The sequence below is a fragment of the Mustela erminea genome, chromosome 7 (genome assembly GCF_009829155.1).
Source record: "Mustela erminea isolate mMusErm1 chromosome 7, mMusErm1.Pri, whole genome shotgun sequence".
Classification (NCBI taxonomy): domain Eukaryota; kingdom Metazoa; phylum Chordata; class Mammalia; order Carnivora; family Mustelidae; genus Mustela; species Mustela erminea.
In genome coordinates, this window is record NC_045620.1 from 74,756,480 (window position 1) to 75,232,942 (window position 476,463).

At 40.4% G+C, this 476,463-nt stretch overlaps 2 protein-coding genes, 2 long non-coding RNA genes and 2 pseudogenes across 12 annotated transcripts; 2 read left to right on the top strand and 4 right to left on the bottom strand.

Annotated features, from left to right (window-relative positions):
• Positions 1-2,332: 2,332 nt before the first annotated feature.
• LOC116596368 lies at positions 2,333-3,830 on the bottom strand (annotated as a pseudogene).
• A 10,975-nt stretch (positions 3,831-14,805) lies between these two features.
• On the top strand, positions 14,806-292,660 carry EML6 (EMAP like 6). Of its 5 annotated transcripts, XM_032352130.1 has the most exons (46): positions 14,806-15,047; positions 15,858-16,587; positions 122,819-122,978; positions 127,064-127,162; positions 129,979-130,047; positions 138,332-138,517; positions 140,111-140,246; positions 172,806-173,007; positions 175,631-175,768; positions 177,419-177,675; positions 186,140-186,352; positions 190,523-190,690; positions 191,708-191,814; positions 195,509-195,627; positions 197,694-197,880; positions 199,871-199,976; positions 206,811-206,904; positions 217,614-217,714; positions 219,018-219,220; positions 221,616-221,727; positions 221,998-222,125; positions 226,767-226,908; positions 229,764-229,916; positions 230,088-230,219; positions 237,191-237,279; positions 240,940-241,116; positions 248,166-248,367; positions 248,479-248,605; positions 268,585-268,599; positions 269,929-269,937; positions 270,809-270,887; positions 273,231-273,278; positions 273,368-273,497; positions 274,912-275,010; positions 275,650-275,670; positions 276,024-276,197; positions 280,283-280,491; positions 281,296-281,453; positions 282,091-282,205; positions 283,789-283,977; positions 285,342-285,514; positions 285,931-286,093; positions 287,640-287,743; positions 288,453-288,606; positions 289,028-289,128; positions 290,748-292,660. In XM_032352130.1, exons 2-46 carry the CDS (start codon positions 16,391-16,393, stop codon positions 290,770-290,772), a joined length of 5,970 nt encoding a protein of 1,989 aa, XP_032208021.1. In that variant the 5' UTR covers positions 14,806-15,047; positions 15,858-16,390; the 3' UTR covers positions 290,773-292,660. The 5 variants fall into 5 exon arrangements, with proteins under 5 accessions (XP_032208021.1, XP_032208024.1, XP_032208025.1 ...); XM_032352133.1 differs by lacking the exon at positions 273,231-273,278; XM_032352134.1 differs by lacking the exons at positions 273,231-273,278; positions 275,650-275,670.
• LOC116595584 lies at positions 282,200-285,937 on the bottom strand. 2 transcript variants are annotated; one of them, XR_004287750.1, is made up of 5 exons: positions 285,906-285,937; positions 285,707-285,784; positions 284,729-285,469; positions 283,648-283,767; positions 282,200-283,239 (listed from the first exon to the last, which is right to left on the bottom strand). It is a non-coding gene; the product is annotated as an uncharacterized LOC116595584 (long non-coding RNA). The 2 variants fall into 2 exon arrangements; XR_004287749.1 differs by having other exon boundaries at positions 285,707-285,935.
• Positions 292,661-292,820: 160 nt separating the features above from the next.
• Positions 292,821-365,459, bottom strand: RTN4 (reticulon 4). 4 transcript variants are annotated; one of them, XM_032352136.1, is made up of 9 exons: positions 364,578-365,459; positions 345,421-345,477; positions 342,337-344,730; positions 308,829-309,036; positions 304,481-304,619; positions 295,093-295,162; positions 294,432-294,478; positions 294,165-294,223; positions 292,821-293,811 (listed from the first exon to the last, which is right to left on the bottom strand). In XM_032352136.1, the coding sequence occupies exons 1-9, from the start codon at positions 365,137-365,139 to the stop codon at positions 293,769-293,771; spliced, it is 3,579 nt and encodes a 1,192-aa protein (XP_032208027.1). In that variant the 5' UTR covers positions 365,140-365,459; the 3' UTR covers positions 292,821-293,768. The 4 variants fall into 4 exon arrangements, with proteins under 4 accessions (XP_032208027.1, XP_032208028.1, XP_032208029.1 ...); XM_032352137.1 differs by lacking the exon at positions 342,337-344,730 and having other exon boundaries at positions 364,578-365,407; XM_032352138.1 differs by lacking the exons at positions 342,337-344,730; positions 345,421-345,477 and having other exon boundaries at positions 364,578-365,406.
• A 40,346-nt stretch (positions 365,460-405,805) lies between these two features.
• On the top strand, positions 405,806-418,363 carry LOC116595585. Its single transcript, XR_004287751.1, has 3 exons — positions 405,806-406,196; positions 418,063-418,162; positions 418,265-418,363. It is a non-coding gene; the product is annotated as an uncharacterized LOC116595585 (long non-coding RNA).
• A 7,979-nt stretch (positions 418,364-426,342) lies between these two features.
• LOC116596369 lies at positions 426,343-427,184 on the bottom strand (annotated as a pseudogene).
• Between the last annotated feature and the right edge of the window lie 49,279 nt (positions 427,185-476,463).

The following is a 476,463-nucleotide window of genomic DNA, read 5'->3' on the forward strand; positions in this document are numbered from 1 at the left end:
CATTATGAGCAACCACCTTTTTGAGTGTTACCCTTTAAGAATATCTTTTTTAAATGTTCACACTTCATAGGAAAATTAACATCTTTATAAATTAGATTTTTAAAAATTTATTTGAGAGAGAGAATGAGAGAGAGAGAGAGCATGAGAAGGCGAAGGGTCAGAGGGAGAAGCAGATTCCCTGCCGAGCAGGGAGCCAGATGCAGGACTCGATCCCAGAACTCCAGGATCATGACCTGAGCCAAAGGCAGTTGTTTAACCAACTGAGCCACCCAGGCACCCCAAGAAAATTAACATCTTGACTACTATTAACTCTAATTTTGTCTGGATGAAAGGCAGCCTTAACCCCTGGGTACAACAGGAAATTGTGAAAGGCAATTGGTTGAGGTATGGGAAGAAAATATTACAATACCTATTTATGGCATCTTCAAAATGTCTTTGTTTTGTATGCTTCATAAGGTACATGATTTATAAATACAGTAGTATATGTGTATAATTTATCTTCCTATGTTTCCACATATGTTGGTGTACTCACTCAAAAAATTTTAGCAAGGGGCACCTGGGTGGTTCAGTGGGTTAAGCCTTTGCCTTCAGCTCAGGTCATAATCTCAGGGTCTTGAGATCGAGCCCCGAGTAGGGCTCTCTGCTCAGCAGGGAGCCTGCTTCCTCCTCTCTCTCCTCCTGCCTCTCTGCCTACTCTGATCTCTTGCTCTGTCAAATAAATAAATAAAATCTTAAAAGAAAAAAAAAAAGACTCTCTAAAAAAATTTTTTTTTTTCGGCAATTAAGTTTGAAGGCCACTGGCAAAGACATGACTTTGGAGTCAGGCCTCAGTATGAAGTTTGGCTCTGTCGTTTCCAGGCTGTAAGAACTTGTGTAGATTCTTTAACCTCTTAAAGACTTTATTTCCTTTCTCACAAAATAGGGATAATAATATTGCTATTGCAGGTTTGTGGTGAAAATTCAAAGAGTTGTCTATTGAGTGTTCTGTCCTGGGCCTAGAAAATTTTAACAGTTCAATAAATACAGCCAGCTTCATGGCCTGTGACCTGTGCAGTCACACAGGATCCCATGCCCAGAGGGGTCTGAGTTTGGTTTAACATTCTGCTGTCACTCTCTAGAAATTCTTCACTTAAAAAAAAAAAAAGATTTTATTTACTTATTTGAGAAAGAGACAGTTCATGAGCCTGGGAGTGGGGGAGGGACAGAGAGAGAGGGAAAGCAGACTCCTGCTGAGCAGGGAGCCCTCCAGCCAGGACCCCGAGATCATGACCTGAGCCCAAGGTAGGTGCTTAACTGACTGAGCCACCCAGGTGCCCCAAAATTCTTCACAGTTTTGGACCAGCGGCCTTGCATTTTCATTTTGTCCTGGACCATGCAGATTATGTAACTGGTTTTGGTAAAGGGTGCTTCTCGCTGGTCCAGCCAAATTTGCCATCCAGGTTTTCTTTGTTCAGGTAAAAAGGTTCATATTCTGGTTCACATCACTATTTAAGCCTCTTTGAACCACCCAAGATACTTTCTTTTTTTCTTCTTCTTCTTGAGATGTCATTCACATACCATTAAACTTCACATTTAAAAGTATACAATTCCATTAAGTTTTTCCCCCCGGTTTTACTGAGATATAATTGACAACATGATTTTAAGTACACTTTCAAATTTGACCCTGTCTTTTTATTTTTTAATTTTTTAAATAATAATAATAATAATTTTTTATTATCTACTCCTTTACTGTTATCTTCCCCACTATGAACACCCAAACCAAGCAGGGTCTTGATTTTCTTTCCCCAGAAAGGTGCTACCTCATTCCCAGGCACATGAGGGAGGACAGGACTTCAGGCTGGAGCCACCTATTTGGTTCTCCCTCCCCAAGCCCAAAGCCAGGGAGGGGAAGTGACACTTGGTGACGGATGGATGGAAGGAAGGATAGATGGACAGAGACAGTGGGATCAGGAAGAGGCTACTGCAAGCAAAGTCCTCACTCTTTCCAGTCTTGCCTCTGGGGGTAGGAGAGGCATGACTGCCCATCAGGGCCAGGGCGCTGCCTGGGCTGACCCCGACCCTTTGTGGGGTGGTCCAATAAACACGGTGGATTCTCAGCACCCAGGGACCTGGTGTTTCAAGGCTGCTGTGGCCACAGATACCTCTTGGTCCTCTTGGCCTTGGTTCCCCAAAAGCCAGCGGTGGCAGGAAGAGGCAGGAGAGGAAAGCAGCCCCTGCTCTGGGAGCCTCACAGACTGTAGAGGAGAGCAGCTAGCCTGGGGTGGAGGCAGCTGGATCCTGGGAGTGGCTAACCACAGATGCTCTGGTTGCGTAGCACCCCCTGGAAGAGCATCTAGATCCCAGAGCAGCACCCCCCCCCCCCAGAGGAGGAGGCATGAGTTTCAGGGGCCACCCTCCAGTAGGCTGTGCTGGCTGAAGTTGGGCACTGGAGACAGGATGTAGGTGGTAGTGGAACCAGGGGCATTACCAGTTGGGAGGGTAGACTGGCAGGTAGGAGGCGGGTGCTGCCTCCAAAGTGAGGCTCTGTGACTCCCACTGGACAGTCCCCCAGGGTCTGCAGTGTCCTGGAGTAAGTGGAGGGGCCAGGCTCTGTGCTCAGGGGAGAGGGATGAGAGCCTGCCGGTGCTCCCTGGAAAGTCTCCCCCTCTGCTTTCCTGGGCCCGGGAAAGGGATAGAGGGGCCACAGAGGCCTCTCAGAGGGCACGGATGGAGTGGACATCACCTTCTCCCCACTGTGCCCAGCGCCTGCCAGACCTGGGCTGTTCCGTGGCGCCCCCTCCCTGCGGTCCCCTAGCAAACCCTTCATGCTGAAGCCGCCAGTGGGCGTGGGCTGGGGACCGGAGGGCCGCTGGGCCCCACCGAGCAGCGTGGAGGGGCCAGGTCCTGGGCAAAAACTCACCGCATGCCCCTGCTCTGCCAGAGCCACCACAGGGCCTCAGCCTGTGGTGCGGCCTCAACGTCTCGACTGGGATCAGGCTTGCGTCCACGCCCCGAGGCTGCCCCTGGCCTGGGGCTCTGAGGGATCTTTATGCATCTTGCAGAGAAACATGCGTTGGAGGAGAGATTGTGGCGGATGGAATCCTGCCGGCCCTCTTCCCCTCCCCGCCATCGCCCCCCCCCCCCCCCCATGAAGGGGAACGCAGCCTGGACCTGACGCATGAATGGGCGCTTCAGCCTAGGCGGGGCTGCAGCCTGGTTCACCAAAGCCAACATCTTGACCAAGTATTTGCGGGGTCGGGCGTGTGCTTGTCAGGCTGCAGGTATCTCTTCTTCCTCCTCGTGGTGGGCTGGGAGGACAACTCTCACCCGGGAAGCCCCAGGTGTGGGTTGCTACAGGCCACAGGCAGTGAAGGCAAGCTACGTGGGAGGGCGTGGGACAGCCCGGAGGGCCCGGAGGGTGCAAAGCAGTGGGGCAGTGTGGTGAGGCGGGGCTCGGGACCTGAGCTAACCCAGTCTTTTTAAAGAGCACTAGATTGGGAGTGAATAGCTCCATTCTACCCTGTTTTCACTGCTCTTTGAAGTAGGATCTCAATAAAAGACGTGGAGCTGAATTGTATGACTACCCTGAAACAGGTATTGCCAAGAACAAACGAATGCTATTAAATGGCCATAACGTTTTAGAGGGGGAAGGCGTCCTATGGGTGGTTGAGTCTAGCCCCTTCATTTCACAGTGGAGCACACCAAGACCTGGAGAAGGAGCCCCTTGTGCAGAAAGTGATTAGAGCAGGCCCTCAGGTCATGTTTCAGTCCACGTGCCCCTGGCTAGGTCATTCAGTCACTCTGTCATCTCCTGTTCATATTGTTCACCTTTCGTCTGAGGAATGAAACATCCTAGCTAATATGGAAGATTAGGTTGGTATTTGTGGAACCAAGCAGAGAAATCTGTGTAGATTTTAATTTGTATTTTTCTTATTTTGAGCATTTCTTTTTTCACATGATTAAGGGCCATTTTTATTTCTTATATTAACTGCCTATTCACATTTTGCCATGGAGTTAGTGGTCTCATTTTTCTCAAAAGAAACTCATATATTAGAGATAATTACTCTTTCTCTACAATATTGGTTACAAATATTTTTCCCAGTTAATAAACTTTCTTCTCACTTTTGTTATGATATTCTCTGCCCTGCAAAAAGTCTTATTTTTGTAATTGCATGTATCAATTTTTGCAATTTTTTTGCGTATGATTAGAGATGTTTCTCCAGGTAGTAGATGAATTAACTCGTGTTTTTGGTTAGTATATATATATTTTTACATATATATACACACATTTATATTTTTGATCCATTTTGAAATGTATGCCTGTGTGAGGTGTAAGGAATGGATCAAGTTCTATATTCTTCAGAACATGTTTTAAAATTCAGGACTTTATAAAATTAACAAAGGGATCTGTTCAGCATGTATGGACCCACATTCTCTGCTATCATCGGAGTAGATAGTGCAGGACAACAGTAGGCTTCTGTTCCACTCCCAGCTCATCCTTATGGAGGAACCAATGCTAACGCCAAGCCCGGGAGACCAGGAGAATAATCAGTGCTCATCTCTACTCAGGTCTCGCTTCCTCTTCTCAAATCTGCTGATCATCCACTTGTCTTATGGCCATTTACCCTGGGTGGCTGTGTGCTGGGGGTGTGGCTTCTTTTTTGTACAGGATTTCCCTGGGAGTTATTCTTCGCAGGTACAAGTTGCTGCTGCTGGGTTCATGTTTAGTATGGAATTTCTGGCAGTTGATCTTTGCAAAGGGCTTTGCTTACCTCCTGGTTGTACTTGCTAACCTGAAAAGTGGTTTTGCTTCTCTGTTTGGGCCTTTAGAAATCTCTATCCTGAGTATTTGTACATCAGTGTTCTCTTGGCAGGCTGTGTGTATTGTCCTTGGTCAGTGGGGACTAAGACCAAGATTTTATTTTGCTAGAAGTGAGAAGGGTCACTTACAATAACAAAAACAACAATAATAATTAAAAGGTACTGAATGCTTACAACGGGCAAGGCACCAGGTTTACCCCCAACACTCATCAGGGCAAGGCAAGAATACTTACTATAGGGGCCCATTCCATATGTCTACACACTTAAAAGTTAGATATCGAGCAAGATACCAAATATGTTATTTCCTCTTGTCAAATGTGCCTTCATAACTACCTGGAAGGACAGATTCAAATGCAGAATTCTTAGACTCCCTTGAGTTCCATGCCAGAATGTGGCAGCATGAGGAGAAATGGGCCTCTGCCTCTAGGCTGCCTCTCTTCTCATCCTACCTCTTACTTTGTCCATGAGGGGCCTTGCACACAAGTCCATGCGTCCCAGCTTCAGGTACATGCTCTCCCACCCCACAAATAGCTGTCCCTTCAGGTCAGCCTCTGATCAGGAGAGTACCCTCCAGCAGAGCAGTCCAGAAGTTAGCCCTGTAAATGGGCTCAGGACCATTTATGTAGGTAATTCCAGTGTCCTGGACACCTGGAGTCTGGTCCTACAAGAGGTGGGGGAGGTGGTGGGTTCTAGGTAGGCATGTCTTCATAGCCCTGCAAAATCTTTGCTCCATAAGGAAAAGGAGAGTCCATATAGGGCTTCATGCTCCTTAGATGTATTTAACTCATTCAATCCTTACAATAATTCCATGAATTAGGTACTACTATGTTCCTTTTACCAATGAGGAAACAGAGACTTAGAGAGATTAGGTCCACTTCCCAAGGCCAAAAGAGTACTAAATGCAATTAGGAATTACAGTTTGGGCAAACTTTATCTTCTGAACTGAAAGGATTTCCCTATCACACTATTCCCTTATACTTTCTGTGTTAACATTAATTTCTCCCCACAGTGATACTGTGGAGTTATCTGTATGATTATAGAAGCACTCAATAAAGTTGTTAGGGATCTTCATTTTTGACCATCACCTGAGCCTCCTTTACTCGTAAAATTAAGGTATCTCTAAGATATTTTCCAGCTGTAGAATCCTATGATTCTTAGGTAGACATGATTACAGTTTCCTCTTCAGTAAGCTTGGACAGTGTTCCAGGAAGTGTACCTGAAGGTAGCACAAAACTGCTGCTACTACTACTAGTTAGTGATAATAAGTATTAAATTATCATTATGGGATCCTACCCACCATTGAGATTGCCACACATCTTTAAAATTTTGAAACACAAATTGACATCTTAAGGAACCTCTCATTGTTCTTACTAGGAAACGCTGCAAAAATTTTAGAGAAGACATATTAATCCGCCTATAGGGTCCACTTAGAATATGTAATGATGTCAGATTCAGTGATCCACATCTAACAGCCAGATGTGACCCCCTATTATAACTGACCTAAAACATTTAAAATGTACTAGAAAGGGGCGCTTGGCCAGCTCAGTTGGTTAAGTGTCTGCCTTGGCCCAGGTTATGATCTCAGGGCCTGGAATTGAGTCCCTTATGGGGCTCCCTTCTCAGCAGGGAGCCTGCTTCTCCCTCTTCCTCTGCCTCTCCTTACTACTCATGGTCTCATTTTCTCTCAAATAAATAAAATCTTTAAAAACTGTACTGAAAGTATAGCATATGTTATTAGTTATATGACTAATTTTTCATATTTTCTCTTTGAGATTAGAAATCTCATGCAGGAGTTTCCATGGGGCTTTATTAGAAAGGAACACTATAGCTGAATTATTACCAGGAGCACAAAAGAATTATACCAGGGCCCATGCTTAGACTAACAAAATCAAATGTGTGCTGAAGTTGTAGATGTCTGTACATTGCAGGTTGGTCTGCAATTCAATTAAACTGTAAATTAGACTTTATATATTATATAGGTAATTACATTTGAAAGATAGACTCTGGATATCTGGGAATGCTTTTTAGAATAGGTCCTATTCAAATATGGATTAAAGAGGCCTTTTCTTACTTGTCTGATCTAGTTCTTTCATGTTATCTTTATTGAATAGAGAATATAAAGAAACTCTACCTTCAGTGGAAAATCATGGAAACTTTGTATTGATTTGATCTTAGACTATAGTTTCTATCTATTAGAGTTCAACAGAGCCTCCCTCTTTATCCTTTGTTAAAAACATTTGAAAAGGGATGCCTGGGTGGCTCAGTGGGTTAAAGCCTCTGCCTTCGGCTCGGGTCATGATCCCAGAGTCCTGGGATCGAGCCCCACATCGGGCTCTCTGCTCATCGGGGAGCCTGCTTCCTCCTCTCTCTCTGCCTGCCTCTCTGCCTCCTTGTGATTTCTGTCAAATAAATAAATAAATCTTAAAAAAAAAAATTTTTGAAAAGAGGTGGGGAAAAAAAACTTGGAAAGTTATTTTCTCCACAAATGACTGATAATTGCCCATTTCCTTTAGCCCCAGAGTTTTGTACCTTCTTCTTCTTTTTTTTTTTTTAAAGATTTTATTTGTTTATTTGACAGACAGAGATCACAAGTAGACAGAGAGGCAGGCAGAGAGAGAGACAGGGAAGCAGGCTCCCTCCTGAGCAGAGAGCCCGATGCAGGACTCAATCCCAGGACCTGAGATCATGACCTGAGCCGAAGGCAGCGTCTTAACCCACTGAGCCACCCAGGTGCCCAATTTTGTACCTTCTAATATGACATATAGTTTACCCAAAATGTTTAATATTCCTATAAAAACATTAAACATAGGGTAGGTTCTGGATGATAGATTGAAAGTATGAACTTTAATTTAAAAATCAATCTTTTCCTCTCTGAATCATAATTTCTTCTCTAAAAATGAATGACATTTAAGAAATTGTATGGAAATAATTATGTATAATATATAGGAAATCAACCTGCAATAACCAAATAAAATAAGTTAAACACTGATTTTATTTTCATTAGCTCTATTGAAATTTACATACTATAAAATCCTCCATTTAAAGTGTACACTTCAACGGTTTTTTAGTATATTCAGAGTTGTGCAATCATCACCACAATATAGAATATAGAATATTTTTATCATCCACCTAAAAAGCTCATACTCAGTAGTAGTCACCCATTTCCCTCATCTACCCATTCTCTGCTCTAGAAAGCCACTAATCTGTGCTCATTTCAGCAGCATAGATATTGGAAAGCCACTAATCTACTTTCTGTTTATATAAGTCTACTCTTCTGAACATTCCAGCTGTAAATGGTACATACATTATGTGGTCTTTTGTGATTGGCTTCTTCACCTAGAATATTTTTTTTTAAGATTTCTTTGTTTATTTTAGAGAGTGAGAGAGTGTATGTATGTCAGGGGGAGGTGGAGGGTGAGAAGAAGAGGGAGAGAGAGAGAATTGCAAGCAGACTTCTTGCCGAGCACAGAGCCTGGTGTGGGGCTCGATCCCATGACTCTGAGATCATGACCTGAGCTGAAATCAAGATGCTTAACTGACTGCTTGACTGACTGAGCCACCCAGGTATCCCTTGTCTAGAATATTTTTAAGGTTCCAAGTTGTAGCTTATATCAGTACTTCATTCCTTTTCATTGAGGAATAATATTCCATTATATGGTTAAACATGTTTTATTTATTCATTTATCAATTGATGAACAATTGGATTATTTCCATTTTTTGGCTATTTTGAGTAATGCTGCTACGAACATTCATGTACAAGTTTTTGTGTGGATGGATGTTATGTCTCTTGGTATATATCTAAAAGTGGAATTGCTAGGTCACATGGCAACTCCATGTTTAACTTTTTTGAGGAACTGCTAGATTGTTTTCTAACGCAGCTGCACCATTTTACATCCTTACTAGCAATGTATGAGGGTTCCAATTTCTTCACATCCTCTCTGAAGCTTGCAATTTTCTTTTTGATTATAGTCATTCCTGGGGTATAAAGTGGTACCTCCTTGTGGTTTTGATTTGCAGTTTTGTCGTGGCTCATGATGTTGAGCATCTTTTAATGTTCTATTTTTAAATCTTTTACTTGGTTAAAAATGTGGACTTTAACCCCATTAGTTGACAGCTGGTAAAATATCATTGTCAGATTTTAGTAGTTCATTGCTAATGAGGTCAAGCCTGCAAAGTCTAGCTCTAAACAAAATGGTGAGCTTTTATAGAGAAAATTGTGGTTAAATAGCTACACTCAAATGTCTTAACTCTGTTCAATGATCTGACAGGCCCTCAGTCTTGTCACTTAAGTGGGTGTGGGTGGATCAACCAAATGGTATGTCCTAATGACTCCAAATATTATTCCAATAAAAATAAAATTATTATCAACACATATTTTAAGGGCAAGGATTTGACTAAAAAATGGTACATGCTCATTTCAAACATTTTTGAAGCATCAAAAAGTTACAAAGAAGAAAGAAATAAATTATCCTAAATCTCACTTTTCCAGAAATAGCCAGTTAGGTTTTGGGGAATTATATCTAAACAGATACAGTTAGATTCAGGGTCAGGTGGTTGAATGGATAGAAATAATTTTATGGGAATGGGATCATATTAGATCAGCTTTTTTTAAAAATTTTTTATTTATTTATTTATTTGACAGAGAGAGATCACAAGTAGGCAGAGAGGCAAGCAGAGAGAGAGAGGAGGAAGCAGGCTCTCTGCTGAGCAGAGAGCCCGATGTGGGACTCGATCCCAGGACCCTGAGATCATGACCTGAGCCGAAGGCAGCGGCTTAACCCACTGAGCCACCCAGGCGCCCTTAGATCAGCTTTTTAAAAATAAAAAGGTATCAACTAATTTTGCCTGAGTTAACAACAACAACAAAAAATACTTAAGTGAAACTGAAGAATGATTAAATTGATTCAAAGCTCATCTCTCATCTTTTTACCACGACTTCTCCAGTTCTGATTATTTGTTAACTACTTGGGTGGCCAAATATCATCATCAGAAAGTTTTTTCAAAAAGTACCCGTGAGTGTGATAGCAGAAATATCTGAGAGAGAGAGAGAGAGAGAAAGCGAGCAACATGAGCAGGAGCGGGGCAGAGGGAGAGGAGCGAGAGAACCCTCAAGCAGACTCCCCACTGGATGTGGAGCCTAACGAGGGGTTTGATCCCAAGACCCTGAAATCATGACATGAGCTGAAATCAAGAGTTGGCCACTCAACCAAATGAACCACCAAGTGCCCCAAAATTTCTACCTTTATAAATGACTTATTTGGAGTTCTTAAGTCATTTGCTATTCAACTTCATTAGAATTGTCACAAGTGCTAAATAATGCCCTTAACTTCTTTAATATTGAGAACGTCTGTTGCCTTTACACTTACACAATTTAGCTGGGTGTAATTCTGATATTACACTTTTCCTTCTCTATCAGTATGTCGATACTGTTCCATTTTTTCTTTATTGGAGGTTGCAGGACAGAAGGCTGAAGCCAGCTTAATTTCCATACCCATCTCCATTTTTGTTTCTGCCTAGATCAAAAAATTTTTTTCCCAATTTTTTATAATATTTCAAACATGCTGTAAAACGTAAAAAATACCTACATTTGGCAATTGCTAATATTTGCTATATTTGCTTTATTGCTTCTTATGCATAGGTGCATGTGTGTATTTGTATGTATATAAATAACACATTTCTTCCGGAATCATTTGAAGGTAAGTTGCAGGAAGAACATTTTACCCTTCAATACTTCATGATACGTTTCCTAAACATAAGATTTTCTAAAAAATAACAGCAAGTCCCTAATATCTTCTAGTGTCCACTTCTTATTTGAATACCTCCAGTTGTTCCTTCTCCCTACGTTGTCTTTTGTAGACTTAAAAAAAACAAAAACAAAAACAAAAACCCCCAAATTAAAACAAAACAAAACAAAACAAAAAAACAAAACAGGATCCAAGATCTAATCACATTATATTTGGCTTTTGTTTGTCTTTAGTCTCTTTTAATCAAGAATAACTCCCCACTTTGTTTTGTATTTTTTGTTGTTTATTAAATTTACTTTTTAAATGAGGCTAAACCAGTTGTATTGTATCCTGTTCATCTTCTGGCTTTACCTGTTTCCTTATGGTTTTAATTAACTTGTTTGTTCACCTGTCCCATGTTTTCTGTAAACTGAATTAGATGTTAAGTCTTGATTAGACTTGGGTTAGGTGTTTGGCCAAAAATATTTTGTGCAGCATTTCGTACTGCCTCACAACAGGAAGTGGAAGAGATAGTTTGTTCTGGTATTGGTAATACTAATTTTTTAAAAGATTTTATTTTTAACTAGCTTCTCTACCCAATGTGGGGCTCAAACCCACAACCCTGAGATTAAGAGTTGCATGCTCCACCAACTGAACCAGTCAGGCACCCTGGCGATATGAAATTTGACAATTTGATTGAGATGATGACCTCTAGATTTCTCCATTTAAACATAATCTGTGGGAGTGATTCTTTAGCATTAGCTTTTCATCTAATCATTTTCATATACATTTATGACATTTGTATGCATCAATTACATCATTGAAAAATTTCTAAATCTATCATTTTTCTTCTTTAGCTAGTATTCTTAGGTAAATATATTTCCTTCATCAACTGAGGATAAACTTCAGTTCCCCCCAAAACACACAATAAATGTTTAAATGTTTTCTTTTAATCACCAATTGGCAGAGATGGTATAGTGTCTTTAAAGTTTGCAAATGATTTTGGAGGGTTTTTTTTTTGTTTTTTTTTTTGTTTTTTTTTTTAGATTTTATCTGACAGAGGGAGAGAGAGCACGAGTAGGGGAAGGGAGGAGAAAAGATGAAGGGAGGGACAGAGTGGCAAGGGACTTCCTGCTGAACAGGGACCCCAATTTGGGACTCAGTCCCAGGACCCTGGGATCATGACCTGAGCTGAAGGGAGATGCTTAATGGACAGAGCCACCCAGGTGTCTGAAGTATTATTCTTGAATTTAAATAATTTTGTTAAGATATGCCTCTATGGAGACAATATTTGATGTCATTTTTTTTCTGGTATACAGTGTACCCCTTTAATCTGCAGATTTGGTTAATATATTTATTTCTGAGTACTTCTTCTGTTTCGTTTGTTGGCTTCTCTAATTTAGGAATACCAATGATCTGTACGCTGGATTGGCTTTGCTTTCTTAAGCATCATCTATTTTAATATCCTGTCTTTTCCCTCTGTATTTCTTGTGATAATTTCCAGAGTTGTTTCCATACTGGTTATTTGATCTCCAGACTTTTTTTTTTTTTCCTATTGTTTCAAATCTACTCATTAGATCTGAAACTGTATTTACACTGGATTATTTCTTTAGCTTGGATTTTCTTCTTGGTACCCATCTTTCAGCTCTTGATATTTTGAATTCATATTGTAACTGAATTCTTCTTTGGTAGAGAATCTGCTTCTTTGACATAAACTTTCTTCCAGATGGGGTTCTTCATTATTCTTTTTCACATAATGTAACTTTCTTTGAGGATTTTGGTTTGCTTTGGCTCTGTCCCCTTTTGTTGCTTATTTGATGGGGCAGTTCTTTCCAAATTATTCTGATACATTAAAATACATTGATACATGAAATCTTGACATCATCCTCACTTTATCTAGGAATGAAATAATCTTAGAGCTATAGGTTGGTGGCTGTGCATTGTTTTGTCCCTTTTCCTATAGCCTGTTATAGATATTGGAAAAGGGTGGAGTAAGGCTTTCAAAAGGGTGAAATCTATTGGGATTCAGTATAGCCTCTGCTACAACACAGGCCTTTGCTCTTTCTTGAGATCCTATGAAATGTCCAGTTCCACAGTCTATTCCATGCAGCCAAGGGTGTATCTCAGGCTCCATGTATTTTGGCTAATTCCCTTGGCTCTGCTTGGGGATAATGGCCTGGTAATGGCAGGCGTGGAGAAACTTATTCTGCTGAAGACTACTGTTTTATTCTCCTTGTCAAGGAAAAAAAAATTCAATAACTCTCCATTATTTTAAGGATAGAGTGCAAACTTCTAGGTTCAGCTCCATCCAAAATCTAACCTTTCAGGCCTATGTCCCCTTTTCATCATACATGAATTCTCTATTCCACCAATTCTATTCAGTGTCTCTAAATCTTTTTTTTTTTTTTTTTTTTGGACATCTATCTTTTTATTCCATAGACCCATGTAGAATGTCCTTTCAATTTAACTTTAATTCTACCTGTACTTCCTGTTCCTTCATGAAGTCTTTCCTGAATTATAACTGGAAAACTCTTCATCTTTTAAATTCCTAGATAAAATTTATTGTCTCCATATACTTCATTGGCATTGTTTCATGGTATGGCCTTTCTTTTCTCTCTCTCTCTTTTTAAAGATTTGACAGAAAGAGACACAGGAAGAGAGGGAACACAAGAACACAAGCAGGGGGAATGGGAGAGGGAGAAGCAGGCTTCCCGCAGAGCAGAGAGCCTGATGCGATGCGGGCCTTGATCCCAGGACCCTGGGATCATGACCTGAGGCAAAGGCAGACGCTTAATGACTGAGCCACCCAGGCGCCTCAGTATGGCCTTTCTGATCATTTATATTTTTTGGTTATGTCTCAAATCTTTTTCAGGAATTTGCTTTTGTGTTTGGTAGTGCCGTTATCTGCACAGTACCACCTGATATATTTGTAGATTCCTGTTCCCTTAAACACAGCAATGAAACCAATTCACATCTTCTTCATTGCTGCAGGCAACAACTGCTCATCCAAACCCTAGCACTTCTACTCTTCTGGAGACTTTTCTGCCACTTAGAAGGCTATATTAAAGCTTGAGGTAGTCGAAGAACTAATAAACAATTACATTGAGGTCTCGGAAAGGGAAGGACATGCTCCCAATATCATTTGTATCATCCTCTTACAGTCTTTCAGTCACTGAGATTTTGAAATCTCTTCCCACAGGTCAGCGGTAGTCCCAATTTGAAAACGGGCTACTTCAATTTGCAACGACATAGATGGAACTAGAGTGTATCATGCTAAGCGAAATAAGTCAATCAAAGAAAGACTATCATATGATCTCTGATATGAGGAATTTCAGAGGCAGCGTTGGGGGCGGTCATAGCGGGTAGGGAGGGAAAATAATGAAACAAGATGGGATTGGGAGTGAAACAAACCATGAGACTCAATCTTAGGAAACAAACGGAGGGTTGCTGGGGGTTGGGGGTTAGGGTGAGGGTGGCTGTGTTATGAACATCGGGGAGGGTATATGCTATGGTGAGTGCTATAAAATGTGTAAGCCTGATGATACACAGACCTCTACCTCTGGGGCAAATAATACATTGTATGTTAATAAAAAAAAGAAAAAAATGGACTACATCAGAATTCATAATTCAGTTTGGCCAGTTTTAGGAGGAATGCCTCAGGCACCTGACTTTGAAGGCCAAGGCTGGTTGTTTGTGGTGTGAGCACCTCCCCATTTCCAAAATCTGGTTATCCTCAAGCAACTTGGGAGGTAGCTCATGGGAAGGCGCTGGCTCTTAGGGCAGAGTGAGACCACATCCCCCAGCATTTTTCTTAAAGGTGGCAGCACCGCACTTTGTTAACAGATTAGAATCCATCTGACCAAAATGGAAAATTTAAGTAGAAAACAAAGTTGGGCTTTGGTCAGCTAGCTACAGTAACCTTCAGGGACTGGTGCAGAAGAAATTCTCGAGACGGGCCACACAGATTGTCTCTACTCTAACTCCACTGCTCTTCACAGATACACACGCACGCCGGCCGCCGCCTCAGTCACTTAGGGAACGCAGGGCGCTGACAAGCAGTTGCCCTTGATACGCCTTCCTCTGCACAGCGGGAGGACCGCAACAGCCGCCGACGCTGGTAACGGTCTCTCCACGGCCCCCACTGGGCGTGCCCAATTCTGGGACTTGTGGTCCAGCTCCGCGCGCTTCCCGACCCAGCCGGCATTGAAGGGACTACAATTCCCGGGATGCATCGGGGAAGGGGGTGGACATGGGCGGAGAGAGAGAGGGGGCGGCCCTAGGCTCTAGGGCGTCGCGGTTTCCAAGCGCCCTGATCTCGCCTAGTAACCCGCCGCCGCGGTTCCCGCAAGCGGCGCTGTGGCCCCGCCCCCGGAGCCCCGGCTGAAGGAAGAACCTGTCTCCCGCGGCGCCCCAGTGACGAAGCCCATCTTCGGGTGCGGGAGGCGGGGAACGGAGGGCAGCCAAAGGATTTCGCTCCTCAGTGCGAGATCCGGAACGTGCTGGCGGTGCCCGCTCCGAGCAGAGGTTAGAAGCAGAGAGAGCTGGGCTGCTCTGCGGACGAGGCTGGCTCGGGTGTGGGAGGAAGGAGTGCAGGACACCGACAGAGAGGCAGTGCGCGCGGGTCTGGCTGTCCCTGGGGGCTGGCATCCCTCGGACTTGGGGCGGCCGAAGACCGAGATGTGTGTGCGCACGTTGCAGAATGGGATGGGGGGGGCGCATCTCTGTCCCCGTACCCCCGCACCGCCCCCCCCCGCCGGACTGGTGGCTAACCCTTGAGCCCAGGGGTCCCCGAGGATAGATCAGACCCTCCTGAAGAGGAGTACACGATTTTTTACCACTTGTTAATTAATTTCTTTAGTAGCATTAGTAAGAGCTAGGAGCATTAGTAGGTAGCAATTTCCTGCCTCCAATTGCACTAGTGTCTTGTTTCCTCCAATTCAGAAAAAAATCTACGATGCTTGCTGTTGGAGTTGCTGATTTGTGAGAAATGCTAAGTTCTTTATGTTTTCATTTTTATTTTATTTTTTTCCGGCCAAGAGATGGTTCACGGAAGCTATGAATTTTAAATTGGGAGCATCTAAAAAATGACCTTTGCATATTCGCCCTGACTTAATGGGGAAACAGAAAGTATTCTCTCAAATCATTATCAGCAACCGCCAGAAGCATTTAGGGCATATTTAATATCATTAAGGAGATGGATCTGGGGGGAACAAGGGGAGCCAGTTGACAAAAACAAACAAAAAACTTGGTTTAGTTTGGGGATCATTTTCTTGGTCTGGTGACTTATACAAAAAATCTGTTTCTTTCTTCCTCTCTCTTGCATCCTGGGTATAGACTGTCAGTTTCGGATCCAACGATGGTGATGGCAAAGCTTACCCGGGTTCTCTGTCAAATCAAAGCTGTCACAGAATAAATCCCATTGCCTGCTGCGAAGCCCCCACGCACCGCAAACTTCAGTGAGCGAACTGGGTAATCGGTGTTTGGATATGCAGATGCCTGATCTAAAAGGCGGGGTGACCCCCCCAAGAACCTCTCCTGGGGGCCGAAGCCCGCAGGTGCAGTGAAGCGCGCGTGCGGGTGCTGGCGCTCGCGAAGACGCCTTGCCCGGGGAGAGGGAGCCCCGGCGCCCGGCGGGGTCTGGCGGCCGCGCACCGGCGTGTTGTCTCCGGCGGCAGCGGTGGCGGATGATGGTGGTGGCGGGCTCACTGGGCTGTGTCTGTGCGTCGCCGCGGAAATCAGCGCCCGGCGCTGCACACTGAGCCTTTGCAGGTCCTCCGCAGCCCGAGTCTTGGCGAGTACAGACCCGGCGCGCAGGGGCCGCGGACCCGCGCGCGGGGGGGCCGGGGGGCGAGTGGGGTCGGCTTATCATGGCGGATCGGACAGCTCCCAGCTGCCAGCTCCGGCTGGAGTGGGTGTACGGGTACCGGGGTCACCAGTGCCGCAACAACCTGTACTACACCGCCGGCAAGGAGGTGGTCTACTTTGTGGCTGGGGTCGGGGTGGTTTACAACACCCGAGAGCACAGCCAAAAATTCTTCTTGGGACACAACGACGACATTATCAGGTAAGGAGGTGGCCTGGGGTCGTGGGGAAGGGTTGGGTGTGGAGACTAGAAGGGTGAGGAGAAGGATGACCAAACGCGCTTTCCTGGAGTCAGATCTGGAGCCCTCTGGAGTAAAGGATTCTCTCTGGAACTCCATGGAATTACAGAAGGGCTGCTGATTCTAAGGCTAGGGCAGAAAAAAGGTGGGGAGTGCAGGCAGGTGGGGAGGGAGTGATCTCTTTCCTCTTTATTCCACTGGAAGGCTTTTAAATCTCTAAGGAGTTGAGTGTCCTGCTGCTTTTTGGGTGTTCATTCCTGCTACAAGTGGAAGGATCCCAGGGAACCATGAAACACTTCTTCTTGCCCTAACTGGGTAAATGTAGGACCAATAATCTGAACAGTGGGTGTCATCTTTGGCAGGCTCCTCAGTAGGTTCCTCAACAAGCAAGATGATAAAAAAAAATCTAGAAGAAAATTTTGCTACAGGTAATTTGGAATCTTCATCCCAGATGCTTTGAAACTGGAAAATTTCTGCAATGGGTGGGGAGTTTTTTCTCTAATACTTCACTTGGCAGTGTTCTAATGCCAAAAAACATATTTATACACTAAATGGATGCTTCCCCAACATCACTGAGGTTATAAAAGGCTGGCAGCTGCTGGACCACAAAATCCTACCAGTCAGCCCCTGGAATGACCAACATCTGGCAGTGGGTGGCCAAGACTGGTTAGAAAAACAAAACTGGATAAATAGCCATGGTAAGGGGCCTTCTCTGTTAAATTGTAGAGGCGCATATTTTGATTCTTGGCCCTGTCCTGTCATCTCTGGACCAGATGCATTTTCCTTCAGCTCTGGTCAGCTGCTTGTGTGACCAGACAAGGTGTGGTCCAGATGCTGTTCACAGGGAATCCCATTCAGCCTTCGGCAGTTAAGAAAGATCTCCATAGGAGAGCCTCACTCACGGGGCAAATGACTTGGTGAGGATAGACAACAACTGACAGAGACCATATTTGTGCCTTCCTAACTTGGTGTGTCCATTGAAGTAGAACAACTTCTATCATATTTCAGAATATTACCGCTTGTGTTCTGTTTGCCTTTCATAGTGAAATAAATGGTTGTGTGGTGTAATGTTAATGGTTTTGATTTCTCCTTCGGCAGAATGATTTAAAAGTCTTCCTCCCCTCGTCTAGTGTTTTGCTTATTCTGCAGTCCCCCCCTTTTTTTTCAAGTCCTACAGTTGAAAAATTGTTACAAACTGTAAAAACTTAATATTTAAAAATACAGTGAGATATGTATTTTTTTTTAAACCTTGACTTTTAGAAAATGAAGATTTTAAATATTAGGAGCTCTGCTATTCCCAAGATTAGGTGGAGCTGACATGTAAAACTTTCTTCCTGTCATATATGAGAAAATTACTTTTTTCTTTGCTCCCTGATACAATGAGGGTTGTGAATGGGGCATCCCACTTGATTCTGTCCTGGAGATTTTGCTTTTCTAATTGCCAGGCTGATTATTTAAGTCACAGGTGCAAATGATTAAAAGTGACTTGGGAAAAGGTTAGATGTTTAAAAATTTAAACCTATTATGTTTTTGCTCTTTCTTAATGCAGTGCTTTCCATTACACCATCTAAATAAGATGTAGTCCTTTGGGGGAACAGAGAGAGTGGCAATTAAACAGAAAATTCCCTGGGGTTAAATAATATTGTTGTGACAGTTCACTGAACTACTTTGATGGTTTAAACTCCTAATCTTAATTTTTTTTCTCTAATAGGAAAAAGAAATGCACTGTTGAAACTGAAGGGGGGAAAGGGTGGAGTTGCAGTAAACCGCTGTGATGACAGGCAGCCGGACTAGTGGGATTGTGATGATATATGGCTTAGTTAAACACTCAGGCTGGAAGGAAAGGTGAATGAGCTATTTGTATAACTGGTTTGCAGGAAGCCTCAAGTGATGAAAAGAAAGAAAACACAATTTCGTTTCTGGTCTATTATGAAGGTAGTTGTATCTTTACACCGAATAGTGGCGTAGTGGTATACCTACCTTCAGAGACTGGAGTTTACTGCTAAATTTTTTGTGATATTTGGTTAGGTTTGAGTATGTACAGGTGAGCAGAGTTCTTTAATATCCATGTATGTCTTTGCACATAGGAATAAAATTAAGTCCAACAGATTAAACACAAACCACAGATCATTATGTAATTAAGGACTGTAAAATTAGACTTTATGCTGTTATTTTGCCTTATCTTACACATATTTCTTTTTCTGATAAATGCAGGATGCCGAGCACTTTTGTTTTTAGCTTTAGTGAGACTGCTGAGTGGCATTTCTTTCATTATTTTATTTCCATAAATATATTGAATATTTCAAATTAATATTGTAAATTATTGGCAATCTTTATGTATTAGTTGTGGATATAGACAGGAAAATTATGGTCTTTTATCTTTATGAATTTCAACTCGTGTTCTTGTTACAATACTGATTTTCCCTTTAACATATTGCAGTTAGCTAGTGAATGAGGAGGTCTATAGCTAAGGTTTCAGTGCAAAAATGTTTTGGATTTTTGGAAATATTATATGATCATTCAAGCTTCTAACTCTGGATTCTGTCAAATGAGATAATGTAAGTAATTGTTAGCTTTTGCCTTAGCTTGAAAGCTATATTCATAGTGCATATATTTCCTACTGCTTTATTTATTGTGCTGCTTTCCCCAGAATATTAACTAGAAAGCAGCCCAACAAATATTGATACTATACTCCATTTTATAAAACCATGTGATCTTTGAGATCACAATGAACTTTAATAATAATGTAGGATTTGGCAGAGCTCACTAGAGCTTAGCATATATGTCTTCCTGATTTGACAGACTATGTGTTTAAGTCAGGTTTTATAAAATGTTGATATGTGAAGCACAATGTAATTTATTGGATGTGGAGGCTTAGTTTTATTCTTTTGAATGATCACCCTTCAATACAGATAACAAGTTAGAGGATGATGCCTATTTTTGCCCTGATAGCATGGTGACAGGACAGGTAAATACTAGAAGCAGTGTTTGCTCTCAGACTAACAGCAGGACTCAAATCAGGCTTAAAGGCAAGGCTGGCAATGGAGAGTGGGATATTTACTAACTTGGTTTCTACTTCAATTAGCCAATCATGACACAAATGGAGTAAGTTAAAGAAAAGGTCATGAACACATTTTGCTCTCTGTCGCCTTCCTTCCATTTTCAGTGACTCCATTTAAGACGTTTATCTCCTTACTCTGCAATGGTATATTGTTTCTCACTAGTTCCCTGTCTCCATTTTCCTTTTTCTTATTTTTTCACTCTCTATTGTGAGGAAAGTTTTTCTGCAATACTCAGGGGAAGGAATTTGTATCGACTTTGACCTTGAACACACTCAGCGATGAACCCCCACTGTGCTGTTTACTGGAGTCATCTGAATGAGTGGTTTGGCCACTCAGGGCCTTGTTTATTTGTGAAATGGGGATAATAATACCTAAACTGCAAATTTTAACTTTTGAAAGTAATATATGCAAATAGTTTAGATGGGGTCCTGGGCCTGAGCTGGTGTTCAATAACTTCTCTTAGTAGTGATATTAGTAGTATTCCATTAAAAGCACACACTTGCACCATAAACAAAACAGACTGTAGTCCACCAGCTGAAGCTTAAACTCCTTAGCTTTCCATTCCTTCTGGCCCTCACCCACTTTTCTTTCCTTATTTTCCTTTTTTTTTTTTTTTTTTTAAAGCATAAATTGTTCGTTTCCCACTTGCCATATAAAAAGATTACTCTGTTCTTTCCTGCCTCATACTGGAATGATTTATCTCCCCATCAACCCTTCTCCCCAACAAATGGCACAGTGGTGGGTTGTCAGATCTGATTTGAAAACCAGATCTGCCACCAGTTGGGCGACTTGGGGAAATTATTAAACCTCTGTGAGCCTTAGCTATCATCAGTAAAACAGCTTCTCATCTACAAATTGGAGACTTAAAGGTATCTGCCTTGTAGCTTGTGGAGATTATATACAAGGTGCCCCACAGTGTTTGGCAAACAGTGAGTGCCCACCGCAGGGGGCCTGTTTGTTTCCACGCCCTGCATGGCCCCATCTGCTTCAGCTTCACCACTCCCACAAGACCTTATAACATCCTTAGATGAAGGCGTGCCTTGCACACCTAAAGTTTTGCATCTTTTTTTTTTTTTTAAGATTTTATTTATTTATTTATTTGACACATCACAAGTAGGCAGAGAGGCAGGCAGAGAGAGAGGAGGAAGAAGTCTCCTCACTGAGCAGAGAGCCCGATGCGGGGCTCGATCCCAGGACCCTGAGATCATGACCTGAGCTGAAGGCAGAGGCTTTAACCCACTGAGTCACCCAGGCACCCCACGTTTTGCATCTTTTGTGACCATCGCTGCTCACTTAATATGTATCATTTAGTACCTTCATTCTGAATATTTTCATTTATAAATGTATATAAATTTTCATTTATAAATGTATATAAGCTTTTTGAGGATGAGAATAAATTTAATAACCAGAGCCAACATTTCTTGAGTGTAGACCCAACATTTCTTGAGTGTAGCACTTAATATGCTACAGATTTATCTCATCCGTCCTTTTAACAGCCTCATGACATTGGTACTGTTATTAGGGTAAGTAAAGCTGGCATGGCAGGGGAGAGGTTACATGTGAAAGCACCAGGGTGAGGAGGAATTTGGTGTGCCCAGAATTCTGGTGTAGATACCCAGAGAAAAACCAAGGTCATTATATTTCTCATCCAGGTCATTAATGCCTCAGGGGTCTTGGTACCATATGTTCTAGATTTCCCTGGACAGTCACAAATATTCCATTCAATTATTGTTATAAACTTGTTCTTATCATATTGTGGGTCTCTGTTTATGACCGTGTGTGTGTGTGTGTGTTTAAGATTTTATTTATTTATTTGACAGAGATCACAAGTCATCCCTGTATGACCATGTTTTTATTTAGAAAAAGTGGTTACTATATAATGGGTCATTGTTTGAAAACATGGTACTGGAATATACTCTCTTACAAAGAATGATATTGGCCCCACAACCAACAGTCAGTCAGAATGTAGGTTATACTGTGGTAAGTGAAAAACTGTTCCATGGCTGCATTTCTAAGCAGAGCTGTCCTAAGGCCTCTTCTACCCACAAGGACTTGGATATGAACACTTTGGCAATATAGGTGACATTCTTGCCACCAAAAAAAGGAAGCTGCTGGGAAGGCTTTGCTGGCTTTGACTTGCTGGCTTTGCTTCTGGGACTTTCTCTTCCTGAAACCACAGAGAAATCCATCCTTAAGCCACCAAACTACACATTTTCAATAGTCAGACTTCTCTTGTAGTTTTAGCCCGAATCTGTCATATGTGGATTGGTCTTAAGTGTAATTAAAGAGTTTGAGAGCAGATATTTCTTCTCACATATCATTGTTCTTAGGCATCACCTGAGCACATGCTAAAATCTAGCTTCTAAGTCAGTAAGTCTGCTTTGAGGCCTCACAATGTGCATTTCTAATCAGCTCCCAAGTTATGCTAATGCTTTTGGTCACAGGCCACAGCAAGGTTTTAGGGACCTCACTAGTATGTTTCAGAGCTCAGTGGACCAGTGTTTTTTTTTCAACCCAGATGAGATTGCTATAACTAAATAGACTTTTAATAATATATATGGTCTATACGTTTACTAAATTCTTAAATTAACAGATTTTTTTTTTTTTTTTCACTAAGATGGTACCTAGCCCTGTGTTCTAAATGTTCCAGAAAGAACCAAGCAGGCACTGATTGGAACAAGTTAAGGAGATGGCTTGTCCCTGTGAGCAATGGAAGAGATGTCCATAGCCTTTGTGTAGACATGTGTTTTCTAGTATCTTGAGGGTATACCTAGGAGTGGACTTGCTGAATCATATGGTAACTCTGTGTTTAACTTTTTGAAGTCTGCCGAATTGTTTTCCAAAGCAATGTATAATCCTACCACCAATGTCTGAGAGTGCCATCTCCTCTGCAGCCTTGCCAACAGTCATTGTGTTCTTTTTGATTATAGCCATCCTACTGGGTGTGAAATGGTATCTCATTGTGATTATGATTTGTATTTCCCTATTAATTAATAATATTGATCATCATTTCATAATTCATCGACAATTTGTATATTCTCTCTGGAGAAAATTTCTATTCAAATCCCCATTTTTAATTGTTTTTTTTTATTGTTGAGTTGTAGAAGTTCTTTATATATTCTGAATATAAGTCCCTTATCTGTTATTTGAAAATATTTTTTCCTATTGTGTGAGTTAAGTTTTTCACTTTCTTAATGATATCCTTTGAAGCACAAAAGTTTTAAATTTTGATGATGTCCAATTTTTCTTTTTTTTTCTCTTGTCCCTTATACTTTTAGTGTTAAATCTAAGAAACCATTGCCTAATTTAAGTCATGAAGATTTATGCCTACATTTTCTTCTAAAAGTTTTAGCTTTGACATTTAGGCAGATGACCCATTCTGAGTTAATTTTTATATATGGTGTGAGGTGGGGGGGGGGTCCAACTTCATTCTTTTGCATGTGGATATCTAGTTGTTCCAACACTTTCTATTGAAAGGACTATTCTTTCCTCTTGGAATTGTCTTGGATGTCTATAACCTTTAATTCCCCTAGCAGAGGGTCCATCCTTCTCATTGAGAAGATACTGAACATTTGGAGACCCAGAAACTGAAACAATCTTTACAAAGATTAACTTAGAAGTAATAGAAATCTGTGCTTTGGTTGCTATCCTGCTTGAAAAGATAGTGTTAGAAACTATAAGGATGTTTAGATTTTTATATATTTAAAGAATAAAACCATATTTATACTTTGAGGAGCCAGTGCAGTATTTAGTAACTGCTGGTTTAGGGACCAGCAACAGTCTATACATTGGCTTTGTTTACTCCCAAAGATTCTTGCTCTTTTAAAATGAATTTTCAGCCTTTGGACTTGCTGCTGGAGACAGATCTCTTGAGGCAGCAGAAGGGAAAGCAGAGGGAGTAGTCAGAGATTGTGCCCCTTGACCTCTACCCCTTTATCAGTTCATTTCTTTCTTTCCCCAGTGGGAAGCATGTACCTGGCTGATCTCAACCCAGAAGTTGAAGTATTCCACAGTTGCCATTAGTTTTTTGTTTTGTTTTGTTTTTGTTTTTTTTGTTTTTGTTTTTTTTTTAACCACCCCTTTCCCCAACAGCATGAAGGAGGGGTGTGGTAGGCCAGCAATAACTCACTGAGATACAAGAATCTTTCTCTGGACTGGCACTACATAAATAGGTTGGTCAGAGAGTTATTCTAAAACTATTGAGAATTATTTTAAGGCATAAGGATTCATGTTAAGTGTGCTGCTATTTAACAGGGTCATTAAAACATTTTTCTGTATTCATTGTGAGTTGATTTTATGGGTAAGAATAAAGCAGGATCCACAGATGACAGGATGCCTTCTAAATAAGAGATCAGGTGCAAGAAACTGAAACTTTTTCAAAGAAACACAATTAAGGAGAGGATCATAAGATGACAAGAGAATCTTTGGGAACTCAATTATAGGGAGTAGGCTGGCCTTTCAGGCATTGCACAGTTATCAGGCAGCTATTTCTTTCTCTTTCCCTAGTTCTTTCTCTTGTAAGAATCACAGATTCTTAAAGATTCATATCTCTGCCTCTCTCTGGATAATATATGCTTTGATTTTCTATGACTGCAGACTGGCTTCTTAAGTCAGTGATCCATTTTGCACATAGTCACCCTGCTCCAAAATTCATTTCAGCCCCTATGCATACATGACTATCCAGCTTGGTCCTACAATACCAGTTGAATTGCTAAGGTCAGGAACAAGGCAAGGATGTCCATTCTCACCACTTTTACTCAGCAGAGTGCTGTAAGTCCCAGCTATAGCAATCAGAAATACAACAAAAAGAAATAAAAGGCATTCTGATTGGTAAGGAAGAAGTAAAATTTTCACTCTTTGCAGATAGCACAATACTATAGATAGAAAACCCTAAAGACTTTACTAAAGACCTACTAGAACTGATAAATGAATTCAGTAAAGTTGAAGGATACAAAATTAATATACAGAAATTGGTTGTGTTTCTATACACCAATAACAAAATACCAGAAAGAGAAATTAAAAAAATACTTATATTTATAGCAAAAATAATAAAATACCTAGGAATAAACTTACCAAAGAGGTGAAAGACCTATACTTTGAAAACCATAAAACATTGGTGAAAGAAATTGAAGATGACACAAAGAAATGGAAAGACAGTTCATGCTCATGGATTGGAAGAACAAATATTGTTAAAATGTCTATACTACCCAAAGCAATCTACAGATTTGATGCAATCTCTATCAGAGTACCAACAGTATTTTACACAGAGCTTGAACAAATAATCCTAATATTTGTATGGAACCACAAAAGGCCCCAAATAGCCGAAGCAATCTTGAAAAAACAAAGCTGGAGGTACCACAATTCCAGATCTTTACATTATATTCCAAAGCTGTAGTAATCAAAGTGGTGTGGCACTGGCACAAAAATAGACACATAGATCAATGAAACAGAATAGCAAGCCTAGAAATAAACCCACACATATATGGTCAATTAATCTTTGATAAAGTGGTAAGAATATGCAATGAAGAAAAGATAGTCTCTTCAACAAATGGTATTATGAAAACTAGACAGCAGCATGCAAAAGAATGAAACATCACACACAAAAGTAAACTCAAAGTGGATAAAGGACCTACACGTAAGACCTGAAACCATAGAAATCCTAGAAGAGAACACAGGCAGTGATTTAAATGATATTGGCCATAGCAACATTTTTCTAGATGTGTATCCTGAGGCAGGGGAAGCAAAAGCAAAAACAAACTATTGGGATTACATCAAAATAAAAATCTTCTGCACAGCAAGGGAAACAACCAACAAAACTAAAAGACAATCTACTGAATGGGAGAAAATAGTTGTAAATGGCACATCTGATAAAGGGTTAATATCCAAAAAATATAAAGAACTTATATAACGCCCAAACTCTAAACAATCCAGTTAAAAAATAGGCAGAGGACATGAATAGACATTTCTCCAAAGAAGACATACAGATGGCCAACAGACGCATGAAAAGACGCTGAACATCACTCATCATCAGGGAACTGCAAATCAAAACCACAAGAGGATGTCACCTCACACCTGTCAACATCAGAAACATCAGAAACACCAGAGACAAGAAGTGTTGGTGAGGATGTGGAGAATAAGGAACCCTCATGTACTGTTGGTGTGAATGCGAACAAGTACAGCCACTGTGATAAATAGTATGGAGGTTCCTCAAAAAATTAAAAATGAAACTACCCTATGATTGATCTAGTAATTGCACTACTGGTATTTACTCAAAGAATGTGCAACACTAATTCAGAGGGATATATGTACTCCTATGTTTATTGCAACATCATTTACAATAGCCAAACTATAATAGCAGCCCAAGTGTCCATCGATAGATGAATGGATGAAGAAGATGTGGTATAGATATGCAATGGAAATTATTCAGGCATAAGAAAGAATGAAATCTTGCCATTTGTAATGACGTGGATGGATCTAGAAGGTATAACACTAAATGAAATAAGCCAGTCAGAGAAAGGCAAATACCATATGATTTCACTCATATTTAAAATTGAAGAAATAAAATGACAAGCAAAGGGGAAGAAAAAGAAATAAAAAACAAAAACAGACTCTTAACTGTAGAATCCAAACTGATGGCTACTAGAGGGGAGGTGGGTAGGGGGATGGGTAAAATAGGTGAAAATAGGCTTGGGAGTACACATCATGATGAGCACTGGGTGTTGTAAGGATGTGTTGAATCACGATATTGTACACCTGAAACTAATATGATACTGTGTATTAACTATACTGGAAATAAAATAAAAAAATCGTCTGATAAGGGAGGCATGGGCGAAGAGAAGAAACAAATGGCAACTCTACCAGAGGAGGTAGATAAGAAGAGGAGGCAAACTATTTCTTGATAGAAAAACAAACAAACAAACAAAAAACCAGGACAGTGGTGAGAAATACTGAGGGCAAGAAAAGGTAAGGAAAGGATATTAAGAGGGCTTAACTACAAAATATTGGTGATAAGACACACCATGGAATTTCCAGTTCTCATAAGAGGCCATGCCAGAGTCTCTCTTGGGAATGCTGGCCAATGGCTGGTAACCACAGCCTCGGAGAGTGAAACAGACATCACACATTTGCCCACTGGGGTGCCAGTGCTACTATTGAGAGTGTTCTCTCACTTCTTGGGTTTGATGGGAGAAGGGAGGGGAGTATATGGGAATGGGGCCGATGCTAACAGGCACCAGGGAGGTGGTCAGATGGCACTCACAGGTTTCCTGGGATTGACACAGCCTGCAAGGTGATCTTGGTGGCACAGCTCTTTACCAGTTGGTGAAGAAATATTTTCATATTCATTACGGCACAGATACTGGTGCACATATTTTTTTTTAATTTATTTTTTATTTATTTTCAGCATAACAGTATTCATTATTTTTTCACCACACCCAGTGCTCCATGCAATCTGTGCCCTCTATAATACCCACCACCTGGTACCCCAACCTCCCACACCCCCGCCACTTCAAACCCCTCAGATTGTTTTTTAGAGTCCATAGTCTCTCATGGTTCACCTCCCCTTCCAATTTCCCCCAACTCCCTTCTCCTCTCTAACTCTCCATGTCCTCCTTGCTATTTGTTATGCTCCACAAATAAGTGAAACCGTATGATAATCGACTTTCTCTGCTTGACTTATTTCACTCAGAATAATCTCTTCCAGTCCCGTCCATGTTGCTACAAAAGTTGGGTATTCATCCTTTCTGATGGAGGCATAATACTCCATAGTGTATATGGACCACATCTTCCTTATCCATTCTTCCGTTGAAGGGCATCTTGGTTCTTTCCACAGTTTGGTGACTGTGGCCATTGCTGCTATAAACATTGGGGTACAGATGGCCCTTCTTTTCACTACTTCTGTATCTTTGGGGTAAATACCCAGGAGTGCAATTGCAGGGTCATAGGGAAGTTCTATTTCAATTTCTTGAGGAATCTCCACACTGTTCTCCAAAGAGGCTGCACCAACTTGCATTCCCACCAACAGTGTAAGAGGGTTCCCCTTTCTCCACATCCCCTCCAACACATGTTGTTTCCTGTCTTGATAATTTTGGCCATTCTAACTGGTGTAAGGTGATACCTCAATGTGGTTTTAATTTGAATCTCCCTGATGCTAGTGATGATGAACATTTTTTCATGTGTCCGATAGCCATTTGTATGTCTTCATTGGAGAAGTCTCTGTTCATATCTTCTGCCCATTTTTTGATATGATTGTCTGTTTTGTGTGAGTTTGAGGAGTTCATTATAGATCCTGGATATCAACCTTTTGTCTGTACTGTCATTTGATGCACATCTGTTGAACACCAGCCCTGGCTATGAGTGACATGAATGGACCCTTAGTTGATTTTGTGAGGTTGACTATCTAACAGGCGTTGAAAATGACTCTTTCTAAAGCCAGGCTTAGAAGCTACCTAAGGCTCCTGGTTGCCCAGGATAAGGTTCAAGCTCCTTTAGCAGAGTCTCCAAGGCTTCTTACAATCTGGTTCCTAGCTCCTCCTCCATCCCGATGTTCCTCGCTGTCCTTATAACATCCTCCAGCCACATCAAACTCCTCGCAGTTCCCCAAGCCCAGCTTCCTATTTTGTGTATCTTTGTCTTTGCACGTGCCATTTTGGCTACCTGCAATGACCCTTCACTTCTGTACAATCTCATTCTGCCTTCAACCTCAGTGTAGTGTTACCTCCCCCCCACTGCGCCCCCCCCCCCCAAGCCTTTTCTGACAACTCAAAGGCCTATTTTAGGCCCTTCTTGCTCTATATGTCCAGGCCACAGTGCAAGTACCTGCCTTCTGGAATCATTGCATTGTGTTGCATTTGTTGACTTACCCATCTCTCAACCTGGTCTGAGTTCTGAGTATGTTCCCTTGTATGGCACATGTTGTGGGCTTAGTAAGTCCTTAACATATTTTTATTTGTCATTAGTTCTTCATATCTCAAATTATTTGTAAGTAGTGAGGTGTGAAAAGGAGATGATATTTCTATAGGACTCCTTCTATACGTACTTCACAAAGAGAAAATCCTGAAAATATGTTGTCAGCTGTCATGTCAAGGCAGGATTCAGAATTTTGTTTTAAAAAAAAATTCGGATGGCAATAATGACCAATTACTGCATTGCTGTTAAATCAGACTCCGAATTCTATCTAGCTCTTTCCTTCTGTTTTCCTGGTCCACATGGAAAATCCAGCCATTGAAGACACAATGTTTTTCTTCTGAATAATGTCCATGGATCTTACAATGAATGAAACACCTTTTTTTTTTTTTTTTAATTAAGATTTTTTTTTACTGTGTTGGGGCACCTGGGTGGCTCATTCGTTAAGTGTCTGCCTTCAGCTCGATGATGATCCCAGGGTCCTGGTATGGAGCCCCCTGAGCTCCCTGCTCAGCAGGATGCCTGCTTCTCCCTCTCCCAGTCCCCTTGCTTGTGTTTCCTCTCTCGCTGTCTCTCTGTCTGTGGCAAACAAATAAATAAATAAAAATCTTAAAAAACAAAAACAAAAACCCACCACTTTCAAAAAAAGATTTTTTGACTGTGTTATGAGGAAAATTTTGATTTATATCTTTTTAGTTTTAGGAAACATGGCCATCTTTTAAGCAACTTTTTGAAAATATGAGGTAACGTTTGTAAAAAGGATGTTTGCAGAGATTGTAAAGTAACATCTGCTGGCTCTAAATGAAGCAAAGTCTTTCCTGGCCCGGAAGAGTTTCACACAAAGATATAGAAGTAGGCGTTCAAGGACAGGCCTCCTGGAGAAAGTGACTTTTGAAGGATGACAAGCAATTTGGCAGGCCAGATGGAAAAATCGGGGAAAGAGGGAACACCAAGGAGGGAACAGCTTGTGCAAAGGCTCAGGGGTTCAGGAGCCTGGTCCCCTGAAGAGAGAGTAAGTGGTTTAGCACTGTGGGAGTGAAGAAGGTACTATGGAAGATTAAGCTGAGTAAGTGGCCTGCGGCTGGATGGCAAAGGGATTTACAGCTCCTCCCACAAATTATGGGGACCAGTGGGAGGATTTAAACATTTAAAAAGGCTGATTTACATTTTAGGAAGATCATTAAAGTTAGAAGATTTCTACTTTATTTATATTAACCTTTTCTTTGAGAATCCTCCCCACGCCTTTTTTCTTCAATGACAAACTTCTCAGAAGCAGGAGCATGGCATCGTATGGGGAACCAGTTCCTGGGGGAATCTAGTCAGATGCCTGACTGTGGGCATGGTGTTTAATATGGGCCTCATCTAAAAATGAGCTAGCTGACTATGTGATCTCTAAGACCCTTCTAAAATCCATTCTAATTAAAGTGTGGTGATTCTGAGTTGTCTTCATTTACTGCCTTTTTCTTATCTCTTGTTTACTCCTTAACATAAAAAATTGGCCTCTCCCTCTACCAGCCCCTGCAGTCTTTCTCTGAAAGGGCCCCAGTGACCTCTGCTGTCAAATGGGGCCCTGTCCAGCTTAATCTCTTCACAGCATTGGGTACAGTTGGTCACCCTTTATTCAATACCCTTCCTTTTCTGTCCTGGAGGTTGTAGCCCCCTGGTTTTTCTCTCACCTCCCTCACTGACCTTGATCTCCCCTAAGTCCACCTTTTATATATAGGGCCCTCTCAACATTGCTCATCAGGTTTTCCTGCCCAAAATGCATGACCTAAGGCTGGTCATGAGGAAATAGACCAATGCAAAGTAAGGGAATTTCTTCAATGCAGTTGGTCTGTACTTTGCAGAAAAGAAAAATTAAGAAAAAAAATTGTCATTCTCATAAAAGAGAGATTGAAGAACAGTTCCAGATTAAAGGAGACGAAAGAGACTCAACTAAGTGCAGTATGAAATTCTGCATTGGGGTGGGGAGAATTGTTATAAATGATGATATTGGGACAGTTGGTGAAATTTGAATATGAGCCCACATATTAGTTTAATAACAGAATTCAATTGTAGCAATGTGGTTATGTAGGAGAAAGCACTTGTCTTAGGAGATATGTGCTAGACTATTGAGGAGTGAAGTCATGAAGGCTGCAAATTGCTCACAGCCATTTCAGTAACAGCAGCAGCAAATATGACAAAAATAATGCATCTGTGTGTCTGTCTGAATGAGTGTATGTGTTTGTGTTCCTCATGGCATCTGTTCTCTCTTCTTATTCCATGCTCTTTCTGCAAGACCTCTTACCCATTGCCTCCTCCCTACTTCCATCCTTGCCCTCCCATTCTGTTCTCAACACAGCAGCCAGGTGATCTGGTTGCATCAGAGGTCAGGTCGTGTCAGTTCTCTGCTCAGAATCCTTGGAATAATAGCCAAATGACCTGTAAGCCTCTATGGGAATTTGGCCTCCTATTACCTCTGTGATCTAACTTGTTTTCTCCCCATGCCTTGCCTCGCCCCAGCCACACTGACCTCCTATCTGCTGCTCAAAAACCCAGGTGCTGGGCGCCTGGGTGGCTCAGTGGGTTAAGCCGCTGCCTTCGGCTCAGGTCATGATCTCAGGGTCCTGGGATCGAGTCCCGCATGGGGCTCTCTGCTCAGCAGGGAGCCTGCTTCCTCCTCTCTCTCTCTCTGCCTGCCTCTCCAACTACTTGTGATCTCTCTCTGTCAAATAAATAAATAAAATCTTAAAAACAAAAAACAAAACAAAACAAAAAACAAAAACCCAGGTGCTTTTCTGCCCTAGGACCTTTGCATTCACTCTCCTTTCTGTCTGGCTCCTTCTTCCCTCCAGACATCCATGTGACTTTACTCACTTCCCTTAGGTCCCTGCAAAGATGTCATCTTCTCAATGAGGACTTCCCTGACTACCCTATTTAACATTCAGATCCTTCTCCAACACATTCTTTATTATCCATCCCTGTTTTATTTTTCTCCTTAGCTCTTATTTATTTTGTTCCTTGTTATCTCTCTTCACTAGAATTTAAGATGTATTTGGGCAGGACTGTTTTGGTCACTCTTTGGCCTGCAATGCCCAGAATGGTGCCTGGTATGTAGAAGATGCTTAATAAGTATTTTTTGAATGAATAAGTGAATGACTGGTGTTTGTTCACCAGTGATAACCCCCTTGGAATTTCTGCTTAGAATAGGACTTCTTTTTTAGACCCCCTTTGACCGACTGTGAAGCATATGGATCCCATCTCAGAATAATAGGTCTGTTTTGTTATGTTCTTTTCTATAGATACTGAAAAGTTCACATTTGGATCAATCTTCATAAACCAATGTACTTATAACTTTCATCCACGTCAAGAACTAGAACATTACCAGCCCCACAGAGACCCCGTTGTGCCCTCTTCCAGCTGTAACCCCCACTGCAAAGTTAACCTCTATTCTGACTTCTGACAGTGTAGATTAGTTTTGCCTAATGTACTTTAAAAGAGAACTGTACAGTATGCATTCTTTTGTGTCTGGCTTCTTTCAGTCAGCATTCTTTATATGAGATTCATCTGTGTTTGTACATGATTATTCTCACTTCTGTATTTTTTGTTGTGTAGAAATATAATTTTTATGCATTCTACTGTAGATGGGCACTTGTGTGGTTTCTTGTTTCTTTTGGATACTATTACCATTCTAGTACAAGTAAACATATATATGCAATTCCATGTAGGAGTGGATTTTCTGGGGCACAGGCTGCACATAGGATCAGTTTTGCTAGGCCCTGCCAGCTAGTTCTCCAGAAAGCATATATCAATTTATACTCCCACTATTACAGAATAATGTCTGCTAATGCATAAAATAAAATACATAAATAGGATTGTAAAGAAAATTAACTATTTTTGAAATACAGTTATTTAATGTGATAAATTACATATGCTTTATTAACTGATACATTTGAAAGGTCTAGCAGTTTTAATAATTATGATTTCAAAGTAGTGATGACTGTACCTGGTGTTTGAGAGGTCTGCTACAGCTGTAATATAATATGAAAATATCTGTGATGTTACTGGTCTCAAGGTGGAGGTACCACTGAAATTACTATAATTTGTTGCTAACACTCAGAATGATAGGAAATACTAAAGTCTGTTACAAGCTGGTAAAAGTAAAGATTTTTTAATAGTTTTTAGCCCATGTAAGTACATAAATCTTCCTGAATTCTATTAAGGGGTACTTGGGCTCCAGGTTAAGAACTCCTAGGTTAGAGGAATAAAAGTGATTTAGAAGAAAGATTTCTTGAGTGTCTACTATGTGTCATTCACTGTGCTAGGTGCTGGGGACCCAAGAGTGAATTATATGGATCTCCTCTTGAGGAATTTATGGTCTTGAGAGCAATACTCATAAATAAATGATCAGCTGGATTGGTGTGTTCAGTTCTGCAATAACTCAAAGTATGTAAAAGCCTTAAGGCATATACCTAACTCATTCATGAGAGGGAGGGGTGGTCAGAGAAGACTTTCTGGAGGAGGGAGCATCGTTATATTTAGGCTCTGGGCTGTTTACTTGGGTTGTAGGGCGGATAATGGATTATTGCAGAGTAGAGGGACTTGAAGTTATTCGGGAGTGAGATCATTATGGTGGTAATGCAAAAAAAGCAATGTATGTATTCTGAAGATTCTAGGTTTCTGGTGATTGGAGATAGACAATGGGAGAGAAATAACATGTACGGTACTGGTCAGATTTCTGTCGTAGTCACCTGGTTGGATGGTAGTTGTCATTTACTGAAACAGATTGAGGAGCACATTCAAGGTCAGGGGGGTAGTGAGTTCAGCTTTCAACATAGATAGATTGAGGTGTCTGTAAGACATCCTAGAGGTGATTGTACCTATATATGGGTCCTTTGCTCAGTGAAGAGCTCTGGCAGTTGCAGAGGGCATGCAGGAGTTGATGAGGACTCAGAGACCACATGAAAGAAAGAGAAGAGGCCAAGGTTAGGATTTTGAAGATGACTGGGGCGCCTGGATGGCTCAATCTGTTAAGCGTTTGCCTTCAGCTCTGGTCATGATCTCAGGGTCCTGGGATCAAGCCTTATTTCAGGCTCCCTGCTCAGCAGGGAGTCTGCTTCTCCCTCTCCCTCTCCCCTGTTTGTGCTCTCTCTCAAATAAATAAATAAAATATTTAAAAAAAAAGGATTTTGAGGATGATCAACTTTAAGGAGATTAACAGAGAAAGAGGTGCTTGTGACAGATGGGAACACTCCTCCAGAGTAGGAGGAAAACCAGGTAAGTAGAGTGCCCTGGTGGCCAAGAGCAGAGAGGATGTAAAGGAGACCTCCGCAGTCCCAACAGAGTACACCTGTATAAGTCTGGGAAAGGGCCCCACGGACTTGGCAATGAAAGATCACTGATGGATTGCTTTTACTATGCAAAACAGTAGGAATGGTTATTTTTCTCTGGGATGTACTTTCGTCTGTGTTTTAAACTTTCTGTTATAGCAGTTAGAATTCAAGGGTCATTTGCTTTTAGCTTTACTTTTCTTCTTACATTTCTTTTATATATCTTGCTCATGCTCCAGTGAGTTTTATGCTGCCGTGATAGTGAGCAGTCATCTCTGCTTAATGACTTCTACCTCGAGCGTATTCTAGCTCTTTTTTTTTTTTTTTTTTTTTTGACTATAAGAGATATTGTTACAGACATTGCTTCTTGGTAAAAAGCCTTGCGGGTCTATTATTCTGCATAGTAGGCATGAACACAATCACTTTGGTCAGGCTGTATTTATCTATGCGAGAGCCTGCCCTGCTGACAGTGAGTTCACGAGTCATCCTTCTTGCCTGGAGTAACATTCAGTTTTTAGTCCATATGATGAAATGCAATGGAAGAGACATAAACTGTAGAATGTTTTATAATTATTTTCTTCCCAGAATGTCACTTGGATTTTTATATAATCTATAGGAGGAAAGTGAGAGGATGTTCAATTAAATAAACATGTGTTCAGTGCTGACTGTATAAATGACAGTGTGTGGGCCATGGCAATGACAGTTATCTAAGAGGGAAACGCTGAGTGCCTCTCACTCCCTCCCTGTTCCATCTCCATTATCCAGTCAGCCCCAGGTATGGTTGGTTATGTTCTCTGTGTCTTGCTGCTTTTGTCCCAGTTCACAACCGTGTTAACTGTTGTCTGAACAGTTCTAGTAGCCTCTGGACTGGTTTGCTGGCCCTGCTACCAGTCCCTTACTCAATCCTCTGTTTGAAAACCTGGCTAAAATTTTAAAAAAATTCAGATTTATGAGCACATTTTTAAAAATTCTGGTCTGATTAGGAGCTGGCCAAGAAATTTTAAAGAATTTTCTCATAGAAATACAGAGATAGGTGTATATAAATACGTACACACGTGCACACACACACACACACAATTTCCTTGCTCTGTCCATTGAGAGAACTGACACGCAATGACACATCAGCATTAGGAATACACTTAGCACCCAGAACTTGGTTTCTAAATACCATTCTCCTCAAAAAGATTAGAACTTCTCACAAAAAAGGCTGAGTCCAGGTCTGGGACAGGGAAGATGAGTTTATGAATATCTTTTTATGCCAGAAAGGACAGCAATGCTCAAAGAGTGCTCATAAGAGCCAACTTAAAGGGACTTCCATTGGCCACATCTGGGAAAAATTTGAGTACAAATCATAAATCAATGAATAAAAGGAAAATGTGTACATCTGTAGTGATATAAATAACTATGGGGAGAAAAGAAAGCTCCTTTCTTTCCTTCCTTCCTTCTTGGGTAGAACATCAGCTATTAAATATAGCTGGAATGATGGAGTTAGAAAATCAGTAGATGATATAACCAGCTATGAAAGTTTATTGAGGAACGTGGTATTTACATAGGACTTCACTACAAGATACTTACTAATCACTAAGGACAAACAGTAACTACAGTGGAAAAACCTGGCAGACAACATATTAATCAGATGATCAAAGTTAACATTCATAATAAGAACACAAACCAAGTTACAAAACAAATCAAAACAAACAAACAAACAAAAACTCAAAACAAGCTTCCTCAAGTGGTTCTGGGTTCCAGAATTCCTGCACAATACTAGCACTGAAATTATCCTTTGAAAGCACAGATTGAAATGTCCCTGCCCTGCTTCAAAATTCCTGCTGGCTTTGTTGCTGGTGGACTGGGCTTTAAACACTGGGGCATGGCCCCACCTTACATTTTTGCCATCATCACCCAACCACAACTCCGTCCCCGGCCCTGCTCCACCATTACTGCATGACACTCTACTCTTGGCAGTGACTCAGACAGTTTCCTGTTACTGCTCACGGCCCTGCTGCTTAGAATGCCTTTCCTGATCTGTCTGTGGGGCAGACTGATTCAAGAGGCAACTCCAGTACACAATCTCTGTGAAGCCTTCTCTGATTTCTTGAGACAGAATCAATGCCTCTTTCCTCTGGAACCGCACAGCATTTTCTCCACACCTCTCTTCTCACACTATGCTATAATTTTCCATTTGTGTGTCTCCCTGCCTCACTTGCTCAACCTATTGGCCCCTCTGGGTCCTGGAGTCACTTTATAAGGTGGAAAGATCTAGGGCTTCAGAGCTGGTCAGACCTCGGTTTGCATCTGTTTCTGCCACTTAATTGGTTGTCACCTAGCCAGCCTCAGATTCTTGCTCTAGTCCTACTGGTAGGTTACTATGAAAACTTAACTAGATAAAACATGTAAGGAACTTTGCAAAGTAAGTTGAAGAGAGATAGAGAAAAAAAAAAAAAAAAGCTCACTGGGCTCTAAGTAAGTTTCAGAACCCCCATACATATAAATATTTCACATATAAAAGTTTTCCCCATAATCCTGCAAAAGTTCAAAGGTATAGTCCCATAGCAAGAAATGAACAGAACTGGTTTGGAACCCATTTTTATTGGGCTCCAAAGCCATGCTCTTTCTGTTACGTGGAGACCATAAACCAGGAAGGAGAGACAGAGAGAGCACAGTTACCTTACCTAAGAAGCCCAATGTGAAAAATGTTAAGCTAGAGTTGAAGTCTCCAAGTCACCGCTTAATGGGGGGGGGGGGGGGGGGTGTGGTCAGAGCAGGTAGGCGGATTGAGACCCAGAGCAGACAGGCTGTCATGTGGATGGCTGCCAAAATGGATGAGGGTGAGACTCAGCTCACAGACACTGACTGAGTTCTTGCCAGGAGACACTTGTGGTGATTGCCTTTGTGACATCAAAAGACAGCAAGTGAGGTGAAAAGGACGAGGGCTCGAGACAGAACCTGGGAGACACCCTTACCTTTAAGTTAGGAGGAGAGGATGGTGGAGAGGGGGGCATTTGTGCACAAAAGGGTGTGCAAATGAGTGGACAGACAGGAAGATGGCAGGGAGTGCAGGGACCGGCAGGGCAGGGGCTGAGCAGATATCTGTCTCTGTGTGTATTGTGGAGGGGCTAGAGGTAGTATAGCTCAGCGAAGAGACGGACCAGCACTGGGACTCCAAAGAGGTCAGGGCAAGAGCATTTTCATTCTAGTAGTGTGGGGGCAGAACCCAGATGGCTAGAGCAATGAGTAAGAAGGAACATGTGGAGGCACTAGGAAAGTGTAGCCTAATTAGGGCTACATTCCCACATACTTGGGCACATACTTCCTGGTACCTGGAAGATTATGAGAGTCATCTTACTCATAGGCACCTATTCTGGGAGATTAAACACCCCCAAAATGCCATCTGTTCCAGTAGGGAACGCTGAATGAAGGTGCAAGTGACCATCAACTCCGTCTCTTCCTCCCAACTATCCTTAACCAAGAGGTACATCTGCCTCAGTGAGCAACAAATCAGACACTTAAAAATCCATTTATTGTTTTCTTTAAGACAGGCTTGTGATTTCACCTGGTTTTATAGAGATATGTTATTTCATTTCAAGATTCATACAACACTCAGTTTAAGTGCTTTAGAGAAAAGAAGAAAACAGGTTTGTTGTTGTTGCTTATCCTTACAGTCTGTCTACACTGCAAAGACTAAATCAAATTTTAGGCTCAAATTTCACATGATTCAGAGCTTATTTTTTTTCTGAGTTAGAGTAGCTTTTATTGTTAAGTGATCTTTTTTGTTTTGTTTTGTTATTTTACAGATGGAAAATGATTATCTGCTTATAGGTATGTTTAATTCCGTACGTGTCCTAGTTTCATCCAAACCTCAAAAGCTAATTCAGCAGCTGGCTTTTTCCTTCTGGGTGCCACAAAAAAGTGGAAATCATATTTCTAGCAATAAATCTATGGAAGTATTGAGCAGTAGCATGCCACAGTGATCTCGCTCAGGTGCCATATCAAGGAGGCTTTCACTCGGGAGACATTCCAGAAGTGGTTATAAGCTGTCAGTTACTGGAAGTCGGAGTTACTTTTCTCCTCCATTGTGCACATTTCAGAGAGACTGCCGTATAGCATTGTATATCTTCCACAGCCTGTGCTCTTTTGAAGTGAACGCAAGTCCTTGATCTTTTCCCTTAAGCATTTTTGGGAATTACAACTATAGGATTTTAAAAAATAATTTTATGAAATGTGTAAACATTTTGATAAATATGTATGAAGTATAAATAATAATTAATATTTTTAGAACTTCACCAAATGTCTCCATTATGTTAGTGGATAAAATGATTCCTTTGTTTTCCTAATTAGACCACCCTATACAGTTACTTGAGAGTCTAATGTCTTCACACATTGAGAGCTGGCCACTTTCCTCTTCTTACCCACAAAAGAAGAAAGCCTAGCAAAGGGCACCCTTCTTTCCCTAACAGATGTGCTTTCCGGATAATAAGGTAAAAAATCTGCTAGATTGGTGTTTGGGTAGTGGCCGATGAAAAGAGGTAGCCAGAAAATATATCACAAAACAAAAAAATCCCAGAAATTCACCACAGTGGAAGATAATCATGAGATCAAAAACTCTATTTAAAGAAAATTAATTAGTTTTATTTGGGGTTCCAAAACCCTAATACAGGAACTAAATACATATTTGTGAAATGACAGAAAACAAATTATTAACTCTTTACACATTTTTGCTATAAACTTGCTTTTTGCCATGCTATGAGAAAATTGGAAAGCCCACATAATAAATGAACTTAATTCTCATTTAAGACTAAGATGGCAATAAAAATGGTAATTGTAAGGGGAGTTAGACTTAGTAAATTTATTTCAGGATCTTTGTTTCATTTTATTAGGGTCCTAAGCATAACTAACAATTAGCATGATTAGCATTTTTTAAAAGATTTTATTTATTTATTTGACAGAGTGAGAGACAGAGAGAGGGAACACAAGCAGGTGGAGTGGGAGAGGGAGAAGCAGGCTTCCCACTGAGCAGGGAGCCTAATGAGGGGCTCGATCCCAGGACCCTAGGTATTATGACCTGAGCTGAAGGCTCAGTTAGTTGCTCAGTTGCTTAACTACTGAGCCACCCTGGCACCCAGCATGATTGATTTTATGGCATGTTATTTATCCTTGAGATATGTGGGGGAAAAAAATCTGAAGTCTATGTTGAAGAATCTTAAAGAGTTCTGGTTTCTATTACTCTACTTGTTTTAATCTTGTTTACTCATACATTGTAGAAATTTATCTAGGATTACTACATTATATTGCTACTTCGATTATAGAACCAAGCCACTATTACCATAATTTTGTTATAGTTTTTATAGTTTATAGGTTAAGAAAATCTAATATGTGCAAGGTATTCCAGTCATTCTAGAGAGAAAAGATTCCTTTTAGTGCAGTTTATTATAAAAATTGTGAAGGAAAAATTGTTTGTTGATTTTTGGCAAGCCACCAAAAAGAAATTATAGCTATTTGACAGAAAACTCAGGAGGAATAAACAGTAAGATGACATAAGAAATAACCAAAACTGTGATTCTTATGGTGCCAAAGAAAGACTCAGTAATGATTTATTTCCTTTTTATACAAAAGTTTGCCCCAGTGCTTTCAGTTGGCATAATTTTTTTTAAAAGATTTTATTTATTTATTTGACAGACAGAGATCACAAGTAGGCAGGCAGGCAGGGAGAGAGAGAAGGAAGCAGGCTCTCCACTGAGCAGAGAGCCCGATGTGGGGCTCAATCCCAGGACCCTGGGATCATGACCCGAGCTGAAGGCAGAGGCTTTAACCCACTGAACCACCCAGGCGCTCAGTTGGCATAATTTTTAAAGGAACCTTAGGTGAAATTATAAAGTAAAAATCATGGGTGTTATTAAAAACAATTTTACAAGAGCTTACATGTATCAGGAAAATACAGACTCTGGTTTTGGGTTTTCTTCTTCTGGCTAAAGGGTCAGAATCTATCTTGTTCACCATTATCCATATATGCCTAGTACAACATCTGGAATGGGGCAGATACTGAATAAGTTTTTCTTGACTAGAATTGACTCAGAGGCCAGAATCTCCCTGTATATGGCTATCAGAAGGACCCCTGGACTTTTAATTTGTTGATTCAGTCTCTGTTTTGTGTCTCAGCTTTCCTACTGATGGACACTTTGATTGTCCACAATTACAAGCAATACTATAGCATGCATCCTTATATCTGTTCTCTAGAGTATTTCTGTAGCTGATATTTCTAGAAGTAGAATGGCCATCAGAGAATGGTAGACTTTAGTATACCAATGGTATACAGAATGGTATACACCAGAGAATACATACTTTGTATATTGTGACAGATACTGACAAACTACATTCCAAAAAGAGATGTAGCAATGTATATGTAGGAGAGTGACATTCCTCTGCAGCTTCTACTGATCTGGTATGAAATTCATTTTAACTCCTCCGAAATCAGAAGGACTGTAGACATTTTATTTTTATTTATTTTTAAAGCTTTTATTTTTAGGGGCACCTGGGTGGCTCAGAGTGTTGAGCCTCTGCCTTCAGCTCAGGTCTTGGTTTCAGGGTCCTGGGATCGAGCCCCGCATCCGACTCTCTGCTCGGTGGGAAGCCTGCTTCCCCCTTTCTCTCTGCCTGCCTCTCTGCCTACTTGTGATCTCTCTCTCTCTCTTTGTGTCGAATAAATAAATAAATAAATAAATAAATAAAATATTAAAAAAAAAAAAAAAGATTTTTTTTTAAGTAGTCCCTACGCCCAGCACAGGGCTCAAACTTATAACCCTGAGAACAAGGGTTGCATGCTCTAAGGAGGTATAATAAAACCTTAAGGAAGAGGCTCTTGTTTCCCTTTTACTGAAGAAGAACCTGAGGACTAGAGAATTTAGTAATTTGCCTAAGAACAATAGCTGAAACTGTCAAGGTGGATTCAAACCCAGCCTCTCTTACCCCAGGCTTCAGTTGCCTAATTTACCATTTACCTAACTGCCTGGACTGTTTTTGTCACTCAGTTATTGTCATCTGATGGTGAGAATCATGGATATTTTCTTTTTTTTAATGAAAGAAAATCTTTTAAAGATTTTATCTTTAAGTAATCTCCTCACCCAACATGGGGCTTGAACCTGCAACCCCAAGATCAAGAGTCACATGCTCTACTCACTGAGCCAGCCAGGTGCCCCAAGGATAGTTTCCAAAGAAAAATCCTGGTATGTGTCTGATGTGAATACCAATTAAGGTATATCCTTTTGTGGCAATCAGAGTGGTCCCAGTTGAAGAATCTAGGTCTTGCACAAACTTCTGGGGGCTCAAGCCACTTTTTTCCTTGATGGATCTGCTGAAAGCAAAGGTAACAATCCCTATCAGCTATACCTTGCACAGGGGGATCAGTTACTTTACCTGAAAAAGACATTGGTTGTGATAAAAACACTATGCTTCAGCACAGAGCAGGGCCCTGCTGCTGAGAGCTCCAAGACTGTGCAGGGTTCCTCTGTACACCTCCTCCACTGGTCTGGCAGCCCAGCTGGAGAGCCTGGGGTCTGGCCTCTAGATGTGGCCTAGAGAGAACTCAGATGACATGCAGATTGATAATCCTTGGCTCCTGGTACTGGATTCCCTTTTGAGGCCTGGAATGGCCGACCTGGGAACCTCCAGAGTGGCTCCACGATCACACATTGACCAGTCCAGTCTGACCACACCCTGAAGCAGTCGCTCCTCTGGCAAGCTGTCAGGAGCTGATGAGAGACAGCAACTGGTAATGGGTATCACCACCACTTCAAGCTTGTGGTGTTTTAAGACTTTTGGCTCAGGCTGACAGGACACAGTTTAAATTGGCCTGAGGAAATAAAGGAACTGAGTGCCTTATGTCTCTTGAAAGTTCCAGATTGGTGCTAGCATCAGGGACTCAAATGGCATTGTCAGGACTCTCTTAGACTCTTCCTCCCTCTCTCGGCTGTTTTCTCTGGCCATTGGCCTCATTCTCCTTTTGACGAGAAATTTCCTCCAAGCTAGGGGAGTGAGCAGCATGGTGATGCCATGGCCATGGAGGACTGCAGGTTTTTAGCCTCTCAGCTAGAGACCTCAGAGGAGACAGGGAGCTTTTCCAGCAGCAGCAGATTGTAACATTGCAGAGAAGATGCTCTGATTTGCCTTGCATGAATCATGTGTCCATCCTTTGGATCTAGGATCAGGTGTCATGGTTTTCTAGCCAGTGTAAGGAATTGTGATTGACAGTCCCTCTAGAGCTACGTGCTGGGGAAAGGTTGAAGTGTTATGACCAGAAGGAGAAAGAAACGTTGGGTTGCCTCTGCAACATCTTTTTAGGTTGAGAATCAGAATCATTTAAAAAAAAAAAGATTTTATTTATCTATTTGATAGAGATCACAAGTAGGCAGAGAGGCTGGCAGAGCGGGGGCGGGAAAGCAGGCTTCCTGGTGAGACGAGAGCCCGATGTGGGGCTCGATTCTGGATTTTGAGATCATGATCCAAGCCGAAGGCAGAGACTTAACCCACTGAGCCACCCAGGTGCCCCAAATCAGAACCATACTTATGTGACAAAAACAATTTTCTTAGTCAAAGGGCAGAATGATATGGACATGTGTAATAGCAAATATGAAACCAACTATTGGTGTGAAAGACAGGGCTCACTTGTTTGGTTTAATGCCTGAGAAACAGACCAAGGTATGAGGGAGTTTGGGCATGAGCTCATTCTTACCTTGGAGGTCTTTGATGGAGGGAAATGAAAGCTTCTTAGCAGAAAATTCCCTTTACAACACTGAGGAGAAGGCTCACAAGGAACTTCGGTTATTTTATGTAAATCACAAGGGAACAGAGAGGATTAAATTAGAGCTTCTACCTCTAGAAAAAAAAAACCCAAAAACCAGGATTGGGTTTAAAGAAAGAATTTTACAAAAGGTAGGACAAATGCTCTGCAGCACACAGTATACCCACACCCTGTCCCCCTTGTCCTTATTAAACTTGAAGTTCACCTTTTGAAATCACTGCAGCTATTTTGTGGGATTATATTTCCAATTTATTTTGCAGTTTAGACAGAATGTTATTCCATGTGGGCACAGGGTAGCCTAAACATTTTCCTAGTTGATCACACAAAGTTCATTATGCAAAAGATACTGTGCCATTTATTGTTACTTTCTGGCTAATAAGTACCTTCAGTTTGCCTTCTAAAAAGTACAGCAGTGAGAATGTGAATTCTGTAATCAAGTTCCAAGAAATAAAAGCAGTGGAACTTTGGGTTTCGTAATGATGCCTGAAATGCTTTGAGTTTGTAAATCCCATGGTGAGTTACTCTGAAGGAAAACTTGAACATCCTCTGTTTGTAACTCAAGCTTCCAAAACTTTTTTTCCTGCTTCCCCATCTTAAGGATGAGTTCATTCTAGGTCATCATTGCAGCATGTCTAGCAACCCAGCGTTTTCAGTTACACTGTGTTTAAATTACACACTGTACTTAGATTTGTTAAGAACCTCACAGAATCTCAGTTCTGCTGTTTTTAAAAAGTTGTTCCTTTTTTTCCCATTATAATATCTATATATGCTCATTAAACAAAAAAACTGAAAATAAGATGAGAATGCGAAAATCGTCCATAGCTGGACTCCAGTCTCTGTTTACATCTTTATAAACTTTAAAATTCAAGTACGTACCTATAAAAGGCACACACATTGTCTGTGTTCAGCTTGATGAAACTAGTCAAGTGAATATACCCATATACCTAATATACCAAGCACAGAGATGGAGAAGTAGAGCACTGCTGTGCTCCAGAACCTCTCGCTGCTCCCTCGAAGCCCTTATTCCTTCTGGAAGTTAGCTCCTGTTCTACCCCCTCACACAGTGAGGTTTCACTTCTCGGTGAATTCTAGATGAATCAAATCCTACAGTAGGTGCTCTTCTGGGAGGGGTTTTACTTGCTCAGCTTGTGTCGGAGACTCATGCATGTTGCTGAATGTAGAAGTAGTTCACTCTTGTTCATTATTGTTGTATCACATTCTGTGACATGAATGTAATTTACCGTGTTCACTGGTGGACATCTGGGTCGTTTCCAGTTCGAGACTACTATAAAGAATGCTTCTCTGAACATTCTTATGCATGTCTTCTGGAGGATGAATGCAGCTTTTCTATTGGTATGTACCTAGACCGTAGGGAAAACACATGTTTAGCTTTATTTTATTTTGTTTAAATATTTTATTTATTTATTTTAGAGAGAGAGAGGAAGAGAGAGAGCACAGGTGGGAGGAGGGGCAGAGGGAGAGGAAGAGAAGGAATCCTCAAGCAGACTCCCTGCTGAGCTCAGAGCCCAATGAACCCATCCCATGACCCTGAGATCATGACCTGAACCAAAATCAAGAGTCAGACACCTAGGTGACTGAGCCACCCAGGAGCCCCACATGTTTAGCTCTAATATTACACTCCTAAAGAGGTTGTTCAAGTGGCTGTGTTAATTTATGCATCAGTCATATGTAAGAGCTCTAGTTCCTACATATTTTTGCTAATGCTTAGTATTGTCTATCTTTTCCAGTTTTAGCCATCCTTGTGGGTAGTAGCACATTGTATTTTTACTTTGATTTTCTCTGATGATCAATAAATTGAGCACATTGTAGTCTGAATAATGTCCCTCCAAAGATGTCCATGTTATAATCCCTGGAACCTGTGAACATGTGACCTTATTTCACAGAAGGCACTTGGCAGATTTTAAATTAAGAATCTGAAATTGAGATCATCCTGGCTTATCCTGAGCCCAATGCAATCATAAAGTCCTTATCTGTGAAAGAGGGTAGCAGGAGAGTCTAGGAAGGCGACCTCATGGGGTAAGCAGCTGTACAGTGTGACAGGGCCCGAGAGGCTGATGCTGACTTTGAAGATGGAAAGGGCCTGCTAGCCAGGGATTGTGGGCAGCCTCTACAGAGTGGGAAAGAATCTGGCTTCTCTATACCCTCCAGAAGGAACTCAGCACAAGGCCTCACAGTGCATTCCAGAGTTCTAGAACTGCAAGGTAATACACTGTGTTGTTTTCAGCCACCAAGTTTGGGGTAACTTGCTATTACAGCAACAATAGGAAACTCATATAAGCACCTTTTCATATGTTTGACCATTTGAATACCCTCTTTTACGTAGTGCCTGTTCAGGTCTTCTGACCATTTAAAATAACTGACTTGTCTAGCTTTTTCTTGTTGATATATAGGAATTACGTATATAATTCGGAGCTGAATCCTTTTTCAAGTCCATATTGCATATATCTCTTTCCAGCCTGTAGCTTGCATTTTTACTGTTAATGGTGCCTTTTGATTACCACAAATTCTTAATTTAATGAAGTCCAATTTATCAATCTTATACTTTATGGTTAATACTTTCTATGTCCTATTTATACAAGTTTAGTTCCTGATTTTATATTGTATACAGCATGGATTCCTTAACTGTTTCTCTTATAGTTGGACATTACGTTGTTTCCTTTCTTCTCCTTTTCATTAAGGATGCTCTGATGAGCACTTCTGTATAAAAATCCTATTTTGGATTTGGGATTATTTCCTTAAAAAGTAGAATTACTCATTTTTTGCTGTTGTTGTTTGTTGTTATTTTCTCTGAAACTTTTAGGAACTTCTCTTTATTCCTTGCATGCTGAAATTTAATAATCATATGCCTGGGTTTGAATCTCTTTCCATCCATTTTTCTAGCCTCTCTTGACCTTCCAGTCTGCACTGTCATGAACCTCAGTTCTAGAATGTTTTCTTGCATTGTTACTGTGATAATGTCTGCCATTCTCCCTGCTTTCCCCCACTTTTTTTGTAGTTTTGTGACTTTCTAGATTCATCTCTAATTATAATCATATTTTCCTTATCATTATTATGTTTCCTATTTTCTGGTAGAGTTTTTGAATTCTATCTTCCAAACTGTTTTCTTTTCAATTTTATTAAAATTTTTTTTAAAGATTTATTTATTTATCTTCTTTGAGAGAGAGAGAGTAGGGGGAGGGACAGAGAGAGAGAGAATCTTACGCAGTCTCCCCGCTGAGCCTAGAGCCTGACACAGGGCTTGATCTCACAGCCCTGAGATCATGACCTGGGCTAAAATCAGGAGTTGGACACTCAACTGAAAGAGCCATCCAGGCACCCCTATCTTCCAGATCTTCTATTGAATTTTTTTTTTTTTTAAAGATTTTATTTTATTTATTTGACAGAGAGAGATCACAGTAGGAGAGAGGAAGGGAAGAGATCACAGAGAGAGGAAGGGAAGCAGGCCCCCCGCTGAGCAGAGAGCCCGATGTGGGACTCGATCCCAGGACCCTGAGATCATGACCTGAGCCGAAGGCAGCGGCTTAACCCACTGAGCCACCCAGGCGCCCCATTGAATTTTTTTTTTTAAAGATTTTATTTATTTATTTGACAGAGAGAGATCACAAGTAGGCATAGAGGCAGGCAGAGAGAGAGAGAGAGAGGAGGAAGCAGACTCCCTGCTGAGCAGAGTGCCTGATGCGGGGCTCGATCCCAGGACCTTGAGATCATGACCTGAGCCGAAGGCAGCGGCTTAACCCACTGAGCCACCCAGGTGCCCTTCTATTGAATTTTTATTTCTATTACCATATCTTATATTTTGAGAAGATCTTTTAAATTTACTGAATATTTCTTTTTTACAGTTTCTTATTTTTGTTTAAAGTATATTGCAAGCATTTTCTCTTATTCCTCTGGGGACATTAACTACAGTTTTTTCTTTTGTCCCCCTTCATGTCTTTATTACTTTAGCATTCCCTTTCCCCCTCACATATTTATATTGGTGTTTATCTTTTAGGTTTGAAGCTTTCATCCCAATTTGGGTGCCTTTGGTTCCTCTTGTATTTAAGAGCAAGACTCTGAAATGCTGGTGGGCAGCCTTGTATGAGGGGATGGGGCTCGTTGAGTGGCTTTGCCGTAGGGCGCTAGGGTGGTGAGCCGGTTGTGTTCACTGAAGGATGATAAAATGTCAGAACTGAGAGGTATTTTCTCTTGTGTTGGTCAGTTTTCCTGGTAAAGTCCCTGAATCCTGCCTGGGGTGCCACAGGTGGGCTCTAGGTCTATCTACCAATATTCCAATCACTAAGTTGGGGAGGGATTATGGTCAAACAGACTCCCTTATCTCCGTGAATAGGCCTCAACGTTCCGCTCAGCTCAGCAGCCACCCCAGTGGGCAAACCTCCAGACTTCTGCTGGGAAACTATCTAGTGGGCTAACTACTCTCTGTACAAACTGTGAACTAGTTCTCCTACTCTCCCTCACCCTGCACTCCTGCCTCAGGGTAACCTCACATTGCTAAACCTGAGCCTCTTCAGATTTCTGGCTTCCTCCCCACTCCTCCTCTCCCATCCTGGAAGGCTTAGATTTCAACTTTCTTAAGGCTCTCAGATCAGTCACCACTTTATCATTTGCTTTTTACCTCCTTTTTAAAAAAGTTTTTCTTGCATTTTTTTTAATTTTTTATAAACATATAATGTATTTTTATCCCCAGGGGTACAGGTCTGTGAATCACCTTTCTTGCATATTTTTTCCTTTCATGTTCTCTTTGTGAGTTTGTATCTTTTCAAACCACTCTCTCTCTTTCTAGTTTAGTTTTGCAAAGAAACACAGATAAATGCTTTAAAACTGGAAGTCTTGTGCTGGTCATTTAAATGCCAGTGACTATATTTTTTATTTCTACAAGTTCTATTTGATTTTCACTTTTCTGTGATCTGCTTTCTTCTCCATTATCCTTGCCAAGTGGTATCTATACCTTCTTTTATCTTTTTTACTGACTTTAAGTATATTAGAATCTTTCAAGTTCTATTATTTCCAAATCTGTGTGTGTGTGTGTGTGTGTGTGTGTGTGTGCGCGCGCGCACGCATGCTCATCTTCTTGGTTGCTGTGCCTCCTGACTCTTCTGTATGGTGGTTTGTTTTCCTTCTTGGTATGTTTTTGGTTGGAGTATCATTTTTGGTGCAAGTCCTGCCTGCCCTGATTATGAAGACATTTCTACTGAGCGGGCTTAGCCTTCGTTTCTGCTTGGCCAGAATGTGCCCTAGGGTTTCTCTTATTTCTAGACCTTGCTCTCTACATTTCTGGAATGTTTTATTTTCCCATCTTTGCTTGGCTTTGACTCAACAGGCGTAAGTTTGGAAATGATTTTCCCTATCTCCATTCCCTGTGTTCTCCCCCAGTAGCCTGTGCTACCTTCATTATAGTACTTACTACCCTATAATGTAGTCATACATTTTTTTTCTCTTTCTTCTGCATGATTAGATTAAATTCTGGAAGGCCAGGATCATGTTATCTTATTCACCAATACCCAGTTCCTGCCAAAATATCTGGCTGAAACCAGGTGTCAGTAAATATTCTTAAATGACTATGATGCTGTATCTTATTTTAAGAGGCTTTGCAGGGATGGATTACAGGTTGGTCTGACAGCATTGTTCTTTGTCCTGGTTTTGCTGCACTCCAGGTGACAGTCCTTCATAGAGCAGTGTAGAGTGATTCAGGGAGGCTACTGTCCAAGCAGAAAATGTACATGGCTTGTAAGTTGCCTTTTAGAGCTATAGACGTTCTTCCTGCCATCATCACTTACACGTAATAATACGTAAATGGATCGTGTGCTTGAAAACAAAAAAATGTGATGGAACACTTGGCATTCAGCATATGGTACAGCTTGCCGTGTGGCTCACTCTTCCTGCCCGCCCACAGAACCTCTCAGGGGGCATCTCAGGGAGAGCACCCTGCGGTTCAGTATGACTGCAGCTCGGGGAGGTGGACAGACTGCTGACACCGCCTGGCTGCAAGCCTGCAGCAGCCTCAGACAGACCCCCTAAGAGCACAGAAACCAAACCCCGCCCATGTGTCCACAACAGGCAGCGTGGACTGGACTGAAGGCAAACATGGCTCAGCCACACCCCAAGCGCAGTGGCAGCCCACAGAGGACTACCTCCGCAGTGTGGGTTCTGGCCAAGAGGGGGACTGTGCTTTAGGCACCACACGACACCTTCTCCCTAGGGTCACTCTTCAAGATCAGGAGATGCCCTGACTTCCCTAATACATAGAAACGAAATGAGGAGACAGAGGAATATGTCCCAAGTGAAAGAACAGGACAGGGGCACCTGGGTGGCTCAGTGGGTTAAACCTCTGCCTTGGACTCCGGTCATGATCTCAGGGGCCTGGGAGGGAGCCTCGCATCGGGCTCTCTCCTCAGCGAGGAGCCTGCTTCCCGGTCTCTCTCTGCCTGCTTTTCTGCCTACTTGTGATCTCTCTCTGTCAAATAAATAAATAAAATATTAAAAAAAAAAAAAAGAAAGAAAAAAAGAAAGAACAGGACAAAACCACGGTAAAAGGGCTGAATGAAACACAGATAAGCAATATGTGCCTAATTACAAATTCAAAGTAGCAGTCACGAAGATACTCACCATACTTGAGAGAAGAGAGGAAGATCTCGGTGAGACCTTCAACAAAGAGATTGGAAATGTAGAAAGGAACCACTCAGAGTTGAAGAGCTGAGTAACTGGAATGAAAAATACCCTGGGGGAATCAGCAGCAGAATCGAGGATGCGGAAGAGCAGATCAGTGGTCTCTGCATCTCAGTCTCCAGTGGAATGAAGTGGCTTCCGTTAAGTGAATGTTTTCAAGTCATCACTCATTTGTGAAATGTGTGACTTTAGAAAGGCTGTGTAACAACCTGTTGTACCCTTATTGTCCTCTTTTCAGGTAGTAAGAAGGACACATTCTTACTAGGTAAGTAATAATGTGCATATCTGATAATTAGGCCCACAGTTTACAGTGGGAGAGGAAGAAGCAGGCTCCTCACTGAGCAGGGAGCTAGACCTGGGGCTGGATCCCAGGACTCCAGGACCTGAGCTGAAGGCAGACGCTTAACGACTGAGCCACCCAGGCGCCCGTATCATGTTAAGTTTTAAGAATGTATGTAATATTTCAAAAATATATAACAACAATAGCATTTAAGTTGAAAGGGGCTAAATGGACTTAAAGTGATACACACTGTTTCTGGAAGTAGGGAAAGGTAAGGATTAACATTAAACTTTTAGTAGTGAAGGGTGTATGTTTTAATTCCTGGAGTAACAACCGGAAGAATTACAATTACGAACTAATATGGAACATAAAATAAATATCATAATAAATCTCTCTCTTTTCTAGAGGATATAAAATTTGCCAACCTTCTTGCCAACAAGAAGCTAGCCTCCTTGTCTTTTCCTAGTGCCATTTTTTTTTGCATTTAAGTAAATAAATTCACATATGTGAGAGAATAGTTCCTTTAATTTTACTAAATAAGTTCAAAGCAAGTTGCAACGTATCCATTTTCTTTCCAGAAATTATTTAAAAGAAATGGATTCCTTCATCTTGCTAACTGCCTGTGTGTCCTAAAGGTAATTCCCTAGACTTTGCCAGTTGTTTCTATAACCCCTATTGAAAAAGAGTTGATATTTTCAACTCTCTAGGGTCAGCAAACCTCAAGGTCTCTTATTAGTAGAATGTCCCCTTCCCTCTTGTTTTGTTGTTTTATTTAAATCAGTGTTTTTTGAGGGAACTTTGTGCTGGCATTCCTCTTTGCATCATACAGATCTTATACATACACAATCCAAGATTTACGCTTGAAGTCAGACAAACAAAATTAGATATAATGGGGAAATTCCCTTCCCTCTCTCCCTCCTTTATTCCTTTCTTCCATATGGGTTTATTAAAAATGTTAAGTATAGAAGAGGAAATAAGATAGATAACTCTTTGGGCGCCTGGGTGGCTCAGTGGGTTGAGCCGCTGCCTTCGGCTCAGGTCATGATCTCGGGGTCCTGGGATCGAGTCCCGCATCGGGCTCTCTGCTCAGCAGGGAGCCTGCTTCCCTCTCTCTCTCTCTCTGTCTGCCTCTCTCTCCGTCTACTTGTGATCTCTCTCTGTCAAATAAATAAAATAAAATCTAAAAAAAAAAAAAGATAACTCTTTTTAGGAATCAGCAGGATTCATTTTATGTAAAAAGATCAAGATTCAGACTACGGCTCTAGGCCATTTCTCTGATGTATTAAAATATTAGTAATTCAAAGTTAGCCTAATTTTCAATATTTCTGTTTATATCATTTTATAGTCATATCGACCTCTTAGAGTCACTTAGTGTTTAATTTGATCCATCTCTTTAATCTTTAAAAATTAATTTTTAATTACTTTGCTAACATATGAATACATTTTCCCTTAAACTTTAGAACATCCTAGATAAGACTTTATTTTCCATTCCTGGTCTTCCTCCAGAATCCCCAGAGGTTAACCACTGCTATGAGTCTGTTGTATAACTTTTTAGATCTTTATATTCACATATCTACCCCAGAATTTACATGGTAGTCTTTGTGCCTGCATTTTTCTCCTCTTTCTAAATAAATTCTCCTGCTGATAGGCATTTAGGTTGTTTTGCTTTTCAAACAGTGTTCTGGTTAATGCTTGTACACACGGGAGTATGTACTTGTTAGGGAAGTGTCTAGAGGTGGAGTTGGTCAGTCACAGCCATGCTTGTTTTCAGTTGCAATATATTCTGCGGAAATGTACTGCTGAGAGGCAGGGTGGAAGAGGACCCATTTCCACACACCTTTCTGGTATATGACGTTATCAAATGTAATTCTTTTTGCCAAACATAATTCTATCAAGGTTTCTTTTCTTATATGAAGAAGTAAGCTTGTGAGTGTTCCGTCTTTTCCTCTCACCAACAAACCTTGACAGCACTGCTCCTTGTTCCCTAGAATCCCTCGTTCCCAAGACTTCAAAAATGATGCCCTCCCACCCCCCACTCCCCCAACTCCTACACTGCCTTTGAAATGAAGGGAATCTATTTACTAGGAAAAGAAATAGAATATATCTACTGGGACAAATAGAAAGAGTGGAGGTACTCTCTGTATCTGGCGGAGCCCAGAAATACAAACTTCCTGAATACAGAGAAGAATGGAGGCTTGGCATGAGGAATGGTGATCTGTGATGTTTTTATTATCTGGGGGAAATTCTGAGTTCAGTAATCAGTGTCTTTGAGGTTTATGCCAGTGAAATTAATCCTGAGTTATTTTAAAAAATGGATTTCCAGCTTCTCGGCTTTATGATTTTAATTCCTAGTATATTATCCTTAGTAGTGTAGCTGAATGACATGGTTGAGAAATTGAGAAGTTGTTTTTCATACAGTTATTTCATCTGAGAATATGATTTTAAATGGACTACAAAGGTCATTGATACTTCTAGTTTGTGGATTGAACTTGCTCAATGTTATAACTTGAATTTTGTATAATTTTGTAGCTTGGAGAGTAGAACAGTGAATAATATGTTTTGTATTATTTTTTATAAATGCTAAATTGAAAAAATGCACAAAGGTGGCTATTTCCACTAACCTTGGGGAAATATCATGAATTTTTAAAAATTTGGTACCTCTATGTTTATTACTAAAAAGAAAGTTGAATAAGGTATTTTTCATTTTCAATCGTTAAGCATCTGCCTTTGGTAGGGAGCCTGCTTCTCCCTCTCCCACTCCTACTTGTGTTCCCTCTCTGTTTCGCTCTCTCTCTCTCTGGCAAATAAATAAATAAATAAATAAATAAATAAAATCTTAAAAAAATGCTTCTTTTACTGACATAAATCATAAGTTCTGCCCATATCTCTTGACTTTAATTTGTCTGAATTATAATATGGAAACATTTAAAATGGTTTTAAGTAAAGCTGGTTATAGGTACTTGTACTTAAAATTCAAAATATAAAGACTTTCAGTTTTTTTTCTTTTGAAAAAGTTTCTAACTTACAGAAAAATAACAAGACTAGCTCACAGATTTCCTCCATTTTTGTGTTTTGACCTATTTGCCTTACCGGTTTTCCTGTTTATAGACATTTATCAATGTTGCTTTTTTCTCTTGAATCATTTGAAAGTAGGTTGCATACATTATTCCCCTTCACTCTTAATGCTAAAATGTGCAACCGCAAGAATAAGGATATTCTCTTACATAGCCAAGGTAATTAAACTCGGGAAATTTAATATCGACATAATACCGTTATCCAGTCTATAGTCTAATTTAGTCGGTTTTCCCAGGAGTCGCCTGTAGGACACTTTGTTTCTGCTCCAGGCTCCAGCTCCCGTCATGTATTGATGCATCACTGGCAGGTTCTTTTGTCTCCTTTCATCTGGAGAAGGGTCTCAGCTTGCTTTTTGTCCCTTAGGACATAGATGTTTTTGCAGAATACAGCCCAGTTATTTTACAGAATGTTCTTCTAGATGGGTTCAGGTGATGTTTCCTTATGGTTAGGTTCAGTGTATGCATTTTTGGCTGGAGTACCTTAGGAGTGATGGTGTGTCCTCCTCTGGGCATTGCATCTGGAGGTGCAGGGTGTCTATTCACCCATTATTGGTGATGTTAAATTTGATTATCTTACCATGGATCATTCAAGTGTTACCCATTTTCCACACTGTATAGTTACTATTTTTCCTTTTGTAATTAGTAAGTAATTTGTGGGGAAGCACTTTAAGCCTGTATAAAGATCTTATTCCCTCTCAAGCTTCTCTCACCCGCAAATTTAGGATCCATTGCTACTCATTTATGTCTGAATTTATAATTCTTTTTTTTTTTTTAAGATTTTTATTTATTTGACAGACAGAGATCACAAGTAGGCAGAGAGGCAGGCAGAGAGAGGAGGAAGCAGGTTCCCTGCTGAGCAGAGAGCCCAACGCGGGGCTCGATCCCAGGACCCTGGGACCATGACCTGAGCCAAAGGCAGAGGCTTTAACCCACTGAGCCACCCAGGCGCCCTGAGTTTATAATTCTTAACTCTGTCATTCTTTCTGTGTATTATTAAACTGCATTCTGCTAAAATGAAATTCTTCCTGCTTTTATTTATTTTGATGCTCAGATTATCCCCAGGTAGTTATTTCTTGTATCCTTTTCACATGCTTTTATAATTTTTAATACCTTATTATTTTTTGGCACAATTAGCTTTTAAGGTCCATCTTGTATGTACTCTCCCTGCCCCAGCACTGGAATCAACCATTTCTCCAAGGAGCCCTTGTCCTGTTATTGGGGACTGGTATTTAAAACCCAAGGTCTGTGATCATTGCTGTACTACAATGCTATTGCTTCTTGACCTTTTCAGCAAACAGATATGGGAGATACATATACCTACTTATTCTCATAGATGCAGCTAAAAAGATGGAGATATATTTTAAAAATCCTGAGTGTGTACTGATACTCTCAATTCCAACATAGCTCCCACCCTGAGTTCTCATCTCCCTCCTTCCACAGTGAAAACCTGGCTCACAAAAAATATTAATACATTTACTCCTTTCATCAGTCCTGCAATACATATAGAATCATTTCAGGATTGCTATATATGGGCTGAAAAACAGACCTACTAAAAAGAGCTCAAGATTATTTGTAGTCCTTTTATTTTTCTCTACATTGAAAGTAGTCAGAGTTCTGTGTTCAGAAGTTACTTGGGTTAGCTCTGTTTTTAAAAAAAATCAGCATGGTAATGTTATTCATTTTAAATATAGTTGGGTTCATTTATTTTCATTTGCATTTAGTTTTAGGATCCTCCCTACCATCCTTGTTGATTTCATTTAATATTTTGAATATAGAGAACATTAACATGATTTTAAAACTCAAGAGTATACAAAACAGTATATACTCAGAGAGTTATTACAAGATTCTTCACTTTTTAATTTAATTTAATTTTTTAAAAGATTTTATTTATTTATTTGAAAGGTGGAGAGAGAGCACAAGTAGGAGGAGCTGCAGAGGGAGAGGGAGAAGCAGGATCCCTGCTGAGCAGGGAACCCAACCCAGGAACTTGATTCCGGGATCATGACCTGAGTCAAAGGCAGCTGCTGCTTAACTGACTGAGCCACACAGACCCCCCCTATTTTTTGGTAGTAATCTTCTATTAAGGAATAATAATTTAAAATCAAAGAGATTTAAGAGATCTGTGTTGTTTTTCATTGGGTATTTAGATAGAGGATATTGGTTGTCTATTCTCCAAGTCATAGAAAAAAATGTAATACCAAGAGGCTAAAAGACTGAATGTAGTTCAAAATGGTTAAGATCCAGTCTGGGAGTAACATTAATTTCACGGGAAAAAAAGCCTCAGGGGGCTGGAGGACTCAGAAAAGCTGTCGTTGTTTTCCTTCGTGACACCAGGGGGCGCATTGGCTCAGAAGCGCCTTGGCAGGCCGCCTCTGCCAGGCTGAGTCTGGGAAGTGAGATGCAACCTCCCCAGCCCTGCAGACCTCCCATTACTGTCTTCTGTGCGGTGTGTTAGTTTTGACCCAGGAGTGGGGTGGAAGTTATGAGCTGGGGTCATTCTCAGGCCTCCGGTTCTCTCTTCTTTGATCTTCTTGTTTTTTCAGTCAATGTTTTATTTTCTTTAGGTTGGCAAGAATGGCTAAGAGTTAAGTAATCTGTCCAAGGTCATAATTCAACCTCAAGCTGTCTAATTCTTTCATTCTGCCATTTGAAAAATGTTGTAAAGAACAGCCATGCATACAATGTGCCCGTCTGCATATAAAATTAGATCAACTCCATATAATTAATTTCCTAATACAAAACAAACAGGCACACAGTGGACATGTGGAAATATTAGTCACACATTATGAAGTCAGAAAATTCAAATAAGAGCCAATTAAAATAAATATGGAATTAATGAGATTAGGCCAAGAGGAAAAAAGTTGAACTGATCATTAATTCAACATCTGATCCCCAAAGTAATTGTAAATAAATTCATTATCCCTATTGCCTGTGAAACCTTGGGGGCACTCCACCTGAATAAGGAAGTTGAGGTACGTTAGCCTTAAGTTGCACTTGTTTGTCTTTTGCTGCTTATATAGGCTTATTTGCATTGCTTACATTAATGCTTAGTCATTCAGTGGCTAAAGTGATATCCTCGCCTTGCACTTTGAGAGAGACAAAACTGAATTGTGCCCTCATCAGGAAATACAAGGATGAACTGAAAGGTGAACTTGATTTTGAAGAACATCACCTGTCTTATCAGTGCAGTGACTAGTTAAATAATATTCTGCCCATAGCAGAATGAAACCCAGGTTAGAGAAATGGGGCAACAAAAGGCCAAGGTGTCCTTTTCAGCTTCTTTTCTTAAAAAAATTAGTTATTTATTTGACAGAGATCACAAGTAGGCAGAGAGAGAGGGAGAGAGAGGAGGAAGCAGGCTCCCCGCTGAGCAGAGAGCCCGATGCAGTACTCGGGGACTGTGACCTGAGCTGAAGGCAGAGGCTTTAACCCACTGAACCACCCAGGCACCCCTCCTTTTCAGCTTCTATTCAGTGTGTAAAAGATGCCAGATTCTTCTGTTTAACATCTTCTATTTACAAAATTGCTTCTGGTAGAATTTATCTGTGAGTGTGTCCATTAAAGCTTTTATAGGATTTTCCTCATCTGGGGTTGTTGATATTTATGGGGAAATGGTTAAGTCATCCATATGAATAGCTAGCTAATGCATGTGTTGGCACTGTGTGTTTGTTTCTCTTTCTCTTTTTTTCCTTTCACTTTTTTCCATAGTTTGGCGATTGTTTTGCCATCAGAATATTCTATTTTCCATTTTATTATAATAACATTTTCTAGATATCTTAGTTTGAGTGGAAGAATTAGCTGTATTTTAAATCCCAGTGATTACAGAAGTTTTAGAAGCAGTAAATATTATATTTAGCCTCTAAATTCTTATGTATAATTATGTGCACACATAAACATATCTTTAGAAATTATTTACAAGCATGTTTATAAGAACAGAAATGCTTTGGTTTTTGGTATGATTTGTCATTATTTTAAATCTTAAACAGTGGCTCAATTTTGTTATGAATCAGTTATCCACACCTGTAATCTTTAGCATTTAATTAAATATCTACTCTTTCAAACTGTTCTGTGATTATTCTATTGTGTTAATTCTCCTTTCTCTGTAAGTTTAAGGGCAAAAAAATTTCATATGTTCTTTTTAGTGTAGTCCCTACAACACCTAGCACTATTTTTATCACTTGATAGGTACTTAACTGTCAATTATAATTTTTAATTCTTGGCCATTCTTTATGCACATACATTCTACCTTCTTTTTTACTGTACTTTTTATTTTGACATGATTTCAGACTTATAGGAACATTCCAAGATAAATATAATGAATATCCATATATGTTTCACACAGATCTCCCAAATGTTACTATTTTGCCACATTTGCTTTACGCTTTAATACTTTCTCTTTTGTTCATCTACCTCCTCCTTTCATCCTTTCTTCCTCCCTCCTTCTCTCCTTGCCTTCCTTCATCTACCTAACTTCCTACCTACCTATGTAGCTATGTATCCATCCATCTGTTCCTCTATCCATCCATAATACACACACACACACACACACACACACACACACACGTGCATATATACAAGCACGTGTATATATATACAGATACATTTTTGGAACTATTTAGAATAAGTTGCAGACCATTCAATGACTCTTTCCCCTGAATACTTCAATGTGTAGTTCCTAAAAACAAGCATTTATTTTTCAGCCTAACTCCACATGATTCTCACAATCAGTGAACTAACATTTAAACAACATTATTATCTGATCTACAAATCTGATTAATGTTGGCAGTTGTCCCAATAATGTTCTTAAGAGCCAAAGAAAATCCCAGATCACGTGTCATATTCTGTATATCAAGTTTCCTTTGTGTCCTTTTAATCCAGAACATTTGTTTTGTCTTTCTTTGTCTTCCATGAGCTTGATGTTTTTGAAGTGTACAGGCCAGTTATCTTGTAGAACGTCTCTCAGTCTGGCTTTGTCCAGTTTTCCTCACAATTTGGATTATGCATTTTTGGCAGAAGAATCCTAGAAGTGATATTATGTTCTCTGTACATAATATAAAGAAGCACATAATGTTGGTTTGTACTCTTACTGGTGATGTTAACTTTGGTCACTTGTTCAGGTGGGATCTGTCAGATTTCAGTACTATCAAGTTATTATTTTTTCGTTTGTAATGAAGAAAGGTCTTGGGGAAGATACTTTGGGACTATGTGAACATGTTTCTTGTCAAACTTTCACTCAGGAATTTTAGCATCAATTCATGATTCATGCTTTAATCCCTCATTACTATGATGGTCACCAAATGATGGTTTTCTGATTAGATTCTGCTTTTTATTTTGAGTATAGATATCCTTTACTTAGCTTCAGAATTCTCTCAGAGTTCTCTTAGCACGATGCCTTATTCTATTTGTGCATTTACCTGCTGTTTCCCACAAATATCTTCATAACTAATACTTTTTTTAATTGTAGAATCATTTGTTCCCCTTTATTTGCAATTGCAGCTAAAAGAAGCACCTAATATATTAAATATGTCTAGCAGAATAGCCTGCTTTCACCTCATTTTGTCAGAAATACTCTGCTTGAGTGAGGTAATCATGGTAGGTTTAGGGAGAGCATCTATTTGCTGTCACCATTTCTTTGAAGCATCTTGAATCCTCTCCTGACACTATTGTTGTGACAAAGTATTAACTGGTGCAGCATAAACACGGTTTCACTCAGTCTTCACATGACACTTTGACAATCCCTCATCTGTTCACGATGCTATACCAATGAAGAAGAATCTGCAGCTAGGAAAATCCCAGATTCTCAGGGATCAACAAAGAGATAGTTCTGTAGTTTTATTATATGGTGATAAAGTAGAATCCTCTAGATAAAAATAAATAAATGTATGTATTTTTATCAAGACTGGAAAGCATATTTTATTTCATCTAAAAAAGTACCCAAGCTTATACTTTTCGTCTGTAGTCTAAAAAGATATTTCACATGCAGATTACTTTATTTCTACTGTTTCTATTTTAATTCAGTTCTGGGTAATGTGTATTTATTGAGTAGCCTGCCTAGGCCTGCAGTAATTAGTAATGCGAAAAGTAGATATGTGTATGTATAGGGCACCTGGGTGGCTCAGTCACTTAAGCATCTGTCTTCAGCTCGGGTCATGATCCCACGGGTCCTGGGATCCAGCCCCACTTTGGGCTGTCTGCTCAGTGGGGTGTCTGCTTCTCCCTCTACCCATCCCCCCTGCTGGTGATGTCTCTCTCTCACTCTCTCTCAAATAAATAAATAAAATCTTAAAAAAAGATATGTATATGTATACATGTATGTATATATGTATATATATGTGTATGTATACACACACATATTTATGTATGTATACACACAGGTATGTATATTTATATATATATAAACATACAATTGTGAGAGCTTTAACTTGCAAAAAATGTTGGAAGAAATACTTTTGATTTATTTATTTATTTATTTATTTTTGTTTCTAGTTCGTTCACATATAGTATAATATTAGTTTTAGGAGTTGGATGTAGTGATTCATCACTTACATATAACATCCAGTGCTCGTCACAATAACTGCCCTTCTTAATCCCCATCACCCATTTAACCCACCTCCCTCCCCACCTCCCCTTTGTTTGTTCTCTATAGTTTGTTCTCTATTGTTTGTTCTCTATAGTTAAGAATCCCTTAGGGACACCTGGGTGGCTCAGTTGATTGAGTGTCTGCCTCTGGCTCGGTCGGGTCTCAGGGTCCTGGGATCGAGCTCCACATTGGACTCCCTGCTCAACGAGGAGTCTGCTTCTCCTTCTACCTCTGCCCCTCCCCACTGTTTGTGCTCTCTCTCAAATAAATAAATAAAATCTTTTATTTAAGAAGAGTCCCTTATGGTTTGCTTCCCTCTCCTTCTCCTCTCTCCTCTTCCCTTATGTTCACCTGTTTTGTTTCTTAAATTCCACATTATGAGTGAAATCATACAGTATTTGTCTTTCTCTGACTGGCTTATTTCGCTTAGCGTAATACACCCTAGGTCCATCCATGTTGTTGCAAATGGCAAGAGTTCATTCTTTCTAAGGGTTGAGTCATATTGCCATTGCACACATAAACCAAAGTACTTTTGATTTAATGTCAAATTCCCTTATGAACATCTGTATGATATCACATTCTGGATAAAGATTCTTGCAGAGATTATGGAATTCTTCTAGGTAAGTTGTTTACACTGGTTGAGGAGTGGACCTCCTGAAAGGTAACCTTGTGGATGAGTTCATATTTAAAGGATTCTTCCTGACTTGTGCTATCCTGTTTCAGTTCTCATCCTAGCTCCTAAACAGATCAGGAAAACACACATTTTTTGATAATTCACTGGTCTTTAAGAACACTGAAAACTTTTTGTTTCGTTTTAGCTGATCCCAGAGATGCCACTCAGTTAGGTACTTATGTCTTATTTATTTATTTTTAAAGATTATATTTATTTATTTGACACAGAGAGAAAGATCACAAGTAGGCAGAGAGGCAGGCAGAGAGAGAGAGAGAAACAGGCTCCCCGCTGAGTGGAGAGCCCGATGCAGGGCTTGATCCCAGGACCCCGAGATCATGACCCGAGCTGAAGCAGAGGCCCAACCCTCTGAGCCACCCAGGCACCCTAGGTACTTATATTTTAATTAAAAAAGATATAACAACTATAAAGAAATCAGATCAATTTAGCATTGTTTTGGCTTGTTATTGCTAGAACCTACTGAGAGATATGGCATTTCAAGGATTATGTGCAAGAACCTTTCTAGGTTTGTCCCCACCGCTGCTTGTCAGCAGGAGTGAAGGCATTCTGAATTGACTCCTGAAGCATTTTCAGCGTGTCAGGCAACAGCGATGAGAACACTTGTAAGTAATTTATTTACATTAGGTAGATTATATTTTATCATTGTAGAGTCAACTTGTAGAAATAGTTCTCTGTGAAGTGTCCTGAAAATTTTCTTTGTTCATGGCAAGCAACATTGTAGAGACATTGAGTCAGGAGACCCAGATTCTACTCTAAGATCAGTTCTTGGTAACTGCAATCCTGTTCCTTCGAGGGAGTTCAAGACTCAAGTACCTAACTGCCCGCTTCATCTGGGGATATAAACCTGTCCGTCAAAACAAAGCCTTTGCTTTCCTCCTGCCCCACCCCACCTAAAACCTAATCCTCTTCCAACCTTTGCATCTTAGAACAAGGCACCATTCACCCACTCACTCAGGCCCCAAACCCTTGGATCATCTTTGATTCCTTCTATCCCACCCTCTCCTTTTCCCAACAAGTTCTGTTCACCCTGTCTCTAATATTCTGTTCATCCCACTGCTGCCCTTCGAGTGCAGGCCACTATCATCAATGCCCTCCATGTTTTTAGTAACCTTCTAACAATTCTCCCTGCACCCTCTTTTGCCTTCCTGCAGCCCATTTCCTACATAGTGGCCAGAGAGCTTGCTTGTTTGCTTGTTTATTTATTTACTTATAATTCTAAGATAGTTAATATAGAATGTTATATTAGTTTCAGGGGTACAATACAGTGATTCAGCACTTCTGTACATTCCCCAGCGCTGATTGTAGGTGTTCTCTTAGTCCCCTCCACCTATTCCATTTCCCTTCCCTGCACCTGCTTCCCCAGAGGCCAGAGAACTTTGAAAAGTTACGTACCTTCTCTGAGTCTGCTGGAGGCATCCCAATGAGCATAGAAAAAAATCCAAATTCCTTGCATGGCCATCTGGCTTTTTGTTTAGCCTCTTCTCCTGCTCGCCTCTGATTTGCTGGGCACTGACAACTCACTGGCTTTGTTGGTCCTCAGAGCCACCAAGCTCACCCTACGTCACGGTCGTTGCACCTGCTATTCCTTCTGCTTGGCTTTCATGCATGACTGGTTTCTTCCCATTCAGGTTTTAGCCTAATTTCTTCTCCTTAAAGAGGCCTTTCCTGACTTTAGATAGTAGTAGGCCCCATCCAAATCAGTGTTTATGCCCTGACTTTGTGTACCCTCTCTATAGAGCATGTATTTATTGTCATCTCCCACCTCCTTTGTCTTCTAGAATGTAAACTTCTTACCAGCAGGGATGGTGTCTGGTTTGTTTACTTCCATGCCTTGGCACTTAGAACGTTCCTAGTGAGCGTTAGGCACTTGATTCTCATCGAGTGGATAAACATGGTCACTCTGATCCAAGATGGCTTGTGTCCCAGGCAGCTCTTCCACATCAGGAGTGACCCATATTCATTTCAAAGCCAACACTGTTTACTGTTCTGTCTCCTCTGTCTCTTGGTCAGCTCTGCGTGGTCTCTCGGTTGCAGACCTTTGTAAGCTGTGTACGTGCTTTTTCTTGTTGAGTCAGCATCTTCCCCGTGGTATTTATATGGAGAGTGGCCGCCTTGTAAAGAGACCATTCTAGGCTGTCTGTTAGGTTAAGCTAATACAAGCATCCAAGTAGTCAGTTTGAAAATTGGTCCTTTAACTTCCTTTACCTGTTCCTAAAGAGATTGCATTACCTCGGCACTTTGTGGACATGACAAAAGAATTTGTCAGGAGAAACTGAGCCCTGTCATCCAGCCCATGGAATTGACTATGTGGTGAATCCTCGTGATGTGCTATACACTTCGTAGTTTTAATTACAGTTTGGGTTCACTACCTTCTCACCAGATTATCCCGAAGGCCCTTAACCTGGACTGGCTAGACTAAGTGTCCTGTGCTATTCTAGTATCCAGTTCTTTTTTTTCAACCTGCTCCTTCTCTGTCATCCTCTGAGTTCCCTTGTCACCTATAATGCCCCAGGCACCATTTCTTACTCATACCGGAGCAGATACATTAGTTGTAGGCCTCTCATGCCCTGTCTGTAGTTATTCAAAAGCCAATATTTAGATTATATAGATTTTCTGCCCCAATTAGTCTTTATCAAGTGTTTATCAGCTGCATTTTGGTAATAGAAATATGCTAATTACAAAAATAAATGCAAATGTGGGTAATTCTGGATGCAGGATGCCTTCTGTGAAAATGAAGTCTCTTAATGCCATTTTCAGAATGTCACGACAAAATGCCTTCTATGAAATGGTAGCTATCATGTACATGTGTGTTGTATGTATGTATGTGTATGTATATATGTATAAGTGTGTTACACACACACACAGACACACACACACAAGGACATATGTAGTTGGGGTTGAGAGAATTCCTCACAGTTGTCCAGTAATCTGTTAATAATCTGATTGAGTGTCCACAGTTTCCTTGGTGTAAAAAATGACTGTCCATTGGGTAGCAAAACTGCAGCCTTTTTCTACTCTGATAGTTTCATTTGTATTACCTCTTCAAGACAAGGATTAGAATTAAATTGACTAGGCAAGCAAAGCTGAAAATTGAATTAATTTCAGATTTGTAATGAAAAATGGGATCTCTCCTACCCAGTGTTAACCAGGACCCTGTGGGCTATACAAATGAAACTGACAATCTCTCATTAAAGTGATATTTTCTCCGGTGAAATGTACTGGCACTAAATAGTCTCTGAAATGCTTTGTGCTCCAAGATCACAGCTGCCATATGGATTACAGAACTGAATGCAGTTTTTATGAAATACATAGAATCCACAGCATTTATTCAATTTGGTGTCATTTTGCCAGGTATTTATGGAATTCCTCCTCTGTGCCAGGTGCTGTGCTAGGCAATAAGAATTAAGGATGATCACAAGTCCTGATTCTTATCATCAAAGGGCTTCCAATCTAATGGGAGAAACATCTATACCTAAAGCCAAGCTCAGGCGACTAGGTTCATGATGTGCGAGAAGTCCTGTGCAAACACGGAGGGAGAGGGGAATAATGCCATCTGCTGGGTCTGGACCAAAAGGAAATAGTTAATAATTGGTGTGAACTTCAGTGGATAACACCAGTCAGACTGATCATCCAGGACTGTGGAAATTGCAAAAACATTTTGCGTAAGGTAAAATGCTGTGGGATCAATTTTAATTTTATCTGTGTTTTGTACCTTTAAAGAGATTTAAGAATTTCATTCCAAGAGAAAATTTTCCCTGAACCGAGGCTACCTTTTTGTTGATGAGAATGGCAAACATGTGTTGAATAGCTACCATGTGCTGGAATGGTCCCAGGTAGTACTGAACAGCAGCTCTGCAGTGTAGGTAACGTTTGTAATACAACTTAGACAGGAGAGGCCAAGACACTGGCCTATAGTAAATGGCAGAGCTGGACTCCATACCCACGTCCCTTTGGCTTCAGAGACCATGCTTCCCCTACCTCACCCCCGAATCCTGTCTCCCTTCCACACAACTGTTACATGTGTGACTGCTGGTTGATGCAACTGATAACGTAAGCAGAGTCCATGTGTACCATTCTGGATTAATTTAACCAAATGTTACATTTGGCCAAGTCTTGGAACCAAGCACTCTTCAATATTTTGTTGGCTCAGTGATCTGAGAGCTCAAGTACTAATGGCCCAGGATAGGACAACATTGGCCTGTTCCTCTGTCCCCTTATAAGAGGGTAACTGACTCATGGAGGACAAGACCCAAATGCTCAGGAGGGTATAAGAGTCCCTCAGTGATCCGAGACATGCTGCCTCAAGAAGGGTCAGCCTTTGTGAGCTAACTGTCCGGCTAGAGGCTGCCTCTGGCTACACTAAAAGAAACCTTTTCTCTCAGGAGGAACCAGAGCTACAGTAAGTGGTCTGAGTCTTTAGGGATCCGAAGGCACCACTTAGCAATGAGGCCCATATGTAACCCAAAACTGGGAGGACCAGCCACTTCAGAGCAGCTTTTGACCTGCCTTCCCTGCGTGCCCCCCGCCCCCCTCCGCCAGCATCCTCAACCAGGCCATCGCATTGCTCATCTCTCAGACCCATAACTGCGCCTGGTCTTCCTCTCCCCAACCCCAACTAGCCAGGGAGGACTGGTACTTCCTTCCTCTCCCGTCCCAGCAGATTATGCCCGAAGGGCGAGCTTTCTTCCACCCCTTATTACTCAAGACAGGGAAAGGCACTGCTGATATTTAGAAGGAATTGGAGGCCTAGAAGATATATGAGCTGACATCTATATCTGTAGGCAAAGCATCGTTAAATAACTACCTCCCATTTACATCGTCTAATCTCTCAGATCTCCAAGGAAGGAACCATATTCCTGTCCCCTCTTCTTTAATCTCCTACAGTATTTACAACTGGGAACTTCTTTCTTACAGCAACTTAAAGTCTGCATGCTTTATTTGAACATTCATATCTCTTTACTCTGTGCTCTGTAGAGATGGATAATCGTAATTTGTACTTCCCTTAAGCAATGTTATCACGAAATTTTCTCTCAGAGGCAGCTCAGTGTGGTATAGGATCATCAACATAGGAGTCATATCTGGATTCAAATCTAATTCTGCTGCTTATCATCAGTTTGCCTTTGGGCACACGGTTTAGCTCTGAGGCAGTTTCTTCGTTTGTAAAGTGGGACCATATTACCCACCTGACAGGATTATGCTCCCCCTATGAATGACCCAGCTTCTTTTTATCTTCTTGTTCTTTGCTGTCCTCAAGAAAGTGGCTGCTCCCACTCTAGTCTTCACGTCTCTGTTCCAGCCAGCAGGACGGAGGAAGTGTACAGGGCCCTCTCCTCCCACGAAGGCCACTCCTGGCAATTGCTTGACTCCCATCTTCACGCTGTTGGTCAGAGCGTAGTTGCAGGCTCTGACTGGATCCGATGGAATCTAGGAGATGTATCTTTATTCTTGGCATGGTTTCATGTGCCTAGGTAACACTTGGGTGTCCTATTTCTGAGAGAGAAGGGAGGCATCATAAGTTGAATTCCCCAGGGAGCAGACTGTAAGACAGTTTACATTGTGGGATATTTATTAAGGAGTGCTCTGTGGATCAATAGTGATTGAAGCGAGGCAGAAGAGGAGTCAGTCTATACCGCAGGCCCCATGTGAGCCTTAGTTGGCCCCCACAGGTTGATTTAGAGATGAGATGGCCCGGCCTTTATATTCCTGTATCGATTGGTCATTAGGTAGGGGCTGGCCTGCCAATAGGTGTGACCTTGGGCAAGGCAACTCTTGGCAGTTAAAGTGACCCCTGACAAGACTAATAGCTGAAGGCCGTCTGCTGCCTGCACTGCCAGCAATTGGGCCCCCAAGTCCTTCATGGAAGGGAATTCTGGATGACTCATTTTGTTGTCCATCACAGGGAGAATGGGGGAGCTAGCATACCTGCCACACTACATCACACTATAGCACAGGAACAAATAGAATGGAGAGGACTTTTGCAGAGGACTGGACTTGCAGTCAGTCTTGGCTGTGGTATTAGCATTTCCCTAGGTTATTTTAACAGGATATTTTTCCCCCACAGCATCCTGTGGGACTAAGAGAGTTGGCTATCCTTACTCTAATGATCAAATTGAGGAAATACTACATTGCAAAATCTTTCATTTCTACTCCATGATGGGTGATGTTGAGTCCAGAGCTCGTGAGTTGCATTAGGAAAGAGTGTTTACATTGCTTTTGACTTTGGTCTTCACCAAAGTGGAAATACAGAAAGTGCCTTTCTGTACTTAAAATTCTTTGTTATTGATACTCATTATTTCTGTCAGCAAGTGTGTAACATAGAAATTTCCTGAAAATTTTCTTGAAATGAAAAAATCCTTTGTTAGAGAAGTGCTTATTGAGCTTGCAGCCTGTGGGTGGGCCTGTGCCACTCATGCAAGGCAGCCTGTCTCACCTGTGCTCTGCTGTTTTCTTGTATTGTTTTCTGTTTCCCCTTCTGCCCCTCCTGGGGGTTCATTGCAGCAGCCAGAATGATCCTTTCAGCATTTAAATCAGCCTTATCACTCCCTTTACTCTCAATCCTGCAACAGTTGCCCAGTGCATTTATAATGAAATTCAAAGGCCTGGCCATCCCTCACCAGGCCCTGCAGCTGTGGACCTTGGCCATGTCTCTGATCTCATTTTTACCCCAGCTGGTTTGCTCCAGCCATACTGGCCTCTGTCATTTCGCAGATATCCACGGAGGCTCCTGACCCAGGACTTCTGTCCTTGTTCTTCTCTGTGCTGGAATGCTCTTTTCCTCCATCTGGGCTTGGCTTGCTCCCTCATTTCATGCAGGTCTCTGTGCCCTGCTGCCTCATTAGAGAGGACTTTCCTGAGTCCTCTAAGGTGTACCATTTGTCTGTCTCTTTCATCCCATTTTATTTTTCTTCATGGTGCTTATTATTTCCTGAAATTGTTTATGTATTTGGTTATCATTCATTCCTCCTCTCTCTAACCAGACTACAGAATTTGAGAGAGCAGGACTTTGTGTTTCTTATTGCTCTATCCCCACAAGAGTGTCCCCAAGCAGGCACTCAATGCATTTTTGTGAGTGAAGGAGCGAGTATGCTGGTTTCTGGGAATACCGTGATAACTAGGACAGTCATGGACTCTGCCTTCATGGGATATCTAGTCTACAAGCAATGCCCACTCTGACAGAAGGTGCGATGAAAATGATAGCATTTTCTCTTTTAACGTATTGTAGTAGTAAATTTTAATAGAGCTTCTAATGTTGAACTGTCCTTGCATTCTTATGACAACCCTTCTTGATCATGATATACAACCTTTTAAAATGCTTTTCTTGAGTTTGCTATTATATAATTTATCTATAATTAGCACATAAGAATGGTTTTCTCTAGTTTTCTACTGTCTTCGTTCAGTTTTGATAATCATACCATTGTTGTGGTTATGTCAGCCTCATAGGAGGACTTGGGATGCTAACCATCTATTTCTGTTTTCTGGAGCAGTTTAAATAACTGTTTAAATACCATAGGAATCCCTGTTTAATTTAGGCTTGGTGAAACTTGCCTATAAAACTATATGGACTTGGTATCTTCATGTTGGGTATAAGTTTGATTTTCCTTATAATTTTTAGGATTTTTGGCAATTGAATTCGTTTCCTTTTCTTGAATAAGTTTCTATAATTTTATTTTCCAGAAAGGTTTCATTTTAGGTCTTAAAATATATTAAAAGTAATAGGGTCCTTAAGTCTTCTTGTATCTATAATTGTGTCTCCTTTATCATTCCTAATATTGCTTATTTGTGTTTTCTTTCAATGATCTTAATCAACCTTGACAAAGTTTTATCTACTTTGTTGTTATTTTAAAAACCTCCTTCGATTTTATTAATCAAATCAACTTTGTTCTTGTTGTGATAGTTGTTTTGTTCTCTGTTTTGTTGGGGTCTCTTTTTCTTCTATCACAATTGTGAAAGTAAGGACACATATACTTCTGGATGCAGTTTTGCTGTCCACCTCCATCCCTACTCTCTAGAGACCCGGCATTTACCAGACTCTCTAACTTGCTTCTCTTGGATCTCAACACTAACAGAAGGGGAGTTTAACAGCCCCAAAGATGCATTTGGTCCACATCTTAAGGTTCTAGCATGAAGCCAAATATCTTTTCACTGTCAGGTAATTATTAAGTGGGGGGTGGGGGAGCTGTTTTGTAGGAAGTCATTTAATTGAATATTTTGATGACTTCAAAACCACTCCTGCTTCTTACATTTGTTTGGACTTCTCCGCCCATTTCTAGTGTGCAGGGTTTTGCTTCAGGTTGCATGTAAATTTGAACCCTTTGCTTTCTGTATTCCATATATACCTCAAAAGTTTTAGTCTGCTTTAGCACACTTTCTCAGTATTTAATTTTTAGCAAAGCAAGACTCTAGTGTGAGCTTGACCATGCAGAAAAAGGTCTGGAAATCTGAAACATAATTATTGTTTTGTTGCATCCTTAAGGGGCCTGATTTAACTTCTGTATGTTGTAATTGGCCATTTGCAAGAGATGGAGCCATGAGTTCCATCCAGCACTAGCATCGTTCCTCACCCCGAGAGTGACAATGACCCTGAGCCCAGTGATTTCAGTGACAGAAGGAGCCTTCTCCATGCTTGAGCAATTGGCATGGAATGTTACATTAATGAAAGATCACTTGAAAGTATTCACATTTTCTTCAGTAATTATTTTATAATATGATTTATTTATAGCAGATTTCTATTGCCTTCAAAGTATACTTTCTGAAATGAATTTATTGAAATGATTGGAATATGTGAACATGTGAACAAATGCTAGTAGTTCTGTCTTCAAATCTAAGCTTATAGCAGAGAGGAAAAATATTTTTAAATGTTTAAATGAAAAGATAATCTAGATGTTTATCATCTAAACATTCAGAAGATTGGAAATTTCAACTTGACCAGACTTTCTGTTTTCTCCTCAACTGTTTGGGGTCATTTAGACCATTGGAATAAGAGTTCTTTTCTATTTACATGTACCAGGGAATCTCAATTTGGTTTGTTTGGGATTATGTCAGACTGTGCAAATCCAGAGTTAATTCTCAAAAGAAAATGAGATTAAATCCGTTTAAGATGACAGGTGTGAAGGATCTTGTATTAGACCCCAGTAAAGCTTATTAAGTGCTACAATTTGTAATTAAGAAGTTCTGACGTGAGTGAGGAGAGAGAGAAGAGAGTTTTCTGTTGGGATGTTGTAAAAGTTCTATACCCCCTCCCAAATGGGAGCTAAATCATAATTCTGACCCCTAACCCTGGTACATTTCCAAAAGATGGTAATGATTACAGTTCATTTTTTCACTCTGCTTGAGATGTGGAAGTCAGGCACTAAGCCAGGTCCCACATATTTCTTTTTATTGTGGTGAGAAGAGACAGAACTGCAATGTAAACAGAAGTGCATTGTAAAGAATAAAATTTGTTTGTATTAACTATGTAAAAGATCCTACTTTACACGCTTTGTAATTGTGATGGTAAAAATGGTGACTACTTTCATGCTTCTCCTTGAGAAATGACAGAACTTCAGAATTTGATTTCTTTAAGGACAGTTTTAATAAAATCTGAGTAGGTTTATTTTTTTTAATAATTTTTTATTTTTTATAAACATATATTTTTATCCCCAGGGGTACAGGTCTGTGAATCGCCAGGTTTACACACTTCACAGCACTCACCAAAGCACATACCCTCCCCAATGTCCATAACCCCACCCCCCTTCTCCCAACCCCCCTCCCCCCAGCAACCCTCAGTTTGTTTTGTGAGATTAAGAGTCACTTGTGGTTTGTCTCCCTCCCAATCCCATCTTGTTTCATTGATTCTTCTCCTACCCACTTAAGCCCCCATGTTGCATCACCACTTCCTCATATCAGGGAGATCATATGATAGTTGTCTTTCTCTGCCTGACTTACCGAGTAGGTGTTTTAAATGAAGGAGCCAGTAGGAGAAACAGGAGAGAACCATTATGGTATTATGGTCACAGTCTCATGAGCTTGTCAATGGTAGAACTTAAGAAGAGAATCCAAGTTTTTGACGTGTTTCTCTTAGCCCTGTCTGACATGGCACTGCCTTTTTCTTTTAGAATATCCTTTAAAAAAAAAATGTCTTTAGGGTAGCTGGGTGGCTCAGTTATTAGGCATCTGCTGTTGGTTCAGGTCATGATCCCAGGGTCCTGAGATCTATCCCCACATGGAGCTCCCTGCTCAGTGGGAAGCCTGTTTCTCCCTTACCTACACCCACTGCTTGTGTTCCCTCTCTTGCTGTCTCTCTCTGTCAAATAAGTAAAATCTTAAAAAAAAAAAAATTTTTTTTTAATCTTTAAAAAGTTGAAAAAGTTAAACAAGATTATTGTAAAGCCTTCAAAAAAATACGGAAATGTACAGTGTGGAATGAGACTTCCCTGTAGCCCCCCAACTGCTAATCTTGTTTTTCCAAAGGTCGCTAATCTTCACAGTTCAAAGTATATCCTTACAGACACTTGCACATGTGGATGCCAACATGTATGCATTTAACTAACTGAGAGATATTTAGTTGTTTGTTTTTCACTATTATAAGTATTATACAACTAAGTGCCTTTTAACGCAAATAGTGTAATATTTATTGGAATGTAATTAGAAATACATAATTAATTGTATAGGATAAAAATTATTTCAGTCGGTGCTACATAAATCTGAACAATTACTAGGCTAGGCTGCCTAAACTGGTAGTTCAAAAACTACAGCGATTTAAAAAGTTCAAAAACCTGGGGCACCTGGATGGCTCAGTCAATTAAGTATCTGCTTTCAGCTCAGGTCATGATCCAGGGTCCTGGGATCAAGCGCTGCATGGGGCTCCCTGCTCAGCAGGGAGTCAGCTTCTCCCTCTCATGCTCCCCTTGCTTGTGCTCTCTCTCTGTCAAATACATAAATAAAATCTTTTAAAAGAAGTAAAAAACCAGAGAGCAATTTAATATCCATTAGCATTTCAAATGCATCATCAAAAATGATATGTGCGGCTTTAGACTTGCACAAATGGGTGCTTGACTGTCTAGGAAAATCATTGATTTGATGCAGAGAACTCCTTTGCATGTGCTTACTCTTCAAAGAGGGCTGCACTGGGTGAGTGTTCAATACAGCTCTTAGTTCTTCCTAAGTTCTCTATTTATTTTCCTCAGCGACTAAGGAAGTGATGATATTGGAGATCAAGAGGAGACTTCAAGGTTAAAAAACAAATACACAGTGGTTATGTCATTCTCCAAGCTAAGGAATAATAATCATAATTCTTGAGGAAAATACCTCAAGCTCTACTCAGTTTACCTAGCTATAAATATGCAATGATGACCTGAACAATGTATTTTCATAGAAACATGGTTAAAGGATTGTGCTTAAGGATAAACTGCATATTTGCTTGTGTATCACATAAATAGTAAGTTAAATTCTATGAATGCTGGAATTGTTGCAAGAGTGTGATAGATGGTTCATTCTTGCCGTTGACCATTTGGCATGCCAGTTAATTATAAAGGTTCAAATCCTATATTTGTTTATAATTTTTCTTCTGGCAGTAGGAAAAGAATGATCATCTTTGGTATTATGGGTTTATATGTAAAGTTTTATTTTAGGGCGCCTGAGTGGCTCAGTTGGTTAAGTGACTGTCTTCGGCTCAGGTCTTGATCCTAGAGTCCCATCATTGGGTCCCACATGGGGCTCCCTGTTCAATGGGGAGTCTGCTTCTCCCTCTGACCCTCCCCCTGCTCATGATCCCTCCCTCTCATTCTCTGTCTCTCAAATAAATAAATAAAAATCTTAACAAAAACTTTTACTTTATTTTTTACTTTTTTAAGTAAGCTCCATGCCCAGGATGGAGCCCAATGTGGGGCTTGAACTCAGGACCTGAGATCAAGACCTGAGCTGAGCTCAAGAGTTGGATGTTTAACTGACAGAGCCACCTAAGTGCCCCTGTATGTAAAATTTCAAAAGATCGTTGTCTCAGGGTCCTGGGATTGGCCCTGCACTGGGCTGAGAATCTGCTTGGGATTCTCTCCCTTTGCCCCTCCCCTGCTCACACTGTGCTCTCTAAAAAGAAATAAATGAATCTTTAAGAAAATAAAAGTAATACTAGTGTACAGTTTTCTGTACATGAAGATACACTACCAAATAATAAAAGCAACAATTTACCTTTATTGAGTTCTTACTATGTGCCTGCACTTTTCTGAGTGTTTAAACACAGAATGAAACCCCAAAGCTTACTAGATCTACCTGTGACTATCCTTACTTTGCACATGTACCACAGAAAGGGGAAAGTCTCTTACCCAAGGACACAGCGCTAGTGAGTAGTAGGGCTGGGTGGTTTCTTAATAAGAAGATGTGGCTTGTTCTCATAATTGGCTCACGTAGAAATTAAAATATTACCACCATGCTTCATTTAAATGTCTGAAACTCTTGCCTAAATTATGGTAGTTTTCCTCTACTGGTGAACATTTTGAAATATAATTGTATATAGGCAGTTTTATCTAGTGACAGATTATTGAGGTTAGAGTTCTAAGTATGTTTTAAAGCTTATATCCAATACGAAAAAACACAGAAATGTTATAGTGAAACTCATGTGTAAATATACAAAAACATTTTAAAATTTAAAAAATTGGTTAATCTGAGTTATCTTTGCCACTTTTAGTAATGGTACATGTAACCAAAAAGTTTATGTCTTTTATGCCAACAGATTTCATTCTATGTTATATAAAAATTAGGCATAAAATAACATAACATAAAAATAAATCTGCCCTTTATATAGACTAGTTATATTCTAAATTTCGGTACCACCAGTAAGTATCTTTCTGTACTTCTGCTAAATTTTACCTCAAATATTAAATTGTCCTTTTTTGCTAATTTTATTTGGTGATTAGTTTCCTTTGGTATCCTCCTATTAGTAAACAAATTTTTTTTTTTCCTAAAGAGAGAGAGAGCATGCATGCAGGCATGGGGATAGAAGGGGAGGGAAGGAGGGAAAGGGAGAGAGAGAATCTTGAGAATCTTAAGCAGGCTCCACCCCAGTGAAGAGCTGGATCTCATGACCCTGAGATCATGACTTGAGCTGAAATGAAGAGTTGAACCGACTGAGTCACCAGGTGCCCCAGTAAACAAAACCTTTAAAAACATTTACAAAGTGTCATTTGATTTCTTATGAAATATTATTTGGTGTTTTTCAAATCAAATTTAAATATTGGGAATCATGTTAAGAATTAGATTTTAGAGTAATTGACATAGTATTTTGAAATATCAGGAGATTTCTTAGGGAAATAGAAAAAGACACGATTTGTCTATCCTGGGATTATTTCCTTTTTCTTGGTCAAATTCAAGGTCTCACTTTTAATTTCAAAGACCCAGTTCTTCCTGCTTTTGCAGCCCACCTAAAATACATGCAATGATCATCTGTTAATTACTTTGGTCTTCTGGATACTCTTCTGGCCTCTCAACTCTGTAACAAGAATAATGAATGTGTCTAATCAAAGCTCAAGGGGTATAAATAACTCTACTGGATCAACTTGAATTTTCTTTCTTTCTTTCTTTCTTTTATTTTTTTTTTTAACTAAGTTCTGTCTTTCTGTCTTGTTCTCCAAGATGCTTCATCATTCCTGCCTTCATTCATTGCTCATCCCTCCACTCCCATCTCTATTTGGTAAACTCCTTACTTGATTAAAAACCCTAAGCTCCACTATTGATACTGTTTGCAGGGGATATTAGGGCATTCTGATTAATTGAACTTTTAAGTTCATTGAGAGCCAATAAAAAAAGACAACAAACAACACTTATTGCAAAAACCCAGGTTTGTTCCAAGCTGCATTTTTACATTTTTCCCCAAGCAGTATATTTATGGAATATGAGTATAAAGGTTACTATCTTTGGGTCAGACAATGTTATGTTTCAGGCCTTCACCACCATCTGTTTATTGTGTAACCCACGTTAAGCCCCAGGTCTCTCATTTGTAAAAAAGATGAGAGTAGCACCTGCCTTAGGGCTGTTGGGTAGATTAAGTGAAATAATCCGTGTAAAGGGCTTAGCATCCTTCCCAGTGCATAGTGAAAGCCCTGTAAATTATAGAAATTTTTATTGCTGTCAGTAACTATTAGTTTTGTCCCTGTGTATTGTTCTACACAATGAAGAAATTAGTATATGTATGTATGGAAGGCATACCTTATGTCAATCGGTAAATAATAACTGATAAAAGTTATTTTATCATATCCTACATCATATCCTACATGCTACCTGGAGAATGCTTTTTAAAAATTATATATTAAAAATTAATATATAATATATTATTTGTCCCGGGGTTCAGGTCTGTGAATCACCAGGCTTACACATTTCACAGCACTCGCCATAGCACATGCGCTCCCCAATGTCTATAACCCAACCACCATCTCCCTCCCTCCCTTCCCTCCTCCCCGCAGCAACCCTCAGTGTGTTTCTTGAGATTAAGAGTCTCTTATGGTTTGTCTCTGTCCCGATCCCATCTTGTTTCATTTTTGGAAAATGCTTTTTTATGATGCCTGAGAAATGTCACCTACTGACCTCATATCTTGTCTCATGAAACAAGAAATAATTCATAAGCTATAGCAATTGATATATATGCACGTATTTCTTTTTTATTGTTATGTGTGTAAAATAAGTATTTAGTGAAACACTCATATATTGCAAGCAAAAACTAGATTAAGTCTCTATTTTAAATTTATACTTTAAAATCTTCTCTTTAACTAGTTAATATTTTTAATAATCCTCAGAACATCACAAATAGTTTTCTGTATTACCATGTGGTGAGTTTGTGCCCAGTTTGTAAAATTCTTTTTCAGATCTGGAATAAAATTACATTTGATTTTAGGACCTTATCTAACTAGAATTAGGAGATAAAATAGAGACATACACCTCTTCTCCATCTAATTTTTTTTTATATGTAGTTGAATGTGACTATCTGGTGTTGCAAGAAAAATGTCCATAGAGTTAGCTGCAGTTTATAATGAATTGAGGCTAGCTTGACCCAACTATGACAGAGTTAACATACTGAGAACTTTTGAGGCTTGATTTAAAACAAAAAAGATTTGGGTAGATGAGGCTTTTAAATATGAGATTCAAATCATTCATTTTTTTTTACCACCCTAAAAAAAATGGACTTTTTCATTTTTGTATAATACTATCTCTATTGGTATATATCATAATATAGTTGTAATGAGACCATGATGCTATTTTGTATTCTGTTATTTTATTTGATATCAATATAATTACATTCACATTGCAACACAATTATTATTTTAAATATTTGCATTCTAGTTTTAACATGTTCGCATTTCTTAATTTATTAAGCTGTTTCCTTAATATTTGATCTTTATGTAGTTAGAGGCTTTTAAATCAGTTAGCAAGCAATTAACTCTATTGTGCCATCTCTTTTATGTTAAATTAGGATAAATACTTATGAGTAAAATTACCATCTGAACAAGCATAAATCCTAATAAAGCTTTTGCTGCATATTACCATGTTTCTAAAAGTGTGATGTTTTACTCTACCACCAACAGTGAATATGTGTAATGCTGCTTTGCCAACATTGGGTGTTATATTTTTTGCAGTTTAGGAGTGTAACAAGGCTTTTAAAAATACTCTAGAAGACATCCAGATGGCCAACAGACACATGAAAAGATGCTCAACATCACTCATCATCAGGGAAATACAAATCAAACCACGATGAGATACCGCCTCACACCTGTCAGGATGGCTAAAATAAGACAGGAAACAACAGATGTTGGCAAGGATGTGGAGAAAGGGGAATCCTTTTGCACTGTTGGTGGAGATGTAAATTGGTGCAGCCACTCTGGAGAACAGTAAGGAGATTCCTCAAAAGTTAAAAATAGAAACTACCCTATGACCCAGCAATTGCACCATTAGGTATTTACCCAAAGGATTCAAAAATACTGATTTGAAGGGACACATGCACCCTGATGTTTATAGCAGCATTATCAACAATGGCTAAATTATGGAAAGAGCCCAAGTGTCCATCGACTGATGAATGGATAAAGATGTGGCGTGTATGTGTATGTATATGTATATGTATGTATATGTATGTGTGTGTGTATGTGTATATATATATATATATATATATATATATATATATATATATAGTTGCACATAGCAAGTGTTCATTCTTGCTATTCTGATAATATTCTCAACCATCAAAAAGAATGAACTCTTGCTATGTGCAACAATATGGATGGAGCTAGAGTGTATTATGCTAAGCAAAATAAGGCAGAAGAAGATAAATACTGTGAATACTGTGTGATTTCACTCATATGTGCTATTTAAGAAACAGATGAACTTAGAGGCAGAGGGAAGAAGGGAGGGAAGCAAACGTAAGACAGTGTCAGAGAACAGACAGGGTTGATGGAGGGACATGGGTGGAAGATGGGCTAGATGGGTGATGGTCATTAAGGAGGGCACATGTTGGAATGAACACTGGGTGTTATATGTAAGTGACGAATCACTAAATTCTGCTCTTGAAACCAATATTACACATAGGTTAGCTAACTAGGATTTAAATAAAAATTTGGAAAACAAAACAAAAAATAAAAATACTCTAATTTTGCTGATTTGGAATAAACACACGTTCAGTTTTCTGTTGACCTCTTCTTGGGTATATTGTTTACCCAGCAGCCCTGTTACCTTCAGAGCTATCATTTCTTGAGTTCTTTGTCATGTTCCAGTCATTGTGCTAATGTTCCCCAGAGCTCCATGAGCTAGGAATTCTTGGGTCCTCATTTTATAGATGAGGAAAGATGCTGAAAGCGGAGAAGTTACTTGCTCGAAGTTACCCAGCTCAATAAGTAGTAATTAGAGATTTGAATTCAGGCCATAGGATTCCAAAATTAAAACTAAACTTCTCCTCTGTATGTACAGATTTTGACATTGATTACATTTGATGCAAGTATTTCCAGCATTTTTGTCCTTTAATGTTGGTTTTGTTCTTATTTTACTGTGTAAATGTTTAAATATGTTTATTTTTGAAAATGTGGTCATATTCTTTGTATCTGTTTCTTCAAAGCTAAGAAAGTTATTATCTTTAACATATCTTATAATTTACATTTTTTGCCAGTAATTTCAATTACTGTGTTTGTTTAAGCTTTTGTGATTCCTCTGCAGTTTATATTGGTGAATAGGTGCTTTTTAACTCCCCCACCCAACATAACATTTTAAACAATCCTTCTTTATCTTTGTCTTACAGATAAAAATTTATGAACTGTTAGTTTAGACATAGATGTTTCTTTGTCTATATTTGGGTTATTTTTCAACTGTCCAATTTTTCCCCTTTGCTATATTTGTCATTTGTTTCTTGTTCTGTTGATTCTTGGACACACATAGATTACTGTGTCAGTTTCCTGAATTTGTGAATTTACAGCTCATCATTGCTTTGGGGACTCTCTTGCTGGACCATAGTGAATTAAAATCCTGAACCTTTTTGTGATTTTAGCTTTGCTGTAGTATTTGTTGAGTCAAACAAAAGACAACAGGACAGTTTAGCATACCATAGACAAGATTCTATTACCTCCCTTCAGTCAAAGGTGCCAGAATCTTTCTTCAACAGAAGTGGGGGGTGAGGGACAGAGCCTATGTGGCCTGGACACTCCTTACCACATTGCCTTGTTTGTTCCAAATGAGACTTAACATGGAGGAGAGTAGACCTTTGAGGGAACACTGCACCTGCAGTGACACATAGACCTTGGGCAAGGTGAAGTTATTTTGGTTTGTTTGCAAAGACAAGTTCAATTTTTAAGTGCCTCGCTTTGTACAAAGTAAGACATAAATGCTATATAATATGTTATTATTTTAAAGATTTTATTTATTTACTTGTTCATCAGAGAGAGAGACAGAGTACAAGCAGGGCAAGTGGCAAGGAGAGGGAGAAACAGGCTGCCTGCTCAGCAGGGAGCCTGATGTGGGACTCAGTCCCAGGGCCCTGAGATCATGATCTAAGCCAAAGGAAGATTCTTAACCAACTGAGCCACCCAGGCATCCCTATAATATGTAATCTTAATTCCATTTTTAAAACTAAGATAATTAAGGATGAAATAATTCACCTGTCTTTCCAAAGTTCTTCCATGGCCCATTCATGTTGCTTCCTATCATATCCTCTCTCGTTCTCTTTCCCGCCCTATTTCTTCATCCCATCTTCTTTTTCCTCCTTTGTTTCTACTTCTTCCCTGTAACTCTTTCCTGACTCATGAACCTTCCTAGGGGCTGCCCTCTGGGAAGTATAGTCTGGTTTCTTCTTTACCTGCTTTTCTCTGAGGAGAAGCAGAGGAAAACTCCTGGTTAATAAAATCCTCTGACTTATTAAAGAAGGTGACAAAGAACAATAACAAATATTCGAGGAACTTGGTCTTAAAAACAATCAGCCCACAAAAGCCAGTTGCTTCCAAGAAGAGGCCAGGGTGGTTGTGACCACGAGAGATGAGCTGGTTGGGCCTGTGAGGCAGACAGAGGGACTGCTGGCTTTGATTAGGGGTGAGTGGCTGTCCAGCCAGCTACACTAAAAGAATTAACTAAGAGCATCCATTGTAGAGAACCGTCTGTTTTCTCTAGTATAATCAATTTGCCAAATCCAAGGTTGGCATTAGAGAAGATGAGATGACTGGACTCTGCTTTCCTGAAAAGATTTCTTTCTGCACTCTCTTTAAGGAGGGTTGCCCCCTCTGGAAGTCTTTGGCTCCTGCCGTCCTTAGGGCCTCTTGTCTTCATCACCCTAGCGCAGGACAAAATGCTCTGGACTAAGGTCTCAGAGTTCTTAGCAACAAACAGAATCTACTCTAGGTAGTATAAATAGAAAAGTAGCAGGTATCAGGATGTTCCCTGAATCTCTAAAAGATTCAGAGACCACACAGCTCAGAACAGAGCGCAGCTACACCGAGCGCTCCAGCTCAGGTGCTGAACCTCCCCACCCTGCAGTGAGTTGTGATGGAGGAAGAGTCTGTTGGCCCTCTCAGGGGATGTGGGGGGTAGGTGAACAGTTTGCACAAGCTAAAACCCACCACACGTATCAAAGTCTTTGGATTCCTTCCTTTTCATTAGAGTAAGAAGTTTCTGGCAAATAGTGTAGGTCACCACTAAATCCAGATTTCAGTGAAGAAATAGAGCAAATAATTGCAATTACTCGCAGTTGCTTAAGTCTCCATATTGAATCCAGAAGCTCCATTAAGACAGCTAATCTGTAAAGCCCAGGTTAAAGTCATACTCTTCCCTTCCCTTCCTTTAGTGTCTATTCCCACACAGATTTCCCAAATTTATACTGGCCAAGTAAAACTTGTTAAACTCTTACAAGTTTGTAAGTTTATAAAATATTGTCATTATTTTGGTTATGTAAGCCTGTTTTCCCTCTGATTTGACTTTTTCTTTGGCCTCTAGTGAAGTTGAAATCAGACTGTCCTTATGGGTCTGGAAACAATGGTACGGGCACAAGTGGGACAGGTGAAGACAGGCTCCCTTTGAGGAATAAGTGCCTCAGGTGTGCTTTTATCTTGTCTCCCAGAAATACACATATTGTCTAAGGAGATCCAGCAGGGCTCCAAGGAGTTATGATTGGGGATTCAGGCAAGAGGGCTTTGGAGAAGGTCATTCAGAGGCTGACAGTGCTCAAATTGACCAAAAACTCACATTTTCTCATCAGTATCCTAATTTTCATATAAAAATTTGGCTCTCGGGGTACCTGGTGGCACAGTCAGTCAAGCGTTCAACTCTGGGTTTCAGCTCAGGTCATGATCTAGGGGTCCTGGAATTGATCCCCGAGTCCAGCCCCCCACTCACTGGGGAGTCTCCTTGTCCCTCTGTCCCTCTTCCCCTTGTGCTCTCTTTTTCTCTCAAATAAATAAATAAATAAATAAAGTCTTTAAAAAATGCAGAATCTTTTTTTAAAAGATTTTATTTATTTATTTGACAGAGAAATCACAAGTAGGCAGAGAGGCAGGCAGAGAGGGAAGCAGACTCCCTGTTGAGTAGGGAGCCCGATGTGGGGCTCGATTCCAGGAACCTGGGATCCTGACCTGAGCGGAAGGCAGAGGCTTAACCCACTGAGCCACCCAGGTGCCCAAAACATAAAATCTTTTTTTTTTTTTTTTTAATAATTTTGATTTTATTTATTTAACAGAGAGAGAGAGAGAGAGAGAGATCACAAGTAGGCAGAGAGGCAGACAGAGAGAGAGAGGGAAGCAGGCTCCCCGCTGAGCAGAGAGCCCGATGCAGGGCTCGATCCCAGGACCCTGGAATCATGACCTCAGCCGAAGGCAGAGGCTTAACCCACTGAGCCAGTCAGGCGCCCCCAAAACATAAAATCTTTTTAAAAAAATTGACTCTCCCTTGGTCTGGTCCTTATCAATATCAGAGATGAAAGAAAGAAAATAAAACTTTGTTTGTACCTCAATGTCAGGTATTTATGAGAATTTCAAGAGTATTTCTATTTTTTTTAAAGATTTTATTTATTTATTTGACAGAGATCACAAGTAGGCAGAGAGGCAGGCAGAGAGAGAGGAAGGGAAGCAGGCCCCCTGCTGAGCAGAGAGCCCGACGTGGGACTCGATCCCAGGACCCTGAGATCATGACCTGAGCCGAAGGCAGCGGCTTAACCCACTGAGCCACCCAGGCACCCGAGTATTTCTATTTTTAAAAGGGTATCAGAAGAAGATTGAATTGTGAAAAGACTAAAAAGTCGTATAGACCTAACTCTGAATCCTGGCTCTGCGATGTACAGGCTAGGTGACCTTAGGCCAGTTCCTTAACCTTCTGGAGTCTCAGTGTGCTTGTGTCTAAGGAGGGATAAGTATCCGTATCATCCGTATCCTGTTGGATTGTTCTTGAGGTTAAATGAGATCCTGTTCAAAGTAGCCATAGACATTACCCTTTAGATAGTAGAATAGTCATGCAGTGATTAATAAATGCTTATAGAATGGAATGCAGTTTTAATTCTAAAGTAGACCAACTTGCTAATGAGGGACTTAGAATCATATGTATGGAGAGGTCTTTTGACTTGGGGGCTTTCTTGAGAAATGTATTAAAATTTTATGGAAGGTTTTCATTGCCTTCTCTATCTAAGGTAGCCTGTGTGTTTAAATGGAAATTGTCACATGTCTTTGAAATTTAGTAAAATGATCAAACATCATTTTTCATTAGAGAAATAAATGGTTATTTGGCTGGTTTTACCACTTCGTAGATAGAGTCTGACAGACTGGTGGATCAGTCGTGATGATGGAAATTCTCACAGGTGTTATTTCTGTACTTGTTTGGTTGTGGTTATGAACATTAAATGGCTTTTTTTAACAGGATCAGACTCGTTGAAACATTCTTTCAGAAGTTGAAAATTTATTTCTCCTAAAGTGTTTTTTTAAAAAAAAAAAAATATATATATATATATATATATATTTATTTCTTTTCAGCGTAACAGTATTGTTTTTGCATCACACCCAGTGCTCCATGCAATATGTGCCCTCCATAATACCCACCACCTGGTTCCCCAACCTTCCACCCCCTGCCCCTTCAAAACCCTCAGGTTGTTTTTCAGAGTCCATAGTCTCTCATGGTTCACCTCCCCTTCCAATTTCCCTCAACTCCCTTCTCAAGTGTTTTTTTTTTTTTTAAAGATGATTCATTCATTTATTTGAGAGAGTGAGGGAGACCGAGCAAGAGGGGCTGAACTAGTAGGGGTGGGGGCAGAGGGAGAGGGAGAGGGAGAGGGAGAAGCAGGCTCCCCGCTGAGTAGGGAGCCAAGCATGGGGCTCTATTCCAGCACCCCAGGATCATGACATGAGCTGAAGGCAGATACTTAACTGACTGAGCCACCCAGGCGTCCCTCTCTTGAAGTTTTAATAACCCTACCATTTTTTAAAAGATTTTATTTATTTATTTGACAGAGATCACAAGTAGGCAGAGAAGCAGGCAGAGAGAGAGAGAGAGAGAAGGAAGCAGGCTCCCTGCTGAGCAGAGAGCCTGATGCCAGGACCTTGGGATCATGACCTGAGCCGAAGGCAGAGGCTTTAACCCACTGAGCCACGCGGGCACCCAACCCTACCATTTTTAATATACATCTTTTAGTCAGTATAAAGAAGCTTTAGAACACAGATATCTACAAGGATCATCTGATTTCTCTGACTCTTGAATACTAAGTTAGAACAAGCTTCAGAGTATGTGTTCCTCTCCTTTTTGCAAAGCTATATTCATATTTGCATTATATTATTTTTAAATGATGAAAAATGTAAAGGTAACCTATACATTACGTGTTTGAAGAATGTCTTCCCAAACTTTAAACAGATATTAATATTAATTTACATATCTTAAAACTCATTAACTATTAGTGATCTTAAATAATAAGTTGAATATTGGGCAGTTATTTCTGACAAGCCAGTTTTTAAAAAAACTGAATTATTTTCTGTGTGTACAATGGCAGTTTTCCCATTTTATAACAATATTTTACCTCCCAGTGTATTTCCACACATGTATATATTGTTTTCATTGGTACATTAGTGAGCTAATTAGGTTAAAAATTTTATATTGTGCCTAAGAGATACTTCTCCTTATGAGGAAGTGGTGATGCAACATGGGGGCTTAAGTGGGTAGGAGAAGAATCAATGAAACAAGATGGGATTGGGAGGGAGACAAACCATAAGTGACTCTTAATCTCACAAAACAAACTGAGGGTTACTGAGGGGAGGGGGGTTGGGGGAAGGGGGGTGGGGTTATGGACATTGGGGAGGGTATGTGCTTTGGTGAGTGCTGTGAAGTGTGTAAACCTGGCGATTCACAGACCTGTACCCCTGGGGATAAAAATATATGTTTATAAAAAATAAAAAATTAAAAAAAAATTTTATATTGTGCCTAAGAGAATATTTAGATAGTTAATTTTAGATTTAGTCTTGATTGGGGGAAGCATCTTCATCGTGCATTGTACTCTGAATAATAGAATACATGTCCAAGGTCTGGGAAACACAAATGATATTTACATCTTATACATTCTTAATCTGTGTATGCACTACCACTTTGTTCTTTACTGTCACCACCCATTTTAAAGCTAGAAAGCCTGTTCTTATCTTGTGTCATGACTTTCAGATATGAACATTTGGGAGTCAAAGACATAGTTCTAATATACTTGGAAGCAAAACCAAAATTAGTTATATTTTAAAAATACATAACACCAGCCTTTGCTACCATTGATCAGTCATGCCCATGTCAATATCAGTACTCCATAATGTGTGATGCATATTGTTAATTTAATTTTTAAGCTTTAAAACATAAATATTAGCTATAGGCCAAGTTATTACATTACCACCAGTTTCTTTCATACACAAATAAAATAGAAATTAATTCAGAGTGGGGTATGAAGTTTTCAACTTTATTTTCTCCTTCTCTTAAGTTGTGTTTGGGAACACAGATGATGGAATGAGTAGATGCCTGATCAGGAAGTACTACAGGCTGATGTTTGTGTCCCCTGCAAATCGATATGTTGAAGCCCATTCCTCAATGTGAAGCCTTTAGGAGGTGATTAGATCATGAGGGGGGAGCCATCCTGAGTGGGATTAGTGCTTTTATAGTCCCACCTATAGCCCTGTGGCATGCTCATTCAAGTGGGTCTTTTTCTCATCTCTTTCATCTCTTTTAATCAGCAAGGTGCTCACATTCAGTTCACTTAGGGATTTCACTGGTAGGTTGCTAAAACGAGAATGAATCCCAGGTTTTTTTTTGTTTTGTTTTTTTTTTTTTTTTAAACACAAATCAATACATTTTCAAAAGTAAAAGAAATCCAGCAGTATCCCCCCCACCCCAACTTTCTGTACCTGTCATTCAAGATTATTCATAATTGGTAGAGTTCTCTAACAACACAAATCCTGCAGCCAATCAATTTGCCTCTACTTCTAGTTCCAGTCAATGCACTCTATAATTAGAAGGAAGAATTGCTGAGGCTGAGGCACTACAATAAAATATTTACCTTAAACAAACAAAAGGCCATACAGGTACCCCTTTTGTTCTTCTCCATTTCTGTCCCTGAGTAAAGCAAACATTGTGCCCGTGATGTTAGCCTTTGTGCTAGAGCCGTTGAAAACTGGAGATTTATATAACAGAATTATATTAGAAGTTCCACACTGTCCACCCCTCTATTTGGCTTCCACTTGTTCTGTCCAGCCCTGGATCTTATCTCAGAGTTGCTTGTGCCCTTGGGCAAGTCCTTTCTCTGGCTTTGGTTTTCTTCAAATCTGTGACTGGTGAGGGTGGGATGAGATTATATTTGGCTTTCCTTTTAGTTCCGATTCTGTGGAGTAGAAGTCTCCTTTCACCCAGAAAAATACCAGCAGATCTCTTTAAGGATTAGCGCAGCGTCTATTATAGGGAGTTCTTTAGAAGCTTCCATATAAGCAGACCACAGAAGCTTTAGGACCTCCCAGAGCCATCCCCATTCTCTTCAGCAATCCTTTTAAAATTAAGAAATGTGACTTGAAGGAGGAGTAATAGAAGTTTAAATTACAGCAACAATGGGAAAACATTAATCTTAAAACTGTGTATTTCCTTATCACTTTTCAACATCTATGTTTCCTCTTATTTCTGTTGTGTTGGGCACAATGAGAAATGGATCTTGATACATTTTGTCCCTTTACTTCTAGCCTACTTTGTTAATGTCCCTTGGGCTGTCTCTTATAGTATTGGTGCCAATTTCTCTTTTTAGTAAGTTATTATGCAGATCTTTGGGGATGACTGTCAAAAGGCTTAATAAAAACTTGATATCTAAGCTAACTCTTGCTTTGGGGCTTTGAGTGAGATCTGGTGACCCAGCAATACTATGCCTACATATTTACCCAAGTGAAATAAGGACTCTGTTCACACGAAAACTGTAACACAAAGCTTATAGCAGCTATATTTGCAATTGCCAAGTACAAGGGAAACAGTTGCCTAAGGGGGGCAAAGACAGAACTTTGGGAGGTGACAGAACTCTCGTATGTCTTGACTATAGTGGTGGTGGTTATATGACCACAGGTTTGTCAAAACTCACAGAACTCTACACTAAAAAGGGTGAATATCCCTTTATGTAAAGCATAGCTTAATTTAAAAAAATGAATAAAAATTCTGTTTAAAAAAAATCTGGAAACAAAAGTATATTTCATATATCTATTGAAATATTTTTTAAAATTTTTATTTATTTATTTGACAGAGAGAGAGAGGGAGTACAAGCAGGGGGAACAGGAGAGGAAGAAGCAGACTCCCCACTGAGCAGGAAGATTGATGCAGGGCTCAATCCCAGGACCCTGGGATCATGACCCGAGCTTAAGGCAGACACCCAACCAACTGAGCCACCCAGGTGCCCATATTTAAGTGTTTTTAATGCCTAATACTCTATTGGCACCTTGGGGTAAAAGAGAAATATAGATGTTACAGAAATATAAGACATTCTTTACAAGGAACTTATACTTTATTTAAGGAGATAAGAATTTAGAATTTTTAAAAAGATATATTATGGGGGGGCACCTGGGTGGCTCAGTTGGTTAAGCATCCAATTCTTGATTTCAGCTCAGGTCATGATCTCAAGGTCGTGAGATCAAGCCCCACATTAGGCTTGCAGTGGGCATGGAGCCTTCTTAAAATTTTCTCTCTCCCTCTCTTCTGTCCCTCTCTGTCCCTTCCCTTCATGCGTGCCTCCCCCACCTCAAAAAAAAAAAAGATACATTGTTAGAACACAAAGATTATTGGAAGCAGTCACTTTTTGTTGTTGTTGTTGCCAGACAGCTGAAGTAAGGAGTTGTAAATATGAAGGAGTTGTAAACATGAAAAAAGAAAATCACTCAATGTATAAACAATGTTTAAAGTATGGCATCTGGATTTTTTTATATGTTGGTTTAAAATGTTTTATTTTTCAGCGTTGGGGGACAGGAGAAGAGAGGAAAGCCAAGTCATAAAATAAGTAATAAAAGACAGATTAACCTTGTTTTTCTGAAGGGGTACAGGTAAGTATTTATGTATTTATTTTTGGTGGCAGCATATAATAAAAACTACCTTTGATGACCTTCATTTCAAAGAACATTTACCTTATGAAGCATCTCTATGTATATTTAAAATTTCTGTACAATTCAAGGAAGACAAATGATTACTGTAAACACTAAATCTTATTGAACTTCCTCACACATACCCAGCACAGGCAATTATCATTTCAAGACTGTGGAAGAGACTGCTGTTTGCCTACCAGATATCTGTTCTTACCCTCCTTAGCAACAGAACCCCAATTTTTTCCCCTAAAGAATGGCATTGATTAACCTTTATTGGAAACAGATGTGGCTGGGTGACTGCATAAGTGCTGTGTGGATTTCCAGGAAGTCACTCAGAGGGGAGTTGGCTCCATTAGGGTATGGGGGCCGTGGGACCTCAGCCTCCCCCTCCTCTTGCTGCTGGAATACAGGCATGATGGTTGGAATTCCAGTGTAGTTTGCTTATCTCCCCTCTTCTGTCCCCTTAAGCCCCTAGGACACCACTCTCTCTCCACTGACAGAAACAGTCTTTAGTTAATAGTTGATGAACAGTCCTCATCACTAGTTTTCTTTAAATGGCTTTTTGGTCCTCCCTCTTGACTAGCCTTGGGCCAGTAGACATGAAAACAAGCTGACCTTTACTGAGCATTTTTCACTCTCCCAGCAGTGCACTAAGCAGATTCCATACATCTCCTCATATGACTTTCACATCCCTAGGAAGTAAATCCTATTAGTACCAAATTTCACAGATAAAGCAATCAAAAGACTAGGATAGATGACTTCGCTGGCCCCACAGCTTGGTCGCACAGCAAGGAAGCTGGGATTTTAGCTGAGGCCTTTTTGCTTCTACACTGTGACATAACACTATGCTACCCATTCATCTGCACTCAAACTCCTGTTACTACAGATAATTTAAATACATTAGAGACACCAATTCAGCATGACAGAGTCTATGCATCACCTCTTTTCTCTGTCACTGAATATAATTTTCCTGTATATACACAATTTTTTCATAGCTTAATTTGACCACTTGCCAGTTGTGTGATTTCATTATTAAAATATTAACTCTCAATCCTCTTCTCTGGCAGGAATGTCTGAGTGTATCTTTAGAGAGTAGGAAGGAAAGGGCAAGAGTCGATTCAGTTCTCTTTGATCCATACTCCTCACACTATACCCCTCTGGCTCCTTAAACTGGTCCAGTTCCTCCATTAATCCTGTCTGCCTGTTTTCTCAATAAAATCTTAATGGCCAGCAGTCCCCTTTTCCTTTAAGTGGAGTAAATTCTTGGTCACCTATGAATGTTTGGTGAGCTCAGAAATTAGCTTTAATAATAAAAGGTACTAAGCATTCTTGGCTGCCTGGGTGGCTTAGTCACTTGGGCACTTGACTCTTGGTTTCAGCTCAGGTCGTGACCTCAGGGTCGTGAGACTGAGCCCCTTGCCGGGCTCCACGCTCTGCACAGAGTCTGCTTGGGATTCTCTCTCTCTCTAAAATAAATAATAAAATAAATAAATAAGATCTTTAAAAAAAGATCTTACATGACAAATGCCATATTTGTTGTTTTACATAAATAAAATTGTCACTGGATCAGTAGTAGGTACTGGGACTGGCTCTGTCTTTTTTTTTTTTTTTTTAAGATTTTATTTATTTATTTGAGAGGGAGAGAATGAGAGAGAGAGAGCACAAGAGGGGGAAAGTCAGAGGGAGAAGCAGACTCCCTCTGGAGCAGGGAGCCCGATGCAGGACTTAATCCCGGGATTCCAGGATCATGACCTGAGCCAAAGTCAGTTGCTCAACAAACTGAGCCACCCAGGCGCCCTCTGTCTTTTTTTTTTTTTTTTTTTTAAGATTTATTTATTTATTTGAGAAAGAGAGAGTACACGTGAGCAGGGGGAGGGGCATAGGAAGAGAATCTCAAACAGACTCCCCTCTGAGTATGAAGCCTAATGCAGGGATCCATTCCACTACCCTGAGATCATGACCCCGGCCGAAATCAAGAGCTGGACACTTAACTGACTTAGCTACCCAGGTGCCCCATGGCTCTGTCTTCATGACAGCAACTAAACATTTCAGAATGCTGATTTATTTGTTAACTGTACTTTGACCCCATCCTCTTGCCACTGACCTACTCTTCACTACTTCATCATTGATGGCCTGTACCCCAGAATTCTGTCAGGCCATTCTATTATTTGGCAACTATTTCTGAAGGTTGGTTTTCCTTCTTCAACTAGGTTACAAGCTTCTTGAGAGTATGAAATTAGTATAGTAAGTCTCATCAAACACACATTTAGCTCCTGTGTCCTGGAAAGAGAGAGGGTGGGGTGAAAGCATGGCTGGCCTCCTGGCACTCCTTGCAAGGAGTGTATACCCCAAGGGATGGTCTAGTTTCTTCAGGGGGGCCTCAGCACTGTTACAGAGTCGTTTATACCAGCCGCATGACAGCCCTGTCTCTGACAGTAAGCCAAGGGACTAAGAGCAATTGCAGAATCCAACCCCTTGTAGCAGATGTGACTCCACATATTCAATACCTGATGACTGAGTGAGGCTAATTCCCTGGTCCTGGAAGAAACAGTGGCAAAACAGAGGAGCAGGTTAAGGAGGTACATTTTCAACATTTAAGAGGAATGGTACTCATTTGGCTTCAGAAGGTTACAATTGTTAGCATTAAGAGGCCAACACCAAAATCTAGATGAGATACTCTCATTATCTAAACTTATTAAAAACATTGGGTACTAGATAAAATTGTATAAATAAATGAAACTACAGTCTTTCTTTGTGTGAAAGTTTAAAGGAGATAGAGATTTCAAAAGATTCTGAAAAAGGAAAGGAAAGTATGATACATAACTCATCTCATGTATAAATAAAACCTCCAGAGTATCATATCTATATATGACATCTCTGTATCTCTATATCTATATCCAACTTTAACCAAAAGAAGTCCCCTTGGGAATCAGTCTGATTAATGGCTTCTAAAAATGACTGATGAGAGAGAAAATATCTCCTTCTGAATTTCCTATTCTATTCAGTCTTTACTTATTACACTCAGAATAACATAATAGGGGCATAAAGAAGCTAAATGACCTATTTCTTTAGAGAATCTATTTCTTAAAGGAGAAATGAAATTTTCCCACTTCAGTTGGAATTCACATTTATGTGATTTGTGCCTTTTTGAAGAGCACCGAGTAAATTGAGGGTTTTGTTTTTGGTTTTGGTAAATTTCTTGGTAAATTGAATCCTATTTGAAATATCCTTGGAGAGTTCACGATTTTAAGGGAAGCTTTAATCCTTTTATAATGAAAACTGAATGTAATAAACATGCCTGAATACGTGCATACCTGTGTTTGCATGCGCGCGTGCACACACACACACAGAGGTGACTAATATTGGCTCAGCATCAAAAGACTTAGTAACAGAGATTTAATCATACTAGGCATCAGTAAGGTTTTGGGGATTAAGCAGGCCCTACTTAGAAGAAAATTTCAGTTCTGTTGTAATGACATGATGTGAATGCATAGAACAAACCATTTTATTTTTTAATTTTTAATTTTTTTAATTTTTATTTTTTTTACAAAGAGATCTTTTTTTTTTTTTTTTTTAAGATTCTATTTATCAGAGAGAGACACAGTTGAGAGAGGGAACACAAGCAGGGTACTAGGAGATGGAGAAGCTGAGGAAGAAGCCCGATGCAGGGCTCCATTCCAGGACCCTGGGATCATGACCTGAGCCAAAGGCAGATGCTTAAGGACTGAGCCACCCAGGCGCCCCAGAACAAAACACTTTAGAGCCCCACCAGACCATATGGGATCCAGTGCAGGAACAAATGATTTAGACCAGCACTTCTTGCCTTATTATTCTTCTCACCCTGAAGCTTGAGTCACAAGGGTGTGGGGGCTGGCATGGGGTGGGTGGGATCTTTTTAAAAAAGTAAACTCTGATCTGGTACGTCCAAGGTGAGACCTAAGGCTTTATATTTATAATAAGCCTCACCTGTTGTCAGTGCTACTGGCCTGAGGACCACACTTTGCATAGCAAGGGGCTAGTGTAGCACAATTAATCAGGAGAGTTCAGAGAAAGAAGAATTAATATGGTCTGGCATGGAGACCTCTCTCCAACCCTCTTTACCTTTAATAATATGAATAGTTGCGTCTTAATTTCTCTGCTTAGAATACACACAGACACACATACACATTGAAGCAAACAAGGCATCATAACTATATGTATAACTACATACATAGTTATACATATAACTATATGTATATGGTTTAATCTGTTTTGGTTGCTATAACAAAAATACTGGGTGGCTTACAAATGACAGAAATTTTTTTCACCCAGTTTGGGAGATTAGGGATTCTAAGATCGGTGCCAACGGATTCAGTGTCTGGTAAGTGCCCACTTCAGAGTTACAGACTGCTGAATTTTTGCTGTGTCCTCAAATGGCAGGAGGGCTTAGGCTGAGGGATCTCTCTTGGATGTCTTTGATACGGGTACTAATCTCATTCAGGAGGAATGGCTTCATCACCTCCTAAAGACCTTACCCTCTAATACCATGGCCTTGGAGGTTAGGATTTCAACATAATGACTTCTGGAAGGGACACAAAGATTCAGACCATAGCCTATATATATCAAATAAATTATATATACACACTTCTACTTGATGATTCTTAGGAGTATCTCAGTAAGTGGAAATTTGGGGGCAAATTTTGAAGGAAAATTTCTGCAAAACTTTTATTTATTTATTTATTTATTTATTTAAAAGATTTTATTTATTTATCTGACAGAGAGAGATCACAAGTAGGCAGAGAGGCAGGCAGAGAGAGAGAGAGAGGAGGAAGCAGGCTCCCTGCTGAGCAGAGAGCCCGATGCGGGACTCGATCCCAGAACCCTGAGATCATGACCTGAGCCGAAGGCAGCGGCTTAACCCACTGAACCACCCAGGCACCCCTCTGCAAAACTTTTAATAAAAAGTAACAACTATTTAAAATAAGGACTTCTTTTTAGGTTTAGGACAGGTATAAATCAAATAAAGTACTGAACTTTATATTCTGAGTTAACTTTCTACATTTGTACTACAGTTGACTTTCTGAAAAATACTTGTATTTATTTGATTTCTCTATATTTTAAAACATCTTTTGTCAGTCATTTTAAATCTACATTTGTGTATCACATAATTCAATATAATCACAAGTTTGGGTGTCTTGTTTGTTTAATGAGAATGGAATTGAGATCTTGAAGTTTACAGGAAATCATTTAGTGATTTAGAATTTTCTTGGGAGTCGGGGCGCCTGGGTGGCTCAGTGGGTTAAAGCCTCTGCCTTCGGCTTAGGTCATGATCCCAGGGTCCTGGGATGGAGCCCCGCGTCGTGCTCTCTTCTGCTCAGCAGGGAGCCTGCTTCCTCCTCTCTCTCTCTCTGCAAAAAAAAAAAAAAAAAAAAAAAAAGAATTTTCTTGGGAGTCATTTTTACAGCGTGATTGTGGTCAATGTTCCGAAGTTTCTTACTGACTGTCTTAAGGATTTTGGGTCAAGTTCACATTTGATTATTTCATTGAGCATGGTTGTCTTGGGAGTACATGGAATTTCAGGCCCAGCTGTACAATTAGAAGGCATAGGCTCCCCGTAAGACCACCCTTACCTCTGACACCAAATGCAGGTTTGGGGGTTCCAAAAACCTCTCTCAGTTTGGATGATTAGCTAGAAAGACTCATAGAACTCACTGAAAGCTGTTACACTCACTGTTATGATTTATTACAAGAAAAAGATCCAGATTAAAATCAGCCAAAGGAAGAGGTAAATAGGGCAGAGTCCAGAAGGTTTCCAAGTGCAGAGCTTTCATTGTCCTCTCCTGGTGGAGTGAGGGCACATTACTCTCTTGGTATCAGTGTGTCACAGTACACACAGAGTGTTGCCAACCAGGCAGGCTCATCCAGGCTTTCGTATTTGGAGGTCTTACTGGGGCTCCATAACTGATAGATGCCCATGTGCTTGATCTCAATCTCCAGATGAACTGTGTGACCTAAAACCCCATTGTTGGCTGTATTGTTAGACTTTCTGCATGACCCAAGGACCCCAAGCAAACAAAGATACTTTTACAAGGCATGGCATTTTAATGATTCAGAGACTGTCCCTAGTAACAGAGCTCTGGGTGAAGGTCAAGACCTTCTTTTAGGATAAGACCACTTTTTTTTTTTATTATACCAGGGAGTATTTTTCTAACTGCTGGTTGATACCCATTAGTAGCCAGTGAAATCAATTTAAATAGTCCCCAGTAGCATTTCACCAAAGGTCATATTTCAAAAGTTTGAACAACACTAGCTTAGAGTGATTAATGTAAATAAAACTGGTACTGTCTCATTCAACTTGTGAGGTGTTCAGGTGAGAGATACTCTTGACTCACTCAGCAGGGACCACACCTTGTATAATCTCTTTAGGGTTCTGATTTTGTTTTGGTAAGTGCTTATCAGTGCTTACTGGGCTAATGCTAAGATCTCCCGGTCATTTTTATTTGTTTGTTTGTTTAGAGCGCTAGTGGGGAGGAGCAGAAGAGAGACAATCGTTTTGTTTTGTTTTGTTTTTTTAAAGATTTTATTTATTTATCAGAGAGAGAGGTGGAGAGAGAGCGAGCACAGGCAGACAGAATGGCAGGAAGAGGCAGAGGGAGAAGCAGGCTCCCCGCTGAGCAAGGAGCCCGATGTGGGACTCGATCCCAGGACGCTGAGATCATGACCTGAGCCGAAGGCAGCTGCCCAACCAACTGAGCCACCCAGAGCAGGCTCCCGCCAAGCACAAAACTGACACAGGGCTCTGTCTTACATTCCTGAGATCATGATCTGAGCCAAAATCAAGAATTGGACGTCAAACTCACTGAGCCACCCAGGAGCCCCTTATTTATTTATTTATTTATTTATTTATTTATTTATTTATTTATTTATTTGAAAGAAAGAGAGAGAGCTCAAGTGGGGAAGAACTTTCTGTCATTTTTTTTTTTTTAAAGATTTTATTTATTTATTTGACAGGCAGAGATCACAAGTAGGCAGAGAGGCAGGCAGAGAGAGGAAGGAGAGCAGGCTCAGAAAGCCTGATGTGGGCCTCAATCCCAGGGCCCTGGAACCACGACCTGAGCTGAAGGCAAAGGCTTTAACCCACTGAGCCAGCCAGGCACCCCTCTTTCTGTCATTTTAAAACAAAACATGCATTGATCTTTACACTAATGTAGACAAAGTATCAAAAATAAGAATATAAAAAATAAAGGCAGATAATAAATACATTCTCATCAGGAATAATTCATTTGCATATGTATTTGAAAAATATTGGTGAATTATAAATACTTTACACATTTTAGTGATTGTTTGATGTCCTAAGACTGGGTTCGTCTAACAGCAGCTTATTACAGTTGGTTTTGAAATCAAGCAGTTGTGGGTTCAAATCCCAGTCCTGCTACTGATACATTGCGACTTGGGTAAGTCACTTATCTTCTCTCAGCTTCAGTTTTCTTATACATATATAAGTTTTCTTATATATTTCTTCAGTTTTCTGTACAATTGGGATTATAACAGTGTTTGTGTGTGTGTGTGTGTGTGTGTGTGCATGTGACTGTTATGATGATTAAATATTGGTAAATTGTCAGCACAATGTCTGCCGTGTAGTAGGTGCTTAACAAATTACTATTGTTATTACTATAGTTAGTAATAATAATAATCTAACTATATGGTTATTACTAACTATAGTAATAATAATATAGTAACTATAATTTTTTAGACTGTTGTTGGTAGTAAGGGGTCTATGGGAAGAAATTAGTTTTATTGAATCTTTGTTATGGTAAAGTAGTCTTTGTAGTGGTTATTAAGTACAAGCTCTAGAACCAGACTGCTGGAGTACAAATTCGATCCCTACCACTTACTAGCTCTGTGATCTTGGGCAAGTTGTTTACCTTCTATGGACTTCCATTTCATTGGTCTGTTTGTCTATTGTTGTTCCAGTGCTACACTTTTTTAATAAGCCTAGCTTTATAGTAAATCCTAAAATAAAAAATGCAAGTCCTCTAAGTTTGTTGTTTTTCAAGACTGTTTTGGCTATTCCAGGATCTTGGCACTTTTTTTTTTTTTTTTAAAGATTTTAATTATTTATTTGACAGACAGAGATCACAAGTAGGCAGAGAAGCAGGCAGAGAGGGGAAGGCAAGCAGGTTCCCTGCTGAGCAGAGAGCCGGATACGGGCTCTATCCCAGGACCATGGGATCATGACCTGAGCGGAAGGCAGAGGCTTTAACCCACTGAGCCACCCAGGCGCCCCAGGGATCTTGGCACTTCTGTTTAAAAGTTTGAATCAGGGGCGCCTGGGTGGCTCAGTGGGTTAAAGCCTCTGCCTTTGGTCATGATCTCAGGGTCCTGGGATCGAGCCCCGCGTCGGGCTCTCTGCTCAGCAGGGAGCCTGCTTCCCCCTCTCTCTGCCTCCCTCTCTGCCTACTTGTGATCTCTCTCTCTCTCTCTGTTAAATGGATAAAATCTTTAAAAAAAAAAAAAGTTTGAATCAGATTCTAAATTTTGTTTTGTAGATTCTACATATAAGTGAAATCATATGGTATTTGTCTTTCTTTGACTTATTTCATTTAGCATAATACCCTCTAGGCCACCCATGTTGTTGCAAATAGCAAGATCAAGGTCTCATACTTTCTTTATAGCTGAGCAATATACCTTTGTGTGTGTGTGTGTGTGTGTGTGTGTATCACATCTTTCTTATCCATTCTTTTTTTAAAAAGATTTTATTTATTTATTTGACAGAGAGAGAGAGAGATCACAAGTAGGCAGAGAGGCAGGCAGAGAGGGGGAAGCAGGCTCCCTGCTGAGCAGAGAGCCCCATGCGGGGCTCTATCCCAGGACCCTGAGATCATGACCTGAGCAGATGGTAGAGGCCCAACCCACTGAGCCACCCAGGTGCCCCTTTCTTACCCATTCTTTATCCATTCGTCTATCAATAGACACTTGGGTGGCTTCCTTATCTTGGCTATTGTAAATAATGCTACAGTAAACATTGGGGTGCATTTATCTTTTTGAATTAGTGGTTTTTTCCCTTTAGGTAAATACTGAGTAGTAGAATCACTGGATCATAGAGTATTTCTATTTTTAATTTATTGAGGAAACTCTATAGTGTTTTCCACAGTAGCTACAGCAATTTACATTCTCACCAATAATGCATGAGATCCTTTTCTCTGTATCCTCAGCAACACTTATTTCTTGTCTTTTTTATTCTAGCCATTCTGACAGGTGTAAGGTAATATCTCATCGGTTTTAATTTACATTTCCCTTATGATTAGTATGTTGAGTATCTTTTCATGTGTCTGTTTGCCATCTGTATGTCTTCTTTGAAAAAATAATTATTCATGTCCTTAGCCCATTTTTAAATTCAATTCTTTGTTTTTCTGGTGATGAGTTGTGTAAGTTCTTTATATATTTTGAATATTAATCCCTTATTGGACATATCATTTGCAAATATCTTCTGTTATTCAGTAGGCTACCTTTTCATTTTGTTGATGGTTTCCTTTGCTGTGCAAAGCTTTTTATTTTGGGTGTAGTCCCAATAGTTTAATTTTGCTTTTGTTTCCCTTACCTCAAAAGACATATCTAGAAAAATTTGCTGTGGCTTGGATGTCAAAGAAATTACTGACTATGTTTTCTTCTAGGAGTTTTATAGTTTCACATCTCATATTTATGCCTTAAACCATTTTGAGTTTATTTTTGTGTATGGTGTAAGAAAATGGATCCGTTTCATTCTTTTGCATGTAGCTGTCTAGTTTTCACAGCATCATTTAGAGAAAAGACTGCCTTTCCCCCACTGTATATTCTTGTCTTCTTTGTCATAGATTAATTGAGCATATCTCTGTTGGTTTTTTCTAGGCTCTGTATTCTGTTTCATTGACCTATGTATCTGTTTTTGTGCCAGTAGCACTCTGTTTTGAATACTACAGCTTTGTAGTATATTTTGATATCTAGAATTGTGATACCTCCAGCTCTACTCTTCTTTCTCAAGATTGCTTTGGCTATTCTGGGTCTTTTGTGGTTCTATACAAATTTTAGTAGGTTTTTTGTTTTGTTTTGTTTTTTTGTTTGTTTTTTCTGATAGTTCTGTGAAAAATGTTGTTGGTATTTTGTTAAGATTACATTGAATCTGTAGATTGCTTTGGGTATCATAGACATTTGAACAATATTTGTCCTTCTAATCCATGTGCATGGACTATCTTTCCATTTCTTTCATCAATGTTTTATAGTTTTCAGAGTATGAGCCTTGACCTCTTTGGTTAAATATTTTCCTAAGCATTTAATTATTTTTGGTGGAATTATAAGTGGAATTGTTTTCTTAATTTCTTTTCTTGTATTCATCATTAGTGTATAGAAACACAACTGATTTCTGTGTATTAATTTTGAATCACTTTACTGAATTCACTTATTATTTTTTATTATTATTTATTACTTATTATTATATATTATTTATTATTATTTATTCTGTAGTTTTTGGTGGAATCCTGAGGATTTTCTATGTATAGTATCATGTCATCTGCAGATAGGGACAGTTTAACTTCTCCCTACCCAATATAGATGCTTTCTGTTTCTTTTTTCTTAACTCATCAATGTGGCTAGGACTTCCAGTACTATATTAAATAAAAATGTTAAGAGTGGATATCCTTGTGTTGTTCCTGATTCTGAGGAAAAGCCTTCAGTTTTTCATCATTGAGTATGATATTAGCTGTGGGTTTTTCATATAGGGTCTTTATTATGTTGAGGTATGTTACCTCTAAACCAACTTTATTTTTTTTAAAGATTTTATTTATTTACTTGACAGAGAGAGACACAGTGAGAGAGTGAACACAAGCAGGGGGAGTGGGAGAGGGAGAAGCAGGCTTCTCGCAGAGCAGAGAGCCGAATGCGGGGCTCCATCCCAGGACCCTGAAATCGTGACCTGAGCTGAAGGCAGACACTTAATAACTGAGCCACCCAGCTGCCCCCCCAAACCAACTTTGCTGCAAGTTTTTATTATGAGCAAATATTGAACTTTGTCAAGTGCTTTCTCTATATTTATTGAAATGATTATATTATTTTTATTAATTAATTAATTTAAAAAATAAACATATAATGTATTTTTATCCCCAGGGGTACAGGTCTGTGAATTACCAGATTTAGGCACTTCACAGCACTCATCATAGCACATATCCTCTCCAATGTCCATAACCCCACCCCCCTTTCCCAACCCCCTCCCCCAACCAACCCTCAGTTTGTTTTGTGAAATTAAGAGTCACTTATGGTTTGTCTCCCTTCCAATCCCATCTTGGAAACGATTATATTATTTTTATCCTTCTTTGTATTAGTGTAGTATATCCTATTGATTTATTTGTGAATATTGAACCACCCTTGCATCCCTGGAATAAATCTCCCTTGACTATGGTGCATGATCCTTTTAATGTATTGTGGAATGTGTTTTGCTAATATTTTGTTGAGGATTTTTTGCATCTGTATTCATCTGGGATTTTTGGCCTGTAATTATGTGTGTGTGTGGGGGGCGGGGGGTGTCTTTGTCTGGTTTTGGTATCAGGGTCACGCTGGCCTCATAGAATGTATTTGGCGGTTTCCCCTTTTTTCCTGTTTTTTGAATAGTTGAGGAGAATGAGTTTTAACTCTTCTTTATTTTTGTTTATAAATTTTTATTTATTTATTTATTTTTAAAATAAACATATAATGTATTTTTATCCCTATGGGTACAGGTCTGTGAATCGCCAGGTTTATACACTTCACAGCACTCACCATAGCACATACCCTCCCCTTAACTCTTCTTTAAATGTTCAGTAGCATTTGCCTGTGAATCCTTCTGTCCTTGACTTTTGTTTACTTATATTTCTTTGAATACTGATTCAATTTCATTCCTAGTAATTGGTCTGTTCAGGTTTTCTATTTCTTCCTGATTCAGGTTTGGAAGATTTTTGTTTCTAAGAATTTAATCATTTTCTAGGTTGTCCAATTTGTTGGCGTATAATTTTTAATAGTCATCTTTTATTATCCTTTGTAATTCTGTGGTGTGTAATATTGTTTTAATATTCCCCTATTCTTTTTTTATTTTAGAAAGATTTTATTTATTTATTTGACAGAGATCACAGGCAGAGAGGCAGGCAGAGATAGAGGAAGGGACGCAGGCTCCCTGCTGAGCCGAGAGCCCGATGCAGTGCTCTATCCCAGGACCCTGGGATCATGACCTGAGCCGAAGGCAGAGGCTTTAACCCACTGAGCCACCCAAGCGCCCCTCCCCTATTTTTTTTAAATGTCTGTAGGATCTGCAGTGATCTTTAATTTTTTATATTGATAATTTATGTTCTCTCTCCCTCTCTCTCTCTCTCTCTCTCTCTCTTTTTAAAAGATTTTATTTATTTGACAGAGATCACAAGTAGGCAGAGAGGCAGGCAGAGAGAGGGGAAGGGAAGCAGGCCCCCTGCTGAGCAGAGAGCCCGATGCGGGGCTCGATCCCAGGACCCTGGGATCATGACCTGAGCCGAAGGCAGAGACTGTAACCCACTGAGCCACCCAGGCGCCCATCTCTCTCTCTCTCTTAAATCGGTTTTTTTAGGGGTACCTGTGTGGCTCAGGTATCTGCCTTCAGCTCAGGTCATGATCCCAGGGTCCTGGGATTGAGTCCACATTGGGCTCCCTGCTTGGTGGGGAGACTGCTTCTCCCTCTACCCCACCTCCATTGCTTGTGCTCTCTCTCTCTCTCAAATAAATAATAAATAAAAATCTTTTTAAAAAATCCTTTTTTTTGTGGCTTATCTTTTTTATTAATCTTTGGAAAGATTAATCAAAAGAACCAGCTTTTGACTCTGTCAGTTTTCTCTATCATTTTCAGTTTTCTGTTGCATTGATTTCTGCTCTTATCTTTGTTATTCCCTGCTTCTTTTTGGTGAAATTTGCAGCAGCCAATTTAAAGGTAATATATTCTAATATTTTCAATTCTTTTTGCGTGCCATAATTTAACATTTAGATAGTTCTGAAAATTTATAACTTTTGAGAGCTTTTTGATTTTCTGATTGTTTATTCATGCTTAAAGGGGTGTTGTACACAACTTAGATTTTTTCAAAGTAGGCTTCTTTTTCTATGTAAATTAGCAATTCACATAAAATCTCAGTGAGTAATAAACTTCTGTTTGATAATTCTGTAGGACTCCTACATAGTTTTTTTTTCTCTCCCTGCAAATGGAATCATTAAAGAGAATGCCACTTTTGGAGAAATGCAGTGAATAAGAAACTTGACTTAATATTAGACTTTAGATGTCATGAAAGTTCTGTATTAATCTGTAATAAATGATTAATCTTTGCCATTAACATTAATACTTAGATTTGAGTTTAAAAGAAAATCTTGAGTTCACTTCCAAATTGAGTTAGCTTTAGCTTCAGCTTCAATTAATAATCCTTCTGTAAGTTCCTATCAGCCCTTCATTTCTCCTTGCCTTTGCAGTACCCATGTCCCAGCCTGTAGCTAAGTCCATTGTATCCTCTACCTGCAGACTTAACTCCTGAGCTAACTCTGATGGAGGTAGTTCTAGCCCCTTCCCTGGCTACCTGAACCCCATACCTATGGGCATGTGCATTGTTCCCTACTTTCATACATGTAAATTGAGGTTGCAACTGTGCACTCCATTTTAAAGTTCCCTTGGGGAACTTGTTAGTTACCTTCTATAGAATGCTAGAACCAAGAAGATGAGGATGGTGAGCCTGAAGCCATATCATTTCACTTTGGCCACTACCGTGATCTTCATCATGTAACTTCCAAATCTGTGTCTTTAGCCTTAATGTCGCTCTTATTAGTTATCTTCCCTAATATGGGAGGGACCTTGCTCCTGGGCCTCACCTGGTATGTAGGGCATTGCTACATACTCTTCCTCAGTTCTGCTTGCCCCGCTTGATTCTGAAGCTTCATCCTAGCTGTTCTTCATCTACCTCCCCGTCTATAAGACTGTAGCTTCCAGGGAACTTGGGTTTCTTCTCCTATTCCTGCTTGTCTGTCCCCAACTGTGAACCCCTGCAGTGTCTGCACAGCTCCTAGTCCATCTGAGTGAAATCCTAGGCTGGTTCACACCTTTCTGTCTATGGTCTTTTCACTTTGAGTAAATGGCAGTGCTTTGCCATATCCTGAGAAATAATCATCCCAAACTGTTTGTACAACTTTAGAATTTTGAAATCTAATAGTAGTCTTTGATGGTGACATTAAAATAATGTGGCAGCTGTTTAAAATTATTTATGCTGAATTTGTATAATGTTTCATGCACCTGAGAATTTAATTATTGTGCATTTATTCAGATATGTAAGCATCTAATAACTGTACTCAAAAGAGGTACTCAATAAATATTGCTTATTTTTGTTTCCTTTGTTATGTGAGGCAGAAAGGTCTCTCAGGGATTTGTAATGGATAACAAATCTCTTTTCATAAAAAGATATTTTATTAATATTTTGCTAAAAAATAATAAAATACTCTAAGCATTGTGTAATCCAGCATACTAGTCTTATCAAATCTATTTCAGTGAACACAAGCTCATAATATTTGCAGAAATAATAATAATTCTCAGTTAATTGAGAATTATCCATATATGTTCATTATTGGAGGAAAAAATAAAACCATTGTCATTTCATAACATGTCACAATCTTCCTGGCTTAATGAGAAAAAACACGCTCCACAGCCAGAATGCCTCTGTGTGCATTGAAAGTGTGTGAATTGAAAGAACAGTGCCCTGGGGTCTCCTATAGTCAGGAAGAGAGTATATGTTGTGGAATAACTTAAGAGGCTATATTAAAGATAATCATAAAGGAGAGAAGCAAACCCAAGAATGTTGACTTCACTAAGAATGCCAAAACCGGGAAGGCAAGGCTGGTGAGACTGAAGACATACCCTTCGGCTTTGGGTGCTGGCATGATCTTCATCACGTAACTTCCAAATCCATGTTTTCAGCCTCTCTCTCCAGGGAGCACCTCTCTCCAGAGCACTGGACTGAGATTCCCTAGCCTTTACTAGACCACTGAAGCTGCTCAGAACTCAATCCATCCAAAATGGAAATATTCATTACCTGAGTAGTTTCTCCTCAAACTCCATCATATTTCAGGCACAGAGAACTGTACGTCTCTCCCCATTGGCTTCCTTCCTGGGTTCCTTCCCAGTCCCACCTGGGAAGCTATGCTCCTGTCCCATCCACTTCTCCTACTCTTCCGTCAGTCGGTCCAGCCCATCTCTGAGGTTGCCTCACTACCTGTAGTCTCTTTTGTGTCGAGTCTCTTTTGTGTCGCTTCTCACCCAGCCCTGGTTCAGTGGCTTCCTAATAGCTTTTTTTAAAAAATTATTTAAAAAAACCTGTGATTAGGATATTTAACATGAGATCTACCTTCTTAACAATTTTTCAAAAAAGACTTATTTAGAGAAAGATTTATTTGAAAAATATTTTTTAAAAAGATTTATTTTTAGAGATTTATTTATTTATATATTTATTTTTAGAGGGCAGGGGGAGGGGGAGAGGGAGAGGAGACGCTCAACCAGACTTCCTATTGAGCACAGAGTCCCACACAAAGCTTGATCCCATGACCCTGAGATCATGACCTAAGCCCAAATCAAGAATTGTATGCTTAACCAACTGAGTCACTCGAGCATGTCTCCTTAACAAACTTTTAAGTGTACCTTATAGTATTGTAGGCACAGTGTTTTCCAGTGTATCTCTAGAATTTATTCATCTTGCATAACAGAAACTGTATACTTGTTGAACAGCATCTCCTGATTTCTCAGTAGCTTTCTGAAAGGTCCCAGCATCCCCTCTCTTGCTTTTCTAGTCTGTGCTTCTTGTGCATCCCATGACTTGCTGTATTTGCTTGGTTGTCTGTCTCCTGAAGGATATTTTATTTTTTTTAAGATTTTAATTATTTATTTGACAGACAGAGATTGCAAGTAGGCAGAGAGAGAGGGGGAAGCAGGTTGCTTACTGAGTGGTGAGCCCGATGCAGAGCTCAATCCCAGGACCCTGGGATCATGACCTGAGCGGAAGGCAGAGGCTTTAACCCACTGAGCTACCCAGGCACCCCTCCTGAAAGATACTTTAAAGATGTGAAGTTACAGACTATCCTGTTTATCAGTATATCCCCAGCACTTCCCACAGTAGCATTCAGTAAATATTTGTTAAGTGAATGAATAAAAAACAGTTTCAGTCACATCTTGGTAATGTGATTTAGTGAATATAGTATGAGATTTGAATTTGAGCTTCTGACCTGTTCTGTGATCTAGGCCTCAGTATCCTCATATTTATAGTGGGAATGTCTGTCCAGATTGGTGTAAGGCATAAAAGTAGATAACATAACTTTAAAAATTATTGAGCTGCTTAAATATTATTATGAATGCACAAAACATTTTTTCAGTGGCCTCCTGCTTTCTAAATTGAAATTTGTCAATGTAGCATCTATGCTCAGCATGTTACGACTCTTCAGCTTCCTCTTTGTCCTACATCCATGTGAACTGTGTACATCCTTCCTGGTTCTCATTTCCTGGACACCCCCTGCAGTTGTATGCCTCAGACTCTTTGCTTATCTTGTTTCTTACCCTCAACTTAACCCCACAGCCTTTACCTAATGTAGTCCTCTTAGGTCCAGCTTAAGAGCCGGCGTCCTGAAGACCTCTATGTCCCAGTCAGATTTAATCATCCTTCTCTTCTCCAGCACCATTCAACACCTTGATAGTTCTTCTTTTACTCTACAGTCTTTGGTTCTTGTGTTGTCATTAATACTATCCACAGATATCCCAGCTGTCTCTCCTTCTTAGCACATGGTCTGATTGCACCTCCCTACCCTCTTAGAGTTGGGTGTGGCCAAGTGACTTGCCTTAGCCAATGAAATGTGAGTAGAAGTAATGTGTGTTGCTTAACCCATAAAAGCCAGTGCCTACTTTACCACGTTTTTCCCTCTCTGGCATGTTCAAAATAGTGATCTCTGGACCAGTCTGGGTCCCTGAGAGAGCCTGACTCACAATAGCTGTGTGGCATGAGGAAGGACTAAGCCACAGAGACTGTAGGACTCTTGGTTCCTGCAGCATCACTGGCCCTATCTTATACATTGCTCACATGCGTGGCTTTCTTACTGAGATATAAATGCTTAAAGGCAGGTTCTGTAACTAACTCACTGTAGACCCACACTCACTTCTAACTTTCCTATACCTGGGGTGCTCAACATAATTTTATGTGAATCTTCATGGAATCCTGGAGAAAGATATTAATTTCAGGAAGAGCTGGGAGTAAATTATATTTTAGAATAATATGTTTAGAAAATTTATAATACTATGTTCGGATAAATATCCTGTTTCAGAATCTTAGAAGGAGAGACATATGGGGAAGAGAGGGAAAGCTCCAGGGTACCGCCATAGAAATAGATTAAATCTGCCACAGAGTCATGGCATTCTGTCACTGGGGAGTGTCAGCTTTGTGCTTTTTAACACTGTCAAACAGGTTCTAGAAAGACATTTGAAGTTTTAGTTGTAGTCCAACATATTTTTCATGAAGTTACAAGATAGATAGATATGCTATATTTTATTCTCTTGTTCTTTATTTCTAAGTACATTTTTTCATTTATGAGACAGTAATTTGCTGTGAATTTTAAAGTCATTAATATGAATTTTTGATATACAATTAATGACATTTTTCCTAGATTTATTAGTGGGATGTCTGCTTTAACATTAATTTATAGAGATAATTTTTTTTATAAAGAGAGGCAAAGGACCTGAGTCATTTTAATTAGATAAACATACAGTTTCAATAGCGTTAATAGGCCTATTCATTTTACTGGCTTGAAAAGAAGACTAATGGTGTACATCACTTGCATTTCAATCAGTCATGTCTATGATTCACTAGTGTACCTTCCAAGCAGCTAAATTTAGGCCTCTATGGCATAATTCTGTAAATTCATTTTTCCAGAGGAGGATACAGTTTCAAGCAGGGACAGTTTGCCTCACCCCCAACTCCTGTCCCCGGCATTGCACTCTCCAGAAGTGTTCACTTGCAGCTTCTCTCTCTTTCTTTCCTTCTCTCTCCTCATCAGTGAACTGTATGTATGTAGATCATATTTGAGATTGATAACTCCACAGGAGATATATTTTTATTTAAAGGATTTTGGCATTTATTTTTAAAAATCAATAGACTATTTGAAACCTGATTTATATTTTTAGTTAGAAATCTGTTGTTTTTGTTCATTTATTTTTTCCTTTTACTTTTTTCCCCCTCTGTGTTTCCATTTACACACTTCTACTGTTTTGGTTTTTTTTTTTTGGAAACAAGGTTCTGCCTGGAACCCTTTCAGAGCCAGTGTCTCAGAGTAATATCCTCTGCTTTCAAATGGGGAGTCCGGTCAGGTTCTTGCAACTGTGGCATAAGTTTTGCCACAGGGCCCCTCACCATTTGGTTTCAGAAGTCTCTTGTTTTTATTTCATTTATATTTACTCCTGACTCACATTCTTTATACCATGATGTCATTGTCCATTCTCCTCTTGGTAAACATATCGATTGCTTTCTTTCTTCCATTTTTCCTTTCTTTTCTTTTCTTTTTGCTTTCCTTTCCTTTTCCTTTTTAAAAATTAAAAAAAAAATTTAAAAAGATTTTATTTATTTATTTGACAGAGAGGGATCACAAGTAGGCAGAGAGACAGGCAGAGAGAGAGGAGGGAAAGCAGGCTCCCTGCTTAGCAGAGAGCCTGATGCGGGGCTTGATCCCAGGACCCTGAGATCATGACCTGAGCTGAAGGCAGAGGCTTAACCCACTGAGCCACCCAGGTGCCCCCTCCATCCTTTCCTTTTCCCCTCCCCCTCCTCCTCTTCCATCTTCATTTGGTATAGCTACATCAAATGTGGATGTAATCTCACAATGTAATGTTGAATGAAAGAAAGCAAGTCCTAGAAGTATACGTATAATAACACAACATTTAAATGAAATTCAAATACAGACCTGCATACATGCATAATAAAACTATATATTAAAAAGACTAATGAATGATGAAAACAAAATTCAGGATAGTGGTATTTTCTTGGAGAGGAAGGAGAATGTGACTAGGTAGGGTTATGGAGGAGCATCATTGTTTGGTAATACATTTCTTAAACTGGATAATGGGCCCATGGGTGTTCATTTTATTTTTTATGCCTTATATATACACATTTTATGTATGTATGAGTCTATATGTATTTATACGTTTGAAATATTTTACAATAAAAAAAAAATTATTTCCTCTTGTAAGTCATATGCTCAATGTCAAGATTATGGATTTTGGTGCTGAGAAGTCAAATAACCCTTTGACAAAGTAGGTTTTTAAACTTTTGACAAACTAGATTCTTAATTGGCCTTTGGCAAGCAGTAGATACTAAAAGAAGGATGATATAACTCAGACTGGCAAACAACATCCCGCAGACCAAATCCTGTTGACTGCCTGTTATTGTATGGCCCATGAGCTAAGAATGCTTTTACATTTTAAAGTTCTTTTTATTTTGTTTTTGTGCTTTTGTTCATCATTTTTATTTTTTATTTAATTTAAATTCTAGTTATTTGACATAGAGTTCAATATTGGTTTCAGGAGTAGAGTTCAGTGGCTCATCATTTACATACAACACCCAGTGTTCATCATAACAAGTGCTTTCCTTAATACCCATCACCCAATATATCCCATTCCTACCCATCTCCCTCCCTCAACCCTCTGTTTGTTCTCTATAATTTAAAGTCTCTCGTGATATATTCCCCCCTCTCTCTTTTTCCCCCTCCTGTATGTTCATCTCTTTTGTTTCTTAAATTCCACATATGAATGAAATCACATGATATTTGTTTTTCTCTGATTGACTTATCTCGCTTAGCCTTATTAATACACTGTAGCTCCATCCATGTCATTGCAAATGGCAAGATTTCCTACTTTTTGATGGCTGAGTAGTATTCCATTGTATGTACCTACCACATCTTCTTTATTGACATCAACTTCATTAGTCACTGGGCATTGGGCTCTTTCCGTAGCTCGGCTGTTGTTTATAATGCTGCTGTAAACATCAGGGGAATGGACATCCTCCAATGTGCATTTTTGTATCTTTTGGGTAAATACCTAGTAGTGCAATTGCTGGGTCATAGGATAGTTCTATTTTTAACTTTTGACGAACCTACATACTATTTTCCAGAGTGGCTGTACGAGTTTGCATTCCCACCAACAGTGCAAGAGTGTTCCCCTTTCTCCACATCTGTGCTAACACTTGTTGACTCCTGTGTTGTTAATTTTAGCCATTCTGATAGGTGGGAGTTGGTAACTCATCATGGTTTTGGTCTGTATTTCCCTGATGATGAGTGATGGTGAGCATCTTTTCATGTGTCTCTTAGCCATTTGGATGTCCTCAGAAAAATGTCTATTCATATCTTCTTCCCATTTCTTAACTGGATTATTTGTTTTTTAGGTGTTGAGTTTAGTAGTTCTCTATAGATTTTGGATACTAACCTAAAGTTCTTTGTAAATGAAATTTTTTTTTTTTTAGGATTTTTTTTTTTTTTATAAACATATATTTTTATCCCCAGGGGTACAGGTCTGTGAATCACCAGGTTTACACACTTCACAGCACTCACCAAAGCACATACCCTCCCCAATGTCCATAATCCCACCCCCTTCTCCCAACCCCCCTCCCCCCAGCAACCCTCAGTTTTGATTTGAAATGAAAAAAATCCAAAGAGGAATAATATTCATGACATGTGAAAATTTCAAGATATACAAATTTCAGTGTCCATGAATAGAGTTTTACTGGAACACAGATGTGTTCATTCATTTACATATTGCACATGGCTGTTTTCATACTACTATGGCAGGGTCGAGTAGTTGCCACTGAGACCCTATGGCCTTCAAAGGCTAAACTCTTTACTATCTAGTCTACAGGAAATGTTTGCTGGCTTCTGGTGTAATGGAAAGGCAACTGGTATTAGAGAAGTAAAATTAGTTGGCTCTAAATTTTCAGAATCTGGACATCCCTTTGAATCTTCGCTCAGCTCCTTATTAAATCATGCTCTCTGATCTTCAGTAGAACTTCTTTAAAAGGATAGTCAATGTGAAAATGCCTAGCAAACCACTGGCAAAAATTAAAGACTTAATTGTTTCTTTCCTTTTGAGATCAAAATCTGCCTTATATTAGCCCAAAGGATCTGAGTAAGACTTTTCTTGATTCTTTGCAAGTTTTTATTAGTCATGGTTGCGTAATTTGCATCTATGGACTGAGCTAAGACAAATCACTTCATATTTTGAGCCTTACTTTTCCCATCTGCAAAGTAAGAACATAATAACTATCCTCCAAGGTTATGCTGAAGATTAACAAAAACAATGGTTGTTAACTGTTACTGGTTTAGGTTCTTTGCTCACAATCTGGTTATTGCTGTGGTACCTTTCTCCAGAGAACATGTTATTCATTTGAAATCCAACTTTTTTTTTTTTTTTTTTTTTTAAGGCCAACAAGGGAGCTAATCTAGAGGTCTAGAGGTCAAGGTGATGTAGAGCTTTGCCACTAACTGGGAAATTCTGGACACAACACTTTACTACTTTGCACCTTATTTTTTTTTGTAGTTGAAGAAGCATTACATAGCTGCCTTCTTAGAAGGGTCAAATAGCTCAGGACTTAGATGTTAAAGGCATCACCCTATACTCCATCAAACAAAACTTAAATTAAGGAGTACACTGTAGCCAGATTTTGGGGGGAGTACCTGTTTTAAAACCATGGACATTAATTATCATGAAACGTGTCCTAAAATAATCACCATTTTCAGAGACCTCCCCTCTAACTACATGCATGCTTTCATTATTTTTTAAATTTAAATTCAGTTAATTAACATATAATATATTATTTGTTTCAGGGATACTTCCATTTTTCCTAAAACTAGCATAAATTGACTTAGAGGCTCATAGATCACATTCTGCCCTTCAAGATGGTAAATTCTTTTCTGGGCCTGTTCAGAGGCACAGCCCGCAGTCTGTGCATTCTCATTGTACCCACTGGCATATCAGATACTCTAATGGGGAGACAGAGGAACCACCATTCTGGACAGAGTGCAAGTATTCTGGCCTCAAGCAGTTTTAAAATTTTTTACCTTTAATGAATGAAATCAGATGTGGGAGAATGCAAGGGGAGGTAGAGGGTATTACCTCTACATAGTATGTATGTACGACCCTCAGTTCCAGCCCAGCTAGACCCGTCTTGGGGGTTAAACTTGACCACATGGACAAAGCCTCTAGATCAGGAGCTGGCAGGGAATTCCCATTGCATTAAGGGTTAAGAAGCCTACATAGAGTTATCCTTCATGTACTGTTTTCCTGGATTTACTTAACCCTAGACATTAATTTCTGCTCTGTGAAAATTTAGAGTTGAAAATCATTTCCTATGACATGTCTATGAATATGAAGTAATGGGTGAGGTTGGCCTGGACCTGCAAAGCTGCTTGCATGAATTCCAGGCTCCGGAGGGAGCCTTCTTTAAAGGGAATGTTTATTCATGCTTGACTCCCCAGTGTGATGTCATGCCTCTGCTCTGAGGAGGGCATGCTTGTCCTTTTTGTGGAATAATAGAATATAGTTAAGCTCTTTTTCTCCTTGCTGAACCATTTGTGCTGAACTAAAATGCAAAGGAAAATCAGTGACCTTGAATTAAGCTTGTTTGCTATGTTCTTGGTTTTCAAAGACCCTTTCTTCATTTCTGTTTAACATTTTTGCTATACATACTATTTTAAGGAATCTAATATGCAATGTTTTAAAACCAATATCACAAACATCATTATTTTTAATTTTGTTCCTAATTTAGTTCGAAAATAAGACATCATTGGTGGAGACAGGAAAATGTAGGGAACAGAATCAAGTCCATGAAGACTTTAGATATTAAATGTGAATATAATTAATATGCTTAAAGAAATAAAATATGGGATTAAAATACAAATTAGGAGCAAGACACTATTTATTTATTTATTATTAAAAAAAATTTTTTTTAACTTTTTTATTTATTTGACAGAGAGAGAGATCATAGGTAGGCAGAGAGGCAGGCAAAGAGAGAGGAGGAAGCAAGCTCCCTGCTGAGCAGAAAGCCCGATGCGGGACTCGATCCCAGGACCCTGAGATCATGACCTGAGCCGAAGGCAGAGGCTTAACCCACTGAGCCACCCAGGCGCCCCAGCAAGACACTATTTAAAATAACTAATACTTGAAAAAGAACCAATTAGAGCTTTGAAATGAACAGGAATAAGTGGTCTAGGATAGAGAGTTTTAGAAATGTGGAGAATAGAGTGAAGAGTCATATTAGAGTCATATCTGGTGAGACTGTATTTCAAGAATAGGGACAAAATTAAGAAATTTTCAGGTAAAACAAGATTTTTTTCAGACCTCCACTAAAGAAACATAAGAGATATACTTAAGATGGAAAGAATAATCTGAGATTGAAATGTCTGAGAGACAAGAGAAATGAGAACAAAGTAATAAATGTATACATAACTAAATAAACATTGACTGCATGAAATAATAATAATAATAATAATAATAATAATAATAATGTCCAACTTGTATATTTAAAAAAACAAGTAACATAAAGGTAGAATTGGAATGTGAGCCAGGACAGATAGGAGTTAAAAAGTGTTCTCAAGTTCTTCCATGCTTAAAGAAGAAGGTACAGATAACTCTTAAATTTAGATTTTGTAAGAATACATGTTAACATTTCTAGATTAATCCACAATAAAACAATAGAAGACACAACATTTAAAGAATGGAAAGAAAAAGAAATTTTTAAAAAGATTAAAAAGGGAAGAAAAACTAGAAAACAAGAAACCAGATGAATAATGCATAAGGTAAGTGGCAGAAATAAATCCAAATATCTCAGTGATTATATGAAGTACAAATAAACTCTGTTCGCCAGTTAACAGATACAGATTTTCACTTGGAATTAAAAAAACCAGTTATATCCTTGTAAGAGATATCCCTAAAGGTTAAGAATGCAGAAAGGTGGACAGTAAAAAGATAGGAAAGATGTACCAGGTAAATTCTACCCAAAAGGAAGCTTATATAGCTCAATTAATATCTTGTAAAATAGAATTTAAAGCATAATCAAATACTAGTGATAAACAACATAACTACATGATAATAAAGTGGTTTGCCAAGAAAATAAAAAGTCCTAAGCTTGTATATACCAATAACATAGCCTAATAAATAAAAAGCAAAACTCAACAGATCTATGTGGAGAAATTGATCCATTCACATTCAGTGGGAGATACTGGTACTCTTTTCTGTGGTTGATAGATAAAGCAGTCAAGAAAAGTAGCAAAGGAAAGAACATCCCAAGAGACATTTCTAAGGTTGGCTCTTAGGCTTTTGAGGACCCAGTCATCAAAAGCATACTCCTTCTCACTTCTCTTTCAGCACAGCAGAGTCCAATTATAACCAGTTTTTGCCCCTAGAGCCTGGAGGTCTAAAAGTACTCTTTGGCACCTGGTCAACTAAGGGCACAGGTGCCAGACACTTGCTCAGCATTTTCTTATGGAAATCACCCCTTCTTTATATTAATTCATACCCACATGAAAGAGCCAGTTGTTTGCTCATTCTCGCCTCTTCTCCCTGTGCCTCTTGGATCACCTATTCTTGCTTTACGATAGGACGCAAAGATAGATGATCTTGCACCCCATTTTAATCTTTCCACGTTGTTCACATTGTCTGCGGTGATAAGAGATAATGGTAGTGGGAGAGGGGACATTACTCTGTAAAACCATCTCTATGCAGTAGAAACAGATAATCTTGCACATATAGATCTTAAATTTTTTTTTTCTTTAGCTAGTCATTATGCCAAGTTCAGTGTTAGCTCTGCAAAGATAGAATCCCAGCGGTTCAGAATTGAGGGTGGTGGTCAAGAGTCAAGCATGGACTTCTAGTTCTGGCAAACATGTGGGACTGAAGTGACAGATGCTTACCTTCCCACACTTCCGGCCCCTCTCTAAACGCATAGAAATGCTGGAAAAAGCATAACACCCCAACATAAAGACAGAGGAAACTTGAAAGGGAGGAAAAGAGGGGAAGGAGAAGGAATAAAATAAAAACAAAGGGTGGTGCTGTCAGCCAAGAGCAAAATAAAAACCAAAGCTCTAAGTGCAAGAGTTGCCATAGTGTGGTACCCCTGGTTCCCAGATGCTCAGGGGTGGTCTTGGAAGTAATAGTTCCATAAATATAAGTTCTGATCACAGTCAACTAAGTCAATTAGATATGCAAATCTTGCCTTTACTAGAAGAGACTGGAGCTTCAGCTCAACCTAATGCTTATCCTTGGAATAGACTTGAGGGTTTGGAGGTTGAATGGCAATAAAATTTAGGGCTCTTTTATAGCTTTATCTTTGCCTCATACCTTCATCAAGTCACACCTCCCCTCCGCTAGCAGCTCTAAGTCCCCAGTTATGACTTGGGTTTAAACATTTACCTTAGACACCCACTGCCACAAAAGTGCCATTGTTAAGCACTGGAGAATACCTTGCATTTTGATCCAGCTGGTTAGGGAATTAGTAAGTCAGAGGTCAACTCTTGCATGGCCAAAGAGCCAAAACAACTTTAAAATTGTCATTTTATGGCACTCTCACAGAGCCAAGCAACTCTGTAATTTTAAAAATCAAAACTGGCCACTTTTCCATTTAGATGACCACCCACATGGAGGAAGTACTTCCAGGGTTCTCCTCATCCTGTATTATAATCTCATAGGTGTGAAATACAGCTTGTTACCTCTCCTTGTGGTTCTGACTCTCCAGTCACAAATGGAGCACCATCTGAAATGTTTGACATAGAACATTTTGAGGAAATGGAAACGATGATACCATTTAGAATTCAGCAGTGGAACAAGAGGCCATTGACTACAGCCTTGAGATCTGTGGCTCAGTTGACATGGTGTTTACACCGTTGTGAGGCTTGCTGTCCACCTTCCAGATCCCTTGAGAATATAATCTAGCAAATAAGGCTTACCCTGAAAATAACTGCATGCTACTTTACAATAGAAGTAGAATATTCCAAGAGCAGAACAGATAGAGGTAGTAACATTTTGCCATCTGGCAAAGCCACTAGACCAGATGGATTCACTAATGACTTCTCTAAAGTATTTAATCAGACCTTACTGAAACACATGACTGGCATATTTAATTATCCTAAATTAACAGGACTTCTGCCAAATATAGCCCTCAATGCTTGAGTCATGCTCCTTCCTTGAAGAGGAAAAAACAAGATGAATAGCTCCAGAAAGCTGGGTTTCATGTAGACCCCTTTCATTACTGAACCTTCTCATTACCAAATTGTTGTGTTATAGTCTTAAGGCAGTAGTTCTCCTTTTTCAAAGAATGAATTGTAAGACAAGCCATGCTGATCAAATTCATTTTATCAGTAACAATTGTACTTGATGAGAACATCTGGGGGTTGATAAATCTGATATAGTCATCAGATATCCCATCCTACTTCCTGCCTATGGAAGACTTCTAAATTACCAGATACATTCTTTTTTTTGGCATAAGTTAGTAAATTTTTATTTCTCTGTAACTGTTTTTTTTTTGTTTTTATTTGCTTTAATTTTTATATCTGTATCAAAGCAATGTAGATACACAAATCAAAGATTACAGAAGGCTTTATATAATGAAAAACTGCCTCTCCCCCACACTTTCCCGTCCCCAGTCTACTTTCCAAAGAATATTTTTGATTCTTAGCACTGTTGTTTTGTGTGTTTGTTTGTTTGCTTGGTTTTTGGTTTTTGTTCCTGGTATTTACCTCCACATCTCAAACCAGTATGATTAATTGCTATTTTGTAGTTAATCTGTTTTAGAGTCCAACTCATGACTGATATGCTTCTAAGATACTTGAGGATGTAGTTTACATATACCATTTTTCCTTTCCTTTCCTTCTCTTCCCCAAAGGATTATTTCATTATTTTCAAGTCCCTTAACATTTACCTTCGTAACTTTAAGTTGTATTTTTATACCTTTATTTTTGGAGTCATCAACTTTGAATAGTATCACTAGGCTCCCACTGTTGTATGGTGAAGATATTGATGTGAATATTCCACTAACGCTCTACCATTCTTTCATTCAGTATGTTTTTTGAGTCATCCATATTGATGTGTGTATCAGTAGTACATTCCTTGTTATTTCTGAGAACAATTCCATTGTATGAATACATAATAACGTCGTTATCCATTCACCCATTGATGGCCATTTGCATTATTTTCTGTTTTTTGCTATTATAAATAAAGCTACTACAAACAATCGTATATACATTTTTGTTTAGACATGTCCTTTCTCTTAGGTAAATAACTAGGAATGGAATTGCTAGATCATATAGTAAGTATATATTTAACTTTATAAGAAACTGCCAAATACTTTCCAAAGTGATTTCTCATTTTACACTCCCATCAACAAGGTATGTACATTCCAATTGCCCTACATCTTCAGCAATACCCGGAATGTCAGTCTTTCTAATTATAGTGGTCTTTGACAATGTTCAAGTCTTTTGGCCATATTTTAACTATGTTTTAACTATGGTTGTCTTCTTACTATTACTATTTAAGCATTCTTTATGTATTGAGGGCAAAAGTCTTTTATGAATTTTCATTACCAGTCCATGGCTTGTGTTTTCCTTTTCCTGATGGTGTCTTTCAAAGAGCAGAAGTCTAGTTTATCATTTTTCTTCTTTTATGGCTCTGTTGTTTTGTGTTAAGAAACATTGTCTTTCAAAGGTTACAAATGTCTGGTCATGTGTTTTTTCTATCAGTTGTATACTTTTAGTTCTTATACTGAGATCTCTGGTCATTTGGGATAATTTTTGTGGATGATGAGAGATAAATGTTGAGGTTCATTTTCTCCATATGGATGTCTAAATGTCCCCAAAGCTATCCCTCCTCCTTTAAGTTACCTTAACACCTTGGTTGGAAATCAATTGACCATATAAGCCTGGGTCTATTTCTAGACTCAATTCTGTTCCATCAATCTTTCGTCTATCCTTATACCAAAACTATACTGTCTTAAATCTGACTCTGTTCTATAAAGGCTTTACCCAGAACTTCCCCTTCTATTAACATTTTTACTCAGATTTATTTATTTCAGTAGTTGAGTCCAAATTCTCACACTGTCAATCTTGACTGAATTAGATTTCCAAAGTCTGTTCTTGCCTAGGATATTTCCTCCTTAGGATAACTTCTTTAGATAACCTATCTTGTCCATTTCATGTGGTTCTTAACAGTTTAATTCTTAGAGGGTAGTCTTATTTTTAAATTTTGAGGGTTATTTCACAATAACTCTATGGAGATGAGTTTGCTTGGCTTAGAATGTCAATCCTCAGGAGTGAAGGATGGTTTTCATATGTTTGTTTGGAGCAGGTTCTATCATGTGGCAGTTAATGAATAATAACAATACCTATATAGTGCTCACTAGCTTTTAAGCACCACTGTTTGAGTCACTGTCACTTAGGATTTATTAAACCCTCACAATTATGCCTATCTTCTTTCAAATAGGTACTGTTATTATTCTGATTTTATTCTTGTTTTGGGGGGAGCACATAGAAGTTAAGTAATTTGCTGAAGATGATTTGTGAGAAACTATTTTGTGCCAGTTAAGTAGAGGAGATATGCTTCAGTGATGTACAGATGACTGTTTAATAGCGAGCTCTTCAAGAGAAAAAATGTATACATACACCCTCAAAGGTTTGTGATAAATTTTGCTGGTGTAAATGATGGGTGGCACACAATTTACAAATAATAGAAAAGTATTACACTCTACTGTAAATTTCATACAGCCAGTCGATTCTCATAGAATGCTTTCATTGATTTCTGTTGAACTCATGTATCTGTGGCCAAACTTTGGTTGCAGTTCAACTATGATCTGACAAAATCAGATGAGGAATGAATGCTTGATTACTCTGTGGTTCAGAAAAGAAGTCTCTCACATCATTGACAAATGAGTGTAGTTCTGACATGAATGGTATTTTCAATTATATTACTAAGACAAAAGTGAAACAACAAAGACATATCTCAGAACTTCAATCATTTGCCAATGATGTGAGCTACTTCTCTGCTGAACTGGATGATATTTTTTGAATATTGGAAGAATATTTTCTAAATTTTTTGTGTGACTCACAATGTAACAGCTATAGACATGACACCTTTTTAAGTTTATTCTGCATTATTAGCATTTTATCCTTTTATGTCTTAAGTGCAGACAACTAACAAAACAATAAATCAAGCTTTATTTGTGGTGTTTGTTGATTTACATGATGTAACTATCACAATGGCTGATTTCAAAACCACTAAAGTGATAGTATGGATTGAAAAGAGGTTTGCATTGACACATCATTCTATAGTATTTCTACCATAGAAAGAGGAGAATGGTAAATAGTCAAGATAATAGTCAAATGTAGTAAAATCATTAGGAAATAATGAGTTTTAGTGTATATTCTTTTAGTTGTAAGTTTATATAATTTAATATTTGATAGTGGTTGTGTTTAACAATTGATTCTGAAAATTGCTAAAATGTAACCGCTCTTGCTGATCAGTTTGAGCTGGCTTCAGCATGCCACTGCACACTTTGGTCCCAGGCAGCAAAACCACTATGCTCTTAACCACTCTTCTACATGGTATTAAAGCATTACTAGAGTATATTTCCATACCAATACAGGTATGGTGGTACTAAGCATGGAGGATATATTACATTTCTTTATTTTTCTAGATCACATTAACTCCCATTAAATGTACCACCCATCCAGATGGTTGAGAAGTCCAACTTGAGGGACTTCTGTGCTCAACCATTCGGGTACCCTCAGGCTCACACAGGTCAGGAACATGGCAATGGACCACTGGTGGTCTATCCACATTGTCATCACTTCCTTTCATCCTGCCAAAGCCTACCTGAGGCAGGGCCCTCCCTCTTTGTGGTATCAGATAAGATTATGGTCCCAGTGATGGCACTCTAGTGCTGAGGGCATTCTGGGGGACAGACACTGGAGCACAGCAACCTCCATCTGTGGCTGCACTACCTCTAGGTTACTGTGTTCAGATAAAACCTTCCTTTGCCTTTTCTTCCTTTGGTGCACATCCACTGAAGCTGGCCACTCCCTCTCCAGAAGGCAGCTGTCTCCCCACTTCCCTCAAACAGTTCAACCCAATCACATGGATGCACTTATGCACATTGGGAAATTTCTTTAATGTTATTTTCAAGGTAGGCAGAAAGAAAGGTTTCATGCTTTCCTGGTGAGACTATTTTAAAGAAGAGATAATAACATTAATCTATTACTGAGAGAATCACTGAAGTAGCCTGGGCAAAAATGAAATGAGGCTTTAAAAAGTAAAATCGGGGGCAGGGGTGCCTGGGTGGTTCAGTCAGTTGGGTGTGAGACTCTTGATTTCTTGGGTCATGATCTTGATGTCCCGTGTTGGGTGCTGTGCTTGGCAGGGAGTGAGTCATCTTGAGGATTCTCTCTATCCTCTGCACCTCCCCCTCAAATAAATACATTAATCTTCAAAAAAAAAAAAAAAGTAAAAGTAAAGTCAGGGCCTCTTGGCTGGTTCAGTCAGTACAGCATGCAACTCTTGATCTTGGGGTTATGGCTTCAAGCCCCATGTTGGGTTTAGAGATTACTTAAAAATAAAATCTTTTTTTTTTTTTTAAAGATTTTATTTATTTATTTTACAGAGAGAGAGAGATCACAAGTAGACAGAGAGGCAGGCAGAGAGAGAGAGGGAAGCAGGCTCCCTGCTGAGCAGAGAGCCCGATACGGGACTCGATCCCAGGACCCTGAGATCATGACCTGAGCTGAAGGCAGTGGCTTAACCCACTGAGCCACCCAGGCGCCCAAAAATAAAATCTTAAAAAAAAAGTGAAGTCAGAATCATGAGCATTTTTTAAATGCATGCTGTTAGAACAAGTACTCAAATATAATTTTTAGCCTTCAGGAATTAAGAGTGATTAATGTTGATTAGTGTTTTCTGTTTAACCTTTATAAGCAAGGCTCCCTCTTTCCATGACCCTATTAATTCTAATCTCCTCATGCAACATATTTGGAAATCAGCCTGATTTCATTTGACATCAGAAAGACATGCTTTTGCCCTCCTGGCATGCTGGAGAAACAAATCAATTCCTTCTCCCGGATAGGGTGATGAAAGTCCGCTGCAGTGCTTTCTATTGCTATGGTAACGGAAGATGGGATTTCCCAAGGGAAACAGATTTTTATATACACAGAGAAAAGCAGTTCTTTAAAAGCTTGATCCCTTTTTTGTTGCTGCGTGTATAATATTATCAATGCAATAAACTGAGTACCAAAGGAAAAATTGAATGACACCCACCTTTTCATATAGGTGTGGACTGAGACCTCGAGTGATTCAAGCAAGATCTTCAGTGAAAGGGAGTCAGTTTTTAAAGTTTTAATATTGTGGCATTGCTTTTATAACTATAATGATTTGCAAGATTTGCAAAGGGCAAGTTTTCTTAGAAGAACACAGAAGAGACTTGATTTATGGACTCTCAGATAGCAGCTAGACTTACAATATAAGTAAGTAGGATTGATACTTCCAGTCTCAGAAAGACTTACAACACTGTAATATGATGAAGATGATGGGAGACCCAGAGTAGAACAGATATGTTGTGTAGTCACCATTACACAACACTTTACACTTCTGTAATCTTCTCCCTGGGAAGTACTCAATAGTTGGCTATTTCATAGATGAAATCTTATCAGAAGGAATTCAAGAGGTATGATTCTTTCCATGACAGCCCCTTTTGCGGATACGAGGACCTAACTTCCTTTAATCTGTCGGCTCATCTAAAGGCATTATAATCTGCAGGGTAGATTTTAGGCTCAGGGCACCTCTGTGGAAGGAGCGAAGAACAATTTTGCAGTATGCGGCAGGGGGTGGATTTGGTTTTATGGGAGGAAAATACATACATATATACACATCTGTCATTTGAGTGCTTCTGAACTAAAATTCCAAAGATGCTTTGGGATTAGGCAAAAGCAGATCCTGCTTAAAACAACTTTTCTGGAAATTCTTGAGTTCCTAAAGGCAGAGGTATGGGAAGAAGGGAATAGATACCTTGATGGTAACTTCCAACCTGCTTCTTGTAGAAGTGATTCTACGACTGTCCCATTCCTGACACCTTGTATATTATGCTCTTGCAAATCCAAAGATTAAAGTTTGATGGTTTTCCTCCTGGTCTCTGCTGAGCTTTAAAGAGTGCTGAGTGCTGTTGAAATGATATGACAAATTTAAAACAAAAGTGAAGTTCCATTTGGCTGTGCTCTAAAAGGTACACAGAAGCCATCATTCTGGTGGAAGGAGTGACGTTTCTGGGGAGCTGATGGGAAGGTAACAAATGGCAAAATGAATAAAGGTTGTTCTCTGTTCTCTCTATTCTTGACATGGACATGGGTAAATAGAAACATTATGAGTCATTTTCAGCAACCAAGTTGCACACAAGCCAGAGAGGTGAGGTCAGAGAGTCTTGGCTTACAAAAGGAGAAACAAGAAAACTGATAATATATTCAAATGGCAAAGGTGGAATCTGGATCAGTGGGTATCACGCACTGGGAAGAGATGATGTAAAGAACAGCGTAAAAGGAGTTACGACAAAAAAATTTTTTAAAAATTTCCAATGTGAACTTTTTAATGAATGTGATCAATTATGAGCCTTGATGTGAAGGAAAAGACCAATAATGAGAGTAAAAATATTTGAAATCCATACTGAGATGTTTTTGGTCATACCACTGATTGAGTAGTTTAGATTGGCAAGTTATTTGGAAGTACTCTTTCAAGACTTCTTGAAAGCTGTCTATTTCATCCCCCACCCTATTCAAGGAAGCAAGAAAGGTTGGAAATCCTCAAATAGCAAGAACTGCCTGGAAGAGTGAATTTTTAAAAATTCTGTGTACTTCCAGACCCCAGGCATCTACCAAATATTTCAAACATTTAAAAAAAGATTTTATCTATTTATTTGAGAGAGAAAGAGAGTTGGGGTGAGGAGCAGAGGGAGAGGGAGAAGCAGACTTCCTGATGAGCAGGGAGCCTGATGCGGGGCTCAATCCCAGGACCCTGGGATCAGGACCTGAGCCAAAGTCAGATGCTTAACCAACTCAGCCACCCAGGTGCCCCATCCAAACATTTTTAAACAGAAGCTATGATCTGGCAGACTTTCAGTTATGTCTCTTGATAGTGTCTCTGACCATCTAGGGGGATGACACACGTTCTCTGTTTTCCAGTTCTTGCCTACAACCTATTGCCCACATCAGTGTGGTGAGACAATACAGCAGCCATGATGTTGGCGTCATTTGCTCCCTCTTCTGCAGGCACTTTATTGCTTACTCTACCATGTGATGCTCCGGTCAGACCCTCTTCTTGATAGTCCTTAGGACTCCAAGCATGGTGCTAACCTGAGGGATCTCCTTGGTTTCCTCACTAAAAATTGGGTTAGTCCATCTTTTCCCAGGATCAGGCCCCATAGGCTTTAACTCTAATGCTGCAAATTCTGTGAGTTTAAAAGTTGCCCAAGCAAATAACTTCAGGCAACTTTGACATGCTTAGGCTTTTCCTTAGCCTTCAGCACCCAAAAAGTTTTTTTTCTCTTTCCCTTAAGTATCTCTTGACTCTTTTTTCCATCTACCCTACTTCTTACCTAACTGTCGCCTATCTCCTCATTGGCCTCCTTGGCTCTTCTCCTAATACTTCTCACCCATCTGTCCTTCCCACTTCCTCACTGCTGCTGGAGTTACCTTACTAAAATATGCAACTGTTCATGCCATGTCCTCCAATAATTGGCAGTTGTGCCCTGACCTCCTGGCCTGCTTAAAAGGGCTTAGAAGGCTGCCCTGGCCTACCTGACCCATCTCATTTTCTGCTACTGTCTGCAGACTGAATTTAAGTGTTGCCTTTATACATGGATGCCCTTTTCCCCTTGTATATGTGTTACCTTTTTCTGGTACTCCATATAAAGATTCCCTATGATATATTTTCCAGCAAGCCCTTGTTAGATGGCGACGCAGATCCTGGCAACACAGGTGTTTCTTATTCCAGAGCTCCCAGGTGTTTCTTATCCCAGGGCTCCTCTGAAGGCTACAGAACTGAGATCTGTGGGGGTGGGCCTTGCTATGCAGAGACTGGTGGTGGAGACAGCATCAAGGGTCGGATCCCACACTTTGAGCTGCCTCTGACACGCAGTGCCTCCCAGGGTATCTCCTCCCTAACCCCTGCATCTGGACCTGCACTCAGTCCCCCACACATCAGAAGCCATGACGCCTACCTGACCCTTGTTTGCCTTCCTGGGAAAACTTGCACTGCCCCCACCCTGCCCAGGCGGTGCCCAGGCCCATGGTCATCCCTGACCATACTCACAGGGGAACATCTGATGGAGGGGGCTGGGGTGAAGAGGCCGGCTGACCCATCTCAGGCCACTGGCAGTTGGGCTGTGTCAGAGACGGGGAGCAAAGCTCTGAGGCTGTTCTTCAGGGGAGAGGCTAGAGGAACCAGCAGCAGGGATCTCCTGGGACAATTCTGGACGATTCGCTGTTGCCCAGAGGAACAACTGGCCCAGAGGATGTGCGGTGAATGTGGATTCCAGTTGCTCGGCCTTGGACCTTTGCTGTTGGATTGGGCCCCGGGGGCTGCTGCAGAAAACGCCAAGGTCCAAGTCTTTCCTCTGAGAAGGTGGCAGACTAGCGTTGCAGCTGGGGTTATGTGCATTCCACTCTCCGGTTCTGGCCTTGGGCGGTACCACCCCTGCATAGCCTTTGGGCCAGTGCCCATCCCAACACCTGGCCTGACTCCTGGGCTTAAGTGCTCCTCACCGTGACTCTGAGGGTCAGGGGAAAGGGCACGAGGCATTACGGAGGACTGAGGTTTTCCTGACAGATGATACGAGCCAAACTTCTTACAGGGGCGTCCCACGTTAGGGGCCTCTGGCACTCGGAGTACCCAGGTGTTCCTCATCCCTGTACTCCTGCACCGCCCCCGGAAGAACTCGCCGAGATTCCCTTAGATCACGCTTCTTCGTTCAGGCGAGAGGTGTTAGGGCAGGAGCACCTGGGGCCTGATAGGCGGTCCTCCGAGCCGCCCCTGACGCGCAGTCCCTCCCAGCCCATCCTCTCCTTGCCCCTGCATGTGGCCTCTCACACCTTCTCCCCTCCAGCTACAGAGTGCGCCCTGCGGGTGCCACCTGCACCTTGTTTTAAAAGAAAACAAAAACCCAACGAAGCACCAGCCTGCGCAGGAGAGTGCATGTGGAACGGACCTCCAGTGTGCGGAGTAGTACCGCCAGTGAGGACTGGTGCAGGGGACCTTGGGAACACCCTGCAAGACATGGGGCACTGCGGCGCCAGGGTACAAGGGCCTGCGGAGGCCCTCGGTGAGGAAGGGGGATGGTACTCAAGGGTCCTGGGCAAAAGACCGCACAGGGTTTGGTGGGAGGCCCAGGAAGGCAGCTCAGTGGGGTGAGGATGAGGACGAGCTCCGGGGGATAGCCGAGGGAGCTTGGTCGCGGCAGAACTTGGGGGAAGCACACGTGTAGACCGGAGAGCGGCAGAAGTAATCTGTGTTTGAAAGACGCACGGTATCCAGAGAGACGCATGTGTTGCTTGTATATAAATGCCGGTTACACAAGCGTTGATAATGAAACTTGCTTTGAGTGCTTACTCTGAGCCCGGTGTTGTGCTGAAAGCTCTCTGTGCTGTATATTGTCTGCTTTTATGTCGTACCTCCATTTTCTAGATAAGGAACGGGAGACAAAGAGATGAACAAACCCAAAGAACCAGAGGTAGTAAGGGGCGGGCCCCTGCCAATCCAGGGCTGCTTATAGAGCATATATTTGTATTAAAATCATGCTGAAAGTTGAAAAGAAAAAAAAAAAAGTCAATTGTGTAAATGTTGAAATCAGAAAAGAAAATTCTTTCATTGTGTAAATGGTCACTAGTTTATATAGGTAATGTGCCTTTTAAAAAAATTCTCAGCACCTATTTTTAGAAAAACACGACTTCTTTACACAATGGTTTTAAAACAGTAGAGTAATTGCTCATCTAGGAATAGCAATAATGACCTTTCTTCCTCTTGACTGCTCCAGACTCCCTGAAATTCTAGTTGGTATTTGACCAAGTTTTATTTTGATTGGACTGTAGAGGAATAATGTTAAATAAACCACAAGCATGGTAATTTGTGGTTCTTTTGGTGTTAGTGATTTCTGTAAAATAGATATTTTCATTTAAAATGCATAATCTATGGCAACAGACATAAAAACAGCACTTGACTCTGAGACCCCTCCGTGCTTTGAAATCCTAATGAGGACAGCACCCGGAGCTTGTGCAAGCAGGTTTAATTAATTCTGAGAAGCACACTTTCTCCTAGCAACAGCTCTTTCCTTTTTTTCAAATTAAAGTCAAAAGCTAACTTGAAAAAGCTGAGTAATATTTTCAAAGTCAGTAAATATCCTGACATAAAGCAATTATAGAACCACATAGATTTTCTAAGCATAAAATTATGATCATAATAGTGTTTGATTTTCAAGGTAACCAAATGGGTAAGATCAGAGGAAATTATTGTTAAACTGTGCTAAGCCTCTTTTGCCATTCAACATTTCCATTAGACCAGCCAGGTAATTTATCGCTTTAGGACAGTTCAGACTCTTTCTCTTGAGATTTTCTTGTTAGATGATTGAAATGAGAAACATGTGGATTTTAAAAAAACATATTTTCCTTAACTTTGCTCAGGAGGACATGAAAAAAGGGCTGTTTTTTGTTTTTCTTTTTCAGCCTTGCCTTACACCCAGATAAAACTCTCGTTGCAACTGGCCAAGTTGGGAAGGAGCCATATATATGTATATGGGATTCCTATAATGTCCAGACTGTATCTATTCTTAAAGATGTCCATACCCATGGAGTCGCCTGCCTGGCTTTCGACTCAGATGGACAGGTGTGTATCTTTTTCCATTTCTGTTTTCTTTAATGATGTCTTACAAGTCACCTTGAATTACAGTGCACATAGCTTACAGGCTCAAAAGGTCTACTAATCTTGCTGCCTCCCCTTGTCTGCCTCCTAGAATCCTCCCCTGTTAGAGCCCTTCCAGCTGTTGCTCTGACCTCCAGCTCTGGGTGGGCCCCAGTTTTGTTTCCCTCAGTCTCCTTATTGGTTGAAAAGCCTACAGAAGGAAACAGTGGACTCAAGTTGATCTGATCCATCGTGACTCAGCAATTACACTTTGTTTCCATTTTAGCTTCCTAAATTTGGAATCAGAGTTGGACCAAACCTTTTTCATAGACTTCAAGCCCTGAGCATCTCCTTGGTTCCCTTTACTTTTAAAGGATAGCACCACCTCATAATAATTCACTGAGAAGATACTCTTTAACTCTTTACCTTGAGGTCTCTTCTAACTCCTACTTCTCCCTATCCATTCCCTGCAATTCAAGTAGCCACTGAGTCCTGCGTGTTTGTGACAATCTTTACAGTCACTGTCATGTACAGTCTCACCTACCCATTCTCTACCACTGTCCTTTACGTTCCAAATCCATGGCCTGCCTGACAGTTGAAACAACCTCTAACTACTAGTCTCCACACCATTGGTTGCTTGCTTAAACATTTCACCAACTGAAAATATTGTGAGAGCATTATATTTTTTTAATTATGGGTTTTTCTTCTTTTTTTTAATTAACATATAATGTATTATTTGTTTTGGGGGTACAGGTCTGTGATTCATCAGTCTTCCACAACACCCAGTACTCCCCACAACACATATCCTCCCCATTGTCCATCACCCATTCACCCCATCCTCTCACCCACCTCCCTTCCAAGAGCCCTCAGTTTGTTTCCCGAGATCAAGAGTCTCTTAGAGTTTGTCTCCATCTTTGGTTTTGGCTTGTTATATTTTTTTCCTGTCTTCCCCTCTGATCATCTGCCTTGTTTCTTAAATTTTACAGATCAGGGAGGTCATGTGGTGATTGTCTTTTTCTGACTGACTGATTTCCCTTAGCACAATACCCTCTAATTCCATCCAGATTGTTGCAAAAGGCAAGATTTCATTTTTTCTGATGGCTGAGTAATACTCCATTGTGTGTGTGTGTGTGTGTGTGTGTGTGTGTGTGTGTGTGTATATATATATACACACACACCACATCTTCCTTATCCATTCATCTGCTGATGGACTTCTGGGCTCTTTACACAGTTTGGCTGTTATGGACATTGCTGCTCTAAACACTGCGGTGCAGGTGCCCCTTCACATCACTACATTTGTATCTTCGGGTAAAGACCCAGTAGTGCAATTGCTGGGTCACAGAGCAGTGAAAGCATTACTTTAAAAACACCAAAAGCTTGGAGAACTCCGTGAATTAAGTCCACACTTTGTGGCTGGGTATTCCAGGCTACCCAACTTTTATAGCTTTGTCTTTTATCTCCTTGCTGTCACACTGGACACATCCATGAGATTCCTCTACCCGACCTGGCACTTTTGTTCCTCCAGCCCCTCCCTCATACTGTTTCTCCACCTTAAGTGTCCTACTCACCCTCCTTGCCACTTAAAGTGATTCATTCTTCCAAGACACTTCAAGGGTCTTCAAAGGACACACTTTCCTGAAGCCTTCCCAGGACCCCTAACAAACTTGGCTTCTTGCCTTTGACTTCCAGCAGCCTTTGGCAGAAAAGATTTGTTCATGTTACAGATGACAGTTACATGTCGGTTTTCAAACTGTGTTATAGAAAAGGCAGTCCACACACACAGGGAGGATTCCCAACTTGTACTGCCTTCACCTCCTCACTAAGGCTGTGCCTTTTCCCCAACCTTTTCAGTGATCCTGGGCCACCCTTCCTTGTATATCTGCCAATTAATTTTTTTAAATTTAATTTTTGGCAAATTTCAGAGTTAATTTTGTAGGGGCATGCTGTGGAAAGACCTGTGCAATTATTCTGAGGCTTGACCAGCCTGAGAGTTGGGGGCAGTTTGAGTGGATTATAGGACTTGAGCTGGTTTGAGTCACTTTTCAAACAGTTACATTTACTTAGTGTTTCCTGCTGTTTTGAGAGGGTAGTGATCATTATTAGATTCGGTACATATGTAGACCCCTGGCATACATAGTTTTTGATTTAACTACTCTGTAATCTCATCCAGGTTAGTCCACTGTGATTCCATGTCTATGGAGAAAGCTGGTAGTCCCATTTGTTGAGATTTGCAGTTAGTGACTTCCTGACTAAATTGAGTGAATGTCTGAATGCGTACACAAGTACAAGTGTAAACATATGCTTAGATGAGTACCTATATGCATATTCTCTGATTTTGGTTTTCTAGCAAACATTATCAGAATTTGTTCAGAAGCATCACAGGAAAAATGTAATGCAGCAGAAGGAAATCCAGATTTAATATCGAGTTCTTTTGTTAGTTTGTGTTAAAATTTTAGCTATTCTCCTTTAGGTTCCATTTGGAAGGGTGAGGGTCAGGGTGGACTACGTGGTACTTAACTGTCAGCTGAGAAAAATAACCTATTTGCTGGCCGTGATGGATTTCCTGGCTTATTGATGCCTATTGCTTCGGGTCTGCCTTATTCCCTGGACAGAGTTCACTGGAATCGAGTGATATTTAGAGAATGACAAATGGCCATCACCTCTCAAACAACAAAAGGCAATAGAAATGCTTTTTAGATAGCCATGGGGCCTGTAAGTACAAGTGAATAAAGTAGATTACTTTGGGCTTTTTTCAATCAAGAAATGTGGGTTTTAGTTTAGTACCCATGCTTATTACAAAAAAAAAAAACCCCAAACCAAAACAACTAAATGGAATTCACACACTTCAGATTTTTCTTATATGGACAAAAATGCAACCACATATTATAATTTCCATTGCTGGGATGCTTTATTAAAACTTACAGTAAAGAAAAAAACCAATAAAGACCCCCTTTCTTAAGGGCACATTTTAAAAGTTCCAACTATGTATTTTTTATACAACTGTGTATTTTTATTGATCGAAGCCATCTTTATTGAAGAAAACTGAATAATCCCTGCATAACACATTTGCATTTAGCCATATGTGACTATCATTCCACTTATATGCACGCGCGCGCGCACACACACACACAAACATATTGAGTGAAATACATAGGCTCAGATACTCTTATTACTTGGGTGATACTATACTTTCAAAACCCTTCAACTTATTTCACCAATCCATACTATAATCCTGTAAGGTAGATCTAACACCTATTTTGTGTTCATTTTACAAATGAGGAAAATGTAATTTAATGAAGTTAATTAATTTTGCAAGGTCTTAGATCTGGCTCCTCACAAGTCAAAAGAGAAGTTAAATCGATTTAACTTCCAGGCCTCTGGCCATTACACAGTGCGATTTCCGTAGGCGGCGCCATCCTGCTAGAACCTCCCTCTGATGTTTGGTGTTTCTAATACATGTTTGGAAATTTTTGATTTTGTGTATACTTAAATGTGTTAAATTTTCTTTTCCCTTGAGAACAAGTTCTGATATAAACCCAAAGAATTTAGGCTAGGAGATGAAGTACCAGATTACTTTTACCAATGTGTCACCTAAAATGTTTGTGGAACTAAGGAAGTTAAGAATGAATGCAATGTTCATTAGGAGTTTCCTTCCCCATGTGTTCATCAAACCCTTTCATTGAAGTAGTTTGGCAAGACTTTTAGTCTGTAGAATCCTAGACGTCTTTATTCTCACATTAATATTTTAAATTTAAAAATTAAAAAGTTTAAAAAAAAATGTGTATTTTGCCTTCAAGCTGTGTTCCGCTAGTATCAACTAGTTAAATCAGAGGCTTTGTAACGAATGAGTTGTAGCTTTGATGTTTTTGAAATTTCAGTATGTGCTAATAGAAGTTGTCTGTGCTATCTTTAGTTGTGGTCTTAAGATGGATTTTGAGAAATCATTTTTTTGCAGATGTTCAACGGTTGGCCCAGAATAGGTCATCAGGGACCAATTGTTGAAAGAAGTGATGGATAATAAGAAACGTGCCCATCAATTTCAGCTATTAAATTGTTGCTCTTATTCTTAGCGTTTGGCCTCTGTGGGATTGGATGCCAAAAACACAGTCTGCATTTGGGATTGGAAGAAGGGAAAACTTCTGGCCTCTGCCACCGGCCACTCCGACCGGGTAAGAAGAGCTTGTTGGATTGAACCATGCGGTTTTCCTAAGTGTGAGGGAATTGTGAAGTAGCTTCCCAGAGTTGTCCTATTTTTTAAAAGTAAAGTTTCCATATAAGGACTTTTCCTACATATTCAACCTAAAAACTGTCTTTAAAAAAATTAATTTATGATTAATAACTATGTCAGCATGATCTCTTCTGATGATCGGATGCTTTCTTTAAATTGTTACTACTTTTCATAGGTAAAGAAAATTTTTGATACTGGTATTTAGCATCTTGATAAAATCAAAATGGAATTGAATTTGAAATTATATGTAAAGTTTAGTTGTATTCGTTTAGAAATGGAAGTAGTTAGAAAATATTCACAAAATGTGTTTCAAATTTATAGTTCATTTTATTTTAAAAATTTATTTATTTCAGACAGAGAGAGTGCAAGCACAAGCAGGAGGGAGGGGCAGAGGGAAAAGCGGATTCCCAGCTGAGCAAGGAGTCAAACCTGGGGCTTGATCCCAGGACCCTGGGATTATAACCTGATCAGAAAGCAGACTGTTTTAACAACTTAACCAGTTGAGCCTCCCAGCTACCCCACAGTGTATAAATTTAAACTTCAAAAGAATGTAATGACAACTTTGGGATTCTTTTTTATTTTGAGAATCTTGAATATAAACTGTGGCCTGCTTGTCATCATATTGAATTCAGTGTGATCAGAAATAATTCCATATAGTCATAGCAGGCAAGATAGGATATGAAGCAGGTCAGAAATCTATTTCTCCATTGTCTTGCTTAATTAAAATAATTTGACCACTTTTTTTGTCTTGATTTTCTAATTTCAGGAAAAAAGTGAATTTGCATGACTGTCTTACATTGATTGCTAGTTTTGTACTTTGTTTCCTTAATGTCAGTGTCTATGCTAAATGAGGCCCAAATTAGATATTAAATTCACTGTCTCTTCCTTATTTTGAGCTCTAAAATTTGTTCTTCATCAATGGAGAATCACAGTTTTAAGATGACCCCATAGTTGTTGCTGCACACTTGGGCAAATTATACTCAAGGATTAAGTTCTCAGAAAGTCCAGGAATGACCAACCGTGGAACTTTGGTGTTGGTAGAGGCCTGACACCCTTCTGGCCCCAATGATTCTTACTGTTGGCCACACATAAGAATTCCCTAGGAAGGTTTTACAGTGTAGTGTTGCTTGAGCTCTACTCCCAGGTTAGTAACTTATTGGTAATTAATTGGTATTAACTTAGTACTTAATGAGCAGGTTGAAAATATTTGTGGTACTCACATTTTTGATATATCCATCCCATCATATCTTATAAAGTAAGTTGGATTAGACTAGATCAGTATGTGAATTTCTTACTATTTTGTTCATGTATTTTGCACTTTCCATTTAGAAGTAGATTATGAAATGTGTAGTACTACTCTAGTGCAAACTCTTTTTATTTTAACAACCTAGAATGTCATAATGAAATACTGTTCTTTTAGAACACTGTTCTCCCAGACTCCATAATTTCTATCAGGTTTAATCTTTATTACTGGTGCCAGTATGAATTATTACTGGCTCCTTATGGGCAAATGATTATCTTCAAGATTATTTCAGTGGCTAAAATACTTAATCCCTAGCACTCAATTATGTAATGAGTGCTTTATAGCCTGCAAAATGATTGTACATATATTATCTTAATTGACCTCATAATAGAACTGAGGTGACATCATTTATTTTAGAGATGCTAAGACTAGCCTGAGGTTGCATAGATAAAATGGGCCTCATTGGAACTTGGTACTTGGACCAAGTACTTTCTTCAGTGCTCTTTCTGTGGTCTATAATTGCTCCTTTCTACCTAACTGAGGATTATATGTTATCCTTTTCCCTCTGATGATTAGTCCATATATCTCCTTCATATGTGATCAGAAATTAGCAGCCTAAGCTCTTTTTCTGATTTAGATTCCAGCACTGACAATTACTCGTTCTATTAGAGCTTCACAGAATGTGGTCCATGGGCTGACTGCCTAAGACTTTCTTGGGGTCTGCTTAAGAATGCATATGCCTGGGCCCAGTTTCAGACCCACAAAGTGAGAATCTTTCAGCTGGACTGGTGAAATATGCATTCTGAGCAATTACCGTGGGTGATCTGACACAGTTGACACAGTCTTCTCTTTCTTCTTCCCAAAATGCAAAACTGCCGGCAAATTGGTTGCTTTTCTTAAAGAATGGCAAGTAGTATTAGTGGGTATGTTTTCAGTTTCTTGGAAAACTGAAAATAAAATAGTATCTTGGATCCGATTCAAATGACAGGCTAAAGGACTATTTTAGGTGGGCTAAGTTAGGTGCCAAATAAATGCCTCTGCCTTATGCTTATGAATATTAACTTCTATGATTATGAGAAAGTGTTGGCCACATTGAATTGCATTTGACTATTAAACATCTTCCTACTTAAAAGAAACACTTTGTAACTCTTTCTGTTTTTATTATAAAGCTATCTCAAAAGTATTTTATTATCACTGTGTAAAGGTATAGAAAATTTGATAAAAAAATTATTCTAAGTCATCTCAGTGGACCAAATTAAAAACATGACACCAGTGTGTCACATGGATTATGGTTAATTATTCTTTATTCAGGCCTAAGGTAAGTAGATGTGAGGCAATAAAACATGTGTTAGCAACTCTTGACCCATCACCAAGCCAAATCCCCATTGTTCAGTCTATGCAGGTAACATTGTGTCCTAAGTGTTAGGAAGAAGTCTTAGCGGTTGAACTGATATTGGCAAGAAAGCAAAAACACACAATTGACCAACATAGCAATTTTTAATTTTTTTGAACAGATTTTTGATATTTCCTGGGATCCATATCAGCCAAACAGAGTGGTTAGCTGTGGAGTTAAACATATAAAGGTAAAGTAGTTATTTTTAAAAATTTGGAGTAACTTGTATGAAAAGAATTTAAGGTGCTTATATGTATAATTGGATGTTGAGAAATGGCTCAGCTTTATTTATCTTAAATTTGGAGCCCTCATACCTGCTTCTTCGATTATGAAGCAAGTTGACCTTAGCTAATGGGGCTCTTGGAGAACTACAGAGTAGGGACCATCCAGGAGAGTGTCCAGGAGGCAGCCTAAGAGAAAACTTCATGTTAATTAAATGCTAAACTGAATATTCAGAGTCCTTCTAAGGATTGCAAGTTTTAAAAAGGTTCTTATTTTAGTACTGTGAATTATGTTTTTACATTTTTATGAAAGTTTATACATACTGCATATCAAAACTGTTATGCTGGTATATGTTCTTTTAGAAGGAAGGTGCTTTGTTGGGCTGGAATTAGAAATAGAGGGATACATAGTACAAACCTTCCTGGATCATTGGTTTTTAAATGTCCCTGTCTTCCCCTAGACTACGCAGACTGAATTACCGCAAGTGGCTCAGGACCTACCTTTGGCTATTTGCTTCTTTCTTCTCTTGTTAAACAGGGAGCAAAGTCAACACCATTAACTTTCTTTGCTCTGATATAGCAAAAATTTCTACTGGACCCTGGGATATGCCCCAGGATCTTCTGTCTACAGGTTTGTAGTTAATAGAAGTTAAAGTTCATAACTGAAAGAAACGTAAGGATTACTTGCTTGACTTCAGTGTGGATCTCGCTGGTACAAAAATGTTGCATTTTTGTCTGAACAGAGTAGGTATCTGTATTATTGCCCCAGCGAATTCCTCCTGTTTCCCAGGTCTTTCATTCTTCTTTGAGTCTAGTTTTTTATAATCCTCCCCATTGTTCTACTTCATAGTTAGCGACAGTGATCAAATGCACAGAAATAAATATAATGAGGGATGTAAGACTTAAAGAATATTACAAAACTTTACAGAGGAATATTTTTTAAAAGGCTTGAACAAACGGAGAGGTAGTCTTAGTTCTGGACATGACATCTAAAAATTACAAACACATCATTTCAGTTACATTCAGTACAAGGTCAATTAAAATCTCTAGAAGTTTTTTTTACTGTTGTCTGACATTTCCTTTTCAGTTATTCTAAGTTAGTCTGAAAGGATAAAAAATGAGAATCAAGAACTTAGATAAAAAAAGGATAATGAAGAGGAAACTGCACTAAGCATATTATGAAATGTGTCAGACTGGGATAAGGATAAATAAGAACAACACAACAAAAAACAAAGCTGAGAAATAGACTTTAAAAGGGATAATAATTTAGAATAGTATCTTGACCAGTGGGCCCTAGAACAGTTTGTTAACTATTTGGGGGGGAAAGGTGATATATTATTACTTCATACAATACACGAGAATAAATTCTTTGTGAATCCAGGAGTTACATGTTTAAAAACTATAAAACAATTTGAAAAATATCTAAGTAAATGCTTAACTGCTCTCAAGTAGGTGAAAGGCCTTTATGAATGTAAAAGCAAAGTAAGAAACCTTAAAGTATAACATTATAGATTCAGTTATATAAACATTAAAACAATCTGTCTACCTACCCCCAAACCCTAAGAAACAAAAGAGGCAAGCCACAAATGAGCAAAGCATAAGCCACAAGCATGGTAGATAGAATTTGTGTTTGTCCTTGAAATGTCAAGACCTCCAACAAACCTGTACAATGGACAAAGGACATGTATACTTGACAAAAACAGAAACACTGTTGGTTAATAGATACATAAAAGTCTAAACCTCGTTAATAAGGAGTATAATTTTTTTTACAAGATTTTATTTATTTGACAGAGATCACAAGTAGGCAGAGAGGCAGGCCGAGAGAAAGGGGGAAGCAGTCTCCCTGCTGAGCAGAGAGCCCGATGCGGGGCTCAATTGCGGGGCTCAATTCCAAGACCTTGAGATCATGACCTGAGCGGATGGCAGAGGCTTTAACCCACTGAGCCACCCAGGCACCCCAGGAGTGGAAATTTTAAAATAACATACTTACTTTTAAATCTTTTTTTTTTTTTTTTAAGATTTATATATTTATTTATTTGACAGAGATCACAAGTAGGCAGAGAGGCAGGCAGAGACAGAGGGGGAAGCAGGCTCCCTGCCCAGCAGAGATCCCAATGTGGGGTTTGATCCCAGGACCCTGGGATCATGACCTGAGCCAAAGGCAGAGGCTTTAACCCACTGAGCCACCCAGGCTCCCCTAACATTCTTATTTTTAATCCATCAAAATTATGATTAAGATATACCAAGTGTTGGCAAAGATTTAGTGAATGAACACTTTCAAAGCTTGGTGTGGAGGGGTAAACGAGTACCAGAAATGAACACTTCCAGACTTTCTATCCAGAAATTCAGTAATATCTATCAGTAGCTTTAGAAATGTTGGTATCCTCTTAGCCAGTAATTTCTTTCCAGTGTTAGTATGTGTGCTGTCAAAGAGAGCACAACCAGTAATTTCATATCTTGGAATTTATCTCAAGGAAATCATTAGGAATATGAACCAAGGATGGGTTCATTGTTGAATAATTTACCAAAAGCAAATAAAACCAGACAAAAGAAGACCTGAAGCCACCTAACTGCCCCCAGGTGTTTAAATAAAATATGGTATATCCATAATGAGAAATACGGTGTAATCATTACAAGTCATGGTTTAGATGATTTTTTTAATGTTATTAGGAAATAGGCAAGATTTATTTACAGTCTACTGGTTGTGGTAAATTTGCTTTGATTTTTTTTTCTTTAGAAGTAATCTTTTTTTTTTTTTAAAGATTTTATTTATTTATTTGACAGATAGGGATCACAAGTAGTGAAGTAATCTATGTTTTTGTGTAGGAAGTAAACTGGAAAGATATCCTAAAATGTTAAACAGTTAATGAGTACATGAGCACATGAGCACATGAGCTGATGACTAATTTTTTCTTTCTTCTTAAAATTATTTTATAATAACATATTTCCAAAATAAAAAAGTAATGAAGAAACGAAACAAAAGATAAAGCTATAGGCTCTATTACTCAAAGGTATCAAGTGTCCTACCAGTACCTTAGGGCTTCATTAACATTTTGTTATCCTTGTGCAAAAACCTGAGAATATGTTTGCTTACATACGGGGACTTTTTGCTTTGGCAGCAGTTGGAGGGTCCTTCATTGTTTGATGTAGTCCACCTGAAAGACTCATTAAATTTGATAACATTAGTTGTGTTTCTATCATGTGAAGGACTAAAAATTGATCCTACTTACAATCTACTTGATGTATAGCAATTAAAACATTAAAACAGAACAATTTATAAGAGAGGTAAAATCAAAATTCTCTAGTGATAACGGAGAGATCCCAACTGGCTAGAGGAATGTTAAGCGGTTTAGAAAGGGGATGGTATTTGAGCTGAGCCTTGGTGGATAGGTAAGTTTGGTAGGGAGAGCTTGGAAGGCAGCATTACCCAAAGGAGGGGAGGGATTGCACTTGAGTCATGAGTTAATGGGAGGCATTGATCACCCATAGAATCTTGGCACTCGGGAGTAGAAAGGTCCTTAGCCCATCATATATTCAAAGATTATCAGTGTTTTCATCATTGAAGACCCTCTTTTCTAATTTTCCCAGGAAACCAGTATTTTGAAAAAAAATTTTGGTCAGAAAATAGCCATTAAATAGTAATTCCCTTTGCAGTTTTTATTAATCAAAGATAAATGTATCTGCCAACAGAGTTTCTGATCAGTCTAACAAATTGCAAAGGCACTGAATTGTTCTCTTAACCCACAATCAAAGAATTACGTGAGATCATGATAAGCCTAGTTTCCAGTAGGCTCTGATGGCTCTCTAGAAGTCTGAGACTCTGACCCCAGAGCCATCATCCAACCTGCATATCCTGTTGTGTGGAAGCCAAAATGTAGACTATTTGACTTCCAATCCTTGTTACCTCCTTCTCCTTTACTCTAGGAAAGCTACTTAATCTCCCTGAGGCTGAGTTTCTCTAAAAAAAAACAAACAAACAAGCAAAAAAACAAGGGGTACTTGGGTGGCTCTGTTAAGCTTAGACTAAGGCCATGATCCCACAGTTGTGGGATCAAGCCCCACCTCAGGCTCCCTGCTCAGCAGGAAGCCTACTTCTCCCAACTCTAGCCAGTTGGGATCTCTCCGTTATCACTAGAGAATTTTGATTTTACCTCTCTTGTAAATTGTTCTGTTTTAATGTTTAATTGCTTGTGTTCCCTCTCTCACTATTGTTTCTGTCAAATAAATAAATAAAATCTTAAAACAAACAAAAAAACCCTAGAGGGTTGTGGATCACCACCATCTGAATTTATTAAAAGTTACATTAAACAGGGTGTGGAGTGAGTAAGGGCACAATAATGTTAATTTTCTTCCCTTCTCCTGGGATCACAAATATGGTGGCACAAGATAAGATTTAAATTCAGTCTCTGGCTTTCTGTGTAGAACTCTTTCCACTTGGAAATTATTTCTTCAGTGATCTGTCTTGGCCTGACTTTCCCCCCCAAGAACAGATTATGAAAAATAACAGATTAGCTGTTTAATTAATGATTTCTCCAGCATCTTCACTATTTCTTTCCATCCTTGCTTAGGTCTTTTAATCAGTTAATTCTAAAAACAGAGACCTATAAAACCCTAGAACTTCATCTGAAAACAGAGCTGTTTATCCCATTAAGTGTGTTAATTATGTTTTAGCAGGCAGGCATCTTTTTCTTTTTCTTTTCTTTTCTTTTTTTTAAGATCTTATTTGAGAGAGAACACAAGCAGGATGAAGGGCAGTGGGAGAGGGAGAAACAGACTGTCCGCTGAGCAGGGACCATGATGCAGGGCTGGATTCCAGGAGCCCAGGGACCGGGGATCATGACCTGAGCCTAAGGTAGATGCTTAACCTACTGAGGGACTCAGGTGCCCCCAGGCATCTTTTCCTAAGCAAAAATAAGTATTTTTGACCTCAAATGGAATAATCTGCAAATGCCCATCCAGTCATCTTTATTGATTTTGTTTAGAAGGAAATCCACAAGTTTGAGCAGCTTTCAACAAATATTTCAAATATTTCCAGGATCCCCACCTTCCCCACCCCCACTCAATTGAGTGAGCAAATGAATGATTCCAGTCACAAGTTGAATGCAAATATATTTGATGCACTCCCAGAAAATATTTTCATGTGTAGCTAGAGTGAAATCCTGTTTTTGCAAATTCCCAGTGTTTGGCACAAAGGCAAATTTCAATTACCTGAAATGAATGCTTGAAAACAGGAGCAGTTGAGCATTGTCATGCTTGCTTGGTTTCACAGCAGATGAGCCTCCCAAGTTTGTGGATATTGTTGGTCTTTCTCTAGTCCTTAGTCACAGATAGAAGGGACACTGGAGATTACCTTGAGCCAGATGAACTCCAGGGTAGCTGCCAGTCCTAACAAAATTAGCATTACAATCTGGCAATTGAGTTTGGGGAAGATAAACAATGTCTGTTCATTTGATGTGGATTTACTGATGTGTTGCTACTGTAAATTGTCACTGTTTTCCAAATAGCAAGTGCTTCTTGAGAAGACAGAATCAGAGATTTGCCATTTCTATGAAAAGTCTCTTACCTGCTCTGGCATTATATCTATAGGTGACTTTTTAGAGAGTCGTTGGATTATTTGGAATGTTTCATGTTGGCATTGTTGCCTCCTACTGGATGATTTAATCAGAAAACCTTTGGGTCTGAGGAGGATGGTCTCTCTCTGTTTAGTGGTTGTCCATTAGAAATATTTCAGTAACTCAGGGGTTGTATGTAAGTGATGAATCACTGAATTCTACTCGAGAAACCAACATTGCACTGTATGTTAAATACCAAAAATTTTTAAGTGTTTCAGTAACTCAGATCAGAGGTGCACATTCTAAGTTAAATAATAGCTATAAAGCAATTATTCTTCTTTAGGGATAATGATTACAAAATTATTACCTACTTTTAATCTTCATGTATGGGAGACATGGTGAGAAAAGGAAATGGCCACCTTGTTTGGTTTTTAGCATGTTTGTAAGTGTTTACATCTAGTAGTTTGTTCAGGTTGCAAGTTAATACTTAAATGTTTTCCCGAAGTGTGGACCTAACCATCTTTTCTCCAGATCTTTTTCTTCTTTCCATGTGTACTTTTCATAAAAGTAGTATGTGCCCAAAGAAACCAATCCCCAGAGTTGATACTTGCCTCCTTAATGAGAGAAGAATCCTGTATTGTCTCACGGGGTTGCACACCCGCCTCTCATCCTCCCTAAGGGGCCCTCCTCCAGAGTCCCAGAGTCGCACCAGAGTCCCAGACCTCCCCGGTGGTACAAGCATCCCAGAACTGCTTCCCTCAATACTTAAATACTCTGAGAGAGGGCCACCATTTTTCCTCTCCCATAGGCACAAAATATTTGGCTTGTCATTGATTTTTCCTCACACTTTTTAAAATTTTTTGTCGCTTTGATTTGCCTAATCCTGCCGTCCTCATCACTGATGTAACTTCTTCCTCACCACTGATCCAGATCCTAGCCTTGCTCCTTCCAAGTGATTCAACGTGGTTCTCTATTTTTGAATTTTCTTGCCACTTGTATGTGGTCTGAAGATGCTACCTTGAAACTGTCTCTTGCACTCTAAGTATCTTCATTAGACTTAAAGTTCTCAAGGCAAAATCAAGATTTCAATATTTTCTCGTGCAAGACCCACTTTGAACCCTTACATTGAGCAAACCATGTCAGCCCCTTTGCCCTCACTTCCAAATGGGAATGATAGGAATAGCTGCTTTAGCCTGTTGTCAGGGGATATTAGGAAGATCAAATAAATGTAAAGAACCTTTATAAACTGAGGGGCTATATACACAGCAGGAAAGTCATACCAGTTCATACATTTAAAAAACCATGTCAAAGCAAAATATTTAATTTCTGTATAACCATGGAAGTCTTGCTATTACTTTCTATACAGTAGCTCAAGCTTTATGCATAACGATTCTCGCACATGATAGATTATACAACGAAAACTAAAAAGCTTAATCAGTTATTTGGCTATATGTAAAGATAACTCATAGAAAAGTTTTTGAGTAACATTTCTACAATGAAGATTTATCACAAATTTTAGTTAAAAAGACATTATTTCCAAATGTCTGGAAAAAAATGTCTGGAAGATATCTCAACACATTAGCAGGATGTTGTAGATATTTCAGTTTTCCTCTTTATACTTTTCTGTATTTCTAAACTTCTCTACAGTGAACCTAGACTGCTTCTGTAATTTGCCTAAAAATTAAAAACCTGATGATTTGTCCACTTTATTCTAATTCTGAGAACATTGGCCTTTTGTATTTAATCATCATTAAGCATTTAGTAAAGTTTGGGAATTTTAGAACTGTTGAAAGTTAAAAAAATACCTTTAAAGTTTTTCTTATGGTGCTATCAGTTGGCTGAAAGGTTTTTACAGTTCTGTTGGTTACAGTAGAACAAGGTAAATTATATGTGCCTCGTTTGGCTATAGCAAATGATGCAAATGGAGGTTCCTCAAAAAGTTGAGAATAGAGCTACCCTATGACCCAGCAATTGCATTACTGAGTATTTACCCCAGAGATCTAGTGATCTGAAGGGGCATGTGCACCTGAGTGTTTATAGCAGCAATGCACAACATCTGACCTATGGAAAGAACCTAGATGTCCATCAGCAGATGAATAGATAAAGAATATGTGAGTGTATGCATGTATGTATATATATACACATACACACCACATATACACAGTGGAATACTATGCAGCCATCAAAAATAAAATCTTGCCATTTGCAACGACATGGGTGGAAGTAGAGGGTATTATGCTAAGGGAAATAAGTCAATCAGAGAAAGACAATTATCATATGATTTCTCTGATATGTGGAATTTAAAAAACAATGCAGAGGATCATAGGGGAAGAGAGGGAAAAATGAAAAAAGAGGAAATCAGAGAGGGAGACAGACTATAAGAGACTCACTCGTAGGAAACAAATGGAAGGTTGCTGGAGGGATGGGGTGTGAGGGAATGGGGTGGCTGGGTGATGGACTTTGGGGAGGGTATATGTCGTGGTGACCATTGGGTGTAGTGTAAGACAATGAATCACAGACTGTACCCATGAAACAAATAATACATTATGTTAATTAATTGCATTTAAGTTAAAAATTCAAGGGCAGGGGGCAATAAAAGATTTAGCCAAAAAAAAGTACTGAAATAGAAGCAGATACCAATAATGTAATGCATCAGAATGAAGACATTACTTTGGGATCTGTTCATTTTATGACTTTGCAGTTTTGGACACTCTGTGGAAATGCCCTGACTGCAAAAAGAGGGATATTTGGCAAAACGGGGGATCTTCAGACCATCCTTTGCCTTGCATGTGCCAAAGAAGACATCACCTATTCTGGTGCTTTAAATGGAGACATCTACGTCTGGAAAGGGCTCAATTTAGTCCGCACCATTCAAGGCGCACATAGTGTGAGTATGTCCATGTGGAAAATGGGTGATTATTTATTTAAAAAGTTGACATCATAAATATGTGGGGGTTTTTTTCTGTTGTTTTAGAATCAGTGGACCCTGCTGAACCCTCTCTACACATTCACAAAAGAATTCTCAAATTATTTTTGTTCACCTAAAAGAAATATTTCAAAAGCTTAATAATTTAGCCTTCACCTCAATTATTGGTTCATTAGTGTTATTATTCACCAACATCTAGAAGAATAAAATTATTTTATGATCCTTTTCATCTTCTAGATCAATACTTCTCAAACTTTAAGGTAGCCATGAATCTCCTGGGGATCTTGTTAAAATGCAGATTCTGACTCAGTAAGTCTGGGATGATGCCATTGCTGCTGGCCTGGGGCCCGTGTGTTGAATAGCAAGAGTGTAGATAAGTATTGTTTTTACACTGGTTAGTAAGGGTAGATATTTCCTCGCTCTGAATGAGTAAGCATCACTGCCATGTCTGAATCACAAATTAGAATGCAAACAGAAACCATTGATAAACTTCTCTCTTATAAGGGTCTGCTTTGTAAGAACAAGGGCAGACTTTACTTCTGACCATTCTGTTCTCTCTTGACACGTGATAATGGTTACATTGCCATATCTATAGATGATAAAATGGAAATGCCCAGAAGAATGGGAAGTGTGAAAGCTGAAGCTTATTGTAGTAAATGGAAACAGGGTAAAAAATTTTTTGGAAACTTACCAGACCTGTAACTAATTGCCTCCACACTAGTCACCTATTACTCTTAATACAAAGAAAAGTTGAAGCACATCTTAGCAAAAGAGCTAGGAAATTTTAGGTCTTTCATTGTCCTGTATGTCGAACCAACTTTCTTGGCTTTACTAATTATGAAACAGTTTTTAAAACAATTCAGAGGTTTGTAGTTGTCCTTGTGCATAAAAGCAGCTGCCTTAGTAACCTAATTTCTCTTCACACTGGATCTTCTGTTGATAGTATATTCCTGTAGCACTTTTCAAGAGACCAGGCAAAATATTTCCCTGTGGAGAAGCTTCTGTAAGTCATGAAGCTATTTCTCATGTGAAAAAAAGCATCTTTACATAATCCTTAACAAACTAACACAAATGTTATTTGTCTTCATTTAGGCTCAGGTGTTGCCTACTTGAGCTCACTGAGATGCATTTCAGGCACCTGCTTACCAGTGAAAGTGTTCATATTCTTTGCTTCGTTATTTTGAGTGGCAATTAATATGAAGCACCTTCATTGTTGCCTTTTCTTTATAAGAATTAGTTGTCACATAAAGGAGCTTGATCTTCATTTCGACTTTAACCAAGGAATTAGTGAATGATTTTCTTTTTTTTTTCAAATTGCCATCAATTTAGTAATGGTAAAGGAGCATTTGAACTGGTTTGCTTTGGTGGTAATTGTGATTAATTTTTGATCTAACCAAAATGAAGGATTTCATAAGTGGCTACTTGGTCTATTGTCAGGATTTCAATAGAGAACAAGGTATTTTAAGTTTTTTGTTTTTTTTTTAAATCAAGATCCAACTATAATGACTATTTAGAATCATTGCAGTATTGAGTATTCTCTGCCTTACTCAACAGGCTGGAATCTTTAGCATGTATGCTTGTGAAGAAGGCTTTGCCACTGGTGGACGAGATGGGTGTATTCGATTATGGGATACTGATTTCAAGCCAATAACCAAAATTGATCTCAGGGAGACAGAACAAGGATATAAAGGTAATATATATATTAATACTCATAACTCTAAAGGTGTTAAACACAATGTGAAGTTCTGTATTTATATTTGTTTCTCTGTACCCCATCTTATTCTAGAAAGGATTTAAGACAGTTTACATAAATACATTGAAAGAAGATCAAAAGTATCCAAATAAATGGGTACCTCTTCTTCCTCATATGCATGAAGGTATCTGTAGGTACTAGCAATGTTCCTGATACAAAGATAAGAACATAATAAGAAAACCACTGAGTGCTATCTTGGGAAATGGGCTTTTGTATTATAAAACTGGGAAATTCTGGACTAGTAGGGGACCCTAAATGAGACTGTTCCCAGCCTCCAAAAATAAGCAAATAATTGACAAGAAGAACAAGACCAAAAAAATAGCTTTAAAGTAGTAACTCCTAGTAGTGGTATCAGAGTTGGGGACTTGGGTTCAAATCCAAGTTTTGCCTATGATAGATTTGAATCAGTATTTTAAAAACCCATGAGCCTCCATTTGCTCATCTAAAAAATGGGGATGATACTAATAACAACCTCATAGTTGTGTGAGGATTAAATCTACTTAGAGTGCTAAGGATAAGTTATGGTACAGTCAGCACTCAATAACTGTTAGCTATTATTATAATATGCTGAGTATGTGTACTGGGGAGTACAAAACAGTTTATATACATCTTTCAAAATTCTTACAATAGACTTATAATGTTTTTTTTTAAATTTTTTATTTTTTATAAACATATGTTTTTATAATGTTATTTTCAAAGAAAGAATTTGGGCTTGAGAGAGTTTAAAGTGGAGCTGTAAACAGAAAAGATAAGATGAAGTCACAGACAGTATTCATACACTAAGCACGTGGAGGGGGTTCTGTTCCTTTGCCACAGGCAGACCCCAGACCCTGCTCTTGGCTCCTTCAGCCTGTGCTGAGGGAGCGGTGCTCAGTCCTGTGAGTCATGCCGTCCACAAGGTGAAAGCTTACTCAGGCTCAGGTGAAGGTGAATGACTCCCAATGCTAAGAATCTTGCTAGACAGGGCTCTGACATCAGATGGGAAGTCCTCAGAGGGCACAGAGCGAGCTGTACTCATCAGGTTCTCTTTCATGAAGCCCCTTGTTGTGGGCTTGTGGCCATGCAGCCGCAGAGGTTCTTCCAAAGGCCAGATTGTCTGGCAGTGCAGAGCTCTCTGCTGGCCTGATGTAGACTGCAGTGGGCTGAGAGAAGAGCACTCCTGGTCTCCAGGCCATCCTCCCTAGAGAATGTTGTTGTCAACCAAACCTTTCTTAAAAATTGAGCAATAGAGAAGTGAGCTGGATATCATCATTCCTGATGTACCTAGAGACCAGCTTCCTTAAATATCTATTAAATACCAAAAGTCAGCCAGTCTGGAGATTGGATTGTTGTTTTCTTATGGAAGCTCAGAATCTTGGCTTAGATGCATTTCTGAATACCAGGCACAAGGGTCAACATTGCAAGTTGCAAAATTTAAGGTCTGCTTCAGATCATCGACAAGGAGACAGTGGAGGCCCTTAAGTTCTTTGCCACAGAGATGAGCCTGTATAACTTTACCCAGAAAAATATTTCAGACAGACATATAAGCAAGTAAGCATCCAGAAGAGCAAGGTAAAACATGTTAGTAAAGCAGCCAAAAATGTTTGACCTTGAGTCATGAAACTTTCTGGTATATATTTCAAGGTGAACTGTGAGCACATCATATATGAGATAATGGATGAGTAAACTTACCAGGTGGGATTATTGACCATAAACTGACTGGATGCTGGGGAGCATCAACCAGCAATGATGATTGCTTCCTGGCGGTCACTTTCTCCAGCTCATCCAAAAATGTATCCCATAGATAAGGTATGAATTTTAGAGTGGGTATCATAGCAGAAACTTTTCTATCTGATGTTCAGTTCCTAACTTTGGGCTCTCAAAGGAGAGTTCAGGAGCCAGTGCAGAAAGAGCTCCAGGTAACAGGGGGGCAGGGTTGTATTGAATGCATGGCCAACTCCTGTCCCCTAGAGTCAGAGGAAGAAGGTCAGGGACACCCTACATTTTGTGTCAGTTTCAAATGCTTCCTATATACTTGCCCTTGCCAAGGTCAAAGCAGACACAGGTAGCGCGTGGTAGACCAGAAGCATGCCTGCACCTCACAGGTGTGGCAAGTAGTGCCTGGGCTTACAGTTCATCAGGGGAGAGGTGGCGTGCACTTGTAGATGGATGACCAGTGAGATAAGGGCCCCCGTTGCTGTGGGAATAATGGACTATGCTTTTTTTTTTTCTTTTTAAGATTTTATTTATTTATTGAAAGAGAGATAGAAATCACAAGTAAGGCAGAGGGAGAGAGAGAAGCAGCCTCCCCGCTGAGCAAGGAGCCCTATGCGGGGCTCGATCCCAGGACCCTGGGATCATGACCTGAGCGGAAGGCAGAGGTTTAACTCACTGAGCCACCCAAGTGCCCCTGGACTACGCTTTTTAAAGGATCATAAAGACCACGCTGCAGTTTGAGACCAAGGGAGCATTGAGAATTTGTGCCATTTCTTCAACGGTAGCCATATTCTTGCCATCTTTTTTATTTTTACAGTGCCTGCTCACTAATATTCTTATTTTCTTAGTCTTTTACTTTAAATTACTTTTAATACAGCTCTCTCCTTTTTATTTTACTCTTCCTCACTATAAGCAATAATGTCTGTGAACTCATGGCTTTACTATGTTGTTTATATATATATATTTTACTCATTAAAATACCAGTGAAATAAAAAATTTTATCCGTGTTGTACCCTCCCTCCACCCTCATCAGTGGTGCCTTTGCCTGTCACGCTCTTGACGACATTGTAACAGAAGTCCACTCTGTACCATCAAACTTCCAGAGAAATGTTGGCATTCATTCCAGCTCTCAGTGGAAAAACAGGGTGAATGTATAGCGTCAGAAGAACAAAAGCCTGGTTGAAGTGTTGGTAACAACCCCAGATCCAGCTGAAGTTCTCCAGGCTGTGTGGAGAGGGCCATGCAGGGGAAACCTCCAAGAGGCTCTTTCACCTTCCCTCCAGCTTTGGTGCATCCTCACGCTGAGGCAGGAAAGGGGGCAGTTGAGTTCAGAAGCACCTTTGCAGAGCTCAGAACAGGAGGAGGGTTTCAAAGTGGCCCTGTCGATGGTGTTCACGGAGGTGGGCTGTTACACCTCTGTGAGGGCACCCTCTAGAATACACAGAGGTAGGAGAGAGGCCAGCCTGAGGTAGGAGACCCAGCACAAGGATAGGGATTAAGATATGTAGGGTATGAGGAGAGGATTAAAAGTAGTTGTAATGTAAACAGTTTTACGTTACATTAATTACATTACATTAATGTAAACATTTTTTACAGTAAAAGGTAATTCGAATGTCAACCGCTCTCTGATCCAGATTCCACTTCACTAGCCAACACCTTGCCATTGGTCCTCTAAGCATTTGCTTAGAATGTGGGGAAAAAAGTGAAGGAACAGGGGAAAGGATGAAACAGGAGGAAGAAGGCAGAGTGGGCAGAGGACGTGTGCATGTACTTTGTCCCACCCCATCCTCCCTGAAAGAAGCCTTGGCTTTCTCCTCCTCAAAAATGGAAACAAAATATACTTGAAAGGAGCACATTCAAGCAAAGCAATGTTAGAATGTTTGTGTTCTCCATCTGACCGTGAAGCAACATGCATGGATGGCTTCACTCTTGTAAGAATTTCCTTTTTTTTCTTTTTTTAAAGATTTATTTATTTATTTGACAGAGAAAGACACAGTGAGAGGGAACACAAGCAGAGGGAGTGGGAGAGGGAGAAGCAGGCTTCCTGCAGAGCAGGGAGCCCGATATGGGGCTCGATCCCAGGACCCTGGGATCATGACCTGAGACGAAGGCCTGCGCTTAACCGACTGAGCCACCCAAGTGCCTCCTCGTATGAATTTTTTGATGTACATGAGTCTCCTTCCACATTTTTACTTTTTGAGTAGCAATTACTTTTGAATTCACTTCCATGAAAATATAGTGATTTCTCATTTTACACAAACAGCCAAACTGCTTTCCAAACAAATTTACCAAGACAATTAACCATGGCCATGTCCCAATTTCGATGACCTAGTAGTGACATTTTACGTTTCTTAAACATAAAAGTTAAAATTCAGAAATTGCTATTCATTAACATTTGGGCCATTTATAAAGCATACCTACTTAGTCTGCTACCTGTGAAGACGGCTGTTACCTCTCCTGTAGGCTTCCAAATGGCAATTTCCAGGTTGTATGTAAACACTCTTAAGATTTGTATATGTTTGCATCTTCTAATAACTATTAATTGCTAAACATCAAGAGAGATGGAACAGTTTACATTAAGATAAATGCTAAGCTCAGGAAAAAAAGCAATTTATTAGGGATAGTATTAATCGGTTCTTTCACATCTTTCTAGTTGAGCTTGAGGTAATGTAGACCTTTGACTTCCAGTGAAAACAGTGACACTGGATGGAGAACTGAACCAGCTTTAGAGATGGGTCGTGCTTACATCAACTTGAATCTGTAGGGCCAGAGCTGGTGGTTGGGGCTTTCTGGTCCCTGCCCAATTCTTAGTCAAACAAAATGGCCTTCATAAGCCAGGAGGATCATTCCTCAATCAGGAGTAGTAGTGTTTCATTTACAACAATGTCTTTTTACATTTTTGTGAGTTTCAGTGAATTTTTGCTGATTGGTGAGTCTGCAAACAAATTTTCACCAAGAAGACATGATGATATAAACCAACAACTGAATTTTTCCAGGATCCCTTATCTACAGTTCTAAAAGCCAAAACACCAGGAATTCCAAAATATTTTTTTTGAGGGCTTTTTAAAAATTGGGATAAACATTTTAACCATTTAAAAAATTTTCCATTATAGTTCACATACAGTGTTACATTCGTTTCAGGTGTATAATATCGTGATTCAACAACTCTGTACATTACTCAATGTTCATAGTTATAAGTGTACTTAGTCTCCTTCCCCTATTTCATCCATGCCCCCGCCAACCTCCCCTCTGATAACCATCGGTTCTCTGTAGTTAAGTCTGGTTTTTGTTTTGTATTATTTTTTCTTTGTTTTGTTTCTTGAATTACCTGTTTGTGAAATCATACTGTATTTGTCTTTCTCTGACTGACTTCATTTAGCATTATATTCTCTAGATTCATTTTTGTTGCAAATGGCAAGACTTCATTCCTTTTTATGGCTGAGTAATATTCCATATTATATGTATACCACTTCTTTATCCATTTATCTATCATTGGACCTTAGGGCTGCTTCCATAATTTAGCTATTGTAAATAATGCAATAAACATAGAGGTCCATATATCTTTTTGAAAAAGTGTTTTCATTTTCTTTGGGCAAATACCCAGTAGTGGAATTACTGGAACATATGATAGCTCTATTTTTAATTGTTTGAGGAACCTCTGTACTGTTTCTACAATGACTGCCGCAGTCTGCATTCTCACCAACAGCACACGAAGGTTCCTTTTTTTCCACATCCTTCCCAACATTTGTTGTTTTTTGTGTTTTTGGTTTTAGCCATTCTGACAGGTGTAAGGTGATATCTCACTGTGGTTTTGATTTGCAGTCCCCTCATGATGAGTGATGTTGAGCATCATTTCATTTGTCTGTTGGCCATCTGTATGTCTTTGGAGAAATGTCTGTTCATGTCTTCTGCCAATTTTTTAATTGGATTATCTGAGTTTTGGGGGTTGAGTTGTGTAAGTTTTTTTTTTAAATTTTGGAGACTAACCCTTTATCAGCTATGTCATTTGCAAATATCTTCTCCCATTCAGTAGCTTATCTTTTAGTTTTGTTGGTTGTTTCCTCTGCCATGCAGAAGTGCTTTATTTTGATGAAGTCCCAGTAGTTGAATTTTGTTTTTGTTTCCCTTCCCTTAAAAGACATATCTAGAAAAATGTTGCTATGGCCAGTGTTAGAGAAATTACTGCCTATGCTCTCTCTTCCAGGATTTTTAGGGTTTTAGATCTCACAATTAGGTCCTTAATCCATTTTTAGTTGTTGTTGTTTTTTTTTGGTATGATATAAGAAAGTTGTCCAGTGTCATTCTTCTACAGGTAGCTAGCTGTCCAGTTTTCCCACCAGCATTTATTGAAGAGACTGTCTTTTTCCCATTGCATATTCTGGTCTCCTTTGTTAAAGATTAATTGAGCATATAATCATGGGTTTATTACTGTGTTCTCTAGTCTGTCGTTTTGATCTATGTGCCCATTTTTGTGTTATTACCATACTATTTGATGACTACAGCTTTGTAATAACTTGAAATATAGGATTTTCATACCTCCTATTTTGTTCTTCTTTTTCAGGGTTGCTTTGGCTATTCAGGGTCTTTTGTGGTTCCATATAAATTTTAGTATTTTTTGTCCTAAATCTGTGAAAAATGCTATTATATTTTTCATAGGGTTTAACCTTACATCTGTAGGTTGCTTTGGGTAGTATGGACATTTTAACCATTTGTTCTTCCAACCCATGAGCATGAACTATTTTCCCATTTGTATTGTTTTCAATTTCTTTCATCAGTGTTTCACCTTAAGTCTAGTCCTAGGTATTTTATTACTTATGGTGCAATTGTAAATGGGATTGTTTTCTTAGTTTCACTTTGTGCTGCTTCATTAATAGTGTACAGAAGTGTGATGGATTTCTGTATATTGGTTTTGTATTCTGTGACCTTACTGAATTCATTTATCTGCTCTGATAGTTTTTTGGTGGACTCTTTAGGGTTTTCTCTCTTTAGTATCATGTCATCTGCCATTAGTGAAAGTTTTTATTCTTCCTTACCAGTTTGGATGTCTTTTATTTCTTTTAGGTGTCTGGTTGCTGTTGCTAGGACTTGCAGTACTATGTAGAATAAAAGTGGTGAGACTGAACATTCTTGTTCCCAGTCTTTGAGTTCCTGGCACTCATTTTTTCACTATCGAGTATGATCTTAGCTTTAAGTCTTTCATAGATGGCTTTTATTATGATGAGGTGTGTTCCCTCTAGACCTATTTGTTGAGGGTCTTTACCATGAATGGATGTTGTACTTTGTCAAATGCTTTTTTTTGCATCTATTGAAATGATCATATGGTTTTTATCTTTTCTCTCGTTGATGTGATGTATCACGTTGATTGATTTACAAGTATGGAACCACCCTTGCATCCCAGGAATAAATCCCACTTGATCATAGTGAAAGATTTTTAAAAAAAAAAATATTGTTGGATTTGATTTGCTAATATTTTATTGAGGATTTTTGGATCTATGTTCATCAAGGCTATTGGTCTCTAGTTTTTTGTTTTTGTTGTGTGTGTGTGTGTGTGTGTGTGTGTGTGTGTGTGTGTGGTGTCTTTATCTGGTTTTGGTGTTAAGGTAATGTTGGCTTATAGAAAGAATTTTTTTCAATTTTTTGGAATGGCTTGAGAAGAATAGGTACTAACTCTTCTTTATATGTTTGGTAGAATTCACCTATGAAGCCATCTGGTCCTGGACTTTTCCTTGTCGGTAGTTTTTTTTTTTTTTTTTTAATTACTGATTCAATTTCCTTGCTGATAGTTGACCTGTTTAAATTTTCTATTTCTTCCTGATTCAGTTTAGGGAAGTTATATGTTTCTAGGAACTTATCCATTCTTCTAGGTTGTCCACTGTGTCTAATTTTGACATATAATTTTTCATAAACTTATAGGTTTTTTCTGTTTCTGTGATGCATTTGTTATTTCTGTTCTTTTTTTTGTGGAGGGGAGGGAAGCTGCCTAAAAGTTTATCAATTTTGTTGCTCTTTTCAAGGAATCAGCTCCTAGTTTCTTTGATTTGTTCTACTATATTTTTAGTTTATTTCATTTATTTCTGCTTTAGTCTTTATTATTTTCTTCCTTCTACTGGTTTTGGGTTTTGTTTTTCTTTTTCTAGGTCCTTTAGATGTAAGATTAGGTTGTTTATTTGAGATTTTTCTTGCTTTTTGAGGTAGTCCTGTATTGCTATAAACTTCTCTCTTAGACAGCTTTTGCTGCATCCCAAAGATTTGGTGTTGTTATGTTTTTATTTTCATTTATCTCCATGTATGTTTTGATTTTTTTAGTTGACCCGTTCATTGTTTAGTAGCATGTTATTTAACCTCCATATATTTGTTCTTTCTAGATTTTTTTCTTGTAGGTAATTTCTAGTTTCATAGAGTTGTGGTCAGAAAAGATGCATGGCATGAATTTAATCTTTTTGAATTTGTTGAGACTTGCTTTGTGGCCTAATATGTGATCTATTCTGAGAATGTTCCATGTGCACTTGAAAAGAATATGTATTCTACTGTTTTGGGATGGAATGTTTTGAGTATTAACTGTTAGATCCATCTAGTCCAATGTGTCATTCAAAGCCATTGTTTCCTTGTTGATTTTCTGTTTGGATGGTCTCTCCACTGATGTGAGTGGGCTGTTAAAGTCCACTACTGTTACTGCATTACTATTGATACTTCCTTGATATTTATTATTATCTGCTTTATGTATTTGGGTGCTTCCTTGTTGGGTGCAGAAATATTTACAATTGTTATGGCAGCTTCTTGTTGGATTGTTTCCTTAATGACTAATTAGTGTCCTTCTCTGTCTTTTGTTATAGTCTTTGTTTTAAAGTCTGTTTTATCCAATGTTAAGTTTTGCTACAGCTTTCTTTTCACTCCCATTTGCATGATAGAGGCTTTTCCATCCCTTCACTTTCAATCTGCATGTGTCTTTAGGTTTGAAACAAGTCTCTTGTAGGCAGTATATAGACATGTACTGTTGTTTTTGTTTTTTATTTACATTTTTAAATTTAAAATCAATTAATTAACATTATTACTGGTTTCAGAAGTTCAGGCCTGTGATTCATCAGTCTTCTATAATACCCAGTGCTCATTACATCACATCCTCCCTATTGTCTATCTCCCAGCTACCCCATCCCTCCACCACTTCCTCTCCTCAACTTTCACTTTTGTTTCCTATGGTTAAAAGTCTCTTATGGTTTGTCTCCCTCTTTGATTTTGTCTTGTTCTATTTTTTTCCCCTCTTTTCCCCTATGACCCTGTGTCTCTTGATTTCACTGTTTAGTCCATTTAAATTCAAAGCAATTATTGATAGGTATGTACTTATTGCGGTTTTGTTACTTGTTTTATAGTGGGTTTTATAATTCTCTGTTCCTTTTACTTGCTCTCTTCTCTCACAGTTTGTTGGCTTTCTTTAGTGATATACTTGGATTCTTTTCTTTATATTTTGCATATCTATTACTGGTTTTTTATTTGTGGTTTCCATTAAGTTTTATATAAAATCTTATGCATAGAGCAACCTATATTAAGTTGATGGTCACCTAAATTTGAAACCCATTCTTTACTTCTCTCCTCCCCCCAAGTTTTAAGTATATGGTTTTATACTTTGCATCCTTTTACTTTGTGAATCCCTTGACTGATTGTTGTAGATACAGTTATTTTTTGTTTCCTCCTTTTCTGACTCTAACTTATGGTCTTTCCTTTCCCCTCACAGAGTTTCCTTTAACTTTTTTTATAGGTCTGGTTTAATGGTCATGAATTCCCTTAAGTTTTGTTTGTCTGGGAAACTCTTGATCTTTCCTATTCTGAAAAATAGATTTGCTGGATAGAATATTCTTGGCTGTAGATTTTTTTCCTGCAGCACTTTGAATATATCGTGCCATTCTTCTGGCCTGCAAAGTTTCTGTTGAAAGATTACCTTATAATCTTACGGGGGTTCCCTTGTTTGTAATGGTTTTCTTTTCTTTTGTTAACTTTTAAAATCTCTCTTTATCACTACTTTTCACCACTTTAATTACAAGGTGTCTTGGTGTGGACTTCCTTGGGTTGATTTTATTGGGGGTTCTATATGCCTCCTAGATCTGGATATCTGTTTCCTTCTCTAAATTCAGGACATTTTCATCTATTATTTCCTAAAATAAATTTTCTGTCCCCTTTTCTCTCTCCTTTCAGGAGCCCTTTAATGCAAAATGTTGTTATTATACTTGATGGAGTACCCTAACTCCACTTTTATTTTTTACCATTATTTTCTTCTCTTTCCCATTCAGCTTGATTGCTTTCCATTACTCTGTCCTCCAAGTCACTGATCGTTCTTCTGCTTCCTCTAGTCTACTGCTTTTTCTCTCTTACGTATTTTTAATTTCTGTTATTGAGTTCTTCATCTCTGATTGGTTATTTTTTTGTTTTTATCTCTTTAAGGGTCTCACTGAGGTCCTCCATTCTTTTCTCAAGTCCAGTGAGTATCTTTGTGACGTGTACTTTAAATTCTCTATCAAGCATATTACTTGTCTCCATTTCATTTAGCTCTTTTGCTTTGATTTTGTCCTGTTCCTTCATTTGGGACACATTCCTCCATCTCCCCATTCTGTCTAACTCTCTGTATCTGTAGCTCAGTGTTAGAAAAGTCAGCTATGTCTCCTGTTCTTGAAAGTAGTGGCCTTATAAAGAAGAGGTCCTGTAGTGCCCTATGTAGTGCAATAGCTCCTGTTCACCAGAACGGTGCTTCAGGGGCATCTCCCATGTGTGTTGTGTGCTGCCTTTATTGCCATATCTCCACAGAGCTGTTTGTTATGCTCCTTAAGGGTGGGGACTCAGTTTCTTCTCACAAAATTCAGCACCTCTGCTTTCCAAAGTCAAGTGTTATGGGATTCATCTTCCTTGAGTGGGCTCCCTGGCATGAGAGTCTGTTTTTCTCTTCTCTGCACCTACAACACCTCTCCCTCCCATGGATAGTCCTGTGGGTCCATTTAGTTTCCATTTGCATCTCTACCCTTCCTATCCTCTTCGATGTGGCCACTAACCTATCTTTAGCTGTGGAGAGTTTGTCTGCCAGTTTTTGGGTCCTTTTCTGGGTTACTTGCACTGATGTGGGTATTACCTAGTTTTATCTGTGGGTCAAAGTGAGCTTAGGATCTTCCTATTCTGCCATCTTCCCCAGAAATCCTCCATTTTAACCATTTCTAAGTGGATCAGTAGCATCAGTTAAATCCATATACATTATTGTACACTTATCAGGACCATCATCTTCAAAACATTTTCATCTTCCCAAACTGAAACTTCATACCCATTAAACAGTAACTTTCCTTCTTCTCTTCTTCCAGCCCCTGACAGCTACCATTCTACTTTCCATTTCTATGAATTTGTCTATTTTAGTTACCTCATATAAGCAGGATGTGCTCTTTTATGACTGGTTTATTTCCCTTAGCATAATGTCTTCAGGATTCATCCACGTAGCAGCATGTGTCAGAATTTACTTCCTTCTTAAGGCTGAATAATATTCCATTATATATCACATTTTTGTTTATCCATTCATCTTTGATGGATACTTGGGTTGCTTACACCTTTTGGCTATTGTGAATAATGCTACAGTGAACACAGGTGTACACATATCTCTTTGAGACCCTGCATTGAATTGCTTTGGATATATATCTAGAACTGGAGTTATTGGATCATATGGTACTTCTATTTTTAATTTTCTTGAGAAACTGCCATACTGTTTTCTATAGCAGCTGCCCTATTTTATATTTCTATCAGCATTGCATAGGGTTCCAATTTCTCCACATCCTTGCCAAGTCTTTCTTTTTTTTTTTTTTTTAACAGCAACCATTCTAATAGGTGTGAAGTGGTATGTCATTATGGTTTTGATTTGCATCTCCCTAATGATTACTAATGCTGAGCATTTTTCATAAGTCCGTTGACCATTTGTGTATCTTTGGAGAAATGTCTTTTTTTTTTCTTTTTAGTTTTTAAAACTTAATTTTTTTTTTGGTGTGTTCTAAATATCATTGTTTATGCACCACACCACCAGTTCTCCATGCAATATGTGCCCTCCTTAATACCACCAGGCTCACCCAATTCCCCCGCTCCCCTCCCCTCCAAAACCCTCAGTTTGTTTCTCAGAGTCCACAGTCTCTCATGGTTTGTCTCCCCCTCTGATTTCCCCCAACTCACTTCTCCTCTCCACTTCCCAATGTCCTCTGTGTTACTACTTATGCTCCACAAGCAAGTGAAAACACATGATAATTGACTCTCTCTCTGCTTGACTTATTTTGCTCAGCATAATCTCTTCCAGTCCTGTTCATGTTGACACAAAAGTCTGGTATTCATCCTTTCTGATGGAGGCATAATATTCCATTGTATATATGGACCATATCTTCTTTATCCATTTGTCTGTTGAAGGGCATGTTGGTTCTTTCCACAGTTTGGTGACTGTGGCCATTGCTACTATGAACGTTGGGGTACAGATAGCCCTTCTTTTCACTACATCTGTATCTTTGGGGTAAATACCCAGTAGTGCTATTGCAGGGTCATAGGGAAGCTCTATTTTTAATTTTTTGAGGAATATCCACACTGTTTTCCAAAGTAGCTGCACCAACTTGCATTCCCATCAACAGTGTGAGAGGGTTCCCCTTTCTCCATGTCCTCTCCAACACTTATTGTTTACTGTCTTGTTGATTTTGGCCATTTTAACTGGTGTAAGTTGGTATCGAAATGTGGTTTTGATTTGAATATCCTGATGGCTAATGATGATGAACATTTTTTCATGTGTCTGTTAACCATTTGTGTGTCTTCATTGGAGCAGTGTCTGTTCATGTCTTTTGCCCATTTTTTGACATGATTATCTGCTTTGTGTGTGTTGAGTTTGAGGGGTTCTTCATAGATCTTGGATATCAGCCCTTTGTAGTGTCATTTGTAAAAATCTTCTCCCATTCTGTGGGTTGCCTCTTTGCTTTGTTGACTGTTTCCTATGCTGTGCAGAAGCTTTTGATCTTGATGAAGTCCCAAAAGTTCATTTTTGTTTTTGTTTCCTTTGCCTTTGGTGACATGTCTTGCAAGAAGTTGCAAGTTTATCTTTGTGTATGGTGTTAGAGAACGGTCAAGTTTCATTCTTCTATACATAGCTGTCCAATTTTCCCAGCACCATTTATTGAAGAGACTGTCTTTTTCACTGTATATTTTTTCATGCTTTGTCGAAGATTATTTGACCATAGAGTTGAGGGTTCATATGTGGGCTCTGTACCCTGTTCCTCTGGTCTATGTGTCTGTTTTTGTGCCAGTACCATGCTGCCTTGGTGATCATAGCTTTGTAGTAAAGCTTGAAATCAGGCAATGTGATGCTCCCAGTTTTGGGTTTTTTTTTTTTTTTTTTTCCAACATTTCCTTAGCAATTCAGGGTCTCTTTTGGTTCCATACAAATTTTAAGATTGTTTGTTCTTTGGAGAAATTTCTATTCCAGTCCTTTGCCTATTTTAAAATGAGGTTATTTGCTTTTTTTGTTGCCACATCTTAAGGGTTCTTTATATATTCTGAATATTACCCCCTTATCAGATAGGTGGTTTGCAAATATTTTTGCCCATTCCTTAAGTTGCATTTTTGCTGTGTTGATTGTGTCCCATGATGCACAGAAGTTTTTAATTTTGATGTAGTCCAATTTATTTTTTTTGTTACCTGTGCCTTTGGTATCATATCCAAAAAAATTATTGCCAAAAATACTGTATCATGAAGTTTTCCCCCCTATATTTTCTTAAAATATTTTACAGTTTTAGCTTTTCTGTTTAGGTCTTTGCTCCATTTTGAGTTACTTTTTGTAAATGGTGTAGGGTAAAGGTCCATCTTCATAGTCTGTTCCCCCCAAAATATTTTTAATAACTAATTTGGCAGTGAAACTTGACCTGAACTTACATGATACTGTTTATCTTCATGTGAATGAATATTCTTACACATCACTGCAGAAGTATTTGATTTCAAGGTGCTGCTCCACACCCCATTAGATGTATTACATGAGTCCAAAATCCAAAATTTTCTGAATTCCACAGTGCAACTGACCCCAAGGAACTGGATCATATGATATTTCTAAGGACTCTCAGATATATGGGATGGTGGAACCCCCAACATACTTTTCGGTGAAAATTTCTGGAATTTGCGAACTGGTAGAGACATTGGATGTCAGCATGTAACCCTCACCCTATGGATGAATACAATGAGGTCAGGTCATGGGCATCCAGATAGTTGTAGGATTTGGGTTCTAACTTCTATCTCACCTCAAACTTAAGACATTTTGAGTTGGATCATTTTTAAAACAAATTTATGATCTGCATAAAATAATGAAGACTAAGTGACTTACAGCAGTAACAGAAAAGCCAGAAATAATTCTTAGAGCAAGGCAACCAAAATGAATTATATCAGTGGTAATAAATACTTGGAGTTAGTGGCTGTAAATGATTATGTCTGAAGGAATATGGTAATTATTCACATAGTATAAGATGTATTATATATGTACTCATTCAATAAACATTTATAAGCATCTACTAAGTATCAGATACATGCCTTGGACTGGATAAGCTCTTCTAAAAAGCCTGTTTTTGGCAGTTTATTGAAGTTTTTTGTGTATTTACTTTAACTTTGATCACGTATTTGTTGAATTGTGGTTCTAATGTACTATATAAACTCCCATTCTAGAGATACCATGTGTTCGGTCAAGCAGCATTCCCTCAGCATTAAGCAAGAGTAGGAGGCTGAAGTACCCAGAATGCAAGATGTTCCTTCTTAGGCTTTCCCCACCGGTGCCGCCCCACTGCTGGCCCAAACCACCGTCTCTCACCTAGATGTCTGCAGTTGTTTTCCACCCTCTGTCCCTGCTTCAAACATTATTCTCAGAATAGCAGCTAGAGAGATTGTTCAAAATTTACATCAGCCAAATCATATTATTCTTTTCTCCAAATAAAGAATTGAAGGCCACAGGATGGGCTACCAACTCCTCCCCTTCATGGCTTCCTCCTGTGCTGCCCTCTGCTCTGGCTACCACTGTCCCTGTGACCTCTGTGCTCCCAGGCTGCTCCCTCTCCAACACTCACCCGAGGGACCTGCAGGACTACTGCCCTCCCCCTCTTCAGGACTTTGCTCAAGAAAACCTGTCCTGATGCCTTATTTAAAATTGAAACCCACTCTGCCTGTACCTCCCCAGGCACTCCCCATCTCCTTCCTACCCCCTTCTGCCAGATCTACTTCTCTCACCTTGTAACAGTGTGCTTTGCTTTTTATTATGCTCAGAGCTGTTGTCTGTTTCCATAAGAGCAGGAATCTCTTTGTTCCCTGATGCCTCTCAAGGGCTTAAAAGAGCACACCTGGCACCTGCAGGTGCTTTGGAAACAGCTGCTGCTGAAGGAATGAAGAATGTGGGAAGAAGGATGTGAGTGACTGGAGCACAGAGCCTTGGGGAGAAGCACAAGTGACAAGGACACAGAAGGGAACACACACATCTTGGTTCCTTTCTTTGTGTCATCCTGCTGTGTTCAAGCTGAAGCCCTAAAGAGCAGTGGTAGGAGGTCAGAGAAAGGTTTAGGGAGGCGCATATCATGGCCATCACCTCAGACAGGTCACCCTGTTCTGGAAGGTGGGAATCCAGCTTATTCTTCCCCACTATTTATTCTTTTTAATGCCATTTTTCTTCCTCAGAGTGCATTGAGGATCTTGGGGTTAAGTTGTTCTCCATTATGGGAGATTTTGTCCACTGGTGGACAGTTGACGTTGTTTGGAGATGTTTTTGATTGTCACAACTGTGGAGTGCGACTGGCCTGAGGAGGGCCCAGGAACACTGCTGCCTTCTGTAGTGTCACCTTGCTGGGATCACCCTTACAAGGAAGAACTATCCAGCAGTCAGTGTTAACAGTGCTAGGGCTGAGCAGATCTGGTATAGAACACTCAACAGACAAACCCTCAAATCGGAGAACACCCTTGTTTACAATAGAAGCAAAGTACGTACCTTCTAGTACCTTCCATTGTTCTCCTTGTTCCTTGGCTGGCTTCTTTATCTTCCTCTGCCCTCATCCCCTTCTGCCCCTCATTGTCTCTGGGGCACTGCCACCTACTCCATGGTTGTTCTGCTGAGAAGGTGGTGGTGCTGCCAGGGACCAAGTGTGAGCAGGAGGTGGGGACGGTGAAGTAGCCAACGGACAAGGGTGGCGTGGTTTGTTCAGACTCAGAGTGGAATGTGGTGTCAGATAAGCAGAAGTTGACCATCTGGTTCGTTCTCATAGTTGTTCCCCTTGAAACACCCTTCCTGAGCATGTCTTAGGTAAAAACTGGCCTGGGGGTTTCTTTGCTGTGTGGACTTGGTCATGTGTTTCTGTCTTCTGAGGTTCTCTGTTAAGTTGTGGATGCTTCAAAGTCCCTGTGACCACAGGATTTGGGATCCTGCAGAATGAATGTTGAAGTAACCAAGGATTTGGTCAAGAGTAATTTTCATTATGAATTCTGTTATGAATTCTCGGGCAGAGAGCCTTTGTAGACACAAGCAGCAGGCCATGGGCCTTTTGTGCAGCAGGCCAGCTGCAGGCTAATTTAGGACTAGCCCCTGCCCAGCCTGTGGCGAGGCCCCATGACTCCTGCAGCAGCTCCCAGGGCTTGGTGCTGCCAAGTGCTCAGCGTGCAGGATCCCATTTAATCCCTAACTGGGGCAGTGGTGGAGGGGAGGAGCCGGGGGTGGGGCGGGCTTCCCCAGGCACAGCAACTCCCAGGGCACAAGATCTGTGTGGTCCCTGGCTCTTCTCCTGCCCAGAGGGCCCTGCAATTGGTTAGTGCTTTTCTGTGTCCACCTTGAAATTCTTAATCATTTTTTAGCCACAAGTCCACATTTCTGTTTTTGTATTGAGCTCTGCAAATCTTAAGGACAGGCTTGTCACCCAGTCGTCTGTGTTCAACTGGAGAGACTCCCTTCCTCTTGTTTCCTTTAGGTCCCCTAACTCTGCCTTCAGCACTACCGTTAGGATACCAGAGCTGCTGGGGGGCCAGGAGTCCCTGGCCTGTTCCTGACCCCCTCGGTGGCCTTAGTCACCCGCCTCCTGAGGGGGGGCGGGTGGTCAAGGGGCCTCCGAGGTCCCTGCTGGCATTTCCACATCCTCTCCCTATGCCCCCTCTTCCATTTGAGTGAACTCTCTCGTGAGTGCTTTTTATTATTTTAAATTACCTTTTACCTCTTTACCAAGGGTGTTCATCGGTATGGCATCTTTAATAAGGTTAGGTTTATAGGAAAAAACCATCACCCTATCTTGTTTAATTTTTGGTACCATGTCCTGGGAGCACGTCCACAGAGAAGGGCATTATGTCTGTGGGGAAGAGTGTTTGCTCCAGACTTGGACTGTTTGAATCCTCATTTTTATCTTTGTTGCGTGCTCAGTGTGGGACTTTGGGCAACTAATGTATACTGTCAGCGCTGCAATGTCCTCATTTATTCAATAGATATTTACCGTCCCCATTTAGGGCCTGGTGCTGTCCATAAGGCCTCCTGAGCCGTTGTGAGCATTCCTGTCGTACATGTAAGAATCTGGGCCCAGGGCTGGGTAATATCCATGGGGATCATTCTTGCCCATTTACGCAGCTGGCTTGTTTGACTTGGACTTGACTTCTCAGCGTTGCACTTTGTTTTTGCATTCTGCTCACCAGGACTTGGACTCTCCAGTTTGCTAGGGCAGAGTTTTCCAACCTGTGGCTAAAGAACCAATTGCATCAGAATCAGCTGGTGGTGCAGACTGGAAATCTTAATTTTCAACAACGTGTGACTGATAAGTCTGATAAGACACAGTAGCATGGGAACAGCTTGGTGGTGGTTCTTAACAAGTGGTTCTTAGCCCTGGAAGGCTAAAAATACCTATGCCTATCCTTACTCCAGACCAACTGAGAGGAGTCTTTGGTTGGGGTTCAGGCCTGCATATTTTTTTAAAAAATATTTTATTTATTTATTTGACAGACACTGATAACAAGTAGGCAGAGAGGAAGGGAAGCAGGCTCCCTGCTGAGCAGTAAGCCCAATGCGATGCGGGGCTCCATCCCAGGACCCTGGGATCATGACCAGAGCTGAAGGCAGAGGCTTTAACCCACTGAGCCACCCAGGCGCCCCCGTCCTGCATATTTTTAAAAGCACTTTTCACGTAGACTATGGTGCACCATGAGGATTGGAGTATCTACTTTAGGCACCTTGCTGTGGCCTAGGTTTAAAAACACTAGTATGTAACACACACTTACACACACCCCATCTTCCCTTCTCGGGCCAAATAATTGAGGGGAAAGATAATTTTATTCCTCATATAGTTCGTTCTGTCTTTGTGTGTCGGATCATAGCCTTTCCTTCTAAGAGTCTCTGGCGCCAGGCCATCAGAACAACAAACCCCTAGCACAGGGAGGGAACAAAGAGTCTCCAGGGAAGGTAAATGCTGCAACTTTTTCATCGTTCCTGGGGTAATGCTGCCTGGGGCTGGAACCTGACTGCATATATAGCAAGTTGCTCTCTGCTGAGGAGAATACAGACTTGCTGGTTAAGATAATAATAACAACTCATATTTATTAATTTCCCAAGTGCCAGACCGTGGGTCAAGTGTTTAAATATGATTGTATCCGTTCCTCATAACAGCGCTGTGAAGTATGAGTGCCGATATTCTCTCCACTTCACAGACAGGGAAACTGAAGATTGGAAAAACTGAGTAGCCTGCCATATCATGCTGGGAGGGGCCGGGGCTGGCTTGTAAGTCCAGTCTGTGTACTTAACTATTCAGTGAACCAGTGTCTTTTAGGTCTGGGTTGATACTCATAATACTCATGGACTAGATCTCCTCATGCCCTGGTTTGAGGACATTCACGGAAAGAATTAGAAAGAATTACCACTCTCTGGTCTGAATACAAAGCGGTGACAAGAGGCTGTTGAGATTGTGGTCTTTGCCTTTGATGATTTTTAAGTGGGTGGTTGCTCTTTACTGCCATCTGCTGGCTGTCTGGACCAAGCACAGGCCAGAGCCCCACATTTCTCAGAAGATTGTCCGAGAAGGCCACCTCTCCAATTCAGCAAAATGCCTTCAGCTCGTGCAGTCGAAAGCCTTTGAAACATGCACTTATCTAGAAGAAAAGAGCACTTCTGTGGCTTTAAATAATTAGGATGATTTTTCTTGCCGCTCTGTTTATTATTGGCAGATTTCTAACCATATTCCAAGTAATACCTTATGTTGTTTGGACTCCCACAGCAGAAGACAAAAAGCAAAGACAGCTTAATTTCTCAGTGCAGTGGCCATCTTGGGCAGTCCGGTTAGGAAACCACAATTACACTACTGTTCTCTGCATATATGTCAGGGAAGTTAAAACCAAGTCGCAACAGCCAGGAGAAGGGCAATACCGTGAGACCCCTGCAGGGATCCGCCACACGCCAGGGTCTCTCCAGAATGTACCCAGAAGAGACTCTGCCTTCTCATCACCAGTGTTGCATGCAGAACAGCAGTTAGGTTTAGAAAGGGTGCAAACAGGATGTTATTAGGCAACCTGAACACAGTTCTGCCCACTGAGGTGTTTTCAGGTCGTGATTCCTGTTTTCAACAGTTACCTTGGAAGTCAGAGTAGCCCAGTGTCCTATCTGTCTTTTGAGGTAGACCTCTGGGGCTGACTTGTCTGATGTGACAAAATACAGTTTATCTTTTGGAAACAATGAGTATTTGCAGAGAGCCTGAGTTGATCTCTGAGAGAAAATGTTTACATCTCATGAAGTTTATGTTGTAAATAATGGAAATGTAATAACTCCTTCCCCCCATCTCTCTCCTTCGCCCTCTGCCCATCTTTAGTCAGAAATAATCCATATCAATTTTACTGTATTTCCTTTTCCTTCTCTGAAGCCTCTCCATATGTTGGTTAGTCCGGTGGAAATCTGCTATGAAACACAGATTGCCAGGGGCTAAGGGGAAAACAGGGGTGGCATCCTCAAACTCGGCCTCTCGGTCTCTTGTTTTCTGGCCCTCTCCTTGCCAGATCCCATAGGCCCTATGGTGGAATGCAAGAACTCTCTGGTCACAGTCTGAAAACACAGCGAGTGCTGTGTAACTTGACTTGCTCCTCCGTCTTTGCTGAGTTGGAAAATTTTTCTTTGTTCCTAAACCTCTTTCAAAAAGACAAAGCAAACCTTTCGAAAATGTTAACATTTGGCAATTCCAGGTGGTGGATTGTTTGTTACCATATTCTTGTACCTTGCTGAATTTCTTCCCCGAAATGAGCAAGTGAAAAATAGTTGGGGTGATGGGGAAAAAACAAATGTTTGTATACTGGATCAAATACAGTATCAGATCTTGGGGAGAAATTTCGGTCTTCATGTCATTTAGCCTCATGGAGCAGGACATGCAGTTGGAGGCCATGGGGAAGGGGCCGGCGTGCTCAGGCTTAGCGGACAGCCATAGGTGCCAGGCCCTCTCTGGAAGGGTAAGTCTGGAAGACAATCAGTGGAATTATGAAAGGATTGTGGTTGAAATATTTCAATGACGGTTAAACTCTGTAACACATTGCTGGGATCTGTGTGTATATCTGTATGTGTATATCATTTTTATTGAGGTACAGTTGACATACTCATTTCAGGTGTACATAATGATGTAATATATGCATATGTTGCAGAACGATCACCACAATGAGTCTAATTAACACCTACTACCACATAGCTACCGTTTTTTCTTTTAACAAGAACTTTTAAGGTCTCCTCTCTTAGCATCTTACAAATATACAACGCAGTATTATGAGCCTACAGTCTTTATGCTGTTCATTACATCCCCAGGACTTAGTGATTTTATAACTCTATGTTTGTATCCTTTGATCACCTTCACCCTTTTTGCCTACCTTCTGCCCCCCCATCTGGGCAACCACCCATCTGTTTTTTGTATCAGTGAATTCAGGAGTTTTTGCTTTTTTGCTGCTTGTTTGCTTTTTATGTTCCACACACAAGTGAGTTTGTATAATATTTATCTTTATCTGACTTTAAAAAAAAAAAAGATTTATTTATTGAGAGAGAAAGACCTAAGGGGAGGGGGGGAGGAGGAGAGAAATTCAAGCATACTCCATACTGGGCACGGAGCCCAGATTGAGCAGGGCTCAGTCTCAGGACCCTGAGATCATTACCTGAGCTGAAACCAAGAGTTGGATGCTTACTGACTGCGCCATCCAGGTGCCCCTCTCTCTGACTTATTTCACTTAGCATAATGCCCTCAAGATCCACCCATGTTGTCCCAAATGGCAATGATGAAGTTCTAGAACCTAGGTGAGGTTTGGTGGGCTGAGGTCCGGAGCCGATGACCAAGAAAGAATTCTTGAGACATCTTTGGTGCAAAATGGTGGTTTATTAAAGCACAGGGACAGGACCCGTGGGCAGGAAGAGCTGCTGCCCTGGGTTGAGAGGGATGGCAGGTTAAATACCTTGCCGTTGGGGGTGGTGGTGGTGAAGGGATGGGAGGTTTCAACAGAGTCTTCACATGTTAGGGAGGGCCTACAAGGTTCCAGGAGGAGGCCTTGCCCTTGTGGCCTGATCAATGTCGTCTTTAGGTCAGGCATTAGCATCAATATAGTTGGGAGATTCTTGGTGGGGTGTTATGATCCTGCTATCATTTACATTCTCTTCTACCTCAGCCGCCTCCAGTTTATGGTGGGGAGGGAGACATTAGGGCTTGAGGAACTGAGAGTTATTTGCCTCTGGAAATTTGTGCTATTGATAAGGTAAACTCCCTGTTTGTAGATCTCTAGGACATCTGTAGAGCAAGGGAGATTCCTGTCCTGCAGGATTGTGATCTCTGCAAGTTAACTATTTATCGTTTTATGGCAGTCAGGGGTACCTGAGGAATGCCACACATATTATGGAGGGGAGCGGGTGGAGAGGGGGGTGCAAGGCGCCAGCTTTTGCCCTGGCCTCAGCCAGCCTCCTACTCCCTCATCAGCAAGACTTCCTTTTCTATGGCTGAGTAGCATTCCACTGTGTGTGTATGCCCCATTTTCTTTCTTTATTCATCCATCGATTAACACGTAGCCCGAACATGGAATTGGCCTCTTATAAATAATGCTGCAGTGAACATGGGGTTTCATTTTTCTTTAGAATTAGTGGTTTGTTTCCTTCGGGTAAATATCTATGTGTAGAATTGCTTGATCATATGTTAGTTGTATTTTTAACTTTTGAGAAACCTCCATGTTTCTTACCACAGTGACTGCACCAATTTACATTTCCAGCAGCAGTGCACAAGGGTTCCCTTTTCTCCATATGCACACCAGTACATGTCATTTATCTCTTTTAATGATAGCCACTGTGCAGTGATATTGCATTCTTTTTTTTTTTTTTAAGATTTTATTTATTTGTCAGGGAGAGAGAGAGGGAGAGAGAGCGAGCACAGGCAGACAGAATGGCAGGCAGAGGCAGAGGGAGAAGCAGGCTGCCTGCTGAGCAAGGAGCCCGATGTGGGACTCGATCCCAGGACGCTGGGATCATGACCTGAGCCGAAGGCAGCTGCTTAACCAACTGTGAGCCACCCAGGTGTCCCGTGATATCTCATTCTTATTTTGTTTTGCATTTCCTGGATCATTAATGATTCTGAGCACCTTTTCATGCACTTGTTGGCTATCTGGATGTCTTCTTTGGAGAAATGTTTACTCAAATCCTCTGCCCATTTTTAAATTGGAGTTTTTATTTTTTTGCTTGAACTGCATGAGTTATTTATATATTTTGGATATTGATCTTTTTATCAAACATGATTTGCAAATATTTTCTTCATTGGGTAGGTTGCCTTTTCATCTTGCTTTTACTTCCTTTGCTATGTAGAAACCTTTTAGTTTGATGTCTTCCCACTTATTTATTTTTGTTTTGTTGCCTTTACTTTTGGTGTCAGAGCCAAAAAATTATTGCCAAGAATGATTTCAGAGAGTTTACTGCCCATGTTTCTTCTAGTTTTATGGTTTCAACTCTTTTGTTACTGAATTCATTTTGAGTTAATTGTAGTGTGTGATATATGATAGCATTCTTCCTTATGTGGCTGTCTAGTCTTCCCAGCACCAATTATTGAAAAGACTATTCCTTTCCCTTTGTGTATTCTTGACTCCTTTGTGATAAATTAATTGACCGTATATGGGTGGGCTTATTTCTGAACTTTCTGTTCCTTTGATCTATGTATCTCTTTTTGTGCCAATACCACCCTGTTTTGATTACTATAGCTTTGTAACTGAATTTGAATTCAGGGAGCACGTTGCCTCCAGCTTTGTTCTTAAGATTGTTTTGGCTACTCAGGGTCTTTTGTGTTTCCATACAACAAATTTTAGGATTGTTTACTCCATAAAAAATGGCATTTATTTTTTTCCATGAGAAAGAGAATTTTGATTGGGATTACCTTAATACTGTGATTACTTTGTGTAGTATAATAATATAGGCATTCTATGTATTTTAACAATCTTCTTCCAGTTCATGGGCATGGAATATCTTTCCACTGATTTGTGTCATCTTTAGTTTTTTTTCATCAGTGTCTTATAATTTTCAGTATACAGGTCTTTCACTTTCTCAGTCAAAATTATTCCTGGGTAGGATTGCCTGGGTGGCACAGCTGACTGAGCCTCAGACTCGGTTTCTGTTTAGGTCATGATCTGTTGGTGCTGGGATTGAGCCCCACATTGGACTCCATGGTCAGAGCAGAGTCTGCTTGAGTTTCTTTGTTTTTTCCCTCTGCCTTTCTCCCACCCCTACATTCTCTCTCTTTCTCTGGGATAATTAAACATGTTGTTTCTAGGTATTTTATTATTTTTGATGCAGCTGTAGATGGATTTGTTTTCTTAATTTCTCTTGCTGATAGTTCACTTTTAGCATATACAAATGCAGCTGATTTTCGGGTGTTGATTTTTTATCCTGCACCTTCACTGAATTCATTAGTTCTGACTCTTTTTGTGATCTTTAGGGTTTTCTATATATTGAATCATGTTATCTGCAAATAGTGACAGTTTTACTTCTTCCTTTCCAATTTGGATGCCTTTTATTTCTTTTTCTTACCTAGTTGCTCTGAGTAAGATTTCCAAATACTTGTTCCAAAAGTGACAAGAGTGGGCAAGCTTGTCTTGTTCCTCATCTTAGAAAAAAGATTTGAGCTTTTTAGCATGGAGTATCATGTCAGCTATAGACTTGTCATATGTGGCCTTTGTTGTGTTGAGGTACATTCCCTCTCTATTTTCTTTGTGAGAGATTTTATCATAAATGAATACTGATTTTGTCAGATGCTTTTTCTGTATCTATTGAGATGATCATATGACTTAAATTCTTTATTTTGTTGATGGGGTGTATCATAATTTGTATTCAATTTGCAGATGCCGTACCATACTTACATCCATGGAATAAATCCCTCTTGATCATGGTATATGAACCTTTTAATGTATTGTTGAATTTGGTTTGCTAATATTTGCAAATTTTTGCATCTATGTTTATCAGGGAAATTGGGTTATAATTTTCTTGTGACATGTTTGATTTTGATATCAGGATTGTCCTGGCCTCATAAGATCCGTTTGGAAGGGTTTCCTCCTCATACATTTTTGGGAAACATTTCAGAGGGATTGATATTAATTCTTCTTTAAATGCGTAGTAGAATTCACCAGTGAGGCCTTTTGATACTGGGCTTTTCTTTGCTGGGATGTTTTTGATTACTGATTCAATCTCTTTAGTCATTATTGGTCTGTTCATATTTTCTACTTCTTCATAATTTAGTTTTGGTAAGTTGGATGTTTCTAGGAACTTTTCCCTTTCTTTTAGTTTGTCCAATTTGTATACATTTATCTCTTCTTAGAGGTCTCTTTTGATCCTTGGTATTTCTGTAGTGTCAGTTATGTCTTCTCTTTCATTTTGGATTTTATTTGGGTCCTCTCTTTTTCCTTGGTAGGTCTGACTTAAGGTTTGTCTATTTTGCTTATCTTTAAGAAAGAAAAAAACAGCTCAGTTTCACTGAGATTTTCTATTTCTTTTTAGTCTCTTACCTTATTTATTTCTGCTCAGATCTTTATTTCCTTCCTTCTCCTAACTTCGACTTCAGTTGTTCTTCTTTTTCTAGTTCCTTGAACTATACATTTAGGTTGTTAATTTAATAACTTGTTATTTAATATAGGCTTTTCTCACTGTGAACTCTGCTCTTAGAACTGCCCTTGTTGCCTCTCCTAGGGTTTGGTATATTGTATTTCTATTTCCATTTGTTTTTTCTTTCTCTTCTGATTTCTTCTTGGACCCATTGGTTGTTCAGTAATGTGTTTAATCTTCACATATGTGCAGATTTTCCAGTTTTGTTCTTCTCATTGATTTCTACTTTCATACCATTGTGGTCAGAAAAGATGCCTGATAGAATTTCCATCTTCTTAAATTTATTGATTCATTTTGTGCCCTAATATACAATCTATCCTAGTGAATATTCCATGTGTACTTGAGAATAATGTGTACTGTGTTGCTTTCAGATGGGATGTTCTTTAAAAGTCTTATAAGTCCATTGGGTCGAATGTTTCCATATTGATTAAATGTCTGGAAGATTTATGCACTGATGGAAGTAGGGTATTAAAGTCTGCTACTGTATTGTATTGCTGTCCATTTCTTCCTTCGGTCTGTTAATATTTGCTTTATATATCCTGGTTCTTTTCTGATGTGTACATAAACATTTACAAATATATCCTTTTGCTGGATTGACACTTTTATTGCGATATAATGACTTTCTTTGTCTCTTATTACAGTCTTTGTTTTCAAACCTATTTTGTATGGGTATACCAGATTTCTTTTGGTTTCTGTTTGCATGGAACACCTTTTTCTATCCCTTTACTTTTAGTCTTTGTGTGTTCTTACATCTGAAAGTGAGTCCATTTTAGGCAACACATAGATAGGTCTAATATTTTTAATCCATTTTTTTTATCCACCCTATGTCCTTGGTTTGGAGTATTTTGCCCATTTATGTTTAAAGTAATCACTGATAGATTACTTACTATTGTTTTGTTAATTGTTTTCTGGCATTTTGTAACTCCTTTGTTCTTCTCTTGCTCTGTTCCTTTGTGATTTGATGATTTTCTGTAGTGTAGTGGTATGCGTAGATTCCTTTATCTTTACTGTATCTACTATAGTTTTGTTTTGTGGTTACCATGAGGCTTTTCTAAACCAACTTACAACAGTCTATTTTAAGTTAATAGTTTTAGTTTGAATACCTTCTAAAGCTTTACATTTTTACTCCTCTCTCCCATGTTTTGTTTTTGATGTCACAACTTACATCTTTTTTTTTGTCTATTAACAAATTATTGTAGTTGTTTTTAGTACTTTTGTCTTTTAACTTTCATCCTATTTTTATACGTAATTAAGCTACCCCCTGTACAACATTAAGTTATTCTGAATTTTACTCTATATTTACCTTTACCAGTGAAATTTATACTTTCGTATCTTTTCCTATTATTGATTGGTGCCCTTTTATCTCAATTTAAAGAAGTCCCTCAAACATTTCTTGTCAGGCTCTTCTAAAGGTGATGAAATCTTTTAGCTTTTGATTGCCTGAAAAAGTCTTCCTCTCTCCTTCAATTCTGAAGGATGACTTTGTCAGGTAGAGTATTTTTAGTTGGCACTTTTTTTCTTCAGCAAGTTAAATATATTGTGCCATTCCCTGTAAAGTTTCTGGCCTGCAGAGTTTATTTTGAAAATTTGCTTATAGTCTTAATGGGACTTCCCTTGTACAAAACAGATTATTTTTCTCTTGGTGCTTTTAAGAGTTTCTCCTTGTCTTTAACTTTTGAGACTTTAATTATAGGATGTCTTGGTATGGGTTTCTTTGGGTCATCTTATATGGAACTCTCTGCTTCCTGGATCTGAATGTCTGTTTACTTCCTCATGTGAGGGAAATTTTCACCCTTTATTTCTGCAAATGAGTTTTCTGGTCCATTGTCTCCCTTTTCTTCTGGGACCCTTATAATATCAATGTTAGTCTACTTGGGACTGTTTCATAAATCCCTTAACCTGTCTTCATTCTTTTTTTTTTTTTTTTTCCTTCTTGCTGCTCTGATTGGATGTGTTCTCCTGCCCTCTGAGTTTACTGAACTTTCTCCTTCTTCATCTAGTGTCCTGTTGAACCCCTCTAGTATATTATTCAGTTCAGTTATTGTTTTCATCTCTGTGATTTCTGTTTGGTATTTTCTTACATATTTTATTTCTTTGTTGAAATTCTCACTTTGTTCATGTTTTGTTCCCCTGAGCTCAGGGAGTATCTGTAGGACTGTTCTTTTGAACTCTTTGTCAGGTAAATGATTTATTTCCAATTCACTGCAGTCTTTTTCTGAGATTTTATCTTGTTCTTTCATTTGGAACATATTCTTCTATTTGTTCTTTTTTTTTTTTTTTTTTTACTCTCTTTATTGGTTTCTCTACATTAGATTAAATGTCCGCCTCTCCTAGTCTTAAAGAGATGGCCTCATGTAAGTGAGTCTTACTATTCTACCCTTCCCGTAGCTCTTGACCGCCCATCAAACCTTTGTGATTGTATTAACGGCCTACTTGGTTCTTTGTCATTCCCAGTAATTGAGGGTGTACCAAGACCTGTCAGTGTCTCAAAGGGAAGGATCTTAGTTGGCATCTATATTCAGTCTGATTGGAAGCCAGACCCCAGACAGCAGCTTTTTTTTTTTTTTTTAAGATTTTATTTATTTATTTGACAGAGAGAGATCACAAGTAGGCAGAGAGGCAGGCAGAGAGAGAAAGGAGGAAGCAGGCTCCCTGCTGAGCAGAGACCCCGATGCGGGACTCGATCCCAGGATCCTGAGATCATGACCCGAGCTGAAGGCAGTGGCTTAACCCACTGAGCCACCCAGGCACCCCAGACAGCAGCTTTTAAAGTATGTACGGGGGCGCCTGGGTGGCTCAGTGGGTTAAAGCCTCTGCCTTCAGCTCAGGTCATGATCCCAGGGTCCTGGGATCGAGCCCCGCATCGGGCTTTCTGCTCAGCAGGGAGCCTGCTTCCTCTCTCTTCCTCTCTCTCTGCCTACCTCTCTGCCTACTTGTGATCTCTATCTAATAAATAAATAAAATCTTTAAAAAAACAAACAAACTTATAAAGTATGTACGTATACCTCTTTCAGGTAAAGAGCAGAAGAAGGGCATTTCTGTTGGTTCTCTCTGCACTGAGCCCTGGGGCAACAGCTAGTGAAGAATTGTTTGTTTGCTTACCATGCCACTGAACCTGTGAACACAAGCTCTGGTAGCCTTCAGAACCAGGCTGTCAAGAGATGTATCCTCTAGGGGCCAGCCACAAAAGCTGGGGTGCCAGATCTGAGCATAACCTCTGTTCTTGGAGACACTGATGACCTGGGATAGGTCAAAGGGAGAATGCAAAGATGATACCCACTGATCTCACTAAGCCAACCCTTAGATGTGTATTTATTTAGAGGTTGGCCCCTCAGGCCACAGTTATGAAGATAAATTAATAGGCCTCTTCCATAGAGAGACTGGGCATCTCCGTCTGCTCTGTCTCTGCTGTGCCTAGGAGGGTAGCTGATTAAGAACTGTTTCTTTATTTGTCACAGTCCTGTGGGATCCATGAATGTAGGTACTGCTGGCCTCCCAAGCTGGGAGGTCAAGGGGTGACTTTTGGGCAGTAGTCATGAAAACCTTGGTGCCCCTTATGGCACAGGACATAGCAGCAAGTGGGGAACAAAGCAGAGGGAAAGTGCAAATGTAGCCTCCTCAGTCTTTGGAGAGTATTTCAGTGGGTATCTAGATGTGTATTAGATTAGATGCCTGCTCTTCAGACTGAAATGTTAAGCAAATAGTCCCTGAAATGTTAAGCAAATTGTCTCTGGGCATTGTTTACTTCTAAGGAGGAGCATTTCAGCTTCCTCTGTACTGGGCCCTGGAGAATAGTCACAGTGAGCCCACTATTTTTTAATTTGTTATAGCCTTGTGGATCCTGTGGATACAAGTGCTAATGGCTTTCAAAGCCAGATATTTTGGAAGCTTTTCTCTCAGGTGGGGGTCTTAAACATTGGGGTATCAGATGTGGGCTTCAAAACTTTCACTCCTCAGAAAGAAGCTCCAACTTGTGAGCTTGCTGCCAATTGTGGGTTGATGCTCAAGGGTGGGACTTATAGCAAGATTGTGTCTCAGCCACCCCTATTCATTTTGATGTGAGATTTTTTTTCTTTGTTTTTCTTTGTTCGCCTGATATATATGAATCATTCAGTTATTTTTGAGTTTCTTCCAGGGGAAATTATTCCATATGTAGCTTTAGATAGGTGTGTCCATGGGAGGAGTGAATTCAGGACCATCCTATGTCTCTGTCTTGACCTAGAATCTTGTATATAGGATTTTAATTTTGTGTGTGTGTGTGTGTAAATATCTGCTTACACATGTCTTGCTCCTCCTTAGAATGTAAATAAACTCCCAATAGGGCGTGAACCTGACTTATTCACTATCCAATCCCTAGTCTTGGGCACATAGTAGGTACTTAATAAAAAATGTTTGAATAAACGAATGAATATATCCCTCCTTCTTTCAATGTTTTCATTGAGGATAGGGATGTTATCATTTATTTCTTGGTATTTCCAAGAACACAAGAAATGATTGTGATTCTGATGTTTTAGTTCATTTGGCCATTTTTATTGAGCATATACTACATGCAGACACTGGCTAAGTATTGAGGATACAACAGTGTATACAACTGAGAAAATTCTTGTATTCACAGACATTAGTGAGAGGAAATGGACAATAAATGTAATAAAAAGTAAATTATTTGATGTTTTTTGCTGCTGTTGGAATAGAATTAATATTCCTGGAGTGCCTTGGTGGCCCAGTGGGTTAAGCATCTACCTTCAGCTCAGATCATGATCTTGGGGCCCTGGGATGGAGCCCTGCCTAGGGCTCCCTGCTTAGCGGGGAGTCTGCTTCTCCCTTTCCCTGTGCCTCTGCTCTTCACTTGTGCTCGATCTCTCTCTCTCAAATAAATAAAATATGTTTTAAAAAAAGAATTAATATTCCTCTTTACTTACTGTTTCTGAAGAACCAAGTGTTGAATCTCTTCTGTAATAAAATAGTAAGTGATACAAAGCCTATAACAGAAATAGGGATATGTTAATTAGCAAATGGTAACTAAAGCTCTGGAAAAGTGTGAAAAGAGAAGGACAAGAAAGAGACACGGCAAAAGGATTGTTGCTGGGGCGCCTGGGTGGCTCAGTGGGTTAAAGCCTCTGCCTTTGGCTCAGGTCATGATCCCAGGGTCCTGGGCTCGAGCCCCACATCGGGCTCTCTGCTCAGCAGGGAGCCTGCTTCCCTTCCTCTCTCTCTGCCTACTTGTGATCTCTGTCAAATAAATAAATAAAATCTTTTAAAAAAATCACTAATGCTTTAAAAAATAATAATAATAACATTGTTGCTGCAAAGCAGAGTTTCCTCCACAGCTGAGCTGCCTGCCCTCTCATTCTGCAATCTCACCCTGGCTGCTTTCACCATGTATCTGTCCTTCTCAACCTTGAAAGCCCATCATGATGTTTGCTGGCAGGGTTTTGAGTGACTGACCCTGAACTAGCTGTTGCCAGGGTATTCCTCCTTACTACTCAAAGTGGGAATAATAAATCAACCTATGTACCGTTTCCATTTCAAGACACATAAAGTGAATTCAGAGCAAGGGGTAAGAGTTAACTGCATGCTTAAAAAAAAAAAAAGGCCTTGTGCCCTTAAAAAATACTTTTTTTGTAAATAAATACATCCTTTCATTGGATCCTTTTAAGACCACTGTGAGTTGGTTAAGGTGAGGATTATAATTCACGTGTCTATATACCCCCAGTTAACCCTTCTTTTGTCCCAGCATCCTATTTGGCTTAGCATTGTTTTTGTAGACTTAATTTTTTTAGAGCAGTTTTAGGTTCACAGCAAAATTGAATGGAAGGTACAGAGATTTCTCCTAGACCCCCTGCCACCGTACATGCACAACCTTCCTGACTATCAACATTCCCACCAGAGTGGTACAGCTGTTACAGTGGGGGAGGCTACACTGGCATATCATCACTCAAAGCCCATCCGTCACATTAGAGCTCACTCCCAGTGTTACAGGTTATGTGGGTTTTGACACATGTATAATAACATGCATCCACCATTATAGTGTCTTTCAGAATGTTTTCACCACCCTGGAAATCCTCTGTGCCTTGCCTATTCATCCCTCTGTTCTGAACTTATCACTTCGTAATAAAGTGTCATTATAATTTTGTTTTTGAAAATATTTTGATAGAACTATTCATTTCAACACAGTAAAGTTGCTTTCTTGGTTAAAAACTAAATATTTTTAAAGTATGTAAATTTATGGGATGACAGGGTGACTCTGTCGGTTAAGCGTCTGCTGTCAGCTCAGGTCATGATCTTGGGGTCCTGGGATCCAGCCCCACCTCAGTCTCCCTGGTCAGCAGGGAGTCTGCTTCTCCCTCTCCCTGCTGTTCCCCCTGCTTGTGTGCACACGCTCACTCTCTCTCTACACATAAATAAAATCCTTTTTAAAATAAGTATGTAAATTTAATTTGTCTTTCAAAGTAGTTTCAACTTGGATGATGAGTTACATAGTCTCCATAATGACAGTCTGCATTTAATGCAGAGAAAAACTGGTTTCCAGAAAGAAAGGAACACTCTCTGGTGTGTCTGGCCAATCAGGTCTAGAGCAGAACTAAAACCCTGTGCTCTGACTTTTGGCACTTTCTATACCAGAGACAAAGTCCACTAGGGAGACAACTAAGATCTCAAAGCTTACCACATCCCTGCCTTATTTAAAGTAGTTGTGAAAGCAGGATTCTGTCTGTATTTCTAATTCAGGCATGAGAAAATGCACTAAGTAAATAATTACCTGGTAAGGAATAAAACAGACCACAAGAAGTCCAAGAAATAAAAAATCAGGTAGGCAAATGAAGACCTGCCTGGAGAGTATGCACTCTTGAGGTGGTAGTTTGTACCTCAAAGGAGTACTGTGCTTTTAGAGAGGATTGTATAAAATGTTAAGTCGGAGAAGAATAGCATCTTCACTGACAAATGTTTGATGGTATTTTGCAACTGAAATTAGTTTCATTTGCATATTTCTGCGACATGGTACATCTGTTTATCCAGCAAAATGAGTCTAGGTCCTGATCAACTACATAGTAAACTTGTCTAATATGGCAATTAACCATTCTGTAGTATCGCCTGCATGTAAGTTTAATATAGTGTTAGTATCCTAAAGATTGAAGTGACTCCTAACTTTTCCATAGCAAATCAGAAGTACATTATTTCAAAAAGGGACAGGTTTTCATAAACACCAATTTCTCCTCATACTCATTTTAAGATGTAGTATTTAAAATACATCCTGATGTAAAAGCACATAGTTACCACACGTCAGTTGGGAGTGATTACTCCTGTGTAGAATCTAGCTTGCAAGGGGCAGGGTAAATGATCAACGTGTGGAAGGAAATGGCAAATAATATAGAATAGTGTGTGGAGTTGACATTTCTCCTTCAGGCATTTTTTTTTTTTTTTTTAGATTACCTAAATTGAATTTTTTTATTTTTTAATATTTTTATAAACATATAATGTATTATTAACACCAGGGGTACAGGTCTGTGAATCGCCAGGTTTACACACTTCACAGCACTCACCATAGCACATACCCTCCCCAGTGTCCATAATCCTTCAGGCATTTTTAAGATGCGTTGCATTAGGTGCTATCCTAGGTGATAGGATGTTCAGGTATTTTTCTTGATTTACAAATGGTATGAATATATGTTTTTATTTTGTTTCTTTATTTTCGCCAGGCCTCTCTATCCGGAGCGTGTGCTGGAAGGCAGACCGCCTGCTAGCAGGGACCCAGGACAGTGAGATATTTGAAGTGATCGTGCGCGAAAGAGACAAGCCGATGCTGATCCTGCAAGGCCACTGTGAGGGGGAGCTCTGGGCGCTGGCCTTGCACCCCAAGAAGCCACTAGCTGTGACAGGCAGTGACGACCGCTCTGTCAGGTGAGGCCCTGGCAATGATGGCTAGCCTCTCCTTGGCTGCCTTGGGATAACAGATTTATTTTGCCCAAATTTGCATGTTACTCAAGAGAAGGATAAACCACAGTACAGAATCACATAGGTTTCAAGTAGAATGTTGAGACATTTAGCTCAACAACGCTTGGCTTCTTAGCATTTTGTTGTTGCTCTCTTTCCTTGGCTCCATCTTAAGTCACGAAAATGCTCTGCAGAGTGAAAATACACTGCTACTAGTTAGACTCCTGGTTCTCTTTCAGTTGACGGTGAGCTAAGGGCATCTCTCTGTGGTAAGATCATACTTCCCCCTCATGTGTTGGGTCTTCCTCAGGGGACTGCGCACAGCATTTTACACTTTTGTTATAGACATTCATCTCCATTGGTGAATTCATGAGTTTGTCTTCATCAAAACTTAAATTCTAATTTTCAGAGTTGTCTTCAGTGTGAGGAAACAACTATTTCTTTGCAAATTCTCAGATGGAATTTTGAACATTGTCCTCAAATGAAAGGAAAGCACTGGTTCCTAAGAAGACAGGAAATTTTATTAGGGCCTCAAAGATTCTTGCTGTGGATCGTTTGTGTTTTTTTTTGTTTTTGTTTTTGTTTTTTGTTTTGTTTTTTGAGAGCACAGCATTATGTAAAATGAACAAAATGAGCATACTTTGAATGTCTCTGTGACTGTTGAAGGGCTAAACATAGGAATTAGATGTGTGTGAGGAAGGCTGTTCCACTGACTTGAGTATTTCTGTATTTGCTGCTGACCTTTAAATGTGCCCCATGACAAGCAGGCCGGAAGAGTGCGTGCTAGTGGGTGGGACAGGCTGCTGGATCAACTGGTTGATTGATTACTGCTTCTGGGCTCTAATATCTAAATTAGACCATTGTAGACTAGATTGGAGGCTCCTGCTTCTCCTCTGCTCTGGTTCTTCATGTCTATGAATCTGACCAAGGCACAGTATACTCATTAGTGGCATATAAATCCAGAAGTAAATCCATTTTGTGATCTCTATCAAGCACTGAAGCCCCATCAATCTAAAATCAGTAAACACACACTTGTGTCTCCATGTGGCATACATGTTTATTTGGTTTAAGTTTCTCTTTCCTCAGCTAAGCCCTCTTCTCTGCCTTTTCCTTTCTTGACTCTGGGCCTTCCCTGAGCAGGCAGAATGATGCCACCAAGTTACTCGAGCACCTGAGATACTCGATTTATACTCATCCTATAGAAATGATTTCAAGAAAGTCTTTGGCTTTTGTTTTTTGACAACTTTGTTGCATCTGAGAAATGCAGACATCTCCAAGGAGGCCCGACTGTCAGAAAGTCTTCTTCCCCTTAACCATGAATTTGGCTAAAATTAGAAATGTTCTTTTACACTGATTGTTGAAACTTTAGAGACTAAGTCCTAATTTCTTGAGAAAGATGAGCTGAGTGACTTTATAAGAATGGTACAGTCTACTGGGGAGTGATAGTTTCTGCATGCTAGTAAAGCAAAGCTTACATTGCTTTAAATAGTACAAGGCTAAAAGCAGCGTGAGATTATGAATAATGGATGAGGTATTGCAAGACTACCATGAGCTTTAGGCTGTTGCATGCAGGCTGCCTCCGGGATCAGTGAGCTCTTCGCCGTGCAGCTCTTCATTTTAAGGAGCTTGCCTCCATGCGTCCTGATGGCAGGGCCCACTTAGAGAAACTGCATCACGTCTGACTTATTGGTACCTCTAGATGCTCGGTCCCGCTGGAAGATCCTGTTATTTGTGTGTTTAAAGAAGACAGTCTTAGGACCATGAACAGATAGAGGTCAGCTACCCCAACTACAACTAGCATAAACCTTTATTTGTATCTTCAAAGGTTTAGTTCATGTTCACTCAGTCTGAGGTGCCTGGATCTGATGTTCTAGGAGGTGCTATACCTGTTGCCCGACCTCCATTTCTCCCCAGCAGCAGTGTCCATCAGCCAGGGGTACTGTGAAGCATCTGCCCCGAGTAAGGATGGTGGACCTGTCTGCAGTGGGGTGCCCAGGGGGGCTTGTGAGGAATGACAGTGGATGACTGGAGACAACCAACTATGGGAGCATCCCGGGCAGGGGCAGGGTGTCTTCTGATCCTCTCCATCTCAGACAGGTTCTCTTTCCAGGGAGGCCAACAAAAGTAAGTAAGGCGTGTTTCGATCTAAAGCTGCTTAAATAACACAGTTACTAGAAAGGTACTCATATATTTTTTTAAACAAACTAACAATAATAACATCCAATAGTACTTCTTTTTCCCTAAGTGTTATTATCAACCATTGGTATAAATAAAGAACGATTTTTAATTTCCAAAAGAACAGCAAGATTTTGTGTGAAGGAGTGTTTAAAATGTCCTTATTCTATTAATCTCAAAATCTCTGGAAATGTTACCTCATTTTAGAATTCTTGCTGGGTATTTCATATGGTGCCACTGACCCAGCGACAAACTCAACACCTTCCCAGATTGCCAGACCTGCAGCGAGGAAGGACTGGTGTGAAGTTGGTACGTCCTCTGCTGTCATCACCACCAGAGTGGTGAACAGGCCTTGCAACCCAGGCCTGCCACCGTGAGAAGTGGGTTTTGTTTTCAACTTTTTTCTTGTGCGTAGGCTGTGGAGCCTGGCCGACCACGCCTTGATCGCCCGCTGTAACATGGAGGAAGCAGTTCGCAGTGTGGCCTTCAGCCCCGATGGATCTCAGCTGGCCCTGGGCATGAAGGATGGCTCTTTCATTGTGCTCCGAGTCAGGCACGTATCAATACGGAAAATGATGTCAGAAATGTTCCCTTGTTGAAACTAGTTCTCCTGTCCAGGGTGTATGCCAGGACTTTGGGAAAAAGGCATTTAAATAAATCTTTCAAATAGGAAAACTCTAGATTCACAGTCCCCTAACTGTATTTCCCAAGTTCAAACACTGAAAATCCACCGCTCTTGGGTAACTCATTTGGCAGGATGTCGTGACTCAGTGAACTGATTTGTGACTGTTTATTGCCTATTAATCTCTTAATAGGAATAATTATCATGTGATTTGCAACAAAAATATTAATTTTTGTTTAATACGGGTGCTGCTCTAACTCCTACTGGGGATGTTACATAATATATTGTACGTGAACCTTTCTAAAATCTGATGAATAATAAGCTCCCAAGCTCATCTGGTCCCAAGGGGCTATGGGCTTTTAGGAAGCCCAGAAATGAGAAAGCAGTCTCCAGCCCTGCCAGATTTTTAGAGGTGAGCTTGAGTAAAAGATTTCTTTCATCTATAATGAAAAATTAAATGGAATATTTCATATTTATTAACATCCTGTATTTACTGGACAAAAATGATGACTCACACTTGTAAATTCTCGAAACACACTCGGTTTTCTGGCTTACACAATTTGTGATTATAGAAAGAAAATGCAGCTGTAAATTAGATACTGCATGTTTTGCACATAGAAGATTCTGTATAGCTTTGAGAAATGATCTTGGCACGGTTTATTACACTAAATTCTCATTTACCAGCCACACACAACTTATTACTGAGTTGGTGGGCAACATTTTCTTTCTCTGCTAAGTGGTGTGTGAAAAGATGGCTAATTACCAGATCTTTTCTTTTTTGAATTTCTTTTGATGGATTTCCCAAGCCAAAAAAACCTTAAAAACCCCCAAACCCTGTTTGATGACACCCGTTTGATGATATTATATTAAATTATATCATGTAGTATATACACAGTGTATAGTATATGTATAATAAATGATAGTGCTATTAATAAGTAATAGCAGGTGAGGGGAATTATCATGTGGAAGCTAATATTTGCCATTATTTGTGCACTGATTTCGTTGGGAGTAGAAGATGTTGGTACTGGCACAGGGGACCTGCTAGTCAGAATTCTGTCGTATGGTGACAACTTTCAAATGAGAGCAGCAGTTCTTACCAGAATCTGATCAGAAGGGATACAAAATCTGGGTGATCTGATAAATGAATTGTTGAGCTTTCATGGTGAAAATTAAATAATTATATAAGAATTTAGTATTTAAAAAAGTAACCTTGACATAGTTTACTTTTCTCTGGGATGTGTTTTTAAAATAATTTTACAAACCCCAATTTAAGGCAAAAATTTTAGGGGAAAATAATACCTAATTAACCATGAAAGAAAATGGGCATTTCATTAAATATTTTTGTTGTTTTATTTTGGAAGCCCCAGATATTTCAAATATTGGTCAATTTTGCCTAAAAGGGGCAGAAACTAAAGAGTATTTTATATCTTTCTTCAAAAGTTAAGTCTTGAATTCTTATAAGTGTTCTCTCCCTTTTGAAACCATTTTTTCTCTGACATACAAATTTTGAGACATGGCTTGGTTTTCCTATTTCTTGATTTGCTGCTTATCACTTTTTATTGCTGCTTTTTATTCTTATAGAGATATGACAGAAGTGGTTCATATCAAAGATCGAAAAGAAGTCATTCATGAAATGAAATTTTCTCCAGATGGCTCTTACCTCGCGGTGGGATCCAATGATGGCCCAGTGGACGTGTATGCCGTGGCCCAGCGATACAAGAAGATTGGAGAATGCAGCAAGTCCCTTAGTTTCATCACACACATTGACTGGTCTTTGGATAGCAAATACTTGCAGACTAATGACGGCGCAGGAGAACGCCTGTTCTACAAGATGCCATGTAAGTCTTGCAGGCACTGGATGTTTGTGCAAATCGAAACTCTGAACCACATACAGTAAATACAGAAGAACGTCATCATGGTCTTAGAGCAAGGAATGTTCTCAGAAACACGACCACCCCCCCCCAAATCTCAAACTCTCAAAGAAAAGATTGATAAATTGGAACATATTAACATAAAAAATCACTGCACAATGAAAGAGATCATGAAAAGACAAGGCACAGACTGGACAGAAGTATTTGTAGTGGTTATGATGGACAAAGGATGTAGAGCTAGAAGTTATAAAGAATGCCTAAAGATAACTGGAAGGAAAGATATCTTAGAAAAATGCCCCCAAATGCTAAACATTTGAGGATTGCTGTCCTCATTTGCTATAATGGTTTTAGTCCAAAATTTGTGCTCTTCACAATTGGAAGCCTTTATGATATCATTTGGTGAAACATGCTGATTGGGATTTAGAAAGTACAATTTTTATTTGTCACCTCCACTATCTCTCTTAGAAGAGTTTCATGAGACTTCTATTACATTTAGTGACATGTAGTTTGTAATACTAAAATGGCAGGAATAAAAGACAAATTTCTGTATTGTAATCTTTGACTAATTTTTAAAAATTTTTAATTTTTTTTATAAACATATAGTTTTATCCCCAGGGGTACAGGTCTGTGAATCGCCAGGTTTACACACTTCACAGCACTCACCAAAGCACATACCCTCCTCAATGTCCATAACCCCACCCCCCTTCTCACAACCCCCCTCCTCCCAGCAACCCTCAGTTTGTTTTGTGAGATTAAGAGTCACTTACGGTTTGTCTCCCTCCCAATCCCATCTTGTTTCATTTATTCTTCTCCTACCCCCTTAACCCCCCAAGTTGCATCTCCACTTCCTCATATCAGGGAGATCATATGATAGTTGTCTTTCTCCACTTGACTTATTTCGCTAAGCATGATACCCTCTAGTTCCATCCACGTCATCGCAAATGGCAAGATTTCATTTCTTTTGATGGCTGCATAGTATTCCATTGTGTATATATATACCACATCTTCTTGATCTATTCATCTGTTGATGGACATCTAGGTTCTTTCCATAGTTTGGCTATTGTAGATATTGCTGCTATAAACATTCGGGTGCATGTGCCCCCTTGGATCACTATGCTTGTATCTTTAGGATAAATACCCAGTAGTGCTATTGCTCGGTCATAGGGTAGTTCTCTTTTCAACATTTTGAAGAACCTCCATGTTGTTTTCCAGAGTGGTTGCACCAGCTTGCATTCCCACCAACAGTGTAGGAGGGTTCCCCTTTCTCTGCCAGCATCTGTCATTTCCTGACTTGTTAATTTTAGCCATTCTGACTGGTGTGAGGTGATATCTCATTGTGGTTTTGATTTGTATTTCCCTGATGCCGAGTGATATGGAGCCCTTTTTCATGTGTCTGTTGGCCATGTGGATGTCTTCTTTGCAGAAATGTCTATTCATGTCTTCTGTCCATTTCTTGATTGGATTATTTGTTCTTTGGGTGTTGAGTTTGCTAAGTTCTTTATAGATTTTGGACACTAGCCCTTTATCTGATATGTCGTTTGCAAATATCTTCTCCCATTCTGTCAGTTGTCTTTTGGTTTTGTTAACTGTTTCCTTTGCTGTGCAAAAGCTTTTGATTTTTATAAAATCCCAATAGTTCATTTTTGCCCTTGCTTCCCTTGCCTTTGGCGATGTGCCTAGGAAGAAGTTGCTGTGGCTGAGGTGGAAGAGGTTCTTCTCAAGGATTTTGATGGATTCCTTTCTCACACTGAGGTCCTTCATCTATTTTGAGTCTATTTTTGTGTGTAGTGTAAGGAAATGGTCCAATTTCATTTTTCTGCATGTGGCTGTCCAATTTTCCCAACGCCATTTATTGAAGAAGCTGTCTTTTTTCCATTGGACATTCTTTCCTGCTTTGTCAAAGATGAGTTGACCATAGAGTTGAGGGTCTATTTCTGGGCTTTCTATTCTATTTCTATTTCCATTGATCTATGTGTCTGTTTTTGTGCCAGTACCATGCTGTTTTGATGATGACAGCTTTGTAAGAGAGCTTAAAGTCCAGAATTGTGATGCCACCAACTTTGGCTTTCTTTTTCAATATTCTTTTGGCTATTCGAGGTTTTTTCTGGTTCCATATAAATTTTAGGATTATTTGTTCTATTTCTTTGAAAAAGATGGATGGTACTTTGATAGGAATTGCATTAAATGTGTAGATTGCTTTTGGTAGCATAGACATTTTCACAATATTTATTCTTCCAATTCAGGAGCATGGAACATTTTTCCATTTCTTTGTGTCTTCCTCAATTTCTTTCATGAGTACTTTATAGTTTTCTGAATATAGATTCTTTGCCTCTTTGGTTAGGTTTATTCCTAGGTATCTTATGGTTTTGGGTGCAATTGAAAATGGGATTGACTCTTTAATTTCTCTTTCTTCTCACTTGTTGTTGGTGTAGAGAAATGCAACTGATTTCTGTGCATTGATTTTATATCCTGACACTTTACTGAATTCCTATACAAGTTCTAGCAGTTTTGGAGTGGAGTCTTTTGGGTTTTCCACATATAGTATCATATCATCTGCGAAGAGTGATAGTTTGATTTCTTCTTTGCTGATTTGGATGCCTTTAATTTCCTTTTGTTGTCTGATTGCTGTGGCTAGGACTTCTAGTACTATGTTGAATAGCAGTGGTGATAATGGACATCCCTTCCCTGTTCCTGACCTTAGCAGAAAAGCTTTCAGTTTTTCTCCATTGAGAATGATATTTGCGGTGGGTTTTTCATAGATGGCTTTGATAATATTGAGGTATGTGTCTTCTATCCCTACACTTTGAAGGGTTTTGATCAGGAAGGGAGTCTGTACTTTGTCAAATGCTTTTTCAGCATCTATTGAGAGTATCATATGGTTCTTGTTCTTTCTTTTATTAATGTGTTGTATCACATTGACTGATTTGCGGATGTTGAACCAACCTTGCAGCCCTGGAATAAATCCCACTTGGTGGTGGTGAATGATCCTTTTAATGTACTGTTGAATCCTATTGGCTAGTATTTTGGTGAGAATTTTCGCATCTGTGTTCATCAAAGATATTGGTCTGTAGTTCTCTTTTTGATGGGATCTTTGTCTGGTTTTGGAATCAAGGTGATGCTGGCCTCATAAAATGAGTTTGGAAGTTTTCCTTCCATTTCAATTTTTTGCAACAGTTTCAGGAGAATAGGAATTAGTTCTTCTTTAAATGTTTGGTAGAATTTCCCCGGGAAGCCGTCTGGCCCTGGGCTTTTGTTTGTTTGGAGGTTTTTGATGACTGTTTCAATCTCCTTACTGGTTATGAGTCTGTTCAGGCTTTCTATTTCTTCCCAGTTCAGTTGTGGTAGTTTATATGTCTCTAGGAATGCATCCATTTCTTCCAGATTGTTAAATTTGTTGGCGTAGAGTTGCTCATAGTATGTTCTTACAATTATTTGTATTTCTTTGGTGTTAGTTGTGATCTCTCCTCTTTCATTCATGATTTTATTTATTTGGGTCTTTTTTTCTTTTCTTTTTAATAAGTCTGGCCAGGGGTATATCAATATTATTAATTCTTTCAAAGAACTAGCTCCTAGTTTCGTTGATTTGTTCTCTTGTTTTTTTGGTTTCTATTTCATTGTTTTCTGCTCTGATCTTTATGATTTCTCTTCTCCTGCTGGGTTTGGGATTTCTTTCTTTGTCTTTCTCCAGCTCCTTTAGGTGTAAGGTTTGGTTGTGTACCTGAGACCTTTCTTGTTTCTTGAGAAAGGCTTGTATTGCTATATATTTTCCTCTCAGGACTGCCTTTGTTGTGTCCCACAGATTTTGAACCATTGTGTTTTCATTATCATTTGTTTCCATGAATTTTCTCAATTTTTCTTTAATTTCCTGGTTGACCCATTCATTCTTTAGAAAGATGCTCTTTAGTCTCCACGTATTTGCGTTCTTTCCAAATTTCCTCTTTTGATTGAGTTCTAGCTTCAGAGCATTGTGGTCTGAAAATATGCAGGGAATTATCCCAATCTTTTGATACCGGCTGAGACCTGATTTAGGACCGAGGATGTGATCTATTCTGGAGAATGTTCCATGTGCACTAGAGAAGAATGCATATTCTGTTGCTTTGGGATGAAATGTTCTCAATATATCTGTGAAGTCAATCTGGTCCAGTGTGTCATTTAAGGCCTTTATTTCCTTGTTGATCTTTTGCTTGGATGATCTGTCCATTTCAGTGAGGGGAGTGTTAAATTCCCCTACTATTATTGTATTATTCTTGATGTGTTTCTTTGATTTTATTATTAATTGGTTTATATAGTTGGCTGCTCCCACGTTGGGGGCATAGATATTTAAAATTGTTAGATCTTCTTGTTGGACAGATCCTTTGAGTATGATATAGTATCCTTCCTCATCTCTTATTATATAGTCTTTGGCTTAAAATCTAATTGATCTGATATAAGGATTGCCACTCCTGCTTTCTTCTGATGTCCATTAGCATGGTAAATTCTTTTCCACCCCCTCACTTTAAATCTGGAGGTGTCTTCGGGTTTAAGATGAGTTTCTTGTAGGCAACATATAGATGGGTTTTTTTGTTTATGAATTCTGATACCCTGTGTCTTTTGATTGGGGCATTTAGCCCATTAACATTCAGGGTAACTATTGAGAGATATGAATTTAGTGCCATTGTATTGCCTGTAAGGTGACTGTTACTGTATATTGTCTCTGTTTCTTTGTGGTCAACTACTTTTAGGCTCTTTCTTTGCTTAGAGGACCCCTTTCAATATTTCCTATAGAGCTGGTTTGGTGTTTGCAAATTCTTTCAGTTTTTGTTTGTCCTGGAAGCTTTTTATCTCTCCTATTTTCAATGATAGCCTAGCTGGATATAGTATTCTTGGCTGCATGTTTTTCTCTTTTAGTGCTCTGAATATATCATGCCAGCTCTTTCTGGCCTGCCAGGTCTCTGTGGATAAGTCTGCTGCCAATCTAATATTTTTATCATTGTATGTTACAGACTTCTTTTCCCGGGCTGCTTTCAGGATTTTCTCTTTGTCACTAAGACTTGTAAATTTTACTATTAGGTGACGGGATGTGGACCTATTCTTATTGATTTTGAGGGGCATTCTCTGCACCTCCTGGATTTTGATGCTTGTTCCCTTTGCCATATTGGTGAAATTCTCTGCAATAATTCTCTCAAATATACCTTCTGCTTCCCTCTCTCTTTCTTCTTCTTCTGGAATCCCAATTATTCTAATGTTGTTTCGTCTTATGGTGTCACTTATCTCTCGAATTCTCCCCTTGTGGTCCAGTAGCTGTTTGTCCCTCTTTTGCTCAGCTTCTTTATTCTGTGTCATTTGGTCTTCTATATCACTAATTCTTTCTTCTGCCTCCTTTATCCTAGCAGTGAGAGCCTCCATTTTTTATTGCACCTCATTAATAGCTTTTTTGATTTCAACTTGGTTAGATTTTCGTTCTTTTATTTCTCCAGAAAGGGCTTTTATATCTCCCGAGAGGGTTTCTCTAATATCTTCTATGCCTTTTTCGAGCCCAGCTAGAACCTTGAGAATCGTCATTCTGAACTCTAGATCTGACATATTACCAGTGTCTGTATTGATTAGGTCCCTAGCCTTCGGTACTGCCTCTTGTTCTTTTTTTTGTGGTGAATTTTTCTGCCTTGTCATTTTGTCCAGATAAGAGTATGTGAAGGAGCAAGTAAAATACTCAAAGGGTGGCAACAACCCCAGGAAAATATGCTTTAACCAAATCCGAAGAGATCCCAAATCGTGAGGGGGGAGAAAGGGGATAAAAAGAGGTTCAGAAAGAAAAAAAAAAGAAAGAAAGAAAGAAAGAAAGAAAGAAAGAAAGAAAAGAAGCAATTAAAGAAAGAAAATGAATAAAGAACAAGTATAAAAAAGAAAAAATATATATATTAGTAAACTAGTTAAAAAACATTAAAAAAGAGGGTGCCTGGGTGGCTCAGTGGGTTAAGCCACTGCCTTCGGCTCAGGTCATGATCTCAGGGTTCTTAGATCGAGTCCCACATCAGGCTCTCTGCTCAGCACGGAGCCTGCTTCCTCCTCTCTCTCTCTGCCTCTCTTCCTACTTGTGATCTCTCTCTCTGTCAAATAAATAATTTTAAAAAAAACATTAAAAAAGAAAAGGGTAAAAGTTAAAAAAAATTTAGCAGAAGAAGAGAAAAAAAATTGAAAAAGAAAAATAAATAAATTAACTACAAGACTAAAGAATCATGGGGAGAAAGCCATGAGTTCCGTGCTTTGCTTTCTCCTCTGGGATTCCGCTGCTCTCCTTGGTATTGAAACTGCACTCCTTGGTAGGTGAACTTGGTCCTGGCTGGATTTCTTGTTGATCTTCTGGGGGAGGGGCCTGTTGTAGTTATTCTCAAGTGTCTTTGCTTCAGGCAGAATTGCACCGCCCTTACCAGGGGCCGGGCTGAGTAATCCGCTCGGGTTTGCTTTCGGGAGTTTCTGTTCCCTGAGCGCTTTCCGTAGAGTTCCGGAGGTCGGGAATGAAAATGGCGGCCTCCTGGTCTCTGGCCCAGAGGAGCTGAGAGCCCGGGGCCCCACTCCGCCTTGGCCTTCAGAGAACAGCGCCCAATTACTCCCATCTCCGTGGCCTCTGGCCGCCCTCCGAGCTCACCAGCATGTGAACGGTTCAAGGTAACCCCGAGCTGGGAGCTCACTCCTCGGCTCTGTCTCTGTAGCCGGCTTCCCCGATCTAATACTTGTAAGCTCTGAGACACTCAGACACCCCCGATCCTTCTGTGACCCTGCAGGACCTGAGGCCACGCTGACCTCGCTTGGGCTTCACCCTGGTTTAGCCTCTGGAGCGATGTCCCTCAGCAGAACAGACTTTTAAAAGTCCTGATTTTGTGCTCTGTTGCTCCGCCGCTTGCCGGGAGCCGGCCCCTCCCCCCAGGGTCTATCTTCCCGTCGCCCTGGATTCACTTCTCCGCCAGTCCTACCTTTCAGAAAATGGTTGATTTTCTGTTTCTAGAATTGCGTTCTTCTTCTCTTCCATCTGCTGTTGGATTTGTAGGTGTTTGCAATCTTTAGATAAGCTATCTAGCTGATGTCCTGCTAGCTGAAGTAGTCTCAGCCTGCTACTTCTCCGCCATCTTGACTCCTCTAATTTTTTTAACATAAGAAAATTTTATTATGGATCTTGTCATCAAATAATATTTTATCTTAAAAACTTTCTTGAAAAACTAATTTTCACTGGAAAATAGTATATACCATCTAATGTAACTATAGCTTTTTAAAGAGCCTCTGCCCAATTAATTCATCAGCACATCATCACTAGGTAGATATTTCTGTGTCTACTTTCTTTGCTTGAAATTATTTCATATATATTTTCCATATGTGAAAAATTATGGAATATATGTTTATCATTTGCAATAGCAAAGTAACATCCTGCTTTGCTTTCTTGTCCTCCTGTTAATGAGCATTTGGGCTTGCTTATTTTCAGTCTCTTTCCTGGTACAGATGGTGCATCTCCAGATATCTTTATATAGGGGGGTTTCCTCTTCTGAGTTACTTCCTTGGACTATATTTTCCAGAGTGGGGATGTTGGGTCAAAGACTGTGTTCTGTCAACTTTCTGATTTATGGTCATCTTCATGAATTTTTATGAGACACTGTCACAGGCCAGAATTTCTGTGTGCCAATTTGACATGTTCTTTATTTGAAAACCTTTGTTTGTTTATTTTTGAAGAAGAAACTGTGAGGTAGTATGCTATACTGTCTTGATTTTGAATTTTACAATTGTATATGGCGGGACATTTCCCCAAGCATTTCTTTATCTTTATGTTTCTGCCTTTGTGTGGCCCTGGGTGACCTCCCTCACCAGCTTCTGGTACAAATGGGGAAACATGCCATACATTTGAGAACATACCAGGCAGAACTGCCAAGACTCTTCTCCCTAACCACTTATGTTTACTCCAACAAAATTTGGTGGATTTTCATTGTCTAATGCTTTTAAATTTATATAATATCCATTAGATGTTTACACAAACTTTGCCTGAATTTTGAAAAATTACTTCTATGGTTCTTTGAATTATGAAAAGTAGAAGTTGAGAATAAAATTTTTAAAAAACCTGGCAAACTGTTAGTGACTCGATACGATAATATATGACTTAATACAAGTCATTTCATCAATAATACAAAGCACAGTATTTGTATAGTGGTTTCAGGTATTACATTGATTAAAATGATCATTTTCTTGCTTATCTCCATATCTCAGTTTTGATCTTGGACTCTCTTTATACCGTGCTGGAAGAAAAAAAAAATCGCAAATTTGGTAAAGAGAGTACAATCTTTAGGTTCCTTGGTTTACAGAATTTTTTTTGAAATTATATAAACCTCTATAAGAAAAATGAATAAAGCAAATTAGAATATGCTTTTTATTTAAATGTAACATAATGTTACCATATATTGATAATTTTCAGCTGGGAAGCCTTTAACAAATAAAGAAGAAATCAAAGGAATTCCCTGGGCCTCCTGGACTTGTGTAAAAGGCCCTGAAGTGAGTGGGATTTGGCCGAAGTACACTGATGTCACTGACATCAATTCAGTGGATGCAAATTACAATAGCTCAGTGCTGGTTTCTGGCGATGATTTTGGACTAGTTAAATTGTTTAAATTTCCTTGTCTCAAGAAAGGTAAGATCAAAAGTGAGATTTTATTGAGTAACTATTCTAGAATGTATACACGGTGTAATTAAGACTGATTTTCTTGGGGTCTATTCTTGCAGATTATTCATTTCATCTTTTTATTCATTTTTACTCTTTTATACTTTTAGGTAAGATGCGTTGTTGGTGTCATTTACTTTTGATGTTCTAAAACACAGGATTTTACTAATTCAAGGCAGATTTTGTTCACAGTTGTTACTAGCAAGTTTATGATTCATAAGATTCATGTTTCATATTTTAAATAAGTTATAGTTTATATTTTTGTAAATTAACACTCATAATTTATTTATTACATTCAAGTATTGTAGTTGAAATTCCTTTATACTTTACAGCTAATTGTGCTTCCATGGGGAAAGTCAAGCAAGAACCTTTTAGACGTCTTTAAGATAAAATCTGAAAGTGATTGTTCTGGTGATGACACAGTTGTCAGACCCTTTGTGTAGCACTAATCTTGGGAACGCAATTGACATAACTGGCAAATTTTTTGAGAGTGAAGATAGGTTCAAAAAACTCTCCTCTTGCATTTTGTTCTTTTGTTTTATTGTTGTTAAAATCTTGTCACTTCAATTTTTGTGGCACCTTCGCTTTGTAGAATGTGCCTGAATTAGCCACGTAATGACCCTGTCTTCTTCTTCCTTAAAAAGTTGAGGCAAAGCCCACACACAGGTTTTTCTAAGACTCCCCACCAGCCTGAAAACGTGGTCTTCAGAAAGTAATCAGTGGGGGCATGCTGTGGCCTGAGAACTTGCTCACTTGAGCGATTTTTATATTAAGAAAGGAAAGGGAGTGAAAAATGTAATTGGAAAGTCATTTTCAGCTAACTGGCAGCTCTGAAGCAGCAATAGTTATGGTTGAGAATTGAACATAAAACGCATAGCAAAGCTGCCATCATTTCCACTTGACAAAATGGCCCTCTTTCAAATGCTTGAGGCACAAAATTACCTCAACATGCCTAATTCACTCTCCCCTCCCTGACGGTCTTTTCAGTAATAGGGTGTATCCAGTTAGACTGAGCAATGTTCTTGCAGAACGTGAGTTAGGCAACCAGAAGGATTGTGGGAGCTGAGAAGAATCCTCATTGGGGCCTGAAGCAATATTGTTGGTCTTAAGAGTCAGGACTTGGGAGGAGGTTAACTCACTGAGAGTTTGTATTTCCTCTGTATCTGCAAGACTTGTATGGTGGTCTTGGGTCTGGAAAATAGGAATGGAAATGGATATCTTGGGATTATTGATGAGAATGGGGGAAGAGGGAGGGAGGTGGTGAGCAGTTCTGTCTGTCTGAATGAAACACCCTGATATGTAAAACAACCCTGAGGATGATGGCACACAGGAGACCTCTGTGGAGTAAAGGAAGGTTGACAGCTGAGTGACAGTGTGGTGAGAGTAATAAAATCCACCTCAGCAGTTTGGGGAAATATCCGTATTCTCAGAGAAAATTGACTTGTTCTGATTTTCATGACACATGGTTTATAAATCTTGCAATTTATCTCAGAGACATGCAGACTTCTGTGTCCTTTCTGTACCTAAACTACCAGCAGGGAAGTTCTGAAAGGAGTATTGCTGACAGGAATGGTAACAGTTGATAGAAATCCTTGCCCTACAGCCCAGGGTCCCAGTGGCAGGTGTTCCCCAACTTTTGAGCCTGTAACAGCCAAACATGACAGCGGCTAGTGACCAGGAGAAGTGTGGAGACTGAGCAAACATGGTAGTTTTCAATTGTGATTAAATAAAACTCCCAATCAAGTTAACTGATACATTTATAATTAATGTGCTTAAGATTCCGCTATACAGTGTTCTGACATAAATGTTCTATAGTTAATGAAAATGCCTACAGTGGTTTTTATTTTTACATCACCAACCCAATTTTTCTCATTTCATTTTGGCAGTTTTCAAATCTTTTAAAATAGCTAGTATCATTACCGATAATTCCCCTGATGTCATTTAGACTCCATTCTGTTTGACCACCACCATATAGAAACTTCCATGAAGTAAAAAATCCAAAGCTTTGCTCATTGACATTTGCCACATCTTACCACCTTGGCACCAGCCCTTCTCCGAGGGAAGGCTCTCCTGTTTGGCTAACTTGTGTGCTGCTGCCCCATTAATGCTACACCCCCCCCCCCCCACACACACACAGGCACACATGTATTCAGACAGTCCTTGAAGTACTCCCTCCCAAAATAAGTGTCCTGGATGTTGTAAGACACAGGTTGCATAAACTCTGGACCTTGAGGGGAAAAGTGTTGGCTTTCACTAAAGCTTGGATGAGCTTGATGCAGGAGAGAAACATAAAGGTCATGGTGGCTAGAGTGTGATGAATGAGGGGAGCACTGTGTACTCAGAAGCTGGAGAGGGCAGTGGGGACCATGTCAAGGGCCTCGTAGCCACTGTTGGAAATTTGGATCTTATTCTAAGTGTGGTGGGAAGTTATTGAGGGCTTAAAATGGAGGAGCGACATGACCAGTCTAAGTTTTTAAAAGACCACTTTGATATCATTTGGGATGGATTAGGGAAGAGGAATCTTCAATTAGATTCTTGCACAAGTCCAGGTGAGAGATGAGGTGGCTTGGACAAAGGTGTTAGGAACAGATATGAACACAACTCCATGAGGTTATGAAACACAGTGTTAAAGGTAGAGCTGAAGGTCTTGCTGATGGACTGGTTGTGGGAATGGAGGGAAAGAGAGGAAACCGAGGGTGAGTCCTAAGTTTTAGGCTTCAGCAGTGGGGTGGATGGTGGCACCATTTATGGAGATGGGAAAACGAGCAAGGGAGTATGTGTTTGGGAGAGAGAGAGGTGGGGATAAGAGAGAAGGAAAGGGGAACTCCTGGGTCTTTTTTGCTCATGGTAAGTCTGAGGTACCTGTTAGACATCCGACTGGACACAGCACATGGCCCACCAGCAGTCCAGGGAGAACTGAGGGCCAGAAGACGAATGTTTGGCAATGGAGGGCGTATGGACAGTACCTAAAGCCATGGGACAGAGGCCTGCCAGAGAGGAGATGAGGGCAAAGGCCTGAGACATCCTTGTGTTTCAGAGAACAAAGGGAGGCCTTGTAAAGTGAATGTGTCCTAAGGAAAGCCTGGGAAGACATGGACATGGTCTTACTTTATTCAGTGAATATTTGTTACGTGCTGTTGTAGAGGCTGGAGATACATCAACAATTAGAACAGACACAAATCCCTGCCCTCATGTAGCTTTTGTTCTTCTGAGGGGACACGGTAAGGAAAATGTAAACACATCTCGTGAGAAGTGCTCTGACGAAGAAGAAAGCAAGCAGTAGTAGAGTGCACAGATGGGGGCAGCTTGGTGGTGGTATTTTAAAATAATGCGGTCATTTTCACCTTCATATACATTTAAATCATTACCTCTCCAATGAGTGAATTTGAAACACATTTCAGTTGAACAAATGGCTTTCTCCCCCATTGAAGAGATTCCATTAGAGGGCCTGCAGTAGGTACAATTGTTTCTGAAGGAGGGATGCGGTGGTGCTTGCTGCCCCTGAAATCTCCCATAGTCTTTTGGAGTACTAGGCCTCCAGATGGTAGGAGGGACAGCTCTTGTTTCCATGTCTGCCTTTGTGCTCCCCTGTACCAAGCCTGGACTGGAGACTTGAGTATTTCAGGGGCAACTGTTTAGCGCAATTAGCTTTCCTTCTGCATTCATTACCTGGGAATGGAGTTCACTGAGTAAAGCAATCAGTGCAAGGAAACAAAATTTAATTCTCCCAGCTCTACATCCATATAACTCTGAACAGTAGTCTGACTTCTTTTCCATAGAATTATCATTTCCTTTTGCAAAGGACTATCTATCTTACTGTATTTGAATAAGAATGTATAAGACAATCATTCTGAAGCATCTTATTTTCAGAATCAGTGAAGCAGTAGGCATTATCTGGAACACGCTCAGATGTGTTTTCAGCCACAGGACTTAATTTTTAAGGCCATTTTTAGCTTAATCCATATTGGAATAATTTGGAGAATTTGAGGAGTCTTTGCTTTTTATGATATGTAATACTGAAAATTGCATTTTCTAATATATTTAAGAATTTTACTTTTCAACATGAAGAGGAATTGAATTTTTAACCCATGAATTCTATTTTTTTTTCCAGTACTAATCTTCTCAAAAATATCTTTTCAGGAGCCAAATTTAGAAAATATGTGGGCCATTCTGCACATGTCACAAATGTCCGCTGGTCCCATGATTTTCAGTGGGTATTGAGCACAGGAGGGGCTGACCACTCAGTTTTCCAGTGGAGATTTATTCCAGAAGGTGTCAGCAACGGTCTGTTGGAAACTGCACCCCAGGGTAAAAACCAATTATAATTTTTCAGCATTTCTTTTTTTGTCAATAAAAATTTCAAAGAATGTTCTAACATATCTTTTGAAGATAAAGAGTTGAAGCAATTTTGAAAAATTCAGTCCTATAATAAAATTCAAAATTTTTATTTTATAAAAAGTTTTAAAAAAAAGAAACGAAACTTTTGAGACACATATGAGTCAATTGAATAACTTCCTTCAAAGGATTTTGTTTATACCAATTGCAAGTTTAAGGTCAAAGGTTTACATGAAGATTTAGCCTTGGAGAATAATAGGAACAAAGACATTTCAGCCCTCTTCAGGACAACTGTAATGGTGGCGGGTCTACATGGTGAGATAGCAGGGGGAACACAGAGTAACCTTGGGAGTAGGAGTTGGCTCCAGAGTGAAGTTCAAAGAATGGTCTGTAATGGGACCAGTGTGTTCCAGTTCAGGGGATATGTAGTCATTCTATTTACTGTGATGCCAGCAGAAATAAACAGGTAATAAAATTTAAAACCAGGTGAGGAAATGTTTTCATTAGGAGAGTTTCTGCAGGTTTTGACGGTGGCAGTTACCACCCACTTGGTGGACATGGCAAAAGGCTAAGAGGATATTTAATGAACTACGAAGCTGGATTCCTTTTTCACCAGGCTTCATTCTGGTAGAACCTTTCCCTGACTTTTTCTTTCTTTCTTGTCTTTTTTTTTTTTTTTCCAAAGCAAAACTTAAAACGCAAATATATGTTATCTCCTAAAAGTGTGGAAATGAATTCAGTCTTGCTGCCGGGGTGGGGTAAGGGGAGTAGTTGACTTTATCTGTTAATGCTCCTGAAAGGAGTGTGCTGAACTTAACGGAAAGATGAGGGAAAAAAGATGTTTTAAGAACCTAAGGAAATCAAAGGAAAAGTATGGCATAGTGATTTTTAAATTTACTTTGCTAGAAGAAAGGAAATATTTTAAATAAATGTATAAACTCTGTTGGGTCTCCAAACTTCACTTGTTTCTCATGGGTTGTATTTCTGCAGAAGGTGGCACTGATTCCTACAGTGAAGAATCTGATTCGGATTTATCTGATGTACCAGAATTGGACTCTGATATTGAGCAAGAAACTCAAATCAATTATGATCGCCAGGTCAGTAAGCAGAGAGCTCATAACAGATGCTTTACAGCCCAGAACGTCAATCTCATTGGATTTGGACGTTGCACTAAAAATGTCTGGTACTTAGGCAGAAGAGAATCAAGACAAGAATAAGGAAAATCCCCTGCCTCTTGTCTTTAAGTGCAGATTGAAAATAAGGCCTTTACCCTTTCACATTATTAAATTTTTTTTAAGTGGAAGGTAGTAGCCAGTTTTAAAACTGTACCCGTGATAGGGTTTCTGTCTATTTAGCATCTACAACTTTGAAATATTTTTTTGCAGGGACACCTGGATGGCTTAGTCAGCTAAGCATCTACCCTTGGCTCAGGTCATCATTTCAGGATCCTGGGATCGAGCCCCAAGTCAGGCTCTCTGCTCAACGAAGAGTCTGCTCCTCCCTCTGACCCTACACTCTCTCCTGCTTTCTCTCACTTTCTTTCTCTCTCTCTCTCAAATAAAATCTGTTTTTTAAGATTTATTTATTTATTTGACAGAGATCACAAGTAGGCAGAGAGGCAGGCGGAGAGAGAGAGAGAAAGAGAGAGAGAGAGAGAGAGGAGGAAGCACGCTCCCCACTGAGCAGAGAGCCTGATGCGGGTCTCAATTCCAGGACCCTGGGATCATGACCCAAGCTGAAGACAGAGGCTTTAACCACTGAGCCACCCAGGCGCCTCTCAAACAAAATATTTAAAAAAAATTTTTTTTGCAGAAAAATATGCAATTTTTCATTTTCTAACACATCATGAAAGCATGTGTTTTCTTTACAGAATTGGTAGCCTCAGAGCCATGGTACTTTGCAAGTGAGCTGGTGTCCTGCTTTCTCTCTTAACTTACATAGACTATTATGAAGACCAATTACAAAGACCATTGTCCATTTAATTAAAGTAAAAGCCCAAATACAATATGCATGATCTCTCCAGTTGGAAATCACCTCTAGTAGAAAAGTTGCACAATCACAACCAAATTGGGTCTGAATTTTTTGAAAATAAGACATTTCATTTTAGTGCTAAACAGTGAGAGTTAAAGAGAGTCGTCCTTCACGGGAATCTGGAGACTCATCTCTTTTTTATGGTTGATAACCATAGATATTCTATTTTCTTCCTTGTCATTTCATGAGAGTCTGTGGAGCAGACTATGTACCTGAACATGGAGTGAGTAAGACACAGCAGCTGTCAGTGTTGCCCAGGGAAATTACCATAGAGGCTGGGGACCGCTGACGTGTATCATTGTGTCTCTATAGGGCCAGATCCTGTGCTTTCCATACACCAAATCCAACCCACAATAACCCCGAGAGGTTAAGTACTTCGTCCACAGCCACATCACCCATAGTATTAAGATTAGAATGCAGATCTGGGCTTCTCTCCAAAGTGCACATTCTATGTATTGCTTGGCTTTGCCTCTGCATAAGCACTGAACCTTTCCAGATGATGACTTTTTTTTTCCACCCTGTAATCATCACTCACTGATTCCATGTTTGAAAGAATAGTACAAAGGCAGTCCAACTGATGGTTTGGGTCAACTTCTTGATGAAATCAACTTGACTGTGCAATGTATAATGCAGTAAAACTAAAGGTGAGGATTGAAAGGAAATTATTAATGTGGAAATACGCACACACACACAATATTATACCCTAATATCAAGAGGAAATGGAATTTAAGCAAAATGAGCATAAAATTTATGAAAAAAAGAAAAACTATTTTCTTTGGTTGGGAGTTTTGTATTTAGTAAAAAGGTGCTAGTAAAAGAATGAAAAGGCTTGACTATACTGAAATCCATGCCTAGGATTTATATATTCTGCCTTGCATCTGATTATCTAAAGCTTTTATCTATATTATTTGATTTACATTATTTTTTTGTTGCTGAGTTACTCCTGAGCAGGATGTTTTTTTTCTGTTCTACAGATGGGAATTTTAGGTCCACAGAGGTCATGAGGCATATTCAAATAAGCGGTAGAAATGCCAAGACCAGAATTCAGTTCTCTTGAGTAGTTGATGAGCTGAATAAAGCACCATGGGCTCAGATGGATAATTATCTTCAGCTTTTACAAGCTTAATTCATTGCAGCTGCAATAGACAAAGCAGTAATGAAGTATCTTCTGACTTCCTTTTGTTTTTAATTTTAAAGATTTTTGGTTAAATCCTAGACAGACTTTATTATGATAATATTCTTTTAGTTACATAGCTTTATCAAATGAAATTTTTCCTTTATGAAGTTGAGCAATTATTAATAGATTTACTTTGTCTTGACTGTGTTAAATTGATATCTCTCAATAGTAGGGCATGAATACATGATAGAGATATATTACTTTTTATCTGCATTTTATCTAATTTAGATTAGATTGTAGGAAATGTTCTCTGAGTCAGCAGCACAATTTAGGTCCTAGGTTAGGCCAGGAGCTTTGCTCTAAATCTTAGAGTCTGATCTGTCAAGATGCATGAGATCATGAAAGAAGATAATTCCAAAGAGTGATCACCAAGATTCATGAGGTCTGCATTTTGCAAATGTCAGAATCATCAAGAGATTTCTTGCTTTAGAATAAATTATAGAAAATAATTTTATTGATTTTTATTGATAATTTATTGAATAATTTCCTTTCTTATTTACCAGAAAATTATGATATTTTCTGAATATAAATTATTTAAACTCAAGATGATCTTAAATCCCAATGATTCAAAAGTTATTTCAGGATAGTTTTGTTCATTAGGAATTAAACTTCATTCTCATGCTTTATGTACTCTATTGGGTTTATCTTTTCAAAAAACCAACCAACTCTGAGTTTGTTCGTCTTTTCTATTGTCTTATTCTCTATTTCATATATTTCTGCTCTAATCTTTATTATTTCCTTCCTTTTGCTAACTTTGGCCTTAGTGTGTTCTTTTTCTCATTCCTTGAGAGTATATTGTTGGGTTGTTGATCTGAGAGTTTTCTTTTTTCTTAAGTATATGTTGATAGCTTCAGTCTTTCCTCTTAGAACTGCTTTTGCTGTATCCCATAAGTTTTGTTATGTTGTGTTTCCATTGTCTTTTATCTCAAGACATTTTTTTTCCTGTTTGATTTCTTCTTTCATCGGTTGGTTGTTCAGAACTGTGTGGTTTAATTTCCACAAGCTTATGAACTTTCCAGCTTTCTTCCTGTGATGACTGATTTCTACTTCCATACCACAGTGGCCAGAAAACATACTTGATGTGATTTCTATCTTCTTGAATTTATTGAGACTTGTTTTGTGGCCTAACATCTGATGTGTCCTGAGAAGAATGCATGTACTGCTGCTGATGGCTGGGATGTTCTGGATATGTCTGCTAGGTTGTTTGGTCTGCAGTGTTCTTCAGTTGCTAGTTCCCTATTGATTCCTGGTCTGGATTATCATCTATCCATTGTTCAGAGTGACATCTTCCCCAACTATTACACCACTGATGTTTATTTCTCCTTTTAGTTCTGTTTGTATGTGATTTATATATTTGGTGCTCTGATGTTGGGTATGTATTTAAAATGGTTATATCTTCTTGATGAATTGACCCCTTGATCATTATATATAATGACCAACCTTTGTCTCTGGATGACCATTTTTTGCTTCTTATGTTCTCAAAAACTTAATTTTCTGCAGTTAAAGACCTCCTGACAATGCCAAGATATTAATATTTTTGAAACCTGGAGAGTCTCGACTAAATGTTTCTGCTATGCTTTAAGGTTTACAAAGAAGATCTACCTCAGCTAAAGCAACAAAGTAAAGAGAAAAACCATGCAGTGCCCTTCCTCAAAAGAGAAAAGGCTCCTGAGGACAGCTTGAAACTCCAGTTCATACACGGGTGGGTGCCTGTCACCAGCCTTGTCAGACCATTGGGTCCCCTCTTCTTGGTGCTGTCCCACTTCAGGCTGGTTCTTCTCTCTGGTGTTTACTTACCTGAAGTTAATATTGGAACCATGATTCTCTGTCCGGTTGTCTCAGTTGATGTTCTGTGGCCATAACAATGTGTGTATCTAGATTTTCCATGCTTCATTGACTTCTGTACGCATATGTTTCTGTGGCTCATTGTTCCCCACTCTGTTCTCTCCCCAGTCCCTGTTCCTGTTACCCCCATATCTCCTGCTCTATTTAGCTGGCTCCACTTAGGAGAATATTTTCTTCAAACAATTTTGCTTACATATGCCCACAATAATTTAGAATTTAAAAATAATGCTCAACCTTCCACACTTTAAGTTGACATCTAAAATTTTTCAGTGTAAGATTAAATGATTGTGAAGAATATAATGTCTAGTGCTTTATAAGTTCATCATTCATTGAAGGGGATCAGTCATAGATATTTGATTCCTACCACCCCCAATTTAAAAAGTACCTGAGCTCATATTTCTATGCTACTTCTCCCATAGAATTTTATTCTAATGTAGTATTTTTATGCTTGAAAGGCTTTTATCAATCACCCTATCATACTTTTTGCAAGGAAAGAAATGTATATAAGTGCAATTTAAATTTAATTCCTTGTGATCCTAAGTCTCTAACTTGTGTTATCTGGTATGGTATCCACTTAAAGCCACTGGCCACATGAAATGTGGCTCATCTGAATTCAGATGTGTTGTAGGCATAAATGCACCCTGGATTTTGAAGACTTAGTATGAGATAAAAAATGTAATATATCTCATTAAAATGCTTTATATTAAGGGATGCCTGGGTGGCTGAACCAATTAAGTGTCAGACTCTTGATCTCAGCTCCAGTCTTGATCTCAGCTGAGGTCATGAGTTCAAGCCCCATACTGAACATAGAGCCTACTTAAATGTTTTATATTGATTACATAATAATATTTTAGACATAATGGGTTAAATGTTCTTAAAATAATTTTCATCTGTTTCTTTTTTTTAATGTAGAAAATTTTTACTTACCTACATGGCTTGCATCATGTTCCTACAGGACATTGCTGCTCTTAGTGTTCATTCTTTTTTGGATTGAATTTTTGTTACAACTCTTAGTAGTTGAAAGCTTGTCAGACCAACATAAACATAGCACAAATTCTAATAAGTACTTAACAAATATAAACAATTTTATTGGCAAGCAATTTTAATAAGATTTTTTTTCAGTGAGTTCAGATATATATACACACATATTATTGCTAGAATGTGATAGAGTTTAGTATTGATTCTAGTCCCATTTTTCTTTTTTTAATAGTTATGAGAACTGAGAAAGCTTATATAAATAAGTAGATGAGAAAGGAAGCAATTTTATCATACCAATCTTATTCAGTACTCTTGCAAAACAGGTATATTTTGTAATTTTGGTACATCACATGAAAATATAATGATCTATCACCTGACAATTCAGTTAAATCACTCTTCAATTTTGTTAAAAGCAAAAAATTGTACAGCCTTTGACTTGGAAAAGAACTTCATATCTAGTTATTGAAATTGTTCATTTTCAACATCCGCACTTCAGTTCATTTTGGTATTCTTGGGAGGTTCGATGCTGCAACCATAGTTCAATGTTACTATGGTTACACACCACAGTAAGATTCTAGGTGGACAGAGGAATGTGAGGGGAAGGTGATAGAGAAAGGGGAGGTGGGAAGGGAAAAGCTGCACCTCCTCACAGGTGTGTTCTCAGAATGGCCACTTTTAGGAAAGAACACATACACAGTAGCTAAGGCTCTAGGAACAAATTCTGTTAAAATTACCAGGGCACATTTGCCCTTTAGAGAGTCCTCACATGTCCTCAGAGCTCCTTGTAGCCCTGTTGAAGATTACTGTCCCAAGCGACTCTGGAGATACCTGAGGTTCTGCTTGTGCATGTGCCTATCAATGTGATAGCTTTGTCTTCTAATCTCTCCTGCTCTGTTGACTCACTGTCCATTCAGCTACTGTGCATTTCTTGGACCTTTGCTTCAGTTACAGAGGCTACGACTGTAGAAACAATCTGTTCTACACGCAGACTGGGGAAGTGGTCTATCACATTGCTGCAGTTGCTGTCGTGTACAACAGACAGCAACACTCCCAGAGGCTGTACCTGGGGCATGATGATGACATTCTCAGCCTGACCATCCATCCAGTGAAGGACTACGTGGCCACCGGGCAGGTAGAGATCTCTCCTCTGAGATGGGGGCCTAGCCAAAGAGAGACAGGATTTAGTTTTGAACCTAGTTTACATACTGGTTTAAGAAATACTTGATAGAAACATGAGGCATGAAGCTGAAGATTCAATGAAAGCTGGGTCATGTTGTGATGGTGGGAATGTCAAGCCTCTGAGGGATTTCATCTTGACATGATATGTACGAACAGGATTAGCTAAAACTAAACCAAGTTCCATGAATGCAGTCTTAAGATATTTTCCTCCTTACTGTATACCCAGTACCTATTGTATCCTCGGTAATCAATGTTTATTGAATGAACCGTATTTTAATACTAACATAACATCTAGTTATTTTTGCAAAACTTAAAGTCATGAGTTTTGACTAATTCATCATTTTATATTTTAACCTTTCAAAAAAACCAAAATACCTTCAGAATCATTTTGGGATGCCTAAACTTTGGATTGAAACTATCATTGAAAAGCCACTCAAAACAGAGGCCTGCATTCAGACATTTTGTGCTTGGAAAGGGGAGAGATAAAGTCAACTTTATTAACCCAAAAATCCATTAAACTCAGATTTATTATTTTGTGGTAAAGCATTAATGTTAATAGTATTTTCAGTTTTGTATTCTTTTCTTCCAATGGAAAGAGTACATTTTGGTTCAGTTTTATCATGGGCTTTTAACAGCTTTTAAGACTTAAACTGATCTGCAACATGTAAGTGGCAAATTCAAGGAAAAACATGTGGTATGAGGGTCAGAAATTAACAAGAAATGAGTGTTTCTGAGACCTGACATAAAGGTGGTAGAGAAGTCTTTGCACAGAGTTCATAGCCTCATGTTCATGAGATGAGTGGTGAAAGTGAGGGCATAAAGGGAGTCATTCCCCAGAAATGTGCATTGGAGGAGAAGAAAGTCCATAGCTCTCATATAATTCATAAAAGGATTATAGTCCTTCAAAAGCGAAGTGCCATTAACTGACATACTGGTTTGCTAGCAGCTGTATATTAGGCCACCTCTTTTGAATTAGCTGACATGATTAAGTTTCTTACAAGTAATTGATGACTACTTTGTACTTTGTACTTTTCACTCTCCTCCCTCCCCCTTTTATTGTTCTTATAAACAGATGACCTTGGTTCATGTGCATTTAATCACTTTGCTTTGAAAGAAGAGCAGAGATTGGTTCTTTGTGTAAACCCCTGAGGAGATAACCACATTCTATACTGTAATTGCTGAGAGACAAACCAGTGACTAATCAGTACACCAGTAACCACTCCAGGGGTAACTGGGCCTCCATACAACAGTGTAGGAGTTGGCTGGATTCTGCTTAGTTATGTGCATGCCTTTATGTCCCATTTTCCCTCTTATATTCATTTCACCCAACAGGGTTCTTTTTTCCCTTACAATTAAGTGAGGAAAATGACTTTACTAGTAAAACTTTTTTCCATTGTTGGGAATTGGTGGGAGAGAAGTTTGTATCCCCTCAAGGAGAATCCACCTTAAGAACAGGTAAGCCACGAAACTGTCATTTCCCAGGGGAGAAGCAGAGCCAGGCTTTCTCGGGTGAGTGAAATAATTGAGATGGGTAACAGAACTCTGAGGTCAGGACCGTAACAATGTGCAGGTGACTTCCTTGACCAAGAAGTGGAATTGTATGTGGAGTTGAGAAGGCAGGAGAGAGAAATGTCAAACTAACCCAAAAAGCGCAGTGGACATTTGATTGTACCTTCCCTGGCAGCTATGAGCCAGGTTAGGCCGGCCTGGCACCCAATTTGATGCCCAGAACGAGCCTGTTTGACTCTTTGTGCCTCTGTTTTCTCATCTGGAAAATAACGGTGTCAGGCCAGATGATTTCTGGGAGAGGCTGCCTACTCTCCAGATGTGTGGTTTTGGATTTCTGAGAAGCACCTGACTCGAAGGCTCTCTAAGAATGACCCTTAGGAATCATTCTCGTTAAAATTTCTGAGTAGTTAATAACACTCATCCTGTTATTTAAGGTTGGAAGAGATGCTGCTATTCACGTGTGGGACACACAAACTCTAAAATGTCTGTCGCTACTGAAAGGACAACACCAGAGAGGAGTGTGTGCGCTCGATTTTTCAGGTAAGCACCTGTTTTCCACAGAAGTCACTGATGGTTTTGTATTTACTTAGGCCCGGGTTTGGGGGGTTTTGTTTTTGTTTTTACAGGCTCCTAATTAGTCGAGTTCTGTTTGTAATAAGCTAAGCCCTTGGTACGTCAGCTATCCAGACTCAGACCGGAAATCAGATATGTGAATACCTCACACAAAAAATGTGCTATTTAGATTACACGTCCTCTCCCAGTTTCCTCTCTCCTAAGTCATTACCCAGAGCTCACACTGTGCTCTGCATTTGTTTGAGCTGTTTGAAATCCAGAGCAGCTGTTGCTGTAGAGAGTCCTAGCTGCGAATGTCTGGCAGTGACTCAGAACATCAATTTCATTTCTCCAAATAAGTGGGAGTGTGGCACTTGCAATTTAAAATATACAAAACTAGAGGGAGGGCTGCAAATTCTCTGCAAAGGGCCACTTTACAACCTTGTGTTTTGGAAATAAATTTCAGATTGAAAACAACAGAGCTGGGTTTTCCATCTCCTTAATTTAAGATTTGAACACAGTACTATTAGAATACTAGCTGATGAATGTCATTTCCTTTACGGTGAGGCCGTTTCTTTAAGCTAGAATGGAGAATGAGGTCCTATCACCAGAGGTGTTTTTATCTGGAATTTTAAATTCCAATTGTAGAAGCTAGATAAGTAGAAAAATTATAAACTTTCTACCATAAATTGATTCTTTAATTTCTTTTTTTTTCTAAACTCCATTCAGATGTTTAATATGTGCAGTGTGTGTAATGTTAATCATTAAGTTCAATGACCCCACAACTGCATTCTCTTTCCTCTGTCCCCCTCTCTACTTCCCTCGCTCAGGCCTGAACTCCTTCTCATCTCTGCCATGATAGTCGTGCTGGACTCTGATTCCATTCCATCTCCACTTTCTCAGTCCTTCCCATGCAGTTCTGGAGTCTTCTGGAAACACAGTTACATTGCTACATTGCTGCCATGGTTGGTTGGCTCCTCTTGGTTGGCTGACTCAGGGCTAAGCCTTTGGTTGGTCATTCACGACCTTCTATGATGTGGCCTCAACTTTTCTTTGTGGTGTTTCCACCCACCCACTCACTCATGTTCTGTTAGGTCTCCCTAGCCATAGAACCGAAGTGCACGTTTCTCCTTCTTTTTGCCTGTGTCCCTTTGCTCATGCTGCTGCCACATGCCCATTTACGTTCTCCCATCTTTTAAGATCATGCTGCGAGTTTCTCATACAACCTTCCAGGGAGAAATAACCTTCCCCTTGTTCTGCATCCCTGGCCTGTGGCTGTCATCGTCCTCATGCTGCCTCTTGGGGTCCATGTGGTGCAGTAGCTGTTAGCGCTAGTGCCCTTCTCACACAGTAACCTGCTGGGCCAGCAGAGCCCGTCCCTCTCCTCCCCACCGTGCACATTGTTGTGCTGCGGACACAGAAGTGACTCCAAAACTGTGAAGGAATGAATGAGGCTTTGCCTCATACACTTGTCTCACCTGTCACTGCTACTAGTAGAACCTCACACTGTAAACCATGTTTGGGTGAAAATGATCTCTTTTATGTTTTAACCTCCAGTAACATGGGGCAGTGTTGGGGGGATTGTTTGTGACTCCATACTCTCACATACTGTAAACTACTGTACAAATCTGAATTGTTGTATCATTATTAGAGGCTATTTGATACTTTCTGTGGTTTTTGAACTAATAAAACTCCAGGCTAGAGTCCCTACTCCACACTGGCAGGCATATGAGGTCAGGAATGCATGAGTACCAAGGGAGAGAGAACAGTTCCGGCATGCCGCCTGCCTGCGGGAAGCCTGGATGACACACCCAGTGACAGTGAATACAAAGTCCCAAACTTCCTGAAGTTAGATGGGCCTACAGCTTTAAAATAGGAGTGTCGTATGTCCTTGATAAAGCAGTAAAATCTGAAAGGAAATCACAATTTGCGTGCAAACATGGTTCTCTTCCAAGGATGTGAATGAATTTCCTCTGCTTTTTTTCCATGGCTCTACTCCTCAGTAGCTCAGCTGCCCTTTTCCTAAAATTAACTCTGTGAACCAATACATATGTATGTACTTAATATAAAATATAAAAATTATATTACTAAATATGCTTTAGAGAGGTAGTAAGAGACCCATTAGCAAAAATAAATAAAACATAAATGTGCATTAAATTATAGAGAATCTAATATATTCATATTTTTGGCAACATTAAAAATTGACTCTCTAGCTCCAGCAGATAATTTGGCACCATGTAATAAAAGCTATAACTCAAAATGACAAGTCTGCAGACTATGTGTATTTCATACATATTTCTATGTATTAAGTGAAAGAGAAAAATAGAATTCAAAATAGCATCTATTCACTGATTTCCACTGGAAATGTGTGTATGTGTATTAACGTATAAGCAGAGTGGCAGGAAATTTAGAATAATGTAAATTGAATTTAATAATCATTAGAATATTTTTTCTGTAGAATTAATTTCTTTGTTTTTAAATTAAGATACATCAAAAGAACTAATGCCTGTTACTTGCATACCTTTAGGGAAGGGATTAGAGGAATGTTGATCAAAGACATTGAATAGAGATGAGTTAGTAGCAGTAAGCTGGTCCCCAGTAACTTGTGTTTGATCCTTCTTTGAATGTGTAACACTTACCTGAGACAAATTATGATGGGTGGTTGATCTTTGTGGTCTCCCTGGCACCTCCTGAAGTGTGAGCAGAGGTCTCTTTGATTTAAGTTATATTGATAGTACTTTGTGTGATAATGATAAAACAAAAAGCCCTGTATCATGTTCTAAACCAAGAATGGAGATCCAGAGAGTTTGTTGGTATGACTGGGGTAAAAGTCAGACCATGGCAGATCCTGAGCTAGAACCCAGGTCTCCTGGCCTCAGTGCAGTAAGAAGGCCACTAGGCCTGGGGTTTCGAGCTGACAAGAGCTATGCCAGGAACTCTCCACTGAGCCCTCTTGCCCACTCCTGCCTCTGCCCTCCATCAGAGCCAGTGCAAACTCTGAGTGTGAGAATCATCCCTGGAGCCCTCAGTGTCCCTTGTTTACCCAAAGGCAAGTGTCTCCAGCTGCCCCACCTCGCCTTGCCAGTGTAAAGGTGGAATGGGCATGATGGTGCTCAGGGGTGCCATACAAACAACCCCCAGTGAAAAGAGAACCTTGTCCTAGAACAGCCTTGAATCACACATTGATGTGAATAGGAACAGGAGCAACTATACCTTTCTTTTGGGAAGTAGCCTAAGTCAACATGCCAAGAGAGATTACTTAGATTTCCCTATTGATCCACATGAGCAGGGCACCAACACTGGCCATTACCTAGCTGGTGGCACCATCTGTGTACCTCAGGACCCCATATCCATCCATTTCTTATAAGCCAGCTCACTTGGGGAGGTATTGTAGAGACATGATAGGACATTTGTCTCTTATTAGAAGAAAAAATTGTCATGGAAATACAGAGCAGGCGACAAATAGATGTGAAAATGAGACAAGCAGTCATACGTGGGGGTTTAGATTAATCTGTTTTTGCCACTGTTGTTAAGCAAACAAAAAGACATTTTTAATGGAAAAACATAACACATAACTCTGTAAACAAGAAGGAATGAATTTATATGATCTCACTTAATTCAGAGACTCTTTGCTCTGTGAGTGTATTACCACTGACTAGGGAAAAACGGAGCCATCTTTGATTTTGTGCTTACAGGACAGAAAGTGCCTCCATGTGAATAGGAAACCAGATTAGAAGCAAAGTTTCAGCCACATAATTTTTTTTAGTTTAATATCCTACTCATATTTTTAAAAATCTTCACAGAATAATACTGATTTCCACAAGGGCACTTCCAAGACCAACTGGATTTCACTATGTTCAATCCTAAAAATCTATACATTTTTTATGAGCCCTGAATGCAGGGACCAACTTGTAATTGTTGAAGGAGAGATTTTCTCTTTCCACTATGCCCTTTACTGTTGTTGACATTAAGTGCCTTAGAATTATTTCTGGACCATGTCACCAAATATCCATAATTAATACATACTGTGACTGGAAAGATTTAAAAAGGACATTACCTTAACTCTAAAAATATGGCTGGAAAAAAAAACCAAAAACTCCAACTGGTCAAGGAACAATGGATTTTCAAAGCAAAAGCCAAGTCTCCTTGGGGGACGGTGGAAGAGGGCAAAAACTAGGAAAAGATAAAAAGGTGGCCAATTATATTTCCAAACCATGTGGTATGCAGAAATCGCTTACACCTGCAGAATGTAAGAAAAGGTCACTATCCTAAAGAAGAGGCACGTCTGGAGGTTGTTGAGGCACCTCTGGATTTGACTGTTCTTCATTTCTCCTCATAGTCATGAATTGAGGTAGAAAGGAATATAACCATGAAAAGCTGATAGGGCGTTGCAGAAATGCTAATAAAAGCCTCCCCAAATTAATTTACCCCAAGATCTTCTTCCAAAGGCACAAAACTTGAACCGTCATTTTTAATGTGTGGATGCTTGCCTTCTAAGGATATATTAATATAGATACACAGGTTATGAAAGGAAACACAAAATGTAAACTTAATAAATGGGGAAAAAAGAGGCACTGAATATTAGTGCCAAGTTTTTGAAAGAAATGATAATTAAAACAAATAAAATTTGTATAGCTAGATAACATAGAATATTGTCTTTCCCTTCATACTACCTGTAAACACATTCTTTTTTTTTTTTTTTGAAGATTTATTTATTTTAGAGGGAGAGTGTGCGAGTGGGGGAGGGCAGACGGAGAGGAGAGAAGCAGACTCCCTGCTGAGTGGGGAGCCCACTGCTGGGCTTGATCCTAGAAACCCAAGATCACAACCTGAGCCTACACTAAGATTGGAGACTTCACCGGCTAAGCCACCCAGGCGCCCCCATCTGCACACCCTATCTTTGTCTCCCTCTTCCTCCTCAGTGTCACCAATATTCCTCAGCGTTCACTGGAAACTAGCTTAGTGGGAGGATCACAAAGGAAATGGGATATGATTATTCTAAGCCCTAGCAGAGCTTATAAGCTAAAAAAAGAGAGCGGAATCTCAGAAAAATAAAATCACCAAAATACAGAGACATAGCACTACAGAAGCAGAACCAGGCATCCCAAGAGGTACAGAAAGAGTAATGTTGGTAATGAATAGGAAGCCATGATCAGTTCCCTCTCCCAATCGTTTAGAAAGAGACCTCACACAATGTAAAGCCTGGTAATGGTTAAGTATAAGGACTGTCCTTCATCTTGATTCAGAAGACACATTTGTGTAACGTAATCCCTTGATAATTTAGCACTTTTGGAAAGCATGAATGTCTCATCTGGTACTGAACCCAACAGCTTAAAAGGGTTCATGTAACTTTCAAACTCTTGCCTCATACTTAGTCCAGGATTGAGGAGGATTTGTTTGTTAAGCCAGGTTCTTCCTTTCTCTGACTCTGCTGCTGCCTCTGGAGACGGAAGCTTGGTGGCTTGGGGGACCGTCTGGCACAAGGAAGGGCTCTCACGGGTGGGGCCCTAGTTAGCAGATGGGGAGGGTTGCCAGATTTAGCCAATGGAAATACAGAAGGCCAAATAATTTTTTAGTACAAGTATGTTCCATGCAATGCACCTATAAATACATAATTTAAATAATGCATGGGACCTACATATACTAAGAAATTATTCATGACTTATCTGAAATTCCAGTTTAACTAGGCTTCCTTTATTTTACCTGGCCACTCTAATGGGACATCTACCCCAGACCTGCCTTTGAAAATACCAGTTAAGACCCTGGGTAGACTGGGGAAAAATAGCATATTAGATACTTTTGTTTCTTTGCCTCCATATTGTGGGTCCTCTGTCATCCCAGAAGACACCTGCTAAACTGATAGTGAATCTAGTCACCCATCTCCCGTCTCCCAGTCAGCACGGAGCTAAGGTGGTGTCGCTGAGCCCAGACACTCCTCCTGTGAGTCTGGCTTGTGAGGAGGAAGCAAGGGGAGGACTTGCTAACTCTATGGCCTCTTTGGTCTTGAAGGGAAAAAGCATATAAACTATTTTTGATTTTCAATTTAATTACATAGACAATATATTTTAAGTTTTTTTTTTTTAAAACAACCCAAGTGTCTGTTATAGTCATCATTGATGATACTATAAATAATATTTAATACTAGAGGCAAATGTTCATCATACAACAAATGAAAAAAGATTAGATAATACTATATTCATTATCATCCTGGTTTTGTTTTTTAAAAGCATGTGGAGAAACTGACAGGATATATACCAAAAGGTAGGCCTAAAAATTGGGATGAGTTTTAAATTTCCTCTATCTATATTTTCTAAATGTCCTATAATAAGCATTGTACATTTGAAACAGGGAATCCAAGAGATTAAGATTTTTTAATTATAATATCTTTTGAAAGAATTTTTGAAATAAAACTTAGTTTCTATAATGATCTTATCTTGGAGATTTAAATAGAATCTGATTTTTTAAAGCTGAAAATAGACTGAGTCATAAAGCCAAATGGCTCTTTGAGAAAATGTCATGAGCTTTGTTTGCCATAAAATAGACAAGGCTTTTGTGATGTACCTGGGAGGCCTCCCCCAGCTCTGTGTCTCAGACTGGAGTGTTAGATCAGTGATTTAATTCATCAACCAGTTATGATGGGTTAGGAAGCTCAACTGTTACTAGTTATTCCACGAGGTCCAGCTAGTATATCATACTTCTAACATATTGTAGCCTAAATAATACTCTTAAGACCCATTTCATATTTGTCTTTACAGTATATAAAATGTTTTGGTTTTTCATTGAAGAAATGAGTCATTTGCCATTTGTGTTGTTTTCATACAGCTGATGGAAAATGTCTGGTGTCGGTTGGTTTAGACGATTTTCACAGTATTGTGTTTTGGGACTGGAAAAAGGGAGAAAAGATAGCCACCACAAGGTAAGGCGGTGCCGAGGTCATGCGGCATCCTGCTGATTCACTGGTTTCAGTAAAGGTCAATAGTTTCCATTTTCTGGAAATTACTCATCACTTTGCTTTTAGTAATATACTCATTGCCTTTATCAAAGCTTTCTCCAGCAGTAGAAAAGCAGCTATTCTCAGACTTGGGGCTCGCCCCTTGTTTTTCAACCATCTTGCCTCTGGTAGTGGAGTGTCAATGTCACTCGAGTCAGAAGTCCCATTTGTCATGAGGCTGTGTTATACTGGGAAGGAGGCCCCGTCGTGTGCTTCTGCCTCTCGCTTTCAAAGCAGGCAAATTGTTTCCCTAATCTCCCCATCTTATAAATAGACTTTCCAACACCGACTGCTGTTTATAGGCCACCTGTCCTCCTTGACCCCACCCTCCCTCCTTGCTGAATCAGCCTGAGGTCTGAACACTGCTTTCTACTCCTACTTACGCTGGACTTAGCTGTTTGCCCAGCCGTGGTCAGAGGTCAACATAGTTGGCAGTCCAGGCCCAGTGATACAATTTGCTGCTCAAGACGGGTTATCAGCTTACCTCTCCACTAGCTCTTCTCCACATGAACCAACATCGTTTCTGTCTCTCAGTATAAAGTCATTTTTAAGTTAATGGCTTTGAACCTCACTATTCACTTTGTATATTAATATTTCCCTTCACAGTATTACATAAGAAGATAGGGTTTGGGTGTTTTTTGTTTGTTTGTTTGTTTTGTTTTTTTGCAATTTGATTAAGTGAATGAAGATCTGTGAGTTGTTGGAGACTCAGAGCAGGAACAGATGGAGCCCTGAGGACTCCAGCTGACCATCTTAGGAGAAAGACAGAAGATTTTCTAATAAGTGCTATTGAGTTGGAATTCTTGGCAGCAAATAACAACTCATAAATCTGCCTGCCCAAGTGGGCTTTCTTGGTCTCTCTTTCTAGAATACCACTCTGTTTTTTCATTCCCTACTAGTACTCAGATTCAGCTCCTCATTAGAACTCTGCTTTTCCTTTAGACTAATACACTGAATTTTAGTTTAATATTTCTGATAACATACCAATTGAAACGCAGATTAGTTTAGGCAAAGCACATGTGTGCATTTTTAAAGCAATAGAAAAGCAATTATCCTGCTAGAAAACCCTCTGCAACCTTCTGTGGCACAGCTGTTGTATGCCAGGAACATTCATAGAAATGGAAGAAATAAATATTCAAATTTTAAGGGTATATATTTTATATACTGGGTAGGATTACTTCTATTTAATTAACACAAAGTGACTTAACACCATTATATTAGTAACACACTTTATTTTTGGAATTGCTCCCAAGCCTTATGTCACATTCCCCAAACAGAACACCTGCAAAATTGCCCTCCAAGAATATTTTTGCAATTGTAACATTAACCAGTGCTCTTTCCAAGTAGGAATGTCATGGATTGCTAAAGTTCTTTGAAGACAACTAGGTTTTAAAATAATAAATAGGTAAATACTAAAGTACCTCTTTACATAATATTTATATAAATTTATATAATAATATAAATAAATACAAATATACAAATAAAAACTCTGTTGCCTTCAGTCACATGCTTAGGCAGATAGAAACCTTAAAAACTGGGGCATTAGGGGTGCCTGGCTGGCTCAGTCAAGAGACCGTGCGACTCTGGATCTCAGGGTTGTGAATTTGAGCCCCACGCTGGGTGTGGAGATTACTTTAAAAAACAACAACAACAACAACAACAACACAGGCATGCGTGCACATGCGCGCGCGCGCGCACACACACACACACACACACACTCAGACCAAAACTGGGCCATGAAAGAAGTGACAAAGAAAAACAGGTGACACTTTACTGAAGTCACTTTTACTTTACTGAAGACACTTTACTTGAAGCCAGTAAGGCTTCAAGGAGTCTTCATAGCTCCTGAGAGGGCTTGATTCACTCAGTGACGCCCCTCACTTCATACTTGTGTGTCTCAGTCATGCCAGTGGTGGGCACGAGCCCAGCTTAGCCACAAATCTGCTTCTGGCAGCCTCCCTCAACCCCCAACCCCGGGGTGTGAGAGCTGCCCCTGGAGGGACGGGCAAGGCAGGAGCCATGGGGGGTCACCAGCTGACACCAGGTCTAAGGGGCGCCGCCTGCACTTGTGAAAATGCTGCACAGAAGCTCCTTTGTTCTCAACTCAGAGAAACTAGAGAAATCCGGGATTGGCACGTGGAGCTCTTACTGCAAGATTGCTCTGAGACTTAATCCCTATCTCTGAACGGTTCTTTCATCTCTTTGTTAATTTTCATGAAAGATTTCAATCACCTCTGTTACAAATGAATTTTTTCAGTTTTTTTTTTTTTCCTTTTGAAGGTTGTTCAGATTTTAGTGTTATAGTTGAGTAACCCATTTACTAACCAAAGTCAATCTCTTATGGACAGGAGTTAAATCGCCTAATATCAGTGTCAGTCAGAGAAAAATAAGGAGATAATCAGGTGCCTCTATGTCCCTTTATTTGCATTTCAAATCAAATACACCAGTAGCAGGACTGTGGGGGACAGTGACTAATTATTCTTGACAGGCTTCATCTCAGAAGCACGAATAGGAGGCAAAAGGTACAGTAGTCAAGGTGCCTAACAAGAATACTTACACTGTCCGTGTGACATAATTGCGCTCCTGGAAAGCTCAGGGACAAAACATGGGCCCGGGAAGAGCAGGTACACAGACTTGCAGAGTGTGTGTTTCTATGTGAGCCCTGTTGTTCGGTTTTTTATAGGTCCCCACCTGGACATGCATTTAGGGAATGGGATAAAGTCTCCTGCAGACCAAATTGGCACCTTTCTTTTCTCACTTTCCTTTTTAAAAATGAGTATCTCTTTTTTAGAATCACATGCATTACTCTTTTCTGTTTTCAAAATAATGCATGATCAATATAGAAAAGTTATAAAAAAGCGCCAACAGGAAAATGAAAATAATCCATTATTCTACAACCCACGACAGAGCCAACATTTTAGCGTATGTTCTTTAGTGTATATTGTTCTAGTATGCTTATCCATTTTTATTCATATGTGAGATATTTCACATAGGGCTCTGCAACTGGCTTCTTTTTGTCATTCGCCAGTATGCCCTCTCACTTTACTCTTACTATTACCTAACTTGTTCTTTTTTTATTATTCTGTATTGTAGGCTCTTTTATTTATTTTTGTATAAGCATATGTTGTCCTTTTTTAATTTTTTTTCAAATATTTATTTGGTTTCTAGTTAGTTACTATATAGTGTAGTATTGGTTTCAGGAGTAGAATTCAGTGGTTAACCACTTATGTACAACACCCAGAGCTCATCTCAAGTGCCCTACTTAATACCTATCACTCATTTATTCCATCCCCTCACTCTTTTCCCTCTGTCAACCTGCACTTTGTTCCCTATAGTTGAGTCTCTTACGGTGTGTTTTCCTCTCTCTCTCTCTCTCTCTCTCTCTCTCTCTATCTCCTAACCCCCTTCCATGTGTTCATCTGAATTCTACATATGAGTGAAGTCATATGGTATTTGTCTTTCTCTGGCTTATTTCATTTAGCATAATATACTCTAGTTCCATCCACATTGCTGCAAGTGGCAAAGTTCATTCTTTTTAATGGCTGAGTAATATTCCACCATGTATGTATGTATGTATGTATACACACACACACACACACCACTATTCAGTCAGGAGTCAGTGGACATTTGAGCTCTTTCTGTAGTTTGGCTATTGTTGGTAATGCTGCTATAAACATTGGGGTGCACATGTCCCTTTGTATCTGTATTTTTGTAGCCTTGGGGTAAATACCTAGTAGTACAGTCGCTGGATTGTAAGGTAGTTCTATTTTTAGCTTTTCAAGGATTCTCCATACTGTTTCCCTGAGTGGCCACACTAGTTTGCATTCCCACCAACAGTGTAAGAGGGTTCCCCTTTCTCCACATCCTCATGAATACCTGTTGTTCCCTGTGATGTTAATTTTAGGTATCATGACAGATGTGAGTGGTATCTCTTCATGGTTTTGATTTGTATTTCCCTGATGTTGAGTGGTGTTGAGTGTCTTTCCATATGTCTGTTAGCCATGTAGATGTCTTTCAAAAAATAACTATTCATATTTTCTATCTATTTCCTAACTGGATTATTTGGTTTTTGGATGTTGAGTTTGAGAAGTTCTTCATAGATTTTGTATACTAAACTTTTATCACATATGTCATTTGCAAACATCTTCTCCCATTCTGTAGGTTGCCTTTTAGTTTTGTTGATTGTTTCCTTCACTATGCAGAAGCTTTTTATCTTGACAAAGTCCCTATAGTTCATTTTTGCTTTTGTTTCCCTTGCCTCAGGAGATCATACCTAGTAGGAAGCTGCTATAGCCGAGGTTCCAGGGGTTGCTGCCTGTGTTTTCCTCTAGGATCTTGATCGTTTCCTGTTTCACATTTAGGTCTTTCATCCATTTTGAATTTATTTTTGTGTATGGTGTAAGAAAGTGGTCCAGTTTCATTGTTCTGCATGTTGCTGTCCAGTTTCCCCAATATGTAATGTTGGAGAGACTGTTTTTTTCCATTTGATATTATTTGCTGCTCTGCTGAAGATTAGTTGAACATGGGGTGCCTGGGTGGCTCAGTCAGTTATGCATCTGACTCTTGATTTTGGCTCAGGTCGTGATCTCAGGGTCATGAGTTCAAATGCCATGACAGACTCCACACCAAGCGTAAAGTCTGCTTGGGATTCTCTCTCCCAACCCCTCTGTCCCTCCCCCATGTTCGCACGTACTCTCTCTCTTAAAAAAAAAAAAAATGACCATACAGTTGTGGGTCCATTTCTGGGTTCTTTATTCTGTCCTATTAATTTGTGGTTGTTTTTGTGCCAGTAGCATATTGTCATGATCACTACAGTTTTGTAATATAGCTTGAGGTCTGAATTGTGATGCCTCCAGCTTTCCTTTTCTTTATCAGGGTTGCTTTGGCTACTTGGGGTCTTTTGTGGTTCCGTTCAAATTTTAGGATTGTTTATTCTAGCTCTGCAAAAAAAAAAAAAAAAATGCCAGTGGTATACAGCATTAAATGTGTAGTTGTTTTGGGTACTATAGCCATATTTTAATAATATTTGTTCTTCCAATCCATTAGCATGGAATGTTTTCTCATTTTTTGTGTGTCTTCCTCGATTTTTTTCATCAGTATTCGTTTCCAGAGTACAGATCATTTACTTCTTAGGTTTATTCATAGGTATCTTATGGTTTTTGGTGTATTATAAGCGATTTCAAATCTTTTTTGAAGATGGGGTATAGTTCAGTCATTCGTTCACTCTTCCAAGAAAGAGAGTGCAAATCACAGACAGGCCTGGGCCTCTAAGCAAATGAAGGGTTCCGAATAGAACATTTGGGAACCAACTTACCTTTGTGCAGCTGCCCTGGACTTCTGAAAGAGGGACATTCCTTCCCTCTTCCACTGCACTTCCACTGCACTTCCCTCTTTTACTGCACTTGCCCTATGGGGTGAATTACTTACGACTCTGGCATGAGGAATCATCCTTTATTAGGGCAGAAGGACAGTCTTCCACATTCTAACTTTCTGGTTAGGACCTGTAACTCTTTCCATTTTATTTTTCTTACTGACATAGTTGTAGGCAGCTACCTTACAGATTTAACAAGGGTTTAAGGGAAAGATTGCAGAAGTATCCACAAATGTCCTTTATGTAGGTGTTGACATTAATTAAACATTAACCTGCCATCATTCATCAAAAAATTGGATGAAAACTAAAAAGTGCTCTCAAAAATTTTTTTTTCCAACTATCTAAATATTTGGCATCGAATAAACACAAAACAGTCCTCTTTTCTGTGTAGGAAATGTAATTTGTTATACATGCTCTCAATTTTCATGTCGGTTTTCTCTAGCGTCTTCTCTCTAAAGTTTTTATTAATGATTTAGGATCCATGGGGATTTTCCCCCAAAGCAAGAAATCTTTGGACACTTAATGTCTTTTGTGATTTTCTGGTCTATTTCGCATCTTGGTGTTAAGCATATTTTCTCTCCTTTCATATTTATACTTTTTAATCTCTCTGTCCTTATTGTTCCTGATAACCTCCAGTGATGTATCTTGGCCCTAATGTCCATGTGTCACTTTGGACTTTCAAAGAAATGAAGAAAGAAATTTCAAACATCAGTTCTTCTCCTTTCCCTGCCTATTACTGTAGGGCCCATGTAATGGGCATGGAGATGCTCTGTCCTTTTCTTTCAGTTTATTATGGAAAATTTCAAAGTTACACAGAAGTGGAGGAAATAGCTTAGTGGACTCCCTTTCACCCAGCTGCTTCATTCTACAGATGGCACAAATCTTTCCCCCCCTCATTGTTTTCTTTTACTCAATTTTTTGCTAGAATACTTTAATATTCTAGCAATATTTGCTAGCATGTTTTAAAGAAAATTTGAGACATTGTGTCATTTGACCTATATATGCTTCATTAAACATTTCTAACTTAAACATTTTTATTTTATTATTTAAATGAAGTGTAGTGGATCTACAATGTTATCTGAGTTTCAGGTGTATAATGTAGTGATTTGACATTTATATACATTTTGAAATGCTTAACATGATAGGTGTAGTTATCTATCACCATCCAAAGCTGTTAAAATATTGACTATCTTCCCTCCTATACTTTTCATCCATAACTGATTTATTTCATAACTGTCAGGTTGTAATCCCCTTCAGCTATTTTGGCCATTCTCCAAGCCCCATCCCCTGTGCAACCATGAATTTGTTCTCTGTACTTATGAGTCTGTTTCGATTTTTTTTCATTTGCTCATTTGTTTTTTAGATTCCACATGTCAGTGAAATCTCATGGGATTTGTCATTCTCTGTCCAACTTATTTCACTTAGCATAATACTCTCTAGGTCTATCTATATTGTTGCAAAAGGCATGATTTCATTCTTTTTAATGGTTGAGTGATATTCGTGTGTGTGTGTGTGTGTGTGTCTATACACACACCACATCTTCCTTGTCCACTCATCTATGGTTGAACACTTGGGTTGCTTCCATATCTTGGCTATTGTAAGAAATGCTGAAATAAATATAGGGGTGCATAGATCTTTTGGAATTAGTGTTTTTGTTTCCTTTGGGTAAATACCCAGTCATGGAATTATTGGATCCTGTTTTTTTTTTTTTCAATTTTTTGAGGAACTTCCATACTGTTTTCCACAGTGGCTGCACCAATTTGTATTCTCACCAACAGTACATGAGGGTTTCTTTTTCTCCACATCCCTGCCAACACCTGTTATTTCTTAAATTTTTGATAGTAGCCATTCTGACAGGTGTGAAGTGGTATCTCATTGCACTTTTGATTTGTATTTCCCTGATGATGAGTGATGTTGAGTATGTTTTTATGTGTCTGTTGGCCACCTGTATGTCTTCTTTAGAAGAATGTCTATTCAAGTGTGCCACCCATTTTTTAATGGGATTTTTTTTATGGTGTTGAGTTGTATAATTTCTTTATATTTTGCATATATCATATACAAATATATATATATCATTTGCCAATATCTTCTCCCATTCCCTAGGTTACTTTTTTGTTTTGTTGATGGTTTCCTTTGCTCTGAAAAATCTTATTTTAGTGTCTTGATAATTTATTTTTGCTTTTGTTTATCTTACCTTAGGAGATGTATCCTTAAATATGTTGTTGAGGTCAATGTCTAAGAGATTGCTGCCCATGTTTTCTTGTATGATTTTTATGGTTTCAAGTCCACAATTTGGTCTTTATTTGCATTTTTTGTGTGCGTGGTGTAAGAAGGTGCTCTTGTGTCCTTCTTTTGCATATAGCTCTCCAGTTTCCTCAGCACCGTTTGTTGGAAAGGCTTTGACCAATTATAAATTCTTGCCTCTTTTGTTGTAAATTAATTGACCATATAAGCATGGATTTATTTCTTGGCTCCCTATACTGTTCCATTCATTTATATGTCTGTTTTTGTGCCAGTACCATACTGTTTGGTTACTATAACTTGGTAATGTACCTTGAAATCTGGGATTGTGATAACCTCCTGCTTTGTTCTTAAGATTTCTTTGACTGGCTATTCAAGGTCTTTGTGGTTCCATGTAGATTTTAGGATTATTTGTTCTAGTTCTGTGAAAAATGCTATTGGTATTTTGATAGGGATTGCTCTGAATTTTTAGAGTGCTTTGGGTACTATGGACATTTTAACAATATTAATGCTTCTAACCCATGAGCATGGTATATCTTTCCATTTGTTTTTGTCATCTTTAGTTTCTTTCATCAATGTCTTATAGGTTTTAGAGTATTGACTTTAACGTCCTTGATTAAGTTTAATTGCAGGTAACTTATTCTTTTTGGTACAATTATAAATTGGGTTGCTTTTCTTAATTTCTCTTTTTACTACTTATTAGTATATAGAAATACAGCAGACTTCTTTGTACTAATTTTTACCCTGCAACTTTACTGAACTTATTTATTAGATCTAAGAGTAAGGCCATATGTGAAAAACCCACAGCTAACATCATACTGAATGGTGAAAAACTAAAAGCTTTTCCTCTAAGATCAGGAAAAAGACAAGGATGTACATTCTCACCACTTTCATTCAACATAGTACTGGAAGTCATAGCTACAGCAATCAGACAAGAAAAAGAAACAAATTCATCCAAATTGGTGAGGAAAAGGTAAAACTGTCACTATTTGCATATGGCATGATCTTATATATAGAAAACCCTAATGACTCCACCAAAGGTTCCTGCATGTCTTCTCATAGCTTGATAGCTCATTTCTCTTTATCACTGAATGATACTCCATTATCAGGAGGTACCACTTTTTTTTCTTACTTACCTGCGGAAGGACATCTTGATTGCTTCCAAGTTTTGTCAATTAGAAGTAAAACTGCTGTAAACATCTATGAGTAGGTTTTGGTGTTGAATTTGTACCTTGATTTTTTTGTTGTTGTTTATAGAGTAATTTATTCCATTGTATTTTTCAGTTGTTTGTTGTATATGTTGTTGATTCTGCCTTTAATTTTGTATGCTGTAGATTGACTAAATTATCTTGTTAGTAATTGTTTTTACATTTTTTTTTTTTTTTTAGTTTTCTAGATACATAGTTAGATCATCGGCAAATAGAAATAGTTTTACCTGTTACATTCCAGCTCTTAGGTTTTTAACTTTCAAAACCTTAACTAATTGCACTTGTTAATATGTTCAATACAAAGTTAAATGGCAGTGGTGATAATCTTGTTCCTGACTCCATCGGGAATGCTATTAAGTAGGAATCTGACTTTTGAGTTGACACACACAAAAACACATCACTGTTTCAGCATTTTCTGTTTCTAAAGGATAATGGCACACAACATCTCGAAAGCTGGCCTGTGTATAGTTGTTCTTGAATGAATCTGAGTTTTTCAATGAGAGTCAAAGACTGCAGGGAAATATAAGTGTCTAAGAGATAAGTCTCCATTAATTCCTACTTTAATGAGTGCTAGTTGAGTATTTTTAATCACAAGTGAGTGTTAGATTTTTGTCAAATACCTTTGCAGTATCTGTGAAAATAATACAATTTTTCTTATGCATATTAATATGAATTGTACCATTTAAGTCCATAATCATACACCATCCTTGCATTCGTTCACAAAGTATGTTTTTTAAAGATTTCATTTATTTATTTGACAGAGAGAGATCACAAGTAGGCAGAGAGGCAGGCAGAGAGAGAAAGAGGGGGAAGCAGGCTCCCTGCTGAGCAGAGAGCCTGATGCGGGGCTCGATTCCAGGACCCTAATATCATGACCTGAGCCAGAGGCAGAGGTTTAACCCACTGAGCCACCCAGGCGCCCCTCACAAAGTATTTTTAATGTATTACTGGATTTCCTTTGCTAGAATTTTATTTAAGATAGTAGGATATGTATTCATAGGAAATGTTGGTCAGTTATGTTCTTTTTGTTAATTGCTTTTATTTACATAACAAAAGTTAGGTTCTAATATACGAGAGAAGACCATCAAATAGTCCATTAAATCCAGTAAAATCCACTAAGTCCAGTAAATCCTTAAGTTCTAATATGAACCTACTCTGCAGCAAAACTTCCCTGGCACTATGGAACACCAGGTCGAAAGCATCAGGTCTGTAGTCGTTCTTAATTTTTATATGTGTCTTTCTGCATCTTGGGTTATAAACTTGTATTTCTGAATGCAAAGGATCCTAACGTGCCTTGGATTAATAGATGACATCCTTTCTCTCCCCATGGATGTGAACTAGAGACTTCAATTTCTAGTAAATACACTTTTAACTGAAGTTCTGTTTAACCTAAAGTTATGCCTTCCACAGCAAAGAATATAACATTTGAAGGTTCTCATTAATATGATGGCAGTGTCTTCCCCTTTTTCCTATACAAGACCTCTCTATCCTGAGAAATGAAGTCTTATGATAGTGGCATTAATTGTATCTTATGGAGACTGTCTTATCCATTATAAATATTTCATTACTTTTTAAAAGCATAAGTGAATAGACTTTGGTAGCAGTTTGAGAGTTAGAAGAGAGGGCTCAAATATGCAAAGAAAAGCCAAAGGTCATGATTTTAATATAGACCTTATATATATTTTAAATTACTTTCTGATTTATTTGTCCTGTTAGAAGTATTTAATGAAAGTTAGACCAAATGTATGCTTTTAATAAAACTCAGTATCAAAGCTTCATGACAACTAGATTTTTTTTCTATTTGTCACTTACAGAGGGCATAAAGATAAGATATTTGTGGTTAAATGTAACCCACACCATGTTGACAAACTGGTTACAGTTGGGATGAAGCACATCAAATTCTGGCAACAAGCAGGTACAGTTGTTTGGGTTTATCATTTATGTGGTTGAGAACTTTAAAAAAAAAACTCTCTGAAAAAAAGCCCTCCACTGTTATGTAGCCAGTCTCTGCAATTTGAAATTAAAATGTGCCTAGAAGACATTCTCTTCCATCTTCACTTTGGGCTGCTTAAGGTCCAAGTTGTAAAACTCGGAACACTCCATATGATACATGCATGTTTCTCGATATCTAGAAAGCTTTGGGAAATGTTCTGTGAAAATAATTATTTTTATATTTAATCATCTGTTCTGAAAGCTGTAATTATGTTGGACCACCAAACAGGAAATAAAATAATTACTTTGGTTGGGTGAACAACATTTTCAGTATTTTGAGGGTTTTTATCACTGAATTCAACCATGAATTAAACCCCAACATGATACACCATAGGTAATCCAAGTAAATCTGTGTGCATTATAATATTGATGATAAGGGTGAGTGAATAAGCATATCAAAACATGCAAGGACATCGTATTCTTCTCACTAATAAACCAGACCTATTACTGGGATTTTGAATTCTTACCATCAGCTTAGGTACCATGCACACGTAATCTTACACTGGACAAAACGTAAATATGCAACTGTTCCAGTGCTTTCTGCTTTAAAGAAGAGATAGTGGCACCCACCATGTCTGGAGAGTCAGACTGTGCCTTGTTTTCTGGAATAGGTCTGGGTTTGTCAGTGCCAGTTAGTACTGGGAAGTATAAGTACAGGGAAATGTGAACATCTCAGGGACAAATGTGATGTACCTTTTCCTACACAGTGATTCACTTTTTCGCCCTGAAGTTCCCAGGACAAAAAATCAAGGCAAAACATAGGCCATATGTTTGCATTTTTCCTTACTGCTAGTGTTGTTGGCATTCTCTCTGGTCTGCATTCATGAAGACTTTCCTAGCTTGCCCGGCGAACCAAGTTCTTCCTCCTCTGGCTGGAATGGAACCAGCACTGAACCTTGGTTAGATGCGTGTCTTGTTGGACTGAGATGCATAATGGCAGCCTCCCCAAACAAAACCCAAGTTCACTGAATGAAGAAACTCCTTCTTGTCTTTATACCCCAGCAGCAACCACTGTATCTACCACAAAGGAGGGAGTCAGTAAACAATTAATGAATATGTAAATGAGAAACTCTCTTAGAATATTTTTGTTTATGATGTATTCTGCCATCTTTCCATATACATGTAATGTAGACACACTGGGTTTTTCCACTGAAGATAGTCATTCCAATTGCTCATAGAAGGTGTCAGTTTTTCAAAAAGTAACGTATGTTCTTGGTCCACTTCAGGTGGGGGCTTCACCTCTAAAAGAGGAATTTTTGGCAGTGTTGGAAAATTGGAAACAATGATGTGTGTTTCTTATGGACGAATGGAAGATCTAGTGTTTTCAGGAGCAGCTACTGGAGATATTTTTATTTGGAAAGATATTCTACTACTAAAGACAGTGAAAGCTCATGACGGGCCTGTGTTTGCTATGTATGCATTGGATAAGGTATGACATATTTTCGTCATTAGCTTTCTAAAATTCTAAATTAGACTGAGGAAGGCCCATACCAGCAGGATGCGTGCTTGTCCCTAAAACCGTCTGAATTGGGAAGTAGTTGTCGTGAATGGAGAGGAGCACAAATATTTTTAAAAATTCTTTCATTTCTAGTGATTTCTTTATGTGCAGTTTCTACTTTTTTCATACTCGTTCCTCCTGGCGCTCACCCCTGAGAGCCCCTCAAGAAGTGTTGGGATAATGCACAAACCCAGTAGCAGATGAGTCCTGAAAAATATTTCAACATTCTCTTCCTCTTTAGTACACAACAACAAAGACCTCAAAGTAGCAAATGGTTCGATTATTGTCCCACTCATCAGTTTGACCACAAGTTTAGTTCATAACCACTTTGTTCCTGTGTAGACAGCTTCAGCTTTAACAAGAGTGTTATAGTCTGTATTAGTGTTTGCTAGTATTAGCTGTAAAGTATTAGCTATAAAGTCTGTATTAGGGTTTGCCTGTATTAGGGTTTTCTAGAGAAACAGAACCCATAGGACATACATATGCATACACAACTACCAAAAAAAAAAAATTGTTATAAGGAATTCGTTTATGTGGTTATAGAGGCTAAGAAGTCCCATGATGTCCTCTGTAAGTTGTAACCCCCGGAAAGCTGGTGGTATAACTGAGTGCGAGTCCAAAGGTCAGAGAACCAGGGATGCCAGTAGCGTGTATCTCAGTCTGAGGGTGGGAAAAGAGATGTCCCAGCTCATTCAGTGAGCCAGGAAAAACAAGGATGAATTCCTCCTTCCTCCGCCTTTTGCTCTCTTCAGGCTCTCAAAGAATTGGATATTGCTCACCCACATTGGAGAGGGCAATCTATCTTACTGAGTGCACCAATTCAAATGCTAATCTGATCTGGAAATACGTTCCCAGATATATCCAGAAATAAAATTTAATCAGAGCACCCTGTGACCAGTTAAGCTGATATAAAAGAATCATCACACCTGCTGTATTTCCACTTAAGCTCATCTCTATCCTGCTCTGTCCAGCCACCTTCCTACCTTACAGTGTTCTTTTGTTGTTATTTGTTTTTAAAAGATGACACTTACTGTCAGTACTATGAAAATACCTTGTTGAACCACTTTGCCAGAAAAATCTATTTTTTTATTCACTGCCAGCTTGCTGGTGGTGCCACTTTCTCTGCTCTCTGACCTCCAAACAACATAAGCCACCCAACACACCTAACTAAGCCACGCCTCATTTTGCATTTCCCTGTTCCCAGGTAATTATACTGATCCCAGTACCAAAGTAGGTTCTTGTTAGATGTGCAACTATAGCGGTAGTTTTAGTGGTTAAGCTGTTTTTTACTGGCAAATTTGTTCTGGCTTAAGCCATACATTAGACAAGATTAAAGTAGAAAGCCAAATCTGTCTAGGTCTCGAAGTTGATGTGCTATAACTTATTTAAACTCTTTCATTGCTTGGTAAGTTAATCCGAAACATCATGAAAAATACAAGGATGTTACAGTATAATTTGAATTTAATTTGGGAATTAAGTCTCCCCTACATATCTATAATGAGAATATGGGTATTTAATGTAAAAAAAACTTCAAAATATTATTTCCTCATGAACTTCATTGGAATAAAGGAAACTAAAACTCTCCAAGAAAACAATGAATTACTTAGTATTTTCCATTTAAAAAATATTTTTCCAAAGAGCAGTTGGTATATATAATTTGCCAGAAAGGAAAACTAGTAAAGCCAAGAAATCATAAGCTTAGAACAAGAATAAAGATCACTGTTCAGTAAAAATAATAATAATAATAATAATACCCAATATGTTAAGCATTTTACTTTCCAGGTTTTATAAAAATTAATCTGGATTTTAATTATTTTGGACATTGATGTCCATTGAACAATGTTACATGAACTGCCTAAGTTCCTCTTAAAAGATAATGATATTTTCTCCTGGAAGTAAATATCTATTTTAACATACTTAATAATCATTTTTAATTGTGATGCTAATTCCAGTTCATTCAATAGGAGGAGATGAGATACTAGAAACTCTGCCAGGCTTTCCTGTTCTTTAGGCACCTACGTTGAAGTGGGGGACGGAGCACAGAAATGGCCATCCAGGACCTAGGGTGCCAAATACCAACCAAAGGTCTGAGGAAAGTATGAGGAACACACATTGAGAATGTGCTTTATCCACTAGAGAAGTAGGGGAGAGATGTTTCTAGGAGATACTTTATTAATATTACATGTTATCAGGTTTTTCAGTCTCCTATACTTAGGAAGGAAACACAGACCAAAGCTGCTTTTCCCAAGGGGGAGCCCTTTAGAGGCCAGGTGGGCAACTTGTCATTCTGATGTATATTTCATTCTTCCCATATATGCCTTCACAGGGTTTTGTAACGGGTGGAAAGGATGGAATTGTAGAACTCTGGGATGACATGTTTGAAAGATGCTTGAAGACTTACGCCATTAAAAGAGCAGCATTGTCAACCAGCTCAAAAGGTGCCACCCCTGAATATGTCATCGGAATCTTTCTTTTCATAGGAATGGAAAAGATGGTACTGAAGTTCGTGGACAGCCGTTACTAAAACAGTTCTCCTTCTTCTACAGTTAGACCTCTAGGTCCCTGGTAGAAATGTCAAGGCTGATTGCCTGGCGCTACTAGTACTTTTGAACTACAAAGACAGACTATATATGAATATCAGACTGCTTGTTGTTGTTGTTCTACTCAATGCACTGTTTACAATATTAAGTCAGCATTTCCCCCCTCAGGCTTGCTTTTGGAAGATAACCCTTCAATTCGTGCCATCACTTTGGGACATGGACATATCCTGGTGGGAACAAAAAATGGGGAGATCCTGGAAATTGATAAAAGTGGCCCAATGACACTGCTTGTTCAGGTACTGTGTACATTTTCTAATGCGCGGTTCCTGTCAGAGCTGGGACTCGGGTGAGGTGAGGGGGCACTTAGGATGCCGTATTGAAGTAGGCACTCAGTCTCAGGGTTGCACAACCGCTGGGTTACTGACCTATTGCTGTGTAAGAAACTGCCACAAATTTAGCAGCTTAAAACAATACAGACTTATTATCTTAAGCTTTTTCTGCGTCAGAAGTCTGAGCCTACCTTAACTGGGTTTTCTGCTTAAAGCTTCACAAGGCTGCAGTCAAGGCCAGGGCTGCAGTCTCCTCTGAGGCTCACCTCAGATGAGGTGAATCTGAGGAAGAATCTGCTCCAAGATGTCGCAGGTTGTTGGCAGAAATCATGCCCTTGTGGTTGTAGGACTGACGGTTGCATTTCTGGTTAGCTGTTAGCTAGAGGCCGCACACAGTTCTTTGCCACATGGGTTCTCCAACATGGCTGTTTGCTTCCTTGAAGCCACCAAGGGAAGGAGAAAAAAACAGGCATGACAGTCTTATGTGACATAATCATATCCTCAAAGGCACGTAATCATGAACATCCATCCCCTTGGCCCTATTTTATCAATTGGCAGATAGTCACAGGGCATGTTGCACTGGAAAGGAGGTGACTACATAGGAGTGAAAGCCAGGGGGATCATGAACGTGTCCACCACAGTCTTCCCTCTGGCAACAGATATTACCGTCCCTACAATATGCAGAGTACATCCCCCACCCCCAAGGTCCCCGAGGGTGTTATCCCATTACATTATCTCCTCAAAGTCCATAACCTCATTGTCTAAATTAAGTCCAGGTGTGGAGGAGGCTCTTCAGGTATTTTTCTTCTCGATCTGACAAATCTATAAAACTGTCAGGACAAATTATTTTCTCTACTCACACCAAGTATATAAATGTCTCCTTTGTTTTTTGTTTTTTGGGGTTTTTTGTTTTTTTTTTTTTGCCTCATGCTAGTCTCTGTCTTGGTGCATGTAAACACATGGCCTACTTCTTGCCCTCCATCTCCCCTCAATAATTATATTCAGGTAAAATCACATTAAAATAAACATCAACAGAATCCTCAAAGATCAGTGAAGTGATAAAATCTCACTTGAGGGAGTGAGACTGTGACCAGTTTGGTGATGGACAGACCTTATTTATAGACAGAAAGGGCTCAGGTTGGGGTGAGGGTGTACATTCAGAAAGCAGAGTAAAAAAAATGTGCCCTATTATATAAGCTTCAGGCCTTCTATGGGTCCCTGGTTCACCTCCTTCTCCTTCACGTTTTCTATCTTAGAGATGAACTCCCAAATCCCACTGAGAGTGGCCCTTCAATTTGCTACATCCTGGGAATAGGTCCACACACACACGATCATTCAGAACACTATGAGGTTTTAAAGTGGCATGTGCCCAAGCCCCATTCAGGATATCCTGAATAAGAATGTGTTTAAAAAAGAATTCTGCAAACTGAAACAGATGGGATTAGGGTGGAGACAAACCATGGGAGACTCTCAATCTCACAAAACAAACTGAGGGCTACCGGGAGGAGGAGGTTACGGAGAGGGTGATGGTGTTATGGACATTGGGGAGGGTATGTGCTATGGTGAGCGCTGTGAAGTGTGTAAGCCTGACTATTCACAGAACTGTACCCCTGGGGCTAATAATACATTATATGTTTATAAAAAATTTTTAAAATTATTTAAAAAAAAAAGAATTCTGCATTAAAAACCTCAAAAGCTCTGTAGCTGATAGTACCAGGTAGCAGGGACTGGGAATACGCTGGAGGTGTCTGTGAGGCATGATGTCTTCATTCTCCAGCTGATCTTGATTTTGTTTCCTTCCAAACAAATTTCTTTTTCTCTCTGGCCATGGCTTCTTATTTAATTTTACTGAAAAGTGATTATTTCTTCCTAATCCCCACATGTTTGAGACTTTAACTTATTTGCATACATGCTACATTGCTAAATATTTTTTTAGGTCCCTACCATCATGTGATTTAAGCAATACTGTAAGATTTAAACTCTATATTTTTTTTATTTTAAAAGACATTATAGTCGAGCTTATTTTGTTTAAATATGTTTTAAACTTGAAAATTAAGGCCTTTTGCCTCTTCATTCTGTATAATTCTGGTTTTTCCCCATATTTGTTTCTATTGTTCTAATAATAAAAATAGCTATAGGTACCGTTTATTGAGTGCCTACTCTGTGTCAGGCAGTACTATTGTACAACATTTATTTCTCCACAACAGGAATTTGAAGTTTTATAGATGAGGGACCCAAAGCCCATTAAATTGCCCACAGCCGTATGCTAAGAACTGCAGAGCTGGGATTCAAACCAAGGTGTCAGATACCAGAGCCTTTCGTTTTTCACTACACTGGGCTGTTCTCCCTATGTCTTTTAGCATGGAGACTGCCAAGGAACCATGCAGAAGGCACGGCGCACCCTGAGTTATGGGCAGGCAGTAGAGCTGGTGGAACCTTCAGGAAAAAATGTTGATTACTGCCATCTTGTCTCCTTACACTTGTACCATTCTTTTCCTTTTCAGAAATCAGTGAATAGTCAGGTCTGTTTCTACTCTCTCTTTCCTCTTCTTATCTATCACTCATTTGTATTTCCTCTTAAGCAGAACCAAGTAGTTCAATTCCATCAGTGTTTGTTGGGCTCCTGCTGAGGACCACCCTGTGCTACCCGCTGTGCACAGTGGAATAGGGCTTCCTGTCCTCTCAGGACTCATGGAGCTCATGGAGCTCATGAGGCTCATGGTCCTGCTCCAAGAGAGGATGGACACAGAGGGAAAGTGAAGGAACAAGCAGTGTGGTTAAGATCCTCCACTATCCTGCTGTGGGAAAGTATTTGCACTGCTTTGCCAGTAGTATGGCAACACAATGTCCCTTGGCGTAGATTGTTTATTTTTTAAGAGAAGGAAGACTGGGTTGGGGGAGGGGAAAAGTGGCAGGAGATGAGTTTGTAATTCCCATTGTATTTTCTTTGAATATAATCAATTCTCAGTCATGCAGCTATTTACACCCAGCTTTACGGGTGATCAGAAGGAAGGCAAGATTCCAAACCCATTTGTATACCACTTGAGGTACTTCTGGCCTATCTTGCGCACTGTCCACTCACTGGGATTACAGAAATGTAATCCCATTTTTTAGGGAAATACCATGTTTAAGTCAATACATGAGGCAGTAGTTTAAAAGGGTCTCAGAGCCATGCAGTCCTGTTCTCAAGCAAAATGAAAAAGGGACTTGGCCTAGGAAAGGGTTCCAAGCACATCCATTCTGGGGGGAAATTGGGGTCGACACCTAACCCATCCTCTGACTGTGACCTTTGGGGTGAGAGGCTTTTGAAGGGAAGAAAATTAGAAAACTAGAGATGTAGGGTACTCCAAATCCAATAATTTCAAAGAGTATCTACAGCCTTTGGCCCTTCTCAGATATTTGAATGTCATATTTGGAACTTAGTATCTTCTGCCAAATTATTGTTTCGCTTAAACAGTTGGCCTGTTAAACCGAAATCATCCAGTTTCTCTTCAGAAGGCCACCTGTTTCCTGAAGCAGTCCAAGTACAAACACCTTTCATATGCTGTGTACGGTTTTCTTTTTTGCTTTACTAAGCAAAGCCTTTTTATAAGTGGCCACTAAAAGCAGAAATTCAGTGAACAGTCTGGTCTGCTTTACTGTTCTATGCGCTAATCTGTTCTTTACACTCCTTTATTGAGTGATAAATTATAGGCATCAGAGTCATTTTCTCTCTAATTGTTCATTTTTTAAACACTTTTATGTCATTATTTCTAAGCCATTTAGGTGTGTTTGTGATAAGATAGAGGTATATGGAATTAGCCCAATATCTATTAAGCACATTTCAGTTTTCTGTTATTCACTTTATAGAAAAACATGTGAGCAAACACTGAACCTGAGTTATTCCCAAGGCACTTGATATGAAAACTGAGCTTTTGTTTTGCCAAATGCTATGCATTCAAAGGACTTAAATTGAATTAAATTAATATCACTGTCCAGTGTTAAACTTACACACTGTTGTGTATCACTTGTATCTCAGTAAGACTAGAAAAAAAGAGAAATATAGCAATCAAATTCAATGCATATGCCTTAATTTGATCCTGGATTTTTTTTTTAGTAAATTACTTTTTTTGGCGGGGAAAAAAAAGAAAGAATATTGCTGTCCAATCCCTCTTATAGAGATAGGTGGTTACCTACATCTTTTTAGAACATGGGTTTATTCATAAAGGTGTTTTATGTCATGATCAAGTTGTTTTACCAGTGTATGTGTACCTGTATACACTGTTTTAACTTGATATCAAGGAAGAGGATCAAATGAGGGTGTTTTATTATTTACCCAGATATTTCTAAAAAGGAAAGATGTTTGGCATCATATAAATAGAGCTTATGAGCAACGAATCCATGTTATCTTTACAAATGAAGACTTCGACTTCCTGTAGGCCCACCTTTAGATTCAAATGAAAAAAATTATTGAGTGCTTTTGTTTTGGTTCAAGGAAGCTCAGCCTGTGCTTCTTCACATGTGAACATGTTGAAGGTGCTCCCAGGGTGCGGACCCTGCCCAGCGCCGCAGAGGGGCTAGCCGGGAAGCCTGAACTGAGATTGCATGGCCTTGTTTCCTCTCCCACAGGGGCACATGGAGGGAGAAGTATGGGGGCTGGCAGCCCACCCTCTCCTGCCCATCTGCGCAACGGTGAGCGACGATAAAACGCTTCGGATCTGGGAATTATCCTCCCAACACCGTATGCTGGCAGTACGAAAGCTCAAAAAAGGTATGAGATGCCACTTTACACATCTGTCAAAGTATTTGCCAACAACAGCTTGTATTGTGTTCGTTCTGCACTCAGCTGCTGTTTAGAGTACCTGGTACGTGCCCCCACGTACACCAGGTCGTGGGAAGTCAGTGTTGGTTGCTACAGACAGACGTTCCAGAAAGCTGGCCTGATCCATTACTTCCTTCGTTTTCCCTGCACTGCACAGACATTTACCACCTGGGGGCAATATGTCCTTCTTCTTCTTGTGGAGAGCTGTGAGAGTCTGTTGGAACCCATCAGCTTGTAAAGAATGCTGTTTTATCTTTATGTCCAACCGTCTCTACAACTGATTTTATTAGATGAAAACAAAAGTTTTACAAAAAAAAGTTACTATCAAGAAATTTTGTAAATATATATTTAACACTCTAACCACTAGAACGAAGAGGTGTATACCAAGAAGTGCGAATTTGGCAAACGTTTGTTGAGTAGCTTCTCTGTGTCAGCTACTGGGGCATCCTAAGATGAACTGTCTCATCTCGAGTGTCAGAGATGGACAGGGTTTGAACAGAGTCCCAGCAACAGATGAGACCATCTTATTCAAATAAGGCGATTTTGAGGAGAGTCTAAAAATGGGACCAATTGTTAAAGGGGTGAGTAGGATGTTGAGGAAAGACCAGGGATAGCGCAGCGCCATGCGACTGGTGACAGCCAGGTACCTTCATCAGCCCTGGGCCTGAAGGGGCAAGAGGAGAGAGCAATGCTGGAACCCAGAAGTGAGAGCTGTGTGAGAGGACAGGCGAGACAGGAGCTGGGACCCTCGGCCCAGGGCCGCAGCCAGTGTGCAGGGACCCTGCAGGGGAGGAAGCCTGGGGGCTCTGGACCCCAAACTCCCTGTTCCCTTTCCTTCCTTGCTCCCTCCCTCCAGTCTCCTGTTCATGCTCTTCCAGGCCAGAGGGCCAGGGAGGCCACTGACGCGATCTATGCAGGCTCGCACAGGGACGGGGGGAGAGCGGATGTGGAGAGACAAATGAAAGATGTCTGGTACAAGGCAGGTTGTGTGGAGGCTCGGGAGAAGGCCTGATGCCAAGGACAACTTTAGCTGAGGCTCAAAGCATTTGTGGAAGTTCTTAGGAAAGGCTGAGATTGGGGTCTGGCCCTAAAATATTTGTACTGGGTAGTTTTACAAGTAGAGAGACGTGGAGAATGTATTGCCGAAGGATAAAATGAAAAAAGATGTCAAGACAATAGTAAAATGATGGTGGCTGGTCCTGTTGAGCTATGGATTCCTCGCAGTTTGCATTTGGTCTTCACAGGAACGTAAGGAGTAAGGCCATTACTATCACCATGTACAGACTGAGAGACTGTGCCACAGAGAATTTAGGTTGTTCGCCTGAAATTGCATAGCTGATGGGTGACAGAACTGAACTCAGACCAAAACAGAGTGGGCTTCAGAGAGCAAGCCTCTGACTGCTGCCTAAGGCTGTTTTTCCCTGCCATCTTGCCTTTCTTTATAGTGGACTTGAGGGCTTAGTCAGTGGGGGAGTCAGGATTCAAACCCAGGTCTGACTCCGAAGCCCATGCCCCTAACCACAAGACTGAATCCTTTGACCACTAATTTATATGGGGAAATTGACATACTAAGACCTCCTTGTAAGTGACTTAAGTGTCAGACAATGAACTTTACTCACTAGGTTAAAAATTAGTTCAGTGGAAAAACTACCAACATATCTTAGGTGGATGACCATTCAATCCAGTTCACAGCGGTTTTCCTGGAGTAATTATTAATAGCTCTCCCTTTCACTCTGAGAAGTGTCCTGGTTTATATGTTGCAGCATATGGTTAACCTAATCTTGACTCTCCTCAGGGGCAGGCTTGTCTTGTGTTCTCTCGGCCCTGGCACCAGGTGTGACTCGCAGTACCTAAATGACTTGTTGCTACCTGAGTGCATGAAGGAAGATGGAATTTAGATAAGGGAGTTTGGAGTTGCTGGTATGACATAGCTTTCAGCATACCATGAACCGTGACAGAGGGGAGCGTGTGGAAACGGAGTTTGGAGTTCCTTAGCACAAGGCTGTGGGACTGTCCTGTCCCTAGGAGGGGTGCTTACCAAAGTCTGGACAATAAGAAAGACGGGGGGAGGTTCTTAAACAGGGGTCCTTTTAAACACCCCCACACACAGAGTCCACACTCATTCAGAAATGTCTCCCTGTGACCCTGAAAAGCAGTGGGAAGCATGGCTCACGTGGCACTGGCAGCCCGTACTGTTTAGTTTTATTGACACCTTCGGAAAGAGTGTTGTTCATAACAGAAGAAGCAGGATAAAATCTTTCACCTCTAGAATTCTGCATTAGGACTCTTGGATCAAAGACTTGGAGTGACTCTTAGATCAGCAACATCTCTAAAGCAAGTTTTGTGTGTAAGGCACGATATCCAAAAAAGGGTTTCTGGAAACTGGATTCCAGTATTCCTGTTCTCAAATATCCTCTCTTTTCTTGGAACCAAAAGTACTGGTTTTATTAATCCTTCACTCCTTTCCCCCATTCACTTCTGGGGTCTTTTGGAAAATTCCAGATATTCAAGTAGTAAGAAATGAATGGATAAACCTTAAAGAAAGAGAAAATATTTTGTTTGGTGGGCTTTTTTTTGTTGTTGTTCTTGTCCTTGTTGTCCTTTTAACATTCTGATCATTGTCCTTGGGTTTGAAAGGAAGATACATTCTAAATTACGAAGCTGTAGTTCTTCTCACAGGTAATGTTAAAGACACCGTCACATGTCTATGCAGAATGCACATGGGCAAATGTCTCCTTCTCTTCATTGAGTCTGCTTAATAATAGAATCATGCTGAGAACTATTCCTCGTGGATTCTTTTGTAGGTGGAAGATGCTGTGCCTTCTCTCCTGACGGGAAAGCTTTAGCAGTTGGCTTGAATGATGGGAGTTTCCTGGTCGTAAATGCTGACACTGTTGAAGACATGGTCTCCTTCCATCACAGAAAAGAAATGATCTCTGATATTAAATTTTCAAAAGGTGAAGATTATAGCAGAGACTTTCTAGATTATGTGGGGACAAAAATTTACAAAAACAGACTATTTAAATACTTCCTTGACCATTTTCCCATTTTGAAATAAGCTCCTGCAAGTAAATTCCTGTGTAAAACATTTGGGTTTTACTGGTTTTAACTGCACATTTTCTTTGCAGATACAGGAAAATACCTTGCTGTGGCATCCCATGATAACTTTGTGGATATTTACAATGTCCTTACAAGCAAACGGGTTGGCATCTGTAAAGGTGCTTCTAGTTATATTACACACATTGACTGGGACTCAAGAGGTAAAGTATGTTGTGGCTTCTAAGATATAATCTTTGTTTTAAAAAAGTCAATACTATTCACATGTTATTTCCAGAGAGAAGACCGGTTGAGTTTTGGAGAAAACCTGAGTGGAGAACCCACAATAAATATAAATGACTGTAACTTTACACCCCAGGGGCACCTGCTGTTAACATTATGAGTATTTTTTCTGTCTCATTACTGACTACTACAATTACTACTACAATTATTATTATTATTATTCAAGCCACTGAGTTTTAAGACCATTAAAGGTATGAGGTGCCTTCTGTTACCGTAACAATCCACTCCCTCACCTTTGGGTTCAGCATGCTGTGTCCTGGCCCTGCGTCTCCCCCTTTCCATTTTCCCTTTTCCTATCAGTGCTCCACCCCCCAAAGAATGGCCCAGGAAGTCTCCAGCAATTTTCACCTTCCGGCACAGGTAGAGAGCTACATTCAGCGCACCTCATGTCACCTTGCTCTCCAACGGAGGGCCACCCCCTTACCTCCTCCAAGTCACGCCCATGACAAATCCAGTTTCTACCAGCAAAGTTTTAAGCCAGACAATGTGGATGATTCAGAAGTAAGACACAGTTCCTATAGTTCTCACCAGAGTTTGTAAGTTAGTGAGGGAAACAGACTTGTACTTGAAGTGCAGCCGCCTAGACGGTAAGGCTTGGGAATGAGAAGCGGGAAGTCACAGGCAGGGGTGTGCAGGGCCTCGGAATGGGTTGTGTCAGCATTAGACATGCAGGGCGGGGCTGCACCGTTACAGGGTGGGTCACTTTTAAGTCTCATCCCAGGGACTTGGCTGATGTTAAGAGTTTGGGGTAGGCATCTTGGAATGGGCGGGGACCCAGCTTTCAAAGAAGTTTTAGTTGACTGTGAGAGAAAAGCACCACGACCACGGGTGCCTCTGAGGAAAGAGCTCACGGGGAACCTGTGGAGCCTCATGGAAGCAACATCCTTTGAGGTGGATCTTGAAAGACTAGTAGAAGTTCACCAGGTGATGAAGTCTGGGATGAGCATTCCAGACTCAGAGGGAATATGGCATTTCAAGACGGGAGGTGGGAAGAACAGGGGGAGATAAAGAAACTAATGTTGACTGGCTGAGGGCAAGAAGGGAGAAGACTGTGGAGAGAAAGACCGGGACAGACTGTGAAGGAACGTTTATGCCATGCCAGGAGCTGAGCCCTGCCCTTTACCCTGGAGGGATTAGGTAACTCTGAGGGACTTAGGGTGGGGCAACCCCTGCCATCTTGGGAGGACAAGGAAGCCTGGAGTTGGAAAGCAACTAAAATCAGCCAGGAGAGAGGGGCTGAGGGCCTCAATCCAAGCGAGATGATTTCGGAGTTGCCAGAATATTTCAAGTATCTGTTGGAAGTACTGGCCATAGATGGACAGATACTTCTGCTAGGCAGGTGTTCATGTTTAACCATACTTGCCACCCTGGAATTTAGATTTTATTTGAGCCTCACAACCCATAGGTATTTTACACAGTGCACCAGAAGGATGGAAGCATGCTGTGGATTGTAAGGTGCAAGTCCCAGCAAGAGCGAGTGAGATCGGATAAGTCCCTCTCACTTTCATGTCCAGGCCTGGCCAGATGCAGGGCTTAGGCTGGGCTCGGTGACCAGGTGGGACACTGCTGTCCTGAGAGTCCTCTAGGGACCAGAGAAGCCCAGGGGATAGAGGGAGACAATAGCTTCTCAGCCCCTCTATGTATGTTCTCCACGTTATTGTTTAAGCAAAAAAAAAAAAAAGAGAGAGAGAGAGAGAGAAAGTGATTTCCCCCCTGGATGTCCTCTAGTTAACGTACCTCTTTATGCTGTCTTGGGAGCAGGATTTAGGACAGTCAGGGGCGGCCTGATGCACACAGAGTAGAGTATGGAGCATTTTGTTGGGAATCTAACACTCACACGGTACGTGGCACAACGTGTGAAATCCCACCGTGTCAGTGACCATTGGTGGGGGTCTATGCTCAATTATTATTTACAAGAGAAAATGGGACATAGGAAGAATAAATTTCAGTTGAGAAGATTTCTTTTACATTAGTTTTAATTGTGGTAAAAACACATAAAATTTAGCATCTTAGCCATTTTTAAATGTGTGGTTCAGGGACATCAGCTGCATCCACACTGTTGTGCACCCTTCACCGGCGCCCATGTGTGGAAATCAATCATCTTGTAAACCACCAAACAGTAACTCCCCTTCTCCCCACCCCCAGCGCCTGCCAACCACCATTCTACTTGTGTCTTTCTGAATCTGACAACTCTAGGTATCTCGTGTAAGTGGAATCAGACAGTATTTGGGTGTTTTAAAGATTTATTCATTCATTTTAGGGGCACCTGGGTGGCTCAGTGGGTTAAGCCTGGGATTGAGCCCCTCATCAGGCTCTCTGCACAGCAGGGAGCCTGCTTCCCCCCACCTCTCTCTGCCTGCCTCTCTGCCTACTTGTGATCTCTCTGTGTCAAATAAATAAAATCTTAAAAAAAAAAAGATTTATTCATTCATTTTAGAGAGGGAAAGAGAGTGCGAGCGCAGGGAGGGCAGGAAGAGAAGGAGAGAGAGACTATTGCAGACTCCCTATTGAGCACAGTGTTGAGGTGGGGCTTGAGCTCAGGTCCCTGAGATCACCACCTGAGCTGAAATTAACCAACCGGACCACCCAGGCAGCCCCAGTATTTTTTTTTTTTTATAACTGATTTATCTCACCTAACATAAGGCACTTAAGATTAATCCATATGGTAGCATGGATCAGAATTTACTTCCTTTTTAAAGCTGAACAATACCCCACTGTATGTACAGACCACATTTTGTTTATCCGGTCATGCATCGATGGACACCGGGGTAGCTTCTACCTTTTAGTCATTGTGAATAAGGCAGCTATGAACATGGGTGTACTAGATCCTGCTTTTAATTCTTGGGGGGTATAGACCCTGAAGGGGAATTGCTGAGTCAATGGTGATTGTATGTTTAATTTGTCGAGGCACCAATGTACTGGTTCCCATAGCAACTGCACCACTTTACATTCTTACCAGCAGAGTATGGCATTCGGTAACCAATACTTGTTATTTCTGATTTGGGGGCATCATTTTTATAGTCACTGTCCTTGCAGGTATGAAATGATATCTTACTGCATTTTTTACTTGTGTTTTGAGTATTTTTTTTAATTCTGCAAATGTGGGGCACCTGGGTGGCTCTGTCAGTCTGCCTTCAACTCAGATCCTGATCCCCAAGTTCTGGGATCGAACCCCACATCGGGCTCCCTGCTCAATGGGGAGCCTGCTTCTCCCTCTCTTTCTGCCATTACCCATGTTTTGACTCTCTCTTTCTCTCTCAAATAAACAAATAAAATCTCTAAAAAATTAATTCGGCAAATGTATAGGCCCTGTGTGGGATGCTGGGGCTATATAGAGGAGTAAGTCCTAGATGGAAAGAGCAAGATCTTGGCCAGGATCGGTAGGTTGCAATCATGCAGGTGTCCCGGTGATGGTCTATATAGACGGCCCTCAATGTGGAGGCACCACTTTGGAGGGAGAGAGACACACCTCACTATTTCCATAATTCTGCCCTAAGCCAGCCTCTGTAGTCCAGTGAGAGCTCAGGGTGATAGAAAAGTCCCCGGGGAGTAAGGAGGCTGAGGTCTTTGAAAAGCCTCCTCGCCTCCTGTCCTAAGTGGCACCTTGGGTCAGGTGAGCACATCAGACTAAATGTTTTCTATGGATGGAGAGGAGAATAGAATACTTCTAATTTTCGGGGGGTTATTCTATCTGGAGGATGAGAGCAAATATGCCCGTGGATCTTCCCTGGTGTAACTCCAGCGTGACAGCCATGAGACATGTGTCGCATGGGTATGCTAGTGCTCCTGATATCCCAGTTCTCACAAGGCTTGATGTCAGGAGCAAGCCATACTGCCTCGAGACCAGCCTCCCCACCTTTCATGGTGGGGCCTCGAGGGTCTGGAGGGCCTAGAGAGCAGAACTCAGAAGCAGGCTTCTGTTTCATTGCTTTGATCTTGTCAAAAGTAACGAACACATTTGCCAGAGCCAGCTGGCTCGTCAGGGGCGGGGATGGCGTAGTCACCAGCCGCTGCAGCCTTTCGTGTCCATGGCAACCACGGGTCCTAAGAGATCATCGAAAAGCACATCAGGCTGTTGCAGGAATACCAGCTCCCCCCGAGTGAAGCTCCTGCACAAAATCCATGAGAAAGAAAAAAAGAATGTAGGGAGAGAGAAAATATGGAAGAACATTTTCTAGCTGATAGTAGTTTGTTTCTAGAAATACCGGAACTGTAAGATTGTTTATCAGTGAACAGTTTGGCGCCTAAGAGAACGCTCCTTGCCATTTCCATTGCAAATGGTCTGATATATTGGGTACATTTAGTCTGAATTTCGGAACTGTTCTAACTTGTAAATTATATGGCAACTGGGATGATGGGTGTTAATCAGTTTTGTGGATTATCTAGTTCTCTATACCTGTGGGGACTGTGGTTTCCTGTACCCACTTAGTAACAAGGCCATCTGGCCCTTCCAGTTCTCTTCCTCCTTGTGAGTAGACATTTCTAGTGAATAAAAATGTGGGAATCCTGAAAGAATAGGGTTACTCTTACTAAGGGGCAATTATAAGTGGATTATGCAGATTTTTTGCTCTTTGCTTCTGTTCTCAGAATATTTCGGTGCTTATATGACAGCAGAAGGCAGCAGAAAAAAAGAGTGGTGACTAAATATTTTTTCTATGCTTAAAAAAAAAGTAATAATTACAGTAAAGAATATGGTGGGGGTAGGGAGAGGAATCACACCCATAATTCCACTTTCCTAACAAAGAATTGTTGCAGTTTTTAAAACATTCCTTCATATCCTTGGTTGCAAGGAATTCAAACCCACTCAGCTTAAAATTTTTAAAATAATAATGAACAATGAGCTTATTGGGAAGATATAGGGATAGCTCATGAAATCCAAGAGCTGGAAGCAATGTCTCCTGAGGAACTCGCTTTAGGAATGAACCAGAAAACCAAGCAGGCACTTCTCCCCTCTTCTCTCCTCTCCTGCTCCGAGGAAGCTCAGTTCAGTGTCCACTGCTGTCCTCGGTCTGGTGTCAGCCTTTGGCCCCTTCTTTCTGCACAGGCAGCTTTCCTTAATTCATTGGCACATGGTCCGCTCAGTTGGCCCAAAATGCCACCCTCACTTCCAAAGTTCCCATCTTATCCCAGCTAGGCACCCACTGATTGGGTCTCCCAGATTCTGAGTTCCTAGGAAAAGGAATTTGAGTGCCCACTCCCATCTCTGTCCTGGCCCATCCTGGGTCATTGTCTTCCAGAGGATAAACATGGCCATGGGGTCCATGCAACCCAAGGCAGGGGTCAGTTCTCAGGAAAAGGGCATGAGCTAGGTTGGTACCCCCAGACATTATGGTGCTGAGCAGCACTCCTGGTGCTTGTCTCTTGTGCTTAGATGTTCTCATAATCTTGGAATTATAAAGTGCTTCACTTAACTATTCTAATAATTTTGTTATTTACACTTCCTCTTGAGAATCCTAAAAAATACTTCGTAGGTCTATTTAGTTCATTGGAAAAAATATTATTCATTTTCTTATAATATTAAATAGCCAAAGCTCATTTAACTACCTTTATTTTTTCTTGTTTATGTATGTTCAGCCACAAATTCAGGGAAATGTGCCCCTTTTAAAGGAAGCAATTTCAAACTCACTCGCTCCTCACAGCCAAGGCCTCTCCTCACCATATTATAACCCAGCAAATTAGTAACAAGTAAGGTTTTCAGTTACAAAAATAGCCTTGTTTTTAATTAATCACTGAGCAATAGACCTGCAGATTCAGAAGGTTCACCAAACCAGCTTGCAGACCCAGGCGGCACCCACCTGAGCATTAAAGAGCATGGTAGAAGACACTGAGTTCTTATCTTGGTAATACTTTTGCAGGAAGGACATTTCAAGACTACTAGATGTACAGATTGTGGGGGACAAGCAGGGGAAGACATGGCATGATGTAAATGTACACAGAATTATTTAAGATGAAATATTAGGCCACCTGCGGTTAACTTCAGAAGAATCTGGTGAGGGCCTGAGTGGAGGCTCATGGAACGGGGCTGGGCCATGAGCTTGTAACCGTTGAAGCTGGACTCTGACTGGACGCGTAGGGGTTCTTCATACTCTTCTTACTTCTACGTGTGTTTGAAATGTCCTGTGATTTTAAAATGCTGAAAAAAATACCGGTCTATATCTTTTGAGTCATTTAAATTTCAAGCCGTAAAGGATTAGTGAGGTGCTGGGAGGAGATTCGGAATATCTCATCTTCAACATTGATCAAAACAAGTTCAAGATTTTAATTTTACATCAGACCCAAAGAGCACTTTTGCTCAACCCTTTGTTTAGAGAAAATCTTGGATTTCTTTACAAATTTTCAAGTAAGGTAGGGGTGGGGGGAGCATTTGTAGGTTGTTTTGTGTGTCTTTATCTTCCAGTTTCTGAACTTCAAAGGACAAATTTAGAATTTAGTTCTCGGTAAATTTGGATGCTTGCCACAAGGTTCTCATGTCTGATGCCATAGTTCTTGCCAAAGCAGTTTCCTTTTACTGCATGCTTGTACAACCAGGAAAATGGGCAAAACCCAACCAACCAAACAAACAAACAAAAACCAGACAACCCCAGATTTTGTCAAGCTTTCGAAAAATATGTACTTCTATTGCAACAGAGTAAAACACAGCAGCACATCTAGGAGGGATGTGCAAGGTCACATTGAAAGGAATGAGGTCCCCATTGACAAATTCCTGGCTCCAGGGTCTGAGCCATGCCATGTAATTGCCTGTACATGCACTTCTGGAGAATTCACCATTTATTTGCTCAATTTACGAGACTGATTAAAATGAATCCGAATAGTTGCAACCATGCTTAGCTCTTTACAATAGAAAGATAAATGCAGATGTGAATTGTCTTTCTGCTTCATTCTCTCATACCAGGAAAATTGTTGCAAGTTAATTCGGGTGCCAAAGAACAACTCTTTTTTGAAGCTCCACGAGGCAAACGGCATATAATAAGACCTTCAGAGGTAACAGTCCTATACAGAGCTTTTTAAAAAGTGTTTTGTGAAGATGCTCTATGTCCATTTTAAATAAAAACCTGTCACTTATTATCCATCGGTAGGGGTTATATTCAGTGTACCTTTAAGCTTGCTTGTGTCTTAAATGTGACTGCTTAATCCAGCTCCCTCCATTCTGAGGACCTATGGATCCCCGGGGCTGCTGGTGTAGCATGGCGCATTCCTGCAGTCTGCCTTCTGTTTCATTTTCCTCTGCTGGGAGACACCGACTAAGCTAGCAGCTTGGGTACCAAATAGTCCTTCTTCCACTGGACATGCCCTGTCCTTCGTGCATAGCTTTCTGTGAACATAAATGCTTGAAACATGCTTTCTTACTCTTCACTATTTATTATAGCATTATCTTCTGCAACAACAGTGGGAGAAATTACCTTTCAAGACAAAAGAACAACCTGACCATCCATTTGTATTAAAATTGTTTCCCCCTCCCTATTTTCCCCATGTCCTTGGCCACTGAGGTCATTTTTTAATTATTGAAATCCAAGCCTATATACAAAATCTGAATTCATGAACTAATGCCTTCCTAAAGGCTCCGCTGCTCTTGTGGGCGGGTGGATCTCTCAGAGTCCATGCGAACGCAGATGGCCAAAAGGTAATGGACTGATTGAGCCTTAAGGACCTTGTCTCAGCCCCACGAGATAATCCGATTCATTTATTTGCTGTGTAACCTTTGATGAAAGAAAAGGAAGTCTTGCTTCTATAGAAGGAAAGGGGTCACAGGGTATACAGCTCTCTCTCTCTGACTTCAGTTTGCTACCCCATCCGCCTCTCTCTGACTTCAGTTTGCTACCCCATCGTTGCAAAGTGGGACAGGGACACTGGGACTTGCGCCCATTCATAATGTTTTCATGGTTTCTAAGGTACTTATGCACTAAATAAGAAACAGCAGTTGTCATAGATGATGGTGTTATGTTCATGGAGATTGTTGACTGGTCAATTGCTCTCACTCCCTGATTATCTCTGATCAGTTGCTATTTTAACTTTTTTAAAGAAACCTCCGTAGCCTTGAGTAAGAGATGTTTTAAATTATGTCACTTGGTCACTAGATACTAGATACTTGGTGAATGTTCTGGCGCTTCATAAGCCTATGTTTTTGTCTCCAGAACAGACTAGTGTGATGGTTGTGAGTCTCCTTTTACAGAGAGGGAGAGGAAGGCTCCAGGACAGCAGGAGCCGTGGAGCTGCAGTCCCAGTCTTGAGGGGACCGTGTGTGACTCGGCAGCCTTGACCATGGGGCCTCTTGGATTTCTCCTGTGTATTTTAACATCATTTTACATCACTTCATCTGTCTTTTCCCTTCATGTTCCGGTGCCCCCAAATAAGTATACTTCAGTAAAATTCAATCTAACCTGGTGGTGGAGAGGGGACTGACTCCAGCTTGGGACCACTGGGCACTTACTATGTATAAGAAATGGATGCACATGAGGGAAGTTCATGTTATGTGGCTCCTTGCAATGCCAGGCTTGGGCTCTGAAGATTTCATTTGTCACTCTACGGTACATAGATGGTATCCCAGAGGCTGATCCTGGTGCTGCTGTATGGGGAGGCCATGCTGCTGATGTTTCCACGCCTAGCCTCCCCAGTCTTTCCTTCTCAGGGCACTGGAGAGGCAGCTCAGCATTTCCTTTACCAGTATTATCAGGCCCTTCAGCTGCATAGGAAGGATTTGGGAAATCCTCTTTATAAAAAAATTTTTTTTTTCTTTAAACAGCCATGGTCAAGCTAATGCAATTCTTACTCAGCAAACTGTTAAGTATGACAAATATTTAAAAAATGTCCGTTTAAATCGGTACAGTGCAGCACGGTGCAGTTAAAGCCACACTGAACTAGGAGGCCGGCTCTCTTGAGGTTGCTTCCCCTCTTCCTCCTAAGCCGGCTGTGGTTTACAGTTTATGGGGCTCACCTCTCTGGGCTTCAGTTCCTTCCCCTGGAAAATCACCATGGTAATGACACAGCTGTGAGGCGAGGTGCTGTGGAAAAAACCCTTTGAGGACCCTTCTTCCATCTAAGTTCCAGGATTTTTAACAAGTTTACCACTTTGTGGTTTTGTGGATTGCAGAGGTCATACTTAATGTTCCGTTTTCAATGCAATTTCCAGAGCTTCCAGCAAATGAGATATTTGCTTGGGGACCACAGGCCCAGATCTGGCCAAGGGGGATCTGCTAGGGTGACCACAGGGTGAGCCTAGATAACGAGGTCAAGGAAAGTGCCACAAAGGGCACGCTGGCAGTGGGGATGGACGGGGCATCTCAGAAATGGAATCTGGAACCTGGAAGGGAGTCAGTGGCCAGAAAGACTGTTTGTAGAACCAGCAGGAATGGTTCCCTTCTCTTCCTGAGAAGGCCACATTAAGCCACCTCAAGTCACCCCTGTCTTTGGTCCTGCCCGAGGCCCCCCAAATCACCGGGGCCAATGCAGCCTTTTGGTTCCAGTTCATCGTGGGTCCAGAAAGGACAGAATGTGAAATGAGAAATTTCAGTAACTAAAATACGTTTAACACCTCCCCGTGTTGTGACTAAAACCTCAGCTGCGTCTTATCTTGCCGTTCCTCTGTAATACTAGGAGATACTAGCTGATCGGACTCCCCAGGGGAGTCTAACACACAGTGTAGTTACTGTTGTTTATTTTAAAAAGGAAAGCCTAGATTATATCACAATTTGACCTATGTGAATTTTAAGTCTTCTGTCCATGAATTTCAGACAAAACAGTTTTAAAGGATAAAATATATATTTTAGGGCAATGCGATATGAACAGTTTTTCAATTTTTTAAGATCATCTCTCTGTAGCATACAGGATTTAAGCTAGCTGCAGAATCTTATTACTCATTCCTTCTAGAAAGTAGTCCTTTAAAACAAAAATTATGTCTGTGGCTTTTAAAAATAGCATGCTAACTGATCAGCCCGAGTGATCAATGAAGCAGAGTGGTTCTCACTTGGGAGCCATCTTGCCCCTCCTCCAGGGCATTTGCTAGTGTTTGGGGACCACTTGGGGAGGGAGACTACTGGCAGGTAGAAGAGAAGGATGCCAGTAAAATACTCCCGTGCATGGGACAGTCCCTGACCACAGAGAATCATCTGGCCTAGAGTCTTAGTACCGCTGTCACTGAGAAATGATCCAGTTTATGGCTTCAGTGATGGTACATATCTAGGGAAGAACTGAGAGATTTTCTTGCCGTCTGGTTTCCACAATTCCAAACTGTTGATTTTATCTGTAGAAAATATATGGCTACCTGACTGTAATGTTTATTAAGATAATGCAGAGGCCACTCACAAATGCATCTTGGAACTTTCGCACCTCAGATCACAACACAAATAAATGCCTGATGTTGGCTAGGTCTTCAGTTAGAGCGACTCCGCTTCATATCGTTTCTTTTAAAAAAGAAAAACAGATCATACGGCATAAGGAATGCAGTCAGTGGTATTGTAATAGACTTGGATGGTGACAGATGGGAGCTACACTCGTGCTGAGCAGAGCTTAATGGACGCATAGACTTGGGCAATCACTGTGCTGTACACCAGGAACTACTGTAACATTGCCCACCAACTGTGCTTCCAGTGAAAAAGATCTCTCAGTTGTGTGAAAATATATTCATTTTCCTTCCTTCTTTTTAAGATTGAGAAGATAGAGTGGGACACGTGGACATGCGTCCTGGGGCCGACCTGCGAGGGCATCTGGCCTGCGCATAGCGATGTGACTGATGTCAATGCGGCCAGTCTTACCAAAGACTGTTCCCTCCTAGCCACCGGAGATGATTTTGGCTTTGTTAAGCTTTTCTCCTATCCCGTCAAGGTAATACTGCATGCTTATTGCATATACTTGCTCAGTCTCATCAATAACCTAAAAGCTATGTATTGTATCTAAGTGGATTTTTAAATATTGAACGCATAAGCAGTCAGCGGTGTCATCGGCAGCCCTCTTGCTATGTGTGCTGTCTAAACACCTCCTGACTTGTTTAGTATAGAAGTCGGATCCTCATGGTATCCAATTCCTCCTTGAAAGGCCTTCAGGGGCCATTAAATCCAACATCTCACCAACTGCAAGGGAGGAATTTCTTTGCAATGTCTTGGACCAGTGCCTTTCTAACCTGTACTAGCATACTTCCAGAGAGGAGGAAACTTACTACCTCACAAAGCGGCCCAATTCATTATTAAATAGTTTTTTTTATTTTTTTAATACCGAGGTTCCCAACTTCTCTGCATCTTTGCCAACACTTAGTTCAATTGTCAAAATGTTCTGCTCTATACAGTGCTGAAGTTTCTTCTCTTTAACCAAAGTTCTGCCTTCTGAACCATCACCAAGTAACTGCAGTCCTCTCCCTGACCCTTCATGTGGAGGAAGATAGTATTTGACTCCCTGAAATCTCATTTTCTCCCGCCGAAATGTGTCCGGTTCTTCAGGCATTTCCCACAGCACGTTTCCAGCTGCCCCTGTCTCTGATCACACTCCATGTTATCAGTTCCATTCCAGACTATCTCATCTGAAATGGAATTCACCACTTCAGATGTTGACCAGCTCAGGCTCAGCGGGACTCTTACCTTCTTCTTTTGATTCTGTATTTGGATTAGATCACACTCAAGTGGCACCAGCTCTATGGGCTGCCACATTGTGCAGCTGAATCTTAGATTTCATTCCAGAAAAAATGTTTAGGTTATCCCTTATCTTGTATGAACACAATTGATTTTCTAAAATTTGAGTACAGAGCTTTATATCTGTACTCAATGAGATTTATGTTACTATACCTGATTGTTCTAACCTGTCAACATCTTTTAAGTATCTTTTCAAAATACTTACTTTCCTTTCCAGCATCACATTATCTTCTCATTTCACAAGTGGAAGTTTTAAATCATGGGGAGAAGAAATAAAAAGACTAGAAAAACCCAGTGGCAGCACCAGGACCCCCATTCATTTCAATATTCTATTTATTAGTACACCCATTGGGTTAGAGTTCCTCAGTCAGTAACAAACCTTTACATTTACCTGACTGTGCTATCACCGAGCTCATATTTTTATCTCTAGTCCAAGGACACATCATTAATAACTTGGAAAATATCTTGCTAAAAGCCACATGGACTGTGTCTCTGGTATCCTTAATCTCTCCTTCTAATAAACCAATCAGTAAAAGATATGCAGTTCACAGTGAACCCCTGTTTTGCCTAGTGATCATTACTTCCTTTTCCCAGTGCCTATTGACCTTTTGTGTAATAATTCACCTTAGAATTTTCCAGGGATTGCATCAACTCATGAATCAATATTTGCCAGAGTCTACATGTTTTCCTTTTTGAGTACAGGAACATTTTTATGTTTGGTGCCACCTCTCCTGGTTTCTAAACTCCCCCGCTGTTACTGATCTGACTTCTGTGGTCACATTGGATGGACCTAGACTCATGCATACAGCTCTGTTTTGCTCTTTTTGGTTTGAAGAGCATTCTCTTTATAGAGGAGATGAGTAGATCTGTTTTCTTTTGCTATTAAATAATGTGATCTAAATAGCGTTCCTAACTTCTGTTTTTTTCCTACCCCTAAATATATCTTTAAATTCCTTTTCAGTGTCTTAGGTTTTGACTTCAGCATTCCTGAAACTGTATTAAAGTTGTCTGGGTGAGACTTTTGTATTCATCCTTGGTTGCCTGCTCCTCCGTCATTTGTACACTTAAGACCCGACCACACCAGTTTCCTTGGCAGCAACTTGGGTTTCTTTAGGTGCCTTCCTCTTTGATCTTTCATTTGCTAACATACTGTCAGATTGTTATTTTTGTAGTTTTTTCTAAGACACACTTCTCATGTATACGTCCAGTCCCAAATTCCAAAGCCAACTAGTAGCCTTCCCTCAATGATTCATGACTTCACTGCCACTTACCAGCTCCCCTTCCTGTCTGATCACAGTTCAGTTCTCTATAGCCCTTGTCCTTCCTACAGCTACATTTTTTGAAATGAGTTTGCCTACAGAACAAGTCATGGGCTGCCTGTTGCAGAAGTTTCAAGCTGTGTTCCTCCAACTCTCAGAATTCCAAGGAGGCTCCTCAAGGACAACCCCAAGCAACAGGGTAGGGGCCAAGTGAAGGGGCCCTGGGGCCCCATCCCTGCTTTCATCAGAGTCACTGTGTGTTTTGTATTTTATACATTGAGTTTCTGTGTAAGATTTCTTCCAAAATTTTGTGAAGAAAATGTTCAAGCATAGAGATAAGGCAAAAGAATGATACAGCAAACCCCTGGGACCCCACCACCTAGATTCTATATGTAATTCAAAGTAAGTTGTAGGTATCAGGGTACTTAGCCCTGAGTGTTTCAAATGCCTATCATTACGTATTGTTCAGTATTTGCTTATGGTGTTTTTTAAGTAAAACATTTAAATAGTTGAAATACACAAAATTTTTTAAGGTTCCTTTTTTGTTTTGTTTTGTTTCAAAGATTTTATGAATTTATTTGAGAGAGAGAAAGAGCACAAGTGGGTGGGAGGGAGGGATAGAACAGAGGGAGAGGAAGAAGCAGGCTCCTGCTCAGCCCTGATATGGGGCTCTCCTGGGATCATGACCTGAGCCCAAGGCAGACACTTAACCGACTAAGCCACCCAGGTGCCACTTAAGGTTCCTTTTGGGTGAACACTGACAAATACATACACCTACATGATCCAAACACCTATCAAGATACAGATCACTATCATTACCCCAGGAAATTTCCTCATGCTAACTTCTGAGTCAGTTCCCTCCTCCGACTTCTATTCTCACATGAAGAGACTATTCCATTGTTTTTCACCATAGATAAGTTTTACCTGTCCCAGAACTTCATATAAATGGAATGATCAAGTAGGTGCTGTTTAATGTCTGGCTTCCTTCACTCAGATAATGTTTCTGAGAGTCCTCCTTGGTATTCTGTGTAATAATAGTGTGTTCCTTTTTATAGCTGAGTGGAATTCCATTGTATGGATAGAACAGAGTTTGTTTATCAACATGGCTATCAAGGAGCACATGCTTTTCCAGTGTTTGGTTGTATAAAACTGCGAGCAACATATTTTGGATGAATCTTTGTGGACATGTTTTCTCCCTCTTATGTAAATACATAGGAGTGAAATTTCTGGGTCATAGGTGGAAGTGCATGTTTAACTTTTTAAGAAACTGCCAGACCTTTTTCAAAGTGGTTGTATCATTTTGCATTCTCACAGAGAAGTTAAGAGAGTCCAGTTGCCAACATTCAAAGTTGTCTGACTTGTAAAATTTAGCTGTCCTGGGAGCAGATAATGTGATCTCATTGTGTTTGTAACTTATGTTTCCCTGATGACTAAGGATGCTAAGCACTTATTTCCTTATTGACCATTTGTGAAGTGTTTGTACAAATCTTTTATCCACTATTTTAAGCTGGATTGATTATCTTTTTATTCCTGAGTTCTACTGTGTAAGATCTGCACTTGATCTTAGCCAAAAGGCCGAGATCTGATTAAAGAAATGGTTTCATAATTTAAAAGCATTTGAAAACCCCTGGTCAATGTAAACTACTTTGATAGTGTCACTTCTCTTCCTCTTCTTTTTCTTAATCTGATTTTTCTGGTACACTTTCACCCCTAAATATGGGGACCCAAGCTGGTGAATTTTTCTAGCTCTATAGTCATACTCCTCCAGTGCTCTGAGCCTGTTGGACAAAGTTCTCCAAGCTGAATGTTTGCTTCCCCACCAAAATTCATATGTTGAAGCCCTACCATACAGTGTGACTGTATATAGAGAGGGCATTTGCAGAAATAAGGTTAGATGTGGGCATAAGGCTGGGGTTCTGATCCGATAGGATTAATGTTCTTGTAAGAAGAGACACCACAGAGATCACTCACTCTCTCTCTCTCTCCATGCACACACACGCTGAGGAAAAGCCATAAACACACTTTCCGTGTGTTCATAGATGGTGTGTCTAAACCAGAAGGGAGCTCTCACCAGGAACCAGATTGGCTGACACCTTCATCTTAAACTTTCCAGCCTTTTCCCAGAACTGTGAGAAATGAATTTCCGTTGTTTAAGCCCCCTCCCCACATGTGGTGTCTTGGTAGGACAGTCCTACCCCATTAGCCACCTCCCACTGCAGTAGTCTAGCAGGGAGTCCCATGTCATTGGGCCTTCATAATACCTACAAGTGCTCATCACCACAGAGCAATCTCTTTGCCCAAAATCCAAGTTCCATTTGTTACACTCTAATGTCATGTCTTCTTCTTGACCCCTTCCTTTTCTAGGAGTTACTTGGCCTCTCTTCCAGGCAGTTTTCTTGCAATGACTAACACGTGCTCTTATATATTCAGTTTTACAGTTTAAAATCTTCTTGATGAGGTATTAGTCCCCTGATTATCACATTATTTCCTGCCTCCATGGAACAGACTGTCCTTTTCCAGAGTCCACCCAGTTTTCTAATACCTTGTATCATGTCACAGAAAACCCAGTTCTTTCCTTAGACACCATCTATATAGCTGGCCAGTTGTTCCCATAGCCTCCATTCCCTTGCAAGTTGCGACCTTCGACTATACCAGCGAGGTTAAAATACACCACGTCATTGACATTTCTAAAACCCACCCTCATGTTCTCAAGTCTCCTTCCCAGAAAGTCAAAGCTTCTAGAGAATGGTTCTTCTGAAAGGAACCTTGTCTGTTAAGTGTGACAGGCAGAGAAGCCCTATGTAAAATGTGAATCTGGGAAGAGGGTACATCGCTATCGTCAAACTCTTAGGTAAGCCTCACCAAACAGCGGTCAACACCCAGTCCTGTGGAGACATATTCCAGATTCTCTGTTTTTTCGTGACTCAGTGGAAGAGGAAAGTTGTGGTAGAGAGTCCCAACGAGGGATACACAAATGTGTGGTTTGACTTGATGACCCGGAAGGACAGCTCATTGGACGGGTTCTGCTAGGTCGGCAGGAGGCTCCTTCCATAGACCCTAAGGGAACCACCCAACATCCCAGCTGGCCTCTTCCTTCTGGGGGAGAAGCTAATTTCCTGAAAGTGTCTAGTAACTATGAATTCCCTTTATTGTTCCATGGAGCAGTGATCTTGTTTCATATTCTGAGAATCTTGAATCCCTCTTTGCTGCAAGAATCTCAGCTTTGTGAAACCCCTTCAGTGGCTCAGAACTTTTTCCTCTTTCTCCTGTGTCACTTTTTTTCCCTCTGCAATCTGATTATGATCACCTTAGAATGTTTTTTTCTCCCGAACCTTTCTTTTTGGATTTCGTCTCTCATCCTGTCTAGAAACCTTATATCCCATTATGTAAGTAGGAGTATGGAGCAACATTCCTCAGGCTCTTTTCTTTGTCCACCTCAAGAAATAAGCTTGTGTTTGTAGTAGATACAGTGGGTAGGTTCCTGCTTCCAACTGGAAGACCAGCAGGACACATGGCTGCCGCCACTATGCCTGTTTTCTTTGCTCCCATTATCTCTGCCTATTTTGTAGCAAACCAGTGGCTCTGGAAGGCTTCCTGGAAATATGGCTTGCCTCTATGCTTCCCTGCTCTTTCTACACTCAGTACTCTGTTGAGGAGTGGGCATTGCCACTCCTCTCTCAGGTAGGGGGCCGCCCAATACAGAGAGATCTTGACTAAGAGTATTTCAGAGTCACGCACTCTGCTGCACCTGTCTCCTGCCATGTGTCTGTGCTGGTTTCAGGTTCCCTAGCATACCAGTCCAAAACCCTCTGGAAGCCTCTTCCGTTATTGAGTCCAGTTTCCATTGGGGATACCGATGGCCCTCTCACAACCTCAGAAAGAGTGTGCAGCTTCCCACATCGGTCAAGGTATTCTCTGGTTGTTGCTGAGAGGATGGAAAAACTCTCCCTCTTTAAATGGCTCTCGCCGGAGCTGTTTTTGCCAGGCCATGGCTCATGAGCCAAAAATGGAAGCTGCTTTTTGGTGGCAGCTTTGGCTTCTGCTGCATGTCAGGACTGCCCCGTGTGAGCTGCCGCCTTGTATTTCACCCTCTTCTTTCCCCGCCCGGGGTGAATGTTGTGTGGCCCGGGTGTGCAACGCTGAAGAGCTTTCCGTATTCACTCATAAATTGGGCTCTTTTATTTGGTTATGCTTGTTGAGAAGGAACTAACTTCGTTTTAAAATGAATTATTTGGGTGTTTCCAGTGAAAATTATTTCCAGTATCTGTGGCAGAAACTGCTGTGTTGTTTTAAATCTTATTTTAGGCCCCAGGATTATAAGCAGTTCCTCGGTCTTCTGTCCTAGCCTGGGCTGTGGTACAGAAGCCACTATGGGGGTTGACTGGGAAGCTCATCTCAGATGTCAGCCAGACTCACCATCAGGAGTTTCCACTAGAGACCTGTGGAGAATGTACATCTGATATTTGAGAGAAACAAATAAGCTTCATACACTTCATTAGGCTCCCAGAAGTAGGTTCTGTAGTCTAATGTTTCTTCCTTCCCTCACAAACTCCATACTGAGGACCTGTAACAAGCTATGTGATGTTTTAGGAAAAAAAGAGGCCGAGTTCCTGCCCTCATGGAGCTTCCACTCTAAAGAAACAGAGGGAAACTGCTGCTTAGATCGACTGCTTACTTTGTATCCACTAGAAGCCACTCTGGAAAACAACACGGGTTAAAGGGTGCCTTGGTGGCTCAATGGGTTAAAGCCTCTGCCTTCGGCTCAGGTCATGGCCCCAGGGTCCTGGGATCGAGCCCTGCATCGGGCTCTCTGCTCGGCAGGGAGCCTGCTTTCCCCTTCTCTCTGTCTGCCTCTCTGCTTACTTGTGATCTCTGTCTGTCAAAAAAAAAAAAAAAAAAAAAAAAAAAAAAAAAAAAGAACACGGGTGAAATAGTCTGGAGGCAGGAGTAATGAGACTCTGGATAGAGTACTCATGGGTTTCTGGCTCTACAGGGCCAGCATGCAAGATTCAAGAAGTATGTGGGGCACAGCGCGCATGTCACCAACGTGAGGTGGCTGCACAATGACTCTGTGCTGCTCACGGTGGGCGGCGCGGACACCGCCTTGATGATCTGGACGAGGGAGTTCGTGGGGACCCAAGAGAGCAAACTAGTGGACAGTGAGGAGTCGGACACAGATGCGGAAGAGGACGGAGGTGAGCAAGCCCCACCGGCCATGAGCTGCTGCCCCTTCCTGCACAATGCCCCCCATCCTCCCTTCCCACTGCCAACCAACTCCACGCTCCTGTTTCTTTCCATTGTTTGAGGCTATGACAGCGACGTTGCTAGAGAGAAGGCCATTGACTACACCACCAAGATCTATGCGGTAAGCATCAGGGAGATGGAAGGCACCAAACCACACCAGCAGCTGAAAGAAGTTTCGGTGGAAGAAAGGTATGGTGTCGCCAGGTTTGTCCACATTTATTACATCTGATGACAAGAAACTGATATCAACAAGAGTTCGTTTTATTTGGCCTCAGAATTGCTACCTTGACTAGGCTTTTGTGTATATGCACAGAGTCTTAACCTGCATAGAGACTTAACCTGGGGAAAATTGCCCATGGCCCTTGATACATGGCAAAGCATGGGTCACACTTTGCAGAAGTGGGTTGTGGAATATGACTTGAATGAACACGAGATCTGTTTGAATCAGGCTTTCTCTTGTCCAGAAAGGATGTCAGGATAGCCACCCACTCGCTGGAATGTGATGGCTAACAGGAGACATCCCGATTAGAGGGGTAGGAGGAGGGAGGGTGTCTAAGGTCCTGAAGAAATATTTGTGGGTCACAAAAAATAATCCTCTGTTCTGACCAGAGTCTGTGTATCACACTGTATCACTTGGCGTACCTTCTGTCATTGTCTCTTCACCTGCCCAAGATTGTTCAGGTGGGTTTGGTGAGTCCAGACCTAACCAATTTGTTTTTGCCACCTTGGCATCCTTATATAGTTTCAGATGTTATTTTAGGTCTTTCTGATTTACTATTGTGAACATCGGTAAGGAAAATAGCCAAATACTTAGGCAATTTTCTTAGGAAAAAAGCTCATAGTTACTAGTTTCTCAACTTAACCATATTCATACTAGGAAGGATAAATACTCACTAAAAACTCTAACATCTGAAGAGATGGATGTTAGATGGATCACATCTGACATGGATGGATCACATCCATCCATCTGACATGGATCACAAAGATGTTTTAAGAATTCTCTGTGGGTACTTCCTGTTGACATGGGTTGGGTGATCCCAAGTACCCTGGTCCCACATAATTAATGAGATTCAGGGTTTTGTTTTGTTTTTTTAATTCAGTGTGGCTTTCTGCCTAATAATAACTGCTTCAAAAATTTTATCTATCACTTCTTAAAATTAGGTGGGAATGTAAATATAAAGAAATATTTCCCCCTTCTGCTTCAGTTCATTGCTAGATGTTAAAATAAGCTTGATAGGGGTGCCTGGGAGAGTCAGTGGTTTAAGCCTTTGCCTTCGGCTCAGGTCATGATCTCAGGGTCCTAGGATTGAGCCCCACACTGGGGCTCTCTGCTCGGCAGGGAGCCTGCTTCCCCGCCCTCTCTCTGCCTGCCTCTCTGCCTACTTGTGAGCTCTCTCTGTCAAATAAATAAATAAAATCTTATTTTAAAAATAAGCTTGTTGGGGTGCCTGGGTGGCTCAGTGGGTTAAGCCGCTACCTTCAGCTCAGGTCATGATCCCAGCATCCTGGGATCGAGCCCCGCATCGGGCTCTCTGCTCAGCAGGGAGCCTGCTTCCCTCTCTCTCACTCTCTGCCTGCCTCTCTGCCTACTTGTGATCTCTCTCTGTCAAATAAATTTAAAAAAAAAATCTTAAAAAAAAAATAAGCTTGTTAGACAGGGGATGCTGTACACAAATTTGGAATCTTAACACATTGTTAAATGTCACTGGGAAGATTCAGAGTTCTCTTTTGATTAAAAAAATTATAGAGATTTTTCTGCAGTAGTTTATAAATTATAGTTTATCTTGCCTGCAACATTGTTCTTCTAAGGCCACAAAGAGAAAATAATTTAAAGGGCCTACTACTGAGAATAAAGAACCATATGCACCTAAGTGCCTTAGTAAGCCTCACCCTTAAATAATCCACCCTTAGAAACATTTGGTCTAAATTAGACATTCTTTTGGGAGAAAAATTACCCAAACTTTCCAATGTCATGTACTGTTACGAAACAACTTGACTTGGCTATTATTCCAAGGTTGTTTCTGGCTGATGTCTACAACCCAGTGCTTTGTCATGCTGAGACTTAGGCCGGCCACTAAGATTTAGAAATCTAAGCAAATTCCCAACTCCAAACACTGCAGCTGGTTTCTCACCTAAGCGGAGGCTCATCTAAACTTCCACTTGTCACAAGGTCTCTTTGGGCAGTCCTGTAAAAATACTCATTCCTGTTCAATTTAGGAAAAGGTGTGAGAAGGGAAGTACAAAGGACCTTTAAGAATTTTCAATCTTAAAAACTCTAGAATTTGGAAGCTACCTCACCACATCAGTTTGGGCACTTGTCATAAGTATATTAGCAGCCACGGGATTGACTTTTTGATATATACAAAAGGAAAAAAAATGCTGCATAGTATTGAGAGATATAGGGGTTGGCATTTCAGGACTCTGTTGGCATTTTAAAGTAATTCACACCAGGGTGTAGTTTAAAACAAAAGTGCAGTGAACAAAACATTTTTGAGATAAATATAGGGTCCAGAGGAATAATCAAGGCTTTTTTATACAGAGCAACATCCTTGGTAACTTAAAAGCCTTGACAGCTTCAGTTCCCAGAGTGGGCTGTAACCAGAAAGCAGGATGACAGCTGCAAGGCATGCTGGGAGCAAAGCTGGACCACATCAGGAAGGAATGAACGAGGAAGGAGCAGTAAATGGTGTCTGAATCAACAGCATCCATGGGAGCAAATCCTAATCAGAACCAAAAACAAGCTGTCTCCACCAGTTGTCATCAGTAATGTTAGGGGAACTTGAACTCAACTCAGAGACAGGATGCTAGACAGCATCTGGACTACAGAAGAGAGAAGGGGAGGACAGTCAAGGTGGGATGTTCAGAGACTGTGTGAGAAAGGAGGATGAGAGAAGGAAAGTGGGGTGGGGAGGACTCTTGACAATAAGCTAGGCAAGTATCTCATCTGAGTCCTCACCTGGGATAAGAACCAGGCTCTGTGAACTCCAGCATCCCAAGCAGAAGAGAGAGAGGCAGAAATAGAAAAGCTGGGGACCTCAGACAAAGAGTCTGACGTCAGGCAGCGCCTGGCTTCTCCCTGCCAATATTTCAGGACTGTCTGTCCTGAGCTTCTTCCCTTTGACCCTGATTAGAGACACAGAGGCTCTTCTTGACCTGCCCTTCATTGTTCCCTCCCACACAGATCTGCAAATACCTGGGTGCTTTTTCTAAACACCCAGGACAAGACACCCCAGTGAGACTAACCGGAGACAAGTACTGGAGAATTGCAAGAGGCGTGAGTGCGGAACAACCTCTTGCTGCAGGGACTTGTTTTGCCTTTTACCAGTGTTTCAGAAAATTCTACTTGCAATTTAAATCCTTTTCCACTTTAGAAACATGAGATGAGCACAGGATCCATCATAGTGAAAGCAGTGCCTTGTAGACAGCAGCAAGTTATGCACCAGTTAGTTTTTAAGCAACTGTGTCTCTTAATTCCTCGCTTTACAGGTAATCCTAGATGGTTTCTGATTAGACCCCATTCATTATCTGATTTTAAAAGAGCTGCAAGGCTTTGGATTGTGCTTCTTTGTACATTTCCTAACACACCGGGAGTTCGGATTCTTCAGCAGTCACATGATCTCTAGTTCCAGTATTTTGAGAAGTGGGGAAATGGAGTGAAATTTGTAATTGCTCTCGAAAGAATACTGAATTATACCTACCAAAGATGAAATCCCTTCCAGGTATTTATCAAGTATCCGGGTCCCCCACTCCAACTTTGCCCTAGCACACTGGGCGCTTGTCCCTTTCACCTAACCACACTGGTCTAGCCAGAACCCAGCCTTGGGTAGTCTTGAGTAATCCTGCTGCTCACCTGCTGTGTGTGGCTTGGGGCTGAGGAAAGTCAGGAAGACTGTTAAGCCTTTTCCAGTTGGGGGAACCTATGCTTTTAGAGCTCACCCGCACACTCAGGGCTGCCCCATAGTGCTCTCCTTCAACCTCTGCTGACTCCAGCTCTGGTCTATAGCAACCTTTCTAAACCTCTCCTGCTTCTCAAGTTCCCACCTTCACCCTGACACACCCCCTTGCTTTCAACTTTTGGCCTCGTTTCTACTTTGCCCTGTTTTCTCAATATTATGGCTGCTTCATCTGCCTGCAAACTTAAAATTATTCCTTAATAAATACGCTTAATGTCCGCTCTGTTTTGGAAAGAAAAAACAGGAGGGGAAGGCTGGTTTTCAGAGCAATTTAAGATACAAAACACTTACCATCATAACAGCACAAGGGATAGTACCAACATACTATGTTCTTAGTTCTCCTGAACTCATCAGGTGACAAAATCCCTGAAATTTGCTCAGCACCAGATTACTAGAGTTGCCTGTAAGATGTTAGGTCCATAATCAAAGGAGCGAGACTGATACAGAGTGAAGGTCAAGCAAAGCTTTATTTCGTGCCAAGCATCGAGAATCAAACCGACCGGTCGGGGCCGTCTCTTACAAAGAGGCGACCCCTCCCAGCCTCACAGACTAACTTTTATAGAGCAAAGGCCATGTGGTTGAGCCTGGCTACACACAGGTGGCCAATGAGATTGCAACACACAGAGAAAACTGCACTGTCATGCTAGGTCACACACGGGTGGCCAATTGAATTTCAATTTACCCTAGTAGATATTTGAACTAGAAGTTTCTTGCACCACTTTACCAAGGTCACACCAAGTTGATATGTTGTTTTCTAATTTATGAGGGATGACTTTCAGTTTCAGGGAGGTCACCCAGCCCACACTGGCCTAAGCAAAAGGAACCTATTGGCTGACACATCCGAAAATCCAGGGGTAGGGTGACTTTAGGTGTCATATGATAGGGAAACTCAGATCTTGCTGTTCTCTCCCTATAGCTCAGTTCTGCTTTCTCTGGTTATTGCAATTCAAGTAGCAAAATGACTGCAGTGCCTGAAGCTTAGAGTCAAGCAGGAAAGAACTGCCTCTGATTGACAAGTCCTTACAAATGTTTGATGATGTACTATTGGCTCTGGTGGGTCACATGACCACCGTTGAACCAATCACTGGTGATCTGTAAAATATGAGCCTTTTATTGGCTGTTTAGGTAAGTAGTCACATCCCACCCATAAATGAGCAGTGTGATCACCCCTACCAGAAGTAAACGTCCAAGGTGGTTAACAGAATTGGATTTCTGTATGAGCCCACAACAGGAGGTGTCTACTGCCCACCACCTTTTTCTTGTCATATACACACTCTTAAAATACTGCAATTTAAACTATCCCACATAAATGATTGAAAATACAGTTAGCCCCTCCCAACGAGTTTCGATCAGTTACTGTGTCCAGCCCCACATCCAGGATCTCGGGGAGCTATGAAGTCTTCTCCAGGTTCAGACGAAGCTCTTCATAGTCCTGTGACTTACAGTAATGTTGACCACCCTAACATGCCAAAGAGACAGTGATGAGGAGAGGACAGAATGAGGATAGTTTTTTAAACTGCCACTTAGAAGGAGAGAGAGAGACACACAAAACGCAGGGGTCTCTGCGTTTTGTCTCTGGTCCACATCTGTATAATCGTCAGCCGGCTGGAATAGTCACAGACTCCTGCCTTTGCCATGTGCATGCTTTGTACAACTCTACAATAATATGAATGTTAGAAGAAGTCAACAGTCAGAGGATGTAAAGCTTGTGTTTGTTATGACAAAAGTTACTCTGTATATATCTAAAGATATATACAGAGTAAGAGGTAGCACACTATCTTCTAAAAGAACCAGCTTCCCCTAGACTTTCAAATTCGTCCTGGAACATAAGCGATGCTCCTGTGGGGTAAAGATTCTGCCAGGCACCAGAAACTCTTGTGTCACTCCTGCAGAAGAATTGAATCCTTACCCCTCCTCCGCCCCTGCCATTCTGCCCCAGACTCAGCCCAGTCTCTTCCAGAAACTCTGGCTCTGTGCTTGGTCACTCAATGACCAGTACACGCAGTGAGACAGGGAGGAAAGGTCAACTTTAAGAGACATCACTGAGAAGGCCCAAGCTTTTAGGTTCGTCTAATTCCATTTTTGTCCTTTACCCTCTGGCCTAAGAGTTGGCATTTCATAGCATCAACTTAGCAGGGAAAGGACTTTGACATTTCAGACTGCTAACTACTTGGATACTCTAAGTCATATCAGTGAAACAAATCACTGTTTTCTTTTGAAAAATCATTTTTCATTCTTTCTGTCCTCATTTTTTTGATGATCAACTGAGCACTGGTTAATTGGTTGCTGTTGGTATATATTCCTTTTTAAAGGCATAGGTTTTATTTGTCTCTTGAGGCAGAAGTATAACCATTTTATGTGCAGCCAATCCTGATGGTGTTATTGTTGTCATTGTTTAATGTTTAAATTGTCACTGTGTGGCCTTTAGCAGACCTTTCTTTGGGTTGTTATATGTGACTTTTTCACAATACCATTGTGTACTTCCAAAATTGTCCTTGTTTTTGAGAAGAGGTCAGTCCCATACTCATCACTGGTTTTGCTGTCCCAGCATGGAATCTGGTTTCTATAAGTGCACATTAGTTCCCCATAACTACTGGAGGTAACTTAAATTGTTGTAGGCCTAAAATAGAAAAAGAAAAAAAAAGCAACTTTTTTAAAGATCATGAAGTAGACTGATATTTTAAATTTAACTCTTTTTTGCCTTGTTTTAATAAGGCCTTTGTCATGCTTTGATGTGCCGTATTATATTTATTGTATCTCTAAAGATTATATTGGATCGTGTCATCTAAAAGATGAGAAAGTTTTCTTTTCCTTTTCTGGTTTTGATTCTTGGCTCTGGCTGTCTGAGGTTGGCTTCAAAGAATGTAAAATATAGGGCACCCATTATGTTAGGTAGAATTTCTTAGAATTAGTGTACCGTGAGTGGTATAACCTTAGTCTTTCAGGTGTGACCTAAGCTTTCTGTCCGTTGTGGCCCTCACAGGAAAGCAAGAGCACTCTGAAAAGGAAGTAATTTGGGGAGAGTTTAACGTTTAATGAAAGGACTGGTCACAAAGGGGTGGGCAGGATTAAGAGAAACAACAGGGATGGGGTAGCCCCTCCACCACTCTTGTGTCCCAAGGTTGATGGCTCCCCAGATGTGGGGAGCATTAGCCACGGGAGCAGACAGCCTTAAGGAGCTGATACGTGAGGAAGAAGGTTAAAGGGCGCTGGCCAGAGTCCCAGCAAGGAGCTCTCTGAGGATTAAATTCCCCAGTTGCATTCTTCTCTGACCCTCTCCTCTTCTACTCTTGCTCCTCTCAAGCTGAAGCCAGTCAGAAGCTGAAGGGCAAGAGTGCCCGTTCATGCAGTCATCAGAGCCTGGCCATGAAGGGCTCAGAGCAGGAGCAGAGAAGGGTGGGGAATAGACACGAAGGGGTGGAAAATATCCTGCCCATACTTCTTTCGTATTTTGTTTGTTTGTTTTTCTAATGGAAACTGGTATTACTATCACAAAAAAGAACCTCTGGCCATTTTAATGTTGAACAGTGATCACTATCATTTATAAATGCCTTTGGATATATACAGTCATTTCAAGATACCAGTAAATAAAGCCAAATCAGTATCAAGAATCATTAGAGCATTTAAAGCTCTACGCAATTTTAAATGGATCAGTTTTGAGGGGCCATAGTTTTACACCCTTGTCCAGGGGTGTCAGAAGAATTAACTTCTAGAAAACATTAGTACACTGAGAATGGTCATGTTTTAAAATTGATGTTTTATATTCACATTACATTTTTATATTTTCACACATCTTTAAAAATAAGATGTGAACATCTTTGGCCCATCTCCAGAGGTTTTTATTTTATTTTCACATGAAGAAAAAGAACAAATTAGAAACTTAGAGCTGTACAAATGTCTAGTGCCAATACCCAATTTTTTTGTATGGATTAAATTACCGTGCAATACCAATTTTGGATATGAGGTAAGTGTGACACAGGTGGATCACCAAGACATCTTTTTGTAACTTACAAATAAGATATATAATATCTCCAAAGGTGGCACGTGGTCTGTTAGTAAAACCCAGCTGAGCTGATCAGCCATTGGTCTCCCAAGTTTCATGTGGTTGGGCTATGGTTCCTAGTTGATGTTGAAATGTCTCCTGTTTGACACACTTGTCCCCATCTCTTCCTCCCCTTGATGCATGGGGAATGGGAAAGATGGAGATTTTTATCTGATATATTTAGTTGGAACGTGCATTCAGACAAAAACCTAACTCTGTGATGAAAAACACAAAATAAGTACCAAGTGAACTATTTTTGTGGAAACTGACATATAAATACCCAGTAACTTCTGTCTCTCTAAGTGGGCACACAGGTTAGCTCAGGGGCTGCGTTCTTGCGGCTCCTGAGGTAACGGTCTGTTATTCAAGGCCCTTTATTAGTAGCGCTGAAGCTTGCAGCTGTTGGCTGGCTGTCCAGGGATGAGAAGTGAATGTGGTAATTGACCCTTTCTGTTTCTATCTTCATGACATTATATTTTCCACCTTTCACTTGAAGAAGGAGAGGGTCAAACCCTTCCCCCTGCCTTCTCCCCTCAGAAGCTGCATAACTTAGGGCCAGCAATCAGAATCCCCCAGTGAGCTAAAGCGTGTCTCCCCTTCCTCAGCCGGACGCTGGGCTTGCTGTCACCTCTCCTGCCTGTCTCCGACTGGGAAGCTCATCTCTCCCTTTAAGAAAATGTCTGAGGTAGAAGAGTTCATTTTTATCCCCTAAATTGTATTGCCTTAGCCCCAGTTTAATGTAGTTTACTGATGAATTATGCCTAAGGGTAGAATTGATGACACTGATAGTTCTGGTGCTCCTTTGATTAGGTGTGTGGAGGCTAGGTGTCTGCTCTTTGACCTGGCTCTGTAACATGGACTTAATTCCATTGTAAAGTTTCAAGAAACAAAGCTTTTTATACACTTGTATCAAGCTAGCCTTGTGTCTTAATTAAATACTGTTTTCCAGAGAGGGGTCCACAATATAATTAGAAAATCACTTTTAAATTTGAATATCATCCTTAGTGTTTTTGTCCCAAGTGATAAAGAATTACGAGATTGAGCTACTGTCGGGGGAAATATTTAGTACCCACATACGTTTTCTTCATTTCCCTATCATGCAGTAGTGGGTAAATGTCAATATAGCTTTTTTTTTCTATCTTCTTCCCAGTTTTACTGAGAAATAATTTGACATCACTGTATAAATTTAAGGCTGACAGCATAATGGTTTGATTAACGTATAGTGTGAAATATATCACCACAGTAGCTTCATCTAACCTCCATCCTCTCATAGAAACACAACAACAACAACAAATTAAAAAAAAAAAAAAAGAAGAAGAAGAAGAAGAAGAAGAAGGAAAAAACCCCTTGTCTTTGAGAGGAGAACTCTGAAGATTTACTCTCTGTCCTGTATATCACACATCCCTAGTACTTGCATATTGTACCTTATAATTGGAAGTTTGTACCTTTGACCACTTTGCTCCAGTTCCCCTCACCCTTCCCCTCCACCTCTGGTGAACTTAAGTTTGTCTCTTTTTCTGCAAGTTTGGTTGTTTGTTTTAGATTCCATATACAAATGACAACCTATGGCAAATGGCCAGATTTCCTGTGTTTTTAATGGCTAATATTCTACTCTTTTTGTACCACATCTTCTTTATCTTTAGCCCTAGAGGGACACTTAGGTTATTTCCGTGTCTTGGCTGTTGCAGATATGGTGCTGCACACTTTGGGGTGCAAAGATCTTTTCAAGTTCGTGTTCTTGTTTCCTTTAGATACATTTCCCAGATGTGGGATTACTGGATCATATGGTAGTTGTATTTTTAATGTCTCGAAGAACCTCCATACTGTTTTCCACAGTGGCTGCACCCATTTGCATTCCCACCAGCAGGTGCACAAGTGTTCCCTTTCTCCACATCCACTATCTATCTTGTCTTCTTGATGATGGCCAAACTGGTGTGAGATGATATCTTATTGTGGTTTTAATTTGCATTCCTCTCATGCTAGTGAGGTTCAGCATCTTTTCATTGGTCTGTCCTATATCTTTTTTGAAGAAATGTCTCTTGAGGCCGTTAGCCCATTTTTTAAGGTTTTGGGTTTTTTTTTTTCCTTTGCTACTGGATTGTATGAGGGGTGTGTGTGTGTGTGTGTGTGTGCACATGTGTGTGTATTATTAACTGCTTACCAGATACATGGTTTGCAAACATTTTTCCCATTCCATAGGTTGTCTTTTCACTTTTTGGATGGTTTCTTTTGCTTCACAGAAACTTTTTAGTTTGCTATAGTCCCAGTTGTTTCTTTTTTAGTTTGTTGCTTGTGCTTTAGGTGTCATATCCAAAAAATCATCACGAAGACCCATGTCAGGGAGCTTTGTTGCTATGTTTTCTTCTTGCAATTTCCAGGCTTCATGCCTTACTTTTAAGTCTTTAATCCATTGAGTTAATTTCTGAGAGTGGAATCAGATATGGGTCCATTTTCTTTCTTCTGCATGTGATTATCTAATCAGCCCAGAACCATCTATTGAAGAGACTGTCTTTTTTCAGTTGAATATTCTTGGCTCCTTTGTCAAATATTGGGTTGACCATGTATGCTTGGGTTTATTTCTGGGCTCTTGATTCTGTTCCAATTGTCTATTTGTTTTTATGCCAGTACCATGCTGTTTTAATGACTGTAGCTTTATAGTTTAGCTTGAAATCAGGACATGTCATACCTCCTGCTTTGTTCTTCTTTCTCAGGATTTCTTTAATTATTAGGGGTCTTTTGTGGTTCCATACAAATTGTAGGAGTCTTTTTTCCTACTTCTGTAAAAAAAAAAAAAATAATAATAATAGTAAAAGCCGCTGGAATCTTAAATAGGGATTGCATTGAATCTATAGGTGGATTTTGGTGGTATTGACATTTTAGCAATATTAATTCTTCCATTCCATGAACATGGGATACCTTCCCATTTCTTTCTGTCTTCATCAGTTTCTTTCATCAAGATCTTACAGTTCCCAGCATAGAGATTTTCACCACTGTAGTTAAAATAATTTCCAAGTACATTATTTTTGATGCTATTATAAATAGGATCATTTTTTTCACATCTTTTTCAGAAAATCTGTTGTCAGCATATAGAAATGCTACTGAGTTTTTGTATGTTAATTTTGTATCCTGCAACTTTAAAAAATTCTTTGGTTAGTTCTAATTGTTTTCAGGTAGAGTCTTTAGTATTTTCTTTCTATATAATCATGTCTTCTGCAATAGAAACAGTTTTACTTCTTCCTTTCCAATTCTGATACCTTTTATTTCTTTTTCAAGCTTGATTGTTTCTCACTAGGGCTTTCAGTACTATGTTGAATAGGAGTTGTAAGAATTGTCACCCTTGTCTTAGTCCTGATCTCAGAGGAAAGGCTTTCAACCTTTTGCCACTGAGTATGATGTTAGCTGTGAGCTTGTTTTATATGAACTTTATCATGTTAAGATATGTTCCTTCTATGCCTAATTTGTTAAGAGTTTTTCTCATGATTGGATGTTGAATTTTGTCAAATGCTTTTTCTACATCTATTGAGATGATCATATGATGCTTTTCTTTCATTCTGTTGAGATGTATCATCTTGATAGTCTGCATATTTTGAACCTTCCCTGCATCCATAGAATAAATCCCGCTTGGTGATAGTGAATGATCTTTTCAGTGTGCTGCTAAGTAAAGGTTTTTGGTATTTTATTGAGAATTTTGGCATCTATATTCATTAGGGATATGGGCCTATTAATTTCCAGCAGTGTCCTTTGGTATCAGGTTTGGTATCAGGATAATATTGGCCTTGTAAAATGAGTTTGGCAAGGCTCCTTCCTTTTTGATTTTTTTAGAAGAGTTGGAGAAGAATTCATGTTAATTCTTCTTCAAATGTTTGGTAAATTTCACTAATAAAGCTACTTCATCTTGGGCTCTTCTTAGTTGGGATAATTCACGTATTTTAAAGTAGAAATCACCACAGTTAAAATTTTTAATTTGAAATTATTCTCCATTTTTGACCATTTTTTATAGCAAAGGTTAGTTAATGACAGGATTTTATATCAACTGTGCTATTACCATTACCTCCAACATTTGAAACCTTTGGCATCTTTAAATTCCCCTTGTTTTTTGATTCTGGAGTCTCTAACTTTTACAACAAGGGTTGACTTAGTGAAAGTCAAAGCGACATTCAGCTCCTCCCATGGGGCATCTTTTTACATCTAAAACCTCAATAGGTGTCCAGTGTTTGTCTGGAAAGTAGCTGGTTGCATTCTGGCAAGGGCCTGCAGGAGTCCTTGGCTCTAATCTCACTCTGACAGCAATCTGCTTGGTCATCACAATAGGACAGTGGTGTCGACGATGGAAAGATGACAATACAAAAGTGAGAGATGTAAAGCTTCTTTAATTTTGGAGTATTGGCAAGCTATCAGCGTGGTTACATAGGCAGGAACTAACAGCATTTCCTTAGCCAGTGGTAAGGTTTCACAAGTCCCCAGAGTACCCCAATGAAACAGACACCCATACTTATGAGAACTTTTTCCAAACAGAAGAGGCTCCCCTTACTGTTCTCCTGAGGTCTTATTTTATATCTTTTAGCAGTCTGTATCCTCCCCAAACACAAACCCAAGTGTTCAGGATCGTCTGACTATATGCCTGCCTGCCAGCTCAAAAGGTATAGCCACTCTAAAACAACTCTCACACACTGCACCATGTGCACATGAGCTTAGCGAAACTGACTTTGGCTTGACCAGAATCTTGCCTCAGCATGCCACCTTTCAGGTTGTGTGAGGTTATCTCCAGCACAGTGGGGTAGGGCCCTTGGTCATCCTTCTCCTCTGCCTGTTGTGCTTGCCAAATTCTTCTTTGTTTGTCCTTATTCTCTTTTGCCAAGTCTGGGATTGGCTTCATGGAGGATGGCCTTTGGGGGCTTTGCTCTATAATCCCACTTCTGTTGTTAGAGGCCTTAGGAGGTGAGCAATCACAGGCCTTTGTTGTTTGCCAGATTTGGAGATTCTCATAAAGCCACTCTCCCACAGCTAAGATGTCAACTCTGTGAAAGCAAAATTTCTGATACAGTGCCTTTTCTCTGAATCTGATAACAGTGCCAGCACTCAGAAAATGATATTGATTGAGTGAATAAACTCCTTAACAATTTAACAAGGTTTAGGTTCATTTCTAGTCACTGATGTCCATGGGCTAGGTATCAAAGTCTGAGATCTTGTTGGCATCTGGTCATTATATCCATAATCCAGTTTGGAAATTTCTTCCTCTAAGAATTTGGCACCCCTGGCCAATTTTCTAGCTCTCATGTCAGTTACCCCCCAGCTTCTGCCTTTAGGCAATTCCAAACAACAGCCCTTAATCCTAGTCTCTGTGGCACTGAGACTAACTATCCCCTTTTTCTGGCAAGGACTGTGTGACATGGGTGATCCAGGGGACCAGGCTCTTCTGGTCATTGCTCATTCATATGTGCTGTGAGCTTCCTTCCGTGTGGATGGATGAATGGTGCCTCCAGGAGTCCCCACATACAGGGACTTGTTCCCAGGCACCAGTGGCGCCCTGCACTACTCACCCACATTTGACTGACCCCAGCCATCAACCTCTCAGGATCTCTCAGTAACCCCACTTGGGGACCTACAAGTAAATCAGGATCCTGAAGGGTGACACTCTCTTTCCCATCTCAGTAGAGTTCCACTATGAAGAGGGCAGTTTGGGCACCTCGAAACATGTATGAGGGGCATACTTGTCCTGAGCAGAATCCCTCTCCCAGTCCTCCATGGTGTGCAAAGTTATGTCACCCTTCATCCATCTTAGCTCCCCAGTATGAGGAGATGCTGGGGCGACATTGCCAGGGTTATTCTTAGCAGGGGATTATGAAGGAGGAGTCTGTGCATACTCCTACGTGAATATTTTAGTCCCTCTGGTACATTTTTAACCATCAATCTATACCATATGCTCCTTGGGAAACCAAGAAGCTTTTACCAATCCACAATTAGAAGCAGATTCTGAGCCCTTTATAAATGTTGGTTTCTTCATCTCTGAACAGTTGGGTCCCAGCACCCAATGACCTCAAGCTTGCACTCTAGCTCTAGGGTTTTGCAAAACTTTTCCTAAGTTGGGCTTACAGCTGAATGGGGAAGGCCTTAAAATCGATCTTCTCCTACTTTATCCTATCTCTTCTGATTTGGTTTATCCAGATTTATGAACTTAGGCAAAAAGAAAATCCTATAAAGAAAACTATACACCATGGATTTATAAAAGAAACATTAAAGGAACTTGGTTTTTGTTTCAGCCCCAAATTAACAGCCACCACTATCTTGGTCCATGGTATCAAGATAGTTAAGTTCCACTGGATCGTCAGCTTTGTGAGTCTCTTAGTGCCTCAAGGGTCAGCACTGTGCTGTCCCGGTTCTCCCTGTGTGCCTGACGTAGTGCTGTGCATTCGGTACATAGTAAACAACTATTTTCCAATGAGTAGATGAATGGGTGAATTTACTGAGCCTGCTTCTCTTAATATTGAGATATATTCATCTGTCCTCAAAATGTCCACAGATCCATTCTTGGTCAGCAACCACGGTTACCTTCATTTTGTTAGTCTCCATGGGTGGTCTCATCTTTGGTGGGCACGGTGTGACCCATGTAGAATCTGGTATGGGATTGCTCTCTCAGTTAAAGATTTTTATCTTCTTACCATCTGTCCATTAGGAATTAAATGTCTGTTTGGTTTACAACTACTTAAATAACCCAAGGCAAAAAGAATTGGAAAAGAAAAGTCTGTGTTATTGTAGCCATCACACCTATTTTTCATCCAAAGCTGCTTTGTCCACGGATTTACAGTGAAACAAAGAACATGCTCACAAGTGGCAAAGTGTAAAAATATTGCAAAGATTAGCTAGATTTCCCTGAATTGAAAGAAACCATCATCTCTAGGTAATGTCAAATTTTTCTTCTAACCTTTCTGCTATGTTCAGGGAGAGAAACCAGTTTCTTTTTGTTTGTGTTTTTTAAGCTGTATTTAATCAGTCATTGCCCATTTCAAGTTTGCCCGAGGCATGACAAGCTTGGTGAATCAGGACAGTGCTCCCCTCCATGGGGAAATCAACGAACAAACAGCCTGGCACTTCCCTTTCCTTGCTCCCCCTGGCCTCACAGAGGTCCTTTGTCATCACTGATCAGTAGCTGCTTTGTGAGCTCAGATTGTAAGAGCTGCTAAGAATGGACGGTCTTGCTAACAGGTGCTTCTGAATTCACCCTCGAAGTTACCACTTGGAGATCTGTCAAACCCACCACATCCTATCTTGAAGCTTGTTCTGATAAATGGGAAGGAGCCTCAAATTCTCCGTTTCTATCCCATATATGATAATGGATTGACCTTAAAGAGCCTGAGAGTTCGTTCTTAGGAGACTCGCTGTTGCCTGTGTGTTGTGTATAAGCCAGGCTCAGCCCTCACACAGGGACAGCGATTGCATGTGTGCAGGGCAAACAGGGCAAGGAATGTCCCTGCTCTTCCAAGGCATTTCTCTCTTTCTTTTCTTTATTCCACCCCTAGTTCTGCTGAGTTCTGCACTCCCAGCTGGTCTGAGTAGGTAGAAGGTAGCAAGTTTCCTGTTCTTTAACAATGTGAGAGGATGTGAAGTTATGGTGTCTATTAAATTCCCAGAATGCTGAAATTAACAATTTCAGAGGCCTATGGCTTGCCTGTATAACTCTGCTGAAAGCTGAATAGTTGGTTTTTTTTTTTTAAGGGAATTTAATGCTACCTTCAGAAAAATGATTTCCCTTATTCACGTCTCTTGATTTTATGTCTTGTTTGAAGCAAAATAATGACTTCTCTATAACTGATAATTTTAGAAATTAAACCTGCCATTCTTTAGAGCATAGTTTATTCACTTTTTATCATTAAAAAATGTGCAGAGGTAGAGTGATTTTTTTGAAAGAGTAATACACCCAGAAAATTCTACTTACACTGTAATCAGTTGACTCATGGAGCTACACAATGCATCACATGTGGGTGAGCGATTTTCTGAGAAGACGGAGAGTCCCTTACAGGACAGTGGCAGGGTTAGGGTGCAGCTATTTCTGTCAAATCCCTGAGCATCTCTCAGATCTCCATGTGGAGGGAATGGCACTACCAGGCTTGTAACCCTCCCTTTTTCTGTTGGTGTGTGGTTGTGATATGGCACCTGGGGAGGTGTTCACAGAAGCAGTTATTGGGGTGCATGATTCGTGCCCCTTGAAACAGCATCCCTGACTGTAAAGTATGGGGCGCTCTGGTGTTTTGTAGGTGTTTGTAAAGCATATTGGCTCACTCTTTAACCAGCCCCACCCCCTCCTTTGAAGTTTCCGTCATACTCTGCCATCTTTTCCCCTTTCCTATCCTTGTCAGTTACCAGCTTCCTGTCTCAGAGGAGTTCTACTAACGGTCAACTGACTAACCTCAGCTCTTGCCAGCCATAGGATACAGAATCACTAGTACCTCCCCTCTCCATCAGTGACTTAAACTTCTCCCCTCTAGATTTCTCATTCCCAGTAATCCTAATCTTAATCCTCATTAAAGCATCCTAGATGCCTTAATACCTCCATTTTTTTCTAGGTTCATCAGCTCTTCCTGGCTTCATTGTTTTGTCTGCCTCAATACCCCTTTTCCAGCTTCTTGGTTCTTCACTCCTGTATTTCCCCTACAGCACATACCTCCATTCTTCTGACTAGAAAATCACACTAGCTCAGATTGCCCTCACCAGAGTTCATGTCGCCAGGGGCACTGAGGCCCTCTCCACTGCTCCTTCATGTTCAGTCTTGTCTTTGGTTGGCTCCCTCTGCCAGCCACTCCATAGTCAAAGACAATTCTGTCCCTTACTCATTCTCCTGCCCACACCCTCCACTCTTGGTACATGGCTTTTCCACCCTACTTCATGGAGAAAACAGAAGCTACTGGGCATAAGCTCCATCTTGGCACTTTTCTTTTTCTCTCCTCTGTTTTGCTTCCCATCCTTCACCCCATGTAAACCGTTCACTTCCGTTCTTCTCAGAGGGATGGCGTTCCTCTTTCTATTCAAGGCTGGTCCCTCAGCTGGTGCTTAGACCTCAGCCTCCCAGCCATCCCTGCTCCCTGATCATTGCCTTTCTCTCCTGTATCTCTTATGCCACTCCCCCCAAACTAGATCCATGTCCTCAGCCAAGAAATGCATTCTAGTCTCCCCACCAAACTGTGTTTGGGAAATAAGTAAATCTTCTGACTGATCTTAGACACTTACATACATATCCCTGCCCCTACTTTCCTTCCCCTTCCCTCTTCTCATCCAGGCTTTCCCAAATCTCTCCTTCACTCGCTAGCCCATCCTACCAGTCAGCCTTCTGTCCCTGCCATTCTACTGATATGGTGACTTTCAGATTCCCAAACCTCTTTGTCTTATTAAAAGGAAGAACGTGTTTCTTTTAGAGTAGCATTGTGCAGTAGAAATACAATGCAAGCCATAAAGGTGATTTTTTTTTTTTTTTTACTAATCACATTTAAAAAGTTAAGAGAGATGGTGAAACTAATTTTAATAATGTATTTTATTTAACCCAGTATATTAAAAATATTATTCCACGTGTAATCGTAAAAATTATTAATGAGTCACTTTATTTTCTTTTTAAAAATTATTTTTACTGGGTCTTCAAAACCTGGTGTTTATTTTATGGTTATAGCATGTCTTAATTTGGATGCGATGCTTGTGGCCAGTGGATACTATGTTGGATAGTGAAGTTATAGCCATTCTTCTCTCATTTACTTTTTAGAAACCATCTTTCCTGGCCCTCCTCCTACCTCTTCAATCATTTCTTCTCGGTGTCCCATGTCTGGCCCCCACTTCTAGCCATTCACATGCTATTGGTCCTCAGGCTTCCCACTCTCTTCATGATAATCTCATGGATTCCACCCATTGGCTGAGGGATCTCTGAGTCCCACCTCTCTTTTGAGCTTCCGGCCCACAGATGTCCAAAGTTTAACATGCCACATGGGAGCTCATCATCTTTTGTCATGACTCTTCTCCTTTTGGCTCAGTCATTGGTACCACCATCCACCCAGGTGCCCAGGCGGAAAACTGGTGTTCCACTTGAATTGTTCTTCCTTCTTCAACCCCTAGACTAAATACTTAAAAAGTTCTTGAAGTCTACTTTGCCAGTATTTCTTTAAACTTCCCCTTGTTTCCTTCTCTGCAACCACTGCTTTAGTCTAGGTCTTCATCATCCTTCCCTTGGATTGTGGGAGTGGCCTCTTCAATAGTCTGCCCACTTTACTCACAGTTCCCTCCTTTTTATTCTTTATGCCCTCCATTTTTCACCCAAATAAACTGGGATTCACTTAAAGCAGTCAAGTATGGGATTATATCCCCACTTTTGTTTAAAAAAAAAAAAAAGGCAGAGGAGGAGGAGCTGTGTTATAGTCTTCAATCCAAAGCATTTTGAAGTTGGCCGGCTTCCCTCAGGGCATCCCATAATTCTCCTGTCGGACTCTCTCCCTTCCTCTCCAGGTCACCACTGAACAGCTCTACAGGTGGTTCTGGAAGACAGAGGAATATATTTAACAGAATCCAGCTCCTTTTATTTTGATAATGGAGAGCTCCCATGGCTTTGTAGAATTTTCCTCTATCTGGATTTATCTGAGAGCGTGGTTCTTAATATCTCTGTCTCTCAAATCTCATATGTCTTTGAAAATATGCTAAAGATATGCCTCATTTCTCCCAGAAAAATGCATAGGTGCAAACACAATTTAGCGTGAGTACCCGAAGGCCACACATGGACTGATAGATCTTGGAGGACGATGCTGAACGGCTTGCAGATCATCTGCTGGTTCCCACCAAAAAGGACCAAAAGTAGTTTAGTTTCCCAAGACATTTCAAAAACTCTTGGACCATTTTATGGCACATCTTGGAATCTGAAGAAAGCTATGTTCCTCCAAGGACCCTTTGAACATTGTCTGATTAACAACACTGAAAACAATTCCAAACTTGCATTACTTGGCTAAATGTAGCTGATTTTTCTCCACACCCACACCTCTCTTTATAGCAGCTGTTTGCAACAACTTTGTTTCTTCCCGGCTTTCTGAGCCTTACTCCCCAGTTGGCTGTCATGTTGTGCTCATCCAGGGCGGGAGGAGGGGTGTGTGCGACTGATTTTCCTCACGTCTTCTGTCATTTCAGACGCCTCCCTGAGAGCCTTGGTTCAGAGCCCTCTCCTGCACACCTCAGGTCACCAGGTGCTCTGCTCTAGCAGCACCCGGTGGTGGAGGGGGCAAGGAGGGGCAAACACTGCCCCGGCCACCTCTGGGGGGCTCTCTGTGGGGTGAGCTCTTGTGTCAGGAAGATCCCATACATCTCCAAGTGAGCTTAAGCTTTCTCTTTGGCAGCCAAGCTACCAGATGACAGGATTGCAGCACTGATTGACCGTCTCATGGTCCTTCGCTGCCCAAATGTGCCATTTCCATGGAGGTCACGGGACTGTGCATAGGGACTACCCATCGGCATGGGTGAGGGTTGCAGCCTGCACCCCCAGGGCCGAACAAGAACATTGCTGCCTCAATACTTAACACCCAGGCAGGTGCTCAAGGCCACAGGCCTCTCCTTGGGTTCTTGCCAGTGCTCTCTCTTCCTCAGCAAAGCTTCTCTTCTGCTCTCTCAGAGCTCAAGCCTGTCCATCGTCCTCTCTCCTGATTAATTTGTTTGCTCTTTTGTCAGTCTCCCTCAAGTTTGTTGCCCAGTGGAAACTCTTCTTTGTTTCTCTGAGTGACTTCAAAGTTCCTCTTGCCCCCAGAGGTCCCTTTGTGTCTCTTCTCTCCCCCTCTGGGATCCCACCACCTGCCCCACTCCCCACAGGCTCTTCCCCTCCCCGGGTCTCCTCTCTGTACTCACTCCCTTCCTGGCTCTCCCGTCCTGAGCGCCAGCTGGGACAGCCAGCTCTAAAGAGTTTATTGGACTGAAAAGTGAGTGAATGTTCTCATGCACCCTACTCTTTCCCACCTCAGCAAAGCTTTTCAGAGTCACATTTCCGATGGAATCTGAATCTGGAAGGATTTAGATCTGCTGAAGAATGCCAAACCTCCAGCCTTTGGCTGCGTTTGAGATTTTTGGCAGTTCCTCCCACGTCTGATGTTACGAACACTGTTTATAGATGCCTGGAAAGAAGCCTTTAATGCTTGTATTGTGTTTTAACTTGCTTTCCTTTGGAGGCAGGGAATTGTCAAGTAAGTATTCGCAGCACTCTGGAAAAGCCCAGGTGTTCGATGAGCATCCAGTACTAAGCGTTCATGCAGAATACACAGCCGCCAAGGGTCTATACTTACAATCCGCTGAATTTGCCACCATGCAGGTTTCTTCCTTTTGCCCCTCTCATCTTCAGTTGTGAAGCAATACAGCTATAACCATATGCTTGTGAAATAAGAAAGAAACATTCTGAGATTGCTTTACTTTTCAGTTTTTAACTGAAAGTCAAGGTGAAAAACAGCATCGGATTGCCTCTATGTTATATATATATATATACAAGCTCGTGTATATATAAATGCGCAGTGTCTGTGCTTGTATGCCTACTCTGTATACACTGTATAATATGGAGCATATTATACAACCTGTGTGTACCCCAAAAACGAGCCCTGCGTTCAATCCCAAGTTCTGCCTTTGAACCCCGCTGCAGCCCCAGCGTCCTCCTGCTCCCATCTCAGACCTCGGCTTGCTTCTGTCACACACGAACATTCTTAGGTGAAAGAAGAAACCCACGGATTTCATTTGAAAGTCCCACTAAAACAGAAGAAAGAGCAGATGTCCTGGGAAGTGATAATTAATGTGAAGGAAGTGTCTAATTGCGAGAACTGGCGTGCCCCCAGCCTCCCCGTTTTGCTCAATTTGGCAGCAAATGACATCAGCCGGGGGTGTCGTTGTGCAGAGATGTGCTCGCTCCCTATTCTTCAGCGCAGATAATAATACCATTTGGTCCAATTATCACTTATGATTACATAACCTGTTTTGATTGAAGAGTTTCTCAGAAAATAAAGGTAACTTGTTTTGCCCCAGCACAAAAATGCAAGCCGTTCCAGCAGGCAAGCGGCCCTACCAAGAAACCCTGGGAATTATTAGGCTAAATTATGAGTCGAACTCGATTCGGAAACAAAGCGTCCTTTGTGCATAACTCCCCGCGACATCCAGAAGGATGTGATTGTGTTTCTGAGCACAAGTTTTCCCCCAGCACACTCTCACCCAAGCAGAGTCCCCGGGCGCATTCGCAAAGTCACAGAGAGTGTGCGGGAAGCATTGACAAGGCTTCCTTTTTTCTCCCTATTCTGTAGGCGCTTTAGTGCAGAGTTTGCCCAGAGACGCCAGGGTATGAGCTTTCTGAATTTGTAGACTGGTGCACTCTTTCATTTCTGTTTTAGTTTTTGCTGGCATGCCCGGGAAGCATGGTTTGTGCCACACAGGAATGTCTGTTCACTCAGATAATGCTTGTGCATGAATGAGGCGATTGCTAATGCGGCTCTAAACTGTACTAAGTTTCTCACTTGGCTTTGTTTGCTGCTTCCAAGGGGATCAAGGTAATCTTTTCTCTTTGCGTAGCCCATGAGCAGTAACTGGTAGATTTGGAACCTGTGGCGGGAGCTGCGACAGGCTTCTCCCCTCCCCTTTCCTCACCCCAAGAAGTCCGAGTTAAGGGAACCCCACATTACAAAATGTTGGTCTGCTTGCGTAAGAGTGGAGAGCCTACCCCATCATAAAATCTCTTCACTAAATTTGGAGGCCCAGAGCCATAACTGAGGGGGGAAAGGCAAACTTTGGGATGATGGTAGCAGTTTAAGGTATAAGCCATAACCCTGAAGTAGAGGGCCAAGTGCGGGTTCTTTCTGCCTTCTACCCCTGTACCTCTCACTTGTCCTTTTATGTATCGAGAATGACCTGGGCACTCGGCCGTCTGGGCCCATTCCCAAGCCTGACTGTGAGTCCCACCTCACACCAGGCCATGATCTCTGACCACCTAATTCTGAACAACATAGGTGCATCGCTGCCTGGAGAATGGCCGGGGGGTTCAGGAAGCACAGCCTCTTCCTTCTTGTTCTTAGGCTCCTCTTTCATTTGAAAATCAGCCCCTCTGGCTCCTGTGCTCTTCTTGGCTCCCTGGAGGTAGAAAGCCTAACTCCGGACTACGATGCTTTAGGTGTGGGGAAGCCCACCCCAGTGCCTCTAAATCCAGGCCCCATTGTGTGGGACCCCAAATGTCAGAATCTACCATTTCTCGGGGAGCAAAGGAGGGAGCAGGACACAGAAAACCCAGGTGGAGGGTCTGCTGAGTGGGGGAAGGAGGAGGGGACCCTGGCACTGGCCTTAGCTGAGCTCACTGGAGGGGCAGCCTTGCTGCCTTTGGTTCAACACCATGTTTGGGGGTTGTTTTGTCGTTACTCTCTGTTCCAGACCGCCAGTTAGCAGAGCAGCACCCCAGCCTGAGAAACTCCAGAAGAACAATATCACCAAAAAAAAGAAACTGGTTGAGGTAAGGAGGTTAAACTTTTGTTTTGAATCTGATATCAGTGTTGTAAGGCCTGCCTGGTGGACATCACCATCTGCGCAGGCCCATCTGCGTTTACCTTCTAGTAAACCTGAATGGACCTGCTGGGTCGCTCTTGTCTCTCTCCCTCCTGCATGGCACTGTGGCCCTGATCCCAGGGACTCTCACCCACTGGGTCGTGTTTCTTCAGCCCTGTCACCAGGTCTTGTCAGTACTAACTTGCAAATATCCCATGTCCTTCGAACCTGACTCCCTTACATCAGACCTAGTGCCCCTCAGGGGAGAAGAGACACAGAGGGGAAGAGGGGGCTTATTAACGTCTCTGACGTTGCGTGAGCTCTCGCAACGAGCCGGGGACTCTGTACGTACTTCCCGAGACGTATTTCATGCACGTCTCCTACCTGGGAGGAAGGTAGTACTGTTATTTCCATTTCACAGATGAGAACACCAGCTCCCAGAAGTTAAGCGACTGGTTAGGCCCCATGCCCAAGTTCTCCAAGCCAGGAAGCAGAGATTTGAACTTGGTTGTTCCTACTTGAGGATTGCCACTCTGTGGACCTGCTCTTTTCTAAGAGGAGCCTCCTAGCTGTTGTTTCTGCCTTCACAGTCCCCTCCCTTTCTGACACATGTCTTGGTGCCCACAGCGTTCACACTCTAAAATGCAACAGCTTTAAGACCCAGAAGTTTCCCATACTTCCCTGGGGGATTCAAGTGCGTGGTTTCAAAACCGCAACCAGGACCCTCTTCCAGCTTCAGTACCTGTGATTTGCCACCATACTTCAAATCTCCAGCTCCCAAACCTGTTACTTAATGTTCTCTAACACTGGGGTGACCCTCAGGCTCCTGTTTTAGAAGGCGTCTCTTCTCCCCTCTCCACACCTTGGACTTCCAAGCTCTTCTCTGGCATGTCCTATGTGCGATCTTCCTAATTCTCCTCATCCTAAACCCTCCTACACTCCCTCACACACACGCCCCTTATCCACAGTCCTTGTCACACATGCTATCACCATTATTTCTCACTCATCTCTCCCTCCTAGCACACTGTGAACTCACTAAGGACAGAAGAGTCCATCTTAAATTGTTTTTTATTGGAAAAGGAGAACTAATTGGAGGGATTTATCATGGAACAGAGCACAGGTCAGAAGATGCAGCTGAGCTTTAGGAAAAGACAGCATCCGGAAGCTGAGAAGCCACCATAAACCAAAATGGTGCTTCTTGCTGCCCGTCAGGGCCCTGTATGTCTGATGCATCCTTCCCTTTTTCTGCAGACTTCTTGAACTATTTTGGTAGATGATGGGTATGACCAAGCCCCTGAGCTTATATCTCCTCACTTAGACAGCCAAACCTAGCAGTGTCCTCAATTCTAAATTCCCGGGAGAAACAATCTGACTAGCCCTGTTTGACTCAATGTCCACCAGGATGAGGGGTCACATGCCACACCTGCAGCTTCTGGGGGTCACATGGGGGTAGGAGGAGGCCTAGAGAGAAGGGCTCTCTAGGCAAGAGAGATTTCAAAAAGTAAAATCATAAAGATAGGAAAGCTCATGATAAGTGGGCTAAATAGAAATTCAGCTGGACCAAGGGGCACAGGGCTTGTGTGAGTGGGGTAACTATGCCAGCTTAGGAATTTGAGCTTCATCCCACAGGCAGTGAAAGTCAGTGAATGTTCTGGAGTAAGGAGGGGTTATGGTATTTTAGGACAATTAATCTGATGTTTGCAACTGATGAGCTTTAGAGAGAGAGGTCAGGGAACCTAGAATCAGGGGACATAGAGAAAGGGACCCACAGCTTCTTACTCTTGTGTCCCACCGCCCCCAGCACCGCACCTGGCACAGAAGAGCTGCCAACAGTACGTGTGCATGTCAAATTGCATTAATAACTGATCTGATCTTAATCAGCCACTGCTCTTTGTCACGGAAGACGAGATGAAAAGAAGAAAAAGACTATAAACCCAGAACAGTATCTGGTTGTTGAAAAAAAATGCAAATGATGTAGAAACCTTGTAGGGCAAGCACCAGGCAACAGAAGGAGCATGGCATTTGCCTGGATATTCTGCTCTGCCAGGCCTAGTGGTGTTTGTGGGAATCAAAGCAAACCCCTGGGCCACCATTCTGCACCCTCCACCACCATAAAGAGTGCCTGCCAAGGCACAGACACAAAACTTCCAGGGGACCTTTGTAGGACATCAAATCAGTAAGCCTGGACTCACCTGGAGAGCCTGGAAGCTTATCTAGCCTATTCAGAAAACTCCCTGTAACTCTATATGTGAGCCTTGTCCCCCAGCCTTTCAGGGAACTAAAGAAAGGGCTGCGTTTTCTCTTTCGCTAGACCAGAAGCCAGAGTTGGCTGTCTAACCAGCCGAGTGGTTCCCATGAGGTAAGGGACTGGCTGCCCCCGGAGCGTGGGCCTGTGGCCCTGCCCCTGCTCCCTCTGAGAGCCGCTGTCATCTGTGTGTGGGAATGTAGGAGCTGGCTCTCGACCACGTGTTTGGCTACAGGGGGTTCGACTGTCGCAACAACCTGCATTACCTGAATGACGGCGCGGACATCATCTTCCACACGGCGGCGGCCGGCGTGCTGCAGAACCTCTCCACAGGTAACGCGGCCCCGGGGTTCCCTGTGAGGGCCTGTGAGGCTCTGCTTCCCGCCCTGCCTGCCTCCCCCTCTCTTGAGATGCCCAGAAGCGGGTGTGATCTCTGCCTGTGGGAACCTGTCTTCTTAATTTCTGACTGGAATCCCTTGGTCCTAGAAAGTGTGGAGGGCCATGTTCAAAGGTCAAAGCCCTCTTCCTTTCTAACAACACCCTGCTCTCAGCCCTTGGAGGGAGGTGTCCACGTTTCCATCAGCTGCTCAGAGGCTGGGAGGGATGGACAGGAGCCAGAAAGAGGGTGTGGGGAGTGGAGAAATTCCTTGCAGCCAGTTACCAAGAACAGAGCCCAGGGGAAATTTGCTCATTAATTTTTCACAGTGACCAAGTGTTTTTAGCAGCTTGGGTTTTTAAGTTTGGCTTGCTTTGACTGGTTAGCCAGAAGAAAGAGAACTCTTAAAGCATTAACAAAACACCCCAAATGTCCCTTCACTGTAGGATGACTCAGGTTAAACAAATAGTTGAAAAAGAAATACCGCAAGCCAAAAAAAAGTATTCAGAAATTAATTTGACACCCATTAATTTGCCAACAGATTTAAACATGTTCACCTCTTGCCTTATTTGCTTCGTATCTTAAAACAGATCCCCTTTCTTTTTTCAAATGTTTATGCTCCTTCCCAAGTCTGTGTACTTGTTTGTCATACATTTTTTGACAAAGTCACTGAGCACATAACGATTTGTCTTTTATGGGGAGGAGGGCCTTGAAATTTTCTATATGTTTTCTCTTTTTTGTGTAGCCACGTATTATCATTTTTGTAGCAATGTGCTATTTCTTTGCCTACTGGTGCTGCTGTTTATCTCTTAGTTCTTGGGCCTTTGGATGGATTTATAGTGGCCACCTTGGAAGTGGCCATTTGCCACAGTCCATCGATGAGGACATATTTCTTGTTCGTTCTTCTACCTGCTGTGACATACATTGAGTGAGGGCATGAGGGGGTGAAGACCTCACCTGTGCCATTTGAGAAAGGAGGATTTGGAAGAGAGTCCCTAAGTATTTTCCTATTCCATAGCCTTCCTTTCAGATGAGTAAGTGGTGCCATTTTGCAAAGTTAGGTGGTATCTCTGTTACCATTTTGGACCCTGGAAACCTTGCACTTGGACTGAGCTCCAGACCCCCACAGATAGCGGGAAGGGTTGCAGGGGAGCCAGCAGGTGCTAGAGAATAGACCCCAGCTCTTCTGCCCGGCCTGGAACAGAATATGTAATGTGAAAATGGTCTTCCAGCTCCCCAGGCAGGATTCTAAAATCGACAACTTGGGGCCTTCGTCGCTTACTTTTACAAGGCATTTGCAGGCCTACACAATGTTTTGAGGTTGCCCTGAGAGGTCTGTACCCCCACTTACCCTCCTGTATCTGCCCCTAGGGAGCCAGAGCTTCTACCTGGAGCACACGGACGACATCCTCTGCCTCACAGTGAACCAGCACCCCAAGTACAGGAACGTGGTGGCCACCAGCCAGATAGGTAGGAGAGTCCTGCAGCTGCTGAGCTTTCCCCCAGCCTAGCAGAGACACTGCTTGATGGGCAGTTATCTGGAAAGGGAGCAGACGGTTTGCTGACACCTACCCATTGTCGATGTTGCTGGTATCTTTGGACCCCTGTATATTTCTGTGTCATGTGGGTTGAAATACCCAGTGATTGGTGATGCTGAGGGATCATAAAGTCAGACCAGAGCCTGATAATCCAAATAAACGGGTGCCCATATCCCTTTGGACTTGTGGGGGTAATTTTTCAGATGTCAAGAGGTGAGATAAAGAGCGCCCCCTCTGCAGCCTGGCACTGTGCTCGGCGAGGGTGGCTTGCAGTCTGTGTGCCTGGCTCTTTTGGACCCTGGGAAACTGCCAAGGACAAATGTGAACTGATTCACATTTGGGAGAAGTTGTGTTGTATGTGTGTGTTGTTGTTGTTTTTAACTTTGTCATGTCGAAGGCAGTTTTTATAAACACCTCCTTCTGCTTGTATTCATTGAACTCATGTCCATTTTTAAGTTTAATGTGGAGCTTCCCGATGCTGCTGCTAAGTGCCTCACTTATAGAAACGTGACTTACTTTAGCTGTTGTCTTCCCTTGACGCTTCCTCATTGCCATTGTCCACCCAACGCAGTTGATAAGACCGAGACCCCAGGTAAGGCTGCTCCCCTGTGAGTAGTTGGAATCTGCACAGCGGAATCATGTCACTGTCGCGTTTGCTGATTGTATCTGGCGAAACTGCAGATACAGATCGCTGAGCTCACCAGTTTCCTCTGTATGAACCCCTCCACAACTGTGTGTGCTGGACACAGATACCCCCTAGGCCCCCGGCTCTAAAAGCACGGCAGCTGTGTCTTGTCTCACTGCTGGCCAGGTCAGGCTGTAGGTCTGTGAGGCCCAGTAACCATAACACCCTGAAGACCGGTCTTAAAAAGGGGGTGAACCTAAGCGTGGCCCCAGCCCCCCCGCTCTCCAGCCTCAGTTCTGTGTCATGCCTCACACATCCAGGGACGACGCCTTCAATCCACATCTGGGACGCCATGACCAAGCACACCCTCTCGATGCTGCGGTGCTTCCACTCGAAAGGGGTGAATTACATCAATTTCAGTGCCACCGGGAAGCTCCTGGTGTCGGTGGGAGTGGACCCAGAGCACACCATCACCGTCTGGCGTTGGCAAGAAGGTAAAAGGAGCTAGGCCGTCTGTCTGTTGGGGAGGCCTGCTTATGGTGTGTGTGGGGCTCAAACCTCCACAGGCCTCACTCCAAAGCCCACGTGGGCACTGCTGCTGGGTTGGCAGAAACCAGGGTCTCTAGATCCCGGAGAAACTACCTGTCAGACCCCTGGGCCCCATGGCCAGGGCAGTCCTGGCCAGTCGAGGAAGGGTCTGTGGGTACTCTCTGCTGGCAGCCTTCCTCCTCAGGTGGAAGACCGTGGCCGCCTCCATCTCGGTCCTAACTCCCTTCCCACCAAAATGTCCATGTCCTTGACAGTCCCTCCGTGACCTCTAGATCCCACTGCAGCCTTGTCACCCTGGTTGCCTTATTACAGGAACTGGGGCACAATTTTACCACTGTGGGCTCAGAAACACTTTTTAAAAATTTTTTTATTTTTTTATTTTTTTTGCATTTTTAACTCTTTTGAAATGGGGATTCACCTTATAATCAAGGTTTACATTTAATGTAGTAGGATTTCTTTCTTGCCTTTCCCCAACACACACACGCACATACACACAGGCTGCTACTAAATTTATGTTCATGTTAGAATCAAAGATGTGCAATCTTTCAAGTGTATTCTCAGGTTGGCAGAACAGATCCAATTAGCTAGGACATTAATGAGGTCTGTCTCCAGCCCGGCAGCCTGTATCTGGGGCACGCTGAGCCAGGCACGCACAGAGGTGGCACTTCTCCAATTCAGGGCTTCTAGACGCTCATTATCTCAGCACCTCCCCATGGAGGGAGCTAGAAAGAGCTGGGAGCTAAGTTCCAATCCCTCCTGAGCCCCCATGTGAGAAAAAGAGGTTGGGAGCCTGCAGACTTTTATTTTTTAATTTTTTTTAATTGATAGAATTGTTCTCTGTCTTTATTATATCAATGCCAACATCCTGATTGTGACATTGTGTAGTTTTTTTAAAATGCCACCATGGTGATAAACTCACAAAGGATACATGGAATCTCTCTGCATTATTTCTTTTTTTTTTAAATTAACGTGTAACGTAGTATTTGCCACAGGGGTACAGGTCTGTGAATCATCAGGCTTACACACTTCACAGCACTCACCATAGCACATACCCTCCCCAATGTCGATAACCCAACCACATGTCTCCCTCCTGATGCGTCTTGTTTCATTTTTTCCTTCCCTACCCTCCAAACCCCCAACTCTGCCTCTCAAATTCTTCGTATCAGGGAGATCATATCATAATTGTCCTTCTCTGATTGACTTATTTCACTCAGCATAATACCCTCTGGTTCGATCCACGTCATTGCAAATGGCAAGATTTCATTTCTTTTGATGGCTGCAGACTTTTATGATGAGACTCGTTCATCTTATCCCGTCCATTTCTCATTTTCTTGTTCCTCAGTGCATTGTGTCCAAGTGGCCCCATAATCTATGTTTTGGGGATGCAGCTTCATTTCCTGTCATGTCGAGTTGTTCTTAAATAGCCTCAGCCCCCAATGAGACATTGAGGGTATTAAACAATAGACTCATAGCCTCATAGCATTGGAAGGACGTCCAGATCCCCCGCGTGGAGTCGTCCCTGCAGGTACCCGCCTGACAGGCCGACTCCCCTCCTCAGCTGAATACCAGCAGCCAGATGGTCCACGCCACTTCACAAGCAAGGCAGCCCACCCGCTGCAGGAAATATGTTATAAAGCCCTTTCTTGCGAGGGCCTGACATGTTTGATTATGCCTTTCTTCTGTAGCAGGAACGCTGCCGTCTGCAGCAGCCAAGACCAAGTCTGCCTAGTTCCTGGGAAGAGAGTCATCCTGTCGGGCCCCCCGGCACGCGGGCTGGTCTCTTAGTTCAGGCCCACTCTACTCCCTTCCGCCATCTGTCCCTCTGGGCTGCCCCTGCTCTGGCCCTGCCCCAGCCCGAATTCCTGCTCACCTGGGGTGCCTTCTGACCTCCAGATAGGGGACCGGGAGAGCCAGGACTTTGAAATAAGCATTTAAACATGATCCAGAGAAGCCTTCTCTTGGGGAACTTTCTCCCATGACTTTGTTGGAGTCAGCGCTTGGGTGTCTGCAGAAGGGCTCTGAGCAGTAAGAATATCTTATGTCTTACCAACCAGCAGCTCCTCTGAGCCAATTGTGTGTGGTTTTTCCTTCACTTCAAGTCCTGTTTACAGATGATACAGTTTTGAGGGCAGTTTATCTACATTTTTCTTAACATTAGAGAGCATATTATTTATTATTCTTTTGTTGGAGGACTGTTTTTGTGGAACTCAGGGTATGTGTGTGTGTGTAGTTAAGAAACAAAGTTGAGTACAAAATGAGCTTATTATATAAAATGCACGTTGTCAGGTCCTTGATACTTAGAACGTAGAAGCCAGGGCAAGGTGGGACACAGGCATCCCCACAATTAGAAGGGTCTGTGGAGTAAGACCAGAAAAAAAACAAACAGTGGCTTAGAAGAAGGTGCAAAGTAAAACAGCATTTCTCCCATGACTACAGAGAACAATTCTCTATCTCCCTGGCAGCCCGTGTGTATTGCTTCGGCTGTAATCCAGCCCTTCGAACCTTATTTCTGCTGGAGAAGGGAGAGTTGTTCGTGTTTTCCTATGACATGTAGTTTTTGTACTGATCGCTCACAATATATCTTTGTCCTGTAAGTGTTGCAAATGTTTTCTCCCGTTGTGGTATTTGTCTTTTAACTTAGTTTATGGTATCCTTGGGAACCGGAGTTCTCAAGCCTCCAAGCCCTAGGTAGGGAAGTACGTGTTTTTGAGACAGATGCCCTGAGCGGTACTGTGTGGTCTCCCCCTGCTGCTCCTGGGAAGGGCCTCCTCCTGGAGGGCGCAGCCGAGGGCCACAGGCCCAGCTGCACGAGAATCCAGCACCGCCACTCTGCTGGAGAGCCGTGTGACAAATAGACAGTGAAACAGGTAAAGAGAACTAAAAGTACACTTATGTGATGAGCCCTGAGAAATGTACAGAAGTGTGGAATCCATATACTGTACCCCTGACACTAATAGAACGTTGGCTGTTAACTGTACTGGAATTTTTTTTTTAAATGCTAAGTGAAGAGGAGGAAGAAAGTATACATGTGAGTAAACAGGAAGAGGAGATAATTAAGAGGAAATTGAAACTAAAACATTAAGAATAAATTTGAAGAAAATGGAAAGAAATGTAAATTAAAAATTAAAAACTCAAAGGCTGAAGAGCAATGATGAGGTAAAAACGGATGTGTGAGAGCTGGAGGCTGAGAGAAGCTGGCCGGTCTAGACCCGACGCGGGGAGAATGGCCACAGCACCCACCGACGCTCCCGGGACAGTTGCTGTGCCTAGCTTGGCTCTTGGGGCTTCACTTGTCCCAGACATTTTAATTCTCACAACACCTTCTAAAATGGGAGTGCTTATTATCCCCAAATTACAGATGAGCCAACTGAGGCACCAGGAGGTTCAAATAACTTTCCCAAAATTGCTCGAACAATAAATGGTGGAGCTTGGACTGTCTGAGGACAAATGTTAAAGCCCCGCATATGAGTCAAACACATAAACAGGGTTGAGGAAACAACTAGTAATTAAACGTAGAATTTTTAAACCCAAAAACCACGAAAGAAAAAGGAATGCGAAGGCCTTTTTTTTTTGAAGAACGTAAAAGCAGAGAATCTTGGGAAGAAATAAAGAACTGTCTAAAGGAATGGGAGTCTCCAGTTACATTCCCACTGCCAGTGGGTGGGAATCCTGTGGTGGGTTCGGAGATCAGAGGTGGGGAAATGAAGGGTGCCCTTTGCCCTTTCATCTGGAAGCTTCCACCCTGGGGCCATCCCTTCCTGCTGTGTTCATGGGTGCCTAGATGTGGCCTGTGGGGGTGGAGTGGGATGGGGGATTGTGTTAGCAGCACTGGTGCTCTGGAAATTTCCCAGCCTCTTTCTTTTCCACCTTGAGAGCAGTGTCTGAGGCTAGGCGGGTGCTGTCGAGGAAGAAGGAACATCTGCAGTGTTCCCTGGGCCTTGCTGGGTTGGAGCGCCGTCCTGAGCTGTGCTTCAGGGCCTGGCCAGAGTGTGGGAAGACGCCCCCTTATCAGAATCTCTCACCCATACAGGTGCCAAGGTTGCCAGCCGAGGGGGTCACCTGGAGCGCATCTTTGTGGTGGAATTTCGCCCCGACTCAGACACCCAATTTGTGTCTGTCGGGGTCAAACATATGAAATTCTGGACCCTGGCAGGCAGCGCCCTGCTTTACAAGAAGGGGGTCATCGGGTCCATGGAGGCTGCCAAGATGCAGACGATGCTCTCCGTGGCCTTCGGTGCTGTGAGTTCCAGCAAAAGCTTAATGAGAGGGGACCCTGACCCCTGGGCATGGGTATGAGGGGCACCTATAGGCACGAAGCTACAAAAAACAAGAAACCTACGTCCCCATTTTCTCCTTTATTGGCTCACTTGCAACCATTATTCCTTTTCCTTAGTATAGCCAGGTGAGCTGACTGTATTTTTCCCCTCAAAAATATTCATTCCAAAACGTAGGCCCCCCAGTCACTCAGGGCAGGAGCTTCATCATTGTAGAGGCAGACTGACTTGCAAGCCTGTCAGGCCCGGGTTAGGTGCAGAGGGCATGGGAATGATGCCCCCCTGGACAGCCTCCCGCTTCCCCCTAGCCTTCTTGTGCCACACATGTCCCAACCGACCCCTTGTGTGGGCTGTGCAGGCTCCTCTGGGGACATTCTGAAACCTAGCCAACTCTTGGTTCTGCACCTTGTTCACGAGCCCGGGAAAGTTTGGCTGGAGTCCTGCCCCATACCCCTTACTCTGTAGTCATCTGGGGATGTATCCACCCCAGGATGGAAGTTCATTTACATGCAGACGTGCACATGGGGAAGTCTAATGCCCCAAAGCAACTCAGGAAAGTGAATTTCAGGGCTGGGTGATTTTATCATAGGTGCCTCATGGTCATCTCCTGTCGAGTCTTTTGCCTTTCCTTAGCACAGAGGGTCAATTTGAGCGTGTGTTTGTGTTTCTCTAGCTCTGGTTCCCCAAGCAAGGAGCAGGTGGCTGGGAGGGGACCCTCTTGAGAGCGGCTACGAGTGTCCTGGTGTAGAAGGTGTCCCTTTGTTTACAGAACAACCTCACTTTCACGGGTGCCATCAATGGAGACGTCTACGTGTGGAAGGACCACTTCCTCATCCGGCTGGTGGCCAAGGCACACACAGGCCCCGTCTTCACAATGTACACGACCCTTCGGGATGGACTCATAGTGACTGGTGGCAAAGAGCGGCCGTAAGCTGAAACTCCTCTGGGGCAGCTGGTTTTCTCTTATTGTCTTATTGTCTTGGGAGAGAGTGCCAGAAGCACTGCCCACTGGGAGAGAATGCAAATTTTCATCCTCCCCTCTTTTCTTCTGCAGCAGGGAGATCAGTCTCCCCTTCCTCCAGGAGGGCCCTAGGTCAAAACTTTCAGAAGTATAGGTCAGAGGCGGGAAGAGGTGGTTTCATGGTCCACCGGGGCAGCTGTGCTGATCCCCACGTGTTCGTCTCCGTAGCTCCTTGGGGTACGGGAGGATGGGGAGGAGGGGAGCGAAGTTCCCGTGGGAACAGAGACGCGAGAGTGAAGCAGAAAAACAGAGAAGCATTTCCCTTCGTGTTTGATCAGATAACAACATGGTTTGACTTTTTGGACTACAATTCTCTTTCCTTCTACCTTAGCAGCCTTTGAAAGTATTCTAGGAAACCTGCCAGTCCAAAAGGTTGTAAACACCCATCGGTGGGGGTGGGGCCGAGAAAGAGGCCACCCTGGAGGGTCTGTCCTGCTGGGCCCCAGTGGTTGTGACCTTGATGTTGGAGCAGGGGGCCTAGGGTGTCACAGGCAAGTCTTAGGACGTGGCCCATCATGCTAAGTACCTCTTGATCCTTTTTAGGACCAAAGAAGGAGGTGCTGTGAAGCTGTGGGACCAGGAGATGAAGCGCTGCAGGGCCTTCCAGCTGGAGACGGGACAGCTGGTGGAGTGTGTGCGCTCTGTGTGCCGGGGCAAAGTGAGTGGGCTGGGCCGGTCTGCCCCGAGCTGTCTTCCTGGGGGCCAAGTGATAGTTGAGCCTGACACGTTCCCCGTGCTACATTGTTGAATCCTTAAAATGAGCCTCTGAGGTGGGACTTGCCCTGCTGGGGGGAGTTGTCTTAGCAGAATCCAACACTTCTGAGTAGTGTTGGCTGTGTGACCTTGGGTCCGTTACTTAGCCCCTCTGTTCTGGTACATGTGTTGTTGTGAGGATCACATGCATTATAATGCAGGGTGCCTTTCCTTATGCCTGCCTCATAGCCACATTCACTGGATGGTAGTTCCTGCTATTACAGATAATATTATTACTATAGGCTCAGAGATAGTCAATAATTTGTGTATGCCCACAGTTACATGGGCAGGAAGGGGGCAGGAAGGGGCCATCAAACTGTGACTCCAAGTCATGGCTTTTCAAGTCATACCTGGGCTGAGTATCAGAAACAACTACAGGGGTGGTTTTTTTGTTGTTGGTCTTGTGTTGTGTTTAAATAGGTATGTCCAGGCTCTTGCCCAGAGCTGACAAGTCAGAATCTTAGTCTTGATGTGTGGGTTCCTTTTCTCCTTTTCTTTTCTTTTTTTTTTTTTAATTCCCCAAGAAATTCTGAGGTCCTTGAAAATATATCTTAACCTCTGTTTTATACCCTGTGTTTATATTTTTGAATTTGAATTATTATCAGTCTAAGAACTTAGTTTCTAGAAGTTCCCCATAAAAAAGGGCAGACATGACTTGGAGTCTCCACAATTAGGAATTGAGAGCTTTGCTTTTAAATAGATCAATGGCAGTCATCCACTAGGGTAATGAGACATCTGGGAGGCTGAAGGCAGAGCGAGGCCCAGAATCTGGAGGTCATGTAGAGATGGTTTTTGTTCAGTGTGAGGGAGAGACGAGGAAGAACCTGAGCTGTTCAATGGCAGAAACTGGCTGCCAGGCTCTATAGTGAGCTTGCCGTCTGTGGAATGTCCTGGCAGAGACCCAGTGATGGAGAGCTCTGCTGATGCTCTCATCCATGGCTGAGGGGGAACAGGAAAAGTGAGGGGGTGACGAAAGGATAGACGATTGAGTTCACAACAGAACAGCCCGTCCCCTGGTAGTACCACTGCCACCAGAGCCAATCCCCTCGTTTGCTCTAATTGTGTTCTTAAGTTAGTTTTTAAAATCTGTATTTTAAAAGACTGTCCTTCTTTTTTACATATCTTCATCTATTTGTCTGCCCATTGAGCACCCACTAGATATTGAGTAGATGATGAAATTATTTCACTTTAAGTTGTGGCAAAGTAATAGATAACATAACAATTTACCCTTTTAGCCATTTTTAGGTGGGCTGTCCAGCGGTATTAAGTACATTCCCATTGCTGGGTAACCGTCACCCCCAGCCACCCATAGAAAGTTCTTTATCTCGTAGAATTGAAACCCTGTACCTATGAACTGCTCACGCTCCTTTCCCCTTCCGCCCAGCGCTTGGCAACCGCCATTGACTTTTCTCTGTGACTTGGACGAGTACGTCATAGGAGTGGGATCACACAGTATTTGTCTTCTTTCTAATGTTTTTATTGCAATAGGGAAAAATTTTAGTAGGAACCAAAGATGGAGAAATAATTGAAGTTGGTGAAAAAAATGCTGCTTCCAACATCCTAATTGATGGACACATGGAAGGGGAGATCTGGGGCCTGGCCACACACCCCTCCAAGGACATCTTCATCTCCGCCAGCAACGACGGCACAGCCCGCATCTGGGACCTGGCTGACAAGGTGAGGGGCCCTCTCTGCCTGGGCTCGGATGCCCGCAGGTGGGTCTGGCCGGAGCCTGGAGGGAGGTGAGGTTTGGCCAGGGTCAGGCCAGAGATGGGGGACATGGCAGGTCAGCGATTAAGTTAGGAAGCCTAATAACGAAAGGGCCACCCCCACACACCCAGTGCAGCGATGGGTAGCTGCATATCCATCCATAGCTATAGTAGAGGAATAAGCTGAAAATTACTTTTCTCTTGTAGAAAGTCCACAAAACCTTAAAAATAAAGAGATATGTCTCTCCTGGAAGGGAAGACTAAAAATGATTTGAAACATCTGATGTTCCCAAATGGAACATGTCAATCAAAATCCCACCAAAGTTCCTCTTGGAGCTTGGGGGAAAAAATTAAAATAAAAAAATTCATCTTGAGTAAAAAAACAGCAGAGTAGTCGGGGTGGGGGATTATTGTTACCAAATCTTATCTGGTATTAAAACAAGTAGTTAGGGGCACGTGGGAAGCTCAGTGGGTTAAGCGTCCCTCTCTTGCTTTTGGCTCAGATCGTGATCCTCCGGTGGTGGGACTGAGCCTCACACTGGGCTCTGTGCCAGGCGTGGACTCTGCTTGGAGTTCTCTCTCTCTCTCTCTCCCTCTGCCCCTCTCCCCCCGCCCTCCCTGTGCCTCCCCCCACCCCCGCCAGCTTGCTCACACGCTTTGTCTCTTTCTCACTCTCAAAAATTTTTAAAAATTAAAAAATAAGTAAAACAAGTACTTACGTTCTAAAAACTACAACAGCTGGGCTCATCACAAAATAGCCAGTCAACATTTCCTATTTTTGGCATAAGGATGAAAGAACGGGTATGCCAGAGCCGAACCATGGCCGTTCTGGTCACGTTAAGGGTCATAATTACTCGGCTGAGCAGTGTCGGCGCCTTCTTTCCGAGGGGACACGCGGGAGTTACTGCCGCAGCCGCGCTGGCTAGTGACAGCCAGGATTCGGGATTCGAACCGCCAGGCGCCGAAGCTCCAACTCTCCTCCCTGAGCAGGACGGGGGCCAGTCGGAGCCCGCGGGGCCGGTTGCTCCGAAGGCGACCAGGCTCACGGCTCACCGGCACCCTTGGGCAGAGCTGCGGCGCCCTGCGGAGCCCACGGCACCGCCACCCAGGCCCCTTAGGGAAGAATTCACCCAGCGCTGCCCTGACGCGTGTTGTCTCCCGGGCTGTTCTGCTTCGGGCATGCTGGCCGCCTCGGCTTCTCGAAGGCGCAGGAGGTCCAGAGGCCCCGCAGCGGCAGGGGCAGCCCAAGCGCGCCGGCCTGGGGGCGGGCTTCCCTGGGGAGACCAGCCCAGGCGGCGGGGGCTCAGGGCAAGTTCCTCTGTGTCCACGCAGAAGCTGCTTAACAAGGTGAACCTGGGCCACGCGGCCAGGTGTGCAGCCTACAGCCCCGATGGGGAGATGGTGGCCATCGGCATGAAGAATGGCGAGTTCGTCATCTTGCTGGTGAACAGCCTCAAAGTCTGGGGGAAGAAACGAGACCGGAAATCTGCTATCCAAGATATCAGGTACATAGCAGGTGGTCTGGGCAGGGAGAATGGCGAATGGCGTTTCCCACTCTGGAAGGGGCAGGGCTGGGCTGGAGAGCCGGTTGGGAGGGGGACCCTTTCAGCGCCGGCTGTGACAGGAGACTCCCAGGTGAGCCCTCAGCCATGTCTTTGCTAACTACCATGGGGGCTTTTACCGAGTAAAAACCATACATGCCATGCCCTGCTACCTAAGACTGCATCCGTTTCCTTCCTGCCATGGGAGTGGACCCAGAGAAAGTGCTGAATTCCCTAGAATGTCAGAGAAGGTAGCTGTGAGTCAGGAAGGGAGAGCTCGCTTCCTGGGAACCTGGGAGGCCCCTCCCAGCGCAGACCTCACGCCTGACCAGCCCGGACAGCCCTTCTCACTGACCATGCTCTCGGATTGCCATTTCTAGAATCAGCCCAGACAGCAGATTCTTAGCCGTTGGTTCTTCAGAACACACAGTTGACTTCTATGACCTCACTCAAGGCACAAGCCTGAATCGCATTGGCTACTGCAAAGATATTCCAAGTTTTGTCATCCAGATGGATTTTTCGGCGGATGGCAGATATATCCAGGTATGTTCCAGCCTTGCTGCTCTCCAGGGCAACCAATAATAATAATAATAATAATAATAATGGTAATAATAATAGTAGTAGTAGTAGTAGTAGTAGTACTAATACTAATAATATCGGCAACAGCAACGACGGTGGTGGCTTATGGTAGCTGAGTGCCTCTGCGCTGGGCTGTGCCCTGACTTCCTCTCCACAGGAACCCCCTCTGCCCTGTTACTTTCCCCCAACTTTATTAAGGAAAGGCCAGAGGCCTAGAGAATTTAAGAATGTTGAAGGACTAGAGTTTTAAGAAGTAGTGTCCTTCAGTAAGAAGTGCAGACAGCAGAAGCCCTAATCCACTTCTCCCCCCAAGCCCTGTGGCTTCTTGTCTCTATTCATTTCAGTTCCACCTCTGGGGTAGCGTGGCCCGTCCACACTGGGGACCTGAGCTCTGGGCCTGGAGTGGAGGCTCCTCGTTCTCCTGGGGGAACAGACGGGTGGGAAGGGCTGAAGAGAGGCCTCACCTTTGGGACTCAGAGCTGAAAAGAGAATGGTGTCTTAGCCAGCACTCTGGACAAACATTAGGTGTTAGGGAGCTGGCCTGGAGTGGACACCTGCCGTGAAATGAGAGGGGACCCATCCGTCGTTGGAGCGTCTACTGGACCAGGCGCCGTGTTAGGCTTTCGGGTGGACAGAGTGGGCCTGCTCCCAGCTCTCCTGGAGCTTGCCCCGTAATGGAGAAGAAAAGCGGTACACAGATCATCACCAAATATACGTATAATTACAAATCGTGATTATGTGCTGGGAAGAAAAAGTATGGGGTGCTGTGGGAGCATTTCATAGGCGCCGAATTTAGATTCACTTCCTCGCCACACAAGTGATATTTAGGCTGAGGTCTGTGGGATGTGGAGGAGTTAGCCAACAAAGAGAGGCGGGAACGTGTTTCCGGGCCATCTGTATGAAGGCCCTGAGGCGGGGAAGATCTCGGCACATTCCGTGAACAGCACAAAAACCCAGGGTGGCCAGGCTAGAGACACCGCAGGGGTAGAAGGGGCTGCAGATTTTCTGGAAGATGGTTCTCTCCCCCAGACTATTCCCATAGAAGAAAGGGTCAGGTCCTAGATGCTTTAGAAATCATCCACGTCAGTTGCTGTCCATGAGAAAACTCGCCCATCTCTGTCCCAAAGGACCTGTTTCTCAGAACAGGGATTCCCAAACTTGGAGCATCAGACATCCTCTGGAGGCTTGGTTAAAACAGATTGCTGGACCCCACTCTCCAAGTGTCGGGTGCAGGCACCCAGGAGTATGTATTTCCAACAGTTTTCTAGATGCTGCTACTGGTCAGAAACCACATTTGGGGAACCACCGCCTTAGGACTTGGAAAAAAAGCCAGAAAATGAATGGGAAAATGTCCTTCCTGCTCATGTGAATTTTGCTGCAGGTTGACCATGGGCTTTGCAGCCTCAGGCTGAACTTGGATTTGTTGAAAAGCTGTTGAAAAGTCCTGGGGAAAGGGGAGTCCTTTGAACTGGAGAGATGGTTGATGGACAAGGTTGCCTTCTGCTTACAGGTGTCGACAGGGGCCTATAAGCGCCAGGTGCATGAGGTCCCCCTGGGAAAGCAGGTCACTGAAGCCACGGTCATCGAGAAGATCACCTGGGCCTCCTGGACAAGGTGACTAGAGGAAAACACTTCTTAAGGAGAAGGTCACAAGGGTGTCTCTTGTGCTAGGCTCCATCTCCAAGTTGGCTTATGGCCAGGATGTGAAGAAGCTCACAGATGGAGATGTCTTGTCTTTGAGGGTGGGGGTGGTTGTTGGCAGAAGGCTTCTAGGGGCCAGTGCTTTGTTCCGACTGGGGCTTTTGAAATGCAAAGTACCTCCTTTTGCATAATCTTCCCAGGGCCCCACCTCAACCAACAAGTGCCATGGGAAATGGTCTTCCAGCTCCTGGTTTAGGGCCTCCCCCCAGCTCCACAGCTCACTCTGTCATGCAACACCCGGAGGCCCTCCAGTCACCAGCAGGCACTGGGCAGCCACCAAGGCCACTTAAGCTGAGGAGGAGGGCCTTGGCAGTTCAAGGGAAGGGACGCCACCAGGCTGTGAGCTTGAAGGTGCCCCAGCAGGCCCCCAGTCAGGAAGGACTAGAGGGGCCAGGGAGAGAATCAAAGATGGGTAACTTTCCTTTTGGGATGGAAGGGACTGCAGCAGAGCAGAACAGTTAAGAATGAAGGTAAGTGCACAGAGCGGGAGGAGACAGAAGAGCCACATGGACATAGCGAATAATGCCAAATAGGCCTCTCTCCCTCTTATCCCTGGGAGAGGATGCTTGACTCCCGGAAGCCTTTCCTCTGTCTCCTCTCACACTTCTGCTTGTTCAAATAGCATTCTGGGGGATGAAGTCATTGGCATCTGGCCACGAAATGCAGACAAGGCTGACGTCAACTGCGCTTGTGTGACCCATGCTGGCCTCAACATTGTCACCGGAGATGACTTTGGGCTAGTGAAGCTCTTTGATTTTCCATGCACAGAGAAATTTGTGAGTCTTCTCTGGCGTGCCCCCCCCACCCCCCCGCACTGCCTCCAGGCTCTTTCCTTCTGCAGGCTACAGGCAGTGCGGGCCGCACTCAGACAGCTTTCTAGGACCTAGAATAAGAGGAAACTTGTTCCGGCCCTGTAGAGATTTGGTGACCCCTAACTGTTTCACCTCCCTCTGGAGGGGAGGGCCTGGAAGCCTGGGGGTGGGGAGAGGAGGATGAAAGGTGTACAAATCGTCCACCTTGGGCAACAATGGAAGGGAAAGCCAGTCGGCGAAAGACTGGCTAACAGAGATGTCCAGGCCAAATGGGAATGACAGGAGTGCAGATGATTCTCGAGGGGAGATGGGAGTCCTGGAAGTGGTCTGTGGTTGCTGGGAGGGGCAGAGTCTCTCAGCTGTCTCTGTTCACTTTTGCTCACAGGCCAAACATAAGCGTTACTTTGGCCACTCTGCTCACGTGACGAACATCCGTTTCTCTCATGATGACAAGTATGTGGTCAGCACTGGAGGAGATGACTGCAGGTAGGACCCTGACGGACCTGGCTCGGACTCTCCGGGCCTGGCTGGTACTCTGTCTCCCCGTCCCCACATCAGGTGTCCTGGGGGTCAGCTCAGCATCTCCCAGGATCACAGGGAGGGGCTGCCATCCTAATGAAGACAAAGACTTTTCAAGTATGGTCTTTAGTCTCTGATGACTCCCAACCCAAAACTCCAACCCTAGTGGAGCTATCTGGGGCTTGGTGAGAAGGGGAGGGCACAGGTGTTACTCCAAGCGCTGCTGTGTAGAAGGGAATGAGTGGGGGTTGGTGGGGGTGAGGGGCCCAAGATGGCTGCTTTGGGGACAGTCCACGGCATCCTTGCGTATGATCCGTAGGTCTTTTAACTCCTAACTTCAGACTGATCGTCAGAGTTCTTAAGACGATTCATCCCCAACCAAGAGATGTTTAAAAATAGTAGCAAGCCTCAGTCACCCTGAGAAACACGGGTGTTCCCTGATTCTACATGAGATCAGATGAGAATTGAAGCCATTAGGCCCAGTGCTAGTTAGCAGCAGCAGTACCTCAGCCAGCTGTTTGGACAGGGCTGCTTTTGACCTTAACTGCTGCTCGGCGTAAGACAGGTCCAGGGTTGTGAGGCACGACTGGCCTCCCAGTGATTTGGAAGGACCCCTGCCAGCCTGCTCCAGAGACTTCAGCCTCTGCAGCATTTCCAAGTCCCCTTCCTCTTGTCCCTCCAAGGGCATTCCTTATTTGGATTGTGGATGAGCAGGATGAGGTTGTCCCTACACCTCATTCTTCACCTCTACCATAGTTGAAGGGCTTTACGGCAACATGAATTTTGGTTTCATTTCAGCCTAAGCAAAACTCTTGTTAGGGGGGAAGGGGGATAAAGAAGAAATACCGCAATCCAGCTATTTGTAGTGGTCTGAGAGGTTGTGGAAGAGGCACCTGTGGTGAATGTCAACCCAGTTCCTATCCGCAAGGGTGGTGCCAAAAGCGGCCCCCAAAGATGCTCTCTGATGGCCTGTGGGAGGGTACGGTCTCCGGCTGGCGGTGCCACCAGCGGCTGGCACGGAGTGCCCTTGTGGTCACCCTGCCAGCCGCTCCCTGCCGAGTGGAAACACCCACTGAGAACCACACCCGCCCGACCAGGAGCAGGCTAGCGCTCAGAAGACTAAGTGAACTGGCCACCCCGGTGTGGGAGTGCTGAGGCGCCTGCTGACTGCTCTGAAAGGCTTGGAAGTAACCCGTAGAATGCAGGACCCCTGGGCCTTTGTCGCCACGGGAGCTGTTCCGATCCCTGGCTCTCCTACACACTAGAAAGGGCTCTCCTACTCAAGTGGACTGATAAAACCTTGTCAGTAGGAACATAAGAGATAGCGTCAAGTTGCCGAAAGTCCTTACATTCAGCACACTTGGGCTGTCGAAAGAGTCAAGCCAAACAAAATACAATAAGCCATTTTTAAAAAGCAGATCTTTAATTGGTGGCAAGATCCCTGGTTTGTCTTTAGAAATTGAAATCATGATGCCCAGTACATCCCCTGAGCTCGACTCTGGAGCCCTTGGTAGGATTGCTTTTGGTCACTGGACAGGACGAGGATGTCCAGCCATGCAAGATGAATGTCTGGTCTGCTTTTTCAGTGTGTTTGTATGGCGGTGTCTGTAAATGCCAGAAACCTCTTTCTTGCTGCTGCTGCTCCCCCCACCCTGCCCAGCCACCACGGAGGCACTTCAGGGCCCCTCTGTGCCGCCAGCTGCTGGCCCAGGCCCACCGCGCTGCAGGCCACACGAGTGTCACGCGCCAGCAAAGCGGGGTGACAGCTCCATCCTCTGCGAAACTGTGACGCTAAGGTCAGTTCTCACATGAGAGGAGTCCTTGCCTCTGTTCCTGAGACAACGTACTAACCACACTGACAAAAAATTCTGATAATGTAGCCCGCTGACCAAATTCAAAGCCTCAGTTAACCCTAACCAATATGTAGCTTTTAATTTGCACCAAAACTTTTACAAAAGATGTTTTGCTATTGTTTCTATATACTTTAAAAATATTCATTTTTACCAATGAGTTGAATAAGACAGCTTCAGTTAGGTGCACCTAAGCACTAGAACTATTGATAGCCTCAGTTCTCCACATTTAGCTTTCAAAACCAAATGAGCCATGTATAAACAAGTTGAGAAACTTAATTTTTTAATGTTTCATTTGCAGAGTTTTATATCCATTAAGTGCCTTTGAAAGTTACCAGTTGTGTGGGCTGCTGTCTCACCTCCCACAATTTTTCTCCTTTCTACATATGGTGCTAAAACTTCAAAACTGAGGAGGGCTACAGGACCCTTAACAGATTCCTGGTCTGTCACCCATGTCATGTGTTTATGTCCCGGCTTCCTAAATGCAAGACATCAGTTACCTGCTTGGGAAAGAGTGGCGGGTGAGCAGCAAAGAAATTAATTCTGGAGGGAGGGGGTAGAAATGGGTTTTCACCGTTTAGTGCCAAACCTACAAAATCCAAACATAAGTAAAATACACAACTACCACAAAACAGAGCGGGAGGGTGGGGGAAAAAAAATCTCAAGTGGATCTGGAAGGATGAGCCCTTAGTCCTAAAATGGCAATAAATGAGGTGACCCAAGGCTGCATTGGGTCTACCACCCCCACAGTGAGGCTGACGTGACCCCATGGATTTGTTCATGTGAGCTATATAGGTCAAGTCCACATAAAAAGAAAGAAAAAAAATCTCTGCTGAACAAATTCCTAAACCCAAACAATATTTGGTTAAGATTATAAAACAAAATAAGCTATCTTAAGAGTTCCTCAGAGCTAGCTGGATGACAGAAAATATGACCTGAACAATACTAAGCAGAAGACCCCTACCTGGCCTCAGTCACACTTCACACTTGGCTCACCGCTGACCCCAGGAAGGGCAGGCCGCACACACCGCGAGGAAGGCTGGTGAGTGACTGGGGACTCCGAGCACACATACACGGATTAGTCTTTCCCGTCGGTGAAGCCAAATTCTGGGGCTTGAGTTCCTGGCTATTTGCAGTTACCAGTTTAGAGAAAGGTGAAATGAAGCATTTTCAATTAAATAGACTAACATTTACCCCGGAAGTGCTTCCGCATTCTAAGTGGATTAGATCACTCACGAAGCTATTTTTATATGCCCAGTTATGAATGCCTTACATTAATCTCCTGAGAGGCTGCTGGGTCCCCAGTTTGAGCCCCTGTGCAGTCCTGTTTTCTGTAACCATGTGACTGGTGATGCTGAGTGATGGCCATGTCTGCCTCTGCTGTACCACTGACCTTTCATAATAATCAGCCCTTGCATTGAAATAACCATGTGGAAGAATAAATTGATCAATGAGGATATGTACAACTATATTTAAAGAGCAATAGTGTCTATGTCAAGAAACTTCGTAAATCTTATTTGTAAGCATTTCTATGGTATGATTTTATGTATGTTCATAAATCCTGCACTGTGTTCTACTATATGTTAAAATATTGGTGCATGAATTTATTTTCAATTAGCAAAGTACAAGAAATACATCATTTGAAAACATGTTGGTTACGTGTCCGATAAATGGGATCATGTAAACACAGCTGGCGCACGCGCGGGCAGGCTTCCTGAGTGCGGCCCCCTCTCCCCAGCTGAAGCCAAGGCTCCTCGGTGTTTCCTCTGAAGCTGCTGCCATTTCACGGAACCAAAATACCCAACATCCTTTAAGTCTATAAGCTTTATTGATACTTTGCTTTTACAGTTCACAAGGCATTCCACAGATTCAGTACAGCTTAAACCACAAATGTATAAATCTTCATTTTATAATTTTTTGCATAACAAGTTTTGATATTTGCAAACAACGTTTTTGGAAGCATTAGATTCAGTCCGGAGATTCCGAGTTTATCACAAAATGAACTACAGGAAGTCTGTGCGGTGAAGTTTACTATGTGCATGGCATTGCTTCATGTTGAAAACAGATGGTAGTGCTCCTAGAAATGGATTTTCTGTTTCTAGCTTATGTGCTTTGGAACTATACACATGTAACCGGGGACTCTCTGAGATACCGCGCACTGTGCGGCAGCCGGAGGGGAGGGTCTAAGCTTTGTGAAACACTATATATAGATATATATATAATCTATATTTACTTATATTGGCAATTAATATAACAGTAAAATTCACAATACACCTAGAACATACCAGGAAGGCAAGCTTTTTCACTCTTGCTTTAGTGGTATGATCTCGTCTAAACGTTTCATTTCAGAAAATCTGCATCAATCTACACAGACCATACACAGTGCACAAACTGTGAGAAGGATTATTTTTTTCAGCTCCACTTTCTCTGCGACCCCCTCCCCCCCAAAAAACAACAGCAAGACTACCTGCCACAGAGTGTAACATACAGCTTTCTCAGATCTTTTTTATTCACCAGTGCCTCAAATAGGAAAAACAAATATTACGGTTTAATTAATTCCATACATAGCAGCTTACAATACTTAAGATGATGAACACATGGCAGTCAAGACAGGTAATTTTTCCTCAGACACCGCATTGCTAAAAATAAAGATCTGTGAAGCTGCAATGTCAAGGTTTCCTTCTTCCCTGACCCTCCCCCATGTAATCGAATGAATATCCCCTTTCAAACCCCTAGTGTTTATGATCTCTGGCTTTTTCATTCAGCTTTGCGTTTCAATCCAGGGATTTTTGCTTGGATTCTACAAGTGAAAAAGGTAGGAAAAAAGGTCAATGGAAATATTTTTAAGTATTTAACAGTGCTGTGCTTCAAGAACTACTTGTATATTATAGTGCTCAGCTTCTACAAGGACTGTCAAACTGTAAGCTGTATTTTTGCCACCTTGCCTCCTGAATTAGACTTTAAAAAGCCTTAAATACAACACAGAGCAAACACAGCAATGATCTGAACATAGACAAAAATCCTTTGGCAACGCTGTTGCACTTTTTAGTTATGATTAAGATTTGCTACTGACTAGGCCTATAAGATGAATTCTCCAAGTCCAGCACACTTTATTCTTAGTGGGAAAAAAAAAAGTGGATTTTAAATACTTACTTAGCCATAGCATCTTTAACACTCTTATTTGCAAGTCCTAGATAATGATCTATCTGCGCCTGCAAGAGAGGTGGAAAGGAGTTACTAGAAAATTAACATTGCTAAAGAATCTTATTAACCATTACTATATTCAGCAAATTAAAGGCTTAATAAAGGCTTCAGACACCACCTTTTTCATTTTTATAAGGCTTTGGAAACTGGTACTGATAGATTTGTTTAGGTAATACAGTAGGGCTTGAATTCCGAAATCTACAGTTAAGAAATTACCTGATGCCGTTCATAAATAACAGGAACGCTGAAGAGTGAAATTAGAGCTGAAAAAGAAAATACACAACCTTTAAAACAGAGTGGTATGATTTAGGGAAGAAAAACTGAAAAGCCATCTTAACAGGCAGCGTTCCTAATGAATGGTTAAAGACCCAAGCTTCTCCTGGAGGCTCCTGTTGGTGGGGAGCCACACTAGAGGAATGGAGGCACGAACCACTCCTAGCTGGAAATCAAGTCCCACAGACCTTATAAAATACTGGTATCCCATGTTAGTCTAATTTAGGGCTGCACCATCAGGTGAGGCTAGCCCCCATCTGGTTTATCACTGTTGACTGAAGCATTCTTTAGGAATTAAAGTAGCAATTAAATCTACAATATCAAGTCCCACAGACCTTATAAAATACAGGTATCCCATGTTAGTCTAATTTAGGGCTGCACCATCAGGTGAGGCTAGCCCCCATCTGGTTTATCACTGTTGACTGAAGCATTTAGGAATTAAAGTAGCAATCAAATCTACAATATCAGTATCAGCAACTTATTTAAAGACCTCAAACATCTTCCCTACGATGTAAGCATTTTCTCCACCAAAGTGTCTCTAAGCTCCTGCACACAATCTTCCCTTATTGTGCAGCTTTTTGTTCAAATCGTATTGTCAACTTACCCAAAATCAGTAGTGTCAGACCATTGAACAAGGCACCAACATAGGTAAATACCCACATCAATGCTGCAAACTGTAGGAAAATAACATTAGCCTGTTAAAAACAATTCACACAAAGCTGAAGCTTTCAAACAGAACCATCCCACCTAAATGCCAACCTGCCAGAAGCAAAAATAGTTGGAGACTTGGCTTCAAAGGGAGACTCACCAGTCTCCATTTGAAATTTCAGAATCCTAATTAATATAGATTTGATTCATTTTCTCTTGTTTTCCCTGAGACCAGATATGCCAAAGGTATACCTTACCTCTTCAGCTCTGCTATAGCATTTTGGTTTTAAATGGGAAGCCTGAAAAGGTATGAGAACTCACAATTAAGCCTGATTTTAAAGCACTAACAAGTATTTCAAGATCTACAGGAGATGAACAATTTGGACATTGAAATCTCAGCTGAACATGCAACAATGAGGCAGGGAATACTTATGATCAGAGACAAGGGGTTTCAGGTACCAGAGATACCACCTCTAATATTTTATTAAGGATCAGAGGCATTGTCTGCTCAGTGATCAATGTTTCAACAGTTAACCCTGGAAATGAGGATGCCTCAAAGTTGTATACCTGTTAATAAAACTGACATTAATATTAGCCACTGCCTTCTGTATTTATTTAACGAACACCAATATAGTTACCGTATTAGTGCCAGGCACTGTTTTAAATGCTTTACAAATACTAACTCATTTATTCCTCTTAACAACTTGGTGAGGTAGGCACTGGAATTACCACAACAGACCCAGACCCTACCCGAGGCCCGCTTTCATTGTCTCCTCCAGAGGCAGGGAACTAACCAAACTCTCCTACTTCAGTAGTCATGGTCTTAAAAATCTATTTTTTAAATCATCAAAGGAAGCAGGGAAAGGCTGTTCTAAAAAGGGATTCCATTTTAACAAGTCCTTTATTTCCTCTGCATACCTTATTCATGACAGGCTGGACAAGAACATTTCAGAGTTTTCTTCTGGTTCTAAAATTTGGTTGACCCTCATACAGTACAGACTTGACCTGTTCGAAGCAGTTCTTGGAAGACTTAAAGTCAGTCTGGATTTTATTATTCTTAATCAGTAATTGCCTTGCTTTCTATTAAAGGCCTTCATGTGTCTGGCATTAGCTCTGCCCTAATTAGCAGGTGACAATACAGTGCCACCGTCTACACTGACTTAGTCAGGCACATACAACACGGTATAAATGAAGAAGAGCCTGGAGTGGAGTCAGTATCTCCATCTCCTAAAGCAGGGATCAGCAAACCTTTCCTATCAAGACAGTAAGAAAATAACCATGTTCGGTTTTACGGGTCACAAATGGTCTCTCACATATCCTTGGAATGTTATCTCTGAAAATTTTTTGAATATTATCCTTCAAAAAATTTAAAAACCATTCTTAGCTCCCAGGCTATACCAAATAGGCCATGAGCCAGGCAGTAGTTTGCAGACCCTTGAACTACAGCATTTGTTCCTCCATATAGTCATTCATTGAACAAAATCCGTCTACTGTGAGCAGAGTACCAAGCAGAACTTCAAACTCTACTAGGCACATTTACTTCAGGTTAGGAACACACTTTGGATTCCTACACCACAACTGTCAGTTCTACAAATAGCAACCTCTCATTACCCCTACAACTGAAGGTAACTAATGTTAAAGTGACCAAATGTCAAGCACTCCTAACACCTGTCAGCTGAAAATCAAAAATTAAATACTGCCCTGGTCTCAGCAACTGCCATGGTAGAAAGGCTGGACGCATGACTCCAGTTAGCCAGCCCTCTTCCTTCTCAGAGTTTTACAGACTCCAATTGCAGAAGCTAATTATAACTTCTGCGCTTCAGCCCATTGGCTAGAGAACATTTTCATGTTTTCATCCATCACCATCTACAAGTCTAAAGAGAAAAGCAACAACCTTCCACATTTTAGAGGAAATTGCTTTAGCAATAAGGATACCTTTGTCATGACAGATTTTAGATACACACACAAGCTACAAAGAAGCCCTAATTTGGTCATTAAGTCTCCCACAAGACCGAACTCCAAATTCACAAGCAGAGAAGCCCAAGACTTCACATCTAGCCCATCTAACGGGCTCAAATGTCACTAGACTTGCCTCTTGGGGGACATTCTGCCTAAAAGCCACACTGCCCAAAGGCAAAGAAAGGAACAGAGGAAACACTAAATGTGGGACTAGGCAGGTGCCATAAATGCATGAAGGAGCCTAAGGACTGAGGCAAAGAGACAGAAGTACTTCTCCCTCTCATGGAAGCACGTACAACCCAGCTCCACAGACTGTTGCCATGCAAGTATTCCAGGCCAATGCTGCCAAAATTTCTGATTTTAAGAGAGAAACCAGAAATTCACATTTTTATGTGTTATCACAGAATTTTTAAATACTGCAATCTGGAGAAAATTTAACACTTCAGGGACCCAAAACAAAAATGCTAGGTAAGGTTTTCTACAGAACACAGCATGAGAAGAGAAAGGAATGGTAGTTAAGGACATGTACCTAGCAATTGTACAATTACTAGAACTGTTATGTAATAAAAGCAACATTTTTTTTTTTTTGCAAATATATTAGGTCACTGAATCTCATCACAATGCCATAAGTACTATTATTATCCCTATAGAAGAGCAAACCAAGACAAAGAAAAATTAAGCAAGCTGTCAGAGCAGAGGTCGCAGTGATCTCGGGTTCATCTGACTCCAGAATCTATCTGCTCTGCTGCAGGTAAGATCACCTACAGAGAAACCATTATTGGTGGGAATTTCTCACGAATGGGCATGCTATCATACAGAGGCAAAGAATAGGCCCATAAACACTTTAAAGAAACAAAACAGGCAACTTTCATTTTGGACCTACAAATTCTATGCCAGGCCACGGCAACTTTCTGTGACATTCCAGCCAGTGCATATAGGAACACGGAGATCAGAAACCATCTCTCTCTGGGCAGTATCGAGAGGAGGGAAAAGAACCAAAACACAATGAAGGTCTAATAAATACTTCCAAGAGAGCAAGTGCCATGTCTTATCGGCCTTCTGTCCGGGGGATAGGGAATCAAACTTGACTGTGTATCAAATACCTCATTAAAAAGCTCTGTAGCTGTGGCGCCTGGGTGGCTCAGTGGATTAAAGCCTCTGCCTCCGGCTCAGGTCATGATCCCAGAGTCGTGGGATCAAGCCCCGCATCGGGCTCTCTGCTCAGCAGGGAGCCTGCTTCCCTCTCTCTACCTACTTGCCATCTCTGTCAAATAAATTAAAAAAAAAAAAAGGCTCTGTAGCTTTTTATTAGATGATATCTCAACAACTGGGGGCGACATTTATAAGGAAATTGGAGTCAGGATGCGTAACAGAATTTCAGAAATTACTCTGGCAATTCTGACATTTTCAAACTTTTCCTGCATTTTTAAACTGAAAAATCTTTGCTTTTTTTTGAAATCTTCAGCCTTATTCATTAGTATTGCTTTGATTGCCTACATTTTCCCTAGCCCATTTCCCTTCTAATTTTTCTGCAAGCTGAAAAAAGCCAAAACTGTCAAAATTGTATGCTAATAACCACACAAGAGCCTAGGGGCTAGATTTTAATGTTCTTCTGGGTCAGCTATTTCTGGAGTTCAGACCTTTTTATGGCTCACTTTCAGATTTAAGATTGTATTCTGGAGCATTAGAATTGCCTAATGTGCAGGCAACTATCACTAGCAATTTTTTTTAAACTTCATTTTCTTCTTTAAAGATTTTATTTATTTTTTTATTTATTTATTTACTTATTTGAGAGAGTGAGCAAGCACACAAACACAAGCGGGGGAGCAGCAGAGGGAGAGGGAGAAAACAGGCTTCCCACTGAGCAGGGAGCCTGATGTGGAACTTGATCTCAGGACCCTAAGATCATGACCTGAACCCAAGGCAGATGCTTAACTAACTGAGCTACCCAGGCATCCCTCACTAGCAATTTTCATATAACTGTAACATGTATTTTCCCTGAAAGTCACAGAACTACAGTCATACAGAATCCAGGCTTTATCACCCAAAGCTGTATTACAGAGAAATAAGAACCTCTATCTAAAACACCTGGTCTTGTTATCTGATAAATAAAATTACTAGATTTTTTTTCTTGAGATCTGAGGTTTCACAAGGCAGGCTCCCTCTAATCAAACTTGGAGCCTTATTCAAGCAGCTCCAAAGCTGAGCCCTGCAGGGACTGACATAGGCCTTTCTTTTCCAGTGGAAGTGGTGGTGAGTGGGAGGTGGGAGTAGGAGTTGGGGGAAAAAACTATAGCCTGGGCTTTATAGCTTAATGCCACAACTTTTAAGAATAGTCACTCTTCTGGCAGTATCCCCAGAAAAATTAAATCACAATTTTAGGAGAAGGGACCCCCCCACCAACTTCCTTCTCTTTCCCCCCCGCAGAGTTATCAGGTGGTTCTAGTGTGCAGCCAAGACAGAGACAGCCAACACACTGTTTTAAAATAAAACCTATCAAAGATCCCCTACACAGAAGATCAATCACAGAAACAGAATTAAACATTAACTAAGGGTTAGTTTTCTGGTACTCATGGGTATTACTTATAACAAGGTTAACCGATAACACTGGGTTAAAGTTATCCTGCCTCTTTCTGACCTCTCAGAGGCTAATAAAGTATACCACACTCTCCAAGAAAAGGCTATATACATGGCTTTTGCAACTTAATTTTACTAGAGGACATTCCTCCTTTTCTTTCCTTTCCTTCATTCTCCTGCCCACACCTGAGGTCTGGCACTCAGTGGAACAAAACCACTTTAAGAGAACCTTTAAAACAAATCCTGAGGATTGGCTAAAACATTTGGCTGACGTGAAATTCACAGTAGTGTCTGAAATAAATTCTACTAAATGGAATTAGAAATACTTTGTTAGTGATTTTGCCCATAACATTCACTAAAATCAATCCTTTGGGAAATGTATCATTGCTCCATCTGTGGACACGTGAAATCTTTTCCAGGGCTTAGAAGCTTGTAGTTAACTGCAAAGGAGCAAAACAAATGGAACTCTTACACAAGAATTTAAAAGGAGAAATCTGCAAAATATGTCTTATTCATCCAAGTCAACCACTAAAGGAGACTTAGGCCAGATACAGTGATAACCACTATAGCACAACAGATCTTTTTCAGTAGGCCTGATGCCTCAGGAACCTTGGAGTTTGGTTATATATTTATTTTTTAAAATCACATTTAATTATGTGATTTTTTAAAAAAGCCACTGTCAAAAAAATAAGTAATGAGCAAGAAAGTTTCACACCCTAAGAATAGTGACTCTAAAATTTTCACTTTCTGAGCAAGAAGGTTTCAAATAGAAGGAATGGTAACTGTGACCCAGAATCTAGAAACGTAGCTTATATAAATGTGAGAGCATCAAATTTATGAAGATTGTAAGTTATAGAGAAACCGCTTTCAAATTTCTGTTTAAATGCTATTATTTTAAATATACCACAGAGCTGGATATCATGTGTATTTTCTACACTTAAAAACTCATGAGACTTCACTGCATTTTCTTTGAATTTAGGGTGGTATTCATTTTCCTAATGATGCATCATATAAAATCAAAGTAATTCCAGCTAGAAGCTGGTTCCTGTAAGTTTTTAAAAACTCAGTGTTATTTAAGAAATTCATCTGGAAACTGGAAACAGCAGGTAGCAAACTTTCAACAGATTGAGTCTCTAAATACATGGAAATAAATCAGTCTGATATTAGGGCAAATAAATTTGTTCTTTACATTGAAAAAGTGAAGAAAAAAAAGAATGAACTAAAAAAAAATTTGTTTTCCTTGCTTTAAGGAAAAATAATCTACCACTCTACTGGCTGCGGTGGCTAAGAGGCAAAAAGTAATAGAGTCAGAAGGAAATCATTTTCTTAAAAAAAAAAAAAAAAAAAACCACACAACAAAACACTGAATATACAAAAACTGTGGATGAATAAGAGTGGTAAATGCTTTCTATAGAAAGGTAATACTAAGTCATTTTTATAAAGAGTCAAAAGAGTGTTAGGATTTTTGTTAGCTTTTTTCAATGAGACATTTTACCCAAGTACCCTGTGTTTCTGTAATACCCTTATTCATTGGAAACATATGGAATCTATACTACCCACACACAATGACATTAAGATTTAATTTTAATTAAAGGGGTCAATTTTTTATTTGAATTTTAAATTTTAAAGGGGGGGTCCAAAGGTAAAAAGAAAAAGTTTATTGGGACGCCTGGGTGGCTCAGTTGGTTAAGCAGCTGCCTTCGGCTCAGGTCATGATCCCAGCGTCCTGGGATCGAGTCCCACATCAGGCTCCTTGCTCGGCGGGGAGCCTGCTTCTCCCTCTGCCTCTGCCTCTGCCTGCCATTCTGTCTGCCTGTGCTCGCTCTCTCCCTCTCTCTCTCTGATAAATAAATAAAATCTTTAAAAAAAAAAAAAAAGAAAGAAAGAAAAAGTTTATTGACATTGGAGGTACCCTAGGTACCCAGGACAGGAAACAAAACAAGAAAAGGTCTAACTAAAGTCCCCAAGCAACAGAACCACCAGGTTATCAAGGAAGACTCTTTGTATATATTATCCGAATGTGCAACTGAATTACCAAGAGCTTCATACCATCACCACTACACAGGGAGGAAAAGACATAGCCTGCCTTATTTTTTTGCTTCAACATATTTTGAGACTTAAATGCAAAGTTTCTTCTGTGTGTTAATATGCTGAAGAACCTGTTACATGCCTGGAGCCTTGGGTTTGCCAAAAACACTACTTAAGCATTCAAGTAAGTTTTCTTTTCAAAAGTACTGCTAGTCCATAAGGAGACAAAGTAGTAAAATACAATTCTAATACAAGCCTTTTTTCCTCAATATGAAGAAAAAAGAACATTTCCCAAAAAATAAGAAAATTTCAAAAAAATAAGAGTGTTTCAGGAAGTAAATCTGCCTCGTGTGCCACATCTGTTACTTAAAAGTCACATATATAAAAGCCACTCAAGGCAAAAATTTATCAAATTCTGTTTTTCTCATTTCTGCTACTTTCATCATTAATAACATCTGCTTTAAAAAAAATCCCTGAGCATCTAAGGTAATTTTCAAAAGAAATTAAAAATTGAGATTTAAGAGCAAAATGTAATTCATCTTAGGGAAAAGTATTTTATCCATAAAATTTCCTCCTTTTTTTCAAGTATCTGTGCAAAACAGATTTAAAGAGTATTTATTTAGTATTTAATCATGCCTTCTCTAACATTTTCATGCTGCTCTAGCCTTTGCCAAGTATTTCCACACATAACTATGTACACAGAGGACTGTATATAGAGGATGATAAAATCTGAAAGAACAAAGACATGTAGAGACTAAAACTGGAAACTAAACTAAACTAAAAGCTGGAAAAACTGGAACAAATCATGCCCAGATCAATTTGTTTTATTTTTAAACAGATTTTTTCAAGAACACCTCTTCTCTCAAGAAGAGTATTACAGACATACTGAGCCTTCATTACACTATGCAAACATGTAGTATGACTTCTGCCTTGTATCTGTTGCAATTTTTATTAAGTCTATAAAAATAATGACTCTCTCCCTTTATCAAGCTTCATGATGATTTTGTTTGAGGTCTTCCCCAACCCAGCAATTTTTATTGCTAAATTCAGAGATGGCCCTTTGTTGTTTGAAGCTCTATCGCTATTTACTGTGTCTTCTCAACCAATTCCCACCCACAAACACTTCGTCTTAAACTGTACTAGCACCTTCTTGATGATTTTGCACACATGGTCTATCCCAGCTGTCAAGCTATAATACAGCAAATATCACTTCAGTGAATAGGGACCGGGTTCGTCTAGCACCCATATGTACAAGGTTCTATTTCATTTACTCCAAAGTATTCTCATTTGTTCCCTTTGAAACTAACAAACCAAAACATCCCAAATAATATAGCTTTGATCATTTATTTACACATTGACATCAGATAATTTCAAAGCACTACTACAGGATATCACTAAATGCAAGCACTCTATACAAAAAAGATAAATTAAGTAATAAAAGGAAACTAAAACCTTTTCAAGATTTTACTTGTTTGAGAGAGACAAGTGTGTGCATGCAAGCATGAGGGCAGGCAGAGGGAGAGGAAGAAGCAGGCTCCCCACTAAGCAGGGAGCCCCTGATGAGGGGCTCAATCCCAGGACCCTGGGATCATAACCTGAGCCCAAGGCAGATGCTTAACTGACTGAGCTACACAGGAACCCCCTAAATTATTTTCCATCAATGTTATTTATAAGTAACTGAGAGTCTGGGTTGTAAGCTGAGAGAAGGATACAACTGAAAATAATATCCATTTATTGGTTTATTAAGGCTAAAATGCTTGTTAAAAGCATTGAATATTTAAATGTATTCTGACCAGTTCAGAAATTGCTTCACGGAGTCTAAAGGCCCAATCATCATATTGCTAGGATATCCCTCTTTTGCATGATAAATTGCAAACTAGCACCTAGCTCTCGTGAAAGAAAAACTAAATATTACCATGGTACATTTCTACCCAGGTGTAGACTGGAAATAAGTCTGTCTTACGCAGAGTCACAGGCTATAACACAAAAAACACAAATGTTTTATGTCAAGAACTAAAGTCCCAGTGCTTGGAGCTCATGTTAGAAGTTGGTTTAGTATTTGCTTTGAGTCAGTGAGCTTTGGGTAAATTTACTGGCAAGGTGAGACCCTAACAGCTGCTATAGCAAGATTCAAAAACTGAAGAAAGACTTCCAATAATTACCAACTGAATATTAGTTGAGGTGTTTCCAAGTATTAAAGTTTTTCCAGAACAAACATTCCAAGAAAGAGTCTAAGATATGAAATAGCTTATGTGAGTATATAAATCAAACATAAGCCAAGAAATTAACTGCCAGACTCTAAAAGGGCAAACAAATTAAATTACATCTGGTATCAACTCTATTAGGTAACCTTTATTCCTACAGTGAAAATTCCCTTTAATTTTCTCACTTTTTCTTTTTTGTTGCACTTTTTAAAAATTTAGTTTTTAATTCCAGTATAGTTAGCATACAGTATTACATTAGTTTCAGGTGTACAATACAGTTTCAACAATTCTATATATTACTCAATGCTCATCGTGATAAGTATATAATCTTCTCACTTCTAATCTTTGTGATCTCCAAAAGTATGAATTTATAACTTATTTTCCTTTAGAAAGGAATAGTACTTTCCTCCATTTTAAATATTTGATGGGATTCTGATTTCTGACTTCTAAGTTTACAGTAGTTCGATTTCACTACATCTCTGTCACTTCCTTTCCTATAGAAAAGTAGAATTTTTCACTCCATTCATTTGATATTAAATTCTGGGTATATCAAAAATGAAAAGCAAATAAACTTACCTTCAGAGAATCAACTAAATCATCAACTAAAAAGAGGCGTCTGAGTTCCTTTATCGTGCAGTTCACATGACCAAGAGCAGAATTACTGTATTTCTGAACCAACTCCTCAGATATGGCGACTTCAGATTCCAAATATGCCCTGGAAAACGAAATACATCTTAACTGTCACTGGTCACAGTGAATGTCCCTGGATGTCTCTCATTCAGCAATTACGTATCTATAAAAGAAGTCATTAATATTTTACTATAAAAACCTACTATTTCCTAATTAGGTACAATGTAAAAATTCACCAACCCATGCATATTTCACGGACATGCACAGGGTCAGCTGATGAACACAGAAAAAAATCCTTCAAAGTCAGACTGATCTGGGCGTGACTCTTAAGCTCTGTCACTTCACTTGTCTGTGTAACTTCGCAAAGTTACTGTCGTGAGGATTCAGTGAGTTCAGCGCTTAATACAGGCAGACGCAGAGAAGCACTCAACAAATGGTAGTTACTACTATGGGTTTGGGTTTTTTCTTCAAGCTGACTTTATGCTGTCTCATTAGATCTTCCTAACAAAGATCCCATTCCCCAAATACTACACTCTCTCAGCCTAACTTTTCAGGGGAAACTGCCCAATATGTCAAGGTCCAGATTGTGAAATGGCTGCCAAAAATATGATGCTAACGGTAGTAAAACGTAATAGTTACTGTCCATGAAGATGCCTTAATCTATACTAAGAGAGGTGGAATCGTCCTATTTAAGAAAACAACTGTAATGAAGAAGTCATTTGCAGGAATGCAAGGAACTGCTTCATTGTTATTGTTCAAAGAAGCCATTTTATCTTGGTGGAGTAGAACCAACTCAGAAATACTAAGCACTCTTTCCTATCGTTGGACGTAGCTCCTTAAAACCCAGTCCCTCTTCATCATTCCCCAACATTGGTGGACACTCGTTTACTCATACTGGAAAGAACAGTCCTCTCTTAAGTCCCTGTCCCATAGCTGACTTCTGTAATATGCCCCAAATATGTCTCTTTGTTTTTACTCACTGTGCTGTCTCTCTAGTATAAGTGTACATTATTTAAAAACTGGAATGTTCTGTCTCCAAACCAATCGCTAATCTGTCTGCATCCTAATCCACTCCTTCAGCCAATGCCAAATTCATTTTACTTAAGCTATCCTAGATAGTGCTACTTAGACTGAACTCAGGTAGGAGTCAGAAGACCTGCTACTATCTCTCTGTGTAACCTTGCAAAGTCATTTGACTTCTCGGGCTCATGGTTCCCACTCCCTAAAATTAGAGAAACAGACCTTCTTAAATCTCTTGCGGCTCAAACATTCTGTGATTCTAAGGTTCCAACTTTTCAACCAGAGCCCTATTCAATCGTTCCAACCTGTTTTCTCACCACTCACTATGCTGGCAGGCAAATATGAGCCATTCATCAAACATTTTTTAATCTTACTGCTTTCGTTCATCATACTGTTTTCCTGATCCACAATGCTCTCTTCTCACACCTAGTAATAGCATATCCACTCAGTTAGCCCATCTCAAATCCCACCCACACATGAAGCCTCATTGGCTTTCTTCCCTAAGACCCTCTTATCCAATTCTAATAATGCTTTCTTTTGTAGTATTATTATAGCACTGACCATATCCAGCCCTGGAATATGGACATGTACATACTTGTTTATTTTTCCTGTGAAAGTGTAAAACTTTTAGTTAAAGACCAGGAATATATCCTTCCTATGATGGCACAGCACTCAGACGATTATTATTGATTAACCAGCACATATCAAGTTGTTATTATCAAGTTAAAAATGATCAAAGAGTCACATCTACCCTTAAATCAGCAATAGTTTATTTGTGCAGCTTTGAGAAACACCGAACAGAAGCTGAAGTAACTTTAAGTTGGTATTCCGTTTCTTTGTACCACTGCTTTTGTTCCTGCTGAAGACAAGATGCGAGGCCAGCAGGCACAAAGCTGGCACTCTCCATCAAGGAAATCCTGGGGATATTTACATTCATTCAGTGGGCATGTATGTGTTATTAATGCAAGGCCAGCACTGCCATCACTCTTTTCCAGTGACCGGAGGTATTACACACAGACTGCACAGTACCACCATTAGTGTGGTACTTGGAAAAACTGTCCAACAGGATTTAACTGGCATGTCGGCTGAATTCAGGACTGTAAAAAAAGGCCTCTGAATGAAGAATAAAGTGTTTCTCAAGAAATAAGAATTAAGAAAATCACTAGATTTCTTTTCCCCAAAATCCTCTTTAAAATAAAAGATGTCTAAAATTTATGGGGTAGATAATTTAGAAGTTTTGGCTTGACAATATTTTTAAATACTTCAATTTATCTAATTAAAAATCATATTCCTCTATTATTTTTGGCATGCTACAGCTCTGCCATTTTGAAGTTGCAATCTCAAGTTACTGAACTTTAAGTATGTTTCCCTCTTTTGGAATGGAATAATACCATCTGTCTCGCTGAGTTATTATGAAAATTAAGTATGTACATAAAAGACCAAAGACATAACAGCATTCACAAAAGCCGGTCTCTTCCCCAAACCTATATAGCATCATTACTTCATCAATATGAAGAGAGCACTAGAGCAAGACAAGCAAAATAATTTAGTAGATCTCTTCTTGTAAAGTCTGAAAATCAGTTTACATTTACCCATTAATATCAACTAGATAATGTTCTTGGTAATTACACACTCATTCATGCCCACATAGATACCTGCCTTACCAAAAGAAAAAAAATGATGTCTATATACAAAACAATTAGAACAATTAGAGAATATCTCAAAGCCATACTTACTGCAATAGGAAATGAACCCTCAGATCATCTAGACCCAGTGTTAAGGAAACCTTCAAAAAGTTACATCTTGAAATCAGAACTAAATAAGAAGTGTAATAGATTAGTTCATCTGAGAAGCTAAAAGGCAGTATGAATGGAAATAAAACCCTAGAAGGGGTGAATGAGAGACAAGATAAAGATATTTGGACTTGATCTTGTAGTGAACAGGAAGCCCAAATACCTAAAAATATAATTAAAGTATTATCTGAGGAAAAGCGGATACCACGTATAAAAGTTGAAGTAAACCAAGGTAACCAGAACCCCAAGTGAACAAGTAGACAAACTTTTTCTGTAAAGAGCGAAGAGTTAAATATTTTAGGCTTTGAAGTCCATATATAGTCTCTGTCACAACTGTTTAACTCTGCTATTACAACATGATGAAAACAGCTAAATGACTGAGTATGCCTGTGTTCTAATAAAACTTTATTTACAAAAGCAGGAAGCAGACTGAATTTGGTCCCTGGCTTTATGGGCTTGCAGTCTTCACTGAGGAAGCAGGAGAAAACAATACAACTTAGTTATCTTCTTTACCCGAGATGGAAATAAAGACATCAAAATTGGGAGTCTGAAAATGGGGACAGTAGTGGTGTTACTGATAGAAACTGACAAGTTTGAGAAAACAAAACAAAACAAAAAACAAAAAAAAAACGTTCATTTACAGACATGGTTAAGTTAGTGGTTGTCAGGGGCTGGGTGGCAAATAAGTACCAGTGGGTAGAAAATTTCTTTTTTAAAAATTTTGAGAAAATCTGGAGTTAGATGGTTATGACTATACAATTCTGAGAACATACTAAAAACCACTGAATTTTGTAATACATGAATCGTATTTCAATTTTTTGAAACTGGGGGGAAATACATGCTGAGTCTGAAGTTAGGGCAGAAGACCCAAACGAAGGTATGTCCCATTACCAATCAGATACATGATATGAGCATGTACTCATAAAAGTCAGGGCAGAAGATGATAGTTTGGAGACAAGGAGTGGCTCATCAAAGGATAACAAGAGGATACAAAAGTATGCCTTAGGGAATAAGAACAGAAAACTAGGCAGAGAAGGAAGGGCAAGAGGACACATAGGCATGACAAGATACCATCACAGAAAAACATGCACATGCTAGTGGTAAGAAAGGTATTTCAAATATCAGCACGAAAAGGAAGCAATAAAGAAAACAGAACTTTCACCAATCCTAATCATGTTAAAAAGATATAGTTCCCATTAAAGTAAAATTAGATAATCAAATACCTAGTTCTAATAAATATTACTGGCACATAGTAAAGTTAGGCTAATGACACACAAATCCAGTATTTTCCCAAGAGCCCATGAAATGACATTTACTCAAAAATCTCAAAAGCAGATGCTTTTGGTATGGCCTTTTAGTAATAATCTACAATTATCCTTAAGCAGTAAAAAATGCACGCCGGTAACTCTACAGAATGAAGTCTTAATACTAATCCTGTTTATAGTGTTGCCAAGGTGTGCCTTGTTTTCCAGACATCTCACCTGAATGGGTGGCCTTCATCTGATTTCTGGATAGCTTGGATCACACCCTTATATATCCTAAAGCTGATAGTCACAGAGAGCAGGGCCAAGACAATGTAGGCAGTTACGCTCACAATGCTGAATACTGTCAGTGAAAGCAGCAGGAATAAGCTGGCACCAAACACTACTCCAGTCTTCTTAATGTCTCTCCAGTAGAGGAGGTCAACAACTAAAAATTAAAGAAGAAGAAATCTGAAATTAGAACATTATTTTATCCATTTGAATTTGGCACATTTATACTTGCTCCACATACAAAAACAAAAAGGTCTCTAAAAGCAAAACCAAAACCTAAATTGTTAGAGAAAGATTAACTTTGTAAGCTGCACTTTAAACCCATTGAAGTAGAAATTAGAATCATACCTCCATCTATTTACCATTAATTTTCCTCATGCAAATCTGTTTCCTTCCTGTCCAAATCACTCTTGCTATACAAGATCATTCAATCTCTCAAGCCCAGTATAGTAGACTTCTAACCCAAAACAAGTTTTTAAAAATATTATCTTGAGGGCTTTCAACTTTGTTCATTGCATAATATAAATACAAATAACGGAAAAAAATCTTAACACACTTACTAAAATGATACCAATGATGTAAAAATGTATTTATTTGCAGAAAAATCACTAATTCAAGAAGTTAATAAAACTATGAAAAACTACACATAGGAGTTCTATGACTCTGCTTTTAAGAGATCTCTTTGAGAAACATAATGAAACTGTAACCTAACCTGGCTATTATCATTAAAACAAAAATTGCCTGCAACACCAAAGACAAAGGAAAACATGCTTTAGAATACCTGAAAAGCTACTTCTCTTGAAAGCAGATAAATACAATGCCATAAAAATGTAGATGTCAAATAAAAAAAGAAAAACTCAATGTGTTACACTGTTATATAATGTTTATTAATAGTAAGGAGTCAGACAAAGCCAAACTTAGCAAATTTGTTCTTGGCCTATGGTCACAGAGCCATAGTGGGGATCAAATAACCATAGGCCTGTGGTCTTAAAGTCGGGTTATGTACAACACACAAAGATTTCTGCAGTGTGCCAGAGGGTTCCTGAATTCACAGGCTAAACATAATTTGTCTCTCTCTGGACTGTGAACAACTAGGGGATAGGGGGGTGTTTAATATTCTTATAGTAACATAAGTATGGGCATATTCTTGAGTAGTCTTAAATACCTGTTAATTTTTAAGATAAAGAAAGTAACAAAAAACACATTTCCAAAGGCGGCTTTGGTTCTCTAAGGTATGTGATTTTCTTTTACCATTAGGGGTACTTCTGTGGGGGAAAACTATGTATGTGAAATGTAAAATGTTAGATGTCATTATGAAGCCCTCAATTCCTGTTAGTATTTATCATGAGTGCTAATTAAGACATTTTAAATCTAGTCACAGTGTCTGAAACATAGCAGGGGATCAACATTTATTATGTTTAGGAAACACTCTGTTATCCTCTGATTTGATTTAAATGCTACTAATTTAACATTGTATGATTTACAGCTTTGTGTTCAACCTTTGATTTTAATTCTTTATTCACATTTTCTCCCACCTCAAGCTTGTTCCAACCCTGCCTAAAACATCTACCTTAGTTTTGTTCTATTCAACTAGTTTCTACTATTATACAAATATAGTAGCACAACTGAGAAATAACCAGAACTTGAAGCAGTGTATCTATGGCTATAAAAATGACATCATAAATAATGTCATACTGAATAAAGAGACAGCAAGCGATGCTAATAGATTTGTGACATTCAGCAAACATTTATTGAACTGATACTGTTCATGGAACTCAACCTAGTAGAATTAATTAAAAACCTGAAAATGGGGATGTGGACTTTTCTTTAAGACCCTGTCCAACTCTAAAACACTACAATTCTAGGAAGACAGTAAGACATATAAAAGCAATGACAAAAAAAATTATAAAATCACTGCTGCACCATCATTACAATTGAGAAAAAGGAAAAAATGGAGGACATTTTAAAGACTGCGAAAAAGACAGAAGTTGAGCTGGGTCCTAAAGAATGGGTAGATCTAGAAAATGTAAAGATGTAGGCCTCGTAAGTCTCTGCTAGCAATGGTTCTCATGATTAATGTAGTTTTGTTTTCTTAAACAGGGTACCTGGGAGCGTGGGGGAGGCAATGATGAAGACTGCTCTTAGTAACATAATTTTTCCCTGTGGGCTCCCCTGTGCCCCAAACAAAGCACTTAGATTCTGGTGTTGGATCACCTACACTCAACAACTCGCTCCATAACTTACCAACTATGTGACCTCAAGCAAGTCACCAAATCTCTCTGTACCTCAGCTTCTGTATCTATAGAATGTGTACACAATAGGAATGATCCTAATGAGATATTGTGACGATTAAGAGAGAAAATGAATTAACAAAATTTTTCATTAATAAGATAGTGAATATTTAGTACACAGCATTTAACAAATTCCTAATAAATGTCCAGGCTGTTATTTATTGTTGTTATTATGAACACCATCACAATCACTATTACCATTCTTATTAAGGTATTAAATATAAAGAAAGTTTCAACCTCATGATTAACCTGCAAGTTAATAAATCATATTGCTATTATAATCATGTTGCTTTAGAAGCCACATGGAAAAGGATTTTCAAACTTATCTAAGATTTCACTAACAGAACAAAAAGCTGATAACCTAGAAGAATCAGCAAGTAAAATACACCTCAAATTTTTACATGAACGAAATGCTGCCTTATAAAAATGTATGGTTCTCAAAGTGCTCCAAAACATTTATTAACCTTCAAAATCACTATTGGTAATAAGTTAAAATAAATGCAGCTATCTTCACTATTCTTTACCATCAGTAAAAATCCTTCAATAAGACCTGATTATAAAAGAAATTACTTCAGGCTTGAGATATACAACATAAAAATGACTAACCTAAGAGTTACTGTCTGGACAGTTTTAATGACTTGATAAGAATTATTTATAATTGGTGTATGATTTCTATATAGCTATGGTAGAAGAAATTACCAGTGGCTGGGATTCAAGAGACCCACAAGGCTAGTACTGTCTCTGCAACTGTACAACTCTGGATGAGGCTCCCAGCTTCTCTGGACCTTAGTTTTATCATCAGTAACCAGGGCGTTAAATAAATAATTTTTCTTTCACCTTCAGAAATGAACATACAGTCACTACAAAGATACACAATCAGCCCTGCATTCAAATTCCCAATCAGTGGATCTGTAGTAATGAGATTTTATTGCTGTATTATCTGTGCCAAGGATAAATTTTAAAATCTCCTTCCTTTTTAATTCTAGATTTTTTTGAGGGGAGAAAGACTTAGACATACCAGTCTTCTGAAATGAACCTTACTAAAAAAGGCTTTCTTTAACTGTCAAACATTAGTAAAGCTTTAGGGAAACAAGATCTCATATTCCTATAATTTTTCAAGCAATTACAAACTATATCATTATGGCCACAGTATGCTAGAAGTTAAAAAAAAAAAAAGACTGAGAAGCTACACACTTTTAAGCCGGACAGATGTTTCAGAAATCTTTTCCAGGTTGCTGATCTATAGTTTCCACACCTCCCTTTATTTCCTGAGCCAATATTTATCAGGCACTTACACTGTGCCAAGTACTATTTATAGACTACATAACATTATCTCTTTCAGTTATTAAAACCCTAAGAGGCCAGCTTTCAGACAAGAAAGTGAGAACCAGCTCTTCTATGACTGGACTCAGATCACTTAATTAGTAAGTGATAGAGCACGGATTTCGACACAGGCTTCTTATTGATAAAACTCGTATGCCCCATGTATGATGTCAAACTAAGATTCAGCACATAAATATGCTTAATAAGTGTCACACATATGCATGCATAATGAATAGGCAGTGTTGGCAGGTAATCACCATATGTGAGATGAATCCCAAAGGCCAAGAAAGTCAAGGTCAAACTAACAAGAAGGTTAATGAATGAGACACAAATTTTAATGTGACTACTTAACCCACAGTTAAATCCAAAAAGGAAGAAAGAACTCTATTCCAATATAACTGAAGCTATTTTCCCATAGATGAAAACTATAATTAATTAGACTGTGAAAAAAATCTTTTAAAAGCCATGTGAATCTAATTAAGTAAAATTAGAAAATATCTCCATGCAAAAGAACACTATGCAGCCAGCAAGGATAGTGATGTAGATCTCTATTACCCAAGAAACATGTCCATATTGATAAATAAAAACAAAATGTTACAAAAAGATTCATATAGTAAAATTTTAAAACCTTAGATAACCATGAAGTCTGAAAGGATATCTAGTAAACACAACTTGTACTGGAGTATTAGGGTAATAGATGAGTTTAACTTGCTTCTTTCTTTCTATGCCATGTGAAATTGCCTCTCGCCCTCCCTTGTGGCAAACATGAATTATTATACTTTCATTATTATTATACTTTTATTATACTTAAAAAAAAAATTCCCGCCTCTCCATTCCTGTTCATTACTGCTAAAGAACCTTATGAGTGTGGTTTTCCCAATAGGTTTTCCTATGGGGAGGAGGATATAATGTATGCTAGCTTAATAAATATTTAGATCCAGGTGATAGTTAAAATTTTAACAGTATATAACCAAGTTGGTAACTCTGGTGCTTTGGGTTGGACCAGCTCAATTTCCCCAAAGTTGATGATATGGGAATATCCATGTATAAAGTCCAATAGTATTCAGTGATTACGGCCTAAAATAAATTTAACTGCATGAGGATACAGTAAACCCAAACCTAATACTTTCTTTCCTCCTATCATATGATTCCTAAGAATTAAGGTCTTTTCAATAAACAGAAGAGCTCAGAAAATCCTAAATGTAAACTACACATATTACATAAACATATGCAAAAACTATATAGGAATACTCAAAACAGGTATCTTCTAAGCCTTGTTGAAACACGCCATATGTGGCGCCTGGGTGGCTCAGTGGGTTGGAGCTTCTGCCTTCAGCTCAGGTCATGATCCCAGGGTCCTGGGATCCAGCCCCACAGAGAGCCTGCTTCCTCCTCTCTCTCTCTGCCTGCCTCTCTGCCTACTTGTGATCTCTGTCAAATAAATAAATAAAATCTTTTTTAAAGAAAGAAAGAAAGAAAGAAAGAAAGAAAGAAAGAAAGAAAGAAAGAAAGAAAGACGCCATAGAATGGCTCTGGTAGAGCCACAGACCTTAAAGCCCTGAGGAGGAACAAGGGGAACAAGAGCCACGAGAGATAAGACAACTAGGTAATGGAAGTCATACATAAGACAAAATTAATGTATGCCAGAACAGGAAGGTCTGAGAGGCAATCTACATTTACCAAAGTCACTGTGGCCACCTTAATTGATAGTCTCCAGTATTTTTGTCTCTCAGATTCCTTAAATTGATTTTAATGAAGAAATTTTGGAAGATTCCAGAATTGTTAATTCTCAATCAGAGGGGAGTAGTTATTAACTTTTAACAAAATGCTGAGAAATATATTCAAATGCTATTGCTTCTAATATTCATCAAGAGACTTTATATCCATTATTAATTTAGATGTTCAATCCTGCTACCAAAATCAGGCAAAGACATGGCAAGAAAACCACAAACCAATATCCCTTATTAATATAGACACAAAATACTAGCAAACTGGATACAGCAACACATAAAAAGCATTATACACCATGGCCAAGTGGTATTTATCTCAGAAATGCAAAGTTGGGGCGCCTGGGTGGCTCAGTTGGTTAAATGACTGCCTTCAGCTCAGGTCATGATCCTGGAGTCCCGGGATCGAGTCCCACATCATCTCCCAGCTCCACGGGGAGTCTGCTTCTCCCTCTGACCTTCTCCACTCTTGTGCTCTCTCTCAAGTAAATAAAAATAAAATCTTTAAGAAATGCAAAGTTGGCTCAACATATGAAAACCATTCAATATAGCACACCATATTAACAGAATTAAGGTCAAAAACTGCATGAGCATCATAATAGTTACAGAAAAAGGATCTGACAAAAATCCAACACCCCTTCATTACAAAAACTCTCAACAAACTAGTAACAGAAAGAATGTCTTCAGCCAGATGAAGGGTATACAAAAAACCCACAGCTAACATCATACTTAATGGTGAAAGACTGAAAGCTTTCTGCTTAAGACCAGGAACAAGACTGAGATACCCACTCTTTCCACTGATCAACACTGTCCTGGAGGTATGAGGTAGAGCAATTTTAAGACAACAAAAAGAAATAAAAGACATCCTGACTATAATAACCTATCTCTACTTGTAGATGACATGATCTTATATATATATAATTCCAAGGAATCCACAAAACAGTTACTAGAATAAACAAGTCCAGAAAGGATGCAGGACAGAAGATTAAATTAATATATAAAAATTAACTGTATTTCTATAAAAGCAATGAGTAATCTGAAAATGAATTAATAACTTCACTTCCAATAACATCAAAAAGAATACTTAAAAACAAAGTGAAAAAAACCCCAAGACTTAGAACTAAAAGCCACAAAATATTGTTGAAAGAAATTAAAGAAGACTTAAATAAATGGAAAAGACATCTCAAGTTTATGGATTAGAAGGCATTATTATTAAGATGGTAATACTCCTCAAACTGGTCTAGGTACAATACAATCGCTATCAAAAGCCTACCTGCTGTTAACAGAAATTGACAAGCCAATTGTAGACTGTACTGAAAAACACAAAGTATCCAGAATAGCCGAAACAATCTTGAAAAGAATCACAAACATGGAGAATTCACACTTCCTTTTTCCAAAACCTACAAAGCTACAGTAATCCAGTCAGTGTGGTAGTTGCACCATGATAGACAACAGATCAATGGATCAATGGAATAAAATTAATAGTACAGAAATAAACACATTCATAATCAGCTGATTTCAACAAGAATGTCAAGACAATTCAGTGGGAGAAATTTTTCACAAATGGTGCTGGAACAAGGGTATATATGCAGTATATAACTGCAAAAAAAAAAAAAAAAAAGTTGTTGGACTCCTACCTTCCACCATACACAAAAACTAACTCAAAATGAATCACAGACCTGAAAAGCTTAAACTATAAAACCCTTAGAAGAAAAAAAACAGGTGCACATCTTCATGACTTTAGATCAGGCAGCAGTTTCTTTGATATGACACCACAAGCACATCCAGTAAGAGAAAAAGATTAGACCTCATCAAAAATGAAAAATTTTGTGCTTCAAAAAACACTAAGAAGAAACATTAAGAAATGTTAAATAGTTAATGTTTAAAAATGTTAAAAAACATTAAGAAGACATGGGCGCCTGGGTGGCTCAGTGGGTTGAGCCTCTGCCTTCAGCTCAGGTCCTGGGATGGAGCCTTGCATCAGGCTCTCTGCTCAGCAGGGAGCCTGCTTCCTCCTCTCTCGCTGCCTGCCTCTCTGCCTACTTGTGATCTCTCTCTCTGTCAAATAAATAAATAAAATCTTTAAAAAAAAATTAAGACAGCTCACGTAATGGGAGAAAATATTCACAAATCAAACATCTGATAAGAGACTTGCATTCACATTATATAGAAAACACTTAACAACAATAAAACACAAATAAGGTAATTAAACATGGGCAAAGGATTTGAATAGACATTTCTTCAAAGAATGTATACAAATGACCAATAAGCAATGAAAAGATGCTCATCATCATTAGTTATTAGAGAAATATAAACCAAAACGATAATCAGATAACACTTCAGACCCACTAGAATGGCTAATATTAAAAAGATGGACAACAACAAGTGTCGGCAGGAAGTGAAAAGATTAGGACCCTCTTACACTGCTGATGGAAATACAAAATTCAGCCACTGTGAAAAACAGTATGGCAATTCCACAGAAAGTTAACAGAGATTTACCACACAACATAGCAATTCTACTCTTAGGAATTTCTAACCAAAAGACTAGAAAAAAACCTGTGTTCATACAAAAACTTATGTTCATAGCTGCATTATCCATAACAACCAAAAAAGAGGAAACAACCACAATTCAAAAGTTGATGAATGGATAAACAAAATACAGTTTATCCATTCCATACAATGAAATATCACTGGTCCATAAAAAGGAATGAACCACCGATACATGCTACGACATGGATAAATCTTGAAAACATGACGTTAAGTGAAAGAAGCCAGACACAAAAGATCACACATTGTATGATCCTCCCTATATGTGATGTCTAAGAATAGGTGACTCTACAAGAGACAGAAAATAGATTAGTGGTTGTCACGGGCTGAGAGGGGTAGAGATGAGGAGTGATTGCTAATGGGTATGGGGTTTCGGGGGGGGGGGGATGGATTAAAATGTCCTGGAATTAGATAATGATGATGGCAGCATAATTTTATGAATATACTAAAAATCAATGAATTATGCATCGAAAAAAATTAAAAGTAAACTAAAAATAATTCTTGTTTTAACATGTTTCTCTACTAGGTTGTAAACCCCACAAGAGGCATGTTGCCTTATTATCTACCATATCCCCAGATAAACTTTCAATAAATATTACTGACTGCTTAGAATGAATGCATACTTTATGCCAGTTTGAGGCATGTACTAATTCTTATTCAAAAACATTTTCTGTTTTGTATTTCACATTAGTTTTACCTAAACTATTTTCAGATATCTACACTTACTCAGTAACAAACAGCAATGCTTTCAGATAACTTATATAAAATAGTATCATTTTACAGGATTTTATATCTTCTTACTACATCCTGAAGAACTGATGACTGCCTTTCATCTTCATACTCCCCTTACCAGCTTCATTAATATTTGCTGCATTGTCTGAACAGTGGCCAGATTATTCTTAGGAACAGAAACACTTAAATTCAAAACTATACTATTTTTAAATGAAAATAAAGGATATCCTGAAATAAATACAGGGTCACTATAATGCTGACTTAGGATTCTTTTGTAATTATTAGTTCTGTTTATGAATAGAGTTTAATGGCCTCTTTATTCTTGAGATAACAAAATTAACACAAAGGGCTTGTATAAGAAAAGCTTGGGGCACCTGGGTGGCTCAGTGGGTTAAGCCTCTGCCTTCAGCTCAGGTCATGATCTCAGGGTCCTGGGATCGAGTCCCGCATCAGGCTCTCTGCTCAGCGGAGAGCCTGCTTCCCCTCTCTCTCTGCCTACTTGTGACCTCTCTCTCTCTCTCTCTCTGTCAAATAAATAAAATCTTTAAAAAAAAAAAAAAAAGCTTATTAATGTTTCATGGTTCCTCAAGTCTCCTATACTGAAAAATAAAGTGTTGCTCATGCAAGGTAACCTACTGTAGCTTTAACTTTAGTCTTTTACAATATATTCAAGAAATATATCTGAGGTTAATTTAATAGTGCCTGTCCTTCCATAACTGTGGGAAATGCTTATGGACTACTGTAATAAAATATTGCTGACCCATTTAAATAAATTCTGGTTATTTAGAAAAAAAATGATTTACTCCCTGCAGTGGTACCAACTTTTCTTTCCAAAATAAAAATCTGAAAATTTTTTATTTTGTGTTTTGTGCAGTGCTAAGAGCAGTAGCATCCTTACCAAACTAAATTTATTTTAAAAATAACTCTGTACACTACAATCTTTTCTTCAAAATAAAAACCTCTGACCCAATATAGAGTAAGAAGAGTTGCCTACACTTGGTAATCATAAAATGTCATCTGTCATAACTAAAAATAGTGCTACCATGCATGCCTTACATACAAAAGTCATCCAATTACAATTTGCCTCAAATCAAATTCTTACTGAAGCTCTTCCTTGAATAGCCTGAAGTCAGGTTTCAGTTTCAAAATCTTTTGTCTACGGGGTTAAAAAAGTTGAACTAGCAGGTCCTAAAACTACAGACAGGAGAATAACGGCTTCCTAAGCAGAAGCAAATATTAAGTTTTCTTTAATAAAGGCAGGCAGTTAAATGGAAAATTAATAAACAAGGATATATTAGAATGATAATAAAATGTTATTTTTCACAACCACAGTCTTTAAATAAGTAATCACATATTTATTAGGAATCATAATCCTTAAATTCCTCTCAACTGCCAGGGAAAGTGACTAGAACTCAGAGTTGATCATTTAGCCCTACATAGTAAGCTTTTACCTCCACCCAGGAAGCACTCACCACACTAATAAATGACAAGTGGGAGCTCCAGAAAAAGATGTGTGCAAAGTGGGAACTTAACTCTTTCAGCAGAAACAGTTAAGAGGCGCATGAGTCCCATTTCTTCCTTCGGTCCTTCCTTCGATCAGTATAACCCAGACTATATCACTTAACCTAGTTTCCCCCTGTATAAAATTAGAAAATGGATACCAAACTATCAGCTTCAGGTAGTTGAAGCTGAAAAGAGATTTCACACAATGGAAATGCTTGGTGAACTAAACACACTAAATAAAGGTTTATATCATTAAGAGGCAAAGTCAAACAGGGCAATGAAATATTAAATGCAATGTTTTACTAAGCTCAGATTTCTTGAAATGTGAATTCAACTTTCTCTGAAAGCACTGCTTATTTGGTTTTAGTGAGCAACGATCAGGTTGATGGATACCTACCTACTACTGCTACAAAGTATCTCAACCAAACAATTAGCAAAAATACTGGTGTCTCTCTTGGCCATCTTCGCTTCCCGTTAACTTGAGTTTCTGAAAGATCATGCACAATTTTGGGTCCTTGCCTCTTTTATCACTAAATCTTTCCTGCTTTACTTCCAACAACACTACAGCTCATTGGCCAATTCCTACAACCAAACACCTGAGGAAAAAGCATTTTAGGTAAAATCAGCACAAATTGTAATTTGCCTTTTCTATAATAATTTAGCAATCCCCTAATCTAAGCAAGAAACTGTCCTGAGTACTTTGCATACTGAGGCTTAGCAGTATTAATAAATAAGTAATGTAGGGTTACAGACTGAAATTCAGGTCCAACCAAAGAAGTCTCATTTTCTCCATCATACCACATTTTGTATTTAAAGGAGTATGTCAGCATTCATACAGGCCTCATTTGTTAAGTTAAATTCACCAATTTAATAGTTCATGTAGATTTCAATACTTCCTTTAATCCCACATTCTATTTCTAGCTTTATTAGAAGGCAAAAAATGCAACAGAAAATAATCCTAACTTCCCACTTCTAATTTCTCTAAACCAAGATAATTTTTTTTTCCACAGAGAAATTTATATAGCTAATTCCATTTTCTCTAAGGTAAAGCTAAATAAAACCTTTAAACATTAAAAAAAATTATATATATATTCCTAACCAATGATTCTCCCTACCTGTGCAAACTTGAATAATCTTCAGTTGTAAAGAACGTCAAAATAAGGAATCTTCCTATAAAAGGGCTGTTAGTTCTGGTAAATTTTGGTAAGCATGCAGTTATTTATTTTAAATTACTAGAATTGATCCAGATATACATAAATGTAAACATGAAATCAGAACAGACATTGGTTCAATGCACAATTTACTATGGTTTAAATTTTATTTCTTGTTGGTATCCAAGCATTACAACATTACAAGAAATAGGAACCAAACCTTAGAAATAGGAAATCACTGCCCCAAATCCTATTTTCTCCTAATAAAAACTAAATGGAAAACATACTGTTCCATAACTCTAGAAACTTGAAAAGCTTAATAGACTGGAAGGGAGGAGGGGGGCCCAAAGCAAATTATTAGTGCAATAATGGGTAAACTAATTATATTTATATAGACAGCCTCTAACTTAGATGGCTCGATTTTAGGATGGTGCAGAAGCGGTACATATTCAGTGATATCATACTCTGAATTTCGATCTTCTCCCACACAGTAGCTCCACACGATCCTGAGGGTAAACAACTTTTACAACCATTCTGGTTTTCACTTTCAGTATAGTATTCAATAAATTACATGAAACAGCCAACACTTTATTATAAAAGAGGCTTTGGGGGCATCAGGTGGCTCAGTCTGTTAAGTAGCCTACCTTTAACTCAGGTCATGATTCCAGGGTCCTGGGATTGAGTCCCAGATCAGGCTCCCTGCTTAGCATGGAGCCTGCTTTTCCCTCTCCCTCTGCTACTCCCCCTGCTTGTGCTCTTTCATTCTCTCTCTCTCTGTTAAACAAATTAATAAAATCTTAAAAAAAAAAAAAAAAGAGGCTTTGTGTTAGATTATTTTGCCCAATTGGAGGCTAATGTAAATATTCTGAGTAGGTTTAAAGTAGGGTAGGCTAAGCTATGATAGTTAAGTGTTTTAAATGTATTTTCAACTTACAATATTTTCCATTTATGATTCATTTATCAAGATGCAACCCCATCATAAGTTGAGTAAGATCTGTACTTGTATAAGCATTGATACCTACCATATTTACACTGAATATAAATGCTCACTGGAATAAATAGCTGGTAGTACAGACAATTAAATGAGAACATCAGAACACTAAAATAGACCAGAATAACATATTTTAAATTATTTTAGATTATTTCAGTGGAAAAAATATACAAACAGGTGCATCCAACAAAAAAACAGCTATAACTCCTCTTATTCTTAGGAAAATCATAATTTTAACAAGTCTGCAGTCTGAGAGTAGAAATTCCTAAATCCATCTCAACAACCAACTCTTAATAATGGACTTGCAGAGCTATAAGTAATATTCGGTAATTTTTAATCTTTAAGTTGCTTTGAGGTCCTTAAGTAAATGCAATATAGAATAAATCTGATAGTGGTGACAGAGTAGTTGAGGAGAGACAATAGTATTTTAGTGTCTATCAATATCATCAATAAATGCCTAAGTGGTGATTGGACTAAATGTGAAAGCCCTGAAGATTTAAGAAACATGTCTGTACATTTTACACACATAAACATACACATAAACACACACGAGTAACAAACGTTAGTATCATCCACGATGAAGCAGAAAAACAGAAAATTTGGTCTCAGAATACTGCTCTGAAGATGCAAACAGAAGAGCTGTTTAAATTACATTTAGTAACATTGTTGAGCCTAAATTCTACAAAGAGATGAGACCAACTGAATAAATAAAAAGGGAACCTACAAAGTGGCCTACAAAGTCCCCACTAGGCTTAACATTTTGACAATACTCATTGACTAACCCACACCTACTTTCTTTCACTGCTAGTGTGAAAGACTACTGTGTATTTTACTGCATACAAAAAGACCATACACAAAGATATACACCATTTCCAGTAAGATGATACAGACTATATAAATGAACAAAATCAAAACATGGGTCGATTTAGTAGACCTGGCTGAACATCACAGTTCTCAGCCTCTCCCTTCACTGAGGTATGCAGAACAAACAAGGAGTTCCAATGGTGAAGACACCACTATTTCTGACTTCATGGAATTCACTGGCTAGATCAATGTATATCAAGATATGTATCTATTTAACTTTACAGACATCCATATAGAGACACATAGGTATCCTCACTCTTTTCCTAGCCTCTAAATTCCACAAAGGCAGAAAGAGTGGTGGCTTCATCACTGTGTCTCCTCGCTGATGCACAAGTTTACAGAACAATGGAGTACCTCCACCTCAGAGGATTAGTAAAGACCTTAACAGAAGACTAGACCTTTGATAAATAAGACTTGGACAGAATGAAACGGGAAGAAGGGGCATTCTAGATAGAAAAATCCACAAACAAATGCAAAAAACACTGAAGGAACAAGTCCTTCAATGTGGCAGAAGACAGGGTAATGAGAGATGAGATTATAATAAAGGTGGGGACTAAGCCAGGGAATGCCTTTTGAAAGTCCAGGATAGACAGTCTGAAGTTAATTTGAAAGTAAAGAAAAACCTCTTAAGTGCTATGATAATAGCCAGAGTTCAGGAAGATTAACTTGGCTGTGACACAGAGGATTTAGTGGAAAAACCAGTGAAGAGGCCTGGTGAGGAACAAGGAATACCCAGACTTGGATAAATAAATAAAACAGAGAAGGTATTTCCACCATTGCTCCCGCCTACACAGCTGTACAAGACTTTAAACCACATATAAAGGAAAACATTTGCAAATTGAGCCTTTTTTAATATAAGCCTGTTTTTCCTCAAGTGATTTAGTTACTTAAAACTGACAAAATAACTATTTTAGAGTTAAAACCATCAGAAATGCACACATAATATTTAATATTGGCCGAAGTTTTAGGACAGACACTTTCATACATTTGTACAATATTTTGTACAATTTAATTTTTTAAATTATTATTAAAAAGCAATAATAATCTGTACAATCTTTCTGGAGGGCATTTTTGCACCAGGAACCAAAAGCCTAAATACTATAACCCAGCAATTTGGTAATAATTACGGATAAAAACAAAGATTTATATTCAATTATATTCATTTTAGCACTGTTTACACTTGCAAAAACATTAGAAGTAACTTGAATATTTCACTATATGGGATTAATAGTACATACTTAGAATACTACAGCCATTAAAACAATGTAGAATGTATTTTAAATTAAAAGCATTTCTCCACTTAATGAAAGATTACAGAACATAACGTACCATATGAACCCCCAACATAAACTCACCACTAAACTTAACACACCAAAACAAAAACCACTCTATGTGAAGCAAAAGTTTTAATCTTCAAGACATCTAAATTTTCTACAACAAATGTATATATATTTATGTATATATAGGGTCATGCAGCTAAACCAAGATCTAGAAGTATTCAACGAATGCCTAAAGGTCGTGTTTCAGCTAAGTTTAGAACTTCTTTCAAATGGGTCTCAAAATTAATGCCAAAGTTCCCTCCAAAGGCATTTTGTGGCTTTCTCAAGAGGTGAGGCATTTATTTCACACAGCAAGACCCCTACTCCTCTCTACCTGGATTGTCAGTCTGCATGTACAACTGTAAACATATTCAGTAACCTGAAGCCTTCAAAGAAACTGCCAATGGTTTATCAGAAGTAAAGACCGGGAGACCTACAAGAACCCCTGCAAAGAAGTATGCTCCAGAAACGGGCCAAAGGCACTTTGTCTTAACAGTCAAACTGAACCTTTATGCTAGAAACACTTCGGTCACCATCCTACAAGAATAACTTCTCTCAAAGGTCGCCTATAGCACATTAACTGCCAAATTCAAAAAAAACACAAATAAAGACAGTGTTGCAGAGGTTTCTAAAATTCCACAGGGTCCAAAAGCATTTCTCAATCTTCATACTAAACAGCTTCTCTGTGGTATCTAATTATTCAATTCCCAATTCTTTATCATTAAATCTGTCATTTCTCAGAGCTTTGCAGAAGTTCTATAGTCACTCCAAACCTGAAGCTTCTAAAGCTGAACTTGGCTTCATTTCTACCTATTTCTACTGATACTAAAAAGCACTAGCAGTGCCAGGGTTCCACTCCGACTAAAACTGCTGTCCTTCGAGTCCCTCCCTTACCCTAGTCCCACAAATCTATGCCAAATGTCAAGTATTACTTACTTGAGTTTCTCAAATCTGTCACTTCCTTTTCATTCGGATTTCAGGCCAAGTTCAGTCATTATTTGTTTTAAATCTGGGCACAAATACAGTCATCGTAACTTCTGCCTCTAAGTTCTCCTCAAATTTAACTTATACAACAACCCAAACCAGTCTTCAAACCTGCTATCATTTTATCACTCCTGACTTTAAAACTTCCTAAAGCTCTTTATTTCCTTCCTAGAAAAATTCAAAAGCCCATGAATGTCCTCTGCAATCTAGCCCACGCTATCTTCTCCTAAAACCAGGGAACCTCAAAACTGGAAGCCGAGAAATCATGCAAATGAGCAAACTGAAATTAAGACCAAAAAGGGTAAGTTTCTCACTCTGGCCAAAATTAAGTTACCAAACCAGAAACTTAAAAACCTAAATCAGGATCTCCTAAAATTGCCTGGTAATAATGTGAATGACACCAAGATGTTTAATACACAGATTTCCAGGCCCTTCTGCTCTAAATTATGATTCAGGTCATCTGAGTCTGATCACAGGAATCTGTATGTTTAAGAAGCACTAGGTGATTCTCATCTTCAGGGAGGAATGAGGAAACCTGACCTACATCTTGCAAATCTTCTATATTCTTTAACCAGATCAACCTTATCTTTCAACTACTATCTTATAAATACTCTGCTCTATCCAAAACACTCTACTCACTGTCTCGATCATTTCTTGTTCAGAGGTTGTATCATGCTCTTACCCACCCAAACCCCTAAACTTTCCCATTCCTTCCTATTCTAAGTTCTTCAAAATCTTAAACAATGCTTTCCATATAACCCCAATAATCAAGGACCATGTGGGTTTCATCTGTTGTAATTATGCTGCTAAGAATGAAAAATCAAAGCTAAAAAAAAAAATGTAAGAGAATAGAAATTAATACTGGTTTTAGCCTGAAAGAAAAAAATGTCTTAAATGCTAGTTAAGCAGCAACAAAACAAAACAAGAAAAAATAAACTTTTCAAAACATTGAAATCAGAGTAGCTCTCACTTCTGTTACACTATTATACTTCACCATCATTAGATGACTGATGGTGTTTCAACCATGACACTTAGGGCAAGGTGGAACCAGTAGGGGAAAAAAGAAATGGGGGGCCTAAGTACTTTTGTTTTTTTAAGTATACCCAGAGCCTAGATTTGTTTCTCTTCTCTATCCATACTTCTCATAAAACTAAAAAACCTCATTTTCTCACAAAATGAGGAAAAACTCATTCCACAGCAGTTTCACCTCTTCAGTGATTTCCACTTAAGTCGTAATCTATAATCTACATTAAAATTAGCTGCTGATAAATAGTAAAATAGAACTTCACCAATAAATCAGACAAATAGGTACCAAGCAAAAAAGCCAAAGACAAGCACTAAAATATCAGGCCATTCCATTTAACATACAATGTGAAGCTCTCCAGAGATATCCAACAGTAAATGTGATTTTATAATTAGTGTCTAAATAATCAAAATAAACTTCTGGCACAATACAGGCTATATTAGATCTTAATTTCTCCTGTCTCAAAATATCCATAAATTTCAGCAAATAAATAACTTAAGGTATTATTAAATAGTCTAAAATTTAAATTATTAATACAGAACCTCAACATCTGCAGAGTAGACCCTAATGTAACTTTTTGCCTATTTTTAAAGTTTGTTTTATTGTATTGGTATCATTATTCTAAATTTTAATTATCAAAAACTAGTGTTTCAACTCACCTTTCATTAGGTCAGAAGGATGAAGAAATAAAAATTCTTCTCCTCATTAAATTTACATACAAAGAAATCATAAAGGTAAAAATCCAAAGCTATATTGTTTTCTAGTCTTTAAATTGCAACTATAAAAATCTTTGTCTCAATGTGAACTCAATCTCAAACTCGCCTTTCCCCCACATTTCTTTATTGAATAGATTTTTTAAAGGATGTTATGAATGTTACTGTAATTAGCTCCACATATTGCTTTTAGAAACATTATTACCAATTCTGCAAACAATTCTGCTACAGAAGGAAGTAAGATTTTTAAAAAACTGTAAAACTTAAATGTGGCCAGGAAAAAAAAAAAAACTGTTGGTGTGTAATGTCTTAATGTTGTAATGTCTTAATGTTGGTGTGTAATTGTCTTAAAATAGCTCTAATAATTTTAAGACAATTTATTACAAGTGGTCACCTCTTTTTTTAAAAAATGGCACACTTACCCATCTACATAAAATATTTTTAAAATATTCATTACAGTCAACATTTTAGCACTTATGGGCTTACATTCTTACACAATGACCTACTGAGACTTGAAAGGATCTGCTGGGCTTTCAAGGGGGAGGAAAGGGGATTAAGATCACTGATTGGTTATTACAAGGACAAAGGTTAGAGACTATTAAATATAGACATGCATTTAAAACTGCTGTGTATACATCTTAATGATTTCAAGATATACACAAATATAATCTACTTAAAATGTGACTCGTAATGACTTTAAAGGTTCAATCAGATTTCCAAAGAAGAAACAAGCTTAACTGCAAACGCAGTATCCTGCTACTTAAAAAATCTTGGATAGAATTTCAACTACACCAAATCAGCTTTAAAGCAAAACAGTCACAGAAAATATGTCATTATGTAATAGAAAGACAGCTATGTAAATTTATCGCACTAAAGTGACCAACAAATGAAATGAATTTAAACGATACTGTTTACAATGTGCAAGATTAAAGAATAGGATTAAAGAATAGAACCTAATCAACCTACAGGATTGCAAAACCTAAATCAAATGCCAGTGAGAGAACAGCATGAGATTTTCTCATATACAACCACATATAAAAACATATGAAATAGCTCTTTTAATGTTTAACTTTTAAAGCTTTCATAGGCTCCATTTTCAATCCAAAATACATCTAAAATTGCAAAGCTTATTCACAGAAATATATTATTGGTCACATAAAAAAAAACTGAATAGAAGATTAAAAAGTACATATACCCTTATCCTTCCAATTTTTCTTCTGACAGTCCATTTCTTGTCACGATCTGCCCTCCAGATGCAATTATCAATTATGCATACCAACAGAAAAGCTGTAACTGCACAAATCTACCCTGTGAGACATGAAATACCCGTTTCCTCCACCGAAGTCTGCAGTCTCCGCTGCACAACTGCAGCAGAACTGAAGTCACCTGACGTCTTCTGGGTGTGGAACAGTCTGACGCAGTGCAATCTGTAACTAGGCTACTAATACTCAGGCACGACTGCCTTCCTCCTGTGTGTTTATTGTTCTAGTCTTTTGCTTGTTGCTCATACCAAAGGGAGCTACTTTTCCAGGGAGAGGGGCAGGCTACCAAAAAGAAAGGGAAGAAAAGAGAGCTGGTCTTTTGTCAGAGTTAACCACTGAATATATCTGAAACGCACTTACAGCTGTAGGAAATCATTTTCTTTTCACAGTGGGTGAATGATGCCACTGGTTTTCAGTTTCATTTAAAACCCTAAAATCAATAGTTACCTAATAAGATAAAAATGGACCAATCCAAAGAGGGGTAATAGCTTAAATTTCAAGCCTGGGAAATGCTGAATCTCTTCGTACTTTCTCCTCTGAGTTTACTAAGGCTTAAAACATTCAGCATTTGCACCCTCATGAGGCAATGAGTGGAGAATCACGAAATCAAATTATTAATATTTACTGAATATATGCTACTTCAAAAGAAACGGTTTTATTCAATCTCAGCAGTCTAATCTTTCTAATGCAACGCTATTTCTTCTTTTACAATAATGGAAATCAGAGACTTAAAAATATATATTCCTAATCATCACCTGCTACAACTCAATCTTTCAATAATCTATTAAACATTACTGTAAGTACTATTAATAGATTCTTAGCTTGAAGAGAAATATTCATGTGCGAATTATATCATTTGCCTTGGGAATATGACATAAGACTAAACCAAAATTTTACTGATAAATACAAAAACAAATCTATGTGCACAACTTTCAAAATTTTTGCTCAACTTTCTAAAACTGGCATTCATTCCAGTGCAGAATATTATGTCTTTACTAATGTTCCACAATTAGTTTAACTGTTGCTAGCATTTAACCAAGCTATATATTTAGTGAGAGATCCGCTAAATGTTCTAAAGTGTGTGACAGGATGAAGTACTATAAGATATATGGCCTATGTACAGACGTACATACTTCTGAGATATAGCTACAATGAAGTTGGTATAATATTTTCTGAAACTTACTGTAAAATTCTGCAAAATCCTTAGAATCAGAAGTGGTCTGGTCAATGACTCAGTTCTGTCTGCCTTTCTAACTCCATATATGGATAAAGCAAAGCAATTTTTAAAGAGAGTCTATTATTCTAAGCTCAAAAATTAGTATCTAATTTAAATTTTTATTCACTGGACCCATGTATATAATGTGCTATTTTGGAGAACCCTGTCACAAAGTCCTACCACAGCTGAAAATATCTGGCTTCTCCATACAATACTTTGAAATCTCAAACTATTCAGTTAAGTCTGAAATATTTCCAAAATACTATCTCTAACAACAAATCCCTTGAAACTGTGAAGACATATAAATACTTTAGCATTAGAATAAAGCATTCAAAAACAGTGCCCAAACACTGTTTTCAAGTCAGAGTTTACTGCACAAATAGGAGAGAAAAAAGAGATTTCTTGAGACAAAGGTATTTACCACTTATACTATTCACATCTGTTGGTACTTGATTTGATTGAAAACATTTAAAAACAGTCTCAGAGAGCAAGAACATGTGATAATAATAACCATTCATCTAAACACTGAATATACTTAAAAGCTCCCCCTGGAGGGGCGCCTGGGTGGCTCAGTGGGCTAAGCCACTGTCTTCGGCTCAGGTCATGATCTCAGGGTTCTGGGATCGAGCCCCGCATGGGGCTCTCCGCTCAGCAGGGAGCCTGCTTCCTCCTCTCTCTCTGCCTGCCTCTCTGCCTGCTTGTCATCTCTCTCTGTTAAATAAATAAATAAAATCTTAAAAAAAAAAAAAAAAAAGCTCCCCTGGAAGATTTAAAAGTTAAAACAGGAGCCCTGAAGTTTGATCTTACATACTGATACCTAATTCTTTAATTGTTAGAGTCTTGGTAATTGAAACTATTAAACTAGCAAGAACAACTAACTACTACAAATCAACTGACATTTTGCCCGTTTTTTTTCTTAAAAAGTTTGAGAAGGGTTATTTTAAGTTTGGTTAGCTAAGCAAAAAAAAGGACTAAAATTTAAAAGCCTGATGATACAAAACTGTTAAAAACATAAAGCCATAGAACTACGCTTTTGGTGAGGATCAAATGAATTATTATAAGCAAACGGCCTTAGGATATTCCCTGACAAAAAGTAGGCCCTATATAAGTCCTAGTTATTTAACACTATTATTATGCTACAAATAACAATCAAACTAGTAGGAGATAAGGTACATAAAACACATTTAAGAAAGTGCATATATGAGGCCATTCAATTCTAGAGAATAACCCAATACCTTTCTAAACAAGTATAAGCATGCGCAAGCGTGCAAGTGCATGCACGCACACACACACAAATATATTACCGTGCTTTGCTACACAGTTCCATTATACTCCAGCTCAGAAAAATTTATACATGGATAGTTTGTAGTCCTACTCCACATTAAATCCAACATAACAGACAAATAAAGGACATAAATCTGTTAAAAACTTACTTTCATTTATTTTGTTTTCCGTCAAATATTTAATATTTTGTTTTTAAAAAATGAATTATTTCAAGGACAATTTTCAAATAGAACATACATCCCAACTTGTGTAAACAGCACTTTGATTATTTGGGACAGGAACCTATTTTTACGTTAAAAGTAAAAGCTTCCAAAGGAGGAGACCACACAAGATTGGCAGGGGGAGGGTGATGGAAGACATTCTCTTTTTTAAAATGCAAAATTAGCCTTACATAGTACTTTAAAATTTTCCAAAGTTCATGTTTGGCGACTTCTCACTCCTCAATATCCACATCCCTGGTGGACAAAGCATGACAAAAACAAATGAAAACCTCCTCAAGCACGACTTTAACTCCTTTCCAAAGGGTATCCTGCTCTAAAATTACCAACATGCTCTAGATTTCTTTTCTCCTCATATCTCACATCAAAACACTCATTTTCTTAGTGCACTTAACTTTAGTAGGAAAATCATATGATTAAATCAATTCCTACTAAAGAAAAAAAAATTCCTTTCTCTATAACCTTCTCATGAAGAGAGAGAAAAAGAGAATGTGTGTGTGTGTGTGTATGTGTGTCTTTGTGTCTCTCTCTCTCTCCCTAAGAGGCAGGATTTCAGACTGAAGACTGTACTTTGGAACAGGAAGCAATATGTAAGCTGTAAGCGCTCCAGCCAGCCTTCCCAAGATATTCCTCCTTTCCCATTTCTTTCCTTCCTCTACTTCTGAACCCCAGAAAAATTCAAGTTTTTGTTTGTTTTTTTACAATGTTTAGAAATCAAGGGAATTAATGAAAAAGATGTGGTCATTTGGATTTAAAGTGATACTCTCTAAGATTGCCAGTATACAATTCTTGATAGCTAAAATAAGTATATCTACTCTCTGGAAACAGAAAACAAGATTCATTTTTTAAAATAAAGAATTATAGTTACAGAGGAGTTTTAAACTTATTTCAAAATTTAGTTATCCTAAGATATACAAAAATATAAACTAAACATATGTCTCATTAAACAATGCTGTTTAATACCATAAGCTGTAATATAATGCCCTCTATGGACTAAATTACAGCACTTCAACATTAACTACTAAAGTGAATCTGAAAACATGGAGAAAGACTTTAGTCTAGAAAATGAATGACAACACAAGTTCAAATGGCAAAAAAAAATGAGTATTTTAAAGTCTAAAAACAATTTCATATAAGTTGCTAAAAACAAATACTAAAATCCATAGAGAAATTAAAAGTGATATACTACTCAGTAAGAACTAAATAAATGCTAGCTTCATGTATTATAATCTAAAATAAATGTACATATTCCAAAAGATCCAAAGCATTTTTTTAAATTCAGAATAAAAAAATTAATAGTCACTAGTCTTTGAACATATCTTTTAAAACTTGTAAGGTTTCTCCAAACTACACAGGTTTGGGGGAACCTTTAAGGTCATTCCATGTTTAAAATAACATGACTCAAGCATTTGTTTGATTCAGTACAATGTGTCAAAATCCTTTTATAAAGTTATTTTTAAAGTCATTTGTTAATGTAAAGTAAATATCTACAACTTACTAAATTTCTCTGGTCATCTGAATTTATTCCATATAATCAATTATAAAGCATTCTGTAGACCTATTAACTATATCCAACACTAGATGGCACCAACACCCATCCAGTTGATTGTCTAAAATCTGGGCATGCAATCCAACAAAAACTGTCTTCTCAATTTTCAGACTCTTCCTGCCTGATACCAGGCAACTAAAGATCAGAATATGATGGCAAGAGAAAAACAACTCCACCACCAAGAAAGCATTTGAACTCTGACCAGAATTCAAAGTCAATTTTAAATAGCTAAGAATCAGGCATAAAAGTAAAATAATACATACATGGATATTTTCCAATGTGAAAACTGAAAATGTCCACTAAAATGTAGAGTAAAATAAAAATTGTTTGGAAAACTGTAACATACCAGGAGTTTTCATCCTTTGTAAAGATCTCTCATAAAATCAGAAACAGAGAAACATCTAAATTTAAAAATGGGCAAAGGGTATGAACAGGCAATTCACAGAAGAAATAAAAATAGCCAATAAATAAGTAGAACATGTTCATTTTCACTAATAATCAAAAATCAAAACTGCAAGATATCCCTTCATCCTACAAACTGGTAAAGGTTTTCTGTTTTTGTTTTTTAAGTGCCAAAAACAGAATGTCTAGAAGGATACTTAAGAAATAAGCACATTCCAGGACTCTGAAGGAGTATGAGGTGACTAGCTGAGACAGGAAGAAGACTTATTGTCATTGTGCTCTTTGAATTTTGTATAATGTGGAAATATTATCTAATAAGCAAAAGAATAAATATTAACAATTGTTGGTGATAGAGAAATGGGTGTTTTCTTACTTTAGTAGGGGGAAGTTAGTACAACTTTTCTGGCAGCCAATTTTTGTCAAAACTCCTAAAAATGCTCACATTCGTTTACCCAGGGTTTATTTCCAGTAATTTATGGGAAAGAATAATTCAGATATATAAAACATATTTAAATATAAAGAGTACAGTAACAGCATTATTTATAAATTTAAAAGTCAGAAGCCATCTAAGAATCCAACAATAGCAAACTAATCAAATTATATGCAATACCAAGGAACACCAAACCTTAAAAAATCATGCAGCAGAATAATGACATGGAAATGTCAGCATTATATAAGATACTGCTCATATTTTTAAAGCTATAAACAATGTATAGACCATGATCCCAATTTGGCAAAACATTTGTTTTTTTCACTCCATTGTAATGTACCCATATGCTTAAAACATAGACTAGAAGAATATATTCTAAAGTATTAACAATTATGTCTGAGCTGTATGATTATAAATTTTTTCCATCTCAATAGATTTTTCTACTTCTCAAATTTGTACAATGAGCATGTATTACTGCACACTGTTTCATGTCTGTTGGTCTGACTTTACGGATGGCAGGCCCTTCAGACAAATTCTGATTATTGTAAGCACTGAAGCTCAAATAGATTAAAGCATCTATCTGCCCAACGTCATACACTGTGATCACTGATAAAGCCAGGATTAGAACCCAGGTCTATAAGATGCTCAAAATGAAGTTCTTTCAACCACACTATATTTAGTGTTCTCTTTTATGGCACATATTCAGAAATATTTTCAATCTGTACTGGGCCCATAGTAAGCACTAAATAAATCCCCATTAATTTGACATTAAGTCACATTTGTTTAAATACAATCAAGTCTTCCGTTAACAACAGTCTGTCTCTAATTTAGCTATATCATAAATTTACTAACAGATTTCCAGTTAAAGGCATTTCTACTCAATTTGTTAGATTAAGCATTTTAATTTTTCAGGCTACTTAAATTTCTTATTTTTATCAGATTAACTGCTCAGTGTCATAATTAAAGTCCAACTAATAATTATCAAAATGTGTCCTAAATACACTCACTAAAAATACATTTTAACTAAAACCTTAACATCTATAATGCTTTACTGAGAAATTTCAAAGGCTATATATACTACATTCTTAATGTAAGAAAAGTTTTAAATCATTAACACTATCAAAATAAAGCTCTTATTCATGAACACATATAACAAGCATATATAAATTTGCAAAGGATAATTTTCAATTCTTTACCTAGATAAATGGGCCCCTCTTAAGTTAGTCTTTCATTAAAATGGCAATACTACTTGATTATTCTTAGATACACATAGTTTAAGTATAATGAATGACCAATCAGGTTGGTGGTGGTTTACGCTCCAGCAAAACACAATCTATACTCATTTACAAACAGAAAATATTCTGTGCATTACTGGCAAACCAAGCAACCAACAAACATATTAAGCAATCACTATCATTTAAGTGATGATCTCAGTGGTTTGGAAGAGACATTATTAGAACCTTTCTTTACCAATAGCTTACCAACAACATAGATAGCAGCTCTTCAGAAGAGTGTTCAGTCTCCACATGCAAGCAAAAGTGTTATTTTGATACCCCTACTTATGGAAAACCATGAAAGAAAATGTACATGATAAACAATATTCTTGACTTTTAAAAAATGTCTTACATTGGTTAATGCCCCAACACAAAAGGTATATAATAAAAGAAAAGTACCTTTGCTGCCTGCTAAATTTAGGCCTAACCATGCATTCCAAAAATGGAAAACAACTGAGAAGGGGACAAAACCTAAGTTGGAATCCCAGTTCTTCACCTATTGGGAAAAAGATCTTCCTTGTGGAATTAATAAGAATATAAATAAGAAAGTTATCCCAATGTCTGGAACACACTTCAAAAGCATTGTGCATACTATATAATTTACTGAGTAACCTTGGGAAACAAGACTAAGCCCCAAACTTAAGTATTGTCATCCATAAAATGGTTCCTTCCTTCAGATTATGAAGGACATTAAATATGTGAAACTGCTTCATGGTTAGAAGATTTCCTATAAATAGCGGTCTCCCATAGCCAGGTAAAATGGTAAGAATTTAGTTTCTTTTCTCAGTCTTTCAAAAGTCTCAAAAACCTCCAAAACAGAAAGAAAAAAAAAAAAAACTGAGAGCAAATTGAGACAAATTAATCTAACTATATTTCATATATATTCTAACTGTAACCACACTAAGTTTGGGGAAAATAAAAGGAAGAAGAGAGAAAAAAACTAATTGAAGTAACTTGTACTTGACTATATACATTCAATCTTGGAGGGTTGGGGCAGCAGATTTGCAAAATAATCCTATATTTTACTGTGTCTACTATAATCATATTAGAAAACATTCTAAAACCATTTAGAAATATCAGAGAATTAAGCAAATGAGTAAATGTACTGGTAGTGGTAGCAGCGCGGTTCTTGTTACAGAAGGAACAAACAAATATGAAATGAAGGAAGAAAGAAATAATCCTCTGGGAATGGATCAGAAAAGGAGGTATTTGTATGAATTGTGTGAACTCACAATTTCAAATACAAGTATGTGTGTGTGCTTAGGTTTATTTTTATGTACTTTATGTTTGTAAGTAAGCCTTTTTTACCTCTGTCCACTGAAAGGCTAAAATGGGAAGACCTCAAGAAGGCAAGGAGTATTGGGGTCCAGCTCTTGATCTCTAATACTACTTCCAACTAAAAACAATCAGGGATCCTTCAAGAAATGATTGATTTCAGGCCAGGACAGAGTAGGCATAAGGTGAGTCTACATTTTGTTATGCTAGAAAGAAGTGCTTCCCGCTCCCTCCCCAAAAAAGGATAGCTGTACATTCTTTAGCCAACTTAACAGGGCCCTTCCAAATTTGGGACAATTTACAACCAAACTAATTAAGTACAGTAATGAATTATAAACCACTAGGGGGAAAAGAGCAATTCATAAATCTGTATTGGTAATTAACTAATTAATTAAAATCACAGAAAAGGAGGACTCTTGGTAACAGCAGAATGCCACAGACAACTGATAATTTTTCAATTCCAATGCTCCCTCCAAATTTACTATTTTGCAGCCTTCATGTTCAAGACTGAATCAAGCAAGAATCATCAACAGACATTAAATCTTTCAATTCCAATGCTCCCTCCAAATTTATTATTTTGCAGCCTTCATGTTCAAGACTGAATCAAGCAAGAATCATCAACAGACATTAAATCTAAGAAGGAATTTTGATGGGGAGCAGGATATTTGCATAGTCTTGAAACACCACCCCTCAGACTACTTATAAGCTATAAGGAAAGAAAAAAGAAAGAAATCATATAGTACAGAAATGAGGAACCACCTTAACCGGATGGTGAAAACTAACTTCATTAATGAGGGGCTTATGAATAATGGGTATCTTCAGATATGATACTATGAGAGAGGTAAAGCATACTATATCATCTTCATTTGGCCATGAATCCATAATCTCAATCTAATCACTGAGAAACAGCAGACAAATGCAAAATTTAGAATGTTCTATTAAAAAGGGAGAAAGGGAAGGAGCTATGCTCTTCAAAACTGTTAATGTCGTAATGTCATAAGTGAAAAATATTGGAAATTTAAGAGATAAAACAGAAAACAACATGACAACTAAAAGCCAATTTTGGCCCTAGATTGGATCTTGTAGAGGCCACTATACAGGACACATTATTAGGTTAAATGTCACATTAGAATATGGATGGTAAATTAGAAAAAAGTACTTTATCAATGGAAATTTTTGAAGTTAATAGCTGTATTGAGGTTACATAAGAAAATATCTTTTTTGAAGAATTTAAGGATAAAACAATGTACGCAACTTACTGTCAAATGGTTCAGGAAAAATAAGGATGTATTTAGGTATCCATATCTAGTTAATTATACAAGGAGATCATAACTGATAAAGCAAATGGGAAAATGTTAATAGATTAAATTTAGATGAAGATAGTAAGACATTCTTTGCACATTTTTATTTTTGCAATTAAGTTTGATGTTACTTCCAAATAAAAGTTTATTTTTAAAAAGCAACTGTCCTTTAAAAAAAATTCTTCTAAATGATACTGTTGTTTATTTTAATTCTACTTAATTCTAGTCACAGAAAATTTAGCATCTAACATATCATAAACCCTTGTTTCGCATAGATTGGTGTTTCAGTTTAGTTCCAACAAAAACCTTCACGTTGTTACCCACAACCAGTCTGCAAATCCACTATGTCCTTAGATGCAAGTAAGTAGGTTTCTACATACTGACCATAACATCCGTACACATACACCTGCCCCAAAGATACCAAAACAGAACCTCAAAAACTTTTTATCATATTTCATATAAATGAACAGGCCTATGTGTCCACTCACATTTGCTATCTGTAACTTCCATAAGATCATCTCTTCTGCAGAGGCATTCTTAATATCCCAAGGAAGAGCTAGCCTCTCTGTAACCTTACTTTGTGCTGGTGAACTTCCACTTCCAATCATTATATACTTAAATCCCTAACCTGACATTCCTATGCCAAACTTCCATGCCATCATCTAAGGAAAGCATTTCAATTGTCATGTGGTAGTGCTTCCTATTAGTTAACTATTCTTTTTCAGAAGTTTCACTATCTTGGTCTGTACACATGTAGTATAAATGTACACAATTATCAGAATATTTTACCTTCTACCTGTTTTATTTTTTAAAATAAGTGAAAATTAAAAAATTAAAGTGCCAAAAAAATCAATGTGTTTTAGATAGAAATGGAAACCATAAATCTTTAGCTACAAATTTTTCGAAGAAAGAACATATATGAAATGCTGAGCCTAGATCATTAAAACCTGCCTCTAAACAATGAAATACAGTTAAAGAAAAAAATAATGTTAATTATGACCTGAGGAAAAAAAAACAATATTTACGTTTTATTATTTTTTTAAAGATTATATTTATTTATTTGACATAGAGAGAGATCACAAGTAGGCAGAGAGGAAGACAGAGAAAGAGGGGGAAGCAGGCTGCCTGCTGAGCAGGGAGCCCAGTGTGGGGCCCGATCCCAGGACCCTGAGATCATGACCCAAGGCAGAAGCAGAGGCTTAACCCACTGAGCCGCCTAGGTGCCCCTACATTTTATTATTAAAAATAGTTTGATAAAATGCCTTTATCAAGGGAGAAGACGAAGACTAGCATTCATTTTTTTCCTAACAAATCTTATCCAAAACTATCAATAAGACATCAAAGCCTACATGATAATAGCTTGTTCATCCTTCTTACAAATCAGTCTTTCTTCCCAAAACTAAAACTGAATTCTGCCAACAATTGTCATTTTAAGAGAACAAGGAGAATTGAATAATAAATCATCTGAGGAAATTAGTATTTTGTTATTTAGTATTTATCAATGCTTTAATATTTAACTATATATTCAGGAATATGACCCCCAAAATTTTTAGAACACACGTAAGTATATTACAATTAGGGATGGTATAAAATTTTTAGCCATCTGAGAACACAACCTCCCTAATGTTCTTGTCTCTTAATACTCTTGGTACACTTGACTTCAGTACACTTAACCATGTTTTTTTTGAAGATGGGGAAGCACTTGTACCCTTATAATATATGTTACAATGTTTAGCTATGTCCTTACCAATTTGCTTTCACCAGCTGACTGAAAGCTGCCCGAGGGCAAGACATTGTCTTAATCCTCATCTTCCTCCACACCTCTTCCAAAGAACTAGTACAATGCTTGGTATAAAGCACCTTAAAGCAACTATCCACTGCTTAAAAAAGATGTCTATTAAAATTAAAGTCAAAGAAACAACAAGTCCCAAGGACCTAATTCTATCCCTTTCTTCTTTATCTCTCTAGAAATAAAATTCCTTCTCTATAAGAAGAAAGGGATTTAAGGAAAGAGAAGGAAATTTATTTCTAGAGAGATAAAGTGGTTGTCAGTGGTACAGCCGAGACTACAACTCACATCACCGACAGTGTTTTGTTTTGTTTTTGAAGATTTTATTTATTTGAGAGAGAGAGAGATCACAAGTAGGCAGAGAGGCAGGCAGAGAGAGAGGTGAAAGCAGACTCCCGCTGAGCAAGAGAGCCGGATGCGGAACTTGATCCCAGGACCCTGAGATCATGACCTGAGCTGAAGGCAGAGGCTTAACCCATTGAGCCACCCAGGCGCCCCCACCAACAGTGTTTTTATTATACCACAGTGACTTCTCCTTTGTATGACTTCTATAGCATATATATATTGGGTGTATCCAAAGAGTTTTCTATTCACTAAGGAGCTGCTAGGACACTTAATTAAAAAAACAAAACAGGGACACCTGGGTGGCTCAGTGGGTTAAGCCTCTGCTCAGGTCATGATCTCGGGGTCCTGAGACTGAGCCCCACATCAGGCTCTCTGCTCAGCAGGGAGCCTGCTTCCCCCTCTCTCTCTGCCTGCCTCTCTGCCTACTTGTGATCTCTCTCTCTCTGTCAAATAAATAAATAAAATCTAAAAAACAAAAACAAAAACAAAAAGACTGAGCACAAGAAGCATGAGTAAAAGTTTTTTTTTAACAGTTTTTTTCAGAGAGGAGACTTCAATAACTATTTTGTAAAGAGAATGCTCAACCACTGTTTTTACTTCTTCAACCACCCCTACTTAGCCTTCAAAGGCACTGTCCCTTCCCTTACTTAATTCCAAACTATTAGGCTACAGTCAGTATAGGCCAAGATCCCTAGGTTTAGTAAAATCAGTCCAAGGAACTGCTGTCTCCGGAGTGCTCCAATCTACTAGGGCACTGCTAACAGTGCTGGGAAGAAATGTTGAGTAGAGAAGTGGGACTTCACAAGCTGTTATAAATCACTGCTCACATCAGTCAGTGTGTGTCTGTGGTCTTCACCCACACTATATCATTACCATGCTGCTCTGGGATTCTCACTCTTCTTTCTACCACTGTCTCCTAAACCATTTTATTGGGCTGTTTAAAAATCCTCATTCCAGAGGTGCCTGGGTGGCTCAGCTGGTTGAGATCTGACTCATGGTTTCAGCTCAGGTAGTTACCTCAGGGTTTTGAGACGGAGCCCTGTGTCCAGCTCCACGCTCAGTGCGGAATCTACTTGAGATTCTCTCTCCTTCTCCCTCTGCCCCTCCCACCCTGTGTCCTCTGTCTCTCCAAAATAAATAAATGTTTAAAAAAAAAAAAATTCCACTGTGAACTATCTCCCCTAATCTTCAACTTCTTTACTGAATATTCCTGCCAGTACCTCCTTTCACTAAAACCTGGCTCTGCCTTGATGATACCGCTTTTCCCATTAACTCTAAATGGAGGCTACTCTCTTATACCTGCATACCTGAGTGACAGGAGGAGAGGTCAGTACTGTTCTTAGCTCACCAATGCTGCTTCAAGATGTTTTCAGAGGTCCTGGGCAAAGTTCAAGTTACTCGGCTATGACACTCTCTATCTTTCCTTACTGCCTCAATCTACCATTCTGCCAGCTGCCCCATTTGCCCTTTTACCAAAGTCTTTTATCCCTAATTTCTAATCTTCTCCACCCCAAGTCCTGCCATTATCCTGTGTGACTTTATGAGAGCAATCCAATTTCTCAGCCTCATGGTTTGTTTGACCTTTGCTCTAACAACCTTCACCCCACTCAACATCAGCCCTTGCCTCACTGCCAAACTTTGGCCATTATAATCCATCTGGAATTCTAAATTAAACACCCAAAAAACAAATACACATGCACAATCCTACCTTGTTTGACCACAACCTCCAAGCATTCTGTGTTCATATTTTTATTCTTTTTACTCTTAGTTCTTAGATCTAATTTGAACCACAAGGTCTGTTAACTTCTATTCAACCATCTATCAATCCCCCTGCTCTCTTCTTTACATTCTTCAACTTAGTTTCCACAGTCCATCACATCAAACTACTACTTTCTTCAATTCCTTTGATCTACTGTCCTTTCACTGGGCCAGGCCCCTCTAGCAAAACACAAGTATGAATCAATATAAGCATTTGCCTTCACTGAACCTACACCTAGGATGTTAGGCACAATTAAAGAAAAATCACTGTGTTATACAGACTACCCTTCAACCTTGACTAGACTCTTCATACAAAGCCTTTGTTTTCCTAGACAGACCTCTTCCACCCAAGCATGTTCCAGTTCATTCTCAGCAAATGACCTAACATATTGCTTTAAAGAATAAACATACACCATCATACACTTCCCTTAACTTCCAGCCACAAAAACTAGCAGTATCAACACCCACACTTTCCCTTCCATTAACTACAATCAATGTCTTCCAATGTTCCTTATTTATATGCCAATTCCTCTACCTGAATTCTGGATCTCATCCTGTCCCATCCCCTCCTGACTTTGTACTACCACCTTTATTTAGACTTTCCCTTCCATCTTTAGTAAAAGAAAAAGGCCCTTCTTCAGCTCTATCCTCTACCTTATTCTTGCTATCATTTTTGCTCCATCTCCATAATCTTGAGGTTTTGTTTTGCTTTTGTTTTTGTTTTTGTTTTGAGAGAGAGCAAGCACAAGAGCAAATGAGCAAATGAGGGGGAAGGGCAGAGGGAGAGAGAAAAATCTCAAGCAGGCACTGAGCAAGGCTCAAACTCACCATCCTGAGATCATGACCCAAGCTGAAATCAAGAGTTGGATGCTCAACCAACTGAGCCACCCAGGCACCCCATGATCTCAAACTTCTTAAAAACTGCCAACATTTAGGATCCATTTACTCAAGTCTCCTTCACTCCTCACCACTAGCCCTGCCCACCCATACCACCTACCATTGTTAGGCCAACACCTTCCCTACTTTTTGAAAGATTCTCAATCCTTATCTTAACTAAGCTTTCTTGCCTTTGATAATGCTGACCAATTCTTCCACTTTTAAAGCTTCCCCTTTTCCTTGGTTCTCCCTAGTTGATATCCCTGGCTTTAATTACTGGGTCTGAGCCCATGATAAATACACACATACAACCAAAGTCTCTGTCAAAAGCTTCATATATTTAATATCCACCACTTCTTGGAGGTCTCATAGGTACTTAAATACCAAAATATTCAAAACTTAATTTTTTATCTTCTCTCCTTAAACCCACTTCATTCTCTCATATCCCCAATTCAGTTTCTCATACTGCCATACATGCATTTGAAAACACAAGGAACCCAGGATTCCTGGAATCATCTATAACTTCTTTCCTTATCCTTCATGTCCATATCCAATCAAACATCAAGTCCTATGTCTCCACTCTCTTCCCACTGAGTTAATATTCATAATCTCTTCCTTCTTAAGACTATAACAACAATCTCTAACCTTGTCTCTCTGCCACTAATACCACCCATCTCCAAAACGTAAGTATATTCAATAAATAGTAATCACTACACATTTTTACAGAAAACACAGCTAAATCAGAATGCTAATTAAAAAACACATGTGCAAATCACTCTACACAAATCAAGTGTGTCGGAAATGTAGCGTCAAAAGAAAAAATGACAATCCCTACTTTTCAGAAGAATTCCTAACAGCATACCTCAATTTATACTTTTCAACAAAATGTCTGCTACTCAATATGCTTAACTCTATATGTATTACTGGTAAATACAGCAGTATATTGAAATACTGGAGACATGTTACAGAAATGTGGTTTTATAAAAATTTAAAATGAAGTAATTTCTGAGAAAACCATAGTAAATACATTTTAAAATATTTTGTTTTAATACCTCTTGCTCTTCATGCTATGAGCAAATAATGAAGGAAAAGATAGAAATACATGAAGCTGATTCTAATAAAATCTTCTAGTTCCATAGTATAATACAAAAAGGAGCAGTGAGTAATTGTGTGGAAAAAAAGTTACACGCAAGGGCAAGTAATGAGTACAAGAGGAGTTAAAAAAAAAAAAAAAGCACTAAAACTTCTGAGACCATACTATAAGTCAAAAGGTGGCAAGAAAGTACAAAACAATGTATGGACTGATTACCTGAAGTTTTACTCAGCTCTGCTGAAAATATAGCAGATGGTGATCTGTTCTCTTGCTCTGTATCAGAAGGGGTTTTTTTCTCAGCTTCTTTCACAAGAACTGTGGGTTTGACTATACTGCCTATTTCTGTTTGAGTGGCCAAAGGAGAAACATCTGGAGGCAGTAAGGGCACCTTCGAAATATCAGACCTATCTTTGAAGGGTTCATCTGGGACATGGACTTTATCTTCCTTTTTAGGTTGTACATTCTTGAAAGAAAGGTCATGAGGTAACTCTGAGCCAGGTAATGACCCAGCTTCATCCTGGACATTAGCAATCTCGTATTTGTGGGATACTTCTAGATCAGTATATTCCCCGGTTAATTTAGGAGAAGAATCAGTTTTAGAACTGACAAATGTAGGGAACTCATCTATAATCTCAATTGGAGATGAATCTGAAAATGTTTCACTCTCCCTTACTTTTGCTTCCTTAGCAATAAATACGCCATCATCAGAATAAACTGCAGTACTGATTTCCTTCATCTGCAAAGGAATTTTCTCCTTTTGGGCCAGTGCGGAAACTTCGGGAGATAAGGCATCTTTTGGGGTATCTAAATTGGGCTGAAAAGATTCCAAATATGGCTTTCCCCCTTCAGGTGGTCGTGAAGCACTGAGTTTTTCCTTAGTTTCATGTTCCATCACTGACTGAGAAGCGTCCGTGAGATGTTCGTTCGCAAGTATCACAGCTTCATCTTGTTTTGGTGGAACTTCAGGTATTGAATCATCACTAAATAAGTCCACCGGTTCGGAATCAGGTGAAGAATCCTCAACTAACTCAGAATGATCAGCCGCTGGCTGTGCAACTTTTGCTATTTCTGAGTAATCGGAGAAATCGGAAGATGGTTCAGTAGAGAGCTTTGTTTCTTTAATTAAATCACATGCGATAGATATATAAGGAGTTTCTGTTTCTTGAACAGCTACGTTAGTACTTTCAGGTTCTTTCATTTCTTCTTTTATTCCTGATACATTTTTTAGGGATACATTCATGGCCTCTTCATACGGTGGGGGATTTTCCGGCTCAGGTTTTCTGCTTTCATACTTAGCAGAAGGAGGAGCTTCTAGCTGGGATGAACTGGGCTGCGAGGCAGGAGCAGCAGCACCAGCACCGGGAACTTGAGAATTTAATGGTGCTTCCATAACAATGTCAGGCAACACCGGTGAAGGAGTGGCTTCAGATTCTTCAAAAGATGGGCAAAGCTGAGACGCCACAGGGTAGAGCGTCTCCTGCAGGGCTTCTGATGTTTGAACCAAGTCCATTTTTGTTTCAAAAGCAATCTTTGTACCTGTAGCTTCATTCAATTCACTTTCACACGCTTCCTGTACTAAGTCTGGGGTTAGACCTTCAGCCATGTTCGCCACTACTTCCGCAGTCACCTTTGACACACTGTCTGTTGTGACATAATCGGCCTCAGAATCTTGTGTGGCTACAAGGAAAGGGTTTGATGTTTTGGTACTAAAATTCTTCTCAGTTACAATCTGGGCCTTTTTTTCTTCTATCTTTTTTTCATCTGTCTTATTTTCTGAAGTATGATCTTCCAACAAAGGAAAGATGTTTGTTGAAAGGTTTTCAGTTGCTGTTGGGTTAAAAGGAGAACATGTGATATATGCTCCTGAACCATCTTTTACAGCTTCTGGTGTACTGGGAAAAGAAGTATCATCATTACTGCTTTCACTATCTTTTTCATGATTTGTTTGCTCAGGGCTATCAGCAAAACATTTCTTATCCGCTTTACTCTCCAACTTGCTCTCTACATTACCTCCATCACTATCTTGCTTATGAGTGTCTTTTACATCCCAAACTCGCTCAAATGGTTTGAAGTCTGCATATTCTTCCCTCATAGGAGCTTCTGCTGCAATTCCCTTTTCAATGAAACTGTCCTTTGTTTTTTCTGGAGACATAACTTTGCCCTCCTCTTTAACTGATTTATTAGTAAGGGCTATGGGTAACTCTTGTTGATTACAAAGGCTGTTATTACTAACTAATTCTTCTTTCTCATCTTCATTCTCTTCCCTAGGATTTGCTACTATTATGGCAGATTCTGCTTTTGGAGAGCCACTGAATGATAATCTCATTTCTGAGTATTCCAATTGTGAAAACTCGGCTAAATCTCTGTCTACAAATGGATTTTTTGCCTTCTCTGTGAACTCTTTAGAAGCTTCAGTTGAGGTTTCTTGAAGTGTTTCTTCGGTGCGTGATACTGGTAAATTACCAAGATATTCATGTTCTTTAAAAGAAGCAGCTGAGAGGGGAGACAGAGAAGGAAGAGAAGCAGCAGTTTCAAGCAGGACAGATGGAAAATCCTCTTGACCAGCGGAAACAGTGTTACCTGGCTGCTCCTTCAAGTCCATAATTTTTTCTGTGACCATGGACAGAAAGGAAAGTTAGAGAATGCCAGCGTTCTCAGAGTTAATGCAAGTTTTATGACAGATTCAAAATACGGTTAGTAAAGAGTTAATGTTAACTAAAATTAAATGTTAATAACATAAATAATCAAGTAGTCTTGAATCATTACTGAAAAAAATTAAAGCTATTGTCAATAAAACGTGCATGGCTACAGAGCCAATTATATGCTATGAAAAGGCAAAAATTGAGTCTCTGAGGAAAAAAATCTCAAGTATAATCAATTGAGAAAAGCTACTTCTAACAAGTTTTAGAGGAAGACAAAAAAGAATTTGAGAAGAGTTTGACAGTGCAGAAAAGACACCAAATAATTAAATTTTAAAGAGTGGCATTCATTTCTATGAAAGCCTTTCAGCTATAAGTGCATTTGAAAAAAAGGACTAGTAAAAATATATAAATATAAATCAGGGGTCCAAGAATTCCATATATATATATATATATATATATATATCTCCAATTTATTGGTTCTGTCCATTTCTCTCTTGGACATACATATAAAATATAAATTTCAACTTTTTCAATAGACAAACATTCTTGGAACCATGCTAATTTTTAGTAAACTCAAACCACTCTGTACAGAATTAATAAAACTAAAGAGTTAAGGTTAGAATACACAGAGGATAAAAGGCTAGCAGAAAGAACTTGCCTGCAGAGGAGTGTATCACAGGCTCATATGCAGCAGGAAGAGCAAAAAGTGTCTCATCTGAAAAACAAATAGAATATAACCTCAGCAGAAATAAAGACAGAGTTTGAAGGAGACTAAAGGTAAGAGGAGCAAGCAAGGGTTCAGTTTGTAATGAGTTAACACAAAACTTTTACAAAGAAAAAGCCAAGATGGAAAAGAAAAAGTAGTACTATCAGTAGTACCATTAATTCAGATTATCATATATATTACAAAAATGATTAAATGATATCCACAGAACCTATCATTTCTCAAGAGGCAATAACATGTTTATGTTAAAGAAATTTCATAAACCAAAGTGATTTTAAGATACTATTTTTCTCAGTTAATACATGGCATCCAAACTTTTATTCACATTTTCGGATAAGTAAATTTTTTTGCCCTAATCAAGGCCAAAATTTTAAAAATGCATTTGAATAAAATTAATAATTACTTTTGCTTAATCCTTTTTTATTAGCATATGTCCAGCTTAGAAGAACACTTTCAGAAAATCATGCATATGTTCTTATACTCCAGGCTATCTCTAAAGGAAAACATTCCAATTGTCACTGTACACTAGTCTGTGAGGATATTAGTGCTATGTACCACTGTTCAAATTGCAAAGAAAACATTAATTGTCATTAGGAAGATAATTATTATCATCAGTCTTGTTTTGTTTAAAATTAACATTGAAGGATACTTGTTATTCTTTCTTTTTTTTTTTTTTTTCTTTTTTTGAGAGAGAGTGAGAGACCGAGAAAGAGAGCATGCACACATGATCAGGGAGAAGGGCAGAGGGAGAGGAAGAATCTTAAGCATGCTCCACACTCAACACAGAGCCTAAAGTGGATCTCATAACCCTGAGATCATGACCTGAGCCAAAAATCATGAGTCCAATGCTGAATCCACTGAGCCACCCAGGCATCCCAAGGGATACTTGTTATTCTAAGTGTTTTACATGCAGGAAAACGCTTTTCTTGTAAGTGGAATTAATATCCCCCATTTTACAGGTTAAAAACAACCTGTAATTGTTGGGAGGTCATTAGGATTACAGGAGGTCATGACAGCGGGACCATAGTCTGATAGGGTTAGTGCCTTTATAAGAAAAGACACTAAAGAGCTTGCTCATGCCTGTGTGACAACACTTCCTCCTTGTCCCCACTCCTCCTCTCCCTCTCTCGGAGCAACATTAAGAAGCCATGTGAGTGAGTGCACAGTGAGATGGCAGAGATAAGCAAAGAAAAGAGGCCTCAGAATGAAACCTACCCTGACTAAGTCTTGATCTTAGACTCTCCAGCCTCCACAATTGTGAGAAATAAATTTCTGTTGGTTAAGCCACCCAGTCTATGGTATTTTGATGTGGCAGCCCGAGTCAACTAATAAACGACATATTGGCATATTAAGCTTGCACAATGTCACTTTATAGCTGCAGGTGGAAGATCCTGAGCTAAAGGTCCTCTGTGGTTTACACTAGAGAAAGGACTCTAGCAAAAGACAATTTGAAATAGCTTGAGGAATGACAAGAAGGTATTCCTTTAGTGTAGAGGACCTAATAAATCTGGACATTTCTTTTCTTTTCTTTTCTTTTCTTTTTTTTTTTTAAGATTTATTTATTTATTTATTTATTTGACAGAGATCACAAGTAGGGGGAGCAGGTTCCCTGCTGAGCAGAGAGCCCAATGCAGGGCTCAATTCCAGGATCCTGAGACCATGACCTGAGCTGAAGGCAGAGGCTTAACCCCGTGAGCCACCCAGGTGCCCCTAAATCTGGACATTTCTATCTGGAAGGACAACCTAGGCAAGGCTGATCAATAGAAAAAAATAGAGATGTGGCTATCATGAACATGGACATGTCTCCCAAAGTCATCCCCCTTGGTGAATAAGAGTTAAATTCACAATGTCATATAAATTTTAGATAAATCCATACTGGGCATGATACCGTATCTGAAGGATTCTCAGACTATGTAAGGAGGGGAAAATCCATGGTATACATTTAAAAAGGTTTTCTATAACTAGAACAATAGGTTGGATGGGCATATCAGTAAGTCAAACCACCTTATGAGATTTTATAACACATACACATGTGTATACACCTTTTTTTTTTTTTAAGATTTTATTTATACAAGAGAGAGAGAGCATGTGGGCAGAGGGATTGGGGAGCAGAGGGAGAGGGTCAAGCAGACACTGCACTGGGCTCTGAGCCTGATGTGGAGCTTGATCTCAGAACCCCGAGATCATGATGTGAGCGAAAATCAAGAGTTGGAGGTTCAACAGACTGAGCCACCCAAACGCCCCAGTGTGTACACACTTCCAAAAGACAACTTACTATGTGATCGTCTTTAATACAGTTTCTCTTTTGTAAGATGAGAGAACCTGAGAATTCCTTTCAGTTAAAATAATGTATTATAATCTTACACAAAACTGAGATTTGGGGATCAAAGAGCAGAACCAAATAATTACACAGGTGCTCCATTTAAATTAAAGGTAGCAACTCCTTAACAAAATGGCTGTTTTTTCATCTATTTAATATAATTAAAAATTACGAATGCAGAGGCCAGTCTTCTTCAAAAGTGAACTCGAAACATGTTACTGTTAAAATTAGAGGGAAAACAAACTACAACCAAAATTGTGCCAAAAATTTATTTTTAAACATGTATCCTTATTCCTATCTAATACCAGACACTCTCCTAGTGGAAACTATATTCCTGGCACTTGGCCAAATGAGAACATTTACAAATTGGTATTTCAAATATTCACTGAATTTTGAAAAAAAAATCACAAATTGAGAATCAGTCCAAAATGAACTGTGAAATAAGTATTGCATTTCAAAAAGCACTTAGAGAAAAAACAAAAACAAAAACAAAACAAAAAACCAAAAACAAAACAAAAACAGAAGAAGTCACTACCACTTGGCCCTCAAGAAGAATTGCTCTGACTTCTCATAAAGTGATCATAGGATCAAGCTGTCTGGGTTCAAATCCCAGATTCATCAATTAAAACTGTGTGACTTTGAGAAAGATACTATTTGTCCCTTCTGTGCCTCATTTGTAAAGTAAGTATAGTAACAGTACCTCTTCAAAATGTTGCCAGGGAGAAAGGGGGAAGAATTAGAAACAACCTGCTCTAAGTCACAGAGCTAGGAAGCCAGAGAGCATGGATATAAACATGTCTAACTCTCAAGTTCATGTGTTTTATCTTTTGGAGGGATTAGTTTATGCATAAATGCAACCAGTGTAAATTCTTCTTTATCAGCCCCTCAAGTTTGATTTCCTGAATTAAGGTAAATTGTGATCCAGCAAATACCCTGTTAATTATCTGAAATATTTGGTTATTTGCTTCTACTTTACCAATATAATAATATTTATAGAGATAGTAATGCTGGCCAGGCACATTTATTTCAGATGCTCTTTCAATGCTCAAACCACTCCATAAAGTTAGGTCCTCCTGTTATCCTCATTTCAGAAATAAAGAAAGAGGCATAAAAAGGTGGGTAACTACCCCAGAGTCACAAAACTGAAAAACGATGGATCTGAGATTTGAATTCAGAGAGTATACAGGTCTATGTTCTTTTCTTTAACCATTCTGCAGTACCTCCTTCCCTGGACTTTATAAATTTAGAATTTTAAAATATTATTAAATAAAATTAAGGATGTTAAAAAATTTTGATTGATAACACTTACATATCATAAGCTACCAAATTCTAAGGCTAAAGAATTATTTTGCTTTGAAAAAAATCACTGATTTTAGGTTAGTCTTCCTTTTTCTGTAAAAGATCTTAACCTTCACAAGTGAATAATAAACTGTTTTATAATCAGGGACACTATATTAAAAGTGTAACATTACTGAGACATGTTATATATAGACATATACTACTACTAGGTTTACAAAAAAGGTGAACAACACCCCCTCTTTCTATGATCTATGCTTATGTCAAATTCTAACTACTGGATGAAACTGAAACTTCAGTCATCAACTTCATTTGTGCTATTCTGCACAAACAGAAAAAATAATATTAAGGTCTTAATTCTACCCACGCTAAGTAAAAACACAGTGGCATATTTAAACTAACAAGTTTTCACTAAATAATAAGCAAAAAGGAAGCCAGAACTCTTCTGTTAAGTCTCTCATACCATCAAATTAATATTCCTAAAAGAATAATTCTAGGGCTGCCTGAGTGCCTCAGTCGTTAAGTGTCTGCCTCAGGTCATTATCCCAGGGTCCTGGAATCAAGCCCGGCATTGGGGTCCCTGCTCGGCAGAAAGCCTTCTTCTCCCTCTCCCACTCCTTCTGCTTCTGTTCCCTCTCTCACTGTCTCTCTCTCTCTCTCTCTCTCTCTGTCAAATAAATAAATAAAATGTTTAAAAAATAAAAAAGTTAAAAAATAATAATTCTATATATTCTCTTGCACAAAACATTTAAAAGCTTCCAGTTATCCACTGAATTATACCTGAAACTCTTAAAGCCCTGCAATAAACAGCCCCCAAGTTAGCTATCTAAACTTATTTCAGTGACTTGTTAACCAAACATAATTCTTTCTAACCAAACCCCTCCTTCCACCTCCTGTATATCAGAATGCTCACATCCAATAAAACAAATTCACCATATGCAGCCTTACTTTTCTTTTTAAAACACACTCATCCTTATTTTTCTAATCTCTATTTCCAGTTATCTAAGCTCAGAGAACTAAGTAACTTGTTCAAAGTCACATAGCTAGTTAATGCCAAAGCTAGAAAATTATAATTTAACTATCACTATAATCAGATAGATATTTATTTCCTTATTACCCTCAGTAAAATGACTAGAATCACTACACTTTTGACAGTATAAAAGATGAATACCCTTCATAAAACCACTTTTTCCAAATGAACTATTCCTTATTGTTGGTCCTAATGCTAGTTTCACTTCCTTACTCAAGTTTAAATTTAGACTGTTTCAGGGTATATACTTTGAATACTAATTATTTCCATCACACAAGGATTGATTCCAAAATTAAAGTTCACTGAAGAGATTTTTTTAAGTAAGCCATTTTTTAAAAAAGTAAAAGTGGCATGTCAGTTTTGAACTTACTACTTGTCCAATTTAAAATAGGCTATTATGATCTTACTAACATTCACACACTCTTATATTGAATATTTTTCTTGACATGTTCATTTCAAAACCTGCTCATCAACCAAAAATAACTGGTCAATAAAAACCATAACTAATTTATAAAAGACAGGAAATAAACTGCATTTTAAAATCATATAATTTCTGCTATGAGTAATTCCATCAGATTAACCTAACATAAATAACCACAAAACAGGGCAAAATGCTGAAGCAACTATCTTGGGACACTGGACAACAGGAAGTGCAGGCCGTGATTCCTGAGAAGTAGGAAGCATACCAGATGATGCCCTGGCTTTCTGCTTAAAAGCTCTTTGTCACAGTACATGGAAAAGGAGGCCAAGAAGCACTCTTGTTGAGTTGAAGAAGCCGCTGACTTGTCTGGAATTTGTGGGGCAAGGTAACATAAAAAAGGAAACTTCATAGAAAAGGAGCTCCAGGAATCTGGATAGAGGGTCCTTTGAAATCCTTGGCTCAACTATGCCTCACATATATGGCACAAGACTTACAGAGGCCAAGCAGAGAATCTATGATAGAGTTTTGGAGAACAGATATTTTGGAGGTCAGATTCTACACTGGAAGACCTGACCAGAAGTTTTTGACAAACCAAAGTGGAGAGATCTTGTTGAACACCCCAAGTATAAAAATGAGACCCCAGAAAAGGCATCCTTTAAAGGAAGACTACTTTAACCTTAAAGGTTACCTAGTCTAGGTTACTTGGTCTAGATTTGGACCAAAAGTCAGCAAAATATGGCTTGTGGGCTAAAATTATATTGAAAGACAGCCTAGTTCATTTGTGTGATGTATTGTCTATGGCTACTGTGGCATGACTTGAGTAAGGGCAAACTTGAGTAGTTACAAAAGAACCTGTAGGACCACAAGCCTAAAATAATAATTGTTTCACTCTTAAAAAAAAAAAAAAAAAAAAAGGCCAACTGTGGACCCTCTGGACCCTCCTTTTAAAATCATGACATGAAAAATCAAGATGATTTGCTAGGGAATTAAGTGACTTCCAGAACAACACTAACAACACATCCACGACAACCAGTATAGAATAAAATATTACTGAACATGAAAAGACACAAGAAAATAGGACTATAAATAAGAAAAAACAGCTAATATAAACAAAGAAGTAATGTAAACATTTTATTAGCAAACATTAAAATAAAAATTAAAATAGCCCTCAAGTATATACAACAAAAGATGGGCATAATGAGCGAACAGAGAATCTTAGTAGAGAAACACAGACCAGAAGAGAAAACCAACTAAACATTCTATGACAGAAAACTATATTAAGTGAAAGAAAAATTCACTAGATGGGCTTAAAAGCAGATTGGGTGGTAAAGAAAAGACCAGTAAGCCTAAAGAATGAGCAATTAGAAACTATCCAAACTGAAGCACAGCATGGGGAAAAAAGAAGTCTAAGCAACCTGTGAGACAATCAAGCAGTTAAATTATATGTAATTGGAGTCCCCAAAATAGGCAACAATGACTGAAGCAGAAAAATAAATAAGTAAAGATATTATGGCCTAAAATTTGACAACTGTGATGGAAAATACCAGCTCAAGGGACCAAGAAAGCTCAAAGAATAAACACTGAGTAGAATAAACACAAATCCACAAAGAAGTACACTGTCAAGATCAAATTGCTGAAAACCAAACACAGAGAAAATCTTAGAAACAAAGGAAACAGGCAGGGAAACAATAAGAATGACCTAACCTGTCACTAGAAACAATGGAATGCAAAAGACAATATCTTTATGTGATGAAAAATCTACCAACCTATCATTAAATATAGTCAATTCTTATTATTCACTGATTGCCTATTTGCCCACTGCCTACTCACTAAATTGATATTCCCCAAATCAACACTTAACATTAGTGGATGTGTGCAGAGCAGTGAACCCAGCAAACGTTCCCAAGTGAGGTCAAACAAGGCAGCCCCATGCCTTCTCGCTTCAGCTCTCATACTGAAAACAGGTGTACTTTTTGCAGTTTATTTAGTGCCATATTTTTTCTTTTTGTGTGATTTTTTTGGTGACTTTGCTATTTAAATTGTTCTCTAAGAACAGTGCTTTAGTACTCTCTGGTGTTCTTGAACACAAGAAGGCCATGATGTGCCTTACAGAGAAAGCACATGTTTTAGATAAGCTTCATCCAGGCATGAGTTAAGTAATACTGGTCATGAGTTCAATGTTAAAAAATCAACAATATACATGAAATATGCATCTTTAAATATAAACACACATAAAACGAAGTTATATATTCATCATTAACAAAAATGGTATGAGTAGTGGTTCACAGAAACCTAAGCCTGTATTTCCCTAGAAGCAATGATTCGGTATTTGCTAATTCAGTATCTTCGGTGGCTATTGAACTTAACTACCATGAGCAACAAGACTGACTATATTCATCAAAAATATGCTTCAAGGGGCACATGGGTGACTCAGTCAGTTAAATGTCTGCCTTCAGCTCAGATTATGATCCCAGGGTCCTGGGATTGAGCCCCGCATTGGGCTCCTTGCTTAGTGGGGAGTCTGCTTCTCCCTCTCCCTGCTGCTTCCCCTGCTTATGTACTCTTTCTCTAATAAATAAATAAAATCTTTAAAAAAAAATATGCTTCAAAAATACAGATGAATACAAACATTACTAGATAATAAAAGATGAAAACAAAAGCTAAAAGAAATTGTCACCAAGAGATCCGTACTACAATAAATGTTCAGTAAGTTCTTCAGACTGAACAAAAATGATACCAGGTAGATCAATGAAGATCCAACCTGGATCTTCAGAAACAAATAACAAAAATGTTGAATTCTGAGTAAATACGAAATAGTCTCATCTCATAATTTCTTTAAAGAAGTGGTAAATATGAGTAGATACATAGAATTATATATATTATATATATATATTGATTTTTGAATCTCAAATAATTATTGTATGCAATATAAGTGGAATAGGCAGGCATGCCTACTAGGTAATATATATTCAGTTTCCCTAAGCTCAAGGTTCCTCTCCTGCAATACAGCACAGCAAGTTTAGTGTCACTCGACCCTCTCAGCATTGCCCCATAGGAAATGGGGCTTAGGACACCTGTATAAGAAAATGCTGAGGGCACCTGGGTGGCTCTGTGGGTTAAGCCTCTGCCTTTGGCTCAGGTCATGATCTCAGGGTCCTGGGATCGAGTCCCGCATCGGGCTCTCTGCTTGGCAGGGAGCCCGCTTCCTCCTCTCTCCCTGCCTGCCTCTCTGCCTACTTGTGATCTCTGTCTGTCAAATAAATAAATAAAATCTTTAAAAAAGAAAAGAAAAGAAAATGCTGATATGCCAGCTATTATCACTGCTATAAGTAATAAAGTCCTTTGTCCCTGACCCAGGCATCTGTGTCTTCTGTCAGCATTCAAGAAACTATGGCAAGCTATCCTGTTAGCTTGTTATGGGATAAACACTATGTTTCCAACCCTAAAATGCCATTTTCCACATTGCTCTCTAGACTGAATGCAATCCCAACCAAATTCCCAGCAGACATTTTCTAGACATGAACAAGCCGATTCTAAAATATGTAGGTCAATATAATGGACCTAGAAAGAACAAAACTATTTTGGGGGAAAAAAAGCGAAATTTGGAGTAGGCATACTACTTGATTTTTAGAATACTGCCAAGCTATAGCAAATAGTATTGGTATAAGGATACCAAAAAAATAGATCAACAGAACAAAATAGATGTACAAACACAGACCTACTTATATGGCCACTGATTTTCAACAAAGGCACCAAAACAATAAAGCAAGACAAATTCTTTCCAAAAAAAAAAAAAAAAATCTCTGGGATAGCTGAATATCTGTATGAAAAAAATAAATCCCAAACCGTAACACTTCCACAGACAAACTAATTCAAGATGTATCTAGATTTAAACATAAAAGCTAAAACTATAAAGGTTTTGAAAAAAACATAGAATGTTTTCACAACCTTGGAGTAGGCAAAGATGTCTTGGACAGCACACAGAAAGCACTAACCGTAAAAACTGATAAATTAAGAATTCTTCAGAATTAGAAAATCATACTCACCAAAAGAAACCATCAATAAAAGTAACAGGCGAGATACAGATTAGAATATATTCACAATGTATATATCTGACAGAAGACTTTTATCCAGAATATATTAAGAACTCCCTATGAGCAGTAAGAAAGACATACAAGACAGTGTAACAACAGGCAAATTAAAATTACTTGGGACCCTTCACACAAGAAAACATACAGGTAGCCAATAGACATGTAAAAGTACTCTAATTCGGGGTGCCTAGGTGGTTCAGTGGGTTTAAGCCTCTGCCTTGGGCTGGGGTCATGATCCCAGGGTCCTGGGATCGAGCCCCAAATGGGGCTCTCTGCTCAGCGGGGAGCTGCTTCCTCCTCTCTCTCTGCCAGCCTCTCTGCCTACCTGTGATCTCTGTCTGTTGAATAAATGAATAAAATCTTAAAAAAAAAAGTCCCTAATTCATTAATGATTAGGGAGATCTAAATTAACACCACAATGAGAAACAATTATGAATCCACCAGAACGGCTAACATGAGAAAGAATGATATCAAATGTTGGTGAGAATGTGAAACCACTACAACTCTCCTACTGTGAGTTGGATGGAAATAAATTGCGTTGATGGAAGTAAAGAACACTGGAGAACAGTTTGGTAATTTCTTATAAAGTTAGATATATACATAGCCCATGACTCAGCAATTCTAACCAGTTACTCTTACTCAATTCTATGCTCTTTACAAAGAGAAATGAAAACCAATGTCCACAAAAAACCTATAGCATTCTTTTGTTCATAGTAGCCAGAAGCTATAAATAATCCAAGTCCATCAACAAGTGACTAATTCAACTATGGTATAGCCTTATCGTGGAATACTACTTAGCAGTAAAACTGCTGATACCTGCAACATCATTGATAAATCTTAAAAACATACAGAAAGCAAGTAATCAGACTTAAGAGTACACACCATATGATTCCATTCACATGGTGCAATATAACAGGCAAAATTAATCTGCAGTGAAAGAAATCAGGAAAATGTTGCTTGGGACTGGGGGTGCTGGAGGAAGGTCAGAACAAGAACTGAATTTAATTGACTGCCGGGCCCAAGGGATCTTTCTGGGATGATGTAAATGTTCTCTATCTTGACAGTGGTGTGGGTTAATGTGTGGATACACTTGTCAAAACATAAAACTGCTATAACTTAAGATCTATGTATTTTACTGTATACAGATTATATCTTAATACAAACATTAAAATGAAAAAAAGTATATGAGCATTCTTCAACAAATAAATTTTGGAGAGATAATCCAAGCGAACAAGGAACAGTTAATGAGACATAAAACAAATCAATCCATTGTAATATGCAGACTTTTGAATTCTAATTTTTTTTTGAAAAAAAAACTGGCGAAAAAATAAAAACAAAAAAAGACCATTCACAACATATACACACTAATTGGTTATTTGATAACATTAATTTTTGTGAAATATATTGGGAAACCATCTGATTATTGGGTGTTCCAGTTATATTTGGCAAAAAGGAGTAGTTACAGTTTGCAAAAAATCTTTATGAGGGTGTGGGATTGGGAGAATGGACCATGGGTTGATAGCTATTGGGGCTCAGTGACAGCTAAGTCAACTTTCATTCACTATTCTGTCTTTACACTTCAAATTTTCTACAACAAAAAGTATAAATAACTTTTTAAAATCTTTCCAAAAGAAACAAGGCAATGTAAACATACTAAAATTCTATCATATAGAAGCAATTTTAACCAGTCTTACCCACAACTCTTTTAGCAATTAAATTATGTATGTTTGATTCTATCAGTGCTAAACTTAACTGTAGCTCCTGATGAACATGTTCCATTAACAAAACTTTAGTTAAGAGGGTCAAAAGAAAATTTCGTGGAATAAAGGGCACCCAGATGGCTCAGTCAGTCAAGCATTCTACTCCTGATGTCAGTCAGTCAGCTCAGGTCCTGATCTCCACATTGTTTGAGCCCTGCCTTGGACTCTGTGTTCAGCAGGGAGTCTGCTTGAGATTCTCCCTCTCCAGCTCTCTCTTTGTTTTTAAAAAGTTGCTCTGCATAAAAATTAAAGTAACAGAACTTGATAGATTTTCATATTAAACGTTTCTATAATTTAACATTGATGTTGATTAGTTGAAACTGAGAAGTTTTAAAGGCTATTTATGAAAGGGATTTACATGGTTTAATTTCCTTAAAACAAAGAAAAAAATTTTTAAGGAAATTCCCTTCTTTTTTGAGATCAAAGACTACAGTAGCTTTAAGAAATGTTTTTCAGGGTACCTATGTTGTACAGTTGGTTAAGCAACTAACTCTTGGTTTTAGCACAGGTCAAGCTTTCATGATTCGTGGGAACTGACCCCTGCATCAGGCTCTATGTTCAGTGAGGAGTCTGCTTAAGTTTCTCTCTCCCTCTCTGCTCCCCCTCCAATGCTCTCTTTAAATAAATAAGTAAATCTTTTAAAAAAAATGTTTTTCATGCTCTAGGTCAGGTTTACCTAGCACTGTCAAAACATTGAGATAAATAAGTCTAATAGTGGCACCTTCCAATTACTCAAGTCACAAGTCAATCTGTAAAACTGGACAAAAAATATGCAGGCCAACCTAGAACCCAATTAAGATTTTTTCTTTTTTCACAAAAGATGTTGTCAAGTAGGTTAAGTTTATGATCACCCCTACAGTACAATCACAAGACTCCTCTGGTTTTAAGACAGCAGAAAGTTCTTTACAACAAGGGTCTTATATTTTTCCCTTTATCTGCTACATGCACATCTCATAAATTCTCTCTACTCATTTTTTTATAATGTAGTCTTTTTTTTTAAGATTTTATTTATTTGACAGACAAGTAGGCAGAGAGGCAGGCAGAGACAGAGAGAAGAGGAAGCAGACTCCCCACTGAGCAGAGAGCCTGATGGGGGGCTGGATCCCAGGACTCGGGGATCATGACCCAAGCCAAGGCAGAGGCTTTAACCCACTGAGCCACCCAAGAGCCCCTCTACTCACCTTTTTGTCCCCATATCTAGGCCTAAGCCTGGCTTTAAAAGAAAAGAGAAAAAAAAAAAAAAAGGAGTATGCTGATTTTTTAACTAATCCTGAACTTCTAAGGGACCACCAAGATAACCAGACAACTGCTAAATCTGTTTAAACAACAAAACTTTAAGAGCCGCCTTCTCACAATTCCATCAGTGGGAAGAACAAGCTATTAAAGAAATCGTGTTTCGTTTTGTTTTTAAAACTAGTGGGCCACTTAAGGATTCAAAGACTGCTAAAACAATAATCCAATATTTATTTAGTAGCTACAGCTCTAACTACAAGAGTATAAAGAATGTTTCTTCCCTTCTCAAGTTGGGTTTTGTTTTTGTTTTTGTTTTTTGAGAAACCAAAAAGTGAGATGACTTCTTTTTACCAGTCTATATGCATGATCAACTGAAAAGAGGGGGCCAAATACCTATATAACCCAGAATTTCAACTGTTTCATGCTAAGTAGGCCAGAATACTTAACAATTGCCTTTTAAAGCCTATATTTCACATAATTATAAACTAATTTTTAAAAATACACATTAATAAAAACCAGGTTTGTAGAAAAAATATGTAATATCAATTAAAAAACATACATCAATTCTCCCCTAAATTAATGAATAAATTTAATATAACCACACTATAATTCCGATAGAGGGATAGGGGGTTAAATAAACAAATTTTAAAGATAAAGTAGAAAACTACACATGCATATATAACCAGAAAAAATAATTCTGGAAAATGCTATCAGCTAGTATTTCATTTGAAAGTTATAGCAATTAAAACAGTTTGGTCCTATATATGAAAAGACAAAGACATGGAATAGAAGAGGAAATATTTCACCCATTCTACAAGCATATGACAAAAGCGTCATTTTAAAAGAGTAAAGACAAGATGGATGATTCAACACAAATGACGTTTGGAAAAATGAGAAATCATGTTGAATAGTAAAATAGTATATCACTACTTTACTCCCTAAAATGAAATAAACTGCAGAGAATGAAAGAATTAAATGTTAAAATGAAATCATAAAAATCATAAAAGTACTAAGGGAAACATAGGAGCATCTTTTATAATCTTACAAGTCTTCCTAAGAATTACACAAAACTCAATGACTTGTATGACTCAAAAGCATAAAAGAAAATGATAAATCTGACTACATAAAATTTCTGCATAAAAAAAATTCCAAAGATCAAAATACAAATAACCAATCATGAAAAAAGGTTTCAGGACACAACAAAAGGCTAATTTCCTTAAAATAGATGAAGTGTTCCTAAGTCTATAAGAACAAAAACCTAACGGAAGAATAGTCAAAAGCTGTGATCAGAAAAAAACTTACTGCCACATAAGCCAAAAATATACTCTGAAATGTAAATTTTTTAAAAAAGAAAATTTCCTAAGCCATTTATTAGTCTTACCAATACACTGTAATGGTAAAGGCATAAGGAAAACGGTACTCTAAGCACAAGAGTTGTGTGAATAGAGGCTCCAATAACTCTTTGTAATGCAATTTGGCATTATCAAAGTTTTAAACACAGATACCCTCTGAACCAGAATTTCTACTTGCATGAATTTATCCTACAACACATATAACAACACGTATTCCCAAAGAAATATATGTAAGTGTTAACAGCAACATTATTTATAACAAAGAGTTGAGAAACCACCCAATTAACCACCCATAAGATATTCATCAATGATTCACCCATATACCTTGTACATGTAAATAAATAAATACTTTCATTCATAAGAATTCATGAGAGAAAATATTGTAATTCTAGGGCTATAGAGAATTTGAAGGTCAGTTTTCATCTATAATATCATATTCATTCAACAAATCTCTTGAGTGCCTACACCACATCTAAGGCACTGTGTTCAGCAATAAAGATATGTCACATCAACCTTTTCCTCAATGGAAAAAAGGAACATAGCCCCTTACCCAAAGGAGCATACCATCTGGCAGAGAACAAAAATGAGTAAACATACCATTACCATATATGGTATGATATATACAATGAGATAAGAATAGAATGTTATGAGAATACATGAGCAAAGCAACTTAAAAATAATCACTATTCCAAAAACAAAACAACAGCTTAAACGTAAAATGATTAACTCCTCCTTTAGAGTTAAAAAGAATCATTAGCCACCAGTCTAAGAAGAAATTAGCATCAGTAAAGCTGGGTCCCACCTTTTTGCATGTCTATGTCCCATAGGAGCCAGCCACAAAAGTCACATTCACCCTTTTAAACACTGAAGAATTATGGTCTGCCCTTACAGTTTCCATTTCTGATGCTGTCACCCCCAAAGGGACCTTCTAGATTCTGTATTTAGAAAAGGAACAAAAAGTCTCAAAGAATGTACTGTAAGACTAGTGTATCTACAACATTACTTCTACTTAATCAGAAGTTTCAGGAAAGAAGAAGTATCATCCACTGAGTAGGTACTTTTTCCTGGGCTAGCACAGTACCTTTAAATGTGCCATTTAATTTGGAGCCTTGCATCAGAAGTGTTTCAAATAAATTGCTTTTGGGTAGATTATGAAATAACTACACATAAAACAGAGCCAATTATTAGATAACAGATAATATGCTCCTTTTTAGAAATTTTTTTTTTTTAAAGATAGATCTTGGGACGCCTGGGTGGCTCAGTTTGTTAACATCTGCCTTCCACTCAGGTCATGATCCCAGGGTTCTTGGATTGAGTCCCTCCTGGCCTCCTCGCTCAGCAGGGAGCCTGCTTCTCCCTCTGCCTGCCACTCCCCCTGCTTATGCGCTCTGATAAATAAATAAAATCTTTAAAAAAAAGATAGCAAATATTCCAAGTTTACAGGGATATAGTGCTAAAATAGCATGTTTTTAAATACTATTCCTTGTAATGAGGTATTTATCAGCAGTTCAATATGTACCCACCACTTCATTTTAAGAAGGTTTGAGGGAGCTTGCCAGTTACTAAAAAGGGCTATAAATTTGAAACAAAGCATGGTAGGAAGCAATCTAAAATGTAACTCAACTTATACATAAGGAGCATACCAGTTCCCAATTTTTATTCCCAGTCAGAAATTAGAAATGGCTTAACAAAAATTATTCAGAATCTGTAAATTCATCAGTTCATTTCCTTGTTACCAATTTCAAAGGAGGACAGGGAATGGATAGGGTATGAGATAGCTCCTTCTGTAGAAGCAACTGCTTCCTGGTAGAGTCACATCACTGTTTACTTGAATTTTATATTAAGAATTAGCACTTAAGATTTTAAACTATACGTCACTGAAAATCTTTTTACATTTCTACTAGGTGCTCTTATGCCACTGTATCTAATCATATAATTAATGACTTTTTTAAAAAGACTAATAATTTTTAATCCCAAGCCATAAGCTACACCTATGAGCAGCATTCAATCCTATACAAATTTCCATTTCACATAACAAATTTGGACAGTCTCTGAAATTGATTTAGTAAGCACCAACATTCTTTTCTTTCTATTTACATCTTTGGCCCCCAAGTCCTATCAATTCTTCTTTCATAAAACCTTTTTTTAAACCTATAAAATAGAGATTTGCAGCCAAAAAACCATGCTTCTTGTAGTTTCTTATATTCTTCCCTTCTATTCCATTTTCACTGACTGAAACAGTAGTGAACTAGTTCAGGCTCTACTCATCTCTTTCAGAACTACTGCAAAAGCTTTCTAAATAATTCCCTGTTCTTCTTTCCATCCTATCTTGAATACTGTCACCAATTCATTTTTTTTTTCTAACACTGCTTTTATGATGTCATGCCTCAGTTCAATAATCTCCAATGGCCTCCCATGGAATAAAGCAGTAATTCAGGACATGGGTAAAAATAATGAAAGAACTTTACATTTTGGAAACAACACAAACATTTTTGTTTCATAATATAAATTACAGAAAGAGCAACTGTGGATGGCAGAGCATGGATTAAAAACAGGATTCTAAAACCCTTGTATCTTAATTTAGTAGTATTCAATATGCCTAAGAACCCAATCTACCACATTTTCAATCTTAACACTGGTTTAGAACATGATCAGAGACCAGCTCAACGTCATGTTAATGATGCTTGCATTTCCCTCAACACAATTTTTATCCAGAATTTTCCTCACGTTTCTTCAAAGCCCTTTAACCAACCACCTCTCAAAGTGAAGCCAAATGTTTGCTCCGTGAAAAATGGTCATCAGGTGAGAGGCTTCCGTCTCACTTCATTACTGCATCACAGTGGGCATGCTCCAAGCACAACAGAAAACAGCAGAAAACAGCAAAATTACTACTTTCCTAGGGAAAGGGAATCGGAGTTTATTCAAAAATAATGTAAACTACAATGTAAATGCCCAAGTGTCAGGAATCTGCCCAACTCAGTAAATACAACCCTCTTCCCATCGGGCTACTCTATGTTTTTAACCATGCCTTATATTCACTTCTCACCTTGTCTCTACTCTCATCAGTCCTCACAGGGCCTCCAAATCTTCAAAAACATATTTTTGCTCCAAAATCACAATATAACTATTAAGGAGCATATTTCTAAACTAAAGAATATCTTTTTTTTTTTTTTTTTAAAGTAGAAGTCTTCACCTTGGCCTGTTAGAGACCGCAGATGATCTACGTTTAGCCCACCTTCCCATCCTCACCTGACACCAGTGTCTTGCAAGTTTTTCTCACTAGTCTTCTTACTAGACTTTCAAACACAAAAAGCGAATTCCTGCCTCAAGGCTTCTGTCTTCCTATGGGTTGCTTGGAAATTTTTATCTGCAGCTCAAACCTCACCTCCTCACAAAACCACTTCTCAATGCTACCCTACTTAAAAACAGCCCCCACTCCCCCACACCCGTCATTTTCCATACCATCATCCTTTTTATTTTCCTCGTAACACTTATCACTATGCTTAGTTCCTTACTTATGTGCTTATCACCGTACTCCCCTCATGGGGAGCACATGTGTTTTGCTCATTGCTCATTGCTCTACCCTCATAGCCTAGAATAGAACCAACCCATCCCTTTATAGGTAATCAATCATCAGCTGAATGAATGAACAAACCGTTAAGAACCTAAGACTCACAGAAATGGTTTAACTATCCATGAATAATCGTGATATTCAGTGGTTTACTAAATGAGTAAAGTTTTGAAATAGCTATCACCAATGCAGAATTAGGGAACTATATAGATAAGAGTCCCGGAGTAGGCACTATTTCCCTGTCCTTTGTTTTTCAAATTTAGTATTCCAAAAGTCAAAATTCCAAGAGAATGTGGTCATCTCCTGAAAGCCTAGTGTTCAAAGATCAGAACTCTTCTCTTTGTTCCCGTGCTGGTATACAAGACGACAAATCAGTATGCCGTTGTTCATCATTAGATTTCCCACTTGCAAATTTCTTATTACTCTTTATTCTTCCACCTCCCCTTAGTTTTTTAAATGTGTTTTTTAATTCAGAAAAAGCAAAGACTGAGTTACTCCATATCTTCTAATATCTTAAGGGCAATGATTAGTGTTTTGAGTATGGGGTATGTCATCTGGGGTATGTCATTATCAAGATGTTATTCAGAAACATCACCATTGGCTTATTTCCCTGTTGTGGAGAAATGAACTGAAATATATTCTGTGATCTCAGATTGGTTTTCTTCTAGAAAATGAACCATTTCTAAAATCCTACAAGGCAATGAAGATTTCTCAACAAGCAGTTAACACTACCAGATTCTCATCCTTTTATAAAGAAAGGTCCTACTGCTTGCTGGGGAGACCCTTTCTGCCCCCAAAGTGACAAGATACATGCTAGTAAGTTGATAACTTGTCTAGTAAGATTCTCCATCTCTAACCAACTTGATTTTTTTCTCTTCCAAAATAAACAATTTCCCAAAATGAAAAGGGTAATAAAACAATGTTCCTTTAAATATATATATATATGAATTCAGAATGAAAAGATTGTTAATGTTTATAACTGCAGATTTGTCCCTGTAGACCTAAACCACAGAACTTCTAAGAAACAGTATTTCTAACCACTACATGAAAATGCCTTTCTCAAAACATTTCATTAAGTCTGGTGGCAAATCTGCCACAAATTCAACCGACCTATCAGCGGTAAAAACACCACAGGTTTCCCTTCTTTAAGAATGTCAACCATTTTGCTTTTTTTCCTCTCCGATCCAATTATAATGCATCAAGAGCCTAAACCACCTGACAGCAATTCCTCTCACTCAGCAGCTGAGACCCTGGTAGAACTGCGCCCCCTCGGACTACCGATGCTCAGATCCCGCTTCCTTGGCTCGTTTCAGCCGGGGAGTCGCCACATCACAGCGCGGATAAACTGGGCGGTGGCAGGACTTTGCCAGAACTCTCGCCTTCCCGATTCTCCACGCGCCACACCACTGGAGGCGCTCTCCCTTCACTGCAGTTGGGTCAGTGTGGATGTTTTCCACTGGGCCAGCTCCCCACCAGCGCCAAGAGTCGAAAGGGAGGGGAATGAGGCGCTGGGGGGCCACCCAAGCCAGGGAGAATGGGGGGGCAGGGCTCAATGCTGGCAAACAGACTAGCAGCAAAACTACGCCTCTTCCCTAGGAGCAACCCAGACTGGTAGACAAAAGATGAAGGGCGCCAAGGCCTTTCCATCCTCACCGGGGAACCTAACCAGCCCAATGTATCCGCAACCCTAGTTCATAGATACAGACCCAGCTCCTGTTAGGGGTGGGTGCCTAACTTCCGGGACGCTGCAGAACAGGGACCAGAGGGAAGAAGCCCGGAGCAGGTGGGGTGCACGTGTTCCCCGAAACCGAGACAGACAATAAAGAACAAGCCCGGTTTCCTTGTCCGCCCCACCCTGCTCCTGACGGCTCCTACCAGGGGGGGCGCCTTCGCCCGGAGGTCCACGGACAAAGCCCCTCGGGGCGGAGAGGAGGGCTCCGCCCGTGGCATCTCGGGGTGCACACAAAAGACGGAGGGGAGCGAGGGGCTGCGCGAGGCGGGAGGGCATGGCACTTACCCACTGAGCCTGAAGAGCCTCTGCGCTTGGGCGCGGCCGGGGTGGAGGGGGGTGCGGCGGGGGCCGGGGCGGGTGGGGTCCACGCGGGCTCGGCCTGAGGACTCACGCTGGCCGGGGGAGGAGGGGGAGGCCGGGCCGGAGGCTCATCGTCCTCGGGGAGCTTGGAGGGCAAGGCTGCGGCAGCTGAGGGCAGGGAAGGCGCGGGCACCGCAGGAGACACAGGGCTCGAGTCCCAAGACGGCGGCCGCTCCGGGGCGGCGGGGGGCGCGGCCGGCAGTGGCCCCCGGGGCGCCGGGGGCACGAAGTCACTGCCGAAGTCCAGCAGGGGCGCGCCAGCGACGGGGGCGGTGGGCACCGGGGCTGCCGACAGCCCGGTGGCGGGCTTCCTCTCCAGCACCTCTAGCTCCTCCAAGTCCTCGTCTTCTTCCTCCTCGTCTTCCTCCTCCTCGTCTTCCTCCTCGTCCTCGGGCTCCCTCACGAACTGGTACTTGAAGGGGGGCTGAGGCCGGGGCGGGCTGTCCGAGGACGAGGAGACCAGAGGTGACTGGTCCATGTCTTCCATGGCTGGCGGGTTGGAGATGATGCTGCAGCTGCTGTCTCCACGGGACGCTTCTCCTCAGAGCCGCGGGCGGTTGTGGGGGTTGGGGAGGACTGAAGGGGCAGGGCCGAAAGAGCCCAGAGACCTGCAGTGGCGAAGGCTCCCGGAACAATGAGACTGCTCCTCCTGCCTCTGCGCCCGCGATGCGCCACCCGCCCCGTCCCCAGTTGCCGCCACCGCCCAGACGAGCGAAGGAGAGAGGCCAGAGGATTCTCCGCCCACTTTGGCGTGACTTACCCTCCCTGGCAGGGAGAGGCAGGGACTGGCGCGGGAGGAGGGAGCCAATCGCCTACGGGATAGAAACGATGGGCAACCAGCCAGTCCAATGGAAAGAAAAAGAGAGAAAGGTGGGTGGAGCCTTTTGTACTTCCTCTCTCCTACCGGCTGGGGTGCGTTCGATGGGAGGGGTTTGGACCTGGGAACCCCACCCTTCCCCTTGGATAGACGCGGGGTGGGCTGGGGTCTCGGCTTTGCTCAGAGCAGGAGGTCGGTCTGCAGTTCCAGTGCTGCGTAGAATTGCGGCAGGACGGGCTGCCTACCCGGAAGGATTGAGGGTTCCTCTCCCACACCTCCGGAAGGGCGTTATCCTGGGGGACTAGGAGTAGTAACTTTCCACCCAGGAAAGAGAAAAACCCAGAGTGGCTCAGTCAGTTAAGCACCTGCCTTTACCTCAGGGCATGATCCCAGGATGCTGGTATCAAGTCCTGCCTCAGACTCCTTGCTTAGCGGGGAGCCTGCTTCTCCCTCTGCCTGCCACGTCCCTGGTTTGTGCTCTTTGTTAAATAAATTAATGAAATCTTTAAAAAAATTATCAATATGTTCAGGACCTGGTATATCCATTCCACAAAGATAAATTTGTTTTATTTCTACAAAATGGCTATGAGGTGCTTTGAGTTTGTGTTATTTTTGAAGAGTAGGAAGAGAGAAATATTAATGTGGAATTTTGAGATGAGAGTTTAATGCCAAACTAAAAATTTTAAACAAAACAATGATAACTAAAATAGTAATGTTTCAAGTATTTGTCAAAATAGTCATGTTTCAAGTATTTGTCAAAAATTATCAAAAATAGGGATGCATGTGTGGCTCAGTTGGTTGGACGACTGCCTTCGGCTCCTGGAGTCCCAGAATAGAGTCCCGCATCGGGCTCCCAGCTCCACGGGGAGTCTGCTTCTCCCTCTGACCTTCTCCTCGCTCATGCTCTCTCTCACTGCCTCTCTCTCAATAAATAAATAAAAATCTTTAAAAAAAATTATCAAAAATATATATGATTTTCAACTGCATGCACATACAAAAATATACTAGCAAAATTTTATAGTACATGCTTTAAAAAAAAAAAAAAGATTTTATTTGACAGAGAGAGATCACAAGTAGGCAGAGAGGCAGGCAGAGAGAGAAAGGTGAGCAGGCGCCACATTGAGCAGAGTGCCTGATTGAGCAGAAAGCCTGACATGGGGCTCGATCCCAGGACCCTGGGATCATGACCTGAGCCAAAGGCAGAGGCTTAACCCACTGAGCCACCCAGGTGCCCCTATAGTACATGTTTTTATACCATAAGTAACAATTTAGCTATCAGTAGTTCAGTCTTCCCCATACTGCTTTTCCCACTATGTTCTGATGCTCCTCAGTGGAATAATTTTACAGTTTTCACATACATAATTTGTAAATTGCTTATATGAGATCTCTGCATTCATACATTTGTGAGCCTGCTATCACTAAAATAGTCTCAAAGGAAAATATTTAATTTATTAAAAGTGTCATAGAAGGGGGTGCCTGAGTGGCTCAGTCAGTTAAGTGACCGATTCTTGACTTCAGCTCCGGCCATGATCTCATGGTCATGGGATTGAGCCCCACTTCAGGCTCCACACTTAGCACAGAGTCAGCTAGAGATTCTCTGCCTCTTCCTCTGCCCCTCCCCTCATGCCCATGTATGCGCCCACACAGTCTAAAATAAATAAATAAATAAATAAATAAATAAATACAATCTTTTGTAAAAAGGATCATAAAAGGGTAAAGAAAAGTGGTAGATTTACAACTTTTATAACAAATAGCAGTAAATACTGAGACAATAAAAGCACTTTCCTCTGAAGCAGAAAAAAGTAAAAATTTTATATTATTGAGCTCAGTGATTTCTAAAATATCAGTATGTGATGGGTGAATTAAGAGTAAAGAATTTACCCAGTGTTCACAGAATGATCAACAAAGCATAAGGAAAGGAGAATGTTGCTGATACACCAGAATTAAACATAGTTAGTTACACATGACTGTAACTACATATAAATATCACTCTCACTAACAAGAAAATCCTGATGGACATTTGAAATGCTTAAAGGAAGATATAAATTCTTTTTTATTTTTTTTTAGATTTTATTTATTTATTCCACAGACGGAGATCACAAGTAGGCAGAGAGGCAGGCAGAGAGAGAGAGAGGAGGAAGCAGGCTCCCCGCTGAGCAGAGAGGCTGATGCGGGGATCCATCCCAGGACCCTGAGATCATGACCTGAGCCGAATCAGGAAGATATAAATTCTTGATCATAATAATAATTAGAAAAAGAATTACTCAATGAATTATTTTTTTAAATTATCTTACCAGAAGTAGATTAAAGTTTCCTGATACCACAAGTTAGTAATTATTTTCTTAGAACACTTCCAGAGATCCATTCAACTTGTTGGGATTATAGAATCTCAGAGTTGGAAGGACTCTGGGAGCTTGGGTGGACCGAGAATTCATTCATTACAAGAATTCCCTGAAAGGGTTTTTTAAAGCTGGTCATCTGTGGTTGATTAAAAACAGCCAGAGAGGGCGCCTGGGTGACTCGGTGGGTTAAAGCCTCTGCCTTCAGCTCAGGTCATGATCTGGGGCTCCTGGGATCAAGCCTCGCATTGGGCTCTCTGATCAGCGGGGAGCCTGCTTCCCTCTCCCCCTCTTCCTGCATCTCTGCCTACTTGTGATCTCTCTCTCTCTGTTAAATAAATAAAATAAAATCTAAAACAAAACAAAACAATAACAGCCAGAGACTTTGCAACAACTCCCATCCAGAGGTAGGGTCAATTTTCCCCCCTCTTCTGAGTTGGCTTTGTGACTTTCTTGACCAATAGAACGACCTGGAAGTGAGTTGCAAGCCTAACCAGCAGAGGCATTGCTGTTCCCATTCTCACTCTCTTGGAACACTGAGGCTGAAGATGAGATACACACCAGGAGAGAGACTTAGCTATCCCAACCAAAGAGCTGAGGTCCCGGAAATGTGAGAACATTTCAGATTCTGCAGCCAAGCCACAGAATCATGAAAAATAATAAATCATTGTTGTTTTAAACTATTACTTTGGGGGATGGTTCATTACACAGCATAAGCTAATTTAAGCATCATGTATTTTGTGCTTTATTCATTTGTACATGAAATATTTATTGGGTATTTACTCTGCACCAAGCACTCTGGAATACAGCACTGAACAAATCAGCATAAATGTGCTTGAACCTTTTCTGTAAAGGAAGACTCACTACTTAAGGAAATATCCCATTCTAGAATTCTATCTTTTTGCAGAAAGATGAATTAATCCCTAATCTGGCATACACTGAACAGTTGATCGTCCTTGTATCATGTTTGCCTCCCTGAGTTAAAAGGCATAGCACGGCTATACTCTTATCTACGTATTACAGGATGTGAACTCCAGATTGGGTTTAGTAACCACAGGAGAAAGATGAGAGGTAGATTCCTGACAAATCTATTTCAAAAGCTGCATAACTCTTTTGTGTACTGAAAATGACTTGCTAATATTCAAGAGCACCACTGAAGTACACTCAACCTCTCTATTAAAAAACAAACAAACAAACAAAAAAACCTGAAACATCATGTTGGCACTCCTAAGGGAAAAACTAACAGCTTGCTATGTCATTGTCCCTACCATTTTGCATGAAATGCAGCTTATGGTTCTGATTAACATCTTTACTTCTACTAAGTTCATTCTGTAATAAGAATGGAAATAGAAATATTATTAGATTAACATCTTCAGCCATGCTAGTTAAGCATTGAAAATTAGTGTTGGACTTAAAATCAAGATTTTTAAGTACCAAAAAGAAGTCACATAATAGGCAAGTGGAAGTCATAATTAAAATTGAACCTAGCCTTTCTCCTTTAACCTTCTTGTGTCTTCTGCATTAACACTGCATTTCCTTGGGCTAAGTTCAGTGTGCACCATTTCTCTGGTGAAATTTATTGTGATCTAACAGAGAAACTATTTTTGTTTCAGAAGAAAACTAATTTTGATCTAGAAGCATAAATCCAAGCAGAGAAATTCCTAAACCATCTTAGACAAATAAAACTCTAGACTCATGAAAAAAAGTACTACAGAAAAGAGTTCCTAAAATTATTAGAGTTATAAATAACTCATTCCAGCATCTCACCTATTCTTCCTAATACCTAAAGACTGAAGTATAATTTCTGCTGTTTTATCTTCATGGAAATAGAAACCAGGTAGTCACTATCTTTACAATAAGCAATACTCATTTACTCAAATAAAATCTATTGACCTTCTAGGTCCTGGTGATATAGAATAAATAAAACACACTTCTTAACATCAAGGAACATATAATCCAGATTACATAAGAATATTTAGTTTATATATATATATTTATATATATACACACACACACATATATATTAGAACTACATACATTGTATATACATACATATATATAGAATATATAGAACTACATACATATATAGAACTACATACATTGTCATATATATGTAGTATTATTCATTTATATATATACATAAATATATTCATATATGTGTATTTATATGTGTGTGAATATACAGAATATATTAATTAACTCATACTGTAAATGTGTAATATATGTACTCATAATTAATATAGCATAATTCATACTATATATCTCTATATCTATATCTATATATATATTAGAGAGAGACACACACAAACATAGACATATTCCAGCAGGATTTGGGGAAGGCTTCATAGAAAGAAATTAATCTTGTAAGGTAGAGAAAGAAGGAAAGCCATCTAGTGAAAGGGGTAACAGCACCTACAGAGGCAGGAAGGGCTGCAACTCCAGCACAGATTCAAGGCATAGAGAGATATCTGGTATGGCTAGAGAGGTAGAAAGCGACTGAAGATAAAACCAGAAAAAAATAAACTAAATACAGACTGTGAACGGTCTTGAATGTCATGCTAAGGAGTGAAGCCATTATTCTCTAAGTAAAGAGATATTAAAAGTCTTGAAGCAAAATGGTGGGCAATGGGTGCCTGGGTGGCTCAGTTGGTTAAGCCTCTGACTCTCCGTTTTAGCTCAGGTCATGATCCTGTAGTCATGAGATCAAGTCCCAAATTGGGCTCCATACCAAGTCTGCTTCAGACTCTCTCTCTCTCTCTCTCTCCCCTCCCCTCTGTCCCTTCCCCCAGCCACTCTCACACATACTCTCTTTCATAACTCCTAAAAAATGGTGGGATGACCTGATTGTTAATTTACAAAAATAACACTGACAGAGGATGTGTTGAGGATGCTAGAGTAAGGAAACAATATTTAAGATGCAATTACAAAATTACAGATAATCTTTGCCCAATAACTTGGTTATTGCTACTGTGGCTTAAGTGAAACATAACTACTACTTATAATTTGGGCAAAAATTGATGAATCCATGAACCAATAGCTTGAGAAATAGGAGAAGATAAATTTGAAAAACCACTGAAGAAGCTGAACTCATAGAATTTGATGACTAATAGGATGGAGGGGCCAATGGAAAAGAAGGAAAAAAAAGGCTGAAATAAGCTTTGTGCTTAGGTGGAAAGGTAAATTGGCACTACCACTGTGAATGCAAAGGAATCAGGAGAGGAAGCCCAGAACTGGTGAGTAATGCTGGGGAGAATATGATGACCTTAGTTTTCAGATACTACAGTGAACTTGACTTGCCTGTACTACTTGGAATAGAAACAATCAGGAAACAACTGCAAAGCTAGGGCCAGGGCTTAGAATGGAGGTCTAGTCTTGAGACCAGGTACCTAAACTTGTAAGTTAAGTTTCTTGGGTAAGGGTTTGGAGGAAAACTGTGGGGTGGCTGTGGTGGAGGAGGTTGATGCATACTGTCTGCTACCATTGGAGAAAAAGGCCTAGAAAGGAGTCAGGAGAAACACCTGATATACCTCTGGATGTACTTAACAATGGTATTTCCACTCAACTTTTACTTTTCCCAAGCAAAACAAATCAAAAGAAAAAGACACACTTTTGCTTTTCTTCATAGGTCTATTTAGTTTTTAGTATCATTTTATCTTCTTCATCCACCTTAAATATTAAACTTGGAACTCAAAATAGTATTCCAGTAAGTACTCAATATTATTATATTTAGCACCAAGTAATCTATATAATATGGACCGCACCGATAATTTAAACCACAGATACTCTTTAAACTCTCATTAAGCAGGTAGCTCCAGCTTCTTAGCCAAAAAACAAAGAGTAGAATTGCCTGGAGTACTTTTGCCTCTATGTGTAATGAACCACTCTCTAATGTAGATGCTGAAGAGAAGGCAATGGCTGGAAAAAAAGCAATAAGAGATTAAGTAAGCGCCATTAAATTTTTAAAAAATAGACAATAAATGATTCTTTTATATACCACTTGTATTTATGAGGTATAGGATTTTTTAAAAATTGACAGATATATATTGCTCATTATCTAACTTGTTTTCTACTTTCCAGAAAACTCAGGAATACATTCATCCCTGGAAATGCCATAGTAGAGTGCCTTGCCTGTGTCCTTTTGGAAACTCACTTTCCTTTTATTGCTACAAACTCTCTGTGATCTGGCATTTCCATTTTATCCTATATTATTTATTGTCCTGGGTGGAAATTTTTCCTGTCAGGCAGTAGTAGAAATAGTAAGTAGTAGTAGAAATGTAAGTCATTTGTGAATAAGGTACCAAGAATAATCAAAAACACAGAGACAGGAAGTAGAACAGTGGTTATCAGGGGCCAGAGGGAGGAGAAATGGAGAGTTAGTGTTTAATGAGTAGACAGTTCCAGTAGGGATAATGAGAAAGTCCAGGAGATGGATGGTGGTGGTAGTTGTACAACAATGTGAATGTACTTAATTTACTGAACTGTGCACTTAAAAATGGTTAAAATGGTAAATTTTATGTCATGTATATTTTACCACACTAAACATTTTTAATTGTAATTTTTGAAAAATTAGTAGAAGTTTTGGAAGATGAACCTGATAAACCTCCCAGGAAATAGAAAAAAGAAAAAAAAATGTATCAGCAACAAGCAAGTAGAAATTATACTTTTTTTCATTAAAAAAGACAGTATCATTTCCAACAGCATCAGAAAACATGCAATATTTGAGGACGGATTAAATAAAATATGCCCACTACCATTATACTGCAAATATTGCTGAGAGAAATTTAAAGAACTAGAAGGACTTCAACTTGATTTCAAGATTTATGATAAAGCTACAATGATTAAGACAGTGTGGTACCTGCATAGAAGTAGACAAATAGATCAGTGGAACAGAAAGAAAGTCCAGAAATAGACCTATAGTATATAGCTAATTAATTTTTGACAAAAGTACCAACATATTCCAATGGGGAAAAGACAGTCTTTTCAACAAATGGTGCTAGAACAAATGGACATCCATATGCAATAAAACCCCAAATCACTCAGTAAAAAGACTCTTGATTCTAATCTTACACCATATGCAAAATATTAACTCAAAATGAATCATGGGCTGAAGTAGAACAGCTATAAGCTATAAAACTATAATATTTTTTTTAAAGAATTTATTTATTTGGCAGGGAGAGAGAGATCACAAGGAGGCAGAGAGGCAGGCAGAGAGAGAAGGGAAAGCAGGCTCCCTGCCAAGCAGAGAGCCCAATGCAGGCTCGATCCCAGGACCCTGATATCATGACCTGAGCCAAAGGCAGAGGCTAAACCCACTGAGCCACCCAGGCGCCCCTAAAATTTCTCTAAGCAAACATGGAATAAAATCTTGCCAAGGGTATACAATAAATGCTTTTTTTGCAAATATGAAATTGTATAGTCAATTTAGAAAATCATTTGGCAATTTCTTATGAAGTGAAACATACCTAATCACATGCCCCTGAAATTCCATACTTAGGTATCTATCCAGAAGACATGAAAATTGGAAATGACCTATATGTCCATCAACTGGTAAATGGACCAACAATTTGTGGCTTTGGAATACTACCCTGCAATAAAAAGAAACTCCAACAGATTATGTTAAGTGAACGAAACAAGACACAAAGGCTCGTATACTATGTGTTTCTGTGTATGTGACATTTTAAGATAGGCAAAACTCCCAGGGGAAGAGGGAAGAGAAAGGGAATGACTACAGAGGGGATGAGGGAACTCTTTAGAGTGATAGTGGTGAAGGCTATAGAACTACATACATTGTCAAAACTCATTGAACCATATAATTAAAATGAGTGAACTTTATTGGATAAAAATTTTATCTCAATAAAGATGTATTTTTTTGAAAAGACAAAGAGACATAACACAGAAGACAAAAGATAAGGAAAGTTAGGTGATCAATTTGGAATGCCTATGAATCACTAACAAGAAATCCACAAAGAAAACAGAAAAAAACACGAAGTTTCCTATTAATCTAATTTGTCCTCTAGAAAGGTGAGCTTGCAGTATGGTGTTTCATGCTCCGTGACAGAGCATGACTTAAGTTTACATTTTAATTTAACCTTATAAATATGTGCAGATTTTTTGAAGGGCAAGAAATGTTTTAAGACTATTTCTTAAACAGTTTTCCTTCTCTAAATCACCCTTTTTGCTATGAAATTGATAGTGCTCTAAATACAAGTCTACCTTAAGTTGTAATTTAGATCTTAGAATCAGGCTTGGTTGCTATATTCAGATGACATATGCTATGCAACTTTTTTTGAGGTCCATTTTTTTCTCTTGTTTCCCCCCACCAAAACTGAGTTTATTTAAACTAAAAGCAAAAACAAAAACAAAAACAAAAATGGTTCACCCATTTCTCCCACTGTTTACCCCCCACATCTGGCAGCTACCAATCTGTTCCCTGTTATCTACGAGCTTGGGTTTTGTTTTTAGGTTCATACATAAGTGAACTCATATGGTATCTATCTTTCCCTATATGACTTACTTCACTTAGCATAATACCTGGTAGGTTCACCCATATTCTTCAAATGGTGTGATCTCATCCTTTTTTATGTCTGAGTAATATTCCACTAAACATTTATATATGTATATATAACATGCATATATATAACATACATATACATACACACTACACATCTTCTTTATCCATTCATCTATTCTATATAACCATCAGTCTGCTTCCATATCTTGGCTATTGTAAATAATCTTACACTAAACATAGGAGCATATAAATCTTTCTAATTATTGTTTTCTTTAGATAAATACCCTGTAGTAGAATTATTAGATCAGATGGTATTTCTATTTTTAATTTTTTTAGGAACCTCCATATTGTTTTCCACAGTGGCTGTACTAATTTGCATTCCTACCAATTTTCCTTTTTCTCCACATCCTGCCAATATTTGTTATTTCTTATCTTTTTGATAGTAGACATTCTCACTAGTTTGAGATGAGAGCTCATTGTGGTTTTGGCTAGCATTTTCCTAATGATTAATGATATTGAACATCTTTTCATTTGCCTGTTGGTCTTTCATATGTGTTCTTTAGGAAAAATACCTCTTCAGATCTTCTGCACATTTTTAATTCAGATTATCTTTTCCTATTGAGTTGTATGAGTTTCAGTTATTAGCCCCTTATCTGATATATGATTTGCAAATATTTTCTCCCATCTGGTAGATTGTCTTTTCATTTTCTTGATGGCTTCCATTGCTATACAGAGCTTTATAGTATAATGTAGTTTGCAATTATTTACTTTGCTTCTGTTGCTTTTGCTTTTGTGTCAGATTTAGAAAAAAAAAATCATTACTAAGACCTATGTCAGCTACAACCTGTGTTTCTTCTAGGAGTTTTATGGTTTCAGGTCTTACATACAAGCTGTTAATCCATTTCAAGTTAAATTTTATGTATGCTGTAAAATAGTAGTCCAGTTTCATTCTTTTGCATGTGGCTGTCCAGTTTTTCTAACACCATCTATTGAAGAAACTGTCCTTTCTCTCATTGTATCTTCTTGTCTCCTTTGTCATAAATGAATTGATCATATATGTGTGAGTTTAATTCTAGTGTCTCTATTCTGTTCTCTTTATCTATGGGTCTGTTTTTATGCCAATACCATACTTCTTTAGTTACTATTGCTTTGTAACATCATTTAAAAATAAAAGAATGTGATGCTCAAAGAGACCCACACCAAAACATATAATTAAAATGTCAAAAATTAAAAACAAGGAGAGAATATTAAAAGCAGCAAGAGAAAAACAACTTCTGCCATATAAGGGAAACTCCATACAATTAATCAGCAAGTTTTTCAGCAGAAATTTTGCAGACTGGAAGAGAGTGACACAATATATTTGAAGTTCTTAAAGAAAAACTTCCAGTCAAGAATATAAACTACCACTGGAAAGGTAAATATATAGTAAAGGTAGTAGTTCGATTACTTACGAAGCTAGTATAAAGGTTAAAAGACAAAATTGTAAAAATGACTGTGATTACAATAATTCATTAAGGAATACACAATATAAAAAGACATAGAATAGTACATCAAAACAGGAAACCCGGGGGTAAGGGAGAGAGTAAAAGTTTCGAGCTTTAGAATGGGATCAAACTCAAGTTGTTATCAACTTAAAATTGACTGTTATAGATATAAGTTGTTCTATGTAAGCATCATGGTAAACACAAAGTAAAAATCTATTGTAAATGCACAAACAATAAAGAGAAAGGAATATAAGCACACCATGAAAGAAAATCAAATCACAATAGAAGACAGCAAAGGCAGAAGAAAGGAACAGAGAAGAACTACAAAAACAGCCAGAAAACAATTAACAGAATGACAATAAGCACATACCTATTAATAATTACTTTAAATTTAAATGGACTAAATTCTCTAATTGAAAGACAGAGTGATTGAATGGATTAAAAAAAAACAAAAACAAAAACGAAGTGCCATCTATATGCTCAGTACAAGACACTACTTCAAATGTAAGGACACATACAGAGACTGAAAGTGAAGGGATGGAAAAATATTCCATATATATAGAAACCAAAAGAAAGAGTATTACATAATGATAAAGGGGCCAATCCAACAATAGGATATAACAATTGTAAATATTTATATACCCAACATGGGGTACCTAGATATATAAAGCAAATGTTAATAGAGATAAATAAATAAACAAACTTTATTAACATACTTATAGGGAGAAATAGCCATACAATAATAATAGAGAATTTTAGTACCCCACTTACGTCAATGGATACATACCCAAGATAGAACCCAATAAAGAATTATCAGCCTCAAATGCTAAGTTAGATGAGATGGACTTAGATATTTGCAGAACATCCCATCCCAAAGCAACAAAATACACAATCTTCTCAAGTGCACAAAGAACATCTTCCCAGACTGACCATATGTTAGTCCACAAAACAAGTCTTAATAAATTTAAGAGAATTGAAATCATATTTTTAAAACATTTTATTTATTTATTTATTTGACAGCCAGAGATCACAAGTAGACAGAGAGAACAGGCAGAGAGAGAGGAGGAAGCAGGCTTCCTGCTGAGCAGAGAGCCCAATATGGGGCTCGAAATATGGGGCTCAATCCCAGGACCCTGGAAGCATGACCTGAGCCAAAGGCAGAGGCTTTAACCCACTGAGCCACCCAGGTGGCCTGAGAATTGAAATCATATTAGGCATCTTTTCTGACCACAGTGGTATGAAACTAGAAATTAATTAAACAAAGAAAGCCAGAAAATTCATAAATATGTGAAGATTAAATAACATGCTACTGAACAACCAGTGAATTAAAGAGGAAATTTAAAAAAATACTTGGAGATAAATGAAAACAGAAATGTAACAAAACTCACAGGATGCAGTAAAAGCATTTCTACAAGGAAAGTTAATAACAATAAATGTCTACTTCAAGAAAAAAAGGTCTTAACCCATCTTTACACTTCAAGGAATTAGAAAAAGAAGAACAAATGAAGCTCCAAGTTCGTGGGAGAAAATATGAAGTTTATAGCAGAAATAAGTTACTAAAAAGACAGTAGAAAAGATCAATGAAATGAAGAACTAGTTATTTTAAGAGATAAATGAAATCAATAGCCCTTTAGTCAGTCACACACACACAAAAAAGGACTCAGATGAACAGAAACAGAGATGAAAGAGGTGTTACAACTGATGTCACAGAACTACAAAGGATCATAAGAGACTACTATGACAATTATGTATCAACAAATTAGACCACCTAGAAGAAACAGATAAATTCCTGAAAACACAACTTACCAAGACTAAATAATGATGAAATAGAAAATCCAAACAGAATAACTACTATTAAGGACATTGAATCAGTAATCAAAAACCTCCCAACAAACAAAACTCCAAAACCAGATGGTTTCACAGGTCAATACTATCAAACATTCAAAGAAATACTAATAGCAATCCTTTTCAAACTCTTCCAAAAATAGAAAAGGAGGGAAATCTTCCAAACTCATTTTACCAGGGCAGAATTACCTAGATACCTAAAGCAAACAAGGATGCCACAAGAAAAGAAAATTACAGGCCAATATCCCGGATGAACATAGACACAAAACCCTCAACAAAATATGAGCAGAATGAAGTCAGCAATACATGAAAAGGATCATATACCATGAACAAATAGGATTTATTCCAAGGATGCAAGGATGGTTGAACACAAAATTAAGGATGAAAGTTATATGATCATCTCAACAGAAACAAACAAAAAAAAGCATCTGATAAAATTCAACACCTACTTATGATAAAACTCGACAAAGTAGATATAGAGAGAACATACTTCAAAATGATAAAGAATAAAATATATTACTCAGCCCTAAAAAGAATGAGATCTTACCATTTGTGACAACTTGAATGGACTTAGAGGGTATTATGCTAAGTAAAATAAGTCAGATAGAGAAAGAAAAGTACAATATGATTTCATGTGGAATCTAGAAAACAAAACAAATAAATAAACCAACAAACAAAAGCAGAAACAGACCCATAAATACAGAGAACAAACTAATGGTTGCCACAGAGGAGGGGAGAGGGGAATGGACAAAATGGATGAAGGGGAGTGGGAAGTATAGTCTTCCAGTTATGGAATGAATAAGTCCTAGGGATGAAAAGTACAACATAGGCAATATAGTCTATGGCACTGTAATAGCATTGTATGGTGACAATGTAGCTACACTTGTGGTATACAATGTATACAGTTGTTGAATCACTATGTAATCCACCTGAACCTAATATAACATTGTGTGTCAACTATATTGCAACAAAAACTACACTGCAATAAAAAAGTGTACTATTCAGTATCAGCCATTCTTCACCTTTTGTACAAATTCTGAATAAGATATGAAAGAAAAGACAACAACATGATTCAATAGAGCACAATTTTAGATCTAGTTCTGCCATGTTTCAACAAAGTGACCTTCAGGAACTTCTGGGCCTCACTATTTCCACTGTAAATCAGGAAGTTAACTAGGTGACTGCCCTCTAGCTCTGATCTACCTCTAGATTTTTAAAAAAGATTTTATTTATTTATTTGACACACAGAGAGAGACATCACAAGTAGGCAGAGAGGGAGGGGGAAGCAGGTTCCCTGCTGAGTAGAGAGCCCAATACGGGGCTCCATCCCAGGACCCTGAGATCATGACCTGAGGTGAAGGCAGAGGCTTAACCCACTGCGCCACCCAGGTGCCCCTACCATCTAGATTTTGTTGTTACTGTTGTTTATTGTTAACTTTTCATTTCTCTTTCAAACCAACACAAATATTGGGATGAACGGCTCAGAAAGATCTATTTTACAGAAGGACATTTTCAACAATCCTCTAAACCAAGAGTGGTGCTGGCAGGCTTATGACAGCATTCAGAAAACTTTATAAATGTAACAAGATCTTTTAGAGCCTTTTTTGAAAGAAGACAGTTTCCTTTTATACATTTCAAAGTAAGAAAATAAAGAGAAAGAGGAGAGTCATACAGTGTGTTTAACTTAGATGAGCTTCTGTTCTCAAACTGTATCTTCCTTACTTCTAGAAGCAAATATGAAATTATGTAGAAAGCTGAATAGACTTGGAAATATACTCAAGAAAACCATAGTAATGTCAGGGATTTAGCCAAATTTCTTAATCAAAAATACAAAAAAATATTGCCTGCAGAACTTTTATTAAAGGAAAAGATGGGGGCGCCTGGGTGACTCAGTCATTAAGTGGCTGCCCTTGGCTCATGTCATGATACTAAGGTCTTAGGATCGAACCCCGCATCGGGCTCCCTGCTCCACAGGAAGTCTGCTTCTCTCACTCCCACTACTGCTTGTGTTCCCTCTCTCGCTGTGTCTCTCTCTGTCAAATAAACAAATAAACAAACAAATAATTTCCATAAATAATCCCACTAGATACAGCACACCTAGTTGATGTGCAATATTTTATTCCTGCAGGTTTTAACAGTATATTATTTCATTTAATAAAAATGTTAAAGTTACACTTTTATTTTTTATTTTCTTGAAGTTGATTTTTAAATGAATATGCAAACGTTCCTTAAAAACGAACATTGGCTCTCTTAGCAAGCAATTAAGTGTTGTTATGAGTTGAACCATATCTCCCCCTCAAAAAAATATATTGAAGTCCTCACCCCCAGCACCTCAGAATGATCTTATTTGGAAACAGGATCCTTACAGATATGGTTGGTTAAGATGAAGTCATACTGCAGCAGGGTGGGCTTAATCCAATATGACTGGTGTCCTTCTAAGATGAATAGAAGACAAAAACCACAGAGAGAAGGAGGCCATGTGAAGTCAGAGGCAGAAATTACCACAGTGCTGCCACAAGCCACAGAACAATGGGGCTGCCAAAAGCTGAAAGAGGCAAGAGTGGCTCCTAGAAGATTTGGAGGGACTATGGCCCTGTCAACACCCTGATTTCCCACATTTGGCCTCCCAAAGTGTGAGTGTGACAGAATAAATTAAAACCATCTAGTTTGTGGTACCTTGTTATGGCAGACATAGGAAACTAATCCAAATATATAGACAATGTTACACATGTGCACACACACACACACACAGAGAACCCTCATTTTAACCAAATCACTGGATTTCTAAAAATCTAATATAATAATGACATTTGGGGCTGTGAACTTGAGTAACTAATTATAGTGATGCATGATGCCTTAAAACATTTACATAATATCTTTAGGACACCACATTTTCAAATATTTTGTACTGTAGGAGAACTAAGTGAAAAGAAAAAAAACACAAATGTTTACAAGGGAGAAATAACACAGTATCTTTGGGAGAGCCAAGGCAGCCTACTCAAAGGATACAAAATCAAAGGAAAACAGCTACAAGAGAACTGTTTCTTTTTTCTTTCTTTTTTTTTTTAAGAGAAGTATTTCTAAATGGGAATCTGAATTACAACATTTGTTATTACTAGACCATTTGAGTCTATAAATATATAAATATGTAAATTTATATATAAATATATAAAATAAATATATACATAAGAATTTAAATTTCTATAAAATTTATTATATTATATTATAAATTATATTAATTATTTATATTATATTTCTATAAATATATGAATTTATAAATTTATATATTCATATATACATATATAAATAAGAATTTGACAGCAATAATAATTTTATGATGAAAATTAAGTATAAATTTTTGACAAGACAACTTGAAATATGAAAACAATGAGCAAGGTTGTGATAGATACACAATTTTTTTTCATGTCCATTGATACTAGATTTAGTATCTCTATGTGATTTAAATTTTTGGAGAAAAATTGAAAACTCTATTGAAAGACCTTGTAGAGACTAAAAAGATGTAAAGATATATAAGACTCAGTATCATAAAGGAGGTGATTAGTCCCAAATTGATTAGTATGGTCAAGAGAACTCAAACTCCCAAGACTTTTACATGAAATTGGACAAGGTGTTTATAAAATTTACATATAATTATGTATAATTAATTGACAATAGCAAAAACTCCCTCAACCCCTTTCCCCTACCTGGCTCTGTGAAACCACAGCCCAGTTAAATTCACATCTGCTTTCTCTAATTTTTCCACCATCTAGCTGAACATAGCTAGAGAAAAACATACAACTATGTCAACCAGTGTGAATTCAGATTCATTGTTACTGATTTCAAGTGTACCCTAATGCTGTCAATTCAATTCAATTCAATTACTTTTAAGAGTCAACACTATGTGTGTGACTTCATTGGAAATGTTCTTGAGAAAATTTTTAGAGTGTCATGAGCACTTCTGGGTCTTAACTTGTATATTAAGATTCAAGCATGGCATTCCTGCCTGTTATCTTTACAGAGTCATACTGATTCTTTGAAGCATTACAGACAGTTTATAATCATTCTCCATATTTATATCAAAACCTCTCCAAAGCAATAATCCACTTGTTCTGTTGCTTTGTCAAGTCTCATCCTAGCTTAGTTATCAACTTGCTATCAACTTAGTTATCAACTTAGTTATCAACTTTCATCTCTTTTACCACTTCCAACAGAGCTCCGCTGTTATATCAAGCATGGATAACCACCACTTAGGAAGACAGCATTCAAATGAGCAATACTATTACCCATAATAAAAAATAGGAAGAGAAAATATTATATTAACTTGGAGCTATAATGTTCTTAAAGAATTTTTTGTTCATAGCTAGTTTCCAAATCTAAAGCTTATGAGAAACGTGGCATTTACCAAAGGTAAGCCTCAAGAAACAGCTGGAGAAGCTAATGACAACAGGCCCACCAGGCCAGTTCAGAAGCACTTAGCTCTGCAGGCTCACAAATGAGCTCACAAATCAGCCCATCTGTCAATCCTGTTAAGTATATTTTTAAAACATGTTCAATGATTTGGTAATCACTATCTTGAATATAGCCTTCACTATAATATAGTGAGGTTAGGTTAAAAATCAAAGGTTCTAGGGGTGACTGGGTGGCTCAGTTGTTAAACATCTGCATTTGGCTCAGGTCATGATCCCAGGGTCCTGGGATCAAGAGCCGAATCAGGCTCCCTGCTCAACGGGAAGCCTGCTTCTCCCTCTCCCATTCCCCCTGCTTGTGTTCCCTCTCTTGCTGTGTCTCTCTCTATCAAATAAATAAAATCTTTAAAAAAAAATCAATGTTTCTAGAGTCAAACTTGCTTAGGTTGACATTTAGACAATACCACTTACTAGGTTTGCAATTTTGCACAATTATCATCTCTGTGCCTTATTCTTCATGTGTATAATGAGGATTGTAATTGGGGTCACTTCATGGGTGGTTTCAAGAATTAGTTGAATAATCACAAAATACTTTTAAGAGTGGCTGGCACACAAAAGTACACCCTACAGGTTAGTTTTTACTCGTAAACATCATTAAGGATAGGTTTTTCTATGATGGCAGAGAAGTAGGAAACCTTAGTTTTGTCTGGTTCCAGGAAATCAGCTAGATAGCTATCAAATCATTCTGAACATCTGTGAACTCAACTGGAGAGCTAAGAAAGAAATCACTGTAATTCTACAAATAGAAAAGTGACTACTTTCTGCAAGAATGACAACACAGAAAAATTCACCTCAGAAAAGAGAACAAGAGGTAGTACTGACTGCCAGGGACTTAATCAGTATGGATATAAGTAAGATGTTGGACCCAGAGTTCATAATAATGATTACAAAGATACTAGCTGGGGTTGAAAAAAGCAAAGAAGACACTAGAGAATCCCTTTCTGGAGAAATCAAAGAACTAAAATCTAATCAAGTTTTTTTAAAAAAAGGTTTTAATGAGATGCAATAAAAAATAATGGAGGCTCTAACTGCTAGGATAAATGAGGCAGAAGAAAGAATGAGTGATATAAAACACCAAATGATGGAGAATAAGGAAGCTGAGAGAAAGAGAGATAAACAACTGCTGGACCATGAGGGGAGAATTTGAGAGATAAGAGATACCATAAAGCAAAACAATATTAGAATTGGGATCCCAGAAGTAGAGGTAAGAGAAAGGAGCAAATTATAGTGGAAAACTTCCTTAATCCGGGGAAAGAAACAGGCATCAAAATCCAGGTGGAAAAGAGAAGCCCCTCCTTAAAAATCAATAAAAATAGGTCAACACCCCAATATATAATACTGAAACTTACAAATCTCATAAACAGAGAAAATCCTAAAAGCAGTTCAGGACAAGAGGTCCTTAACCTAAAGAGGTAGAAACATAAGGCTGGCAGCAGACCTAACCGCAGAGACCTGGCAGGCCAGAAAGTACTGGCATGATATATTCAGGGTGCTAAATGAGAAAAATATGCAGCCAAGAATACTTTATCCAGCGAGGATGTCATTCAAAATAGGAGTGATAAATAGAACTAACGGGACAAATGGAAACTAAAAGAATTTGTAATCACCAAACCAGCCCTCCAAGAAATAACTGAAAGCGATCCTCTAAGCAAAGAGAGAGCTCAAAGGTAACATAGAGACAGAAAGGAACAGAGACAATATCGAGTAATAGTGACTTTACAGGTAATACAATGACACTAAATCCATATCTTTCAATAGTTGCTCTGAGTGTAAAGAAGCTAAATAAATACCCCAATCAAGAAACACAGGATATCAGATTGGATAAAAAAGCAAGACCCATCCATATGCTGTTGGCGAAGACACTTACAGATTGAAAGTGAGGGGAAGGAAAACATTTACCATGCTAATGGACATCAAAAGAAAGCTGGGGATAACAATCCTTATATCAGACAAATTAGACTTTAAATCAAAGACTGTAGTAAGAGATAAGGAAGGACACTATACCATAATTAAAGGGTCTATCCAACAAGAAGATCTAACAATTGTAAATATTTATGCCGCTAATACGGGAGCACCCAATTACATAAACTAATTAATAACAAAACTAAAGAAACACATCAATAATAATACAATAATAGTAGGGGACTTTCATACTCTACTCACTACAATGGACAGATCATCTAAGCAGAAGATCAACAAGGAAACAAGGGCCTTGAATGATACATGGGACCAGATGGACTTCACAGATATATTCAGAGCATTCCACCCTAAAGCAACAGAATACACATTCTTCTCAAGTGCACATGGAATATTCTCCAGAATAGATCACATACTGGGTCACAAATCAGGTCTCAACTGACCAAAAGACTGGGATCATTCCTTGCATATTTTCAGCCTATAATGCTTTAAAACTTGAACTCAAAAACAAGAGGAAATTTGGAAAAAATTCAAATACGTGGAAGTTAAAGAGCATCCTACTAAAGAATGAATTGGTCAACCAGGAAACGAAAGAAGAATTTTAAAAATTCACAGAAACAAATGAAAATGAAAACAACTGTTCAAAACCTTTGGGACGCAGCAAAGGCAATCCTAAGAGGGAAATATCTGACAACATAAGCCTTCCTCAAGAAATAAGAAAGGTCTCTCTTAACCTTACACTTACAGGAGCTGGAGAAAAAACAGCAAATAAAGCCTAAGTCCAGCAGGAGAAGAGAATTCATAAAGATTAGAGTAGATGCTAATGAAATAGAAACCAAAAGAACAATAGAACAGATCTACAAAACTAGAAGCTTGTTCTTTGAAAGAATTAAAAAGGTCGATAATCCTCTGGCTAGACTTATCAAAAAGAAAAGAAAAATCATGAGTGAAAGAAGACAGATCACAACCAACACCAAAGAAATACAAACAATTATAAGAACGTATTATGACCAACTATATCCCAACAAATTAGGCCACCTGGAAGAAATGGATGCATTCCTAGAGATGTATAAACTACCAAAATGGAAATAGGAAGAAATAGAAAACCTGAACAGACCCATAACCAGCAAGGAAATTGAAGCAGTAATCAAAAATCTCCCAATAGGGATGCCTGCGTGGCTCAGTTGGTTAAGCATCTGCTGCAAAGTGGCAAGATATAAAACCAAAGCACAGAAATCAGTTGCATTTCTTACACTAACAATGAGAAAGAGAAAGTAAGGAGTTGATCCCATTTACAATCGCACCTAAGAGCATATGATACTAGGAATAAACCTAACCAAAGAGGCAAAGGATCTACACTCAGAAAACTATAAAGTGCTCATGAAAGAAATTGAGGAAGACACAAAGAAATGGAAAAATGCTCAACACTCATGAATTGGAAGAACAAATGTTAAAATGTCTATGTTACCTAGAGCAATCTATACATTTAAAGCAATCCCTATCAAAAGACTATCGATTTTTTTCATAGAGCTGGAACAAATAATCCTAAAATTTGTATGGAACCAGAAAAGACCCTGAACTGTCAAAGGAATGTGGAAAAAGAAAACCAAAACTGGTGTAATTGCAATTCCAAACTTCAAGCTCTACTACAAAGCTGTAATCATCAAGACTGTATTTTACTGGCACAAAAACAGACACATAGTGGGACAGAATAAGGAACTCAGAAATGAATCCTCAACTCTATGGTCAACTAATATTCCACAAAGCAGGAATGAATGTCCAGTGGAAAAAATACAGTCTCTTCAACAAAGGGTGCTGAGAAAATTGGACAGCCACATGAGTTAGGAATCCTCAAAATCCTTGAAGAGAGGGGTGCCTGGGTGGCTCAGTGGGTTAAAGCTTCTGCCTTTGGCTCAGGTCATGATCCCAGGAAGGATCAAACCCCACACTGGGCTTTCTGCTCAGTGGGGAGCCTGCTTCCCTTCCTCTCTTTCTGCCTGCCTCTCTGCCTATTCGTGATCTCTGTCAAATAAATAAAATCTTAAAAAAAAAAAAAAGGAGCTGATTTAGGGGAAAAAATCCTTGAGGAGAACACAGGTAGCAACCTCTTCAACCTTAGCCACAACAACTTCTTGCTAGACACATTTCAAAGGCAAGGGAAACAAAGGCAAGAATGAAATTTTGGGACATCATCAAGATAAAAAGCTTTTTGCACAGCAGACGAAACAGTTGACAAAACCAAAAGACAACCAACAGAATGGGAGAAGATACTTCCAAATGACATATAACATAAAGGGCTAGTATCCAAAATCTATAAAGAACTTATCAAATTCAACACCCAAAGAACAAATAATCCCACCAAGAAATGGCAGAAGACATGAATAGACATTTCTGCAAAGAAGACATCCAAATGGCCAACAGACGCATGAAAAAGTGCTCCACATCACTCAGTATCAGAGAAATACAAATCAAAACCACAATGAGATAACACCTCACACCAGTCAGAATGGCTAAAATTAGTAAGTCAAGAAATGACAAATGTTGGCAAGAGTACTAGGAAAGGGAAACCCTCCTGCAGTGTTGGTGGGAATGCAAGCTGGTGCAGCCACTCTGGAAAACAGCATGGAGTTTCCTCAAAAAATTGAAAATAGAGCTACCCTATGACCCAGCAATTGCGCTACTGGGTATTTACCCTAAAAATATAAATGCAGTGATCCGAAGGGGCCCGTGCACCTGAATGTTTATAGCAGCAACATTCACAATAGCCAAACTATGGAAAGAACCTAGATGTCCATCGACAGATGAATGGATAAAGAAGATGCAGTACGTGTATACACACACACACACACACACACACACACACACACAGGAATACTACTCAGCCATCAAAAATGAAATCTTGTCATTTGCAACAATGTGGAGGGAACTAGAGGGTACTATGGCCAGCGAAAGAAGTCAGTAAGAGAAAGAAAATTATCGTATGATCTCACTTACATGTGGAACTTAAGAAACAAAACAGAGATCATAGGAGAAGGAAGGAAAAAATAAAAGAAGATGAAATCAGAGAGGGAGGCAAACCATAAGAGACTCTTAACTCTAGGAAACAAACTGAGGGTTGCTAAAGCAGAGGGAGGTAGGGAGATGGGGTAACTGGTGATAGACATTAAGGAGGACACATGATGTCATGAGCACTGGGTATTACGTAAGACTGATGAGTCCCTGACCTCTACCTCTGAAACTAATAATACGCCAATGTGAATTAATTGAACTTATTTATAAAAACATTACTGAGGATATTTCACACAGTAAAATAAGAGTTTTAGACAGTACACATTCTGGAGAGTTCTGAGAAGGTACTGCTGTTCTTAGATGGATGGGAGGATAGATGAAAGGATGGACGGATGGACGGATGGACGGACGGATGGATACAAGGAAGGAAGGGAGGAAGAATTGCTATTATTTTTTCTGTGTGGAAAAATCTCACTAAAGAGGTAGTACCCTTTCGCTTTTTTCAAATCACTTCTACTAACACTGTTCTCAACTCACGGATAAGGAAAGTATTGCTAAGATACAACATCCATGAAGTCCATCTGGTACCATCATGACATGTAAACACATTAGAGCCATATTCTTTGCATATTAAAATTAGATACTGTAACGTAGACAATACTTAACTTTTCTTAGCTCTGTTCACCCCCACCTTCTTCAAAACAGAGTTGTAAGGATCTGGTAGGAGCCATGTATCACTCTGCTCTATTATTGCCAGTAATTAGGCAGTGTGCCTTGTTCCTGACTAGGTAATACCCAGGAGATAACCAGACGTGGCAACATCAGCACCAGCTAGAGTGAGGACAGCAGAATGCAGCCAGTGTGAACTGGCCCAGGGAAACTTGAAAAAACTTTAAATAAAAATAGGATAAGTCCTCCTCTATGTCCCAGGAGAGTATGCTACTCAAGAAATGCTGTGGCTCTCCTGCGTTATTTCCTGCCAGTAAGAAAAGAGATAATCAGCACAGGGGACCTATCTGGGCTGAAAGTGGCCTCAGGCCCATGAACATTAAAAGTCAATTTCCTATGGTCAGCAAGACCACTTCAGCAGGCACATCAGGGGATATCTGGCTGGCCCTAGACAAGGCTGGATCCTGGGCCTCCATGTTTGTACTGTGTCCCACCTCTCCGGCTGATCAAGCAAGGATGCACACATGCCTCTTGTCAGGCCAAACGGGGCCTCAGTCTCTGCCTGTCTGCCTGTCTGTCTGTGTCTCCAAATTTGTACTGAGAGATAAGAAGCTGGGTTGCTCACTTGAACAGAGTATACTCAGGAGCAGAGGGACAGCTGTGTTTGGACTTAATGCATGCTGAAGTCAGTCTGCAGAGAGAATGAGAGAAAGAGAGAGAAAGAACCCAGTGGGCACAGTCAGTAAGACAAAAATAAGCTGCTGGTGTTCTTAATGGACTCCAAGTCTTCGTTCCAATCTGTTTTGAAATCTAGCTGCACTTTCGGCCTTCCTTGAGATATGCTATTCTTTAAAAAATTTTCCTTTTTGCTTATACGGGTTCAAGATAAATTTCTGCTACTTGCATCCAAAAGAGCCTTGACTAATGAAGCTATAGATAATTATCTAGGGTATTAAAATCTTTTTGTTGGGACACCTGGGTGGCTCAGTAGGTTAAGTTTCTGCTTTTGGCTCAGGTTGTGATCCCAGGGTCCTGGGACTGAGTCCTGCCTAGGGCTCCTGCTTCTCCCTCTGCCTACCTTTCCCCCCCTGCTCTCTCATTCTCTCTGACAAACGAATAAACAAAATCTTTAAAAAGTAATAAAAATTAAATCTCTGGGGTGCCTAGGTGGCTCACTCGGTTGCTTAAGCATCTGCATTTGGCTCAGGTCATGTTCTCAAGGTCCTGGGATTGAGTCCAGCATTGGGCTCCCTGCTCAGCAGGGAGTCTGCCTATCCCTCTCCCTATGCCCCTCCCCACTGCTTGGGCATGTGCACATGCGCTCTCTCTCTCTCAAATAAATAAATAAAACCCTTAAAAATAAAGTCATAAATAATAAATATATAACTAAAATCTTTTTGTTGATGGTCCCCTATAAAAGGCAGGTGGGGGGCGCCTGGGTGGCTCAGTGGGTTAAAACCTCTGCCTTCGGCTCAGGTCATGATCTCAGGGTCCTGGGATCAAGCCCCACATCGGGCTCTCTGCTCAGCAGGAAGCCTGCTTCCCCTCTCTCTCTGTCTGCCTGCCTTTCTGCCTACTTGTGATCTCTGTCTGTCAAATAAATAAATAAAATCTTTAAAAAAAAAAAAAAAGGCAAGTGGGGGTGAGATTTCTCCAGTTAACCTTTCTCTGTAGTTTTGGCCTTCAAATTATATAATTGCATTACCTATTCAAAAAAATACTTAATTCAAAAATTATTGTTGAAATAAGTTCTGCATTTAGTGCTGTATGGTTTTCGCCATCAAAATTCAGGACACCTGGGGCACCTGGGTGGCTCAGTGGGTTAAGCCGCTGCCTTCGGCTCAGGTCATGATCTCAGGGTCCTGGGATCGAGTCCCGCATCGGGCTCTCTGCTCAGCGGGGAGCCTTCTTCCCTCTCTCACTCTCTGCCTGCCTCTGTGCCTACTTGTGATCTCTCTCTGTCAAATAAATAAATAAAATCTTAAAAAAAAAAATTCAGGACACCTCATGCTAATGCAGTGTAAAACAATAAGTCAGAATTTTAAAACTCAGTTCCGGGCCCGTTAGAAGTTTTACAATGGTGGATCAGAGGATATGCAATAAGATATATATTTCCTATGTTTAGGTAAGAGGCTTAAACTAAAAATGAGACCTGGTATCCAAAGAGAAGCTCAACCTTAATGGATCTCTCTGTGACCATGAAAACTCCTGACCTAGAGAAAACACACAAGCGTAAAACATGCAGTTCCCAAGGGTTCATGCACACTTTGAGGCCCACCCATGGATGCCAGAAAGGACAACTTAATGGGTGGTGAATTTCCAGACTGAAAAGGACTAAATAATCACACAGAAGTACTAAATACTGTAGCACGCAGCGCAGAGAAAGAATATTAACAAGTCAGGTATAGAAGAGACCGGGGATCTGAATGATTTGAGGGGATTTTTGGAGGAGCTGAGAAATTATCTCAGTCTCAAACTATTAGCAGGATTTGGGGACACAGAGGACATGAAAAATAGAGCATGGGCATAGTATAGAAAAGAACAAAGCACAAGTGGAAACCATAACGGCACAGGTCTAGATGGAGCAGGAGTTTGTGTTGTATATGGACAGCACCTAGTGCACAGTTTGGGATTTGGGTACCCAATTAATAATAATAATTATTGTTGTTATAGGAGTAGAATGCAAGATAAGGTTATATAGGTAAGTGGAGACCATATTTTAGAAGATCGTGAATGTCTGAGCACTTAAAGACTTTTCAAGACATTGCATGGTTTTAAGCAGGAAAAGAATTTGATTCAGTCCAACTGTTTGGAACACATAAAGAATGACTTGGAGAAAAAGGAGAAAGATTAGGTAGTAAGAGCATTTCATTGAGCTTTATAGGACTCAAGGTAACTAGTGTTTAAAAAAGGGCGGCAGAGGAGCCCCTGTGTGGCTCTGTCGGTTAAGCATCTGCCTTCAGCTCAGGTCATGATCCCAGGGTTTTGGGATCGAGTCCCACCTTGGGCTCCTTGCTCACCCAGGAGCCTGCTTCTCCCTCTCCTTCTCCCCTTACCCCTCCCTCCACTTGTGCTTGTGTGTTCACGCTCTCTCTGTGTTAAATAAATAAATAAATAAAATCTTTTAAAAAATTAAACAAGGGTGGTAGAGTAGAAATAAGAGATATATTGGAGCGACTTTAAAAATGGAGAGGACTGTCATTCCCTCTCAGGACTGCCTTTGTTGTGTCCCATAGATTTTGAACCGTTGTATTTTCTTTATCATTTGTTTCCATGATTTTTTTCAATTCTTCTTTAATTTCCCGGTTGACCCATTCATTCTTTAGAAGGATGCTGTTTAGTCTCCATGTGTTTGGCTTCTTTTCAAACTTCCTTTTGTGGTTGAGTTCTAGCTTTAGAGCATTGTGGTCTGAAAATATGCAGGGAATGATCCCAATCTTTTGATACCGGTTGAGTCCTGGTTTAGGACCGAGGATGTGATCTATTCTGGAGATCTCCCTGATATGAGGAAGTGGTGATGCAACATGGGGGCTTAAGTGGGTAGGAGAAGAATAAATGAAACAAGATGGGATTGGGAGGGAGACAAACCATAAGTGACTCTTAATCTCACAAAACAAAATGAGGGTTGCGGGGGGGGGGGGGGTTTGGGAGAAGGGGGTGGGATTATGGACATTGGGGAGGGTATGTGCTTTGGTGAGTGCTGTGAAGTGTGTAAACCTGGTGATTCACAGACCTGTACCCCTGGGGATAAAAATATATGTTTATAAAAAATTAAAAAAAAATGGAGAGGACTAAAGAACCATATATTAGGATATATAGGGGAAAAAAGAGAGGGAATAGTCAGAGAAAATATTTTAAATGTATTGTATTATTATCATTTATTTATTAAATGTTACTGAGTTAATCTATTTATAGATTCCCAGGTGCTGCCCTGTTGGAATGTTTGTTCTGGGTAAAAGATACAAACATTCTCAAGGAAGACACCCATAGCTCACAGTAAATGAAGCTGAGCGGTGACGTAGGAGGGAATCAGATTTCTCCTCAGCCACGAACAGCTTTCAACTGAACGCGTAGGTGGTGATAATGTTAAATGTACCACACAAAATCACAGATTCTTTTTCACTCATAAGGCATCTCTATGATATATGTGCCAGCAACCAGCCACTTGCAGCCTTGCCTATGCTTTTCACAGCTTCTGCTCTGGAGATGAAATTTTAAATGAACTTCTCGTAGTAAGATCCAAAACATTCTCGTACTGTGTTAAGCATGATTCATGGTAGTTGGAGGTTTTCCTTCACTCTTGCAGATCACAGTGGGTCTGTTTGCTACTGCTAGAGCTCAGCACCAAGAAGGAAAATAAAGTGCTGCTTCTTGTTGTTAAGAAAAATGGCAGGGTGGCTGGGGTTCAGAAGGACAGAAATGAAAGTCTTAGAAATCATCCCTACAGTCAAGGTGTAAGAGATTCAGTCAGTCACAGGATAGCTCAGTGAGTTGTCCTTGGCACACTGTAGAGTTAAAAAGGCAATAGTGGCTGAAGTTGTGGTTTTCAGAAGGTAAGCACTGGCCCAAGATGTCAGAAAACATGGCGCCCATATCAGATTTAGCTCTCCCTATGGAGATGACCTTGAACAAATCAATTACTCTTTTTTTGAAACCCAGCCTGCAGCAAGCTATCATTTTGAGAATAACTGAAATGTTGTTGTCAAAGCTGTCTGTAAATGTAAACTGGCGCAGAAAAATCTTATCGCTGGGATTTTTACTTTTGTTTTACCAGTGTTGATCGTGACTCCCAAGCATAAGATCTAAGAGTTGGGCTTCGTTGGTTTTCTTTTTCTGTTTTAAAAAAATACTTAATATATATAGTAATAACTTTATCATTGTTCTTTTTTTCTTAAGTTTTCTTTTTTTATTACTATATTCAACTAGCCAGCATATAGTACATCATTAGTTTTTGATGTAATGTTCAACAATTCATTAAAAATTTTATCATTTTTCAACTAACGATGCAGGGAAGGGGAAAAATGTCTTGGAATGTCATTGGCTAATTGGAAGGAGCTGCAGTCAGCAGATGGATGTCTTGTTATTTTAGTAGTAGATTAGTAGATTAGTAGTAGAAGACAGAAAGAAGGTGGGAGTTAGGAAGAGAAAAAAACAGTTTTTTGAATTTCTAACAATCTCCTAAAAAACACATAGAATTTAGTTTTTTGTTTGTGGTTAGTTTTCATTACAAAAATCCAGTTCAATGTCCAGGACTCCAAAAGGAATGGGAATGGGGCAATAAACTTAATAATAGTATCCTGATAACTATTATTTTATCATTTTAATGTTTTCTACTTTTTTGAAGTTTCATATCTTTTCTTATCATTTTAGTTACCATTAAACTACATGTTTGCTACATTTTAGTTGTATCTATTTTTCAAATACATCGATCCCTTAAGTGGTGTCTGTTGAATTTTCATGTCAGCTGAAGTCATAAGTAATTTCAGCATTCTTTTCCCATCCCCACCTATTCCCTCATTTAACAAATATATATGCAGTGCTTACTCCATGCTGGGCACAGTATTAGGCACTAGTTATGGAATGGGAAGCAACAGAGACACGGGCCCTGCTCATATGCAGCTTTCAGCCCAGTGGCGGAATAAGCCCAAGACTTTTTGTTGGCCCCCATTATCCATCATCTCCTTCTTCATTAGAAAGAGACTCCCAATTTGTTATGCTGAAGAATTTTAATAGCTTATCATTCTTCCTCTAAATTTTAGTATGCATCTTAAAAAAATAAAATTTTCCTACATAGCCAAAATAACATAATCACAGCTGACATTAAGAATCCCTTAATAATTCCTTTTTTTTTTTTTTAAGATTTATTTATGTGTTTGAGAGAAAGAGAGAGCTGGGGGGGCGGGCAAGGAAGAGGGACAGAGAGTCTCAAGCAGACTCCACGCTGAGCACACCCATTGTAGGGCTCAATCTCATGATCTTGAGATCATGACCCAAGCTGAAATCAAGAGCAGGGCACTTAAACAACTGTACCACCCAGATGACCCTAGTTCCTTTTTAAAATTGAGATATAATTAACATACAGTGTTATGTTAGTTTCAGGTACACAATATAGTGATCCAATAATTCTATACATTGAATAGTCTTATTGTATCTTAGAAAACACCCATTTTGGCATTTTCCCAGTTGTCCACAAAATATCTTTCATAGCTAGCTAGTCCAAACCAAAATCCAGTTGAGGATCACACACCATTTCTGGTTATGTCCCCTCAGTCTCTTTAAAATAAATCAGTCCTTATATTTATGAGACTGAAATGTTAAAGAAACAGACAGAAACAACTGTCTTACAAAACATCCCAATTTCCCAATCTGTGTGATTTCTTCCTCAGGGTATCAATTACTTTCTCCTTCCTTGTAATTCCTGTAAACCTTGAAGTTATGACAAAAGGCCCAATTTACATAAGCTCCACACCTAGCATGGAGCCCAAAGCAGGACCCGAACTCACCACCTTGAGCTGAGATTAAGAGTCAGTCATTTAACTGACTGAGCCACCCAGTCACTCCTAGACTCAACCATTTTTGGCAAGATAACACCACAGGTGGTACTGTGTACCTCATATCACATCAGGAAACAGTATATTTGATCACTGGATTAAGGTGAGGACAGACAACTTCTTTACTATAAAGCTACTTAATCCACTGAGCCAACCTGATAGTTTTAACACAAACTGATAATCTGTGCTCAAGCAATAAGTTCATTAAGGAACTCACCATTTTTAACTAAGTATTTAGCCTCTTCCACCTTGAATAAAGACCACATTTACCTCCCAGATTCCTGCTGGATGGAAGCATCATGGCTGGAGCATGAGCAACCATTTTGGACTGTGAGGTGGAAGGTGTGCTGAATTTGGCAGAACAGTTAGAGACAATGAACCTAGATCTCTTACGATGATGGAGCTATCAAACTAAACTCAATCTACCTACCTCTAAACTTTGGTATAACGAACTACTGTCGTTTCCAGCCACTGTATTTTGGCTTTCAGCAATTAACCAAAATCCTAACTGATACAATAAAGAAGATAATAAACAAGAAAATAAGTGTATATTTACAATTTTGGTAAATGCTATTAAAAAAAAATAGAACAGAGGGATAGAAAACAGTGGGCTACTTAGGTCAGGTGATGAGGAAAGGCCACTCCAAGGAGGTTACATCTCAGTTAAGAGTGGAATGCTGAGAAAGAGCTAACTGTGTGAGGTTGTAGGGAATATCCTAAACAGAGAAAACAAGGGGCACAAAGTGATGAGGTGGAAATGCTTGCTTGGCATGTTAAGGAATTAATAGGAGGTAATGTGGCTAGATCTTAATGATACAAGACACGGTTGGAGAGGAGAGCAGATGCCACATCATGCTGGATTAGTGAGTCATGGTAAGAGCCGGTCACTGCGGGAATTTTTTTCAAGGGTAATATTAAGAGTGGTAAGCAGGATAACATGGATTAATATTCTTAAAAATGATTCTGACTGCCTGTGGAGAACAAATGGGGATAAAAAGTGAAAGCCCTGCTACTAGAAAGCAGGCCATTGTGGCAGTCAGGGCAAGAGAAGATGGGCTGCTGTGGTGGCAATGGGGTCGCAGAGCGAAGATGAGTGAGAGATGGATAAGAGGGAGAAAGGGTGGAGCTTGCCCTTGGATGGGAAGAGAGAGGAATCAGAGATAAAGCGGGGAGACTCCGGCTTCAGCAACTGGGTAGGTGGGTGTGCCTTCAAGTTCAAGATGTTGAAGCAGGAGTGTCCAGCTGGCAATTTGAAATACACGTTCACAGCAACAGAGTAATATGTGGCTTCTAGTGTTTTAAAAAATTCCACATCCACAAATTGCCACTGTTGACACTTTTAAAAACAGAACAAAACAACTTTGGTCTCTCAGTACTTAATCAAAAGAAAGAAACCACATGAATGAATCTATTTCTGGTAATATTAACTTAATAATGGTTTCAGGCAATGAATAAACAAAACCATGTTTATGTTTGGAAACGTGATAATGTCAGAACATTCTAAATGGTAACATGTTCTTTTGGTTGGGGTTTGTTTAGAAATTAAACCAAAAAATAATTTGCTAATTACTTTTGGGTGTTATTTTGGTAAAATGATGTGACAGAGTACCTTCAAATTGTATCCATATTACTTATGACATGCTACATGAAATATTAATGTTTGATTTAGAAGATCTGAATTAGGTAAAATATTAATTAAAGATAAACAATTAATTAGAACTTTCAAATGGTAAGAAAACACAAGGGAGCAAAATATATTTTTTAAAAGAAATTCCAGAGTCATCTCGGCTGTAGATCATCAATGGCACTCTTTCAACAATCATTAATATTAAAAAAAAAAAATAGAAAAATTTTTATTTTTATTTTTTAAAAGATTTTATTCATTTATTTGGGGGAGAGAGAGAATGTGTGTTTCTGCAAACAAGACAGAGAGCATGATAAGGGGGGAGGGGCAGAAGGAGAGAGAAAAGGAAGCTCCATACTGAGCAGAGAGCCCTATATGGGGCTTGATGCCAGAACCCTGGGACCATGACCTGAGCTGAAGGCAGATGCTTAACCAACTGAGCCACCCAGGCACCCTCAAATTAGATTACTATTACAGATAAACAACTTTAGTTTTTCCATTTGGAGTGCATGTATTATACTTCATGGGTTTTTAAAAAGTGCACTCAAAATAAACCAGTAAGCATATGACAGAAAGAATGCAAATGAAATCACAAAGATAAGTTTAACCAGTATATTACTGATTGATATCTTTAGCCTGAAAAAGCCACTGGTCCTACTCTTACAGAATATCTTCTTTATCTAGCATTCTACTGGCAGAACTTCTTCATACCAGAACCCACCATCATACATCCAGTGCATACAGTTTTTACTAAAACATTTATTTTTATTTATACCACATTTTCTTTATATTTCTGCAGCTAAAAGTTTTTCTTAAATATCACTCATAAAAAAAAAGCCCTCATGATTTCTGTATTTCACCCATCTGCCTTCTACCACTATTTGCTAGTATGATGGGTGTGTTGTACTTCCTCTATAAAGCATTGCCTTTACAGACATTTTCAGACATTTAAACCAAAATGAAATCAGGTAAGACTATACCAAAGAAAATGAATGGATTTGTCCACCAAAAGACATGTAAAGAACCTTCATTAAAGCTTTATTCAGGGCGCCTGGGTGGCTCAGTGGGTTAAGCCCCTGCCTTCGGCTCAGGTCATGATCTCAGGGTCCTGGGATCGAGTCCCGCATCGGGCTCTCTGCTCAGCAGGGAGCCTGCTTCCTCCTCTCTCTCTGCCTGCCTCTCTGTCTACTTGTGATCTCTCTCTGTCAAATAAGTAAATAAAATCTTTAAAAAAAATTTTTTTTTAATTTGTTTAAAAAAAAAAAGCTTTATTCATCTCTAAAACTTCAAAAATAAAAAAAATCTGGGTGCCTGGGTGGCTCAGCTAGTTAATTGACTGCCTTCAGCTTGGGTTGTGATCCCAGGGTCCTGGGATCGAGTCCCACATCGGTCTCCCCCTGCTCTTTGGGGAGCCTGCTTCTCCCATCCCCTGCCACTCCCCCTGCTTGTACTGTATCTCTCTGCCAAATAAATAAATAAATCATTTTAAAAAATAAAAAATCTAATATCCATCAACAGGAGAATGGATAAATTACACAGTGGGACACTATATAGCAAGTAAAAGGAACAAACTACTATTACACACATTATGGGTCAATCTCAGAGAGCTGTTGCTGAGCAAAAGAAACCAGGTGCACAGATACAGTAATACAGTATAATTCCGTTTCTATGAAGTTTAAGAAAAAACAAAACTAATCTATGTATTAAAAAAGAACTCATCAACCTCAACACTCAAAAATCTAGATAATCACTTCAAAAAATGGGCAGAAGACACGACCAGACACTTCTCCAAAGAAGACATGCAAATGGCTAACAGGTACATGAAAAAATGTTCATCATCATTAGCCATCAAGGAGATTCAAACCAAAACCACATTGAGATACCATCTTTACACGAGTTAGAATGGCCAAAATCAACAAGACAGTAAACAACAAGTGTTGGAGAGGATGTGGAGAAAGAGGAACCTTCTTACACTGTTGGTGGGAAGGCAAGTTGGTGCAGCCACTTTGGAAAACAGTGCAAAGATTCCTTAAGAAATTAAAAATAGAGCTACACTATGACCCTGCAATTGCATTAATGTGTATTTACCCCAAAGATACAGATGTAGTGAAAAGAGGGCCATCTGTACCCCAATGTTCATAGCCGCAATGGCCACAATCATCCAGCTGGAAAGAGCCAAGATGCCCTTCAACAGACAAAGGGATAAAGAAGATATGGTCCATATATACAATGGAGTATTATGCTTCCATCAGAAAGGATGAATACCCAACTTTTGTATCAACATGGACGGAACTGGAAGAGATTATGCTGAGTAAGATAAGTCAAGCAGAGAGAGTCAAGTATCATATGGTTTCACTTACTTGTGGAGCATAAGGAATAACATGGAGGACATGAGGAGATGGAGAGGAGAAGTGAATTGGGGGAAATCGGAGGGGAAGATGAACCATGAGAGACTGTGGACTCTGAGAAACAAATTGAGGGTTTTGGAGGAGAAGGGGGTGAGGGGGTTAGGTGAGCCCGGGTGTGGGTATTAAGGAGGGCACATATTGCATGGAGCACTGGGTGTGATACATAAACAATGAATCTTGGAACACTGAAAAAATAAAATTAAAACAAAACAAAATGAAAAACAAAAAATAAATTAAAAAACAAAAAACGAACAGAACAATGGTTGCCAGCTTGGGATGGTGTTACTGGCTGGGAAGCAACCCAGCCAATATTTTGTTCTAGCTGATAGAATACAGTTCCACATACACATACATACACATGCATGCATATGTATACACACATGTAGAAAATAAGCTTTAAGATTAGTGCATTTTACTGTATGGATATGTACCTCAATAATTTATTTAACTCAGTAGTAAATTATAATACATCTTCCAATAGACCAATAGAACTTTAAAAAAGAAATAGAACTGTATGAATTGATTGGGATGATAACCAAACATAGCAAAAGAAAAGCAATTAGCCAAGTAGTTTGTTTAGAATGATCCCACTTGGGGGTGTCTGTGTCTGTTTGTGTTTTAATAAATGTATTTATGGTTGTATATTGCATGGACAATTTCTAGAAGGATAATTAGGAAATTGTTCATAACAGTTACCTTAGACTATTAGCATGTGGGGACTAAAGATTAGGGTTTGTACATAGAATTTTTTTCAATTTATATTTTTTATGGTTTTGATATCATTTCTAACCTAATTTAAAAGGTTTCTTTAATCTTTTCTGTGTTTAAAAATGGACTTAGTTCAAGACATGGAATTATCACTTTTATAAGTCAAAAAATAAGAGAATATTGACAGTTTCATATAGTTCCATCTAATACAATGGACAGATAGAAACTGTATAAAAACATTCATTTAGACATTACTAATCAGAATTTAAAATAATTTTCTTGTCAACATAAGGACTATAACTCAAAACCAATATGATTTGATTATATATTTGAGTTTAATATTTGTTACCCAAAAGTAACTTAATAACTCCTTGTCCATTGATTATAATTTGAACTGTTCACAAACCAATAATTTCTAGTAGTTTCTGAACCTACATATTAGTATTACAGAAATATGATGAAAATGGAAAATCTGGGGACAGATTCCAATTCTTTCACAGGCTATCTGATCTAGGATAAGCTTCTTGATTGCTCTGGACTTTAATTTTCTTTAGCATAGCATGGAGAAAATAATGCCTGACCTATAAGATTACACAAAGGATTAACTTACTGATGCATGTAAAAACTGTTTGGAAAGTATAAAACACTATCCAAATGTAATCATTACTGTTTTAAATAAAGAAAGGAAATAGCCCATGCTTATTTTGAAGAGATCAAGTTTGTGTGACCTCTATATTACAATTTATATTCTTCTGGATGGGTGGTTCTCCCATCTTCGATCTCAGGATCTCTTCAGACACTCTGCAATGTGGATTTTGGTTATTAATATATACTGTAATATAAATTTAAGCCAAAAATGTTTTAATATCTATTTTAAAATAATCTTAATACATCCATTCATGTTAACACAAATAACTTTTATGAGAAATAGCTATTTTTTCCAAACCAAAAACTAGACATCATTTTACATTTTTGCAAAATTTTTTTAAGTCTATCTTAATATAAGATAGTTGGATTTTCATATCTACTGCATTCTCTCTGTTGCAACAATACTGTTTTGGTTCAAGTATACGAAGAAAATATGACCCTACACAGTAGGTAGTTTCAGATAATTATTGATAGAATTATTTGATACTATATCAAAACCAAGTTGAGGTAGTTCCTTAAAAGTTATTTACTTTTACATCTGAAACCCATGAACTTGGTTCATTGCTTTTTTTGTCAACAAAAAGTTCTCATCAATGAACTCTCCCTCTGCAACATTAAAATCCCCTGGTTGTTCCTGTACTTTGAATGTACGTCTTTCCCCCATCCATAATCAGGTATCGTTATTTGTTGGCCATACTGAAAATATGGCCAACATTAAGGAGGGTATTAAGGAGGGCACATATTGCATGGAGCACATATGATATATAATACTCATATGTAATATGAGTACATAACCTTATTTAGGTCTTCCTAACACATTTCCTTATATAATGCTAAAAAATCACGTTAATTGTTATCACTACTTAACTCATCAGAAAAGTCTTTTAGTAGTGGGAAACTGTCACACTCACCGTGATAGATCCAAGTCTACCAAAATTCTGAGTTTTACTTAAAAACTCAAATTTTAACTTTAGAAAACACTATAGTAAATTTTTCCCCTTCACGTGTGAGGTGCCTGGGTGGCTCAGTCAGTTAAGCGCCCAACTCCTGGTTTCAGCTCCAGTCAAGAACTCAGGGTGGTGAGATGGAGCCCTGGGCCTTCCGCGCTCAGCAGGGAGTCTGCAGGACATCCGGCCTCTCTTTGTCCCTCTGCCCCTCCCCGCTTCTCCAGCACACAAGTGCACGTAGGCTTTCTCTCTCTCTCTCTCTTTCTCTCTCTCAAATAAGTAAATCTTTAAAAATGATAGGCTCACTTTATTTGCTTTCTGAAAACTTCTGCCAAACACCCAAGTTTAATAAATAGTTTGTATTGCATGAGTCAATCAGAGAAAGACAACTATCATATGATCTCCCTGATATGAGAAAATAGAGAGGCAACATGGGGGGTTTGGGAGGTATGGAAGGAAAGAATGAAACAAGATGGGATCCGGAGGGAGACAAACCATAAGAGACCCTTAATGTCACAAAACAAACTGAGGTTTGGAGGGGGAGGGGGATTGAGAGAGGGTGGTTGGGTGATGGACATTGGGGAGGGTATGTGCTATGGTGAGTGGTGAGTGCTGTGAAGTGTGTAAGCCTGACCATTCACAGACCTGTATCCCTGGGGCTAATAGTACATTATATGTTTATAAAAAATATTTTAAAAAATAGTTTGTATTTCAGTGATTCTTTCAAGTAAACATAATGTTCCATAGAAACAACGTGGCTCATTCAGTTTGCACTCAAACAATTGCCCAGTGCTTTTCTTTAAGACAATCATTGCGCTCTTACACTTTGGTGTGCAGCCACAGTGCTTTACTGGTACTTTCCACTCTGTCACCCAGATTACTAAAAATACAAATTTTCTAGGGTCAAGATTTAACAAAATATAATAATTTTTACTGTTTCAACAAGGACCTTCTTAGGTGATTTTTTTTTTTTTTTTTTTTTTTTTTTTTTTTTTATGTTCTGAGAGCATGGAGGCGAAGAAGACTATGACACCCAGGACACTCGAGAGCCACAGCCTAAGGTTTCGTGGGTGCACCCGCAGTTCTCTTTACATGTGTGTCATCAGTGCACAACTAGTGCAGAGAGGGCACAGACAAAAGAAAAGCAAATAACGTCTTAATAGCATTAGGAAAAAAACATGGACTTTTAGACCCTCTGAAAGTATCTCAGGAGCATCCAGAGTCTGCTGGAGGGAGGGGCAGGGGGGAAGAGGGGCCTCACTTTGACAACTGCTGAGCTAAGACTGCAGTCTAGTTGCGGACAGTGAATTCATCTTCCCTAGCTCACAGCCAACCCTAATGAGGCTGATTCTAAGAGTTATGGTCACTCCAGTCATGTTCAAGAAATCAGTTATTGAGGACATGTAATTCCTTTTTTTTTTTTAAAGATTTTATTTATTTGACAGACAGAGATCACAAGTAGGCAGAGAGACAGGCAGAGAGAGAGGAGGAAGCGGGCTCCCTGCTGAGCAGAAAGCCCAAGGCAGGGCTCGATCCCAGGACCCTGGGATCACGGCCTGAGCCCACAGCAGAGACTTTAACCCACTGAGCCATAGAGGCACCCCGAGGATATGTAGTTCTAATCTTATTCCTGAGATGCCAAGAATGTTTCTCATCCCTATCAGTATTCTTCTGGAAAATTAAAATTAATATTACTTGGCCCTCGGCACCTCCTTCCTCACAAAAAATCAGCAAGTCCCCATGATACTTTAAGTGCTCCCCTTAATAAGTACATCCAATTTTGCCATTGTCTGAGAGCAAGCTGAAAATGGCGGCATGGCCAGAGACTACCTATGTACCCTGGGTGATTATTAAGCAGACCGAGTTATAATACACAATGGAGTGTAGGGCATCATTGTTTACCCTCCTGCCAGGAGACGAGTAGAAGTGCGTTTTACTCTAGAAAAATTAGCCTATGGATGTTAATGCACTTGGGGCTTCTGCTTCCTCCACCCAATCATTCTTCCAAAAATAATAGTTTTTTAAGATAGGCCGTCCCCGTCCCTGAGAGAGGCCCAACCAATGCGCCTCCAGGGCCTGCGGCCCCACCCAGCAGCCCCTCTCCCCCGGAACCCAGGCCTGCTTACAGAGCCAGATAAAGGGGCCCCGAGCAGAGCAGAACCATGTCAGCGTGCTGGCAAAGAGGGTGAGGTTGCAGGAAGACACAGGAAAAGGATGAATTAAGATCTCCCACGGAGAGAGGGAGGATGACAACCAGGGAGCAAGGACGAAGAGAAGGGATGAAGAGTGAAGAGGAAACACCAAATATGGGGTAGAAAGAATACCTGAGCAAACACTCTTTAATTTAAAAGTTTTGGGGTTTTGGGTTTTTTTTAAAGATTTTGTTTATTTATGGGCGCCTGGGTGGCTCAGTGGGTTAAGCCGCAGCCTTCGGCTCAGGTCATGATCTCAGGGTCCTGGGATCAAGTCCCGCATCGGGCTCTCTGCTCAGCAGGGAGCCTGCTTCCTCCTCTCTCTCTCTCTGCCTGCCTCTCTGCCTACTTGTGATCTCTCTCTGTCAAATAAATAAATAAAATCTTAAAAAAAAAAAAAATATTTTGTTTATTTATTTGACAGAGAGAGAGCACAAGCAGGGGGAGCAGTAGATAGACGGAGAGGTAGAAGCAGGTACCTGGCTGAGCAGGGAGCCAGATGTGGGGCTCGATCCCAGGACCCCAGAATCATAACCCCAGCTGAAGGCGGACACCTAACCGACTGAGCTACCCAAGCGCCCCTAATTTAAAAGTTTTGCCAGTTAGTTTATGTAATGCCGATGGCAGCGACTATACATGTGACCAATCGAGAGTGTGGCAACTATCATTAACCAAGGTAGAGAGACACACAGAGCGGGGTTCCTCGAGTCTTTTCACTAGTGACATTACAAACCAGGTAATTCTTTGTTATGGGGGCTATCCTGTGCTCTGTACAGTATTTAGCAGGATCCCTAGCTGCTACCCACGGGATGCCAATAATGCTCCCTTCCAGCTGGGACAACCAAAAATATCTCCCGACATTGCAAGGACAATGAGGTGAAGAAGCAAAATTGCCCCTGCTGAAAGACCACTGGTCCAGATGTATTATCATCTCAGCATATAAAAGTCTTCATTCCTTTCAAAGACAAGCAGCTGCTCTGATTTTTTTTTTTTTTTAATGTGACTTTAAATCTCTAAGCTCAGGCTGAGTTCTTGGGAAGAGTTTTAAATTCTGCCTTAGCTTCTACAGTAATAATGGAGTGGTTACCGGGGGCTCCCACTTGTGACCTACAGGATAAATTGTCTCGTCAAGAGTCAGTTACCCTGGGTCCTACTACGGCTTACAATTACCTCCCTGGGCCTCGCTTTCATCCCTTCTCAAAGGGGTACGATAGCACCTCACCTACCTTCTGACAGGTAATTAGAAGGCCACAATAAAGGGAGATGTCAAAGTGTTTTGAAAAGTTAGGAGAAAATATAATCAGACATAATTAACTTCAAAACGGAAACCCATTAACCACTGACTTAAAGTGTTTGATGCCCTTTCCCACTTTTTAACTCCTCATGATTTGCCTGGCCAGCACAGCAGTGAGACCCCTTTGCCACCAAAACACAAGTTCCTTACTCGCTACTCTAGTGCAGAGAACAAACGAAAAGTTACTGCAGACAGTCACTGACTTGCGACACTTTGTCTGCAGATCAGCTTTTTCTAGCAAATAGTAGCCCAAACCCTTCACTAAAGTCCCAGGACTAGTGCCGAGGCTGTGGTTGTAATTAAAAAAAAAAAAAAAAAAAAAAAAAAAAACTTGAAACAAAAAACCACCCCCAGCATCTTTTGAGAGATTCTGTGGATTTCTTAGTGAAGGCAGGGAAAAAAATTCTAAAATCCAGAAATAGTTTAGGAGAGATGACTCCGAATAACTTTGTGACACAGAGGTGTTGCAGTGACCGAGTTAGCTTGAGAATTTCAGGAAGAGCAGAAAGGAAAGCTGGGATATTGCTAAGATAAACTGCTTTTACTTGAGAACTTTCCAGAATACAAGAAAGCAGCAATGTTCACCCTCTTCCTCTTCCTCCCCCTGCTTCCTGACTTCAATGATTCTCATCACTATTCCATAGCATGAAAATATTCTTCCTTTATATGGGCGTGCACAACTTAATGTAAATAATTCTTTATTGGAAATGTGTTATTTCTAGTGTTTCTCTTTCTGCTTTCTTCCTTTGCTTTTTTTTCCTCTTTCTTTCTAATTATAAATAAAACGGAGTAAACAACATCAATAAATTGTTACAGGTACATATATATTTACTTAGATGCTGTGGAGTTTTTGGATGAGAAGCACATTTTTAAAGATTTCTCTTAAAAAAAATTTCAATTTTGGTAAGTTTTTTGAGGATCCCTTCTCTTCAGTTATCATGGTGCCATCTTGCTGTTCTAGATATATCCTTACCACTTTGCACTTGAGCACATGCCTAATGATACTTGATACACATTCTAATTTTGAAATTAGGAATGCTTACATGATCTTCACATTTGGAAAATCCCTAAATATAAAGATCACAATTATAATCATGCTTTTTCTTTTTCAGGATGACCATTTGTGCTTTATACTTCTTTAAATGTGCAGTATTTATTTCAAATAATTAAAAGAAAAATTATTCAAGTGTTCTTTCTGTAACTCTACCTAACCCCCACCCCAAACAAGCTTGGCCAGTTGCTAGGCTTCCTCAGTCTGTCATCTTCTTTAATTGCCTCTTCTAATTTCTATCCCCCATATAATTATTTATTTCTGAAATTTTATGAGGCAATTCTATCAAGAAGCTAGGCTGGATTTTACATGTTTTAAAATTAATTATAAACCAAAGTTTTACTGTATGTACCATACAACCAAAACAAGACCATTCTAATGCCATCTTTTCCAGAGAAACCATTTTTTAAATGGAGTTTATTGCCACATGAGCTTTTTCTTTCCAGCCAGGGAAAACCTTTAGGTCTCATTATGTATTTCTTTCCATAAATATCTAAGAGCCAAGAGCATTAACTCCATATTCCGATGTGCATGTTGTCATATGAAACTATTTACAGTAGTGTCTACAAATAGCTTTATAGAAAATGTAAATATGCAACAGCATAACATTTGGTTGTGACTATTATAAGAAACTATAGCAGTAACTCAGTTTTCTTGTGTTGTCCATAGGCTGAGAGCAGAAGGAAAAAGGAGGCTTTGGCAGCAAGTTGTGCACTGAAGGGAACGGCTGAAGACTGCTCCAGTCTCTTCAGGGAAGAACTCTCAGAAGGACAACAGAATGCTAACATGTGACATTCGTATGAAGCTCCATCACTATGGCAATATACAAAAATACCAGGGACTCTCTTAGGTGCCACTTGGAAATACAATCTCCAGAATTCCCATTTGTCTCAGAACGCTCACATCAATGGCTTCAGAGGGTCACTGGCTGTTTCAATACACCGAAAATTATCATCTACCAGCCTGACTCACAAGTGCTGAGAACCAAAAAGAACATGAGAAGCAAAGAACAATTTTCTTCACTTACAAGCAGAGACTGATAAACGTGTCTGGTTCACTCACTGGTAAGTGACAGCGTCAGGACCTGAGCCTCAGTGTCTGACGTGAGATGTCATGCACCAGCCACATTACCACACCCCTGAGGGCACCCCCCCCCACCCAGTCACAGCACAGGTTAGGCCAAAGGCACAGCATGTCCCCAAAGCAATTCACGTGCTTACTCGATTGATGACATTAGTTGGCAACCAGCGAGGACAATCTATCCTTCGCCTCAGTTTCAAGTCCTACCTCTCAGGCGCTCACACTCTCATACATGATATGCTTCCAGAACTCACCTGCTTTGCAGATTGTTGGCGGCAGTTAGTGACCCTCCAGCCAGCCTGTAGATGAACAGCACCAAATAAGGAAACAGCAATGTAGACATATATTTGCCCTTGATTTCTCAAGTGGAATAAAGTCGTTTTAGAAATGATATTCCAGTTCTTCCATGTTACAGAGGTGAGGAAGCAGTAACCAAAAAAATAATCAATTTTCCATTACTAAGTATGTGTGTGCTTTGTAGAAGATTTTAGCCTGTCTTCCTGCCTTCGTCTCTTCCTTTAACAAATATTGGAAACTTCCTAAAAAATACATGCAAGATACCACTTTGAGAGTTATGGGCATACAAAGGGGGCATTTAAAAAAAAAAAAAAAAAAAAAGAACTCTACTTTCCAAAGATTTACCATCCAGTAGGGACACTATTTGTAAATAGAGGGAAGCGGGTGAGTACTTTAAAAGGCAATACATGCAAGGTGTTGTGGAAATTTAAAGGAGGGGGAAATTACTTCCAGTGAGAAAGATTCAGGGAGAGAGTGAAATTTAAGGCTACTGAAAGAGAGGTAAAATTTGAATAATGGGAAGAGAGGGAGGGAATTTTAGATTGAGAGATTAGAATGATGATAGAAGTGGAACCGTCCAGGGCAGGTACTGGGAAAGAGAGACTGATTTCCACCTGAGCATGGGGATAAAATGGAAAATAAAGTAAAAAAGATCAACTGCAGCCAGTAGACCTGGTAAGATGTCACAGATCAGGATGGTCCCAGCAAGAGGTGAGGGAGTCTGTGTTCAGTAGCGTTGTGGAGGTGGGTGTGGGGAACGCAGAGAAGGTTCTGGGCACAAAAACTCTGTGGAGAGAATCGACATTTGGCAGCTGATTGATCTATCAGGCAAAAAAGAAGAAAAGAGCCAAAAAGGTGGTCAAGGCTGCAAATCTCAGTGCTTATGAAGATGATGGGGAAACCCAAACCAATTTTGTCCTGTATGGAAGCAGGAAGTTAACACCAATGCTGGCAAGAAAATAGATTGTGTCTGGGTGGTTGACTTATCATGAAGGAACGAGCAGTATGTTTTCTTCCAGCTCTTGGGAGGACAGACAGGGCTTGGTGTCCTGCAGGACTAGCCTGCCTTGCCCCAGAGGAGAGATAAGCAACCTTTGTTCTTTCAAATCTATCTACTGAGTCTGTCAGGTAACCCAGATGAGTAAGGAGCCTGGGGATCAAAACAGTTTGTGGGAACCTTGGCCATGCTGACAGATTTTCTGATCTTTCGATGCGATCTTTTGGTCTTAGAAAGGAAAACAATTTATTTTGGAAGGGAGTGACATTATACTTCTTCTTCTATATTCGGATCTCTCAAAAGGGGCCCTGGCTTTATCTTTTTCTCAGCTACTACACACGAGAAAATGAACCCCAAACTCGTTCTCTGTCTACTTGAAATGGCATATAGGCAACACAGCCCTGTGTAAGCATACAAACAACATTTTGAATGTTAACATTTCTGATTATTGTACTAATTATGAACCCAGAGAGTTTAGTTGTTTCATCCCAGTGAAGAAAACACCCCCTTGCCTTTGTGCTAATCAAGATTGCTAATTCAGTTTATCAAGTATGGGGGAAAGGAGACCTCAACACACTTAAATTCTGCCTTTTCCTCGTGCTGATTTTAAATACGACAGCTGTTTTATTCTATAGTAGATGAGTAGTTTACTTGGTAAAAGACTGAGTATCATTCTTTGGCATGATCCCTAAGCATAAATGTACGCAAATTTATATCTATTATGATTGTATCTGTAATCTCTGAAACTATGAAGATTATTTCTCGTTGGCGCTACCATTTCCTGGTTTAGTGTTCAGGCCGACGGAGATGCATATATTGTTAATACAAGAACCAAGATGTGTTACTTGCCTGGTACCTTGGTCTCCACTGGCTTTCCATAAAAACAGTAGTATAATAATCCCCTCTGTAACTGTTTTCTACACTCTCAGAAGTTATATCACGATTTATATGTTACTAGAGATACATTTATTCCCCCAAAGTCAAGGACTCAGGAAGAGCCACATTAGGATCATCTACCAAAAACCAAACCACCGCACCTCCAAATAAGGTCCTAAAATAGTCAGTCCCCTGGCGGGCTGCCTTAGCAAGCCCAGTCTTGGTGACTAGCTCCATTTCACCCACTCCTGGCCACGTGTCTGTTCCCCTCACCATGGGACAGAACTGCTTTGCTGCCAGCAGGACTCAAAGCCAAACCCCCAGTTACGACAACGGTCATGCTTTATGGCAGATGAGGTCCGCTTTCATGCATAAATGCACTCCTGTTGGCATAATGACCACTTAAATTGATACAATCCTTTTAGGAGATCAATCTGTAACATGTTGCAAGAGCCTTGCCTGTCTCTGTCCTTTGACCCAGTAATTGCACTTACTGGCAAAACTCAGTAAAGCAGTCAATGGTTCAGCCAATACATACTGTACTGAGCTCTACATATCATAAACCGGGTTAGATGTTGAAAATAATAAAATCATGGCTTGCCCTTGGGGACTTCGCAGTTGACAGGAAATGTGTTTTTATCATTTACTGAATCCCTACCATGTGCCAGTTACTCTACTTGGCATTTTTATGTTTTCCTCAATCATTATAACCTGTAAAGTAAGGTAGTACCACCCCACCCACGTCTCACACTAATGTGGTCGAGTAACTTCCCTAAGTCATATAGCTAAGTAGCATTTCTGAAATTCAAACCCAGGTCTAAAGGGTTCCAAATTTTGTGCTTTACCCACTACACTTTAGCATTATAAGTTTAAAGCAACAGTAACAACAATTAACATATCAATAACCACCAAAGATAAACAAAGAGACAAGTAAATAAATTAGTATCAATAGGTTGGATATATAGCTATTAAAGGCGATGTCCCTGACAGTGTGTCACAACACAGAAAAATGCTTGCATGTGAACATAATAACAAAAGCAGGATGTGAAATCTCTATGTGCAGAATGATCTAAAGTATGTTTAAAACAGATGCGCGTGCGTGCACACACGCACACACACGGAGGAAGGAAAAATACCAGTTGTGGTTTTTTTAAATAAGCATAACCTATAAAGCAGCTCCCCCAAGCCTGCAGGATTCGTTTTTTTTTGTTTTTTTTTTTTTGTTTTTTTAAAGGGAACTGGATCTTCTCTTTTCTAACAGCCATACAAAATTTCCTCCTCTTCCTCTCCTCTTCCCTTTACCTAAGCTAGGATTTGGGTTCTTCACAGAGATAGAATCAGTAGGAACTACAGAGAGAGATACAGACTGACAGTCAGGAGATGGCTCATGCAGTTGAGGGGGCTGGCGAGTCTGAAATCTGCAGGGATAGGGGCAGGCTGAAGACCCAGAGAAGAGTGGACGCTGCTGTCTTGAGCCAAAGGCAGTCTACAGGCAGAATTTCTTTCTTAGATGGGATCTTATTATTTCCTCTTAAGGCTTTTGACTGATTAGATCATGTCCACTCACAGGAAGGGTAATCTGCTTTACTCAAAGTCTACTGATTTAAACGTTAATCGCATCTAAAAAAAAAAAAATGCATCCCGGCAACATCTAAACAGAGTGGACGGGACAGCTAGGCACCAGCATCAACCAAGTTGACACAGAAAGCTATGTGTCACGGAATCCTTCTCCAACTTACACAGAAAAAAGGGAATTTGTATCAGAGCTTGTCCTAACTCATTCCATCCTTTGATGCATGTTAGTAAAGGCCCAGGCCCCTAGCAATAGACATTGAGACAAGAATATTATCATCTTGCTATACATTTGTTGGATCATAATTAATTGAATTTGTGGCTCCTTAAGGTTTACAAAATAAGTTCATGGGTGCATCTTGTGCGATCTTCACAACAATCCATTCTTGTAGTTCTCATATGGCCAAAATAAAGGCCAGAAAATTCCTTTTATTTCCTTTAAAGATTTTATTTATTTATTTGAGAGTGAAAGTGAGCAGGGGGAGGGTAGAGGGAGACAGAAGGAGAATCTCAAATGGACTCACCATTGAGCATAGAGCTCAATGCGGGGCTCCATCTCACAACCCTGAGATCATGACCTGAACCAAAACCAAGTCAGATGCTTAACTGGCTGAGGTGCTCCAAAGCCAGAGAATTTTCATGACATGTCCAAGATTATAGAGTTAAAAGACAACAGATCCAAGAAAAGTCAGGTCTTCTGAAATCAAGCCCCTCGTATCAAACATGTATCATGGACAGAAGTGCCACAGGTCCTCAAGGATAGCAGCTATTTTAATTTAATTCAATTTCCCAATTAATCTACATTGAAAACACATAAAGATGATGGTGCCTGGCTTATTGCCCCAGAGAATAAAGCTGTGTAACAAGTTCTGGAATGAATCACTGTCCACAAGTAAGTGCTGGGTTGGTTTATTTTTTTTAACTTTGACCGAAGTACAGGATGCTCTCCTCAGATTAGACATTTGCAACACAATACACTTTCACAAAATGAATACCGCCATGTCACCGCTACCAAGAGCAAGATATGTAACCTGACTAGCATCTCAGAAGCCTCTTGGAGACATCTTCCCAGCCAACACCTTCCACATAAAGGTTACGGCCATCCAGAAGTCTATTGCCAGCCACCAATTGTGCCTGGTTTTCCACTTTCCATAAATGGAATTCTATTGTATGTGCCTTTTTGCATCCAGCCTCCTCTGTTCTACAACAGATCTGGGAGATTAATCCACTCCTTTGTTCAGCTGTGTCCCTGGTGTGCAGCATCTGATTGTATCAAAAGGGATACCATTTGTGTATCCACTCACCCAGGTAACATTCTGGGTTGTTTCCATCTCGGGGATACTGCAAACAGGGTTGCTATGAATGTGCTTATACCTGGGTCTCAGTCCATCTCCATGTGTATTTTGGTTGGTAAACACCTCGAAGCAGAATCTCTGGGTCACATATCTGCAGAAATTCAATTTTACTGAAAAGTGCCAAAGATCTACCCCAGTGATTGTAGTGATGTACACACCACTGATGAGATTTCCAGCATTTCCACACACCGTTAGCAACTGTTATCTTTTCAGCATTATGGATATGTTTTTAGGACATATGGAGCTCTCCAAAACCATATATACATAGGTTTGCATTTTTTTAAACGTCATTTAAGTGTATCATGCTGAAACTAGTCTACGATTTGTTTTTGAGATTTATTTCTATTTGTACATAGACTCCAACTTAGTCCTTTTATGCTGTATAACACCCCCACTCTTCAAATCTGAATCTGGCTGATGCCCATTTAGGTTGTGTCCATTTTTTTAGAATTAAAAACAATGATGCAAAGACTGTTGTTCCTATATCTCTGCACCCATGTGTGAGGATTTCTATAGAAGGCAATGCTGCATGCTAGTATGTACAGAGTTTCAATTATCCTAGATATGGCCAAAATTGCTTTCCAAATTGGTTATACCACCTCCTACTGCTACAAGCAGACTCCAAGAGTATCCTTCGCTCTGGATTCTTGCCAATAATTTGTATTGTTGGGATTTTTAATGTGTTCGTCAAGCAGCTGGGAGTGTAAAATTCTTCACTCTCTGAACTTTTCCAAATAATTTATAAATATACACGCCTGCATTTGCAAGGAGGAAGACAACTTCATTCCCCTTCTCTCCTCCTACAGAGCCATGGTTCTAGAATGTTAGAGGTTTTCACAGAAGTGGCTCTCTCAAGCGCCCTTCATGTTTGAAGCTTCTGTCTCCCAGCCAGGAGGCGCCCGCTGGAGGTGGGACTCTAGGCGCAGCCCCCAGAATATTCAGTGAGTATTCCAGGACAAAGGGAAGGAAGGGAAAGTGGGAATGATGATTTTCCCCGCTTGGCCGGCATGAAGTCTGTCTATTTAAAAACGCAAACCACACGTGCATTCTTTTGGATGAGCTGTTAGTGATTTGACAATATTCTGTAAATAGTTTTTGACTTGTCCTATCAAAACCTTTTGTTTATATATTATTTTCTCCCATGTTCTCTCAGGAGAACTAGATACGGAACACGATCAGAGCAGGGCACTCCCTGGAGCTAATAATCAGTAGTCCATGATACGGGGTTGAGCAGGAAGGACAAACAAGGACTCGAAGTTAGAAGGTACCTTAGAACCCATCGAATGCAAACACTTCATTTTACAGACAAGGAAATAGGAAGACTTGCCATGTTTACAGATGACGTAGGAAGCAGGACGTACACTTGCCAGGGCCCCACAGGGAAGCCAGATTGGATCTTCCCACAACAGCCTCTTGGCTCCATCAAATAAGCTCTAGTTCATGACCATAATCCAGAACTTCTAACCACCCCCCTCACTCCCTGCAACCACTGTGTAGTCCTTCATGGCAGGGTCCTCGACATGGGGTCCATGGATCAATTTTAGTGGCTCTGACAAGGTATGTTCCTGTATTGACATTTTTCTTAGGTGAGGGTCCATACCTTTCCTCAAAATGCCTGAGAGGCAAAGTAGGTTAAAAATGACTACTTGGTGGAGGGTGGGAGGCTGGGTGACTCAGTCATTGAGCATCTGCCTTTGGCTCAGGTCATGATCCCAGGGTCCTGGGACTGAGCCCCACATTGGGCTCTCTGCTTGGCAGGAAGCCTGCTTCTCCCTCTCCCCACTCCCCCTGCTTGTGTTCCCTCTCGCGCTGTGTCTCTGTTAAATAAATAAGATAAAATCTTAAAAAAAAAATGACTACTAGATTTGGTGAAAGTGAGAAAGAAGAAAATCTCCTGAAAGCAGAGGAACAGAGACAGAGACAGAGGGAGGAACAAGAAAAAGGAGACCGCTGAAAAGGTAGAGATAGACAACAACAGGTCCAACCATCAGCGAAGGATCCTCACTAGGCAACACCGTTCTAACGGGAAGCTATAAAACCTCATCTGGCGTCCCATCCTGCCACCAGACGGTAGCACAAGAACAAGGTGATCTTTAGGGTTCTTTTATCTCAGGATACTACAAAGAAAACAAAAGGGTTTAGAAAACCTGAGCACTTTGCACTTTATCTATCATTAAGTATCCATATGAATACTAAAACCCAGTAATGGAGAAGTACGCTATGGCAATACCCACCCCTTTCAGGACAGCACTGTGAAGACCCACACTCTGGAGAGAGAGGAGGGCCCCTGTGACTGAAGTCACAGAACCTGGAGTGTGACTTTTCTGCTTTTCCAGTTCTTTCTGGTCACATCCCATGTTGATAAAACCAGTCACATAGCTTCATTAGTGGACGTATCAATCGTATATGTCTCCGCATCTACATGTGTTTAAAATTCAGTGTTGTGGGGCACCTGGGTGGCTCAGTCATTAAGCATCTACCTTTGGCTCAGGTCTTGATCCCAGGGTTCTGCGATCGAGCCCCTTGCGGGGCTCCCACTTAGTGGGAAGCCTGCTACTCCCTCTCCCACCCACCCCACCCCCGCTTGTGTTCCCTCTCTCGCTTTCTCTTTGTCAAATAAATAAATAAAATCTTAAAAAGTAAATAAATAAATGAAATTCAGTGTTGAAACAACAGAGACATTCCCCCTCCAACAAAGGGTTACTTTTTGTAAATCGCTAATGTTTTGCAAAGAGAGATTTGCTTAATGAAAGTCTTTTTTTTCTGAGTTCTCCCAGTTTTTTTCTCAGTATAGTCTGATTTGAATATACAAAAATGGATCTGGAGCTGCTGCCTTGGGTGATGGGGAGAGTGGGGCATGGGTGGAGGGTGGTTAGTTCCTCTACCTTGAAAAGTCCGTGAGTTGGGGATGTGAGATGTAATTGGCTGATAGAAGTATCCTGGGGGCGGGGGGAGGAAAGAAAGAAAAGGGGCACCCAGGCTGCTCAGTTGGTTAAGTGTCTGCCTTCAGCTCAGTTCATGGTTCTGGGTTCCTAGAATCAAGTCCCGCATTGGACTCCCTGCTCAGCGGGGAGTCTTCTGCCTCTCTCCCCATGCTCGTGCACTCTCTTTCTCTCTCAAATAAATAAATAAAATCTTAAAAAAAAAAAAAAGAAAGAAATATTCTGAAATATGCCTCACATACAGCAAACCAAGACATTTTGAAAGCAGGGAAGACTAGTACTCCATTTAATAGTACTTGTGTTATTAAAAAAATATTGTTCATGTTATTATAGTATTACCCCATGCTCTCCCCAAACATGCACACTCATCTTTATCTCCAGCAAATCTTTAATGTAGCTTCCTACACCCTCCACAGCTTGACTGAATATGAAAATCAAAGAAGCAGCGGAATTCCTTCTGTGAGGGAAGGGTGTTGCCGGGGAAGAAGAGACAGTCCATAAACTGTACTGATTCAAAAGAAACAGAAACCGGAGCCAGAAGAGATAAGGAATGAACCCCCTCTTCCTTCCTGTCTACCAAGTTGGTTCCCTCAAATCATCATGAGGCCTTTTGAGTTCTGTGAAATGTGGGGACGGGCTTTGAGCCCATTCTAAGGGGCAAGGAGGTTGCAGCTAATGATTCCCAAGAAGCCTTCTCCAGCCCTGACCTTGGAATCAATTGCCTCAATTTCTCCTCTTAGATGTCTAAAGGATAACTCAAAATTAAAACCAAACCAAACCTGATTCCATCTCCAAACTCGCTCTTCCCTTCATCTTCCTCCTCTCAGTGGCCAGCCCTGCACCCACGCACCTGCTCAAGCCCCGGACCACAAAGCATCTTGGAATTCTCTTTCTCCCATCCCCCACAGCAGCCGGCCCCACCAGCCCCACCTCCAAGACTTAGCCCAAGTCTGGACATTTTGAAAGAGGACTTCTACTACCTCCCTTCTGACCTGAAATTTTCTAATGAATAAGTTCTTTCCAGCTTGTCTCTTAACTCTGACAAAAGACCCTGCGGGCAAAGCACCCCCAAGAAATAAGGACCCGCCGAGCCAGCAAGCCCCCACCCATGACTGATCCCAAGAAAACGATAGACTGACATTTACTGCCCACCTGCGGCACCCAGTGGCCTCTGTCCCACATTTTCCTTATATAAACTTGGAAGTATTTTCATGACGTTCGAGACAGTTTCCAAGACGCTTGTCCCCACTGTCTTCCCAGTGCTGCTTACTGTTTCCCTGCTCCCACCTAAGTATCAGCCACCATTCCTCAACGGAACTAGTACAAGAACCTCCTTACTCGTCACCCTGTCTCACTCTGGTCCCAGTGCCCTTTCTTCTACACAGCATAGCGGACAGACAATGTGTGCGTGTCCGAGTCAGAACCGGCTGATCACTTACCCTTTACGATCATTCACAGCCTCCCACCGTGATTCAAATTCCCCTCCCCACCACCTCCATGGTCTCTGGGGCCCCAAGTGACCTGGCCCTGCTTACCTCCCTGACCTCATTTTCTTCTACATTCCCTGCATTCAGGGGCATCATGAACACTGGCCCCTTTCTATACACACACACACACACGATACCCATTCATGTTTCAGAGCCTTGGTACTTGTTACTCTTCTACCTAGAGTGCTTTCCCCCTAAATTTCTGCCAAGCTGCCACACTCCTCAAACTTCTGCCCCCCAGCCACTCTCTAGCCTTTACTTTGTTTTACTCCTAATAACTCTTATTTGTGGTTGGATTCACAGTTTTCATCTTTCTCTCCATTAGAATGGGAGCTCCGTGAAGAGAGAGACTCCTACCTGCCGCTCCTAGTACAGTCTGTGGCACAGAACAGTGCTCCACAGAACCTGTGGAATGGACGCAGCTGAAGGGCACTGGTTTCCTGCTCCTTCTCTCTCCCAAAGGCCACCCCGAACTGCAGCATCGAGTTCAAGCCTCAGGCACCTGAGTTTGGGCGCTCGACAGTTCCACCTAAGTCAGTTAAACAGGACCGCCCACACCTGTAGGGGCCGGCAGGCTCCCCTGGGGAAGGCAGAGACCACAGTAGAGCCTGCAGAGATCCCGCGTAGTCACACAAGATGGAAGTTTCACTTTTTCCAAGGATCCACTTCTGTCCCTTCTCGAAATCTCTCTGAAATGTTCCACTCTTGCTTTTCTTTTCTCTTCATACCTTTCCCCAAAGGCAAAAACCTTTCTGTGTGACCTTTAGTCACGAGCCACAAGTAGTGAGCACAAAATTTACTTTTTCAGTTATCAATTCAGTGTTGCTCACTGGGTCCGATAACTGACCTAAATAAGTGTGCATGTGTATGTGTGTGTGTTTGTGTGTGCGCGCACACATGCGCATGTCTAAACAGCAGAGGATGAGGGCCTTGCCTTTCTCTGGTTGACTGAAACCAGGCTCTGACAGTCTGAGATGCATTTCACGAGCCTGCAAGTTGCTGTAACAGCTCTTATAGTAAAGGAATGTTGCACATTTCTCTTTTTTAAATAAACAGAATTTGTATTTGTTTTTAGTAAATACCTGCAAATACTTAGTTCAGGGTGCCTGGCTGGCTCAGTCAGTTAGGTGTCTGACTTGGGCTCAGGGGGTCATCTCAGGGTCCTGGGTCTGCTTGGGATTCTCTCCCTCTCCCTCTGCCCCCACCACCCATGCCCCTGCTCACACGCTCTCTCAAATCAATAAATAAGATCTTTAAAAAAGTATACTTAGTTCAATAGATTCTGTAGTTGAAGTGCTCAGAAATACAACTGAAACGTCATTAAACTCAAAATGGTCAAAATATGTGTCCATGTCTGTTGTTTTATTTACATGTGAATGTGTACTTCTACATGTGTATGTACTTATAACCACACACAAATAAATGTTGAATGAATTAAGGAACAACCTCCCTACACCCCAAGAGAGTGTCATTCTCCTGTCATGCCAGAAAGATTCTTAGTGTATTTGAGGGAGGTCCTGGCTCTCTCAAAACCCCCGAGTGACCCCCCAACATAGCATAGAGGGGCCATTTCTTCAGGAACAAGCCCCCCAGTCATGTCCTGTGTCTCCCTGGGATCTGGAGGAGGCAGGACACCAACAGCCCTCCTCCCACCAGACCAGGCAGATCAGGAGAGAGTCAAAGACAAAGAAGGGAAGGAGGGAAAGAAACACTGGTAAGAGGAACAGGATAAAAGGGTAAATGGGGCCAATTCTTCCCTCCCCAGATGCCAGACAGAGAAAGACAGTCTGAGGGGGCCCTTCAACTAACTCTTCTGTAAAATCTGCCAAGGAAAAAATCAGTTTCATTTAGATATGTGTCTGTGGTCTTTATGGTTTGCTTCATCTAAGGAGAAAAAGAAATGGGGAAGCAATTATTTTTTTTTTCTTAAAGATTTTATTTATTTATCAGAGAGAGAGAGAGGGAGAGAGCGAGCACAGGCAGACAGAATGGCAGGCAGAGGCAGAGGGAGAAGCAGGCTCCCTGCTGAGCAAGGAGCCCGATGTGGGACTTGATCCCAGGATGCTGGGATCATGACCTGAGCCGAAGGCAGCTGCTTAACCAACTGAGCCACCCAGGCGTCCCTGGGGAAGCAATTATAATGGGAAAAAATTCTTGCTTTTCATATTTTTTTTTTCAGGAATATGAGAGGGACATGGAAAAACCGTAAGAGTCCATTCTCCTGAGATCACCACAATCCTACCCTGACACACCTGGGTAGCCGAGGAAAAGGAGCCACAATGGATGGAGTTATAATCTCTCTCTCTCTCTCTCTGCCACGTAAGGACACAGCAAGATGAAAGTCATCTGCAAGTCAGGAAGAACGCTTTCATTATGAACCATGTCAACAGCACCTTGATCTCAGACCTCCCAGCCTTCAGAATGGTGAGAAATAAATGTCTGCTGTTTAAACCATCCAGTTTATGGTATTTTGTTATAGCAACCTGAGCTAACAAAGACAGTGTTTTCCCTGAATTCACCCAACAGAGATGTCCTGAGCCTGCCTAGATACCGTTTCCGGTCTGTGGAATAAAGCACGGATAAAGCAGATGAGTTCTGCCTTCATGACAGACTTGGATTCTGATGGGAAGGTTAGTCACAGACAATGGGCAAGTAAACAAACATATAAATTAAAAAAAATTTTTTTAAGATTTTATTTTTATTTATTTGACAGACAGAGATCACAAGTAGGCAGAGAGGCAGGCAGAGGGAGAGAGGGAAGCAGGCTCCCCGCAGAGCAGAGAGCCTGACGCAGGGTTTGATACCAGGATCCTGGGATCACGACCTGAGCTGAAGGCAGAGGCTTTAACCCACTGAGCCACCCAGGTGCCCCACAAACATGCAACTTTTAGACCATGATGAGAGGCATGAAGAAAACACCACAGGGCATGCAATGTGGAGTGAGGGGAGGGGCTACTTTAGATCCAGTAGTCTGGGAAGCCTTTCTAGGGAGGGAACACTTGAGCTGAATGATTGAGAAGACCCAACTAAGAGATAACCTAGTGGAGTAACACTCCAGGCACAGGGACCACGGTGTTAGTTTAAGACCTGACAGTTATCTTTGAGTTGGGGCAGGCAGGAAATGAATAGACCAATGAGTATAGATACCAGTGAGTATTGGTATCCAGTATTGATACCAATAGATACCAGTGAGTATTGGTATCCAGAACTGGAAGTAAGAGATACATAGCAAGGACATTCAAATAAGAAGCTTCAGACTTTGATTACCAATGAAATAATGATGGCGTCAGAATGACCTTCTATTCCATACAAGGCTGCCTCTGCATTTCCCCCGTCACCGTCATTCAGGTAACATGAGACATCCATATGACCTCACGATGCTAATCACAGCTTCCTGGTCCATTTTATTAGACAGTGGGATACATCTCCTACAATTAACAGACCAATGTTGGTACATTAACTGAAGTCAGCACTTCACTCAGATTTCTAACGTCTTTTTGTGTTTCTGTTCTACAATCCCACCCAGGATACCACATTGAACTTAGTTATGTCTTCTCAGGCTCCTCATGGCTGTAATTCCTTGTTTTTGATGACCGTGGCAGTTTTGAGGACTACTAGTCGGGTATTTTGTAGAATGTCTCTCAACTGGGAATTGTCTTGATGTTTTTCACACCATGAGACTGCAGCTATGGGTTACTGGAAAAAAGACCAGAGAGTTCAAGGGCCATTTTTAGCATACCGTGTCAGAGGGACATACTATTAGCATGACTTATCACTACTGATGCAGACCTGGACTCTTTGGCTGGGCTCCAAGTTATTTTTTGATTCTTTGCTCTCTCGTGCCTAACACCCTGCCAGTCACCAGGCCTCTCCCAACGATACCAGGGTCTCTCCCCAACCCAAGTCATTGGTATCAACCCAAAGGTTGATACCCACTTCGTTCTCAGCATTAAGTACCACACTCTCAGAGCTGTCTTCCTAAAATAAAACTCTTATCATTCCTATCCTTACTCTAGTCAAATAACCCCACTTAGGGGAAAAAAAAAAACAAAAAAACTCCGTTTTTAGTTGGAAGATAAAATCTGAGTCTTCGAGCATGACAAGTAGGCCTTTTTCCTCAACCTGATGTGCAGCGACTTTCCCTCTCTGTCTCCTATCCAAGCTCCACACTATTGCTCCTTGAATCAGGCCCCAGCTCATTCCCTCACGCAGGCCACTGGGCCGTGGTTTATCATGCTTCCGCTCTATGGCCATCTGCATTTTTCGAGTCCCTTTCTAGAAACGGCTCACAAAGTTCTCCTTACAGTCAAGGAGTGTGGTGAATTTGAGTGACCAGCATGGTGAACAGGCAGTTTCAGGGCACAGAAGCAGATGCTCCAAACTAACTGGGCCATGTGCAAACTGCACAGGGAGCATCTGGGCCAAAGCCCTTCGTGGTGGCTCTGGGGCTTGGTGGAGGGGGAGGGGAGGGTTTACCCAAGAGACATGATATCAGACCAAAGACATGAAGAAACAAAAAGTTCACCAAGTGAACAAGAGGTGGAGACAAGGTCTAGATGGCGGGTACCTCACTCATAGAATAAGTCATGGCCATGAAGCAATTTATTATGGAAGTATGTGCAGAATGTGAATATGAGCTAGAATGTGACAAAACCCACAGGGCTGTGGGTCTGAAAATAATTTAGTGAGTCCCTGACTATCATTACTTTATTTTTTATTATTTTTTTAAGTTTTTATATATTTGAGAAAGAGAGAGAGAGATCACAAGTAGGCAGAGAGGCAGGCAGAGAGAGAGGAGGAAGCAGGCTTCCTGCTGAGCAGAGAGCCCAAATTCGGGGCTCGATCCAGGACCCTGAGATCATGACCTGAGCCGAAGGCAGAAGCTTTAATCCACTGAGCCACCCAGACGCGCCTATCATTACTTTAAAGTGAAATAGAACAGAGGAGAAAAAGTTGGTTTGTGGACATTTCATTTGTTTCTGCATATGTAAATATGTGTCTGTCCTGCTTTGCAATGTAAACTGTATTTCATACTGGAAATCACCTTTATATAAGTGCTTTAAAACACTGCTCTATGGGTGTGGCTGGTTGCTTCAGTCAATAGAGCATGCAACTCTTGATCTAAGGAACATGAGTTCAAGCCCCACATCGAGCATGAAACTTAAAAAAAAAATAAATTTTTAAAAAAGCAGTGCTATAGGGCAGTCTTACAAGGATTTGTAGCAGGGATGTGTGTTCCAACAGCATTTTTCAAAATTCCCTGAGGATCATGCTAGTTCAGGGCCCTAACCTAGACTCACAGAATCAGAATATCCAAGGGAAGCCTGGAAATCTGCATTTTCATGAGCACTCTATGTGCGTCTGAGGAAAACTTGGGAACACTGATAAACTGACAGCAGAATAGAAAACTGATTGGAGCAGGAAGAAATTGGAGATGGAAGACCACTGCTATTGTCTGAGATAGGGCAAGGCTTGGCTCTGTCCCCAAGGCAACAGCCATGGAGAACAGAGAAGGTGGTGGCTGCTGGGGACCTATAGAAGGTGGGCTGTCAGATGCGGAGGTGAGGGACATGTGGGCACCTAGGTCTCCAAGGTCTGTATCTTGGATGCCTGCATAGATACTGACTACAGGAGAAAGAGGCTAGGTTTCAGGGGGAAATAATGCATAGGGTTTGGGGACATGTTGAATTTGCAGTGAAATCTGTAACAAAGCAAAGGCATTTGGACATGCAGTACTGGAGCTCCCAGTAGGGGCCGAGGATGAAGACAGGAATTTCTGAGTCACTAGCATACAGGTTAGCACATGAAAAGTAAGATTCCCAAGGGGGTTGGTGGGTTGGTCCACAGAGCCAAGGAGGGCAGGTGGAGGGCTTGTAGCACTCACCGCTCCTACTAATCTCTTCTGCCTCCCGTATTTTCCCCTAGGAGAGAACCCTTCACCCAATCCCTTTCTCTGCCCAACACAATCTCAACCTCTCCAACTCTCACCACTCCAGGTAGAACTAACCCCAGCACTGAGCTACAGTATCTCCTTGCATGCTCTGTCATATCTACGCCCGTTTCTGATTAGGGTTACTGGTGTCCGTTTTCCTTCTTTTCCCCACCATGAGAGGCAGAAATATTTCTGGATTCCCATCATCTAGCACAGAGTAGAACCCTAACAAATGTTGGTGACATTGTGGTGAAGATTTAAAGGTAATTCATCAATTTGGACTTAAAATTCTAACATTTAAATGGTAAATGAATCTCTTCAAACAATAGCTACCAAACTATTTTAAATTGTTGCTGACGATATTTCGTGACACAGTACCATCTGGTTTTTATCTTCCTATTTCTAGCTCAAGGATCTCACGTTTTAATTTAACAACAGCTGCTCGAATTAATCTCTTTATTCCATTGCATAGCCCAGGAAAGGCACACATTCAAGTCATGAGCGTAAAGTTCATTTTGTTTTAATATGGAAAATATTTAGGACTAAATCACTCAGGTATTCTTTGACCAGAAATAGTGTGTACATTGTGTAGCCCCAAAATTAGTTGTTGCATTTAAAAACAACATTTTATTTAAAATTTTCAAACATATACAATGGTAGGAAGAACATTAATAAACTTATAAGTATTCATTACCTACTTCAATAATTATCAACTCACAGCCTATTGCTTCACCTCTACCCCCAACTTCACTGCATCTTATCTAGAAGTAAATCCCAGAGGGAGCATAATATGTCATCAGTAAAAGAGAAGACCTAAAAAAAAAAAAATCTAATATATAAACATATATATGTACATATACATATATATAATTATACTTCAAAATATTAACAATAGTTCTTTAACATTATCAGATATTCAGTCATTGATCAAGTTATTAATTCTTTATAGTCTGAAAAAAAATTAAGATCTAAATAATGCCCACACACTGCCATTGGTTGATATGCCCTTTGAGTCTCTTTCATTAATCTATAGGTTTTTCTTTTCCTCTTTTTTTCTTGTAAATTATTTATTGAAGAAATCAGGTCCTTTGTCCTGTAGAGTTTCACCCAGTCTGGTTTTTTGCTGTTTGTATTCCCATGGTAGAGTGAAACATGTGCCTCTGTCTTCTCAGTACTTTTTGAAATTGGGAGTGGGAATGAGCAGCTTGATGAGATTCGGATTTTTTGGCAGGACTTCTTCATGGGACTTGGTGTGTTCTTCCTTCCTCTGTGAAAAGGTAAATATTGTTTGGCTATCTCTTTCTTATGTTAGAAACAATCAGTGATGTTCAAGGTCTAGACATATTAATTCTTAGGGAGTTGCAGAAAGGTGCTACTCTAATTTCATCACTGCTTTGTCATTTAGGAGCTGGAATATTTCTATAAGGAGGAGCTTCACCTCGTGCATTATCCAGTTACCCAGGGATATAAGTGAGATCAAAAGCTATGAAAAAATAATAGAATTTATATATCAGTTTTCAAATCAATAATTAATTGCCTCCCAGTCATCTTCTAGATGGGACCAATTTTTTGAGCATCATTATGAACTCATAGACTTAAACATATTTAATGTTTCTACTTATTGCCATTTATTATCCTCTTAATGTGCAAATAGTCCCATCTTTGGCCAGTGGGAACCTCATTGGGTTGGCTCTTTGGTTCGTTTGAAACAACTCTAGTACACTTTGATATCTTCCTCAACTATCTATGTGACAAGATGCTTCGAGTTTCTCTTGTTCAATTGCTGCCCCAGACCTCAATCAGCATGGCTCCTTTCCATGGGAGATGGTATTGCAAGACCCTGTCAGGGTTCTGGGGGAGCTCACTGCACCTCAGTTGATCTGATCTTGACTTTGAAGTTTTAAATTTTTCGGACATAGCAGTGGCTAGCAGTGCAGACTCCAGAGGTAGACTGCCTGGGTCTGAATCACAGTTCTACCCTTATTAGGTATGTGACACTGGGCCAGTCTATCAACCTCTCCACACTTCAGCTTCTTCAATTATAAAAGGAGAATAATAACCTTACCTAAATTTGTAAGATCCCGGTGAGATTTAAATGAGGAAATTCATGTAAATGCCTAGAATAGAGCCTGATGTGGAGGGTTAAGTAAAATTGACTATTAATATTCTTATTACTAATTTCTTGCCTTGTCACTGTTGCCTCCTCACACTGTGGGTCATCTGGGATGTCATGCATCCTTACATTTTATTCATATCTAATGACACAATGATTTATTTTTAAAAAGTTATTCTAAAGTCCCATCTGCAGCATTCGTCCCACTAATGTGCAGCTCTAAATGATGCAACACTCACACACATTAGAACATTTCCTATAAAGGAGTCCAAATTCAACAAAGCTAATAGCATTCATGGAGTCACCAAGCACCAGCATACTTCCTGCTTTTTATACTCTTTGGAAAGGGGTAAACTAGCACAAGCCCAGCTGGGAGTGGCCTAACAATGGAGTCAAGTTCTTACTTTGCATTACCACTTTTGTCTGGTCTTCCCTGGTTGAGCACAGGGAGCTCTTAGAAGTGTCATTCCCCAAAGGCCTCCAGCTCCCTTTTTAATCAAACTGGTGGAGCTTCAGGACATATTGCAGATCACGTAAATCTTAATACTGGTTCTGTCTGGCAGCTCATCTCTATCAAATCTTGATACATTTAGCCATTTGCAATACAACTCCTCTTTCAGGTTTGAGATGGTAAAGATTTTATGGCTGGGGCTACTGACTGGTCAAAATAAAGACAGTGAAAAGGAAGCAGAAGCCCAGGGGATTGTCTCCTTGCTGGTTCATTAGATCCCAACAAAGCCTCTAGGAACCTCTCTAAACCTGAAACCTGAAACCCTTCAGAGCTGTAATATGAACAGTCTCTAAAGTGGTTATGCCATGAACTCCTTAAAACAAAGACATTATTTGCAATTTTAGACACTTGCATCATTGACATATGATTACATTATAATTGCATCAGCTGGGCCAAGTTGTCTATGGAGCTTTGGCCAGAAATTCCCAGGATGCACCAAGCTCTATCATTGCTTAAACACTTACTCACTTGTTTTAAATTTTTTTTTCTATTTTCATGTCTCATGGCACTCTCAGTATTTTTTAAGTGGCGTTTTCCATGAAGATGACACTGAAGGAACTTTAAAGATACTAACTGTAAAAAAATAATAATAATATGTAACGTATATTTGTCAACTGGGAAGTAGGTGTAGACAAATAATGTTAGATTCATATAATGAATCTTTAGTGGATCTTTAGGTATTGATACTTAAATGTATCTTCAGGTATTGAAAGAACAGAAACAAGTTTTGGACATACTTGAAACAGTATATATAGTAGGATCATATTTCAGTAAACATGTTGGTATACATGTTGGTATACACACAGAAAAAAAATCTGAGTGGGTACCTCATGGCCCAGTTGGTTAACCAACTGCCTTCTGCTCAGGTTGTGATCAGGGTCCTGGGATTGAGTCCTGTATTGGGCTCCCTGCTCTGTGGAGAGTCTGCTTCTCCCTTTGCCCCTTCCCCCTGCTCCTGTGCTCTCTCTCTGTCTCTCAAATAAACAAATACAGTCTTAAAAAAAAAAAAAAAGAAAAAAAAAACTGAAGAAAGATAGCCTAAGCTATTAATAGGGGCTATTTGGGGGGCACCTGGGGAGCACAGCTAATTAAGCCACCACTCTTAATTTCAGCTCAGGTCATGATCTCAGGAAAGAGTCTGCTTGAGAGTCTTTCCCTCTGCCCCTCCCCCTTACTCACATTCTCTCTCTCTCAAGTAAATAAATAAATAAACTTTCTTTTTTAAATAAGAGCTATTTTCAGAGATGAAATTATAATTTATTTTTCTATATATTTCTATACTCCTTGGCATCTCTTATGAAAATATTCTTTATTCAATCAGAAAAAAATATTTTTTTGAAAATCAATGTTAGGATGTATTCAAAACCACAAAAGAATCTATTATTAATAACATTAGTGAGATTTATCATAGTAGCTTCTCAGTTGAGAGGTATAATATTATTAAGCTTCTGTGAAAATAGTACTTATTATCACTATAATAACTGATGTAGTTAAAAAAAAAAAAGAAGTGTAACTAGCCTTCGTTGAATCCAAAACAATTTAGTACCGGTTTTTTGTTTGTTTGTTTGTTTGTTTGTTTGGGGACTTTTGTGTGTGTGTGTGTATGTGTTTTTAACATTTACCAGTTTATTAAAGGATGTGATAAATATGAATCAATAACAAGATGAAGAGTTACACAGAATGAGGCCAGGGAAAAGAGTCACCACTCTCCCCATATCTCCAAACGACAACATTGCAACCAGCTACTCTGAGCCCTAAACTGAGCCAAGGCCCCCACAAAGGAAGCAGCTCCCCCTCTACTGTAGGAACAATGCCACAGGGAACAGAGGCTGACATCATCTTCAAGCAAACACTCATTTTACTAAAAGTCAACAAAGACGTATAGGTTACACTTTACAAAAATAGTATCTATTTAGATCTCTCCATTCCCCCCATCCAATCCAACAAAAGGGAGTTCTGAGGGAGCTAAGAGGACAAAATGCCCCTTCCAGACACTGCAGCAGCTCTGTGCAGTCCCAGGCCACTGGTCCAGGGCACAGGAGGTGAGTTTAGCGGAAGCCCCTCCCGCAGCCAGCATGGAGCACCTGGAGCTTGTCCAGAGCCCTCACGCCCCCCCCCCCCAGGGGAGGGCCCTGCCAGGGCCATGAACACGATGATGTACAGCCTGAGCCCTGGCTGGACACACAGACGGGTCCAATCTCAGGAGGGACAGACTGGTACCCATGGTAGTTGCAGTCAGCCTCATCCAGGGTCAGCATCAATAACAGCCTGGGCTTTGGTTCCAGCTCCTCCTCTAGGCAGCCCTTTGGAGGCCAGGACTTGAAAGGAAACAGTGAGGCTGGCCACCAGTGCCCCCTGCAGGAGGCCAATGAGCACATCGCTCCAGTGGTGCTTGTGGTCAGACCCAAGAGGGTAGCCAACATAGAGTGCAAAGGCCAGCAGGAAGAACTACACCATGGGCCACAGATGTTGTGCCCATTTCCAACAGAGCTGTGCATGCATGTAGAACTCCAGGAACATCATGCAGTACAACCCAAAAGAATGTCTGGAGTAGACAGTCTGGACTTGGTTAGCAGGGCTTCCCCTGCACATGTTTTCCACCTGCACTTAGAGGGAGGAATTGATGAGACTCAAGTCAGGGTCACACACCACCAGGAAGCTGAGCCGCAGATGGCTGGTGTACTTGGCCCTGGTCGGCCAGCAACTGACTCACTGCAGCCCCAAAGGAAACACCCTAACACCTTGTAGACAGCACCTATATCACTGTTAAGTCAGAGCAGGGACAGAGATGGTCTTTGTACATCAGGTAGACCTTCCTGGCCGCAACAAGGATGGGGCCATGAGCCCACAGATGATGGTGTTGGGACAGTGGGGCACCAGATAGAGTCATCTTTGCATTAGAACCATGCTTTTGTGGTGGATTCACAAGAATCAGGATGGCAGAGAGGCTCCACTCAGAGAAATGCTGTCAGGAAGATGGCAGAGGAAGAAGATCCTAAGCTACCTTCTCCTGTGTCCACACCAAGGCTATAATCTGATAAAGAACAACTTGCTTTGAGAAGAAACCTGGAGAACAGCATTTCCATAGCTGAAGATAAAAAGACAAAGCTACACTGAGAAGAATGGGGTGGGGGTCAGAGACTCAACACCCCTAGTATGATTACCCACAACCCAGAGGGCTATCCCAGGGGTGGAGGTCCTCACTCATCTCACTTGCTCCAAGATCCAGCACAGAGGTGGGGGTTTAGAAGCCCCTGGCCCATATGTGAAGACTGATTAATTATAGAGCATGCACCAGAGGGGCAGGGATGTGTAGGAACTTTCAGGGGGAATGGTAGCACAGATGGGCACCATTTTTCTTACCCTCCTTCAGCCTAGCTAGCCAGACACTGGTGGGCACCAATTCTAACATTCTCCATCCACCTTGTAGCACCACTTGCCCTGTCCTGGCATTCCCCTGTGGAGCCATCCTGCCCAACAAGCACACCCCATAGGTGTCCCTCCAAGGAGGCTCCCATCTTGCCACACCCTACAGGAAGCCTCAGCCAGGACCAGCACCCCCTCAAAAGTGATACCGTCACAGGGAGGAAGAGCAATAGTAATGACCTGGCCTCATAGTCAGACCACACCAGGAGCTAACCCACCCACCATCATGCCTGCATCAGCCACAACTGGGCCTCTAAGCCATCCAGGCCAGGGCCAACCCTACCCACCAATGTGCCTGTGGCAATCATGGGCCCACCACAACAGGAGGACTCATGCAACCCACACAGGAGACACTTCCCTGAGTGCTTCATTCTGGCTGGAAAGGGTGCGGAATTGGGCTTCTGGGCCCCACCAGGCTCCTATGTAAGGCCACTACCTTCATGACCAGGAAACCTAACTGATCCATCTGATTCATAGAAATAAACACAAACATAAAGAAACAGAAGAATCTATTCCAAATGAAAAAATAAGACAAAACCTCCAGAGGAAAAAAAAAAAAAGCTAAATGAAACCAAGATAAGCAATCTACCCAATAGAGAGTTCAAAGTAATGGTCATAAAGATGTTCACTGAACTTGAGAGAAGAGTAGATGAATTCAGTGAGATATTCAACGAAGACATAGAAATATTAAAAAGAACCAATCAGAACTGAAGAATACAATAATTGAAATTAGAGGATGCAGAAGACATGTCAGTGATCTGAAAGACAACAGTAGAAATCATTCAAGCTAAACAGCACAAAAAGAAAAGAATTTTTTTAAATGAGGGTAAGTTAAGGGACCCCTGGCACAACATCAAGTGTACTACCATTCACATTGTAGGAGTCCCAGAAGGAGAAGAGAGAGACAGAAGGAGGCAGAAAACTTATTTGAAGAAATAATAGCTGAAAATTTCCCTAACCTGGGGAAAGAAACAGATATCTAGGTCCTGAAAGCACAGAGGCCCACACAAGGTGAACCCAAAGAGGTCCACACCCAAGACACATAATTAAAATATCAAAAGTTAAAGCTAAAGAGAGAATCTTAAAAGCAACAAGAAAAATTTAACTGATTACATGCTAAAAATACCCATAAAACTATCAGCTGATTTTCAGCAGGAATTTTGCAGGCCAGAAGAGAGTAGCATGATATATTCAAAGTGCTGAAAGCGTAAAACCCACAATCAAGAAAATTCAGCAAGTTTCTCATTCAGAATTGAAGAGATAAAGAGTTTCCCAGACAAATAAAAGTTAAAGAACCAGCCTTATCAAAAATGCTAAAGTGACTTCTTTAAGCAGAAAAGGAAAGGTCATAACTGGAAGTAAGAAAATTATAAAAGGAAAAAATCCCCTGGTAAGAGCAAACATATAGTGAGGGCTATGGATCAATCACTTATAAAGCTAATATGAAGGTTAAGAAACAAACAAAAGTAGTAAAATCACTGTATCTACAATAATTAGTTAAGGATACACAAAATAAAATGATGTATAATATGATACCATATACATAAAATGTGGTGATGGGGGTATAAAAATGTAGTGCTTTCAGAATGCCTTTGAACTCATATGACCATTGGCTTAAAATAGACTACTGTATAATAGGATGTTATATGTGAACCTCATGGTAACCAAAAAGCAAAAACCTATAATATATGCAGATAGAATAAAGAGAAATGAATCCAAGCATAGCATTAAAGAAAGTCATCAAATCACCAGGGAAGGGAGCAAGAGAAGAAAGGAGCACAGAAGACCCACGAAAACAACCAGAAAATTAACAAAATGGCAATCAGTACATACCTATTGATAATTACTTTACATATAAATGGACTAAATGTTCCAATCCAAAGACATAGGGTGACTGAAAGGATAAAAAAAAAAAAAAAAACAAGACCCATCTATCTGCTGCCTATAAGAAACTCATTAAAGACCTACAGACAGGGCGCCTGGGTGGCTCAGTGGGTTAAGCCGCTGCCTTCGGCTCAGGTCATGATCTCAGGGTCCTGGGATCGAGTCCCGTATCGGGCTCTCTGCTCAGCAGGGAGCCTGCTTCCCTCTCTCTCTCTCTCTCTCTGCCTGTCTCTCCATCTGCTTGTGATATCTCTCTGTCAAATAAATAAATAAAATCTTTAAAAGAAAAAAAGAAAAAAAAGACCTACAGACAGGGCCGCTTGGGTGGTTCAATTGATTAAGCATCCAACTCTTGATCTCAACTCAGATCCTGATTGCAGGGTCATCAGTTCAAGCCCTGAACTGGGCTCCACACTGGACATGGAACCTACTAAAAAAAAAAAAAAGACCTAGAGACGTATACAGAATAAAGATACTCTGTGCAAATGGCAATGAACAACAAAAAATTGAGGGGGTAGAGGACCTGAAAATACATTTTCCAAAGGAGACATACAGGTGGCCAAAGACACATCAAAAAGATGCTCAACATCAATAATCATTAGGGAAATGCAAATCAAAACCACAGTAGGATATTACCTCATACCAATGAGAATGGCTAGTGTTAAAGAGACAGGAAATAACAAGTGGAGGTGAGTATGTGGAGAAAATGGAATCCTTATACACTGTTGTTGGGAATATAAATTGGTACAGCCATTATGGAAAACAGTATGGAGGTTCCTCAAAAAATTAAGAATAGAAATACCATATGTTCCATCAGTTCTACTTCAGAGTATTTACCAAAAGAAAATGGAAACACCAACTTGAAAGAATATATGCACCCCTATATTTATTGCAGCATGATTTACAATAGCCAAGATATGGAAGCTACCTAAGTCTCCATCAAGAGAAAATGGATAAAGACAATGTGGTACATATATACAACGGAATATTGCCTGGCCATGAAAATGAATGAGATTTTTGTCATTTGTGACAATAGGGATGGAGCCAGAGGGTATTACACTAAGTGAAATAAGTTGGAGAAATACAAATACCATATGATTACACTTACATATGAAACCTAGAAAACAAAACAAAAACAAACTCATAAATACAGAGAACAAACTAGTGTTTGCCAGGGGGTGGTGGGATGGGTAGAATATAGGGCAGTAAGAGGTACAACCTTACAGTTATAAAATAAATTAGTCATGGGGATGTAAAGTGCAGCACAGGGAATGGTTAATAATGTTGCAGTAACATTTTATGATGATGGGCACGTCCTCCGCAACGCTCTCAGGGTGTCCCACTTGGGAGAGAGCTCACATGCCTCTCAATTCCTAACTGCCCTTCGTGCCCTTCTGCCCTCCTGCCCTTCGTGCCCCATGGCTCTTCTTTCTTTCTCAAAGCATAATTATCTGTGCAGTCTCCTCTATTGTACCACACTGTAAGCTCCTTGAAAGCTGGCACTGAGTTTTATTCATCTTTGTATTGCCCAAAGCCCTCATCCAGGGCCTCATACATTTGTGGAAAGAAAGAGTAAGTGGAGGCAGCTCTAGGCCCTACCCCCATGCCTCTGCTCCCTCTCCCAGAGGGAGGGCAGATCAAACCTCCCAGCGATGAAGGGACTGCCTGCCCTGTGCATCTGGGGGATTTGCAGTAGCCACCGCTCCAAGGCAGCTTTTATTTAAACACGGCTGGTATTTATAGAACGAGGTCATGTACTCCAGACTGAACAGATACTGAAGTGGAGAGAGATGTCAGTCAGGCTCTGAGTAGATAAAGGGTACTCTGGGCATGCAGAGACCTTATACCCATGAGCATCAGGAATGTCCATGCCACTCCCTGGACAAACGCAGATCCCAAGGCAAGATTCCTCCCCCGACCAATTACAATCACAAAACCAGAGATTGCAAGATACTTTTGGAGTGAGTCAACAAAGGCTACGATGGGGTGCACCCGATTCTGGACAACCTCCACTATTTAACAGCCTTGGTTTTAACTATAAATCACACTTTCCTTATCATGTTAAATTAAGTTACACATGTGTGTATGCATATATATATATATATAGTTTTTAGGGAAGTGTGAGTAAGCATTTAAAAATATTGGTCTATATTCTCCAGATTCCAAGCTGGTGAGCACCGAGTAACTTGAATGCCTATTTCCTGCCATGGTGGAGAGGAAGCAGGGTAGAGGATGAGCTTAGAATTCTACTGGGGTGTGTGTGTGTGTGTGTGTGTGTGTGTGTGCATGCACCCATGCACGTGTGTGTATGTGTGTGTACATGAATTATATATTGAGACCCAAAATGTATTAGAGACAGAGAGTCCCTTGGTAGCCATGGGTAGGCGGGGTCGTTGTTGTTGTTACTCTTTTGACTGTACTTTGAGTAGAAGAGTCAAGGAGAGCAGCTCTCGGGGAGGGACTGGGGAAACCATCCTAATAAAAGTTGACCCTTGGGCCTTGTCTCTATTCTTACCTATCTCTTCTCTCTTATTACTCTGGCCCTAAAAAGAAATAAATAGCGGACCAACTTCCATAGTGAAGACTGTAGAAAATACTAAGAATAGAGGGTCTGCAGGAACAGTTAGATTCCTCAGAGAATAGAATAGCTCCAGGAGCTCCGTGCTAAACATGTTTCCAAGAAAATGGCAAAGACAAGGTCAAGACCAGAAGGTTTTTCAAGCCCGTGGTATTTTCTAGTGACAATAGGCTCTGCTCCAACTACCACTTCTGAATTATGAGAAACGAAGTTGCATAAAATCTACTGAATGAACTCTTCTTTTTAAATTCACCCACTTAGGAAATGTTTCAGCCACAGTTCTTAAAAAGATCAATAAACTACAACATCCTAGAATCTTGAAATTTTTTAAAAAAGGAAAAAAAGAAAAGAAAAAACAACCCAGCTATCTACAAGAGTGCTGACTTCCTTCCAAAAGGCAGTAAATGTCCAAAATCACAAGCCATAATGCCAAGGCCAGCAAGCAGATGCCAGCTTAAGAGAAAGTCCCCAAAGAGCCTGGGCCCTTTGGTGACAAATACAACTTTGGGAACTGTCATCGCTGATAGTAACTTGCTCAGGGTGACACACACGCAGCTTCTACTGCCCTGATGGCTTCCAGGACTGCACCTTCCTCACAGATCTCCCGTGCTATAGAAGATCTGACACCTGTGGCCTCATGGATCCTGAAGAGTAAACACCTAACTCGTCTTAGATAAAAATGTCTGTCCCTGGAATTTCTGCCCTCTGACATGTTTTATGACAATTATTCACCAACTATGCTGAAGAAACACCCTCTAAAAAAGGAAGAGCCTGAGCAGGGTGGGGATTTCGCTAGAGCAAGGGGGTGTTACTGTGCAGTCCTCATGCCAGGGGTCCATCAAGGGAAAAGAGTGCACGGCAAGTGACTCAGAGCAGGTATGGCCCAGGCACCCAGCCAGGCACAGGGTCTTCCAGCAGAGTCAGTATCTTCTAAATATGGGAAAACGAGAATTAGTCAAGGGAAGAGGAGACTGAACGAACACCCTAATAAAACCCTCGACCTGGGGAAGGGTATTATTTATTCCTGGGGCAGGGTTGACCATTTGCCTCTTTGCTGAGGAGTGAGACACTCAGCTTACACTCAAACGCAGTAAGAGAAAACTATGGGTAAAGAAGGAATGCTAAATAGTGGAACAAATTATTTTAAAAAATAAAATCTGGAATCTCCGTTTCAGAGGTTCTCTCTTATCAATAGAAAGTACCATTGTGGACTCTGAAAAACAATCTGAGGGTTTTGAAGGGACGGGGGGTGGGAGGTTGGGGTACCAGGTGGTGGGTATTATAGAGGGCACGGACTGCATGGAGCACGGGGTGTGGTGCAAAAATAATGAATACTGTTATGCTGGAAATAAAAAAAAAAAAAAAAGAAACAAGACAGAGGATAATATGGAAAGGGAGGAAAAAAAAAAAAAAAAAAAAAAGAAAGTACCATTGTGGGAGTGCCTGGCTGGCTCAGTCCACTGAGCCTGTGACTATTGATCTCGGGGCTGTGAGTTCAAGCCTCACTTTGGAAGTAGAGATTACTTTAAAAAATAAAATATTTGGGGCACCTGGGTGGCTCAGTGAGTTGAGCCTCTGTCTTTGGCTAAGGTCATGATCTCAGGGTCCTGGGATCGAGCCCTGTATTGGGCTCTCTGCTTGGCAAGGAGCCTGCTTCCCTCCACCTCTCTCTGCCTACTTGTGATCTCTGTCTGTCAAATAAATTTTTCTAAAAATCTTTTAAAAATAAAATGTTTAAAAAGGAAAGAAAGAATGAATGATTGCAGCTATAAATGAAGCAGGTTAGGCCAGATGACTCCTTAGAATCCCTTCCAGCCTCCCATTTTGTTAGGATAGATTTTTACCCAAGGTTACAATAATGTCAAAAGAAGCAGAACACCATGCATACCTTGTGACATATCAGAGCCAATAAAGGCTCGAAAAAATTCTTGCTGATGAAGAAAACAAATGTTCCCAAACAGCATTTCCTGATTACCAATAATGCAGACCAATGTCAATCCATTTTAAGGACATATACATCCATTTAGATCTTTATTCACCTCATTCTTTAAATAAATACCAAATTGTGTCCACAATAAAATCGACCGCCAAACTCAAATCAGGAAAAATACAGATTTTTTTTTAAAGTGCATTTCCTTTCTTTTCACTTGCCTGCCTGCTTACGTTGGGAAATTTGCTAGTTGCAAAGTTGCTTTTTATTTTCCAATAATTTCTGAGAGAATATTGAAATATTTGCATGTAAGAAGCTACTTCACTTTAACCCTACTCTTTCTGGATTGTACAACAGAAAGTAAGTACAGAGATAATGACGAAGCATTTTTTAGCAACATCCTCATACCTTAGACTCAAACAGACAGTGGAAGTAATATATATATATATCCATGGCAACTATGGAAGACAATTCTCGTGGCATAGTCCTGATTGCGGGTCACTTCCTCTTGTGACACCTCACTCAATCTCAGGCAGAAATGAATGCTTTCCACTCTTGTTCCCAACATTTCACTTCGAGAGTGTCTGCAGGGAGGGGGCGGGGGAAGACTGTCCCCCTCCCCCCATCTAGTAGCTCTCCCTTCCCAGCCACCTCCCACCTTCTGCTGGGTGTCAAAGATTCCCCTCAAGGACATATGGGGGAGGGGGGGGTGTCTGGGGCTGTCTAAGAGGTGGGAGTCCCCATTGGATAACTTGGGTGGGGCTCAAAAAAATTAAAGCCCAACCTAGGGCCAGGTGGGTGGTGTTTAAGAAACATTAACCCCCACTCCACCCTTCTTTCTTCCAAACGCATTAAACAGAAACATGCACTAAAATCCCCTTGAAAAATATTCTGTACAACATGGCCATTCATCTGAACGATGGCTGCCTGCCTTTTGTCCTGGTGACTGGCCCGGACCCTGCAGTATGACTCAGCGTGAAGTCTGGCTTTGCAGACAGGCTCAGCTCTAAAAACTGCTTTAGCACCACCGGAGGCAGCGGATTGCAACAGGCCTCTGGGGACCTGATGACAATCAAAAGAAAGTGAACACTGGAGCTGGACCTTCTAATTTAGTGCTACTGAAATCAAGGCACAGGGTACCGGGCTTTGTAAAGAGCTCGAAGGCGCCCCAGGTGAGCTTGCTTAGCACTACCCCAGGTACCCCCTTACCAGCCTCCTGTTGGGCTGTGACGATGATGTCAGCGATGATGATGAATACTATTACTAATAAAAGCAGTACTGACCAAACGTTTATTATTGACTAAATGCTTGACACAGGTTGCCTCGTTTACCAACCCCCACAGCACTCCCGGAAGGTAGTGCAGATGAAGAAACTCAGACTCACGAGCCTCACGTCACCCAGTGATTAAGCAGGACTTGAGCCCAGAGCTGCAGGGCTAGGAGTCCAGACCCCTACCCACTTCAACACCGCTGGCTTTAGAAAAGCTGCACTAGCCACACCAGTGTGGTTCTAAACCTAAGCGTGCAGGGGAAGAGACAGAAGCCCCCCAGTTGACCTCTAAGCCTTTTCTAGACTAGCATGTCCCAGGGGGGCAACGTGGAGCCAGGCTGCCTCGGCGGTGTCTCACCAGCCCGCAGAGGCTCTTCCGGAACCTGACCCTGCGGTTCACTGCATCCACATGGCCTCTGGCTCCGGGCCCAGCCTTGCAGCTTGTGCTGTCCCGTGGAAAAAGATCTCTGGATGGAGAAACCCTGGAGTTGCAGGGCTAGGCCTGCATTTCTATAACGGAGTAAATATGGGTTGAAGGAGCAAGGATAATTATAACCGATAATCCCCACCTCTCATTTCACCATGAATCAAAGTTCTCCTCTGCCAGAGAAGTCATCAGAGCTGTTCATAACTCTGGCTTCTTTGTTTGATTTCTTCTGCCAATACTCAACGCCAGTTTGTGGAGCAATAAAATAGCTCAAAGCCGAAAAGGGAAAGTGGGAAGAGTCTGGCACCTATCAAGATGGGGAAATTGGTTTCTGGAGAACAAGCTGTAGAATGAAAACCTGCAGTCAGGGTAATGGGGGCACGAGCCCAGGAGCTCAGTGGATGGTCCATGGACAGTAGACCTGGCCGCACCATGATTCCAGGACCTGGGTGAAACCGCAGGACTGGCCTGGGGAGGAGAAAGACGGTGATCTGACAGGGAGAGACAGGCTCAGTCCTGCGCTGTCATTAGAGAAATAAAAGGGCTCACCAGCAAGAGAGCTCCCTGCTGCTTCTAGGAGGAGGGGAAACAGCTTGGGCCAAGTCTAGAATGGGGGAAAGTATATTCTCTTCCCTGTCAGGAAAGCATCGCTTACTCCCAGAAGAGGACCCCTCAGAGCTCCACCACCATGGTTTCTAAAATCTGGGGACACTATGGAACTGAACTCAAGCCCCATCAGTAGTACTCACTGACAACAGACTCGAACCTCAGGTGAGGTTATGGTGACCTTCCTGCTCATTAGCATCCCTGACTACTCAGGTCTCCCTGGGGAAGCTTCCATCGGTCTGCCTACAGTGGGGAGAGGAGACACAGTGGCAGTGGCAGCTGCTCTGTGGGGACAAGGTGCCACAGAGGCCTTTACTGCACCTGGACAGTATTATGGGTTTCTGTTCAATAGGAGACTTCTCAGCCCAACCTGTAGGACCCAGGAGCCCCAGCATAGGTAAACTGACTCTTCAGCCTGGTTTCCTCACCCAGACTGCCCCGAGCCACTCCCCACAAGAGTTGGAGGAGCACTTACTACCCTTGTAGGAATGGGAGTATCAGAAGGGGAGCCTCCAGTCCAAGGGGGTTGGGGACCGTGACTGGCCAGCCTGGGATCAGATGGCCAAGGAGCCTCCTGCCTAAGTCTGATGACAAATGCAGGAACTTTTCTACCCCGGGGAATGTTCTTGGCCATTCCTTCCTGGCCAAAACCAGAAAATCAAGTACTTCTGATCCTGGGCCAGCGAAGCCAGCCTGTAAAAGAAACAAGTCTACACTCAGCCTCCTGGCCCTTGAAATGGCCTCACAAACCAGCTCAGGGAAACTATATTTAAAAGGTGATTTGATTTTCTTTGTTCTTGTTCAAAGTTTTCTTTTTCTTTTAAAAGGCTATGTATATAGCTTATAAGAAAATGTAGATAGACTTTCTTCCAGTCTGCCGTTTGGAATTCCGTGTCTTTACATTAATCTATGTAAGATGGGCACAGTTAGAACATTTTGTGATGTCACTTCTTCATCTGGGACGTGGTTCATTTTGTGATGATGCTGGTTTGTTCTCCCCCTCCTTCTGTGAATCAGTCTGCGGCTCCACGCTGCAGTCTGAGACATGAGTCAGCACGAGCGGAAAAACTCACTTCTCTAAGCAGTGGCTGGAGCTGGAAGGGGGCAAGGAGGCTCCAAAGTCCAAGTCATGACTGGTTAAGGAGACTTCCAGAGAAGCATAGGAAGTCAGCATACCCATTCATGCTGCCTTGAAAAGTAGCCCTACCACCTTCTCCTCTGAAGCTTCTCTGGCTGCAGAGACTCTGGGGTGGTGACAGTGAGAGGACTAAGAGTCCTCAGGTACCCTCCCCTCTCGATCCCAGGGGACATCAGAGGGTGCATTACCTGACAAGTAGCTTAGAAGACAGCTTCAAAAACTGAGGTACTTATCCCCTGTTACTACTGTTCATGCCACACCAACACATACCCCTGGGCTTGTGAGTCTCATGAACTCGAGATACAGAAGCCAGGCTGGGAGAGAAGATTAAAAAATCCCTCCCCCCACTCAATCCACCAAATTATATTCTTGCCATATGGGTTAAACTGTGTGTATTAATTTTCTACAGCTTCTGTAACAAATTATCACAAACCTAAGAGGCTTAACACAACATAAATCTATTATCCTATCGCTCTGTAGGTCAGAAGTCTGACATGGATCTCAAGGTATCAGCAGGCCTGCATTTCTTTCTGGAAGCTCTAGAGGACAATCTCTTGACTTCTAGAGGTGCCCACATTCCTCGACTCATGGCCCTCTTCCTTCATCTTCAAAGCCAGCTGTGGCCAGCGGAGTTTTTCCCACGGCATCTCTCTGAAATGGACTCTCCTACCTCCCTCTTCCCTTAGAATAACCCTGGCGAGCCTCCCTAAATCAACAGATTCCAGGGGTTGGGACATGGACATTTTGAGGGGCTGTAATCCTGCTTACCATCCTGTAGAAGGCCTTTAGAAATGTAAGAATACAATGTCCTTATCACAAAACTGTAGGAAAAGAAGAGAGGTGTTCACCCCCATCTAAAGCTGCCAGGGTTACTGTCCAGAAAACACAGTCTGTTCCCAAGAGCCCCTCAGTATCTTCCTCCAGGGCACTGAGTCTTTGTCATCAACAGAAGGAAAACATTCTGTCAAGCTCTTCCCTTTCTATGTGCTGCTGCCTCTTTTACACATGTGGGCAGAGGAAACTGTTCACAGTTAGAGTCCCTAATATGTCACGGCCAAATAACTGCCATTTCCTTCAAGCAGTCCTTTCTAGACCATTTTCCAAGCCTTGAACTGTTCTGACCGCTCCCCACTACAGAATCCCGATTCAGTGAGGCACGACGCCCAAGAGCAAGCTGGTGCTTCAGAAAGTGACAGCCAAGACCCTCTGGTATGCACCGAGCAGGACCGTTGTTGTCACCAGCTTCTGTTGTGAAGGACAAATGAAAAAGAGCATTGTATAACAAGCAGAGAGAACAATCCTCAAATTCCAAAGCCAGTTTCATGTGCTGTCCCAGACTGATCTGGGATGGGCAGCTGGGAGGACACTGGCTGTGCTGGAAGGCCCCTGGCTGTGCTGGAAGGCACGCGAGAGGCGAGACACGAATTATGAGAGAAACGCACCGACAGTACCAAAGCCTAGACATAAAACGATGATTAAAAAAAATATGGAACAGTTACCGAGCCATATACAGAGTGGTTTAAAGCAAAGATCTGGCGGTAGGCTGCTCTTATCCCACACTAGCCATGAGGTCCCAAGGCAGGTTTCTTAACCTCTCTGTGCCAAAGTTTCCTCATCTGAAAGTGAGGCTAACAACAGAACCAATAGGGTTACAGAACCTGCGCACTGAAAGCAGTCACTGGGGGTGCCTGGTGGCTCAGTCATTAAGTGTCTGCCTCCAACTCAGGTCACCATCCCAGGGTTCTGGGACAGAATCCCACATCGCGTTCTGCTCCGCAGGGAGCCAGCTTCCCCTGTCTGTGCGCTCTTGCTCTAATAAATAAATAAGATCTAGAAAGAAAGAAAGAAAGAATTAATTCACTGTTAGCTGCAATTATTATTAGCCAGATGCTATGTTAAGCATTTTTCAACCATTTCTTAATTAATCACCAAGATAGAAAAAGAAAAAAAAAAGATAGCACCCTGAGGTATGTACTATTATTATAATCTCCACTTTTAAGATAAAAAATGAGCTTCAAGTCACACAGTTGGTAAGTAGCAGAGCCAGGACCAGAACCCAGTTTGGTCTGACTCAGAAGGCTCTGCTCTTAACCTCAGTGGCAAACAAGAGTCAGGGGCAGAGGAGGAGGAAAGATGGTCAGTAACTCTGCCTGAGATGCTGTGTCTCTTCTACACTTTGTGTCACGTGCCTGATGCACAGTTGCTGTCTGTGTGCTAGATCAGAAAACCTGAGTGAAACTACCATTCAGGCAAACATGCATTGCCTTGAAACAGTCCTAGGTCGTCCCCTACCTGATCCAATAGCACATGCTGGTTGAATATTGGCTTTTGAGGTCCCTGGGAGTTCCAAGTCTGTGCATTTCTTTTCATGAGATGCCACCTCCTGACCATCTCCTTGGCCTCATCCCTGCCATGGAGAACACAGTTAGAATTTGGCAGCAATAATTCCCAGTCCCCATTCAGCAACATCCTGGGGAATCAATGGTTAGCTCAGGAGCACCATGAAATTCTTATTAACCAAATGAATTTTAATTTGCTGTAATTCTAAAGGAAAATTACTTTCTGTGCTTCTCTGGGTGTCACTATGGATCCAAAAACAATGAGAGGACACTGCAGCTACACGAAGGACAAGAATTATTGTATTGAAAGCTTAATGAAATCTTGCAGACAAAAAGTTGAGCAAAAGAAACCAGACACCAAGGAACGTGTCCTCTGTGATTCCATTTAGATAAAGGTCAAAAACAGGCAAGACTACCTTCTGCTATTTAGGGATGTATTTTTAGATTGTAAAAATATAAAAGAGAAAAAGGTAGTGATGACCACAAAAGCCACGAGAGTGGTTCCCTTTGGGCAGAAAATGGCATTGGAATTCCTTTGGGAAATGGGCTTCTAGGGTTCTGGCAAGGTTCTACTTCTTGACCTGGGTGGAAATAAGACAGGCGTACTTTTATTATCATTCATTTCATTTTCTAGGGTTCCCTTCATATAATTCATCTCCGTACTTTTCTGTGTGCTGTATTTCACAATGACAAAGGTCAGGTTTACTTTGGTTTCACTGATGAAATTTGCAGCAACCCCATTTGGGAAGACATTTTTAAAAACCATAGGAACTAAGTAACTTTTAATTGAACAGAAAAGCCCTTGAGATATCATCAAGCTCAGTGATGTTTAAACTTCTGCATGCATAACAGTCATTAGAGAACATAACAAAACAGAGATTCCTGGACCTCACCCTCCAAAGATTGGGATTCAGTAGGAGCAGAGTCTGGGCCCCAAGATCCTGAATCCCTTACGAGCTCTCAGATGATGATGATACTACCAAAGCTGGAATAGCACTGATCTTGTCCGCTCCCAAAGTTCTGCCCCATCCTTTAAGAGACACACAAGGAGACAATCCACATAACACAGGGTATAAGATATGGTCCTCTGCCTGTTTGTGAATGCAGATCTATCTAGCTTCTCATCTTGACACATCACTGATTCTAAGTACTTTTTGTAAAGATTCATTTATTTATTTGAGAGAGACAGAGAGAGATAGAAAGCATGAGGCAGGGGGAAACAGAGGGACAGAATCTCAAGCAGACTCCCCACTGAGCATGGAGCCCAGTTCCGGGCTGGATCTCAAAATCCAGAGATTATGACCTGAGCCAAAATCAAGAGTTGGAAGCCTAACCAACTGAGCCACTCAGGCACCTCCCTAATTAAGTGTCTTATATGAAATAATCCTCCTTGTCCCCCAAATGTACCCACACACAAACACACATACTCACACTTCCAACATGATCGATTATCTGTGTCATTTTGAACTTCTACAAAACCAGGAGTTAGTGTCATGGTTTCTGAAGTCATGCAACCAGCCATCCTTGCAGAGGTAAAAGGTTAGGTTCTAGCTCACGGGATCCTGAAAAGACACTGCTCTTTAATGCAGATGAAGGCACAACCATTTTGTTATTCCCTGTTTTTCTGACTGCTATCAGCCTTCAGCCCTCAAATGTGGATCACTGCCAATTTATGGGGAAGAAAACAGCCTGACTTCTCCCTGCCTAAATTCTGCATTATATTTCCTTATGCTGCACAAAATGCAAAACAGAAGCTAAAATTAGAAGCTGAGGTGCTAGTGAGGTTGATATGTGTAGGGAGAAGGCCAAGAGGAGATGTCACAGAGAAGGATACAGAGAGCTCCCTGGGGCCCTATCCTTCCCTGTCACAGGCAGCAGCGCAGAAGAGAAACAAGGGGGAAAGAAGGCGAAGGCGGCCCCATTACAATACCTGCGCTCCCTAAGAGGGCCATGACCTACTTTTTGACATATTGTTTCCTTCTTTATCAAAATATATTCTTAGTGAATCATAGTCAAGTTTTCTGCAGTTTTCCAATAAAAAGTTTCCGTTTCCACACTGGAGGCTACCATCTGTGTCTCTGTGCATAGTAGTAGGAACATACCCAGCCTACCAGGCTGATGGTGGACATGAGGAATTCCTTAAAGGCAGGGAAGCTGCAGTTTCCAATGACTCCATCTGAAAAGCTGTGAGCAAAGCCTTGAGTCTATTTAAGAACAGAGAGCTGGTGCCTGAGAGCCCGCTGGCTCCATTCCTCAGCTGAGGTGCACAGACTTGCTGGATGGGGGTATAAAAGCCTAAGGCGGAAGCAAATATAATAGTGCCCTGGATTCATAGGGCACTTTTTTCTTCATGCAATCTCGGGCCTTCCTGGTTACAGGGTAAGGCCACACTCTCTGGGCAGAGTGACCCGCCCCACTCAAAACTCACTGAGCAGTAGTAAAAAAACTCTGTGAGTATTACAGGGAGCAGAAAAACGGAAAGGAGTGAGTAGTTCCCCTGGGATCTCCCAGGGTGGCCTGGCTCCCAGGCAGGTGGAATGTCACTAGGACCCAGGGCCTGTGGTTTCAGCGGCTGCTTCTTCCTCCCGAGCCACACTGGGCTGCTGAGAAAATGAGACAGACCTCTGGATACCCCCTAATTATGCAGGGGCATGGGGTTCAGGCCACTGGCTGGCCAGAGTCCCATCTGCCCTTTTCTCAGCTCCTGGTGGGGCACACAGTGGTGGGACTGTGGGAACCAGTAGGTTCTGGGGGGTGGGCTGCAGGGGTGCTGCCTGTGGTGAGGAACAAGGGGAGTAGGGGCGGCTCCTCTGCCCCTCCCCCAGCCCCTGCAGAAGGGCAGAGGTGCACCGCCCAGCTCCTAGAGTCAGAGGGCAGGGTGGTGCAGCAGCTAACCAAAGGTTCCTAGAGGACCACCCTCCCTGCCCCTCTTACTCTGGCTCCCCATCGCTTCTGCCAGCTGGTCCCCCATCCCCCAGCCCGCACCGAGGAGCAGACTGCTCCACTCGCCACGGGCCACTGTGCCACAGCTCAGCTTGCCCCTTCCACTTCCACGGCTCAGCCCAAGGGGACAAGCAGCAGAGCAAATTCGAAAACTGGGACCTAAACAGGTTGACTTGGAGGTGGTTCAATAAATGTCCGAATGAGTTTTCTGTGCTTCTGTGCTCCTCTGACTCCTGTTCTAAAACCAGGGAAAAACGTCTGAGTGACGCGCTGGAGCTCTGGCTAAGAATATGGTGTTATTATTAGAGCAACTGGGAGGGAGTCATGCCTCCTTCGGGCAGGGCTCACTGGGCCGTGTGGGAGGCGACTGTCAACAGCTGCTGGGAGGGAGCCTTGTTTATTGTCAGCAGCCAGGCACAGAGATTCAGACAGGCTTGGTCCCCAGCTCACACCCCCGCAATTGCAGGCAACTGCAGACACCGCATCCAACTGCAGAGGTCCGCGGGGTCTCCACTCCGGGAGGACTCCGAGGCCCCCAGGACAGCTGGGAAAATTCCAACCAACCAAAAACTCCCAATAGCAAACTGCAGTATACAATGCCTTGTCCAAGAGCCTAAACCCAAGAATCCGGACCCAGCTGCGAATCCCACTCTAAGGCTCCGTGTGAGTGCTCTTTGTTCAGCACCAAATACTCATGGTGCACCCACTGCCACAGAGGCATGGGACTGGGTAGAGCAGTGAGGGCGACCGGCCCAATCCCTGCCGCCATGGAGCTGACTGAAGAGACTGGGTGCAGCTAAACTGGTCATTATATGACGAGTGTTATGATATAGTCGAAAGAACCAAGAGCATAATAATAGAGGAAATCTAAACTGAACACAGCAATTGCCTTGACAGGGACACTGTCACTAAGAGACACAGTAAAGTTTAAACCTATTGGGGTCTCGAGGGAGGTCAGCCTACACCCCTCCCTTCTTTTTCTCTTTCTTCAGCTAATTAAACTTTTAGCTAATATCTACCCATCTGGTGTGTGTTCTTTTTCATTACCAGCCTCTTGAACATAAAGGTCTGGGAATAAATAATAATAATCACAGAGCACCAACCAAAGAACCCAGAATTCTCTGGGAAGCATGACAGATCCCTTTATCCGCTGAGGTCATCGCTGTCAGCGTGCTCTTCTCCTCCGCCATCATTCTTACTCTTCCTCCTGACAGCAACAATCACCGGAAGCCCCTCCCCCAAGAGGGCCCAGCCCTTTGGGGCATCATGGAAGCAGCCTCCTGTCAATGAAGAACAGGCTGAAGTGGACGCCCTCAACCCCAAAAGCAGAAAAAGTGAGGTGATGAGAAGTTTCATGGACTTCCCGAGCCCTGTAACCAGGGCAAAGCTTTTAAAATGGAAGTCAGGGGGCACCTGGGTGGCTCAGTCATTAAGTGTCTCCCCCCTCAGGTCAGGATCCCAGGGGCCTGGGAAGTCCCTCGTGGGGCCTGCTCAGCGGGAAGCCTGCTTCTCCCTCTCCCACTCCCTCTGCTTGTGTTCCCTCTCTCGCTGCATCTCTCTGTCAAATAAATAAATACTCTTTAAAAAAAAATGGTGTTGGGATTTTTGGTGTTCAGATAGAAAATAAATTCAATTCCTACTTCACACTACACACCAAAGCAAATTCTAGATGGATTAAACATCTAGATAGAAAAAGTGAAACCTTAAAACTTTTCTTTTTTATTTTAATTTTTAATTTTTTAATTTTTTTTTTCTTAGCTAGAGAGTGTGCACCTATGCACGCAAGCAATTGGTGGGGGAAAATCTCAAACAGGCTCCACGCCCAGCACAGAGCCCAATGTGGGGCTCAATCCCATGACCTTGAGAGCATGACCCCAGCCAAAATCAAGAGTCAGACGTTTAACCAACCGAGCCCCCCAGGCACCCCAAAAATCTTTTAAATGACATAGAAGTCTATATGATTTCAAGATAGAGAAAAAATTCTTAGAAAGTAAAAAGCACATGGGAAAAGATGCATTTGACTAGAACAAAAATTAAAGCTTCTATACATTAAATGACACCATAAATAGCAGAAAGCAAAACAAAGAAAATAAATGAAGAAGGAGAAGAGGTTTGTAACATACAAAACTCCCCAAAGTTTAGAATTCAAAATAAAGAATTTCTACAAAAATAAAAAGGTAAATTCCAATAGAAAGAAGGTTCAATGAAACAGAAAGGCAATTCACAAAAGAAGAAACTTGAATGGCTAATAAATTTAGGAAAATTTGCCCAACCATACAAGAAAATAGAGACATAAATAAAAGCGATGAGCCACTTAAGCCCATTAGATTCACAAGAACTGAAAATCTGATAAAATTAAAAGTAGATGAAAATTTGGAAAGAAAAAAAAACCCAAGACCTCTTATTTAGGCCCTAGTGGGGGGAGGGCCTAAATTTGTATAGCAATGGTAGAGGGGAATTTACCAGCAAAACTCCAAATGCACCCACCATTCAACTCAGCAGTTCCATGTGTTCTGGAGAAACTGTTGCACACAGGCATAGGACATGTGTGAGCATGTTCATAGCACTTCTGTTCCTAACAGTGGCACAGTGGAAGCAACCTCAACGTCCATCAGTGGGCAATGGATTGTTACAAAGGAATACGCATAGTATTCCACAGGGCTCAGCAAACTTGTTCTGGGCCAGATAGTATATGTTTGGCTTTGGTCAATCACCTAAGTCTGTATTGTAGTTTCTGGGTTTTTTTTTTTTTTCTTTTTTAACAACCTTTACAAATGCAAAGCCATTTTTAGCCATATTTACTCACAGGATAGATATGCTCACAGCCCTAGTTTGGCAACTGCTGCTTTGATGGCAATTAAAATTAGCGAATTAGGTATATATGCACCAACTTGAGTTAAGTCTTAAAGACAAAAGTGAGTGACAGAAATAAATTCAAGAAAATTCAAGAAGACGTACTTTTTAGGTACGTCTTCAATTCTTTACAAGATATAAATACATGCTTGTAGTAAATCTGTAAAAATGTGTCTGTTGGAGCACCTGGGTCGCTCAGTCTGTCAAGCATCTGCCTTCAACTCAGGTCATGATCCCTGGGGTCCTACAGGGACCCCGCTTAGCAGAGTCTGCTTCTCCCTCTTCCTCTGCCCATCCCCCACACTCATGCATGTTCTCATTCTCAAATAAATAAAATCTTTCCAAAAAAAAAAAAATGTGTATGTTAAGGTTATATGTAAGTTTACAATAGAAGTTGTTTCTAGGGGAGGAAAATGGAAAACAGGATCTGAGTGGGGCACCAGGAGAACTTGAACTTTATCAGCAATATTTCTTTTATATAAAATAATCTTAAGCAAATATGACAAAATGTAAATACCTATTCAAAGTCCTGGGTGCATGAATGCTTATCATATCTTTCCCTGTACTTTCCTATAGTCAACATATTTTCCTGAAATACATCCAGAAAAACAAACAAAAAGATTGCTAGTGTGTATATCGAAATTTTAAGTGATTATTTCTGCTACATGACATTTCTTATTTTTATTTATCTGGATTTTCTAAATAGACTCTTGTCTCTAAAGATTAGAATTGACTTTATAATGCAAAAATAAAGTTCAGGGGTGCCTGGGTGGCTCAGACAGCTCAGGTCATGATCCCAGGGTCCTGGGATAGAGCCCCACATCCGGCTCCTTGCTCACGGGAAGCCTGCTTCTCCTTCTCCCTCTGCTCCTCCTCTCTCTCTCTTTCTCTTTCAAATGAATAAATAAAATCTTAGACAAAACAAAATAAAAACAAAAAACTTTTCGAGCACCAGCTTAACTACAGAGTTCATCCAATGTTTGGTTGGAATCCTGGATAAAGAGAACACTCCCATTTCCATCTTCAGAGAACTTGTGTGTTCCCATGAAGAAAGCACCTGCATCAGGGCCAAAACAAGACCAACTCCCCTTGCCTGGATGTAAGAGCAGTTCTGCTTCTCTGTCTCCTGTTTCTCCATCCAGGGAGCATTCTTCTCCTTGATGGGGACAGCTGAGGCCATTGCCCAGAGCTCTCTAGCACCAAGGGAGGAGGGCTATGATGACAGTGAAATGTCAGTGGTCACCCCACTGCGCTCAGCTGACCCCTCACTGGCTGAGGTCACAAGACTGGGGGCAGAGGTGGGGGAAGTAAGTAGCACGAGGTGCTGAGTAACGGCTTCCTCTCTACCCTGGGAAAAATAAGCCCTTGGAGCTGTTGATCCAGATGGTGGACCTCCTTTACAACTCGGGGTGCACTGGGTTTTCCTTTGTAGACCACAGTCCTGACTTTTATGAGTCCCTTGGCTTGGAGTGCTCTCTGGCTTGCAGCACAACGACCCCGCTACCTCCCCACCGAGGTTTACACACAAGCTCCAGTGAATTGAGGCTGACCCCGTGGGTGTTCACCCTGTGCCTTCCCAGAGCCCAACTCCCAGGTTTGGTTTAAATGCTCTGTGGCCACTATCGCCAAGTTCCAGATGACATTATGTTTGAATGTGTGTTTTGCAAGCCAAGTGCTGAGTACAGAGAGCAGGTATGAGCAGAGGAGCTGAGCTGACAGCAGTGCGCATGCTCGTGCCTTCAGGGGATGCCACAGAGCCGGGGCAGCCAGGCCCAGCTCTGAGACAGACTAGTGACAGTGGCTGGGACAGCAGTGGGAGGCGGATGTGCCTGTCCTTCCTTCCCCGAGCCCAGCCCTGCAGTATCTGCACTAATGCTAACTCTGCAGTCCCAGCACTGGGGCTGCCTGAGCACCGAACTGCCTGTCCTGCGGCAGCAAACTGTCAGTTAGCTACTACAGAAGGAAACTGTGTGCATGGACCTTGCGATCAAACCTATCTGAGAGTTATTTGAATTCTTTAATGAATTTAAGAACTCTAATTTTGAAAACTGTCACACCACCACAAAGCAAATATCCACAGGCTGTGAAATAGAAAGTAAATTTACAGATCATTTCTTTCAACAGAAAGGATATTATTCTCATACAAAGCTTGAGATATATCAATTATTAATAAGAAAGGCAATTTAGAATTGATTTTTCTTATAATGGAAAATAAAACCACAAAATGCATAAATAAGCATGTTTAATTATACTCTAATTATGAGGCTGCTTTCAATTTCTTGTACAACCTCTATAAGTTACAGGAAATGCCAGGGGAAGCATTAAATGCCATTGCATAAATGTATACTTAAAATTAAACTCAGACGGACGTGAAGCTCATCATCAGCTCTAGATGTACTAAAATTTCTATTTGAAATAATTTTTACCAGAAATTTACCCCAATGTTGTCCCAGCCTCTAAAATATACCTCACATTTCCAGTAACTGTTGTACCAACAGAAAGATCCTTCTCAAAATTAACAGTTATCAAAAATTATTTGAGATCTTACATTTGCCAAGAATGACTAATATCATTTTGAATTATATCTGTTGAAAACGAAGTTGCTGAAAGGATAATTTCTGATGCCCTAATAAATGAATTTGCAAAAACAAACAAACAAACAACAACAACAACAACAACAAATTCAGAAAAATCTTAGGATTAAGATACCATGTTAATAAAATATTACTGGTAATATATAATATTATACCATACCAAAAATATTATTCTGTTTGCATTTGTAAATTTACCCTGTTATTCATGTAATAGCTTCATGTCTGTTAGGCTTATAAGTAACAAGAGCTTTTTAAAAGAAAAAGTTTTATATTTTAAAACTTTAAATGGCACTGCATTCCTGCTTTTTGAACTGGGACCCTGAATTTTTATTTTGCATGGAGCCCTGCAAACAAGGTAGCCAGCCCCCCGTGGTTGGTTTTCCAGAGCTGATCGAGCCACTGCCACCCTTTGTGAAGAAGGCTGGGCATCTCTCTGTTAGGCAGCTGGTCTTGGGAAATAAACTGGTCCATTCAGAGATGAACTGGGGATCTTGTGTCCTCATACACTGGCCAACCCCAGTCCTCTCCTCTGTCCACCACAGTGGAACTACCAGCCCCCGCCCACACATGTACTCTGTTCTGAGTTACAGCTGAGAGCATCACTCCAACCTCCCTCTCCTTCATAGGTGTCTTTTCCTTCTCTGAGGGACATCTGCACTCCTCTGGGGACATGGCATGGAGAAAACTGAAATCCTGTTGAGGGAACTCAGCATAAGAGAGATTACATTTTTGTTACTGAAACACCCACAACCACTTTCTCAACCTTTCCCTCTGAATACTATTTGGCCATTCCTGGTCAGGTATCCAGAAGGGGCCACTTCGCCAATCCTGGCCAAAGCCTTGGTGAGGGATAAAAGCCCTGTAGGACTGAAGGCTAAATGGAAAGAAAAGAAAAGTCAACCTTCCCGTGAGGAGCTTGGGGACAGAAGCTCTGCCCGCTGATGCTCCACTGTCCTCCGCTGAACAAGGCAGGACATGGATTTTGCCCACAAAGGGCTCTCCTTTGGACAGTTTCATTTCACACAAAACACATTTGGCAACTTTCATAAAAACACAACCACATATGGCATTGTGCTCAAGCCACCCAAACTCTAGACCTTTCTCTAATTTCCACTGCCGTACAACTTGACCATGTCCTGCCTTTTCCCGTTTCCTGTTTCCATGGGCATACATCACAAGCTCCCTGAGGACAGAGACCTTATCTTCCTCATGGGTTACCCAGACCCCAAGTGTAAAGACGATACTGTAGTTCTTTGAACACTTACAACCCACTTTCCCACTCATTAACTTGTTAGTCCTCACAGCACATCCCTCCAAGCCAAGATAATGCCCATTTTACAGAGAAGGAGATCAAGTTCTCAAGAAGTTCACCAGTTTGCCCACATTCCCACAGTTGCTCAAGGTCAAGGCTAGGACTCAGTCACAGATTGGGCTGATTCTGTAGGACCACAACTTTGTGGAGTCGGCGTCTTTAAACGGGCACACATCACTCTTTTTGCACACCCTCAGTGTGGTGCATTATAATGATTAATATTCCATGAGACCTTGTGATGCTAGATGTCTCCATGTTTAGCATCAGAACCACAACCCATTGACTGTGTTTTCTATTACACGGCAGCACCTGTTGAGAGTACCACCTGCATGGTTCTGGGACTGCTGAGCATGTCAAGGACTTTGGGCACAAGGGGTAGAGCTCTCTCAAACTCACATCTTCAAGCTGGCCTCTCACTTTCCACACCCTTCAGAGGTAGAGTGGGCAGCAACATGACTTTCTAAAGGCACCCTGCCTAGACTTGCTTCCTGGCAGTAGCGACTATCCCTGCAAGCCATGGCTTCCGTTTGTTGCCCCCATAGATGAGGAGAATGTGGAGGTGTAGGGCTCTAGAGCATAGCCCCCAACATGGGCTTCATTAAGTGTCTGAGGCCCAGTAGATTCGGGCCTACAGGACAGTCCCAACTCATTGCAAATTTAACAAATGGTTTTTATATGTTTATAATCATGGGGTAGAGAAAACCTACTTAAGGTACAAAAACACAGAAGCCATGAGGAAGAAAAATGACTAAAAGCCTGGGCAGCATATGAATTCAAAATTTAGAATGATAAAATGTATCAGAAAGTGAAAAGAAAATGGTATTAAAATCTCTGCAACAGGTATAACAAAGGATTAACACTCAGGATGAAACCGCTTAAGAGCATGAAGTTGAACAAAAAATCAAAATGGCTGCACTAATGCTTCTTTGAGGCTGTATCACCCTCGATTGGAACCCAGGACCTACCATCCTCAAGACATGATGAAGGAGGCTGACAATGTCTGTCAAAACCAACTAGATCCTACATTTCCCTATAAACCCACTGTCCCTTCCTCTGGGAGGGGGGAGCTCACAGTTTTTGAAGGCCCCAGACTGCTGTCGACTCTCTTGCCTGACAAAGGAATAAACTATCTTTCTTCTTTATATTAAAACTCGGCTCTTACATTACATATTTTGGCTCCAGAGCACAGAGGTCGATTTATGGCAAGTACCAACAATGGTACAATAAGAAAAAGGAAGGTGAACGATTTAATTAAAAAGATGCAAAAAATATCTGAAAGAAATATAAATGGCAGGGGTGCCTGTGTGGCTGTTAAGTCAGTTAAGTCAGTTAAGCGTCTGCCTTCAGCTTGGATCATGATCGGGGCACCTGGGTGGCTCAGATGGTTAAGCTTGGGTCATGATCCCAGTGCTTTGGGATCCAGCCCCACTTCAGGCTCCCTGCTCAGGGGAACCTACTTCTCCCTCTCCCTCTGCCCCACCACCCAGCTCACTCACTCACTCTCTCTCTCAATAAAATATATAGAGTTACATATAAACAGCAAACAGCAAAGGTAAATATGCCAAATCTCACTGTCAACAGAAATGCAATTAAGATACTAAAATATGATTGTTTTTTTCATCCAATTGGCAACCATTAAAAAGACTAATAATACCCAGTGTTGGACCTTTAGCTAGACTTACCAAGAAAAAAAAAAGAGTGAAGCCTCAAATAAATAAAATTTTATATGAAAGGAGACATTACAACTGACACCACAGAAATGTGAAAGATCCTAAGAGGGTCCCATGATCAATTATAAGCCAACAAATTGGACAACCTAAAAGAAAAGGATAAATTCCTAGAAACACACAACCTACCAAGACTTAATAATGAAAAATTAGAAAATATGAACAGACCAATGACAAGTACAGAGATTAAATCAGTAATCAAAAACTCCCAACAAAGAAAAACCTATGGCCAGCTAACTCCACTGGGGAATTCTACCAAACATTCAAAGAAGAATTAATGCCAATCCTTCTCAAACTCTTTCAAACAATTGATCTGAATAGACTTCCAAAGAAGGTATACAAACGGCCAAAAGGTACATAAAAATGTACTCAACATCACTCATCATCAGGGAAACACAAATCAAAACTATAATGAGATATCTCCTGACACCTGTTAGAATGGCTATTAGCAAAAAGACAAGTCATAAAACAAATATTCTATGGTCTCACGTATATATGGAATCTAAAAAAGCCAAACTCACAGAAACAGAGTAGACTGGTGGTTGCCAGGGCCTATGGGATGGGGGACAATGAAGAGATGTTGATTGAAGGATATAAACTTCCAGTTATAAGAGGAATAAGTTCTGGAGATCTGACCTTCAGCATGGCCACTATAGTTAGCAATACCGCATTGTGTATTTGAAAGCTGCTAAGAGAGTAGATCTTAAATATTCTCACCTTAACAATAACCACCACCAAAAAAAATAGTAATTATATAAAGTGATAGATCTGGTAGCTAACTTTATGGTAGCAATCACTTTACAATAGAGATACATATTGTACCATTACATCATACACCTGAAACTTAGAAAACATCATATGCCAATGAGATCCCAATAAGGCTGGAAGGAAAGAGGAAAAAGGAACACCCAGTATTGGAAGTTAGGAGGGCAAGGAGGTTGCATCAAATTTTAAAATGTCTGTGCTATTTGACCCAACATTCTACTCCCAACAGCTAGCCTAGAGAAGCACCAGAACTTGTGAATGAAGAATCATGTAAAAAACATGAATTACAACACTGTTTGTATAAGCTTAACATTGGAAACAAACTTAAATGTCCTCTAGTAAAAGCATGGCTTAGTAACACATGGGGGGGGGGGGTGGTCATTGCTCAGTTATGCTGAGCACCTAAATGGAAAGATTCCTAAGACTTGAAATTTAAAAAAAAAAAAAAAAGATGAATTGTTCAACAGCATGCATAGAGTAATCTATTTATTTTTTGAACATGAACACCCACAAAACCACACGTTTCTATATATACCTATACATGTAAATGGATAGAAATACACCCCAAAATGGCACATACTAACTTGACAATGACTGTTCTCTCTGGGTAGCAAAGTGGGCTTGGGGATGTGGCAGTGGAGAGAATTGTGCAAGGACTATTCTGTGAACTGACATTATTACAAGAAGAATGTATTCACATATTACATGTACAATTTTAAAATGAGAAGAAAAAGGGACTTACCATAGCCTCAGGGCTGTTCAAGGGCAGATCTATAAAATCCATTAGGTCTGCCTTCCCTGGGGGGGACACAGATAGCCTGGTTAGGGCATGGGGCGAGGGGGCAGGGTAGAGAAAGGGAGCCACCACCTGCCCAGGGTCAGGCCCCCACCCAGATGCCAGTACATCTCCTCCCTAGCCAGGACCTTTCCTAGAAGCCTTCCCTCCCTTTCCTGATTTGACTCCACTGTATTTACTTGTTTAAGTAAGGCCATCCTCCCCTCTGCTTTTGTGTTCCCTCAATTACAATTGTTATAATACTTGGAAAGTAATGCATCAATTACACAGCCTACCAGGACTCCTAATAAATTCTAGGAATTGACAGATGCCCTTCTACTTTCCACTCATGCACAGGTCAGGTGCCCTGGGAAATCACTTCTGAGGCTCTGAGCTCTGCATGCAGGAGAAGAGCTGAGGGAAGCCCTTACCGGCAAGAGCTCTTGGGAACACCAGCTCTGGGGAGTGAAGACAGGACCGCGCAGAGGAAGAAGGGGGGCCAGGTGGCAGTTACAACAAAGGTCTTGGCAGATCCCAGAAGGAGTTCTGGAGCTGAAGGGCCATTTGGAGTTATTCCAAAATAAGGAACGGGGGCTGGACATTTGCACCTCCACCTGGACCCGTCATTGGGTGTGGGCTGATCTGGGAAGGGATTGTCACTTTGGCCGAAGCCACTTGTTTCAGCTGAGGGCAGGTCCCCAGGCGACTGCTGGGGAATGAGCATCTCAGCCCTGGAGGGGAATCTGGGAAATTCACCATGTGCAGAGGAGTCTGGAGCTAAGTGACCATTCATCTCTGAGTGGGGAGGAAATGAGGCAAGGCGACACATTTTTGTCTCCATTTTACAGGTGTAGAAACCCCTGGTATGTTTTCTGTGATGTCTTGGAAGTCAGTCAACAATGCAAGCATGGAACAGGGTGCCCAGTCTGAAGGGGGAAACCATCTAAATTATTGCAGCAGAGGAGTGCGGGGGATGGTTTGAACAGAAACACGGAGCCATGCTTTGAGTTTAACCCACTGAGCCACCCAGGAGCCCCCGCCATGCTTTGAGCTTAAATGCCCTGGTAATTATTTCATTTCCGTTTCCATATCTAGAAAGAATTTAACTTACAGTAAATCAAGTCCATTGCAATTGAGTCCAGGGGCTCTCTCCCATTCTTGTCCTGTCAGTCTGTTGGGTTTAGACACTTGTGCATGAAAGTCCTTCTGGAGGGGCACCTGGGTGGCTCAGTGGGTTAAAGCCTCTGCTTTCGGCTCAGGTCATGATCCCAGGGTCCTGGGATCAAGCCCGGCATCGGGCTCTCTGCTCAGCAGGGAGCCTGCTTCCTCCTCTCTCTCTGCCTGCCTCTCTGCCTACTTGTGATCTCTGTCTGTCAAATAAATAAATAAAATCTTAAAAAAAAAAAAAAAAAGTCCTTCTGGAGAGGGTCATAGACTTCCATCAGCCTGAAAAGCTGAGCCCAGTAAGGACACACGGTTACCAACACAGAAACATTTATTCTGATGCTACTCCTGTTCACAAAGGAAACAGTCGCTCTTTCTCCCACAAACTCTGAAGAAACCTGTATAGCCTGGTTTAGACCTTCTGCTTATATCTGGCAGTTCTAGATCCCTGGCGGGGGTGGATAATAAAAGGCGCTGATCCCTTCAGAGATGTCAGGCTGCAAAAATAGAGGAAGAATTCAGGACATCATGATCTGGAAATCTTTGATTGGTCAAACTCTTACCGTAAGGCCCCGCCTATGCATTGTTTTCTTGAAACCTCGACAATCCGAGGCACGTGCTAATATTATCTGTTTTACAAGTACTAATAATTTTGTTTTACAGATGAGGAAATTGAAGCTCAGAGAGGGAAAGTAAGTTGCCTGAGGTCACAGAGGTACAGGTAATACAGAAAGTTTTCAGTCCAGGTCTGGCTGATAACAGAGCCGCTAAGAAGGCAGGTGGCTTAGACTCAAGGTTAGCCAGGGCAGATAAAAATAAGAGCAACAATGGAGAGGTATTAAGAAGATAATAACATAATTTTTCTGAACAGCAGGTTGGAATAGAGATATCCAAGAGCCAGCCACACAAAAGTCCTGGGCCCCATGTTTACCTTCACCGTACAAACAAAATCAAGCATTTCATTCCCTACAGCTCGTATAATGCTATTTTAGTACATTTAAAGCATATAAATACTATTTATTATATTTATGAGTATTTACTGTGAGATATATATATGTGTGTATATATATATGATGGCCATATGAGGATTCACTATACTAGCTTTTGATTTTTGTGTGGTTCTGAAATTTTAAAGAAGTTAAAAATAAATTTAAACGTTAAAAGTGTACAAGTTGCTTTGTTACAATAAAACTAAATGTGTACACAAAAAAAGTTAAAAATAAATATCCTTGTCACTTGAGGGGTTAGTTTCTCACACACACAGATACACACACTTTTTCCTTTTGTGTTCTTTTTCGTGCTTTCTCTTTCTCTGCTTTTTTTTTTTTTTTACTTGCAAAAGTAATGGATTCTTTTTTTTTTTCTTTTTTAAAGATTTTATTCATTTGACAAAGATCACAAGTAGGCAGAGAAGCAGGCAGAGAGAGGGGGAAGCAGGCTCCCCGGTGAGCAGAGAGCCCGATGTGGGGCTCGATCCCAGGACTGTGAGATCACGACCTGAGCCAAAGGCAGAGACCCAACCAACTGAGCCACCCAGGCACCCCAAAAGTAATGGATTCTTATAAAAATGTCAAATAATACCGAGAGCTATAAATCCAGCTATTAATACAGGCGAAGACTGTGTCATGTGCATCCCTTATAACTTCTTCTGCAGGACACTGCCCGGCACTGGTCCGGGCTCCACAGAACACAGTTAGAATCACTGATCCACACAAGACTGGAAGGGACCGTTCAGATTGTCTCAATTCCTTTACTTTACCGATGGGGAAACTAAGACGCTGAGAAGAAGGGGTAACTCAGTCAGGGTCCCTGAGCCGGTTAGAAGCAGAAGAATCCTCAGGCAGCCTTTACTGGGTTACCATAGGGCTAGTGAAGCTGCCTGTTCTGCCCCCAGCACCTCCCATCCCCTCACCCCTTCTTAGCCCTCCTTGGCAGTCGCTGAGGGAATGGGGGGCAGATCCCAGCCTCGGTGAAGGCTTGCCAGAGGTCCAGGGCTGCTCGGCACCAGGGCATTCCCAGGCTGCCAGACGCAGCCCCCAGACTCACTCCATCTCTCAGAGGCCAGCGTGCATCCCTACTTTCCACCCCACACCAACCCCTGCACGCTGTCGGTGAGGTAGAGTGCACTTCCTGGTGCAAAAGGGAAAGTAAAAAGGAATTCTCTGAGAACAAATAGATATGCAAGGAGAATGCTACCTTTCAAGCTTCAACCTAAGAGGAAAGAGAGGGTCAGACAGAAGGTGGGGATTCATGCCAAGTTCTAGGTTTAGAATGGAGACTCTTCAGTGCCACTCTCGGATCCACAGCTCGAGAGAGCCCAAGCCTTTCAAGACTACAGAAGGCAACTCTGGAGGTGGCTCAAAACTATCTCACGTACAGATTTCAGGAATGGTTTGCTCACAGTTTGCCCATTCTCACGTGAAAGCCACTTCAGATCAGGGGAGGGGATTTCACAGGAGGGTCTAGATCTCTGCTGTCCGACAGGGCAGCTCCCGGTCATGTGCAGAGCCGAGCACTTGAAACAGCAGCTCCAGGGACACCTGGGTGGCTCAGGCATTAAGCATCTGCCTTTGGCTTAGATTGTGATCCCAGGGTCCTGGGATCAAGCCCCCTGTTAGGCTCCCTACTCAGCGAGAAGCCTGCTTCTCCCTCTCCCATTATCCGTGCTTGTATTCCCTCTTTTGCTGTGTCTCTGTCAAATAAATAAATAAAATCTTTAAAAAGAAAGAAAGAAAGAAGGAAATAGTGGCTCCAGAGTGAGGTGTGCTATAGTGTAAAATGCACACCGGATTTAAAAAACCATACAAAGGGGCGCCTGGGTGGGTTAAACCTTCTGCCTTCAGCTCAGGTCATGATCTCAGGCTCCTGGGATCGAGCCCCACATTGGGCTCTCTGCTCAGCGGGGAGCCTGCTTCCCTTCCTCTCTGCCTGCTTGTGATCTCTGTCAAATAAATAAATAAAATCTTTTTTTAAAAAAAAAACATACAAAAGTAAGAAGGTAAAAAAATCTATTAATAATTTTTGCATTGATTAGATGTCAAAATGATATTATTTTAGATATATGAGATTAAAATATATTAAAATTATTGCGGATTTTCTTACTTTACTGAAGTATAATTAACAGACAATAAGCTGCCCATACTTAAAGAATTACAATTTGAGAAGTTTTGGCATCATACACCGTGAAATCATCCTTAAAGTCAGTATCATGAACAGGCCCAGCACCCCCAAGAAGTTGTCATGCCCTTTGCCTGTCCCCCATCCTGAGATAATCACTGGTCTGCATTCTGTCACTATAGAAGTATGCATTTTCTAGATTTTTATGTGAGTAGAATCACAGAGTAAGCATAATTTTCTTCCTGCTTATGCTCAGCCTAATTATTGTGAGATTCATTCATGTTGTTTCACATATCAGAAAACTGTTCCTTTTTATTACCAAGTAGCATTCCATCTATGACCATACCCCAGTTTTTTTATCCGTCGCCTGTTGACAAACACTGGGGTTGTTTCCATTTGGGGGCTATCACAGAACAAGCAGCCATGGGCATTTACCCATTTAGCTTTTACCTTTTTTTTTTTAATGTGGCAACTAGATATATTAAAATATGTTCCCACTGTATGTCTATTGAACAGTACACACCTAGATTCTCTGCTAGGCCCTCCACTTTCCCTGCTCAAATTGGCTGCCTACTTAACTGAGTTTAATTCAACCAACTGGGCAGGTGCAGGGTGGGGAACTGCTGTCGCAGAGGTGAAGGGCCCCAGAAGACAGGGACACTGGGTACATATTCCCTCTGTGACCCTCAGACTGGCCTTTTCCTGGGACTGCCTCAAGGCACTGGCCATGTAGAGGGAAAAGAGGCAGATGCATAAACCGTCACCTCAAATCCAACATGAGAAGTTAGAGAGACATGTATAAAGTCTCCAGTGAAAAAGGAGGAAGCACTTACGTGTCTGTCTGGGGAACCCAGGGAGGTTTTCCCAGGAGATGATATTTGAACCAGGTCTTAGAGTAGAATTTACTAAGCAGAGTCAGGGGAGGGCTCTCTGAGCACGGGAGAAAGCTCAGGAATTCCCCATGCCAAGGCAGATTCTAGGAACTGGGACGTGTGAGCAGAGAGGGTGGCGGGGGATGGGGGTGGAGGGCGAAGAGGCCTGAATGAAGCACCTGCTACACCATGATGAGGGGCTGATGCTTGTCCTCCAGGCACTGACACTTCAGACCCAGGGAAAAGAACCAGGCCAGACTGTACTGTGGAAGAACACTTGTGGGAAGAAAACAGGGGTGATGAGTACTTGGATGATGCCACTGGGAATGGACAACAGGGACACACTTATGTTCTGGAGAGTTCCGTAGCAGATTGCACTGGGATTGCCAACAGGATATAAGGCACGCAGAAGAGCCAACTCCAGGGTCCCTTATGGCTGGTGCTCCTGGGTGGTCGCCATCTTTTTTTCCTCAATTGTGGTGACTGTCTCCCCACAGGTGTCCCTCTCATTCTGCCAAGACCACCCAGATCACTGTTGGCCAGAAAGACTTAAACTCCCTCTCTCCTGCCAACTCAGTCTCCCCTGTGGCTTTCCACCACCTAAAGAATGAAATCTCACTTCCCTTATATGGCCACAAAACCCTGGGCAAGCTGGGCCCACCCACTGGCCAGTACTACCCCGTCCTGCTACCTTTGAGCACTCAGCAGTTCTTCCCTTCTCTGCCTCCCTGCACCCCTGCTCAGTGCGCGTGCATGCGCGCACGCGCACACACACACGATACAACAGCACACTGATTCTCTCCTCCTGTGTTTCCTTCAGGTATAACCTGAGGCTCCTTCTCCAGAAGCTTCCACTGAAGGCTCCAGACCCAGGAGCTCGCCCCCTGTGCCTCAGTGCACACTGTGCATTGCCCTCCTGTAACCTCCTTCGCACCCACTAAGCTATCACGTCTTCAGGACAACACCCTCATCTTTCCTTTTTGAAACTAGAGTGCTGGAGATAGAGATTCTAGAGTAAACTGACATAAACAGGAACTGCCTGAGGATTAGGAATTAGGAATGCTGAGATCAGGAGAGTGTGTGGAGGGATGAGGGCAGAGCCCCGAGGGCTATGCTCTGGATGTGCACCAGGATTTCTGACCCAACACAATGTGGAAAAAGGGCCACAGGTGAGCTCTCCCGTCAGGGTTGTTACTCTATTCTCTACTCTGATGAGTTCTGGGGAAGATTTATTTTACCAAGGAGGGGAGGGACGGAGTGGGGGAAGCTGTATGAAAATAAGAAAAAATAGCCAAAGTTTCCTGCCCTTAAAATATTATTAAGATGAAGAAGACAGAATAAACATGCATATAAAGGACATCGAAACATTGGAAGTCTGATGTTTGGGCCAATATTGTTAAAGGAGCAACAGATAAATGTGACTTACAGGGCAAATCTGCAATTAGCTAAGTATTTGCTGAGATCTTACAATACACTCAGCACTGTCCTCAAGCTCTCAAAGAGAGGGTCAACCCAAGTCAACTGGTCTTGTCTTCAGGTGCAAACACTCATATTGTGGAAGCAAGATGAATACCCATGAAGACATCTGGGGATAAAAGCATCACCAGTTGGGGAGGACAAGTTGATAAACACAAGGATATGGAGAAAGGGGTTCCCAACTTTACTGGGCAAGTGATATCCCCAGGGATCTCATTCACATGCCGATTCTGGTTCAGCAGCCCTGGGGTAGAGCTCAGGATGCATTTCTCACATGTTCTGAGAGAAGGCCAAGGTTTTTGGTCTGGGGCCCATTTTGAGCAGAAAGGACCCTAGAGAGGGAGAGAGCCATGTGAGCTGGGAAGCTCCATCAACAAGGAAGTCTGGGACTGATGGCAGGGTGGTCTGGACGAGGCAGAAGGGGCTTTTCAGGTGGGGCCAGCCTCACCCATGACCTGAGCAGAGTGCAGCTCACAGGTGGGAGAACCACAGGCTCAGGAGGTGGACACTAGAACTGACCAGTCCCATCAGTCAGCGGCGACAACTAAAAGGGAATAAGTTATGTATAGTCTTAAATGCTACACTGAGGAGTTGCAGCTTACTTAAAAAGGGAATAGTGAGCAGCGGTGATTCTCGAATCGAATTTTGTGTATATGTTCAGGAAAAGTAGGAGAAGAGGAAGAACTATGTCCCCATGCAGAAGATAAGGAGAACTGGAGGACAGTTTCTCTCACAGTTACTCTAAGAGATTCCGGTTGGCTGCTTGACGCCATGCCTCCATCCCTCACCCTCCATCCCCTCACCGCCACCCAGACCTCGCTCCCGGAGTCCTGGGCTCTAGAAGCCTTTCAGCAGGAGAGCTAAGTCTCAGATGATCCAGCTCCAGGAGAAAGAACCTTTCTTCTGCAGTTCCGTGGAGTCTTTCTTTCTCTCCACGGATGTATAAACAATTCGACAGCACATGATAAAAGTGAGGGGAGGGGGGACCCACATTAATCTCCTCGAGGCAAATGATAAGCTGGCAGGTCTTGCTCTATGGAGGAGATAAAAGCTCCAAACACGGCCGAATGACTCTTGGGATCCGAGCCTGGTACGGATGCAAATTAAAATAAAAACTATATAAACAGCAGCACAATCACTCCATTCAGAGCGCCTTCATTAGCAGCCGGCGCTCTAGCGCCCCTGCCCACAAAGACAGTTTCCCTTTCTTCTCCCTGCTCACTAGTTTCCAAGCTGCTCAACAAAAGGAAGCTGAGGACAAAAGCAGTTCTAATTGAGGGGGCTCTGGGGAGAGGGTCATTGGAGAGATTTATTTTATGTGTGCAGATCCAAAAGCAAATGCGATGTGTCAGACCCGCTGAGGCCAGGTCCCCTGCTGCGGAGTCTGAAGGGGCCAATTTCCTTCTCTCAGAGCTCATCACAGCATGATAACAACCCAACATTCCCATCGACCAGCCCAGGCCTTCCCATGTCTGATAGAGCCAACTGCCCCAAGTGCTGCCTTGTGGAGGGGGACCTCATTCAACGAGCAGGCCCGTGACGCAACAACTCGCTACCTTAGCAGCCTCTACTCTTTATTGTAGAGGACAGAGCTCATTCATTGTATCCCCATGAAGTATCATTGTGCTGGGCAGTCACTGGGGTGAGGAGACACAGTTTTACCAGTATCCATCTACTACGGAACATTCAGGCTTCAGGAGGGAGGCGCTGTTCACAAACCACAGGTTTCTCTCATTGTCTTCCCATTTGACCAGCATTCCCAATCTCCTAGTCCACTCCTGGAACCTCTTCAAGGGACCAAGCCCCCCAGCTTTTCCCTCACCCTACACGCCCCGCTCTCCAGCCACTCCTCATGTTCATCTCCCACCCTGCGTTCCTCCCCAAACCTGAAATTCCCTACTATTTCCCCGCTATCCGTGAAAACCCTCTTAGCCTTACGAACCTCACGTTTTATCATTTCAAAATAGGGTAGGGGCGCCTGGGTGGCTCCGTCGGTTAAGCGGCCAACTCTTGGCTTCTGCTCAGGTCATGATCTCAGCGTCATGAGATGGAGCCCCACATTGTGCTCCGCGCTCAACACACAGTCTACTTGAGGTCCTCTCTCCTTCCGCCCCTCCTGCTCCTGCTCTCTCTACCCCTCTCCCTAAAATGAATAAAATAAATTTAAAAAAATAAAACAGGGTATTAATCCTCGCTCTACCATTCTCATGGGCTGTTGGAAGGCACATATGAACTGAAGGATGTGAGAGCAACTCGAAGTGGCATACATGTATTAACAGAAACGTCTTCATTGAGGCTACACCACTGAACCCTTTAGTGACCGCCAAGAAGCTCTATACTGTTAAATGAGACAACTGGAGGAGGAGGGATTCCAGCCAATAGGACAAATGAAGATTCTTGCACATTAACACCAAAATGAACTTCCGGTATTTTTAAATGATAGAAACCAAAACAGCTAAAGTGAACCATCTCTTGCCTTGGCCCCTTAGTGGTTCCCCAGAGCATCTTGCCCGCACAAGTCTGGTCCTCACGCTCTGCTTCCCCCAGTTTATGCTTCTGGCCACACTGCTGGCATCAGACACAAAGGCTGGTGCCTGACAGAGGGAAGGAACAAAGAGAGCAGTGAGGGTGGGAAGGTTGTTTTTCTTTACTTTTGAAGATTGCTTTATTTTGTCCCTGTAGGGAAGATTCCATTATTTAGAAGATGGCACTATTCTTTTCCAGCTTATATCCTTATTTAGGAACGGAGACAGAAAACAAATAGGAAAGAGCAGACTGCCCTTTCCACCCCTCCCGTCAGCTAGGTGGTCACTAAGCTCTATGGTTATTTTCTCATTTTCCCAGCTGATAAGGAGAAAAGAGGCATTATCTGCCTCAGACAGCCCCTGGCTCTAGAGGAGGAGAACCCCAGGGCTGGTGGTTAATAGCACATGACCCAGCACTGTTTTCCCAGACACTTACAAGCCCTGGCGGCATCAGCCTAGACAATGCCATTGGAAACATAACAATACAGGTTTGAAATGCTCAGGTCTTATGTCTTTTCCAAACCACACTCACATCACCACTTGCATTAGTTTCCTAGGCATTTGGGGGCATCTGGGTGGCTCAGTCCATCAAGCATCCAACTCTTGATTTCAGCTCAGGTCATGATCTCAGGGTTGTGAGACTGAACCTGCTCACATCAGGCTCACATGCTGGGGCTGGAACCTGCTTTGGATTCTCTCTCTACATCTCTCTCTCTCTCTACAAAAACAAAGAAACAAGACAAAACAAAAAAACAAACAACAACAAACAAAAATTATTTGTTCATGCACACTTGGGGAGGCCAGAAGTCCAAAATCAAGGTGTAGGCAGGGTTGGTTTCTTCTGGAGGCTCTGACAGAGAATCTATTCCATGCCTTCACTAGAGATGAACTTTGTCATTCTACGGCTTACAGCTGTTTATCACTATAATTCCCACCCCCACTACATAACCTTCTTCTTTGTGTCTATGTGTCCTCTCCTCTTCTTTTAAGGACACTTTCCATTGGACCTAGGGCCCATTCCAAGTCCAGGATGATCCCATCTCAAATTCCTTATATTACATCTGCAGAGAACTTTCTTCTAAATAAGGTCACTTTTGCATGTTCCAAGGGTTAGGACTTGAGCATATCTTTTTTTTGGTGGGGGGCACTATTCAACCACTGTAGTCCCCAAACAAAGGGGAAGGGAGAAGAGAAGGAAACCACACTGAGTTCCTATTCAAACCTGTTTAAGAATTCATGGGACAAGGTAGGGACTGGATTATTCAGCCAAATTATGGTAGCAAAGGCCAAGGTAACTGAATGAAACTTCAGCATGGCTATGGTAGAGAGGAAGGAGTAGCAGCCTGGGAGGGATCTGCCCTCCACTGAGACCCGCTGAGGTCACTGGGCAGCTGGAATGACAAAGTCACGGGAAAGAGCCAGGTCATCAATCTCTCTCCCCTCGCATCCACGCCCTTCCTCTCACCTCACTTAATCTTGCTGGGTAACCTATGGCTAACCCAGAGCTTTGTATCCTCCTGGGGGTGAGCAAGGCAGCAGCCTGCCTGCCCAGCAATTTGCCGCCTGTCTTGTGGAGGTCAGCCAGCCTTGTCCACCCTGGGACTGCTCAAAAACTTGCACTTTCCTGACTGGTTTGTGAACACAGGATTCAGCATTTATGTTTCTTCTCCTGCAGTTAATATTTACAAAAGGAAAAGCCTTCTAAAGCTTAGCTAACAAAATTCAATTTAAGGATCAGAAAAAGGCACACCACATACAAAACTTCTAAAAGTTCCTTTCTCCAAGAAAGGAAAGGAAGAAAATATTGAATGAATTACCAAGTTTCAAAAGAACCATTTCTTGAGTTATTAGTGTGGCCTTCCTCCAAGAAATGCCTGCCAATTGCGTCAACAGAAGTTGTGTCAGTGAGAGTTACCAAGAAAACTTCTGAGGCCTGAGACAGTAGGGCTTTGGCCAACACCATGCCTATAAAATAAGTCTTATTTTTCAGGCTGGAGTCCATGAACTCTTCCCTACAGTGTTAGGATGACAAAGTCTAGCAAATATTGCCTGAAAAAATTCTGTGGATGAGAGGTTGAGCTTTAGTAGGTATTTGTTGAGTGTGTACCTTGTTTTGGTCCCTTTGCTAGATGCTAGAGATATAGCCTTGGACAGCAATTCCAACACGGCACTGCCTTCACAGAGAGGGAGGAAGGGAGATATTAAATTATCACACGAGTAATGTGACAAAGCCAGAGTATGGGGTGTCATGGAGGCATACATCAGGACAATCCACACACCTAAGAGAGGGTTTAAATGAAAACACAGGGCATAAGTACTTTGTCCCCAGTGATAATGAAAGTCCAGTGGGTCTGCTCTAAAAGTTTTATACACAGTCTCGCTATACGATAGTGGATGGAGTTTCCTGCCCCTCCAGGAGCTGCAACAATTTGAAATAAATCTTCACACACGTTTTGGAGCTGTATGCCCAGTGAGCCCCAAGAGGATCCTAGAGCCCCTCAGAGTAGGAAGGAGATGTTTCTGGGAAGATAAATGCAACAGAAGCAGGTCCCCAGGGCTGAAATCAGAAAATAAGGCTCTAATCACCTCCCAGTTGGTAGAACAGCTAATATCAAAAAAGAAAGAATAAATGTTTGCAAGGATATGGGGAATTTGAAATTCTTGTGCATTGAATGTAAAATGCTATAGCTATGATGGAGAATGGTATGGAAATTCCTCAAAAAACTGAAAACGGCACTACCATATGATCCAGCAATCCCACTTCTAGTTATCCAAAAGCGTTGATGTCAGGATCTCGAAGAGGTAGTTGTACCCCCATGTTCACGGCAGTATTATTCACAATAGCCAAGTGGTGGAAACAATCCAAATGTTCAACTGTTTATCAGTAGATGACAAGATCAAGCAATTGTGGTATATACATACAGTGGAGTATTTTTTATCTTAAAAAAAAAAAAGAGAGAGAGAGAAGGAAATCATGCCACACGCAACAATATGAGTAAACCCAAGGATATGAAGCCAAGCGAAATAAACCAGACCCAGAAATGCAAATATTGCACAATTCTCCTTATAGGAGGTACCTAAAATAGCCAAACTCATAGACACAGAGAGTAGAATGGTGGTTGCTAAGGGCTGAGAGGTGGTAAAACAGGTAGTCACTGTTTGCTGGATATAAAATTTCAGTAATGTAAGTTGAGTAAGTTCTAGAGATCTGCTATACAGCACTGTGACAATAGTTAACAATTCTGCATATAAGGCCCATTTGTTAGCATAGTAGATCTCATGTTAAGTATTATTACCACAAGAAAGAAATAGATAAGTCAAGGAAAGACAAGGAAAAGAAAAGAAGAGAAAATATTAGACCCGGGCTTGACCAACAACCACCAACGGGTCAAAGCCAGCCTGCTGCCTGTTTTTGTAAAAATATAAAGTTTTACTGCCATACACATTCATATGCATTGTCTATGGCTGCTTTCACCCTACAATGACAGAGCTGAGTAGTTGTGATGGAGGCTATATGACCCACAAAGCTGAAATCCCTGACTACCCTACACAAGGGTGTCCTCTGTGCATCATCTTGGTATTCTCCACATTTTTTCCTTGATACTTTCCTACTTCAAAACTTGAAATGTGTCCTACTGCCAATGGTCTTTCACTCAGTCATGGGCTGGGCTTAACCTTGTTTGCCACAATCCTAATCCACATGCTCCAAGGTTATTGTGCTCAATAAGGAAGTCACCAGACATGTGGCTATTTAGATATAAAGAAATTACATGTGGTCCTTGACAAAAAGAGTCTTGCAGCCTTTGCCTGAGATTCCTCAGCACTCTCCTCACCACACCAGAATGTCTCAAACACTTTTACCTGGGCTGCTTTAGAGGACAGGAAACCAAAGTCCAGCAAAAAGTCCCTGTACTAAGAACATCAGAGGGCACTCATAAGCACCTACTGTGAGCCAGGCTCTGCTTTGAAAATATCATTGCATTTAGCCCGCATATCAACTTTAGGCATCACATCACATCCTCATATCAGGAATGATCCCCATCTTATACATGAGAAAGCAAAGGCTCAGAGATGTGGGAACTTCGAACTGCCTTTCTGTGTACTTTAATCACTGCATCCAACTTCCATACTGTCTGCTGCTTAAACATTTCTATACAATTACCAGGAAGAAAGTCTATCACTTTGGATAAAGAGATGCTCAGCAGGAACTATGCTACATGAATTCAGTCCAGATGACATATGAGAGCCTGATGCCACTGTGCTGGTTCCTTGGACAGCCAGTTACCATTGGGTTCCTTTTGAATTTTTTTTTTAATTTTTTATTTTTTATAAACATATATTTTTATCCCCAGGGGTCCTTTTGAATTTTTATAGTTGTGTGCTGTAGTAAGGGTGAAGGGAGGAGGGGGGCGCTATTCAGAGTGAAGTTTGCCTTCTCATAAGACCATGGAAGACCTAGTTGTTCCCTGCCAATTTATTACCATACCAGCAATCACCTTGTAAACATTCATGCTCCTCATCCAAAGGAGAAAACCAAGATTGTGAGATGGTTCTGGAAATCACATCAACAAAGGACAGTTACAAGACCAGGGGATGCTTAGTTCAGAGAAGAGAAACTCTGATGGAAGCATATTGGCCGTGCATTCTGTTTTCAGGAAGCTCTGCCCTATCAAGAAGGGCAGCCTTCTGTGTGTTCTGTCAGAGTTGAGATTGAAGACAAATAGTTGGAAGTAAAATGGTAGCAGATTTTTGCTCAAAAGTTGAAAGAATGTTCCAGCAACTGCAAATATCTAACAAAGCAATGAGCTGTTGAGATGATGAGCCAATCCAGCTCTGAAGACTTCCAAGCATGAGCTAGATGACGTCTGTCAGGAATACTGTGGCATGGGCTTTTGAAAAGTGAGAAAGGTTAGACTAGCTCAACTCCATGGCCTTTTCCAATTCAAAAAGCCCACAATTCTGTGAACAGAACCAGCCTAAGGACTGCACTTCAGAAATGAGTGCTTTGAACCAAAGGTGCTCTGACTCCTTCCACATCCTAATTCTATTTTTTTTTAATTTTTATTTTATTTTTTTTTAAAGATTTTATTTATTTATCAGAGAGAGAAGGGGAGAGAGCGAGCACAGGCAGACAGAATGGCAGGCAGAGGCAGAGGGAGAAGCAGGCTCCCCGCTGAGCAAGAAGCCCGATGTGGGACTCGATCCCAGGACGCTGGGATCACGACCTGAGCCGAAGGCAGCTGCTCAACCAACTGAGCCACCCAGGCGTCAAGCTAGTGTTTATTTTCAACCAAGCCCCAGTCACCTAAGGTCACAATCCAGGACTAGCCAATATTCATGGTTTACCTATAAGAAGAAGAAATTCTCCATTTGTCAAGCAAAACTGAAGGCTCTGGCATTGGAGGAGGCAGCCAGAGAGTGGATGATCAAAATAATATTAACTGATATTTACACTAAACTTTGCCATTTTCAGGGGACCTATGATCCAATTAATTTTCCCAATGGAGGCTGCAGAGGAAGCAAGAATATTAGTACCCATTGGTACTAAGTACAATAGTACCCATTGGTACTAAGAGGCTGCCTGGTTGCCCCACAAATGCACATGGCTACAGACCTGAGTGACATCTCCAAGATGGAAGGGACCACGTTGGTAGATACCATTTTGATCAATGTCCTATGGAAATTAACTGAGAGTTGAGGACTGTTCGTCAAAATTTGTTTGTGTTTTTCATAATGAAAGTGGTCATCCTGGCACATAGAGCATGGCAGAAGTGAATACATTGCCCAGAACATCACATGCTTACAGTACCTACTTTGTACAAGCCTACCAGTATTTTCCAGTGCTTGAATTATTAGAATGAGTTTCACATCCTGAGAATGCATTCAGCTTGGGAGGCTAGATACTGCAAGTGTTAATTATCAAGGCTCATGTCATTTAAGTATAGGCTGCCATTATTTTTCATTGCTCACATCAGTGCTATTGGATTTTATATCCTGTTTTCCCAGCATGTCTGGACTGAATCATCCCCTCTTCTGTCACAACACTTGCCTTTGGAGGCTCCCAGAAGGAAAACAGTGTACAAATTTTAGTTAACCTACATGCTGATTAGAGGATGCTTGCAAATGGTCACCTGGAGAAGCCCTTCAGGGCTACTGGAGTTATTAGGGTGGTCAGTAAGATGTAAGAGTAACTGGAGATCACTATCTCTGCTTCTAAAACTAAAACCTCCATCATCAGAAATATGCCTGCCAGCATTTAAACCAGGCAAAACATTTGGGTGAAGAATTGGACAGACACACAGGGGAAGGTATGGGAGAGCATTCCAGGCAGAGGAGGCATCTGAACAAAGGCGGAAAGGCATGAAAATGAAGGGCCTCTTCTGCATAACCAGAGCACAGAGTGTGCACAGAGAAGTATGGGGAGGCTGAACAGGTGGCTTGGGGCGATGCTGTGAAGTCCTTCAGTGGCAAGCACTAGAGAACACTTACTGCTGGTGTCTAGTCCTGGTCAAATGTGCTGGTCAAAATCACTGGCAGGGCTTGTGGTGCCCCTTCCTGCAGAGTTGGATTCAGTGGGTCTGGGTGGGGTCCAAGAATTTAATGTCTAACAAGCCCGCTGGTGGTGCTGAGGATGCTGGTCCAGGGACCACTCTTTGGGAACCACTGCTGTAGTCACTCAGCACTGTTTTGAGTAGGGAAAAGAGATTGTCAGAGCTATACATTTACTGTCTTGAACTGACCAGTTTGAAGAGCCCATAATTCTGTGATAAGATATGGAAGATAAGGAAAGGGAAAGACTTAGCTCAAGCAGTGGGTCTGTGTTCGGTAGTGAGATGTGATCGTAACTTCTCATTTTTCACCCAGCTAGCGGTAAGGCACATGACGCATGTTCCCTACAGAAGAACAATGGAACCTCAAGAGTTTTTTAAATTACCAGATAAAGCATGCCACTTTCAAAACTCGAGAATGGAGTTGTTTTTTTTTTTTTAAAGATTTTATTTATTTATTTGACAGAGAGAAATTACAAGTACACTGAGAGGCAAGCAGAGAGAGAGAGAGAAGGAAGCAGGCTCCCTGCTGAGCAGAGAGCCCGATGCGGGACTCGATCCCAGGACGCTGAGATCATGACCTGAGCCGAAGGCAGGGGCTTAACCCACTGAGCCACCCAAACACAGAACCCACATTTTTTTTTTTTAAGATTTTGTTTATTTGACAGACAGAGATCACAAGCAGGCAGAGAAGCAGGCAGAGAGAGAAGAGGAAGCAGGCTCCCTGCAGAGCAGAGAGCCTGATGCAGGGCTTGATCCCAGGACCCTGAGATCATGACCTGAGCCAAAAAGGCAGAGGCTTTAATCCACTGAGCCACCCAGGCGGCCCAGAAGAACCCACATTTTCTTTTTTTTTTCTTTTTTTTCAGAACCCACATGTTCTTTTTTTTTTTTTTTTTAAGATTTTATTTATTTGACAGAGATCACAAGTAGGCAGAGAGGCAGGCAGAGAGAGGAGGAAGCAGGCTCCCCGCTAAGCAGAAAGCCCGATGCGGGGCTCGATCCCAGGACCCTGGGATCATGACCTGAGCTGAAGGCAGAAGCTTTAACCCACTGAGCCACCCAGGCAGCGCAGAACCCACATTTTCTTTTTTTTCTTTCTTTCTTTTTTTTTTTTCAGAACCCACATTTTCTTAATGTTAGTTTTTCTAAAGGCATTTGTCATGTTGGTCATTAATGACCCCATTAGCTGACAGAAGGAATGTCACATAGCTTTTCTTCCTCCACTCCTGACTTCCTAGGTGTGAAGAGGGAATGAGAGACTGTGAGATTTAATCTGAAACAACTTCAGTTTCACTGCCATCACAGAAATGGCAACTAGGAAAAGACTGGAAGGGTCCAAACCCCTGCCTTGTCCATAGGAAATCCTGACCTGGCCCAAACAGGAAAACCAACATGCCATTCTTCTAAGCTGATCATTAAAAGAAAAAAAAAAGACTTTGACCAAGGTGGGCACGTGATTTAGGGCAGAGCAGGAGGAGGAGAGAAGGGGAAGGGGTTTTTTTGCTTGTTTTGTTTTTTTACCAATAGCAGGGATGGAAGCAAGTTAGTCCTAAATCCTCTCCTATTGGCCTGATTGATTTAAGAGAAAGCTATCACCATCCACATCAAAGCATTATTAATGATTAGAGATTAATGCATGGCTTTATGTTCTATTTTATACAGGGGCTTCTAGAGTCAAGTGTTAGTTCAGTGCAGCTAGAGAATATTGTATTTGAGGCCACACTGCAGAAGAGCTACCACCCTGACCCAGAATTTGAAGGACCTGGATTCTTTTTCTGGTTCTACAACTCTGAATTCAATCAAGATCTTATCTTCTCTGGACCTCAGATTTCTCCTGTGGGAGAGCAGCAAGGTTGTGCCTAGCTACCTGTATAATCCTGCCATCACTGACCTTTGGGGATTCTGCACATCATATGCTAAAACCCACCTTACAGAATCAGATTGTCCTGAGCAGTGGTCTTGGTACCAAACCCCCATGGACAGCTTATTTTACTATAACCCAGCTAAGTTTAATTCCCTGATTCCATTAGCATTTGCCTTTCTGCTGGCTAGAAAAGACCAGGGTGGAAAAGTTTCTGTATAAACAAGTAAGAAAGTGATCTAGGAAATGAATGATCTTATCTGGTCAGGATGAATGAAGAAGACTCAGTGCTCATCTCGTCATCAGCATTACTGAGAGCATTTATGCCACAGAAAGAAACAAACATCATCTATCAATTTAATTGACCTCCAAGGAGGTGTCAACACTACTCCTCCCCTTCAGATTCACTAAGGTTGGCCAGTCCCATACTCAGCTCACACTCAGCACTTTCTCTCCTACTCATCACCCAACTCTGTTTACTCCTCGTTACCACTTGTGTATGTGTCCATGTCTTCAGCGCCCACCCACCCCCGCCAACACAATGTGATCCTCTCTCAGGGCAAGAGCCGCAGTTGGTTCTTCTTTATTTGAACTTTGTGTTCTGCATCCATCAAGTTTGGGGAAACAATTAAGGCACAACTATAATGCCTTTGAGTCCTGATTCTCCACCAGTATAATTCCTGGAAATCCAAACTCCCCATAGAGTCCTCACCATTCCCAAACATGTCCCCTTGACTCCACTACCTAAGGGGTCCATATCCCCCTGTGGAAGTCTTGACTGATACCACTGGTGCAGGACAAGTCCACAGAGCTCATTGCCACTAGCAGCAGGAGACCGGGGCCCTGCCCCATCAGACCCATTGCTCTCCAGGTGTCCTCTCTCTGTTTTTGCTCCTGCCTCTAATCACAGAAAGAGAAACTTCTTCCTTCACCAGTGTTAACAGCTCCCACCTCCCTAGGAAACCCTGTAATCAGGAATCATGTGCTCTACTGACTGAGCGGACCAAGTGTCTCCCCTGCCTCCTTTATTTAAAAGATTGTCCAACAGGATGTTCCAACCTGGGAAGGTGAATCTTTGTTACAGTACTTCTCTAGAGAGCCTATCACAGATGATTATAAAAGGTAAATGTTTGGGGTGCCTGGGTGGCTCAGTTGGTTGAATGTCTGCCTTCAGCTTCAGGTCATGATCTCAGGGTCCTGGGATCGAGCCTCGACCCTCTCCCTCTGTCTCTCCTCTCCACTTGTGCTCTCTCTCTTTATCAAATAAATAAATAAAATCTTAAAAAAAAAATAGGTGAATGTTTGACCAGCAGACATATATACTAGAAAATTCACTCTCATCTTGGAAAATGCAAAGCCTGGCCCAGAAGTAATGGGCCATGGAGGTAGTTTATAGGGAAAAGTACATAGGAGGGGAGGTAAACAGACTCTCACCAAGGCAGTCATGTGGGCAGTAGACATGTTGGGAAAAGGTTGGAAGCCTGAGACGTCTGATGGCGGGAAAGGGCTCGCGAAGAAAATTAGAACAGTGAGGGTGAAAGAGGGAAATGATGATATGGCAAAATGTGGCTGGGAAAGAAGTAATTAAGGCAGGAAGATGTCCAGTATCTACTTGGTCCAGCCTGCAACTATCTCTCCAGAGAGGGCCAGGATGGAGAAGTGTCAGTATACACAAGAAAGGAGTATGGAACACTGTAGAATTAACAGTCCTACAAAGACAGGCAGAAATAAGATGCCGGGTCACCCAAGAATCATTTGTGGGAGTCTTAGTCTTATCTCTGTCTCCATCTGTCTCTCTGTCCTCCAAGTTCCAGAAGCTTTATGAGCCCTTACCATGCTCCACCCACGGGGCTGCCACTGCCCCCTTTCCTAGAACGTACATTGTTCTCAATACACAAAAATGGTGAGGAGAGCTTTGAGCACAGGGTAGCCACTTAGTGACAGGACTGCAACCCCAAACCAAAAACCAGGAAGATGGCACAGACTTCCTACCAGCCCCTCAGAGGAGAGCACAAACTCTGCCATCCTAAAAACCCGCCAACACCGCATCTGAAATATCCCTCTGTCCCTTGAAAATTCTCACAGGGCTATTCAGATGAAAGGGTCAAGGAGGGGCCCTCACAAACTACCCCAGCGGCTACGCTCTGAGTGTCCCTTGTGGGACTGGGGCCACAGGGAGAGGAGACATGGTCCCCTACTTGTTGGAACTCAAAGCACACAGTCTCTTGGGGCAGAAGGTCATTAATAAAGAAATCACATACATGATGAAGGTTGCCAAAGCACCCTCACAAGTGCTCAGAAGTTGGATGGCCAGGCCTTTGCTTTGGCCTTGCGTTGGCATCCCCTGCCCATCCAAGGAGCAGAGTGGTATGTCAGGCAAAACAGGTTGATTTCCCACTGGAGTCCAAGGAAGGAAAGCTGAGGTTGCTCCACTAACCGTCAGTTACTTAGTAAAATAAAAATCAGAGCAGCGGCTTCTGGTAAAGGGAGGACAGGAAATAAAGGACACTGGTCTCAGCACGTGTGATGATTCCATAGCCTATAATGTCCTCATATGGGCTGACGTGAATTTTCCCTAGGGGGTGGCTTTCGCTCCATGTCAGTGCCAGGAACACCCTGGAGAACTGGAGGCTCTGACTTCCTGCACCTCCCCTCTTCCATAGCGGAGTCCCAAATTCTGGAATCAGCAAAGAGGACCTCTGAGCCCTGGAGCTACAGGCACAAAACCCACGTGCTGCATGTCTCCAGGAAAAAGAAGCCCTTTCTAAGCCCACAGTTGACTGAGAGAAATAAGGCTGTGGATGAGAAGCAGAACACGGGGAAACAAGGAGGGACAAAACTGGAGAATGCCAAAGGCCCTGGGAAGTAACTGCACACAGCAATATGGCTACTTGGGGGACAAAGGGCCAACCCCCACTCAGCTGCTTTGAGGGGGTATAACCGAGCTACAGCAGTATTGTGTAATCCCTAATACTGACAGCCCCATGGCATTAAAATAACAATTACATTACCTTAATTATGTGATAGCAAAGGAACCAGGACTGTATTACAAAAGTTAAAAATCTTGAGTTTTGGGGCACCTGGGTGGCTCAGTGAGCCTTCGGTTCAGGTCATGGTCCCAGAGTCCTGGGATGGAGCCCCACATTAGGCTCTCTGCTCAGCAGGAAGCCTGCTTCCCTTCCTCTCTCTCTCTGCCTCTCTGCCTACTTGTAATCTCTGTCAAATAAATAAATAAAATTTTTCTTTTTTTCAAAAAATCTTGAGTTTTTTTTTACTTCAAGAGGTAAATTTTAGCTACTAGAAAAAATACATTGTTTGGAATCCAGCATTTTCTGAGAAGGCTACAGAAACAGAGAAATAGAATGTTTCCATGTATAAGAACCGGCTCTAAACAGCTGGCTTACTGTGCATCCTTACATAAATAACTAAGCATCAAGGGGGTGATTACCACAAACGGGAAGAAGAAAAAAATATCTTACGTATGTATACAGTATTGATGGGGATTATGTAATTTGGACATCTCACAAGTATTCTGGAATGTTGTATCCAAAAACTCCTCTGAAGAGCTCGTAATGGGCCCCTGGAAATTCTGGGCCTGGCAATCCATCAGTACAACAAGCAGCTACACTCCAGGTATCAAAGGCTAGGATCCCCTAAATGGCTTAGTGACAGCCTGGCCTCTGAAAGAATACTGATTACTCGGCAAGGACCTTTAGAGGACACGGAACCCTGGAATGATTGTGTTGGGGCACCATGTGCCAGAGCCAAATGCTTGTGCTTCAGCATGGCCAACCCTGCTCAGGAGCAGATGTTCCACAAGGCCTCCTGCCTATGCGGAGAGCCATGGAAACTGTGTCGCAAGCTGCTGTCATTAAGCCAGGGATACCACTCCCAAGGCCGGCTTCCGCACATAGTTAAGGCAGGTTTCAACTCATCAGCCACCACACCCGATGTCTGAAAGCCCACAAAAAGGATAAGCACGAAGACAATGAAATGAGCTAGGGCAAAGTTAACAGCTTCTAGGTAAGCCTGTGTTGCTGGAAAACTAGGCCTCCTGGAGGCAGGGGAACAGAGGCCCCCTCCCCCATGCCCAGGGAAACCACCTGCCTTTACACCTGGGCATGGATGGGGTCAGGTAGGAGATAGGGGCCTGGCTGCGTCCCTCAAGTTCAAGAGGTGGGAGGAACCTGGGCGTGAGCTGAGGCTGCCCCAGGCCGATCCTTTCCTTCTCTGGGTTCCATCATCCTCCACACAGCTGCAAACTATGAATGTACAGCCTTCTGTACAAAAAAGGCTGTGTTTGGTCTCAGATGGCATTGCAGCCAAAGGCCAAGAAAAGGAAGGAGGGTACCATGTTGTGTCCACCAGAGCCAGCCTAAGCGCACATCACTGGGGTGAGTGTTGGCACTGCCAGTGTTGTGATCAGTACCAAGCAGTCTGTAGTCACCTTTTCTGGCAGGAGCTGTTTCCTCTGGGCAGATTCCACTCTTTTGCCCTCAGAAATCTGAGAGGAGGGGCCAGAAGCCTGTGGGACATAGTGGAAAGGGCATGGCTTCGGCACTGGGTGGGCCCGAGTTACAATCCTGGCTCTACTACTTATTAGTGGGTCCCTTCTGCCCTTCCCACTAGCCACTCTGAGCCTCAATTTCCCCAAGCATAAAGGGAGACTAATAATACCTCTCTTTCATATTTGTTTGAAGAATTCAAGATCATGTAATATCCTGCAGAGAACTGACACAGAGGAGTTGCCTGGTAAATAACAGCTTTTATTATTAGTTACCAGTATTATCATATGGGACTCATTACTATGTGGGAATGATTACAAGGGGAGTAGGAAGAAATGAGATACTGGCACAAACAAGGAGATGGGCTTCACTTATCAAGAAAGGTGTTTCAGACTACCATGTAGCTCTCCCATAGGAAATGTTCACTAGGCCAAAATCCTACTTCCCTCAAAAGTATTACGAGTACATAAATATTCCTTATTCTCTTTAAGTTTCCCACACCCCTGTGATCTGTGGCAGGCAAGTTTCATCCTGTTTTCGTGGGAAGGAGAAACTGAGGTACAAAAGATCACCTAATTCTCTGAGTGAGTCACAGGCACCTCCCATAAGTAAACCCAGGGGCATCAGTCTCCGTTCTTTCTGGACCCAAGCTGTTCTAACAAATGATTCATATTGACAGATATCCCAATTTAAAAAAAAAAAAAAAAACAGTCCTACAATAGAGATCACTATGTTTTTGGCAACCAGCAAGCTAAGCAGGGCAGGTGCTCTGACACCATCCTGTGTCAATCTCCCCTCTCTGGGCTGTGTCTGCTTCTCAAGAGAGGCAGCAGGAAGGAGCACAGCTAGACTGAACCCCACAACACACTCTTGCCCTATAGGGCCTTCTGGACTCAACCAACAGTGGCCCACACTGACTCACAGGGGATGGTGTCAACTCCAGGGATCTACCTGCTCATATCTTGGCTCTCGTACCCCACCCGCCAGTTCTTGAGAATACAGCTTTTCACCCAGATGGCTAATTCCAATTAGGATCACGGAGCCTGGGCATACAGAGTGCCCCTCCTAGTGTAAAGGGACCAGCTTCTTCAGAAGTGACCCCCACTTTGCAGGACTCCACATTGGGTTTTGTCCCCTGCTTCGTTAGATTATTTTCCCATTTCCCTTCTGCCTCCTGCATACACACGTCTGTGCCGAGGTCTTTTCGTCTGAAACTTGGAAGGCTTACAAGGGATGCAGCCGAAGCCTGTGGCCCAATGGGGGTCAGAGGCCACGAGAGAAATCCTTTCTTACCATGTCCTTCTTATTATGTGGACAGCTCATGCATCCACTGGAAGAACTAGAGGCTGTAATTCTGGTTCATTTAGCTGGATAGTGTTCTGATCATGTGTATCTAAGAGGAGGCACTTGGTTTTGCCCCTAGCAGAGGGACTTGAACATAATAGGGACAAAAATGTCTGCTGAATGAATGAATGCTCTTTTTATCGGACCCATATGTGCTTGTTTCATACCTTGTACTTTTTAATTGTAC

Coding starts and splice junctions, on each gene's coding strand:
- RTN4 (XM_032352136.1), bottom strand. CDS start 365,139: ATGGAAGACATGGACCAGTCACCTCTGGTCTCCTCGTCCTCGGACAGC. Junction 295,163..304,480: donor ATTTAGTTGATTCTCTGAAG/GTAAGTTTATTT, acceptor ATTTTCCTACAG/TTTGCAGCATTGATGTGGGT. Junction 294,224..294,431: donor TTATTTATGAACGGCATCAG/GTAATTTCTTAA, acceptor CCTCTCTTGCAG/GCGCAGATAGATCATTATCT.
- EML6 (XM_032352130.1), top strand. CDS start 16,391: ATGGCGGATCGGACAGCTCCCAGCTGCCAGCTCCGGCTGGAGTGGGTG. Junction 199,977..206,810: donor GTGTGCGCTCGATTTTTCAG/GTAAGCACCTGT, acceptor GTTTTCATACAG/CTGATGGAAAATGTCTGGTG. Junction 282,206..283,788: donor GCTCTGTGTGCCGGGGCAAA/GTGAGTGGGCTG, acceptor TTATTGCAATAG/GGAAAAATTTTAGTAGGAAC.